The 547,722-nt window shown below is 41.3% G+C and overlaps 4 protein-coding genes, 2 long non-coding RNA genes and 2 other non-coding genes across 9 annotated transcripts; 3 read left to right on the top strand and 5 right to left on the bottom strand.

Annotated features, from left to right (window-relative positions):
* The first annotated feature begins 10,513 nt into the window (after positions 1–10,513).
* Positions 10,514–15,214, top strand: STBD1 (starch binding domain 1). The gene is made up of 2 exons (XM_036852610.1): positions 10,514–10,759; positions 13,205–15,214. Exons 1-2 carry the CDS (start codon positions 10,552–10,554, stop codon positions 14,065–14,067), a joined length of 1,071 nt encoding a protein of 356 aa, XP_036708505.1. The 5' UTR covers positions 10,514–10,551; the 3' UTR covers positions 14,068–15,214.
* Positions 15,215–17,619: 2,405 nt separating this feature from the next.
* On the bottom strand, positions 17,620–103,703 carry CCDC158 (coiled-coil domain containing 158). The gene is made up of 23 exons (XM_036853623.1): positions 103,634–103,703; positions 97,071–97,288; positions 91,438–91,547; positions 90,997–91,324; positions 90,559–90,635; positions 89,000–89,110; positions 88,252–88,366; positions 82,015–82,134; positions 79,742–79,939; positions 78,584–79,066; positions 72,094–72,283; positions 70,116–70,268; positions 67,951–68,063; positions 64,014–64,172; positions 62,554–62,646; positions 61,594–61,719; positions 40,740–40,897; positions 38,491–38,550; positions 32,147–32,206; positions 29,585–29,652; positions 26,883–27,041; positions 19,952–20,059; positions 17,620–17,701 (listed from the first exon to the last, which is right to left on the bottom strand). The coding sequence occupies exons 1-23, from the start codon at positions 103,701–103,703 to the stop codon at positions 17,625–17,627; spliced, it is 3,354 nt and encodes a 1,117-aa protein (XP_036709518.1). The 3' UTR covers positions 17,620–17,624.
* Positions 69,338–69,445, bottom strand: LOC118896267. The gene has a single exon (XR_005020171.1). It is a non-coding gene; the product is annotated as a U6 spliceosomal RNA (small nuclear RNA).
* Positions 103,704–132,522: 28,819 nt separating the features above from the next.
* Positions 132,523–453,458, top strand: SHROOM3 (shroom family member 3). Its single transcript, XM_036853462.1, has 12 exons — positions 132,523–132,690; positions 254,462–254,616; positions 393,034–393,165; positions 408,910–409,041; positions 415,753–418,909; positions 425,294–425,367; positions 429,405–429,948; positions 430,033–430,307; positions 431,349–431,858; positions 434,396–434,546; positions 448,047–448,319; positions 452,474–453,458. Exons 1-12 carry the CDS (start codon positions 132,523–132,525, stop codon positions 452,840–452,842), a joined length of 5,940 nt encoding a protein of 1,979 aa, XP_036709357.1. The 3' UTR covers positions 452,843–453,458.
* LOC118896206 lies at positions 220,172–220,299 on the bottom strand. Its single transcript, XR_005020115.1, has one exon. It is a non-coding gene; the product is annotated as a small nucleolar RNA SNORA3/SNORA45 family (small nucleolar RNA).
* Positions 438,836–444,873, bottom strand: LOC118895899. 2 transcript variants are annotated; one of them, XR_005020048.1, is made up of 5 exons: positions 444,836–444,873; positions 442,591–442,657; positions 440,069–440,163; positions 439,640–439,798; positions 438,836–439,522 (listed from the first exon to the last, which is right to left on the bottom strand). It is a non-coding gene; the product is annotated as an uncharacterized LOC118895899 (long non-coding RNA). The 2 variants fall into 2 exon arrangements; XR_005020047.1 differs by lacking the exons at positions 442,591–442,657; positions 444,836–444,873 and having other exon boundaries at positions 440,069–441,063.
* On the bottom strand, positions 448,332–452,466 carry LOC118895901. Its single transcript, XR_005020049.1, has 3 exons — positions 452,386–452,466; positions 450,680–450,765; positions 448,332–449,233 (listed from the first exon to the last, which is right to left on the bottom strand). It is a non-coding gene; the product is annotated as an uncharacterized LOC118895901 (long non-coding RNA).
* A 62,861-nt stretch (positions 453,459–516,319) lies between the features above and the next one.
* Positions 516,320–526,993, top strand: LOC118895290 (60S ribosomal protein L13-like). The gene is given in 4 exon segments (XM_036852233.1): positions 516,320–516,416; positions 517,707–517,802; positions 526,328–526,506; positions 526,508–526,993. Coding segments are annotated over 4 exon segments (852 nt in total). The 3' UTR covers positions 526,988–526,993.
* Positions 526,994–547,722: the final 20,729 nt, after the last annotated feature.

The following is a 547,722-nucleotide window of genomic DNA, read 5'->3' as shown; positions in this document are numbered from 1 at the left end:
TGGCATATTTTTACATTAAATTTTTAAAAATTATTTTATTTAACATGTTAATGCTCATGTTAGGAAAATTAGAAAATATAGACTAACAAAAAGAACGTAGAAAATACAAATACTTCCTATAGAGTCAGCAGTAACCACTCTTTACTCACTGGAATGCATCCTTCCAGATCTTTCCCTCTGAAGTACACTCTGGATAATTTAATCAAAAGGAATTTATTAAAAGGATATTGGATCCCAAAGTTTTATCAGTTATAGTATTTGTCTTCAAATACAGAATCTCTGGGTGATGGATGACCTTTCACCCTCTGGGTCTGTCATGATCCCATTTCAATAATCTGTAGGCTGTAAGTGAGTCTTTACTATACACTCTATGCATCTGGACACATTAGGGTGATGGAGTACATGACAGAAGCAATGAACCCATAGTGTCAGCCCATTGCTGTGAAATGAGTTTCAGTGTTGAGTGGGATACCATGGTGGTGAATAAGCATGCAGGAAGTGTAGGAATGTTGGTGTGGGCAGAAGTTTGTTAAGCAGGAAAGCAAATCCAATTGCAGAATAGGTTGCTATTCTAGTCAGGCCACTTTCCTCAGACTCCCTTGGTGTTTCAACTTGTCATACATGCCCGCGTGGTAGCCCATGGGAGCCCCAAAGCCTGTGAGCCCAGAGGAGGCATCCAGTTCTACCAGGCAAGCTGGGGCAGGATTCTGACATTCAAGTGCTGAGCCAAGATGGTGTTGGAGGTGGTCTGGAGAGAATTCATTTCTTTCCCTGGACACATTGTTCCTGGCTTTGTTACATTCAAGCCTAATTCATATCAGGGACTCAAGTTTGGTTTTAATTACTGGACAATTATTCCACAGAAGCAATAGCTAGGTCAGCGTTCGTGAGGGGAAATCCAAGTTGCTGAACCCACGTGGCGCCTGCATTTCTGCCTCCATGCCCACTTTGCTCATGAGATCACTGGGCAACATTGGAACTTCTGGAGAAAGAAGCAGGCTGGCATGCAGAGGATAGGTCAAACTTTTCACCTGATTATTGAGCGCTTCCTCTACAGTGGAGGTCTTTTGGTGGGTATTCACAAAGAACCAAATACTCTCATACTCTGGATCCATTCTGAGCGATCCCCTGTATACCTCTTCTCCCAAATCTCTTTGTCACTATCCCTGCGTTCTTGATCCTTCCAAGTCTCTGGCTACTAAGCTAAGCCATCAGCTGCTGACCATTAGTTGGTGACATGCACCTCAGCCCATTTCTCCTTTCAGACAAAGTGGTCAACAGGATGAAATGCTTACATTTCTGTCTACTGGAAAATTCCCCTTCTCGGCTGTTCTTCAGGGCCACCCTTGAGTTGGGCTACAGTGCCGTGGCAGTCCACTTGTGGCTGCTGCCGTCATATAGTGGAGGTTGTCTGTTTCGTCACCTGGACTTAGAGAACGTCCCCAGGTCAGATGTGTAGGCTGAGGAAGATGGCAGTGTGGTAGGAGTGGGCACACCATGCAATTTGTTCTGTCTTCAATTCCTGCTCAAGCCCAGTCCTAAATAGAAAACTTTCACTCGATTACGAGAAGCAAAATAATTTGGTAATTACATGTGTGGACTTTGGAGCCGGAGGGCCTGGATTCAAACCAAGCTCTGCTACTTATTAGCTATATGACTATGGGGCAAGTTGCTTGTCCTCTCTCTGCTTCAGTTTTCTCATCTAAAGTAGGGATAGCAGCAATAATAACAGTACTATCTCCCAGAATTGTGGTGGGGATTAAAGGGAATGTTACCGGTAAAGTGCTTAGAACACAGCCTGGCACTGTGCACACACACTAAATGTTAGCCGACTTTATGGCTTAGTGGATCAGGTGACCTTGGGTGACGATGGGCACCAGTCGCTTGGTTACCTAAGGTCTCATGATCAGGCTACCGTATTAACTGGTGCCAAGCAACAAACGGAGACTGGTTTCTCTAAAGGTGAACGGTTACATGTCACAGAGCTCCTGGCTCAGCTGCAAAGCCCTGGGGGCCTGTGCTCTGATTCGCCTTTCTGGACATGCCAAAGCTCCATTCAGCAGCTCTCTGTGCCACAGGTGCTTTGAGCATGCTGGATTCATTGGATCAGAGGGCAGAGATTTCTGGACCAGCTGAAAGCCTTCTCTTGCTTCTGGCTGCCCTCAAAGCCGGCAACCTCTCAGATTACTAAAGAAATGAGCTGAAACAGCACATCTAAATCTGGCCTCCAAAATCCAAAGAGAAGTGCAAGTAGCACATCATTATGTATTATTTCCAACACCCAGATATAATAGATGTAAATAACCTCAAGAGCATAGATACTAACTAACAAAAAGGTGTTAAAAACCAGGAAGAGATGAGGTTTTGAGTTTTGTTACCTTTGGTTTTAATATAATTTATTTTAATTGTAAGTCTATTTAAGTCTTAATAATGACTGTGTTTACCAACCAACTTGCTAAATTCCTGAAAATTTAACAGTTGGCTTTTGTGAGCTAGGATAAACTGCCTCTAGCACATGGGTAGCATTCAAGGCAGTGAGGGATGTTAGGGGTGAAGAATAAAGAGAGTTGGCTACCCCAGCCTCCTGCCAGCCTATTTCCACAAAGGTCGTTACAGAGTCTTCGCGCAAAGTGGGAAAATCCTCACCACAGAGGGAGAAGGGAGAATTTCTCTGACAAGGAAGGCTGCAGCAGTTTGGGTCTGCCAGGGAGCAAATGGCAAGATGGCATTAGATGTTCGAGAGGTTTATTGGGGTGGGAGTAGCAGAACATACGGAGAGCCTTTAGATTCTGATGCACGTGTGATCCCTGTGGAAGGACAGAGGGAAGAAAAGAAGATTTGGTCTTGAACTGCAGCACAGTTCAAATGAAGGTTTGGCCGGGCCAATGGGGAGACCTCAAGTCAAGGTCGCCAAGAGGAGGAATCTCACATTTTGCTAAAATGGGCCTGCCTTGGCACTTCTGCACACTCTGTCATTGGCTGGGAGCAGCCCAAGGGAGTATGGCCTCAGTGAGAGGGCGAAAGGTCCAGAGGGGTAGCAGCTGGGTCCATCAGTCATTTGTGCTCCTTGCAACAGGAGATCTGAGCAGCATATTTTCATAGGGTTGGGAGTTTAGGGAACTTGAAGCCATCTGAACTTTCCCATATGTTCACAGTTCAGCATTCAGGGTCTCGCTCTTTCCCAATCTATACTCTGTCTTCACCTATGAGATCTTACAAAGCAGTGAATTCAAATGATATTTTAATTCAGCAAATTAAAGGATCATTTTTTTTTTCTTTTTCTTTCTCAGTTCAATAGCTGCAAGACATGAGATTACTTTAGACAATCCCAAGGACTTCCTAATTTGGGAGGTTTGTGTTTGTTTAAAAAAAGGTCCACAAATTATTTGATACACCTGTCTTCAAAAGGCAGTGTCTAACCCCTTTTCCCTCGAATGTGGGCTGTACCTAGACTTGATTTTAAGGAACAGAATGTGGAAGAAGTGATGAGGTGTCATTCTGAAACTAAATCATGAAAGACATCGTGGCTTCCTCCGTGTTCTCACTGGAATCATCTGGGAGAGACTAGCTGCTGTGTTGTGAGGACACTCAAGCTGTCTATGGAAAGGCTCACATGGCAAGAAACTGAAGCCTTCTGCAAATAGCCATGTGAAAAGCCGTCTTGGAAGTGGATCCTTCAGCCCCCATTAAGCCTTCAGATGAGATTGCAACCACTGCTGACATCCTGACTGCAACCATATGAGAGATCCTGAGCCAGAACCCCTAAGAGAAGATGCTTCTGAATTCCTAACCCATAAAAATGACTCTAATGTTTGTTGTTTTAAACCATTAAATTTACTGATTATTTGTTATGCAGCAGTAGATAACTAATAGATTTTTGTGCCTGGAAGTGGGATGCTATAACAAGAATGTAAAATGTGAAAGGGAGCAGGATTGAGAAGTGGGTTGAAACTGGAAGAACTTTGAAGAAACTGTTGGCAGAAGTCTCATAGACTGTGAAGAGACTGTGGGTGAAGGCTTGCAGGAAAATGAGGTAAATGCAATTGGAAATTGGGAGAAGTGGTCTCCTTGTTATGTAGTAGCAGGAAGTTTATCCATACTGTCACCTGAAGTAACATGGAAAGTAGAAAAACTACCTAATGAACTGGTGATGTAACTAAGGAGATTTTTATACAGAGTGTTGAACGTACCTCCTGGTTTCTTGCTGCTTATAGTAAAATGCAAGAGAAGATCAATAAGCCAAAAGGACAGTTTAATCAAAAGCAACCAGGACTTGATGGTTTTGTAAACTCCTAGCCTCTCAGATGACAAATGATGTTTAAATTAAGAAATGATTTGTAGCAAAGATCAAATCCAAAAGGACATGCCAAGAAAACATGGTCTAAAGATGAATCCAAGGATGTAATTGTTAAATCCCTTGTTAAGACCTCAGAAAGTTCAAAGATGACGCTTCAGAGTACATTCAGGCGGACAAAACTTCTACTGAAAGTTTTAAAGTGTGCCTCACAGTTTTAGTCAAACAATAGAGCGTCTAAGAAACTGGAGGATGTTGTTCTTCAGCATATTCTCAAGGTAGAGAAGGGCTTATCTTCAAGATACTTGTGGGGAATTCCCTGGCGGTCCAGTGGTTAGGACTCTGTGCTTCCACTGCCCAGGGCCCAGGTTCGATCCCTGGCTGGGGAGCTAAGATCCCGTAAGCTGTGGCCCCAAATAAAAGAGATTTGTGGTTTTGGCTCTTGAATAATGATGTGGACCATCTAAGATTCACAGGAGACCTGCAAAGTTTTTTGAAGAACTATAATGCAATAAACACTGCCAGCTTGGACTAAAATGGGGGTTGTCTAGAAAGGGGCTAAGTGTATTTTGCATATGAGAGCAAACTGTTACTGAAGTGAATGTAGGTCAGAATTCTTTCTCAACCTCCCCCTCCAAAGTCATGCCTGCACCACTCCTGCACCAACAGGCCAGCAGAGCTGCTGCAGATTATTCTCAGTTCTGGCACCTCCCTGATAGCCGTTATATTGCCCATCATTCATCATGTTATCTTCTTTGATTACTTGTTAATGGTGTGTTTCCCTCACTAGAGTATAAGCTCATGAGGGCAGGGCATGTATAGGTTTTTCCTAGTGTCCTGCAGAGTGCCTAGAGTCCTACATAGTTGGGGCTCAAACTATGCATTTATTGAATGAGTGGATGAATATCAGGAATGATGAAGCACCAAAACATAAGAGGTAAGTTTCCTGAAAAAAAATTTTTTAAGAATTGACAGTTATCTTCTTGGGAGAGAGTGAGGTAGACTAGAAAAGGACATACCTAAGCAAAACTATGACGAGGGCAAAGTTTGAGGTGACCATTATCCCCTGTTTCTTGTCTTCTTCCTCTTTTCAGTATTAGTCTTTAACTGCTTCCCGATCCCACCCACCTACCCAACCATGGCACTGTAAGTATTGGTAACTGTTAAAATGTGTCAAAAAGAAAGTTGATGTGTCGCCAATATCTTAGAGTGGATTTGCTTGATATTTTAAAATCTAGAGGGAGAACGAACCAAAGGAATGAATTTCTAAAGGAAGAATTTCCTACAGTGGGCTCCTGCCTCGGAGGGGTGGCGAGGGAAGCAGGGCTTCTCCAGTCCTCCACACCTGAATGTACAGTGCCACCTGCTCTGCTCGCATAGAAAGTAGGTTCTATGTTTTTGCTCATGCTGCAGGAAAAAAATGGCCTAAGTCATAAAAAAGTACAACAGACCCAAATCATTTCTTAAATGGTCAAGGTCACCAATAAAAAAAAAATTAAAACAAGGTATCAATTTTTGCCTATCAAATTGGCAAAGATTTTTTTTAAGACAAAACTAATATTGGCAAAAATACTAAGAAAAAGGTGCATATATTCAACTTGTGAAAGTGGGAAAAGATACAGACTTTTTGAAGGGCAATTTGGCTATCCAAAGCCTTAAAAAAAAAACAAAACAGAATAAATAAGCAACTTTGTGTGTGTATGTGTGTGTACATATGTACATATGTATATAGCCTTTGACACAACAATTCAATTTCTGGGAATTTTGAGTGAGTAGAGGCCAGGGAGCTGCTAAACATCCCATAATGCACAGGCAGCCCCTCACAACAAAGAATAATCCTGTCTAAAATATCAATAGTGCTGAGGTTGAAAAAGTCGGTCCTATAGCATGTGATCCAAGAGAAGGCAAGGAGGAAGCACAATGCCTTTTATAACCTAGTCTTGGAAATCACACATCACCACTTCTGCCATATTCTATTCATTAGAAGTAAGTGGCTAAGTACAGCACACCTTCAAGAAGAGGAGAACTGAACTCCTCCAAATTTCCTTCGAAGGGAAGAATATCAAATAATTTGTGGCCATAGTATAAGACCAGCGCAGTCTGTCTTTCAGCCACAAATTATTTATGTCGCTCTCATATGCAAAATACACTTATCCTCTTTCTAGACAACCCCCATTTTAGTCCAAGCTGGCAGTGTTTATTGCACTATAGTTCTTCAAAAAACTTTACAGGTCTCCGGTGAATCTTAGATGGTCCACATCATTATTCAAGAGCCAAACCCACAAATCTCTCTCTCTCTTTTTTTTTTGGCCGCACTGTGCAACTTGCGAGATATTAGTTTACCTTTTAGTCACCAATATGTATTTAAGATTTAATTACATTGCTGTGTGTAGATCAAGTTCATTGTCGTAACTACTTCATAGCATTTCATCGGCATCCACCATATTTTACTTATTATTTGCCCACAATGGGCAGCCAGGTGGCCTTGAACTTTCGGTTATCCCAAATAACACTATGTGCCCCCTTACAGTCTTGTGCAATCTCTTGGCCATACATGTTCAGGAGTGGGATTGCTGGGTCATGGGGTATACGCATACTTAATTTCACAAAATTCTTCCAGATTGTTCTCCAGATTGTTTGTACCGGTTTACTCTCCCATCAGCAGCATTGCATCTTTCTAATATTTGCCTTTCTGGTAGATGTAAAATGGTGTAACATCCTTGTTTTAATTTGCATTTATCTAACTACCAGTGAATTTGAGCATTTTTGCATCTTTTGCTAGTCATTTATTCAACTAAAAATTACCCTGAGTGCCTATTATGTTCCAGGCACTGGGGAGAAGCATCCCTTGTTCATTTTATACTGGATCTCGTGTCAGGTTTTGTTTTTTTTTTTTTTGGATCAGTTTGTATGAGTTCATCCTATATCTACATATTAGTGCCTTGTCAGTTTTAACAACACGAAAATCTGCTCCCCATCTGGATCTACCTGCTAACTTTGTCTATAGCAGCCTCACTGATGAGATAGCCTTATTTTGATGAAGTCAAGAAATCTTTTGGCCTCTTACATTATGCAATATCACAATGAGAGTCTCTTGGATTTTGTTCTATTAGTAATAGTTTGACCATTTACATTCAGGACTTTATTCTATCCGGAGTCCACCGTTTTATGTGGTACAAAGTAGTAATCTAACTTTATTCTTCTCTACATAGTGAACTTGTTCTCCTGACATAGATTTGCCTTTGCTCTAAAGGTTTCATCATTCAGCGTAAGAGATCTCAGCCTGGAGTCTATTCTGGAACTAAGATGAGTCAGAGGTTTGCAAACAGTTGCACTTAGAAAATGTCCCTATGAAATATGAAACTGGGCAGCTCCAATGTGACGGCTTTGCAGAAGGCTTGACTTGTGGTTAACATTACGTGGAGTAGCAGGAGCCAGAGGCTTGACAGCAACAGACAGGTGCTGGTGGTGAGTACATTTCCCTAATGAGGTGAGGGCTTGCAGAGAGAGGAATTACAAACCAAGAGCAAGGCTGAAATTCACCGTAAATGTTGGAATACTACCAGAGGGATACGCTGGTATCACACATCCAGATTTGCACACTCACTTCTAAAATGTATGCTTTGAAATTTGGACATGGTTTAAAAGCATTAGGATTCAGTGCAGCTAGAGTTTCAAGCAGGAGTCCTGGGAGGTCAGAACACTGGGTTCAAATCCCAGCTTGGTCACTCACCAGCTGTACGACCTTGGGCAGATTACTCCTCTCAGGAATTTAACAGGAGATAATCCTCATAAAGCACTTAGCTTAGGGCCAGTATATATTAGGTATTCAATGAACAAAGACAATAAAAAGGCCTATTACATAACAAACTCTGTATTCTGGGGAATACAAAGAATAAACAAACTCTGGCCCTCAAGGGATTTATGATCTAATATGGGGATGAGATAAACTACAACAATAATTATACCATAAGAGAAAACCTTGTATTTTGCTCTAACAGAGTTACAGTACGTAATCAGAGTTCAAAGAAAAGAATGGCATATCAGTTTGAGGGCTGGGGGCTAAGAGTGGGATTGGGGGCTGGGGAAAAGTTCATGGAAGGAAGTGGCTTTTGGGAAACGTCTAAACCAATGAGAGAAGGCTCCCGCGGGAGAGACCCCCATTTGGCTGGAGTTCAGGTAAACGATAAGAGAAAGGCCTGGAGAGGTTGTTGGGTTGTGTCAGGGAGACCTTGAAGGCTAAAATGGGGTTGGATTTAGTCTGGTAGACAGAGGAGATGCCCTACCCCGGGCTGTGCTTTAGGAGGATTAAATCAGGAGTGGTTGCAGAGTGGATCACAGCCAGAGGGGAGGGAGGTGCGGGAGGATGGTAAGGTCTGGACAGGTGAGGTGGGGTGTGAATGTTGGCGCGGGTACTGGGAAAGGCAGAAAGGGAGCAATGCAACCGGCCTGTGATGGAAGGACCCACAGGACTTCCCAAGGCAACTTCTTCCCCCAGCGGCCATTTCCTTCCTACCTGCTCTGCTTTCCTTAAAAGCTCACCTGGATTTCCTTTCTCTCACTCAGCTGATAGCTAACCTCACTCACGGGGCCCCTGTGTATCTCAAAATGTTTCTTTTGTGCCTTCTTTTCTTTTTCCACGCCTGTTTCCTCCTCTCCTTTCCTCCGAGGCCATCCCTCCCACTGGTGTTCTTGACCCACCACTTCCTCCCTCCCGCGGAATCCCCGTCCAGGATTTCCCGTCCTCCTCACATCTTCCTCCAGGTCTCGGCTGGCTCTCTTCTGCCGACAAACTGAACAAACGTGCCCACGTGTCTCTCGGTCTGAAAGAGCTTCCCTTAGGCCTTGTTCTCTTCTCAGGCGACACTTCGATTCCTCTCCTACCCTTTGCCTCCAAGTTTCTCTGGAGAGGGCTGCCTCCACGTCCGCCTTCTTCACAGCCTTCACCGCGTTCACTGCTCAGCCTTCCAAAGCGAGCTCCCACCCCCCAAACACTGCAGAGTCACCAAGGACCTCTTACAGGCCGAATGCAACCACTTTTTCTCAGCCCTCTATCCACGAATCTCTGCTGAGCGACACCCTCACTGTCCCCAGCCCCTCCAGCTTCTCCCACTGCTTTCTGTACCTGACTCTGCAAACAAGGCTCGAGCCCGGGGCACGTTGGAACGATTTGTTTTACCTGAGGAGCCATTTTAGTAATCATTCCAGCTGTGGTCTTAGCAGTTGGATGTGGGAGCGTGTAGGTCAAGGAAAAGGCTCACCCTGCAGATACAAACATGGGAACCGTTAGCTTGAAGTTGGTGCGTAAAGCCATCAGATCAGCAGAGGAGTGAATTTAGAAAGAAATGTGTATAATTCTTAGTTCCCAGGTTGTTGTTGTTGTTGTTTTGTGAGGATCAAATTAAATGCATACCTTAAACACCTGGCACACCGACAGCACTTAACAAAGACGGTTGCAATTTTTTATTAATAACCCATCCGGAGGAGCTCGCGTCTGCACGACATCCAGCCCCGTCAGGAGGGCGCGCACCCTCAGCAACGACTGGAGGCGGTTAAGGTGATTGGCATTTACAGATGGATGGATCTCAGTCCAATCGTTTCCTTCTACAGGCGGGGAGGCGGAGGCTTGGGGAGGTTAAGCGCAGCTAACTGGCGGAGGAATGGAGCTTCCAACGCGCCGGCTGTGCGGGTCTACCCACCCGGGCCGGCTGCCTCTCCCGCCCCGCCCCCGCTCTCGCCGCAACCTCGCGTGTCGCAGATGCACCACGGCCTCTTCCGCGTCTAGCCAGAAGCTCGCACTGCTACTGAGTGTTTGTGGGGAGGAGGCGCCGAGGTGGCCGGCGCTGTCCCACGCAGGGCTGGACCTGAGCTGCAGCCGGAGCAGGAAACGAAGGCGGCGGGTTTGCGCGCGGGAGCCGTGCGCCCTTGGACTCTTAACGCGCGCGGGACGCATTTGGAACCCTGCGCCGGGTGCTCCCCGCCGCCGGCGACTGGCGGGGTCGAGAAGGGAAAATGTTGGAGAAGGAGGGCGCTCGCGTGTCCGCCTTGCCGGAACATGGGGCTGCAGCCCCGGGGCGGGGAGTTGGGCGGGGCTGGGAAAGTTGAGTTTTGGTCGCGGAGGGCTGGGCCCCGCGCGGGAGCGCCCGCCACTGGGGACCGTAAAAGGCTGCAGCGGGCTGGGTAGGTGTGGCTCTGCCTGCGTGACCTGAGCCCCCGTCTCGGTCGCCGTCGTCTCCCGCAGCTGCGGCCTCTCAGTCATGGGCGCCGTCTGGTCCGCCCTGCTGGTCGGAGGGGGTCTGGCCGGAGCGCTTTTCGTTTGGCTGCTGCGGGACACGGGAAAGGAGGGGGATGCGGAGCAGGGGAAAGACGCCTCTCCAGGGGAGGCTGCGGCTCCGGGAGGCGATCAGGGTGGTGGCGGCGGACTGAGCCCTGGACCTTCTAGGCGGGAGCTGGTCACCAAACCAGGTATTCTTCCTCCCTGTGTCTCGAGGGCATATCTGCCGGGGGGCTCTGAAGTTACCCGCGGGAGGGGGCAGGGGGCGGAAATCCACCTGGAGGTTTCCCGAGGGCTAGCTTCTCCTAACCCGGGCAGGACCCTCCCCGCGGCTCGCATTTTCCCCTGCTGGTGCGCACGCGCCGGGTGGGGTTCTCGCCCTACACCGAGGCCCTGGGGATGCCCAGGCGGTTTGTCCCAGGTCCGCGCCCCTCTGAGTCGCTGCCCTCGGCGCCCGCCCCTGAGGACCTGCCCCTGCTCTTCCAGCGGGGATGGGCTCCTCCGCTTGGCGGCGCTTGGCGCAGTGCGGGCGGCTGCAGCGGCGGCGCCCCTTCCGGGCCTTCGGAAAGGGGTGCTTAGGGTTCGGAGATCCCACGACCCTCTCCAATTTCTGTCCGAGCAGGTACACTGTCTCGGTCCCAATCCCATAGCCTCATGTCCTCCCATCCCTCACCCCATGGAAGAGCCGTGTTTGGGAACACCGGCGCAGCGAGCAGCCCCCGCTATCTGGACGCTTCTGTCGGGGAGGCAAAGTTCAGGTTGGACTGTGGCCCTGAAGGCTTCGGCTGAAGCCCTGGGGCTGCTCAGTGGCCGCCCATTTCGGAGCTGTCGGCCCTCCCCCACGCTCACCCAAACAGTGCACGGTTGTCTGAAACCCCAGGGAAGAGACACCTCATGCTACTCGGATGAGTACAATTGACGTCTAGGTTTCCATCTCTGTATTTTAGACCCTGTGTACTAGGCAAAGTAAGAGCACTGGCAGAGAACCTTACCTTCCAGCGCCCTCCCTTGGCAAGCTGCCCATGCCTGGACTCCAGCCTAGTGGTGAAAATGACATCGGTAAACTTTAGTGGAGTGGCGGTTCATGTGTAGCCACTTGAAAATCTGCCCCTGTGCCTCTCCTGCAGAGAGCTCATTTATCTTCTTTTCCTGAAAGCCTAACTCATGTTTCAGGTCGAAAGATTGGGAATTCAGAGTAATATTTGTTGACGTCTCACTTCCAACACCACCATTAAAAAGAGACAAAATTAAACAAGACCACCCTCTTCCCACCGCCATCCCCCCCCCAATCCCCATATGCTGATTGTATGGTTTTGGAGAGTAAGATCTTGTAGGGCAGCGATCCCCAACCTTTTTGGCACCAGGGACAGGTTTCGTGGAAGACAATTTTTCCACGGAAGGGGGTGGAGTGGGAGGGTGGTGCAGGCGGTAATGCGAGCGATGGGGAGCGGCAGAGGCAGCTTCGCTTGCTCCCCGACTCTCACCTCCTGCTGTGCCGCGGGTTCCCAACGGGCAGAGGACTGACCGCTACCTACCGGTTTGGCCGGGGGGTTGGGGACCCCTGTTGTAGGGAGCTATTTGGACTATCAATGAGGTGGCCAAGAAGGAAACTGAGTCTTTAGGGAGCTTGGGTTGTGTAGTCTTAAGAAAATATATTTTTATTTATTTAATTAATTTATTTTTGGCTGCGTTGGGTCTTCGTTGCTTCGCGCGGGCTTTCTCTAGTTGCGGCGAGCGGGGGCTACTCTTCACTGCTGTGCGCGGGCTTCTCATTGCGGTGGCTTCTCTTATTGCAGAGCACCGGCTCAGTAGTTGTGGCTCCCGGGCTCTAGAGCGCAGGCTCCGTAGTTGTGGCACACGGGTTTAGTTGCTCCGTGGCACGTGGGATCTTCCCGGACCAGGGATCGAATCCGTGTCCCCTGCGTTGGCAGGCGGATTCTTAACCACTGTGCCACCAGGGAAGTCCCAAGAAATTATATTTTTAAAGTATGCAATGGGAGGGGACATAAGATGCCTGTGTTTTGTCGAAGAGGTTCCTAATGCACATGGGGTGTGCAAGGCGAATCCAGCCCTCCTCCCCACCCTCACCCCCAACTCTTGCCCAGCCATGCACTGCTGTCCTTTGTATTCTCCCACAGTGACAGCTGCTGCTGACCTGCCCGCATCTGTGAGAGTCAATCCCTGACCTGCACGCAGTTCCTGGGAGTACAAGTGTACTCATCTGGTTTGCAGGGTAACCGTGCAGCTCTTCGTCACACAGGCTGGACATTTTTTGATGATGGCAGCCAAACAACTTGACTTGGTTGCATGCCAGTATGGCCTGGACGGCAGAGATCCAGGACCATGACAGGGTTACACTTCTGCCTCTACAGCTTGCCACCTCGCTTACACTCTTGTGCTGGTATACTGACACTCCTGGATGTGCCTTTTATTACTGGATATGCCTGTATATTCTTAGAGCACAGTTGGGAACACACCAGGTAATTAAGTACTTGATTTTAATAGAGACAAGTTTTGTGAACTGCAGATAGATTAGCAGCAAAGTCTTTAAAAACTAAAACTATTTTCTCAGCCTAACTTACTTTTTTCTCACATAAACTGCACAGCACTATTACACTTTTCCTTTTGTTTTTTAGAGCATCTTCAAGAAAGCAATGGATGTTTGGTTTCTAAGACTAAAGGCCCCGGTGACCTGCAGGAAGCAGCATGGAGACTGCAGAGTCCTTCTGGAGAAGGCAGTAACCGTGACAATTCAAGAGCGCATGTTCCTTCTGGACAATTTCCAGACACACAATCTCCAGCTACCTCTGAGACTGGTAACTCTAGAAGTGACTCTGACGTTTCAAGAAACGAAAGCGTTGGATCTCCTGTAGGAGAATGGGGATTCCAAAAAGGCCAAGAGAAAAGTGCTAAAGCAGCTCCATGTCTGGCAGAGAAGTTGCCTTCTAGCAACCTGCTCCTGGACAGAGCGAAAGAAGAAGTGAGCCTTGCACAGTCGGACAGTCGGGCCCGGGCTGACCACGTGGACTGGGAGATGGTGTCCCGGCACTCATCTTGGGGCGATGTTGGCTTGGGTGGCAGTCTTGAGTCTCCAGTGTTAAGCTCTAAGCAGGGAAAGGACTATGACAGAAGCAGTCTTGTGGAAGCAAGAGGTCAGGAAGTGGATGTGAAACCAAAAAGGGCAGGAGCAGTGTCTTCAGAGTCTCATCAGGTTAGCGTCAGGTTCCAGGTCCACTATATCACAAGCGCTGGTGTGCAATGCCTTGCAGTAACTGGAGACCATGAGAGTCTTGGGAGATGGAACACTTACATCCCACTCCAGTGTAGCAAGGATGGGCTCTGGTCTCGTTCTGTGCCCCTGCCAGCAGACGCAGTGGTGGAATGGAAGTTTGTGGTAGTAGAGAATGGGCAAGTTACCCGTTGGGAAGAATGCAGCAATAGATTCTTAGAGACTGGCCACGAGGATAAAGTGGTTCACAAGTGGTGGGGGATTCACTGATTCAATTTGCAAAGCATCGAAGAGGCTATTGCAGAACATGGAAGAGGCTAAGGTTGTGCAGCACCCTGAATAATTTAAAATAAAGGAAGTGAAACTTCCAGTCTAGCCATCAGAGTTGTTTCAGATTTGCTAGTGGCTTTTGTCTAATGTGTAGATAATGCTTCCATTGAGCATGGACTTTTTTTCCTGTGGCACTGATGGATGGATTTATGCTGATCCATCGTTACTTTAGGGCTTGGTGGTCTTGAGGAGGGCTTGGCTAAACTTCAGATGTGCACTGGTCACGGAGCACAGAAACTAACCAGCTGCAGAGGCTTGAGGCTTGAGCCTTTGGGTGATTCTTGAACCAGGGAAGTAAAACACGCCTTATTCAAAAGGAGAAGATTTCATACTGGTACAGCTGGAGAAATGCTCTCTTTAATCATACACACTTTATATTTAAAAATCGTTAACATCGTATGGAGCTGTGATTAGAAAATGTCTGGTCACTAGATGTGATTAGCCAGGATATAAGGTAATGCATTAAGACTTCCCAATGTTTTTTGCTTGATTTTACTTGCCATGTATGGTTTGAGGGTAGCAAGTACGTTTTTGTCCTAATGATCAATGGCTGGTATACAAACAAGGGGCCTAATCAGAGCCTGTTAGCAGGAGCAGCCCAAGAGGAAAGAACAGGAAGGGGGATAGGGTATAGGGCTGAGCAAGGTGGCCTGAATGACACCTCTTAGAGAGCTGGGAGCTACAGGCCCCGCAGGACTGCAGGGTGGGACATGCCCGTCATTTCCTCACGGGCCTCCTGCAGGACCATCTCTCCCCACGGCCCCTCCTCTCACAGCAGCTCTGGGCTGACAGATGGACTGCCCCATAGCAGTCATTTCAGCCTCTTCCCTCTCCCTTCATGCCAGTAGCTAACAAAATTATAACAGGAGAGTGATACGGAAGTACATCTTTGCTCTGGGAAGAAATAAACATTTAAACTTTGCCATTATAACTGAAAAAAATAATAAAACCTGAGTTTTAACATCTTTATTAAATGTCTGAATTATTTGTATAAATCTTAGTACCATAATAGCTTAGATGTAAAATAAATAAAATACTAATATTTTCTCCACTAATGACAAAGAAATAAAGCAAATATCAAGAGGCACAGAGTCTGTTCTTCTCCCTTTAGAGAAAAAGTTTTAGAATATTTCTTTTAAAACTTTACCTTTGTTTGGAGGGATATTATACATGCCCGTACTTGAAAATTAATTCTATATTAAAACAACTTTTAATAAGTGTAACATCTATTGGCAAAACAACGTTTAATCCTGGTTATAGATGGTCTTTGCTGAAAAGAGCCTAAACCCAACTGAAAATAGTGTTAGAAAGTGCTTTAAGAACTGTTTTTGGCTCATAGCACTTTTGTGTTAAATTCACATATATTTTCTACAGACTTCACAATGAATTTTATATTCTACCAGTGAGGTCTTCAGAAGGCATTTACCATTACTGTACAGAATGTCCAAGCATTTCTATTAGGTCAAACTAAAGGTAAAACAATTTACAGTCAAAATCTGTTTAGAGTTCTGTCATTAGCCATTTTATCATTACCTGATGAAATAAAAATCTTTCAGTAAAGCCAACTGATTTAAGAGATAACATATAATACTAAACTTTATATTTTTAAAACTTGTTATTTAAAATCGGATGTGCTTGGAGAAGCATGAGGGCTGTGGTGGTAACTTACGTCCTACTTAGCGTGTCATCTGCACTGGTTACCCTGAGCGCCACCCGCTGTCACAGACCCCAGCGTGTAAGAAGGCTGCAATGACAGCAGCTTACTTCTCCCTCACTAAACAGCAGTGGGTGCTCCTGGCAGGAGGGCAGCTTTCCTTGCAGGTCATCACCCAGGCTCCTGTCCTGTGGCTCCTCCATCCCCTAGGACCTCACTGTCCTCTGTAACCAGCCTGTGGAAGGGGAAATAAAGTAAGGAAAGACCCCACTAAAACTTTGGGCCAGAAAGCGCTACAAACTGCTGTGCCCACGTGCCATTAGTGAGAACTGGGCAGGTGTTCCCATGTAGGGAGAGGGGAAGTGGGGCTGGGAAACAGAGTCTCTAGTCGGGCAGCAGTTTCTCAGTGACAGCTGTACTATGGAACGGGAGTACAGGCTTTCTGGACAGGCTGGCTTCTGCGACACCGTTCCTGTTGTCTTTGGCACAATTGAAACATTTTTGTATCTGTTCTTCTGGTCTCCTTTTATTTGGTTCACATCCTGTAGTATCAAATATATTTGGTCTTTGTTCCTGGCACAGAGCTCCTCAAACCCTGGGAATTTCCTGAGAGATAGGAGTATCTTGTTATGCAGATATGAGCTTCTGGTAGTGAGGTGACTTAGATGGGCCCCCTAGATAGCCTCAGGCTGGGGCTGGTCACCGGAAAGACCAAGTGATCGGAGGCTTGCAACTTCCAGCGCCACACTCCGATCTCCAGGATGGGGAGCGGGGCTGGAGAAGAAGCTCTATAAAGTCTCAAATGGTGAGATTTAATGAGCTTCTGGGTTGGCGAACACAAGGTGCCGGGAGCCCTGAGAGGGCGTGGAAGCTCCACACCTCCACCCCGTACCTTGCTCTGTACATCTCTTCCATTTGGCTGTTCCTGAGTTATAGCCTTTATAATAAACTGTAATAGTAAGTAAAGCACTTTCCTGAATTCCATGATCAGTTCTAGAAAATTATTGAAACTTTAGAGGGGGATGTGGGAACCCCCAATTTATGGCCAGTCAAAAAGTATAGGTGGCCCGGGACTTGTGACTGGTGTCTGAAGTAGGGGCAGTCTCGTGGGACTGAGCCCTTAAATCTGTAGAATCTGACACTAACTCCAGGTAGTTAGTGTCAGAATGGAATTGACTCATAGACACCCAGGTGGTATCCACAGAGAATTGGTTATTGGTGTTGGAAAACACTCCACATACAAACCCCACTAATTTATTAAACTCTAATTGAGGCAGACTGAATCCATTCAATCTGCAGAAGTTACCCACTGGCTGAAGAATAACAAACTTTTTCTCTCTTGCTTCCTAGTTATTAATACGTAAAAAGAAACTTTTCTAAAAGTTTTGATTACGGGCCACAATGTTTAGTTATGTGATTACATTCACTGATATTGACAGAACAAACAGGGAGTTCAGGGTCACAGAAGGAATCCTGGTCAGTACCTTGGAGTTTGTCCTCCTGTTCTGGGCATTATACCCCATCTTTCAATTTCATGTGAAAGAAGCATTTTAAGCTGAAAAAAAAAGAAGACTATTGCCTCAGCACCACTAAAGATAACAAAAAAACACGTGATTATTCCAACACACTGGTATTAGCACAAAATAACACCTATAAGGTACTCTTGCATCTAGCTAGTACTGCTTTTAAGTTTTACTGAGAGCACACTCAAGACTAGTTTATTTCAAAATAGAGTTTACAGGACAGGGTATCTTTTATTAAATTTTCACATAAAAAGAAAACAGTACACAGGGCACTAATTATAAGTAACACCACAATTAATTGGGCATCATCAAGCAATGTATCATTTTAGTAACATTTTTTCCTGCTCTTTCACTTTCTGTATCCTCTTTTCTTGATTTCTGATCATTGAAGACATTGCTGAAAATGTTGATAAAGCAAAGTTAGAAAAGCAACATTACTCAGGCTTTAAATTCTATTATGCGCTTCTTAAAAGGTCAGCTTGCTACCACACACAGAATCCTGAGCTCAATAAGTTCTCAAAAATTGCAAAGTAGCATATTTTTTAAAAGACTGAAATTATGAAACAGAGCTAAGGGTAAATCTTTGCTCTTTCAGTTGTTTTAAATGAACATGATAGAGAATTCCCTGGTGGTCCAGTGGTTAGGACTCTGCTCTTTCACTGCTGAGGGTGTGGGTTCAATCCCTGGTCAGGGAACTAAGATCTCACAAGCTGTGCAGCACAGCCAATAAATAAATGAACATGATAATTATTGTTATAGAAGTAATACATACTAATTGTAAATAATTTGAACACCTCAGAAGGGTACAAAGAGGGGTAAAGGTCATTGTTTGTTTTTGTTCCCTCAATCTGTTGAACCTCCCCATCCCAGGTCATCCCGTCAGTGAGTATCTTCACATGTACACACACACACACACACACACAGTTTTCTTCTTTACACAAATGGAAAATATGTGGTATAAATTGTTCTGTAGCTTGCTTTTATTCACTTAACAAAATGTCAACATCTTTCCAGTTCAGCTCATGATTTGTTATGACTGCACAGTATTCCATTGTGTGGATGCACCATGTTAGTAAATAAATTTTTAAAAGTTGTTTCTTATTTTTGTTTATGAACATGCTATAGGAAATACTTCAGACTTTTGTAGGTACAATTTTCCCTTGCAGAATAAATTGCTAGAAGTAGAGTTTCTGGGTAAAAGAATACACGCACTTTAAATTTTGATAAATGTTCCCAAAATTCTCTCCAAAATATCTATTGCAGAATTTCCAAGACACACTCCATCCAGACAATGCATCCAATAAAAAGTATTTGTCTAAAAGAACTTTTTAAAAGTTTTTTAAAACAAATACAACATGTTTATCATTTGGATTATTACATGGTAGGATTACTCAGATAAAGTCAGAAATATACGTCAAAGTGTGAATAAAAATGGGGCCAATAAGATAATGCATCTTCCTTAAAAAAGTTATGATAAACTTAAAATCAAACATTTTTCTTTATGTTTATATATGCAGGCATCTGGAGTTATCATAAAGAATTTGTTAATTTTCTTTGGTAACAATTTGGTATAGCTTTAGTACATTAAAAAATGTGCATTTTGGAGTCAGAAATTGCAGAGATCAAGTCCCAGCTCTATTACTCATTGTGTGACTTAAAACTTATTGACTGATTGTGATCTTCAGCTTCCTCATCACCAAATGACATAATATTAGCACCCACCTCCCAGTGTTGTGAAGCTAATTAGTAAGACACTGAGTACAGGGCCTGGCACATAGCTGATAAGTGCTCAATAAATGCTAATAACAACTATTATTATTAATAAGGTTAAATTTATTTTAAAAGGATTTATTCTTAGAAAATTATTTATTATCCTCCATCTAGCAACTTATATTCTCTAGAGATGGAAGATGAAATGAGAATAACATGTATCCTCCAAAATTAATTTCTTTCTGACAAAGGCTCCTGGATTCATGTCAGGAAATCATAAAACATGACAGCCTCCCAAATCCATGGGAACATCCACTTAGAGTTTATGCCCCAAAAGTTGTCTATCATCTGCAGAGTACAACAGTTTCTCATTCAGATAGCTTCAGTATATATTTTTGAAATTTAAAAAATTTTTTCATTTTTTATTATTTATTTATTTTTGCTTCGGTATTTTTATATGCAGTTTATCTTTTTATTTAGTGATTCATTGGGTGGCACAGTCTCCTATACCCATGCTAATTTAAATCCTCTATAAGGCTAAATCCTGTTGTTTTGTTTTCTGGCTATTAACTGCAAACTTATCTTGGCTACTGCCATACAAATTCTCATCTACAGACCTAACAGGGACAAGAAAGACAGTGTATGGGAAAGTCTCATGTGAAATCAGCCACTCAAAACATGTGTTCTGTTGAGGGTTAGTCAGCCGTATTATCGTCCCTATTAGATGAAAGAGGAGAGCAGGGCTAAAGTGACCTGCCCAAGGTCACACTATTAATCCAGGCATTAGGCATGGTTAAGACACTCATATTTTGACTAAGGTTTCTGAATTTCTTGTTCAAGATCCTTTTCAGTGGGACTACAGATAAGAGGCTTAACCTGAAGGGAAGGTGAGTATTCTTTTGAACAAGGAAGATCTCTCCAAAAATGTACACTGTACCTTGGTTCTTCATCTGTAAATCTTCTACCAGAGTCTGCAAGCTTTCCAGTCTGTTCTGAAGCTTCCTGCATGTTTTTCCGGTTGTTTCTATTGGCTGAGACTGTGAAGCTATTAGAAAATTGCTTAGATGTGGTAGTAAAAATCTATTCAGTATTTCATTTTAGAAATCTTTCACTTACAGGTTAAACAATGTTTCCTTTAAAATAATGAAAAATTTAAAACACTATTTGAAAATAAAGAAATGTTTTATCTAATACTGCAATACTAGCTTATTTGATTTTGTTTCAAATCAATCTGATTTACTATTTTTTAACTACGTAGCATTAAATGTGATGAGTGTGAAGAACACTTCAAGTTTAATGATACATTCTGCATTATAAATGACAACTTTTCATACCAAACCTGAGTAGTTCCAGTAACTTAGAGTTTGGAAGCACAAGATTTAATACTCATGCTGGCAACAGTTCTGAATGTGTGTGAGGCCAAGTGCCCATTTCAGTTGTTGACACCTGAATGAGGATAGTATTAAATGATGGGAGAGGGGAGTACAGATGCTGATATGGCCACAGTGAACCTAGAATAAATGTGGCAGCAGCAACTGAGCAAGGGCTAGAAGCATTTGAGCTATTCTCTAATAAGTATGCAAAGTTTTGTCAACCTCTAAAAAATACTGGTTGTCAATCACAAGATTTTAATTTTGAGCTTAGCCTCTGACTTGCTGTATAATCTTGAAAATATTTTTGATGGCTCATTTTCCTATCAAAAGACTCTTTCACTTAAAGATATTAAATTTTAAAGGCAATCATCTAGGAGTTATTTTGGTTCAAGAGAATAAAAAATAATTTCTCATTGAGAAATTTTTAACATAACACAAAACATATGAAGTTTGATGAGTATCTGACAACAGGGTAAAAAAAGAAAATGCCACACTATTATGTAACCACAAATTAATAATGGGGTGACCAACAGCACTGTTCTACTCCTGTAATAATCACTGCTGTAATAATGAAGTCATGTGCTACTCTAAATTTTTTAAAATATTAAAGAATAACTTAGAAGCATAAGAGATGAAGGAGGACACAAAAGCAGAAAAAGATGGTAAAACAGAAAATGTACTAAAATCTGTGATTAGGTCCTGATTTCTTTTTTTTTAGGATCTAAAAATATGTTAGGCATATAATTTCAGAAGACCAGGAACTGACTTAACAATGATGCAACAACTTGCCTAATTTATCCCTTATCAAAGGGAATGATACCATAGAGCACTGGGGCAGTTTGAATCACTGTCATATATGATGAAAAACATTTCAAGTTCAATTGAACATATACATATTTAATGTCCACTTATTTATCAGGCTCTTATTCTAAATCAAATCATTTCCCCATCTGTCTTAGTGAATAACAAATGAACTTAAAATTTAAAAAATGAGAACATTTTGGTAAGTTTGTATGATAGACACTTGCACTTACACAGGCAGAGACTGAAGAGAATGTAAATAATTTTAGAGACTGTAACTAAGAAAGAAAAGTCAGACACATCAGAAACAAGAACTAGAACCCTGCAGCCTGTGGAACGAAAACCACAGTCGTGGAAAGACAGACAAAATGAAAAGGCAGAGGACTATGTACCAGATGAAGGAACAAGGTAAAACAACTAAATAAAGTGGAGATAGGCGACCTTTCAGAAAAAGAATTCAGAATAATGATAGAGAAGATGATCCAGGACGTCGGAAAAAGAATGGAGACAAAGAGCAAGAAGATGCAAGAAATGTTTAACAAAGACCTAGAAGAATTAAAGAACAAACAAACAGAGATGAACAATAAAATAACTGAAATGAAAAATACACAAGAAGGAATCAATAGCAGAATAACTGAGGCAGAAGAACGGATAAGTGACCTGGAAAACAGAATGGTGGAATTCACTGCCACAGAACAGAATAAAGAAAAAAGAATGAAAAAAAATGAAGACAGACTAAGAGACCTCTGGGACAACATTAAACACACCAACATTTGCATTATAGGGGTCCCGGAAGAAGAAGAGAGACAGAAAGGACCCGAGAAAATATTTGAAGAGATTATAGTAGAAAACTTCCCTAACATGGGAAAGGAAATAGCCACCCAAATCCAGGAAGCGCAGAGAGTCCCAGGGAGGATAAACCCAAGGAGAAACATGCTGAGACACGTAGTAATCAAATTGACAAAAATTAAAGACAAAGAAAAATTATTCAAAGCAGCAAGGGAAAAACAACAAATAACATACAAGGGAACCCCCATAAGGTTAACAGCTGATTTCTCAGCAGAAACTCTACAAGCCAGAAGGGAGCAGCATGATATACTTAAAGTGATGAAAGGGAAGAACCTACAACCAAGATTACTCTAACCAGCAAGGATCTCATTCAGACTCGATGGAGAAATCAAAAGTTTTACAAACAAACAAAAGCTAAGAGAATTCAGCACCACCAAACCAGCTCTACACAAATGCTAAAAAACTTCTCTAAATGGGAAACACAAGAGAAGAAAAGGACCTACAAAAACAAACCCAAAACAATTAAGAAAATGGTAATAGGAACATACATATCGATAATTACCTTAAACATGAATGGATTAAATGCTCCAACCAAAAGACACAGGCTTGCTGAATGGATACAAAAGCAAGACCCATATATATGCTGTCTACAAGAGACCCACTTTAGACCTAGGGACACATACAGACTGAAAGTGAGGGGATGGGAAAAGATATTCCATGCAAATGGAAATCAAAAGAAAGCTGGAGTAGCTATACTCATATCAGATAAAATAGACTTTAAAATAAAGAATGTTACAAGAGACAAAGAAGGACACCACATAATGCTCAAGGGATCAATCCAAGAAGAAGATATAACAATTATAAATATATATGCACCGAAAATAGGAGCACCTCAATACATAAGGCAACTGCTAACAGCTATAAAAGAGGAAATTGACAGTAACACAGTAATAGTGAGGGACTTTAACACCTCACTTACACCAATGGACAGATCATCCAAAGTGAAAATTAATAAGGAAACACAAGCTTTAAATGACACAATAGACCACATAGATTTAATTGATATTTATAGGACATTCCATCTGAAAACAGCAGATTATACTTTCTGAAATGCACATGGAACATTCTCCAGGATAGATCACATCTTGGGTCACAAATCAAGCCTTCGTAAATTTAAGAAAATTGAAATTGTATCAAGCGTCTTTTCTGACCACAACGCTATGAGATTAGAAATAAATTACAGCGGAAAAAACGTAAAAAACACAAACACATGGAGGCTAAACAATACATTACTAAATAACCAAGAGATCACTGAAGAAATCAAGAAGAAATCAAAAAATGCCTAGAGACAAATGACAACAAAAACACGACGATCCAAAACCTATGGGATGCAGCAAAGGCTGTTCTAAGAGGGAAGTTTACAGCAATACAGTCCTACCTCAAGAAACAAGAAAAATCTCAAATAAACAATCTAACCTTACACCTAAAGGAACTAGAGAAAGTAGAACAAACAAAACCCAAAGTTAGCAGAAGGAAAGAAATCATAAAGATCAGAGCAGAAATAAATGAAATAGAAACAAAGAAAACAATAGCAAAGATCAATAAAACCAAAAGCTGGTTCTTTGAGAAGATAAACAAAATTGATAAACCATTAGCCAGACTCATCAAGAAAAAGAGGGAGAGGACTCAAATCAATAAAATTAGAAATGAAAAAGGAGAAGTTACAACAGACACCGCAGAAATACAAAGCATCCTAAGATACTACTACAAGCAGCTCTATGGCAATAAAATGGACAACCTGGAAGAAATGGACAAATTCTTAGAAAGGTATAACCTTCCAAGACTGAACCAGGAAGAAATAGAAAATACGAACAGACCAATCACAAGTAATGAATTGAAACTGTGATTAAAAATCTTCCAACAAACAGAAGTCCAGGACCAGATGGCTTCATGGGCGAATTCTATCAAACATCTAGAGAAGAGCTAAAACCCATCCTTCTCAAACTCTTCCAAAAAATTGCAGAGGATGGAACACTCCCAAACTCATTCTATGAAGCCACCATCACCCTGATACCAAAACCAGACAAAGATAGTACAAAAAAAGAAAATTAGAGACCAATATCACTCATGGATACAGATGCAAAAATCCTCAACAAAATACTAGCAAACAGAATCCAGCAACACATTAAAAGGATCATACACCATGATCAAGTGAGATTTATCCCAGGGATGCAAGGATTCTTCAATATATGCAAATCGATCAATGTGGTATACCATATTAACAAATTGAAGAATAAATCTGTATGATCATCTCAACAGATGCAGAAAATGTTTTTGACAAAATTCAACACTCATTTATGATAAAAACTCTCCAAAAAGTGGGCACAGAGGGAACCTACCTCAACATAATAAAGGTCATATACGACAACCCACAGCAAACATCATTCTCAATGGTGAAAAACTGAAAGCATTTCCTTTAAGATCAGGAACAAGACAAGGATGTCCATTCTTGCCACTCTTATTCAACACAGTTTTGGAAGTCCTAGCCATGGCAGTCAGAGAAGAAAAAGAAATAAAAGGAATCCAAATAGGAAAAGAAGAAGTAAAACTGTCACTGTTTGCAGATGACACGATATGACACACAGCAAATCCTAAAGATACCACCAGAAAACTACTAGAGCTAATCAATGAATTTAGTAAAGTTGCAGGATACAAAATTAATGCACAGAAATATCTTGCATTCCTATATACTAACAACGAAAGATCAGAAAGAGAAATTAAGGAGACAATCCCATTCCCCATGGCCACAAAAAGAATAAAATACCTAGGGATAAACCTACCTAAGGAGGTGAAAGACCTGCACTCAGAAAACTATAAGACACTGATGAAAGAAATCAAAGATGACACAAACAGGTGGAGAGATATACCATGTTCTTGGATTGGAAGAATCAATATTGTGAAAATGACTATACTACCCAAAGCCATCTACAGATTCAATGCCATCCCTATCAAATTACCAATGGCATTTTTTACAGAACTAGAACAAAAAAATCTTAAAATTTGTATGGAGACACAAAAGACCCCGAATAGCCAAAGCAATCTTGAGGGAAAAAAAACGGAGCAGGAGGATTCAGACTCCCTGACTTCAGACTACACTACAAAGCTACAGTCATCAAGACAATACGGTACTGGCACAAAAACAGAAATATAGATCAGTGGAACAGGATAGAAAGCCCAGAGATAAAACCCAAGCACCTATGGTCAACTAATCTATGACAAAGGAGGCAAGGATATACAAGGGAGAAAACACAGTCTCCTCAATAAGTGGTGCTGGAAAACTGGACAACTACATGTAAAAGAATGAAATCAGGACACTCCCTAACAGCATACACAAAAATAAACTCAAAATGGATTAGAGACTTAAATGTAAGACCGGACACTATAAAACTCTTAGAGGAAAATGTAGGAAGAACACTCTTTGACATAAATCACAGCAAGATCTTTTTTGACGCACCTCCTAAAGTAATGGAAATAAAAACAAAAATAAACAAATTAGATCTAATGAAACATTAAAGCTTTTGCACAGCAAAGGAAACTATAAACAAGACGAAAAGACAACCCTCAGGATGGGAGAAAATATTTGCAAGCGAAGCAACTGACAAGGGATTAATCTCCAAAATATATAAACAGCTCATGCAGCTCAGTATTAAAAAAAAAACAACCCCATCAAAAAATGGGCAGAAGACCTATACAGACATTTCTCCAAAGAAGACACACAGATGGCCAAGAGGCACATGAAAAGCTGCTCAACATCACTAATTAGTAGAGAAATGCAAATCAAAACTACAATGAGGTATCACCTCACACTGGTTAGAATGGGCATCATCAGAAAATCTACAAGCAACAAATGCTGGTGAGGGTGTGGAGAAAAGGGAACCCTCTTGTACTGCTGGTGGGAATGTAAATTGATACAGCCAGTATGGAGAACACTAAGGAGGTTCCTTAAAAAACTAAAAATAGAACTACCATATGATCCAGCAGTCCCATTCCTGGGCATATACCCTGAGAAAACCATAATTCAAAAAGAGTCATGTACCACAATGTTCACTGCAGCTCTATTTACAATAGCCAAGACATGGAAGCAACCTAATTGTCCATCGACAGCCAAATGGATAAAGAAGATGTGGTACATATATACAATGGAATATTACTCAGCCATAAAAGGAAACAAAATTGAGTTATTTGTAGTGAGGTGGATGGACTTAGAGTCTGTCATACAGAGTGAAGTAAGTCAGAAAGAGAAAAACAAATATCATATATTAACGCATATATGTGGAATCTAGAAAAATGTTACAGATGAACCAGTTTGCAAAGCAGAAATAGAGACACAGATGTAGAGAACAAACGTATGGACACCAAGGGGGGAAAGGTGGGGGTGGGATGAATTGGGAGATTGGGACTGACATATATACACTAGTATGTATAAAATAGATAACTAATAAGAACCTGGTGTATAAAATTTCCTCCAAACTAAAAAAAAAAAAAAAAAAAGAAAGAAAAGAAAAGTCATTCTCAGCATTTAAAAGAAGACTCAAAATCTTATAATAAAATAGAGAAAAGAGGTCATTATTCATGTCAGAGAAAGAAACAGATAATATTTACCTATAATATCTATGTATATTTACTAAGGGGTGTGTATGTGGTATACAGTAACTATTCTATTTAAATAAGACTCAACTAAATAAATAAAGAAGACCCACTTAAGCACACACCCACCACACAGCATCAATTAGAGTGTACATATAAGAACACCATGTGACCCTTTATTAATTCCAATTATAGAACTTTTAAGTCACTGGAGTAGGAAATCAATTAATCTCATCAGTTATATCAGGTCATTCTTACCTTTAACAGAATCAGGTGAATGAACAGGCTTGGTGGATCTATATTGTGGTGTGGAACCTATACAATCTTCAACCGAACTAGTCAGGAGTGAGTGAATTGGAGACTTCTTAGGAGAAGAATGGAATGAACGAGAAGCTGAATTTTTCACAGATGGATTTCCTAAAATTTTACAAGAACAAAAGTAAAAGGACAGAATTACTTAAAAATAGTATGCTGCACCTCTGAAAAAATCAAACTCTCATGAGAATATGTTCCCAATCACGGGGCTGGGGTGTGTTCTGGTAAAACCCCAAGGCTTTGGGTTGGAACAGGAAAGGGCTGCATCTTAGGAATGAGGGACTGGACCTGCCCTTGGGGATCCTGAGGTCTATCTTCAAATCATCTTAATTCCTGATTGGATTAAATTGATCTGGGATTGCTGGTGACCTTGGTTGTGTACCAGAAGCAAGCATGAATGCTCTCTGGAGGAAGGTGATCATATTCTAAGTCTGAAACCATCTGTACAATTTTTCACATATGTCTGTCATACAACAAAAATAACCAGGCATATGAGGAGACAAAATAACATGGCAGAAAACCAAGAGTAAAAAAATACAGGTAATAGATATAGACCCACAAGTTCTGTATAATGGAGGCGCAGACTTCCACAGATTCAACAGCGTTACTCCAAACCCCAAACAAGTTCTTTTTATATAAAGAAAATCATACCTAGGTATATCAATAAAAACTGCAAAAAACAAACAAATAAACAAAAAACGCACAAAAAAACCCAAAGACAAAAACAGTCTTAAAGCTGCCAGAAGGGCAAAAATGGCAGATTACATTTAAATGAGCAACAATTAAATTTAGAGCTGACTTCTTAGTAGAGACACTGGAAGCCAGAAAACAGTGGAATATTTTCAAAGTGAAGGAAAAATGTTAACCTAGATTCTATACTCAGCAAAAATATACCTCAAAAATGGGGATAAAATAAAGACAAGTTCAGGAAAACAGAAACTGGGAGAATACATTAAAGGAAACATTAATGGCTTAAGTAAAATGATAGCAGATAGAAAGTAAAGTGTGAATATGTGGGTGTATGTAAATGAATATTATCTGTACAACACAATGCAAATGATCCATTATGGTATTTACCTTTATATGTGACAACAACTGTATGACAGTTGGAAGGAAAGTGAATGGAGTTAACATGTTCTAAGGTACTCACAAATTATGAGAAAAGGTAAAGGCACTCACATATTAATCTAATAAAACAAGGATATATGTTGTATTCTCTTGGGTGAACATTGAAACAACAGTGTAAACATATAAGTAAAGTAAAACCTGAAGGAATTAATTGTTCAATTTCAAATAAATGCTCTTTTCTTCAAAATATTAGTTCTTAAAGATATCTCACAAGTTAAAGGTTTAAAAATTAAGAATTTGCAATTATTTTATTTAAGAATATTATGTTTTTATTTTAGATATACATAGGTACTCTTCTACAAAAGACAAGAAAATCTGGAAACTTATCTTCTTCTATTTCACCTCACACCTTGATTTTCCCTATTTACATTATTACTGTCCAGATTTATAGCTACAATTTGTTGAATAACCATCATTTTCACAGTTTCATTCTTTCCCATTTATTTTGTTCTCTTCCATAAGAAGGCTGATAACGTGTCTGCTGATTTGCCTTCGCCTTCCAAATCTAACATATTCTGTATCATTATCTTTCATGTTTCTTAGTTTTAAAAATTCCTTTTCTGTAATTTTCTCTTGCGGTCCATGATGTCCCTGACTATGATTTCAGTCATGCATATCCTAATTTTTATTTTTCTAAGGCTTTCCTCTGTAATGTTATTATTTTTTCTTTTCCATATCTAGCCCGAGTTGGGCCATTTTATTTTTCAACAGATTCTGTTATCTTTCAATCTCTTCCTTGATCTCCTTGTTTTATAGAGAACATTTTGTCTTTGGAAAGTATATGGAGAACCATCTGTCTCATTTCTTTTTCTTTTCTTTTCATCCATTCAGTAATTATTTATTGAGGACCTGCTATGTGCCAGGAAAGTTCTAGGTACTGGATATATCAGGGAACCAAACAACTAAAGACATATGCCCTCGTGCAGCTTTTGTCTAGCAGGAGGTGACACACAATCAACAACATAAATTAGTAGGTTACATATAGTATAAAAAAATGCTAAGTGTAATTTAAAAAAAGAAAACGATAAGGAGGTTATAATTTTTACATAAGGTGGTGAGAGTAGGTCTCACTGGGAAAGTGACATCTGAGCAAAGGCTTTAAAGGCGGTGAGGGGACTAGCAGTGTGGAGGGAACCACCGAAAGGGGAGCCACTGCAGGGTTTTAAGCAGGCCCCATTTCTGTGCTTTCATTAAAAACTCACCTGCAGGGGCTTCCCTGGTGGCATAGTGGTCGAGAATCTGCCTGCTAATGCAGGGGACACGGGTTCAAGCCCTGGTCTGGGAAGATCCCACATGCCACGGAGCAACTAGGCCCGTGAGCCACAACTACTGAGACTGCGTGTCTGGAGCCCGTGCTCCGCAACAAGAGAGGCCGCGATAGTGAGAGGCCCGTGCACCGCGATGAAGAGTGGCCCCTGCTTGCCACAACTAGAGAAAGCCCTCGCACAGAAACGAAGACCCAACACAGCCAAAAATAAATAAATTAATAAAAAAATATTAAAAAAAAAAAAACTCACCTGCAGATGGGAATGCGAAGCAACTAGGTGGATCTTCCAACTCTCCTGTGTGTAATGTGCCTGGCTCTCTGGAAGCATAAGAATGGTCAGGCAAACATTCCATTTCAAAACTCAGTGTTAAGATTTATCAACAGAAACAAGCTAATGAAGGCAAAAGTGATGACTTAAAATATAAGCCTAAGATGGCAGCCATAACCCGAAACTGCAGAAGTCCTAAAATACCCTATGAGGGAGATCGAAAGTTGCATCATCTCTGTGTATTCAGTGCCCATGAACATTTTGCAGAATGAAAAGGTAATAATATATAATCTTGGTTAGAAAATTCATTTTTGTGTAATAATAGCTATAAAACCCAGTATTTCTCTCATGGATTCTAAGAGATGCAATTTTAATAACTCATTTAAAAATTAAAAAACCAAAGGAAAAAAAAAACCTCTCTTAGCAATAACTATCGCTTTACAAAACTATCAGACCTATTTAAATCAGTAAGTTGAACTAAACTACATAGTTCTCTGTAGGATGGGTACCAGTTTGATAATATTATGACAGCAGCTCTGAAGGTGGTGCCCTTGCAAAGGGGGTTTGTGAGGTCAACACTATTTTTATTATAATACTAAGGTATTATTTTCTTTTTAACTCTCAGTCTCAAACAAGTGTATAGTGGAGTTTCCCAGGGGCTCCATGATATCTGATATCACAGCAGATAAATGCAGAGGCAGATATGAGAATACAGCTATCTTTTATTAAGCCATGCATTAAACTGATGATTTAATGATTTTTAATGATTAAATCTTAATGATTTTTTTGGAAAAACATAGTTATTTTTCATAATAAAATATGTTATTATGGTAATATGTAATGTACTTTGTTACTTTTAAGTGAATAAATATCAAAATATTTTGATTTTTTAATGCTTAAAATTAAATTTTATTTTCCAATACTAAAAATGGAAATGACCTATATAAACAAAAGCTCTTTGGAATCCTCAGTGATATTTGTGAGTGCAAAGGGGTCCTGAGACCAAAAAGTTTGAGAATATTAGGAGAAAAGCCTTGGAAAGGAAGGTCATGGCTATATTGCGGCTAGTTTTAATTATCAGGGCAAGCAGTTTGTTCTTGCTGCAGTAAGCAATGGGGAGCCTTTGAAGGTTTGGGGGCTGGGAACATAGTCTGAGGTGTGCTTCAGGAGATCAATCTGAAATTGATGCATAGAAGTGACTGGAACTTGCAAGAGATTGGAGATTTAAAACATCCACACTAAACACTGTAGAGCCCACCACAATGGTACATGCAAATGGTAAAATGGCCTAAAAGGCAGTGTGGTAGGATGAACAATAGCTGCCAAATATATCTGTCCAAATGCCAAGAACCTATGAATGTTACCTTATATGGCACAAGAGACTTTGCAGATGTGATTACATCAAGGATCTTGAGATGGGGAGATTATCCTGGATTATGTGGAGATATACCTACATTATCTAAATGCCATCACAAGTCTCTGTACAAAGAGGAAGGCAGGGGGAGATTTCACACAGAAGAGAGAAGGTGATGTGACAATCTCAGCAGAAAGACTGGCGGATGCTATGTCATAGGGTGTGAAGATGGAGGAAGGAGCCACAAGGCAAAGAGTGCAAAGAATGAGGCTCTAGAGGCCCAGAAGCTCTAAAAGAGAAAGGTAAGGAAATGGATTAATCCCAAGGGCTTCTGCAAGGAGTGCAGCCTTGCCATCACCTTGATTGTTCAGGTACTCAGAGGCAGAACACAGGAGCAGTTACAAGCCTGAGCTCAGGAACCAGCTAGACCTGAGTTCAAATCTGGCTCCTCTATTTACAAGCTGTATGACCTTGGCAAATTGCTTGGCAAGCTGAGTCTTCATTTCTAACCTATATACAGGGATAATAATGCCTATATCATAGATTCAATTAGACAGACTAAATGAGATGAGTCTAAAACACCCATATAATAGTAAAAATAAAAATATGCAGTAGATAGCTGCAGATATTATTAACAGGAACGATGTAATGTTACACACTCAGGTGAGAAGAAAATCAAAACTTGTTTCTTTTAGGCTAAGAGAAAGCTGTATTTAGAAAGATTCAAGTTCACTGAATATTGATTAAACAGCAGGGACAGTAAGAAAGTATCTGTCTTAATTCATCACTAAACAAATATTTCCTGAACAGCTACTATATAACAGGCAATATGCTTGGTGCTGAAGATACAGTAATGAATAACCCCTTCTTTGCCTAAATGGAATTTAAACGCTAGAGTTCATTTTCATATTCTTATGATATAAAGAGGGCTCTGATATCTCTATTTTTTATAAGTGGTAAAAATAGAAAAGATAAAAGCTTTTTTCCAGGCAGTCAGTCAATAAATAGACCCTATGACTATAAGCAACTTGAGGACAGAGCCCATATCTGTCTTCCTCACTGTTATATCCTAAGGGCCTAGCACACAGTGTGGCACATCATGGGCAGTTAACAATCTTCTGAATTAATGAATGAACAGTAGTAAAGGGGACATTTTGAAAGTCAGGGGCTGGAGAGATATAGTTTCTTACCTGCTAAGAGTTTCACTTGATTTGTTGCCTTCAGTGGATTCCCTTAATGAGTTGTTGCTTCTGTTGGCAAAGGGTGGGAGAAGTTAAAGACCACGTGATGTTATTTTAACTTAGTGATCAAACAAAATTGTTCCTCTGGATACTGCTTTTAGACAAATGCAGATTCAAAAGATTGAGATTGGGGCGCTGGCTCTTCCCAGTGGAGAGAACAGTATGGAGAAGAGCTTGAAGACAGAAGGAAATGAACCGCTTTTGGGAATAAGGAGTAGTCTGTTTTAGTTAGAGCACAATACAGGAGGAAAGCAGGGTGGTGACGAGTTAGGGAGATTCTTCAACATCAGCCTGAGAACCATGTACTGAATGCAGCAGACAGTGAGGAGCTACTGAAGATCTGCAGGCAATGGCTTCTGTGTCTGACACGAGTAACAAAGTAATATTAGCTTTTTTTTCCTTTTTGGCTAAAGTCAGTTCTCAGAAGTTGTCTTTGTTTAGGGGTTATGGACTTCATTTCTTTATGCTCTTTTTATGATTTCATTTAAACATTCAGCTATTCAATTATTAATAAAAATAGAACTGTTTTCAGTAAGGTTCTTATAATCCTATATTGAGGTGGTTGTAACTTCCTTTCAGACTACCTTTCTCTCAAAAGTTATGTAAGCTACTGTAAATACATGTAAATGTAGAAAAAGTATTCCGTTTTTGGAATGGCATACCACATAAATATCTTCGTCTGGGTAAACAGCAGTAAAACTTAAAATAAGCAAAAAAGAAAAAAAAAATGCTGGGGCTTCCCTGGTGGCACAGCAGTTAAGAATCCGCCTGCCAATGCAGGGGACACGGGTTTGATCCCTGGTCCGGGAAGACCCCACATGCCGCGGAGCAACTAAGCCCATGTACCACAACTACTGAGCCTGTGTTCTAGAGCCCGCAAGCCACAACTACTGAGCCCACGTGCCATAACTACTGAAGCCCAGGCGCCTAGAGCCCATGCTCTGAAACAAAGAGAAGCCACCACAATGAGAAGCCCGTGCACCACGACAAAGAGTAGCCCCTGCTCACCGCAACTAGAGAAAGCCTGTGTGCAGCAACAAAGACCCAACGCAGACAAAAATAAAATAAATAAAATAAGTAAATTTTAAAAAATGCCTATTGTCTCTTTGGTGGGGCTAATGACAGACTCTGGGAGGGCTCACGCCAAGGAGTACTTCCCAGAACTTCTGCTACCAGTGTCCTTGTCCCCACCGTGAGCCACGGCCACCCCCCGCCTCTGCAGGAGACCCTCCAATTCTAGCAGCTGAACACACATGTCGACTGAAGAAAAACTCACAACCTAAAAGTTGCGAGTTAAGCTGTACTCCGGGATCTTACTGAGGACTCTAGCACAGGCGGCAGCTTCTCAGATATCCCTGAGGAGCTTCTCTGAAGAGGATGTGCAAGAGCAGCTGTGGGTTATAACTGGGAGGAGTCATCTCTGCATTTTTCCCTGTTGCTTGCCGTGTGGAGGACAGGCTCTTGGTGCTCCAGCCAGGCGTCAGGGCTGTGCCACTGAGGTGGGAGAGCCAAGTTCAGGACACTGGTCCACAAAAGACCTCCCGGCTCCACGTAATATCAAACGGCGAAAATCTCACAGAGATCTCCATCTCAACGCCAAGACGCAGCTCCACTCAACGACCAGCAGGCTACAGTGCAGGACACCCTATGCCAAACAACTAGCAAGACAGGAACACAACCCCATCCATCCGCACAGAGGCTGCTTAAAATCATAATAATCACAGACACCCCAAAACACACCACCAGACGTGGACCTGCCCAGCAGAAAGAAAAGATCCAGCCTCATCCACCAGAACACAGGCACTAGTCCTCTCCACCAGGAAGCCTACACAACCCACTGAACCAACCTTAGCCACTGGGGACAGACACCAAAAACAACAGAAACTAAGAACCTGCAGCCTGCGAAAAGGAGACCCCAACACAGTAGGCTAAGCAAAATGAGAAGACAGAGAAACACACAGCAGATGAAGAAGCAGGGCAAAAACCCACCAGACCTAACAAATGAAGAGGAAATAGGCAATCTACCTGAAAAAGAATTCAGAATAATGATAGTAAAGATGATCCAAGATCTTGGAAATAGAACGGAGAAAATACAAGAAATGTTTAACAAGGACCTAGAAGAACTAAAGAGCAAAGAAACAGTGATGAACAACACAGTAAATGAAATCAAAAATTCTCTAGAAGGGATCAATAGCAGAATAACTGAGGCAGAAGAACGGATAAGTAACCTGGAAGATAAAATAGTGGAAATAACTACTGCAGAGTGGAATAAAGAAAAAATAATGAAAAGAATTGAGGACAGTCTCAGAGACCTCTGGGACAACATTAAACGCACCAACATTCAAATTATAGGGGTCCCAGAAGAAGAAGAGAAAAAGAAAGGGACTGAGAAAATATTTGAAGAGATTATAGTTGAAAACTTCCCTAATATGGGAAAGGAAAGGAAATAGTTAATCAAGTCCAGGAAGCACAGAGAGTCCCATACAGAAAAAATCCAAGGAGAAACATGCCAAGACACATATTAATCAAACTATCAAAAATTAAATACAAAGAAAAAATATTAAAAGCAGCAAGGGAAAAACAACAAATAACACATAAGGGAATCCCCATAAGGTTAACAGCTGATCTTTGAGCAGAAACTCTGCAAGCCAGAAGGGAGTGGCAGAACATATTTAAAGTGATGAAGGAGAAAAACCTACAACCAAGATTACTCTCCCCAGCAAGGATCTCATTCAGATTTGATGGAGAAATTAAAAGCTTTATAAACAAGCAAAAGCTAAGAGAATTCAGCACCACCAAACCAGCTTTACAACAAATGGTAAAGGAACTTCTCTAGGCAGGAAACACAAGAGAAGGAAAAGACCTACAATAATAAACCCAAAACAATTAAGAAAATGGTAATAGGAACATACATATCGATAACTACCTTAAACGTAAATGGATTAAATGCTCCAACCAAAAGACATAGACTGGCTGAACGGATACAAAAACAAGACCCATATATATGCTGTCTACAAGAGACCCACTTCAGACCTAGGGACACATACAGACTGAAAGTGAGGGGATGGAAAAAGATATTCCATGCAAATGGAAATCAAAAGAAAGCTGGAGTAGCAATTCTCATACCAGACAAAATAGACTTTAAAACAAAGACTATTACAAGAGACAAAGAAGGACCTACATAACGATCAAGGGATCAATCCAAGAAGAAGATATTACAATTGTAAATATTTATGCACCTAACATAGGAGAACCTCAATACATAAGGAAAATACTAACAGCCAAAAAAGGGGAAATTGACAGTAACACAATCATAGCAGGGAACTTTAACACCCCACTTTCACCAATGCACAGATCATCCAAAATGAAAATAAATAAGGAAACACAAGCTTTAAATGATACATTAAACAAGATGGACTTAATTGATATTTATAGGACATTCCATCCAAAAACAACAGAATACACATTCTTCTCAAGTGCTCATGGAATATTCTACAGGATAGATCATATCTTGGGTCACAAATCAAGCCTTGGTAAATTTAAGAAAATTGAAATTGTATCAAGTATCTTTTCCAACCACAACGCTATGAGACTAGATATCAATTACAGGAAAAAATTTGTAAGAAATACAAACACATGGAGGCTAAACAACACACTACTTAATAACCAAGAGATCACTGAAGAAATCAAAGAGGAAATCAAAAAATACCTAGAAACAAATGACAATGAAAACACAATGACCCAAAACCTATGGGATGCAGCAAAAGCAGTTCTAAGAGGGAAGTTCATAGCAATACAATCCTACCTTAAGAAACAGGAAACATCTCAAATAAACAACCTAACTTTGCACCTAAAGCAATTAGAGAAAGAAGAACAAAAAAACCCCAAAGTTAGCAGAAGGAAAGAAATCATAAAGATCAGATCAGAAATAAATGAAAAAGAAATGAAGGAAACGATAGCAAAGATCAATAAAACTAAAAGCTGGCTCTTTGAGACGATAAACAAAATTGATAAACCATTAGCCAGGCTCATCAAGAAAAGAAGGGAGAAGACTCAAATCAATAGAATTAGAAATGAAAAAGGAGAAGTAACAACTGACACTGCAGAAATACAAACAATCATGAGAGATTACTACAAGCAACTCTATGCCAATAAAATGGACAACCTGGAAGAAATGGACAAATTCTTAGAAAGGCACAACCTTCTGAGACTGAACCAGGAAGAAATAGAAAATATGAACAGACCAATCACAAGCACTGAAATTGAAACTGTGATTAAAAATCTTCCAACAAACAAAAGTCCAGGACCAGAAGGCTTCACAGGCGAATTCTATCAAACATTTAGAGGAGAGATAACAGCTATCCTTCTCAAACTCTTCCAAAATATTGCAGAGGGAGGAACACTCCCTAACTCATTCTACGAGGCCACCATCACCCTGATACCAAAACCAGACAAAGATGTCATAAAGAAAGAAAACTACAGGCCAATATCACTGATGAACATAGATGCAAAAATCCTCAACAAAATACTAGCAAACAGAATCCAACAGCACGTTAAAAGGATCATACACCATGATCAAGTGGGGTTTATTCCAGGAATGCAAGGATTCTTCAATATACGCAAATCAATCAACGTGATACACCATATTAACAAATTGAAGGAGAAAAACCATATGATCATCTCAATAGATGCAGAGAAAGCTTTCGACGAATTCAACACCCATTTATGATAAAAGCCCTGCAGAAAGTAGGCATAGAGGGAAATTTCCTCAACACAATGAAGGCCATATATGACAAACCCACAGCCAACATCGTCCTCAATGGTGAATAACAGAAACCATTTCCACTAAGATCAGGAACAAGACAAGATTGCCCACTCTCACCACTATTATTCAGCATAGTTTTGGAAGTTTTAGCCACAGCAATCAGAGAAGAAAAAGAAATAAAAGGAATCCAAATTGAAAAAGAAGAAGTAAAGCTGTCACTGTTTGCAGATTACATGATACTATACATAGAGAATCCTAAAGATGCTACCAGAAAACTACTAGAGCTAATCAATGAATTTGGTAAAGTAGCAGGATACAAAATTAATGCACAGAAATCTCTTGCATTCCTATATACTAACAACGAAAGATCAGAAAGAGAAATTAAGGAGACAATCCCATTCCCCATGGCCACAAAAAGAATAAAATACCTAGGGATAAACCTACCTAAGGAGGTGAAAGACCTGCACTCAGAAAACTATAAGACACTGATGAAAGAAATTAAAGATGATACAAAGAGATGGAGAGATATACCATGTTCCTGGACTGGAAGAATCAACATTGTGAAAATGACTCGACTACCCAAAGCAATCTACCGATTCAATGCAATCCCTATGAAACTACCAATGGCATTTTTCACAGAACTAGAACCAAAAATTTCACAATTTGTATGGAAACACAAAAGACCCCGAATAGCCAAAGCAATCTTGAGAAAGAAAAATGGAGCTGGAGGAATCAGTCTCCCTGACTTCAGACTATACTACAAAGCTACAGTAATAAGACAGTATGGTACTGGCACAAAAACAGAAATACAGATCAATGGAAAAGGATAGAAAGTCCAGAGATAAACCCACGCACATATAGTCACCTTATCTTTGATAAAGGAGGCAGGAATATTCAGTGGAGAAAAACAAATACCATATGCTAACACATATATATGGAATCTAAAAAAAAAAAAAGGAAAAGAAAATAAATGGTCAGAAGAACCTAGGGGCAAGACGGGAATAAAGATGCAGACCTACTAGAGAATGGACTTGAGGATATGGGGAGGGGGAAGGGTAAGCTGAGACAAAGTGAGAGAATGGCATGGACATATATACACTACCAAATGTAAAATAGATATCTAGTGGGAAGCAGCCACATAGCACAGGGAGATCAGCTCAGTGCTTTGTGACCACCTAGAGGGGTGGGATAGGGAGGGTGGGAGGGAGGGAGGGAGATGCAAGAGGGAAGAGATATGGGGACATATGTATATGTATAACTGATTCACTTTGTTATAAAGCATAAACTAACACACCATTGTAAAGCAATTATACTCTAATAAAGATGTTTTAAAAAAATGCCTATTAAGTTGATTTCTAGAAAGTAAATTACTTTAGTACATTTCACCAAAATCCTTTTTGGTTTCAGTTAAACACTATCACAACTTTCCATCAATTCTCATGTAAACTGTCCAGACTTCCCAAATTACCTGGTCACATGTAAAATTCCTGGACAATTAATTAGATTCAGAATCTCAGATTCCTCTCACCTATGGCATATCTCTAATCTCAGGCTTGATTCAGTAATGCAATCTCTTATTCTATCATCTCTGTATAGATAAATGTAACTCTCAGTTAATTATACAAAGAATAATTTCTAGATTCCATGTATTTTTAGAATAATCAATTGCTCCTACGTATTTAACTCTTCTTTAAGGCACAACAGTAGAATTTAGGCCTCCAAGCAAATTTTGCAAAATGCTACCCCTGGAATTTGTCAACTTAGAAATGTTTTTGTTCCTGAACCCTTAAAAGCTTGAGGCTGAGTTTCGGCTTTGGTGACAAAGCTTAAAATGACAAGGTCATTTGTAGGATTACAGCAAATTAACATAAACTCTCTAACAGCAGGGGCTAAATATATTCATGTTGAATACAGTTCAATATAGTCAAGCCCATCATTAGTGGTTGAAGTGATGGAATTTTGATCAGGTAAGTCATGGTAATCTTGTGGAATGATTAGTGCTGGAAGCCAGGGGCTCTAATGTTTACTTCTGACTTTGTCTCTTTGCCTCATAGGAGGAGGCAACTTAATCTGTCTAAATGTAATCATCTGTCAAATGAGCTTAATAATACTGCCCTGGCTTAGAAGGCGTATTATAGAGTTATGACAAAAATGAAAGTGCTCTGCCCTTCACAACAGCCAGGACACGGAAATAACCTAAATGTCCATCGACAGATGAATGGATAAAGAAGATGTGGTATATACATACAATGGAATACTACTCACATAAAAAAGAACAAAATAATGCCATTTGTAGCAACATGGATGCAACTAGAGATTATCATACTAAGTGAAGCTAGTCAGAAAGAGAAAGACAAATACCATATGATATCACCTATATGTGGAATCTAAAATATGACACAAATGAACCTATCTATGAATCAGACAGAATCACGGACATAGAGAACAGACTGGTGGTTGCCAAGGGGGGAGGGAGTGTGAGGGAGGGATGGAGGGGGAGGTTGGGGTTAGCAGATGTAAGCTTTTATATACAGAATGGATAAACAACAAGGTCCTACTGTATAGCACAGAGAACTATATTCAATACCCCATGATAAACCATAATGGAAAGGAATATTAAAAAAAAAGAATGTATATATGTGTATAACTGAGTCACTTTGCTATACAGCAGAACATAACATTGTAAATCAACTACACTTCAATAAAAAAAACTGAGAAAAAATAAAATACATGAGAACATTTTAAAACAATGAAAGTGTCCTGCACATATAAGTATTCTTGGATGGAGTGACAGTAGAATGTTTCTAACATGTGATTCAGAGAATGCAATGTTATACTAGGTAACTGGACTGTTATTAATATTTTACTACTACTATTAATAATATTATTAATAAAAAATAGACAAATCCAATTAACATTTTGCTACCTCAGGTTAATAAACACTAACTGAGCATCTTAAGAAAATGGAGATTATTTACATATAAGTATTATGTCAGAAAGTATTATTCTGAGATATTTGCCATATAACCAGAAAACAAAATTAAAACAATGGTTTATTATAATACTAACAACATATAATTAGTATTGTAACGCTAAGATTATAGTATATACCATATTAACATGCTCTAAGTTAATTTAATAGTAGCACACATTAAAAATTTAAAACACTATTTGAAAAGAGTATGAGAATGTCATTGATTTCTGCAGGTACGTGCAGGCAGTGGCTGGTGGACTGGTTGAATCCTGTTTTGGATCTGACTTTTATTAATTTAAGTCATTGGCATGAATGCCTAGAGAACCAAGGCTTTCCAATTAGCTTATACCTGGAGAGTTATGTGGTTCTCAGGGTTTGAGTTTTAGCTTCACCGTGTATGGCTGTAGGTAAGTCAACCTTTTGGAACTTGTGTTTTTCTCATTTTTAAAATGGAATAAATAAATCCTGCTCTGTCTCGTCTCAAACAGACAGTTGTTGTGACAATCAAATAAGATTATGGATGTGAAATCTGTTGGGAACTATAAATTACTGTATGAATGTAACTTTGGGTAACACGTTGCCTTGACTAATTTCTGAGTAGAAAAACTATTGCTATTATTTTCTCTTGATGTCAAGGTGTTTTACTTTTGCTAACTCATCCACTTTTGTTTTCCCTGGTAATGTCCAGATACCCCTCAAAGTTACTGAAACTTCAACCCCCCAGAAGTTGTCCCACATAGACAACGTGATCGCTACCCACTGATGAGAGAAGCCTTCCCACTCTCAAGTACACTCAGTCTTACACAGCCACATAGGAGACCCCCAGAGATGGTGCTCTCCCGTCTTCCTCGCTCTTGCCCAGGGGCACGGGTGGCTCCTCGTTGATCACGCTTCTCAACTCCTGGAGAAGCTGTTTCAAGTCCCTCGTTGGATCTTCCTTTGTGTTAGGTTTCGTAGAGTGCTGAATTAAAACAATTTACAAGACAAGGACACTTTGTTTTTTTCAGATTCGAATGCCATTTCCTATTATAAAATTAATTCAACTGGTAAACAGAAATTATGGAGGAGAAAGAAGAGGAAATAAAAAACCTGTAATCTTACTCCTCAGGGATAATCAATAGTATTCAATCAATAATCCACACAGTGCTATATCTAATCTATAAATGTGTGTATACCTATTTATACATATATGTAAACATAGGATCAAACTATACACATCTATTTTTAAATCTTTTTTTATTTTTTAACTTTAACAATGTGGTATGTACATCTTACCATGCCATTAAATATTTACAACTACCTCCAGGCAAAATAATTCCAATACTTTTGTTAAGGGCTGAACTAATTTTATAAAGCTACAGAACTTTACAAATGAGGAACTCTCTAGCGATGAGTCAATCTACTCCCAACACTTTACTGATGAGGAAAGAGACATCCAGTATTTTCAAACTGTGTTAGTTGGAGAATAATATAAAAAAGATTTTCAAATAGATAGTATTCCTCAATGAATATTTATAATATAAGAAAAAGTACAGAGGTTCCCAATTGGCACAAAAAGAGAGGAAACCTAACGATAGTCAGAAGTTGCCCTGGTGAGCAGGTGGACTTAGTTGGAGGATGTTCATGGCTAGAGAGGCATCAGGCATCATCAAGCTATTTTAGCCAGAAGTGTCTGTCCCAAGGCAGAGTTACACCTGCCACACGGATTGGCTGCTGAAGGAGGAACACTGCAAAATTTTTGTTCTTTGGGCATTACTTTTCTAGGGTCCACATCAACCAAGTGTTGATGTTACTGGTATAACCCTCACATTCCCCTCCCCTTCCTACCACCACTGATAAACCACATAAAATATCCAGCTGAAGATGTCAAGAGTTCTAACTGAATGTGTGGTAATTATGCTCTTTCCAGTTTACTGATGGTCACCTTACCTAGAAATTACCATGATGAGTTCAGAATTTCATAAATTAGACTCCATTAAATTATGAAATTTGATTTCATTAATTTAAAATATATGAAGATGTGAACCATTTTTAATAGACTTTATTTTTTAGAGCAGTTTTAGGTTCACAGCAAACATGAGTATTAGGTACAGAGATTTCCCATATACCCGCTGATCGCACACATGCTGAACAAGTTTCTTAATCATAAGTAAAAGCATTTGTCTCTAAGCAGATCCAATTTCACCAAACACTGGCTTTGTTCCTGCCCTAGCCCTGGTGGACATCATATCTAATGTGGAATAAAACTTCAAAAACCTTATCCTATTGCAATATTCAGTCATTTTAGTTCTACCCTTGAAATCTCAATATAACACCTGGACCTTCATATCTTCTGCCCATTAGAAAGTTTACTTAATAAGCTTTGTCATTAAAAATTTTAAGCCCTTGACATTTATTATAACTTATCAGTATAATAACGTACAAACATGTAAATATGCTTCCTTCCCCACCCCCAGGATCATGACACTCATGTTCTTTGAGAGTAACTGGTGCTTTACAAAACATACAAGGTTGAAAAGTATTCAGTTAACATTAACATTTACTTAACAATTAATCATAATCAGCCCTATGATATTCTCTTATTGTGATTTCATCCTAATACTCTTTAAAACTTTTAAAATTTGTGTTGTTCCTCCAATTAAAATATAAGTTTCATAGAGGCAAGGACTGGTTCGACCATCTCCGTCTTTATACACTGCATTTCAAATAACCCATACTTTGCTTGTATATAAAATCACAAAAATATAAAGTTGGAAGGGTCTTTAATATCATTTAATTCTAGTCCAATCTCCAGTCAGAAGTGATGATGAATTTTCTCTACGGCATCCCAGCAATATACTTATCTGGCATTTACTTGATCACCAAAAACCAAGGAAGGCAGTTTAATTTTCATATAGCTTTAATCCTTTGCAAGAAAGGCTTAAACTGAATCTCCTCCATACAGCTTCCATCCTTGGTCATAGTTTTATCTCCCAGTGTTATGAGGGAACAATCTAACATGATAACCTTTTAGAAATGGATACTTATTTTATCATGCCAACCTCCCCTCCCCCCACCTATACTTTCTAACACACTCCCCAGGCTAGATCTTCTCAATTCATCTACTCTTTTAAGTAGCATGGGCTCACGATTTCTCACCACTTTGGTTGTGCTTCTTTTTGACAGACTCCGGTTTATCAATGATTCTCTTAATTCAAGGAGAATCTGACCAGAGCACAAGGGAGGAGAACTGTCTCCTTCCTTGATCTGGGCACTATCCTTAAAACCTTTTTTGGCTGCAGCATAATACTGCTGACTCAGACTGAGCAGGCAGTCAGCTGAGGCTCCCCAGGTCTTTTCCACACGTTATTGATAATACACATCTTCCATGTCCTGTACTTTGCATTTCTGTGTATTTCGTACCAAGTTCAAGACTATATCTATCCCAGTCAAACTTTCTCTCATAGATGTGGCTCATCATTTCAACTGTCAAGATAAATTAATAGAGGTACCATTTATCAAATGTTTACCATGTACCAAGTACTCAATATATTATCTCATTTAAACTTTAATCTTCAAACCACCCAATAAGGTAGAAGTCATCACTTCCATTTTAGAAATGAGAAAACTGAGGCACAGAGAGGTTAAACAACTTGCTCAAAATCACACAAGGGGTAAATGGCACAACTGGGATAAAAAATCATCTGCTTGTCTTCAAAGTCCATGATCTGTCCAATGTGATACACTGACTAATTCTCACTGGATATATTCATTAGGAAATTTTATCAGTATGTAATGAGCTGTCCAAATTTAGGATCATAAAATCACAAAATTGTAGAATATGGACAAGTATTAAATCATATAGTTGAACACGTGAGCTCACCATACTTACAGTCTGGTTATTACTACAAGTAATTCACAAATCACATGAAGGCAACTACTCTACAAACTCAGAGGCATTAAACAAGAATTGATTTATCAGTCAAATGTACCCTGGGAATCTTTAAAACTACTAAAGAGATAGTAACACAAATGCCAGTACCACTTCCTAACCCATTCTGGAGGTGATAGGGAATAGAGAGGCAGTGTGGTACCAGTGGAAGACAGCACAGGCTTTTAAATCATGGCCACTACCATTCTCTGGCTATGCGATGTAGAACAAGTTACCTTTCACACTCCAACAGACTTTGAAGGATATCTGTTATGTGCCAGACACTCTGTTAGGAACTAATGTAAAATGACAAATAAGACTGGTCCTTGCTTGCAGAGACCATACAGATTAATATGGGAGGCAAATGCATAAACAGATCATTTCATTATAACAAGGGAAATGCTTCTTTTAATCTCCACCTCCTAATCTGTAAAAATGAGGAAAATAACTCTTACTTTATAAGGATGGCATAAGGAATGAGAAGCACTTAATATATACATAGGAAGTATTCAGTAAAGGCTGGTTTCCACTTCCTTCTCCCCTTAGCATAAAAACACATGAAGTATTTTATATGCTTCATATTTACTGATCTAGAATGACCAGAAAGGTAATAAGACTTAAAGTATTAAAATGTGTTAGGACTAGGATAGAGCCACTAAGAAGATGTCACCAGGGTTAACTGTGCATTCTAGTTACTTATGCTCTCCTTGATATAAGTAGAGACATTATCTTTCTTTTCTTTTTTCTTCACTCCTTTCCTTTATAAACCAATATCTTATTGTTAGACAGTCGTATTATTTCCATTTTTTGCTATTATAAATAATGCTTCAGTGAATATCTTCATGCATTTACCTTTGTGCCTATCTCTGATTATTTTATCAAGATCAATTTCTAGAGATGATATTACTGAATCAAAGGGCATTTTAGGACTTCTGATAACTATTATCTAGAAAAGTCATAACAGTCCAATCTAATATATAAGGAGCTTAGAAGTCACCACTTCTTTCCTCACAACAAGAAAAAAACTTAACAAACTGATAATCATCAACTCTCCTTAGATCCATTGGAGAACTGAGGACACAGGCCAAACTGCTGCTCTCAAAACTGGAGGCAAATATACAGAATTATAGCTTACTGGAGCAGAAGTCCAGGAGCAGAGATCCTCCACTGAAGCCAGTAAAGGGTAGAAAAACTTAAATTGATGAATTGCTAGAGGCTCAGTGTGAACAAGCTTAAGAATTAAAAACTCCAAGTTAGGGCCACCACATTTTTGTAAGCTTTACCTCCAGGAGCCCCATCAGGTTCTCAGAATGGAGACTGGAGAAAAATCCCCTTGTGTTTCCCGACAGGAGTAAGGCAAAAGTAACTATCTTGAAATATGCTCAGAGCCTTCTGTTCTTTTTAACAAATCCAGCCCTCAAGGGACACTTGATATCAAACCAGAGGTGAAACATCTTGGGTTTTACTAGAGCTTGACCAACCTGGGGGAAGGGAAATACCCAACTCAACTCCCCCTAGCCTTCTTGTCTTACCTAAAGATGACAGTGGTGGTGGGGTAACAAAACTGAGAACTTGGGAGAGTCCCACCCAAGTGGCATAGGCTCACTAAAAGACAGACCTAATAATAGGGCTATACAGTGTTCCACACACACACACCTTACCATGACATCAATAAGCCTTCTGTATAATAATGAGAGTACAACATAAAGAACTGCATGTCAAAGGCCTTAAGAGAAAGTCTCTAGGGAAACCCAAAGACAAGAGGGGAAACAAAAACAAGGACGCCTGAGAAAATTTTAGCCTCTGACACCTACAGCTACAGCAAGCAGTAAACACAGCCCAACTCCTAGCGAAAAAACACAAAACCACACACTAAAGGTCTGTTTATCTCAGTTCTTTTTATCCAGTACATCATGTCCAGCCTTCAACAAAAAAGTACAAGGCATACTAAAAGACAAAAAAACACAGTTTGAAGAGACAGAGCAAGCATCAGAACCAGACTCAAATATGGCAGATATTTTAAAATTATCAGACTAGGAATTTAAAATAACTATGATTAATATACTAAAAGTTCTAATGGAAAAAGTAGATGACTTGTAAGAACAGATGGGTAATGTAAGCAGAAAGATTAAAATTCTGAGATAGAATCAGAAGGAAATGCTAGAAAGAAAAAACATTGTAAAGAAATGAAAAAGGCCTTTGTTGGACTTATCAGTAGGCTGGACATGCCCAATAAAAGAAACAATGAGCTTCAAGATATGTCAATGGAAACTTCTAAAGCTGAAATACAAAGAGAAAAAAAGCATGAAAAAGATAGAAAAGAACAGAAAATAGAACTGTGGGACAACTATAAAGGTGTAACATCCATAATGGGGACACCAGAAGGAGAAGAAAGAGAGAAAGAAACAGGAGAAATATTTGAAGTGATAATAGTTGAGAATTTTCCAAGATTACTGACAGATACCAAGCCACAGATCCAGGAAGCTAAGAGAACACGCCAAGCAGTATAAACACACACACAAAAATCTATGCATAAGTATATTATATACGAACTGCAGAAAATCAAAAAAAAGAAAGATTTTAAAGAAGCCAGAAGAAAAAAACACCTTACCTATAGAGTAGCAAGGATAAAAATTACATCAGACTTCTCTTCAAACCATGTATGCATGCGAAAAGAGAGCTGAGTGAAATATTTAAAGTATTGAGAGAAAAACACCTACCAACCTAGAATTATGAACCCTGCAAAATTATCCTTCAAAAGTAAAGGAGAAATAACAACTTTCTCAAACAAAAATTGAGGAAATTTGTTGCCAGTAGACTTGCTTTGCAAGAAATGTTAAAAGTTCTTTAGAGAGAAGGAAAATTATAAGGTCAGAAACCCAGATCTACATAAAGAAAGGAAGAGCATTAAAGGAGGAATAAGTGAAAGTAAAATACAAAACTTTTTCTTAATTGCTCTAACAGCAGTTTGTTCAAACAATAATAGCAATAATGTATTCAGTTAGGTACATACATCATATATATTAATAAAATATATAATATAATATATATTATGATATGTATTACTAATATATGCTTGTGCATAAGTGAAATGAATGACAACAAAGATACAAGGGGCAGGAGAGAGGAATTAGTACTATTTTGTTGTTAGAAGGTACTTGCACTACCCATGACACAGTATAATGTTATATGAAAGTGAACCTGGATTAACTGTAAATGTATATTGCAAACTCTAGGACAACCACTAAAAAAAGCAGAAAAAAACCCATAATTGATGTGCAAAAGGAGAGAAAAATAAAATCTTACAAAATGCTCAATTTAAAAAAAAAAAGCAGGAAAAGAGTGAAAGACAAAAATAGGGAAGAAAACAAAGGCAATGACAAAAAACAGTAACAAATATGATACATATTAATCAGCTATATAAATAATCACTTTAAATGTTAATGGTCTAAATATACCAATTAAAAAACAGAGATTGTCAGCGTGCATCAAAAAAATAAGACCCAAATATTTATTGTCTACAATAAACCCACTTCAAATATAAAAGCACATATAGATTAAGAGTAAAGAGATGATGGACTTCCCTGGTGGTGCACTGGTTAAGAATCCACCTGCCAATGCAGGGGACACAGGTTTGAGCCCTGGTCTGGGAAGATCCCACATGCAGCGGAGAAACTAAGCCTATGCACCACAACTACTGAGCCTGCGCTCTAGAGCCCTCAAGCCATAACTACTGAGCCCACGTGCCACAACTACTGAAGCCCATGTGCCAAGAGCCCGTGCTCTGCAGCAAGAGAAGCCACCGCAATGAGAAGCCCACGCGCTGCAACAAAGAGTAGCCACCGCTCGCCGCAACTAGAGAAAGCCTGCATGCAGCAATGAAGACCCAATGCAGCCAAAAATAAAAAATAAATAATAATTTTTTAAAAAGTAAAGAGATGAAGAAAGTTACACCATGCTAACACTAATTTTAAAATATCGGGGGACTTCTCTGGAGGTCCAGTAATTGGGACTTCACCTTCCAGTGCAGGGGCTGTGGGTTCGATCCCTGGTCAGGGAGCTAAGATCTCACATGCCTTGCGGTCAAAAACCAAAAAAACATAAAAAACAAGCAATATTGTAACAAATTCAATAAAGACTTTAAAAATGGTCCTCATTAAAAAAAAAGTTGGAGTAGTATTAATTTCAGACAGAGCAGACTTTAGAGCAAGGAAAACGATCAGGGATAAAGAAGGGCATTACATAATGATAAACAGGTCAATTTTCTTAGTAGGTATAACAATCCTTAATGTGTATGCACTTAACAGTGGAACATCAAAATATGTGAGGCAAAACCTGACAGAACTGCATGGAGAAATAAATGAATTCACAATTAGTTGGAGACTTTAATAACCTTCTTTTAAAAATGGAAACATTCAGCAGGCAGAAATTCAGTAAGGATATAGTTGAACTTAACAACACCATCAACCAACTGGATATAATTGATACCTAAAGACGAATTCATCTAAAAACAGCAGAATACATATTCTTCTCAAATTTACATGGAACATTCACCAAGATATGAATTTGGGGCCATAAAACACACCTTAACAATTATTAAAGAATAAAAATCATACAATGTCTACTCTAGGAACACAATAGAATTGAACTTGAAATCAGTAACAGAAGGACAGCTGGAAAATCCCCAAATAATTGAAGATTAAACAGCACAGTCCTAAATAACACATGTGTCAAAGAAGATATATCAAGAAAAATTTTAAAATAGTTTGAATGAAATGAAAATGAAAATAAAACTTACCAGTGTGTGATATAGCAAAAGTGGGGCTTAGAGGGAAATTTATAGCACTGAATGCACATATTAGAAAAAAAGAAAGATCTAAAGCCAATAATCTAAGCTTCTTTGGGAATTTAGGAAAAAATAAGAGCAAATTAGGTCCAAAGCAAGCAAAGAAAATACAAATAAAATTTAAAGCTGAAATCAATGGAATTAAAAACAGGAAACCAATAGAGATAATCAATGACCCAAAAGCAGGTTCTTAAACCTGCTTTTTATTAAAGATCAATAAAATTAGTAAGTCTCTAGCCAGGCTAACTAAGAAAAAAAGAGAGGATACAAAAATTTCTATCAGAAAGAGGTGACATCATCACAGATCCCATGGACATTAAAAGCATAATAAAGGAATATTATGAACAACTCTGTACCCACAAATTTGATAACCCTGATGAAATGGACCAATTCCTTGAAAGACATAATCTGTCAGAACTTATATAAGAAGAAATAGACAATCTGAATAGGCCTATTTCTATTAAAGAAATTAAATCAATAATTAATAACCTTTCAAAACAGAAAGCACCAGGCCTAAATGGGTTTACTGCTGAACTCTAACAAACATTTAAGGAAAAGATTATACCAACTCTCGACAATCTCTTCCAGAAAATAGATGTAGACAATATTTCCTAAGTCATTCTATGAGACCAGCATTACCCTGATACCAAAACCAAAAACACTAGAAGAAAAGAAAACTATAGACTAATATCTCTCATGAACATAGATATAAAAATATTCAACAAAATATTACTAAGTATAATACAACAATCTATTTTAAGAGCTACATCCCACAATCAAGTGGGAATTATCCCAGTTATATAAAGCTAGTTCAACATTCAAAAATCAATTAATATAATCTATCACCATCAACAGGCTAAAGAGGAAAAATCGCGTGATTAAATTAATAGATACAGAAAATGCATCTGACAAAACCCAACATCCACCCATGATAAAAACTCTCAGCAAAAGGCCATTTACAACCAACCCACAGCCAACATAATACTCAACAGTGAAAAGCTGAATGCCTTCCCACTAAATTCAGTAACAAGACGAGGATGTCCGCTCTTGCTGCTTCCATTTAACACAGTAGTGGAAGTCCTAGCCACAGCAATCAGACAAGAAAAAGAAATAAAAGGTGTCCAAATTGGAAGGGAAGAGGTAAAACATTTGCAGATGACGTGATACTCTATATAGAGAACCCTAAAGTCTCTACCCAAAAACTATTAGAATAAATGAATTCAGCAAGGTTGCAGGATACAAGATTAACATACAGAAATCTGTTCCATTCCTGTACACTAATAATGAAATATCAGAAAGAGAAAGTTAAAAAAAATCCCACTTAAAATTGCATCCAAAAATATAAAATACCTAGGAATAAACTTAACCAAGGATGTGAAGGACCTGTACTCTGAAAACTATAAAACACTGATAAAGGAAACTAAAGATGATTCAAAGAAATGGAAAGATACCTCATACTCTTGGATTGTAAGAAATAATCTTATTAAAATGGCCATACTATCCAAAGCAATTTACAGATTTAACGCAATCCCTATCAAAATACCCCATGACATTTTTCACAGAACTAGAACAAATAATCCTAAAATTTATATGGGACCACAAAATTGCCAACGCAATCCTGAGAAAAAAGAACAAAGCTGGAGGTATAACCCTCCCAGACTTCAGACTATCCTATAAAGCTACAGTAATCAAAATAGTGTAGTACTGGCACAAAAACAAACACATAGATCAATGGAACAGAATGGAGAACCCAGAAATAAACCCAGGCACCTTCAGTCAATTAATCTATGACAAAGGAGGCAAGAATATACAGTGGAGAAAAGACAGTTTCTTCAATAAGCGATGCTGGGAAAACTGGATAGCCACATGTAAAACAATGAGATTAGAACATTTCTTCACACCATATACAAAAATAAACTCAAAATGGTTTGAAGACCTAAACGTAAAACCTGAAACAATAAAAATCCCATAAGAGAACATAGGTGGAACATTCCTTGACATATTTTCTTGGATCAGTCTCCTAAGGCAAAAGAAATAAAAGCAAAAATAAACAAATGGGACCTAATTAAATTTAAAAGTTTTTGAACAGCAGAGGAAACTTTCCATCAACAAAATGAAAAGACTACTTACAGAGTGGGAGAATATATTTGCAAATTATGTGACTGACAAGGGGTTAATATCCAAAATACACAAACAGAGCATATAACTCAATATCAAACAAACAATCCAATCAAAAAAATGAGCAGAAGTCTTGAACAGATATTTTTCCAAAGAAGACATACAGATGGCTAACAGGCACATGGAAAGATGCTCAACATCACTAATTATTAGAGAAATACAAATCAAAACCACAAAGAGGTATCACCTCATACCTGTCAGAATGGCTATCATCAAAAAGTCTACAAATAGAGAATTCCCTGGTGGTCCAGGGTTAGCACTTGCTGCTTTCACTGCTGTAGGCCCACGTTCAATCCCTGGTTGGCGAACTAAGATCCTGCAAGCCATGCAGTGCAGCCAAAAAAAAAAAAAAAAGACTACAAAAACAAATGTTGGCAAGGATGTGGAGAAAAGGGAACTCTCATACACTGTTGGTGGGAACGTAAATTGGTGCAGTCACTATGGATAACAGTATGAAGGTTCTTTAAAAAACCAAAAATAGAACTACTATATGATCCAGTAATTCCACTCCTGGGTAAATATCCAGAAAAAACAAAAACACTAATTTGAAAAGATACATGCACCCCAATGTTCACAGCAAGTAATATTTACAGTAGCCAAGACATGGAAGCAACCCAAGTGCCTATGAACAGACAACTGGATTAAGAAGATGTGACACATAGATATACACACACACATACACACACACACACAATGGATACTACTCAGCCATAAAAAAGAATGTAATACTGCCAGTTGCAGCAATGTGGATGGACATAGAGAACGTTATGTTTAGTGAAATAAGTCAGACAGAGAAATTGTTTAGATTCCACATAAGATATCACTTATATGTGAAATCTAAAAATATAATACAAATGAATATATATGCAAAACAGAAACAGACTCACAGATATAGAAAACAAACTTGTGGTTACCAAAGGGGAGAGGGATGGGGAAGGGACAAATGAGGGGTATGAGATTAACTACTATATATAAAACAGATAAGCAACAAGGATATACTGTATAGCAGAGGGTATTATACCCATTATCTCATAGTAACCTATAATGGAATATAATCTGCAAAAATAATGAATCACTATGCTGTACATCTGAAAGTAACACAATGTTGTAAATCAACTATATTTCAATTAAAAAATAATTATTTATAGTCTTGAAAGGGAAAAAACCTCTCAGTAAACTAGGAATAGCAGGGAACTTCCTCAATTTGATAAAGAACACATACAAAAACCCTACAGCTAACAGCACACTTAATGGGGAGAAGCTAGATGCTATCTTGCTAATGTCAAAAACTAGGCAAGAATGTCCCTTCTCATCAGTTCTGTTCAACATCATATTGGAAGTCATAGTTAATGAAATAAAAAGAAAAAAAAGGAAACAAAAGGTGTACAGATTTGCAAAGGAAGAAATGACTGTCTTTCTTCACAAATGACATGATTCGCTATGTAGAAAATCCCAAAGAATCAACAACAGTAACAAGAAAACTCCCGGAACAAATAAGAAATTATTGCAAGGTGTCAGGAAACAAGGTTAGTATACAAAAGTCAACTGCTGTATAAGAGCAATGAACAATTGGATTTTAAAATTAAAAACACAATACCATTCACATTAGTACCAAAGATATAGAATTCCTAGGTATAAATCTAACAAAATATGTACAAGATCTACATGAGTAACACTACAAAATTCTGATGTAAGAAATCAAAGAAGAGCTAAATAAATGGAGAGATATTCCATGTTCATTGATAAGAAGACCCAATATTGTTAAGATACCAGTTTTTTCCAACCTGATTTATGAATTAAATACAATCTTAATCAAAACCCCAATAATTCTTTAAATTTTGTTTATATTGACAAACTGATTCTAATGTTTATATGGGAAGGCAAAAACCCCAGAAGAGCTAAGACAATAGTGAAGGTGAACAAAGTTGGAGAATTGACACTATCCAAGTTCAAGATTTACTGCAGGGCTTCCCTGGTGGCGCAGTGGTTGAGAGTCTGCCTGCCAGTGCAGGGGACACGGGTTCAAGCCCTGGTCTGGGAGGATCCCACATGCTGCGGAGCAACTAGGCCCATGAGCCACGACTGCTGAGCCTGCGCGTCTGGAGCTTCTGTTCCGCAACAAGAGAGGCCGCGACAGTGAGAGGCCTGTGCACTGTGATGAAGAGTGGCCCCCACTCCCCGCAACTAGAGAAAGCCCATGCACAGAAACGAAGACCCAACACAGCCAAAAATAAATAAATAAATAAATAAAAATTAAAAAAAAAAAGATTTACTGTAATAAGACAGTGTGGTACTGGTAAGAGAACAGACAAATAGACTGATGGAACAGAATAAAATAAAGATCCCAGAAACAGTCCCACACAAATATAGCCAACTGATCTTCAACAAAAGAGCAAAGGTAATTCAATAGAGAAAAGGCACTATTTTCAACTAGTGGTGCTGGAAAAACTGGACATCCACATGCAGAAAAAAATGAATCTAGATGCAGACCTTATATCTTCCACAAAAATTAACTCAAAGTGAATCACAGACCTAAATGTAAAATTCCAGACTATAAAACTCCTAGAGGATAATATAGGAGAAAATTTAGATGACCTTAGGTTTAGTGATGACTTTTTAGATACAATATCAAAAGCATGATCCATGAAAGAAAAATATCAGTAAATTGTACTTTATTAACCTTAAAAACTTTTCTTTGTGAAAGATAATGTTTAAAAAAATGGAAATATAAACCACAGACTGGCAGAAAATCTTTTCAAAACACATAACTGATAAAAGACTGGTAACCAAAATACACCCCAAAAAAGAACCTCTTAAAATTCAACAATAAGAAAAATTTTTAAATGCCCATTTAAAAAATGGGTAAAAGTTTGGAACAGACATCTCACCATAGAAAATATGTATATGGTAAAGAAACATATGAAAATAGGCTCAACATTGTATTTCATTAAGGAATTTCAAAGTCAAACAACAAGATATCATACTACACTACATTCCTATTAGAATGGCTAAAATCCAAACACTGACAACACCAAATGTTGTCAAGGAAGGGGAGCAACAGGAACTCTTATTCACTGCTGGTGAGATTACAAAATGGTACAGCCTCTTTGGAAGACAGTTTCGTAGTTTCTTACAAAACTAAACATGCTCTTACTATACAATGCAGCAATCATGCTCTGTAGTATTTACCTAACAGAGTTGAAAACTTATGTCTGTGCAAAACCTGCACATAGGTGTTTGTCTGCACATAGATTTATTCATAATCTGCCAAAACTTGGAAGCAATCAAGATATCCTTCAATAGGTGAATGGATAAACAAACTGTGGTACATCCATACTATGGAATATTATTCAGTGAAAAAGAAATTAGCTGCTAAGGGATGAAAAGATATGAAGGAATCTTGCAAGCATATTGCTAAGTGAAAGAAGCCAATCTGAAAAGACTATATACTATATGATTCCAATTATATGATATTCTGGAAAAGACAAAACTACAAAGAGAGTAAAAAGATCACTGGTTGCCAGGGGTTCAGGGGAAGGGGGGAACAGATGAACAGGTGAAACACAGGGCATTTTTAGAGCAGTGAAACTATTTTGTATAATACTATAATGGTCGATACACACCATCATACATATGTCAAAACCCACAGCATGTACAAGGAGTGAACCCCAATGTAAATTATAGACTTTAGTTAATAATAATGTATCAATATTGGCTTATCAGTTGTAACAAATGTACCACACTAATGCAAGATATTGGTAATAGGAGAAACTGGGGGGAGGGAGGGGTAGGGCAAAGGGAGTCTATGGGAGCTCTCTAAACTTTCTGCTCAATTCTCTGTAAAGCTAAAACTACCCTAAAAAAATAGTCTAGTAATTTAAAAAGAAAAAAAAAGAAACCGTGAACTTTGGAAGCAAAAATGACAACATAAAATCATATCAATTTATATCTTTATCAGTAAGGTATGATACAAGAGTGGCCATTATGCTGCACCCTTCCCATTACCGTTTGACCATTTTATATGCAAAATTGTTAGTTTTGCATTAATATGCAGCAATTATTATTTGTTTATAAATGAGTTTGAACATTTTTCATGTTTATTGACTATATGCATTTCTTATGTGAATTTTGTATCCATATCTTTAGTACACTTTTCTTTTAGAGTATATGCTATCTTCATCTGGGTATGTAAAAACTCTCTATATTATACACATTAACCCTTTATTTATTAGAAATATTTTTCTAGTTTGTGATTTCATTTTGATTTTGTTTCTGGTGGTTTTGTGATTTAAGTTTTATTTACTCAAAATAATCAATCGTTCTTTTTTAATTAATTAATTAATTAATTAATTAATTAATTTTGGCTGTGTTGGGTCTTTGTTGCTGTGCGCAGGCTCTCTTTAGTTGCAGCGAGCGGGGGCTACTCTTCATTGCAGTGTGTGGGCTTCTCATTGCGGTGGCTTCTCTTGTTGTGGAGCATGGGCTCTAGGCGAGCGGGCTCAGTAGTTGTGGCTTGTGGGCTCTAGAGTGCAGGCTCAGTAGTTGTGGCGCACAGGCTTAGTTGCTCCGCGGCACGTGGGATCTTCCCAGACCAGGGCTCGAACCCGTGTCCCTTGCATTGGCAGGTGGATTCTTAACCTCTGCATCACCAGGGAAGTCCCAATCGTTCCTTTTAATGTTTATAAATCTTGTAATACTTTCAGGATTCATTTTTAATACTTTTGCTGTTTGATTCATATGGAACATATTTTGATTTATAACATGAGCAAAATACACTTTTAAAAATTAGAAAATAGCTAGGAAATGAATAATTTAAAAACATTCTTTACATATGACTCCTGTCTGGCTGGTAAAGAAATAGCTACATATAAGCTCTTCCTGAAGTTACTGGAGCCCGTCAAAGAATCTTGCTCTCTCCCACTCCAATCTCTGACCCTTAGGATACACATTAAGGCTATTGCTAGGGGACATACATTTTCAAGTTAAAACTTCTACAAGCTTTTTTGGTTTCAAGGGAAGAATATAAGCTTATACTGTTGTTGTTAAACTTAAGGTTTATTTTGTGATTTGATTAGCTTCCTATTATATTTTGACTCTGAAATCAGTTTATGTTAAATTTGTTTCCAAAATACCTTGCAAATTATCTCTCTAATGTACCTCCATCTTCCCGAAATACTGTTCTCTCTAATGGCCTTGAGTCCATTACAGGCAAACTTATGAGTTATAATGTAAGATAAGTAATGTCTAGGGAGAATGTGTGCTTCTCAACTCCTCCTAGCTCCATTCTCCAAAGATAGAAGATGAATGTAAAAGCTAAAAATAAAAGCTTGATCTCATTCAGTTTGAATTAGACTATTCTATTTTGAGAATGTCTGACCAAATCCATCTCCTATAATACTTATGTTCCTGTCAGAAGGCAGTAATAAAAATGGAATATAAATATCCTGTTTAGACTATAAACATATTATTTATATTGTATACTAAAAATGGGTGAGTAGGAAATAAGACAAAAGTTACAAAGTGTTGCTGAAAATCTTGCTCACATCATGGGTACTTCAATGACAAAGATCAAGCACAGCTAGCACAAATTACAGTGCATGTGTATGGAATATGATATATAAACAAAATAAATTATATGATCCTGGAAATATTTTATTTTTATATGCTACAATAGCCTTTATCTGAAACTTTCATCTAAAATCTTCTATGTCAAGCTACCAATTATTTGTGTGTATGTGTCTGTCTGTGTAGGTATGTATTTAGATACACATACATATATACATGTTCTTGGTGTTTGAGCTTGGATCAAATCACATAATATAATTTTTCTGGTTCTACCATTTTCTCACCTGTTAAAACTAGGGCAATCAATTGGATACTTTTTAATGCCTTTGTACCTCCAAAATGGTATAATACTCATTCACAAAGACCTAATGAAATACACTATTTGTTCAGGTAGAGTATCTATTTATGTCATCATCCATTTATTTTGTTTATAAACAGCATTCAACAGTGTGGTGTAGAGAATCAGTACAGTATAACTGGCTAAGGAGACAGGTTCTAAGCTCAGGCTATCTTGGTTAAGTGTTGGCACAACTGGGTTTTTGGAGTGTGAACTCTGTAAGTCACTTAGCTTCTCCAAGCCTCAGTTTCCTCCTCTGTAAAGTAAGTATAATAACAGCACTTATCTCGTGTGGGTGGTTGTGAGGAATAAATTATATAATCTATAGAAAGTATGCTGCACAGTGCCTGGTGTTCAGTAAGTAATCACTATTATTAGAATCATGGAACAAAAAGACTAAAATGAAACGAGATAAATGAAGGGGCAATGCAGAACAAAGCACATAGAAATATTCTTGTTTTTTTTTTAAATTTTATTTATTTATTTTATTTATGGCTGTGTTGGGTCTTCGTTTCTGTGCCAGGGCTTTCTCCAGCTGTGGCAAGCGGGGGCCACTCTTCATCGCGGTGCGCGGGCCTCTCACTATCGTGGCCTCTCTCGTTGAGGAGCACAGGCTCCAGACGCGCAGGCCCAGTAATTGTGGCTCACGGGCCCAACGGGCCCAGTTGCTCCGTGGCATGTGGGATCTTCCCAGACCAGGGCTCGAACCCGTGTCCCCTGCATTGGCAGGCAGATTCTCAAACACTGTGCCACCAGGGAAGCCCGAAATATTCTACTTTTAAACGTAAAACTTGGCATTTAGTTTTGCTCTATCTGAAGCCCCACTAAAATGACACTAAAGAAATTAACAAGGATAAAGAGGAAAGGAGAGATAACATTAGATGAGTAATGATGATAAAATTTTGGGAGATGGAAAGCAAATAGGTAATTCATAATTAATTTAGTAGAATAAAGAAAGCTAGGGCTTCCCTGGTGGCGCAGTGGTTAAGAATCTGCCTGCCAATGCAGGGGACACGGGTTCGAGCCCTGGTCTGGGAAGATCCCACATGCCGCGGAGCAACTAAGCCCGTGAGCCACAACTACTGAGCCTGCGCGTCTGGAGCCTGTGCTCCGCAACGGGAGAGGCTGCGACAGTGAGAGGCCCGCGCACCGTGATGAAGGGTGGCCCCCACTTGCCGCAACTGGAGAAAGCCCTCGCACAGAAACGAAGACCCAACACAGCCAAAAATAAATAAATAAATTAATTAATTAAAAAAAAAAAAAAAAAAAAGAAAGGTAAAACATCAAGTACCTGCACAGAAGTAGCCAGGAAGCAGCAAGCTGCTCTGCCTCAGAGTATTTCAGAAAGACTCAGGAAATGGAGGCCTTGTGTATTTCTAAAGGCCAGGGTAAGGGACAGGGCAGCAAAATGGGAGGACTGGCTAAAAGTTTATGGTAGAAGCTGTGAGAATACCAGGTGTACTCCCCACGTAGTCAGGTAATAATTCGTTCTTTTCCCCTAAATACATTTAGAGGCTTAGTCTCTGGGTGAGGTTGAACCAAAGGACTTGAGGCTCCAAAAGGATATCTGGCATGGCAGGAGTAAGGTTGCAAACTGAAAATATAAGCATAAAGTAAGATTTATAGATATATAGATACCCCAGATTCCCTGCCCCACTCACCTCTCAGAATACTGGCGGATAGATTTATATCTACAAGTCTGTAGTAAGACAATCGCTCTTTAAGGGAATTAACAGGACCAAGAAAAAAAACTAAGATAATTTTTGGATCCCTCAGTTAAAAAGTAATACCTAACCACCTACTAGCTAACAAATCCTGTGAACCTTACAAAGTGCTTTTCATTGGCTTTTTAGGGCCTCAGTCTTAAATATGAATGGACAGCCAATGATCACCAAACAGTGAAGGAAAATCTCCAACATGAAAGACAGACATCAGAACAAACAGAAAAAAAATGAATTCAAAGAAACGGCAATAATTCAGGTAACAGAAGAAATTACTGAAAAACTGATACTAATATCCTTAAACGGAAATGAGGAAGTACCACATCCACAAAAGAACATGAAACTATATAAAGAGAAGATTTAAAAAACAGAAAAGGCTCCTGGAAATTTTTTAAAATACATGATATCAGAAAAAAAATTCAATAGATGTTTGGAAGATAGAGTTGAGGAGTTTTCCCAGAAGGTGGGAATAAAATATGAGGAGATGGAAATTGGAAGTCAAAATTAAAGGAGATTAGAGAATAAATCCAGAAGGCTTAATAGGTGACTTAACAGGAATTCTAGAAAGAGAGAACTGAAAAAGTGAAGGAAGAAAATGATCAAATAAATGACACAAGAAAATTTCAGAGAAGAAGAACATAAGAGCCTGCACAATGAAGGGAAAAAGACCCCCAGCAGAGATCACCCTGAAATGAATACCAGACGTAAAGAAAAGACTCTAAAAGCTTTGAGAAACAAACAGGTCACATACAAAAGCCCTGGAATAAAAATGGCACAATAGCAACAACATTTTGCACATCAATCAAATGTAAGTGAAGAATAAAGGTATTTTCAGACATGCAAGGTTTTAAAACACTTAATGAATGAAATGCACCCATTCTCAGGAAACCACTGGATTATATAATCTCTGCCAAATGCTGGCGAGGCTGTGGAACAAGAGGAACTCTCATTCACAGCTAGTGGGAGTGTAAAATGGTACAGCCACCTTGGAAGACAGTTTGGTAGTTTCTCACAAAACTAAACAGATTCTTACCATATGACCCAGCAATCATGCTCTTGATATTTGCCCAAAGGAGTTGAAAACATGTCCACATGAAAACCTGCACATGGGTGTTTATAGCAGCTTTATTCACAATCACCAAACTTTGGAAGCAACCAAGGTGCCCTTTAGTAGATGAACAGATAAACTGTGGTACATCCAGACAGTGAATATTCAGTGCTAAAAAGAAATGAACTACCAAGCCATGAAAAGACATGGAGGAATCTTAAATACATATTACTAAGTGAAAGAAGCCAATCTGAAAAGGCTACATACTGTATGATTCCAACTCAATGACATTCTGGAAAAGGTAAAACTGGGAGACAATAAAAAGATCAATGGTTGCCAGGGGTGGAATGGGGGGAAGGCAGAACTTTTAGGAAAGTGAAAATACTTTGTATGATATGAAAATGATGGATATATGTCAATTATGACCTATGTATAAACATTTGTCCAAATCCATAGAATGTACCACGCCAAGAGCAAACCCCAAGGTAAACTATGGACTTTGGGTGATTATGATGTGTCGATGTAGGTTCATCCTTGATAACACACCATTCTGGTGAACGATGTTGATAATGCGGAGGCTGTGCATGTGTGAGGGCAGGGAGTATATGGGAGATCTTTGTATCTTCTTTTCAATTTTGGTGTGAATCTAAAACTGCTCTAAAAAATAGTCTTGAAAAAAAGGCAGCAAAAAGAGCAGACAAAAATATGACTAGAAACCAAGAGAAACAATGGTCACAAGTTCATAGGGGATTCAGATAATGGAGTTATCACATACCAATTTAAAAAATAAAGTTACTTAATAGTACAAGTCTCAGAAGGAAACAAGAGAATGGGGCAGACAAAATAGTCAAGAATATAAAAGATAAACATTTTCCAAAATCAATGAAAGATATCAATCCACACATCCAGGAAGATCAGTGAGCCCCAAGAAAGATAAATATAAAGAAGACTACACATAGGCACATCACAGTCAAACTGCTTAAACCAAAACAAAGAGAAAATCTTTAAAGTGGTTAGAGAAAAAAAGTACCTCCCAAAAAGCGACAATAAGACTTAAAACTGACTTGTCAGTAGAAACAATGAAAACCTGAACACAGTATTTTACAATGAATTCATTCACCCATTAGACAAATATGTACTGAATACTTACCACATGCTAGATACTGTTCCAGGTGCTTGGAACACATCAGTGAATAAAACAAAGAATGTATGTTACATTTAATGTGTAAAATTATATAATAAACATTTTTAAGGGAAGAAATTGTATAAAACATGCTTAACAGTCTATTTAGATAATACACTTCATTACTGCTGTTAGAATTACAATTAAAGTTTTAAATTTAATAGACTTATGACTAGTATTTTTTCAGTGATGGATGAGATTCTTTATAATCAAGTACAGTCTATGTATTACTAGGCTGGATTTTGGCTAAAGAAAAGTCATGGAATTTCAGAGCTGATCTGCTAGAAAACCCTAGAGATGATCTATAGTCCAGACTCCTCATTAGAGGTGAAAAGGAACAATATATTTAACTCAGTTTCCAAGGGCACACAAAGTAGTTAGAGACACATCTTAAGTCCCAGTGACTCCTGGTCAAATGTTCTTTGTTATGTTTGTTGTTTGCTTCATGGGGAGAGCGGTTTAATTTAATTTTTATCAATGTAACCTGCATATAGTTTTAAAGGTAAAGTGATTTTATAACACTTAAAACAAAAAGCAGCAGTCTCCTTCCCTTCCTCTGCCCACCTCCAAGTTCCAGTCTCCAGAGAGAACCATGTTAACTTCTAATATTAATAATATTCTTTTGTTTGATGGAATGTTACTTGCTGTGTGATAGCTAGTTTATCAGTGCACATAACTCATGTGTGTGAAAAGAGTCCATTTCAACTTTTTCATTCTGCAGTGCATGCTTTTCATTTAAATGCGTAAGCAGGATAACTGGTAGGTTACTAGCAACCCTGTTGCTATACGTACAATAGGACTATTAACTAATGAAATTGATTTTCATGTGTGATTTCATGTGTGATTAGACTATAAGACTAGTTACCTACATGAGATAGGAAGCTGGCTGCAGACTGGGAAGACGGTACATTAGAATGAGAATGGGCAGCAGATGATGGCTGTAGAAGGCGTGGTTTCACGGAAGAATTGGAGGTGTATCCAGGGCCCTTAAGTTCCTGGAAGACAATATACATGTGAGCAAAATAACTGTCAACGTACAGTGAGAACTGTGAAATCAAAATGTATTTTTGCAAATATAATTTCAGTCTTACATGTTGAACTTCTACAAAGTTTTAAGCTAAAGTATTAAGCAAGATGATTCTGGTGTATGTTACTCTTTGGGGACTAATCATGGGCTTAGGAAGATGCCTTCACACTTCTGATGGATAAAATCATTCCAGATGTGAAAACATATCTCAGATGGGATGCTACTACGTTGGTTTCTAACTTTGCCAAACACTCCACACGACTTCTGACTTCTACTACGTTGGTTTCTAACTTTGCCAAACACTCCACACTACTTCTGACTACTGAGAAAGATCCTCTCCAACTATGGAGTGCTCTTGCCTGTGAAAACATCCAGTATTGAGACTTTAAAGTAAGTCTGCAACTTTAAAATATACTTGAAAAACAGACATATACTCCAGTGGAAAAATCTATTTTTAAAGAACACATGTTTTGTCATGCAAATTACATCATTATTCTATTCTCTAAACAAGCCAAACATACTTGACCTCCTGTATACAAACCTCTGGTTCCCCAAGGTAGGTACTTCTATGTTTCCCTCATTCAGTATAGACTTAACATAAAGCATGGTGCTTCAACTTGTTACTATATATGAAAAGGATAGGTATAATCTGTACAATGTACAGATTTTATAATTGCTAATATTAGATAATGTTAAAAGTACACTTGAATGTATCTAAAGTACATGGGGAAAATATGAAAGTATATCAAACCAAGGCATAATTTTTGCTTAAACTACTATTTTTGATGAAAAAAGATCTTACTTTTACATCCAAAGTGTGTTGAAGTTTTAGGCGCACAGATTCTTGTTCCTGACGCTGTATTATATCTTGACATTCTGCAAACTGCAAAGATGCCTACAATCAAGCAACCACATGTGGTTTATCCTCCATTCTTCATGCAATTTTATTTTATTAATGTATAAATGCAGAGTCGCCATCTCTTCAAGGAAACTTCCCCTGTTCTTGGCACATGGTATTACATTTATCTATTTATTTATCTGTTTTATTCAGAAAACTTGAGAGTAATTGGAGGCCACGTCTTTATCCTCTGTAGCCCCAGCATCTACATGGCATTTAGTATGTGGAGGGCACTCAAAAGAATGAATGAACTAAGGATGAAATGAGCAAACAGCTTTAGCAACGTAAAAACATTTCTATAAAAATAAACACAACTGAAATTCATTGAGTCAATATATCATGTTCTAAGACCTAAGTTTGAATAGGTGGGATCACAGGTCATTTTCTATCACCATGAAGGCTCTGATTTCTCAAGAATCAACAACTAGTCTTGGTATATTTTTAGGCTTCTAGAGTTTTCAGGTGACACAAAGAGAGATTTACTTCTCTACAATAAATGGAAATGACAAATACAGTGTCATCATTGATCCTTCTCATTCTTTAAGCTGTGTTCCCTACCTGCACTTTCTTTTCTTCTTTTTTTAATTAATTATTTGTTGTTTTTTTAAATTTTTGGCTGTGTTGGGTCATCGTTGCTGTGTGCGGGCTTTCTCTAGTTGCGGTGAGCGGGGGCTACTCTTCGTTGCAGTGAGTGGGCTTCTCACTGTCGCGGCTTCTGTTGTTGCAGAGCACAGGCGCTAGGCGCACAGGCTTCAGTAGTTGTGGCACATGGGCTCAGTAGTTGTGGCTTGTGGGCTCTTGAGCGCAGGCTCGGTAGCTGTGGTGCACGGGCTTAGCTGCTCCGCGGCATGTGGGATCTTCCCGGGCCAGGGCTCGAACCTGTGTCCCTTGCATTGGCAGGCAGATTCTCAACCACTGTGCCACCAGGGAAGCTCCCTACCTGCACTTTTTGAACTCCACAAAGTGCCAGACGTTAGCATTACTTTATCTCTGTATGGATATTTTTAACAGACTGTATTCTACCTAGTATTCAAGTCCTTCTTTGATGGTAAGTTAGATTGGTGGTATTTTTAGCTATTCAGGTCACGAAGGATACGAGGAGCATCTTACACCTTATATCTTACTGCTCTTGTGACCTGTTAGCCAGAAAAAAGATAATTTTGTAAAAAGTATGCATCATGACTATGTTTTTAAAGCTCAGCCTTCTGTACAGGATACAGTTTTTTTCTTGTGTGAGGTGACCGGGATACAATACAGTTTGGCAGATTTGGTTCCTATCAACATGGTGCTTTCATTCAGAACAATTCTACTTGGTTAATAACTATTTAGGTGATAACTAATTTATATATTTAGTTAATAACCACCTTATCAAGAGCAACTTCCATATTAGCAACCTTTTCTTTCAATCGGCGTTCCTGAGATCGTAGGACTTCTAGTTCTCCCGCCATCTTGTTTTTCTCTGTTGCAACAGTACTCAATTCCTGGCTTAATTTTGTCTTTTCTTCTTTTAGAAAATGTTTTTCCTACAATTACAGAGGAGCAAATATCAGAAATAATATGCTGATGTAGATGCTGAGATGTGATGGAAATATAAAACTATTATGCAAAGATCTGAACTATAGCTTAATTTGTTTATGGGTTGGAGTTAGGAGCTGCTAGAATTACGTTACCATGTTCTCTCTCATTTTTATCACTACTAGTTTATTACTTCTTTCTAGGCTTATTAAATCTTTGATAAAACCTATGAAATATGTAATAGCTGTGTTGTCATAAAAAAGAGACAGTGTTGTGGTGAATTGAGATTGAGTAATCACATACCAAATCAAATTGAAACTTCTTTAAAATGACACAAGAGATTTAAAGAAGACACACGTATTTGAAATCTTTATGGGTTTTCTATTTTGTTTCAAGGTTGAATATTAATTTCACAAATGGTTAAATGTTAATTTCACAAATGCCTACTGTAGACCCTCTGGCATAAAGAGAAATAGGACACACAGCTCCTGTCCTCAAAGTCACTGTGATCCAGTGATGAGAATGAGCTTACTGATAAACTTATGGAGGACCTTTGGTATCTAACAAAATTTCATTAAAATTAGTTCATTCCCTTAAAATACATCATGAAATGGGTAGCAAAGAACAAATGCATAGTAATCAAGTTAACATATAAACCTGAACTTACTGAGTCTATATTTCTTTCTATATATATTTTTTTTTCATAGAGAAAATGTTTAATGTAAACAAGGTAGTAGGTATCACCACTGTAATACACATTTTGGATACAAATAGTTTTTCCTTTTCTGATGAGTTAGGCAGAAGAGGCTGCAGAAAGAAAGAAGGATTAATTTTTCAAGCTGCCTCCTTCCCGTTTGAGGGGAATGCCATTGAGCTTTGATGAACACCTTCCTTTACTGGGGGCAGGTGTTTCTGGTGACAGCAGGCAGTAACCTCTTACTGCCCTAAGTACCCTTGGGGAGGACGAGGATAAGCCCTGCTTTAGGTTCCAAATAGGCAAATAATGGAAGAAGAAAAAGAAAAGAACAAATTTAGGATAAGAAATGGAGGGGAGAAAAAAGTGGGAAAGAACAAAAGCACAGGAAATAAATAAGTCCATATGATGAGGGGTAGGCACAAATGTATGTACATATTTGTTAATATTTAGCCTCATTCTAAAAAAAAGTATTTCAGCATTTTCGGTAAGGGGAAAGCAATTATTTTAGTTGCCCCTATTTTCTGCTTATGCTGTTTACCTTCTCATCTCCATTACAGTCAGTTCTGTTATAACTCTTCTTCTAAAAGTGCAAATTTGTTCCAAAGTGATTGAGGTTATCAGGGAACATTTGAGTATAACACAAATTTCACATCTACTTATGCACAGTTTCATTTATGAGAAATACAGGGTCAATGCAGAAAACAGCACCCAGCTAAACAGAGCTGCACAGAAATACACAAAAAGCATACATACACACTCTTCAAACAACTATCAGCTCCCTCAGTTTACCTTGGGTTATGAGCTATGTCCATGCACATCCTGTGTTACAGGAAACCCACCTTCTACCCCTTAACAACTCCCACGCTGCAGTTCTTCAATGCACAAGCAAACTTCAGGTCTTTTTTAAGATAAAGGGCCATCCTAATTGTAGTATTTATGTATCTCTTAACCATTTAACATGTGTAAAACTGTGTTACCATTTTCATTAGGTTCCTATTTTTCTTTTGTCACTGATGAAGTTCGTTAGTGTGGTGCTCCTAATCCCACTGTTCTGATGAGCCCCATGGTGGTTTTTATTGCACACTTTTGCATAGCGTGGTGATTTCAGTAACACATATGTTGCATTAGAGCAGAACTGAATATGCTTTGTTTATAACCATTCTGTCTCTCTACCACGAATATCCTTTTGCCTACTTCTTGCAGTTAAAATATTAGCTCTTGGACAGCTACATGTAAAAAAAATGAAATTAGAACATTCTTTAACACTATACACAAAAATAAACTCAAAATGGATTAAAGACCTAAATGTAAGACCGGACACTATAAAACCCTTAGAGGAAAACATAGGAAGAACACTCTGACATAAATTGCAGCAATATCTTTTTCAATCCGTCTCCCAGAGTAATGGAAATAAAAACAAAAATAAACAAATGTGACCTAACTAGACTCAAAAGCTTTTGCACAGCAAAGGAAACCACAAACAAAACAAAAAAACAACCCACAGAATGGGAGAAAATATTGCAAATGATGTGACCGACAAAGGATTCGTCTCCAAAATTTACAAACAGCTCATGCGGCTTAATGTCATAAAAACAAACAACCCAATCAAAAAATGGGCAGAAGACCTAAATAGACATTTCTCCAGAGAGGACATACAGATGGCCAAGAGGCACATGAAAAGATGTTCAACATCACTAATTATTAGAGAAATAAAAATCAAAACTACAATGAGATATCACCCCACACCAGTCAGAATGGCCATCATCAAAAAATCTACAAACAATAAAATGCTGGAGAGGGTGTGGAGAAAACAGAACCCTCCTATACTGTTGGTGGGAATGTAAATTGGTGCAGCCACTATGGAGAACAGTATGGAGGTTCCTTAAAAAACTGAAAATAGAGCTACCATATGATTCAGCAATCCCGCTCCTGGGCATATATCCGAAGAAAATCATGGTTCGAAAGGATACATGCGCCCCAATGTTCACTGCAGCACTGTTAATAATAGCCAGGACATGGAAGCAACCTAAATGTCTATCGACAGATGAATGGATAAAGAAGATGTGATACGTCTATACAATGGAATATTACTCAGCCATAAAAAAGAATGAAAATAATGTCATTTGCAGCAACACGGATGGACCTGGAGATTATCATACTAAGTGAAGTAAGTCAGACAGAGAAAGACAAATATCGTATGATATCGCTTATATGCAGAATCTGAAGAAAAAGATACAAATGAACTTATTTACAAAACAGAAACAGACTCACAGACTTAGAGAACGAACTTAGGGTTACTGGGGAGAAGGGTCGTGGAGAGGGATAGATTGGGAGTTTGGGATTGACATATACACACTGCTGTATTTAAAGTACAATAGATAACCAACAAGGACGTATTGTATAGCACAGGGAACTCTGCTCAATATTCTGTAACAACCAAAATAGGAAAAGAATTTGAAAAAGAATAGATACATGGGGACTTCCCTGGTGGCACAGTGGTTAAGAATCCGCCTGCCAATGAAGGGGACACGGGTTTGAGCCCTGGTTTGGGAAGATCCCACATGCCACGGAGCAACTAAGTCCGTGTGCCACAACTACTGAAGCCCACACCCCTGGAGCCCACAACAGGAAACTAAGCCTGTGCACCACAACGGGAAAAGCCACCTCAATGAGAAGCCCATGCACCGCAACGAAGAGTAGTCCCTGTTCGCCACAACTAGAGAAAGCCCGTGCGCAGCAATGAAGAACCAACGTAGCCAAAAATAAATAAATAAATAAATAAATAAATAAATTTATTTTTAAAAAAAGAATAGATACATGCAAAAAAATAATAAAAGAGGACCAAGGAAAAAAATAATAAAATAAAATAAAATTCATTCCAGAGTAGTTACAAAAAAAAAAAAAATACTAGTTCTTTCAAGGTCCTGCTCAAATGTTCCTTCAGGAACTTTCTCCTCATTCTCTCTGTCAGAAATAAACTCTTGTCTTTCTTCCATCATACTTTGTATCTCTGCTACGTCCTATTCTGTGTTGTAGTTTACTAACGAGTGAACATATTGGCTTCCCCCATTCCAAGGACAGAGACTTACCTTGTTTGCATTTGCCATGGACTCTTCTAAAAATTGTATCTTGCTCTGAAGGGCATCTATCTGACCTCTTTTAGCTGTAATTTGTTTTTGCATCCCCATTGCCACTTTCATAGCTGGAAAAAAAAGGAACTAAACTGTGTCTTAGTTTCTAAAGTTTCTAAATTTTGAGAGGTGACTATAATTTGATGGTCAAACATTATGAGAAGGTGACAGGTAAGATTCCTCTAAAGCACCCGGACAGTTTCAAGGAAGTGTTCACAGAAAATGTCTTCAGATTTCACAATATTGGGATATAACAATTTTCAGCAGTTACTCAGAGGTTTTGAGCTCCGAAATGTATATAAATGATGATGTTTTGTGATTCCTTGTTAGAATTAATTTCATTGGCCATCATAATTTGCCGTATCTCCAACAGTAATAAATAATGCTGACCAAGTTCATACTTACACATATAGGAAATAAATACACACAAAATATATACAGTCATAAAATGAAAAATGTATATAGTATTTTTACTAAAATAATTTTTCTAGAAACTGATATATAAAATACCATGCAAGACATCTACTATTAGTGATCTTTTAAAAGATCCCAGTGATATCACAAACGATTCAATTTCCAGTCTCATGGTTATCATCATGTGCTTGGAACTCACTGCTGTTTCAGAAGTCAAACTGGCAGTACGAGCATATATGTGATTATTTTACTAAAACTGGTGACAGGATGAGAATGTTCTAGACGGGCAGTAGGCAATGAATACTTAAGATAAGGCAGGCCACTGAAAAGATAAATAAAGCTCATCCTTGCTTGGAAATTCAAAGTCAGAGACCCTATGTTGTTTCTTGGAGTCAGCTGAGAAAAGAGGTTTGAAAATGCCACTGCTTTGAGTTAGGTCCAGCTAGAGCTTAGAGGGTAACAAGAAAAAGAAAATGTGCCATTCTTTAAAAACAAACTATTGGAGGATGAAAGGTGTGACTTCTTCCTAACAAGATATAGTTCTTATAGCTAAACTGTCAAAGACAGGGTTAATACAGGCACAGGACACTGATTTGCATCATTTTCTCACCACTTTGAAGAATTTTGGTCTGATTAAGTGGATCATGGTTGGCCTTCAAAGGTAATTTTCTTAATAAATTTTTTGTTTTAAGGTGATCTTAATCAATGAAAACAGGCATTCGAAAGCAAATACAGGATTACCTAGTTAATTTAACAATGGTAATGTGACTGGGGCAGTTGTGGCGAGGCCCGGAGCACACTGAGGAGGGACTCTGTCTGGTGGAGGGGACGAGGGAACAGACCCCAGATGGGCCTCTGGAGTCATCTCTCCAAGCCCCACCATTTTCTTGGTGTTAACCAGCGAAGAAAGAGCTGAATCGCCAAGAACCGCACAAAATATGGACGCGTCAAGAATTTGCGTGCCATCTTTGTGCAGGGGCCATGGTAATCTCCTGCAGTATCTTTCCAATTTTGGTATATGTGCTGTTGAAGTAAGCACAGACGTAAATCCTTTGACATGAAAAAATACTGAGAAATAGAAAAAAGGTAGCCTTTAGTTAAATATTTATTCTTACAGTCAGCTAATATAGCCATACAAACAATGATATGAATAATATGAAACAGCAACTAACCTTCTTTCTCTGAATTAATATGGGCAGCAAGGTGAAAAGGGAACAGGTAAGTGGTTGAAGGGACCCCTCATCCTAGCAGTTCAATTCCCAGGGCTCCCTCCCATCTTCATCTCAGAGAAGGAATTGGGAGCTGACAATTAGCCACAGATACACAGTTTATGTAGATAATAAACGTGTGAAAAATAAGGTGTTGAATGAAAATTATTGGTAACCTGTATTTATATCAACACTTCCTTAAAAACAATTAACTGGCATTTATGGACATTGAGGTCTGTTAGAAATTATTGAAATAGCTACAGAAAAAGAAAGATTCAGATACTTAAAGATTAAATTAAGTAAATGGCAATTTCTCTCAAAAAAAAAAAAAAAACCTGAGAACTACTGCTATATAACACCCATCAGTGATACCTATTGTTGTATGTCTCTCACATCATGCTGCCCTGTGAAGAGGTGAAAGGCAATGTATCTAGGTTTGTGTTTTAATAAATCTAGACCAAGGGAATTAAAAACAAAAGGAAAAAATCTACTAAAGCATACCGTGACCATCAGATCCTTCCATTGACTTTAATGTATTTCTTGTTTGTTCTAGCTCAGACTGTGCAGATTTTAATTGCATTTTCAGCTTATTTGTAGTAGTTTCCATTTCTTCACTTTTGTTTCGAAAATTCCTTTTTAAGATTTCATAGTCCTCTGTACAACGTGATAATCAATAATAGTTAATTTTTTCTACTCCATTGTTATAAAGTATATTTTATTTGTAATTAATGATCACAGAATTTTAGAGCTGAAAGAGATTCCATTTAGTTACAGCATTTGTTACAGAAATTAGATGTACACACACATTTCCAGGCATCTGACTCTTTTTAATCTGCTTGGGTGGATCTGCCTCCTTTACCCACTTATTATTTGCTGCTTTTTCCCAGCCAGTATAATTGGCTCACATCTATTTCACCTTAAACCTTCTTGGATAATCATATCTACCACACAGATTTAACCACCAGCTGTAGGTAGATGAAATGTCCACCACATGGTAAGTAACCTGAGGCCGCCATGTGTCTTATCTGATTTTTTTATCTGCAGTAACTATCAAAATACCCGGCATTCATTGTTCATACATAAGAATACACACACACCCACACACACACACACATACACACACACACTTATTCAACTATTTATTTACTTACATTTATCTATTTATATATGATAGATAGATTTACATATAAAGGGAACAAACAGAGCCAAGACCTCTCTGCTGAGATCTAACTCTGTCTAACCAGACACTTCCATGTGGATGTCCTGGTGCCCCCAGACCAACGGTATCACACTGACTGCGTCTCACCCTCCTGCCCGAAAGCCAACCCCTCCTGGTCTCCTTCTCTCAGCTGTTGGTATCATTGTTCTCCCAATACTGCAAATTTAAAACCTGAAACACATACACAGTCCCTCCAATCTCCAAAAATATTCTTAATTCTTCCCTCTCCTCTCCTTCTCACTGCCACTGCCTCAGTTCAAGTTCTCATCACCTTTCCCTGGGACTACAGCAAAACCCTCCTTAACTGGTTGGCCTCTGTTCCTTTAGGCTTGCCTTTCTCTCTTTACCTGCTGACAATGTCCTTCTAAAATGTAAATCTGATGACATCAATCTCTTAATATCTTTTGCTGGCTCCACATTGTCTGCCTCATTTCTTAGTCCTCATTCCTTTGTATTTTTACTTCCATAAATACTTCTGAGGTCACATTATGTTATCTTATGCCTTCATGCTTCTGCCCATAATGTTCTCTCTGCCTGGATTGCCCTTCACCTCTTTTTCACCTGCCAAATTCCTTTTCCTCCATCAATCCCAGTACAGATGTCACCTCCTACAGGAGGCTGATTCTCTACCCTTTCCCACATGTGCAGCCAGCACACGTCCACTGTGCCTCACCCACTACACTGTAACCTGTTCTATACGGGTCTGGTTCCCAACTAGCCGGGGGCCTCACTGTTGTTTCTAGGGCCTGTCTCAGCATCTGGCATAGTAAATGTTCAGGAATCACAGACGTATGCGTGTGTGTGTGTGTGTGTGTGTGTGTGTGTGTGAAGTAGATAATACCTATACCATACTATTGGTGAACTAGGAGTATTTCTTTTTAAAATTTAAGGCCTTGGATTTTTCTGTTTCAAGAAATTTGCATAAGTCTGTTTACATGTGTTGCTTCGTTATTAAACATCTCATCAAGCTATCTGACTCAAAGGACTCAAGGTTTCCACTTCCCTCACCCTTCTCTTGGAAACTCAGTAAAGAATTTCATGGACACTGAAGGCTGACTAAAGTTAATGGTTAATAAGTGCAAGCTGTGGGAGGGCTTCAAGGAGAAGTATCAGGATTTCAGGTGTCCACTGGGACAGCATAATTACCCACGTTTGTAATTGGGATGAGGAACCATTCTTTCACATAGTCCTAGTATCCTCATTGAACTTCACTGATCGCACTCCTATTTTTTAGCAGAATTTGAATTGGGAGTAACATACCTGTAAGACTGTTCAACTCATTCCTACTAGCTTTCACCTCACTTAATAAATGATCTCTCTCTTGTTTGATGTCCTTCACTGCACGGAGCCGTTCAGAGCCTGCATTCACCAGCTTCACCTTTTCCAGCTCCAGGTCACTCACTCTGGCTTCAAGCTCCCGTATCTTTGCATCTTTTTTATCTTTCAAAACCTAAATAGAGGGATAAACACAAAGGACAGAGTAAGAAATAAAAAAAAATAAAATACAAAGCAGCAATAGTAAGCTGGAAAACAAAAGGAATACTTTACTTCCTTTTAACCTTAGATGTTAATTCTCAGTATCACTGACCGCAACCCTTCATTATTCCTATTCTTTGTATTCATTCACTCAAAAAAAGGCATTGAGCACCAGCACCTACTCCGTGCCAGGCCCCACTTTATCTGTTGGGGATAGCGTAGCATGGGAGGCAGGGGAGGCCCTAGGTGAGTACCTCCTTGTTTTACTCCCAAAACACCTCACCTGCGAGGCTTCCCCTGCCCTGGCCGTGTATCGCAGTAATCAAACAATGTCCTTGCCCTCGTGGGGCTTTACATTCCAGTGAGAGGAGACAGATGAAACAAATATTTAATAGCTAGATAATAGTAAGGACAAAAAAGAATTAAAAAGGTGAGAGGGTAGAGAATGAACACAGGGAGAGGGCTGTTACATGAGCTAAGTTGGTATGTGGAAGACAGCCTGACGGTTACCCTGATGAAAGCCTGCTAGGCAGGTTGGCTGTTGGCTGTTCTGGAAACCTGGATTTTGAGAGGGTTCCCACCAGTCTAACTGATAAAAGTGACCCACTCTGCCTAAACTGTTCTGCAAACAAAACGATTTATGCTGAACACCTGCTTTCCTTTCAGAAGACTGTATTCACCTGTCCAATTAAGGAGTACCTAAATGACCAGCCCCCAGTATAAAAACCCTGCATACTGAGTCTCTAATGACCTTCTCTGGTTGACAACATTTGACACATGTTGTCACAACTTGTTGCTGGGGGAATAAAGCATATCCTGCGTGACTGCCGGAGAGGACTTTTGGAAGCTTGTGCCTGGCTTCCTCCGTGTGCTTTTTCCCTTTGCTGATTTTGTTTTAGATCCTCTCATTGTAATAAATCCTATCCATGAGCACGACTATCTGCTGAGTACTGCTGAGTCCTCCTAGCGAATGATGACCCTGTGAGTGGTCTTGGGGACCCTGCAACAGTTGGTCAGGAAAGCCTTCTCTGATGAGCAGAAACCTCAAAGAGGTAAAGGAGCAAGCATGTGGCAGGCTGGCGACAGCTCCAGGCACGGGTAATGTGTTCAAGGAACAGCAAGGCTGTCAGAATGGCTGGTGGAGGAGACCAGAATAGGCCACCCCAAAATCTGCCTCTTCAGCATAGGATTATTTTGAGAAACAACAAACTCAGAAGAAGCTCTGAAAACAGTAGAAGTTAACCTTTAAGGGAAATTTACATTTATAAAGGAAATCTCCATTTGTAAGGGTGTCTCGCTCTCTGAACGGGAGGAAGATTAAATCACGAGAGAATCTTAGCAACTGGGGAGGCACCAACTTCAATCTATGTAACAGACCTCATCCTTGTTTACTGTAGGTTTCCTGGTCTACTTCCCATGACATACCTCCCCTACACTGTTCTTTGTTTTAGCTGAAGATGGTACTTAAGCCTGAATTCTAAGCCACCTCTCTGAATTACTCATTTCCCTGGGTCTCTCCCATGCATATATGAAACATACATGTTAATAAACTTGTGTTTGTCTTTCTCTTGTTAATCTGTCAGGGCCCCAGAGAATTTAGAAGGACAGAAGGAAAAGGATTTTGTGTCCTCTACACTGGAGTGGAGTGAGAGTGGGTGGAAGTGGTGGGAGATGAGTCAGAGGGAGCCCTGGGCAAGATGGGCCTTAGAGGCAATGTAAGGACGTGAGTGAGAGCTCCTTCTGAGAAAGAAGCCACTGGACAGTTTTGAGCATGGGAGTGATACAGCATAATGTTTTAAAAATATAACTCTGGCTCCTGTGTGAAGCATAAACAGTGGTGGGGACAAAGAGAGGAGTGGAAGTGGGAGACCAATGAGAAGGCACCTGCTAGAACAAGCCGGTAAGGTGGGCTGGATCTGGTCCTTGAAGTGAGCAGGGAATATGAATTTGGAAACTCTCATTTTGCATTTCCAACCAACTGCCAGGAATTCCCAGCTTGGCATCCTGCTGCAAACTCTGACCAAACCATTCCCCTACTCCTTCCTCACAGGGCTTTTCCTCTCGAGTTTCTTCCCAATTCTTCCGTTAGGGGTGCTACCATATTCTAAGTCCCTCAGACACCTAAGTGTCTTTGAAACCTCAACGTCTCCTATGTGTTTCCCTTTCCCCTGACCCCTTATAATCAACTAAATCTTCCCCAACCTCCAATGTGGATTATCATACCTCTCATGTGGATTCCTACAACTGGCTCAAAACTGGTCTCTATTTACGCTGGTAAGCCTTCCCAGGATGAACTCCTCTCTTCCCAGACCTAGGTCTGCACTGTCTAGTACAATAGCCACTAGCTACATGTGACTGTTGAGCACTTTAAGTGTGGTTAACCTAAGTGGAGATTTCAAACACCAGATTTCAGACTCTATATTAAAAAAAATTAAAATATCTCAATTTGGGATACTGCTTACAATATAAAAATATCACCCTATTTGGATATGAGTAAAATAAAATGTTATTAATTTCACCGGTTTCTTTATACGTGTCTACTAAAAAATTTTAAATTATATATGTGGCTGACATCACATTTCTAGTGGACAGAGCCGGCCTAGATCCTTCTGAGCAAACACCATTTGAAAACAAACTTACTTATTTGTCATCAGATTGTGCCCTCAAATTACGGCCTGTTGGCCTTAAATATAATACTAGCTAATGCAGTTTAAATGTATAGGCCAATGCTATATTTGAAATGTAACACGTGACGAGCTTTTAGCTGTTGCAGAAAGGATCGGTGGAGAGCTACGAGCTTGTCTCGCTCCCACTTGTGACGGGCTTGGGCAGTAAAGGCCCTAAACAAGGCCATCTGATCCCAGATTGCCTAGCCACTCCCGGTAACTGTCACCCTAGATCCAGCTGGACTCATGGGGTGACGGAGGGGGAGGGCTTTCCTGGGACAGCCTGCGGCATCACAACATGTACTGGGCATATGCTACTTCTGTCCCAACTGGTGGGGTCAGCTGATGGACATTTGGTCCTTTTTCAGCCTTGGAAGAAAGGATCCAGCTGTGAGGCCCTGCAGTTGCTAGAAGAGAGCTTACCCTGCTCCTTTGCTGTCAGTGTGCGCAGGCCCCAGCCTAAAGAGGTGAGAGAAACCATACCTTCTAGGGCTAGGACTCCCCTCCTTTCGTCCTCGCTGGATTGTGGAGGGAAGTGGATGTAGCATAAAAGCTCAAGTTTTTAACTTACATTCTATGCATCTGTGTGAAGCTCTTTTCAACTAGGAAATCTTTCCCTGAAGCTGCTCCAGTTTCCTATTTGGGAATTAAAAATTAGTTTCGGGCTTCCCTGGTGGTGCAGTGGCCGAGAATCTGCCTGCCAATGCAGGGGACACGGGTTCGAGCCCTGGTCTGGGAAGATCCCACATGCCGCGGAGCAACTAGGCCTGTGCGCCACAACTACTGAGCCTGCGCGTCTGGAGCCTGTGCTCCACAACAAGAGAGGCCGCGATAGTGAGAGGCCCGCGCACCGCGATGAAGAGTGGCCCCCACTTGCCGCAACTAGAGAAAGCCCTCACACAGAAATGAAGACCCAACACAGCCAAAAATAAATAAATTAATTAATTAAAAAAAAAAACTTAAAAAAAAATTAGTTTCTACCCTGTCTAATCTATCTTTAAATTCTGTATCCAAACTTCATCAGATTAACCTACCCCCAACATTGCCTTTTTCATGTCACCTTCTCTTCTCTACCCAAAACTTTTAACAGCTCCCACGCCACCTGTAGGATAAGGTATAGACTGAGCTACTTCCCCTTGCTAGGAATGCCTTCTTTCCTCCTCTTTGCCTAGTTTTTACCCTTTCAAGTCCCCACTTCTCTAGGAAGGCTTCATTGGCCACTTTAGTCACAGTAATCCACACTGCTCTGGGGTACTCTAATATCAGAACTAGACCTATGCTCTTTAGACCAGCATCATATGGAAATTTGTTTAGAAACACTAAATTTCAGGCCCTGTCCCAGACCTACTGAATCAGAAACCCTGGGGCTGGCGCCCAGCAGTCTGTGTTTTAACAAGCCCTCCAGGTGATTCTGGTTTTCAGTCCAGGTGACTGAGAACTTCTAGTTCTCAGGTGATTGAGAACCACTGCACTGTAGTGTTTACTAGTATACTGCCAAGGACCAAATCCCGAGGTAGTGTTGTTCTCAGGCAAGCTATTTAATGTCTCCATTTCTCAGTTTTCTCATCTGCAAAATGGGACAATAACGTACATACCTCATAATGTTTTTGTGAACGTAAAATTGATTTAATTTACAGAGTATGAAACACAACATATTCTTCCATTTCTTTGTACTCTTAACAATACTAGAAATCCATCTCTTTTCTTTAACAAGAAGGTGGAATAATCATCTTTTCTTCTCTAACATGTTCTGCAAACCTATTCTAAAGTTTTCACTGTAAGGGTTGGCCACTGAGAAGCCTTTAATAGTCTCTTTCATGGTGAGTTTGGCTGTTAAAAAAAAATGTATGATATAATCAAGTAAAACTGAAGCACTAGAAAATTCTAGGTCTTTATGCAATGAACTTGTATATCTCCATAGGATAGGTAATAATCCATCGGCCCAATTTTTAGAATGAGGAAACTCGGGCATCTAAAGTTTAATCAAGATTTTGATTATCAGGACTTCCCTGGTGGCATAGTGGTTAAGAATTCACCTGCCAATACAGGGGACACGGGTTCGAGCCCCGGTCCAGGAGGATCCCACATGCCACGGAGTAACTGAGCCCGTGGACCACAACTGCTGAGCCTGTGTTCTAGAGCCTGTGAGCCACAACTACTGAAGCCCGCATGCCTAGAGCCTGTGCTCCGCAACAAGAGAAGCCACCACAATGAGAAGCCCACGCACTGCAAGGAAGAGCAGCCCCCGCTCGCCGCAACTAGAGAAAGCCCATGCGCAACAACAAAGACCCAATGCAGCCAAAAATATAAACAAATAAATAAATAAATTTATTTATAAAAAAAGAAAATCAATATTAAAAAAAAGATTTGTGATTATCAGAGGCAGGGAAAGGATGGAGAGTGGAAATTGGATCAGGTGGTCAAAAGGTACCACATTCCAGATATAACAGAAATAACTACACTAGTGATGTAATGTACAACATAATGACTATAATTAATACTGCTGTATGGTATATTTGAAAGTTGCTAAGAGAGTAGATCCTAAAAGTTCTCATCATAAGGGAAGAAACATTGGTGTATTTAATTTTTTTTGTATCTATAGGAGATGACGGATGTTAACTTACTGTGGTAATCATTGCACAATATATGTAAATCAAGCCATTATGCTGTATGCCTTAAACTTATACAGTATTGTGTCAATTATATCTCAGTAAAACTAAAAGAAAAAAATTAATTGTACGTGACTTGTCTCCTACTACTTACCGTGGCAGATACCGGTAACATAAAGCTTAGGAAATCAAATTTTTAAAAATTTGTTCAATAGTTTTAAACTTTGATAGATATTTACTGAGCACCTGCTGGGTGCAAGGCACAAAGTCCTGGGGCAGGGGTACAAAGATGAATAAGATGTGTACCCTGCTTGAAGAAGTCTGCAGTCTTATAGGGAAGAGGAGACACTGCTATTTATACACACACACACACACACACACACACAGTGCAATACAGAACGTGATCCAGGCTATAACAGGTACAAATGCAGTATGATAAGGTTCAGAAGGAGAATGGAATGGGGGAAGAGAACTAATATTTTCTAAACATCTTCCACAGGCCAGGAACCAAGCTAAATAAATCCCTGATACATATTTTCTCATTTAAGCCTCAAATAACCCAATAGGTTTTGGGGTTTTTGTCTGGTTTGTTTGCTTTTTGGTTTACAGACATAGAAGCCAACATTCAGCAAACAGTCCAGTGTTTTATAGTTATTGAGTGGTGAGAGGTGGGGTTCAAATTTAGGTCTGTTTGAAGAGGGACAGAATACTTCTTCAAACTGTGGGATCAGGAAAGGCTTCACGAAGAAGCTGGATTTTCTGACTTTTCTCTTTTGTGTCAGCAGTCCTGAACCATTTTGGGGCCATTCCTTGTGGAATCTGATAAAAGTATGGCAACTTTCTCACAAAAACATATATGCACACTGACACAAATACGTTCAAACAATTTCAGAGTGTCCACAATCATCTTACAGAACCCCTTTCCAGTCAATTAGGTCGTACTTACTCATGGGAAAAAAAGATATTTCAGAAGCTAAACCACCAAAACACTCTACAGACCTTAACTTCCTGTAGCTCCAGTCTCCTGTCATTGACCTCTTTCTCCAGCTGGGCTTTCTCTACTTGCATAGCGCCAGCCGTCCGTCCGTGCTGGCCCACCAGCTGCGTCATGTTTTCAATCTGTTGTCGCAGGATCTCGATCACTTTGTCCTTCTCTGCCATCTGCAGCTTGAGGGCCTCGCATTCTGTCTGCACGTTTCTGAGGTGACCCCCTTCATTCTTCAGATGCTGCAGCTCCTGCAGCTTCAAGTCTACCCGGGAGCGCAGCTTCACGATCTCCGAGTTGGTGGCCTCAATGGCTCTCTCTTTCTCCTGGAGTGAGGCTGTCAGGTCCGACACAGTCCTCTCGGAGCTCTCCAGGGTCAACTTCTTGGCCGTCAACTCTTCTACTACTTTGCGGAGCATCTCTTTGGTGGATTCAAGCTGAGCAGTCAAGGAGGACACTTTTTCTAGACTTTCATTCTTTCCCTGAATTGCTGCCATCTGATTGTTAAAGAAGAATTCCATGAATTTAGGCAGACAGACAGAGGTCTCAAGAGACATGACAAGTTAGCTCAACAACATGAAATCATGAATCTGACAGTGTCTCAAATTGTTCTGCTGTCAGAACCTCATAGAGACCATAGACTGACATGTGTTACTTAGAGCAAGGTGGAGAGGCCTTAATTTAATAATAATGCTCCTCTAGAATGGTTTTCTAGGGTGGGGAGGAGCTTGGCAAGTTTCCTCTGAGGATGTTTTCCACACCAATTTAAGTTAGGATAACACTGGCAATAGTGGAAAGTGTGGTAGGATTGAAGACAAACTGCCCTTTCTATTTCCCTCCAACCTGCCCCTTAATTCCGGGGGGAAAAACAAAAACAAAAAAACATCTGTTGGAGACCTTCAACCCTGCTGTTCCTCAGATCTCCCTATGGTTTGATGCTTTTCTGAAATAAGCAATTGTTAGGTTACCGATTTCTAGGTGGAAATGAAAAGGCAAATCGGATGGGCGTTTCGTGACTCAACAACGGACAAAAACAAGATAAAGCTTAACGTTTTAAATTTAACAAGTCGTCAAACACATAGACATAAACAACAGGTTTTTATAAGTTGCTCATGGAATCCACAACTCTACTTCGGGAGAGCCCCAGGAGGGGCCGCCCAGCCCTGCCTGACCTGCCGTTCCATCTGGCCCTGACACTCGCTCTTCACGGCCTTGAGGAGGGCCTCCAGGCGCTGCACCCCCATGTTCCTGTCGTCCAGCTCCCGCCGCAGGTGGTCGATGGTGATGCTGTTGCCTGTGTCCCGGTCCCACAGGCGCCTATTCTGCTCCTTCTCCAGACTCAGCTCCTTCTCTCGTTTATGCAGATCAGCCTACAAGAAACGAAGACAAGCTTTTCCCCTGGTATTAAATAATTAAAGTAAAATTCGTATTTTCCTTCCTTACATCATCTTTCGAGTTGTTATGTGATTTGAGAAGCCTTTGATTTTGGAATCTGATTCCCTTTTAATGGCTTGATAAAGAACAATATTTCCTAGAAGAATAACATTTTGTTTATTGTAATTTCTAGCATTACATCTCAATGGACTAGACCCCAAATAGTATATAATGAAGAGGAGAATACAAATCATCCTGTTAAGTGTTGAATTTTCTAACGAAGGCATTATGCTTCACATCAAGTGTACTCCTGTAATAAAGAAAAGCTTGAAGGAACAGCAATAGTAATTTGGTTGACTGCTTCAGAAATAGCAGAATAGTGTCTGGTATTGGGATTGGAGTGGCAATTGGGTTGTGAATAGAATACCTCCCTCTTCAGTTACTCAAGAAACACATAGTGAGTGTTTACTGTTGGCAAAAACTCCATAGTCGGAGAAAGAGAAAAAAAAGACACACAGGGGCTTCCCTGGTGGCGCAGTGGTTGAGAATCTGCCTGCCAATGCAGGGGACACGGGTTGGAGCCCTGGTCTGGGAAGATCCCACATGCTGCGGAGCAACTAGGCCCGTGAGCCACAACTACTGAGCCTGCGCGTCTGGAGCCTGTGCTCTGCAACAAGAGAGGCCGCGATAGTGAGAGGCCCGCGCACCGCGATGAAGAGTGGCCCCCGCTCACCACAACTAGAGAAAGCCCTCGCACAGAAACGAAGACCCAACACAGCCAAAAATAAATAAATAAATAATAAATAAATGTAAAAAAAAGACACACAGATATTCAGAGAACTTTTCACCCAGAGAGAGATACATGGACAAATAACTGGAAGTGGCTTTTCACTGAAGAGACAGAGCTAATGAACAGCAGAGAGAAATGATCAAAAAGGAGATCAAATGCTTCAAGAAGGCGTCTAAGTTGGACCTTGAGAACAGCTTGGAGATGCAGAGATTAGGAAGAAGGGACTAGAAAGACGCACATGGGGTTTGCTTGGAGCACTGGGTGTATGTGGAGAGAAAAGACTGGAAAGGTAAGCTGGGGCCAGATAACGAACAGTCTTGAAAGGCAGGGAGTCTGACCTTATGGGGAGAGTAATTTCTGAGTGGAAGAGAGACAAAGTCAGAGCTATAGTTTAGAAAGATGAATACAGGCTGGACGGAAGAGGGAAGAAACTAGATTTAGGAACCGAGTAAGGAGATGCTGCCACGCTGCAGGTATAATGAGGGGCTTGGATGAATGGGTAGTGGCAGCAAGAATGAAAAGGAGGGGATGGTTATGAGGACGGTTCAGACATTTAACCCCCAAGATTTTCAAATTAGATATGAGGACACTGGGACACACGCAATAGGAGGGGAAGAAGTGAGGATCATCCCAAGGTTTAGAGCTTCTCTCCCAGTTGCCAGCTCTCCCTTTACGGCACGTTCATCCAGCCCCCTGTCGGCCTGTGAAGGACGCTCTACCAGCAGAGGGCGCTGTAGCCTGGAATAAGGTTGGGTGGGGAGAAAGAACCCTATTCTATAGGACCTCTAATAAATATCACACGAAGGGGTACTAACATCTCCTTTCCTAAACTTCTCAGCCTGTAGTACCCCTAAACAGAGGGCAGAATCTGGTTCACTAGTCTCAGAATCCTCTTTTCTTTCCTTCTAAAAAAATTTTTTTTACCTGAACTTGCATTTAAATTTTCTTTATACATAATTTGTATGTGTTTTGGATGTTGTTTGGCTTTGAAATGAACACTCAACATTATTTCAATTTAGCAGAACACAGTACCTAATTGAAAGACTATGGCTGTTTGAAGATCGGCTTCACCTAACTTTTAAGCCCTAACAGTTCTGCTTAAAGTATAGAATACTATATTTTATATGTAAAACTTGAATAGTGTCTAGGATATTGTGTTGTGTATAAATGTACAACTATGTTGTAAAATCTGTAGTTTTACAAATGAAACTAGTTCTGTGAACTATTGTGGTAAAAATTTCCCAGAATTAATCTCATTCATATTTCAGAGCATCAACTTGCCAAGAGCTTTTGAAGTTGATCGTCCAGATTTCCAGATTCCTGACTGAACTGATCACGTTCCGTCCGTGCTTCCGTTAGTTCTGAGTTCGCAAGAACTAACTGCTTCTCCAGCTCTTCTATCTGAAAGGAGAGCACAAATCAGTCTGACTACGTCAATGAGTAATATAAAATAAATACAGTCTTTGGAAAACAAATGGTATTATTTTGGGGCAATGGTATTATTTGGGGGGCAAAAATAAAGTTGATTGTGATGTATTTTGCAAAGTTTTCTGAACTTAAGATGTATGTAGAATTTAGCCAGACAAATTGACCAAAATGAAATACTTGGTACTGTTAGGTTAAGCCATGGTCTGTAATGCATCACTCTCATTTTCACACTATTCAAGATTTATCTTCTGTGAATATGTGTTCTATAACTTGGTATTTAAGGAAGTTTGATGTAGCATAAATAACATTCTGCAGAGCCCACATAAATTAACTATATTATACTTAGAAGAGCTATTTTGTTTCAGAATATCAGTGTCAATAATAAAAGGCATTGAATATAAAAGAATAAATGGTAACAACAAGTTTATAGTTACTGTCATTATTATATAATCACCCTATTTTGAAAGAATAAGTGAATTTATATTACAATCCTCAATTCCTACGACTATAAAATGGGATAAGAATACCAATTTTAAAGGATTGTTATAGGTGTATTTTTCTCTTACGGACAGGCAGCTGTCGCATCCGTGTGACTGTGCATTTCTATGACATATGCCAGAAGGGCCATAGCTGTTAACAGCATCCCTACAGCTCTTAACCTGGAGGTGCAGTGCAGGCTAAAAGGTTAAGGTCTCAGACAATGTAGATTCTGGGTTTAGATTCTGGCACAGCTGTACAAACTCATAACTTAGACACAGATATTAAAATAATGAAAAACTATTGATACTTAGTGATATGTAGTAATACCTGATCTTTAATGTGATACCTACAATGATATTTCATCATCCACTTTTCAGTAATAACAAATCTTTCATGTCTGCATAAATGTTACATATCCCTTCTTACTGCTAAGGCATCTATTGAACAGGCTTCCAAATCTACTGTCAAGAATAAAACTTATTGATTGGTTTGGATGCAACTGTGATTAAACCTTCTTAAAGAACATATGAGCAAGACTAACTTTTTCTTAATGACTATTTTAAACTGGACTAAGTTCATTTAAGATCTTCATTGATTAATTCAGCACACACTTATTAAGCACATTATATATAAACACATATATGCAACTATCTCTTTGATATATGGTAAGTATGAATACTTAGAAGTTATCTGTGTGTGTATGTGTGTATATATATATATCTTTATCTACATACATACATACATGACTTAAGAAAATACTAATACAGGACTATCAAACAGTTTCAAATTTACCAACAGAGTAGTATTACAGCCTACAGGGACTGGAATATAAACTTTAATATACACATTGGATATATTTTAAAACTGACTCTGTATTTGACTGCATGTTATATATAAAAAAGTATTTCACAGGAATTAGATAAAATAAAACATTAGGTGACTGACTGAAATGTGCTCATAGATTCTAATAATCCTATAAAGAAGTACTTTCACTCTTGTGCTCCTTTGGGGGCATATACAGAAAAAAGCCCTTCAACAATTCACCCTCTGTGGCACAAGTAGCTTCCTAAGATAAATGAATGAATAATATCAGTTGATACAACCTCTTCAGCTCTTTTATTATTGGGAAAGACTAAGCGCACTTAGTAAAGACAGTAGGAATAGTTAGGAAAAAACCCATAAACTTTCACTTTGGGTAGACAAATGTGATCAGACAGGAAATGTGATCTTACTAAGAGTCAAACACCTTGGGTTCTGAACCAGCTTCTGTCACATAAGCTGTCTGAGTCTATAATTTGAGTCTAAATTATACATTTTTCACCAATAATTTGAAGAGTATTCTAGATGATCTTTTAAATTCCTTTCAATTCTGCTACTAATACTTTTTAACACAAGAAGAACAGTATTAATGAAGCTGAAATTCTATCTTTCCCACCTGACTTTGGAAACAAAATATGGTCAAAGGAACCATATTTTGAGCTATAAATTTAACAAGAACACTTTCAACTTGAAAAGTTACTCATATGACTAAAACAAACATCTTCTGTTCCTAGTCTGGTGTAAAACCGTTTCTGTCTTTGAGCAAAGTATTTGTATATGTGCTTTAAAAGCTTCAATTAAGACTTGCGATTTTATGTCTGTTTTCACTTTTTAAGAAATCCTGGGTAACCATTTGATGTTAAAATCTATGAGACCAAAATTTTAAAAGAAAAGAAAAAAAGAAAAAGAGTCAACTCGTAACTTTCTGTCTAAGTATCAGAAGTTCCTCCAGACCCCTGCAGGAACATTTGTTTTGTAGTTGTCAGTACTGACTCAACTGCTATAGCTCTGCTTTTACCTTTCACTTTTTAGAGTAAAAATATTTATATTAATTAATCATTCAAAAAGATAAATGGAGAGTGAAAGGGAAAACCATTGAAGTAGCAGCTGAGCTGATACAAACAGCTGTTAAAAACACTATAAAAAAGCCTTTAAAATCTCCAGAATAAATACTGACATCTGAGATATAGTAAAGGTTTTTTCTTTTTCTTTTTAAATAGCAGCACTGGTTTTCCCTTTCACCGTCTATGAATCTACTTTTTGTTTTGGATCACTGGACAAATAGGTACTGGGATCTCATTCTAATCTTACAGTGATTTTAGGTATCACCAATCATGCCAAATTGTATCTTTTGTCTTCTGTGCTCAAAAGGACACAGTTATGGGGTAATAAGGGATGCTGCAGGTGAGCATGGAGGTGCATTGGCAGAACTATGCAAAGAGGTTTGCACAGAATCTTCCTGCATAGTATATAGCTCGAGCCAGTGCCACTAAATCTTCACTTTTTGAGTATGAAATTCAGCCCCAAATGCTTTCAAAGTAGGAAAGATAAACTTAGAATCAAGATCATGAGATATTTTTGTTGTCAAAAAGCGAAAGTTAAGAGTAAAGCCAAATCTACAGAGCCAATAGTGACAGCTTCTACTGGTCCAAATTCGTAAAGGGGAATTCTGGAGGTTCTCCTAAAATGGAAAGAGAAGAATAGAAAAAACATTACAGTAAAACACTTTTGTATGTCTGAAAGCTATGTCTAAAATCTTCTTTGAAACACAATTTCCATTTTCATCAATATGACCTGAAGAGAAACACTGCCCTCCTAAACAAGTTTTCTCTAAACTTATGCATTTTAGTTGGGAAAGTTTTGTTCAGACCTGTCATGTCATCAGTTTTTTAAAATAATAAATACTTTTTTTCTGAAGGAATCTGACCTCAGGAGAAAATACTGATACTGCCTGCCTCTCATAAAATATGTTGATGTATAATATCAACATACCCTTATAAGTCCCTTTTCTCACAAATCTCACTCTTAATCATAGCTTTTAAGTATTTTTTCCTTATTGTTATTTGGACAGTATATACTAAAATGTGCACTGAAGCAGTGGAAAATAAAATACATTTTAAAGTTTTAATAGGCTTTAGCAATGTAAAGTCAAGGTACATGAAAAATAAAAGAAATTAACAAAAGAATCTGTCTTTTAAAATTCTATATTCGATTTATTACAACAAAAACATTTCATAACAATAGAATTTTTCATGAACCCCAAATGAAATACTTTTGTTAACTTGCTTGATCTTCTTTGCTCAGTTACGCCATGTATTATTAATGCCTTTCAGGTCGGAGTATATTCAAATCTATATTTACATGGCAGGGTAATCATCTCTCAGTGTTCCTTCACTAAAGGGAGTTACTGTTAAGAGATCCTTGTTAACCATCTACTAGGTGCCAACTCAATTAGGTTCAATATGCTTTATTATAAGTCTCAATGATCTGGATTAAAATTAATTAAACTAATATGCCCCCCTTATTTCCAATAATGTTGGCTGTTTAAGACTGTCGAAATTCTTGGTGATCCATTGTTTACATTAGAGCAAAGTAAGACAGTGATTTTAGTATTATGTTTTTATCTATATGACCTCAAAACACTCATATAAAAGGTTTGCAGTCATTCATCTGGATGCTATGCTTCTAGAATGCTAAAGAAATAGACGTTTATAAAAACAAAAACTATTTTTGTATTGTTTAGATGTATTTGTTAAAATTTCCTACCATGCCCAAATTTACAGTTGATCAGCATGATGCTATATATCAGACCATATGCAGATTAGCCATGGGTGATACTTATGAAGGGGTAATTTTTCCAAGCAACATTACAAATGGAAAGCTATATCAATTTCAAATTATGTAAGACAAACAGGTGAGTTGAGTTTTATTTAGTACTTCGTGGCTTTTCAAAGGGTTTACTTTGTCAATAAACAATGAATAGTCTTTTCAAAATGGTTTGAGTATGATGAATATCAGTCATTGTACTGTACTACAATACAGCAGCTCTCCTATTTCCTTTCTCACTGTTGGATTGTCAGTGCTCAGCTCGGCCAAGGTGCCTACCTCCACTCAACCTGAGTAGTAAAGTAAAGCATCTTTCTACCCCACGCTGTATTGAAATCATTACCATCCTATAGGGTGAAATCAAGGCCTTTTGTGTAGGCTTGATCTGCCCAGAATGGGGTCGATCTATATTCCTGCTATCAATCTTCAGGGGAAAAGTTCACCCTGAGAAAAGAAACTAGAACACAAAAAGCAGGCCTCAGAGAAGCAGTAAAGAACAAATATTTCTCTCTGAGCTTTTGTTTCTTGGGTTTAGCCTTTAAGAAGTCTAAGGTTTCTCAAGGCTGCTTCCAGGTGGCAGTTGTTGAAATGACCTTGATACAAGAATCTAGGCCAAGAGCTAAGGAAGAGGTCCTGGAGAGCAGTGTTATTCACACTGCAGCCCAGCAGTGAAACATAAAGTCAACTTAGTGAGCATCAAATCAGTATCTGAAGAAAACAGAAAAGAGCCAGCGTCTTAAGTAATAGGGGTAAGTACTGTTTTGTGAAGTGTGCTTCAGTTGTATGTGTGTACTAGATTATATGGTAAACTATATTTCTTGCTGTGGGTAGTGATCAAAAATGTTTAAAAGTCCCTGTAGAGGATCCAAATCTCATAACTGAGATTATATAGTTTCATGTTACTCTTTATTGTTTAGACTTTTATAGTAAATTCATGTCTAAATTTTCCATTCTTCTTTCAGCTGTGCCACAACGAGTTAAAAGTTGAGGTCTTGAGCTAGAGAACCGAGGAGAAACAGCCCCCTCCTGTGGCCAGCAAAGGGGTGACAGTGGTAATTACAGGAGGGGTTGCTCAAAGGCAGGAAAATATCTGAAAGAGTTAGTGCTGCAATATTCAATTGCTTCTTCCCATACGGAGCTTTTTTCTTGTACTGTTACCCTGTAGAACTGGATTATTTTATAAAGAAAATCTGGCAGCTTCCTTATACTCTATTTCTTCCCAATCAACTAAGGAGTAGGAAATTAGCTACAAGTGGTTAGAACTGTAGGTTCTCTTACAGGTAGGATGATTATACGTAGAATTTATCTTCCGGACAAGGACATTTTGGAGATGAAAGGTGGCATTCACAAAACAGGACACTATTTTGTGTCCTTGAAATTAACAAAAACCTAAGCTCCAGAAAAATGGTTGATAATGATAACGAACAGCTTGTCTTCAGCTATGGACGTGAGAGAACAGAATACTGTAGTAAATATTAATATCTAGTGTTAATAGGAACTGTGTGATGAGAAATGAAGATTTAGCTTCCTAATTATTTTTTATTCGGCCTAATCTTGAAGCGAACTCAGTTTGCTAGCCGCACAATGATTAATAAGGAGGAGTTGAAGTAAGAGAGGAGGTTAGGCCCCAAAACGTTCAATGGTCGGGGAGACCAGCTGGTACCAAAGTACCTGCTAAAGCTAAGCCTTGTAAAAGTAATTAAAATGGCCTTATTATTCACTTTTTAGAAACTTACTTGAAGGATGCAAAAAACTTTTCTAAGAATGAATTAATTTGAGCAAACAACTTAAAAACTGTTTTTCTATAGTAATTTAACATGTAGCTATTTAGCACCCATCTTATAAACTGCTTTTAATTTTAAATGATTGCTTTGAGTCCTCATTTTCAAATAAACCATTAAAAACTATATAATTGATTCTGTGTATAATAGTCGCTGGAAGCAGAGCAGCAAACTCTAAACTCACCTTGTCTTCATACATCCTTTTGGCTTCCCTTAATTCAGAACGTAGCTGAGAAACAGTGGATTCCAGGTCACTGAGTTGACGCATATACATTGAATTTTGGTTTCTTGCTTGCTCTCTAAAAAGGGTTTAAAGGGGGAATAACAACAAATAGCAGACTGAGAATAAGTGTGATACCTAAGGGTTCTCTAGCTTTTAGATACTTCCACTAATTATTTAATATGGCATTATTAGGCCAACAGTCTTTTATTTTCCAAAACTGCTTATTAAAAGATTAAGTTCAAAAATGTTAACTGTTACAGGTAGGTGATGTATACATAGGAGTTCATCATACAATTTTCTCTATACCTTTGTGTATGACTGAAAATGTCCATATAAAAAGTTTCAACACAGGAGCTCAAATTATAAAGTTATTTATATGTATATATATAAAATTTATGTATATTTATACATACACACACATATATATAGTGTGTGTGTGTTTGTTTTATCCTATCAGTTGAAATGTAGACAATATCTAAAACATCCAGTCCCAAGAGGCCCAAATACTTGCCATAATACTTCTGCTATGGTTATAAAGTATTATCTACATGTGAAGTAATCTTTTCTGTTTCTTTGAATGTTAGAAAAGTTTTACTTTCCTGTAGAAGCAATTATTAAGCAATTTTTAAAAAGATCTTAGAACAAAAAATTAATACAAATAAAATGAAGATAAGTGACTATCAGTTTCAAACCAGCAGGACACACATACTGAATGATTTCCAGTTGACTCTGGATACTATTGGCTTGGCCCCGAGCACTGCTAGCTTTCTCAGTAAGTCCTGCTCTTTCAATTTCATGTTCACTTATTAACTGCTCAATCCTATAAAAAGAATGTGGGGATTGTTAGTTGATACAGATTTTGCCTGACAATGAATTATTCTAAAAATTAATGATTTTCGACACTCTCAAATTTAGTATTTTGTTTTAGCTTTGAATATGCTATTCTTTTTATAACAAGTATATAAATTAGACCCAGAATCCTTTATCCAAGTCCTCTGGGGGCAGTTACGTTTTAGGATTCAGAATTTTTTTTTTTTTAATTTTACAATGGTAATAAATAACAGTACTAAATATCATGTGACACCCCCAGAGAGATCTAGGGAAGTGTCCTAGAAGCCACACATTACTAACACAACAGCAGGTTTTTAAATATTCACAGTAACTCATAAAGACTATAAAAAGCTTTACATTAGCTCAGGTTTTCCCAACAAATGAGTGACAAAGACTCTAACCTTGACCAAACTTTAGTCAGACTCCTCTCGGCAGTCTGCACCTCCACCCCACTTAGTAAGAAGCCTAGGCTTAGTATGAATCTCGCTAAGTCAGTTTAGTGAGAAGCCTCTCGCCTCGATGCCTCCTCCTAGTAATTTTCTATCCACTGAACCCCTCACCCTGCTTCTTGGCTATGAATCCCCATTTGCCCTTGTTGTATTGGGAGTTGAGCCTCATCACTCTCTAATGCAAACTCCTGTTGCAATAGTCTTGAATAAAGTCTTCCCTACTTTTTAAACACGTGTCAGAATAAGTTTTTCTTTAACATGAGTTTGCCACAAATCTATGAAAAAAAGATTCTGTGCTTTAGAGCTTTATAGATTTTGAAATTGCTGATGAGAGATTGTAGACTTGTGGTATAGTTTCACTACGATCTTCTATACCAGTGTTCCCCAACCTTTTTGGCACCAGGGACTGGTTTCATGGAAGATGATTTTTCCATGGACTGGGGTTGCGGGGGAGGAATGGTTTGGGGATGATTCAAGTGCATTACATTAATTATGCACTTTATTTCTATTATTACTACATTGTAATATATAATGAAATAATTATACAACTCACCATAATGTAGAATCAGTGGGATCCCTGAGCTTGTTTTCCAATTGATTTATTATGGTCCCTGTGCAGTCAAACCCCTCTGCTAATGATAATCTGTATTTGCAGCCGCTCCCCAGCACTAGCATCACTGCCTCGGCTCCACCTCAGATCATCAGGCATTAGATTCTCACAAGGAGCGTGCAACCTAGATCTCTCGCATGCGTAGTTCACAGTAGGGTTTGTGCTCCTATGAGAATCGAATGCCACCGCTGATCTGACAGGAGGCGGGGCTCAGGCGGTAATGCGAGCCATGGGGAGCGGCTGTAAATACAAATGAAGATTCACTCGCTCACCGCCGCTCATCTCCTACTGTGCAGCCCAGTTCCTAACAAGCTACAGACCGCTACCAGTCAGTGGCCCAGGGGTTGGGGACCCCTGTTCTACACCTCAGAAACTTACCTGTCTTGATGTTGTTGAAGTAGTAGTTCTATTTTGTTCTGTGATTCAGATTTCAGTGTTTCAAGCTGATCCTCTACCTGGTTATAAAAAAGAGATACTGATTTAGGAACTGGTAAATCTAAAGCTTGGAAAATTTAGAGATTTTCCAACAAAAGGAATTCCTTAGAAAGATGCAAATAGAAGCAATGCTAAAATCAGATACATTCTACCGCTGTATTTTATTACACCTTTTATATTGGTTATACTCTCACGTAACTACACAGATAAGTCGAGTTAGTTCCCATTATTAACAAAGATCATTGTGGAAGTAACTTCTGCTATTTTAGAGAACAAAAATGAGAACTTGGCTTACTTTGAAGAGTTTTAAAAATTATATGCCTAATACTATTGTCTTAATGAATTTTAATATAAAATTGATGTAGTGTTCTCACCACTTACTGGAAATATCCTCCCTTTAAGATAAGAAATCTCTGTGTCTAAATCTCTTAGGATTTTACTAATAGCTGAGCCCATGCTGCGGAAGTGGATGGTAGACATGCTGTCATGTTCATATATTTTCTTGCCTGAGGCTTCTTCAAAGTCAACTAGGACTGATCGGATTTCTTGAAGCACCCCCTCATGACTAAGCATCATCTTTCTTAGCTGCTCTATCTGTATGTTGCTCTCTTTCAGCATATCGTCCTTAAGGCATTTGGCAGCTTCAAGTTCATGAACGGTATTTTGAAGCTGATTTCTTAAATCCTCCTGGGACTGACTCTCTCTTCGTCTACGAAATAAATGAAAGAGAAGAAATAATACTGATAAAACTCAGATTCACACAAGTGATTTTACACTACAAAGAATAAAACTTTAAGATAATTTCAGGTAACGAATCCCAACCTGATGTCAGCCACGGCATCTCTCTCCATCTGCATCTCTTGAAGTTTTGTTTGCAAATCAGTGACTGACTGTCTTAAGTAAAATGTTTGTTTCTCATGCAATTCATTGCTCTGAAGAAAAAAAAAAGTCCTGCAAATTAGTTTTCATTAGAGGAATGTATTTCCTTATAGCTAATAATTTCCAAAAATCTATATATCAATGATTTATTTTTATGTGTACTTCCTTCCCCCTTCACCATTGTTCGGAACCTAATTAATCATTTCTCACCTAGGTTTTTTGAATACCTTAGTCTCACTGTCTCAACCTTGCCCCCTTTCAATCCATTCACTTTACAACCAAAACACCATTCCTAGAACAAATCTGACTCTGGTTCAAGACAGAGATAGGAATAAACTCTATTCCTGAGGACATGAGAATTGGTGGAAATTGTGTATATAGAAAAGTCAACCCCTACCTCCAACTGACTTAAAAAACTTGGCAGCAGACAACTATCATTCAAAAATCAAGGTGTTCTACTACAAAGAAATTCACAAAGATCTCAAAATCAGGCACTGAGAGATCTCCCAGCACAGTGGTTGATGCCACACCTAATTATCCCAAAGTAAAGCCATCAAGTTCTGCCCTCAGGGAGACTGCCATCAGTTTTTTTACTGTTCATTCTTGAGTATGAACAAAGAGCCAAAAACCACTGAACACTTGAAGGAAGATTACAAAATAAAAAAGAGACCAAGATTAAACAAATGAGCAAATACTCAGGAAAAAAGATCCAAAGAAACAAAAAGAGATAATGCAACAGTGGAAGAACACTTCCAAAAACTTGTATTGCAGAGAAATTTGAGAGACATTTTTGCTGTAAAGTAAGAACAGGACACTGTGTCAGAGAAGTGATCACAGGAGAAGAGAGAGTTCTTGGAAATTAAAAATATGGTTGCAAACTAAAAAGTTGCAATAGAAATGCTGGAAGTCAAGAAATGCACCCCAAAAGTAAAAAAGTAGACACAGGGCTTCCCTGGTGGCACAGTGGTTGGGAGTCTACCTGCCAATGCAGGGGACACGGGTTCGAGCCCTGGTCTGGGAAGATCCCACATGCCGCGGAGCAACTAGGCCCCGTGTGCCACAACTACTGAGCCTGCGCGTCTGGAGCCTGTGCTCTGCAACAAGAGAGGCTGCGATAGTGAGAGGCCCGCGCACCGCGATGAAGAGTGGCCCCTGGTCTCCGCAACTGGAGAAAGCCCTCGCACAGAAACGAAGACCCAACACAGCCAAAAGTAGATAAATAAATAAATAAATTTATTAAAAAAAAAAAAAAAGTAGACACAAATTTTGAAAGAAAAGGTAAGAGATTTAGAGGTTCAACCTAGGAGACAATATCTGACTAACAGGAGCTTCAGAAAGAGAGAATTGAGAAAACAGAAAAAACTATCAAAGAAAAAAGAACCAAAAAAACCTGAATTCCTCAAAGCTGAAGGGCACAAATCCGCAGGCCAAAAAGGGTCCACTGAGTCCCTTTTGGTACTAGCACAGGGAAGGAAAAAACAAAAATCCACACTTAAGAACATCATAGTAGAATTTCAGAGATAAAGACCCTAAAGTTTCCAAAGATGAACCCCAATTAAGTAAAAACATATCATCTACAAGGAACAAGAATCAGATAGACATCTTCTCAGTCTGTGCAAGGGCACGCAATATTTTCCAAGGATTGAAAGAAATAACTTTCAACTTTATCCAGCTTAAGTCATTATCAGAATGAAAAAATTCATATAATGTATGTCCAATATACTTCTTCTTAAAAGTTTCTAAAGATGTGTTTTGACTAAATGAAGAAATAAATCAAGAAAGAGGAAAAGAGAAAACAGTGAATCCTGGAAATCATGAATCCAACCAGGAAAGCAGTGATAGGAATCCCAAGAAAATATCTATACAGCAGACCTAAGAAGAAACTCATCAAGACTAGACAGAAGAACTCCTAAAGGGTCCTGGGTTAAAGGAGGTTTGATAGAAAATCTATATAATAATTTTTTAATGAGGATATGATAAAGGTAAATATCAACAGTATAAGGAAAAAGCAAGGCAATTAGGAACCACAGGAAAAACAAAAATTACACAAGAAAGGAAATATAATAGGTTACTACCTAATTCTGCAGTTGACAATGTTTATATAGTCAATACAAGGTAAGACCCTTTACCTTCTTTTCTAATAGTCCAGGTAAATGGCTAGAGTAGTCTGAACTTTGGATGGTTAACAGTGGAAATGAAAACATTTCCATATTTGAGAAATATATATGTGGTACACTGGATGGACTTGGTAGTAAAGTGGATGTCAGGGAAAATGAAGAAGTATCAAGAATGAATCAGGTTTTTGCCCTGTGCAACTATGTAAATGTGGCACCATATATAGCTAGAAGAAAGGTTTGGGGGAAAGATCAGGTATGCAGTTGGAAATGTTGAGTTTATGGAGCCTGAGAAACATTTCAAGTAGAAATGTCCAGTTGGAACACAGGTACACTAACTGGTGTGGAGACCAGTTAAAAGGTCTGACCAGAAATGTAAACTGAACATTCACTTACATATAAATGGCAACAGAAGCTATGGGAATCACTATGACTGTCTATGGAGGGTTTTGCTGGAATAAGAAACTGAAAAAGAATGAGCTGGAGGAAAATCAGGAGAGTGTGTTTCATGAGACCTAAGAGAAAACAGCACTTCAAGAGGAAGAGAATTGTCATGTGTGTCAAATGTTGTTGAAAAGGCAACTAAGATAAGGAATGTAAAGCATTGATTAGATTTAGCATCATTGCTTACCCCTGCTGTAGCATACATGTCCTGTTACTATCATTTTCTATTTTAAATATCTCAGCTATAAGACTGTAAATGTGTACACAAAAAGGACCATATCTTTTCCATTTTTATATATCCAGTACCTAGCATAATATCTGTTACATAGGAGGTTGTGATAAATATTATAAGTACCCAAATAGCCCTGTTATTTATTTACTGATTTAACTAATTTATTGGGAGCCAGTCAAGTGTCACATACCCCACCAGAGGATAGACTGGAAAATTAACTGACATTGCTTCTTTTCCTCATTGGTACCTCTGTGCTTCATCTCTATCTAGATATCTATCTATCTATCTATCTATCTATCTATCATCAATCCATCTCTTTAGTGCACTTATCATAAAGTATTGTCATTATTTGTTTATATGCAGGCCCCCTTCAAGACTATGAACTCCTTATGAGTCCTATCATTCATCTTTGCATCCCCTCTACATAATACAATGGTATCTCATTTCAGCACTTAATAAATTTGTAGTTTTTTAAGTGCTCACACATTCTGGTGAAGTAGAACAATCCGTTAATGAATATAATAAAACGTACTAAATACTACAATAGACGTGTGTATGAAGAGCAACAAGTGTACAGAGGAGAACACAACCTACTTGTGTCTAGAGGAAAGGCTTTCAGAGAAGGAAAGCTTGAGCTGAGTCTTGATGGATAATAACAATTAACAGGTAGACAGGCAGAGAAGAGGAAATGACTTGGGCAAAGGCATGAAGGTCTAGAATAGAATGGCACATCCAGGGAAGAGCGATATTGCTAGAATGGAGGGTACATATAGGGAAAAGGTAGCAGAAGAGGCTAAAATGTACAATGGAAAAATTAGATCACAAAGGCCTTTGTATAAGTTTTGACTTCTAGGCTATAGACGATTAGGATCCAACATGCAGCTGTAAGCTGACTAAAGCCAGCTTGATTCTACACAAGGATCCACTTGAAATTTTATCGAATAACTTCTATACACTACTTAACTATCCTGTATACACATACATCTAAAAACCGACCCCCTACCAACTGCTTTGTAAGAAACCAGGTATCATGAAAGCAGGACAGCAGGCCTGAACCAATTACTAATTATAATTATAGATGAATGTCATTAATTATAACATTTTGAGCTATTCAAGTTTCACTAAGATTACACCAAGAGCACAGCAAAAGAAACAATTAACAAAATGAAACGACAACCTATGGATTGGGAAAAAAATGGTATTTGCACATCCTATATCCGATAAGGGGTTAACATCCAAAATATATAAAGAACTCATACAACTCAATAGCAAAAAACCCCCCAACTAATCCAACTTAAAAAGGGGCAAAATACCTAAGACATTTTTCCAAAGAAGATATACGAATGGCCAACAGGTTACATGAAAAGATGCTCAATATCACTAATCACTAGGAAAACGAAAATCAAAACCACAATGAGATATCACCTCATACCTGTTAGAATGGCTAACATCAAAAAGGCAAGAGATAACAAATGCTGGCGAGAATGTGGAGAGAAGGGAACATTTGTGTACTACTGATGGGATTATAAAAAACTGGTGCAGCCACTATGGAAAACAGTAGGGAGGATCCTCAAAAAATCAAAAATAGAACTAACATATGATCCAGCAATTCCACTTCTGGGAATATATCCAAAGGAAATGAAAACACTATGTCGAAGCGATACCTGCACCCCCATGTTCATAGCAGCATTCTTTATAATAGCCAAGACATGGAAACAACCTAAGTGTCTACTGACAGACGAATGGATAAAAAAGTTGAGGTATGTATGTATGTGTGTGTATATATACACACACACACAATGGAATATTATTCAGCCACAAAAAGGAGGAAATCCTGCCATTTACGACAACATGGATGGACACTGAGGGCATTATGCTAAGTGAAATAAGTCAGACAGAGAAACACAAGTATCATATGATCTCACTTACATGTGGAATCTAAAAAACAAAAAAACAAAAAAACTTATACAGAAAGCGATCAGATTTGTGGTTACCAAACAGGGATGTGGGGAGAGGGGGAATTGGATGAAGGTGATCAAAAGGTACAACATAAGTACTGGGGATGTAATGTATAACATGATGACTATAGTTAACACTGTTGTATGGTATATATGAAAGTTGTTAAGAGAGTAATCCTAAGAGTTCTTATGACTAGGAAAAAAATTTTTTTTCTTTTTCTTTTTTTTATCGATATGAGATGATAAATGTTAAGTAAATTTATTGTGGTCATCATTTCATGATATATATAAGTCAATTCATTAATTCATTATGTTGTACACCTTAAACTTATGCAGTGCTGTATGTTGATTATAGCTCAATAAAACTGGAAAAAAATTACACCATTAAGACAAGGCATTATGACTTATTAACAAAAGACAAATGGGTATGCAGACTTCTCATCAATCCAATTTTTAATAGTGAAATAGAAGGCATAGGCCAAATTAACAAGTTTAACCAATGAATCCATTATTATTATTTTTTAAAATTTTATTTATTTATTTTTGGTTATTTTGTGCTGGGTCTTAGTTGCGGCCGGTGAGCTCCTTAGCTGGGGGCATGCAAACTCTTAGTTGTGCTATGCATTTGGGATCTAGTTCCCTGACCAGGGATCGAACCCACGTCCCCTACATTGGGGGGTGAATTCTTAACCACTGCACCACCAGGGAGGTCCCATGAATCCATTATTAAGTTTTTCTTCCAGAAAGTTTGGGTTCTATTCCAAAGCTCTGTGCCTCACTGTCTCCCCAAAATGGTATCAGATACTGGAGGAAAAAAATGTAACTCACTTCATTTAGTCTTCTCTGCAAATCTTTGACTTGATGTGAATATTCTTCCAAAACACGTTCAATGTGTTCCTTTCCAGGGTAAGGAATGACTTTTCTGTGAGAATCAAGTTCCACTTCATATTTAGGGAAAAAAGGGATTTGTGTCAAAGTCCCAGTTGAAGATGTGTTTTCAATTATTGTTCCACGAATAGATGACGTAAAAAATGAACCTGAAGAACCTAAATATTAAATAATTAATTAACCAATTAATGAACTTAATAATAAAATAATTTTGTGGCAAACATTATCCCGGGTAGATTCCCTTATTGAACCCTGAAGGAGCTCAAGGTCTCATGGGGAAAACAGAAAAGTGAGAGTCTCTCTGAGAGAGAAGAGCACAAGGTAAAAGGAAGGAGAAGGTCAGGGAGGAGGGGGTAGTTTTACTCGACAGTGATCAAGTGATACTTGAGCTGAATTAGTCTTGAAGCATCTATGAGTAAGAAGTCACTAGTCTGGAAGACAGGAGAAGAGGAAGAGCATTCCAGGTAGTGGCAACACCATCATTATTGGCGAGGGGTCTTGAAGCAGCGTGGCAGACTATGGGTGAAAGGAAGTAGTGGCCAGATATGAGAATGAAAATGCAGGACACTGGGCTTCCCTGGTGGCGCAGTGGTTGAGAGTCTGCCTGCCAATGCGGGGGACACGGGTTCGAGCCCTGGTCTGGGAGGATCCCACGTGCCTTGGAGCAGCTGGGCCCGTGAGCCACAGCTACTGAGCCTGCGTGTTTGGGCCTGTGCCCCGCAACAAGAGAGGCCGCGATAGTGAGAGGCGTGGCGCGCGCACCGCGATGAAGAGTGGCCCCCGCTTGCCACAACTAGAGAAAGCTCTTGCACAGAAACGAAAACCCAACACAGCCATAAATAAATAAATAAATAAATTAAAAAAGAAAATGCAGGACAAATCACGAAGGGCCTTGTGGTTGTGCCAAGGAATTTGGATTTCACTGTGAAAGCTCTAGGGAATCATTAAAGGACCTGAAGATAGGGGTAATATAACTACAGTTGTGTTCTGAAAAGGCTCTCTGGCTTCAGTGTAGAGAATGCATGGGATGGGGATAAAAATGAAGGTAGAAACTCAAAGTAGAAGAAGGCTTTCAACAGTTCAGGCAAGACATGGCAAGGGTCTGCCCTAAAGCAGAGACAGCAGAGATAGAAACAAGGGCATGAATTTAAGAAATATATGTGATAAGTAAGAGAGAGGGAGACATCAAAGATTTCTCTTTAGTTTCCGGCTTCAGCAACATCCAAGTAATGATGTTGATTTGCAAATACTGTACATGGACCTGAAGTCTGGGAGAGTGTTTTACTTTAGAGATAAGACTCTGGGAATCATCAGCATATGAGTTCTAATGAATCCTTGGAGTCAACGGGATCATCTAGGGGCAGCGTACAGAGTGAAAAGGGAAGAGGATCAAGAAGGGCACTCTGAGGAAATATTAACATTTAAAAGGAAGACGGAGGAGGTAAAACCCAGTAAGAGTCACAGAAGACACACAAAGATTTTCAAGAACCACCACCGGCTTGAACTGAGGGACAGAGACAGTATGAGATGGAAAGAGGCTTTTCTACAAGCAGGCTGAAAAAAGCCACCCAGCTGGAAACATATGCTACCTTTCATGCAAAAGGGAGGAGAACTCAGAGCCAGACCCAAGCGTCCAGTGGATGGTGCCAGGAAACCATGGAGACTTATTCCCAGGCCTGGGTCCTAATCAGTCAGCTGGTCCTGAGGGGTCAACCTGTGCCCAGCTGGATTTCAGAACTGTGACGGACATACGTGCTTCCTGTTTACTGCTTTCTCAATAGGAGAGGACAATGGTTATCCTGTGCCTGGCTACCACTGCATGTTGGGTGTCACAAGTCTTCAGATAATGAGGAACTCTACTCAAGGAGCTGTATTTAAGGGATTACAATTAAGGAGTTTCATCCATACTTGAAACTAATTTAGATAAAGATATTCTGGCCTTTCAGTGAGTGCTGTAGTGTGATCAGGCTATTAGGGGCCTTCTTAGGAAAGTGAATATATTTTGCATGTGAGAGAAATATAAATAATCTGTGACCAGAAGGTAAACTGCAGTGGTTTTAAAATATGTGCACATATTCTTTGCTACTCCTCCCTTAAATAGGTGGAGGTTAATTCCCCTCTTCTTTGTAAGAAAGGAGAAACAAGAGTGTACGTGTATGTGTATATGTATGTACATATATGGATATGTGTGTATGTGTGGCATTTGCTTAATTTTGTACAAAAGAAACACTGGAAGAATAAGACAGAATCTCATGAAAACAGCTATCTATAGGAGTATAGGGATGGGTGGAAATAGAATGGAAAAGATAGGGACGGCAGCAAGACTCTACTGAATATACCTTTTTATAAAGTTTTTACTTTTGAGCCATATACATGTTATACATATTCAAAAAATAAAATTGGAAACTAACAGAAAAAAATAAACCTAAGTGTACAGTAAGTTGATAACATAACCTCACAGAGAAAATAGTTCCTTTCAAATAACTTTAGAACACAGTACCCTGACTGCACGTGAACTTAACTTAGCAGGTAAGTTGTTAATATAACAGGTGTCGTTACAATTCTGAAACAATTTTGTGTGTACTGTGTAAGAGAGAAAACGAGTAAATACACTGAAGTTTTTGGAAACGTGAGTTTTCACTGTAAGGGAAATACAGATATGGAATGGGGGGAAGATGAGGAACAACTCTGTGGTACTGGATTTGTGAATTACCAGTGTGAACTTAAGGAAAAAAAATCTAATTCCAAGCTTTAGACACTGAACACTCCTAGACACAGTGACACTTCAGTAGCAATAAGCACACGAGATCTTGGTGTGTGAATACTATTTCCTACTAGAAGGAACCAGGGCTCCTTAGTGAATAGCTGATTCCAGGTCTGGTGGAACAGGAAAAGTACAGCCTGGAACATTCTGATGTGCCAGAAAGTAATGAAGTGGGCCATGTTTTAAAAAGACACAGAACTGGCTTAAAGGGGCTGGCCAAATTTGGTACAATTGAGCATCAAAACAACATTGACAACAATACATTATAGCACTTTGAATTAAAAACAACCTATGGATCTAGAGTGATAATAATAAGAGAAAAGCTTTTCTTTCCTAAAAAATGTATGCTAATAACTATGGTAAAATTAGAAATCAACAATGTAATAACTGATTCAGGCAAGGATCTTCAATTGACGCTAAAACCACTGAATGAAAGGTTATTTAGTACTAGGATATTCACAAGGTCTCAAAGGGCCATCCTATAGGTTACTTATTAATTGTAAAGGAGAAAATATAACTCTAAATTAGCAGGATCTGGCATTATGTGTTCCCTAAAGTATGATGTAAAAGTATAAATTGTCACCTATGTAAAACTCTTGCCAAATGAGTTTCATCTGAATCTAAACATGAGACACAATCAGAAAAATCTAGAATGTGGAACATCCTGTAATACAACTGGTCTGGACTCTTAAGGAAAATGCTATGAGAAACAACAACAACAAAAGGAGGGAGGATGGTTACAGATTTAAAGAGAATAAAGAGACCAAACAACCAAATACAGTGCATGATCTTTGATTAGATTTTTTAAAACTTTTTTTGGAACAACTGGGGAAATTTAAATATGAATATAAATTAGATGATAACTGCATCGACAGTAATTTTCTCAGATACGATGATGTGGCAATGTAGGAAATCATCCTTTTCCTAAGGAGATGCACATTCAGGTTTTGAGGCATGTATAATGATGCCTTCAACTTCAGCAAAACGGAATATAAATTGTAGGTATAGAGATAAAGCAAATATGATAAAATGTTGACAACTGGTGCATCAGTTGAAGGGTATTTAATGTACTCAATGTACTATTTTTTCAATTTTTCGACCATTTTGAAAAAATTCGAAGTAAAATGTTGGGCAGGGGGAGAGTTCACTGCATTCAGCAAAAAAGAGAAAATCTAGTCATTATGGCCAGAGTGATTTCATTGGAATACTAGGTTCAAAAGTCCTAAGGCAGTGGTTCACAGAGTGAATCGATGGTGAAGATGTGGACATGGGAACACAGACTTCTCTTTCAGACGGCACAGCTATGAAGGAAGACGAGACACGGAAGGCGTAGGTTGAGGAGAAGGTTTTAATTTTTGTTGTTTTGGTTTGTTATATCTCCTTGTTAGTGGTTTTAGGCTGGGAGAGATTTAGCATGTTTACTTTGATGGATAAGTGCAAATAGAGAGAGAGGGACTGAAGATATCGGAGTGAGTGGGGCCCAAGACTCTGCAGAGATTCTGGAGCCAAACCTCCGAGGAGGCTGAGCTGGTGTGAGCAGGGGTGGGAATTAAAGCATGGGTAGCAAATTAGGAGGGTACCTCCTCCGCTGAACTATGAAGACGCGTCGACTGTGAAAAACAGTGAGTCTTAGGGGCAGTACAGGAGAGGGTAGGAGAATACCAGCCTAATGGCGTATTTTCTCTGCAAATTAGGAAATGATGTTATCTGAGAGTGAGAAGGACGGTGGCAGAGTGAGGGGCTTGAGAATGGTGTAATTGTGAAATAAGTGTGGTGAGAAACTGGAGACAGAACTGGCTAAGATTAAGAGAAAGATTCCTCAGCAGCGTCAGGGACCCAGCTGAGACGGCAGACTATGGCTCTGAAGTGGCAAATTGGTGGAAAATCCACATTTGGTATTTTCTTCCAGCAGCCCAGAACAAACATGGAAAAGGCAGTCAGCCTGAAAGCACTGGGATTTTCCTGTAAGAGTGCAAAGAAGAATAAGAGAAAGAGGAAGTTGAGGATATTGGCAAGTGATAAAGAAAGTGAAGATAGGAAGAGGTTGATAGTTTAGGAGAAAACAGCAGAAGGTAGAGCAGCTGTTCTCAGCCCTTGCTGTAAACCAGGAACACAAGGAGAGCTTTAAAAAAAAAAAAAACCAGGGGTGCCCAAGCCCCATTCCAGATCTCCCGAATTAGCATCTCTAGGTGTGGTTCTAAGACATTTAAAAGTTTAAAGTCTCAAAAAGTGATTTTGACATGGAGCCATGGTTGAGAACCACTACCTTTTATGAGGCAGAAAAATTAGTGTTGCAGGAATAAGACAGTGAGAGTGCTAGAAGATAGCAGGCTGGATTCCAGAAGTCCAACCATTCTTGGCAATAAGATCCAAGATAGGAAAGTGAGTAGCTAGAGTATAGGTCAAAACAATTAGAACTAAAAAGGTGTAGAAGCCGTGAGTCTAAGATCTTAGATGGGTCATCCATGAAGACAATGATATTACGGGATGATGATATGCCTGGGGAGGGAGAGACAGCCCATGAGCTAAGTGCCCATGTCCCTGATGAGGATGAGGGATATCGTGTAGGTGGGGAGGTGAGCAGGGTTGATGGGTATAGTAGGATGGAGGTGACAATGGCATGAGCATCCTAAGGAGCAGAAGCTTTTACAAAATAAGCGTGCTAAAATAAAAGTTTTTAAGCACTGTTTCACTGTGCTTAGAAACAGTGAAACAACACCTATAACTGAGAATAAACTCTGGCTGCATTCTTTCAGATGAGAGAGACATGACAGGGAAAGCAGTTAGGGCTGCGCAGGTCACCTGCCTGACTGCCAGATAATCCACTCTCTGTCCTGCCCCTATTCTGCTGTGTGTTGTGGAGAACTTGTTTTCCTAGGCCCCGTTCCCAACTTGTTTCCAGGACGGTTCGCAGTGGGAGGTACAGGCAAAAGACCAGAAGGCCAGAGGAAGGGAGAAGCTAAGGGACCGCTCCTCTCTCCTGCCTCAGACAGGCTTCTGGCAGTGAGTGGTGGCTTCAGCTCCCACAGGCAGCCGTCTCCATGGTTCTAGCTCCTGCTTGTACCTACGCCGTATGACAGTTCCCATTCTCAGGGTCCTTCTAGCCCAAAAGCTGGTAGCAGCTTCCCGCAGTGGCTCATCTCTGAGCCTTCTCAGCTCTTTCAACACCTGTGTTATCAATTCCCTATATTAAATGTCACCTATTTATTCCAACTGTTTCTGTTTTCCTGCCTGCTATCTGTTGACTGAAATAATTTTCATCAGAGTTGATGGGGGGCCTGAACTAGGACAGCAGTCATGGGAATGGAGAGGGAAAATGCATTCAAGACACATTTCTGAGAATAGAGAAAGCAGGACTTGGTACTTGACTGGATGGGGGGCGGGGGGTGTGAGGGAAAAGAAGTCACAATGATGCAGAATTTGGGCTTAGAGCAGACCGAGGAAGAGAAGGCATTTAGAGAAACATGGCATGTGCTTAAGTGCCTCAACCTGAAAACAATCTTCAAACCAAAAAATAATGTAAACACATGCTAAAAAATAGATATGCTATTTTTAAAAGACTAAACAATTTCTTCCTCATAAAGCAGAATTATAAATAATCTGGTAAACATTCATGAACAAGGTCTGTGCCTTGCACAGTTAAATCAAAACATACTGAAAAAATAGCAGCTTGAATGAATATTATGAAGACTGCTTAGTTCTAATTTTTTCCCCATTTTGTTTTATAAAAAACACATACCTGCATTGGATGTAATGCCACTACTTGATAAAAGATCTTCATTATTTGATTCACAAGGTTTTTGTTCCATATTAAATATTTGCTACCTCTTCTTAGAGATCTTGAAATATGAATGCTTCCCTATTTAGTTCTTTTAGTTCTTACCTATAAAAGACAGGGATTCGATTTTTATTAATAAGGTATTATGTGAAAAAAGTTCATAGAGGAGGAACTGACTATATTTACATTTGAAATTTAATAGCAATTTTTCACCAGGAAAATATTTACATAGAAATATTTTATTATTATCTAACATTAATAAGTGAACAGGGGCTTCCCTGGTGGCACAGTGGTTGAGAATCTGCCTGCCAATGCAGGGGACACGGGTTCGAGCCCTGGTCTGGGAGGATCCCACATGCCGCGGAGCAACTAGGCCCGTGAGCCGCAACTACTGAGCCTGCGCGTCTGGAGCCTGTGCTCCGCAACAAGAGAGGCCGCGATAGTGAGAGGCCCGTGCACCGCGATGAAGAGTGGCCCCCGCTTGCCGCAACTGGAGAAAGCCCTCGCGCAGAAACGAAGACCCAACACAGCCATAAATTAAATAAATAAATAAATAATAATTAAAAAAAAAAAAATAAGTGAACAGAATCTTACTGTAAAACTTATTGATTTTAATGGCCACGTGGCTTATTAGAGACAATCTAAAAATAAAAAACTAACACTTTAATTATTATGATTATTAGCACTCTGATTTGGGGCAGAGTTTTTTCTCTTAAGTCTCTTTCATCACCTTACATTGTCAAATAACGGAAGAAGACATTTCCTCAGTAAAGAGCCACAAATTAGGAAAAAAGATCACAAATCAGCAAATTAGAAATCATTAATAAAATGTAAAAACTTCTTTGATATCAAATAGTGCTCATAATTTTAGATTAGGCCAAGAGGGGTCTTCTGGGTTTGGAAAACACTGGTGGTGGCCTGATTCCAAATCTCCTCCTCATCCTCTGAATATCCATAAAATCAACAAGAACAACAAATAAATAAAAGCACGTGGGCTCCAAGCCTTCAGCATTCCAAAAGACAGAGAATACCACAGCCTTCAAATTGTCTGTAAGGAGAGGGAAATTTTTTTCCAAAAGTTCTCCCATATTCTACCGACCAGCACTGCAGGCCTGTGAGTATGGACAACAGGAAAGGAGAGGCTGAAAAGGCTGAAAAGACTGAAAAGGAGTAGAGGACTCAGAGGAAGCACAGAGTCACCCTGGAAAGAGAAGAAGAAAGGCCAGGTTACTAAGCACAGGCTGGAACATGATAGTCTGTAGCCCTGGCTATGCAGTAAGGGCTTGAAAGTGGGTGGGCACCAGGAGTGTCAGCCTCAGAGAAGAATGTTTCTGGGGGAGAATCAGATATGGAGACATGGCAGTAAAGGGAAGAAGGAAATGAGAGGGGAAAATTCAGGAACCAGCAGAAACAAAAAGAAGCAAGATATGCCAATGCTCCTTCTACCCTTCCCACCCAACATCCCCACCACCATCCATAAAAGGGAACACATGGAAGACGGCTCTCTCAGACAAGGAATCCTGTCCACTAAATGAATAAAAGTAGAACACATCCATACAGAACTACAACAAAATGTCAGAAAATGTGGATAAACTCTTTTTTGCCTATGAAGAGCCCCCCCCATACCCTCCCCACCAACAAACATGAAGTCAAAGAAAATTGTAACACACCACTCCAAACTGAACTAAATATCCTCAAGCAAGCATTTGGGGGTGATGAAAAGTCACCCTTGAATGAGAATTGTAAATGTAAGAACAGAAGTGGACAAGAAACAAAGAAAAAAGCAAAAAATCAGGAAGAAATGAAATGAGAGTTGATTAAAGTAAGGAAAGAAAAAAGAAAAGAAAAAGATTATATCAGAAATGAAGACCAAATTACAAAGTACACAGGGAGGAGAGACTGTAATGTAAACTTAATAAAGGCATTGAAGAAAATCAGGAAAACAAGAGGATGAAAACTGAGATAAAGAAATAAAAAGGGTGGGAGAGGAAGTGAATGAAATGGAAGACAGGCAAAGAAGGTTGAACATAATTGGTGTCCCTGAAGAAAAAAGTCAAAAAAAAAAGAAACAGAACTATTATTTAAAACTATAATCCAAGGAAGCTTCCTATAAATAAAGGAAGACCCAAATCTACACATTTTTCATACTAGGGAAAATCGACCAAGAATGATTAACTCTGAAATATATCCTAATAAAACAATATTAAGACTTTAAAGATTATGAAAAAATCCTCAGGGCCTTCAGGCAAAAAAGATGAAATAATATACAAAGGCAAGAGGATTAGAATGGCATCAGATTATTCAAAAACAACATACAAAGCAAGGCAACAGAAGAGCAGCATTTTCAAGAAATCTAAGGAAAGAAAGTATTGATATAAACCAAGGATATTATACCCAGCCAAGATCTTCAAAAGATACAAAGGCATAGAAAAGCAGTTTTGAATGCACCAGAACACTGTACATTAAATGCCCCTTCTGAGAAATCTACTAGAGGGAGTGAAGCTTCATCCAACCAATAGATGACCAGCAAATGTGGCCAAATGGTAACAACTGGTGAAAATCTTTGGTTTTTCTCTAGGTTTTAAATTTTTCAAAATAAAACTTGGGAAAAAAGATTAACATTTAAAAAGAAAAAAGATGACTGGGAACACTGAAAAAAGATTGATGGTGAACATTTAAATATTCAATTGCAAAGTTGAGACTAAAACATGGGTGGGATAATGGCACTGAAGAATAACATATAAATATTATATGTGTGACAACGGAGAACAGATGTAACTAAAGACGGGAAAAGAGACAAAAAGGGAAAGTAGAATGCCATTGGTTGTAAAAGGTACCATTTAAAACTGACAAAAAGCAAAAGGTAAAGAAAGGAAAAAAAGGGGGTTACAGGTGCAGTATAGAAAGTATTAAGGCAAAGGTAACCACTAGAATAAAAATACAAATCTTCTAAAGTGACAAAAGAATTTTAAAAAGAAAAAGTAAAGAAGAAACACCAAATAAACACAGTAAATATAATATAATACTTGCAGTAATTACACCAGAAGATAATAATGTAATAACAATGTGACAGAATTTAGACCAAACACAACAGTCACATCAATAAACCTGAAGGGACTTAACTTGCCTATTCAAAGAGAAGTACTTTCAAATTGGCTCTTAAAAAAATTCAACTCTGTGCTGTACACAAGAGGACACTAATAGGCATTGATTCCAAAAGACTACAAATAAAGTGATGGACAATGATTTGCTAGGCAAATGAAAGCAATAAGAAAGCATGGGTCGGCCATACTACCCAAAGCAATCTGCAGATTTAATGTGATCCCTATCAAATTACCCATGGCATTTTTCACAGAACTAGAACAAATAATCCAAAAATTTATATGGATCCATAAAAGACAGAGAATTGCCCAAGCAATCCTGAGGAAAAAGAACAAAGCAGGAGGCATACCCTGACTTCAGACAATAATACAAAGCTACAGTAATCAAAACAGCATGGTATTGGCCCCAAAACAGACATATGGATCAATGGAACAGAACAGACAGCCCAGAAATAAACCCACACACCTATGGTCAATTAATCTTCGACAAAGGAGGCAAGGATATACAATGTGGAAAAAACAGTCTCTTCAGCAAGTGGTGTTGAAAAGTTGGACAACTGCAGGTAAATCAATGAAGTTAGAACACATCTTTGTACCATATACAAAAAATAAACTCAAAATGGCTTAAAGACTTAAATATAAGACATGACATCATAAAACTGCTAGAAGAGAACATATGCAAAACATTCTCTGACAAAAATTGTACCAATGTTTTCTTAGGTCAGTCTCCCAAAGCAATAGAAATAAAAGCAAAAATAAACAAATGGGACCTAATCAAACTTATGAGCTTTTGCACAGCAAATGAAACCACAAGTAAAACAAAAAGACAACCTACGGACTGGGAGAAAATATTTGCAAATGATGCGACCGGCAAGGGTTTAATTTTCAAAATACATATACAAACAGCTCATACAATTCAATAACAAAAAAACAAACAACCCAATTGAAAAATGGGCAGAAGACCTAAACAGACATTTCTCCACAGAAGACATACAGATGGCCAATAAGCACATGAAATGATGCTCATCATCACTAATTATTAGAGATATACAAATCAAAACTACGATGAGGTACCACTTCACACCGGTCAGAATGGCCATCAATAAAAAGTCTACAAATAATAAATATTGGAGAGGGTGTGGAGAAAAGGGAACCCTCTTATGCTGTTGGTGGGGATGTAAATTGGTGCAGCCATTATGCAAAACAGTATGGAGGTTCTTCAAAAAACTAAAAATAGAGTAGCCATATGATCCAGCAATCCTACTCCTGGGCATGTACCCAGACAAAACTCTAATTCAAAAAGATACACGCACCCCTATGTTCATAGCAGCACTATGTACAATAGCTGAAACATGGAAACAACCTAAATGTCCATTGACAGATGAATGGATAAAGAAGACGTGGTATACAATGCTATACAATGTACAATGGAATATTACTCAGCCATAAAAAAGAATGAAATAATGCCATTTGTAGCAACATGGATGGACTTAGAGATTATCATAATAAGCAAAGTAAGTCAGTAAAAGAAAGACAAATACCATATGATATGTCTTATATGTGGAATCTAAAATATGACACAAATGAACATATCTAGGAAACAGAAACAGACTCACAGAAATAGAGAACAGACTTGTGGTTGCCAAGGGGGAGGGAGGTGGGGGAGGGAAGGACTGAGAGTTTGGGATTAGCAATGCAAACTATTATATATAGGATGGATAAACAACAAGGTCCTACTGTATAGCACAGGGAACTATACTCAGTATCCTATGATAAACCATAATGGAAAAGACTATGAAAAAGAATATATATATATATATATATATATATATATGTGTGTGTGTGTGTGTGTGTGTGTATAACTGAGTCACTTTGCTGTACAGCAGAAATTAACACAACACTGTAAACCAAATATACTTCAATAAAATTAAAAAAAAAAAAGCATGGGTTAAAATCCTGATACCAGACCAAGTAGTCCTCAAGCCAAAGAGTATTAAATAAGACAAAGGGCACTTAAAGTTAAAAGCTGCATTCCACAATAAAGATATAATATCTCTGACTCCATTTACCACATAACACAACAACCACTAAGATAAAACATAAATTACAGGAAATGCAATAAGAACTAGAAACACAGTAATAATGAGAGACTTTAACAGGCCACTCAGTATGAGATAGGTCAAGCGGCCAAAAAATGAGTAAGGATATAAAAGATTTAGATGAAATAATCACTAAGGTAGACTTTTTGGATATATATTGAACATTACATTTTGATAATAGAGAATGTACCTTCCTCTCAAGTGCACATGGAATATTCACAAAAACCAATCATACTTTAGGGCACAAATAAAAGATCAGTAGGTTCCATAAATAGAAATGTTACAAACATCCACCTCTGGTCACAATGTAATAAAACTAGAAAGTAAAAGTAAAACCCAAAAGCAAAAAGGCCTTTCCACTTGGAAATTGAAAGGCCTTGTATTAAATAACTCATGTGATAAGAGAAATATAAACAGAAATTTAAAAATTTCTGAAAAATAATGACAATGAAAGCACTACATATCAGAATCTGAGATACATTAAAGCAATGCAGGGACTTCCCTGGTGGCGCAGTGGTTAAGAATCCACCTGCCAATGCAGGGGACACGGGTTCAAGCCCTGGTCCGGGAAGATCCCCCATGCCGTAGAGCAACTAAGCCCATGCACCACAACTACTGAGCCTGCACTCTAGAGCCCGGGAGCCACAACTACTGAGCCTGAACACCTAGAGCCCGTGCTCCGCAACAAGAGAAGCCACTGCAATGAGAAGCCCGCGCACCGCAACGAAGAGTAGCCCCCGCTCGCCCCAACTAGAGAAAGCCCGCGTGCAGCAACGAAGACCCAATGCAGCCCCCACAAAAATAAGTAAATAAAATAAAAAACAGACTTAAAAAAAAAAAACCAATGCAAAGAGGAAAATTCCTAGCCTTAAACACCTATTTCAATTTTAAAAAGAGAATGAAAATAAGTGAATTAGATTTCTAACACAAAAAGGTAGGGGGAAAAAGTATAACAAAAGAAAGCACATGGTAGGAAATAATAAAGATAAAAGCAGAAATTAATGAAGAAAAACAGAAAAACAACAGATCAAGTTAATGAATCAGAATTCCTTATTCTTTAAAAAATATAGGCAAGGACCATCAAAATGATGGAAAGAGGAAGATCACTTATAAATACTACTTACCATTTTTACATTAATGCACAATGTAAGCATAGTGTTAAATTTTTTTTTAAAAAACTTCTGAGCTAAAAGAATTTTTGTTGAACAGAATTCCTTTTTATTTCACTCACAGTTTCTCCCTTTAGATTACTGAGGTGCCATCTGTCAAAACAATTAGATAAATTCTACCTTAATATGTTTTGTGCTATCATTTTTAGGAAATACGTAATAGGTAGGGAGACATTCCATAAAGAATTATAACAAATGGAATGTTACTCAAGATTGCTAGGCAATTTAAATGTTCTTACAGAAGGAACTGCTATTTGGGAAAAAACTCTCATTTAAACAAGTTTTATCATGAATGTTTGCTGTATAACTTAGCTTACACACTAAAGTGACACATTTGGGGATTCTTCAGGATGATGAAAGACAGTAAGAAAATGTAAATTACTGAGTAATGTTATTATCATAAATTACAGATAGATCAAAAGCATGAAAGAATGAGCAGGACAGGCTGAATCAAAGCCCAGCATTGCGAGATCATACACTAATCCACTCTGCTTGATACCAGAGTTCTGGGTATCAAGAAGGAAACAGAACCTACAAGCAAGATAAGCAGAACGGGTACTAGAAGTTGGAGAAATGAGAAGAAAGGAAAAGGTTGACTTCAAATTATTCTGATATGGAAACCATGTTTCTACTTTGGCATAAAGATGATGATAATAAACTCATTAATTCAGTAACCCACTGATTGTTGGTAGGACATTAGGAGCCACAGTCCTTCAGAGGGAAATTTTTTTTCTTAGAAAATTAATAAAGAAGACAGCACAGGTTTATTTACTTAACAAGAATTTTAAAACCATTTATTTGTAAAGATGCTTAGCACTTCTACTTGTCAATGCTGCTAGCTATTTTATGTACCGCTAGAGTAAGTGAAATCTGTCTTTAAAAAAGTATTTGTAATCTAGATTTTCACTCTTTTAGACTGACCAAATCATTAAACTGGTCAAATCATTCAGTGTTTCTCTCTTGCATTGCATTGTAAGAACTGAAAGATAATTCCCTATTTTCAGGCATAAACTTATTAAATTTACTAAGGATTCCTGGAAAAAGAAAGGTTTTTTTGCCTCAGTAAGTCATAAAATTGTGAAAACGCTGCACTTTGTTTGATTTGGGGATCAAAACATGAACTTACACTGTGTCTGACTTAAAATCTCTGAGTAAGTACACACATAAGATCTTGGTCTCTTCTAGTATGCTCAAGATTTATTAAGAACAATTCTACCTTGTTTAAAATTATGAACAGGTTCACATTGAAAGGAGCCTTAAATTTCTGACAAGTAATAGCTAGGTAAAGACTCTACTCTTGTATTTAATTGGAATGTTGCAGAAAAGGCCACAAAAAGAAACCACAAACCACAAAAAGAGGACTTTTGGAGGAAAGAATAGTTTATAGGCTTTAGTTTTTGTTACATAGTTGAGCTAAAAGACTTAAAACTATCTCCTGGGTTCTTACCCCCTTTCTCCTTGGCTTCCAAAAGGCCATGGTGACTGTACACCTACTTTCCCTAATGTGACCAGTCCTCACCTTGATTTCTTTCCTTATGGCTACGTAAGGTGGACCTCTCATGTGACTGTGATAAAATGTGACTGTCTCCACAGTAAGCTGATTTAGAATCCATGCTCTATCTTGACTGGGAAAGATTACGTATAATGTGTGTCATATTTAGATTACTGGATTCGTCAACTAATGACTCAAGCCCCTAGAGTGCTATCTTTCACAGAAGCCTGAGACTGGTGATTTTATAAAACTGGTCCATACTCTCGTAGAACCAGTCTGCAGGTATGTTTCCCCTAGAAAATTCTAAGGTACCCCAAGATTGATCCAAATACCACATACCTGGGCTGGTACAGTCTCAGAAACACAATGACGAGAGCAATTATTACTGAATAACCCGTTATTGCCTGAGGTTACTGTTGTTACCAATAACTTCAAACCAAGCGTTCGGTACTGTCTGCTTTCTCAATCACATTCTTTTCTCTCTAGATGTTGTCACTGACTGTTACGGTTCAAATCCTAGCTCTGGATCTACCACCTATGTGACCTTGAGAACTGTATTTAAACCTCTGTAAGACTATAAGATGGAGATAGAGTATATACCTCAAAAGAATAAGAGTTAACTGAGATAACTCACGTCAGCCTTACTATACAGTACTTGCCTCAATCTATAGGTACATAGTGCCACAGTAAGCCATGAATAACAATATTGTTTTTAAAATTTAGGCAGTGTATACCCCCTCACTTGCCCATAATAAATGGCTATATCTTTCTATATATCTAGAAAGAAGATATAAGTTTCATATAAGTCCACTAACAGAAAGAGAGTGAGTTTTAAAATGCATTGAGTAAACACAGGGACCATTATAATGTAATGTAGAATTAGGCTATTTAGACCCTACTTCACCAGTACATAATACCATCTGTAGGGAGGGCAGCACGTAAGGAAGCACAGAAACTTAGGATCAGGAACACGTAATTCTGTCATTGGTTACCTGTGAAAGCATGGGCCAAATCTTTTCACATCTCTGAGCCTCAATTTCCACCATTACTAAGTGAGGTTACGGGTGTGTTTTCCAAATGTTTCTTAAGGAGTGGAAGCCGTTTTTTTGAATCTTCAGACCCCCGACTACACACCCTCCTCTCTGCCTCCCAAACACCTTTATGGAATGCAGAAAGCTCCACGGAGCCGAGTTTGAAACCACAGAGATAAAAAACCCCCTTACCAACTTATATTATCTTAGATACTCCAGCCTAGGCATTCATCAAGTTTAAGACTTCAGGCTCTAAAATTAGATACAGATATAATAAATTAGTGTATCAGTTGTATTTAGTCACAATTCTTAAATATAACTCAAAGTAAAACAAGAAATACCTTAAAATCTGGATATTCTTATTTTCACTTATACTATTAACACCTGAAAAAAAAATATTTAAAAATCTGCTTATTAATATATAGAATACTTCATTACCTGAAATTTATTATTTTCAAAAAGTTCAATTTGCAAGTTAATTTTTCATCACTTAAGATCCTGACAACCCTAAAACACCCACATACAACAACACCAGCAGCAACAAACTAAATTCTTTTTCCTTTGGGCTTATCTTGTATATGAAAGTATGCTTTAAAATTATAGCCTATGGCACTTATCTAGGCTATGTTTATACACAGAACATGTTCAATTATATGCTCCCTATTTATTGGCCCAATGCTAATATTGTTGGTATAGGTCTCATTGATATTATCAAGACAGCGCAGCAAGGTAAACTATAGGCCCGTGTCTACATTCCCAGACCTGACTCCTTTCTCACAGGTACTGTCCAAACTGAACTTAAATAGACCCCCATGAATGTTCTCTGACCATTAAACTGCTTTCACTGCTTGGAGATGCTTTTAACAGCTCTTATGCTTGGTTAGAAAAGTTACAGAGCAGAGGAACTTCTATCTATAAATCAGAAATAGGTCAGAAATGGATCTATAAATCTTAAGCAATGGAGCTGAGATAAACAACTAGGATTTTTGGACTATCTCAGTGGAATCTAAGTAAGCAGTTGCCTCAGTGGAAAAATGAATGACAATACAAGCATCAAATCATTGTGAAATACACCTGAAACTAATATAATGTTATATATCAATTATACCTCATTTGAAAAAAAGAATGACAATATTCTAGGTTCAGAATGAGGACTAATGAACAGAAGTAAAGGGAGGTAGGTTCTAGCTCAGGGTGGAAATGGACATTCTAAAAACTAGAGCACCTTGGATATTTACATGGTGGACTTCCTTGTGAGGTGTTCAAACTGAGGGTGGATGAGCATTTGTTGGGGATGACAACTTGCCACTGGCTGTCCTCTCTGGGAAGAGTATTGGACTAGAAGAAGTGTAAAATCTTCTCCAATCTGGACATTCTATGATTTTGTATGAGAACATTCAGCAAAAAGATGACCAAAAATACAGTGACTTCTCACAGATGATTTCAGTCAACAGCAAAGCCAGATAGGGACAATTCCACTGCTTCCAGCAAGTTTCATGCTCTTTCGTTTAAAATTTTGGCTCTAGATAAATTTTAATGAAATCTGTTCCTTAACACCTCTGCATATATGTTTACAGTCACCTGAAATTCATCTTATCCCAAATCTGGTCTCTTTTCCTTCCCACCTAACCTGTTTTCTAGGGCGTTCTCAGATAGTGATACCATAAACCCAACTTCCCAAGTCAGACATTTCAGTGTCTTCATTCTTCATCTATTGAAACTCCACATTCTGTGAGTCTATCTCTGTAATACCTTTTAACTCAGGGAAGGAGACTTAAGTGTGGTCAAAAGTTATAAGGAAGGAATCCTGAATATGCAGTTTAGTTAATTTTAGCCTATCCTATTCTTTCATGCTTTAATCAACTCTTACTAGACCTGCTACAAAATACCTCATAATGATCCTTCTAGTTTCATTTTCTTACAATCTTCCTTTAAAATCAGAGCCATCTTGCCATACCTTGCCCAAAAACAAAGCTTTGAACTAAGACCAGCACTCAATGCCCTTTACCATCTGGCCTAACTAACCACCCAGCCTCATCTTCATCTTCACTCCCTTGACACACCACTGTGCACCATTCAAGTTTACTAGCTGTGTCCTGAGCATATCCTGCTCTTTCAGGACCCTGCCTTGTTTTTTTTGTTTTTTTTTTTAGAGAAATTTTTTTTTATATGTTTACCTACTTTTTTTTAAATTAATTAATTAATTTATTTATTTATTTATTTTTGGCTGTGTTCAGTCTTCGTTTCTGTGCACGGGCTTTCTCTAGTTGCGGCAAGCGGGGGCCACTCTTCATCGCGGTGCGCGGGCCTCTCACTGTCGCGGCCTCTCTTGTTGCGGAGCGCAGGCTCAGTAATTGTGGCTCACGGGCCTAATTGCTCCGCGGCATGTGGGATCTTCCCAGCCCAGGGCTCGAACCCGTGTCCCCTGCATTAGCAGGCAGATTCTCAGCCACTGCGCCACCAGGGAAGCCCCCGCTTGTATTATACTCTTCTTTTTCTTCCTCCTTTCTTCCCAGCAAAATCCTCTCCAGTTTAGCTTTTAGGGATGTGGAGAAAGAGGTTCAAAACTATGTAGCTGGTAGCAATGTACACTGATCCAGTCTTTAAAATCAGTGTTCTAATAAAAAGGGAAAGAAAACTGCCCAATGCCTCTGAAAAATATAATTTAATGTAGGGGACTATATCTGGAGGACATGCTCCCCTTACTCTTCCCACATCAAAAGTAGTAAGCTTTAATTAAATCATTCATGCATATAAAACACTTAGCACAGGGCCTGGTACAAAGTAGACCTCTGGTAATTATTAATTACTGTTGTTAGCATTTTGATGGTTTACAATGTATTGCTGCTATGAATAGTGCTTCTATAAATACTAGAGATAGAACTTTCTAAGATCAAGACCAATCAAGTTTCTGCCCTCGTGGGTCTTATATTCTAACGGAGAAAGACACTAACAAAACAAATCAAAAATATAATTTTGGAGATTGGTCAAGTGCAACGATGAGAATAACACAGGGTAGTAATAATATACAGAGAGAAGGAGTTGAGACTACTTAGTTAGGGTAGGTCAGGGAAAGACTTCCTGAAGTGACATGTGAGCTGAATGACAAAAATTCAGCCCTGCAGAGGACTGGGGAAGATCTTAAGAGGAAGTGCCACATGCAAAGGTCCTGAGATGAGAAGGGCTAAGGGTTCACTGACTGCCAGGAAGGAGGCTAGTGAAGCTGCATGTAGTCCAGGGAGAATGGGAGGTCTGCTTATAGACAGCCAACTGTGTACTGTGTCCAAAGGAATGCTGTGCTTATTAGCAGTTCCTTTCCTAAATTATCCTGAGAAGTTGCTGGTGAGGTTGGCTGGTGGTAGAGCTCACGGGACCTTGAAAAAGTCATACTAATGACTTTGGGGTTTATTCTATAATTGCAGTGGAAAGCCACTGGAGGATTTTAACCAGGGGAATATAATCCTCTAGCGGCTGGGTGGGAAATATACTGAGTAGAAGGAGGCAGTTATGAGGCCACTGGAGTAGTACAGCAGAGGAACTAAAACCTTAACTCTAAAGGAGGCCAGTGATCTAGAGTGGATTGGTGCTGGGATTGGGAATGGGGATTGACTACAAATGGGTACCAGGGATCTTTTTTGGGTGATGGAAATGTTCTAAAACTGATTTGTGGTGATGATTGCACAACTCTAAATTTACTAAATATCATTAGATTTTACACTTAACATTGGTGAATTTTATGGTATGCAAATTATACCTCAAAAAAGCAGTTCAAAAAGAAAGCAGACTGGCTACTCTTTGTACATTTTTGTGATGTTTTGTGGGGTAAGAAGAGGGGTGCAAATTAGCTGCCTGGGACCCAGAAGTCAATCAATTAAACCTGAACACTGGCTTTTTCCTGCATCCTGAATACTCCAAAGGGTCTTTATTTCAAGATGACTAGAGGTTGTTTTTAACTCCCCGCCACATGGAAGCACTTTGGCATTACCTCTTTTCCCCTGGATTGAGCCTGGAACTCAATCCCCAAGTGTCTGCAACTCTTATTTGATATACACATGACAGCTATCCAACAATGTCTTAGCTAAGGACCAAGCCTAAGTCACTTTGTACCTTTATTCTCTTAACCAGAACAAATGCAGTGATATATTAATAGGAATACAACGAAAGTTTAAAAAATTGCTTTGAAGTGCTAGACCACCTCTTTCTTATGCACTTTTTAATTTCTTTTCTCACCAAATTCTTTGTTCAGTCTTTTCCTTAGGATTTACGGGGTTCAGGAAATATTTAGTGGTCTCCACTACTACACCTGCCACTGCCCCAGCTGGTGAGCTTTAAAATACAGTAAGTCCCCTGCATACGAATGAGTTCCGTTCTGTGCGTGTTTGTAAGTCCAATTTGTTCGTAAGTCCAACAAAGTTAGCCTAGGTACCCAACTAACACAATCAGCTATATAGTACTGTACTGTAATAGGTTTGTAATACTTTTCACACAAATAATACGTAAAAAACAAACAAACACAAAAAATAAAACATTTTTAATCTTACAGTACAGTACCTTGACAAGTACAGTAGTACAGTACAACAGCTGGCATACAGGGGCACGTTCACATCTTTGAAAGCCTGCAACTTGGAGGTTCATATGCAGAAGACTTACTGTATTCATCAATACAGGATTGAGTCTGTGATTTATAAGTATAACTGTATTAGTTTCCTGTAATTGCCATAACAAGTTACCACAAGTTTGGTGGCTTAAAACCATAGCCATGTATTCTTTCACAGTTCTGGGGCCAGAAGTTCAAAATCAGCCTCACGGGGCTGAACTCCAAGTATTGGCAGGGCTGTGCTCCCTGCAGAGGCTCTAAAGAAGAATCCATTCCTTGCCTCTTCCAGCTTCTGGTAGCTGCCGGCATTACTTGACTTGTGGCTGCATCACTCCAATCTATGTCTCTGTGGTCACACTGCATTCTCTTCTTCTGTATCTCATCTCCTCTGGCTCCTTCTTATAAGGATACTTGTGTTTGCACTTAGAACCCACCCAAGATAACCTCCCATATCAAGATCTTTGACTTTACCCTCTTTCCTTATCCCATTCACAGGTTCCAGGGATTAGAACCTGATATTTTTGGGTGGCCCTTATTCAGCCTACTATACCATATAATTTGGGGCCGTCTAGTTTGGGAACAGGTGGTTCACAGAGGCCCTATTTAATGAATTGTGGATTATTACAGTGAATGGACCTAACATACTAGATAGACAACACTGAGTCCTCTTTGTAGAACACAATAGTAAGGGCTCTGCACATACCAAATAACTTGTCAATTTCTGCCCTCAATTCAGGAGTATAATAATATCTCTACGGCCTAAAAACCACTTTACCCACAACACAAATAAAGATAACTGTATAAGTTTTAAAACAATAAATGTGGTACAGAGGTGGGAGGATCAGACTGTCTCTCACCACTCCCTCACCTCCATCCCACGACTTTACACACATGGAAACAGTCCTGCCCGGCTGGTCTCTGGGACAGTGGAAAGTGCCAGCCCTGTCCTTCCCGAATCGGCTGCTGAGAAAGCAAGAAGTGGTTTTGCCAGTCTAAAAACCCTGAGAAATAGCCAACTTCACTTTTCTTCTATTTTTGCTTGCCCTTAATGTATACCAAGATAAATGAACACAACCTGGAACAGCCTCAGTGGGGACTTGGAGCACAGTTTTGTGGAAAAGGATGGTCTCATCTGAGAACTTCTTGTTTCTGACTGATGCAGAACCAGACTCCTCACTTAACAGGGAGGGCTCCAGCTGAAAGGGCCCCTGCACAGCATTTAATACAATCTCATTCTGCATGAGACTGTCCAAGGCTACACATTCCTCTTCATACCTCTGTCTTCCGCACCCCTCCCCCCCCCGTCCGCCGGAAGCGCGGTAGGAACAGGAGTTAGCAGTAATGTCGGGACAGGATCCCGTTATTTCTACCAAAAGGAATACTATGGTCCCAGACTTCAGCCACCGTCCCCGGAGGTCTTGCGATCCCCGAAAACGACGGCAGTCCGTTCTGATAAAGAAGCAACTGGCCATCTACCACGTGCAAAACAAACACAAAGGTCTGGAAGGTTCCAGAAATGAAGACGCGCTGCTTCGGGTCCTCCGGAAAACGACCCACCCTCTCACCGGGTCCCGGGTCCCGGGTCCCAGGTTCGCGCCCGCCCCTGTACCTGCGACCAACGCCTCATCCTAGGAGACCGGCCCCGTCCCCGCGGGGACGCCGGCGGGCGCGACGGCCGCACCTGCGTCGACTGGGCGGGGCGGCGTGGGCGCGGACGCTGCCCCGCCCAACCCTGCGGCCACTCCTCGTGCGCTCGGGCTCCGGTTGCCGCCTGCTCCAAGCCAGCCGCGTGGGCAACGGTTAGCACCTCAGCCGGGCGTGGGGAGGGGGAAGGGGTGCCGGACTACTCCTGCGGGGGCCGGGGTCAGCCCCGGACTTCGTCCCCAGACGCCGTCGCCCGGGCAACCGAGCACCATTCCCCCCCCCCCGCCCTCCTCCCCGACCCCAGGAGCCCTAAGGAGGCTGCTGCTTGCACCCCGCAAGCATCAAATCCTGCCGGCCCTACCCTAGAAACGACCCTGATTCGGGCCTCCATTTACGCTCTCTGCCTCTCAAGGCGTCTCTCTTTATCTACGGCCTCTTAGCCGGTTTCCAAGTCCTACTCTCCCCCCGCCCCCACCCCCGGCACCCGAACGCCCCAGGCTATTCTCGAAGTTGTTCCGCAAATGATCTTCCCCAATGCTTACCGACCCTCACAAATCCTATCTCTACCCACAATCTAAGCGTCAAGCCCAATCCTGGCGTTGCCAGTCAGGTCTCCCCGCCCGCCTTCTGACAGTGCCTCCGTACCCCCCTCCGCCAACCCACCCCTCAATTCCCCTTTGACTATCTCATTTAACAATTCACATTCTGCAGCTCTGCCTTCGCTTATGCCGATCCTCTGTACGGAATGATTTTCAAGGTTCACAAGTGTTCTCGGGGTAGCTGACCCTCTTGCCTCCGGAGAGTTGTTTCTTCCGCTGTGCTTCACTTGCTCTCTGTCGTTATCTCTAATACAGAACTTATCACATAATGTGATTTGCACACTTAGACCTCTCGGTGCTGCCTAAAAATTAGTGCTCAGATGGAAGGAATCCAGAAAGGCCTGCCTGTGATAGATGCAACCTGTCGCGTTAATGCTATTGGCTGCCGCGTTATACGGACACCTACAGTGAATAACTTTTTATGTGCAAGTTGACTGGAAGTATTAATAAACCCGACATTATATAATGTAGTTATAAATTTTAATAAAATTAGTATTAAATACCACTAAAGACTGCTTTTTATTGTACCTATGATATAAATTATTCCATTTATTGACTGGGAGAGAGCTAAGATTGCCTGTAGAATCAAGTATTTTAATAGGGAATGAAATCGTATTAAATGGAGGGATGAATGGTTTAAGTTTTGTGGCTAGAAAGAAAGCATTTTTTAATTATATTGTTTTAAATTTTATTCTATCAAAGCATGAGTGTGGAAAGAAAATATTTTAGTTCCTAATATGTGATTTCCATTGGTGTCTCATGTTCGTATTTGTACCCTGGGCTCTACGAACAAAGAAAGTTCTGTTTTCTTTACGTTTTGAAGTCTTTAATTGAAATAGTATGTTAATTAGAACACTATAAAACTATTTAAACCCGCATATATGTATGAAAATTATTTTATTCTAACTTTTTTTTTGAATTTTATTTTATTTTATTTTTTATACGGCAGGTTCTTATTAGTTATCCATTTTATACACATCAGTGTATACACGTCAATCCTAATTTCCCAATTCATCCCACCACCACCACCCCCACCCCCACCCCCGGCTTTCCCCCCTTGGTGTCCATACGTTTGTTCTCTACATCTGTGTCTCAATTTCTGCCCTGAAAACCGGTTCATCTGTGCCATTTTTCTAGGTTCCACATGTATGCGTTAATATACGATATTTGTTTTGCTCTTTCTGACTTACTTCACTCTGTATGACAGTCTCTAGATCCATCCATGTCTCTACAAATGACCGAATTTCGTTCCTTTTTATGGCTGATTAATATTCCATTGTATATATGTACCACATCTCCTTTATCCATTCATCTGTCGATGGGCATTTAGGTTGCTTCCATGTCCTGGCTATTCTAAAGACTGCTGTAATGAACATTGGGGTGCATGTGTCTTTTGGAATTACGGTTTTTCTCTGGGTATATGCCCAGTAGTGGGATTGCTGGGTCATATGGTAATTCTATTTTTAGATTTTTAAGGAACCTCCGTACTGTTCTCCATAGTGGCTGTATCTATTTACATTCCCACCAACAGTGCAAGAGGGTTCCCTTTTCTCCACACCCTCTCCAGCATTTGTTGTTTGTAGATTTTCTTATGATGCCCATTCTAACTGGTGTGAGGTGATACCTCACTGTAGTTTTGATTTGCATTTCTCTAATAATTAGTGATGTTGAGCAGCTTTTCATGTGCTTCTTGGCCATCTGTATGTCTTCTTTGGAGAAAAGTGTATTTAGGTCTTCTGCCCATTTTTGGATTGGGTTGTTTGTTTTTTTAATATTGAGCTGCATGAGCTGTTTATATATTTTGGAGATTAATCCTTTGTCCGTTGATTCATTAGCAAATATTTTCTCCCATTCTCAGGGTTTTCTTTTCATCTTCTTTGTAGTTTCCTTTGCTGTGAAAAACCTTTAAGTTTCATTATGTCCTATTTGTATATTTTTGTTTTTATTTCCATTACTCTAGGAGGTAGATCAAAAAAGATCTTGCTGTGATTTATGTCAAAGAGTGTTCTTCCTATGTTTTCTTGTAAGAGTTTTATAGTGCCTGGTCTTACATTTAGGTCTTTAATCCATTTTGAGTTTATTTTTGTGTATGCTGTTAGGGAGTGTTCTAATTTCATTCTTTTACATGTAGCTGTCCAGTTTTCCCAGCACCACTTATTGAAGGGACTGTCTTTTCTCCATTGTATATCCTTGCCTTCTTTGTCATAGATTAGTTGACCATAGGTGCGTGGGTTTATCTCTGGGCTTTCTATCTTGTTCCATTGATCTGTCTTTCTGTTTTTGTGCCAGTACCATATTGTCTTGATTACTGTAGCTTTGTAGTATAGTCTGAAGTAAGGGAGTCTGATTCCTCCAGCTCTGTTTTTTTCCCTCAAGACTGCTTTGGCTATTCAGGGCCTTTTTTGTCTCCATACAAATTTTGAGATGATTTGTTCTAGTTCTGTAAAAAATGCCATTGGTAATTTGATAGGGATTGCATTGAATCTGTAGATTGCTTTGGGTAGTATAGTCATTTTCATAATATTGATTCTTCCAATCCAAGAACATGGTATATCTCTCCATCTGTTGGTATCATCTTTAATTTCTTTCATCAGTGTCTTATAGTTTTCTGCATACAGGTCTTTTGTTTCCCTAGGTAGGTTTATTCCTAGGTATTTTATTCTTTTTGTTGCAATGGTAAATGGAGAGTTTTTATCATAAATGGATGTTGAATTTTGTCAAAAGCTTTTTCTGCATCTATTGAGAGGATCATATGGTTTTTCTTCTTCAATTTGTTAATATGGTGTATCACATTGATTGATTTGCACATATTGAGGAATCCTTGCATCCCTGGGATAAATCCCACTTGATCATGGTGTGTGATCCTTTTAATGTGCTGTTGGATTCTGTTTGCTAGTATTTTGTTGAGGATTTTTGCATCTATATTCATGAGTGATATTGGTCTGTAATTTTCCTTTCTTGTAGTATCTTTGCCTGGTTTTGGTATCAGGGTGATGGTGGCCTCATAGAATTGAGTTTGGGAGTATTCCTTCCTCTTCAATTTTTTGGAAGAGTTTGAGAAGGATGGGTGTTACCTCTTCTCTAAATGTTTGATAGAATTCACCCATGAAGCCATCTGGTCCTGGACTTTTGTTTGTTGGAAGATTTTTAATCACAGTTTCAATTTCATTACTTGTGACTGGTCTGTTCATATTTTCTATTGCTTCCTGGTTCAGTCTTGGAAGGTTATACCTTTCTAAGAATTTGTCCGTTTCTTCCAGATTGTCCATTTTATTGGCATAGAGTTGCTTGTAGTAGTCTCTTAGGATGCTTTGTATTTCTGTGGTGTCCATTGTAACTTCTCCTTTTTCATTTTTAATTTTATTGATTTGAGTCCTCTCCCTCTTTTTCTTGATGAGTCTGGCTAATGGTTTATCAATTTTGTTTATCTTCTCAAAGAACCAGCTTTTAGTTTCATCGATCTTTGCTATTGTTTTCTTTGTTTCTATTTCATTTATTTCTGCTCTCATCTTTATGATTTCTTTCCTTCTACTAACTTTGGGTTTTGTTTGTTCTTCTTTCTCTATTTCTTTTAGGTGTAAGGTTAGATTGTTTAATTGAGATGTTTGTTGTTTGTTGAGGTAGTATTGTATTGCTATAAACTTCCCTCTTAGAACTGCTTTTGCTGCATCCCATAAGTTTTGGATTGTCTTGTTTTCATTGTCATTTGTCTCTAGGTATTTTTTGATATCCTCTGATTTCTTCAGTAATCTCTTGGTTATTTAGTAACGTATTGTTTAGCCTCCATGTGTTTGGTTTTTTTTTGTTTTTTTCCCTGTAATTGATTTCTAATCTCATAGCATTGTGGTCAGAAAAGATGCTTGATCTGGTTTCAATTTTCTTAAATTTACTGAGGCTTGATTTGTGTCCCAAGATGTGATCTATCCTGGAGAATGTTCTGTGCACACTTGAGAAGAAAGTGTAATCTGCTGTTTTTGGATGGAATGTCCTATAAATATCAATTAAATCTATGTGGTCTATTGTGTCATTTAAAGCTTGTGTTTCCTTATTAATTTTCTGTTTGGATGATCTGTCCATTGGTGTAAGTGAGGTGTTAAAGTCCCCCACTATTATTGTGTTACTGTTGATTTCCTCTTTTATAGCTGTTAGCAGTTGCCTTATGTATTGAGGTGCTCCTATGTTGGGTGCATATATATTTATAATTGTTATATCTTCTTCTTGGATTGATCCCTTGATCATTATGTAGTGTCTTTCCTTGTCTCTTGTAACATTCTTTATTTTAAAGTCATTTTATCTGGTATGAGTATTGCTACTCCAGCTTTCTTTTCCATTTGCATGGAATATCTTTTTCCATCCCCTCACTTTCAGTCTGTATGTGTCCCTAGGTCTGAAGTGGGTCTCTTGTAAACAGCATATATATGGGTCTTGTTTTTGTATCCATTCAGCAAGCCTGCGTCTTTTGGTTGGAGCATTTAATCCATTCACATTTAAGTTAATTATCGATTTGTATGTTCCTATGACCATTTTCTTAATTGTTTTGGGTTTGTTTTTGTAGGTCCTTTTCTTCTCTTGTGTTTCCCACTTAGAGAAGTTCCTTTAGCATTTGTTGTAGAGCTGGTTTGGAGGTGCTGAATTCTCTTAGCTTTTGCTTGTCTGTAAAGCTTTTGATTTCTCCATCGAATATGATTGAGATCCTTGCCGGGTAGAGTAATCTTGGTTGTAGGTTCTTCCCTTTCATCACTTTAAATATGTCATGCCACATGACTTGGAGAGTTTCTAGCTTGGAGAGTTTCTGGCTTGGAGAGTTTCTGCTGAGAAATCAGCTGTTAACCTTATGGGAATTCCCTTGTATGTTATTTGTTGTTTTTCCCTTGCTGCTTTCAATAATTTTTCTTTGTCTTTAATTTTTGCCAATTTGATTATTATGCCAATAATTATTTGATTATTTTGCCAATTTGATAATTATGCCAATTTGATCAAATATGTCAGACGGGGATAAGTGTTAATGAGCCATGTAAGGAGGTTAATTTCATAGTGTGGTCTGAGAAGGACTTATTGATAAAGTGACATTGAACAGAGGTCTCCTCCTAGAGGGAGGAGCCATACTGTAGAACACAGCTCCCCAAGTGTGTGCTTGGTGTATTTAAGAATCAGCCAAAAAGCCAGCTTGCCCTGAGCAGAGTGGACCAGCCAGAGGAGCTTGGGGGTTCTGGTCATATAAGGCCCAAGTCACCAAGAGCTCATTAGTAAGAGTCCATGCATCAATCCAGGGTTGTTATTTGTCTCCCTTTTTTGGGTTTCTACTCTGGACCAGACCCTATGCTGGGCACTGGGGGAAGATAAAAAGAAGCTCCAGTTTCCGCCCTCAAATAACCAGTGTCCTTCTTATTGTTGAATGGCTGCTGGCCTTTATGAGGTGCAGTTAAGGACTGTTGGTTGATTAGAGGATGGTTCAGGAATAAGGAACCCAGAGCTGGTCTGAGCTTTGTCACTAACTATACAGCCTTGGGCAAGCCATTCAACCTGTTGGAGCATTAGTATTTTCATCTGCAAAATGCTAGATGTAGAAATTATCACAAGAGATATTTCTAACTCAAAATACCCCCCAAAACCCCACTATGATTCTATAAAACCAAAAAATACAACTTTATCTTAGTACAGTAGCACTGATTAAAAGTGTACTAAGAAAGCACTTCGGACATCCCATACATGATATATATGTAGGGTCACTTAAAATTTAATTCATGATTTGCTTAGTTAAAAAAAAATCTTGTTTCACCCAACACAATCAGTTTTGTAAATGAGTGGTAGTTTAAAAAATGTAGATTATATAAAAATTTTTAACCATGTGTTTCCTTTATAACTTCAACCTTAAAGATTTTTTGCCAAAGGTCTTCAAAACTAAATGCAGTGCTAAACCAGAGTTACAGAGTGGCCTGGATTTTGGTATAGATATTTTCTCTTTCTGATTATGGTTTAAAAATTTCTATTTCAAGCGCTATTTGACAGCCATATTTCCCCAGTGCCTGGTAGAATGCAGACACATAGAAGTGACTCAATATAGATTGTGGAGGAAATAAATGGCAAATCACCTCCAATAATTTTTTCAAGTAGATATGGTATAAAACATTAGAGACTGTATAGTTAATGTTCTAACATTTTCTTTCCACGAAGACTACAAGAAAAGAAATGTATTTAGTAAGAAAGTTTGAAACAACAAGACCCTACTGTATAGCACAGGGAAGTATATTCAGTGTCCTGTGATAAACCTGTGGAAAAGAATATGAAAAAGAATGCATGTATATATATATGTATAACTGAATCACTTTTCTGTACAGTAGAAATTAACACATTGTAAATCAACTATACTTCCATAAAATATATTTTAAAAAAGAAAGTTTGGGGCTTCCCTGGTGGCACAGTGGTTGATAATCTGCCTGCCAATGCAGGGGACACGGGTTCGAGCCCTGGTCTGGGAAGATCCCACATGCCGTGGAGCAACTAGGCCCGTGAGCCACAACTACTGAGCCTGCACGTCTGGAGCCTGTGCTCCGCAACAAGAGAGGCCGCGACAGTGAGAGGCCCGCGCACCGTGATGAAGAGTGGCCCCCACTTGCCACAACTAGAGAAAGCCCTCGCACAGAAACGAAGACCCAACACAGCCAAAAATAATAAATTAATTAATTAATTTAAAAAAAAAAGAAAGTTTGATCTCATTCAACAAATATTTATTAAACACCAACTATATGCCAAGAACATCAGTGAACAAAAGAGACAAACCCTGCCCTCATGGAACTTATTCTAGTTGGGAGAAACAGATCATAAATAAACACTTGTCCTAATTAACATATTAGAACATGGTGAGTGCTATGGAGACAGGGAAGAGGGAGCATGGGATGTATGGACCTTCAAATAGAGCAGAGAAGGACCCACCTGCTTCCCAGGTGCAGTTGCAATTAGATTTCTAGAAATATTGCCTGACGGGGTGGACTGGGAAATGAGCAATTTCTAACTTGTGGTTACTTTCTAAACACGTTTTAAAAGAAGACTTTCATATACCATCCTAAGTGCAGGAATGTATTTACTCTTTAGAGTTGATTGAGGTTTTTAAAATCAACTTTATTGATATATACCTCACTTACAATAAAATTCATTCATTTTAAGTGTACAGATTGATGTGTTTTGAGAAATATACATACATAGTAAACAGCACTCCAGTCAAGATGTGGAACATTTCCATTGACCCAGAAATCTCCTTTGCATCCCTTTGCAGTCAGCCTCTCCCCCCAACACTGATATGAGTTAAGTTTTTTAAAAATGCAAGTCCTTGAGTTTTGAGGATAAAGACTTTGTTTCACAGAAGAATTAAAAGGGATAGAAGTAGGAGATTGAAGCCAAATAACTAATAAAATTAAGGCAGATTGCGTTTTCTCCTCTAGGCTGTTTCTGCCGTTGTGGTCAATCACTGTTGTCACTAGCGTTTTTGAAGCTGGCTCCGGTTCTTCCAAAATAAACTTATGCCCTTTATCATAACCATCTATTGTTTAAGATTTCAATACTGCTGTTTCTGCTGAGCTATATTCTTATTAAAATCCTTTACTGGGCTTCCCTGGTGGTGCAGTGGTTGAGAATCTGCCTGCCAATGCAGGGGACACGGGTTCGAGCCCTGGTCTGGGAAGATCCCACATGCCGTGGAGCAACTAGGCCCGTGAGCCACAACTACTGAGCCTGCGCATCTGGAGCCTGTGCTCCAGACCTCCAGGCCTCTCTGTGCCACAAGAGAGGCCGCGATAGTGAGAGGCCCGCGCACCACGATGAAGCGTGGCCCCCGCTTGCCACAACTAGAGAAAGCCCTTGCACAGAAACGAAGACCCAACGCAGCCATAAATAAATAAATTAATTAATTAAAAAAAAAATTCTCCTCAATATTAAAAAAAAAAAAATCCTTTACTTCTCAGAAGTTATGGATATATTTCTACCAGTTTTTTAGAATAATAGCTTACTACACTAATTCCTAGAACAGTTATACTTTTTGCCAGGTATCTAAAATGTAGTATATGCTATCAGGTATTATTATTATTTGGTTCTTTATGCATTTGGCAGTTTTTGGGACATCCACCCACAACCATGCTCAGCATGGTGAAGTGATGAACTGATTAATTATAGTGTCATATTTTATAATCTTTCTTCACCTTTTACAAGTACCTTTTAAAAAACCTTTTTACTGCGGTAAAATGTACGTAACATAAAATTTACCATTTTAACCATTTTAAGTGTTTAGTTCAGTATATGCACATTGCTTTACAACCATCACCACCATCCATCTCTAGAACTTTTCCCTCAGCTGAACTCTGTACTCATTAAACTCTAACTCTCCATTCCCTCCCCCCAGCCCCTGGCAACCACCATTCTACTTTGTCTCTGCGAAACTGACTATTCTAGGTACCTCATATAAGTGGAGTAATACAGTGTTTGTCCTTCTGTGACTGGCTTATTTCACTTAGCATAATGTCCTCAAGTTTCAACAATGTTGTAGTATATGTCAGCATTTCCTTCCTTTTAAAGGCTGAATAATATTCCACTATTGTTTGATATATATATATATACACATATCACATTGTGTTTATCCATTCATCCATCTATGGAGTTCTTGAGTTTTTTTTAAACTAATTTTATTGAGGTATAATTTCTGTTTATTAAACTGCATTTATTTAAAGTGTACCGTTTGATGAGTTTTCATAGATACACATTCGACCCTTGAACAACAAGGGTTTGACCTGCGCGGGTCTACTTATACGTGGATTTTTTTCCAATGGTAAATTCTACAGTACTACACGATCTGCGATCTGCAGTTGGTTGAATCCTCGGCGCAAAATCGAGGAAACAGAGGGCTGACTAGACGGTTAAACACAGCTTGTCGATTGCGTGGGTGGGGGGAATCTGTGCCCCTAACCTTCATGTTGTTCAGCTGTGTACTGTGAAACTACCACCTCAATCAAGACTAACATTTTCATCATTCCCAAAAGATCTGAATTGATCGTGCTCTGATAATTTTATGACAGCCCTCAGGGTGGTTAGTGAAGCAGATGCTGTAACCTGCATAAGCAGCATGCATTTCCCCTTCCTCTTCTCTCGGAGAATCCCACTTTGCATATTCAACACAGCATTCTACAGAGCCATGACATTGCTTCAGGGGAAGGTCTAGCAGGTGCATCCTGATGATTTTTAAACTAATCTTTGGGCTTTCAGTCCTCTTTCAAGTGACTGTTTTCAGGTGAGGCTTCTTGGCATTTAGCGATGAGGGAAGGTGGGAAGGTCGGCTTGGAAGTTTTCCTCACTCTGAAGAAGGAGACACATGAAGAGATAATTCTTTTTGCCTCTGAAAGGTTGCCTAGAGAGACTGAAAAGTTTAAAATAAGGTTGATTTTTGTCTATTTGGGATGGTTCTGAGACATTCCTTTTAAGAAAAACTGAATAAACTTCCAAACCTACAATTTAACGACTTATTGTCTACAGTTACTTTGATGATGATTTAGTAAGCCAGAAGAGCCACTAGGTGTCACTCTTTATTATTTTTTATTTTCAGAGACAACCTAGTGACATTTTCAATCTTTGAAATATTAAATTTAAAGGCATTCCAAAAAATCCAATAAGTTAAATCACATTTAAAATGCTGAAAAAGATAAAGACACATGGGTTGCTATGAAAAATTAAAATCAAGAAATGAGAATTTTGAAAAGAACAAATTAATTTTTCCTTAGGTGAAGTTAACAGAGTGATGAGTGATTTCTAAGAAGTCAAAACAGTGATTAGGCAAATGACATTTAAAACAGTGTTTGGTATAGGCGTGCCAGAAGAATAGGAGAGGCAATATGACTGAAGTCTTTTTCTGCTTTGGGACCATATTCACAGTAACAGAACAACATGAACTCAATTACAACACTGGGAATTTTTCATATAGAGACAGAAAACAAAGTTGTGAGGTACATTGGATCTATTTATCATGAAGGGAAGAACTTGATAAGAAGGCAGGAGTAATCCTAAGTTAGAGGCAGAAGGAAGGAGGGAAGAAGTAGAGAGAAAACAAGATTCGAAGCTACCTCTTTGAGACTGCACTAAGCTTCCCTAAACTTTTTCCTAAACCAGGAAGAACAATGAAGGGTTTCATTGTGTTTACTCAGAACTCTTTCGGTTGCAAGTAACAGAAACCCAACTCCAGCTATTTAAGGAAAAAGTACCCATGTGTTTATAAGCTTACCAAACTGGTAAGAATGGGGTAGCTTCAGATATGGCTGTATCTGGTTAAGGAAAGCAATTCTCAAAGTGTGGTCTGGGGATCTTGGAGAGTTCCCTGAGACCCTTTTGGGTCTGCAAGGTCAAAGCCATTTTCATAATAATACTAAGACATAGTCTTAGTGCCTTCCACTATCAGCACCTTGAGACAATAGGGTTGTTTTTCTCTCTCTAGGGAGGAGAGAGGGTCCAATTTCATACTCTAATTAGAGTTTGAGTCCAAATCACATACCCTAACAGAAGTTATCCATATGAATTAGCAATGCTGGCCACAGAGACATAAATTATGCAAAAGACCTACCATAAACTGGGATTCCATTCCTGAGTGTCTGACAATTTTAATTTTATGCTCACTTATGCTGCTTGCAGGATGACTCTGGTCAGATTATTTAGGCTTTTCATGGCCTCTATGTCCTTACCTCTCAAAAAGGATACATTCGTTGATTGTGAGCAATGGAAGATGGGGAAAAAGTTATTCTAACTCTGATCTATCAGTTGCTACAATGAATGTCCACCAAATGAAGTTCTATATGGTTTTTTTTCAGATTGTATATAAATTTTCATTAAATATTTATGTCAAATATTTTTGGTGATAATGTAAAATAGAGGTTTCATTAGTCCACAAGCACTGAGTTCTATTCATCACTGTTTACCTTGTTCTTATTTCCTTTGCCTTTTGATTTTGGCTTTATTACTTTTAATAGTAAATGTTGATTCTGTGAAATCCCATTTTTTACAAAATGAATCAGGAGCAAGATTATAAGTGCCATAAAAAATAATTTTCAGAAAAAAACTATTCATTTACTTAGGATTTTATTTAAATGTATATACATATAGATTTTAATAATGGAGTGAAAGAAAAACCAGCGTTTCTCCTTTTATTCTTAATTTATAAATTAAGCTGCAAAAGGAAGCCCCAATAAAAACTGCATAATTACTCTTAGGAATCAGACAATATTTACCATCTACTTTCATTTTGTACACCTTTTGTTTCCACTAAAGTACTATCATTACATTAAAATGAAATTTTACTTTTTTTTTGTCTTTGAGCCCTACAGATAAAGTTGCTACTGAAAAGCAAATAACACTTGACATGTGTTGTACATTAAACACCATCTAGACTTCTTTGCATATTATATCTGCTTCTCTATTATATTAACTTTTCATTAACTGTGGGTACAAACACCCAAATTAAATTGATATCAAAATGTCAGTTTCCAACATAATTCACATTATCAAGTACTTTTAAACAGAAAAAGTTTTAGCAAAATATCTCTTGGAAATAATCCTAAATTGTTCCAATAACTTGTTAACTGAAGTTTCTGGGTAAAAGATATAGTTATCTTGCACTATTTAAATTTTTAATAGACAGTATTAATGTTAAATTTTATATAACATTATTACAAAATTCCATTGCTAATCTGAAATCAGAACAACATTCCGCCTTGAGTGTCTATTACTTGCCAGATATTAAGTATTTCTTTTCATTTAAAGAATGGATAACAAACTGTCTTGCAGTAGATAAAAATTAAAATATAGAAGAAAGCCTGCCTCCTGTCTGTATTGAATCAAACAAGGAGAAATTTGACTGGAGAGTCCTATTTCAAGATGAGAGGCCGGTCATATATTTTACTTGGCCTTTTCTTCCCATGAACAAAATAAAGCCCTTGTGCTACCACCTTGACACTTAAATGTTTACCAAATCCTCTTTGCAAACTTGGCTGCACAGCAGAATCGCCCAGAGTTTTTTTAAAAATGTCAATGCCTGTGCCTCACCCCCAGGGATTCTGCTTTAACTGGAACAAGGTGGGGCTAATCTATCAACTATTTTTCTACTCCTTGCTAATTAGCCATCTGTATGGTATTTTTAACTGTCTACGTTTTATCAGCTGTAAGACTGTTTTGATTGGTCAGGTCTTTGTGGGGAACTGAATTCCGCATAGCAGTGCTTACTGGGCAGAAAGGTTGCGGTGCCTCTTGTTTGCCTTGATCCATTTTCCTCTCACTTCCTTACTCTTTCTCTCAGAGGAGGCAAGTGGCTGCCTCCGCAGCTGCGGTGGCTGATCGTCACTGAAAGGGCCAAAGAAAGAACTGAGCTGCCTCCTGGATATTTTTTCCAGGGAAGGTTAATTTACCATGCTTTTTTCCATTTTTCTCTACATCCTGGAAAAAACTTTTTTTTTTTTTTCTTTTACAAGAAACAAACTGAACTTACTGCTGAAAAACAGAGGCAAAAAGTTTTAGCACAGCTTCTCAGTTTGGGACAAGTTAGAAACTCCTGAAGCGAGCAGAAGCATAGTAAGTGCTTTCTTTCTTTTAAAGCTACTTCTGGGAAGAGTTGGGGGGGGAGCTATTGTAATGGTAAATTTCACTCGGAGAGGAAGAAAGGGTTGATAATCAATCAGAATTGAGGGATTCAGTTGAGTTTTTGCAATTTTCTTACTACATTGTGAGATGACTTGAAGTTTCTCTGGAAAAGTGTTGCTGTGGGTGTGTGTGAAATAAAGGCAGTCTTGAGAGTGACATTGAAAGAAGTTTTTTTTGAACAGAGTAGAGAGAGATACACCACTCCGGGGCTTCAGTGAGAACCGGGAATTCCAGGAGGAGAGTTTACATTCAGAAATGTTGAAGTGAAAAATCCTCCTGGCTCAGCATCTTGGAGTTAAGCTCGGAAGAACCCTTTACATCTGAAAGAATTTGTTCCTGGAAACCTCTTTTTCGGCCAGCGTGGATCATGAAGGATGGGATAATGTGCTATACAAGCACCGCTTTCTTGAATCTGCTGCAGGCATTTGAAATTTAACTTGAGGGTTCATGTGTTTGGCATGATGAGGACCACGGAGAACTTCGCTGAGACCAGTGCCACACTAAACCCTAACAGGACCCCCAGGGGAAGGTACGTTTATCTGGAAGCGTTCCTGCAGGGAGGAGCTCCCTGGGGTTTTACTTTGAAAGGTGGCCTGGAGCATGGAGAACCATTAATCATCTCTAAGGTATGTTTCTTTTTCCAATATTGTCTTTATTGAAATTGCTTTTTCAACTTTTGTCAGATCTGTCAAAAACACAAAATAATGCCGAGGATTGCCTGGATATTGCTTAATTTGCTGTTTCATACCTTTCTGATTATATCTGGACATATTTTGCATAGCTTGGTGTTTGAAAGAAAAATGTGTCTCGCGCATTTATTCTGTGAAATCCCAGGGGAAAATGTGCTCGTTTAATGGATAATCTCTTTTTGTGAATGAAATAGTATAAAACCAGCTACCACATGATCTTTTCAGTTATGAATCAGATTAAAGATTAACAGCATAGTTAAGGTAGTGGCATGGTGTATATTTGTGTATGAGTGCCTTTATTTAGCATATGGCTAGAAAACTATCTTCTCTTTCTCCTTTCAACTGGAAGTATCTAGCGTTCCAAAATATTTTAGAATTTGTTTGCAATTCTGGATAATTGATTGCACACATATTATTTATTGCTTTCTGCACACTCAGGAGAATTAAATCAGCTTTCAATATAATCCAAGGGCAAAACAGCATTTCTGCCTCTTCTGTTTATCTATGTATTTAAGCCAATTTTTAAACCATCGTCATCCTGCAACATGCCTCAATTCTTCATATATCTTTGGTGTGGATAGGTATACCCATTGAATGAATCCTTTTTGTGCATTAGGTTTATTGTTTCTGCTTTTCTCTAAAACTTCAGAGATTAAGAAAGATTACAGAGATTTCTTTTATTTTTATTTTTTAAATAATTTTTTTAAAAAATTATTCATTAATTTATTATTTATTTATTTATTTTGGCTGAGCCAGGTCTTAGTTGAGGCATGAGGGATCTTCACTGCGGCATGCATGTGGGATCTAGTTCCCCGACCAGGGATTGAACCCTGGCCCCCTGCATTGGGAGCGCAGGGTCTTACCCACTGGACCACCAGGGAAGTCCCCAGAGATTTCTTTTAAAATTTCAGAATATTAACAATCTAAAACAACAGAATATAAGTGCTTTTCACACCTTAGCATTACTCAAGAAACATCTGTAATTGAGGGGAAATTTAGTTTTAGTTGGAGAGTGGGAAAGAGGTAAATATGCATTTTTCCTGAGCTCTATTACCTACTTAAGGTTAGTTTTCATATCCCACCAAAATGTGTGTTTTGAGAGAGACAAATGACTCTTACTGTGGGTGAGCCAGTGGGAACTGTTTTCCAGCAGTCAGCCAAGAACGTGCAGAATAGCACTGTAAACTGTGTGACTTTTCCTTATCTTTCCTAAGAAAACAAAAGATATGTATACATATATGTGTATCAGTTAGGAAGACTTCCAGCTATAAGTAACTGGAAACCCGACTGATAGTAACCTAAGTAAACTGGGGTTAGTTTTTCTCATATTACAAGAAGTCTGGAGTTAGGTTGTCCAGGCAAGGAGCAGCAGTTCAATAATGTCATCAAGAATTTCACTTAGCTCTCCACTCTGCCTTCTTTATGATGTTGACTTTTGTCTTCATGGTGGCAAGATGGATGCCATATCTCTGCCATTGCATCTTCATTCTGGGCAGGGTTTTGGCTTTTGGTTTGGAACCCTCCCCATCAAACTTGTGCTTACATCTTGTTGACCAGAACTGTGCCACATACCTATCCTTAGACCGATTATTGGCCAAGGGGAATGAGACTACCATGACTAGTTTAGACCAGTCAGGATTTCTCTCCTGGGTTCTGTGATAGAAACTTAGCCTTCCTGATGTCAAGGAATCTCTGCCCACTATTTGAACAAATTGAGGTTCTGTTTTCAGGAAGAAGGAGGGAGTGGGTGCTGGGTAGACAGTTGAGAATGTCTGCCACAGACATAAATATCATCTCTGCATTTCAAAACTCTGGTTTACATTCAATTTGCCTGGTCTTTAATGTTAAGATATTATGTATCTGCTCACTAGAATACGGTTTCCTGTCAAACAGGCCTAATCCTACCACTAATGAGCCACTCTGCTAAGGCTCCATTTTATCTGCAGAATGGGGGGTAAACGATTATCTCCCTTATTGGAATGTGTGGGGATTAAATGAGACCGTGTATTTAGAACAGCTAGCATAGGGGCTGGTACACAGAAAGAGCTCAAAAAAAAAAAAAAATCTTAACAAAGATTATGACTATTGCTTTTCGTTAGTCTAAGAGACATTGTATTAGGATACAGATTTGTCTGATCTACAAAGATCCAAAATAGCAGTAGCTTAAGCAATATAGGAATTTATATCTCTCTCACATGACAATCTGAGCATAAGCCAAACTGAAAGATGGCTGCAAGGGGTCAGGGACCCAAGTGCCTTCTACTTTCTTACTTTCATCCTGATGCCCCGTCTGCATGGTGCAAGGTGACTTTTCCCAACATCTGCTTTCCAGTCCGTAAGAAGTGGAAAAAGAAAAGAGAAGACAATCTCCTTCCTTTCAAGGGTATAATCTGGCGTAATCTGCTCTGTCCAATATGGTAGCCACCAGACACATGTGGTCCATTTCAATGAAAAGTAACTAAAATGGGACTTACCTGGTGGTGCAGTGGTTAAGAATCCGCCTGCCAATGCAGGGGACACGGGTTCTATCCCTGGTCCTAGAAGATCCCACATGCCGTGGCGCAACTCAGCCCGTGCGCCACAACTACTGAGCCCGCGTGCCATAACTACTGAAGCCCTCGCGCCTAGAGCCCGCTCTCCACAACAAGAGAAGCCACCGCAATGAGAAACTCATGCACTGCAACGAAGAGTAGGCCCTGCTCGCTGCAACTAGAGAAAGCCCACAGGCAGCAGTGAAGACCCAACGCAGCCAAAAATAAATAAATAAATAAATTTATATTTTAAAAAAGTAACTAAAATGAAATACAATTTTAAATTCTGTTTCTCATATCCACCAGCCAGATTTCAAGTGCCACATTGCTTTGAAGCTCTTGAATCTCTCTCCCCATCCTGTCTGTCTGGCAAACTCATATTCATCCAAGCTCCATTTCTTCCTCTCTCTGAAGTTTTCCTGACTTCATCAAGCTGGGTTAGGTGATCTCTCTTCTACACTCCAATAACATGCATTTATTACACCAAATCATAATTTTAAAATTTATGTTGACTGTCTTCTCAGCAGTCTGAAAGCCTCTTGAAAGGCTGCGACTATTTTCTTTTCATCTCTACCACATCTAACTCAGCCCGGGTACACAAATATTTGTTGAGTAAATGAAAAGGCATGGGCTATGTCTTATTCATCTTGCATTTCCAAGATCTAGCAGAGTGCCTGGCACAGGGTAGGTGCTCGATAACTTCTATTGAAGTAATAGGCAAAGACAAAACAGAGCAGGGGGGCAGTCTAAGCAGGGATGCAGAGTCCCATGAGATGAGGATGCCAGGCAGATCTACAGACATGGAACATATATGTTTCCCATTGCTACCATAAAAATTACCACCAACTCAGTGGCTTAAACCACACAAACTTATTATCTTACAGTTCTGTAGGTCAGAAGTCTAACACAGGTCTCACTGGGCTAAAATTAAGATGTCAACAAGGCTGTGTTCCTTTTTGGAGGCTATAGGGGAGGCTCTGTTTCCCTGCCCTTTCCATCTTCTAGAAGCGACCCCCATTCCCTGGCTCATGGTCCCGTTCCTCCGTCTTCAAAGCCAGCAATGGCAGGTTGAGTCCTCACATCGCATCACTCTGATCTCTAACTTCTGCCTCCCTCTTCCAATTTGAAGTACCCTTGGGATTACATTGGGCCCACCAGGATAATATCCCTATTTTAAGATCAGTTGAGTAATGACCTTAATTCTGTCTGCAACCTTAATTCCCTTTTGCCATGTAATCTAACATATTCACAGGTTCCAGGGATTAGAATGTGGATGTCTTTGGGGGGAGAGGGCTTTATTTCGCCAACCAACAGGGAGTTTGAACATTGATGAAAGTCCACGTAATTAAGACAATACCAAGGATAAGACAAAAGTTAAGTTTAGTGGCTGATTGTGTGTATCCCAGACCTTTTTTCTAGGACTGTGAAAAAAGTGCCCATTAGCTCATATGCTGCTCACCAAATGTTCACTAGTCCCCTGATGTAGGGTGACCCCCATTGTAAGTGAAGGGAAGGGTTAGTACACATTAAGTCTTTGATATGAAAGGCAGGTACATTTATACAAAGCAGTTATAAGCTGCCAGGTATGACAATATAATGAATGAAGTATCATTTTTCTTTAGGTACAAATGAGGCAGAAGAATGAATGGGGGAAAAGGAGCTACAAAAGTGTGGCAGTAAAAGAAATCATTTCCAAATCCCTTTCTTTGGGATTTAATGTCCTTGAAAAGGAAAGGTGGAGTTGAGGAAAGAGCCTCTGCAATCTGTAAACTTCAAAAAGAAAGGGTAACTTTTTTTAAAAAAATAAGGATTGTATGTAGAAGCTCAAGTATTTCAATAGTTCAGGAAGTTGGCAGCATGATTTTATTATGACTCACTCCGTATTGTGGCTGAGAAAAGTGGTTCCACCTGCTGTGGGTGATGCACCTGCCCCTAGGATTTATAATCAAATAACAACTAGAACAACAACAAACAACAACCAGTAACAACCACCAGTAAATGCTGGCACTTACTAAGTGCTTACTAGGTGCTGAGCTCTAGTCCAAGAGGTCCACGTGCGTTAACTCATTTAATTTCCACAACTCCATGAGGAAGGTAATATTATGATGCCAGTTTTATACATGAGAAACCAAGACACAGAATTTGAGTAGCTTTCTGAAGCTCTCATGGCTGGTAGAAGGTGCTAGAGTTGGAATTTGAATGCGGGCATCCTGGTTCTCCAGAGTCCACGTGCTTGACATACTCTGCCGTTCAGTCACTGTTGCCTACCAAATATTCGGCTCAGTCTAGATTCTAGAGCCATGATCTGGGTAAAATATGGGATTAATCTTTTGTTATATATGTTTTAAAATTTATTAGAGAAAACAATTTTTAAAAATCTTAGTCCTTGGGGTTTCCTTGGTGGTCCAATGGTTAAGACTCCACGATCCCAATGCAGGGAGCCTGGGTTCGATCGCTGGTTGGGGAACTAAGATCCTGCATGCTGCACAGTGTGGCAAGAACAAAAAATCTTAGTCCTATACATGGAAGCAACCTAAGTGTCCATCGACAGATGAATGGTTAAAGAAGATGTGGCACATATATACAATGGAATATTACTCAGCCATAAAAAGAAACGCAATTGAGTTATTTGTAGTGAGGTGGATGGACCTAGAGTCTGTCATACAGAGTGAAGTAAGTCAGAAAGAGAAAAACAAATACCGTATGCTAACACATATATATGGAATCTAAAAAAAAAAAATGGTTCTGACGAACCTAGGGGCAGGACAGGAATAAAGACACAGATGCAGAGAATGGATTTGAGGACACGGGGAGGGGGAAGGGTAAGCTGGGACGAAGTGAGAGAGTGACATGGACATATATACACCAGCAAATGTAAAATAGATAGTTAGTGGGAAGCAGCTGCATAGCACAGGGAGATCAGCTCGGTGCTTTGTGACCACCTAGAGGGGTGGGATAGGGAGGGTGGGAGGGAGACACAAGAGGGAGGGGATATGGGGATATATGTAGACATATAGCTGATTCACTTTGTTATACAGCAGAAACTAACACAACATTGTAAAGCAATTATACTCCAATAAAGATGTTAAAAAAAAAAAATCTTAGTCCTGTAAGGGTCCCCTAAAATAGGTACAGGAACTCTTTTAAGTAGTTCAAGACCCATAAAAGGAGGGGCCACTTACCATTTCTTAGTAAGTATTGTTGTGGTGTCTCCACCTGGAGAGGCACCTCTTTTGTGCACTTCAAAGGATTAAAACCTCCACATGTACTTCATGTGCTTACATGGTCTTCCCTAGGAAGAAGACTAAAATGTATACTCTAGCCAAAAAGAAGTATGAGTGTACCAGTTCAGCCCTTGGGAAGAAGAGGAGGGAAAAGGAGGCTTATTTTAGTTATTTGGGGGAAACCCTAAAGCAATCCCACCCAGACTTCAGTGGGTGCTCCTGGGTCTTGGATGCTCTGGGCTTTCTGGAGAATTGGCGACTGGAACAGATTAGCCTGGAGGCAACTAGACTGTCCTTCGACAACCACAGAAAAGCTGTCACTGGCAGAGAGCTCCTTGAAGCAGTCAAGCAGAGATCCTCTCTGAAGAGCTTTTGGATAAGTGAAGTGTTTCTGAATGGCCCTGTTGTTGGAAATGATTGCACTTGTCCCCCAAAATTGGATGCGTCAGAGGGCTGGGTTGGAGACAATGTATCTAGGAAGTACTGGCTACAACAGGAGTCTTGGTGCTCCACACCTGGTCTCCTGGTCCTGTGTTTTTAGCCTCTGATGTCCTTTGTAGAAAAAAATAAAGGCTTTTTCTCTTGTGTGTTTAAAAAAAAAAAAATCCTGGGCTTCAGAGTTGAAGGTCAGCCATTGTCTCTTATGTCATCAATGCTCCTGATTCCTACCTGCCTGGGAGGTATCTTTGCTCTGGCTGGACTGTCTTCTGTGACATCTCACAAGTAAATCCTGTTGCTTCCATCTTCCACGCCATTACCCCTCCTTCTCTGAATCTGCTTCTACCACCTATAACACCATCATCCTCTTCCTGTCAATCTAAATCTCAGCCTTCCCCTACCAAGGCTTGGCTCACTACCCCTATCCCAAACCCATCTCTCCATTCTTTATCTGTAAGGGGGTGTGTTTGCTAGGTGACATCAGAGGCTAACCTCAAACTTAGGCCCCCTGTCTTCCTAATGGCTGACACTACTCAGATTTTAAAATGGATACTTTCATTGGGTTTTTCTAGCCTCAGTGATATGAGATAATCCCTGAATCCTCTTCATAATTCCTCCTCTGAAGAGAATCATCCAAAACATCCCAATCAACCTGCCCTTTCAAGATGAAATGAGCTGCTTTACTACATTGTGAGAAGCCTTGGAAATAGAAACAGCCCTTAGGGTAGGAAATGACTCATTTGGAGCATACTTAAGTTGTCTGGATGACCATGTTGAGATTTCCTCATTTCTGGATTGTCTATATCCATCTGTCCACACTGAGCACATTACAACCTTCTAGCTTCCTTAGTGATCCTCAGTTTCAGCACGCCAACATCAGCCATACAATCTCTCTTGACCCATTTCTTCTGCACTAAAACAAGGATTATTTTATGAATTTATGATAGCCGCTTTCTGAGTTCAATGTGAAATTGACTTTTAGGCAGCTTCCCAAGACCTTGGGCTGGTTGGTTTAGTTCATCCCAAAGTCATCTTTTTCATCTCCTTCCAAGAACCCAGCTAGATCAGCTTGTTACTGACCTTTTAAAATAGCCAGTCCTTTCTGAGGTTCTCTCCCTACCTTTCTTGCTCTTTCCTTTAACATCACTTGCCCTTCGTACTAGGGTAGCCTCATCTGTCTGCTGTCCTTAAACTAATTTGTTTGGTCCCTCATTTTTCCATCGCCTTCCATCCTGCATTTGCATCAAGTCTTCCTTCTTCGCATGTTCCCGGCACCTTTATTTGTGCCATCTTCTAGTACAGGTAGTTGTTTGCATTTGGCCAGTAAATTGTAATCACTTTAAAGCCAAATGAGTTTTACTCAGGCTGTACATCCTGTTTCTCCTAGCGAAATACTTCCCATTTCACACACAACAAATGCTCAATAAATGTTGAATGACCTATAGGAGGTTAGAGCTATAAAGAATCTCAGCTATCATCTAATCCAACTTCCTCATTATACAGAGAGAAAACTGAGATACAGTAAAGTTCAGTTATTTGCCAAGATGGTTTCTGCCATAGCAAACAAATTGTGTGTGTGTGTATGTGTGTGTGTGTGTGTGCACGCAAAGCTCAGCTAGTGAGAGAATAATTAATTGCTTTCTGCTTGTGCCATTCATACTTTCCTAGCTCCCAGTTAGGCTGCTAACTTCTGGAAGCTAAGGGCCTTTCTTTCCTCCCTCCCTCCTTTTCTTCCTTCTTTTCTTTCTCTTATCCACAATGCTTAAACTATGCATAACAATGATGAAAATGAAAATATATTAATGAAGAGGAAGACAAATGAAATATTAAAGAGGATCTTCTTTAAAGTCTTTATTAGAAAGATGTTGAGGGTAGTATATACTAGAAAACCCTGCTTAAAAAATTAAGGTAAGTAAGTTGACTTTGATTTTCAATTTAATGATGTCTTGCACATATATAATGTTTGTAAATGTCTGTTGAATTTAATTGATTGGGGAGAAAAAGGAAATTTGTGTTTTTGATTTAACTTTTTGAAACTATGTAAACTTTGCTTAAAGGTTATGTGTTTTTAGATAAAAACTAAGTTTGTGATCCTATCAATGTTGTTGGAACTAACTTTTATTCAAGCAGCATGCTGAGGTGATGTGCCAGATGGCTCTTAGCATTTGTAAGAACTCTGCTTTCTTTTAAAGGTAATAGATTCCCAAGGCACTGCCTCTTATGTAGGGAACACAATTTAGAAAATATTTGTCTGTCTCATTTTAGTGAACCCACAATGTGATTGGAGACACGTAATGCGAGGCTTTCTATCAATCTTTGAAAAAAACAAAACCCTAAAGGACATTCTGGATCTTAACTAACCCACAGACAGAATCTTCCACGTCTCTCCCTTTGATGTACTTCCAAACAGCAAACATCTTGATCCAAAGAGCTGCAGAGTCACTGTTTTCCCACTCGGTCCATCTCAGGAGTCCATCCATCTTTTATGCTCTGACAACCTGGGCCCTTCTCAACGAAACGAAACGAAACAAGGCAAAGACTCTGCTAAATCTAAGCACTGTTTCTTCCCCTCTTCTAATGATTATCCCCACAAAAGAGAACTTGTGTGGCTCGATCTGTAGAATGGAAGTGACAGTTCTTTCCTGCCTTCAGAGGAGGCTTTTCTAAATCAACTGCATTTTTTCATTCCTCAGCCATTCATGCATCTATTCATTATATCCTTCTCCATCTTGAACTGCATTTTACCTTAGAGATTTATAAGATCTATCTAAAGCCTTTATATTTAATGCCCTTTGGTATGTCTGTATTGATTTAGGGTTGTAATTTCTTTTTTTTTTTTAAATATATGTCATTTCCTTTTTTTTTTTAGTAATGCCTTTGGGTTTTTAAAAAAATATTTATTTATTTATTTATTTGGTTGCACCAGGTCTTAGTTGCGGCAGGCAGGCTCTTTAGTTGTGGCTCGCCAGCTCCTTAGTTGTGGCACATGGGCTCCTTAGTTGTGGCATGTGAACTCTTAGTTGTGGCATGCACGTGGGATCTAGTTCCCTGACCAGGGATCAAACCCAGGTCCCCTGCATTGGGAGTATGCAGTCTTATCCACTGTGCCACCAGGGAAGTCTCTGGGGTTGTAATTTCTATGTTATCTTTTTTCTTTTCGTTTTAGGCAAGGCTGTCTAGTGTAGCAAAACACACGTCCCAGACACTCTAAGGCTTGGAGTGAAAATAAACAAATTTCATCTCTACCATAGTCTTAACTGGCTGTGTGACTGTGGGCAAGTAACTTAGCTTTCCTGAATCTGTGTCCTCATCTATAAAAATGGAACATTCTCACCTAATGGAGTTGTTATAAGTATCCAAGGGATTAAACTATATAACAATGCTTTGAAATGACAAAACACATCCGAAGTTTAGTTATGACATGACGTTATGGACTGGTGGGAGAGTAGTAGGTACCAAACAGAGGTTAGCAACTCAAATGACAAAGATGATACTTGGCTAATTTTCCGTATCATGGCCAACAGTTGCTACCTGAACAGATAATTCCCTGCCCTTGTGGAGCTCATAGTTCAGTAGAAATCGACTGGCAGAAAATATGTTTGTATATGGTAATTTCAGGGTTATTATGAAAAAAAAAAGATGAGTTCCAGAATGGTAGTATCTGTTAGGTAGAGGTATGGGGAGCAGGGTTTATGTTAAGTAGGATGATTAGAGAAGAGTTTTCCAATAAGATGACTTCTGAGCTAAGACCTGATTAATGAGAAATAAGAAATCAGATATAAAAGAGGTTTATAAGTTAGGCTGATGTAAGAAGGTCTTGGAATGTTTCAGAAATATGAAGAAAGATGTTTTTGCAGTATAGTAGGTATCTGTTTGGACTGCTATAACAGAATGCCATAGACTGGGTGACTTATAAACAGAAATTTATTTCTCAGTTCTGGAGGCTGGGAAGTCCAAGATCAAGGCACTGGCAGATTCATTATCTCGTGAGGGCCCACTTCCTGGTCCATAGATCTCATCTTCTCCCTGTGTCCTCGTATGGTAGAAGGGGCAAGGGAGCTCTGTGAGGTCTCGTTTATAATGGCACAGATTCCACTAATGAGGACTCCACCCTCATGACCTAATCACCACCCAAAGACCCCACCTCCAAATACCATCACGCTGGGGGTATAGGTTTCAACATATGAATTTTGGGAAGGACACATTTTCAGTATATAGCAGTAGGCAGGAGAGAGAGCAGTATGACATCAAACGCAAAGGGAGGCAGGGGTCAGATCAGACAGGACCTTGTAGGTTGTAGAAAGGACCTTGGACTGAACTTAAATGCAGGGTGTGAGGAAAGGTACATCACACCACAATTCTTTCTCTACTTATGGTGGGATGGGCCAATTGCATGTAATTAAACTCTGGGTGATTTTTTTGTGCTTTTTTTTTTTTTTTTGGCTCTGTCGGGTCTTAGTTGCGGAACGTGGGATATTCTGTTGCAGCGTGCCGGCTTCTCTCTAGTTGTGACGTGCTGGTTTTTCTCTTCTCTAGCTGAGGCTCGCGGGCTAAGTAGTTGTGGTACCTGGGCTTAGTTGCCCCACAGCATGTGGGATCTTAGTTCCCTGACCAGGGATCGAACCCGTGTCCCCTGCATTGGAAGGTGGATTCTTTACCACTGGACCACCAGGGAAGTCCCTATGCTGACTCTTAAAGCCAGCCTCTCCTCTCCCTCATACATTTCTAAGGCACTTCCTGGGTGTACAACAAGACAAAGCCTTCCAAAAGATAACTGTCAAAATTCATTGTGATTTATGGAATTATGCATAAATAAACAGTAAATATTCTTTTTGTAATTAGTTGGGAGAAAGTTCTCCCCCTCCACCTCATAACTGTTGATCACTTGGGTTATTTTTCACTTAAAGACAACAAGATTTGTCATAGCAATATGACTAACTTTTCTGATATCCTGCTCTGTAACTGGCATGTTAGTTCACATAAGCGTCACAAAACTCTGTGAGGTACGGATTCTATTATTAATTCCACTTTATAGGTGAAGAAACTGGAAGCTTGCTTAAGGTCATAAAAGTAGTTAGGGGCTGATTGAAGACCTTTTAAACTTTAAGCCTAAAAAATACCTTTTAAAGTAAAAACTGCATTGTCATTTTATAATTCCAAAGAATCCTTCCATCTACTTTGTCCCATGTCACGATGACTGGGGGAAGAAGTGGGATGTGTGAACTCTGTGGAGAAGTCAGGCAGCTCAATGGTATCTTGAAGGTCACTTGCGCCATGAAATGAGGGGTGTGACTGAGATATCAACCTCAAGAATTAAATTGGACTCCCCCCACTTTCCCAGACTCTGCTTCCTGCTATCTTTTATTTCTGTCAGGTTCTAACCTTGGTCTCATTTGACCTCTCTGATTGTTGTTTTTCAACTGAGATCTTGTGTTTTCACCTCCATACACAGTCATCGTCTTTGCCTTTGCTTTTCTATCACGCCCTTGTCTCCTCAATTGACTTAAACTTCCCCCTCTCACTAGCCTAAACCCTAGGGCTTACCTCTTGGGCTGGATACACTCCATCACATCGTTAAGCCATGATAAAACCTTAACCCTCAAATCAAGCCTGTTACCCCAGGAGAAACACGAATTGACTAAATGAACCCTAAACAGTTTAAAGCTGACAGGGACTGGATCCAGTTAATGTAGGGATCAGACTAGTCGGAGAGGAGAGAGATGGAAGCAGATGTCAGAATGATGTAGGGCACAAGCCAAGGAATGCAGGTGACCTCGAGAAGCTGGAAAAGGCAAGGAAAAGACTCCTCTCTGGAGCTTCTAAAAAGAACACAACTCAGCTGAAATCTTATTTTAGTCCAATAAATCCCATTTTGGACTCTGACCTCCAGTGCTGTCAGATGATAAATTTTTGTTGTTTGAAGCCACCAAGTCCGTGGTAGTTCGTTACAGCAGCAATAGGAAACTAATACACTATCTCATTTAGCCCACTGTGCTTTTCAGAAACATAGAGGATAAAATATAGCACTGAAAGGGAAAGTGAGGGGAAAAAAGGCTGCAAAGGGTGAAGGAAGGAAAGATAAAGGTTTGACCCCAGGCAGGGTCATGAAAAAGCCTACGTTTGAATCACAGTCAGACTTGAGTTTCAAACTGGTAGAGGACTGATTTTCTGGGAGGCTTCGAGTTCATGCCCCCCAACTTGGTGAAGAGACCTGGTTATAAGCTCAGCAGCACAACAGATGTTCTTTCATGGAGGAGCGTCCATCAACTGGCCTCAACCTTCACCTTCACTTGGCTCCTGGAAATGTAGTTTAGACAGATCCTAGAACTCTAAAGCTCTCAACATTTTAAAAAGATCTCAAAACACAGGCAAGTTAAGTGGAATAAGCACTCTTCAGGTTAGTTGGACTAAGTGCCTAGCACTTTGGGTATTAAATTATATCCTGAGCCACACATTTGTTGGAAGGTAAGAAGAAAGATTGGATTTCTAGAACTAATTGACTTACTCCTTTCCTTTGAAAAGTTATAAATTTTAATGGAGGAAGTTGTATGGGTGTAATTTAAGCTTTTATCTTCTTGTGTGCAGTCCTCTGAGAAGTTCACATTTTTCAGGCCTTGTTTCATGGAAACTGGGAAATGAGCTGTTGGAATTCAGACCTGGGATCTGGCTGAGTTCTAGAAAGAAATACACATGTTGAGTGTTGAGATAAAACATTAAAAGAGTATGAGAGTGAGTGAATTTGGGGAATGAGAAGGCAGAAAATACCTGACACTTTCATATTATTCCTTGATTTTTTTTTTCATATTTTCACTTTGGGGTAATTACTGATGAGCATCAGGTCAAAAAAAAGTCAGCCATTGACCTCAATATAAGCAGCAGGCAGGTGAAAAGAATTAGTGTGCTTCTTCAGGATTGCATTCATAGTTGCATAGTGGTGCTCTTGGCTCAAAACTTGCAATTAAATAAGTGTTGGCCCTCTCTTGAAAGAACCGCTATCACAGCTTCCCCTACATATGTAAGTCAATGAATTTGACCTTTAAGAAGAAACCGTTGGTGTGGGCCCTTCCACTGGGTCAAGATACATTGCAAATTTCTCAAATTTCTGAACTAGGGCACTATCAAATGCTACAGCCACCTTTCCTTTCTATGAGACAAAAGCAAAATAAAGGAGGGAAGACTGCATGGCAGAAAGAAGGAAATCGATACATAATAACTACATTTACTCAGTTCCTACTGTGGGTCAGGTGCTATCTTAGGTTATGTCATTTATTATTTCGTAGAATGAGGTTTTTTAAAAATTTATTTATTTTTATTTATTTATCTTTGGCTGCATTGGGTCTTCGTTGTTGCGCACGGACTTTCTCTAGTTGTAGCGAGCTGGGGCTACTCTTGGTTGTGGTGCTCAGGCTTCTCATTGCAGTGGCTTCTCTTGTTGCAGAGCACGGGCTCTAAGCGTATGGGCTTCAGTAGCTGTGGCTCGCGGGCTCTAGAGCGCAGGCTCAGTAGTTGTGGCGCAGGGGCTTAGTTGCCCCATGGCACGTGGGATCTTCCTGAACGAGGGCTCGAACCTGCATCCCCTGCATTGGCAGGCAGATTCTTAACCACTGCGCCACCAGGGAAGTCCCAAGGTTTGTTTTTATATATGAGAAAAGAGGTTTTTCACAAATGATGGAGCCAGGATTTAAAGCTATTTCATGCATTCACTAACACATTTAGTTAACACATTATTTACTGAATGCCTAAAATATGACAGAATTGGGAAACAACAGCAAACAAGGTCCCTGCACCCAAAGAGGGAGGTGTTTCTGGTTGTTTTTATACCACGTGAAGCAGACCCAGGCACGGCCACACCCACGTTCCCTCACCTTTCACTGCTGTGCACAGAGGCTTGACTTCCAACTGTCAGCATCTGCATTTCTTTGCTTATGGACTTTCTTTTGCCTCCCCTTTGGTTAATGACTCTGGGAGCAACCCTCCACCCATGACTGAGTGGAGTCAGAAGGTGACCAGTCCAACTCTCTCATCCCTTGGATGGGATAACAGTGAGGTGCACGTTTTCCACTAGCTCCTGGAGTTGCCCACGGTTGTAGCTGGCTTGATAATGTGACTGCCTTCCTTTCCCTGCCTCCTTTGCCCACTTCCCTCTCAGTTTTCTTTACTTCCCAGTGAAACTCCTTGCATTTGAATTCTTGTCTCAGAGTCTGCTTGGGGAAACCCAAACCAAGATAACCACCATTTAGAGGATGCTTGCTAAGTGAAAGCCAGAACCTAAAATCTAACGTACAATAGATCTCTTTCTACTCTGCTCTGAAATTCAAGCAGGAGGAATCCCATACTTTCTTAGACCTAATATTTTCTTGGGTGCTAAGAAAAGGAGAAATTCATTCCTAGATATGATGTTTTGCAATTCTCTCTTTCATCTTCTGCCCTCTCACTGATGGGCTTGCCTTTCTCTTTTTTCTCCATTGAATGGGTTGATAAGTCTCACTGTTTTTATCCTTATTTCTTTTTTTCTGTATCAGTCAAGCACCAAGAGAGTTTCCCCTCCCCTCTGAGAGGAGAATCCAGTTTCTCTTTTGTTCTATGGGTTCTTTTATTCTGTAGGTTATGTAGCTTAGTGGTTAAGGAAAATGGGGCCCCATGAGCAGAACAGACAGAAGATTTTTTTTTCTGTCTGATTTTTGTGGGGGGCCTCTGAGCATAGGTTCTTTTCAAGAATTTTATTTATGTTGCTTATTTTCTTTCTCAATTCATTCTATAAACATAGCACAAGAAGAAAAATGAACAACATATTTTGAGGTCCAGAATATTTGACAGTATAACCTGTCAATGGTATGAAGTTTGGTACCTAAATAAGCAGTAAAATGATTTCCAACCCATCCCAACCCCAAAATAACAGAATAACTTTTCAACACAGAAATGCAGTTTCCTGGTGTAACTTGTACCACTGCCAAATTCAATACAAGAAGCTTCTTTTCTTTTGGAGCTGTTTCCCCACAGTATGAATATTCTTTGACTCCCTATGTTGTCCGTTCCCAATTTCCTTGCTTTTTGCTTGAGTTCACTGAAGACTGACAAACAGTAGCTTCATGTGACAGCCATTAGTCTGCCTTAAACCTCAAGTTGCTCTTGAATGGATAGAATAATGAATAGATTCTATGTAATATAATTCATGTTGTCAGCTATATGGAATTGGCAGCTCAAAGGAAACTAAATATGATTCCAGTCTTCTCTCTTCTACGTTCTTATTTGAATAGAATAATGCCAAAGGCATTGTTCCCTCCTTCAGTTAAAGCACTTTTACAGCAGTCTGAACTCTGAGTAATAGAGCAATAAACATATATGCTATCAAAAAAAGAGATGGTGAGGAAGATAAGTATTTGCTTCTTTGCATCAGTGGGAATTAACAAGCATTTTTTAAAAATTGCATTTTTGTGTATGTGAGCACAGGGAGGGGCATTTCATTATAATGAAGGAGGTCTTGGCAAGTCGATGTTCATTTTAACCCCATGGCATTGATTGCTGAGCACATTCATGCCCACTCTAGTTCCAGGGAACCTGTGGAACAGAAAATAGATTCAGAAAGTAGCACAGAAGAAAATCATCTCCCAACCTCCCATCTCTCAAGCAGGGTAAGAGATGCATTCTTCTTAGTCAAAACTCCTTGGTTTGTCCTATTTATGCCGTCATTTCATAGAGGTTAAAAATCTACCTTTCCATACATTGCTGGTGGGAATGTAAAACAGTGCAGCCACTTTGGAAAAACAGATGGCAGTTTCTTAAACATGGAATTACCATATCACACAACAATTATACTTCGAAGTATATACCCAGGGGAAATGAAAACGTGTGTCTATACAAAGACACACTCAGATGTTCATAGCCGCGTTGTTCACAATAGCCATGAAGTGGAAAAAATCCAAATGCCCACCAACTGGTTAAACAAAACGTGGTCTAGCCATATGACAGAATACTATTTAGCAATAAAAAGGAACTGAATACGGATACATGTTACAACATGGATTAACCTCAAAAGTATTAAGCTCAGTTAAAGAAGCCAGACACAATAAAACACACATTATGTAATTCCATTTATGTGAGATGTCCAGAAGAGGCAGATCTATAGAGACAGAAAGGAGATTAATTGTTGCCTAAGGCTAGGGATGGGAATGGAGAGTAACTGTAAATGGTACAAAGTTTCTTTTTGAGGTGATGGAAATGTTTTGAAGTAGATGGCAGTGACGGGTGCACAACTTTATATTAAAAATCATTGAACTGTAAAGAAAAAAACCCACTTTTATTCCGGTAATAAAAAGTGGAAGAAACAAAAAAGGAGAAAGAAAATAAATAAGGAAGAATCACAAACAGATATTACTCACCACGTTCAGCATTTAGTATTGATTTCATTAACTGAAATTTAAAGTAGTAGAGGAAGACGACAAAAATGAAGCTCTAAACAACATTGCAGTGCCCTAATTATTTAGGGAATCAGGACAATCTAAAAAGTTGTTCATAAGACAACTTAGGAGAATATTTAAAAAAATGTATATACGCGTATAACAGAGTCACTTTGCCGTACAGCAGAAATTAGCACAACATTGTAAATCAACTATATTTCAATTTAAAAAAAAGAGAAAAAAAATCAGACAACTTAGGAAATGAGACCTGATATGACACGTTCAGAGGACCTAGGCAGTGGATTCTAGGATCTTCTCTGAAGGAAGAGTGCCTTCCTTGTTGTCAGATGTCAGGATCTTAAATCTGTTTAATTCTGCCCATGTTTTGAGAAATAAAGGTGCAGTGTCCTGGGAAAGCAGAATAACGTAAAATATGGAAGTTTTTGCTAAATTGCTGAGGATAGAATTTCACTCTTTAGTGGAGTTTGAGGACACAAAGGCATTTAACATTGCAACAGAAAAAATGTTAATACTGCAGAAGAGGAGGGGTGCTAGCAATCGAGTATGAGAAATTTTTGTTCATTGAGATATGGAAATCAGTGAAGTCTTACCCCTTTGGAGGTTATAAAGGTGAGTAAGCTGCTGAACTGGTTAGATTATAAAGAAGGAAAAGAAGCATTTCAGAGTGAGGGGTGAGGAACCATTTCACGAGGGCCATCTTATACTTTACGAAGCCATGTGGGAGGCATGAGCCACCTGAGAGCAGGAACGTTTTGACCACGGATGATGCCCAGTTGCTCTCTCTGCCCCATGGTAACTTTCCTGGCTGTCCACTCTGACTTCTCGTGGGGACCTATGACATGTGGGAGAAGAGTCTCTCAAATGTCTACAAAAGTCCTTGCTATCGTCCTCCATTCCAGTATCTGCTGATCAAAATTGTCTCAGATCCAGGGGATCTATGGTGAACGTTTACATGTTTGTTGTTAATGTGTAGTGGCTGCTTCTTCATGGAAAAAGATGATGGATACTTGTGTAATTAACTAATCAACAACAACCCATTGTTTTTCTGTTATAGACTCTAGCTCTCACGTGCACTAGACTTAATTCAAAATGTGTTCTTGAATGGTATAAGTCACTTTCCTATTGACAGTTGACTTCCCTAAAGTTTTATAGTCGACACAAGAGAAAGGAGATGCTGGTTGGGGTTGTTGGTAGGTCAAATCACTGATTATAAGGGAGTGTGACTATGAAAGCAGGATTGGAAAGCGATCCAGCGGGGCTTTAGAAAGAGATAATTTTCTTTCCATTTTCTTCAGAGAAAAAAATCCTCTGCAAAGTAAATGTTTAAAATAGTTCATAATAGAATAACTAGAAGAATAATTCAGTAAGGTGACTGGATACAAGACAATTTTAAAAAGAAACCGAGGGACTTCCCTGGTGGGACAGTGGTTAAGAATCCTCCTGCCAATGCAGGGGACACGGGTTCGATCCCTGGTCCGGGAAGATCCCACATGCCGCGGAGCAACTAAGCCCATGCGCCACAACTACTGAGCCCACGTGCCCCAACTACTGAAGCTCACATGCCTACAGCCCTTGCTCCACAACAAGAGAAGCCACTGCAATAGGAAGCCCGTGCACCACAATGAAGAGTAGTCCCCACTCGCCGCAACTAGAGAAAGCCCACACGCAGGAATGAAGACCCAACACAGCCAAAAATAAATAAATTAAAAAAAAAAAGAAACCGAGATCCCTCCTGTGGAAAAGCAATAATAATAAAAAATAATGGGCAGTGGGTGGGGGGTTGGGTAGGTACCAATTTTCAGTAGTAATAAAAAAATAAAACTACCTAGGAATTAACTAAGCTAGAAATGTGCAGCACTTTTTGATAAAAATTTTAAAACTTTATTGAGGAACGTAAAAGAAGACCCGACCAAATGGAAAAATGTAACATGTTTTGGAATGGGAAGATTAAATGTTATCAAGATGTTAGTTTTTCTTAAACGAATCTATCAAATTCCAAAAATTCCCAAAAGCATGTTTTGGTAGAATAATGTAAAAATAGCCCATTTTAAGAAAGAAAATATAAAAATAATGAGTGAAGAATGTCTCTAGTAAATATTAATACTTTTTATAAAGCTATAGTAATCTAAAAGTATGGTTCTCCAAGGAAAATGAAAATATATGTTTATATAAAGACTTGTGCAGGAATGTTTGTAGCAGTTGTATTCATAACAGCTCCAAACTAGAAACGATCTAAATATCTGACAATAGGAAATGGGTAAAGAAATTGTGGCACATCCACACAATGGAATACTGCTCGACCATAAAAAGGAATAAATTACTGGTACGTGCAACAACATGGATAAACTACAGAAACACTGTGCTGAGTGAAAAAAGTAGAACACAGGGGAGTACACACTGAATTATTCCATTTACATGAATTTTTAGAACAGGCAAAATGAATCATCAGTGAAAGAATTCAGAAAAATGGTTGCTTCTGTGATGGGGATGGTTGGGGAATGACTGAGGCACAAACCATCTTTTTGGGTGATTGAAATATTTCATATCTTAATAGTGGTATGGGCTATGTGTATGTATGCATTTGCCAAAACTCATTGAATTGTATCCTGAAGATCTGTGCATTTTATATCGTATAAATTACACCTTAAAGTGTGATACTTTAAACTGCGAGGCAGGAACAAATTGACTGGCCAATGGCACCATGGAACAAAATAGAAAATTTAGAAATGGATCCACTACATAGATAAGAATTAGTATATGATGAAAGAGAAACTTTAAATCAGCAAGGGTGATGGGGGAGGAAGGATTATTTAATAATAATACTGTGATCAGGAAAGATGAAAGCTGGATCCACTTCATTCCTAACACCAAAATAAAACCAGATGAATTAAAGGTTTACATATAAAATAATGAAATAAATTTACTTCATAAGCTTACTTCATGTATTTCTGTATTGTTTAAATACTTTTAGCAAGCACACTTCAAATTTTTTTGAATATGGTAAAATATACATAACAAAATTGACCATTTTAACTATTTTTAGCTGTACATTTCAATGGCGTTAAGTACATTCACCTTGTTGTGCAACAATCACCACCATCCATCTCCACATTTTTTTATATTCCCAAATTGAAACTCTGTACCCATTAAACAGCTCCCCATTTTCCTCTTCCCCCAAATCTACTTTCTGTCTCTATAAATTTGGCTACCCTAGGTACTTCATTTAAGTAGAATCATACAGTATTTGTCCTTCTGTGGCTTATTTCACTTATCATTAATGTCTTCAAGGTCCATCCTTGTTGTAACATGTGTCAGAATTTCCTTCCTGAATAATACTCCACTGTAGTTTGTTTACCCATTCATCTGTTGATGGACACGTGTGTTGTTTCCACATTTTGGCTATTGTAAATAGTGCTGCTATGAACATAGGTGTACAAATATTACTCGAGTACCTTTTGTCGTAGTCTGCTTGGACTGCCATAACAAAATACTGGCTTGCTTAAACTACAGAAATTAATTTTCTCACAGCCCTTGAAGGCTGGAAGTCCAAGATCAAGTTTCTGGCCATTTGGTTTCTGGTGAAAGCTCTCTTCTGAGTTACAGACAGAGATGGAGTAGAGAGGGAGCTCTCTGGTGTCTCTTCTCATAAGGACATTACTTCTATCACACCAGGTCCTCACCCTTATAATCTCACTTAACCTTAATCACTTCCTAACTCCAAATATAGGCATGGGTATGAATTTGCGGGGTGGGGTGGGGGGAGACACAAACAATCAGTCCATTATACTTTCTTTCAACTTTTTGGGGGGTATATACCTAAAAGTGGAATTGCTGGATCACATGGTAGTTCTACGTGAAACTGGAAAAATGCTTTATTTTTTTTGTAATTGAAAAATGCTTTATTTTCTATGATTAATTTTTTAAGGAAATGCCATACTGTTTTCCACAGCTGCATTACCCACCAGGAATGCACAAAGGATTCAAGTTTCTCCACCTCTTTCACAAGACTTGTTATTTTCTTCTTCTCCTTCCCCTCCTCCTTCTTTTAAATAATAGCTCACCTAACTGGTGTGAAGTGGTATTTCATTGTGGTTTTGATTGCATTCCCTAATGATTAATGATGTTGAGTATCTTTTCAAGAGATTGTTAGCCATCTGTATATCTTCTTTGGAGAAATGTCTGTTCAAGTTCTTTGACCATTTTTAAATTGGATTGTTTTGTTGTTGTTTTATAGTTCTTTATATATTCTGAATATTAATCCCTTATCAGATATATGATTTGCAAATATTTTCTCCCATTCTGTGCATTGTCTTTTGACTCTGCTGATAGTGTCCTTTGATGCACAAAAGTTTTTAATTTTGATGAAGCACACGATTTTTTTTGTTGCATACACTTCAGCTGTCCCATCCAAGAAATCATTACCAAAGTTAATGTCATGAAGCTTTTCCTTTGCATCTTCTAAGAGTTTTATAGTTTTAGCTCTTACATTTAATTATTTGATCCATTTTGAGTTAATTTTTGTATATGGTGTAAAGTAAGGGTCCAACTTCATTCTTTTGCAAGTGAATATCCAGGTTTTCCAACACTATATATTGGAAAGACTGTCTTTTGAATATTAAATGGTCCTGGCACCCTTGTAGAAAATCATTTGGGTGTATATGTAAGAGTTTATTTCTAGGCTGTTTATTCTATTCCATTGGTCTATATGTTTGTCTGTATGCCAGGACAACACTGTTTTGATTACTATAGCTTTGTAGTGAGTTTTGAAACCTAGAACTGTGAGACCTACAATTTTGTTCTTTTTTTAAAGATTTTTTTGGCTATTCGGGGTCCTTTGAGATTCCACATGAATTTTAGGTTGGACTTTTCTGCAAAAATTTCTTGGATTTTGATAGGGATTGCATTGAATGTATAGTTCTCTTTGGGTAGTATTGACATTTTAACAAGCCTAAGTCTTCCAATACACAAACATGGGCTGTTTTACTATTTATTTATGTCTTCTTTAATCTTTCAGCAATGTTTTGCAGTTTTCAGTGTATAGTCTTTTGCCTCCTTGGTTAAGTTTATTCCTAATATTTTTTCTTTTTGATGTTGTAAATGGAATTGTTTTCTTAATTTCCTTTTTGGATCGTTCACTGCTAGGCATAGAAACACTACTAATTTTTGTACATTGATTTTGTATCCTGTAGTTTTGATGAATTTGTTTATTAGTTCTGTGTGTGTGTGTGTGCGTGTGTGTGTGTGAGACTTGTTGGGGTTTTCTACATCTAAGGTCAAGTCATCTGCAAATAGAGATAATTTGCTTCTTCATTTCCAGCTTGGATGTTTTTAAATTTCTTTTTCTTGCCTATTTGCTCTGGCTAAAACTTCCAATATTATGCCGAAGTAGTGAAAATGGGCATCATTATTTTATTACTGATCTTAGAGGAAAAGCTTTCTTTCAGTCTTTCACCATTGAGTATGATGTTAGCTGTGAGTTTTTCATATATGGCCTTTATTATGTCATGCTTTAAAATATAGATAATATTGATATGGTTTGGAGGAAGGAAAGTACGATAGCCAAAGGCAAATATTATAAGGGAAAGAAAGGGTAACAGCTCTGACTATGAAAAAATTGAAAATAATTTCATGGCAGAAGCTCCATAAGCTAAAATGATATGATAAAAGATATGATAGGGGTAAGATCCTTAATATAAAAGAACTCCTACATACAAATAAGGAAAAAACCCACACAAAAGCTAAATTGGGAAAGGACATGAACATGCAATTCACAAGAAAAGAATAACAGGGAGCTGTGGAATATCTAGGAAAAGCATTTATTCTCCTTAGTATTTAAAGAAATAAAAATTTAAATGAGATAGAATTTTTAAAAATTGAAGTATAGTTGACTCACAATATTATATTAGTTTCAGGTGTACAAAATAGTATTTCAATATTTTATAGATTATACTTTATATAAAGTTATTATAAAATATTGACTATATTCTCTGTGCTGTACATTACACCCTTGTAACTTGTTTATTTTATACCTAGTAGTTTGTAAAACTCCCCTTCACCTGTTTTGCCCCCTCCCCCCACCCCATTCCCTTCTGGTAACCACTAATTTCTTCTCTACATCTGTGAGTCTGTTTCTGTTTTGTTACATTTGTTCATTTGTTTTACTTTTTAGATTCCACATATATGTGGAAACATACAGTATTTGTCTTTCTCTGCCTGACTTATTTCACTAAAAACTTTTTTTAAACCTCTAATTCTGAAAAAGATGAGGTAGAGTAGCAACATGCACTTGGTGGTAGTAATTTCACACATTTTCCATGGGAATACAAATTGGTTCAGTCTTTTCAGGAGGGCACCAAGTACTAACTCTTAAAAATGTGCATACTCAACAATTATATAACTCTGAGTTTATCCTAAAGAAAAAATCATCTAAGATGTATGTACAAGGATGTTCACTGATAACGTTATCTGAAAGAAGAAAAAGCTGGAAGTATCTAAATGTCAACAACTATGGGGCCACTAAAAATGATGATGCAAATGTAGTGTGTATATATACACACACGTGTATATCGTCATCCCTCAGTCCTCAAGGGAGGCTGGTTCCAGGACCTTTCCTTGGATATTGAAATCCTCAGAAGCTCAAGTGCCTTACATTTGCATATAACCTCCGTACATCCTCTTGTATATTTTAAATTATCTCTAGATTACTCGTAATACCTAATACAATGTAAATAATATGTGAATAGTTATAAGTACAATGTAAATACTATGCAAATCGTTGCCAGCATGCAGCAAATTCAAGTTTTGCCTTTTGGAACTTTCTGGAATCTTTTTTTTAAATATTTTTGATCCATGATTGGTTGAACCTGCAGATATGAAAGGCCAACTGTACCTGTAATCTATCTATCTATCTAAGCATGGAAAGATATGTATACATATATTTCTTTTTTTTTGAGTGAGAAGCAGATTGCTAAATAATACACCTAGTACAACCCCAGTTTTATTTACTTATATGTTTCTGACAAAATTTTGGAGGCTATATATACAAAAGTATTAAAAAATGGTTGTGTCCAGATAATGGGATTTTGAGGGATTCATATTTTCCTCTTTTTTCATTTCTTTTTCTAAGGTTTCTACAATAAACATGTAGTCTTGATGTAGTAATGGTTTTTGTTAATTTTTTAAAAATGATGACTTTTATTGTGGTAAAATATATAGCGCATAATATTTACCATTTTAACCATTTTTTTTTTTTTACATTTTTTAAGTATTATTTTTTTTAAATTAATTTATTTATTTTATTTATGGCTGTGTTGGGTCTTCGTTTCTGTGCGAGGGCTTTCTCTAGTTGTGGCAAGCGGGGCCACTCTTCATCGCGGTGCGCGGGCCTCTCACTATCGCGGCCTCTCTTGTTGCGGAGCACAGGCTCCAAATGCGCAGGCTCAGTAATTGTGGCTCACGGGCCCAGTTGCTCCGCGGCATGTGGGATCTTCCCAGACCGGGGCCCGAACCCGTGTCCCCTGCATTGGCAGGCAGATTCTCAACCACTGCGCCACCAGGGAAGCCCTAACCATTTTTTAAGTGTACAATTCAGTGTCATTAAGTACATTCATATTATTGTGCAACCGTCAGCACTATCCATCTCCAGAACTTTTTCATCTTCCACAACTGAAACTGTCCTTATTAAGCATTAACTTCGCATTACCCACACCCTTGGTGGTGCCTTTTAAAATCAGGAGTATTCTATATTCAGTCATGTTTATCCATTCTTTCCCCTTCCCAACTACACATATGCTTAAAAATAATAACAATTTTATTGAGATATAATACACATACTGTATAAATCTCCCACCACACACACACTTTTGAAGTATTTTAGCCTTCCTTGTCTTTTTTTTCTTTTTAACTGGAAACATTTTAACCATGCACGAAGTACAGTGTTGGAGGTGAATGCTCTTGAATTGCTTTGGGAGAAATTATAGAGGAAAAAATATAAGTGAATTTTACCTCCCAGAAACCTGTGCCCTGTGTTTGGAAAGGACCTCTGGGTACCTTCAAAAACCATTCCAACTGGTTTTAGGCCCAGCTCCCCTCTGAAAGTTGAGTTAAGCTCAAGAACAGGAATCCATTACTAGGTCAATAACAGGAGAGGAAGGGGGGATTGGAAGGGGCCTGGAGCAGCTGCGGTTCATTTGGTAGTTTAAAATTGGCTTTTCTTTTATTCTCTTATTCCTGCTACCACCATAGAATCCACGAAGAATAGGGATGTTTTCTCCGGCACATTTGATTATAATAACAGGCCAAGATCTCTTTGAACGTAACCAGTAAAGAAAAGAAGCATCCGTGGCCGTCAAACTGGGTAAAATAGTAACATAATCTCTGATTTGTAGTTTGAATCCTATTAATGATAATGGTGTAGAATTGTACAGTGAGAATGCTTTGGGAGTTGTTAAAGCTCGATTTTTCAAAGGCTGCATTCCTCATTAGACCTTCCCCATTAAGGCATGCTCGAATGATGCTACACAGCCGAATAGTTGGGATTTTTTTCCACTCTTGTCATAGTCTGAAGACAAAGGATTCTTCCGCTTGCCCAAGTTCCTGGGAGCCTAGGTTGAGCGGCTGTGACAGAGCGTCAGCAGGGAGCTTTTTATGCAGGCTTGGGTTTGCCGTCAGGCTCATTCACTAAACAGGATCAAGTTGGAGCAGTAGATGGAGAAAAAAAATCAATGGAGGAAAATCTCATGCAGCCAGATATGGGGCCATGATCCACTTTTCCCTTTCTGAGTCACGATGCTATCCAGGCCAAGGCACAGAAAACTGTAAAATCTTCCTTCTAACTGCATTGCATCTTCTCTGTGCTTTGGCTGAAGTGATGTCGTGACAGTTGAACAAATGCTGGCACTAAGGTTGCAGCATACTTGACTTCTTCTCTGAGCGGCATTAAGAGTGGTGTAAAGGGAGCTGGGGGCCCTGCAGTTGATACCCAAGGTTCCTTCTCATGGCCTCGCAGTCTAGCTTGTCCTCAATGTCTCCTGGCTTCGATGTTCTCATCTGTAAAGTATGGGTAATGTACCAGCTCCTTCTAACTTACAAGTTTCCTGTGAGGATTAACGTGATTCACTCGTGTATTTGTTACAATATCAAGGCATACTTCTAATTCATTATCATTAGAATTTTTATATTTGAATTTAGAAATTGTGTGTTTATGACTCTTCTGAATTATGTGTGTGTGGACTTCAGCCATTACCAAAAGAGACAACTTTTTAATATTACCCAAGGAAAAGTATTGAGGACTATATAAGTTCCAAAGTGACTTTAACTTAGGTATAAGATATAAAATACTCTCTCCATTTGTCTTCAATTCAATAAAAATAGCATATTTAGGAATGGACATATCCAGAGGCATCCTTCTCTTTTACGTGAAATCTGGCTTAGCATAGCGATTAAGAGCACCAGCTCTTGAGTCAGAATTTTGGGGCTCACCTCTGAACTCTGTCACTTGCTAACCATGTGCCTTGGACAAGTTATTTAACCTCTCTGTCCCTCTATTTCCCCATTTATAAGACTGGGATAAAAGGTGGTAATTACTTCATAAGTTCATTGTGAGGTTTTAATGAGTTGATAGAAGTAAACCTCTTAGAATAGTGGTTAACACAGAGTAAGTATCATTACTATTAAGGAATTAATTGGAAGAGAGTTTGGGGGAAGGAAGGAGAAAGAGGGGGTCAAATAAAACCCTCTGCCCCCTACAAAACAGAACAAAACAAAACAAAACAGGAAAGAGTCATCAAGAGAGGGAAAGACAGTGGGGAAGTAGGGATCCAGATAGAGACAAAGATGCACAAACACACCAAAACAGACACAAAGACAAGGACACTTTCACTCTTGTCTTGTGATCTTTGTCTCTTACTACTGAAAGTTTTAAAAGCCATATTACCTCTTTACACCATAGGCTGTGTATTAGTTCGCTACAGCTGCCGTAACAAAATACCACACACAGACGGGATGGCTTGAACAACAGAAATTTTGCTTACGGTTTTGGAGGATAGAGGTCTAACATCAAGGTGTCGGCAGGTGTGGTTCCTTCTGTGACCTCTCTCCTCGGTTTGCAGATGGCACCTTCTCACCATGTTCTCAGGTGGTCTTCTCTGTGTGTGTGTGCACATCCCTGACGTCTCTTTCTGTGTACAAATTTCCTCTTCTTATGAGACATCAGTCATACTGGATTAGGACCCATTCTAACAACCTCATTTTAACTTAATTACATCTTTAAAGGTCCTATTTCCAAATACCATTGTACTCTGAAGTACTGGGAGTTAGGGATTTATTAGATGAATGGGGGTCAGGTACAATTCAACCCACAACATGCTTTTCGCTTCATAGGCAATGAGAAATTAGCCAGAGGACCAGAATTTACTCCACTATCATATAAAGGCATCAAAGGGAGTTTTGAAGTCAGTGGTGAAATTTGTTTGAATATCTCTTGTGATACTTATATCAATCATATGAAAGATATCTGACATTTATGGAGAAACCCAGACTTCCATGGAAAAATAATAGACATTATTATTTTGTCTATTTTGTCTATTTTTGTCTATTATTTTGTCTATACATTATTTCCCCACCAATAATTTTTTGTTTGGTTTAGACGTCTGGTCTATAATTTTTGGTTTGGAAAGTGGGATTTAGAGTTGAGTCAGACAGGAAAATAGAATCTACACTAGTTATGTCAGCAGAGGAAACTTACTATAGGGAATAAGCATGAAGATATTTGCTACTCTCTGCCCATGATGAGCAATTTAGCATGGTGTCATCCATGAAGGAGACACATGTGATGTTCTGTGGGATGTTCTGTGGGATGTCAAGATGGTTAAGACCTCTGGGGACTGTGGCAGAGACTACATGGAAAGCAGAAGGATTGACATAACCCTGCGGTAAGACAGTGAAGGTGTGTTATTGTCCTGTGTTAGTAGAAAGCAAAAGTTTTGTGATCCTTGAGAATTGTTTGAAGGGAAAAAAAATTAGATCAATAGCTGTGTACCAGATGCCAGATACTTGTGTTAATCTGCTCAAGTAAAGTTACCACATTGGGAACAGCAGCTACAATTGGCATTGCCTGATTAAGTTTACAATAATCCATAATCATTATCCAAGATGAATACATCTTCTGCATAGGCCAAACAGGAAAGTTAAATGGGAATGTTAGGAATTGCCACACCTGCATCTTTTAAGTCTTTGGTATTGGCATGAATCTTGGCAATTCTCCTAGGGATGGGGTATTGCTTTTGGTTGACTGTCGGGAATGGGGTGGAGGGAATTCCAAGAGCTTCCACTTGGCCTTCCTACAGCATTTTGCCACATTCCAGTGTGGAGATTAGACCAGTTACATCAATTATACACCCAAGCACTAAGGAAATAACCATTTCCTTACAGGTAGGTCCTGTAAAATAGTCTTGAGCTCAAACCTCATGTATCACCTGAGTACCATAAGTCTTCTCTCTGAATACTGATCTCCAGTGGTGTTTTGGGTCCCCAGGAATTAGCATCCATTCAGAACTAGTATCTAGAAAATTTCAAAAATCTATAGACTCTTTAATTTCCCTCAATAAAAAGGCCAAGACTTCACTTAAATCTTATTAGCAAAGTTGATCCACATCACTTGCTTTTCCCAACTAGTATTATGTATATATACTAGCTGATGTCTGATGCCTGCTATGACAGGCGACCTTTGCTCTGAGGTTCCCCATCAGCCTGGCCAAGACCTTCTCAGAATTATACTGCAGGCTGAAGTTCCTCCTACTCAGGCCTCCTTCCTTCCCTCCCTCCTTTCACAGCGGTCAGACTTGCACTGTGGTCAGAAAGCTCTCACCTCCTATTCCTGACCCCTCTTCCTTTATCTTCCACAGGTGCTTCCCCCAGTACATGTCTTCCACATCTTGTTCCACTTTGGCATTTGTTTCTCAGAGGATCTGAGCTGACACAGAAATGAACTAATCATGCAAAAAAGCCTGAAGTCCATTGAATATTAGATTGTTGACAAGTATAAGATTTCTGGGCCTTGGGGAGCATAATTTTACTTTTTCCTAATAACTGAAAGTTTTAAAAAAAAGATAATTAACTATGCCATACGTAAAAAAGATAATTAAATATGCCTGAATAGAGTTGGTTCCTTTCCCCTAGAAAAACATCTATTCCTTAGGTGAGCAAATGTTGCTTTTGGAAATCAATTTTTAAAGTGGATCCAGGGAAGAGATTAAATTCCTGGGATTAGGAGCAGAAACTGGGAACGCAGACAGCATTTACATGTTTGTCTGCCTCCGCTCTATATTTTGCTTTCTATTTTATACCATGAAGTGTTAACACAAGATCTAAGGTGTCAAAAATGAAAAATGTGAGGTTCGTGTGGTGCTCTCAACAGGCTCCTTAAAGAATATTTTTTCCTTCTGTCAAAAATCAGCTAAAATTGAATTTGGCATTGTTTGCCCTTTGTCGCCCAGGCATTCGGGTCAGACTCTTGTCTGACCTAAGCGCGGCAGTGATGGACAGGTCTGTAGAGGGCATTATCACAGCCTAATCAGATAAACCGAAAGCAAAATTCTCTTCTCTTCTCCCACGGCATCTGCCCCTTCATGCTCTTCCTCTTTCATGTTCTGCTCTAACTTGCCTTGTGAATTTTCAAGGCATAGTACAATGCATTGTTATTAGTGAGGTAGAGATTTTGGTTACAGCAGCAGTTATAGGAATCAACTGTCTTCTGCCTTGTAGACAGACTTCCTCAGGAACAGAGCAGCCTTGGGGAGCCTTGGCCACTGTGGCACCACCAAGTCTGAAATATTTTTTACCTAATGCAGAAAAGGGGGCCCTACTGTTTCCTGGATGCTTTAGGCTTTCAGTCAATAATAATGATGCATTTAATATTGGGAGAATCTAAAACATTCATCTTGTAATAGTAATAGCAATAAGTCCAAGTCTAGAATCAGCAGAAGCCTTGCAAAAAATAATCAAGCTAAATAAAATGAACAACATCAACAAAAACCAAGTCTTAAGGGCAATAAAAGAATCTCTTTTTGTTTGTTTGCTTGCTTAATTGTATATTTAGCAATAATAAGAGACAAGGAAGAAATGCCTAGGTTTGGGGCTGTAGAGGCAATGACAATATAGGCTTAAGAGAAAGTAAAATACTGCTAAAATAGTATTTTGCTTCTCTGCCAGGAGAGTAACAGAAGGAGATAATTATTTGTTGCATTTGTGCTTTGTGCTAACCCTTGTGCTAAATTATATGTGTGTATATATATATATATACACACACTATATATATATATAAAACCTTAACTCTAACTGGATGAGGTATGTGTATATATATAAATATAAAAATATATTATATATAAAATCTTTGTTCTCTCCAGAAGTCAGAAAAGGAAGCATGTCATCTCCATTTTATTGGTGAGTAAACTGAGGGTTAGAGATGTTAAATTAGCCCAAGATCATATGGCCTGTTAGTGGTCCCTCTGGGATTCAAACCCAGGCCTGTCTGACTTTAAATTATGGATGAAGGAGAATGATCATGGAACTCTAAAAGGCAACAAATGCTGGTAAGAGGGACTAACACCTGAGGCAGCTAAGTAATGGGTTCCAGCCTAGAACAACCAAAGGCCAAGGCTCTTGGTGATCACCTACAGTGTGCTTTGCTAATCTACCCAGGATTTGCGAGACCTTGCACATGAAGATGCTGAAACTTCAATTGGTGATCTTCAAGGAACTAAGGGAGTATAAAGGGGAAGCATAGGAAGACTCGAGATGAAGATATGTAGTCTTGAACCTAGTCATAATTTGAATAATTTTGTTGAGCTCTGAGGCACACTGAACTCTCATTTGCAGTGGCTTGGGGAAGTTAGAACCAGAACTTAGAGAAATGACTTGATCATAAGGCTGACTTCCAAGGAGCACACCCTACTTTCCAATACCTACTATCAAAAATGGAGATGAGGGAGTTCCCTGATGGCCTAGTGGTTAGGATTCTGGGCTTTCACTGCCATGGCCCAGGTTCAGTCCCTGGTCGGGGAACTGAGATCCCGCAAGCTGCGCGGCGTGGCTAAAATAATGATAATAATAATAATAATAAAGTGTTACTTTAAAAAAAAATGGAGATGAGGAGCTTGGGCTTGATTTGGGCTGACTCCATTATTCTAGAAGGTGGAATATGAGGAAATTATCTGTATTTGAATTAACATAAAGGAACACAAAGAGACCCCCCTGATGGCTCAGAGGATCAGACTGAACCCCCTGGAAAAGTGTGCTCTCAACTACAAGGCAGAGAGACAGGGCTCCACGCAAAGGGCTGGGATTCCTTTTCACCTATCCTACTGGCCAAGATTTGGCAAGGTTGGGGGGAAACACTCCACATATATGGGACCTTCCTGTACATTGCTAGTGGAGGTGTAAACTGATACAACATCCACAGAGAGAGCATTTTGGCAGCATTTACTGGAATTGTAAATTCACATTCTCTTTAACCCAGCAATACCATTTCTAGGGTTTGAACTTGAAGAAATACTCATTCACGTACATAGTGGTATATATACAAAGACATTCACTGCAGCATTCTTAGAGGAAACAAATAGTAGAATTTCTTGTCTCCTGACTAGGATTTTTTTGCACAGTTTTTATAATTCTCTCTTAGGGTTTTCAGTTGCTATCACTTAGTTATTATTTTCTATAATGAACTTGGTTGGGTTCATTAAAAAATTACTAGATTAATTCATAATTATTATGATAAAGCCAAAACAAAACAGTTTGTATCTGTATATGTGTATATATAAACATGTAAAAAATGATAAACTTATATATAAATTAAATTCACACATTAAATTGACCACTGTTGTTAAAGCTATTTCTAATTTAAGGTGGGTCAATGTTTTGTTTGTCATGATGATTCAATGTAGGGAGTAGCATAAGAAGTATTGCAACATATAATAAAAGAAATTTTGGTTGTACCTATAGGTCATGGTCCACTCCTTTCAGAAGTGTCAAGGCCAACCCCTGTAGAGTCCCGTGGGTGTTGGAAGGTGGGGAGTGAGTAAAGAGCTGATGATAGGAGGCTGTGTAATAAGCTATTAGGGGTGAGTCCACCCAAGTCTTCCATTTAAATTCCCAATCATCTCCTTTCACTTTTTTCTTTTTTGCCCCTAACATCTTAACTTAGTACCCTAGATGGGTGAGAGGATTGGGGTTAGGAAATATTCTAGTAGGTCAAAGTAGGAAGCTGGGTTTATGTGAAGAGACAAGACAATGGACAGTTGAAGATACAGAGCTTTACAGGAAGGAATATTGAGATTTAAGATGAAAAATGTCAAGAATGGGCCAGCTAAGTTTTTTAAATTAATTAATTAATTAATATTTTTAAATTGAAGTATTGCTGCTGTACAATAGCATATGTTGCAGGTGTACAATATAGTGATTCACAATTTTAAAGGTTATACTCCAAGTATAGTTATTATAAAATATTGGCTATATTCCCCACATTGTACAATATGTCCTTGTAGCTTATTTCATACCTAATAGTTTGTACCTCTTAATTCCCTACCCCTATACTGCCCCTCCCCGCTTCCCTCTCCCCACTGGTAACCACTAGTTTGCTCTCTGTATCTGTAAGTCGGCTTCTTTTTTGTTATATTTACTAGTTTGTTGTATTTTTTAGATTCCACATATAAATGATCTCACACAGTATCTGTCTTTCTCTGACTTATTTCACTTAGCATAATGCCCTCTAAGTCCATCCATGTTGATGCAAATGGCAAAATTTTCATTCTTTTTTATGGCTGAGTAGTATTCCATTGTGTATATATTCCACATCTTCTTTATTCATTCATCTGTTGATGGACATTTAGGTTGCTTCCATTCTTGGCAATTGTAAATAATGCTGCTGTGAACATTGATAAACAATCTAAGCTTACGTCTAAAGGAAACAGAGAAAGAAGAACAAACAAAACCCAAAGTTAGTAGAGGAAAGAAATCATAAAGATCAGAGCAGAAATAAATGAAATAGAGACTAAAAAAAGAATAGAAAAGATCAATGAAAGTAAAAGCTGGTTCTTTGAAAAGATAAACAAAATTTATAAACCTTTAGCTGAACTCATCGATACCCCAGACTGGGAGCTACTCACTGTACTCTGTCTCTCTGTCTACTTCAGAGGGTTTCTGTGAGAATCAAGTGAGTTTCTGTGTGTGAAAGTACTTTGAAAACCACAAAGCACTAGATACTTGAAAGCCAGTTTCCAAGAGATAGAAAACGTTATTCACTCTACTCTGTGGAACAATCCTTTTAATACAGTACTTGGAAAGCAAGTTGCTGTCAAAACTAAAATAAAATTAACCATGGATTAGAGGAACACTTTTGGATGGCAACGTATTAAGAAAAACACAAGGATAAAAAGAAAAAAATGACATATAATCAAGATAAGTTGTAATTTAAAAAAATGGCCTTTTTGATGGGGTGAAAATTTTTCACAGAGCTGAAAACTGTGATTGCATTGCCACATTGTATAGAACAGGACTGACCTGGCTGTAAGAGGATAATTGCATGACCTAGTGTATTGTTCCCACCTTCAGCTGCTAATGAAGCTCTTGGAAAATGTATCCCCACTTAACAAATGAGGCTGAAAATGCCAAGAAGCCTTTTGCCAGGGATGTGTTCTCCAGGCCCAGACTGAATTCATTATTTTGTTAGAGGACTGCCACCAAGCCAACCATGGGCAATTTAGCATGCCACATTTCAAGCAGAATTTAATTCATCTAATACATTCACTTTTGTATGCCATAAATGAGACAAATACCCATGATCAGGTGACAGCCTGTCAGTAATGCCATAAACAGAAAGTGGTGATGTTAATAGATAGTTCTTCAGTCAAGTCTTGGTTATGCTCCCATTAAAAGCTGGTCCAGGGCTTCCCTGGTGGCGCAGTGGTTGAGAATCTGCCTGCTAATGCAGGGGACACGGGTTCGAGCCCTGGTTTGGGAAGATCCCACATGCCGCGGAGCAACTAGCCCCGTGAGCCACAACTACTGAGCCTGCGTGTCTGGAGCCTGTGCTCCGCAGCAAGAGAGGCCACGATAGTGAGAGGCCCGCGCACCGCGATGAAGAGTGGCCCCCGCTTGCCGCAACTAGAGAAAGCCCTCGCACAGAAACGAAGACCCAACACGGCCAAAAATTTAAAAAAAATAAATTAAAAAAAAAAAAAAAGCTGGTCCAAAAATTTACCAAGGATATCAAGTTCCTATCGTGTGTGCTGTGTCTGTGCCTTTTTATGAGGAAGAGGTAAAAGGCTGTGTGTGTGTTTGTGTGTGTATACACTACTTTGTTATGAAATATCACTTATCTTCATACCCAAAAAAGAATGGGTATATGTCTTGATGAAAAAAAAGCACCTCTGAGTGACTCAGTCTGCTATGGGTATCTTTTTATAAAATCACACATCTCTAAGGTTACCTGAAGATAGCTATCTCTTATAAGTACTAGTTCCTTCTCTCTTTATGGCCACATGCTTTCCCTTTAGATTTTAGCAAATCTAAAAGCAGAGAGAGTTGTAATGTTACCCAAAGTGAGAGTCCTCACACCCATAGAGCCTGCTACCCCAGTCAGGAGGTGACACATGAATGCATCAAGAATGGGGCCAAGATCGCAATAAGAAAATGTGTTATGATACACACCATTTATCGAACACTTCCTTCTCTAAGAATCTATACATCTGAAAGAACATCTGAGAAAGACACAAGGGGTCCAGTGAGCATCTTTTCTCCTGATCAGATTTAAGGGCAGCTCTCAGGTACTTTGGGAATCACAATTACTTGGGGAGAGTGGAGGGTTGTATCATGTAGGCTCTGGAGTCAGATTGCCTGGTTTTGCATTCTTTCTCTGCTGTTTGATAGCTGTGTGACTTGGGGCAGGTTACTTAGTCTTGATAAGCCTTGGTGCTTCTGTTGGTAAAATAAAGGAATGGGGAGTGGGGGATAGAGAGGGGAGAAGGGGAGAGAGAAAAAATATATATCTCATCAAGGGTGTTGTGAAGAGTGACATAATGCTTGGCACAGTTTCAGGTATATGGTAAGCATGCAATAAATGTCTATCAGCAAATTTTTTTTTTTTTTTTGGCCGCACTGCATGGCTTGCAGGGTCTTAGTTCCCTGACCAGGGATTGAACTCGCCCCCTCGGCAGTGAAAGCTCAGAGTCCCAACCACTGGCCCACCAGGGAATTCCCAGCTATTTTTGATATTATTATTTTTCCTTATTTTTCGATATTATTATTTTTCCTTCCCCTACCTACAGTGAGCCATTAATTGATCAAAATGTGTCATGCACCTAAGATGGACTGGGGCAAAACAAACAAAAGACAAAAACAGATTGAGAAACACAGCTTTGTGCAATAATTTAAACCTCTTCACCAATCAAAAATTTACAGGAGATGCTATTAGATAGTAAACTAACTGACTTTCCATTCTTTGCTAATTCATTCAACAATATTTGCTATCAAAGATGGATCTGATTTGGGATTTGCCTTCAAGAACCACAATCTTGCCATGAAGATGAGAGGGTGCTATGACTGGGACGCAATGGTGGGGCACTGAGGGAGCCTTCTGGTGTGCTGGCAATATTCTGTTCCTTGACCTGGTGGATGGTTCTATAATAACTAATTAAGCTATACATTTATGTTTAACTTTTTGGTGTGTCTGTTATATTCACAATAAAAAAAAGTCCATAAGAGTGGTATGTGAATGATATCTCAATTAAAAAATTATGAGATACTCCTGACCTTGGATTAGGGAGTGGTTTCTTAGATGGACACGCAAAGCACAAGCAAGCAAAGGGAAAAATAAATAAATTTAATTTAGTCAAGATTTAAAAGTTTTGCTTCAAAGGAAAGTACCAAGAAAGTGAAAAGACAAACCACAGAATGGGAAAAGTATTTTCAAATCATGTATCTGATAAGGGTCTAGTATCTAGAATATATACAAAATGATTACATTTGTCAGTTATGCCTCAATAAAGCTGAAATTAAAAAATAAAAGAAGAAAAAAAAGAACCATTAAAACGCAACAATGAAAAGAGGCAACTCCATTAAAAATGAGTAAAAGCTTTGAAGCTTTTGGATGCTTATCCAAAAAAGATATACAAGTGGGCAACAAGCATATGAAAAGATGCTCAACACCATTAGTCATCAGAGAAATGCAAATAAAAACCACAAAGGTACCACTGCACACCCACTAGGATGGCTATAATGAAAAAGACAGACAATAACAAATGTTGGCAAGGATGTGGAGAAATTGGAACAGTCATACATTGCCGATGGGAATGTAAAATGGTATAGCCATCTTGGAAAACAATTGGGTAGTTCCTCAAAAAGTTAAACACAGAGTTACCACATGACCCAGAAATCCCACCCGCTAGGTATTTACCCAAGAGAAATGAAAACCTAAGTCCACACAAAATCTTGTACATGAATGTTTTTAGCTGCACTATTCAGAATAGTCAAAAATGGGGGGAAAACTCAACTGTTCATCAACTGATGGATAAACAAAATATGGTATATTCATATAATTGATTATTTTTCAATCATATGAAAGAATGAAATACTGATTTCAGCTACAACATGGATGAACCTTGAAAACATTATGCTAAGTGAATGAAGCTGGTCACAAAGGCCACAGGTTGTATGATTCCATTTGTGTAGAAGGTCCAAAATAGAAACAGAAAGCAGATTAGTGTTTGCTGGGAATGAGGGGAGAAGGGGACTAGGAAGTGATTACTGATGAGTACAGAATTTCTTTTGGGGGTTATAAAAAATGTTAGATATGATAAATGATAGAATTAGATAGTGGTAATGGTTGCAAAACTCTGTAAATGTACTAAGAACCACTGACTTGTACACTCTGATAAGGTGAATGTCATGGTAGGTGAATTATACCTCAATAAAATAAATAAAATACAAAGTATGGGACAGTTTTATGCTTTGTAGTGGTTATATTTGACTAAATTGTAGAGTGTATGAAGAAAGTAATAGGAAATAAATTTGAAAATATAAAATGGGATCAAATTATAAAGGGTTCGATTATCAGGAAGCTGGCCATGGAGAACCATTACAGGTTATTTAGGGAGCAAGTAAGGTGATTAGAGTGTATTCAGAAATTTAGTCCTGCATCATTTTCAGCATCAACTTTGCATCTGTCCTAGGCTTTGTACTAGAGAGTACGAGTGATTTTGTACTTGGTAGTTTCGTTTGTGTTAGGGAATATATATGATTTTAGAAATTTTCCCCCAAAGAACTTGATCATATTGGCCTGGTAAATTCAATTATATAAACCTTTATTATATAAAGCATTATGGATACATGTATGGAGATATATATATATATATATATATATATATATATGTAATATAAAGCATGACTTTCTTCTATAACAAAGAAGTGATAGAAGATGAAAGCAAGATTTTTGTGTCATGTTCACTAATACACATCCCTGATTTGGAGAACAGGAAAGGGAAAATAGTGTATTAGTCCAGGTCTCAACAGAACATTTGTATTATAATAATTTAATGAGAATTACCAAGAATTGTGAAGGATCGGAAAATTTACCCTACTAATAAGCTAACCTGATAGATGCTGGTAGAAGACACAAGACTCCTAGGTCAGAGACAAAGGACTTTTTTACTCTGTATTTTACCATAGTCAATTGTGGACGAGATAACGATTTACAGAATTTTTAAAAATATGATCAAATTAGTTTTTAGAAGCTCTAAGAAATGTATTGTAAAATAAAATATTAAATGCAGAAAATGTATAAAATCTGTTTCCCACGTGGATTTTTGAGTATAGGCTTACTAGACGTTTTGAAAGCTTATAAAGCGAATGTTAGCTTTTTGGATTGAAAACTACAAGCTGAAATAGAATGCTAACGAATCCTAAGCAAATCGCTTATACATAGCGCTTAACTTTCTCAATGAAGTTTTTCAGAAGGACAGATTCAGTGAAGTATGTTAACTGCAAATTCATTGTTCACACCAGCATTCTTTAATCTAATATTCTATGGTGGGAAAAAAATTTACAATAAATGAGAAAACATTAAGTAGTGAATTCTCCTAGTGTTTTCTGCAATATTCCCTGGGATCCATGTGGTTTAATCAACACAAAACAATACTGTTCTTTTTAAAAAAAAATCCCCTTATTCTAGAAATCACATGAAATAGTCTTGCCTGTATTCCAATTAGATTTTATTTCACTTAAACCTGTTGAACTGCATGGGCATACAAAACAATTTTATAGCAGCCGTGCCAGCAGAGCCAGGCAGTATGCTGAGCGCTAGCATATCGAGGAAAACGAGACTTTGGTGGGGACACCTGGATCTGAATCTGGAGGCAGCAGGTTTTTAGAGTAGTTTGAAAATTCTTGGTGTTGAAGGAGTCAGTTACCTAATTAAGTTACAGAAGCATGTGTGTTTCATACACAAGGAGAGATGATCGCTATTCTTTTCCTAGATTCCCAAGCCATTTCCTTCAATTATATGACCTCCACCCCAGACAGAAGAAGGTCTGGTCTAGGGTCTGTTTCCTATAGTTTTCTAAATGCTGATCCATCCATTATTAAAGAGACTTGACCTCTGAGCATCAGATTACTGCATTTCTTGTAAACCAGCTTAGCGGCAACAAAATCCAGTTCATCTCTAGATGTTGGGGTTTTTTAACTGAGCCCTTCTATTTTTTTTGTTTCTTGGTTAAAGAAGAGCTGCAAATAAGTCCATGGACATTTTGGTTATCAACTTTACTTACTTTCAAAAGATCTGACCATATAACCCTTTGTCCTGTCTCAGATATTTGATGTGTGTAATTTAAAAAAAAATTTTTGTTCTACTGAAATGTCTTTCTTTTTCTCAAGCAGAAATAGCAGAAGATTAAGAATTAGGATATGTAGCCTCTCCTTTCATCTCTTAATCCCCTGTGTATAACCTACTGCATTGAGATAATGCTTCTGGGAATGTGCCATGTGTTTCTACGACGTGTGTGACTGCAGATGAGCTGGAGTAGACTCGGCTACAATTTCTGAGTCTGGAGCTCCTATGTGTTTGGAAAAATAAGGGTGAAAGAGAATATTCATAAAATATATCTTAACTAGTTCATGTGTCTGAAATAAGAGACTGGGAGCAACATTTCCTAAACTAAATAAGATCTGGTTTAACTTGATATGTGGAAAGAGAAAAGGACAGCCCCCTGAGGAAACTCAAACTTGCAGCAAGACTATGTATATTTGACCTTTTTCTGTTTTTGCCTTGAATTGTCTGGAGGCTCAAAACCATTCTTTTATTTATTTATGTTATTATTTATTATTTTTGGCTGCGTTGGGTCTTTGTTGCAGTGCGCGGGTGGCTTTTTTTTGTTGCGGAGAACAGGCTGTAGGCACATGAGCTTCAGTAGTTGTGGTGCGTGGCCCCGTAGTTGTGGCACATGGGCTCTAGGGCGCACATGCTTCAGTAGTTGTGGTGCATGGACTTAGTTTCTCCGTGGCATTTGGGATCCTCCTGGACCAGGTATCGAACCCATGTCCCCTGCATTGGCAGGTAGATTCTTAACCACTGTGCCACCAGGGAAGTCCCCTCAAAACCATTCTTTTTTTAAAAAAATTTTTTATTTATTTTATTTTATTTTTTATTTTTGGCTGTGTTGGGTCTTTGTTGCTGTGCGTGGGCTTTCTCTAGTTGCGGTGAGCAGGGGCTACTCTTCGTTGCCATGTGCGGGCTTCTCATTGTCGTGGCTTCTCTTGTTGCAGAGCACGGGCTCTAGGTGTGCAGGCTTCAGTAGTTGTGGCACGTGGGCTCAGTAGTTGTGGCTTGCAGGCTCTAGAGCTCAGGCTCAGTAGTTGTGGTGCATGGGCTTAGTTGCTCCGCGGCATGTGGGATCTTCCCAGGCCAGGGCTCGAACCCGTGTCCCTTGCATTGGCAAGTGGATTCTTAACCACTGTGCCACCAGGGAAGCCCCTCAAAAACCATTCTTAATGCTCAGTTACAGAGACTGTATTAAGTTTAAAATTTTAAAATCATTGCCATGATTTTTTCTTTCTACTTTATCATATATATGTATAAATAGTTGGCATAACTGATAAATAGGTGAGTATGTGTGTGTATATATATGTATAGCATATATATATCATATATATGTATACATACTTTTTTTTCTTTCTTATAAATTCATCTATAATTGTTTTTGGAAAGAAGTAAGAAATGAATGCATGATAAAGAACAATGAGGTGTGCAGGATGATTCTTTTCCTGTCCATAACCTTAGTTAGCATTTTCTTTTATATCAAGGGAACACTAATGCTCATTATGAACAGGGCACATAGAAAGACGACACAAACCAAAAGCAAACAAACAAACAAAAAAATAGGTCTTGTGAGAGTTGATTATGGTTCAACAGGATCAGCCTTTCAACTTTCCTTTCTTTCTAATACTAGGGATTTTTCTCAAATTGCAAAATTGTGGTTGAGCTGCAGTGACCCGGAGACTCAACATCTGTTAACAGAAAGTAAGAGGGCTGTGTTTACAAGTGAAGTTTCAGAGCCTGGGTGGTGGGCCTGACATTTGAGAAAACGGACAGGGACGGCCCTTTTGTCTCCCTCCCTTGCCCCCCACTTCCCTCTCTAGGACCCAAGTTCTCATGCCACCCAGCCAGGCCTGTCACATCGAGAAAGCACTCAAGCCCTTGACCCCTTCTTCTCTGTTCTCCAATCAAAATCTAACCGTCCAGTGTCCTGTTTCCTCAGCCCTGTTAGGAGAGAGAATCTAATGCGATAAATAAATTCACAGTAAATATTAGACAATAGAAGAGCTCTCAGATCCCGTAGGAAACCCATTGTGGTCACCTTTCCATACTGTTTCAATGTCCTGTGTGTTCTCTGGATTTTGGAGTTATGTCGAATAAGCAGTCAACCATCTCTTGCTCCCCTGACCTTGTGTCCTCACCTTCCTGCCTCTCACTGCCTGCAAATAGCCTGGTCTATGGGTTTTTTCTTTTTGTTTTTTCCATTGAAAAGGAAGATTTAAATCCTCTTTGACTAGAGTTGGTAAGATGGATTAGAAAGTAGATAAGCCCCTAAATGAGTATCTTTTTTTCCTAAATATAAATAGAAAAATTGATAGGTCATTTCTGAGAGAAGAGTTGTATGTATGGTGGAACATTTTGTTTCAGAAATGAATATTCCAAGATAGAACCATTCATAGTGTTTTCCTGCAGATATCCAATAAAATGGGTAAGGGATATCCATTCATCTCTGTACAGAAGCTTTGACGCTTTAGCATAAAAGAGGAAGGAGTGGTGAGCATTTGAGATGTCCTGGCAGTACGGATTCGAGGGAGCAGGGTTAGCTTTGGCCAGGTAATCCCTTTGTATCAGAAAGGCCAGTATCTTTATAGAATGTTGGCTTGGCTATGACCCATGTTTTGACCTGCAGTTCCTGAAAAGGTTTTATGCGACACCATTTTTTTTTCTTTCTTTTTTTTTAACACAGCAGGTTCTTATTAGTCATCAGTTTTACACACATCAGTGTATACATGTCAATTCCAATCTCCCAATTCATCCCACCACCACCCCCACCCCCCGCCACTTTCTCTCCTTGGTGTCCATACGTTTGTCCTCTACATCTGTGTCTCTATTTCTCCCTTGCAAACCGGTTCATCTGTACCATTTTTCTAGGTTCCACATATATGCGTTAATATATGATATTTGTTTTTCTCTTTCTGACTTACATCACTCTGTATGACAGTCTCTAGATTCATCCACATCTCTACAAATGACCCAGTTTCGTTCCTTTTTATGGCTGAGTAATATTCCATTGTATATATGTACCACATCTTCTTTATCCATTCATCTGTCGATGGGCATTTAGGTTGCTTCCATGACCTGGCTGTTGTAAATAGAGCTGCAGTGAACATTGGGGTGCATGTGTCTTTTTGAATTGTGGTTTTCTCTGGATATATGCCCAGCAGTGGGATTGCTGGGGCATATGGTAATTCTATTTTTAGTTTTTAAAGGAACCTCCATACTGTTCTCCATAGTAGCTGTATCAATTTACATTCCCACCAACAGTGCGAGAGGGTTCCCTTTTCTCCACACCCTCTCCAGCATTTGTTGTTTGTAGATTTTCTGATGATGACCATTCTGACTGGTGTGACGTGATACCTCAATGTAGTTTTGATTTGCATTTCTCTAATAATTAGTGATGTTGAGCAGCTTTTCATGTGCTTCTTGGCCATCTGTACGTCTTCCTTGGAGAAATGTCTACTTAGGTCTTCTGCCCATTTTTGGATTGGGTTCTTTGTTTTTTTAATATTGAGCTGCATGAGCTGTTTATATATTTTGGAGATTAATCCTTCGTCCGTTGATTTGTTTGCAAATATTTTCTCCCATTCTGAGGGTTGTCTTTTCGTCTTGTTTATGGTTTCCTTTGCTGTGCAAAAGCTTTTAAGTTTCATTAGGTCCCATTTGTTTATTTTTGTTTTTATTTCCATTACTCTAGGAGGTGGATCAAAAAAGATCTTGCTGTGATTTATGTCAAAGAGTGTTCTTCCTATGTTTTCCTCTAAGAGTTTTATAGTGTCCGGTCTTACATTTAGGTCTCTAATCCATTTTGAGTTTATTTTTGTGTATGGTGTTAGGGAGTGTTCTAATTTCATTGTTTTACATGTAGCTGTCCAGTTCTCCCAGCACCACTTATTGAAGGGACTGTCTTTTCTCCATTGTATATCCTTGCCTCCTTTGTCATAGATTAGTTGACCATAGGTGCGTGGGTTTATCTCTGGGCTTTCTATCTTGTTCCATTGATGTATATTTCTGTTTTGGGGGCAGTACCATATTGTCTTGATTACTGTAGCTTTGTAGTATAGTCTGAAGTCAGGGAGTCTGATTCCTCCAGCTCTGTTTTTTTCCCTCAAGACTGCTTTGGCTATTCGGGGTCTTTTGTGTCTCCATACAAATTTTAAGATTTTTTGTTCTAGTTCTGTAAAAAATGCCATTGGTAATTTGATAGGGATTGCATTGAATCTGTAGATTACTTTGGGTAGTAGAGTCATTTTCACAATGTTGATTCTTCCAATCCAAGAACATGGTATATCTCTCCATCTGTTGGTATCATCTTTAATTTCTTTCATCAGTGTCTTATAGTTTTCTGCATACAGGTCTTTTGTCTCCCTAGGTAGGTTTCTTCCTAGGTATTTTATTCTTTTTGTTGCAGCGGTAAATGGGAGTGTTTCCTTAATTTCTCTTTCAGATTTTTCATCATTATTGTACAGGAATGCAAGAGATTTCTGTGCATTAATTTTGTATCCTGAAACATTACCAAATTCATTGATTAGCTCTAGTAGTTTTCTGGTGGCATCTTTAGGATTCTCTATGTATAGTATCATGTCATCTGCAAACAGTGACAGTTTTACTCCTTCTTTTCCAATTTGGATTCCTTTTATTTCTTTTTCTTCTCTGATTGCTGTGGCTAGGACTTCCAAAACTATGTTGAATAGTAGTGGTGAGAGTGGACATCCTTGACTTGTTCCTGATCTTAGAGGAAATGCTTTCAGTATTTCACCATTGAGAATGATGTTTGCTGTGGGTTTGTCGTATATGGCCTTTATTATGTTGAAGTAGCTTCCCTCTATGCCCACTTTCTCGAGAGTTTTTATCATAAATGGATGTTGAATTTTGTCAAAAGCTTTTTCTGCATCTATTGAGATGATCATATGGTTTTTATTCTTCAACTTGATAATATGGTGTATCACATTGATTGACTTGTGTATGTTAAAGTATCCTTGCATCCCTGGGATAAATCCCACTTGATCATGGTGTATGATCCTTTTAATGTGTTGTTGGATTCTGTTTGCTAGTATTTTGTTGAGGATTTTTGCATCTATATCCATGAGTGATATTGGTCTGTAATTTTCTTTTTCTGTAGTATCTTTGTCTGGTTTTGGTATCAGGGTGATGGTGGCCTCATAGAATGAGTTTGGGAGTATTCCTTCCTCTGCAATTTTTAGGAAGAGTTTGAGAAGGATGGGTGTTACCTCTTCTCTAAATGTTTGATAGAATTCACCTGTGAAGCCATCTGGTTCTGGACTTTTGTTTGTTGGAAGATTTTTAATCACAGTTTCAATTTTATTACTTGTGATTGGTCTGTTCATATTTTCTATTTCTTCCTGGTTCAGTCTTGGAAGATTACACCTTTCTAAGAATTTGTCCATTTCTTCCAGGTTGTCCATTTTATTGGCATAGAGTTGCTTGTAGTAGTCTCTTAGGATGCTTTGTATTTCTGCAGTGTCTGTTGTAACTTTTCCTTTTTCATTTCAAATTTTATTGATTTGAGTCCTCTCCCTCTTTTTCTTGATGAGTCTGGCTAATGGTTTATCAATTTTGTTTATCTTCTCAAAGAACCAGCTTTTAGTTTTATTGATCTTTGCTATTGTTTTCTTTGTTTCTATTTCATTTATTTCTGCTCTGATCTTTATGATTTCTCTCCTTCTGCTAACTTTGGGTTTTGTTTGTTCTTCTTTCTCTCGTTCCTTTAGGTGTAAGGTTAGATTGTTTATTTGAGATTTTTCTTATTTCCTGAGGTAGGCTTGTATAGCTATAAACTTCCCTCTTAGAACTGCTTTTGCTGCATCTCATAGGTTTTGGATTGTCGTGTTTTCATTGTCTCTAGGTATTTTTTGATTTCCTCAGTGATCTGTTGGTTATCTAGTAACGTATTGTTTAGCCTCCATGTGTTTGTGTTTTTTACGTTTTTTTCCCGTAATTGATTTCTAATCTCATAGCGTTGTGGTCAGAAAAAATGCTTGATATGATTTCAATTTTTAAAAATATACTGAGGCTTGATTTGTGACCCAAGATGTGATCTATCCTGAAGAATGTTCTGTGCGCACTTGTGAAGAAAGTGTAATCTGCTGTTTTGGGATGGAATGTCCTATAAATATCAATTAAATCTATCTGGTCTATTGTGTCATTTAAAGCTTGTGTTTCCTTATTAATTTTCTGTTTGGATGATCTGTCCATTGGTGTAAGTGAGGTGTTAAAGTCCCCCACTACTATTGTGTTACTGTTGATTTCCTCTTTTATAGCTGTTAGCAGTTGCCTTATGTATTGAGGTGCTCCTATGTTGGGTGCATATATATTTATAATTGTTATATCTTCTTCTTGGATTGATCCCTTGATCATTATGTAGTGTCCTTCCTTGTCTCTTGTAACATTCTTTATTTTAAAGTCATTTTATCTGGTATGAGTATTGCTACTCCAGCTTTCTTTTGATTTCCATTTGCATGGAATGTCTTTTTCCATCCCCTCACTTTCACTCTGTATGTGTCCCTAGATCTGAAGTGGGTCTCTTGTAGACAGCATATATTTGGGTCTTGTTTTTGTATCCATTCAGCAAGCCTGTGGCTTTTGGTTGGAGCATTTAATCCATTCACCTTTAAGGTAATTATCGATATGTATGTTCCTATGACCATTTTCTTAATTGTTTTGGGTTTGTTTTTGTAGGTCCTTTTCTTCTCTTGTGTTTCCCACTTAGAGAATTTTCTTTAGCATTTGTTGTAGAGCTGGTTTGGTGATGCTGAATTCTCTTAGCTTTTGCTTGTCTGTAAAGCTTTTGATTTCTCCATCGAATCTGAATGAGATCCTTGCCAGGTAGAGTAATCTTGGTTGTAGGTTCTTCCCTTTCATCACTTTAAATATGTCATGCCACTCCCTTCTGGCTTGTAGAGTTTCTGCTGAGAAATCAGCTGTTAACCTTATGGGAGTTCCCTTGTATGTTATTTGTCATTTTTCCCTTGCTGCTTTCTTAAAAAGATATCTTAAATTATCTTAAAAAGATAATTTTTCTTTGTCTTTAATTTTTGCCAGTTTGATTATTATGTGTCTTGGTGTGTTTCTTCTTGGGTTTATCCTGCATGGGACTCTCTGTGCTTCCTGGACTTGGGTGGCTATTTCCTTTCCCATGTTAGGGAAATTTTCGACTATAATCTCTTCAAATATTTTCTTGGGTCCTTTCTCTCTCTCTCCTCCTTCTGGGACCCCTATCATGTGAATGTTGTTGTGTTTAATGTTGTCCCAGAAGTCTCTTAGGCTGTCTTCATTTCTTCTTTCTTTATTATGTTCCACAGCAGTGAATTCCACCATTCTGTCTTCCAGGTCACTTATCCGTTCTTCTGCCTCAGTTATTCTGCTATTGATTCCTTCTAGTGTAGTTTTCATTTCAGTTAGTGTATTGTTCATCTCTGTTTGTTTGTTCTTTAATTATTCTAGGTTTTTGTTAAACATTTCTTGCGTCTTCTCGATCTTTGCCTCCATTCTTTTTCCAAGGTCCTGGATCATCTTCACTATCATTATTCTGAATTCTTTTTCTGGAAGGTTGGTGTATCTCCACTTCATTTAGTTGCTTTTCTGGGGTTTTATCTTGTTCCTTCATCTGGTACATAGCCCTCTGCCTTTTCATCTTGTCTATCTTTCTGTGAGTGTGGTTTTTGTTTCACAGGCTGCAGGATTGTAGTTCTTCTTGCTTCTGCTGTCTGCCCTCTGGTGGATGAGGCTAAGAGGCTTTTGCAAGTTTCCTGATGGGAGGGACTGGTGGTGGGCAGAGCTGGCTGTTGCTCTGGTGGGCAGAACTCAGTAAAACTTTAATCTGCTTGTCTGCTGATGGGTGGGGCTGGGTTCTTCTTTGTTTGTTTGGCCTGAGGCAATCCAACACTGGAGCCTACCTGGGCTCTTAGTTGAGGTTAATTGCGGACTCTGGAAGGCCTCACGCCAAGAAGTACTTCCTAGAACTTCTGCTGCCAGTGTCCTTGTCCTCATGGTGAGACACAGCCACCCCCCTGCCTCTGCAGGAGACCCTCCAACACTAGCAGGTAGGTCTGGTTCAGTCTCCTACGGGGTCACTGCTCCTTCCCCTGGATCCTGATGCACACATTACTTTGTGTGTGCCCTCCAAGAGTGGAGTCTCTGTGTCCCCCAGTCCTGTCGAAGTACTGCAATCAAACCTCGGATGCCTTCAAAGTATGATTCTCTGTGAATTCCTCCTTCCGTTGGCGGACCCCCAGGTTGGGAAGCCTGACGTGGGGTTCAGAACCTTCACTCCAGTGGGTGGACTTCTGTGGTATAAGTGTTCTCCAGTTTGTGAGTCACCCACCCAGCAGTTATGGGATTTGATTTTATTGTGATTGTGCCCCTCCTACCATCTCATTGTGGCTTCTCCTTTGTCTTTGGATGTGGAGTATCTTTTTTGGTGAGTTCCAGTGTCTTCCTGCCGTTGATTGTTCAGCATTTAGTTGTGATTCTGGTGTTCTCGCAGAGGGAGTGAGAGCACGTCCTTCTTCTCCTCCATCTTGAACCAATCTGCTATGCAACACCTTTTTGTTCTTTCCCAAATCACTTGAAAATAAATAGTGGAGAGAATAATGTGATCAGGGGCTCTGATTACATTTATTGCTTATGTAGGGTTTTAGTAGGCAATGGAATGCTTCATGATTCTTTATGCCTTATATGTCTGAAATGTATCATAATAATTAAATGTCTGTAAAAACTAAATAGAACAAATGGTTTGGAGAAATTAGTCCTATATAGTCAAATGATTCATTTGCGTAGGTACTAACATGGTAGCAGTTTGGCCATTTCCATTTTTTATGCTTCCCTACCCCTTAAACAAACATAAACGGAATTTTACGGATGTGACTAGTTGCTTCCCACTCTCTCTGACTTACAGAAGAAAATGTGTGTGCACTGCCATTTGCTTAAAGATCAGCAGCTTCCATTTCTGTGGGATGGGATGGAAGTGACCACACATGTGTTTGATCAGTAAGCCTAAGTATTTGCAATGCTAACTATACCTACTGCAAAAGCACAGATAGTTGCATATTTAATTAGAAATTCAAAAAGGCCAGAGCAGACAGTGGATGGCAACTAGTATATTTTGAGAAGGATATTTAGAATATGCAGAAAAAGATTCTTTGCCTACAAATAAGATAGACAGTTCATAACCACATGGCTGGAACCTCTTTTGTAAACATTTGAATGAGATGGGGTCCAGATGGGAGGGCTGGTCATGGAACTTTAAGATCCTCATGAGGGCTGGCAATGCCTGTTGGGAATAAACCGTATTGCCTGGCTGCCCAACCACTATCTGTATCCCAATCCATTGGCACTTATTCAATAATTCTTGTAAAGTTTAAAAAAAAAAAAAAGAACTGCTTCTTTGGTGGTACTGGGAGGGGGAGTTCCAGGAAACAAAAAGCCACATGCTAGTGTCTTAGTGGTAGCCAGGACCACCATGTGTGGCCATGCAGATTTTGCTCTGCATGACTCCTGGTGTCACCATTCACATAGATTCCAAAATGAATGACACCCCCTGTAGTTGTGCAATGTCTCAGCCCTAGTGGTAATCATTTATTTGGTGATTTGGAAATATTTCCAGAGTATCCCTTGTGAAGGACAAAGGTCTACTGTGTATCTTATATACTTCACTATTAACCCTGTAACTTGTACTGAGTAATTAATAAATAGCTATTTGGTGAAGAAGTAAGAGAAAAGCAACTTTAAAAAGAACAGCTTTTTAAAAAATGGTACAAATGAACTTATTTACAAAACAGAAATAGAGTCCCAGATGTAGAAAACAAACTTATGGTAACCGGGCGGGGAAGGGAGTGGGGAGGGATAAATTGGGAGATTGGGATTGACACATCACACTACTATATATAAAATAGATAACTAACAAGAACCTACTGTATAGCACAGGGAACTCTATTCAGTACTCTGTAATGACCTATATGGGAAAAAATCTAAAAAAGAGTGGATATACGTATATGTATAACTGATTCACTTTGCTGTACACCTGAAACCAACACAACATTGTAAATCAACTATACTCCAATAAAAATTTAAAAAAATAAAAATAAAAAGAACAGCTTTATTAAAATATAATTTCCGGGCTTCCCTGGTGGCGCAGTGGTTGAGAATCTGCCTGCCAATGCAGGGGACACGGGTTCGAGCCCTGGTCTGGGAAGATCCCACATGCTGCGGAGCAACTAGGCCCATGAGCCACAATTACTGAGCCTGTGCGTCTGGAGCCTGTGGTCCACAACAAGAGAGGCCACGATAGTGAGAGGCCCACGCACCGTGATGAAGAGTGGCGCCCACTCTCGCACAGAAACAAAGACCCAATGCAGCCATAAATAAATAAATAAATAAAAATTAAAAAATATATATAATTTCCATATCATAAAATTCACCCCTTTAAAAGTGTACAAGTCAGTAATTTTTAATATATTTACGGTGTAGTACAATCATCACCCTAATCAATTTTAAAACATTTCATTACTCTCCCCCCAAAATGCCATACCCGTTATCAGTCACGCCCTGTTCTGGAGTTCTGGTTATGACTTTCCTTGTCCCTTCCTTCTGCCAGCTCCTGGCAACCACTAATCTATCTTCTATCCCTATAGATTTGCCTATTCTGGACATTTCATATAAAGAGAATCATACATTGTGTGACCTTCTGTGATTTGCTTCTTTCACTTAGCATGTTTTCAAGGTTCATCCATGTTTTAGCACGTATCAGTACTTCATTTCTTTTTGCTGTCAAATTATATTCCGTTGTATGGATATGCCACATTTTATTTATCCATTCATCAGTTAGTGGGTATCTAAGTTATTTCTACTTTTTGGCTATTATGAATAATGCTGTTATGAACATTCATGTACAGATTGTTTGTGTGGACATATATTTTCAATTCTCTTGGATGTACCTAGGAGTAGAATTGCTGGGGAAAGGGCAATTTTTACTTTAGTAATCTCTCCATTATTAACTGTTACATTAAAAGTCATCTTGTTAATGGTATATGTCCTTTTTTATTTACAATGTTTTTATTTACAATGTTTTATTTACATTGACTTACAATGTTGTGTTAATTTCTGCTGTACAGCAAAGTGACTTAGTTATACATATACTTTTTCATATTCTTTTCCATTATGGTTTATTACAGGATATTGAATATAGTTCTCTGTGCTATACAGTAGGACCTTGTTGTTCATCCATCCTATATATAATAGTTTACATCTGTTAATCCCAAACTCCCAGTTCTTCTCTCCCCCACTGCCACCCTTGGCAACCACAAGTCTATTCTCTATGGCTGTGAGTCTGTTTCTGTTCCCTAGATAAGTTCATTTGTGTCGTATTTTAGAGTCCACATATAAGTGATAGCATATGGTATTTGTCTTTCTCTGTCTGACTTACTTCACTCAGTATGATAATCTCTAGGTCCATCCATGTTGTTGCAAATGGCATTATTTCATTCATTTTTATGGCTGAATAATATTCCATTGTATATTGTATTTGTATACCATTGTATACCACGTCTTCTTTATCCATTCATCTTTCGATGGACATTTAGGTTGCTTCCATGACTTGGTTATTGTACATAGTGTTGCTGTGAACATAGGGGTGCATGGATCTTTTCTAGTTATAGTTTTGTCTGGATATATGCCCAGGAGTGGGATTGCTGGATCATATGATAGTTCCATTTTTAGTTTTTTGAGGAACCTCCATACTGTTCTCCATAGTGGCTGCACCAATTTACATTCCCACCAACAGTGCAGGAAGGTTCAGTGGTGTGTGTCTGGCTTGGCTGGTACTTCTTGGTCCTACACCAACCCTCCACCCCCCACCCTCACACATGTTGTGAGCCAGTAGGTGAACCACAGAAAAGTGAATTGTACTAAGTGTTTAGTCTCTTTGAATAGGGTCATACTTCCATTGAATTCACTCTGATTTATTATTTTGCTACTGTGCTTGGAACACAGATAGTATTCATTAAGAATTGGATCTATAGAGTAGAAACAGCGGTTCCCTGTTTCCATCAGTCAACTCTCAAAGGATAGCTGGAGCCAATTTCAGATTATTCTAGGGCCTTTGCTTTCTTAGTTCCTTGCCATCCTTCTTTTTTTGGCCTTTTTGCTTTTCATTAGTGCCACTTACTAAACTAAGAGACCTGAAACACAGATATCTCAGCCAAAGTATTTTTATAGTCTTTAGGTGAAAAGAACTTATAATAGGTTTGTCATCATGGTTTTTATGTGCCTTGTAAATTGTGTTGTTTGTCCTGAAACTCTGAAGAAGTTACAGTCTGCTTCTTTCAACCTATTCTTAGTTTCTGGTATTATGCTGTCAGAGTTATTATTAAGGATGGTAAAAAGAACTTACAGTAAAGGAAGCAAATTGTTTAAGTGCATAAATTATAGAATTTATTTTTTTAAAAAGTGGTCACAAAGTAAGAAAAAGGACCACTGGAATGATTTTCTTTGAATAGACTGTATTTTCATCATAATAGTAACTTTATACATAGGTGTTCTTGTTATGACTTTGCAAAGTGAGCATTACCTTAGAATTGAGATCCTTGGAGTAAGGAACTTGTCAAAAGTCTGCTTTTTTAATGAGCCAAAGCTATTTGAACTCTGCAGACTTTCACAGTTTTCTTAGTGGCATGTATATGTGAGTAGAAGGTAATAAAGAGTAGGCAGTGAGAGGGATGCTGTTTGACTCTTTAGGAGAACGTTTCATTGGAGAGGAATAAAATATGGACTCCCTTTAAGCAAAGTAGTTTTCATTTCTGTTGTCCAGATTTCTTAAGAACCTGATAAAACATTAGCCCCGCCGTATCCAGCATTCCCCATTAATTCTTCTTGGACCCTTTTCTACAGAATGAAATTGGTTGATTCATAGGCTGGCCTGAGGTTTTGAATAGAGAGCTTTGGGAGAATGTTTAAGAAGTGTTCCAGCAAACCATTAAGACTGTTGACAGGTGGCCAAGCCAAGGGAAAGAGTATTAGTAATAACAACTTACACTTACAGAGCTCTTAATGATGTCAGGCAGTGCCCTAAGTACAGTACATGTATTAACTCATGTGATTCTCATAGCAATCCTATGAGGTCAGTCGGTTTTTACCCTCAATTTAGATGAAGGAACTCAGGCACAAATAAGTTAAAGAATTGCCCAAGGTCACACAATCATGATTTGAACCCAGGTGGTCTAGTTCCAGAGTCAGTGTCCTTAACCACTAAGTGTCCCTGCACAACCTGGAAACGCGGAGAAACTCTCACTCCTGCCTCTGGAGAAGGGAGGGAGGGCAGGGGCCCAGTTCCCTGTCAGCATTTTGCTGAAACGAACTGGTGAGCTGAGGCATTCTCCTGGCCTTTCACTGCTTGGATAATTTCAGATGGCAAAAGAAGCATTAGTTGTATGGAATTCTTTTGTGGTCAGAAGGTACCAGCAGGGCATAGATCTAGCTTATCTTTAAAGATATACCTTTTTTTTTTTAACAGAGAATGAGTGTTATTGTATACAATATTGTCTTTTATTATGGCAGGTTTGTGGAAACTGGCAAAAGAGTCAGATTAAGAAGAGTTGAGATGTAAAGATGAAAAAGCTAAGTCACAAGACCATTGCAAAGTGAGAAGAATGTAATTTGTGTGTCCGTTTACTCCCTAGTGTGACTTTTAATCTCCGGTACTTAAAACTTACTGAAACTATCTAACTGTGGCCTAATAAAATAAAGAGCCACCATGTCTTTTCATTTCTGTTTGTCGAAGTTGCACAGATGTCGGATGAAGGTAAATAAATACTGTTAACAGCTTCTGGTGGAAGCATAATGTGCTTTGAAAGAATGAATCAAGACATGAGCCAGGGTTTATGGCCTCAGAGCAAATGAAGGTCTTCTTGGGAACAAAATGAGGTTTAGGATTCTAGAGGAAGCTTCTAGAAGAATGAGCACAGCCCAAAATGGTGCTACCCTTGGTACTGTCCTTAGTCAAGTAGAGAAAGACAAAGAATCAGTTTATAAAAACGGATATTGACTGGTGGATTAGAGGTGCATTCAGCCAATAGAATGGTTGAATTTTATTTCAGCAATTGAAATTAGCTCATCGCGGGCAGCCACTATGTATATATTACCCGCCCCTACATCCTAATCCATAGTAGCGTGCCTGCTACTTAGGAACAAGAAAAAGAGCAAAAATAATAACTACCATTTATTGACACTTACCATGTAGGCTATGTATTATTATCACCTCCATTTTATGAATGAATAAATGGAACCTTGGAGAGTTAAGTCAATGGCCAAATCTCACACAAGTCATTTAACTGCAAAGTCTATTTTCTTAACCACCGCAGCTGATCATGGCTGACCTTAATGATTAGGCTAAAGGTTTCGGAATATCTTCTGCAGTTAATGGGGGAATCCTTGAAAGTTTTCTGAACAGGAGACTTATAAAAATGTGGTATATGGGATGAGGGCAGAATGGTTTTGTAGCTTTTGCACTTTATTTTATTTTATTTAAGTCTTTATTGAATTTGTTACAATGTTGCTTCTGTCTTATGTTTTGGTTTTTTGGCCGCAAGGCATGTGGGATCTTAGCTCCCCAACCAGGGATCGAACCCGTACCCCCTGCATTGGAAGGCAAAGTCTTAACCACTGGACCGCCAGGGAAGTCCCATTTAGCTTTCACACTTTCATCTTGCCGTGAAGTGATAAGCATCTGAATCAGTATGCTAGGTTAGAACCAAAATGAGAAGAGAGATAGAAGACTCTCTGAGAACAAATGGATGATCCTTGAGACATGGGGACTGATTGGTTGTGGGAATTAGGGAGAGGAAGGAGTCCCAATGAATCTGAGGTCTCCAGAGTAGTGACAGAGAGATTGCTGGTGTCATAAATAGAAATAGGGAAGTTAGGAGATGAAGCAGTTTGCAAAGATTTTTAGGCCTGTGGTCATGTTTTGGGCCTCCGGTGATGGCAGGACACTAGTGTGCAATGTATACAGTGCAGTTAGTCTTTCCTTGATGTCAGAGACTTTGTCTCCCTACATAAAAGCTAAAAATTCTGGATTCTTGCTTTCCTAGACTCCCTTGCACATGACCCAGCTTTGGTCATGGGACACAAGTGGATACCTCCTGAGGGTTTCTAGGAAAGATTTTTCTCTTTGATGATTAAAAAATCTAGTGAGAAAAATATCTTTCTGCTTTGGATTTCAAATGCAAGTTTATCTTACAGGAAGCTGCTGCAGCCATTTTGTAGCCTTGAGGCACAGGTGGAGAAAACAGGTGGGAATTTGACTCAGAGCCCTGACATTGGGGAGCTCCTGAAGCAACACCAGGACCATCCATCTCTCAACTTATCATGTGGGGAAAAAAACCCCACTGTTCAAGCCACTTTTAGATGAGTGTTTTGTTATTTGTAGCCAGAGCATCCCAACTGATATAGACTTTATGCAGGTCCCAGATTACCTTGGGATCCAAGACTGGCTGTACTTTCTCTTTTGGACATTAATTTTGGGAAAACACCACATGGGGAGTGAACATCAGAATTGTCCACTGAAGCCTTTAAAATAGTAGGAGTTCCTAAAAAGGAGAATGCGCTTTGGATCCCATTTCTAGAAAATGAGGGCTTTTTAACAAAAGTCTCTAAAGGTCATACAGCCTGGCCCAGATCTTAGACCCAGTTTGCTGCTAGGTGAGAGCCCCTGTTAGGTTTCAGTGTTACAGTGTGCTTCTCAAATGACAACAGGGCTCATTAGTAAATTGAAGCATCCCAAAGCCCCTAGATACACATGGGGCGAAGGAAGCATTTTCTTCTTTCAGAGCTGCTGCTCTTTCCATTCTCTTCCTCCCACCTTCCTTGCATTTGCTGGTGTCTGCTGGCAGGGAGGCAAGTTCAGCCCAGTGATGGATGTGCCAACGAGACTTAGCCTGCTTTGTGAAGCTTTTGAATTGGAGCAAGTATGCATTTGGAAGGTCTGGATGACTGGTTGATTGAAAAGTAATTGATTGCAGAATTTCAAAATGAGATTCAAAAGGTACATTATAAAGTTGGACTTCACAAAGGCCAAATACTTTATTATACTCTTCTTTTTTGCTCATTTTATTCATTTTAAGTTTACCAAATTATTTTAGAATTTTGTACCCAGTTCACCATTTAGCTCCTGAAGCTTTTTGTGTGTTGTATATAAAGTTTATGATAAGAAAATTCTTGTCAGGAAGAAGAGAGAAAAACATGCTACGTAGATTCTAGTCCTGATTCTGCCACCCAGGAGGGAAAATTGTTTAATGTTTCCAAGCTTCCATATTTGTCAGTGAAAATATTTGACTAAATCTTGTGTAAGATCCTGTCCACATGAGCTCAGAGTTCCTACTTCTTAGGTCATGTTCTACGTGGAGGGCGGGGCAGGGTGTGGGTCTTACCTACACACCTCAGGGAGAACACACCTGAAGACAAATAAGAATCTTGCTAGAAGTATAATGTCAATAAAATTTGGTTCTGATGGTGGGATTCTTGGCGGAGATGCCAGGTAAAATACAAGACACTTAATTAAATTTAAATTTCGGGTAAACAAGAATTTTATTTTATTTTTTTTAATATAAGTATGTCCCAACTGCTACATGGGGCATACTTATACTAAAAAATATTCATTATTTTATTTGAAATTCAAATTTACCTGGGAGTCCTATATCTGGATTTACAAAATCCAGCAACCCAAATTCTGCAAGAAGTCACTGATGGTAAAGACATCAGCCTAAGTTACTCGAGAGAGGATAAAGGAAGACTCCAGGAGGATTCTGTAGGTTTGATAGATCTGCTGTCCCGGCAGGGGGCTGAGTGCATTCAGCCAAAGGTGAGGGGATTGAAAGACTGAGGTATGTGTCAGGAACTGGGGGACAGGGAGTCCTCCCACTCCTTGTTCCTCACTTGACCTTGAACATCTCTTCAACCCCCTTTCCCTTTTTCACCCTTAATTGGTTTTCATGAAAATGAAACTATTAACTTTTTATTATAGGCTGTAGTTATGTCATCCTTTTCATGGTCCTTGTTCTGAATTTTGAAATGAGTGGGTGGGCCTTGGTCTATTTTTCTCGTTCTCCATGCTCACTGCCCCCTCCCTAATTAAACTGATTTCTGCTGGTGCGTGCCCCAGATTGATTTTCCCTCCCCTGTGGACTTGCTCTTTCTCAGTAGAAACATGAACGCCAAATTTCTCAAACCCATTTCTAAATTTCTGGGCCTTTTCAGATTTTCTTTATACTCATCCTTCAGTTGTCTGTACACTCTTTACCCACATCACACGTCTGTAAGGAAGCAAAAGGCAAGACTCTTTACAGCACGTAGAGGGATGGGATTGCACTTCGGTTTTGACCCCGGTGTGTGGCTCGCTGCCTATAGCACTGCGGAGGCAGAATCGACACTGTGCACTGCTGGTTTGTTCCTGTTTGTCAAACAAGATCACTTAACACCTCTGGGTCGGGTAACTGCTTTCCTGTGAAGCGAGAGGACTGCTGAGCTGGAGAAACGGAGGACACTGATCCCAGATGCTAAGCATTTCAGAGCCGTGATAGTAAAAGCAGCAGAAGAATGAACAGGAAAAAGAGATGCTGAGACTGCCACACACATGGTACAAGCCATGGCTGGGGTGGGAATCTAATGATAAGGGGATGTCCTCCTCCCTCCCCCCCAAATATTGGCAAATGAGAGCAGCCACAAATCCTGGCTTTTTAGTTATTTATCCTGAGGATGGTAGCGGGAGGGGCTCTTTGGGGTGCCCTCTGTGTGGTGCTCTCAGTGGTCCCCAGTGTTGTAACCTTTGGGGCCCAACATGCCAGCTGTGGAATTTGGCAAATGGAGGTCATGGGTCAAGGCCACTTCTGAAAGGGCTGCTTAAGTTTGTCCTCTGTGCAATCTGATTCAAAGGGTGGAAGGCCCTTCTCTTTAAACTTTTACCTATGTGGTTGAAATTCCCACTCCTAGAACCACTAAAGAGCCCAAAACCTTTGTTCAGGCCAGCTTTCTTCTGTGTACTAGGCACCAGAGATCCTGAGAAGAATGAATGGTCCCCACTGTCTGGGAGCTTATCAAATAAAGTAAGCTGACGGTTGAACTAGAGTTTCCCCATGTAATGAGCGCTGTGGTGATAGTTCACACTGATAGTTAGGCCTGTGTCCAGGGGTGGGGGACATTGAGGAGCTCAGCAACGAGAGGAAGATGACAGAGGTAGGTAAGGTTGTGGGCTTGGATGCTGTAGGAGCCGCTGTGCGTGCCATGCCCAGATCCCCTTGACTGGACTGGTGTCCCCAGCCCTGAGCTGCTGGGGACACTGGCTGGCGGGCTCCCCGCTGCGCTCTCCCAGGGTAAACTGCCCTCTGCTGAAAGAATCAGAAAATGCCCAGGTGGTGTATACCCTTCCCCAGGGATGCCTTATAGCCAATGGCTGATTGATGAGACAGTACAAAAATCTGGCTTCCTTGCCTCAAAGTGGAGAACTCTGTGCTGTTATTCTCGCTCCAGAGATCCTGTGGGATCAGCCTGAGAACAGACTTCAGCTGGAACCACGTCTTAACTTCTGTGCCATCCTGCCTCCCTCACTTCCTTACAGGTATCTCCCCAAAACGTGTCTCAGTAAATCACTTGCACATGAATTCATCTCTGGCCCTGTGTCTAGCAAACCCCATCTGATGGTAGAGGGGCAGGAAGTTGATGTGGTTCTGGAGTTGTGGGCTCTTATTTTCTGTGACATGGGAGACACAGTAGACAAGGTGGTTGAGGAGATTGGTGAACGTTGATGGCGGGTGTGTGCCTCATGTGGGGAATGGGAGCAGCGTTGATTGTCAGCTTAGGTGAGAGACCATAATATTTTCGTGGCACCATCTATATTGTGGTATCATTAGCTTCAGCACTCAGCAGCCTAGATACAAAACCAGAAGCAGATGGCACATGGCTGTAGTGCTGACAAAGGGAGGCCATAGGAAGATAATGGTCCAGGCATGATAAGAAAGGACTTGAAGGTTGGAAGGAACAAATAGTTTGATAGAAAATGGAGGTGTCAATAGACCAAAGATATGGTTAAGATTGAAAAATATGTGTGATGGGCACCAACCAGAAAACACGTGGCAAGATTAGGAGGCTAGGAGGGTGTGTTCAGAGTTTAGAAAGCAAGAATTTAAGATTTAAGGGTTAGAGCATTTCTGCATAATGACAGGTCTAGATCCACCAGGGGCACAGGTGTCTGAATCAAGTAGGTGGGAAGTTTCTGGTAAAGAGATCAAAGCAATGCAGTGTTAGGGAGTTGGAGCCGTCCTCAGGGATGTTGTCAGCACTGAGGTGTGGTAGTGACCCCAGAAATCCACACTGAACATGCAGCTCTTACCTGCCCCACGCCCCAGAGATGCCATCACTTCTTGTACCTGAGCCTTTGTGTAGCAGGCGTCCCTAATGAAGGCACTGGGCATGGACAAGTTATTGGAGGTACAGGAATTCCTAGTGAGACCTTCTTTCTTCGTGGTGTATAACCCAAACCATTTGTTAACAGCTTAAATAATTCCCAACTTTCAGTTTTCACAGTGTCCCACATCCCCTTGGGCTAGTTGGCCTTCCTGTTAAATCTCTCAGTTAGGAAAATGCCACTCATTTGATTTTTCCCTTTTTTTCTTTGTATTTTCACTTGCTATCCTTATCTCCTAATTATCTTGCTGACCCAGACATTCAAGAATAAGGAACACCATGATATATGAGAAGCAGTTGATGTAGTGGAAAGGATTCATGCCTCTAGTTCTGCCTGGAATGTTCTCATTCCTTTCTTCATTCAGTTAATTTTCACTTGTCCTTTGGGTGCAGCTTAACTGTCTCTTTCTGTTCTCCCCAGACTATTTCAGAATCCTCTCCCCCGTAATATACGCTCAAAGCACCCTATTCCCCATATGACCCTTATCACAGTTGTAATTAAACAAACAAAAAAGTTAAGTAATTCACTGCTTAAGGTCTGTGTCACCTGTTGGAATGTAACCTCTCTAAGGACAGGGACCATCTCTGTATCCCTAGCTCCTGACACAGCACCTTACGTAAAGAACGCGCTCAATAAATATTTGTAGAGCAAATAAATAAGCGTATGATGAGCTGACAGTTAGAAAAGCTCCAATTCTATTTCTAGATCTGTTTCTACATACTCTGTGATCTTGGACAAGTCATTTCAGCTTTCTGAGCAAAGTACGTTTTTACTCATTTTAACATTGTATGATTTCTGATTTCACAGCGTATCAGCCAAACCCCTTAACAACTCTTAACCCCAGCACTATGTCTGGGCTAACTACAACTTCTCCTGGAACTTCTTAAAGTAGCTTATTTGTAGAAAAACTGTTTTTCCTTTGTGTTTTGGTAAGCTATTGCTAAGTTACAAATAAGTCCCATGTTTAGTGGATTAAATAATAATTTATTATCTCAAAGTAAGTAGAAAAGAGGTAATGATAAAGATCAGAGTAAAGAACCAACGAAATAGAAAGACAAGGAGATAAGGTAGTGGACCATGGGGACGTTTGAGGAAAGAATATTCAAGGCAGAGGGTACTGCTGGTCCCAGGGTCCCACAGCAGGACACGCCAGACATGCCAGAAGATAAGGAAAGAGGCCCCAAGTGGCTGGAGCAGAGCGAGGAGGATGGTCGTGAGCAGCCAGGTCATGTTGGGAGCCTTGGCCAACTTGCGAACTTGGGCTTTTCCTCTGAGTGAGATGGAGAACCACTGAGGGATTTTGAACAAAGTGGCGTGATTTGCAGTCTTCAGTCCTTTCCTCTGTTGTGAATTCTAGCTTGTCCTCTTGACTCTAGTCATGCAGATGTGTATTTTCCTGGATGGTGAGACAGAACAATCTAATTTTATATGATCAGAGATAGGCTGCTTCTTTGGGCAGGTTTTTACTTCATGTTTGTAGATTGAGTTTGTACTTTTGGTTCCCAGGGAGTTCACACAGATAGGGGTGACTGCTTTGTCCTAATTGCAATTTCCATCTGTATGCCTACATTTTTTTTGAGCTGGACTAAGGCTCAAATGGATAGATAGCTCAAGGAAGATAGAAAGATAGATAGATAGATAGATGTAGAAATGGATGGATGGATGGATGGATGGATGGATGGATTGATGGAGAGATAGATATATAGTAGAGAGGAAAAGGATGAAGTAGAAATCTTCCTTGTTTAAGCAGCATGCAAGGAGGACTGGTGAACTTTTTCTTTCTCTGTGAATTACAAACTTAGAGTTCAGAAATTGCATAGTTGGATTATTGTTACCTTAATTCCACCTCCTGAATAATCAAATATATTCTAGCCTAACCAAATAGTAATTAGGTTTCTGCTTATCTCCCAGAAGCAGTGGGAACATTAGAGAGACTTGGCACTGGGATATTACCAGAGGATAAGAGACATACGTGCTGAATAATGAGAGTAACTAACAAAACTGAACTTCGCCCTTTCAGTATGGGAATACTCAATAATGCCTGGATCTTTTCTTTTGTGTTCTGGTCTTATGCAAACACAAATTACACTCTTGTTGACTTCACTGTAACCCATGAAACTGAAGAAGGGGAAATTTGAGTCCCATAGAAGGCAGTTTCACCAAACCTGCCTCTTGCATTTGTGTGATGGAACCTGAGAACACCTGTATTTTCTAACCGAATTTATGAAGGAAGAAATGTCCCCAGCAGTAATCAGCACTGGCACATGGTATGAACAGACAAAGCTACTTCTTTAAAATCATACATTTTTTAGAATTGGAAGCAATCTAAGAAAGCATCCAAGCCTCCCTCACTGTACAAATGAACAAAGTAAGTAAAGCCCAGAAGTGCCTGTTCACACCTGACATCAGTCTGTACTAATTGTGGGAAGTCTGGGAAGCCATGTGGCATCATAGAAATAGCATAATCTTTGTGGAGGTCTGGGCAGGAATCAGAGCTCTGCCACTTATTAGCTGCTGTAGCCTTGGTCAAATTACATTATCTCTTTGAAACTTACTTCCCTCATCTATCCCTACTTCATGGGCTGGTTGTGAGAATTACACGACATAATATGTTAAGTCCTGGCACAGAGTAGATGCTCAGGAAATAGTAATTATGATCAGCTCCCTTTTGCTGCCAGTGATGATACAGAAAAACCATCTCAACAAGTACTCAGTGTAACTACACGATTTTAAAATGTCAACCAATGGTGAACTTGTTTCCAGCCATATTCAATACACTGAAGTTACAATATAACTCAGGGTAACAAACATTTGTATATAAAGTACAGTGTTAGGCACTATAGTTAGCTCAAAAACAAATAAGAGGAGATATGGTTCCTGCTTTTAAGGAAATGAGAATAGCCATGTGTACCCTGTATATTGGGCTGTATTTTGGTGAGGACTGTGGTAGTCAATAGAGGGGAGTGGACCCCGGTCTCTGGAGGCAGAGAAGAAACTCCTTCTGCATGAGGGACTCAGGGAAGTCTTCATGGAGAAAGTCACATTTGAAAGACTTCTTGGAAAGTTCTGGAAAAGAGATTGGGGAACATTCCTGTTTGAAAGGAGCTTCTTTAGCACAGGCACAATACAGAATGTATTTAGATTTAGTAAACTTCTCTGCTTAAATGAGCATAGCATATGTAAAGGAAATGCTTAAAATAATAATAGTAGTTATCACTTATGGAACACTTGTCACATGCTAAATACTTCTCATGTACTCATTCTTTTGCTTATTTTACAACTCTATGAGGTAGATGATGATTATCATCTCCATTTTAAAGATGAGGAAACTGAGGCATAGAGAGGCTAAGTGTATTGTCTGAAGGCCTCACAGCTGGTATATGGGAGAGCCAAACTTGGGCCTAGGTCATCTGACTCCAGAGTCTCTGCTTCAGTTTTGACATAAGACAGTACTTTCTCCTTTTTTTCTCCAGATCCATGTTCTGCCCTTCTCTCTGTTCTGCACCCCAGGAGGTTGAGCTGTGTGGGCTCTATCAACCAGTTCCTTTGCCCTCTGGGTTCTAGGTGCCATAATGGAAGTGAAATTGCAGAGCAAGCCTCAGGTTTGCTGGGGCTGCATTCCTCAGCTGAAGACTACAGCTCCTGTTGGCTGGTTTCTCCTGCAGTTTCCAAAACCATCCCCTCTTCTTGTCCCTGGACAGCTATTGTTGACCCCACGGTGTTTCACCATCCCTTGTTGGTTCCTTTAACTCTGTCCCTATCTTTGTGAAGAGTAGAATTTTGGGGTCATAGGATAATCATATGTTTATCTTTAATAGATACAGCCAAGTAGTTTTTCAAAGTGGTTTTACCAATTTATATTCCCACTAACAGCGTATGAGAATTCCAGCTGTTCTACACTCTTTCCAACTCTTGGTATTTTCTGCCCTTTTCATTTTAGCCATTCTAGTGGATATATAGTGGTATCTCATTGTAGTTTTAATTTGCATTTCTCTGAACCACAGAAGTTAGATACTTTTCCATGGTTTTTTGTTTTGTTTTTGTTTTTTTGCCATTTGGATATTTTCTGTAGTGAAATGTCCAGGTCTTTCCCCCTTTCTAAATTGGGTTGCCTGTCTCTTATTGATTTGTGAAAATTTTTTAATATGTTTTGGGTACAAATCCTTTGTCAAAGATATGTATTGCAAATATCTTCTTTCACTCTTAGGCTTGACTTTTCATTCTCTTAATAATGTCTTTTCATGACTAGATAGCCTTAATTTTAATATACTCTAATTTATAAATTTTTATTGTTTATGCTTACCACTTTTTATAGTTTTTAAAGATATGTTTGCTACTCCAGTATCATAAGGGTGTTTTTCTATGCTTTCCTCTAGATATTTTATGGTTTTATCTTTTACATTGGGATCTGCAATTTATCTGGAATTGGTCTTTGTGATGTAAGATTAGAAACCTGATACTTTACTTCTCATATGGCTATCCAGTAGACCCAGAACCTTTTTCCTTAGTTCACTGCAATGTCGCCCTTTTTATAAATTGACTATACATGTGTGGTTTTATTTTTGGACTCCATAGTATTCTACTCCATTGGTCAGTTTCCTTGTGCCAGTATTGCACAATCTTGATTATTATAGCTTTATAATGAGTCTTGACATCTGGAAGTGGAAGTCTTCTGGCTTTGTTCTTCTTTAGGATTGCTTCAGTTATTTTGGTCCTTTGCATTTTCATATGTATTTTAAAATCAACTTGTCAATTTTCATGAAAAAATATGCTTCAACTTTGATTAATATGGTGATGAACCTATAGATTTATTCATGGAAAATTAACATCTTAGCATTATTGAGTCTCTCAATCCATGAGCATGGTATATCTCTCCATTTATTTAGGTCTTTAATTTTGTCCAATAATATTTTGTAGTAATCAGTGTAGAGAGGTCTTATCCATATTTAATTGTATTTATTCCTAGGTATTTGATTTGCTATAATAAATAGTATTATTTTTAAAAATATGTTCTCTGTTGCTAATTTATATGCATATAATTGATTTTTGTATATTGACTTTATCTAGTGATCTTGTAAATTCAATAAAGTATGATAGCTATCCTTTATTAGTTTAAGGAAGTATCTTTCTATTCCTAGTTTCCTAAAATTTTGTTTAAAACCAAGCGGGTGCTGACCTTTATCAAATGCTTTTTCTGCATCTCTTAAGATATCCACCTCTGTTTTGACTCAGCTCTAGAACCGGGAAGTCCTTTCTCTGGGCTTGGCTCTACCCTCACATTCACAAAACTTGAATAGAAACTGGACAAACAAGGATTTATACAAGGGAAGTGGCAGTAGACACAGAAAGGAGGAGATGAATGAGAGAGATCTTGATGCTCTGTAAAATATTTTGTATAGTTTCAAATGGGTTTGAATGAGATAGAGCCAGACTTCTCAATTTTTTAACTCCTTTTGATAACATGAAAGAAAAACTTCACACCTTTGTATTATAGAAACAGTAAGCAATTTTTCAAATATAAAATTTAATAGTGTTTTTTTTTTTCAAACTTTATACACAATATTCCCTCATACCCCAAGTCTGATCCATTCTCCCTAGAAGAGTACTCTTCCTCACCACTCTTTTCCTGTTGAAAATCATTGAAATAGCATCCATAAAACACCACTTTATTCTCTTAACACTGGAGTTGAATTTAAATGAGCCCTAGTGCCCTCTTGTGGACATGAGAGAATATATGAGTATAATAGTTTTCTTTTCACTCCAAGGTGTACTTATGTATCTGTGTCCTGTTAATCTAAGGTGAACCTGATGGTAGAAAGACCTCAAGTCATGGAACCAGGCAGTGCGTTGCCACTTACAAGCCCTGTGAACTTAAGATTCCTTAGCTGATAAATGGCAATGCTAATATTACTCACCTTATTAAGGTTATTGAACATATTAAAGGAGGTTCAAAGAAGTTCCCTTCCATTCCTAGTTTCCTAAGATTTTGTTTGAAAGTATGAATCAGTGTTGAATTTCATCAAATACTTTTTCTGGATCTTTTAAGATGTCCACTTCTGTTTTGACTCTAGGACCCAATGCTACAGCCCTTTCCCAGGGCTTGGCTTTACTCCCACTTTATATACAAATAATACTTAGCCTGGCAGATAGTGCATTCTCAATAAATATCATCTGTGAATATTATCAAAAATCTTAACATTGAACCCAGAGGGCAGGGAAAGATAGTAGAGTACAGTATCCTAAAACAACTTGGCTACAGATACTAGTACCCTCTCCTCCCCCAACCCCACTCTACCTCATTCTTGATTCCCTGAGGCAACCACTCAACTCTTAACTATTTCTTTTTATATTTATAACCATATTTTTAATAACATGCATATATGGCTTTTTCTTGAGTTTTTTTCAGATGTAGGTACTATCTATTGACTTTCTATTATGGAAGATGAAAATTTAGCTTTCTTATAGTATTCCCCCATCCTCCCCATCCTTCCCACTCTTTCCCATTTATGATCCCATTTATGTAAAAATAATTTAATTATATATTTGTATATTTTGCTTTCTCCACAATAACTAAAAGGATGAACAAAGGCACAGAAAGGATGAATACTAGCAAAAGAAATCTAAATTCACATTATTAATGTTGGACAAGACTGAACTTGAGTCTTAAATGAGTCAAGGAGATAAATTTTTAATGAATATATAATATATATATATGTTTAAATGAAATTTATAGTGAAAAAGGTTAAAATTTACAGTGACAAGAGTTTTAAAAATAACTTTATGCAATAATAGTGAGGAAGAACAAAAAGAGAAGATTTTTTTTTTTTTTTTTTAATTAATTTATTTATTTATTTATGGCTGTGTTGGGTCTTCGTTTCTGTGCAAGGGCTTTCTCTAGTTGTGGCAAGCGGGGGCCACTCTTCATCGCGGTGCGCGGGCCTCTCACTATCGCAGCCTCTCTTGTTGCGGAGCACGGGCTCCAGACGCGCAGGCTCAGTAGTTGTGGCTCACGGGCCTAGTTGCTCCGCGGCATGTGGGATCTTCCCAGGCCAGGGCTCGAACCCATGTCCCCTGCATTGGCAGGCCGATTCTCAACCACTGCGCCACCAGGGAAGCCCAAAAGAGAAGATTTTAATCACCTCTGTCAGTCCATATCTGATCCAAAAGAGGAAAACTAAGAAGGATGTGGAAGATTTGAATAATGTCATGAAGATAAATCCAAATATGCCCCCAGATAGGCTTGTGTCACCAGGTATGAGTAGCAATGCAAAACTTGACCTTATATTAGGTTACCAAAATTGTTTTTTAAACAGTACAATTTTCACATTCCCACCAGCATGGTATGAGGGCTTCAGTTTCTCCACATTCTCACCAACACTTGTTATTATCTGTCTTTTGATCACAGCAATCCTAGTGGATATGAAATGATATGTCATTGTGGTTCTGGTTTGCATTTTCCCTGATGGTTAATGATGTGATACATCTTTTCTTCTACTTATTTGTGATTTGTATATCTTCTTCAGAGAGATGTATATATAAATCCTTTGCCCATTTAAAACATTGGGTTGTCTTTTTATTATTGAGTTCTAGGAATTTTATATATATGTATGAATATATATATACATATATTGATATATATATATATTCTAGATACAAGTCCCTTATCAGAGATATGACTTATAAAAATGTTCTCCCATTCTGAGGGCTGTCTTTGCACTTTCTTGATGGTGTCATTTGAAACACAACAGTTTTAAATTTTGATAATGTCCAATTTATCATTTTTTTCTTTTATTACTTGTGCTTTTGCTATTATATCCAAGAAACCATTGTCTAATTCAGGATCATGAAGATCTACACCTATATTTTCTTCTAAAGGCTTTACAGGTTTAGCTCTTACATTTAGGTCTTTGATGTTTTGAGTTAATTTTTGAATATGGTATGAGGTAAGAGTTCAACTTCTTCTTTCACCCGTGGATATCCAGTTGTCCCAGGACTAGTTGTTGAAATGATTATTCTTTCCCCATTTAATTATCTTGGTGCCATTGTCAAAAATCAATTGACCATAAATGTGAGGGTTTATTTCTGGACTCTCAATTCTATTTTATTCAATTTATGTCTGTCCTTATGCTAGTACTATACTGTCTTAAAGATCATATGATAAATTTTAATCAGAAAGTGTTAGTTCTCCAATTTTGTTCTTCTTTTTCAAGATTATTTTGAGTATTCTGGATTCCTTGAATTTATATATGAATTTTAGCCTCAACTTGTCAGTTTCTGCAAAGAATCAAAATGGGATTTTGATAGGGATTGCATTGAATCTATAGATCAATTTGGGAAATATTGTCATCTTAAAAATATTGTCTTCCAATCCATGAACATGGGTTGTCCTTCCATTTAAGTCTTTAATTTCTTTCGGCAATGTTTTGTAGTTTTTAGAGTATATGTTTTGTACTTCTTTTGTTAAATTTATTCCTAAGCGTTTCTTTTTTGATGCCATTATAAATGGAATTATTTCTTAAAATTCATTTTCAGATTGTTCAATGCAAGTGTATATAGATTATTTTTTAAAGTATGAATTTATCTTTCCTCTGCTATATATAGTCTATGTTTACTGCAAACTGCTGTCCATTTTTATTTCTCTGATTTGTTTTACTAATTTGTCTACCTGCCTGACTCCTGAGAGTGTTTGTGTTTTCAAATCCTGATTTAAAGCATTTAAAATGTTATTTCTATGTAGATGGGTTAGTAAGGATAATTAGCAGGTACTTCTTAGGCTCTTTAAATACTCCATTGGGAATTTTTGGACGCTTACCTAATTTTTTTTCCACATAGAGTTTAATATATCCCAAAGTGAACTTGTTCTTATCTAATCATTTAGGTTACCCTATGTCTGGAATTCTCAGAGAGAGAAGGATGATGGGACACATGTTGTTCTTATCTTCCAAATCCATGACTCTTGCCAAAATTCAGGTTACTCTCAGCAAAGCTGAGAAAATCTGAACATGTCCAGTGTTGATGAGGAAGGGTCAAAATGGGTACTTTCATGTACTATTGATGTGTCTGTAAAATGGTACATGTGCTCTGAAAATCAGTATGCCAATAACAAAAGCCTCAGTAAAGGTTATAATCTTTAACCTTATAATTCCCCTTTTAGAAATCTATCATAAAAATTCTAATATCCCGGAAAAAATTTACACGTAAAGACCCCATCAGTATTATTTTATAGTACAAAAATGTTGAAATCAATTTAAATGTGCCATTAAAAATACTTATGCATAGAAAAAGGCTGGCAGAAAATATACCAAATTGTTACTAATGTTATCCCTGATGAATAGGAGAATGATGATTTTAACTTTCTTTATAGTTTCCTTATTTTTCTGAAGTTTTAGGACTATTAACTTGAATTACTTTTATCACCAGAAAAATATGTTGTTAAAAAGTGGTTTGACCATAATTCAAAAAGAGTCATGTACCACAATGTTCATTGCAGCACTATTTACAATAGCCAGGACATGGAAGCAACCTAAGTGTCCATCGACAGATGAATGGATAAAGAAGATGTGGCACTTATATACAATGGAATATTACTCAGCCATAAAAAGAAACGAAATTGAGTTATTTGTAGTGAGGTGGATGGACCTAGAGTCTGTCATACAGAGTGAAGTAAGTCAGAAAGAGAAAAACAAATACCGTATGCTAACACATATATATGGAATTAAAAAAAAATGTTTCTGAGAACCTAGGGGCAGGACAGGAATAAAGACGTAGATGTAGAGAATGGACTTGAGGACACGGGGAGGGGGAAGGGTAAACTGGGACAAAGTGAGAGAGTGGCATGGACATATATACGCTACCAAATGTAAGATAGATAGCTAGTGGGAAGCAGCCGCATGGCACAGGGAGATCAGCTCGGTGCTTTGTGACCACCTAGAGGGGTGGGATAGGGAGGGTGGGAGGGAGGGAGATGCAAGAGGGAAGAGATATGGGAACATATGTTTATGTATAGCTGATTCACTTTGTTATAAAGCAGAAACTAACACACCATTGTAAAGCAATTATACTCCAATAAAGATGTTTAAAAAAAAAAAAAAAGTGGTTTGAGGGAATTCCCTGGTGATCCAGTGGTTAGGAGTCTGCACTTCTACTGCCGAGGGCCCGGGCTCAATCCCTGGTCGGGGAACTGAGATCCCTCAAACCATGAAAAAAAAAAAAAAAAGGGGGTTTGAGAATTCAGAACAGTGTGCAAAAGCCCTGGGAGCTTTGCTGATAAGCAATTTGCCATTGTCCCCCCTTGCCCCGCCCTCACCAAGTAGAAACGTTATGATGGTGGTGCTGAACACCAGCCCCAGGATCCTCTTCTCTTAGTTCCTCCTATGCCCAGAGGCAGCTCTTCCTTTTCTGTTTCCCTTGGTGGGTGGCAGACCCTTATCTCTCAAGGCCAAAAGGCAAGGAATCAAGGGGGATTTGGAGGAAACTGCAAAAATTCCAGGAGACTTTTCCCTCTAGCTAAATAAGATTAGACTTTGACCTCATCTAAATTATTTTTTTTTTAAGATTTTTTTAATGTGGATCACTTTTAAAGTCTTTATTGAATTTGTTATTGCTTCTGTTTTATGTTTTGGTTTTTTGGCCATGAGGTATGTGGGATCGTAGCTCCCCGACCAGGGATTGAACCCGCACCCTCTGCATTGGAAGGCGAAGTCTTAACCACTGGACGACCAGGGAAGTCTCTCACCTAAATTATTGATAAATACATTCTCTCTGTTTTCTGCTGTTAGACAGAGATCTAAATTACTATGTCTATTCTTTCCTTAACGTCGTAGCATTGTTGAAGTGCCTAGATGTTCTTTAGCAGTGCAAACTTGAGCGCCTCAGAATACCCTGCTGGTTTGTTAAACTCCACTTGTCAGGCCCAGCCTCTAGATTTTCTGATTCAGTTGGGCTGGGGTGCTGGCTGGGAATTTGCATTTCTAACAAGTTTGTGAATGGTGGGGAAGCTGCTAGTCTGGGGACCAGAGGACAGGAGAGCAAAAGGAAGGGAGATCACAGGATGCAAACAAAGAAAGGTCATAAGTAAACGGAGCCCTTAGGGGTTCTCCCCTAGTCTGAACCTTTCTTGTGAAGTGAAGCTATATGGGGTGACATCAAGGTGATGAATAATGATAAAGAGTTAAAAGCATAGATTTTGTATGGTACAGATCTGAATTTGAATTCTCTCCCTGCCAGATGTGGCTCTGTGACTTTGGGCAAGTTACTTAACCACTCTAAGCCTAGTTTCCTTAATTTTAAGATGGGGATTAAAATAGTTGTTGTTTCATAGGGTGACTGGAATAATTGAGAGAATAGGTACATTGTTTCACATAGTTCCTGATCCACAGTGAGTACTCTATAAATGTTAGCTCTTATTATTGTTTACTTGGCCCTGTCACACATGACTGCAATCCCTTGGAAATGTGTTTATTGGATGAGACACGTACAGATTTAGACACACTGGTTTTTGCTGCCATATACGTGGATGGCCTGAGTTGTTGAGGACTTGACCTGAGTGCATATGCTGTGCGTGTAATTGCCCAGCGAAGTGGGGTGGCCCAGGGGAAGGAGGAAGGGCCTCTTGTTCCAGTTTGGGTCTTGGTTTCCTTATCCGTGAATTGAAGGGAGTTGGACTAGAGAATTTCTAGGGTCTCTTCCAGCTCGAAAATGCTGGTTTCTCACTGCCAGGGCAACTCCATGAATTTAGACTTTCTTCTCTTAAACACTAGGTGGCAGCAAAAGACAACACTCTTGGCTGCCATTTGCTACAACGGGTAGGATGCGCTGATATCCCCCAGTTTACACCGTGTTACAAAATAAAGGATGCAGATGGCTTAAGATCACCACCTGCTCCTAGTGGTTTCTAAGAGGCCAAGGTTTAATATCCCTAGAATGATGCTTATATCACTATAATTAGGATTTTCTTGTTTTTCAAGTATGTCCGCAGAAGGTACGGACCCACCATTCAGTACTGCACTGCGCCAGCATCCACACAGACATAGACACACACACACACACACACACACACACACACACACACACACACACACACACACACACACACACACACACACACACACACACCACTTCCCCAAGGCATTTTCCATCATGGCTGTGGCTTCTCAGAAGAATACCTGCTAAGTTCTCGCCTGTGATCAGCTGGGGGCTGCATGGCAGGCTGGCAACTGTGTGCTTTACAAGGTGCAAACAAAAACTTCTTTCTTCTGGGATCTGGGAGGATTTGAGGTATGGGGGCCTGGCAGTGTTCACCCAGGAAAATAAATTTCAAATAAAACACTCTTGTGTTACCGTTCTGTTCCAATGTGTCCCAGTTACAAAGGGTGGTAGGAGAGGCAGAGCTGGGTGTTGGGACACTGTGATCCTTCATTGGCTGGTGGCCCCTGGCCAGGTGGGCTGGGAAGGGGTGGGGAGAAGACGGGAAGCAGACCATAGAGCGGGATGGGGAGCACTGATGCAGAAACAGAATAAGGGACCTGCCCTCAGAATCTAGATAAGGTGCCTCCAAGGATCCCTAGGGGCAGAGGTCAAGAGCCTGCTTCAGGTGCAGGTTGGGTGACCTTTAGCAGAGGAATTCCAACCGGAGGAGAACGGGAGTGGTGTGAAGCCTAAATAGGAAGATCACCCTTCTCCAAGGACCTAGAGGACGTCACGACAGAGGTTGGCCTGAGTGGGGCAGGTGGACGTAGAATGGAAGGACTGAAAAGGTAGTGGCAAGGGTCAAGTTAAAGAGTTGGCACGTAGACTAGAAGGAAATGGACGCATAAATACCAGGGTGAAGTTGTTCAGTGGTTTAAGCATATGCCATAGGATTGGAGCAACTTGAGGCTGCGTTAATCATCCCCCTCAGTGGCACGCAACTCATTTTCTGAGATTCGCTCCTCATGATGGAAAAGAGTGATTGACTGTGAATTTGTGCAGATTCTTGGGATGCTCCAGATCTTCTTGGGGAGGACATCTCCAGACAAGAGAGAGGAGGGCAGGCCATGAACTGAGCTTTGATTTTCAGAGAAAATCCTTCTCCTTCTTTCCTTTTCTTCCTGCTAGGTGGTAAGAACAGAATAATCAAGGAAAGCAGAGAGGAAAACTAGTAGATTTGGAACGTGGACTATTTTATCAAAATTCCCTTGTTTTTCATGCCGGCTTTAGAGGTCATACCCTTTGCAGGGTGCTTGGGGATCAAGGGAGAAAGCGGGAAAATGCTTAACCTTTGAATTTGGTGGCCTTTAGGGGAGCCACTACCCAAATTACCTCCAAAATGAGTGCGGGTGGGGAGAGGAAAGAAAACCTAACGTGGCCTTAACGGGCCGGGCAGGGGGAGCGCTGACGCGAACACTGAGTCACACATTTCTCTTACAAGTTGGTGAGGCATTTCCAGGGAGGGAGAATTAGCAGAAAGTTCGGTAAAGACCTTATCACAGACCTGAATTGTTACTAACCGGGGAGAGCTTTATGGAGGGGCTAAGGCGGAAAATGGGAAGAAAGAAGGGGGATTGATCATAATTGACTTTGTTGGCAATTTCGTAAAAGTACCCAAACCGTAAGCGCACCCACATCTGTGTGAACAAGTCCTATAAAATGCTTTGGCACTTTGCAGTGAGCCACCCACCCCCAGGCCAGCCCGGTGCTAAGTTACCTTAGTGATGCTGGGCTCCCAGCTCCCATCTGGGGAACTGGGGCAGGTGGGTGATTCTGTGTCAAAGGCACATCCTGGGTTTCCGTTGACCTCAGAGGACCCTCCGTGGAATTGTTGTATGGCCACGCCTTTCATGATTCCCTAATAGATGTTTTCATGTGTGCTGTACCCTCTAAGGGAGAGAATCCCAGCTAAACACAAGAAAAATCTGTTCAGGCTGGCTGTGGGAGAAGGGGAAGCTGGTGCCTGATTCCACTTCTAACGTTTGGGGGAAAGACAATATTTCTATCTTGTTGATCACATTTACAGGTAGTTACTTCAAGGGGGAAAGGAGAGCTGGGTAATTGCTGAAGTAAAGCCTTTAAGAGAAAATGATTTCATTGTCTTTAGCAAACATCCACAGAGACAAATCTCTGACCTTACCTGGTAAGCACTGAGAAAATGCTAAGGATAAGGGGGAAATTTAGAAGACTTGGGGACTTTGCTTTTTCTTCTCTGGGTCAGACATTGATCTTTGAAAAATGATCCACTACTGTACAGTCATTAACCGATCATTTACAAAGTTCCACTGCTTCAGCTCCTGGAGCAGGGGAGAACACTTGAGTGGATTGAGAACCAATGACCCACGTTAAAAATCAATGAAGGTGGGCTTCCCTGGTGGCGCAGTGGTTGAGAGTCTGCCTGCTAATGCAGGGGACGTGGGTTCGAGCCCTGGTCTGGGAAGATCCCACATGCCACGGAGCAACTGCGCCCGTGAGCCACAACTACTGAGCCTGCGCATCTGGAGCCTGTGCTCCGCAACAAGAGAGGCCGCGACAGTGAGAGGCCCGCGCACCGCGATGAAGAGTGGCCCCCGCTTGCCGCAACTAGAGAAAGCCCTAACACAGAAAAGAAGACCCAACATAGCAATCAATCAATAAATCAATAAATAAATCTTTAAAAAAAAAAAAAAAAAAACAAAAAAACAAACAAACAAAAAAAAAAATCAATGAAGGTGCAGCTCTATTTACAATAGCCAGGACATGGAAGCAACCTAAGTGTCCATCAACAGATGAATGGATAAAGAAGATGTGGCACGTATATACAATGGAATATTACTCAGCCATAAAAAGAAATGAAATTGAGTTATTTGTAGTGAGGTGGATGGACCTAGAGTCTGTCATACAGAGTGAAGTCAGTCAGAAAGAGAAAAAGAAATACCGTATGCTAACACATATATATGGAATCTAAGAAAAAAAACCAAAAAAGGTCATGAAGAACCTAGGGGCAAGATGGGAATAAAGACACAGACCTACGAGAATGGACTTGAGGATATGGGGAGGGGGAAGGGTAAGCTGGGACAAAGTGAGAGAGTGGCGTGGACATATATACACTACCAAACGTAAAATAGATAGCTAGTGGGAAGCAGCCGCATGGCACAGGGAGATCAGCTCAGTGCTTTGTGACCACCTAGAGGGGTGGGATAGGGAGGGTGGGAGGGAGGGAGATGCAAGAGGGAAGAGATATGGGAACATATGTATATGTATAGCTGATTCACTTTGTTATAAAGCAGAAACTAACACACCATTGTAAAGCAATTATACTCCAATAAAGATGTTAAAAAAAAAATCAATGAAGGGTTGATGGGAAGCAAGGGGCAACTTAACTGAGTTTTGTTTTGTTTTTTTTAATTTCTGAAAGCCATTCACTGGCTAAATATTTAAGGAGAAAATATGAAGCATAGTAACATTTTGCAGCCACTTTGGAGAACCATTTGGAACCTCAGAAAGTCAATAGAGTTACCCTGAGACCAGGAATTCCACTCTTAGAAATAATACCCAAGAGAAATGTAGACATATATCCACACAAATGTTCGTATGAATGTTTATAGCAGCACTATTCATAATTCCCAAAAAGTGGGGAGGGAAACCCAGATGTCTGTTAACTGTTGACGGATAACCTAAGTTTGTATATGCATATGATGGACTGTTATTCAGCCATAAAAAAAGGAATGAAGTACTGATACATGCTACAACATGGATGAACCTTGAAAATATTATTCTAAGTGAAAGAAGCCAGACACAAAAGGCCACATATTGTATGACCCCATCTATATAAAATGTCCAGCATAGGCAAATCCATAGAGGTAGAAAGTAGATTAGTGATTGCCAGGGTCTGGGTGTAGGGGAGAATGGGGAGTGACCAGTAGTGGATATGGGCTCTCTTTTGGGGTGATCAAAGTGTTCCCAAGTTAGATACAATTACAATAGCTTTGTAATAAATTTTCTAGTCTCTAATAATGCTCCCCTAAAATCCATCTTTCATATTACAAAAATGATATTTCTAAAGTCCAAATCATGCTATGTCCTTGCCCTATTGGTTCCCGGTGTTGATAGTAGATGAAGCTATAAGCTGAGACGCTTGGGGTGTGAAGGACTGGGGTTCCCTTGCAAGGCCATCAGGTTTTACTTTACCTGAGCCCCAACCTGGGCACTGGGAAGAATCCCTGCACGGAATGGCCTGGGTCAGCGTCATCTCCAGTAACAGCATTTTGATCACGCTATATGAAAAAAAGAGTATTATTTTTTTTTAAAAAAGGAAACCAAAACCATTGGCTAATAGATATTATGCAGTAAGCACATCACAGAAATACAGAGTCTCAGTGTACATTCCCAGTGCCCTTCCCTGGAGAAAGTCCAGTCAATAAATGCCCTTGAGTTTGGTCTTCAGTCCTGGTTCTCTGAGGTTCTGGTCCTGATCCTTTCATGAATCACATCTGCTACCCGCAGTGCCGGTCCCAGTCCCACAAACACAAGGGAAATGTGTGAAAAAAAGTTTTACAGGGAGGCTTGGGAACCTCCTCTGAGCTAGCCAACGCAGTTTTATTTCTAGCCAAAGTCTCATCATACCCAGCATTCAATGATGATTTACTGATGTTCTCACTTGAGAAAATCCTCTCCCACCCTGTGAGACTTCTATTCATTTCATTATCATTAAAACTGCCTTCGGGCTTCCCTGGTGGCGCAGTGGTTGAGAGTCTGCCTGCCAATGCAGGGGACACGGGTTCGAGCCCTGGTCTGGGAAGATCCCACATGCCGCGGAGCAACTGGGCCCGTGAGCCACAATTACCGAGCCTGCGCGTCTGGAGCCTGTGCTCTGCAACAAGAGAGGCCACGATAGTGAGAGGCCCGCGCACCGCGATGAAGAGTGGCCCCAACTTGCCGCAACTAGAGAAAGCCCTCGCACAGAAACGAAGACCCAACACAGCCATAAATACATAAATAAATAAATAAATAATTCCCATTAAAAAAAAACAAAACTGTCTTCAAACAGGATTCCTGGTGCTACACAGCAGAACTGGTAAATTTCTCACCCCCAATCTTACAAGGGGATTAGATACTCAATGCCCAAAGGACAAATCCAAAGGTAGCAATAAGGTTTCTTCTAAGTGTCAACTGCCTGGGCTTCAGAAATGCCTGCCATGGGCACGGGTAGAGAAGAGTTTGTGTATTTGCCTATCCTACACGACACCGTTATTGTCTAGGAACTGGCAAGTCACCCCGGTTTGCTCGCAGTGGTCATTGAATAGGTGTAGGCAAATTACCTGGACTGTTCAAGACAGGATGTCCAGAGAGGCCTCCTCCCTCCCTCCCTCCTCCCCCGTCCCCAGCAGTAAAACTGCGTCCCAAGTACAGAACATTCCCAAGCCTGCGTGCCTGGTAGACTGTTCTCGGCTCTGCTAGTCTAAGCCCTGACTGGGTGGCTTCTCAGAATTCCTCTCTGGCTAACTTGTCATTTTTTCAGATGATGTGCTAGATGGAGAGGTAAGATTTTGGATTCTTGTCCATGCAAGTGAAGTTTAAAGCATTTCTCTTGGTTGAATTGCTGATTTACTAGAGAAATTTTAGGGTTTATTTTTGGACATTAAGGCTTCAGTCAGTGGCTAAGGTCAGCTTGGAAATTTCTTCAACATCCTGGGATCTGTTCTGTTAATTCCCAGATCCATGAGGGCTTGTGTTCACTAGCAGAGGGAGGAAAAGACCAGGGGGTTGCAGAGTAGGACCTGGGCCAGGAACTTGTAACCACATGACCCTGGACCACTTGTGGAACCAAGGCCTCTGTAAAAGGAATTAGACTGAACGATCTACTACACTGCATGTAGGAAGGGGATGTGAAGTCTTTTTCCTTCCAAAGTAAATGCTGTGAATTTTTGGTGGTAAGTTTCCTTAATTCATGTTTGTTTTTTTTTTCAATCCAGAAGGACAACTTTGAAAGTGAGAGATTTATTTAGTTTAAGGCAATGTCTACTCACATAATTCTCAGAAATTGCACGATGGTTATTTTGCTGTTGTGTGTATGTGTGTTCCTACTGAAGAGTGAGAGCTAGACTCTTAAGAATCATATCAAATATCAAATTATCTCAGTTTCCGATAAATAGGGGGAAAAGAATCAATGAACCTGTTAGAGGGAAATTTGAGGAGGCTCAAACTCAAGAATCCTTTGGGTGCTGAGCCCCCTGAGGGCGGGACTGCGTGTGTCCATGTGGACAGTTCTCCTCCAGCCCACGTCAGCACCTGCGCACAGCAGGCACCCAGGAAATGTTTGTTGTGGTTAAATAAGAGCCTTTTTTTCTGAAGACTTTGAAAGACAGAGGCAAAGGCAGAGTGGGTTCTCATTAAGCCATGGTTTCCTTTCATTTTCCCTCCCTCCTCTGTCTTTCTTTTCCTTCCTTCCTTCCTTCCTTCCTTCCTTCCTTCCTTCCTTCCTTCCTTCCTTCCTTCCTTCCTTCCTTCCTTTCTTTCTTTCTTTCTTTCTTTCTTTCTTTCTTTCTTTCTTTCTTTCTTTCTTTCTTTCTTTCTTTCTTTTCTTTCTCTCTCCTTCTTTCTTCCTTCCTTCCTTCCATGTATTAGATACTCTAAATAATTTGAAAGGATTTGAAACAACGCTTCATATTTGGCAGGGCTCTACGGAACCTGCCTAAAAATGAACACATTTCCCAACATGTGCTGTATCAAGTATGGGACCAGGCATCCAAGCCTATTTCTGTGTACTCTCTCATTTACCTAGAGAATATTGAGATCAGTGCCGATCAAGGAATCAAATTCTTGAGGGCTGTATTGAAACTCCTTTTATTGGAAGTAATGTAAACCCAGTTAAGCAAAAAGATTTTTATTGGGTCATCATGGGAAGGGCAGTGGCATGCTGGACCATAGCGATTACTGGGACCAGGACAGGAATGGAGCCAGGAACCCTTTCTCCATCTCTCAACACTGTCTCTCTCTGCTTCTTTGTCTTCCTGAAACCCATAGACTGAGAACTAGCCTCTGGTTGCAAGCGCAGAAATCCCAGGGGAGGCTTCTAATTGGACCGACTTGGGTCACATGCCTTCTCAGGTGGCCAGTGAGGCACTATGGTTGGTGGCAGCCTAGAATCACCGACTGCTGTGGGGAAGGGGCAGTGCCCCTCAAAGAAGGGATGCCTTTCCTGGAAGAAAGGAGGGTGCTGGATAAGGAATCAAGTGCATTTCCAGGGACCAGGGAGTAGTCATAGAAACCGTGGACTGAAAGAGAGTGATTGCTGACTAAGAAGCCCTGGCTTGCTCCTAAATGTTCAGAGGAATGCATTTAACTTCAGCAACTGCAACTCTGTGCAATTGGATAAGTAGAAAAAAAGCAAAGAAATAGAAAAATAGCAATATAAATGGTGCAATGAATTCAGCTTGACGTTCCACCCACTGAGTATATGTCCTAACATGAGAATGCGTGGGTGACATGAATCTCATTGGTCTCATCTCCTCACAGAACAAATATCTCTTCCCCCTGACTAAGTGTACTCTTTAAATATATATGTTTTTCATAGAACTTGGCACTTAAATTCAAGCCAACTCTTTTATTTAATGCTGTGTCAGAAAAGCAGACATCATTTCCAACACTGGAGGGAAACTGTGCTGGGCTTACAAAGAGGCAGTTGCCAAGGTGGTGCCTTCCTAGATTTCTCTGGGCAATTTTGTCTATATGTGATTTTTACCATATACACTGATGGATTTTAGAAATTAAACTCCTATAAGATAAGGTGCTTCTTATGTTTTTGTAGGTGCATCTGAATGTATTATTCAGTTGAAATCTCTTTACTGCAGCTCTTTCCTGTTTGTGTGGGCATCTGGTAGAAATGGGAAGAATGACTAATGAGTGGGTTTGGGAGATGTAAGTTGTGACCTTATTGCAACAGAGGAGTTTTTCATTTGTGTAGTTTCTTATATTTTACTCATTCTTTAAAATTCTGGTTGATGCTGTAATGGTGTATTTAAGGATAGACTCACAAGGCTAGGTTCCTTTGAACCATCTGATTTAGTCTTCCAGCTAACTCTTAAATCCCAAAGGACCATCCAGGGTGGGATTGAATACCCCAGTAACCTAGGACACCTCTCTCTAAGAGCAAGCCTCTGATCTTCAGATAATTCTAACCACTGAAACGATGTTCCCCATGTATTGAGCCTGGTTCTGAATTCCTGTAATTTATACCCTTTGATGTAGTATATGTGCTCCCAGAGTCACATGGAAATCATCTAATCCCTCTTCCTCTTGGCAGCATTTCAAGCCTTTGAAGACACGAGTTACGTCCCTACACGTCTCATTGTCCCCTGCTTTCTTCTCACCATTTGTTCCTGGTGATGATAATGATGACACTAGAAATAATAAATAACCAACATTTATTGGTTACATAGTATATGCCAGGTGTCATTTTAAGCAGCTTATATATATATTAATTCATAAATATCTTATAACAACCCTAGGAAGTAAGTATTGGTATTATCCCCATTTTATACATGAGGCACAGAGAGATTAAGTAATGTGCACAGAGTTATACAGCTAGTGAGTAACAGAGCCTGACTTTGAACCAGGTGGTTTGGCTCCTAAGACTTCCCTCTTAACACCGTTGCGAGGTGACACTCCTCTAATGTGATCCAGGCTGTCTGCATTCTTTGTTAGAATGATGTCCAGGAGCGGATACGGTGCTACAGGCGCTGTCTATGGATCGCAGGTTTCTACTCAGTAAATTTCTATTAACGCCACCCAATTTTCCAGGAGTTGCATGCGGTAGGTACCCTGTAAACACTGAAGCAAAGGGGAGTTCATCAACTCTCTTTACCAGTGTGGTTATGCCTGTGCCTCAGTCAACGTGTGAAGTTAACTCAGACCAAGCCAATTAGAACAATCACTACAGCTTTTCCCCCATATCTGAGCACCTAAAACTAGGAACCACAAATCATAGAAGAACATTCTCATGTGTGTGAGAATCGACCACTTCTGTTAAAGCAGTCAGGGTCCATCATTTTTGGATCCCGGGTAGCTTTCTGTAGCTGCCGTTCAACTCAGGAGAGTTGGCTAAATCACATGGCTTCATTAGTATTTGGTTCTATAACAAGAGCCTTCTATTTTTGAAATCGTTCATGATCTAATGTCTGACATTCCCTTTAAGGATTTGATTAAAGTTGAGAATCTTTGTGAAAATAGTGACCAATGATTAAATACAATGAACAGAAGCAGATTTACAGGCAATAAGCCCTGGGGTTTTAAGCAAGGCTGGATGTGTATTGAAAGATAAACATACAATTTTCAGAATTATTAGAATTAACATTTCATAATGTTGCTATTACAAACATATTAAGTAACTCTGGAAACTGGCCTAAATTGCTGGGACCTAAATAGAATATCTTGGAAGAAAATAATGATGTTCAAGTCAGTAAGGCATCATTTGCTTTATTTTTGAGTGTTTCATGCAGCCCTCCAGAGAGCTATGCTCCAAGGCTCCTAAGCTCACAGTTGAGTTTTATATAAGCCAATACCACTCTGCCTGCACAATAGATTGCACATTTTAGTGTAGAACATAACATTGTAGAAGTGGGGAATGCAAAGTCACTGTGCCCCAGTGATGTCCACGAATAAGAGGTGATGTAGATGGTTAATAAGAAATTGCGTATTTTGCCAAGTTTTCAAATTTTTTAGTTTCAGTACAGACCACTGAAATCCATCAGTCTCATTCATTCATTTAATGAACAGTTAAGGGCTCACAGCCCTATTGATAAGTATTGGGAATATAATAAGACACAGTCTTCTACCTTAACCACATGATCAAACTTACCAATTCCAATAGTGGACACTGGTAATCAAATCAAATGTCACAATGTCCCTCCTGATGTCATGCACAAGAAAGGGCACAGTATCACCCTGGTAGTTCCTGCCAAACTTGCTTAACCTGAATCTAATCACAAGGAAACAATTAGACAAATCCAAATTTGGGGGCGACGTACAAAACTGACCTGGACACTCTAAAAATGTCAATGTCAAGAAAAGAAAAAAGAAAAAAGGCAGGGAACTACTGCAGGATAAAGAGATTCTAGAAACGTCATAATTAAATACAATGAATGAACCCTGATTGATCCTGAATTTTTTTAAAAAGCTATAAATGTCATTGTTAGGAAGTTTGGGAAGTTTGAATATCTACTCTATATCATATTATTATATATTATATTCTCTATATTACATATATTCTATATTGTTGTATAAATGTTATATTTTTGCAGTATGATAATGATATTGTAACTTATATGAGTAAGTTTTTATTCTCAGAAGATACATATTACTCAAGTATTACGAGGTAAATGTCACGATGCCTAAAGCTTACTTTCAAATGATTCAGTGAAAAAAAAAAAAAAAGTATATCTGTTAATATAGTAGCATCTATTTTCTTTATACATTGATTTTATATTTTATACTAATAGATATATTAATATCTATATTGTATATAGATATGTGTATACACATATAAGATTATTTTATTAGTTTCCTAAAGCTGCTGTAACAAATTACCACAAGCTAGGTGGCTTAACACAACAGAAGTTTATTTTCTCATCGTTTTGGAGGCTAGAAGTCTGCAATCAGGGTGGTGACAGGACCACGTGTCCTCTGAATCCTGTAGAGAAGGGTCCTTCCTTGCCTCTTCCGGCTGGGCTGCGCGTGGCTGCCAGCAATCTTTGGCATTCCTTGGTTTGCAGCTACATCTTTGCCTCTGTCTTCATGGGATATTCTTTCTGTGTGTCTTTGTCCAAATTTCCCTCTTCTTATAAGGACACCAGTCATTGAATTAGGGCCCATCTTCATCCAGTATGTCTTCATCTTATCTTGATTATATCTGCAAAGACCCTATCTCCAAATAAGGTCATATTCACGGGTACTGGGTAGACATGAATTCTGGGGGGATGCTATTCAACCCAGTACAGTCTATAAAGGCTTTAGAGAGGGAGGGCAAGAGGGAGACGAAGGAAGCGTGCACAACGGGGCAAAACGTTAACAAATGGTGAATTTTGGTGAAAGGTATATAGAAGTTTATTGTTCCATTATTTCAAATTTCCTAACGATTTGAAGTATTTCAAAATAAAATAAAATCCGGGAAAAAGTGCTATGCAAAAAAAGGTGGGGGACATGACCCTTGCCCTTGAGTCTAGTTCAGCGTCATGGAGGACACAGTGGAGATATGCATCATGGCGACCTCAGTGTACCTGCGTCAGGAGCGGAGACAATAATGCAAACTCAGTCTGGGCACCTTGGGAAGCGTTTCCATGAGAAGCGACACCCAACTGAGCCGAGCCTGAAGGCCAGCGCAGGAGTCAGTGGCAGGGGTGAGGGTGCACTTGGGGAACTGCCAGCGGGTGAGAATGGTTGGAGCCAAGGGCGTGTGTGTGATGGGAGTGGAGCCTGGACAGAGGCAGGAAGCATGACCTCGAGGATGCTGCATCGAGACAGCTGTTTTTCACCAGGAAGACTAGGAGGAGACAGGGAGAGATTTTCAGCAAGTATAACCAGACCAAATTTTTGTTTGTGTGGAGAAGCCTGGGGAAAAACCAGCTGGGAGTCTGGTGGATCAAGCCAGGTAACGAACAAGGGATGTCAGAGCAGGGGAGCGTGTGGGAGAGCTGTGAAAGCTAAAACCGGAAGGGCTTAGTTTGGATGGAGGTTGAGGAAGAGGGAGGCAGGGTGACCGGCTGGTTGGTGCCACCCTTCCCTTCAGGGGATACAAGAGGAAGAGAAGGAAGGGCTGCAGACGGAGGGTGGTGGAGGGGATAAAGGCTCTGCTCAGTTTGGACGTGCTGAACTTGAAGGGCCAGGCGGAGGCCTCAGGGAGGTGCCTGAAGCGCAGGAAACACGGACCTAGCCTGGTGACTCATGCACTTACTGGTGTTAAGTGAAATCATGGATTTTGAGATTTCCTAGTTAGAGTGTAGAGGCGAGTAGAAGGCTGGGCATGGAACCTGAGAAGCAGGGCAGAAGGAGAAGCCCCAGCCAAAGAGACCAAGGAGAAGTGGACGGGGAGGTGGGAGGAAGGCCAGGAGCCTGACGTCAGGAAGTCCAAGAGGAGGGTGCTTTGGGGAAGGAGTGGATGGCAACGTGAGACGGCACACAGGGCCCAAGGGTAATGAGACTGACACGAGTCCTTTCCATTTTGCAATCAGGAATCCCAGCCGTTTCAATAAGGCAGAGGCCAGATGGCCGAGGACCGGGTGTTTCATTAAGGGGAGGAAGCACAGAGCCAAACAGGGCAGAAGATTCTTACCAGAAACTTGGCCGACAAGAGCAGAGAGGTAGAGCAATGGTTAGCAAGAGGCAAAGGGTTGGGGCATATGTTAGTTTTTATAAGAGGAGAGAAACTTGAGTCTGTGTGTCAGCGGAGAAGAAGCCAGCAGGGAGGTCAGGCTGAAGACAGCAGAGAGCAGACATCACTGACACAGCGAGTGCTGGGGACTTGCACCTGGGGCGCAGGTACAGGGAACCCCATTCTCACGGAGATGGTGAGGTGGGGGCCAGAGGAGAGGGGAGGTGTGGTCCTGGGACCTCCTCGGGGCCTCATGAGAGACAAGGGAGAGGAGGATGGAGACCAGGCCGAGTCAGAACCCCTGGAGGCTATGATTGGAGCAGACAGGAGACAGAAGGCGGAGGGGGTAACCAAAGGAGGTGAAAACAGGGCTACACACGAGGGCATTTGGAAGCAAAATGATCAGCAGATACAACGTGAAAGTGAAAAGGCAAAATGAAATGTGGACTTGGAGGGAAGGATGGGGGTCTACATGTTATCAACTCAGGCGATCAGTGTTCCCCCTTAATGAAACATGACTTCTCCCTGCCTCATCCCTCAGGTACTTGGAAAACCCTGGGCTGGGAGTGGCAAAGAGTGGCACAGTGAACAGGAGATCACTGGTGAAAGGGCATTGGGCAGCCCAAACTACAGAATTCACAGCGTCTGGCTCAGGTCCAGGAACTCTTAGTAGGGTTTAAAAAATGTATTAAAAAAAAATTATAGGTTCACGGGAAGTTGCAAAAAATAGTACAAAGTGATCCGGTGAATTCTTCCCCCAGTCGCCCCCCCATCTTACATAATTACAGTACATTATCAAATCCAGGAATTTGACATTGGTACAAATGCGTGTGTATAAATCCATGCCATTTTATCACATATATAAAATCATGTAATCACCAGTGCAGTCAAGATACAGGACTAGTCCATGACCACAAAGATCCCCCTTATTCTACCCATGTATGTCATATCACTCTCCCCATCCCTAACCCCTGGCAACCACTAATGTTTTCCATTTCTAATTTTCTCATCTTGAGAATGTTATATAAATGTCATTCCCTGTTATTGCTGAGTGGTATTTCATGGTATGGATTGTTGACCTAAAAGAAATAGACCGCCAGATTATTTCTCCAGCAAAGATGGGTTTATTTGGTATCAGCAGAGAATTACATTTTGGGGTTTGCAACCTTGGTGAGCCACGTGCAAGTCCCCAGGCAAGGGATGAATACTTACTGAAGGAAGAGGAGGTTGGGAAGGCTACAGTAAATGGAGAGTCCTTGGCTTTTCATTGGCTGAGTCCTTGACAGGAAAGAAAGGAGTTTTTCTTCTTCCCTTTGGGCGTGGCTGTCTTCCAGGGCGTGAGAGCTCCCCCTTCTGGATTCTATTTAATTGAGGTTTCTGTTTATTAATTTTTTACAGGATGTACCACAGTGTGTTTAACCACTCAGCTACCGAGGGATATTTTGGTTGTTTCCAGTTATGCGCTATTTTTAAAAAAATTTTATTGAAGTATAGTTGATTTGCTTTAGCCTCAGATGTCCTCCTGACCTCTTCGTCAGCTTTGGAACTGAAACCAAGTCTGGAGAATTGTACCTCTTTTCCAGGATCCACATGCCTCTGGATGCAAAAATAAAGAAATAAAGAAATGCTAGTAAATAAGTAAACAAACAAACAAACAAATAAATGCTAGTAGGTTCCTGTGCATTGTTACTCTGTGCCCCAGCCAGTTTGGGATTTGTCTGCTATCCCAAAAAGGCAAAGAGTCAATGGGAAAGGGCAGAAACTTAAAAATCTGACATCCTAAAGACAGTGGTCTCCTTTGACTTTCGTCATTTTGCAGCCACAGAAAGGAAATAGAAGAATGTGCACTACTAAGTGACACAAGCCAGAAAGAGAAAGACACATATCCTATGGTATCACCTATATGTGGAATCTAAAATATGACACAAATGAACTTATTTACAAAACTTTCTTACAAAACTTATTTACAAAACAGGCTCACAGACATAGAAAACAAATTTATGGTTACCAAAAGGGAAAGAAGGTAGGGGATAAATTAAGAGTTTGGGATTAGCAGATACAAACTGCTATAAGTAAAACAGATAAACAACAAGGTACTACTGTATAGCACAGGGAACTATATTCAGTATCCTGTAATAAACCGTAAAGGAAAAGAATATGAAAAAGATTGTATGTATGTATAACTGAATCACATTGTTGTACACTTGAAATTAAGACAACACAGTAAATCAACTATGCTTCAATAAAAAAAAGTTTTTTTAAATGAATAGAAAAGAAGAAGAATGTAGGAGAGGAGGCCTTGAGGAGGAAGCCTTGGGCACACCACACAGGACAACAGCCTTCCTTGACGCACTTGGAGGTCTGGCAGGTTATTTTTAACTGCCACATTGTAAAGTCAATGTTTGCACTTTGATAAGTGTCCTGTCCAGTGGCTTGTTCTAAACTCTGGCCTGGGAGGTGACTGGAAGAGTCTAGGAGTGGTGTGTGAGAGGGAAACCGGGTGAGTGAAATATAATAATCCCGTAGCCACCAGCCCTGATATCCCTGACAGATGGAACAATCAGTGTGCATTGTGTTCGCCTGCTTGCATCACCTGGTCATGAGTTGTTGGTGGAATTTGTGGAATGGATTGTTCTCTTGGAGTCACCCAATACCCCCAAACAATGGGCGTACACATTCTTAGTTTTATGTAAGAGCTAATAAGGAATGTTCCGTGCACCTCATCAGAAGCAGGAAGCAGGTGCCTGCCGACCTGCCTTCTTCCTCTCTCTTTCTCCCCCTCCTCCTCCCCACACCCTTCCTCCTCCTCCACTCCTGTCTTTAAGGAAGAAAAGAAGAGGGAGGAAGGGAAAGCAAGATAGACCCATTGGGCAGAGGTCACCGGGAGAATTATGCCACAGGTTGGAGGGAAGATAAGTATGGAAAATAAGGGATACCCTGGGGTTTTCACTTCATAGAATTTGCTTTTATTCCTTTGTTGTTTTTTCTCACTGAATACTCTTCTAGAAAAAAGGCATTAAAGTATGAGGTAACTATTGTGAGGCCCTGCCTTACTCATACGTTCAGATTCAGGAGCTGAGAAAGTCCCCTCTCCAACTGCAACGTTTCAGGGTTTTTCGGTTGCACGTAACACAAAGCCCAACTCAAACTGGGTTAAATAATAAAAGAGATAGATTGACTCAGCACTAGAAAGGTCAGAAACAGTGGTCTCAGAGTCAATTTGATTTAGTAACTTGTCAGACATCTTTTCTTTACCATCTATGGTGACAATTTCAAACTGAGACCGGCTCCATGTTTCAGTGTCCATCTCCAGAGAGAGGAGGCCAGTCCTCAGGGCTGGCTGGTCGCCTATAACCAGCCCCTCTGACCTGGGAAAAGTCATGTGCCAGCTGGCTGAGGCTTGGCTTTCCTGAACCGGTCCCTGCAGTGTGGAGGTGGGCTCACCCGGAGATGCAATCACCAGGGCTGCTTCACAGTGAAGGAAGGATGGCGTGGGTCCTGGGGTGACAACTGCAATGCCCACCACTACGTCTTCTAAAAAGGCCCCTCTGATTCCTGCACTGAGGGTGAAAACTCCTTTAAGAGGGCATCAAGCCTCTCATCCTGAAATTTGAGATAAAATTGAAACAGTAACAGTGAATTTACATTAAAATATATTGAGAGAGTAAGTTTTTACCAACACAAATGTCAATGAGCTGACGAGTAATTTTATTCTCTGTAATTGAATTAAATTAACTCATGAGCCCTAACTTCTACGTGGTAATAGAAAACTAAATTTCTCTAATTCAAGATAAATTCAATTACTTATGGTTTAAATCCTAGCCTTTTTTTAAAAAAAAAAAACACAGGTTAGCTTTTTTTTTTTTTTTTTTTTTTTTATTCTTTTATTCACACACACACACACTGTATTTTATTTTTACAAGACATAAATAGACTGACACCAAGCATTGTACATGGATGACCACAACATAAGCAACAATGATTGCAATTACCAAACATGAAACACACTCATACTATGTCATAATATTGACATTCAGTCCAGTAATCCTCCACTGTAACAGCTCCTTTACTTTGCAGTGAAAATTGATTTGTATATTCTTTGCCTCTGAGTCCTTGTGGGATTTTTTTTTTTTTTAAATTCAGACAGAAAGTCACAAAAATTATACTCATCCTCATCAGTTCACTCAGTCCCATGTAATTAATTTTTTTTTTCATCTTGATCTTTTGTTAGCACTTTTATGAGTTCATCAGTTTTCATTAGAGTTCTGAAAATGCTTATTCATTCAGTTCAGCAGTACAGTCAGTTACCAGAAACCTGTACTTGTCAGAGTCTTTTCCATGAATTTCTTGAAGATGAAACCCTTTTATAGGAACATATTTGCAAAATCATCAGAGTACACCCAGAACTGTCTGTAAATGACAAAAGACTTAAAAATGACCACGGTTAAAGATTTGATGAAAGTTCATAATAATGCAGTTGACAAGAAAATTAGTTATTTCTGAGATATACATTTTAAAGTAATAACTAGGATTATTACTTATAACATTATACCAGAACATATAAGATTTTTAGAAATTTCATGCCTTGCCTTTTTTTAAAAAAAAAAAACACAGGTTAGCTTTTTAAAAAAAATTTATTTATTTACTTTTGGCTGTGTTGGGTCTTCGTTGCTGCGCGCCGGCTTTCTCTTGGTGCAGCAAGCAGGGGCTACTCTTCGTTGCGGTGCACGGGTTTCTCATTGCGGTGGCTTCTCTTGTTGCAGAGCATAGGCTCTAGAGCTCAAGCTCAGTAGTTGTGGTGCGCGGGCTTAGTTGCTCCGCGGCATGTGGGATCTTCCCGGACCAGGGCTCGAACCCGTGTCCCCTGCATTGGCAGGCGGACTCCCAACCACTGCGCCACCAGGGAAATGCCACAGGTTAGCATTTAAACAAACCTCCCTCCACGTGACTTCAAGCCCCCATACATACCCGTAATCTTCTCAGCTCTTCTGCTGGAGAATTTGCCCCTTGCCATGGCAGTCTGCTTTGGGAACGTTTCCTTCCCCAGAACTTTGTAGTAGCTGTAGAAGAAAGAGAATAGGGTCCTTAATACACCATGGCAGGTACCAACCTCCTGAGGGGTTTGAGGAAAGGTGCCTGACAACCCACTCCATCTAGGAGCCAGCAAGGGCATTTCTGATCTGGGCACTACTGGGGGCACTGATTGACCTCGCCAGTGAATCAAGACCAGCAGATGCTCTCCGAGGCTTCAGCACACCATGATGAGAGCCATCAGGATGTGACTCTAGACACAGGAAACCCAGTCCTTGAGTAAATTCTTAGTCAAGTTTTTTCTTCTCTTCCCTCTTTTTTTTTTTTTTTTTTTTTTTTTTTAATTTTCTCCCTAAGAATGATCTTGGTTCCTGGCACTCTTATGTATGACCTTAACATTTAGGGGATGAGCACCTGAGAGGTCCTTCTTGGGAAGAGCCTCTTCTGAGCTGGCTTTGGCTTTGGGCATCTGTCCTCACTGCCACCCACTGCTGATGTCTGTAGTCTACCCCTCCCTGTGGCTTCCAGGTCTATCCACTATAAGGCTGTTCTCAGTCCATTGCCTTTTTCTCAGCCAAACTCTTGCCCCATCTCAGGGAGAAGGGGAGGAGGGGAGCCATGGGAAGACGTTTGCTGCTCTTCTGAGCTGCTCTGATGCTGAAGGAAATGGGGGGGGGGGGCGTCCATCTCAGAGGGTCCCTCTGGCTGGACTTGCCCTGTGGCCATTGCTATTCTGGGATGGCCCTGCATGTTGCCACAGGGCTCTCTGTGAGAATGTTTCCTTGCAGGACTCTCCGTTGGTATGGAGGCACAAGTCTTCCTGCTCCCAGATCCTCAAACCCTTTGGAGGGTATCTCGCCCTCCTACCCCTGCAGTTGGACTTTCCATCAGCCATCCTGACCAATGATTTACTCTCTTGTTCTTTTTCTTGTTTTTCTTTCAGCCCAGCAAAAGCAAAGTTTCTTTGTTTTATTTTTTTAAAATCACCTCTCTGTCAAGTTTGGAGGGAGGGGCAGATTTACGTAATTTTCATTCTTTTAAATCTCTTGGTTATGGTGTAACCCCTACTGTTTAGTAGTTTTGCTCTAGGTCTGGGCATTGACTATAGTCATGTGATTTGGAACCATTTTCTCAGCTTTAACAATGCAATGGAACTTTCTCACAAACTGAACAGAATGGTATACTCAGTTTTATCTCTTACTGATTTTGTTCTTGGAAACACATTTGGCACAATTTCCCCTTTGTTGGGTGGGGATCCTGGTCCAATTCTCTTGAGGTAAGTAGTGATATATAGAGATCGGATATTCACTTTTTTCTTCAGAGATTCTCATTTTTAACATTGAAAAAAAATGGCCTTGTCTGAAAAAGCTTCTGCTTTCAAGACAAACCGGAAGGCATTTAGTAGTAAACAAGAACTGTTTCTGCTGCCAGTAATGGGCCAGTTTTCTAAGGCACAGGTTAAGGAGTTGTTGGGTAAACATTGGGTAAAGTCTGGCTAAATACTTTTAGTGTGGGGTGTTGCAACTTTGTGTCCATGTCCCTTTTTCTGCTGGGGAATCGGCTTCATGAAGAGGCACCTCCAAGTTCTAGGCTCCTTGAACAAGGCCTAGGTCAGCTGCTGTGATGGGCAGCTCACAGCCACAGCTTGACTCTCCATCCTTCATGGTCTTGTTAATAGATACACACCTCTTGCTTCCTTCAATGCTTAACTGAGAGTAAATACCACTGAAATGGGAGGAGTTTCCTTAGGATTAAAACTTGTGTGTAGTTCTGTTATCCTTAACATATTTAGTTGCTTTTCCTCTTTTCTCTGTTGACATTGAATCTAACATTCTAGGTGAGTAAGCAGTAAACACTCACAAGATGAAAAATATGACTTGGAGGAAGAAAACCCAGGGAAAGATTTTGTCTCCAGGTAGAGGGACAAAGCACATGAGATCTTTATCTTTCACACCCATACAAGCTTCTGGTCAACTGAACACAGAACAGGGAGGACCAGACTAACAAGTAAAACTCATATGAGAAGCCCTGCTCACATTTTTTATCTGTATCCTGTGGACGGGGATGGTCACATGTGGGAGGATAGATACTGACTAGCTGGTCTTTGGAGGAATATCCTCCTTATCCTCCTACCAGCTTCTCAGTGGACTCAGATGTATAAAAAGGAAAAATTGCCAGGGAATGTACTTACTTTCCCAGATTACCCTGGGGTACATTAAATTAGCCTGAAGGAGTGATTCCCCATCTTTTTAGTGTAGTAGAGGCTGTGCTGTTTGCTTGGCTTTGCAATTTCCACCTCCAATACCCTCCCACTCAGAGTGACCATACAGTGGAAACTTCCTGCAAGGTAGCCAATGAGATTTCCATTAAAACATTAGTCAAATGGTAACCCTAAAAGCACTGAACATTGAAAATATAATCTAATAGGATAACCCAATAAAGTGAGGGTTTGGCCAATGTCCCAACACCAGCATCACAGAGGGACTCATCTGTAGTCACTCTTAAGATAAAGACAAGTATAATCCATCCTTTGGGGATGTTTGTGAGAATTTTACAATGCCATACATATAATTTGATGGTACACTCTAGTACAGGGTAGTGATTAGGAGCCCAGTTTTTTTTTTTGTTTTTGTTTTTTAAATAAATAAATTTATTTATTTATTTATTTATTTATTTTTGGCTGTGTTGGGTCTTCGTTTCTGCGCGAGGGCTTTCTCTAGTTACGGTGAGCGGGGGTCACTCCTCATCGCGGTGCGCGGGCCTCTCACTATCGCGGCCTCTCCTGTTGCGGAGCACAGGCTCCAGATGCGCAGGTTCAGCAGTTGTGGCTCACGGGCCCAGCTGCTCCGCGGCATGTGGGATCTTCCCAGACCAGGGCCTGAACCCGTGTCCCCTGCATTGGCAGGCAGATTCCCAACCACTGCACCACCAGGGAAGCCCCAGAGCCCAGTTTTTATAGTCACAGCCTTGGGTTTAAAACTCAGCTCAAGGGTGGGTGGTGGTGTGATGAATTGAGAGATTGGGATTGACATATATACACTAATATGTATAAAATAGGTAACTAATAAGAACCTACTGTATTAAGAAAAATAAAATAAGATTAAAAAAACAAAATTAAACTCCACTCAGCCTCATTCTTACCTCAGGCAAGATACTTAACCCTGTCCAAACTCAAGCTCTCCCTCCAATGCACCATGAGAGGTGTACACGTGAGCCAAGAGGCTGGTCCTCTCAGCCCTCAAGGAGGTGCTGTGATGGGAAAAAGATTGGAAACACCGCCATAATCTGAGCTTCCACATCTGTCAGTCATAACTGTTTTATCCTCATGGGGTTGGTTTAAGGCTTAAATGCAGATCCCCCTGCAGTGTGTTCAGTAGAGCACTTAGTGAGTGGTTAACAAATGACAGAATATCCACACAGTCCTTGCCCAGCCCTCCCATTTAGCCAGCATTTGAAAAATGTCTGAAAGGTAATTACCTCCCACTCCATTGCACAAAAAGAATCCTGAAAGCCATGAGCAAGGCCATCAAAGAAATAATTCCTTTCCAGGAAGGTCAATGTTGATGGCCATTGGAACCAACCCCCGCTCTCTCTGTCAACTTGCTCTTGAAGACTTCCTTCTTTTACAGTAAGTAGCTGGAAAGTATAAACACTTCAACCTCCTGTTCCATTGGGAATAAAATAATTTCCTCAAATATGAGAGTCTGCTGCAGTTGATTTTTAATACACAGGAAGAATTAGAGCCAGGCTTTATCTTTCCTCATATAGCAAGTCTTGATGAGCTATCGTTTTGTTTTGTTTTACTTATGGACAACTTATAAGAATTTACTTCACTATTCTGTGCTGACTGCAGGGGTATTATTAGGGTCAGAGAGGTGGCAAGTCTATCTATAAAAGGCAGAAGTATAGTTCACTTGAAATGGACACTTTAAAAACCTAAGGGAGGTTTAGTGATTTCCCAGAGAAACCCAAAGCAGATGTCACTGGAGTCAGAAACCCTTGTTCCCATGACTCTAAAGCCTGTTTTCAGGCTGCTCCCATTGGCTCCAAGAGGCTGGTTTCTCCAGTAGCTCAGCAGATAGGTGACTGTGGGCAAAAGACAGAGGCGAAGAGTCTCTGGGCATCACCTTAAAGAACACTGTTGTCGGGCTTCCCTGGTGGCGCAGTGGTTGAGAATCTGTCTGCCAATGCAGGGGACACGGGTTCAAGCCCTGGTCTGGGAAGATCCCACATGCCGCGGAGCGACTAGGCCCGTGAGCCACAATTGCTGAGCCTGCGCGTCTGGAGCCTGTGCTCCGCAACAAGAGAGGCCGCGATAGTGAGAGGCCCGCGCACCGCGATGAAGAGTGGCCCCCGCTCGCCGCAACTAGAGAAAGCCCTCACACAGAAACGAAGACCCAACACACCCAAAAATAAATACATAAATAAATAAATAAGTTTAAAGGGAAAAAAAAAAAAAGAACACTGTTGTGGAAAAGCCAAGAGTGAGCTCACAACTGGGGCAGGATGTTTAAAAGTAACACACCCTGCACAGGTTTTGTATTTAAAAAAACAAAGTGATAAGCATATAAAGCCACCACCTCTCTTCTTGACCCAATTGGCTGCTTGAATGTAAAAAATAATAACCAAATATACGCACTTAATTGTTTTAAAAGCAGTTTGCACACAATCTGGGAAGCTGTCAGTTAAGTGGCAGTTAAGCGAGTCTTACTTTAGCCAAGTTTTATTTTTGCAACTGCAGACCGCACTCCTGTGTCTGGGTAGTTAGTGTCTTACAGCAGAGATGGGAATCTGGAGAGTGCTTTTCTAATGCCTACTCTGCAACTATTTAGCTCTATGAACCTGGGGAAAATGAAGAAAATCTTGCATCATTATCTACCTATAAAATTATTATTTATAAGGTTCAAGTGTCCATGGAGTGAAATTCAGAGACCTGGGGATCCAGTAAAGGAGATTATGCATAGAAAGACCTGGCCCAGTGTGTGGTATGCAGTAGGTGCACCATAAGATAGTCTTCTGGTGTGAGCGTAGAGCACAGAGTCCCAGGATTTCAGAGCTGGGTGGTGCCTTAGAGGTTATCCCACCTCCTTCATTTGTCTTTGCTTGTCTACTCTGACCCATTGTGCATTGATTTTATAGATTAAACGCTCATGAACTAATCTATTTCTTGCATTTCTAAGCTATTGGGGGTAAGGCATGACCCCCATTGGAGCTCCCAAGTTCAAATATGTGTGATCACTGTGGTCACAGCACGTACCACATGGCAGAGGAATTGTCTTTTTAGTTGTCTCTTTCCCCTTGGCTGAGAATTCCTCGCCATGTGGGGTGTCTCACTATGGGAGCCTCTATTTCCCTGGGACCTAGCAGAACTTCTGACGCAAAGCAGACGCTCAATAACTGTTTATTGTTGTCATTGTTGGTTGGAACGTAAAGAAAGATGTAGCCCAAGCCAATTGAATTTAGACTTACCTGGAGAGACAGTAAGTTGGTAGAAGAGTGGTTTCCTCATGGAGCCTAGACAACGATGGGACACCCAAGGGCAACTTGTCACTGTTACCCGTCAGGGATGGTCAGGATTGTTAGCCCATAGTTTCTCATGATGGTCACAAGAGAAGTGCAATCTCTGATGGGTGCTCTGCCCATTGTCCTGGGTCTTCGTGCCCTAAAGCCAGTCCTGGCTGACCCCTGCAGGCTTCACGTCTCAGTCTTCCCAGTCAGCTGGCTTCTGGTAAGGTGTAGCCAATGGGAGATGGATACTTGGATTGGATGGTGGGAGGAAGGCAGAGTCAGGGTATTTCTCCTGTCTCTTGATCTGAGACAGTGTCTGTGACAACGTTTTGTCTTTTGCATTATATCCTGCCTGCCTTGGTTCCACTGGGCAGACCCCCTGCCCCCTGGGACTGGGGTTGGGTGTAGTGGCTTCCCGCCGTGCCTGGGGAGCTCATCCTTTACCTACACAACCAATTCCCTGTGTTTCGTTCCCTCTGTTTTTAATACTTAGAGTGATTTCCGTTTTCCTAGATTGACTCTGATACGTGAACCATTCTAGCTTCCCACAACTGGCAAGAAATCCATCCAGCAACATGTATTGAACACTTATTTTATGCCACAAACTGTGCTAGGCACTCAGGACACAAAAATGAATAAGGTGTCGTTCCTGCCCTGGAGGAGCTTACAGTCTGATTGAGGAGACGGACATATAAGCTAAGAATCTATGAGGCAGTGAAACAGATTTATTAATGACATTTACGAAGTTCACAGTGGTACATGAGCCTGGAGGGAGACATGACTAACTTGTAGAAAGGGAAAGTCAAGAGGGGAGGGTTTTAAAGAGAAAGTAGTTTCATATGGTGTTAAGACATTATACAGGTTCCGGAAACTGCTAGATTCAAATCCTGCCTCTAACAATTTATTAACTATTGGACTGGAAACAGATGGGTTTTTTTTAAACCTCATTATGTCTCGATGTCCTTATTGGTTAAACGTGAGTAATAATAATAAATACACCATAGTGCTATGTGAAGATTAAACGTCTTAATAGATATAAAGCATTTAGTCCAGTGCCTAACTCATGGCAAGTCCTAAAAAGTATCAGCTATCACCATGATTACTTTTGCTTGAACAGCGAGGGAAGTGTACATGTTCAGCTGCCAATACAGTACCTGGCACACAGTAGGTGCTTAACCAATATTGACTGACTCAACGAATGAACGGACTAAATAAAAAATGGATGAATGAGTTTACTAAGCAAATGGTGAGGGATAGGAAGACAGTCATTCCAGGCACTCGGCAAAAGCTTGGTGGCTTGGAACATCACAAGTCTGATTGGTTTGAATATATGTGTCAGTCTTTTATGAGTTTGATTCATGTGAGGTTTTCTCCTCCGAACTCATCTCTGGCTGCAATGACCAAATCAAGGTCCTGGCCTGCAAAGTTGAACCATCTTCTTCACCTGTGCAAAGGTTCTTCTTTTCAGAGTCAATAAAAACATTCAAGGAAGGCAGTCCTGAACTGGATGTGGTGGTGAGAATAGGGCTGCCAGATTTAGGAAACAAATATACTGGACTTTGAGCTAAATTTGAATTTCAGATAAACAACAAATAATGTCTACACATTAAGACAGTTGTTTTGAAGTCTGTGCCATGCACACATAGTCCATGACCCATCAACATGTTTCTAAAAGGAAAAATTGGCCCTTAATATGACACATGCTCCACTGTCCTTGTTTCAATTTCCTCCTTGGGGACCATGGAAAAGATTTACTCTCTGGCCCAAGTTTTATATAATTCAAGAACCCTATAGCAAGTGGCCTAGGAGGTTTCCAGGTACAGGTCAATATCCTCTCCCCACAGAAGACCATCCTAGTCCTGCCTGGCCTCAGTGGTTTCTCTGGTCTGAACACACACACTGCATTGCCTGTTTCTAATTCATGTTTGTTTGTTTGTTTGTTTTTAATTTTATTTATTTATTTATTGGCTGTGTTGGGTCTTCATTGCTGCACGCGGGCTTTCTCTAGTTGTGGCTAGCGGGGGCTGCTCTTCGTTACGATGCGTGGGCTTCTCATTGTGGTGGCTTCTCTTGTTGCAGAGCACAGGCTCTAGGTGCACGGGCTTCAGTAGTTGCGGCACGCGGGCTCAGTAGTTGTGGCACATGGGCTTAGTTGCTCCGCAGCATGTGGGATCTTCCCGGACCAGGGCTGGAACCCGTGTCCCCTGCATTGGCAGGCGGATTCTTAACCACTGTGCCACCAGGGAAACCCTCTAATTCATGTTTGACACTTGGATATACTACCCACCTTGCAATGCTAGTTATCTTCCTTTTTATAGGCCTTTCATTTTCAGCTAGATCACAAGGGAGTGAAAATCAAATGTTTTTGTATGTTCTGAGCCCAGGACAGAGCAGTTTCTCTCTCTCTCTCCTCTCTCTCTCTCTCTCTCTCTATATATATATATAGACCAGTACATGTAGAAAGAAATTAATATTTTCATTGGATGTTGCTAGCCATCGGAAGGTGTGTTGCCTAATGGATTTGGAGTTAAACTGAGTCTGAATCCCCCATATTTAATACTGGACTTTGGGGCAAATTATTTCACATTCCTCCTTTGTAAAATGGGTGCAATACTAACTGACCTCTCAAGATTGTTATTTGCGTTAAATTGATTAACCTTAGATTAATTAGTACCTGGGAAGCATTTCCAACTGGAAGTTATCGTTATATTGATGGCATTTTTTTTTTTTTTTTTTTTTTTGGCCGCACCTCGGGGCATGCAGGATCTTCGTTCCCCAAGCAGGGGTTGCACCTGTGTTCCCTGCAGTGGAAGCACAGAGTCCTAACCACTAGACCACCAGAGAAGTCCCTATTGATGGCAATTAATAAAACTTAGAGGACTGCTCCATAATATCCTGGCCACCATTTAATTCCCAAACTTCAACTGTCAGAGATAACCAGAATGGATAAGACATTTCAAATTGGCTATTTTATTTAGCTGATTTACCGTTTATAGAAAACTAGCCTACAATAGAAACCGGCCTCTCACTGTTGGGTCATGGTCATTTAATGAATAACCCATCACCATTAAATCAGGAGGGAGAGGTTGACCAGGAGGCACAGCACAAACAATTCCGTATAAGTCTCTTGGTTGTCGCTGCTCCCCCCGCATTCATCTCCATCCTCACAGCACAGTTTTTGAGTGATTGAAGTTAGTTTGAGCAAGGATTCCAAACAGGGGAAAGCAAATACGTAAGTCAGAGGTCAGGGGAGAAGAACAGGCCGGGGCGAGGAAGAAATGCCGAGCTGATAACTGAAAGATAATGAATGTGGGGATGGGTTACGACAGCATAGTAACAGGGGGAGCCGGACACCCCAAGCTTCCTTAGGCATCTGTGCGAGACCCAGGCTTACAACTCATCATTAAAGGTCTATAGAGCGCGGATTTCTAAATATTTGGGCCACCCAGCATGGACTTTTGGAAATGGCACTGTTGAGTAAAGCCATTAACAAATCACTTTCCTTCCATTTCCTTCACTGACTGGACCTTCTGTTTATGCCTCCTTAGCAACTGGAAGGGGTAAATTTGCTGACAAGCATCTGGGTGCAGTGTGCCACTTGATGGAATTTTTATCATGCAAAAGTGATCCCAGATGATTACTTGAGAGATTGCCAGGAATCTCTGGAATCTAATTAACCCACAGTTGAGCACACAGAAGAAGTTTCATTTTAGGGTAGAGTCAAGGTGAAGAATTTGTAAAAATAAGCCATATTGATTTCCTTACTATTGCAAATATTTGAATTTTGTAATGGGCATCAATTCCCAACTTGTTCTCAACTAAATAGGAAGCTGGATATCTGTGATGTCGTGGGCCAAGGATAGGTTTTGAGGTTCGATTTTTGATTGGATACCAAGCTCTACCATTTACTAGAGATTTGTTAGGGTTATGACTTAATGCCCCTGTACCTTTGTTATCTCATCTGTAAAATGGATATATAATCATCCTCATCCTGTAGGTTGAGAATTAAGCCAAATAATAAGCAACTAGACCCTGGCCTTTAGGAGAACCTCAAAGTTTAAATATCCTTTTTCTTTTCTCTTCTTTCTCTTATTCCAACCTCCCCTAACCCTGCCCCAGCAATTTTCTGATTTGGAAAATCAGAATCAGTTTAGGCTTTGCTAAACTTCTGAAAAATGCAGGAGACCTGAAGGAGAGGAGGGAGCAAACCGTGTGGCTGCCTGGTCTTTGCATCGAGACTTTGAATCAAGTGCAAAGACCATGTAGTACATGTGTTCTTGGACAGTTCAGGGAATCTCAGCAAAGCCAGGGTGGCTGAAGTAGAGTTACCCCAAGGGAGAGTGATAAAAGAAAGGTCGAGGAGATACAGAGGGGCAGGTTGTAGGATTGCGTAAGGCCTGGAAGGCCATTAAGAGGACTTGAGCTTTTACTCTAAGTGGGTTGGGAAACCATTAGATGGTGCTATGCTGAAGAGTGACATGTTTGACTTAATTTTATTTTTTTTTTATTTTTATTTTTTTTTATTCACACACACACACACTGTATTTTATTTTTACAAGACATAAATAGACTGACACCAAGCATTGTACATGGATGACCACAACAAAAGCAACAATGATTGCAATTACCAAACATGAAACACACTCATACTATGTCATAATATTGACATTCAGTCCAGTAATCCTCCACTGTAACAGCTCCTTTACTTTGCAGTGAAAATTGATTTTTATATTCTTTGCCTCTGAGTCCTTGTGGGATTTTTTTTTTTTTTTTAAATTCAGACAGAAAGTCACAAAAATTATACTCATCCTCATCAGTTCACTCAGTCCCATGTAATTAATTTTTTTTTCATCTTGATCTTTTGTTAGCACTTTTATGAGTTCATCAGTTTTTCATTAGAGTTCTGAAAATGCTTATTCATTCAGTTCAGCAGTACAGTCAGTTACCAGAAACCTGTACTTGTCAGAGTCTTTTCCATGAATTTCTTGAAGATGAAACCCTTTTATAGGAACATATTTGCAAAATCATCAGAGTACACCCAGAACTGTCTGTAAATGACAAAAGACTTAAAAATGACCACGGTTAAAGATTTGATGAAAGTTCATAATAATGCAGTTGACAAGAAAATTAGTTATTTCTGAGATATACATTTTAAAGTAATAACTAGGATTATTACTTATAACATTATACCAGAACATATAAGATTTTTAGAAATTTCATGTAATGTCTGAAACATTTATATTAACATATTTCCATACATATTTCCATACAAATACAAATATAAGATTTTTAGAAATTTCATGTAATGTCTGAAACATTTATATTAACATATTTCCATACATATTTCCATACAAATACAAATATAAGATTTTTAGAAATTTCATGTAATGTCTGAAACATTTATATTAACATATTTCCATACATATTTCCATACAAATACAAATATAAGATTTTTAGAAATTTCATGTAATGTCTGAAACATTTATATTAACATATTTCCATACAAATAACCCAATGAAAGTTTAGTATTAGTTGTTTTGTTTGTTTTTTTATACTGCAGGTTCTTATTAGGCATCAGTTTCATACACATCAGTGTATACATGTCAATCCCAATTGCCCAATCCAGCACACCACCATCCCCACCTCACCGCAGTTTTCCCCCCTTGGTGTCCATATGACCATTCTCTACATTTGTGGCTCAACTTCTGCCCTGCAAACTGGCTCATCTGTACCATTTTTCTAGGTTCCGCATACATGCATTAATATACGATATTTGTTTTTCTCTTTCTGACTTACTTCACTCTGTATGACAGTCTCTAGATCCATCCATGTCTCAACAAATGACTCAATTTCGTTCCTTTTTATGGCTGAGTAATATTCCATTGTATATATGTACCACAACTTCTTTATCCATTCGTCTGTTGATGGGCATTTAGGTTGCTTCCATGACCTGGCTATTGTAAATAGTGCTCCAATGAACATTCGGGTGCATGTGTCTTTTCGAATTACGGTTTTCTCTGGGTATATGCCCAGTAGTGGGATTGCTGGGTCATATGGTAATTCTATTTTTAGTTTTTTAAGGAACCTCCATACTGTTCTCCATAGTGGCTGTATCAATTTACATTCCCACCAACAGTGCAAGAGGGTTCCCTTTTCTCCACACCCTCTCCAGCATTTGTTGTTTGTAGATTTTCTGATGATGCCCATTCTAACAGGAGTGAGGTGATACCTCATTGTAGTTTTGATTTGCATTTCTCTAATAATTAGTGATGTTGAGCATCTTTTCATGTGCTTCGTGGCCATCTGTATGTCTTCTTTGGAGAAATGTCTATTTAGGTCTTCTGCCCATTTTTGGATTGGGGTGTTTGTTTCTTTGATATTGAGCTGAATGAGCTGTTTATATATTTTGGAGATTAATCCTTTGTCCGTTGATTCATTTGCAAATATTTTCTCCCATTCTGAGGGTTGTCTTTTCGTCTTGTTTATGGTTTCCTTTGCTGTGCAAAAGCTTTGAAGTTTCATTAGGTCCCATTTGTTTATTTTTGTTTTTATTTCCATTACTCTAGGAGGTAGATCAAAAAAGATCTTGCTGTGATTTATGTCAAAGAGTGTTCTTCCTATGTTTTCCTCTATGAGTTTTATAGTGTCCAGTCTTATATTTAGGTCTCTAATCCATTTTGAGTTTATTTTTGTGTATGGTGTTAGGGAGTATTCTAATTTCATTCTTTTACATGTAGCTGTCCAGTTTTCCCAGCACCACTTATTGAAGAGACTGTCTTTTCTCCATTGTATATCTTTGCCTCCTTTGTCATAGATTAGTTGACCATAGGTGCGTGGGTTAATCTCTGGGCTTTCTATCTTGTTCCATTGATCTATGTTTCTGTTTTTGTGCCAGTACCATACTGTCTTGATTACTGTAGCTTTGTAGTATAGTCTGAAGTCAGGGAGTCTGATTCCTCCAGCTCCATTTTTTTGCCTCAAGACTGCTTTGGCTATTCGGGGTCTTTTGTGTCTCCATACAAATTTTAAGATGATTTGTTCTAGCTCCGTAAAAAATGCCATTGGTAATTTGATAGGGATTGCATTGAATCTGTAGATTGCTTTGGGTAGTATACTCATTTTCACAATGTTGATTCTTCCAATCCAAGAACATGGTATATCTCTCCATCTGTTGGTATCATCTTTAATTTCTTTCATCAGTGTCTTATAGTTTTCTGCATACAGGTCTTTCGTCTCCCTAGGTAGGTTTATTCCTAGGTATTTTATTCTTTTTGTTGCAATGGTAAATGGGAGTGTTTCCATAATTTCTCTTTCAGATTTTTCATCATTAGTGTATAGGAATGCAAGAGATTTCTGTGCATTAATTTTGTATCCTGCAACTTTACCATATTCATTAATCAGCTCTAGCAGTTTTCTGGTGGCAGTTTTAGGATTCTCTATGTATAGTATCATGTCATCCGCAAACAGTGACAGTTTTACTTCTTCTTTTCCAATTTGTATTCCTTTAATTTGTTTTTCTTCTCTGATTGCCGTGGCTAGGACTTCCAGAACTATGTTGAATAATAGTGGTGAGAGTGGACATCCTTGTCTCGTTCCTGATCTTAGAGGAAATGCTTTCAGTTTTTCACCATTGAGAATGATGTTTGCTGTGGGTTTGTCATATATGGCCTTTATTATGTTGAGGTAGGTTCCCTCTATGCCCACTTTCTGGAGAGTTTTTATCAGAAATGGGTGTTGAATTTTGTCAAAAGCTTTTTCTGCATCTATTGAGATGATCATATGGTTTTTATTCTTCAATTTGTTAATATGGTGTATCACATTGATTGATTTGCGTATATTGAAGAATCCTTGCATCCCTGGGATAAATCCCACTTGATCGTGGTGTATGATCCTTTTAATGTGTTGCTGGATTCTGTTTGCTAGTATTTTGTTGAGGATTTTTGCATCTATATTCATCAATGATATTGGTCTGTAATTTTCTTTTTTTGTAGTGTCTTTGTCTGGTTTTGGTATCAGGGTGATGGTGGCCTCATAGAATGAGTTTGGGAGTGTTCCTTCCTCTGCAATTTTTTGGAAGAGTTTGAGAAGGATGGGTGTTAGCTCTTCTCTAAATGTTTGATAGAATTCACCTGTGAAGCCATCTGGTCCTGGACTTTTGTTTGTTGGAAGATTTTTAATCACAGTTTCAATTTCATTACTTGTGATTGGTCTGTTCATATTTTCTGTTTCTTCCTGATTCAGTCTGGGAAGGTTATACCTTTCTAAGAATTTGTCCATTTCTTCCAGGTTGTCCATTTTATTGGCATAAAGTTGCTTGTAGTAGTCTCTTAGGATGCTTTGTATTTCTGTGGTGTCTGTTGTAACTTCTCCTTTTTCATTTCTGATTTTATTGATTTGAGTCCTCTCCCTCTTTTTCTTGATGAGTCTGGCTAATGGCTTATCAATTTTGTTTATCTTCTCAAAGAACCAACTTTTAGTTTTATTGATCTTTGCTATTGTTTTCTTTGTTTCTATTTCATTTATTTCTGCTCTGATCTTTATGATTTCTTTCCTTCTGCTAACTTTGGGTTTTGTTTGTTCTTCTTTCTCTAGTTTCTTTAGGTGTAAGGTTAGATTGTTTACTTGAGATTTTTCTTGTTTCTTTAGGTAGGCTTGTATAGCTATAAACTTCCCTCTTAGAACCGCTTTTGCTGCATCCCATAGGTTTTGGGTCATCGTGTTTTCATTGTCATTTGTCTCTAGGTATTTTTTGATTTCCTCTTTGATTTCTTCAGTGATCTCTTGGTTATTTAGTAACGTATTGTTTAGCCTCCATGTGTTTGTCCTTTTTACGTTTTTTTCCCTGTAATTCATTTCTAATCTCATAGCGTTGTGGTCAGAAAAGATGCTTGATATGATTTCAATTTTCTTAAATTTACTGAGGCTTGATTTGTGACCCAAGATGTGATCTATCCTGGAGAATGTTCCGTGCGCACTTGAGAAGAACGTGTAATCTGCTGTTTTTGGATGGAATGTCCTATATATATCAATTAAATCTATCTGGTCTATTGTGTCATTTAAAGCTTCTGTTTCCTTATTTATTTTCATTTTGTATGATCTGTCCATTGGTGTAAGTGAGGTGTTAAAGTCCCCCACTATTATTGTGTTACTGTCGATTTCCTCTTTTATAGCTGTTAGCAGTTGCCTTATGTATTGAGGTGCTCCTATGTTGGGTGCATATATATTTATAATTGTTATATCTTCTTCTTGGATTGATCCCTGGATCATTATGTAGTGTCCTTCCTTGTCTCTTGTAACATTCTTTATTTTAAAGTCTATTTTATCTGATATGAGTATAGCTACTCCAGCTTTCTTTTGATTTCCATTTGCATGGAATATCTTTTTCCATCCCCTCACTTTCAGTCTGTATGTGTCCCTAGGTCTAAAGTGGGTCTCTTGTAGACAGCATATATATGGGTCTTGTTTTTGTATCCATTCAGCCAGTCTATGTCTTTTGGTTGGGGCATTTAATCCATTCACGTTTAAGGTAATTACCGATATGTATGTTCCTATGACCATTTTCTTAATTGTTTTGGGTTTGTCTTTGTAGGTCCTTTTCTTCTCTTGTGTTTCCCACTTAGAGAAGTTCCTTTAGCATTTGTTGTAGAGCTGGTTTGGTGGTGCTGAATTCTCTTAGCTTTTGCTTGTCTGCAAAGCTTTTGATTTCTCCATCAAATCTAAATGAGATCCTTGCCGGGTAGAGTAATCTTGGTTGTAGGTTCTTCCCTTTCATCACTTTAAGTATATCATGCCACTCCCTTCTGGCTTGCAGAGTTTCTGCTGAGAAATCAGCTGTTAACCTTATGGGAGTTCCCTTGTATGTTATTTGTCGTTTTTCCCTTGCTGCTTTCAATAATTTTTCTTTGTCTTTAATTTTTGCCACTTTGATTACTATGTGTCTCGGCGTGTTTCTCCTTGGGTTTATTCTGTATGGGACTCTCTGCACTTCCTGGACTTGGGTGGCTATTTCCTTTCCCATGTTAGGGAAGTTTTCGACTATAATCTCTTCAAATATTTTCTCTGGTCCTTTCTCTCTCTCTTCTCCTTCTGGGACCCCTATAATGCGAATGTTGTTGCGTTTAATGTTGTCCCAGAGGTCTCTTAGGCTGTTTTCATTTCTTTTCATTCTTTTTTCTTTAGTCTGTTCTGCAGCAGTGAATTCCACCATTCTGTCTTCCAGGTCACTTATCCGTTCTTCTGCCTCAGTTATTCTGCTATTGATTCCTTCTAGTGTAGTTTTCATTTCAGTTATTGTATTGGTGATCTCTGTTTGTTTGTTCTTTAATTCTTCTAGGTCTTTGTTAATCATTTCTTGCATCTTCTCAATCTTTGCCTCCATTCTTATTCCGAGGTCCTGGATCATCTTCACTATCATTATTCTGAATTCTTTTTCTGGAAGGTTGCCTATCTCCACTTCATTTAGTTGTTTTTCTGGGGTTTTTTCTTGTTCCTTCATCTGGTGCATAGCCCTCTGCCTTTTCATCTTCTCTATCTTTCTGTAACTGTGGTTTTTGGTCCACAGGCTGCAGGATCGTAGTTTTTCTTGCTTCTGTTGTCTGCCCTCTGGTGGTTGAGGCTATCTAAGAGGCTTGATGGGAGGCTCTGGTGGTGGGTAGAGCTGACTGTTGCTGTGGCGGTCAGAGCTCAGTAAAACCTTAATCCACTTGACTGTTGATGGGTGGGGCTGGGTTCCCTCCCTGTTGCTGTGGCGGTCAGAGCTCAGTAAAACCTTAATCCACTTGACTGTTGATGGGTGGGGCTGGGTTCCCTCCCTGTTGGTTGTTTTGCCTGAGGCAACCCAACACTGGAGCCTACCGGTGCTCTTTGGTGGGGTCAATGGCAGACTCTGGGAGGGCTCACGCCAAGGAGAACTTCCCAGAGCCTCTGCTGCCAGTGTCCTTATCCCCACGGTGAAACAGAGCCACCACTCGCCTCTGCAGGAGACCCCCCAACACCAGCAGGTAGGTCCGGTTCAGTCTCCCCCAGGGTCACTGCTCCTTCCCCTGGGTCCCGATGCACACATTACTTTATGTGTGCCCTCCAAGAGTGGGGTCTCTGTTTCCCCCAGTCCTGTCAAAGTCCTGCAATCAATTCCCTCTAGGCTTCAAAGTCTGATTCTCTAGGAATTCCTCCTCCTGTTGCCGGACCCCCAGGTTGGGAAGCCTGACGTGGGGCTCAGAACCTTCACTCCAGTGGGTGGAATTCTGTGGTATAAGTGTTCGCCAGTCTGTGAGTCACCCACCCAGCAGTTATGGGATTTGATTTTACTCTGATTGCGCCCCTCCTACCGTCTCACTGTGGCTTCTCCTCTGTCCTTGGACGCGGGGTATCCTCCTTGGTGAAGTCCAGGGTCTTCCTGTCAATGATTGTCCAGCAGCCAGTGGTGATTCTGGTGCTCTCGCAAGAGGGAGTGAGAGCACGTCCTTCTACTCCGCCATCTTGGTTAATCTCCTCTTGACTTAATTTTAAAATGATCACTCTGGCTGCTGTGCTGAAAATACATTATGCGACATATATTAAATCACCGCATCGTACACGTTAAACTTACGTATGTTGTATGTCAGTAATATCTTGATAAAGCTGGGAAAAATTAAAAAGAAAGGAAGGAAGAAAATACTTTATGGAGTAGGGATGTGGAATGAGTAGACGGGGCACGAGGGCAGAAGCAGTCGCACCAGTTAGGATCCCACTAAATATCCAGCTGAGAGATGGTGGCAGGTCAGAGCAGGTCAGTAGCAGTGTAGATGGTGAGAAGTGGTCAGATTGTGAACATATTTTTGAGGTAGTAATTTAGGCTTTGCTGATAGATTCAGCGTCTAATGTGAAAGAGACTTCTTAAGGTTTTTGGTCTGAGAAATTGGAAGATGGTGATGCTATTTGCCATAAAAGAGGTTCAGGGGGAACACCAGGAGTTTAATTTTAGCCTTGTAAAATTTGAGATGCCAAATAAATATCCAACAGCAGGCAATTAGATATATGAGCCCGCAAAACAGAAATAGAGACACAGACGTAGAGAACAAACGTATGAATACCAAGGGGGGAAAGGGGTGGTGGTGGGATGAACTGGGAGATTGGAATTGACATATATACACTATTGACACTATGTATAAAGTAGATAACTAATGAGAACCTACTGTATAGCTCAGGGAACTCTACTCAGTGCTCTGTGGTGACCTAAAGGAAAGGAAATCCAAAAAAGAGGGGATATGTATACAGAGAGCTGATTCACTTTGCTGTACAGTAGAAACTAACACAACATTGTAAAGCAACTATGCCCCAATACAAATTAATTATTAAAAAAAAAATATGAGCCTGAAGTTCAGATGAGATGCAGGCTATAGAGAGAAAAGGGAATATAGCTGGAGGAAGATGTAGGATTGGAAGGTTGCTTTTTTTAACATGGGAGAAATAATAGAATGTTTTTCAGTAATGAGAATAATCCAATAGAGTGGGAAAATGTGTTAATGCCTGGGAGGGGACAATGGTTGGAATAGAGCTTATGAGTAGATGATAAAGGATGGGATCTTGGGCACAAAAGGGACCATCACTATAGCTGGTCCAGCCCTAGCAACAAAAAAGATGATAAAGTAAATAGAGAAGTCCATGTGGCGGTATGAGTTTGGGGCATTGTCTTCTGATTGCATCCCTTTTCTTGGTGAAATAGGAAGCAAAGTCAGTGTGAGGTTGGTGGTGAAGGGTTGAAGTTGACAAAGCTATGAAATTGACCAGGGAAGTGGAAGAAAGAATGGCTTTGGGGATTGTCGAGTGAATGGGTTTAGCATTGCCAGGTAGCATTAAGGGCTGACTTGAGGTTGAAGGTCGTGGATTTAAACTGAGACCAGCTACTTTCAACTGTGCAGATAAAAGTGTGGTGTAGATGGGGAGCTTGATTCTACCAAGTCTGGGGTTTTGCCAGGTGAGTATGAGGAAGAAAGAGAAGAGCAAAAGAGTTGATGGTTTATGAAAATGACTGACTATAATGATAGTCCATGGACATTAAGATGGATAAGGAAGGAAGTGAGCACTTCCTTGAAATGGGTGAGAAACAGTGAAAGAGCCATAGGAACAATGAATGGAATCAAAAAACTGCTGGAGTCAGAGTATCAGAACAAATGAACTGAAAAGAGAGGAGAGGGAATGCAAATCGAAACCACACGAGATATCATTTCATACCCACCTGGATGTCTGTAATAACAGAGACAAACAATAAGTGTTGAGGAGGATGTAGAAAAGTTGGAACCCTCATTCACAGCTGATGGGATTATAAAATAGTGCAGTGACTTTGGAAAACAGTCTGGCAGTTCCTCAAAATGTTAAACATAGGTTACCATATGACCCAGCAATTCCACTCCTAGGCACAGACCCAAGAGAAATGAATGCACACATCACATAAAAAGTTTTACACAAATGTTTATTGCAGCATTATTCATAATAGCCCTAAAGTGGAAATAACCCAAATGTCTATCAACTGGTGAATAGATAAATAGAGTATTATTTGGCAATAAAAAGGAATGAAGTTCTGATACTTCATTGTGCTACAATTTGGATAAATCTTGAAAACATGCTAAGTGAAAGGAACTAGGCACAAAAGACCATGTATTGTATGATATGAAATATTCAAAATACACAAATAAATAGAGACACCAAGTAGATTGGTGGTTGCCTAGACTGGGACCAATGGGAGAATTGGGGAATTGGGGGTGGTGGTGGTGAAGGCTAATAGGTATGGTGTCTTTTGGGGGGAGGTGATTAAAATATTCTAAAGTTGATTGTGGTAATAGTTGTACAACTCTTTGAATACACTACATTGAATTGATCACTTTAAAAGACTGAATTTTATAGTATATGAATTACATGTCAATAAAGCTGTTATAAAAAAAAAAAAAGATAGGAGGAGGTGGTCAGAGAGTGGGATGCTTGAAATTGGGATTATGGAGGGTTTGCACATAGGTAATGACACAGCTAGGGTCTGACCGTGGAAGCGAGTAGCCACGAGGGCTTGGAGGAGGGAGTTAAGGAGGACAGAGGATCGTCTGAGGTTATGGGCATCGTGTGTTCTGGTAGGAGTAATGTTGGTGAGAGGCTGACAGTGAGCCAGGGCTAAAGATCTTCAGGGAATGAGGAGGAGGGACCTGAGGGTTTGCAGATGACAGCAACAAGGAAGCATCATAGCAGGTGGGAATCTGGTGGCAGGCAGTTCAAATCTGGGGTTGGCTGTGGTGGGGTTAGAAAGACTGTACTGGAATTTGGGTATTTGTGAAGGACAAAGTATCCTTAAGTGTTAAGGGACAATTGTACTTTTCCTTCATTCATTTATTCATTCATGCAACACATATTTATGCTTTTTCTGGCACCTTTGTCTATTCATTTGGCCTTCTCTGTGGATGCAGCCAAGCACGGCAGAGCTAACTCTTAGGAGGGCTGCAGTGTTCCAGCTGTTGTATGATGGGGTCCTTTCAAGGTGTTTCCCCAGAATCTGTTGCTCACTAGTCAAGTGGAGAACTATAGTGACCAGTATGTAACTTTCCTTGATCACTGATATCACATTGGCCTTCTCTGTTGTTTAGTTACACGAACACAACGACGGCTTTATTTTTTTGAAAGGGTAGGGTGCTGCTTGTTTTATAGTTGGGTGGGCGAATGTGTGATGGGTTTTGGCTTTGGACAGATCTGGGTTTGGATTTTGGCTCTGCTATTTATAACTTTGTGACCTTGGGCAGCTTATTTAATCTTCTGGGTCTTAGTTTTGTTGTCAACAAAATACCTACCTCATAAGTGTTGGTGAGAATTAAATGATATTATACGTGTCAAGCTCCTAACAGATAGTAGGCAGACCAAAGATGTTCTTTTCCTTCTGTTTTCATTCTTTTGCCTTTCTGCTGATGTTGCTTCTTCTGTTTTATTTCCAGCTTTTAGCAGTTCTAGTGTCTGTCTTCTAATCAGAAGCCTTCTTCTAGGGATGGTGGAAGTTATCGAGCCAACTTCCAGATTGGTGTAGAGGCACTCTAATAATTTACTTTATGTGTCTCAAAGTGTTTCATAAAACTTTTCTAATCCTAACCTTTGAAATAACCTGTGAGGTATATGAAAGAGATATTAGTATTCCTAATTTTCAGAAGAGAATATAAAGTACTGAGAGAAACTAACAATTACTGGGTATTTACTGAATGGCATTTTTCTAAACACTTTACATGCATTAACTTAATCCTCACAACCATCCCATGAAGGGTATTATTAACCTTACCTCACAGACAGGGAGACAGGCACAGAGAGGTCAAATAACTTGTTGAAGGTCACATAGCTTCCAAGCATGGGGGCAGGATTTGAACCCGGGCAGTATGGTTCCAGAGCTTAATCACTATATGGCTCTGGTAGAAGATAAGTAAATAAATCATTGTTCAGAACTCCTGAGTGAAGAAATCCTGTGGCCAGTTCCTTTTCAGGTATCATTCTGGCCTCGGAGTGTTATGCAGCTTGAAAATGTTGGTAGTTCAAAACGGTGACTAATAGAATACTATTATTATCTTGTATAGGAGGTGAGCTTGTGTGAGTTTTGTTACCCGGTGTCCTTCTAGCTCAGCCAACCCTGAGAATTCTTTTGCAGAGACAAGATAATAGTAATAAGAATAGCCACCCTTGTCACCCTACCATTCTGCTTGTTGCAAGTTAAGCTTTCTTTATTTTTTTTAACTTTTTATTTATTTATTTTTTGCTAAAGCTTTCTTAATATCATAAATCTAAAAACCTAGAGGAATCTTTGGGAAACAAAGTTCATGAGGTTAAAATGAATGTCATACTGTTTTCTCTGGCTCAGGTGGACTTTTCCTTAGGAAGCAGAAGGATATCTGGCCTAAGACTGAACCATTAGGCACCCATGAAACTCATCCTAGAACAGTAGAACTAAGGCATCTTTACTAAGTGCTAGAGATCTGACAGCTAAGGCACTTTTTGTAGGAGTGGATGCTCAAACATTCGAAACATCTAGACATCTGTCATTTTTCTTCTTGCTGCCCCTGATTTTAGTTTTTGACCACTAGAATTTCTTCCAGACCCAAGAGTAGAAAAAAAAGAGAAGATGAAACTAAAGCCTGATCATTTGAGTATGTCAGAAAGTTCGATATAAATTGGATAAAGGAAGAGTTGGAAATTGTTATCTAAAATGAGATAAAGCATGTATGTTTCATATGTGTGTCCATGTATATATGCTTGTTGGCTTGTGATTCCCATTCCTATTTTACTGATAACAAGAAGTGAACTTCCTCTGAATACTTATGAAATACATGAAACACACATGTGATTTGTAGATTTTATTTATTTTCCGAAGATCCTAGCTTTCCATTGATGTCACTAATGAAAAGAAGTTCTCCTTTCATTTTTGAAAAGTGGTTTATATATATATTCTCTGTATATGTTCATTTTAATAGATGTTCTATACATATATGTATATTATACATAATATGGTATATTTCCATGAATAAATACAGCAGAATCAGTCTAATGAATGGAAACACTATAACTTGAATGTAAGCAAATGGGGCAATTGAAAGGATCTTTCTTAGGAACATGGAATAACCATGCTAACTAAGATGCCTGAAATTATTTGAGGAATGGAATAAAATATAAATAAACGCCTGTAGATTTAAAGAAAGTACTTGCCCAAGTCTTTGATCTGAATGGAGCAGAAACAGGGGATTGAGCCCTCGCTGGGGTCCAGTTAGCCTTGGCCTCTTGTTCTCTCTACAGGCGCCTCCCCTTTTTGAAGCTCAGCGGAGTTCACTGGGATTTGGCACAGAATGACTGAAGGGGCTCAGGGACTCCACTGAGAGGGAAAACAATAGGAGCATACTTTCTGAGAAGGCAGGGATTTGCACGGTGGGCACACACAGGCACATAGACACACCCCCCAGGAACGGGAGAGTTTTGCTCATGTTACAGCCTAGGGGTTCCCAGGGGTCCTCCGCGTACTCAGGGGACTCTGAGAAACTGGTGTGGGGCTAGAACAACCTCACATGTCTCTTTCTAAGACATGAGAGCTGACTTAGAGAGTTCAGACACCAGGAGCTCAAGGGCTCAACTTGGAGTGCAGTGGTCCCTTGTCTATCAATCGTGTTTGCTGGGCTTTCCCCTACTTCAGTGTCCCAAACAGGGGTGGGCAAAGGGAGGATGGGGGAAAGGCAGGGATCCTGGCCTCCATGGTGATGCTCATTCTATTGCATGCAATAAGGGGTGGAGGACTGAGTGTGTATAACCTCTTTACCTACTTCCCCCTGTAAATGATGATGATGATAAAGGCTAACATTTATTGATCATTTACTCCGCATCAGGTATTGTGCTAAGCTTTTCATTCATTATCATAATTTACTTTCATTCTCTCAGTAATCCCCAGGGGTAGGTGCTATGATCATCACCTTCCCTGTTTTTCCGGAAAGTAAACTGAGGTTTAGAGGAAAGGAATAACTTTGCCTATCATCACACAGCTAGTTAGTGGTTATGATAGGTAGAATGATGCCCCCAACCCAAAGTTGTCTACATCTTAAACCAAGGAATATATTACATGGCAAAGGGAATTAAGATTGCAAGTGGAATTAAGGTTACTAATTCAGCTGGCCTTGAGATTGGGGAGATTCTCCTAGGTTATCTGGGTGGGCCCAACGTAATCACAAGGATCCTCATAAAGGAAAGAGTGAGGCAGAAGAGTCAGTGTCAGAGCGAGGTAGCATGGGACTGGCCATCTCTGGCTTTGGAAGATAGAGGAAAGAGGCCACGAGCCACCAGGCAGCCTTTAAAAGCTAGAAAAGGCAAGAGAATGGATTCGTCCCTCAAGCCCCCGAAAGAACACAGCTACGATAACACCTTGGTGTTAGCCCAGTGAGATGTGATTTAGACTTCTGACCTCCACAACGGCAAGATAATGATTTGTTGAGTGGCTGAGGTGGCTTCAGTGAAGCTTGACTTTTATCCTACCTTTGAGATCAGATCCTTCTGCCCAGGGAGCAGTAAATCAAGAATTGTGGGCATGTCTACGTTTTCAGGGGCTGCAGCTCATTTGGATGGTCCATAAGGTGTCACTGGGTAACTTCCTGCCCTGGGACCACTCTCTGAAATAAAAGCTTCCCTCCAAAGGAAAGACTATCTCCTGTTTCACTTATAAATCAAGTTAACTCCTGTTCTTTGACTTTAAGTAAATCCTGTTTCCTCCTCCAAGCAAATTTCTTCCCCTTGGTCTCTGCAGTTGCCACCACATTCTTGTGGTGGAAACAGTCGGAAAAGTATTAAACTTATTAAATAAAACCACAAAACCCCGTAATTCAGGAAACACTTTTATGGAGCCCTTGCTATGTGTAAGGAAACTTCAATGTGTTAGTTCATGTAATCCTCACACTAATTCTGTGTGGTTAGTCTTCTCGTTCCCATATTGAGGCTAAAGAGATGGATGTGGGCTCCCTTGGTGGTGCAGTGGTTGAGAATCCACCTGCCAATGCAGGGGACATGGGTTCGAGCCCTGGTCCGGGAAGATCCCACATTGCCGCAGAGCAACTAAGCCCGTGCGCCACAACTACTGAGCCTGCACTCTAGAGCTTGCGAGCCACAACTACTGAAGCCCGCAGACCTAGATCCCGTGCTCCGCAGCAAAGAGAAGCCACCGCAATGAGAAGCCCGAGCACCGCGACAAAGAGTAGTCCCCGCTCACAGCAGCTAAAAAGGAAGCCCACGCGCAACAAAGACCCAGCACAGCCAAAAAAATAATAAATTAAAAAAAAAAAGAGAGATGGATGCTCAGACATGATGCATATTTTGCCCAAGAACACTCAGTATTGGAAGTGAGATTCTTACCCACGTGGTCTGGTTCTCGAGCCCCCACTTTTTACACACCACACTGCTTCCACCTCTGTTCTTGGGCTTTCCATCCAGGTTATGAGCCTCAGAAAAGAAATAATATACCTCCTGGGACTTGCCTGGTGGCGCAGTGGTTAAGAATCCACCTGCCAATGCAGGGGACACGGGTTCGAGCCCTGGTCTGGGAAGATCCCACATGCCGTGGAGCAACTAAGCCTGTGCACCACAGCTACTGAGCCTGCGCTCTAGAGCCCGCGAGCCGCAACTACTGAAGCCCGCATGCCACAACTACTGAAGCCCGCGTGCCTAGAGCCTGTGCTCCGCGATAAGAGAAGCCACCGCAATGAGAAGCCCGCGCACCACAACGAAGAGTAGCCCCCGCTTGCCGCAACTGGAGAAAGCCCACAAGCATCAATGAAGACCCAACACAGCCAAAAATAAATAAATAAAATAAATAAATTTATTTTTTTAAAAAAAGAAATAATATACCTCCTATTTAGAAAATAACAAAAGAAAGTGACTATATAATTTTAAATAGTAACTGTTGTATATGTATTCCAATTTAAAATAAAACTGTGGAATTTTCCTTGCTGGTCAACTTAAGTGGGAATAGATGACCAACAGGTCATGTTATGGATGAGAGACTCATCCGGGACCCTACAGATAAAAAGGGCCAGAGTCTGGATTAGGGCACAGGATTCCTGACTCTTAACCCAGTTTTCTTTCTTCCACTACAATACACATCATTTTATGACCTGAAAAAGGAGTCTTCAACAGTATAAACCTAACGATTTGGGGTTAGACAAGAAGCAGGTGATGAGAAAGGGAGGCATCATACCTGTATCCTCATGTCACTCAGTGCAACTCGTAGGGGTGTCTCTCTGTTTTGTTTAAAGTCCAGCGATTAGTTTTGGGGTCCAAGAAATGCTTGTTCATTTCATAGGACCCGAGAACCAGATATAGTTCCTTGGAGGAACTTTTATTAATTTCACTTTATTTCATTGTCCCTACTTTATGTACAGCTTAAAACCAAGAATGCCCACCAGGTTGTAACGATAATTCCAAGTGAATAAAAAAGCAGCAGCTCTCCAACAGCTTTGTTTGAAAGATTTTTAATAGATTTCTTTGTTGTTGTTGTTGTTTTCAGGCCGTACCGCGCAGCATGCAGGATCTTAGTTCCCCAGCCAGGGATTGAACCCATGCCCCCTGCATTGGGAGCATGGAGTCTTAACCACTGGACTGCCAGGGAAGTCCCACAGATTTCTTTATCTACTTATTTTTTTATTCTTTCTGTACTTTCTTATTCCTTTAATATAATTTTTGCAGTTATGGAGAGTATATCTCTCCTCAAATCACCAATCGCACAAAACAGCAAACAAATTGTATGTTTCGTTGGCTTGACTGTGAGTTATTGAATTACCCTTTCCTCCCCATACTCCTCCCTTGGGATCATCCAGGAATGAAAGTAGTCAGGAAAGGAAAAGCAATCACTCAAGAATTCTGACGTTAGAACGCAGGTGAAATTCAATTGTGGTAGATGTCTACAGGATGAGTTCGATTTTAATTAAAACTCCAGATAGAATTATAAATGGAAACCATTCCATGTTCGGTTTTACCTGGCCAGGTCTTCTCCTTGTCCCAGTGACACTGAAATGCCAACTCTTTCTCATGTGTAAGCTGTGAATTCTGTTGAACCTGTGAGCTCGTGTAATAGCTCCGGAGTTCTTAGGATCCCTGAAAGAGGAGGGTCAGAAGGCAGGCGTGTTGGGTGTCAGGTTTCCTGGGCACGTGAAGGATCAGGCCTACAAGTGAAGAAGTGTTAGTGTGGGGACAAAGACCTGGGGGATTCTCAAGGCGGCAGGCTGGCGAGCGTGGCCTCTGACTTGCAGCCTCAGCTCTGCTGTTTTACTGACTTTGCAACCCTGAGCAGGTCATTTGACCCCTCTGAGCCTTACTGTTTAGAAAAAGGAGATTATAATATCTTACAGAGGCTTTGTGACTTTTAAGATGATGCAGTAAAGTTACTGAAACACAGAAGGCACTCGACAACTGTTAGCAATGATGATGAGGACTCGTTCGCTCATACAGTAAATATTGAGCAAGCTCTATGCCCCATGCTGTCCGCTGTCCTGAGCACTGGGGACACAGCAGCAAACAAAACAGACCCAAGTCCCTGCCCCCATGGGGCTGACATTCTGTTGGGGAGACAGGTGATAAACAAGACATGTAAGTAAAAAGTATAGTGAGTTAGATCATGATTGAAGTGCTAAAGAAAAAAAGGAAAGATGGGAACGAAGAGAAGAGGTTGTAATTCTAGAGGGGTGGTCAGGAAAGGCCTCCTCCAGAAGCTGAATTTGTGTAAAGACCTGGAGAAGGTGAGGGAGAAGGGCAAGTGATTACCTGAGGGAAAAGCATCCCAGGCTGAGGGAACAGCAGGTACAAGGGCCTACTTGAGGCGGGAGCGCGCCTGACAAACTCCACATGCCACCAGGAGACCGAGGACTGGTGTTGAGTAAGCAAGGAGGAGAGCAGGAGGAAGTGGAAAGGTGCGGGGGCCAAATCCAGCAGGGTCTGTGGTGCACAGGGAGAACTTTTGTTTCTGTGCTGAGTGTGGAGATGAGGGTCATGCGGAGGCGCGTGACCTGATCTCATCGAAGTTGCAACACGGTCGCTAGGTTGCTGCCCATGACGTGCTTCTGATTGCGGTGATGCTGCAGCTGATGCTGTGTGATAAGATGAAGGACAGGACTGGGGGGCAGAGAGTCGAGGCATTTGGTTTTGGAGGGCACAAGCCTGGAGAAGCAGAACACAGGACCCGTCCCAATGGCAGCTTTGTGCTTCCGCATTTAGATTGGGCTACCAGGGTTAAGAGAGAAGGCAGGAGGGCTTCCCTGGTGGCGCAGTGGTTGAGAATCTGCCTGCCAATGCAGGGGACATGGGTTCGAGCCCTGGTCTGGGAAGATCCCACATGCCGCAGAGCAGCTGGGCCCGTGAGCCACAACTACTGAGCCTGCACGTCTGGAGCCTGTGCTCCGCAACAAGAGAGGCCGCGATAGTGAGAGGCCCGCGCACCGCGATGAAGAGTGGCCCCCGCTTGCCACAACTAGGGAAAGCCCTCGCACAGAAACGAAGACCCAACACAGCCATAAATAAATAAATAAACAAATAAATACAATTAAAAAAATAAATAAATAAATTTATAAAAAAAAAAGAGAGAAGGGAGGAGATGGGCCTGACTTCTTGCCCCTTCACATGCCTCATTCAGCTGCTGACACGGACAGACAACTCTCCCCTTTACCTATTTGTTGCCTATACCTGTATTTTGAATATATTTCTATCACGGCATGTATCACCCAGTATTGTATTTCTTTAAAGTCAGCTTCCCCAGATTTGCTCAACACATGTTTATCAATCACTACTTATGTGCAGGCACTATGTTAGGTGGTAAATGTCCCGCAATGTGAAAGACTATAAATGATTCAAAAACCAACCCCTCACATGGTCGTAAGAGCAAAATCAATTTAATCCTACAGGTGTGGATGCATTTACGATTTGAGAAGGGAAGAAGTGTGCTATTTTCCAGGTGTATAATCGCCTTCTCCCTAGTTTGTTAGCTTAGGGATTTCCCACCCAGTTGTACATGGTGCATTATCTGAAGTCATTTAACCTGTGGACAACCACATTCTTGGAATGAGTAAATTCTGTGCAGGTGAAATTGGACAAACAACGCCAGTGACCTCTTTAGCTGCTCAAGTATTGGTCCAAAGGTTTAAAACACTAAGCTTCATTTTTCACTGAGTCTTATTGACGGACAGTATCAGCAGAGCTTGAGGTTAGAGATATAATCCTCTTTGATGAATCGTTCAAGAGAATTATTGTTAAACCTTTTGTAAATACGAATTTTTAAAAAAAGTTATAATAATGATTTTAGATAAACGGTGTGCACAATCGACATAAACTTAAGATTTAAGCAGGGCTTCCCTGGTAGTGCAGTGGTTAAGAATCCACCTGCCAATGCAGGGGACATGGGTTCGAGTCCTGGTCCGGGAAGATCCCACATGCCGCGGAGCAACTAAGCCCGTGTGCCACAACTACTGAGACTGCACTCTAGAGCCCGCGAGCCACAACTACTGAGCCCGTGTGCCACAACTACTGAAGCCTGCATGCCTAGAGATAACGCTCCGCAACAAGAGAAGCCACCACAATGAGAAGCCCACGCATTGCAACGAAGAGTAGCCCCTGCACGCCGCAACTAGAGAAAGCCTGCGTGCAGCAATGAAGACCCAATGCAGCCAAAATAATAATAATAATAAAGAAATTCATGAATCTTGATTGGTTCATAGATTTAAGAAAACAAAAGATTTATGCATTTAGCTAGCCTCAATAGATTGAACTCAATTATGTTACCACTGCACCAGCAAATGCATCTCAACATCTCAATTTCTCATTTGTGATAGTAAATGGAGACAACAATATAGATTATGGTAATTCACAGCCCTGTTTTAGCCAATAGCTCCAACTTTCTTGGCAAACAGGTGTACTATCTGAGTTACCAACAGGTAGAATACCCACTGACACTGATGCTGCCAAATAGGAAGGCAGCAGAAGGGCCAGCGGCAGAGGAGGAGGAGGGCAACATGGGGGTCCCAGGTAATCCACAGACTAATATGGCAGCCCTTAATGTGGTTAGCTGAAAGGAGTTAGATGAGGGGTCTACACTTTGTGCCCAACTGGCTCAATTCAAGGCTCACTTGGGCCTATTGGGTAGAACCCCTGGGTAAATCCTAGCACCAAGCAGACCTCCTAGGACTCCTATGATTCACTAGAAATCGCCTGGCCTCCCAGGGAGAGTTGTGTTTATGGATGAATTGAAACACCCAAAGAACAGAAAGAACCCAGGCTTGTTTGGATCACTATATGTTCTCTGAACTGCCTCCGTGAATGTGCAAGTATTTTAATACAAAGCTATGAAATATACTAAGAACATACTAGAATGTAAACTCCAAGAAAGGAGAACATAAAGTTTGTTCCCTTCCTTGACTTTTCACCAGTCCTAGAACAGCACCTGACACATGGTGGATGCTCAAAAGATACTTGGGATGAAAGAGTTTCTGACCTCTAGGAGTTTAAAACCTAGAAGAGGGGATAGGGCATGGTCAGAAATACCCATGACAAAGGTTAGTGCTGTGGCTTGTCTCCAGGCAGGTAGAAATGGTTTAGAGGAGAAAGAGAGAGATCCAATCTGGGTTGATGCGAAGTTTCATGATGGAGGAGGGGTCTTTGGAGGAAAAAGGAGGAAGAGGAAAAAAGAAACTGAAAATACAGGGTAAGGGCTTAGTGTTAGAGGAAAGGTCTAAAAGTCATCTCCGGTAGGAATTAAAACCTGAAGACAGCATGAATCAATCAGAGAGAGTTTGGAGAGATCTGAGAATCAATTTGTAGAGCAGGTGCCCAACTGATGGTTGGTAAATAAATACCATACCAAAAAATCATCCCAGCCCCCACTTTTTTCAGTTTTATTTATAAATAATTGTTTTTATTTTTCGGCCATGCTGCGTGGCTTGCGGAACCTTAGTTCCCCGACCAGGGATCAAACCCAGGGCCCCGTAAGTGAAAGCGCCGCGTCCTAACCACTGGATTGCCAGGGACTTTCCTGACTTGTTAAAAGTAAGCATTTTAAGCCTCAAAGTTCTGTACAAAGTGAAAAGATTATGAGAAACTCTGTAAATACAAAGTGTTATGGAAATAGTTTATCAGAACAGTGAACAACAAAACTCTTTATGCCATTCTTCCTCGTAACATTTGCTTTCGCATTAAATCAGTCATGAGAAGACCATGATATAAACTACACAAATGAGCTTTTCTTGACTTCCTTTTTTATGTAAGAAATTGGTCATTTCCTAGGTCTCATTTCATTCTCATCTTATTGAAAACGTTGGCAAACAATACAGAGGGGATTCAATTCTACAAACTGGAATTTAAACGGGATTGTTGTATCTGTGGTGTTCGTCGTTGTCCCCTCAGCTTTTAGCTCCATACCTGACACACAGTAGATGCTCAGTGAATCTTTGTTGCATGAGTGAACCAATACGAGGAGGTCCTGTGCACAGAGCTCTGGGGAGGCATTCCGGGGTAAGTAAAGATGGAGTCTAGGTTCCTATCTTCAGAGCTCAGAGCCAAGCTGGGGATGGGGTGGGACTATGGACGGGGAATAGGCACGGACATAAATATCTCCGCTGAAAGACAAGGTGTGATAACCACAAGCAGTATGTTAAAGTAGCATAAAAATAATACATTATTTAGATGTCACTACAGTTTGTTATTTTATTTATTTGGTTCTCTGACAATGCGGGGGGGAAAAGGGGATACTTCTTTTTTTTTTTTAACATCTTTATTGGAGTATAATTGCTTTACAATGGTGTGTAAGGGGATACTTCTTAAAAGACAGATTGCAGGTGCAAAGGGGTGGAGTGGGTATTGATGAGAGGCATGAAAAGGCTTAGAGGAGACAGGAGTTGAACTTGGCCTCAAAGAATGGGTAGTCATTCGAGCTCACCTTTATTGGATACGCACTATGTGCTGGGAACTGTTTAAGCCCTTTACTTGCGTGAACTCACTTGATCCTCACAACAGTCTCTGTGGTAAGTACTATCATCATACAGAAGAGGAAACTGAGGCACAGTAGCATTAAATAACCTGGGTTTCCCTGGTGGTGCAGTGGTTAAGAATCCACCTGCCAATGCAGGCGACACGGGTTCGAGCCCTGGTGCAGGAGGATCCCACATGCCACGGAGCAACTAGACCCGTGCGCTGCAACTACTGAGCCTGTGCTCTAGAGCCCGCGAGCCACAACTGCTGAGCCCGCGTGCCACAACTACTGAAGCCCGCATGCCTAGAGCCAGTGCTCCGCAACAAGAGAAGCCACTGCAATGAGAGGCCCGCGCACCGCAACAAAGAGTAGCCCCCGCTCGCCGCAACTAGAGAAAGCCCACGCACAGCAACGAAGACCCAAAGCAGCCAGAAATAAATAAATAAATAAATAAATAAATTTATTTAAAAAAAGATTAAATAACCTGCCTAAAGTCACACAGCTAGGAAGTGTGTGACAGAGCCAGATAGTCTGATTCCGGAGCCCTAGCTCTTAACCATGAGGGTATACTGCAGCTTTTATAGGTGTCCATGGGCGCTGTAGGTAGCAGGGAGCAATCCAGGTAGAGGGAAATCTGAGTTGCTGGTGTGGGGCCTTGAGGTTAGAGTGGGCCCGGTGTGTTTGGGGGAAAGGTGAATTTACAGAAGGTCGGCAGGGATAGTAGGATGAATAGAAAAGCAGGGGGAAATGACCAACGATAAAGAATAGCTAAATGAATCATACCAAGATGTTAGAGTAGAATCTGATATAAATGGAAGTATCTTCATGATACATGATTTTTGATAACAATAGCTACCACTTTTGAAATCCTACCATAAGCCAGGAACCGTGTTTACCAGTTCATGTGGCTCATCTCATTAATCCTCTCTGCAGCGCTGGGAGGCAGTGCTGTTATTATCCTTGCTTCATAAAGGAGATGTCTGAAGCCTAGAGAGAATAAGTGACTCCCTCCTTTAGGCTATTTGTCTGACTCAAACTCTTAACCACCTCAGTTTAATGCCTCTCTGTTAAATGCCAAAAGGTGGTTGAGGAGGTGTGTATAGTGTGGTATTTCTGTAAAAAGAAAAATATGTATACACAGGTCTTCTTTGACTTACAATGGGGTTACGTCAAAATAAATTCATTGTAAGTTGACAATATCGTTAAGTCGAAAATGCATTTACTACATCTAACTTACTGCACTTAGCTTAGCTTAGCCCACCTTAAACATGCTCAGAACACTTACATTAGCCTACAGTTGGTCAAATCATCTAAAACGAAGTCTGTTTAGTAATAGTGTTGAATATTTCATGTAATTTATCGACTACTATATTGCAAGTGAAAACAGGATGGTTGTAAGGTTACAGAATGGTTAGCAGTGTCTCAGTCATCCACCTTGGTGATCACGTGGCTGACTGGGAGCTGTGGTTGCTGCCTTGCCCAGCATCATGACTACACATCGCTAGTCCAGGAGAAGTTCAAAGTACAGTTTCTCGGGCTTCCCTGGTGGCGCAGTGGTTGAGAATCTGCCTGCCAATGCAGGGGACACGGGTTCGAGCCCTGGTCTGGGAAGATCCCACATGCCGCGGAGCAACTAGGCCCGTGAGCCACAACTACTGTACCTGCGCGTCTGGAGCTTGTGCTCCGCAACAAGAGAGGCCGCGATAGTGAGAGGCCCGTGCACCGCGATGAAGAGTGGCCCCCGCTTGCTGCAACTAGAGAAAGCCCTCGCACAGAAATGAAGACCCAACACAGCCATAAATAAATAAATAAATAAATAAATTAAAAACCTATGCAAAGTACAGTTTCTACTGAATGAGTATCACTTGCACATCACTGTAAAGTAGAAAAATCGTAAATTGAACCATAGTAAGTCAGGGACCATCTGTATATGAAATTCATAAGCTACACTGTAAACAGTGGTTACCTTTAGAGAGTAACATGGCGGGAGCCAGGGTAAGATTCACTTTTCCCTTTCCCTTTACACACTTTCTGAATTGTTTTCATCCTTTATAATAAACTAATGAATATATAGTGATTTAATAATAAATTAGTGAACATGATCTTAAAAATAAAGTATTACTTTTAGCTGCTAAAATAAAAGCTAGTGAGGACCAAATTCACAAAATTATTATAGGAATTTGGTTTATTTTATATATCTTGAGACCTATTGAAGGTTTTTGAACATGGGGGCAATTCTGGAGAGTAATTATTGAAAAAAGAAAAAATATGGGTCAGGTTTGTCTACTTGTTTTTTGTTTTTGTTTTATTTTTTCCCTTTTTATTCCCTTTCGTCATTATTGACACGCCACAGGATCAAGCATTATTTTGCTCTGTTGGTTTCCAAAGCACTTCACCAACTTCTAACATAACACATCAGTTACTTGATAATTATGTTTAGTGCTTGCTTCCTGCCTCTGCCCTAAGCACCAGAAGAGCAAGGGTTTCTGTCTGTTTTGTCCACTGTTACAGCCTTATCTCCTGGAACAATTTCTGGCATACAGCAAGTGTTGCATCACTTTGTTGAATGAATTCCACTTTTCAATAGACTTTGTTTTTTATAGCAGTTTTAGGTTCACAGCAAAACTGAGCAGAAAGTAGAGAGCGTTTCCATATACCCCCTGCTCCTCACTGCCTTGCATAGCCTCTCCCATTATCAACATCCCCAACACAGTGGTGTATTTGTTACAACTGATGAACCTACAGTGACACATCATTATCACCCAAAGTCCATAGCTTACGTTAGGGTTCACTCTTGGTGTTGTATGTTCTATGGTGTGATGTCATGTATCCAACCTTATAGTGTCACACAGAATAGTTTCACTGTCCTAAACATCCTATGTGCTCTGCCTATTCTTCCCAACTATCTAACCACTCATCTTTCTATTGTTGCCATAATTTTGCCTTTTCCAGAATGTCATAGAGTTGGAATCATTCCATACGTAGCCTTTTGAGATTGGCTTCTTTCACTTAATAACATGCATTTAAAGTTCTTCCATGCCTTTTCATGGACTGTTAGTTCCTTTCTTTTTAGTGCTGAATAATATTCCATTGTCCGGAGGTACCACAGTTTATTTACCCAATGAGTTAGTTAGCATTTTAGACAATAAAAAATAAATGAAGTAAGAAGAACGCCACTTCTAAAGGAATATAACAGTTGCTTTGAGGGACTTTGGATGGAGGTCGTGAGCGGTTTTGGATGGAAACCGAGTTCTTTCACCCCTTCAGCCTAGGTTTCCGAGCGCCCTCTGTGGGCGGGCTGGGGGCTGGAAGGTGTGGAGACAGGAGGCCGTCCGTGCCTTCTGGAAGCTGGCCGTGGGAGTAGGGCGTGGCTGCAGCCGGTGCAGCGGGCTCTGCGGGAGGCCAGGCAGGGCCCCGGGCGACTCACTTGTGGACCCTCATCTTTCCGAGCAGATCGAAGAAGGGGGCAAAGCGGACCTGGTGAGCTCCAAACTGCGGGCCGGGGACGAGGTGGTGCACATCAACGAGGTGACGCTGAGCAGCTCCCGGAGGGAGGCCGTTTCCCTGGTGAAAGGATCCTACAAGACCCTGCGGCTGGTGGTGCGCAGGTAGGCTGGGCGCGCGCCGGGTTCCTCCTCCGCCTCCCCCTCCCCCTCCCCTAAAGAGCTTGTTCTTTAAACCTCGCCACGTGGATCCTGACGGTACCCCCCGCCCCTAGCCCGCGCGCAATTTTCCTTTTTTCTTGCCCGTCTTGTAGCTTGTGAAAGCATTTCAGACACTACTGTCTTGTGAAACCCTGGCTTTCCCAGCAGGTGTTGGCTTGGCAGGATTCCCTGTACATTTCCGGGCTTGATGACCCTGATCCCCGATATGGTCAGACTCTATGAGGTGTAGTCTCCCTGTGGGACAGGAGAAAGCTATGGGCTTGGTGCCTTAGGGGCATTCCGTTAGCCTCACCCACCCGGGGGTTTTCGGGGTGGGTCGTCAAAACAAGTGAATTCCTGCTTTTGTTTGGTTTGTTTTGTTTTTCTGGTTGTGATAGTGGTGGTTCCTCAGCTGGAAAAGGTTTGGCTTGTGATTGGTTATGATGCTTTAGAGTAAGAAGCTTCTTAGTTCCAAGAAAACAACTCATGGTGATGGAATTACATATGGAAAAGGGAAGGAGGTTAAAAATTTTTTTCAATCATTATTACAAGCCAAGCATTGCTGCAGACGTTTTATATTAACATAGGTAAATATGTTCATTGAACCTGCGCAAGAACCTGGTGAGGTAGCTATCATTATCCTCATTTTATACGCAAGAGGTTAAGTAAGTTACAGGGCAAGGCTGGTGAGTGGAAGAGCAACAAAGGAGCCTAGATACTCCTGGTTCCACTTCACCAGGCCACTTGAGTGTTATTACCTTGACCTACTAAGTCCTGGGCTTACATATTTTGCTTGTTTGGATATTTCTTCATTAATCAGGTTTTGGCTGCATCACATGACAACTAAGTGTTATAATACTTGAGAATGTTTGAGTTGGTGGAACTTCAGGAGTCATTAAGCAAACCATGCCGTTTTTAAGATGTGAACAGTGAGCTGGTCTTCTCATCATGTCTCATTTCGCCTCTTAGGGGACCATCTGCGCCTGCATGCATTCACTCCTCGAGGGTGTGAGCCCTTGCTCAGGGGAACAGCAGCTACTCCCAACCACAGAAACACAGCCTTGGGTGTGGTCCCACCCTGTCCCCAGGCTCTAGTGACTCTCTGCAGCGTGCTGGGCTGTGTCTGGTTCCTCTTCAGGGCTTGCTTCTCTGGTGGCCAGTGATGCAGAGTGGCTCAAAGCATAGGCACCAGAGTCAGATCAGGCCTGGGTTCAAATTCTAGGGCTGCCATTTTCCAGCTAGGTGATCTTGGGCAAATTACTTAACCTTATTGAAGATTCAGTGTCCTTATTTTTAATTGGGGATTAAAATACCTACTTTACAAGGTGATTAGAATGCTTTAATGAAATACTCTACATGGTAACTCATGGTAACAACAGGTGCTGCTGCTATTATTTTTATTATTATTGGCCAGCTCTAGGCATAGGTCCATTATTTGTGGGTCAAGATTTGAGTAAAGCAAGCACTCATCCCAAACACAGTGGCCGATTTCTCAAATAGATGGGTTGCAAGGCTCAGAACCATTAGGTCTGTTCCATGTGTCCAGAAGAGTGTTGAAGGTTTTGAACTCACTTTGGCACTGGAACCCAAAGTCCAACTTGAGAACACTGGCATTTATCTGTTGAGGATTGACGGCGGAATCCACACTCTCGGTATGTTTTGATGGGACTCTGGTGATAGGTTAACCTCTGGAGAGGGCTGCCCTGTTCCCTACTATGAAAAGTAGTCATGCTGGCTTCCAGTTATGCCTTCTAGTTGATGGTGACATGAGATTTGAATTACTTCTTCCAGCAGAACAGGCAACAGACAATCCTGGGGTTGGAATCTGTCCTTGTCATTCACAAATTGTGTGACTTTGGGCCTCTTTATAAGCCTCAATTTTCTCATTTATAAAATAATAATAGGAAATAATAATTCCTGCCTCAAAAGGGCATTTTGAAGATTTAATGTATAAAGTGTAAGTACATAGTAGATGTGCAGTATTTGCTCATTATTATCCTGAATTGGGTTGGAGAGGCATGTGGTGATATGAACTATTGCCATATTACTAAATATGCTGGATGCCTGGTTATCAAGAAGCTCCCACCCTCACCCTTTTATTCCCTTCGTGAATTTACCACCGTTAAGGGGCTGGTCCCCAACCTTACAGAACTGGTCATGACAGGTACAGAACCGGTCATGACAGTGCCCAGGATCTCACGGAATTTAGGAATGTTAATTCACATCATCCAAACTCATAGGAAATTGAAGGATATACACCAGAAGGTCAACGCATTAACTCATTTTGAAGAAGACAACTGTAAGTGGAATAAGTATCCCAAGGGGACCAAGAATCAGTAAACTTTATCCCCACAGGAAAAAGGAAGGACCATAGGAAGTCTGACCATAATTAGGTCAGGAGGTTGCGTGCTGATCTCAGACTCAAGAGTAAAGAGTGGGTCTGAGGCGCCAGAATGTGCTGGCATCCGCGCTGATGGCCAGATGGCCCATCTTTCCATTAGAGACGCGTCTGCCAGGCGGGCCAGACGTTCGCGCTGCTGAATCAGAGCCCTTTCCTCTCTGGACCGCAGGGAATCCTTCTGCCAAAGTGCTCCTCTCCAGTCTCGTTTCTTCTCTGCCCTCCACATCAAATCCCCTTTCTGATTGACACATTCTTTCTTTAGATATGCTAATGGGATCGATAAGGTTACTGAAGAGTCCTTGCACTCTCTGCTTCTGCTGTGGGAAACATTTTGTCTCTAAGATGCCTTTTGAATATGTCTTATCTCATCTATTATGTGTTGATTTTTTTTTTTTTTTTATTAATTATTTATTTATTTATTTATCTTTGGCTGTGTTGGGTCTTCATTTCTGTGCAAAGGCTTTCTTTAGTTGCGGTGAGCGGAGGCCACTCTTCATCGCGGTGCGTGGGCCTCTCACTGTCGTGGCCTCTCTTGTTGTGGAGCACAAGCTCCAGACGCGCAGGCTCAGTAGCTGTGGCTCACGGGCCTAGTTGCTCCGCGGCATGTGGGATCTTCCCAGACCAGGGCTCGAACCCGTGTCCCCTGCATTGGCAGGCAGATTCTCAAGCACTGCGCCACCAGGGAAGCCCTGTGTTGATTTTTATAGTTGAACTCTCCGAGTTTGAGGAGAAGGAGGCAGTCTTTATTTCTCACATATATTTAGAGATGGGGATTTATGAACATGTTTTGGTGGACATGGATAGACATTCCTCCCCTACATTACAGAGAACTGGGTAGAAGCCCCATGCTCTGGATTAATCTGGCTCTATACTTAGTAGAGCTGTCACTTTCCTGAGAAGTCTTACCTTTATATCTTGGCCCATGTCATGTCCAGAGATTTCATTTCCTTACACTTGATTCTAACAGGGTGACTTGTTATTTCATTTACTAGCTTCCCTTTTTTCCTAAGTGATCTCTATACTTTTAAAAAAGATTGAGGTGGCTTCCAGGAAACGTGATTGGGGGGGGGGTCTGTTTCCTGGAGAAATCATTTGCCTAGTGAAAATGTGTATATATATCAGCAGTTCCATCTGTACCTGCCTCCTTTTTTCTTGAAGTTAGTTTTGGGTGGGTGAGGGTAGCACCTCAGCTGGGCAGGTTTCCTCATCCATCATAAATATGCCAAGAATGCAGAGCAGGGTAGTGGTGTTTAGATAAGTTTTGAGGGTGTCTTACCCAGTGACCAAAAACAATCAAAAGTAAAAACACCTTCTTAAAAGGCTACAGTGGCAAGAGAAATGCAAAGTCTCAAGTGAGTTGTGGGTCAGTGACCTTAGAAGGTCTGCTGACCCATAAAGAAGGCAGAGTTTAGTCCTCTGGGAGGAGGGAGTGAAGGGGGTGATGTAGATGCTTATGAGGACAGAGAATGTGTCTGCTGCTGAGTACACAAAGGTCTGCAGCTGGTGGTGGATAAATGGAGAAGAAACGATAAAATGAGAAGTGAGCCAAAGAAAAGACTTTCGAAAAGGAAAACAAACATCTCTCAGTCGAAGGGAAACTGAAGAAGGAAAACCTTCGTGGAATGCAAGGACAGTACAAAGGATGTAAATTAAGAAAGCAGACATGTACACAAATAAGAGTCAATACTCCAAACCCTCTCTAAAATCAACAGAGACTGTATTTGGCAGATGGGTGTAAAATGCATGTCTTAGAGCCAGTAACATTTAGAATGAATGGAAACTAAAGACAAGGGAAAGGGTCTTCAGGTTTAATTTAAATCCCTGAGGGTGATGGCAAGGTGCTTTTGGTACAGGGAGTACTCACTGCTGTTTGCAGAAAACCTAAATTTTAAATTAAAAAAATCAAAGGCTGTATTTCCCTTTCAGAACAGACTGTTGGGGTTAATTGCTGGATATGCATCTAACCTCATGTTTTCACCCTGAGTTGGGACTCTAATTCCTGTCTTGACTCAGATCATCAGGAAGGCATTGTAACCAATGAGGCATTGCAACCCCAATAAGAATGCCCCCAACCACCCATTTTTCTTGGTAAATCCAACCTCTCAACCTCCTGCATCAACTTGCTACTTTTGCCAAATACTATCCTACTCCTAAGTTTGGTATCAATGGTTGGTTTGGCAAAGAAAAATTTGGGGGTATATTTCATGTTAAATGTTTTGTACTCTTTTTGCAAGGCTCGTGTAAGCCACTTGAAAGTCAGATTCTTTCTTTCTAGGAGAAAGGATGCATGAGATGGTGATGCAAGTTCGACGCTGCCTGGAAAACAGTCATTTAATTTGATTCTTGCCTCAGAGGATTGTTGTGAGAATTAAGTGAAAATATGTATGTTCAGTATATAGTGTAGGTGATTAAAGGATAAACTCTCCTGAAAATAAATTGCATATTTGTGAAATAAGTTACCTCTTCAAAGAAGCCCATTTTAATCTCTAAAACACAGCACACGATTGGAGGTCCCAGTGAATGGGAAGGCTGTGTGGGGATATGGTCTTTCTGGGCATAGGGGGCAGCATGTCTGATTCAGAACAGTACACAGAGGGTGGGGAAACGTGAGACCCTTTTTAAAATGAAATCTTACTCCTGAACTTTCCCACCATCCCTGCAAATTTGATACTGCTTCTCCCCTTCCCATTCATTTAGACTATGAGTTGACGTGTTGGAAGGGAACGTTTATTTTTTTATTTTTTTAAAGTTTAATTTTTATTTATTTATTTATTTATGGCTGTGTTGGGTCTTCGTTTCTGTGTGAGGGCTTTCTCTAGTTGTGGCAAGTGGGGGCCACTCGTCATCGCGGTGCGCAGGCCTCTCGTTATCGTGGCCTCTCTTGTTGCGGAGCACAGGCTCCAGACGCGCAGGCTCAGCAATTGTGGCTCACGGGCCTAGTTGCTCCGTGGCATGTGGGATCTCCCCAGACCAGGGCTCGAACCCGTGTCCCCTGCATTGGCAGTCAGATTCTCAACCACTGCGCCACCAGGGAAGCCCCAACGTTTATTTTTTATTCGACTGAATATATGTGTTCATGTGTGAGGAGACGAAGGGGGTAAAAGTAGATCACATTTTACTGGGAAAAGTGAAATTGAGGAGAAAGGAGGGTTGAATTCGTAAAAACAAACAAACAAACAATAAGCATTTGCCTAAAATATGTGTACTCCCAGGCTTCGTGACTTGCCCTGTGTTCAGACTCAAATTTCTGTCCTGAATCGGATCATCAGAATTAGAAGGGGCCAGAGTGAGAATCTAGGTTTTGTCCCTTTCACCCCACGGCTCTGCCTAGAGGTAGAAATGAGGGAACTGCACCCAAAGATGTGTAGGGACTCGCCCAAGGCCACATGCGAAGAGCCAAAATGAGGATGGAGGTCTCTGAGAAGCAGGTCTTGGGGCGTCTTGGCATCTCGAGCAGTGAGCTAGTGCTTTCCACCCAGCTGCCTCCTTCATTTAGAAATATTCGTGATGCTTGGGCTTCCCTGGTGGCGCAGTGGTTGAGAATCTGCCTGCCAATGCAGGGGACACGGGTTCGAGCCCTGGTCTGGGAAGATCCCACATGCCACGGAGCAACTGGGCCCGTGAGCCACAATTACTGAGCCTGCGCGTCTGGAGCCTGTGCTCCGCAACAAGAGAGGCCGCGATGGTGAGAGGCCCGCGCACCGCGATGAAGAGTGGTCCCCACTTGCCGCAACTAGAGAAAGCCCTCACACAGAAACGAAGACTCAACACAGTTATAAATAAATAAATAAAAGAACGTGAATTTCTTTAAAAAAAAAAAAAAGCAAACTGGGCTATTCATTTCAGTAACAGTCAAGTGGTCTTAGTTTGCATTCAAAGAAATATTCGTGATGCTTAAAAAACAGGCAAAAAGGGCTTCCCTGCTGGCGCAGTGGTTAAGAATCCACCTGCCAATGCAGGGGACATGGGTTCGAGCCCTGGTCCAGGAAGATCCCACATGCCAGGGAGTAACTAAGCCCGTGCACCACAGCTACTGAGCCTGCGCTCTAGAGCCCGTGAGCCACAACTACTGAGCCCACGTGCCACAACTACTGAAACCCGCACACCTAGAGCCCGTGCTCCGCAACAAGAGAAGCCACCGCTCACCACAGCTAGAGAAAGCCCGTGCGAAGCAACGAAGACCTAACTCAGCCAAAAATAAATAAATTAATTAAAAAGAAAAACAGGCGAAAAACAAAGCCAAGAAAAACCCAAATAAACTGATTTTTAATTCATCTAGGAAAAACTGAAAGGAGAGGCGATTCCCCACTGACCTTGAACTTCCTGGGGAGTTCAGAGGAAATGCATCTCACTGCTTTGTGCACCCCGCTGACTTGCTGACTCAAGGCCCTCCATCAGCCTCTGGAAATAAAACTACTTGTAGCCTTACAGCTGCTTCCTCCCTCGTAACAAAAATGGTGATGAAATTAAGTTCACCACCGCCCTCAGCCCATGCTCCCCCTGAGGAGACCATCCCACATTTCTGAGGGTTAACAGGGTGAGATGACATTATCGGAATGGAATGGGGTGGGTGGCTCACACACTTGCTACCTCCGTGTTAGGTTTCTGTGACCTTTTTATGTCTAGATTGAGTTGTGAGACTGTAGCTCACCCAGGATTTGCAAGTCAGTGATCTTGTAAGATGTATCTGGTAATGAACGGAATGCTTTAAAGGCCTTCTTAAAGAATACAAAATGAACTATTCATAAAAAAAGGATTTTGCAAATCAGTTCCTTTTCTAACTCATGGTTACATTTTATAAAACACACATACACACACACACACACCTGCCTGGCTCTATTTCCTTAAAAAAGCAGCTGTATTCTTAAATCATCTTAATCTTACTCTGCTTAACCACCTAATGTCTCTTTTTAAATGTTTTAAAACAATTTAAAGAAATAGTTCATTAAGAGCTTTAAAAAGTAAGTTGAACAGAACTCCCTACTTTTAAAGCCGCAAAGTTTGAAGGGAGGGTGGAAACTTTTCTAGAGCATAAAAAGCATCTGGTTTTTTTTTTTTCCTTATAAATTGGCAATCTCTAAACCAGCCTGCGCAGCACCAAGTTGCCGCTTCTCAGATGTGAGATGGCAAACAGCCTGGGAAGAGAAGTCCATATCATGGGGATTCCAGTTGGAGCTCGGCTGTGTGCTGGCCGTGGTACCATGAGGATAGCTCAATCCCTCTGAGACTTTAAGTTTCTTCTTAAAGTAGAGAACAGTAATATCTTCCCTACTGAGTTGCTGTAAGGGGAAAATAAGATAGTGTATATGAAAACGGTTCATTGGAATAAAATATTGAATCATTATTCCATGAGAAGCTTCTGTTGTGTAGTCTCAGCTCACGAAAATTAACCCGACTGCATGCTCTTATGATTGTTCTATTTAATGCACTAATTTGACTTGTTTGTGCAGATGAGAACATAGGGCTTTAAAGTTTCTGATTAGAACCTTTTCGCTAAGAGGAAGTGTAGTTTTAAAGATCGTACCAACGAGGCCCAAGTTCAGAATGAGGATTTAAAGAAAAAGGCCATGTTCTCTGGAGAACGTGAGTAGGAAGCGTTCTGATTCTGAAGCAAGTCAAAGCTCCTGGGCGGGACGACTGCGTACAGAATAGGACCCTCTGACTGCAGAAGGGGGTTCTCAGGCAAGTGTCTTTCATCTCCTGGTGCATTGAATTAAATGGTCAGGTGCTATGGGCACACGTGTGTAGCACAGGCTGAGCAATTGGAAAAGGTGGTGTTCTTTGGCACCGTACGTGGCGTTTGGGGAAATTATGATGTCAGAAAACAGTTCTCAGGTGGGCAGGCATGAGCCGAGGACAAATAGAAAAGGAACAATAATCTTTTGATAGACGGCTGCAAAACTGTTCTTTTTTTAAAAATTAATTTATTAATTTATTTATTTATTTTTGGCTGTGTTGGGTCTTCGTTTCTGTGCGAGGGCTTTCTCCAGCTGCGGCAAGTGGGGGCCACTCTTCATCGCGGTGCGCAGGCCTCTCACTATCGCGGCCTCTCTTGTTGCGGAGCACAGGCTCCAGACGCGCAGGCTCAGTAATTGTGGCTCACGGGCCCAGCCGCTCCACGGCATGTGGGATCCTCCCAGACCAGGGCTCGAACCCGTGTCCCCTGCATTGGCAGGCAGATTCTCAACCACTGCGCCACCAGGGAAGCCCCGCAAAACTGTTCTTGAAGCTCCAAGTACTCACTAGGTGCACAACAAATGTGGCTTCTTCTACCTCGCCCGGACACAGAAGCCACATGAGAAAGATTTTTGTCCCCTGTAAGTTCCAAGAATTGTCTCTCAAGATGTAAGAGAGGGCCCCATGCTGTGCTCTATGGCTGAGTCCTCTGTGGAGGTGCAGGCAGGGGGTGTGGGAGCCCCAGTGCCCTCTGACGAGACCCCTGAGCTGTGGTGGCCGCCAGTATGGCGCCTCCCACCTCCGCGCCTCCCTAACGCTTGTGATGACCCTCTCACCCCCGCTGCCCACACCGGTGCTTCACTTGTCCTTTCGCTCTTCTGCACTCTTCAGTGTTTCACTTGTGCAAAGGCTGCAAATATCTGGGACGTGAATACAGACCCCAAGCTGCGGTACGGTTTGCATCCCATCTGAAGACCCAGGATTAGACTTCCCCAGAGAGGAAATCAGGATAACTGAGAACTGTGGTAACTTACCCCTTAAACATTTTTTCCACTTGAGCAAGTGATTGAGAGGAGGGAAAGGAGGCAGCTGCAGTGGTCTTCGACCCCCAGAAACTTCTCCAGGAGGCCTGGCATCATGGGAATTTGCTCAGTATGCTTTGAGGAGGTATTTCAATCCTGCTGGGACCAGACTCAGAGCAGTTTTTGGCTTCCCTGGAGTCTTAGGTTTGAATGTCACTGTCTAGAAGTATAGTATTTGATTTCCTAACCAGTTGTTCCTTCCCATGGAAAATTCATGTAACACATTATTAGGTTTCCTAAGAGGTATGCAATAAGACTCCCTTACTGTAATGAGAAAAGGGACATTTTTCCTGTAGCACATAATGATAACTGCTATTTTTATTCATTGGGTTACATATGCTCACTGGCTACGCACTGAACTCTAGCCACATACAAAGGAATGCTGTATTGTTCCCCACGAAGGAGGTTTGATGATAAAAGACCTGGTTTCATTCCTGGGATAACACAGTTTTACTTCAGACAAATGTATTCCAAGCAGGAGTCACCCCTCCATGCCCAGCCATTAAGGGCTCTGTTTGAGCCTTTGTAGAAGGATATGAAGTCTCCGTCCTGAGATCACACAAAAGTTATGGTGGAATCCTTTTCCCCAGTTCTAAATCAGGGTGCGTTAGCTAGAAAAAATTGGTTTGGGTGATTCTGATTTAGAATACGAGCCAACTTATAATTCTGCATCCTTGCATCAAAACAGCTTAAAGCTGGTCTGTCTCAAACTTGGCTACACGTTGGAATTACCTAGGGAGTTAAACAAACTGATGCCTGGCTCCCGCCGCCAAAGATTCTAATTTAATTGTTATAGGGTGCAGCCTGGCTTTGGACATTTTTATAGCTGCCCTGGTGATTCTAATGGGCAGTGAAGTTTGAGAACCGCTGGTGTAAGCTGTAAGTTGAAATGGAAAAGAGAAACCATGAGTTGGTAGAAACTGAGAGGGAGAAGAAAGGCAGAGTGAAAGGGGTCATAAGGATAGTAGCGGGAGGAGAATCAAGAAGGCAAGTCAAGGGGCTTCCCTGGTGGCGCAGTGGTTGAGAGTCTGCCTGCTAATGCAGGGAACACGGGTTCGAGCCCTGGTCTGGGAAGATCCCACGTGCCGCGGAGCAGCTGGGCCCGTGAGCCACAACTACTGAGCCTGCGCGTCTGGAGCCTGTGCTCCGCAACAAGAGAGGCCACGATAGTGAGGGGCCCGCGCACCGCGATGAAGAGTGGCCCCCGCTTGCCGCAACTAGAGAAGGCCCTCGCACAGAAATGAAGACCCAACACAGCCAAAAATAAATAAATAAATAAATAAATAAATAAATAAATAAATAAAAGAAGGCAAGTCAAGAGAGGCAGTGAGTAGAGCAGAGCCTTGTGAATGGGGGCAACTAAGGTGCAAAAACAGAGCCCCTGCTGAGGTCTCTGAACCATCCGGGACCCAGAGAGGCCTGCAGGGAAGGGCTGCTCCAGCAGTGGCTCCTGCTTTTGCATTTGTATGAGATCTGTTTCTCTCTTACTGCTACATGGAGGTGTCGCTTCTTTTTTTTTTTTAACATCTCTACTGGAGTGTAATTGCTTTACAGTGGTGTGTTAGTTTCTGCTGTATAACAAAGTGAATCAGCTATATGCATATGTATATCCCCATATCCCCTCCCTTTTCCATCTCCCTCCCACCCTCCTTATCCCACCCCTCTAGGTGGTCGCAAAGCACCAAGCTATTCTCCCTGTGCTGTGCAGTTGGTTCCCACTAGCTAAAGCTCATCAAGTGATGTCACTACTGACAAATGGGTGTGGGCAGGGGAGCACTTGTCTGGCCTTCCCTGGGAACACCTGTGACCTGAGCCGTTATCACGTGCCATTGCTCCAGGAGTTCATTTTTACCAGCAGGTGTTGGGGCCACCATTTAGAGCGGGTAGACCCATACCCATGACACTGCAGTTGCCGTGTTCACTCTGCATGCCGTCTCTGGATGGTGCCCCCATGAAACGAACCATGAAAGAAAGATGGCTTGACGCCATTGAACTTATTCAGTCTAACGGGATGTACTACGTGAAGACAACGTCAAGAGTTCCCGAGTGAAAGAAGCATATGAGCTTGTTTCATTTACTTCATCTGTTCCCGGTTTTTAAAAATCACACTCTGGGTAGCCTCAGCACCAGTCCCCCATTTCTTGAGACCCAGGGGTAGAGAAATAGTTTCTGGAAAGGATTGTTAAAAACCACCCACTACACATGTCCTTAATGGTACATCAGAGCTTTGAAGGTCCTGGCAGTTTTGTCCTGTTCTAGATAATTCCACTGTCTTGCTGACCCCTTTCCTTTTGGATTATGTATTTTTATGTCTTATTTAATTATAACTGCTCCAAGATCACAGGTATCCTAGTGAGGTCCTGGCAAGAGGCTTAAAGTATAGGTTTGGGAACTCTAAGAACCTCAGGTGCTTAGCCTTCCAAAGGCTGGGAGCCCCCTGGGTCTGTCTGACTGGACATGACCCCTGAGGCTCTTTCTCCTTTGACCGTTGCTAATTAAAGTGGCAACCTCAAATATGTGTTCACTGCTACCTGTCTTCTCACGGTTCTGTTACCTCTGGCATCCTAGCGTGTAGAGCCTAGTGTGTCCTTGGTAAAATTATACCTCTAAGACCAGCCTTATTATGCCTCTGCCTCTGTCACTAACATGTTTGTTCCACTGCCCGCTGGTCTAGAGCCCCACGTCACTGTCTCCACTTGCTGCTAGATCATTTGTACAGTTTGTCGGTGCATTTGAAAAATGCAGCTTCTCCACTCACCCCTCATTCTGCTGTCAAGCTCCTGTCTGATGCTGCGTTGGCTTGGTGGGTGGGAGGTGTGAAATTATCCTCAGAACGGTTGCTTGATTAGTGTGTTTACTGTTTATGTGGGAGGGTTGCTATGTTGTTTTCATGAAGACTGTGGCTCTAAGGAGCATTTTGAAAGGATTCTTTGGAATGTTTCTTTAAAGGTGACTCTTAGGAATCAGCCACTGTTATTTATTGATTGTAAATAAGTGGGGCCTGCGAGCCCTGGACACCTGAAACAATCTTTCACGGAGTTGTCACGGGAGTGAGATGTGTTTCCTAACCTTCCGTCCTTCACCCTCATAACTTAAAGGAGCAAAAGATGAAAGAGAATCATTGTTTTTCACTAGTGGCTGCATATTACTTAAGTTTTTTCAAAAAGTAAGTTAAAAATTTTTAAATCAATTATACCCTTTTGACTTCCTCCCTTGCTTCCTTCAAGTATTTGCTCAAATATTAGCCTACCTTGTACAGCCAGTTGAAAGTTGCCGCCCCCTTCCTACCATGTCCCCAACACTCCTTATATTTTATTTTCACCTGTGAGACATACACTCATAAAGTTATTCATTCCGTTTCCTCTCATTAGATTATAAACTCCTTAATGGCAGAGATTTTGTTCTGTGTGGTGTCCCCAGTGCCTGGAATGGTTCCTAGCACATGATATGTACTCACTGAATATGTGTGAAGGAAAACATACCCAGTGAAAACAAAAGCATACCCAATAGCAGCTGTGTGGTGCAGTGGACGGGAGCCCAGGCCCGGAGCCCGGTTGCCTGACTTTGAATCCCAGCTTTAGCATTTGCTCGTCGACTGCTTTAACCTCTAACATGGTTTCATCATCTGTAAAATGGGTGTAATAATATCTCCCTCACTGGTGTTTTAAGTTGCTATATAAACATCGGCTGTTATGAATTATGTCACTGAACGGGGTTAGTCTTTGTGCTTGCGTTGAGTTCGTCGGGGGCACTGTCTCTAAGCTGAGGTGTTTTTTTTTTTAATAAGTCTAGTTTTATTTTTATTTAAAAAGATTTTTTTTTACATCTTTATTGGAGTATAATTGCTTCACAATGGTGTGTTAGTTTCTGCTTTATAACAAAGTGAATCAGTTATACATATACATATGTCCCCATGTCTCTTCCCTCTTGCATCTCCCTCCCTCCCACCCTCCCTATCCCAACCCTCTAGGTGGTCACAAAGCACCGAGAGCTGATCTCCCTGTGCTATGCGGCTGCTTCCCTCTATCAGCTGCGGTTTTAAAGCTGGTCGGATGCAAGCTTGCTGGCCATGAGCCACCTTTACCATCACATGGTGACCCCTATCTGGGAGTTAAGGCAACCCAGAAGGACACCGAAACAAGGATGCAGATGGATTCCTGAGGACATTGTTTGAGACCCTGGACCCAGTCAGATCCAGTCAGACCCTAGGCTTTTTGGTTTTGTGAGCCAGTAAACCTCCTCTATGCTTTAAAAAAAAAAAAAAAAAAAAGAGAGAGAGAGTTCCTTGGGATGGGCACAGGCTGAGCTCCTCCTCCCTGCCATCTCTGTTCCCTTATGGTCAAGAGTCTCATCACCAAACTGACCATGCTTTTCACCAAGGCAGGATCCCGTGTGAAGGCATTCTCCCCTCTGTGAAATGAGACCGACCGGATCCCTCCTGCCTTTGCAGCCCCGTGCCTCAGTGTGGTAGCCCTCTCCAGCCCTCCCTTGGGGGTTAGGTCCTGGGAGCCTGGCTTTCGGGATGCTCCCAGTGGCAGGGCCCGCCTTTCACTGTGCCCCCAGCTTCTGCGAGCCTCACTGGAGCTAGGGCCTCTGCGGTCACCTGTCACGTGGAGGCTGGGATCCCTTTCCAAGCCCCGCTCCAGCGGCAGTGCTGGGCACTGGTTGCGGGCACTGACTTGCAGTCGGGCAGGACTTGGTCTGCAGGCCTGCCCCTCACTGGGAGGGCTGGGCCAACTGCCTTCACCTCCCACCTTCCTTGCTTTTCCTCTGGAAAGTGAGGACACTCATCCCTACTTTGTGTGAAGGTTGTGACAATAAAGATGACACGTGTGAAGAAGAAACCTGGACTCTGGGTTTGCTGCCCCTCCCTTCAGTCAGTGACTAGCTGTCCAGCAAATGCTTGTGAGTGGAGGCGTTTCCATCTTTCATTAAGAGAAGTGGTTTCTTCCCTACGTCTCGCACAGTTTTACCCTACGTCTCGCCTAGTTTTACTGCCCCAAAGCCCAAAAGATGTGGTGAGAGAGCACGATTCACGGCGGGTGGGGATTATGTTTCCTGCCAGTGAAAGTCAAACTCAAACTGGACAGAAATCAAATTTGTCAGAAGAAGAAAGCAGTGGGAAAAGGTGACCTGCTGATGACTGTAGATGTAAGAGAACTTTAGTATAGAGGTGGGGGTCAGAGGTCGCTAGCAAAGCCCCTCTCTTGACCCCCTGAGGGGCAATTCTGGAGAAACTGCTGCCTGCTTTATGGAAGTCAAAGCACCCAGAAATGGAAGGTCTACCCATAGGTCCCAGGACCAGGAACACAGAATTAGGAAAAGAAGCCAAGTTCGCTAACATGCGTCAGCTGTGTCAGGGCACACACCTCCAAGGCCAGGCTCTTCTTTCCTTTCATCTTATGGCTTTTCCTTTCTCGTTGGTGGCAGGAACTGTAATTTGGTTTGTTTATGTTTTATTTGATGATTCTCCCTTCTCACTCTTCAGCATCTTTCATGTTTCATGTTATCTTCCTGTAACAGTTCTTGCTCAACGTATGAAACACGTTTAAACACATTTAAACAACTTGCATCAAAATCAGCTGTCGTCCCCGTTTAACATGCAAATCCCTGTACTCCCCTAAATCAGATTCTCTGCTGGGGGAGCATGCTTTTTAGCAAACTTGCCAAGGGATTCTTTTTTTTTTTTCCGCAGTTGCATTTTTTAAAATTAATTAATTAATTTATTTATTTATTTTTAGCTGTGTTGGGTCTTCGTTTCTGTGCGAGGGCTTTCTCTAGTTGCGGCAAGCGGGGGCCACTCTTCATCGCGGTGCGCGGGCCTCTCACTATCGCGGCCTCTCTTGTTGCGGAGCACAGGCTCCAGACGCGCAGGCTCAGTAGTTGTGGCTCACGGGCCTAGTTGCTCTGCGGCATGTGGGATCTTCCCAGACCAGGGCTCGAACCTGCATCCCCTGCATTGGCAGGCAGATTCTCAACCACTGCGCCACCAGGGAAGCCCTTGCCAAGGGATTGTAATGCCCACCGAGGCACACAGCCCGCAGCACTGGGAGGTGCGCCCCGGCCTTCCTCTGGCTGGGAGGTCATTCCTATGGATCTTTCCTTGTCTCTTTGACACACATTGGCTCAAAGGATGGGATCAGTGTCGATCTGAGCAACTCCATGGTTATTCCTTGAAATGAAAGGCTAGCTCCACACCTCTTCTTGGCCATGATATATAAGTAAAATTCAAAATTCAGATTTTCAACTTTAAATAGAGATCTGGTATGGTTCTTGTCTTCTCGGAGCTCCTTCACAAACATTTTAGAACACAACCCCAATGCACAGAAATGTTCAAAAACAGCAGTAGTGTGTGGCCTGCCTTCTTTCCAAGGGCATGATGGCTTGCAGCAGTTTCTAAAAATAGACCTTTCTGATCCAGGTCACTAAGCAGGAATGGCCTCTGTGTCACTCTGTTTACACAGTTTTACATTTGACACCTTCATAACAAGAATACTGACTTGATGAGACCTGAGGGCCCTCATTGGTCTGTGGGAATTCTTGGTGAGGGCTGCGTCCCCACAAGGCCAGCGGTGTTTGGATTCAGGGCCCTTTCAACCTTTGCTTCATGATTCCTCATCCTCTTTCCATCACTGTCTCAAAGTCAGGGGCAGAGGTCAGAAACTCCAAGTCATTCCACGAGATCCTAACGAACAGAAAAATAAGCTCACGTTCAGGAACGTAAGACCCACAGTGTTTTGTTTCGTTTAATCTGTCTTGCATTTTTCCTCTTTGCACACTTGTGAGTTTACAAAGCATCATATAGTTGCAAATGTAAGTTCGAGACCTTTCAGTAGAATGTTCAGAAAAAACTTGTCTTTGATTTTTTTTGGAACAGCTCTGCGGTAGTGAGAGGTCTTCTCTTTTTGTACAATAATTCATGGCACCCCTAACCTGTCCCCTAAATGCAGATGACATAACTGGTATTATCAATAGAATGAAAATTTCTTGGGATTAACATTCTAAACTTAAGGACATGGGATAAAAGAATGGGGGCACTTGACATTGAATATACATGATGTGATTGAACTGGCCCACTGGGCCTTCATAAGATTCATAGTATCAGGTTCTGAAGAAGTGGATTAATTTGGATCAAACGCAGAATGCTATCTCTAGGAATCAATTTTGATTTACGAGTTAGCTTGCCACCTCTAAAGAAATAATTCTTGTAAGCTCTCACCTCTTAGCTTTGGGTGTTCTAAGCATTTCATTACCTCATTTAATTCTTACAACAACTCCATGAAATAGGTATTATTATTACTCTATTTTACAGATGAGGAAACAGACTTTTTAATAGGGTAGCCTGGCCAAGGGGACACATCTATTAAGTGTGGATTTGAACTCCGATCTATCTTACACAAAAGCCCAGGCTTTTGAGTCAGGTGAGCTGATTTTCTGTGGTTGCTCAAACCCCGAACCAGTGTGGGTTCTTCAGCCCCTGGGCAACCACAGTTGGGTTCCATCAGTGCTTTCATTTGTTTTGCTTTAAAGATAGTACTCACTGGTGCCTTTTGTTTTTCCAGCAGTGTTAATCCACATTCCCTTAAATAAATTAACCCTCCCATCTTGTCTAACTCATTTGATGGGAGCAAGTCTACATGCCAATAAAAATAGAAATAGGAGAAACAGCGCAGCAAGAAGGGAGAAGTGACAGAGGGTTTTATGGTTATTAAGATATGAATATAGGCTCATCATTTTCTATTCTCCCCCAAACAAGACAAAAGAGCCCCACAACTTGATTCCAATCACAGTTTGTTCTATAATTTTTAAATGGTTGAAATATGTGATTAATATTGAGATGCTGGAACATCCATTGTTTTATAAGAGAATGTTTGAGATTTTATCACTTCTCTCCCAAATAGTAGATGCTTGATAAATGATGTTGAATTTAAGTGCTAGACTTATGAGTACTTACCCAAAGCCCTAGAAAACTCTTGTCCATGGCAGGATGGACTAATCCAACTTCTGAAGAAGGTGCAGTTTGTGTTTTTGGTCTGTTCTGGCCAGCACCCGAATGAAGCCCCCTGGCTTCTCCCCGTCTCAGTACCTCTCAGTGCTCTCTGCACACCCTACCCCGTCTCTCTCAAATCTCTCCTTTTCTAGGAATTGTTCCTCCACACCTGCCTCTTTCCTGGCTCCTCATTCAAACTCACCTTTCCATTTCCTGTTCCCTCAGAACCTTCCCGGGGGATGACTTGCAAAGCTCCAAAGACATGGGCAACAATAGTTGAAGTCCTTTGAGAACAATACAATCTTACACTAATATAAAATGGCAGTAATAAAGCTATTGTTCATATTTTTTAAAGTGATTTTGCAGGTTATCAGTATCTTACCATTAAGGAATGTGTTCCCAGTGGTGCTATCTCTGTGACAAATTGGTTGGAGCTATCTGTGGGTAGGGGGGTCTTGTCATTAGAAGCCTTCAAGTCATGGACAGAAGGTGACCTCAGCCTCAAAAGGCTGGCTTTGGTCATTCAGCCAGTGTGGCTGACACAGACCCCCGGAGGACTCCTCCCAGTGCAGCCAGCAGGGAGCCTTAGTGGCCAGGGATGGGGGACCCTGGGGACGAGGGTGAGAAGATACGTCAGCTATCTTGACAGTATAATTAAAATGCTCATTTCACAATTTTGGAAATCATCCAAAAGGTGTATTGTGATAATTTGAATGTGAATATCTACTTTTGAATGTAGTGTAAAGAAAGTGATCGGTATGTTTCAGGTAAGGATTTGCCCCTTTGTAGCATTGTCTGCAGGGCAGGTTTTATCCTGAACTAATTTTTCTCTGCTACTGGATTGTTTCTGAAATATTAACACATGCTTGAAACCCAGCATGTGCAAATTGGGGTTTAGCTCTGTCAGTTGCCCTCGGTTGGCACAGTAATGAGACTGTTAGTGACTGAGATTTGTGGGCTGAAGTAGGCAGTGCCATGCAGGGACACTAATAACTTTATCGCCATGTATACCCATGCAATAGTAGGTCCCATGTAGGGTTACCAGATTTAGCACATCAAAAAACAGGATGCTCAGTTATATTTGAATTTGGCAAATAATTTTTTAGTGAAAGTATGTCCCGGATTTTATCTAACAACCCTAGTCACATGACAGCTTAGATACAGGGAAAAAACATGCAGGTTCTTTATCTAAACTTTTTTTTTTTATTGAAGTATAGTTGATTTACAGTATTGTGCTAGTTTCAGGTGTACAGCATAGTGATTCAGTATTTTTGCAGATTATATTCCATTAGAGGTTATTACAAGATGATGGGTATAATTCCCTGTCCTGTACAGTGAATCTTGGTTACTTATCTATTTTATATATAGTAGTTTGTATCTGTTGATTCCCATACTCCTAATTTGTCCCTCCCCCCTCCTTCTCCCCTTTGGTAACCACAGATTTGTTTTCTATGTCTTTGAGTCTGTTTCTGTTTTGTATTTGCATTCATTTGTACTATTTTTTAGATTCCACATATAAGTGATATCATATGGTATTTGTCTTTCTCTGTCTGACTTACTTCACCAAGCATGATATTCTCTAGGTCCATCCACATTGCTGCAAAGGGCAGAATTTCATTCTTTTTTGTTGCTGAGTAAACATATATGTGTGTGTGTGTATATATATATATATATATATATATATATATATATATGTCACATTATCTTAATCCAGTCATCTGTTGATGGGCACTTGGGTTGCTTCCATGTTTCCATGTCTTGGCTATTGTAAATAGTGCTGCTATGAACATTGGGGTACATGTATCTTTTTGAATTAGTGTTTTCATTTTTTCCAGACATATACCCAGGAGTGGGATCGCTGGATCATATGGTAGTTCTGTTTTTAGTTTTTTAAGGAACCTCCATACTGTTTTCCATAGTGACTGCACCAAATTACATTCCCACCAACTGTGTACGAGTGTTCCCTTTTATGCTGCCAAAACTTAATCTGGTCTTCCTCACAAACTCACACTTGCTGGTTAGCAAGGAAGCAAAACAATAAAGTTTAGTCCTAGCCAAGTAAAAAAGCTAGCCTGGTCTAATCGTTTGAATAGTCAGTCCATTGGGGTAGTACTCAGTCTCTAACATAAAATGCACCCTCTCTCAGATGTAATCTTCCGTCTTCACTGTCCAACTGCTTTGCCAAAATACTGTCTGGGGGGTTGGGCAGTGGTGAGTACAGGTCTTTGGACACACTATCCCCTGGTCCCTAGGCTCTGTCTTGGTCTTCCTTGTCACTGCTGGCCTCTACCACTGAATTCTGCAGCTAGTGAATCCATGGTCAGCGTTGGCCTGGGCAATGCCCCTGGGGATCCCTGGCAACCTCCCACTGGCAGACTCGGCCCTTGCTCAGCTCCCATTAGCTTCAGACACCTTAGCGTCTACCAAGTTCTCCATCCCAACAACGCCTGATCCAGGGGTCCACCCCAGGATCATCTCACCCATCATAGCTGCCCCATTCCACGTGTACTGGTTGGCATCCGATGTCTCTCTAAATGGAGCTGAGCCAGGCCCTCCTCACAGTGACCTTCTCCTGGAGTCTCCAGCAGAGCAATGGAGCCAAGCTTCGCTGACACCCTGGACATTCCCCTCACTTTCCTTGCATGCTTGCCCTGTTCTCCCTGAGACCAGAGAGGTGAAACCAGAACTTGGTTCTGACTGTGTGACTTGCCACCAATCTCCCCATCATTCCCACAATACCCTGGAATGGCAAGGACTGGACTTTCTCGCTATTTCTTGCTCTGCTCTATGCTTCCCTTCTTCTATAACTGCAAGTCTCCTGTCTTAGGTGGGAAAACTAATTCTAAAAGAGACACACACCCCAGTGTTTACAATGACACTGTTTATAATAGCCAAGACGTGGAAGCAACCCTGGTGCCCATCAACAGATGACTGGATTAAGGTGACGTGACATGTATATATATTATTACTCAACTACTTTGTACTGTAGGAAATCTTTGGTAATTGGAATCCTCCAGGCTTAACCCTGAGTGGATCACAGTGGTTCCCAAAAGTGTGTTCACTGACCAGGCCCTTCTATGAAATGCAAATTCTGGGGCCTTCCTCTAGATCTACTGTATCAGAAACCCTAGGGTTTTGGCTGAGTAATTGATGGTTTATCAAGCTTTCCAGGTGGTTCTGATGCACCCTAAAGAACCACAGCTTTAAGGATTTCAGCAGATCATCTCATTCCCTCTCTTATGGTTTCCAAGCCCTAAAGTCTTATTAAACAGACCAGGACTTCCCTGGTGGTGCAGTGGTTAAGAATCTGCCTGCCAATGCAGGGGACACGGGTTCAGGCCCTGGTCTGGGAAGATCCCACATGCCGCGGAGCAACTAAGCCCATGAGTCACAACTACTGAGCCTGCACTCTATAGCCCACGAGCCACAACTACTGAAGCCCGCGTACCTAGAGCCCGTGCTCCGCAACAAGAGAAGCCACCGCAATGAGAAGCCCGCGCACTGCAACGAAGAGTAGCCCCGCTCGCCGCAACTAGAGAAAGCCCGCATGCAGCAACGAAGACCCAATGCAGCCAAAAATAAATAAATAAAATAAAGAAATTTATTTTAAAAAAAACAAAAAATACCAGACCAAATACTCCCCCTCAATCTAGTTGATTGATTAACGTGCTATATAAACTTGAAACATTTTATGGTTAAGAAAAGGAATTTGCAAAAGGAAGGAAATTCTGACACATGCTGCAACACTGAGGAGTCTTGAGGATGTTATGCTAGGTGAAATAAGCCAGTTACAAAAAGATACTGGGCCTCCCTGGTGGCGCAGTGGTTAAGAATCCGCCTGCCAATGCAGGGGACACGGGTTCGAGCCCTGGTCCGGGAAGATCCCACATGCCGCGGAGCAACTAAGCCCGTGCGCCACAACTACTGAGCCTGTGCTCTAGAGCCCACGAGCCACAACTACTGAAGCCTTCGCGCCTAGAGCCTGTGCTCCGCAACAGGAGAAGCCACTGCAGTGAGAAGCCCCCACTTGCCGCAACTAGAGAAAGCCTGTGAGCAGCAACGAAGACCCAACGCAGCCAAAAATAAATAAATTAATTAATTAAAAAAAAGACAATTACTGTATGATTCCATTTAGATGAGTTACCTAGCATAGTCAAACTCAGAGATATGAAAAGCAGAATGGTGGTTGCCAGGGCCTGGGGGAGGGGGGCGGGGAGTTATTGTTTTATGGGTGCAGAGTTTCAGTTTTGTAAGGTGAAAGGAGTTCTGGACATGGTTGGTGGTGATGGTTGCACAACAACGTGATTGCACTTAAAACCACTGAAGGGTACATTAAAAATGGTTAAGATGGTTAAATTTTATGTTATGTGTATTTTACCACAATTAAAAATTTTTTTAAATAAAATTAGAAAAAAAATTTGGTGACTAAAGCAAAGATTAAAGTTGTGAGTTAAAAATGGCTTAATTTCTTAAGCAACAGGTATTGATTTGAGGAAAGGTCGCATACCTAACTCGGCTGGTTATCCATGGACCGCAATCCTGGGCATTAGAGTTCAGATCTAAATTTTGAAACAGGTGCTCCTCATAAATTTGGGTATTTCACCAGATGTTAGTTGAGTTTCTGAGCTACCTAAAGTAGAAGAAGCTGATTCAATAGCTCTGACTCTAGAGTTCAAATAGGATAGGTGGTCTCACTGTGGCCATTGAGGTAAAAGGTAATATATGTACTTGGAAGTTTTGCATATATCAGACTAAAAAGCCTTGGGCGTGAATGAACTCCTAGTGGCTTATATCATTCTACATGAGAAGTATTGGTAAGCTTCTCCCCACTTGTTGAAAGGATGAGCCACCGGGAGAGCTCTGTCTCTTGATTTGACTAGTCAACCATCTAGCTCCCTTTATTGTTGTCGTTTGGCATCAGGTGAATGATCCCATCTTCCCTAGAGGCAATAACACAGGGGTGGTATTGGCAGATAGTGGGGCTTTTAGTTCCTCTCTCCACCTCCCAATAATATGCATTAGTTGCCCACCCAATAAAATAATATTCTTTGCTATAAACAATTGATGTTTTCTCAATCTTGTTAAAGGATGAATGAAGGCATCTTTAGAAAATGGCTCTGGTTTTACTATGCGGAGCACAGCTTCAAGACAAGTTCCCTGTAACTCCTGCACTATCCCCTTGCCACCAGGGAGCCCCTCTTAGAGCAAATTTTGTAGCCACAACTGTTCTAATCCCATTTTCGCGCTACACAAATTTCCTGGGAGAGAGAAAAGTCTTTAAACATCCAAATCTGCCTCCTGTCTCAGAACCATATTCATACAAGACAATGTTCTCATAAGCCCCAGGAAATTAGTTTAGGTAAATAAAGATAGATAAGACCTATGCTAAATATATATATTTATTTATATATTTATAAATTTATATATTACCATTGTGTTCATTAAGTTATTTTATTTTGACAGAGGAAGATTTGTTTATCAAATTTGTGAGTAATACAACAGCACAAAGGAGGGACAGATTATAAAATTATAATGTCATTTTATTTCTTAAATGAGATGTTAGCATGACTTGCTCTCAGCAAGCCCAAGGTGGCTTCTAGTGACCACAGATGACTTTCTGGGTGTTCATGAACCATCAAATTAATCTACAGATTTTTTTTTTTTTCTAGAGGTCTATACGAAATCCACCTGTCCACTGTTTCTAGAATCTATTACCATCTACTCCTCCACTTTAAAAAAATCATGATATTTTTCTCAGACTCTCATATTTTCCACTATTTCTTGACTATTGTTCACCCAGAATGGTTCCAGCATCCTATCTTCAAATTGCTTCAATATCCTGGGAAGTTAATTTGTTGGGCCTCGTAATCAGGTTTGTTTTAAACATATCATCATCATCACGATAACTAACATTTATTGACTTTTTTATGGTCAGACAATTGAGTGTCTTTTTTTTAATATAGTTGAATTACAATGTTGTGTTAGTTTCAGGTGTACAGCAAAGTGATTCAGATATATTTATATATATGTGTATAAATATATATATATATATATATATATTCTCATTAAGTTGTTTAAAAAATAAAAGTACCTAGATAATAAAGGTCAGCTTTCAAACCACCACCACCAATCCTTATAAAGTGAAGCATGAACTCCTGGTCAGATGCTAAATTCAATAAGGTTCATTATGTTCCTGGTTAAGAACTGAAATTTATGATATTCTTGTGGAAGAGTTAAGAAAATACACCATTTGGTAATTTTATGGGTAGGCCATGTGGTCCAGTGGAAAAGTACCTGGGCTTTGTAATAGTCCTTTCTTTGAACCTAGACGTTGTACAAGTTGGCTGTGTGGACCCAGCTGCATACCTACCACGGTCAGGTTTTCTTTAGCTGTACGGCTGGAATACATTTTATCTAAATTTGTATCTCAGAGGGGTTTTGTGATGCTTGAATGAGACACTCTATGCAGAGTGACAAGTACATAGTTGGCCTATGTTATTCGCACAGGAAATGATAGTTTTCGGAAAGCAAAGATGCATGTAAGTCAGAAGCATCAGAACTTGAAAAGCACTGGGCTAAGTGTGTGGTGTTGGGTTTACCGGGACTCTTTTTTGGTTGTCCCTTTATTTGTTTAAACCCAGTTTTATGTCTTTCAGACCTGAAGCAACTACATCTGGTATCAATTTCTTGTGATTAAGATTTGAACTAGGCAACAACAGGCAAAGCTAATTGATGATGGAGGTCAAAAGTGAGGGCAGGGAGTCTGGAATAGGCTGGAAAAGTCTGGAAAAAGCCGCATGAGGATGCTGGAAATATTCTATATCTATATCTATATTGCTGTTTACATAAGATAAGTGCACCTGATACACTCTGTGTATGTTACGTCAATAAAAGATTTAAAATGATCTAAACTAGGTGTACATAAGGATCTGAAGGTCAACATATACCAAATCCACTATTAAAGCTAGTCGACTCAGTGAATTTAATAAAGTTCTTTGATTGAACTTTAAAACAGAATTTGAAAACTACATCTCACAAGTATTTAGCCTGCAGACATTCGTTTGATCTAGAAGTATTTGGCCTGCAAACATTTGTTTAATCCTCACTAAAAATGTGGGAGCTTGACACAAGAATCTGGCTTCTGGAAAAATCAGGTGATATGACAGCAGTGGGTTGGAGCCGGGTATACCCACATCAGGTGAGGTGTACCCCCTCCAGTTTACTTTGGGGCGCCGGTGCTTCCTATGAGCTGACATTGCCACTCTGCCCATTGACCCTGCCTGCCTGGCCCAGTTGGCATGTGAGTTTCCCAGCCCGGTAGCTCAAACACTGGTTTCCCAGTTATCTTTTTTCATCTCCAACCAGTTGTCCAGACTGAGTCTTTTCCAGTAGAGGGATGGTTGGCCATTTCCAACACTAAACTGGGGTAGGAAATCACTGTGTCTTACCCCCTTTGATCTCTCCAGTGCCCAACATAGCAAAAGCACTCATGAAATGTTTGCTGACCGGGTGAAAATTCCACATAATGGGCTGACTGCCTGCCTGTGTGGGTCTCCTGTCATATTTCTTTTCAAGGAACGTGTGTTTGCTAGCCCCACTGTGATTCAAACTGCCTTTTTCAACCGTAGACAAGATGGAGGGTTAGGAAAGCGAAAGGAAGAATGTTCTCCACACTGTCCGTTTAAATTATGATTGGAAGCAGGTTTTATTATACCAAATTATCATCAGGCTAATTGCTTGACAGCCTCTCTCGTTACTGCTGGCTGGCGCCATTCAACTGATCTACTCAGCTGATATGCGGCTGGGGGCCGTGTGGCACATTCTCCCTAAGGAAAAGTCTGCCAGCTGGAAAAATACCTCAACATTGTACATGCCATACATATCCCATTTCTAAGTCACAGCAGATCTGGCATGGACAGTAGTGTTTAAGGGCATATTCTTTGAGGAACTTCCCTGGTGGTCCAGTGGGATCCCGGGTCAGGAAACTAAGATCCTACATGCCTCGGGGCAACTAAGCCCGCACACGGCAACTACTGAGCCTGCACACAACTGGAGAGAAGCCCTCACCTGCAACTAAGACCCGACGCAGCCAAAAATAAATAAATTTAAAAAAGAAAAAGGAGCATATTCTTTGAAATCGGACTGCCCAGGTTCAAATCCTGTTACCACCACGTGCTAGTTTTGTGATCTCAGGCAAGTTTTGAATCTCTCTGTGCCTGAGATTCTTCACCTGTGAAGTAGGTGTAATAATACTACCTCCCTAGTTGAGCTGTTGGAAGAGTTAAAATATGTAAAGTACTTGGTATCCTCCCTGATACAGAGTAAGCACCCTGCTAAGAAACTAAATACGAATATAAGTCTATAAATGTAACTGGTATTTGTTGTTACCGTCACACCTTACTCATTTTTTATATTAGCTGTGTAATTTTCCTAGAGATTGAAATGAGGCATTAAGGATACCGTAATTTGTGTTCTGCAATGCTCCTTCTCCAGAGTTTTTTTTTCATCCCCGAGGGTAAAAGGTGAACCCAAACGTAATTCCTCTACCTGTTATTCTTAGCACTAAATGGTAACTTGGGGTTCCCCATTGGGGATGTTGGGACTTTGAAGGGATGACTTCAAACCCATGCCTTTATTTGCTACCTTCTGGCCACTAAGATTCTTCTGAAGAAATTCTTTGGTTTCCCCAAAGAATTAGAGAATGTAAAGAGAGAAAAAGAACAAGAGTGATGCGATTACTTTAGGCCTGTTGGTCTCTGTGGTCGGAGACAGCACAATATGAGCAGAATTAAACTGAAGAAGTGTGACTGTCATCAACAATGTTAGCAATGAGAAAATATCATGCTTTCTGATGTATCATAAATGCTTTATGTCCTGCAATTATTATACAGGAAAGGTATTGTGTAATAATACTTTGGACTTAACTGACATCTTTTATGACACTCAGAGGACTATAAGCATTACTTATCAACCTTGATGTCAACGTGTGCTCAGACTGGGATTAACAAAATGTTCCCTTGAATACAAAGTGAGCATGGCTCAACTGCTCTGTCTCCACTTGGAGTGTCCTCAAGGATCTGACTCCTTTAGACACACTTGGAGTTCTCTACCAAATACCATTTCCCATAAAATTGAAGGAAAATGGACTAGAAAGGAGAACCTGAGCTTATTGTTTCTCTCTAGGCTCACTGCCCAGTTTTCTTTCAGCCTGGAACCTCTATGTGGGAATTTGCAGAGTTGGGCTAAACTACTGAACCCACATGTTTATCGTCACCTCGGTCATTATCACTATCCTTGCCGGTGTGATCTTTTGTACAATACCTCTTATTTTTGACGACATAGTATGATTTCTAAAAGTGAGATGTGTAGGGTACAGTTCTACCTGAATCGTTTACATGATTTTATAAAGTTTAATTTATTTATTGAGCATCTAATATATGGCCAGTCATTGCTCTAGGTGCTTGGGACTCAGCCATGGTCTGACACGTCTCTGTCCTCATGGAGTCGACATCCATGTGAGGAGAGGAAATGAATAATGAACGTAATACATATGTAAATTATCCAGTATGTTAGAAGGTGGTGAGTGCTCTATGGAAAGAAAGTAGGTCAGAGACCAAGAGGCTGTTTCCATCTCCTCCATTCATAAAATTATTTTAATTCCTCCTGGGAGTACTGAGAACAAACTTTTTTGTGGGGGGGGATATAGGAAGTGCCTATATTATTTATTTATTTATTTTTATTGAAGTGTAGTTGATTTACAATGTTGCGTTAATTTCTGCTGTACAGCAAAATGATTCAGTTATACGTATGTATACAGTCTTTTTTTTTTAATAAATTTATCTATTTATTTTTGGCTGCATTGAGTCTTCATTGCTGCATGTGGGCTTTCTCTAGTTGCAGCAAGCAGGGGCTACTCTTCGTTGCGGTGCACAGGCGTCTCATTGCAGTGGCTTCTCTTGTTGCGGAGCACGGGCTTCAGGCACACGGGCTTCAGTAGTTGTGGCACTTGGGCTCAGTTGTTGTGGCTCGCGGGCTCAGTAGTTGTGGCTCACAGGCTCTAGAGCACAGGCTCAGTAGTTGCGGCACATGGGCTTAGTTGCTCTGCAGCACGTGAGATCTTCCCGGACCAGGGCTCAAACCCGTGTCCCCAGCATTGGCAGGTGGATTCTTAACCACTGCGCCACCAGGGAAGTCTGTATACATTCTTTTTTAATATTCTTTTCCATTATGGATTATCACAGGATATTGAGGACAAACTTTTAATTTTAAAAAACATACTCTGTGAAAGTACTTCGAGGTTCTGGAGTGTGCCATAAAAATACAGGCAAGTAAGTGCCCTACAGCAGCAGTCCCCAACCTTTTTGGCACCAGGGACCGGTTTTGTGGAAGACAATTTTTCCACGGACCAGGGTGGTGGTAGTGGGGGGATGGTTCAGGCGGTAATGCGGGCGATGGGGAGCGATGGGGAGCAGCAGACTTCACTGCTCGGCCTCCGCTCACCTCCTGCTGTGCGGCCCCGTTAGGAACCGGGCTGGGGGTTGGGGACCCCTGCTCTACAGGCATCCAAATCTACCTTACACAGTGGATGTCTACCTTACAACTGCTGGAGAACAGTGTAACTGTTATGCACAGACACAGACACAAAGAAATTGAAAATAAATAAGGAAACCACATTTTCTTCATTATTTAGTGAGGCTTTCTCTCCATAGACCCCCATCTCTAACCACAAACAAGCACCCTACAAGGACATGTGCAAATCATTAAGGACAAATACCATGGAAGTCTGGTGTTCTGAAATCAAGGCCATCTATCTTGGTCTGCAGTTTATCAACAGAGTAAAATAAAACTCTCCTGCCTGTGGGTGTTTAAAAGGTAATCAGAAGGAAACAGGATGTGCCTGAGTAGATGCGCTACTAGCTTTTAGAGAAAAGGAAAAAGAAAAACTCCACATTTATTCAAAAGCTCATCTAGTATATTCTTTTTTTTCCCTTCACCACAGATATTAGTACTGGGAAGAAACTTAGTGATGTTCTAGATTAGTGAGGACTTGAGCCCAGAGACGATAAGTGACTCGTTCACAGTCACTTAGCAGGTCAGTGGCAGAACCAGAAGGAAGTCTGGCCCACCACCTCCTGGTCCGCTGCTGTGGGTTCCACAGCTCTGCTTCCAGATTAGATCATCAGTACTTCTTTAAACCTGGATTGCCTAACCGTCTACAGCTGATGGCCAAAGAAGCTAGGAGGTAATAAACGAGAAATCTAAGGTGTTGGTGAAAGCGTTCCAGATTCGTAGTAGAAATCTGAAGTAGAGCGAGCAAGAAATAGAAGATGCGGCTGAGGGCAGGGTTTGGGGGGCAGCATGGCGAAGAGAGTCTCTCTTCCACATGAGGGGGTTGCGGGGTGCTGCACATTTCAGTGTGAAGAACTTTCTATGCGCCAAAGTAACCCTTGCTGACTCTGAAGGGCAGTGCTTCCAGACTTGAGGACCCAGGCTACACTGTCCTTCCGCCCACGCGTGGCCACTGCACCACCAAAGGGTGATAGGGACACACCGTGGACTGTCACTTCAGGTCCTGGTGAAGGTGGCAGAGTGACTGCCCTGCTGATACCACCACTATGAGGTAACAATTGAGGTCTTCCCCCAGGCCGGGCACTGTGCTAAGTGCTTTGCTTACGTCATCATGTTCTGTCCTCACATCAGATAGGTTCTATTATCAGTCCCATTTCAGAGGGGAGAAAACTGAGGCTTGGAGAAATTTAGTTATCAGCTCAGGGTCACAAAGCTAGTGGATGCCAAAGTCAGAATTCAAATTCTCCTTCATAGGGGGCAGTAGTTCAAAGCATGGGCTCTGGGGTCAGATTGCCAGTGAGGGAATTCCCCCCCCCCCCCCCCGCCACCCCCGATGTTTGCTAGCTGTGAGGTGTTCAGCACATTCCTCAGCCTCCCCAAGCCTCCCTTTCCTCATCTGTAAAGTGGTAACAATAATTATAGTATTTACCTTATAGAATTGTGGCGATTAGAGAATGTAACATAGTAACTGCGTATTGACACGTAGTTAATTAGTATTTGTGTAGTAGATAACTAGTTCAGCTACAGGTTGAATCACATGAAATTGCTATTGTAGTCGACCAAAAATTGTCAAATATTGACGATTTCATGTGGTTCAATCTAATACTGCATAGGCATTCACTCTTTGTAAACATAACAATGACTTTCTTATTCATCTCATAATTTGTGAAAGGACAGGTGATTTGATTGCTTCAATAACAATTTTTCTTCTATACTTGCCTGCTCATTTTAGTTTCTCTGAAGAACCACATAAAGATATCTTTTCTTCTAATGTAACATAGCACCCATGAGAACATACACAGTGACATAGTTCCTGGAGCCACTAATCCCTTGAGGATGTTGTCATAGGGAGCTCGGACGGGAGTAGATATGAAGTGAGCTTAGACTGCACAGAGCTGGACTAGGAAATGACTGGTGAAATGAAGAGGGGGTAGACGTCTGGCTCCTTTAAACCGCTGGGCATGTCCCGCTGGTTGAAGGAATGGCATTCCCATACTAGATGGCCGATTGTGATAACCAGATGTCAAGCAGAGCCATTTGTCACTGTGCACTGTGGAAACCAGCTTCTGCTCAGTGGCAGGAGGTTGTTAAATCTGACACATTCAAAATGAATTTTGTGGCCCGGCTGCCCTTGAACTCTGGTTTGGTGAGAGTAGCCTGTGATGGAAGGACACGCAACTCAGTTGTGGTGTGTGGGAAGGCGATAGGGTGGGAGAGGAAAACATAAAGCTGGGATAAGAATTTTGCCTTTTTCAAGGAAAGAAGGCTACTTCTGATAGAATGCATCCAGGGTGCAAGATCCAGTGGAGGTTCCTCTTTTGAAAGAGGGTTCTCTGTCCCCGCGACCACCACTGTTTCTATCCCACACTTGCCTCAATCCTGTTTCCTTAGATTTCATATTATAGGCATAGAGATAGCTCTGGAATTCAAGGGGAGCATTCTGGAGAGACAGCCGCCTTGCTAGTTAACACAGGAACAATCTCTAAATACAATTAGTCTCACCTTTGAAATGTATTAACATCCTCAAGGATGCTTCAGACTTTCTTGGTGTCTGGAGTGGAAATTACTACTGTGTTTAGAGTATAATGCCCCCTGTGATGTCAGAATTTTGCAGTGTGTGTGTGTGTGTGTGTGTGTGTGTGTGTGTGTGTGTGTGTGTGTGTGTGTGTACATGCTCCCTTTCCTTCTTTCCACATCTTAAAAAATTAATCTGGAAGTCTTTTGAAGCTTCTATAGCAAGGAGGTTTACAGATTATGCGTGGATCCTGTGATCTGTTTTTTCCCACCATGGCAGCCGTAAACTAATGAAAATGCATTTGCATACCCACGAATTGAGACACACTTGGAATTGTTTTCTTTCTGTGTGCTATTGCTTTTCTCTCTCTGTGTGTCTGTGGTTACTGTTAAGCTCACCCCTACAGTCTGGGGCAAATACCAGAACTTGAAGAAAGCACTGCTTCTCCACACAGCTGCAAAGGCCTGCCATTTCAGAGGCTCAGATGATAGTTGTACGTGAAATTCCTTTAACAAAATTGCAGTTCAGGAAACCTGTCAGGATTCCATGCACAAAGGTGAGCTGCGTGGCACTCCACTGGGCCGAATTTTCAAATGCAGTGTCTTGTTGTTGTTGTTGTTTTGTTTTGTTTTTTTACAAGCACTACTTTTATAAATTTTTGTGTCTGCGGGGGTGGTTATAATATTGAACGTGATCGCTGGAAACAATGACTGTAGAAAGAGTGTCCTTTTTGAGTCTCCCTCCCCTCCTCCTAGCTTCTGTGAGAAACTGTTGCTTGCAAAAACCATAGCTAATTAAAAACTGAACTTATTCAGCTGCACAGAAGCCCTAGTGGGGACCAGCGAGGGGAGGGAGGAAGAGCAGGCAGGGGAGCCCTATGAGTGAAGCTGCCAGCGCCATTCATTCTGTTGTCCTTCGCTTCGATTTAACCGTCATCACGGTGCATCGAGTTTTTTGTGAGTCCAAGGACCCTAGAGCGACCTTTGGCAGGAGAGGGCTTACCCGTTGCCACGGGCTCTGCTCGCAGCAGGCTGACAGGCAGCTTCTGCAGAGTGCGGGCCAGAGCGCACAGGGCTGCGTGCCCACGGCCGCTGTAGAAGCTGGTTCTCGGGTTCTGGCCGCGTGTGCTTCCCCTTTCATCAGGGGGCCCGCTGCTGTCAGGCAGGCCGGCCGGCGATTGGTTGGGAGGAGGGCAGTCATCTGAACTGCCTTTTGTACTTGGCTAATCAGGGCAGCCGTCTGACTGCAGGTTCGGAGCGGAGGTGCCTGGGTGGCGTCTGACACCTGTGTCTTAGCTCTCGCCTTCCCGGGGCTGCTTCCCGGGGTCCGGGCCGGAATCGTGCCTCTATGCCACCTGCCCCAAGCCACTGAGCCCCCTCGGCGGCCGGCTTGGCCCAGTGTCACGCTGGACAGAGATATCCAACAGATAACTGAGGTCAGTGGAGATGCCGGCTTAGACTTCCTTAAGGTAAGTCCTTTTTAAACCAGGTATTTCTCGACATGATTTCTATATAGACCTCGACAGAAATGCCAGTATCAGGAAGGTAAACTAAAGAGAGGCAAGGAAGTTATTTTAGTTTAGGCCTTTATGATGAAATTCCTAAGTGATTCGGCTGTCAGATGTGCCGGCAAAATGACACAAAGGCAGAAATCAAGATGTAAATGGAGAGAGGAGCACTTGACAAATGACTGTCATCCTTGCAGGCATTTGGCACCTCACTGTGCACTCCTTCCTGTTTGACGAGAAGCTCGAGTGATGAAAAGAAACCTTTCATCAAGGCCAACAAATATATATGCTTGTGCCATAGGCTCCTTCCAACCATGGATTTACTGTCTAGTTCTAATTACCGCTTATTTTTAAAGCTATCTTTAACTTTTTCCTCTTGCGATGGGAAGGCAGTTTTTCTTTTTAAGGTTTGCTCAGCAAGGGGGAGTCAGTGCCTTTCACTGCAGCAGGGGTTTGACTGTACTGCTCGGCTCACTTTTCTCCACGCTTATGTTCCAGAGAAAAGTCAGATTCTAGATGGAAGCGCCTAAATTTGAGCAACAGTGAGACGTTTAGGAATATTAAGCCGTGATTCCGATTAAGCTTAAGATGTACTCTGATTTCATTTTATGTACTTTTAAGTTGATTGACAAATACTTTGGGGACCATTCTGTCTTCCTTTGGGGACCTCCTGTTGGATTGCTGTGAGCATACTTTCATTCTAGGGTTTAGTAATCCAAGGTTGGTCGAAGGACTAGTGGTTCAGACTAACGCTTACACTCTTGCCTGTTTGTCGTGACAGGGAGGAAACGATTTTTATTTTTTTTAATGAAAAGTTTGTCTAAATGGGTTAAGGTCCATTTCTAAATCCAAAGAGGTTCTGAGACTACTTTTCCCACCATATTCCAAAGATAGTAGGAAGGTGTTCCCCAATTCTGAATGATTCTATTTAAGTAGTAAACAGTCATAGACCAGACAGAAATGGTGAAAAACAGGGATAAGCATTCAGAAACCACATGCTTGCGATCTATGTTAAGCATCCTGAAATATGTTTTCTTCTTCCATTATTTATAGCCAGTTGGAAATCTCCATCTTTCTCAGCTGTTAACTAACTCTTGTTTATAAAGACATTTTCCTGTAATAAGATCAATGTATTAATAATACTAAATATAAATAGTAAAAATGACTGCTCTGATGAATAGAAGCATCAGAAATGACATTGCCCATGGGGTGAGATGTGATCATCACACAAGTCTACAGAAATCATTTAAAATATAATGTGTGTGCAAATAGGACAGATGGTTGGCGATAATTGAAAAATTAGATCCATTGGTAGGTAGATACTAAGTGAATTTATAAATGTTGAGGGAGTTAAAGGAGAGATGAATGTTGGAAAGCTAAATAAATATTGAATATTTAGCATTGATTTAAATTTCAGAATTCTACCTTTGCTTATGAATTACAACCTAGAGAGGGTATAAATCAAAGATGATTTCCTGGGTTAAGGATAAGTCATTGTTGTATATGGAGGGATAAATTCCATCTCAGCCCTAATCACTATCTTAAAAAAAAAATCACAATCCATAAAAGCCTCAGTGTCCTAAAAAGGTACAGAAAGGAAGAGAGAGCTAGTTGAAAAACCTCTATCTCTAGTTAAAAAGGAAATAAAGTCACGACAACCGCACATTTCATATTGAGTGTAGAAAACCCTGTACCTATCTGCAGAGTACAAGGGGACCCACAAATGTGTAATTTAAGACAATTGTTAATAACTAATACACGCGCGCGCACACACACATTTCCTCCCGAGAACAGTATCATTAGAGTTAGATTGAGACAGGGAGTTAAGTATCTTATATTTATTTTTTTCCCCAGTGTCTCCTTTCTGGAGCTGTGGAATGCCTGCCAGCCTCCCTCGTCTGCGGCAGGCAGGCGTGGTGGCGGTCCCCCTGGTGTCGTGGGTAGCACACAATGGGCCACAATAGAGTGCACTCAGCCTTGCCCTCCCAGACGCACAGCACAGTGTGTGCCCCATTGGCTCTGCTTGAAAGGGTCAGCTATGCAAACGAAGCCCTGCACGTCAGACTCCGCCCTCCCCTTACCTCTCCCTCTCTTCTTCTCCTCCCTCAAAACAGATTCCAGCCTTTGCCCCAGACTTTTCTGACTGGCGGATGGAGGGTAGGGGTGCTGTGAGCTCAGAAGCTGAACTACTAACTGGGCAAAACATCCCTTTGCTGGATGTGCTTCCGCAGCCCTAGACAAATGGAAAAAGAAGCAGCTTCATCTCCACACTATAGATGGCTTCATTAAAATGTCCCTGGTTAATAGGAAAAAGTGGGCACTGCTTGTTAGGCCACACCTCTAAAAGACATGTTTCGGTTTGGTTTGGTTTTTAATTGCTTCCAGCAACCCTAATGTTCGTATTTTGGAGAAGGGAGGGAAGGTTTACGTCAGAACAAATGGGTGACTTTGGAAGGCAGGAACCTAAGCAGTCTCAAGTCATTTTGCTTCTAGTTGCACAGATTGGATTAAAAAACAAACGTCAAATGGTGGTGGCAGTGATCTATCATCTGATATCATGGGGAGAAAAGCACAGACAAACGTCTGTGAACTGAAACTGGTAGGCTTGCTCTGAAGTCCTGTCAAGTGATCCAGTGACCACTGGCGTCAGACACTTAAGTAGGACTTTGCTTGTACACTCTGGGCCTGGTTTTGCAGAGACAACTCAGGGGATGGAATTTAAATGAGCCCCACCTTGAAAAGCTATGGCTGTTTAGAATCACTTGTTTTTTTCCAAGTCCCGAAGCTCCTCAGTGACCGATGAAGCTGCCGGTAGACCTTTTCCACCAAAACCCCGTGGTCAGCAATCCGGACCAGCCCTCCAGGGATGGTGGTCCCTGCAGTTAGACCCCAAGGTGCCCGTCTCCAAGTTCCTCCCTTATCTTTTCCCTGGCAGCAGTGGAGGCTGGTCCTGTGAACCTGATATTTCTGCAGTGATTTCACAGTTGTTTCTTACTCATGGTTCATCAATTCCTCTATCTGATGCATGTAGGTCAGTATCATTATCGCAGTCTGGAAGAGGGAGAGAAGTGATGATGTGGAATGATTTGTCCCACAGCATCAAGAAGTTAGTGAGAAAGTAGAATCTGACATGCCTTGCTTTTCTCCTTTCCTTTCCGTCTTTCTGTCAAAAGAGAAATCAGGAATTTTTAAACCTCTTCCGCAGCAACTCTGGGCACTGAAAAGGCTTCAGTCCAAAACTCTGCTGCTCTCAACTGGATCACTGTAACAGGAAGGGCTCAGAGGCTTACAGACAATGAAATGAATTGGGTATGGATTGCGTGTGCACGTGTGTGTGTGTGTGTGTGTGCGCGTGCACGTGTTTGTATGTCTGCACACACATGTGCGCCCCCCCCCCACCGCCGCTCACCAGAAGGACTCAAAACCCCAGGGGTGTGTTGGTAAAGTTTGTCCAAAGCCTCATCTGAGGAGGAGGCAACATCTGTGCTATGGCCTTTTCCTAGAGAGGCCTGATCATTCACTTATAACAAATCTCAACCCAGGCCCCGTGGCCAGGGAGGCCAGGCCAGGAGCTGCGGGTGAGCTAGTCTGAAGGCAGCTGGCCCGAATTCGCCTCCGAAAGTATTTCAGGAATGTTAATGGTATGCCTGAGTGGAGGGCTTCAGAGCCCCGAGCTGGGGCTGAGAACTGCTCTGTGGCCATCTGTTGAGGCCCAGGAAGTCTCATGGCAACAGCTTCTCAAGAATGGTGCCTTTTTTTTTTTAATTAAAATTAACTAACACAAAACCAAAAACTGCTCCACTGCTCAGGAAGAATCAGGACAGGGTTCGGATTCTTTCTACAGAGTGATGAGCTTTTAAGGAAGAAAAGCCCCCCACATCCTTAATTCCTGTTCTTTAAATGAGCAATTTGTAACTTGGTTTGAGGTCTTCATTTTTTTTCCCCCCTGGGGTAGAATTCTCTTTTGGAATAGGGTAGAGGTGAAAACAAGTTTCCAAAGCTGTGGAGAAATCACTGGCAAAATTCTGGTTGAGAAAAAAGTGGTCAGAGTTTTGAGATTTTCCTGGTATTTGTTGCTCTCAGTGATCCTGTCAGCAGCTTGCCTTCTTTTTCCTTCTGTCATAATGTGAGCTTTATAAACCTGGATGTTTAGTTAGTGAAATGAACTTCAGACACAGACGTTGCTTTTACCGTGACGATGTACAGGCTCCACTGTGAGTCGCTCAAATCTGTGTAAGAGCAGACCTTGGAAAAAGAGAGAGGCCAAGTATTAATAATATTTGTATCTTTTAATTTTTCAGTTGATGGGGCACTAAGTTAGCCATTTATAGTAACTGAGTTCCTTCCTCAGGATAGAAGATCCTGTAAAATGATAAACACCTGAAGCTTAACCAGCAGCTGAGAGTACAGGGGTGGGCACTCTAGATGGAGACAAAAGAATTATATTCTGTTCTAAATTCTACCCCATACTGAGCTATTTTAGGAAGGCGCACAACCTGTTAAAGCGTAGTTCCTCGTGTGCAAATTGGATTTCTGCATTATTAGGAAGGTTAAATATAATCACATAAAAGGAACTCGGGAAATGACCCTCGAATCTGAGTGACATCTATAAAGGAGTGTTATAAGCTGTCATCCTTGCTGTTCTTGGGAAACATCTTCCCATCTTCCTGGGAAATGTTTTCATGAGAATATATATGTATATACACACACACACAAATTGTTATATATTTAAATATTTATATTTTCATTTAAAAAAACTGAAGAGGATAAAAATATATATACTCAAATCTTATCAAATAAAATTTTCCTGTAGAGTCAAAAAATATTCTGACAAGTGACTGTTCCAACATGTATATAATTCTTGAATATAGTACACATGTGGAATATATCTTTACATTTTTGATTGCTAGTATTTCTTGGAAATATTATTCAGATCGAATGTATTGCCCCCAATGGTTAAAAATAATGTCACCAACTCTTGGGAAAAATATGTATACTCTTGAGTTTGGTTTCTGGAACGTGGGCTCCTAATGAAGTCTTTCCATGAAAAGCATGACCACTTACCCTCTCGGTCCCTATTTCCCTATGTGTAAAATTTAACCAGTAAGTATTTATGGAGTGCCTACCGCATGCCAGCTGTGTTTCTACGTGCTAGGTTTAGGGTTGTGAACTAAAGTAGACAAAAATCCTTGCATACATTCTGGTCAAGGGAGACAGATAACAACCCCCCCAAATAAGTCAATTGCGTTGTAGGTTATAAGATGATCACTGCTACGGAAAAACCTAAAGCAGGGAATATAAGCAGAGGGGATATTGCAGTTTTCTAAAGGGTGGTGAGAGAAGGCCCCATGAGGAAGGTGATGAAGGAAGACTAAGTAAGATTTGAAGGAGGTGGGAGACTGAGCCTTGGGGTAAGCTGGGGAAGAGGCTAGAAGCAGAGAGAACAGCAAGTGCAGAGGCCCTGGGGACAGTGTAGGTGGCACATGTGAGGAAGAGCCAGGTGAGTGCAGCGGGGGCAAAGGTCAAGGCTCTCTGGCCATTGGAAGGCATTTGACTTTTACTCTGAATGAACCCTATGAGAAATTACTTCGCAGAGCTGTTGCAAAGTTTAAATGAAATAATTTGTTTGAAGCCTTTAGCATAGTGCCTTCCACATAAAAAATCTTCTATAACTGTCAGCCATTGTTCATTTATTTATTATTACCACTACCTAGGATTTAAAGATAGGATGATGTGAGCATACAGAAGAAGGTTTTGTTCTGATTAAAGCTGATTGTTCTTATGAGAATTAAACTCCCAACCTTGGCCCCTGACCTATTCAATTCTATCACCTAAGAAGGTCCCAATTCTATCTCTTCAAACATATGAGGGAAAAGCTTACTTTTTTAAAACTGGCCTTGTTTAAGCTACACCATTGTCTCTATTAGGAAGGTATGAAGTCCATACTCTCTAGGGACAGGTGTATTTTGATACATTTGGTTTAAGTTTCAACTATAAAAGTCCTGTTGAATTCCACTGAATTCACATGCTATCGCAATGTACTCGATGTTTGAGTTTTGATACGGATCCCCTTCTCCAGGCCACAGGATCCCAGGTGGGGAGGAATCTATTGCAGATATAATGAAAACAAGGAATCCATGTCTTTTCCTTCTCTCCTGAGCCCAGAAGCAAGATTGGTTTTCCTGGGTGTTTCGATAGCCCTCTTTGAAAATGATCTTCTTGGACACCCCTCTGAGTCTCCTCCTTTGAACTTGAAGGATTTTGGTAGGAACTCATGTCAAGCAGTGACTAGCTCAGAAATTAGAAGAGAGATTAAAGCATCCTTTAATGTTTGCTCTTCTCCAAGCATTTGAAGACCATCATTTACAATCAGGGTTATCTTGTCCCTGCTCCAGAACCAGCAAAAGTGGTCTGGGGACAACAGAAGGAAGTGCTTGATGATAGCTAGAGATGATCAGTAAAGGAAAAGGCTAACTAAAAGTGTGCACCCTCATCAATGGAAATATTCCAGTAGAGGCTGGGTAACCAGCGGGCAGAGGGGTTATCAAACATTTGGATGACAGCTTGGCTTCTAAGATCTCTTCCAAATTTGTGGTTCTACTTTCTTCCAAGATATGCTTATGGAAAACTAAATTCTGCAGGGAAAGCCCACCTTAAATTTTCTTTAACTGACATCTTAAATTGGGGATTCTGAGAGTCAGAAACAACTGATTGTAGAAGCTCTGTTTTATTTAGGGGGGTGGTCAGATGGGTCATCCTCCTGCAGTGGTGACCCTGGTCCTGGTGCCTGGAGCCCCAATTCTCTCAACACTGACTGTGCTGTGCTCCGTGTTAACAGATTCCAAGATCAGCGTGTTGTCATATTGCCACTACTTGCTGTGAAGTTGCTTAGTCATTATCAGTGGGTGGAATAGACTAGAGCTCGCTTTTCCTTTTGAACAAATACTTGAATGTATTTATGTTCTAAATGATTAATAACAATGCTCTCCTAAAAAGCCTACTGACAAGGCTACAATTTTAATCCCAATTTAACAGGTTATTAAACAATTGAGATACCAGTTCAGTAACTAATCCAAGGCCATACGGTGAGAGAGCTGGAATTTGAACCCAGGCAGTCGGCCAACAGGATGTTCCCGTAAACTGCTGTGTCTTGTCCTATGAACATTTTTCATTTGTGGTAGCTCTCCTGTTGATCTAGAGAAAAAAATGATCTGGCATATCATTATACTTTATTGCCCTCTGTGAGGGCAAAGAATGAAAACTGTTGATACCCCGTGCCTAGCATAGTGCCTGGGGCAGGGCAGATACTCAAATATTTGTTGAATAAATGAGGAAGTAAGGGTGTGACATGAATAAACAGTAGTAAGGCCATAGAAATGCCTTCTTAATCTCACAGAGCCACAGAGATATATGTGAATGCAGGATGTCACAAGGCAAAAACTTTGAAAAGTTAAAAACCAGGTAAAATTATAGGTGGGGATATAATGGGGCAGTGTCAACATCTTCCTCTCTTATTAAGTGCTCATTAATATTTTATATAATTAACAAGTCCTATCACACTAGAAATAGTACCCCTAAAAGATCCCAAGCTAACACTGGCCACGTGACAATTGGGGAAGGAGCGAACCAGGGAACTATGAATCCCACCAAATCAGGATTTTAAAATGGGATTTGGACTCAATGCATTTAACAAATGGACACTGAGATTCACAGATTTATTATGGAACTGAGAAAGGAAGCCTGAGTTTGGCCAATGCCAGTGCCTGAGGGCACATTTGGGTGCAGTAAAAGTAAACCCACTCAGACCAGCTCAAATAAAAAGAGGGTTCTTTGAAAGAGTAGGAGGGAAGCTTGAGGAATCCAGCTGCAGCAAGTCAAGAACACTTCCAAGTTTAACCTAATGATTAAGTCAGAAGGAGTCAGAAGTGTGAGTGAATTCCCACCTTGGCATTGCTGTGTTTGTGACCTTGGATAAATTCCTCCATGTTTCTGGACCTTGTTTTACCCATCTGAAAAGTAGGGAATAAGGAAAGTATCTACTTTGTTGGGTTGTTGTGTAGATTAAATGAAGTAATACATATAAAGCACTTGGAACACTGCCTGACACATAGTAAGAGGTCCGGAACCACCAACCTTAGCAAGTAGGCAGCTATTCACTTTCTCCTTGGACTACATAGTCCTTACATAGTCTCTCAAAGTCAAGTTTCAGTTGACTTTGAGCATTGGTTCCATTACTCTCCCTGTAGACTGGCTTCCTGAAGGACGTGGTTCCAGGGTTAATTGAATGGCATAATGGTGTCATCAAGGCTCCAGGTTTATCTATTTCCATCCTACCATCCTTTGCATAATGATTTTAATCTTCAGATTTGTCCCTCATGATTTCAAGATGGCTGCTGCAACTCCAGGCATCATGTCTTCGAACAACTTTGTCCAAAGGCAGGAAGGAGTCCCACTTTGGTGTATTTTAGTAAGAATGAGCAACACTTTCCAAAAACTGTCCTAAACAAACTTTCCTTTGGGTCAGAGCCCATTAGCTAGAGTTGTCCTATACCCATGCCTGGACTAGTAACCAGCAGGGGAGTCAGAGTACCATGATTGGTGTAGATGAAGGATGATTTATCTCTTGGGGCTGTGGAAGGATCCACCTTCCTGGGTACATAGTCATCTGATGCCACAGTGGGATCAGAATTCTATTTGTGAGGAAGAAGGGGAGAGTAACCATTGAATAAACAATCATAAGGACCTGTCTTAGATAAGCATGTGTCCAAGCCAGGCAAATCAGAGTTCTTCCCTGAGATTTTATACACAATCTAAGAGAAGGCAGAGTTTTCTTTTTTTTGAAGTGGCTAATATGGGATGAAATAGAACTGAAGTTCTCTGTTCTGTGGTTGTTTTCTGCATCCCCATCCACCCTCCTACCACACACACACACACACACACACACACACACACACACACACACACACACTCACTGAAGAAGAGTCCTGTTTACTGCAGAAAAAAGTATGTATATGAAAAAGAGAAAGAGAAAGACATAGAAACTGACACAGGCAGACACACACACACACACAGAGACACACACACATCCAAAGAGATAAGGATGAGGGAGAACCTGAAAATATTTTCAATCCCTGAGGCTATCTCCATTCTTGGCCTTCCCAAGAAATTCCCATTTTTGCTTAATTTCCCTGTAGGTTCAATGTCACTTGTATCATTTGCAATAACAACCACAAAATCGTGTCTGATGCATTTCCCCCAACTTCTGGGTTTCTGTCCTCCCACGTCCACTTGTGTGTGGCACTGGTTCACCACGCAGCCATGGGTCCTACACCACGTGTCCTCCTGGCTCTCAAGCTTTCATCACCTTATTAACTCAGATCCTGGCCCCCAGTTCCACGTTCTGTGGGCAACAACCTGAATGACTCTGCTTGTAGCCAAGGAAGAGCTGGTCCAGCCTCACCTCTGCAGCCGGGGCTTGGTCAGGGCCGTGCTCCCTTAGAATAGTTGTGAGCAGGGAGACAATAACATCTCTGACTAAAACTGTGTGATAGCTGTCCAGTCCTTCCTAAAATGGCTCTCACCCAATTGAAAAGTACATTTTTCACAAGTAAAATAGCTAGATTTCAGATATACAAGTGCTTTTGACAGGGACTTAAAGTCTGGAGGCTCTGCTTCCTGTGGCCTGACTTGAATAGAGAAGAGCATTCTGTATTTGTATCCGGAGGGAATTAGTGAGGGGTTTGAGGAAGGAGTGAGTAGGACAGCTGAGCAAAGTTGTAAATGAAGTCAGTGTGGGCATCAGGGACGGGCTGACTGGGAGAGCCATAAAGGACCAATGGGGAAGACCCCAAGAAAGGCAGAGATACAAAAAGTTGAGCCTGTGGTTCAGTAAGTGTGGCTAACTCTTTATTTTTTTTAATATTTATTTTCACTTTTTTTTAAATTATGGAAACATCCAAACACTAGTGAAAGCAGAGAGTACCACAAATTCTACCCCATCCCCCTGGCACACACACCCACCCACCATCCAGCTGGATGGCTCTTGTTAAGTAGAAGAAGGCTGGGAGGGGGAGATGAAAAAAGAAGGGAGAGAATCCAGTGTAAGACAAAATAGTCAATGACAGATGTATTAGCAAACTTCACAGGAGGGGACAGGAGGTTGAAATCTAAGATGTTTGTTCCTCTTAAGCATAGGTTAATGAAATGATTGCTAAATGAGATCTGGTTTTTTGAGTAGGGATTACGTAATCTGAGGAAGCAGACCCCCCCTGTGGCCTAATCTCCAAACTGCTGGGGTCTTACATGGTGACAAGACAAAGAAAGCAAGAGGCATCGTTCATTTGACATTCAACAACTATCGGTCTGCAGTCTCCCAGGCACTGTGCTAGGCTTTATAGGCAGGCAGATCTGAAAGACAGAGTCCTTGCTTTCACAGAATGTAACGTCTAGTGGGGGAAATGGACAGGCACATTATGACGAAGTTTTTCTGGTAGCATAGGATAGATGAACGCTTCTTGGAGGAGGAGGATTGTCTTGATTTTCAGAAGGATGAATAGGAGTTGGGTAGAGAGATTAGTAGGTAACAGTGTTCTAGACAGAGTAAACAAAGAGGTGCTTGAAGAGAACCTTAAGTCAAGGCTGTAGGGCTGATTGTACACATGTGACCCACATAAAGGACGGGCAGAGATGGGGTGGGAGCAGGGCTGAAATCCGGCCCAGGCTTTGCTCCCTGGAGCACCTTCACCCACCTGGATTGGGCGGTGCCTTTGTCTAATTTGCACAAGGTGCCGAGTGGGCCGGGGGTAGCTCTGTCTGAATATATTTGGTATTTTTTGATTGGAGGACATATGTGAGGATGCTCATAAATTTGAACAGGACCCTGAAGGTGATGGGAAGCTAATGAAGAATTTAAAAGGCAGATCAGGGGTAGATGAAATAATGCCATTTGCAGCAACATGGACGGACCTAGAGATTATCATACTGAGTGAAGTAAGTAGAAAGACAAATATCATATGATATCACCTATGTGTGGAATCTAAAATGATACAAATGAACTTATTTACAAAATGGAAACAGACTCACAGACACAGAAAACAAACTTATGGCTACCAAAGGGGTAAGGCTGGGGGAGGGATAAATTGGGAATTTGGGATTAGTGGGTACACACTGCTATACAAAAAATAGATAAACAACAAGGACCTACTATATAGTACAGGGAACTATATGCAATATCTTATAATAACCTATATTGGAAAAGAATCTGAAAAAGAATACACACACACACACACACACACACACACACACACAAAACTGAATCACTTTGCTATGTACCTGAAGTATTGTAAGTCAACTATACTTCAATTAAAAAAAAAATAAAGGTAGATCAGGGGCAAAATCAGATTTATGTTTGGGAGAGACCATTCTGGCTACATTTTGGAGGGTGGTTTTGAAGATGGCAAGTCTAGAGGAACAGAAACTAGTGAGCAACAACTGGTCCAGGTGAGAAATAGTGAAGGCCTGCACTAAGGCTATGGCAGGCGAAGGTGGGGGAAGTGGTGGATTGGACATCTAGAAGGTAGAACAGGTAGACTTGATGACAGGTTGGCTCTCTGGGTGAGAGAGGAAGAGGTGATTAGGATGACTCCCCGGTTTTTAACTTCAGCAGTTCGGCGGAAAGTTCTGGCTTCCCAGCAAAGACTGATAAACCCAAGAACTTTGACACAGTATGTACTAAGGTGTTAACTGTTGAGTAACAGTAAAAAGTTCCTTATATAAGCCTGTAGTTAAAGATTAAAAGGAAGGTTTTAATAGTTGCTTTTGAGATAGAGGGAAAACACCCTGGTCTTGAGCTGTGTCCGTTCAGAGAATGGCCAGCTGATACTAAAGAAAATGGTTACTTCCCCTTTCAAGTACAGCAAAACCTCCTGCTGTGGATAACCAGTCTTTACAAGATAGTAATGCCCAGCTGCAGACAGCTAGTTCTTCACCCTTATTCTTTCAAGAGTAAAATGATATAAACCCTTTCCCCATTCCTTTGGAGAAAGCGGGTTTTTTTGTTCGGTTCCGGATAGTGGACATGCGAGCAGGGTTCTTCCTGTCTCCCTGTGCTTGTCATGATGGGATAATAGCTCAGGCTTTGGAGTTGAATGGTCCTGGGTTTGAATGCCAAGTCATTATTTTCCATCACTTTGGGCAGGACACTTACTTCATGAACCTCGTCTGTAAAATGGGAGAAATATGACTCAGCTCACAGAGCTGTTGTGTGAGGGTTAAGGGGTAATGAAAGCAAAGTGCTTGGCATCGGGCCTGACAGGTAGCGTGCTGGTTACAAGTGGTGGTATCAATGGCCGTTGTTGTTGTTCTTGTTATTAATGCCAGTGCTCAGACATTAAGAAGAGATACAATTTGCTTTCGCAGACTTTGATTACTTCTTGGGATGCCATCTGTTAGATGGTGCATATATGTAATGTTGCCTTCTTGATGGATTGGCCCAAGGAGAAAAATGTGCATGCTACGTGAATCAGAGGGAAGGTTCCATAGACTGCCTGCTCCTTCCTGAGGTGCCTTTGGAGGTTAAGCTGACTATGCTGGGGATAGAGAAGCGTACCATTAGACTATAGAAACCACTGGAAAGAAGGCAGAGAACTATGGTACTCTTGATTTTCCGGTGACTGAGATGTTTTTCTAGGATACAATCAACCACTGAAGCTACACTTGATATATTACACTTAATAATTCCGTGAAGAATATTTCTTGTTAACTACTAGCATGTGGTTTCATTAGCCAGTTGCACCCAAAGTGTGCTTAACTTTCCTTATCAAGAAACGGTCTTGATAAGATACTCAGTGACAGTCATTGCTCTGGAATGTCACTGATAGCCATGCCAGTTTTCATTGCCCATAGGTGTGATATTATTGTAAATGCCCCCATTTTATGCTTTCACAAATTAAAAATGTTTTATGCTGCCCTGTAACTGAAACCAAACAACTATTGTGCTTCTACCTCACCTGTAAAAGGGGGAGTGGTGAGAATTCACATTGTTAAAGTGCCTGGGATAAGAGACACACATTTAAGCGTGAACTATTATTGTTCTTGATTGTCACTGAATCCTTGTGAAGCAACCATGAGAATTAGAATCAGAGACCAGGAAGAGCATAAAGTCTGTCCTTTATACTACGCTGAACTCTATCATGCCTTTGAGAAAGAAAGAGAAAAGCTTTTAAAATGTTTACAATGAACCATCCATAATTTGTTTGCTATGACAGAGAAGGGAGAAAATTCAGTCACAGTTAAATATCTAAATTAGTGGTTCTCAACTGGAGGTGGTTTGCCCCCAGGGGACCTTTAACAAGGTCTGGAGACAGTTTTGGTTGTCACAGCTGGGGAGGTTTTGCCACTGGCTGGCTCTAGTGGAGACAGCTCAGGTCCTACGGTGCCCAGGAAGCCCGCACAGAAAACAATTATCTGGCCCAAGTGGTGCAAGGTTGAGAAATCCCAAGTTAAATAATGGCTGTTGGGAGCATCAGGTGATTATTAAATACTGGACTGTCTCTTTAAGTGAGAAATTAGCCTTCCAGTTGCTTTCTGAGGATTGAAATTATTTCCTGTCTGTATAGGGAAGGAACTACTAATCGCTCTTGCAGGTTTAGTCTGGGTTGGCTTCTTTCTACATAACTCTCAAATTGTCAGACACTTCAGTCCAAAAAAATCATCAGGCCAGTCGCTTGGGAGATTGTGGGTGGGAAAAAAAAAAACCACCAGATTGACTAAGTGTTCACTTTTCAGCTAGAGACGTTTAGCCCTCTGTGGACACACAGCTGTTCTGCGGTGATAGAGGAAGGAGCCGAAGAGAGAGCCTGGGTGGGGAAATGCCTCACGTTTCAACACTCTTCTTCAGGGAAAGGGAAGGTTGGCCTTTCCAATACTTGCCAAGTGTGAAGCCATCCGGGAGTGATCATAGAACTTTCCTTTTGTTCTTTCGTCTCTGTTCTCCTTGATTATCTTTATTTCACAAACTATTGATGGAGTACTTTCCAACACAAACCCCGTGATAAGCGCTGCTCATGATAGAAAAAAACCTCAATGAGACTTAGAATAGCTAAACGAAAATTACAAAGTCCTATAGGTAGTCGCATCATCTCAAAAAGAAAAAGCTGGACAAAGGGCTTTTCCCCCAGATTTTATGCATTTCTATCCTGCAAGGCATAAAGTTAGTCCACATTTTGCTATGCATTTATTTGTCTTTATCGAAAGCTGTAAAATTATATAAATTCGTGATTAAGTGACTGCTGCAGCCCTATGTCAATTTTCCTGCTTTTGTTCTCTGTCAAAAGCTTTTGCTTTGTCTTTGAAAGATCACCCACTAGTACCCAGGCTTACTAGTGGAGGTAGATTGGTAAATAGTTGGGAAAAGTAAATTTAATTACAATAATAAACTCAGTCAGTGATAGGAAATGGTTTTTAAGTTGAATCCCTCTTGGTCGGCCTGCAGGAAAACAAATTACTTTTCATTGTGATGAATGTTAGTACATCTTCAGATTCTTCAGTGGAGCTCACTGTGCAAGTGTGACATGAGTTTGGAGAGGAGCCTCTTGAGCCACACTTCTTGGATTCAGATCCTGGATCTGTCACTGACTCTATGACTCTGGAACCTTGGACAGATCACTTCTCTCCCGGTGCCTCAGTTTCCTTATCTTCAAAATGAGGATGATAGCATTTTCCTCAGAGAAGGCATAAATGGGCCAATGCATGTAACTAGCACAAAGTAAGTGCTCAATAAGTGTTAGTTATTTTTATTGTCCCCATTATCGTTATTGCATTGTATTTTATTACCCTGCATTTGTACTAATTGGGAGACCAATGGATGGGACCATTGCAGCTTGCCTAAATCTGATGTGGTGTAAATGTACCTAATGTTGATCACCTCGTGGTCCCTGACAGTCATTTTTTAAAAAACACATACTTTGGAACTAACAGGACAGAGATTTATTGGTTTATCACCAAATCCTCTGGCTTTCTATGCAGTCTGACCATGTGAAACATTGGAATAAGATCAGCACCTTGGATTCCCAAGCCTCAAATGTATCCTAGTCTTCAGGCAACAGGGGACACATATTAGAATTTGAGCTTCTGGTTGCCTTCAAAGAGGATGCTTTCAAGTCTTTTAGCCTGTGCAATACTTGGGGGTTTGGATGGTTGTGCTCTAAGGGATGTTGATACCATATATATTCTGGCTCTATTTATGCCAAGTTGCTGACATGTTATATTTATTGTCCCTAAAGCAGGATAGGATCAAAATGCTGTGCATAAATAGGTGGAGACGGTTTCATAGCTTTGATTTTTCAGTTCATTTCCTAGAAACATATCTCATTTGCTCTCCTTAGTAAAGACACGTGATTGCTTTTGAGCTTAACTACATCATTTAGGTATGTACCTCCCTTTTAGCGTGGTATCTAAGTTGCCTGTGTGTTATTCCAGCAATCAAAGGCACTTATCAAAATGATCTCTTGGAAGTCTAAATTTTCTTCTTAAAATGTTGAAATAAGAACCATTCATCTAAGGAATGCCATGAAAATATTAGAAATCATTATTTTTCAAGGATTAATGTTAGTAATTGTTGGACAGTGTCTGAAACTTTTGAAGTCATAACCACCTAAAAGCAGTAGTGGGAAGGGAGAAGAATAAGGATGTAGAAACACTAAAATTGTAAGGTTTATAAGACAGAAGTGATATTGCCTTCAAAATAAGAGATATAAGAATTATATTCTATTCATTCTATAGATTGAATTTCAAATAAATGATGAATTACTTGAATATATAAAGCTAAGGATTTACTCATCTATAAATTAATAATATGAACTAAATTTGATGTCTCAGGTACATTTTGTCTCTAAAATGTCAAAATCAATGTAATGTGGCTTTTGGGTTGAATTCCTCAAGGGGCAAAGTAGACACACATTTGATTCAGTGCTAAAAAGGCCTTGCCAGTAAACGTTAAACTGATTTGGATTTAAATACCCTCTTCTACAACGTAAACGTGGGCTGTAAAAGTCATGTCCCCATGGTGCTAAGAGCGTCAGTATGAGGGTACGTGGGGAGAGATCGCTATACGAAGGTGACTTGGGTCTATTTCATGCTGACTTCAGCAGTGTGGGCGCTGCCGTGGAGGTGATGGCCTGGACGACATCATCAGAGTAAACCTTAATTACAAACATGAGTGGAGAGATGGAGAGCAGAGATGTACCCAGGAAACAACAATGTGTCAGTGACATTCAGCTCAGAAGAGGTTTGTGAAGCCCCATTTTATTGCCTGTTAGTGGGAGAGAATAGTTCTCATTATAGAAATTCTAAGAAGAGTTGGAAAAATAATGAACACCATAAATTAGATTTTGAATTTGACCGGCATTGTAGCCTCAAATTCTGTATCTCATTAGCTATTGTGTATCCCATTAAACTATTAGTATGCTATCAGAGAGCAAGTAAGTGTAACCCATCTCTCTAACTTGGGTAAGCAGAAATTATAACAATCTGATTTAAGATATAAATAGCAAAAGGAAGAAATAGTAAGGAAATGGTCAAATAGAACTGCCCATGTGGTTGAGGCACTGTGCAACTCAGCTAAGTGACACCCATGGGAAAGCCTAATGGAATTGCTGAAGAAGGGAAAATTGTATTTTTAGTGGCATAAATCCCAGAGCACAGAAAAAAATAAGGAAAAGGTGTAGCCTTTAAATAGATGGAAAATCCTTCTTTTCTTAAATGCGTCTTGAAAGACATTTGGTGGAAATTCTAAAAGCTACAGTTACATTTCTTTCTAATAACAAAAATGTAGGTACAGACTCATTCTTTATCATTTCAGATTTCCAAGAATTTGTCAAAAGCACGATACTATATATTTTAAATAAGCAAATATTTTTAAGTGTCATGCTTTCTACTGAGTTTGCTGCTTACCAGTGTGATGCAAGATAACTGCTCTGAATCTCAGTTTTTGTATCTATAAAATGGGGGTAAATATCTTTGCCTGCAGAGTTACCCCCCTCATTAATTACATACATATACATTAAATTAAATACATAGTGTTGGACTGGGTAGCTGGCAAGAGTCCAATAAATGCTGGCGGGGCTTGCAGGGAGTGGTTTCGGAATGTTAAACTCTACCCAGACTCTGATACAATGTGCATGTATTTTACCAAATCAGTTTATTGAGTCTCAACTTCAGAATCTGCAAAAATGGGGGGTGGGTGGGAACTGTGTGTGTGTGTGTGTGTGTGTGTGTGTGTGTGTGTGTGTGTATGAAACATTTGAGATTCGAAATCTGCTCATAAATATAAAATGTCTTGGGAAAAAAAAGATGCCACTCAGATATAAATGATTACTCGTCATTTCCTCCAGTTTTGTTGACTAAAAAACACCAATTGCAACATCTCATTATAATCTTATCCATTTCTGTCCTACCGAATTAAAAACTTGATTCAAGACATGTTTTGTGGTCTTTCTGGGTCTAGAAGATGAACAGGCTGTACTGGAAATAAACAAAGCTGGGAATCTTGAGCAAGAGTGTAGAGACCTATTCACTCCCACTGCCTGAGGAATTTATGACCTGCAAGTTGTCCTCTAACGAGCGCAGAATGAGAGCATTGCATCTTCTCTTAATTAGTTTGACAGATATTCATTTAAATTTGAAAAGATTCCCAGGCTTGGGATAGCCAAGGAAGGTTCTGAATTCCTTTTGCATCTTAATTCTGTTTTTGTTGCGGTGGATCTGGGGAATGTCAACATCTGAAGATGAATAAAGCCCCCCGTCTCCATCCTGGTTTCCCCACATCTTCTGTTCAGAAGTGCCTACGAACCACCACGCTTTTGCTTTGCAGCTGTGAAGTCCAACACCAAGCGCCAGGTTCTGCAAGAATACTGTAGGACTTGGTGTCTATGAGGGGTGGGTTTTTAAATTTTTTTTTCCTCATGCTTAATAAGGGATAGAGTTTCAAGGCTGGCCTTAAATAGCCAGCTTTACATCAGACTAGGTCACTGATTTGGGCGTAATGACATGAAGTACACACCAAAGTTGACGCATTCACTAAACTATGAATTGTTTTTACTCTCAGTACTTAAAACCATCATGGATATTAGGTTACCACCAGCCTTTGGTTATCCATGGAAGTGTGTACTCAGGAGGCCATATATTCCCTCTCTGTCTATCTGTATATCTATATACACCCCCTTCTAACCAATAGTAACGCTAGCCTTTATCAGGATTGTCTCTCTCCACCTTATCACACTTTACCTCTGGCCGCTCGCTGGGCAGTGCCCAATTCAAGAGGACACAGGGACCGAAACCCACCACCATGGCGGGCCTGGCCAGGCACTGTGTGTCTGGGGGGTGACTTTTCTCCATGCACACAAAGAAGGGCCCCTCTGGGCTAGTTGTGGTCCCGACTGAAGGCTGCTCTCGGGGAAATGTCTAAACACAGACAGCTTTGGGAGGAAGGCACAACACTTGCCTAATCTACCAAAGCCAAACTTTTGGCTCTTGAGCGGATTCATTCATCAGGTCAGTCTGGTCTGGCTGTACTTTGGCGGCGTGTCTCATCCCCACCTCGTGCCACCATTTTCCTCCATGCCGTAAAGCACGATTCCTTTGGTTTTATCAATTCATCTTAATGAAGCCAGAATATAACATCCAAGGAAAGGGGTCCAGAATTTTAGTCCTGACTTAAAGAGAGACAGAGCTTGCAAAGCATCACCTGTTCTCTCAAGTCCATTGCCTTGGTCATTAGAGTATATTCTCTCTGAACCTTATTTGACTTATTGTGGCAGAGATGGTGCAGTGCAATGTCAGCTTGGGAGGGCTGGGTGACAGTCCCTGCTTTTTACCACTTGTTAGAATAAGCTTGAGCAAGTTTTACCTCTTTGAGTATCCATTTCATCTTCTGTAAAACAAAACGATAATGTGAGTTTTAGGTGAGATAAAATATGTGAAGTGCTTAACAATATTGCCTTGGAGCAGTAGCTCTCAAAGTGTGGGCCCCTGGATTAGCGTCACCTAGGAACTTGTTAGAAATGCAGATTCTCAGACCTCAAATAAAAAACTCAGGGACGAGGGAGACAATAGTGGCAAATCATGTATCTGATAAGGGGTTAATATCCAGAATATATATATAAAACTCCCAGAACTCAAAAACAAAACAATCTGATTTTTTAAAAAGGCAAAGGACTTGAAGAGACATTTCTCCAAAGATGAAATCCAAATGGTCAGTAAACACATGGAAAGATGCTCAGTATCACTAATCATTAGGGAAATGCAAATCAAAACCACAATGAGGGCTTCCCTGGTGGCGCAGTGGGTGAGAATCTGCCTGCTAATGCAGGGGACACGGGTTCAAGCCCTGGTCTGGGAAGATCCCACATGCCGCGGAGCAACTGGGCCCGTGAGCCACAACTACTGAGCCTGCGCGTCTGGAGCCTGTGCTCCGCAACAAGAGAGGCCGCGATCGTGAGAGGCCCGCGCACCGCGATGAAGAGTGGCCCCCGCTTGCCGCAACTAGAGAAAGCCCTCGCACAGAAACGAAGACCCAACATAGCAATCAATCAATCAATCAATCAATCAATCTTTTAAAAAAAAAAACCACAATGAGATACCACCTCACACCCATTAGGATGGCTGCTATCAAAAAAACAAAATAAGAGGGTGTAGGATTGGAACGCTTGTGCGCTGTTGGTGAGATTGTAAAATGGTACAGCTGCTATGGAAAACAGTATGGTAGTTCCTCAAAAAAGTAAACATAGGATTACCATATGATCCAGCAATTCCACTTCTTGGTGTATAGCCAAAAGTAATTGAAAGCAGGGTCTTAAAGAGACGTTTGTACACCGGTGTTCTTAGCAGCATTATTCACAATAGCCAAAAGACAGAAGCAACTCTAATCTTCATCCACGGGTAAGTGGATAAACAAAATGTGGTCTATATATGCAGGGGAATATCAGTCAGCCTTTAAAAGGAAGGAGATTCTGACACATGCTACAACACAGATGAACCTTGAAGACATTATGTTAAGTGAAATAAGCTAGACACAAAAAGACAAATACTAGATGATTCCACTTATATGAGGTACCTAGAGCAGTCTAACTTATAGAGACGGGAAGTAGGTGGTTGCCAGGGGCTGAGGGGGAAAATGCAGAGCTATTGTTTCATGGGTATAGAGTTTCAGTTTTGCAAGATTTTAACAAGGCCTCCAGGGAGTTCTGCTGCGTGCTTAAGTCTGAGAAACACTGATGTTGAACATACATTTAATAAATGGTGGCTGCTACAATAATACTAATAGTTTTTGTTATCATCGTCATTATAAATTCATCAGTAAAATATAAATGATGTTCAATAGAGTTTGATTTAAAATATACTTCCTGATATTCTAATTTTGGAAAATGAGTTGTGTCTGGAAAATCTTACAAAGTAAATCAGGGTATGCAATTAAGGAGAACACTCCTCTTCCCTAACCATCTTACATTTAGGAAAGCTTTATGTGTTGTTAGTTTCCTGAGAGCTGAATGGAGAAGGGCAGTCATTTCATTTCTGGAGGACGTGTTCAGCCTTGTGAAGCTACGGAATCATTTTTCCAGGCTCTCAGGACCCCACCATATCCATATACAACACATACATAGTCCATATACAACATTTCTAGAATCTGGTTCTGGCCATTAGTGTCCTTAGGATCACAGTTCTACCTTTTTTTTTTTTTTTTTTTTTGCAAAGCCAAATAGTGTTGTAAACTCTTCCTTTCCTTTCAAATGGCCCCATCAGGTTGGGAATAGATGGTAAGATCAGTGTTAGCGGGCAAGTGAGTCTTTGCGCCCATCTGTGACTTTCTAACGCTTAACTAAACAGACTGAGTCTAGAATTATCTTATACCCACATCATTCAAGAGTCTGACTGAAGATAACAACAGAAGAGACAGCATTGCTTTACTTTTTCAGTAGATTCCACTGAGCTGTAAACATCTTACTAGCCTTGAGTTTAGATTCTCAAACTTGTTTCAGGCAGCTTTTGCCACCTGGTACTCATTTTGCTTTATTTTTATTTATCTTTTGGAGGGCAGAGGGCAAAGGGCTTTGAAGAATCCCCCAGACAAGCAAGGAGAAGCATTTTCTGCAAGGAAAGTTGATGGAGCGTTGTTTTCCTTTACAAAGGGCACGGAGGATATAATCGCAATGCTACACTTGACCATCATCTGTCAAACCAAAGCAAATAAGCCAGTGCAGTCTTTCGTTATTGTAAAACGAGGACAGAAAACAACCACCATATGGTAGTTGTCTAGTCAAATAAAACCACCCTCATTTCAGAAAATGTTTATTTTTCTATCCTCATTGAGTGATGTACCATCAAGGTATGAATTAAGTTACAGCATTCTGGGGAAAGGTTTTATTTGTGTAGCAATCTCACGGGTGTTCATTTTTGGTAATTTTGGCTTCCTGAGGTGGCAGTAAGTTCCGAGGATTTTTCTGCTTTGAAGATGAGGAAATTGAAGCATCAAAAAAAGAGTAGAGTGGTTAGTATTATATGTATTAATGTGAAATTTGGAGATTAAACATCCTCATTTGCAGAAATAACTGCACCCCCTCGTTTTATGTCATCCACTTTTAGGTATTTGTCAAATAACCATGTATCTCAATACACTCTTGTGGTGATTCTTGTTTTGTTTGTATGTGTACTTTTTCCAGTGGGATCCACCCGCACTCCAACCCATCCCTGCCTTTCCCATATTATCCTTTGTAATCTGGGGTTTTATTTTAAAATGCTCTTGGTGTCCCTACAGAAGGATCCTGGTGTTACTCCTCTCCAAGCCAAATGGCCAGATTATCTCCCTCTTTGTTGACTGAGATCCAGGTTGTAAGGTGGGTCAGGGATGCTGAGAGCAACTTCTCACTAGTGGATGCGTCCGCCCCAGACCCAGAGAAGGTGGGGCTAAGATTCTGCTGCTCAGTGATGTGAGGTGTTGCTCCCACCTTAGTTCAGTAGCCCTTGTTCAAATGAAAAACTGTTAAGAGGTTTCACCATCTCAACCAGTTTGTCCAACACCGTGGGTGGGGATGGGAGAAGGACTTGCCTGACGGTGATTTTTTTCCGCATTAAAAAAAAAATCACGGTAAAGTATACTGACATATACTGGATATGTGTTCCCCCACCCCCAAAATCCGTGTTTTGAAATCTAATCCCCAATGCAATGGTATTAAATGGGGCCTTTGGAGGTGATTATGTCATGAGAGCGGAGCCCTCATGAATGGGATTAGTGCCCTTATAAAAGAGACCCCAGAGGGCTCTTTCGTCCCTTCTGCCATGTGACATGATAGGGATAAGATAGCCATCTGTGATCCAGGAGGTGAGTTCTCATCAGACACAGAATCTGCTGGTGCCTTCATCTTGGGCTTCCTGGCCTCCAGACTGTGAGAAATAAATTTCTCTTGTTTATGAACCATCTAATGTATAGTATTTTTTTATAGCAGTCCAAATAGACTAAGATATATGTGTAACATAAAGTCAGCCGTCTTAACCATTTTTAAGTGTACACTGCGTTGTTATTAAGCATGCTTACGTTGCTATGCAACCACCACTGCTATCTGTCTCTAGAACTTCGAGGTGATCTTTAAAGTCCTTTCTGGCCTCAACTCCCTAATTCCAATTAACTGCACCGCACTCTCTCTCTCAAAGTCTGTGTTCCTGTCCTGATTATTTTACTTGGAGAGTGGGAAGGATTTATTTTTTAACACTACACGATGAATTGGTTTCAGCGGAATTCAAACCATCTTGTTGTTTGGGTTATTTCTCATCGGGAATGCTGAATTTTTTCCTGAGAATGATGGCCGAGGTGAAGGGACAAAAGGGAGACACCTCTTGTTTGAGTCAATTTAACAAAAAAGAGGAAATGGTGAGGTGACATTAAATCATTCCTGGAAATATCAATATATTCTGGGTGCTAAAGGGGCACGCTGGCATTCTCAAAGAACTGAGACTCCCAGCTTTTACCTAGGAAGCTTTCTGGCTGTTCCTTAGGGCAACCTCCTTAGTGTTTTTCTATTTGCTCTCCAGTGATAAGCACTGGTTAAGGTCATGTTGCCCTTGGGTTCCCATTAAACCAGGTGGAGGGAAGTTCTTTAATATTTACTTATCGTGCACAGCATACCAGGAACTCTACAGCAGATACACGAACGTGCCCAGCCTCTAGCTCGACCTGAAGAGGGAAGATTTCCTTATAGGCGCCCCTCTGCTGCTCCCAACTTCTAGAGTTTCAAGGGGATACCTGAAGGAATGATTATCTTCTTCACCCAGTGTCTAAATTATTGGCCATGGAAGTGTGTTTGTACCAATACAGGGTGAATCAGTCACATGTTGAATAAGATACACTTTGCTTCCTGGAATATTCTTGGAACAATTTAATTGCATTTTGTCCAAGAGAAACTTGCTCAGACACATTTCTTTTTGATCCAAACACCTTTGGATCAAAGGTGATTTTGCCTCCCCCTTCATTGTTGTTCACCCCACACGTTTCTATTCCTCTGCTCTAAACCCTCTCTGGGGGAATTCTGCATTTTGTTTTGCAAGTATTTTTTCTTCCAGGGGCGGCTGTGTCTAGGAATATTACATCAGAAGCAAGCAGCAGGATTCTAATCTCCGTGCGTCTGCTCACACATCTTGTGTCCTAAGGCAGGATTTTCAAGTTAAGTCTCTGGCTAATTAAGACAATAATCTTAGGTATGGAGCTAGTTTGTTTAGTGCCGTATGAAAAAATGGAAAATATGAGTGGAAAATGAAAAATATGAGTGGAAACAGTGCTCATGTTATAGGAACACTTCAAGCTTTGTGGAGACAAACTGAAAACCTAATGGTGACTCAGCCAGTGAGTTTTAATTTTCTTTGTAATTGCTAATCAGTCCCAGGGCTCAACTTGGGAGATGTTAAGTAGCCTCTAAAGGGGTTATAGTCAGGCTTTAAAATGTTTTCTTTTTGCCAGAGCTTTAGTGGGCTTCATGTTTTATACCAGTTGCTGTTATTATTAAGTTTTCTATACTGAAAAATAATTCAGTGTAGTAATGCCACGTATTTCAGGTAAGATTTAGTCACATGTCACATACTCTGAAAAGTACAAAGTTACAAATTTCGGTTCTTCTTAAAACAAACACTGTTGGATAACCAACGAAGTTCGAGCCTAATCCATGTAATATCGGTCATCCTAGCATCTTGTGAGGTGGGTAAACACTAAATCAGTGGGCTTCCAAGTTATAGAAAAGAAAAAAGAAAAAACACACACACCCACAGGGAGAATTCCCAGCATATGTAGTCGGAGAAGACTCCCCACACTTCACCAGCCTCCTCCCCACCACTGTGTCCAACGCAGGAAACTCCTTTAGTATCTAGGACAGAGGCTTATCCAGCCTCTCCTTGCACAGTTTCAGGGTAAGGGAAGTCAGTACCTGACAAGTCAGCTCATTCCTCCTTGCATGGCTCTCACTGTTAGCAAGTTGAATCTACGAGTTCTCAACTCTCTACCTTAAGTAACCACTGACCATCCTCCTTGCCAAGGTAGGTGTTATTTAATGCTGTTTTATGTTTTATGAACACATGTGCATAACTCACATAAAGCATTTACCACGGACTGTTGTTAGTTCAGCACGTTGTGACCTTGCAAGGACTCATGCAGCAGCACTGCATGAGAAATGTCTTATCCATTTCACTAATGTCTCCTTCCTTGGCTTTGCTAAAAAGCCCTCAGGTGGTCCTGGGAACATACTACAGATGGGTGAGTCGGCATGGAAGTTTGAAAAATCAGATACGACTTTTTTTTTTTTTTAATTTATTTTTGGCTTCATTGGGTCTTCGTTGCTGCACGCGGGCTTTCTCTAGTTGTGGTGAGCGGGGGCTACTCTTCGTTGCAGTGTGCGGGCTTCTCATTGCGGTGGCTTCTCTTGTTGCGGAGCACGGGCTCTAGGTGCGCGGGCTTCAGTAGCTGTGGCACGTGGGCTCAGTAGTTGTGGCGCATGGGCTTAGTTGCTCTGCGGCATGTGGGATCTTCCCGGACCAGGGCTTGACCCCGTGTCCTCTGCATTGGCAGGCGGATTCTTAACCACTGCGCCACCAGGGAAGCCCCCAGGTACGACTTTGATAGAAGTCACCATTCAAACCTGAACTTCATCTTCAGCTTCCATTTGGCTCTTCTTGTTATGATGTTGATGGTGAGGAAGAGAGGGCCATACCTGAGAGGAGGGCTGGGGGAGTAGATGCTCACTCGGTCACAGCTGTCATTGGTCATGCTGTGTCCTCCTCCTTACTAGTGAGGAAATGGGATCAAGAACAACACGATATCACTTTTGCTCAGCAAGCCACTAAATTATATAATCTTGGAGGTGGAAGGCCAACCCCAGTATTTTACAGACAGGAAGACAGATTTAATAGTCTTTGACAGAATATCTACCAGGTTTGCAAACTTAAATGGCTATAGAACCAAGGAAGAAACACAAATGAATGAAGTGGGCAAGGTACAAAATGTAAAGAGCCCTTTCTCTCGGAACACAATGGGGAATGGTGAGGAATGGGACAAAATGGTGAGGACTGGGGTAAATATGCCCTATCGAAAGGGAGCAGTGGATTCTCAAGCCTAACGGGTTATTATTATGAAGGAATGCAGACCCAGTGTTGCCAGAAATCTGGATTTTTATGTGAAAGATCTCAAATGATTAAATGTTCAAACTGAAAGCGCTGCGTGCACTAGCACAGGGCAGGCCAACCGAAACAAGCCATGAGCTAAATTCTCTTTGCAGATATGGGTCTAGGGTTTGGGAAGCTCATGGACGGCTTGTGTCCTGACTTGGGGCCATTAAGGACTGGGGCTGTGAGTGGATCCAGATGCTTCTCTGCAGTTGACCTTTGCCAGTGCCTCCCCTTCTCCATCAAAGATTGAGTTAATCTCTGTGTCACCCCTGGAGAAATGCCTAGCTGCCCTCTGGGATCAATTGACCTTATCAGGGTGCAAAGGAGGAAACTGGCTGAGAAGGGCAACAGCGTGGGCAGGGAGTACTCAATAAGGGAGAAAAGAGCAGGAACATGAGAGACCACAGGAAGGTCAAGCACATTTGAAGACACGTCTAAACTTTTCTCTTTCCTAAAAAAAGTCCCTTTATTTAGTGCATATTGCAAGTACCACTTTCAACCGAAAGCCTAGTTAATGGATTTGAAATCTGTGCTGTCTAGTCTTCTGGGACACAGTGACTGGCCAGTTGCCTGTAATTTCGACTGACATGTGCTCTTCAGGGGCTCAGATGAGAAAGGCGCCTGACAGGAACGCTGGCGAAGTTCAGCCCTGATCTGAAATGAATGATTTATGCCAACTAATGCTGAAATGCAGTGTGTTTCCATTTAAGAGGACCTGCTAGAGGAATGCAGCTTTGGGGCCTCTCCTCATTTATCACAGTGTTTACAAATCCCGTTTGAAGTTGAAAATAAATCATCATCCTGCTGCTTTGCGGCTGTTTTACAGCTAAGAATTTTATAGGTGATTGAGCACCAACCCATTGGTGGTGCATGTGAAGGGGCAAAGGGAGGGGGCCACGGGGAGGCACCGTGGCATGTAGGATCCTTAACCAAGGATAAGTGCCCATAGCCAAGTCCTGAAAGAGGGGAAGCCTTCTTCCAATAATTATGGAGCCAGTTGAAAGGCATTGGGTATATAAAATGAATTGAGTTGAATCTATAAAATGCAGGATTAGCTGAGATTTGGAGTTTTGAGCAGGCGACAGAATCAAAGAACAGTCTGGTCTCTCAGTTTCAAATACATATATAAAATGTGAGTGGTGGGAATTCCCTGGTGGTCCAGCGGTTAGGACTCAGCGCCTTCACTGCCGGGGCCCGTGTTCCATCCTTGGTTGGGGAACTAAGATCCCACAAGGCATGCGGCATGGCCAAAAATGAAATAAAATGTGAGTGGTGCATCAAGTGAGGAAGATGGTGAACCTCTTCACTTGGTGAACCTCATACTAATCTAAGTCTCCAGCTTCATGGTCGTCACAGCTGGGCATATTTATCTTAGCATAGAGAAGACTCACAGGGGCTGTGTCTCCCTTTCAGTACATCAAGGATTATTATGCAAAAGCAGGATTAGACTCCAGAGGGCCGCTAAAGGGAGGCAGATATCAGGTTTGACATTAAGAAGACTTTTCTAACAATTAGAATTGTTGGAAAATAGAAGGGGCCTTGAGTCAGGGTCAAACTACAGAGATTCAGGCATCCTATGGGGCCGTGAGAGTCTATGATTCTAATAATCTGGCTTGGAATCCTGAAAGAATCAACCCTCTTGCATTTCCTGCTTCCTGGATCATAAATCATGTTTTAAAAAACAATAATCCGGTTTCTTTGCCTACCAATTGGGTTTCCCTAATGCAGAAATTAACATACAACTGATAGTGAAGTTAAATAGGTAATATAAGCAACATGAACTGGGAGGAAATCTCAGGAAGTAAAAGCTAGGTGAATGCGTATTTAAAAATCACCTTCACAGTTGAAAGCTGAATCCGAGCGGCTTGTGTTTCATCTAAATAAATACAACTAGTGGTTAAGAGCACAGACTCTGGAGCCAGGTTGCTGGTGTTCAAGACCTAGTTCTGCTTTAGACTAGACCTTGAGCAAGTCACTTAACCTTTCAGTGCCTCAGTTTCATCATCTGTGAAATGGACTTAATGATAGTACCTACCTCGTAGAATTTACGGGAAGAGTAGGAGGGTTGAGGGCATATAAAACATTGAGAATTGAGCAGGGCACATAGTGTGAGATCCATAATGCCAGCTGCTGCTGTTGTTGTTATTATACAGCAGAATGATAGGCTGTGTCTACAGAGCTGACCTCATGGACTAAATTTTACTTTTTTCCCTAAAGAGTTTATTTGCTTCAAATAATAGCCCATGTTGGTGTTTGAATAGCATTTAAATATTTTAACTGAAAGTTTTCCTGTCCAAGCTGGTGACATTATGAGGACACTTTGTTAGAATAATGATCCATTGATAAAAGGATTAAAGAAGGATTTTGTTGCCTAAGGAAATTTACCTTTGACCACAGTCGGATATTTTTCAGACTTCAACCTTATAGACCTGTACTAATATGTTTGACTACCTCACTTCATTACAGAAATGGAATTTAACCTATTTGGGGTCTTTGTCTGTTAATTATCAAAGAACTTAGTTCTCTAAGGTGTTCTGAGTTATAGGAATTGGCCCAAATTTATTCTATTTGTTTAACCAGCAATTAACACATAGAATCTTAATTAAAAATGATAGCTTACATATATATATATATATATAACTAACTCAGTTTCCTGTACACCTGAAACTAACACACATTGTAAATTAAGTATAATTCAATTAAAAAATGGTTTAAAAGATAAAAATGATAGCTAAGTTTACAATACTTGGGTAGTCCTGTAGAATGCTGATTTTTTAGTGCTAAAATATGAAATGTTAGAATGACAACTTGACACTAACAAACACATGTGTTTGTATACATATATTGTATTTTGCTTATAGTATATATATATATTTGTATACATATATATTGTATTATGCAATCCACAAATTTATCTTCACGTTAGTGTAATTTGAGCTAAATTTAGGAACAGGATGTTGGAAAGCATGGAAAGGTGAATGTCATGAACCTAAATAAAGAAGGTTTTTGCACTGGACATTCATTCCTCAAATATTTTTGATTCTCTGGAATGTGCAGGGCTCCCCTGCTTATGAATAATACATATATTAAGGACTTAAGGACTTAATTCTTTAAAATCTTTTAACTTTTTATTTGAAAATAATTTCAAAATTATAGAAAATTTGCAAGAGTAAGAATAGCTCACAGAACTCTCAGGTATCCTTTACCCAGATTCACATATTACAGATCTTTTTTTTGTTTGTTTGTTAAATTTATGTATTTATTTTTGGCTGTGTTGGGTCTTCGTTTCTGTGCGAGGGCTTTCTCTAGTTGCAGCAAGTGGGGGCCGCTCTTCATCGCGGTGCGCGGGCCTTTCACTGTCGTGGCCTCTCTTGTTGCGGAGCACAGGCTCCAGACGCGCAGACTCAGTAGTTGTGGCTCACGGGCCTAGTTGCTCTGCGGCATGTGGGATCTTCCCAGACCAGGGCTCGAACCCATGTCCCCTGCATTGGCAGGCAGATTCTCAACCACTGCGCCACGAGGGAAGCCCCATATTACTGATCTTTTACCCCACTTGCTTTATCGTATGTGCCATGTATCTCTGATATGTTTTGAACCACTTGAGGGTAAGTTACAGATGGCCCTTTTACTTCTAAACACTTCAGTGTATATTTCCTAAGAATAGGGATATTCTCTGTTGTAACTACAGTACAATTATCAACTCTAGTCACTGGAACAAGGATACAGTACTTTAATCTACTGTTTGTATTTCAGTTTTATCAACTGACACAATAATGTCCTTTACAGCTTATTTTTTCCTTCCAGTGCTGGATCTAGTCCTGGTCCAGGGATGACAATTAGTTAGCATGTCTTTTATGTGGATCATGTGCACAGCCTTTCTTTGTCTTTAATGAAATTGTCATTTTGAAGAATATAATCTTCCTTTTTTTATTTTATTTTTTAAAAATATTTATTTATTTATTTTGTTGCACTGGGTCTTAGTTGTGGCAGGCGGGCTCCTTAGTTGTGGCATGCGTGTGGGATCTAGTTCCCTGACCAGGGATCGAACCCAGGCCCCCTGCATTGGGAGCGCAGAGTCTTAACCACTGCGCCACCAGGGAAATCCAAATCTTCCTTTTTTTAAATAGAATACTGAGGGCCCTTCATTTGAACTTGGGACCTACATTGTATTTGAAGGAAGGATGATTTACTTTGATGAGTTCTCAGGCCAAGCCCTGTGATCACGTGGTGAACCCCTGTGTCGTGGTGCTTGGACCTGGTATATGACTTTTCTATACGGACCAATCCAGTCTTGGGGGAGCAGCTTGCCCTTAAAGAGGTTTAATGAAACCACCGACCAAATGTCCTCACAGCTTAGTGAAATTTGTAAACATAAAAGCATTCTCCTATTTTAAAATTTTCCAAAATGCCAAATAATCTTTTGTTATTGGTCTCTTGCTCACTTACTTTAGCAGAGGTATGAGAGCAAGTGGTGAAAGACCTGAAGCGTGTAGAAAGAAATTTATTGGAAACTTGGGGATTCATGCCGTTGAAGAACGGCAGCGAGAGGGCAAGCTAGTATTTTTATTGTAAGAGAAAGACGTGTAGTTTAGGGGAAAGGGCACGAAGACCTGAATTCGCGTAGTGATACTAGGAATGGAAGGCGCAGGATGGTCAGAATGGGCCCTGGATTTGATCCCTAATTGGCAGGGATGTTGGAACCCATTGACTTCTGGAATTGTGAGGTCGTTAGTAGAAATAAGCTATTCAGGATGGGGATCTGGGACTTTTTGGTTTGGAAAAAGGTGATGATTTTGCTCTTGAACTGGTCTTAGGCTCTGCTTGTGAAGGTGTCCAATAGGCAGTTGGAAATGTAGGACAAAGCAGGGGGAAAGCATCTGAAGCAGTGCTATAGATTTGGAAATTATCTACATAAAGGTTATCATTACAGATGAGAATGATGAGATCCTGAGGAAGGGAGCCGGAGCAGCGAAGAGAGAAGAGGGCTGTGTACCTTGGTACTTAGAGGAAGAAACAATACAGCAGAAGTGCCACAGGGAGGAATAATGAGAACAGGTTGTTCTGGAAGGGCCAGGGAGAAGGTTTGAAGGGGAGGGAGTGGTTAACAATGCTGACACTGTAGTGGGATTCTGGGGGACCCTGAGGAGAGGCAGCCGGCTTTGGCAGTTGAGGCGGAGCAGTTTGGACAAGTGTGAACTCCAAAGCCTGCCTGCAGGGGTTAATAAATGCAAGTGGAGAAAGAGGCAGGGGATGAAAGGTCAGCAGAAGACTCTTTGGGGCCGTCAGAGGCAGTGAGAAGGTGGGAGCTCAGGTCACCAGGATGAGGGACCGCACAACTGCATAACTCTCGGTCCTTCATCATAGCCTGGAGGCATTTCCCCATCCTTAATGAATCTTTGAAATCATTCAAAAGTCACTTCCATCCCAGAAGCAGATGAGAGAATGAAGGGGCGCTCTTCCCTGGGTCAGTCCTCTGGCCTCATAGCTGAGGTTCTGCCAGTGAACAGCACATTACCTGCACCATTATGTGACCTGAAGGGATGACCCAAAGGAAAATCCTCAGGCATTCAGCCCTTGAAAGGGAATGCAAAACACAGGGCAGCCCCTTATGATGGAAAAAGTCCAGAAAAGTGAAGCTGACTTCAGTGGGATTTTTGTAGTTTTCTCCTTTGTTTTTCCAGCTCCAAGAGCCTCTTATTGCCAAGTTTGTGGTTTTTAAAAAAGCCTCCTATCAATCAAGGGCAGAGTCTTAGCACCATGAAGAGCCTCACACGTGGCCTACACCTGTCACCAGGAAGTTAGGAACCCCCAGCTCATGTGATCTGTTACAGGCAAAGTTACCTGAGGACGTCCGACTGATGCTCCCAAAAGCTCACTTCAGAGAAGTTGAACTGACCTACACTGAATGAGACAAAACACAAACAATGCAAAGAAGGATTTCTAATAAGAATTATTTTATACACTTTCCTAATCCCCAAACCACCACCTTTGCACCAAAGCCAACTTGGGACATTGAGCCTTGGAGGTTGTTTATCTATTTATACAGTGGTTTCAGTGATGCTTTATTTTCTCTCCCCCATTATTTCTTTTTCCTTCCACCTTAGGTGGGATACAGGTCCCAGTTGCCTATAGAATATAGTTCCAGTTTTTTGTTTTGGTTTGATATAATTTAGATCTTCTTACATTCTTTGTATCCTATTTAGTTTTGGACATGTGGGTGAGTAGACTGGTGAGTTTTCATGGGCGCACTCCTGTACTTGATGTCAAAATTATCCTTTGCTTTCCCTAGACATTTCATCTTTGTGAATTTGGCATTTAAAGGGTAGCTACGTCACAATGAACTCATCTACTATTGTACAATACCGGTTTGCAGAACTGTAGATATTGTGCTCATTGCTACCCTCTTTTCCTGGAGTCCGTTCTTACTTGAATGTCGATAAAATGACAGGCTCTCAGCAAGGGAACATTCTTGATTCCTGAGGCAGGGAACGAAGCCAGGCACTTGTACATTTGTTTTCAAATGAACTGGTTCTTATGTTGTAAATATTTAACTATTCACCATGGTACTCCTACCGAAGTTTCCATTAGGTTTTCAGCTAATTCCATGTCCCACAGGCAGATAAAGATTCTCTAGCTTTCCAGAACCCTCTTTAAGCAAATAGAGATTATATTCCAGGGAGTTTGGTTTGAGAAGGAACAAAAAAATGGGACCTGGAAGGCATATTTTCCCGTGGTGGAGGCAAGGAGGCCTTGGAGAACTAAGTCTGCCAGCAAAGAATGGATGTAATGGTGAATCTTATTGATGACTCTGAATATTTTTATCATTGCCTGTGTTGTCTTTGCTTAATTGTGGGTAGCGATGGCTAAAAGCAGAGGAGTATTTCCTTCTCAGTTTATGGTTTTGAGAATCAGAATCAGATGGAGAGCCATTAGCTATTAAAGCTACTGAAGAGGGCCAGGTGATCTTATCTCTCTAATGAAAATGACTCGAGTCAGCTGCTCTAACCTCTGCCGTGTCTGGGTTCCTGAACACCCATTTCTCACTGGCATTTGTTCTCGGGAAGAAACTCCAGGAATGCATTAGGCAGAAGATTTTGATTTACAGTTCACCTTTGTTTACTCTCTTAGTGCTATATTTGTTTATTTTAGGGGAAAGAGCTCCCTATAAGATATATTTTATGCTTTTGACTTCTTTTATGACTCAAGTTTGGGATATTTCGCCTTCAAGAAATGTATTTTGGTTTGTTTCTCTTCTTTCCCTTTCCTCTTCTTTCCTTCCTTTTCTACAACATGTATCTCCTGCTTTCCCAAGTCTGAGGACAGCAGGGCAAGAAGTCTGAACCCAAGTCTGAACATCTAACCTTATCACTCAGTGCACCACCCTTCAGAATGTCTGATGGCACTTGGACCGCAAATGACTGCTAAGGTCAAAGACCATAAGCATGAATCAAATTGGAAACATTACCTTGCAGAGCCAGTCTGTCTGTCTGGTCACTTAGCAGTTTATAAAACTTAACTCCTAGCTAGAGAGCTTATTGCCGGGGGTGACGGGGGGCGGTGGAGTGGGCCCAAGGAAAGCACTGGGTCCCGGCTCAGAACTCCTCACATACAATGTAGTCCACACGATGACCTGGACCTTTTCAAGGACTTAGCAAGAACATTCTACATTTTCCCATCCAACTGACACAAATATTTCCTTTCTTTTTTTTTTTTTTTTTAATGATTTTAGTTTGTTTCTTTTTTAAATTTTATTTTATATTTATTTATGGTTGTGTTGGGTCTTTGTTTCTCTGCGAGGGCTTTCTCTAGTTGCGGCAAGTGGGGGCCACTCTTCATCGCGGTGCGCGGGCCTCTCACTATTGTGGCCTCTCTTGTTGCGGAGCTCAGGCTCCAGACGCGCAGGCTCAGTAGTTGTGGCTCACGGGCCCAGTTGCTCTGCGGCATGTGGGATCTTCCCGGACCAGGGCTCAAACCCGTGTCCCCTGCATTGGCAGGCAGATTCTCAACCACTGCGCCACCAGGGAAGCCCTCCTTTTCTTTTTTTAATATTTATTTATTTTATTTTTGGCTGCATGGGGTCTTCGTTGCAGCCTGCCGACTCAGTTGCCCTGCAGCATGTGGGATCTTAGTCCCCCGACCAGGGATCAGAACCTGCGTCCCCTGCATTGGAAGGCGGATTCTTAACCACTGGACCACCAGGGAAGTCCCCACAAATATTTCTTTTAAGAAAGATGGTATTTTAAAAATTATTATTCAGTTGAACATTTCTTAAATAAAGGCCTTTTTTCCTGATAACTGACAAGCAGGATACCGAACTATGGTCTTCAAAATTATGTTTCAAAATCTTTTTTCTGCGTCTTTCCTGTTTAGCTTCAGATTTGCACGAAACACAAAGTGTTTTTCAGCAGTGTTAGCTGGGAGTGTGAAACCGAAAGAACACTCCTGGAATTTGAAATAAGAGACCTTGGTAGTGGGGGAAGGGAGCAAATAAGTTCCCTGCACCTCAGATGTACCTTAACTGAGGATTCTGCGTTTTCTTTCTAAAGTAGAGAGAGTTTAGATCCAGTTCTGAGAGAAACTCTTGTTTAGTTTTGTTCTGCTTTTAATTCCCAGAATGTTAATATTTGTAATTCATGTACATGGATTTTAAATTTAGCTTATGTCCGTTTTCCTAATCAAATATTTTTTAAATATCCATTTATGTAGGAGAGAAATGGACATTCTAAAAGAGTTATCCGGTAGTCTTAACACATAAATAAAATTACTATAAAACCTTCACACCTCCCTTTTATTTCTCATGGAAATGCCAGAGTGATAAACACTTGCGGGAGATGCTCTGCATTCAGACGTCTCAGCGGGCTGTGCTTCTGCCCTCTCGTCCCGGCCCATCTATCTGTGATCAGTTTTGCGCGTCCAGATAGAGGCTTTCTTCTGAATGCTGCGCCTGCCCTTGGTCTTGTGGCTTTGACACTGAAGCACTGTTGTCTGCAAAAGACAGTATATTACAGCTCCGAGGTTCACTCGGCTGCCCGCTTTGCTGCTGTAACCTCATTCTTGGGAAGTTTCTGGGTTTCCTGGGAGATGAAGCATGAGCCACGTTTGCTCCAGCCTAACTCACTTCGGAAGCCTTGTTATTCAGGTTTCCAAGAGAGGGATGTGGGGCATGAGAATTCCCAGCAAGGGCCATTTCCACTACATGTTAAAATTTGGTGCCCTGCGTCCCTCCTCTGTCACATTTTTATGAAAGGTGGTTACATGGTGTTTCTTAAGTTCGGCTGTGCTTGAAGAAACCAGACAGAAATGAGAACAAAGTGTCTGACATTGAATCAGTGTATTAAAAGCACATCTGGACTAATATGGAGTAAACATATATGTTACATCTTTCAGACATGCCTCTAATCCTTCCTGGATTTAATAATAATATTGAACATTGGAAAGATTGTTTGAATTAAAGCCGGGTGAGAGTTGGCATATTTGTAAAAAAGGTGGAGGTAGTCTGTAATGGATTTTAATAGTTTTCTGAGTTAAAAGGAATAATAGTATATGATTTATAATTTTTTCCACTTATGACCTCTTGTCCCCTCACTGACCTCCGTACACTGATACTACATATTACGTTATTGTTGGAAGTGAAAAGGTCCTCATGTGCAAAGCTGATATGTAAGCCTTGTTCAGTAATTCAGGCATCCTTGAATTGAATAAGGAGAGCAGAAATAGTTTAATGTCACACTCCTAGTTTACTCATTGCCTTTGGGATGCAGTTCCTGTATTAAATGAGACGATCAGCCAAATCCTTGCCTCCCCAGGAGACCAAAATAATTTCCAAACTACAATGGCAGTATGGTTACAGTTTCAGCTTCATGGACCCCAAAGTAAGTTCTAATAGGTGCTATCAGACATATGGTTTAAAATTTCCTGACGAAAAACTATAGTCCTTAAATTTTTTGTTTTCAAAAAAAACAAAACCCAAATAACCCCAAATAGCTAGCTACTTGTTTATGCAGCTATGCCAAGATGAAATACAAGAGGACATTCTTCTTTGGGGGACCTGAGACAAATCTTTCCATTTTCAACAGTGATGACCTCTCTCTCCCCCTCCTCCCTCTCTTTCTCCCCTCCTCCCTTTCCTTCTGTCTATCCCAGCAGTCTCCAACCTTTTTGGCACAGGGACGGTGAAGGGGGGGCGGGTGGCGGGACGGTTCAGGCAATAACAAGCGATGGGGAAGCAGCAGATGAAGCTTCGCTCTGTCACCCGCCGCTCACCTCCTGCTGTGTGGCCCGGGCGTTGGGGACCCCTGGTCTGTCCTCTCTTGAATAACTTAAAGTCCTAATTGCTCCACATTGCCTTCAGGATAAAAGTCAAGATTTATACACAGTATGCAAAGTTTTCTTCTCAAGCCTCGTGCCTGACCAGGGCCCGGGCCCTGCTTCCTTTCCTGCTTCACACTCCAGTCTACTTCCAGTGCCTGAGCATACCATGCTTTCTCTCTCCCCCTACCCTGGCACATGTTACTTCTCTAGAATGCTCGTCCTTCCCTCCCTAAAGCTGGTGAGTATTCTCATAATATCATATCTTTGTTTACCCCATAACCAACTACGTGGTATCGTACACTTATTTATCTTTAGACTTTAAGCAACTTGGGAGCAAGGGCTGTGTCCATTTGGTTTGCCATTGTACCTCTCGGAGACTAGCACAGTGCCTAGCATAGGGTAGGTGGTCACTAAATCTTTGTTGAAGGCTCAGTTGAGTCTGGGTGTCATTCAGCTTGCTTTACCGTTGACCTTTCATTTTATTAATGAAGGAAGTGGAACAGAGGGGCAGAGTGTACCTAGGAATGTTTCATAACTGTGTAGGAGGGATGGCATTATATAGACTTCAGACTGGGACTTCCCTGGTGGTCCAGTGGTTAAGACTCTGCGCTCCCAATGCAGGGGGGCTGGGTTTGATCCCTGGTCAAGGAACTAGATCTCGCATGCCACATGTCGCAACTAAAGACTCTGCATGACGCAGTGAAGGTCCCGCATGCCACAACTAAGACCCAGCGCAGCCAAATAAATAAATAAATAAATAAATATTTAAAAAAAAAATAAACTTCAGACTAAAGCATAGGAGAGCTGTAATGAGGAAGCAAGTAGGGCCATTTCATCAGGCTAACCCTCAATCACGTAACCTGCGATGCTAGGAAATCCAAAGAAAGAAAAATCCCTCCCTCCAAGTGAACGGTGATTCTAGTGATAAAAATGATCATGAAATTTTCCATCTCTAGGTTGAGATTATTTTTAAATTTGCCTCATCTTTAGTGAGAAAGGATCATCCGCTACCTTAAAAGTAAACCTACTTGTCTGAACATTAATTGTTGGTATTTAAATAAGTTGAGTTTCACAAATGCTGCTTGTTGCTGCATTTCCACTAAAAAAGGTGACTTAAACCTGTTCTTCCTTAAACTGATCCTTCTTCAACATGCATACCCACTGTCTGTTTCAGATACTGCTTACCATTCATCTCCAAGTTTGCACTAACAATAAAAATGTCTGACAACAGGGTTTGCAGTTAAGGAATGGCAATTAAGAAATTGTTGGAATTTAGAAATATAATCTTAATTTAACCTGGGTAGAATTACCTAAAGTAGCTTCCATTTATGTCAGGCATTTTATCTGCATCATCTGATCATGTCAACAGTCCTTATAGGTAGATGGTACTGTCCCTCTTTACAGATGAAGAAATTAAAGCTCAGAAAGGTGGGCTTCCCTGGTGGCGCAGTGGTTAAGAATCTGCCTGCCAATGCAGGGGACACGGGTTCGAGCCCTGGTCTGGGAAGATCCCACATGCCGCGGAGCAACTAAGCCCGTGAGCCACAACTACTGAGCCTGCGCGTCTGGAGCCTGTGCTCCGCAACGGGAGAGGCCACAATAGTGAGAGGCCCGCGCACCGCGATGAAGAGTGGTCCCCGCTTGCCGCAACTAGAGAAAGCTCTCGCACAGAAACGAAGACCCAACACAGCCAAAAATAAATAAATAAATAAATTTAAAGCTCAGAAAGGTGAAACGCCTTGATTCCAAGATCACATGGTACGTGACAGATGTGGGATTTGAAATTTGATTGGTCTGCCCCAAATCCCCTGTTCTCATTATATATTTTTGCTTTATAAGAGCACCATTGTTTTCCCAGGCATTGGATGTTTGCCCATATCACTGTAAAATACTGTCTTTTGTCTGTACCGTGATGACACAGTGGCTGACAGTGGCCACCCAGAGCAGCAGTGTCTCATCATTCTTGAATTTGTAATCACAGACGGTGTTTGTAGAACTTCGGGATTTTAATTCAGACTATTGGGAGTCTGTCCAAAAAGCTCAAATGATTAGTCATTGCCAGGCTGATGAGTCTATGACTGTGTTTCCTAGAACTCTATAGACATGTCACAGTATATAAGCCATGTTTGTCCATGTTATACTATTTATCATTATTTGTTAGGTTCACACCGCTTTGGGGGATGCTGGCTTGGACTTTTTCTCTAACATTTTTCTCAGACTTTCTCCCAACTTCCTGACTAGTCCCAGGAGGTAAATCAAGGAGCTTCTGGAGAGCAGCCTGCAGTGGGGAGAGCCTCAGGTTCATGTAAGTCTTAAGAACAGTCTAGGAATTCCCTGGTGGTGCAGTGGTTGAGAATCTGCCTGCCAATGCAGGGAACACGGGTTCAAGCCCTGGTCTGGGAAGATCCCACATGCCGCGGAGCAACTAGGCCCGTGAGCCACAACTACTGAGCCTGCGTGTCTGGAGCCTGTTCTCCGCAACAAGAGAGGCCACAATAGTGAGAGGCCCACGCACCGCGATGAAGAGTGGCCCTGCTTGCCGCAACTAGAGAAAGCCCTAGCACAGAAACGAAGACCCAACATAGCAATCAATCAATCAATCAATAAAATAAATAAATCTTTAAAAAAAAAAAAATACAACCCAATAGCCATGTCTTCAGGGACTTGTGGCTGAATTAGTTCTAATGTGTTAAAAAACAAAAACCAAAGAACAAAAGCAAAACCTTAAGTTTCAGGTTTTACAGTTATGCCAGTGAGACCTCCACCAGTCAGAGATTCCCTCCAGTGTAGTGTTCTCCATTGTTTGCATTCTGTACCTGATGATGGCGGTAACAAGGATTTAGGGAGAATACCTGTTTCAAGCTCTCTGAAGGTCAACTGCCAAGAAAATCAGCAATTCCTAAGATTATCATAGCCTGTGATTATCATAGATTTAAGGGAATATACATTCCTCTGCTTTGCAAAAGTCTTACTGTTTCTTTTCATTAACAAAGGTAATTCAGAAGATGGGGTATGGATTCCAACCTATAGAAGCTGTAAATATTAGAACCAAGTGAATTACTGTAATTTGGCACTGGCAACTCCCCTTTGATGGGAATCTCCTTTCAAATGATTTCACTTCCTTTCTCTGTATTGGATTACCAGACGGGCCTTTTGGAATTACGAATCCTGCTTTATGATAGTTGGGCAGACAAACAGGTCTATACGAAAAGGCATTGAAAATATAGGTATGATTTACCCAAAGAAATGTATAAATGGCTTTAAAAAATTTTAGAAGGTGAGATATAAAAAAATTGTAGAGTTAAAGTTGATGTGAGGAGGAAAGGAAAGGAGAAAGGAAGCCTAGATCTTACGTTAGCACGATATTTGGCTTCTTTTTCAGTATTAACAAATTAATTGATTATGGATCACTGGGTTTTTTTCCTGTTTCTGAAATCCACAGTTCAATGGAGGAAATAGGCTTAAAATCCAAGAAAGCAAGGATTGTCATTATGCGCCACTGTGGTTCAGTGAACAGGTTGGATCTTATGAGAGTCTTGATAATAGGATGGGCTCAACCAAGAGGGGATCTGGACCGTGCTAAGTAAACCTTAGACAAGCTTTTCTAGGAAGTGGGTGCAGTGAGGGCACAGACATTGGGATACTCCTAACCCGTGGTGATACTCATTCTTCATTTCACTCAACATGTATTTACTGAGTGTCTATTTGTGGCAGGCACAAAACATTACCAGAAACCTTGCCTTTATTGAGATTATACTTAGAGCAGGAGTATAGGCAATAAACATTAAACATAATGCTTAACTACATTATAAAGAATATTAAATGATTAGTGCATGGGGAGAAAATGGATCAGAAATTCTAGGGTAGGGAGGAGGGCAGAGGGTTGTAATTTTAAAGGGGGAGATCAGGGTTGACCTCAATGCAAAAGTGACATTTGAAGGCGGAGAGGGAAGTAGTCATGGGGACGCTGACCAAAGGGAATTTTCTGTGCAAAGGCCCTTAGGAAGGGGCATGCTTGGTGTTTTTGAGAAATAACAAGGTGGCCACTGTGACTGGAGCAGAGTTGGGGGTGAGGGAGAACAGTAATAGATCAGGTGAAGAAGTGATGGGTGGGTGGGGAGGAGTAGAGCATATGAGGACTTGCAGACCATCGTGAGAACTTTAGGGAAATGAGGAAACCTTGCAGGGTTTTGAGCGGAGAATTGACATGCTTTGAGTCGTGTTTCAAAAGAATCACTCTGGTTGTGAAAAGACTGGGGATGAGAGGCAGGGGCAAAAGGAATGCCAGTGAGGAGGCTTGGCAATAATCCAGGGACAAGATGATACTGGGGCCTGGATGACGGCAGGGGAAATGGTGAGATGCTGCTGGATTCTGGATTTATTTTGCAGGTTGACATAACAGGATCTTCTGGAAGATTAGATGTGGAGGGAGAGAAAGAAAGGAGTAAAGGTTTCAGGCTTGAGCGCCAGATGGATGGTATTGCCGTCAACCGAGATGGAGAAGATGACAAGTTGAACAGGCTGGGGAGAGATTTGAAACATTTTAAATTAAATATACCTATTGGGCTTCCCAGGTGGTGCAGTGGTTGAGGATCTGCCTGCCAATGCGGGGGACATGGGTTCGAGCCCTGGTCTGGGAGGATCCCACATGCCGCGGAGCGGCTAGGCCCGTGAGCCACAACTACTGAGCCTGCGCATCTGGAGCCTGTGCTCCTCAGCCGGAGAGGCCGCGATAGTGAGGGGCCCGCGCACCGCGATGAGGAGTGGCCCCCACTTGCCGCAACTGGAGAAAGCCCTCGCACAGCAACGAAGACCCAACACAGCAAAAATAAATAAATAAATAAATAAATAAATAATAAAAAAAAAATATACCTATTGACATCAGATGAAGATGTTGACTAGGTGGCTGGGTATATGAATCTGGTGTCTAGAAATGGGAGCTGGGCTGAAGATAGAAATTTTGGGGTCTTTGGTGAACGTATGGGTCCTTCTTTTTTTTTTTTTTAAGGTTTATTTTATTATTTATTTATTTAATTTATTTTTGGCTGCATCGGGTCTTAGTTGCGGCACGTGGGATCTTTGTTGAGGCATGCGGGATCTTTCGTTGCGGTGCGCAGGCTGTTCGTTGTGGTGTGCAGGCTTCTCTCTAGTTGTGGCATGCGGGTTTTCTCTCTCTAGTTGTGGCACGCAGGCTCCAGGGTGTGTGGGCTCTGTAGTTGTGGCATGTGGGTTCCAGAGCACGTGGGCTCTGTAGTTTGCGGCACACAGGCTCTCTAGTTGAGGCACATGAGCTCAGAAGTTGTGGTGCGTGGGCTTAGTCGCTCCATGGCATGCGGGGTCTTAGTTCCCTAACCAGGGATCGAGCCCGCATCCCCTGCATTGTGAGGCGGATTCTTTACCACTGGACCACCAGGGAAGTCCCTCATGTATGGGTCTTAAAAACCATAAAATATCCAATGGAAAGTCACTAATTCCTGGAAATTCCATCTGTAGAAGCTGCAGCCATGACATAGGACTCATTCCAATCCTCTGGGCCAAGTTAACCCCACCTTCTGTTGTCTTTTGACTATAGTAGGACAACATCACTCATAACCAGGTACACCAATTAATTTGTGTTGTACGTACTGGAAGCAAAACATTTCCACACCATGGACAGTTAGAGCTATTGATCATCAACTAAAGTTTCTCATTTTATGAATAACAAAGGCATGCCCAGAGAAAGTAAATGATTTGCCCAAAATTATAGTAAATGGTTACAACAGAGTCAGTACTCTTCTTTACAATTTCATTAGATGGAACTGGAAAGGTGATAACAGTGAGGTAAAGTCAGAGATCATCTCTGCCACCGAGTGTTCCCTTCAGAGTGCAATCAGGGAGTGGAGCTGTCCTGTGCATGAGCTCCAGCAGCACCTGCATCCCTAAGTGTAAAAAGCCACAGAGTGAAGTTCAGCTGACTGCTCTCAAAGGGAGAGCTGGAAAGTGCCTTCTGAGTTGCTCAGGCCAGCTTTCAAATAAAACAGGGCATGATTTTCGGATTATAGCGAGCTGGGGTGCAGAAGGAATAATTTTTTTCATCTAATCAGTCACAGTATTCTCTTCCTGTTAGGAACTAGAGAAGGAAGGAGAAGAAAGAGAATGTGGGTAACTCTGCCATCAGCTTTTGATGATTCTTGATGGTGAATTGGAGGAAAAGCCTAGAAAGGGCCAAAAGAACATAGAATTGAACATAATTTTTATTTGATTGCGGGCTGTAGTCAGACATATACTGCACTTCAATTTACTCCTGGTTCCAGCCCTTTCTTATGTATTGGTGAATTATTTGGATTGGCTGTTGAGTTCCAGCTGGTCATTATATATAATTTGCGAACTACTATTACACTTAAGAGATCATTCATTCATTCAACAGATATTTATAGAGTACCCACCAAACGGCAGGCGTTTCCCTGTATATAGGAAATGCAGTGGTAAATAAGATAGGTGAGGTATTTGTTTTCATAGACCTTACTTCTCATGGGGTCACATAGATAATAAACAAGTAAACAAATAAGTGAAGAAGGTAATTCCAGATAGTAATATGTGCTATGAAGAAAATAGAACAGGGTCATAAGATAGAGATTGGGGGGCTACTTTTAGGTAGGAGGGTCAGAGAAGGTCAGGTGACTTTTGAACTAAAACGTAAATAATAAGAAGGAGCCTGCCACGTGGAGGTGTGGGGCATTCCAGGCAGGGGGAGAATTCAAGAGCAAGGTCCTTGAGGTGGGAACAATCTTGGGATGTTGAAGGAAATGAAAGACCAGTATGGCTGAAGCATCGTGAACAAGGTAGGCTGGGGCCACATCCTGTATGGCCTCATGGGCCATAGTAAGGAATTGAATTATAGTCTAAATGTAGCATGAGGCCTTTGGAGGATTTTAGCAAGGGAGCAGTATTATCAAATTTATTTCTTCGAAATAACACTGAGATTCCTTTTTAAGGACTAGCGTATATAAGGGCAAGAGTAGGAGAAGGGAGACCAGTGAGGAAGCTATTACACTAATCTAAGGATGTACTAGTAGTTTGTTCTAGGATGGTGGCAGTGGAGATGGCTGAAGTGATGAGATTTGAGACAGATTTCTGAGACAGCATCAGCTAACATACTGATGGATTGAATAAAAGATTAAGGGAAGGAATAATGACGGTGACGGTTGGGTTTGGGGCTGTACAATTGGGATAATGGGGCCATTAATTAAGGTGGAGAAAACTGGAAAACGGCAGGTTTGGAGGGTAGGGGTAGGGGTGTAGGGTGCCAGAAAACAGCAGAAGCAAGAGTTCTATTTCAAACATATTATTGTTGATAAGCCAATTAGATATCTGGGTAGGTAGTTGTATATAAGAGTCTGGAGTCCAGGGGAGGGATCAGAGCTGGGGAGAGAAAGTTGAGAGTCATCCACATATAGACAGTATTTAAAGTCACAGGACCTGATTTACTCACCAGAGAGAGTGTAACTAGAGAAAAGATGTGAAGACCAATCCCTGGGGTGTAGCGACCTTGAGAGGAGGAAGACCCAGCAAAGGCAACTGAGAAGCAACCGTCAGTGAGTTGCGGGAGGGAGGCAAAACCCAGGAGGGTGTGGTGTCATGGAAGAAAAGAATAGAAAGTGTTTGTTGAGGAGGGAACAGTCACCTGTGTTGAATGCTGCTGCTGAGGGATCCCGTGAGATGGTCACAAACCACTGACCTTGGCAAATACAGAATGATGTGACTTTGACAGGAGCAGTTGCAAAGGAGTGATAGGGATGAAAGCCGGAATGCAATGGGTTGAAGAGAGAACAGGTGATGATAAAATGACGACAAGGGCAGACAGTGTATTAACATGGATGGTTTCTATCACCATTTTAGCTAGGGATTTGGTAATGAGGTAGGACCATTACCAAGATTGCTAGAAAGTCTCCTAATCTTAGGTTTTAGAATGGCGAATTAAAACGAATATACATTCCTAGGAAATTTGATCTACTGTGTCTACTTGGGGGGATTAAACTTTCACGGAGTCACCCTGATGTTTATCCATGCTGCTGCCCTCCTAAGCATCCTTTGACACTAGTTTCTTGGGTCTGTTTCCTGTAACGGAACCCAAGTAGAACATAAGGCCATAATAATTAAAAACCAGCATATATGGAGCACTAAGTGTGCTGTTTAGAGCTGTAATAACTTGTTTAATCCTGACCTCACGTGGTAGGGACTGTCATAATCCCTTTATATAAGGTCACACTACATTCTATAAAATCTAGGTATTTAACTTATCACTGAAATCTTGCAACACAGTTTGTACTTAGTTGGGAAATGCTTGTATTTCAGCAAAATTTTAAATTTCATCTCTCTCCTTCTCACCCAAATACCAAAAACCATGCTTACATGGCAGTTTGGGTTTGGAACTCAGGCAGTCTGGGAGCTCCAGGAACTTCCTCTTCAACAAACATCCTTTATCTCAAGGCATATGGAAAGGAGATTCCAGAAAGTAAAAGCAGGTGACATTTGATTAAACCAGTGTTGGTATAACACCGCGTAAAAGTTATAATGCATAAAAGTTGGGCTAGAAATGAAAGAGGATGCTATTGCTAGAATTAATGAATAGTCAAGGGTTTGGAATTGTCACAAAAAGAGTCTAAAAGGAAACATAGACTATCAACTCTACTTTTCTTTTAGCATGTGCCTGTGTGTGTGTGTTAACATAGTTTAATACATCTCTATCAAAGTCACATCAACATCAACATTTTTTCCTGCTTATATAATAATACACAGTTGTTTCTTAAAAACTCAGAAAATGGGACCTCCCTGGTGGTGCGGTGGTTAACAATCCACCTGCCAATGCAGGGAACATGGGTTCGAGCCCTGGTCCGGGAAGATCCCACATGCCATGGAACAACTAAGCCCATGCGCCACAACTACTGAGCCTGCACTCTAGAGCCTGCAAGCCACAACTACTGAGCCCACGTGCCACAACTACTGAAGTCCGCGTGCCTAGAGCCCGTGCTTCGCAACAAGAGAAGCCACCGCAATGAGAAGCCTGCACACCACAACGAAGAGTAGGCCCTGCTCACTGCAGCTAGAGAAAGCCCGCGCACAGCAACAAAGACCCAACGCAGCCAAAAAATAAAACAATAAAAATAAATAAATAAAAATAAAGAACATAAACATTAAAAAAAAGAAACTCAGAAAATAACAAGTCAGCCTTTGAAGAACAAGTGAACACACACATATGAAATATGGTTGGAGATTGTCTTTAATCATTTTGGAATTTGAGGATGCTTTCTCTTTTTGCCACACTGCAGATGAAGAGCTTAGAATTTGATAAATTATAAACCTAATGAGGCTTCTAACTCCTCTAGCCACTCCTTAGCTGCCAGGAAATGATCATTGTTACTTAATTGTAAGATGAAACTAAACATTGAGAAATGTTGAAAGTGATCTGATTGGCCAATATTCCAAGGACTAATTCCACAGGCATGCCTTCTACATAGCAATTAAAGCTGCATCACCCATAATTAGATGTTGCATGCCATTGACTGTGTTCTATGTTGTCATTTTCAGATTCAAACAACAAAAACAATTTCAGTCTAGGGCACTTCCAATGACTGCTAGGTTGTTCTAATTTAGAGGATAAGCACTCCTCCTATGGGCTGATTACTCCTCATATTTTCACTTTGACCACATCCAAGAGTCTGTCTTAAAGCTAATAAAAGCAACCAATCAATCAATCATCCAATTTAGCTGTCAGGTAGAAAAATACCAAAGAGCTTTCCAAAAGGAAAGTTTAGATGTACGACATTTCATTTTGATTTTGAGGGGCAATTCATTACTGTCTACCTGTTTAACAAATACCCCAACCATTAAGAACCCAAGGGGAAACAAGTTGGTAATTATTTAATGGACATCCTGTGTAGCTTTTTTCACAGGAAGTATAGGTAGAGACTCAGAAGCAGGCTTTTACTTCATCCCTGAAATTACTACTACTTTAAAGTCACTTTTCCTAATAGGCCTAGCCATCCCATTTGCCTATAATTTCCCAAGAATTATAGTCTCTGAATTCACTCCTGAATGGGAGGAAAGATAGTTCCATATAATATACAATTTTATTTAAGTAACCAGTAGTTTTCAAAAGAAAGAAGATATTACAGTGCTTTTCTGAATGGGCATCCTATGTCATGAAAAGATGGGCCTGGAAGGGTTGAACCCAAACACTTACACATGCACTAGATAGAGAAAGCCTCTCTGTCTTGCATTGTTTTTCTAGGTCTAACGAAAACATAAAGATTGAGGGCCTGGCCTCAGCCTGGTAATGTAGTCAGGAATGGAATCTTGGTAGCAAAAAATGAGGACAACAGAAGAATCATTATGTTTAGGGGAAGGAAAGATCTCAAAAAAGAGAGACTATTCTGAATAACTCAGGCTCCTTTTCTCTTTTTCTGGTGTGAAATTCAATGTTTCCTTTCTCCTTATAGCCTCTACAGGGGGTGATGTCATTCTGAGAAGAAGCATATGCTCAGGGGCATTAGCAGCTGATGCAGCCTCACAGCCCCTGGCTCCCCTGACCAATGAGAGACTTGCTAAAGGAGAAACAAACTACGAAGGTAGAAAATTCTGCCCTGAATGACGAATCTACGTATTCTAAGGGTGATTCCGAGCTTTAGAGGTTGCGGGAATGTCCTCAGTCAGAAGTGAGACGAAACCCTTTCAGTTGTTTGCACCGGGGAAACACCCTCATTATGAGGCCGAGGAATCATGAGTCAAAGCCAAGGACTGGACCTTGCGAAGTCCGTGTGTATTGTTGAGCCTTGAAAGGAGTATGCAAGGTTCTGGGTTCAGTGCCTCTTCTATAATGCCTTTCCCCTCCCAGGTCTCCAGGTCAGGTCTGGCAGGATTTAATGACTCTGAATCTCTGCAATGCAATGAGTGGCATCCGGATAGCCCAGGGGAATTAGGCAACACCACCCAACCTGCACTGGGATTGGAGGTTGGGTGGAGTGACTGGGAGCTGGACACCTAAGAGTCTGTCTTCTTGGGAACGTCAGAGAAAGCTTTTGCCAAGCCTGTTAGGTGAGTCAACAAGAGACTTCAAGCTCTACTTTTGTCTAGCCTAATTTTTAAAAATAGCACGGAATGTATAGAAACTTCAGAAATGAATTGTCTGGTATTGCATGTTTATATTTACCCCCTAAAAAGAGAGGTTGGTCGGTTGATGGCTTACTGGTTATTTTCCGTGCTTGGGTTGCCTTTATACTCTTTGCAAAAGTGTGAAAGAAATCAAAAATACTTTTAGTGACAATCTTCTTTCAAGAGACGTAGTTAAAGCTTAACTGTCTAGCATACGATGTGACCAGGCCAAGTGGGTTTGACACTTTAAATACCATGAGTCATCCATGAAGATCCTTCTCATTTTCCTGAGTCATCATCTACAAAACTTTAACCCTGAGGAATAAGGTGACATGGCTGAATCTTTTTTTTAAACAAGTTTATAAAGATAGACGTGAAATGATCCCTTCAAATCTGTGCCTCCCTTGCAGTCTGATGATAGGAATCAGTCCCCATGGAGCAGATCAAGAGAGATGGTATATTTACTACTTCTGAAGACTCTACAGCTTTTGCCCACCCAAAAAGTGACCTAACCTCTTGAGGAAGGGGAGCATTAGGTCATGAGTGGCATAGACCCACCCAGAACTCCCATGGACCTAGGAGCCCTTGCCTCTGTAGAAACTGGAATGGGCTCTAGGGGAAGAGGGGGAGGGCAAGAGAATAACCGTTGCCCACACATTTATAAGGCAGTACCCTTGCAGCAGCCAGAGCCAGATCTTTGAGGGGGGGGTGGTTTCAGAAACTACCTTAACTTGGGTCTCAAAGAACTGCTCACACCTTTGGCAGAAGGTTCTGGTTATAGGGAGGGAGACGTTCTAAACAGAAGCCCATAGCCCTGTACTGAGTACCTAATAAATCCATGTGTAATTCCATGGTCCCTACTCTTGAGGGGTGTGCATTTTGTTGAAGAGCCCCTGGAATCACCAAGCCCCCGGGGAAATGAATGTTTCTCTGAGGAGTACTTGGGGGTCTCTGGTTTGTTTCCCACCTGCTGGCCGTCTCCCCTGGTCCAGCTCGCTGCCTTTCCACGCCCACGCAGAGCCTGTTACTGCAAACTGGTGTTGAGGCAACGAGGCGGAGAGGTGCTCCTGCACGGGGGAGTGCTGTAGTTTTACAACCAGTGCCAGCTCTGAGTGGGTGGTGAGTAAGAGCCTCTTCCTCTTCCCTCTGGGCTGTCCTCCCCTCCCGTACCAGTCTTGCTGCTGGCCTGTTTCGGATATGGTGCTAAGCAAGGGCAGCTGCCTGGCTCAGGTGTTATCCGGGCTTGGGACCCCAAAGTTGAGAAGGCAGCAAAATCCGTAAGTGAGGGCGGCATTGGCCTCTGTTTCCTATCAGCCAGCGTTCCTGCGTGAGGGCTTCTGGGGAGAGGTGGCGGATGCGAAGGCAGTAATACAGCAGAAGTTACTCTTCCTTCCTCCATTAGATACATCAGAAGTGTTGTGTGGCACACAAGAGCGACGTGGGTGTTGAATGCGTCTTCCAGTGACCTGGGGGATGATTTTAGGTTAGATGCTCATTTCTCTAAGAGAATCTTATTTCTGGCCAATTTCTTTTTTTAAATAGAAATAACAGCTGCTTGTTCATTCTTATGTTTGAACATTAAAATATAAGAACGATTATGGTTATCCATACTTTATTGGCCATTTATTTTGCCATTTTTTATCCAGCTTATGAGAGTAGTATTTGTTTTAGATTTTAGCTGCTCTTTTGTGTACATCGCTGACATATTTGTCAGCTGCCAGATTATTACAATCAGATATAAAGAGGAGTTTTCTTCTAGAGGGACTTCCACAGTTCATGCTCAAAGAATTTGTTTTGTATACTCTGCAGGGGAAAAAAATGATTCATTGGTGTCTTTGTGTGTATGTGTGGTTTCTTTCTTTCTTTTTTGGTAGCTGTGATCTACAAAGTTTCTGCATCTTCAAGCATAAAGACGGATTTCTCATTTTGTAACGTGAGTTCTTTTCAAACTTGTAGTTTAATTGAATCCAGCTTTGAGTGACACTTTAGAAAATGCTCTCCCGCATCAGAAGTGCGTCTCCAAACCAGGTGTTCTTCGTGCTCACCTGCTGGCAGTGTTTGATTAGCAGCCAGCTACACCCGGGTGTTCTGATTTGTGCCAAGTCCATTCAATATACGGGAGTCTGTGCCTGAGAAGACGAGTCATGCTCGTTATCCAGACCTCTTCCTTAGAAGAAATGCACCAAAATCACAGAAGCAGAAAAGCCAGAAACGGTATGAGGCTTGATATTGATGGACCATAAAATCAGAATTTCACCTCATAATATTGCTTTGTTCTTGGATACATCATCTCTTCCAGCTATGAGCTCACCAACCCTTGTTCTATCCCTGGGCCAGTTGGCATCCCTGCCATTCTACAGACAGAGAATGGGAGATACAGCTGGAGAAGCCAAATTGCCCCCAAGCCAGGAGATCTCGCTAGAATGGGGAGCCAACTCCCTTGACTCCTCTCCAGCCCCTTGCTCTCTGAGACAGCGGAACTTGGAAGAGAGAGCTAGAGGCGAAGCGGAAACTGCCAGTGTAGCCTGAAAGCAATCAGTATTTGAATTATCATTCAGAAGCCAGGAGAAACCAAACAGTGGGGCAAACAGTGGAATCTTAAATGGAGATTGGGAGAAGACAGCAGGGAAGAAGGTTAAAAATAAGGCATTTTGGGATCTAAGTTCAAGAATGTAGGGAATATGTTGGAAGATCCTTTTTATGCAGGCCGAGATGCCTCCGTTAACTGTGGGCTGAAATATGCTAGGTAACATCTGGCATACAGAAAGCAAAGAATGTTCTCCAGTAGGAAATGGTAATCAAAGTAAAGCTAATGCATAAGCTTAAGTCATTAATTCCGTAAATATTTCTTGAATGTCACCCTTGAGCCAGGTCTTGTGACATTCATCGTTGTAGCCTCACCGCCTATCCCGTGGTAGATAAGATGAATGAACGGATTGATGGATAAGTGGACACACATTGTCCAGGGAATTTTATTTTAAGGATTTCCTGTTTCTTCCCTGCTCTTCCTCCCTTGGGACACCCATATCATCCAACAAAGACTCCTGCCTCACCCCTCCTAGAACCACCCACTCACAGGAAGGAGAATTTCTTTAATGAAGGCAAGTAAACATGGGCCTGTGTGCTCACAGTGGGGAAGCCGTTATGTGCTTTTACCCAGACTGAATCTGGGAAAATCATGTCAGGAAGAAGTTCACACCCTAACCGACTCAGTGGTGTACTATTTGCATGTGTAGGCTTCACTGCAGCAAGTCCCGCAGGTGTTATGATCTCTGGGTCAGGCAATCAGAGCAAATTTGCCTTTGTGGTCTCCAGAGCTCTACCACCCTTCATCCACTATCACTCGGGCTTGCCTCCTAGGATCCCAGCTTCGTCTCAGACCTATGCAGCCAGGATCTAGGAAAGGCACACCAGGCACTATTATTTATTGAATGCCCTCAATGCATTGGCCTCAAACCAAATGCAGAATTAGATTACTGTACCTGACCAGTTGGTTCATGTTTTAAACAAATAAATAGGCGGATAGAGGTGAACTAAGTAGCAGGGAAGGTGGAAATATACTCCAGGGAGAGGCTGGTGCCAGAGCCTGTCATTTTGAGACCTTAAGTAGGACAGGGTCTTAAAATATTTAAGATCCAGCTCCATGTTTTTGATCAACCAGAGGAAGGGCAAATTTGGTTGGGAGAAAGAAAGATAAGCCCTTCAACAACACTTCAAGCCCTTAATGTTGATTCATTCTTTTGTGGTTGTCTCTGTCTTTGGGCCACCACTGTACCTTGTATATGCCTCTGACAAAGCACGTGGGCAGCCATAGCCAAGCTATCATTTGCTTACTTTCTGTCTTCTCTGATAGAACATGGGCTCAATGAGGATAGGGACTTTGTATTCTTCATCTCTGAACTCCCAAAGCCTGATCAATAAATGCTTGTTGAATTTACATATGATACCCGCCTCAGTGACTGTAATTGAACCTCCAATGAGAGCTTGGGCCAGGATGTCAGATGCTCTAGGATTTCAAAATAGAGGTAACTGTGGATTTGAGTGGCCAGACAGCTTTTCTTGAGTCTTGTATTACTGACTGGGATCTTGCACTGAGGGGATTAGGAATGGGGGGTGGGCAATAGCCTGAGGCAAAGGCTCAGAATCAGGGGTGCTCTGTGGTTCTCGGGGAACAGTGCAGCTGAAGCCACTGTGGTCTGTGTTTGATATACCGTGTCACATATAAGAAAGGTGGCATGGGGGGGTGTCAAGAGATAAATTAGGAATTTGGGATTAACAGATACACACTACTATATATAAAATAGGTAAACAACAAGGGCCTACTGTATAGCACAGGGAACTATACTCAATATCTTGTAATAAGGTGTAATGAAAAGAATCTGAAAAAGAATATATATATGTATAACTGAATCACTTTGCTGTACACTTGAAACTAACACAACATTGTAATTAATTCTACTTCAGTTAAAAAAAAAAAATGTAGGATGAAGCCAACGTATGAAGGGACAGGTGAAGGTGTTTGACATTTAACCTTTCAACAGTGGGAAACTACTGAAGCCATTTAAGCCAAACTGTAAGAGATAAAAGGAAAGCTCAAAAGAGCTGAATCCAGCAATGCCAGGAAAGATAAGTTGGAGAGAGAAGCCTGTGTAGGAAGATATAGCAACAATCTACGAATTAAGTGATAAAATTCTGGTCTTAGAGAGGTGGCAGTGGGAATGAATTTCAAGATCCTGGGGCGTTTGTTGTTTTGAGATAAAGGTATCATTCGGATCCACAGTTTTCTCTAAATGAAGAATAAAATAATGACGGCCAAACTCTTTATTTAGTGCTTACTATATGCCAGTTACTGTTCTAAGCATTTTACATACAGTATCTCAGTTCGTACTCACAACAACCCTTTGAGGTACTACTATTAGTCCCATTTGACAGGTCAAGTAACTGAGGCACAGTGATTAAGAAACTTGCACAAGGTCCTACAGTTAGTAAGACATAGAGCCAGGATTCAAACCACGACATAAGGCCGCACAGCACAAAGTGTTAACCACAAATACCCACTTCAGTAGGCTCATGGGCAGATTTATGAAAGAGGTTCTAAAATGTGATGTGTGTTGTCATTTTGAAAGGAGAATAAGAGAAGCATTTCCTGCGTCTGCTTATCTCTTGTCATTATTAATTGCCTACTCCAGTTTAAGGTGATCAGTATACAGTACAATGTAAAATCTGTAATAGGATGATGTGTTTTTTCTTTTTAAACATTGATTTTCCAAATTTAAAAATGAATAATATTCTTTATAAACATCCAAATATTACAGAAATAACAAATATAGAGTGAATGTCCCATACAGTCCTAAATTGCTCCCCAAATCATTATCCATTGTTGGGTGGAAATTCCTCCAGCTCTTCTCTTTTATAGATGCTGGCATGTTACCATCATGTATGTTAATAGTAATCCTTTTTTCCCATAGGTGATCACACTGTGGTTGTTGTTGTTTTTTAATATTTATTTATTTATTTAGGCTGTGCCAGGTCTTAGTTGTGGCACGCGGAATCTTTAGTCACGGGATTGCGGCATGCGGGATCTTTTTTTAGTTGCAGCAATGCGAACTCTTAGTTGCGGCATGCATGTGGATTCTAGTTCCCCAACAAGGGATCAAACCCGGGCCCCCTGCATTGGGAGCATGGAATCTTACCCACTGGACCACCAGGGAAGTCCCAATCACACTGTTTTCTTTTTTTTTTTTTAATATTTATATATTGATTTATTTAATTTTTGGCTGTGTCGGGTCTTAGGCATTTGAGATCCTCTGCTGTGGCATACAAGCTTCTCTCTAGTTGAGGCACGTGAGCTCAGTAGTTGAGGCACGTGAGCTCACTAGTTGAAGCGCGTGGGTTTAGTTGCCCCGTGGCATGTGGGATCCCCGTGGCATGTGGGATCTTAGTTCCCCGACCAGGGATCAAACCCGCATCCCCTGCATTGGAAGGCAGATTCTTAACCATTGGACCACCAGGGAAGTCCCGATCACACTGTTTTCTAACATGTGTTTTCATTTAATAATTTTGGACATCTCTCCATGTCAGAAAATACACTTTCATTTTATTTTCTTTAAAAGTTGTGTAGGATTCACTTTCACTTTCAGCTGCCCCAGTCTGGGTTCATGTTCTTTTCCAATCAGCAGAGCCACAGGTCTGATGTGACCTAGATTCTTACCTCAATGCCGCTTTTGTTCCTTTTGTGTCTTGGACAGGACTCAAGGAGAAGCAAGCTCAAGAGGGACTCGGTTTTCTGTTTCTGTGAACATAACAGAAGCTAGCATTTCTCTAGTACTCAGGGTGAGCCAGCCACTATTCCTAGCCCCACTTTACAGATGAGGAAACTGAGGCCTAGAGAGGTTAAGTAACCTACTTGCTCAAGGTCATACAGTTAGAAACTAGAAAGTCAGAACTTGAACCCTGGCTCTTTTAACTCAAAGCCTGTGTATTTAGCACCATGCCATCTCTTTATCTCTTTTTCAAGTCTTTTACCTAAATGGATTAATATGAAGTGGTCTCCATAGCGTCATGTGGAGTTCAACTGTTGAGTAAGAGTTAGTCGGTAAAGATGAGCTCTGCTCCTTCTCTTTATGACACACTTTACAAATACCAGCATGAAAAGGGAGTTGTTGGAAGAAACACCTTCCTTTCTGCTGTTTCTCTCTCCATCCCCTCCCTGTAGGTCACTAGTTAGTCTGGGTTTGACCCACTGCCTCTCAACAGTCCCAGACGATGCCTTCCAGGGCTCGAACCTCATTTAGTCTCTCCCTTGCTGATGGGGGCCATGAGGGGAGAGCTGCTGAAGGTTCCTCGGGGGGAGTGGAGGAACCTTCTCCGCATCCCAGCTGGGTGACATGATGGCTGCGGAAAGCCTGCATCCATCCTCCCAGCACAATCCACACAGAAATTTCAGAAGAGTCAATTTAAGTAGATGAGTGTAGATAAACAATCATGTGGAGCACACTTAAAGGGACTATATTGTTTTGTTTTGTTTTGTTTTGTCTTGTCTTTTGTCTAAGTGAACTAGACTTGTTTAACATACAGTCTCTTTTAATGGAATAAAGTAACTCTTTCCTTCTCCTTGTGCTAGGAAAGCCTACACAAAGACAATACAAGATAAATCCTACGTCCTGGATCCCTGAAACCATTAATATTTGAATTATTTGGTTGTACCTAATTTTGTTGCATCAGTGATTTCTCCCCAGGGCAGGCGTTTTCATAGAGCTTGAGAGTTAGAAGGGAACTGAAAATCCAAGCGGTTCAGTTTCTTTTCTCATGCATTTTACAACAGTTCCCTAGAGTGGTCCGCCAGTGTCCACCTGAACACCATCGGGGAAAGTGAACTCCTAAGTACCAAAGCAGACTATTTCATTTTCAGAGCACTTCAAATTACAGTGATGTTCTCCTTTATACTAATTCTATCATAACTTCAGTGCTTTCATCCTTCTTGGACCAAATAGAAGATATGAATGCTTTTTTCCACTTTACCACCTTCCAATCTTTTGAGGACAGTTAACATTTTTCTGCCAGGTCTCTTCCAGGTTAGTTAACCTTTAATTCTTTCACCTCTTATTTCCATGTTGGATCTAGAGACCTGGGCTGTTAGGAAGGTCCCTCTTCCTTGATTGTGTTCTAAATTGTCCACGTCACTCTCTTTTGTGGGTGACATGTAACACAGAACACAGTGCTTCAGGGAAAACTAGATGAGGACAATTGCTTACCTTGTTCTTGGTGGTCTACTTCCATTAGGTGCATTAAACTTAGGATTTCACCAAATTCTTCAAGAGAAGGGAAAGCCAAGGAACTTTATTCTGGAAAGTTTGTAGGGAAAAAAAAATCCCTTCATCAATTTATTTTTCTTCAAGCAATAATATAGAAAAAAGAAACCTGTGGACGTAGATTTTTAATTTTTTGTGTATTGTAGCATCTTTCTAATATGCCATTTTTTTTCATAATATTTATCCACAGTCCATCTATAAGATAGGAATTGTGTGGAAATAATTGTGTAGTAATGCTTAACTTCTCATAAGTGCCTGAGTGATGACTCCTGAGGTACCAAACATTGAGGCTTCTTAAAAGTGTCTTGGTAATTAAAGAGATGAAATATTGTAGAGTATTTCTTTATATCAGTGATTCTTTGAAGTGGAAGGCTAGCCCCTTAAAGACTAGAATTTTTTAGCAGCTCTCCCCCTCCCCTCCTTACTGCTGCCCTGATGGAGTCAAGTTTCTGTGAATTCTTTCAGATCCTTGAAAGGTTTACGGCTTCCCTCCTCCACTTCAGGATTTAGGTACCCACTCCAGATCCAGATTAGTGTTTGTAACACTAGAAGAAAGTAAAGTAATAGGGTAGGTTTCCTTCAAAAAGCTTCTTTTGATTGTAAACTGTGTCCATGTATAGGTAAGATTTTATTACACTTTAGATTTCTTTGGAGAAACTACCGCTGGAATATACAAGACAATGTGTGGTGGGAGGGTACCTGAAGGTGGGAGAATACATTAGATGCCCTTGTATCATTTTCTAAAAAACATATGATTGGGGTGTTTATATAGGAGAGTGTCACCAAAAGTTATTACATATAAGGAAACCACTGTCAAAGTTAACACTGCTTCTCAGCCATTGGTTAAATTTAAAAAGGAGGACAAAATCTTAAAGACAAATGAATTTTAAATCAAGGCCAACTAATTATAGCAGGGAATGTGTTGGATAAGAGTGGGTATATGTAATTACGTGGAACATTATATTGAAAATATTTAGGAGGTAATCACATGCCACCTAAACATTTGCTGGGGGATGAATCCACCCCCTGCAACCATCCCTTTCTGATCTCAAAGACCCACATTGACCCTGTAAAATGTATGATATAGCTTCCTCTTCTTAAAACGGTGACCTTTTCCAGGCCAATTAAAAGGTGCTGCTTTGAGGACATTGGAACCCAGGCTCAAAGGGATAAAAGGAAATTGAAACTTCTATTAAGACAAGCTAATGATGCCTGGAGCAGTTGGGATTAAAAAAGAACAAAGTCAATTTTAAAAAGATCCCCAAATCAAAGAGCTGCTTCTCTCATCAAATACCAAGAGAAAGCAAAATGATTTTTAATGAAAACCGGGGCAATGGAATCAGCCTTTTGCCTAGATCCTGGGACTTCAATCAAAACCAGTGAGAAGTTTTGAGTAAAATCCTTTGAACTTCTTGGGAAAAATGTGCTACATAAATTTAAGATAATGTCATGAAAGATAAACTAGCTTTTCTCCTAAATTAGATAAAATGATCCAGGAAGATATTAAAATGATAACAATAAAAAATAGTGTACATATAGGATTAATTTATAATTGATTCCTCATCTGACATAAAATAAATCTAGGGTTAAAATTTTACATTTTTAAAAATTTAGATATGATAGACATATAACACTGTATTAGTTTTAGGTGTACAGCATAATGATTTGATATATGTATATATTGCAAAATGATTACCACAATAAGTTTAGTTGACATTCATCACCACATATTCATACAATTTTCTTCTTGTGGTGAGAACTTTTAAGATTTATTCTCTTAGCAACTTTCAAATATACAATATTGTTAACTAAGTCACTATGCTGTGCATCACATCTCCAGCACTTATTTATCTGATATCTGGACGTTTGTACCTTTTGACCACCTTCACCCATTTCACCACCCCCCATCCCCCATTCCCTGTGTATAGCAGTCACCAATTTGTTCTCTGTATCTATGAGGGTTTTTTGGGTTTGTTTTTGTTCTTTAAAGATTCCACACATAAATGAGATTATACAGTATTTGTTTTTCTCTGTCTGACTTATTTCACTTGGCATAATTTCCTCAAGGTCCATCCATGTTGTCACAAATGGCAGGTTTTCCTTCTTTTTTCTGGCTGAATAATAATATTCCACTGTATGTATATACCACAATTTCTTTATCCATTCATCCATTGGTGTACACTTAGATTGTTTTCATCCTTTGGCTATTGTAAATAATGCTACAATGAACATGGTAGTGCAGGTAGTTCTATTTAAAAATTTTAAGGGGGGCGCTTTCCTGGTGGTCCGGTTGTTGGGACTCCGTGCTTCCAATGCAGGGGGCACAGGTTCAATCCCTGGTCAGGGAACTGAGATCCCGCATGCCATGTGGTGTGGACTAGATAGATAGATAGATAGTAAATGTTGTTTAAAGTAAATAAATGAATAATAAACATATCAAGGATCCTCCACACTGTTTTCCATAGTGGCTGCATCAATTTACATTCACACCAACACTGCATGAGGGTTCCCTTTTCTCCACATTCTTGCCAGCACTTGTTATTTCTTGTCTTTTTGAGAATAGCTATTCTAACAGGTGTGAAGTGACATCTCACTGTGGTTCTGATTTGCATTTCCCTGACGATTAGTGATGTTGAGCACTTTTTCATGTACCTATTGAATTGTATGTCTTCTTTAGAAAAATGTCTAGTCAGTTCCTTTGCCCATTTGTTAATTGGATTGTTTGTGATTTTTACTATTGAGTTGTATGAGTTCTTTACATATTTTGGATATTAACGACTTATCGGATATTTGATTTGCAAATATTTTCTCACATTCCACAGGTTGCCATTTAATTTTGTTGATGGCTTCCTCTGCTGTACAGAAGCTTTTAGTTTGATGTAGTTCTACTTAGTTATCTCTGCTTTTTGGTGTCAAATCCAAAAATCCCTGCCAAGACTGATGTAAAGGAGCTTACCCCCTATGTTTTCTTCTTGGAGTTTTATGATTTCAGGTCTTATGTGCAAGTCTTTAACCCAGTGGTCCTCAACCTTTTAGGCACCAGGCACAGGTTCTGTGGAAGACAATTCTTCCACGGATGGCGGGGGGTGGGGGGGGGGGGGGGGGGGGATGGTTCAGGCGGTAATGTGAGCCATGGGGAGCGATGGGGAGTGGCAGATGAAGCTTTGCTCGCTTGCCCACCACTCACCTCCTGCTGTGCAGCCTGGTTCCTAACCGGTCATGGACCTGTAGCAGTCCGTGGCCCAGGGGTTGGGGACCCCTGCTTTAATCCATTTTGAGTTGATTTTGTGTACGGTGTAAGATACTGGTCCAGTTTTATTCTTTTGCATGTGCCTGTCCAGTTTTCCCAACACCTCTTTTTTTTGGTTTGTTTTTTGGCCATGCCACACGGCATATGGGATCTTAGTTCCCCGACCAGGGATCAAACCCATGCCCCCTGCAGTGGAAGTGCAGAGTCTTAACCACTGGACCGCCAGGGAAGTCCCTCCCAACACCATTTATTAAAGAGATTTTCCTTTCCCATTGTATATTCATGGCTCTTTTTCATAAATTAATTGACCATATATGTGTGGGTTTATTTTGGGGCTCTCTATTCTGTTCCTTCGATTTATGTGTCTGTTTTTATGCCAATACCATACTGTTTTGATTATAGTATATTATATGCTATAGTAATAGCTTTGTGATATAGTTTGAAATCAGGAAGTATGATGCCTCCAGCTTTGTTCTTCTCAAGATTGCTTTGTCTGTTTGGGGTCTTTTGTGGTTCCATACAAATTTTGTTCTATTCCTATGAAAAATGCCAATTGAATTTTGATAGGGATTGCATTGAATCTGTAGATTGCTTTGGGTAATATGGACATTTTAGCAATATTAATTTTTCCAGTCGATGAGTACAGACTATCTTACCATTTGTTTGCGACTTCTACAATTTCTTTCATCAGTGACTATCAGTGTCTATATAGTTTTCAGTGTACAGGTCTTAATTTCTAAAATCTAGCATTTTGATGACCTGTGATGTACACAATAAGTCATTAGGTGATTGCTGTGGATGGTAATTATTATAACCTTGATAGGTTGTTCACTTCTTCATATAGTTTATAATAACTCCATCTGTATTAGTCTGCTCAGTCTGCCATAACAGCATACCACAGCCTGCATGGCTTGAACAATAGAAATTTATTTTCTCACAGTTCTGGAAGCTGGAAAGTCCAAGATCAAGATCAAGTTTCCAGCGCGGCTTGGCTTCTTGTGAGAGCTGTCTTCCTGGCTTGCAGATGGCCACCTTCTGTATCCTCACATGGCCTTTCCTGGGTGCCTGCAGAAGTGCAGGAGGAAGAGAAGGGGAAAATGAGCTCTTTGGTGTCTCTTATAAGGACACTAATCTTCTTAAATTAGGGCCTCACCCATATGACCTTGTTTAACCTTACTTTCTTAGTGGCCCCTATCTCCAAGTACAGCCATATTGGGGGGTGGGGTTTCAACATATGAATTTGGTGAGGGACACAGGCATTCAGTCTATAGCACCACGTAGCAATGACTAAGAGGTCAGGGAACTCTTGAGCTTGAAAAGGGGCTAGGCTTTGTACTGCACATGCACATCAGTGGGTAATGCCTTTGCCACTTAGAGGATAGTTGGGTGGGTAGCTGGCAAGCCATCAGGAAACCTAAGAGCTGGCTAGTGCTGCATTTTCTGTTTGTTTAAATTCTAAATGAACTAACTGCCCAAGCCAAGGAACACCACATACTTGGCATGACCAGCAGAAGCCTCTTCATGGCACATTTACTTGAACTCCCTTAAGATATGTTTAATGGTACTGTAGCCAACAGGAAATTTTCTATCATAACCCATCATTTTGGGACGTTGGTTATTTATCCAGCAAATCAGGGCATTGGCAAAGGAAGCTTTGCAGAGTCCAACTTCACTACCCCTGAATTTCTACCTGGGTGTGGTTTTAATGGTGGATAAAACCATTATTTTAGAATTAAAAAGGTTTTCTAGAATAAAGCAGTTCACTCCTACTTATATTAGGACTCACAAAGCTACTTTATTGGGGGTTAGGGTTTCAACATATGGATTTGTGTGTGGTGGGGGGAAACACCTCATCTCAGCTTGGAAATTCTAGGCTGAATTAAGTGTTAAATTTAATTACAAAAAAGAAGGACACTTTGCTGTACACCTGGAACTAAAACAACATTGTTAATCACCTATACTCCAATATAAAATAAAAAGTTTAAAAAAAAAAAAAAAGAAAAAGGACACAGCCACTTCTGTGCCAGTGTGTATTAAGCAGAGGCAAACATATCCAGTGTTGGCAATTGGCTTAGCAGTTTAATAATTTGAGTTGATAAAAAAAAAAGGGAGGTGCTGAGACAAGAAAGATGGCTCTTCTCAAAAGCAAAAAGACATCTGGACTGATAAGAGGGCAACTGAAAGAGGAGCTGAAGATAACCAGGAGAAACTGATCATAAATTTGCCTCAGCGTTCAGACAGGGGGTCGTGCAGCTGAATTATAGGCAGGGGTCACTCTGGTGAATTTAGAACTTACATCCTGGTTTTGACACCTGTAGGCAGCCTCCTTCACCATGCACCTCATCTCCAAACATTAAGTGGTGGAACATGCATGGTTGAAAAGAATTGCCCAGTATGAATAGGTATTCTGTAATTGATGGGACTATGAGTTCCCTGAGAAGTGGGTCAGCCTGTGTCCCGTGTCACAGGCTACCGCCTCAACTGTGCTGTGTCAATGGCTAATAGAAAACTCACCTGACAGCTTAAAAGTTTTAATCGTTACATTTCCCTTATGATCCCAGGGAGGCCAGGCCTTCCTGGAGAGGGTGTTCAAGTTACGAGTTCGTGCAACGTGTGAAATACATTTGAGAGTGTGTGTGTGTGTGTGTTTCAACCACACCATAGCTGGTGAACTAACAGATTTACCCATATGATTCAGGCATTCTAGCTGGTTGTTCAGGGACGCAGCCCTGAAGCAAGTAGATCGTGTGTGTGTTAGGAGAGAAGTGGGAGGAGAGGGCCACCCGTCATACTCTGTTGGTCCTGAGTAGGACCTTTGCTTTATGTAAAGTATGAGTGTTAAAGTAGAACCGAACTCCCTCAGGTCTAATGCCATGAAATGAGTGAATATCATGCAGAACTGCTCAATAAACTGAAAACAGTATACTGTACAATTATATGATGTTATATCAAGCATGATTATCATTTCTGTCACTAACGCCACTAAGCTGCCAGCATCAGGAATCCCGCCCATATTGAGGTCTTCCATGTGCCAGACCCTGTTCTAGATCAGAATTTTTCAGCTGTGGCTCTTATTAATCTTTGGGGCTGGATAACCCTCTGTTGTGAGATGGGAGGTGGGCCTGTCCTGGCCACTGCAGACAGCATCCCTGGCCTCTGCCCACTAGATGCTAGAAGCACCCTCCCTCCACCCCCAATCGTGACAACCCGAATGCTTCCAGACATTGCGAAGTGTCCCCTGGGAGCAAAATTGCCCCTGATTGAGAACCAGTGTTCCAGACACATGACGTGTTTGAGATGGGGTGTGGCGTATGCACAGAGCATGAGCTGGGAGAATTCCCTGGCGGTCCAGTGGTTGGGACTCCGTGTTCTCCCTGCCAAGGGCCTGGGTTCAATCCCTGGTCGGGGAGCTAAGATCCCACATCCCACAAGCCATGCAGCACAGCCCCCTACTCCAAAAAAATAAAAAAAAAAGAGCATGAGCTGGGCATCACGCTGCTATCTTCATTCCTTCATTCACTTTATTTCCTGAGCCCTTGCTCTGTGCCAGGAATGGTGCCAGGTGATGGAGATAGAAGGATAAAGATGACATGGCTTTTTCCTTAAGGAAAATATGAGGGAGAAACACTCATAAATAAATTGCCCATCAATGGGGTAAATGCAGTGAAATAGACACGCACAGGAGCTGGAAGCACATGATAACGGTCGGGGGGACAGAGCTCCTGACCCAGTTTGGAAGGCATCCTAAGAAAGCTGGAGGTATCAAGGAAGGCCCTCCTGAGTTGTCTAGTCTGAGCTGAGTCTTAAAAGGTAAGTCAATGGAGGAGGTGAGAACACTGAACAGAGGCATAATTCAGTGTTGCAACATTGAAGCATAAGACAAGATGCAGAGGTGAAAAGAAGCCTAGAGAGTGTGTGTATTGGTCATGTGCTAAAATCCTGGTGCTAAAATCCATATGCTAAATCCTGGGTAGGCAGACAGGATGACCTTGTTTGCCAATCTAAGAGCCTGTGCTTTGTTCTAGGAGGTGGGGAGCCATTGACGGGTTTTAAGTGAGGGAGTGGCATGCTTTTGTTTAAACCAATTGCTTTGGTTGCTATGCAGAGAACGGAGTTAAGGGGCACAGGAGTGAAAGCAGGGAGACCAACTTCGGAGGCCAAGAGATAATGAGGGCCTGAACTAGGGCCATGGAAGGAAGGGAGAGATTTGAGAAATCTTTCAGAGATAAGATGGCATGACTTGACTCTCTGGATATGAGAGATGAGGAAGAGGGAGCAAGCCAGGATGACTGCCTGCCACCCTTGTTCTAAGGTGCCACTCTAAGGGTCTAGCATTTAGGAAATACTCAGTGAGCGTAACCATTGCGTTATGCTATCATATCAACAACTTCTTATCCCCATATTGCAGATGAGAAAATTGAAGCTCGGAGGGAAAAAGTGGTTAGCCCAAAGTCACACAGCTAGTAACCTGAGCTCTGTTTGATTGTCTAACTTCTACCCTATCCTACTGTGTGGCTTTAGCCTAAGTGTGGATTAAACTGGTGAAAATGACTTCACTCAGAAAGAAGTGGACTTGGCTTTTATGCTTGGGAGGTGCTCAGTATTTACTGAATATATATATGTATACGTATATATATATTTGGCATCACCATTAAGTTCTGGGCCAATGAGAGGACTCTAGTCCTATTGTCATTTCTATCTGAAAATATTAAATGCGACCAAGACCAGACTGTTGGGCAGGAAAGGGGGATGATTGTAACCGGACTAAATGTTGAATCTTATGGATGTTGTTAAGATAAACACAAAGAAATTCCTGTGTTACTTCTCTCTAGGATTGCTCCCTTAACCTTTCCTTCTCCAAATCTAGACTTCAAGGCTCCTAGAAGAACCAACACACAGAAGTATAGGATTAGTTGCCCAATTTACTTATATTTTAAGGAAGTGTCCCAAAAGGCCAGTTAAGCCTGTCTGACAGCAGTGACAGGTCTCATCGTCAGAAAATCCAAGGATGATTATAGCCTATGACCTGTGACAGCTCTAAAGGCATTAAGAATTGCCAGGGAATGCCACTGGGATTTGACTCTCGGGCCACTGGAAAGCACGGGGGCTTTGCTGGCCAGTGGATGTGGACTTGCATCCGTGTTGTCCCTTGTCAGCTATAAACTGGAAACGTCACTTACCTTGCTCAGCCCCAATTTCCCCATATGAAAAAATGGAAATAATATTTACCTTAAAGAGTTGTGAAAAGTCTAACACAGTTCCTGGTTAATAAATTTATTGATGCCTTTGATCACTATACGGGTTGGGGATTAGAAGTTCCTTCCAAAACGTTATGCCAGGCCATTGATGTGGCGAGAGGTCTCACTCTAAGTATCAGCATATGTATTTTTGTTTTTTGTTTTTTTTTATAAATTTATTTATTTATTTATTTATTTTGGGCTGTGTTGGGTCTTCGTTTCTGTGCGAGGGCTTTCTCCAAGTGTGGCGAGCGGGGGCCACTCTTCATCGCGGTGCGCGGGCCTCTCACTGTCGCGGCCTCTCTTGTTGAGGAGCACAGGCTCCAGACACGCAGGCTTAGTAGTTGTGGCTCATGGGCGCAGTTGCTCCGCGGCATGTGGGATCTTCCCAGACCAGGGCTCGAACCCGTGTTCCCTGCATTGGCAGGCAGATTCTCAACCACTGCGCCACCAGGGAAGCCCAGCATATGTATTTTTTAAATAATTTTGCACATTAATTGTGAAAGGCAGTCATCTAGAGTGAAAGAAACACAATATTTGAAGTGCTTTGATTCATTTTGTCAGCTTTTCCCCTGATAGGTGACAGACACATTTATCTATAGCTTCCCACTCTATTCAAAGCTATTTGCCTTAACTTAACCTGAATGTACCTGCTCGTTACTAGCTCTAAAAATTAAAAATGGAATATTAATTTCTATCTCTTTTTGGCATTCTGACCCCAATTCCAATATGTGTGGGGGACCGGGATTCCAACAAGCAATTCTCTGTCACCAGGGTGTCTGAGAATTCAACTCAGTTCTGACACTATGTAGAGATGGCATCAGATTCCGTAGGTTAAGGGAAGATTCCATAGGTTCATTCCTGCAAGACCGAACACACACTTCAGAACTAGACACAGCCCAGGTCGTTACCTGTGCTTCTGACCTACACACTACAAATTGGAGGTTCCGATGACCCCCCCCCCTCCCACTCTGGATGCCAATCACAAGTCCAGGTTGTTACCTGTACTGCTGACCAACTGGCTAGAAATCAGAGGGTCCCACGACCTCCCCCTTGGGTTCAATTAATTTGCTAGAGTGGCTCACAGAACTTAGAGAAACATTTTACTTATTAGATCACTGGTTTACTGTGAAAGAATATAACTCAGGACAGCCCGATGGAAGAGATGCACAGGGCAAAGTACAGGGAAAGGGCATGGTGCTTCCACGCCCTCTCCAGGTGCTCCGCCCTGCCCAAGCTCCACGTGTTCACCAGCCCGGAAGCTCTCTGAACCCTGGCCCCCATCCTTTTGGGTTTTTATGGAGGCTTTATTGCATAGGTCCGATTGATTAAATCATTGGCCATTGGTGATTGAAGTCAACGTCCAGGCCCCCTGGGTCTGGGGCTGGGACCGAAAGTTCCAACCATCTCATCACAAGGTTGTCTCCACTGGCAACCAGCCCCCACTCTTAGGTGCTTTCCAAAAGTCACCTCATCAACCAAAAAAGAGACACCTTTAAGCTCCCATCACTTAGGAAATTTCCAAGAGTTTGGGAGCTGTGAGCCAGGAGCTGCGGTCGAAGATCTGAATGATAGAACATATATATAAATCACAATATGGTACCATCCAGTTAAAATAGCTTCCCTTTGGTTCAAGGTGCGCTCTGCTCTGTTAAAGTAACCAAGCAGTGAACCTGTTGCTGTGCAAAGTCCCCTTGGGGTTGAGATTCTGTTTCTATGGTGCAACAGTGACATCCATTGGCCTGTTGCACTAATTATAGAGGAAACCTGTTTCTCAGCTCTGTGACTATTGGGTTTCCAGTTACAGACAGACATACGAAGAGAACAGACTGTCTCCGGGCCCAACAGGTAAGTCAAACTCCTGGCCTCCTGCAGACTGGGCTGGTTTCAGGATCCTTTCCAAGGACCCACGTTCTCAGATCACTGCCACCTGGGTCTTCTCTTGTGGTCGTGTGGGGCAGTCCTGGAATCAGTCCTATCTTTGTAGAGTTCAGTACATTCATGGGGCTCTGGGGAAACCATTGGTTTGGGATTCAGATATGCTTCTGAATGCATAAGCCAGGGCAACTCCCTTCGACTCTGAACCTTTTCCACACAGATGAAGTGAAGCTGATACCTATACCTGTCTGGGAGTTACCAAGGGCTTTTCCACACATTTGATAATAAATCCCCACAATCACACAACAGTTGCGAAAATTAGGAAAGTACAAATCACATCTACTTAACACCCAGCAGACTGTGGGGATGGGAAGCTGGCCACCCAAATGACAGGTTTTCAGACCCCCAGCCTTGGTGATTTGTGTTCCCTGCCCTAGTTAGAATTCACCAGATTGTTCAGAAACTCTTGCTTCATTTCTGAAAGGACCTTGGGGGGAGGTTCTAAAGCTAGAAAAGCAAAGGAAAGGTTATGTGGCTGGATTTGAGATTGAGCAATGAGTGCGTTCCTTCATGTAGAGAAAGAAAAAACAGGGCTGTTTTTCATCTCCACAGAGAACATTAACAGGAAATAGCAAGACTAGAAATCTTTATTTCTACCAACTATGTGTCAGATACTCTGTTAGGCATTAAGAATGAAGGATAAATAAGACAAACCATGGTGTGCCCCCAAAGACCTTGTTTTCAAGTGAGGGACACAAACTAGGAACAGTGAATTCTAATAATGTGGTAGGAGTTCTGTTAAGCATTCCTGCAGGAACCCCTTCTAAGCCTTTGGACGGAAAAATGGGTGAATAGTCTCAGTTCCACTCAAAGCCAAGATATCAAATACTTCTCAGTATCAAAATCAAGCAGCTTGCAAAACTGACAAGTCAGATACCTTATCACTTACATAAAAGAACAAAACCTATGGATTCAGTGGCGTTTTGTATTATTTCCAAGTAAAACGTTTTTTTAGAAATAATTAGGGGATTTGTAACTAATTTCTGATATATGTAGCCAAACCCACTACTGACTCACTGGTAAAGCTTTTTCAAGTCATTGTTATGATTAAACAAACCAAAAAAAAACACCTCACCCAAGGAAGAATCTCATTGAGATGCCATTCCTCCCTCTCCAGTTGACTACCTAACAGGAAGGTTCGATTTCAGTGCCCGCTCTTATTAAATCATATCATTTTAACTCTCGTTATAAACACGCCAGGCTCCTTCAGCCCACCTCTCCTCCCGCTAACCACAGCCTCCCCATGTGACCTTGCTGACTTTTCCCCTCCGGAGAGGGCCAAGTACCTGTCACTTCCTGTTTACCAGTGGAACTTTCTAAGGACAGAGGCCAACAGACCCAAGACACCTTGCCAAACAGGTTGGCCCCACTACTTTACATCCCTCTCCCTCCCTCCCCCCCTATACCACTGTCTAACCATTAGAGCGCCTTAGAAAGAGTGCAGCCCATATCCTAAAGCACAGCTTCTCATATTGGTCATTTTGGTTTAGACTCACGTCAGTCAAACTGAGAAAATTTTAGCCTACAATTGTTGGCTCTGTTTAGAGTCCTTTCCCAAGTACCAAAGTATAAGTCTGCCAAATCCAGTGAAATGTCTATGGGCTTTGAGAAGCCTTTCCCACCAAGTAAGAAAAGATGAGTTTACACAGATATAGAGAACAAACTAGTGGTTACCAGTGGGGAGAGGGAAGGGGGAAGGGGCAATATAGGGGGATTAAGAGGTACAAACTATTAGGTATAAAATAAGCTACAAGGATATATTGTACAACACGGGGACTATAGCCCATAGCTTATAATAACTATAAAAGGAGTATAACCTTTAAAAATTGTGAATCACTGTATTGTACACTTGTAACGTATACGGCATTGTACAACTATACTTCAATAAAAATAAGAGTTTATTTTAACTGTAGCAACCCATCCCCAGTGTATTATGTATCCCCCAGTGTGTTAATGCTAAAGAAACCAGGAATGTGGCTGCACAGCCATATCCCCAGAGACCTTCAGGGCTCAGTCTGCTGGGTGTCACATGGAGGCCACCCCTGTGGGTTGCTGCCCCTTGGCCATCAGATCTGACAGCTTGAAGCTCCTGCCCCATCTCCCTCACGCGGGAGTCTCAGGGCACTGCCACTTGCCCCTGAGCACCCGGCTCCCTTCCAGAGCCCTTCTTGCTTAGGTCACTGCAGCCTCATCAGCATCTTTGGCATTCACCTTTTAGCCTTTTGGACCTGGGCCTAAAATAAACTCGTAGTTTTTTGCAGGACGATTTGCGTAAGTATGTGGAGTGATTTGAGGTCCTAAGAGAGAGTCATTAACACCTTAGTGATAACTAGTCTGTAACATACAGGCTTGAATTTTTTAAAATCTGTGTTTCAATATATTTTTTTTGAGAGATCATTTACAAACTGAAATGTATGCTTAAGTATTACAGTTCCATTATCAGAGTCCTGATAGGTGTATACACCTGTGTAATCTACACCTCTATCAAGATATAGACCATTTTCATCACCTGCAAAAGCTCCATGCCCCTTCCCAGTCCATCCCCCACCCCCAGGCATCCAGTGTTCAGATTTATTTCACCACAGATTAGTTTTGCCTGTTCTAGAGCTTCTTATAAATGAAATAACATAGTATGTACTCTTCTGTGTGGTATTTTTTACTCAACATAATGTTTTTAAATTTTATCCATGTTGTTGCTTATATTTATTGTTTAGCCATCCTCCTGTTGATGGACATTTGGGCTGTGTCCAGTATGGGGCTATTATGAATAGAGCTACTATGGGTATTAGTGTCCAAGACTTTTTGTAGACCTATGTTTTCATTCTCATGGGTGAATACGTAGGAGTAAGATGCTGGATCATAGGGTAGATGTATGTTTGCCTAATGAGAAACTTCCATACCATTTTCCAGAGTGGTTGTACCACCTTACAATCCAGTTCCAGTTGCTTCACAACCTACTCAACATTTGTTGCTGGCAGCTGTGTCAGTTTTCTACTGCTGTGTAATAAATTATTGCAAACATAGCATCTTACAGAAGCACAAATGTATTAGCTCATAGTTCTCCAGGTCAGGAGTCCTATGTGACTCAGTTGAGTTCTATGCTTAAGGTCACAAGGATGAAATGAAGTATCAACTAGGCTGGGTTCTTCTCCGGAGGCTCTTGGGAAGAATCCACTTTCAAAAGTGTTGAGATTGTTGGTTCAATTCACTTCCTGTGGTTTCCTTACTGGCTGTCACTTAGAGCAGCTCTCTGATCCTAGAGGCAGGCAGCCTGAATCTTCTTCTCACATGGCCCCCTCTATGTTCAAGCCTGCAAAACACATTGATTCCTCACCATCCCCACACCCACCCCCATGCCCATGGTTGAAATCTCTCTGTCTTCCTTACTGCTTTTAGAAAGACTCACCTGGTTGGGTCAGACTTACCTGGATAATCTCTGTATCTTAAGGTCATTTGACTTGGAACTGTAATTGCATCTGCAGGCTTCCTTCCCAGTTGTACCTAAATTAATGTTTGATTGAGTAACTAGGGGACAGAAATCTTGGGGCCATCTTTAGAATTCTGCCTACCACAGCAGTGTATGGTGAAACTTTAAAACCAGCATCACTTTTCATTATCCAGGTGCTTTCAAAGCTTGAGATTTCAAAAATATTTTCCTCCTAAAGAATCATACTTACTGTGGTTTCAATAATTATCCCTTACCACTTGTGTTCTATGCATTTATAAAACTCCCTGCATTTGAAAACATCTAAGTGCTTCCCCAACATTGAGTTTGACACCCATCCAACGTGATCAAATTCACTAGCTGACAATATTAAGACTGGAACACTTGGCCACAGGTTAAAGTGATTTGACCAAGTTGATTTTTGTCATTTCCTGGTGCCCCTTATAACTGGTTGCAGAATTAAGAACTAATATTTTAATTTTGGTAACTAGAATAATTGAACTTAGGGATGAAAAGGCCCAAGAACTTTATAGGCCAACTGAAGATCAGAGAAATTGATTCACAGAGTTGGTTACTCAGAGATGAGCTCAGAGCCATGTCCCTAGATTCCTGGGTTGACTACCTTCCAGTGCCTTCTTGCTTCTCGAGAGGTATCTGATCCTGCAAGGGGACTTTGGGATTTGTTGATTTAAGTCACCATATAAATCTCTGGCAATCTAGAAAATATTTATTGAAAATAATGCATAGATTACAGTGTTTTCATTAGTTCCAAATAAAAATTTTTAAGCTAGCTAAATCCATCCAAGAAAAGTTGTTTTCTGTCAGCTTGAAACTAGCTGAGGGAGGGAAGGAGCCAGTGGAATTGACCTGCTCCTCTTTAGATGCTAGGGTCTTAGTCCTTGAGTCTGTGCTTGAAATCTCATTGAACTTGGGGACTCTGCATCTCCTCCAGTAGAGAATAAAAGAATTGTGTACCTGACTTTCATGAAACTCTCATAAAGCCCCCATATTTTTCAAGGTGAATTCCAGACAAGCTGGTGGCAAAGTCACACAACTTGCCAAGTCAAGAATAGAACCTGGGTCACCCTGTGGCTTTATGCCAGAGGCAATGACCGGCAGCAAACCAGCCCAACCTCTCCTGAAGCTATGTTTCATCTGGCCCACAGAATGGTGGGGTTTTTTTAATTTGAAATAATTTCCAACATTTAAAAACTGGAAATTTTCAGATGAAAACCCAGATGTCCATCGTTTTTCTTAGAAATTGGCAACTCGAGGAACAATGGATCCACTTTCTACAAGGCCCTTGAGACAGGGCATGCGCACTCCAGGCACCCCAATCCCCGTGGTTCACTTCATCCATTTACCTTCTTGATTTCTATAGGAATCTGAGTCATGACACCTGGTCTCACCCAAGCTGCCATTTTGAGGCACCTTGTCTGACTGTTCAAACAACTTCGTATCTGGGCTATACGTACCAAATATGTCTGGCACTTGTTTCCGAGCAGTTGAAGATAATGAGCCAGATTTTCGAAATAGGTGAGCTACTTCCTGGCATTAATTCTGGCCATTTAAAAGGGCATTTTCTCTGTAGGTCCTTAGTCAGTTACCCTGTGGGATGCTCAGCATTCACATAATTTCAAAAAGTACTCTTTTTCTAATGCGCTTGCTTAGTCATCAGGAAATTCCAACTTTATGTAAATGAGGCAGTTGGTATTTGTGAAGTCAAAGAGTTTATTTAGGAAAGCCACCTTGTCATCTAAAAAAACTTATGGACTGAATTGTGACCCACCCCCCAGACCCCCCAGATTCACATGTTGAAGCCCTAAGCCCCAATATCTCAGAATGTGACTGTATTTGGAGATAGGGCCTTTAAATAAATGCTTAAGTTAAAACGAGACCCTTAGGGTGGGCCCCAATCCAATCTGACTCCTGTCCTTATAAGAAGAAATTTGGACACACAAGGAGGCACTAGGGATACACACGGAGGAAAGACAACGTGAGGACACAATGAAAAGACAGCCATCTGCAAGCTAAGGAGAGAGGCCTCAGGAGGAAACAAACCTGTTGACATCTTGATCTTGAACTTCCAGCCTCCAGAACTGTGAGAAAATTCATTTCTGTTGTTTAAGCCAGGTATTTTGTTATGGCGGCCCTAGCTAACTAATAGAGCTTCCTAAGTTGTATTTCTTTGGAGGAACCTCTGTGTCACCTTATGAAATGTATGCAATAAGTTGTTAATTGATAATTCTTCTTGAGTTTATGCAGCTAGAATCCCGAGTTGACTGACAGCTGTGATTCTTTAGCTGCACATGAGAAACATCTGTGGAGCTTTTAAAACTAACAATGGGATCGTCCCCCAAAAGTCTGACTCATTGCTTTGGGGTTGGTCCTGGGCCTCTGGCTTTAAAAGTCTCCCAGGTGGTTTGCAGGTGCAGCCTAGAGTGAGAATTACTGACTTAAGGGGAAGGATCTGCCTCTCTAAAGAGGGGCCTAGGCTTCTGCAGTTCTCACCTGGGATTCCACAGCTGCCCATGCCATCCAGAAATAGGTGGGATAAGTTTACTGCCTATATAACAGGACCTCTTAAGGCCTTGAGTAAAAATGAGCCTCTGCCCTTGGGCCTCAGATTAGTGGGACCCCTCAAGTCTGCAAGTGGTACAGCTCTGCCTATGAGGCACTTAACTCATGCATGTGGCCTGGCTGGGATCCAGGGGTTTTGTTTTGTTTTGTTTTTTAATCCCTTATCTCCTTGCCATTGATATTGTGTTTAATTTCTTGTTCCACCTTCCATACCAGTTGAGGGTGGGGCATCAGGGAAGGTGTTCCAGGAAGCTGTGGCTTTCCCTCTGCACCCTGGGCGTAGTAGAGCTTGGAGTCCCACAGAAGAAACAGCCATTTAGAGGAGCATATTCCCAAGGCCCAGACCCATGTGGCTTTCCTTTTCCAGCAGTGGCGAGATTCAGGGCCTTGCCTGGAGTGCTGGACCGTTCTATGGATTTAGCATCTTCCTGCCACATCTCTTACAATTAAATTGGTGTTTTCTGATGTTTATGGCTATTTAAGATTGCTGATTTTATTAACTTAATTCCTGGCAATTCTCAGCAGTCTCTCATGAGCCTGCTAGAATGCAAATATTGCCCTGTTCTGGTATTTTCTGTGAGCTGCGTGCTCTGCTTGTGTTGGAGAGCAGTGGTGTTTTTGAGAGTCAGATACGAGTTAATGGAGCTAGGACAATGTTTACCCCTTCCTTCAAAAGCCCTCCCTGCCATTGGCTGGTGTGTGTCTAATCTTTCTCTCTGCCATCAGGTATGACATCCTGACCCCATGTCATAACTTCATTCCCTGATAAGTGCTGTCTTGGTAAATTTGACTGTAGCGGGGCAGACCTGCCTGACCTGACGAACCACAGAAACCTTTAAGTGCATTACGAAGCTCCCACTGAACACTTTTATCACAAAAGCAAAGAGAACGGGGTCACTTTCAGGACCTCATGGATGAGTGGGAAAAGAAAGAATTTTATAAGGGACTTGGATCTCAAGTTTTGGTTGATTCAAAGTGGTATCACCAAAATCATAAAAAAGGGGAAAAAAGCAATTTGCTGCACTGTAGGTCTAGAGTTTAAGAAAAGTCCAGTGATACCCAGTGTCTCTTAAAGCTGGAGAAAGTTCTGGTGGCCTCACTCAATGCAGGTGGATATTTGTAATTATGATCTTAAACTGATCATGTGAGCACCTGTTATTCAAGTGATGATGTATTACAGCTTGCCTGAGTTAAAGTCTAGCAAAGATCTTCCAACTCTTATATCTTGAAATTTCTTGAAAGTAAATGCTGAGCAAGCAAGGACTGGAAAAGATATGTGTTACACCCACATTCATAGGGGTATTATTTACAGTAACCAAAGGTAGAAGCAACTCAAGCAAGTGTCCATTGGCAGATGAATAGATAAGCAAAATGTAACAGAATATGGTTCAGCCTTTAAAAGGAAAGAAATCCTGTCGTGTGCTACAACATGGATGAACCTTGACATTATGCTAAGTGAAGTAAGCCAGGCACAGAAGAACAAATACTGTATGATTCCACTTATATGAGGTACCTAGAGTCGTCAAATTCATATAGAGACAGAGAGTAGGATGGTGGTTGCCGGGGGTTGCGAGGCAGGGGGTTGAGGAGTTAGTGTTTAATGGGTACAGAGTTTCAGTTTGGAAAGATGAAAGAGTTCTGGAGATGGATGGTGGTGATGGCAGCACAATAATGTGAATGTACTTAATGCTACCAAACTATACACTTAAAAATGGTTAAGATAGTAAATTTTATGTGTATTTTACCACAATTTTTAAAAAATGCTGAACAAATAGAAGATATTATTATAATTATTATGCAAAGTGAGTATTTGATGTGATGTTTTCTGAATTTCTTCTTTGGTCAGATTTATACAGAGAAGAGCCAAAGTTACGGAGAATTGCTTTTATTATGCCTGAGAAGTCTTAAACATGAAACAGACTGCTCAAAAAAAAAGGGCCTTTGATAGACATTTTGAGGAAGCTAACCTTCCAGACCCATGTGTCTGCCTGCCTACTATGCAAACCCACTTCTCTCTCCCAGGCATTTGCCCAAAACTGAGGTCATCTTTCCCGTTAGAGCTGCTCCTCATCTGTTCTTCCCCATTTCAGTGAATTGTGTCATTATCCATCCAGTTGCCCAAGCCTGAAGTCTGGGCATCTTCCTTGAGTCCTTCATTTTTCTCACCACCTCCTACACGCAATCCAAATTAACAGGGCCTCTGTCTGTCCACTCAAAGACGTAGTTCATAGCAGAACCTCAAAAACATTATGTTAAGTGAAAGAAGCCAGGCATAAAAGATTACATATTGTATGAGTCCATTTATTTGAAATATCTAGAAAAGGCAAATCTATAGAGACAAACAGCAGATCACGAGTTGCCTGAGGCTGGGCGTGAGAGCAGGGATTAGGCATACGGGAACTATTTGAGGTGATGAAAATGTCCTAAAACTGGATTATGGCAATGGTTTTAGTAAATTCACAACTCTGTGAATTTACTAAAAATCACTGATTTACACACTTTAAAAAAGTTAGCATTTTATTTGGGAAATAACTTAGGTATTTTATATTGAATCAAATAGATTTACTACGGAAAAGATACAAAGAAGCATGACTTTATATCAGGAAAGAGATTTTAAAGGTTTCACAAAAGATTAATAAGGCCTATTCACTCTGCTTCCCTAGTTGTTCTCCCTGTTGACCCCTCTCTTGAATCCTCTCTGCATTATCCTACTTTAGCCTATTTATTTGTTCAACAAATATTTGAGCACTTATTATGTGCCACACTCTGTTCTAGGTGCTTGAGGTATAGTAGGTAAACCAAGCAAAAAGCCCTGCCCTCGTGGAGCTTACATTCTGGGGTGGAAGGACTATCACCTTCAGGCTATACTCCTGTGGCCATGTCCTAACTGGTCACTGGCCTTGCTCCCCTCCCATTGGTTGCCACAATTGGTTGCCACAATTGGTTGCCACTGCAGGCATTGGTTGCCACTGCAGGCAAAGCAATCCTTCTGAAATGCAAATCTGATCTCATCCCTCTACTTAAAAGCTTCCAATGCCTTCCCATTACTGCTTGGATAAACTTCAAACTCCTGCCCAGGCCTTTGTGTCCAGCCCCCTTTGCCACTTCCTTTTTTGTGCTCTACTGCAGCCATACTGATTTCTTTCCATTCCTTGGTCTTGCTGGACTCTCTTCCCTCCATTCTCTTTGCCCAGCCAACTCCCATTCATTCGCTAGACCTCAGTTTAGAATCCTGTCATAATCCCTCAGTTCCAGTTTAGGATGCTTCCCTGTGGTCCTCCAGCCTGCCACAGATTTCATCACACAGTGCCCATGGTATACTAGTTGCTCAGTAAAACATGCATTTTAGATGCATCAACACCCAGAAAGGAACATCAGGGAGAGACAGGTTTAGCTGGTGTTGACTTTTCTTATTTGTGTGATGCTATGGCCTCCACACTTAAGGGAAAGAGTGTTTTTCAGAGTTCTGATCTGGAAAACATAAGCTTTATATACTATTTCCATTAAGGATACCATGAGAATGTCAAGATGATTTGTCTTTTTTTTTTTTTTTTTCAAACAGAAAGTCACAAAAATTATAATCATCCTCATCAGTTTGATTTGTCCCTCTTAAAAAAATAAAACATAGTAAAATTTTTTGGTCTCATTGTATACATGGGACTAATATTAATGAAGTGGCATTTGTATAAAGTTCTGAGCTCATTTAGCTAAAAATAAACTATGGTAATATATTTTCAGAGAGAAATAAAACAGAAAAAATTCTATCCCTGCTTCTGGCATTTAAGATTATTGCTTTAGCAGGCATACATCTTAAATGTTTTGATCAGACTCTTCTTACTGTAAATTATTCTGTCACTTCAAGTTAGGGACAAAAAAGGAAATATCCTGTTTACTCCCTTCCCCAGCCTGTATTGATAGGACCAGTAAGCTCAAACTGTGTGGGAAGTTTCCTACTTTAAAATTTATTTACTCTCTGAAGAAAAGCTACTTTTATTTAAACCCATTATTTTCTTTAAAGCATACATGGGTTTTAATTTGGTGAGAAAAATATCCTTGCCATTAGAGGATTCTGCCTCATTACCTCTTATAAAAAAAAACCCCTCCTCCCCAAATTTGCAGAACTAAAGGAAGCATAAATTAAAACAACATTGTTTTTTGTGGCTTTGATCAACAAACACCCATCTCCAAAAGAAAAACTACAAGCCAGGCCAGATTCAAAAACAGTCCCTTCCCTAAATTAAATCAGTCAATATAAACAGCTTAGCCTCCCAACTGGATAAGAAAGGAAAAAACAGGATGGGGTTGGGGGATAGGAAGAAGAATTTGGAAGGAAATTGAGTTGGGTTCCTTATTTTGCCTGTTGGCTTGAGTGTCCTTAGTTGTTAGCTCTATGAGTATCAGACTTTTGATTCGGAACTGAGTAGTAAGGGCTTAATGTTGTCTGTTCTTTGGACTTAAAAAGCTTCTTTGCCATCACCCATTACACACATGTAATTTTTAAAATATCCTATTGGCCAGTGGTTCAAAAAGATATATTCCTCCAAAGAAAGAGGAAGATCCACAGTTTTCCTCTCTGCTTCTGCAAATGCTTATATATTTCTCTTTTTTCCCCTTTTGTCCACATAAAGAGAAAGAATATTTATGTATAACTACGAAGCAGCTTGCTAAGAGAAGAAAAGGGGGAGAGGGAAGCCCAAGGAGCAGTCATGTATTTTTCACTTTGGAATATATTCGGTTATTTTCTTTTTCTTTTTTGTTCTTTAATTTTTTTTTAAGTTTTCAAAGTTTTAATTGTGGTAAAAAAAAAAAACACACATGACATCATATTTACCATCTTAATCATTATAAAGTATACAGTTCATTGTGTTAAGTATAGTCACATTGTTGTGCAACAGATCTTTAGAATGTCTTCATCTTACAAAACGGGGACTCTATACCCATGAAATGACAACTCTCCATTTTCCCCCTTTAGTGTTGTTTTTAAACTGGAATTAAAATGATGGAGTCTTCTGATTCTGTATGATGTCCTCATTACCTCACATGTCAGGAAGTCAAAACTTTTAAGTGTTTCTTATGTAATGTAAGAGATACCTGTTTTCCATGAACAGTGATTACTTGTTTACATTTCTCTAGGTTACTCATCTTTTCCTCTCTCCTACACATTCTAAGATAGGTGAAGGAGGAAACAAATCCTATCCTTGAACCCTCAGCAGACTGGCCTCTCTGACTCTCCCCTAACGTGGGGATCAAGGGTGAGTTGGCCTCTAATCACGTAGAACCATCCTCCTTGCCAGGAGCATACATAAATTTCCAGAAGCCATTTCTCCCCTCCAACCTACATCCTCCCCCTTTCCCCCACTCTCTAGCAACTGGTCTCACGCTTCACACCAGCTGCCAGGGTCCCCACTTGGGTTGGCTCCAGTTTTCTGAAGCCTGGCAGTTAGTTAATAAGAAAACCAGGATGTAAATCTCTGGCTCAGACAGTTTCCTGTGGGGGAACTTTTTTTCCCATCAGATCTTTTCATTCCAGCTCATGAAGAGGAGACCAATGCTCTCTTCAGACACAAATGCAAATATAGACCAGAGATAAACAAGGTGGGGTGCAGACAGGGAGCAGGAGGGAAGCTTGAAGTCAGGACACTTAGCACAGGCTTTCATTCTTTTGCCTAAAACTCATCCATTTCATGAAGAGTTGGGATTTTTTTTTTTTTAATAGCAGAATTCTTAATCTGGTAGTTCCAGCACTGATAGGGAAAAGATTCTCACTTGATAATTAGTAATATGAAATTTCCACTGGTATTTCTAAAAACAAGTTTTAAAGCACTCTTTGTTTTGTGAAGTCAGTGTAGTTCTAAAACTCTATGGAACATGTATTGGGGATCTGTTCTCTACCATGCACTGCAATAGACATGAGTAAGAAAGATGTGGTCCCTGCATTCTAGAGTCTTGCTGTCTGGTTGTCAAAACCCTGGACTATATTACAGTAGAGAAGGCTGAGGGCTGATACAGGCTAAGGAACAAAGTCAGGGGACCCTTTTGAAAGTTCTATAAGGGATATGATAAGATAAATGAAACGCTCAGCAGAGCGCCTGAGACATAGTGTTCATTAAATGAAAATCGTTATTAATATCAATAATAGCATAGATAGACATTAGCCCCAGGAGTACATATAATATAGGGCATACACATAATAAAACAAATAATGCTTCAAAGCCATATATAGGCACCAAAAATTTAGTTCATAAATTCCAGGAGTTGGGGGGACAGCTAGACAGGTTGGGGAAAGGTTTTAAAAGGCTAGGACTTACATAAACAAAGAGGGACAAAACCAACCTAGACTCATAAAAATGAGATGACAGGCATGGGTATAATGGCCTGGAAACATTAATTCACCCAATATCAACATGTGCTGTGCACGATGGGCATCAGAGATGAAGGAGGCATAATCCCTTTCCTGACACACCTAGTCTAGGAGGGGAGATTTTTGTTTAATGGCACCAATAGCTCTATTCAAGGTAAAATGTGATAAGGGCTATAGAAGATGACTGAATGATGTATTTTTGAACATTCAGAGGAGGGAGAAGTTGCTTTTGGTTAAGGATCAGAGAAGTTTCATTGAGAAAGGAATACGTTTTGCAGGTTCTGGGAGGTTGGCTAGAATTTCCTTAGTAGAGATTGGGGTTGAGGAAGGAATCTCTACCTAGACAACGGAAAATGTGAGTAAAGTGCCAAAGAGGGAAACCAAGGAGTGCTTGCAAAATGGTAATTATTGGACTCATTGACAGCCGAGTAAATGTGGATGGAATCAGGCAAAGTTAAGTGCCCTTCGTTTGGGAAAAAACAATTTTTAAGGGAAAAATATAGTAACTTTCCATTTACCCAGGAAAAAGAAGATCATTCTGGAGAGATCTGGGGCTTTGCTCATCCTCCATTAGACATATAGGCAAAAAGCATTTTTAAGTAGCTTTCTTTTTCTTGGTGCTCTGAATGGCAATAAAGTCTTTGCCTACAGACAATAGATGTGCCCACTTTCCTTCATCCTCTAGGAGACAGCAAAACCTCGTCCTCTGATTAAAGGGGTTTAGCCTGCATTCTCTTGGTCATGCAGGATGGTATGAGAACAAGGCCTGGCCTTTGGAGTCAAGCAACTGCTTTGATTCTTCATTCTGCCCCTTCTACATTGTTGACTTTGGCAAGTTACGTAAAACTGAGCTTCGTTTATCTCTTCTGTAAAAGAGGACTAGTAATAGCTACCTTGAGGTATTATTGTAAAAATTAGAAATAAATTATGTGAATCCTGAGGCATGTGTAAAGCTAATACTGGGCACAAAATAAATGGTGATTGTTGCTATTACTGATAGGCTATGCTCAAGCTCTTTCTGGTCTACCACTGAGAGATGGCAGCCAACAGCCTGTGAGAACCTCCCAGGACCCTGATATCTTATTGCCTTTGGCCAATAAAACCACACTTTGGACACCTCCCAAAGGTGCTGATTACAAGAACTTTAAAAATAAATTTTCTCTCCCATCTTATCTTCTGGTTCCTAGGCAGGCGCACTAACGCCTGCGGAATAGGAATATGCTGACATCCGGCTTGGAGAACAGTTTCATGAATACCTACTGGGAGAAAGTTGTGCTTAAAAGCAAATAAGCTGCAAAGTAGAGAAAAATTTTCCTCTTGCTGGAATCTACATGTGAAAGTATAAAATAAAACTGTGTGACTTGAGGCAAATGAAAAAGATCCTAGAAAATGAACTATTATGGTGTTTGGAGGCTAGAATCTTTTCTTAAAGTACATTGTTGCAGTTTTTAAAAAATAAGAGGGGACGAATTGGCTTAAGTCAATAGTTAACTGCCAAAAAAAGTAAACAACAGCTATATTTAATTTCTCTGTTTTTATTTTGAGAGCCAAAGATGCTAATACTTCAAGACCAATGAAGCTGCCAATTAGCTAGTGGAAAATTTTATTTTCAAAAATAAGTTTACAAATGAGGATAAGGTGATTTTTTTTTTAAACCTTAAGCACCAAATAGGATTGAACTCCTTTTGAAAAATATGTAGACATTAAATACCATGTTGTCTAAATTTCAGTAGCAGTAAATCATCAAAGCAAGTCATTTACATTTCAAAAATTCCAATTGGTTTTACCTTAGCAACTTTTCTTGTTTTTATCTCTTGAAGTTACACTTCTGTAGCACCTTGGGTTGTTCTTAAAGCAGTGTATGGCAATGTTGATGTCATTTAAATATTTAAAATATTTATGTGTATTCAAGATTCATATAACACAATCTTAGGAAGAAAATCTAGTTAGTAGAATAGATGTCTTGTTGCTATGAATAAGATTCATGAGATGTCCTTTTTGAAAGGCCTAAAATTCTGATATAATGGAAAGACCAGAAATGCCAAATCACTGAGCAATTAAAAAAAGAAGTAATTTTGGTTTTGTTGATTTTTGTATCGTTACGAAGAAATCACTGTTGGTTTCTTTAATGAATTCTCTTGGTCAGAGAAGCGGCTCTTTACGATAAATAAGTCAGAGGTTTGTAAGCAGTGGAATAACATGATGCTTTTAAGCATTAAGACAGATTTCTGTAAACCATTTGTTCAATTTGTATGCCAGTTTATGACAGTATCACCTGTCTCTGTTTCCAGTTCTGCTTTCTCCTTATGTATTACGTATGATCAGATTCAGATACCTCAACTCAGCCTTAAAACCCTCCACCTACGGCCCCCTAGGCATGCAGCTGTTTTCATCCCAAGTCTACTCTGCCCAGTCTTTCTTCCTTTTTATCTCTCATCTCCTGCACTATCTCAGTGGCTCTTTCTCCCCACCTGGTCACCGTGCAGGCTCTCAGACGAGGAAGCAGTTCTTTTTAAAACACAAGCTGCAAACCAATGACAGAAATTGCACTGAGTTCCATCCCTAAACTGGTGATGCTTCCCCTTCCTCACACCTCCCCCCACTCCTTATTTATCTTCATCTATATCTTCAGACACTTAGGCATATTTTTTCTGGAAAGAAAAAAAAAAAGTTTACCGCTTCCATCAGAACATTTTGGATTATGTCCCAGAAAAGATTCCAGTCCTCAGTTCTTATGCTTCTTGGCCATCATCAATTCAGACACTCAGTTCCCTTGACGGAAAATAATGTTCACACCTCTGCGCAGGCCCAGGTTAGGCTGAGAATGCTGGCTGGCTCTGCCCTGAACGCCCTTGCCCATGCCACCTCTCCACTTTCCCGGTGACAAAGGACATACCGGTATTTGAATGCACTCCAGTTCAACCCATGCTCTTAAGGACCTGTCACTTCTGGAGTTTTACCTTTTCAGGGTTCTGGGCCGTCAGTCCTCATTGTCACCTAGATCACATGTCTTTTTCCCAGAGTCAAATGCCCTTCACATACCAAGCACACTTCACCTTCTTCCGGAAGGTTGCTGCCGCTGATGGGAGGCGGCAGTTGTTTGCGGTTCACATCATCCCCGTTCAGAGCTTTGGGGCTGAAAAGGGAAAACCCTTTCGCCAGCACAAACAACGACAGTCACTTTTAAGCCAGTGAGATTTTATTGTTTGAATTGTGCTTGACCTGTACTTTTTACAAGTGAATTTACAAAGTGGATTTTCTCCCCTGAAATTTTGCTTGGTGACCAAAATTGAAATGAATACCCAGAGTTGAAGATTTTATCATAATTCTCTGACATAATCATCATTCTCCTCTATACCAAGTTAATCGTGATTATAAGAGCAGCCTAATTAATAAGAGCTAACATTGAATAAGCACTTACTTTATGCCAGGCATTGTTCTAAGTGCGTCATTGAGCCAGAGACACAATTATGGGAGAAAATATCTGTTTCATTTTTTAAAAGACTGACTATAATTTCTGTTTTGAGACCTCATTCAGCAAGGAGACAGAAACAATATCAGCCAATCAGTCTCCTCCAGCTCCTGGGGTTGCTGCTGAGTTGTAAGGTGCTTAGGCAGAGTCCAGGGTGTGTGTGTGTGTGTGTCTGTGTGTGTCTGTGTGTGTCTGTGCATGCACCCATGCGTGTGTTGCAGGGAAGTCAAGTAAAGTTGCACCTTTGGTCTCCATGTCACCATCTCCCCATGCTGGTATCTGACATGTCTGATCACATCCAAGCTGGGATGGTGGTGTCTGCAGCCTCCTCGGACCCATCTAGCATCTATGCCCTCTTGGCTTTACCAGAAACATTCTGCCTCTCCTGGATCACTCTGGATTGGGAGGATTGCTGAAAGCGTGAGCCTGTCTCCCACCTAGGTGCACCACATAGATGTTTCTTTGACTCCTACTCTATGACGAGGTTTTCACTTAATGATCTTGACCTCTCTCCACATCCTTACCTATAGGTCCACCTCTTTTCTTTTAAATGCTGCATGATATGCTTCACAATTAATTTAACCATTTTCTATATGAATATTTAGGCTGCTCCCAATCTCCAGGATGCACTTCTAGTCTTTCAACCAGGACCTTCCAAAGAGAACGCTGTCAATCCTTGTGTCCTGGATGACTTGAGGCTGCTGAGCTAAGTGACTGTTACTTAATCAGTAACCCCCGTCACCCCATAACACTGAAAATGGCCTTTGTCTCCTATGTTTCCATGAGGACAAATACTTGCTGGCTACCTTCACTGTCGAAAGCTATCCCCTCAAGTCTTATTCTGCTGGTTCTGTTGTTGTTCTGTTCTTCCTTTTTGCTTCTGTTTAGACCTATACAGTTTTGATGCCGGATCCCAAATCTGACCCACAAAGCCATGCACGCTGCTGTTGAGTGCCGCACTAACATGCATTTGCAGAGACGCAAATAGTGACTGAACATTTGCCTAACTAATCCTCCTCTCTCTTTTCCTTGGGTTCTGACCTTTGCAAGATTCTAAGTAACTTTATGGGTAATAACCAGGTTGCATAAAGGCCTTTACTTGGGACCCTGGTCCTGGGGCTAAAAGAACAGCAGGAAACACAGAAGTGCCCTTGTCAATATGAATCAGCTGCTAGCAGCAGAGGATGCCTTAAATAAGAAGAGAAAGGAAGGTGTCAGCACAGAGGACTTGCAGGCTCAGTGGGCTATTTACGAGAAAGGTCTGTGATAGAGGGGTAACTAACTCTGAGAAGCTGAAAGAAATTATAGGGTTTTCCCCTTTCATGTTACAATCATCACTTCATGAAATAAATCATTTCCCAGGTTTGAAGCAGTCTTAAATGCATTTCCTTACTTTCAGTTTCCATTTTAACATTTTATTCAGCAGGATGGTTGTTCACTTGTTTTTCACATTTTTCTGTGAGCAGTTCAAAAAAATCAAAATATTTATCAAAGTGAATACTACATTAGAAGTTATAAAAAGTTCACTCTAAACCCAAATACCCACTTGAGAAGGAAGCACACCATATGTTCTTCCTAATATTTTCTCTCTGAAGCAAATAATCTGTGTTTCAAGTGTATTCTCTCTATTTATTTATTTATTTGGCAGTGCCGGGTCTTAGTTGTGACATGCAGGATCTTCAGTTGCGGCATGGAGGCTCTTAGTTGTGGTGCATGGGATCTAGTTCCCTGACCAGGGATTGAACCCCGGGCCCCCTGCATTGGGAGTGCGGAGTCTTAACCGCTGAACCACCAGGGAAGTCCTTCAAGTGTATTTTTTCTTGATTGTGTTTATATTGGCCATTAAATAGTCCCTAGTACTGATTTTCAATATTCAGCAGATGTTGACATTGTTTTTCTAAGGTGTCAACATCCAAAAGAAGAGCACAGATGAACCAGGGAATTTATTGTATAGCTGTGGCAAGAGCTTGTTGTTGTTGTTGTTATTTAGCAAAGACTCTTATGTTTCAAATAGTTATATTTTTCACATTAAAACGTTATTTATTTGGAATAATAGAAAGAAGGCCAAACGATTGGTAAGAAGTAATGGTTGAGTATTTCTAAGTGAAATTTAGTTTCATATTCTAAAGTATAAAAGTAATGGTAGACTATTTCTAAGTGAAATTTAATAAAGTACAACATATATTATAACACTTACTACTGTAATATAGAAAAGAAGCTAAATTTGTGAAAAAAAATTCAAAATCCGAATCACGTATATGATTTCTATACGTAGTTTCTTTAAAGGTATAATTAATTAAATGTGTTAGACTAATTGAAATTAAATAATTCAAAGAATAACTGCTGAAACTGGAATTTAGAGCATATGGAAGTCATCCTAAATTTCTTAAGCTTTTTGTTTGAAAAAGATACTCATTCTCACAGTTTCTCCTTAGTAATAAGACCTGACAATTATAGTGGAAAAACAAACTTCTAAATGTGTATACAGTATGAATCAGATCATTCTGAATTATGCCAGGTCCTCAATTAGAATAGTCTAATATGATTTTAAATATTTTTAGTTATCATATTTAACTCAAACTTAAATTTGGGTTTGTCGGTTGAAATATTTAAGTGAGATGGGGGGAAAATGATTTGGCCGATGAATGCATACAGTGCCCGTGCTCGCTGCCTAAGGGGCCAGTCCTGTCTCCAGCCTTTTTATTTTTTTATTTTTTTTGGCTACATTGGGTCTTCGTTGCTGCGCGCGGTCTTTCTCTAGTTGTGGCGAGCGGGGCTACTCTTCGTTGCGGCGCGTGGGCTTCTCATTGTGGTGGCTTCTCTTGTTGTGGAGCGCTGGCTCTAGGCGCTCGGGCGTCAGTAGTTGTGGCTCGTGGGCTCCGTAGTTGTGGTTTGTGGGCTCTAGAGCGCAGGCTCAGCAGTTGTGGCGCACGGGCTTAGTTGCTCCGCGGCATGTGGGATCTTCCTGGACCAGGGCTCGAACCCGTGTCCCCTGCATTGGCAGGCGGATTCTTAACCACTGCGCCACCAGGGAAGCCCTTCAGCCCTCCTTTCGACTCATGACCCCTCTCCCATCACCACCTGGGTGCACCTTCCACGTGCCCCTGTCTGGTATGTCTCTGTGTAGGTGAGCGCTATGGTCCCCACGCTGCCAGGGACTTGTTCCCGTGTCTCTGGTCTTTTCCTCCCACCACCTGCTCCAGCATCAGAGAAGACTTGGGGAGGGGAAGGGCAAAAATGTGCCTCTTTCCAAGTGTAAATCTTATGGTACGTAAATTATATCACAATAAAGATGTTTAAAAAATGAATCATGACTTTAAACAAAAGACAAAGTATGCAAACAGCAGGTTGCTGACTGGCCATGCACACCCTTTCTCTAAGGTCAGGTTGTGTACTTTTCCTATTTGTTACCACCTCATAAAAGATTTTGGCATTTTTTAAAGCTTTATTTTTTTGATCAATAGATCTGTTTTTATTGGAAAAATAAAACATTTTGGATTCTAGTGTGATGCACCATTTCTGAGAGTAGTCTTGATGCAGGAACTAAAGGGCAGCGTGACTTGACAGAAACCATCTTGGCATTCATCCATACATGCACCTGATATGTGTAACTATTTCATGGTCATTTATCATTTATGGTTTGTAAGGAAGGGATGGACCATTTTGCAGGACAACTGAGGCACCAGGTGAGGGAACTTGCCCCTAGCTCATGCAGAGAGAAGTTCGTAAAATTTTGTATTGCTGTGGAGATTTTTTTCATTTCCAGTCTCACCTTTGATCCCACAAGACAGTTTGTTTTCCTTTCATCTACAAGTATCTGACGATGCCTCTAAATTACAGATACAAGTAAAAAGTATTTTTCCAGAATCTGCGGTACAATGGAAGCCCAGGGACTTCCCATGGTAGTGATGGATTTCACTGGTATAATACAGGCTGTGCAGGAGCTAAAAGTTGGATCCAAAGTACTTTTAAAACATTTTTTAAAATTAAAGTATAGTTGATTTACAATGTTGTGTTACTTTTTGGTGTACAACAAAGTGATTCTGTTTTGTATAGGTTATACGTTACAACATATTGAATGTAGTTCCCTGTGCTATACTGTAGGACCTTCTTGTTTATCTATTTTATATACAGTAGTTTGTATCTGCTAATCCCAAACTCCTAATTTATCCCTCCCCCACCCCGTCCCCTTTGGTAACCACAAGTTTATTTTCTATGGCCAAAGTGTGTTTTGAATCACCAATTTAAAGTGATGTCTCATGCAGGAGTGGAGGGATCTGGTCCACCCTTATGAGATTTCACCTGACCCTGAGCACTTAGAAAACAAGATAAAGCAGCTGCAGGAGAGGAGGTCTTATCTATTCTGCCTACAGAGCTCCTGGCTGTGTCCTCAGCTGATACTTCTTACTTCCTCAACATGGTGGCAGCGGCAATAGGCTTGCTAAGCTGTAAGGACTGACCACGTTGTTTAAAGCTTAAGTTCTGACCATCACCTGCTTCCACCTAAAACTAGATTCCTACAGGACATTAGGACACAGGACCGGCAACAGTAGCCTCCCTGCTTCTTACATCTAGCAACAATGTGTGTGGGTACCTCTCTGGCTGTGTGGCAGGTATATATATATTTGTACATGCTTGTGATACCATAGTGAAAACAAAATACAATTTTAAGGGAGATAATACCTTGGGGAGGAGGAGCCTGTCCATGCAGATAGCTGTAAAGAGGCCTATTTAGTTGTTGCTGTAGAAGCCCTAATGTCTTCTGCATTCTGCCGGGATATTACACAGAGCACAGCCAAGTAAAGGCAAATAATATTAACTCTATGGGAACTGAGCCTTCTAGTTCCTACCTAATTAGGCATTCTCTTTTCTGTGTCTATATGTGTATCACCTTAAATATAGAACCTGAAATTTTAACAGGCATTCTGCTTGAGTGAGAAGAAATAAAGCCAATCTCAAACCTTACTGTTATTTTAATCTCTGGAGATGACGTGTGAAAGCAATTAAGAAAGGTACTCTCTAGGAAAAAAAAAAATCTTACCTCCCTTGAAAGAGGCTGGAAGAGCCTTTAAAGAAAGATGAAGCTGAAAATAGCACCATAGCTTCCTTAAGAATATTAAATGGGCACCTCTATCTTATCCTAATGCAAAACAAATGCAAATGTACATATTGCCCAAGACCCCAAAGTTTGTAAAGCTGAATCCAAAATTTCCTGAAAGATCACAGTCATAACCACTGAATAATCACCTGTCTCTCATCTAGAGAAGATGCTCCTGGAAACAAAAGAACTGGGAAGGGAGGTTTCAACAGCGTTAGCGTTCAGCAACAACCTGAAATTCTCTGGTTGATTTATACTGAAAAAGGACACACTCTCCGTAGATGGTTATTTTCCTTGTAATGTGAGGTGCTTTTTAAAAAAAAAAAAAAAAGATGTGAACTTTTTACCTTGTTTCTTCATTCATGCTTCATTTGATCAATTACTAACTATATAGCCCCTGAAAAGAGAGCGCGGGCTTCTTGAAGTGGCTCTTTTTCTTTTGGCTCCCTCTTCATTTCAAAATGGGCGGGGAGGTGGAGTTAAGACACCTTTCTGACTGTGAACCGATAAAGCAGGGCCTGAGAGTGTGTGCGTCGGTCCCCTTAATACCACGAGGACCCGAGGACGCTGACTGCGGAGGGGCTAGCGGAGCCCGACTCTCGCAGCCCGGAATCCGTTTTCAAACCTTAGGGAGCCAGCGCTGCCATTGAAATGCAAATCCCGTCCTGAGCGTCCGGGCCAATCCGGGAGGCTTCCTGTGGGATTACCTGGAGGCGAGCGCCGAGCGAGCGCGGATCCTCCAGCGCCGCCCCCGCGGCTGGGGAGGCCTAGTGGTCGGGTGCCCCCCGCACCCTCCGGGCCCTTCGCCCGGGTTCACCTCCCAGCAGCCGCGCGCCCCGGGCCCGTCGCACCGCAGCCGCTGTAGCCGGGGCGCAGCGTGCTGGGCGCGGCCGAGCCGCCCATTGTTGAGCGCGGCCGAGCCCAGCAGACGATGCCCCGCGCCGCCTCCTCGCAGCGGCGGCGAGGTTTGAACTTGGCGTCGGCCCGGAGCCCCGCGCGGCCCCGGGGGGAGGCGGCGGCGGCCCGGCCAGCGGCGATGGTGAGTGCGGGGCTCGGGTCCAATTCCCCTGGGCCGCGGGGGAGGGAGGGCGGGGGCCCGGCCGTCTGTTTTCTAAAGGGTGTCTATTTCGGTCCCTGCGGCGACTCTGGAAAATCCTGCCTGTGAGGATGGGTCCCCGGGCGGGCTTTCTCTGCCAGCTGCCGGCCTGACGGGGGTGGGTAGGTGGCGCGCTCCGAGGGTCTCCTGACACTCGTGGGCCTTGGCCTTTTTTTTTCTTTTTAAAAATTTTATTAGGAAGGCAGAAAGTGCCACTCCAAGGGAAAAAGAATTGCAGATTATTGACAGCACGAAAACTTTTCAGAAGAAATGATCTGTGAAATATTTTAATTTTGATAAATTGCTTCCCACGAGGGCTCCTACTGAGTTTAGAACGACATGCCTTTCTTAATGTTACTGGATTTGTTTCCGTAGGAAAGATCCCAAGTGTGCTTTTGAGGGGCATGCCTGCCCCTCCCCCCTTCCACTTGTTCCAGATCTTAAGGCGATTTCTTTTTAAAGTTGTGTTCCACTGTCATGCAGCAAAACTTAAATCATGAAAATGAAATTATACCTGACACATGCTTTACCCTGAGTTCCCAGAGAGATTAAAAGTGCTTTGCTGAAGAGTGGGGGAGAGGTTATAAAATTTCAATACATCCAGCATCCGGTGGGAGTTAGGGGTGGGGTGTGACCGTCTCTTTCTCTCTGATGTATTTCGGCGTTACTTATTTATTTATTTATTTATTTTAATCGTAGTATTGTGGTGCACTTCTGTGCATGGAGGCTTTTGAGAGGAAGGGAATGGGAGCCCACATGCATATAATCTCCATGGAGAGATTGCTGTGAGACATCAGAGTGCAGCAGGAAATCTTAGCACAGGGGCTTCTAAAGATAGTTCTATGCGTCTCCTATTTCTAACTAGTTAATATTTAAAGACTAAATTATCGTTTCCAATTAAAAGCACATTGGTCAGACACATGGCTAAATCTTCCCTCAAATAATCTCACCAGAAGGTGGTTTACATTTTAATTAATTTTGATGGTTAACTTTTGTCTTTTAAAATCTTTTTTTTTTTTCATTATAAAAGTATTACCTGATTGCTGCAGAAAAGGTGGAATATACAGAACTAAGAAGGAAGTAAACTGTTTACAACAATAACATTTACGTTCTATTTGCGAAGGCCTAGTTTTTCATGGAAGCCTAGTCATTTGAAAACTTTGCAGCTGTGAACTTTTTAAAATTGCTAACAAACCTGGTTTAGGAGCTTAAATTAGGAATTGACAAGGAAGCAAATTTGTACTTTAGAAAATGTTATAACCAACAATAACTTATTCACATGGTTCATGGTTCAAAGAAACAGAATTTATTGTGGCAATTTCTGTTGAATCAGCTTCCCACATCTGCTCCAGACAAATGGTTTCTGTTTGTACAGCCTGTTTTGTAAATACATCTCTACCATGAAGGCAAAGTGCTCAGACACATACCCCTTTCCAGTGCTTGTAGCTAGGCTCATAGAGTTAATATTTTTTATTGGTTTCTGCATCACCATACGCTTGATAAAACCCTGGAGAAGGTTACCAAGGGACGTTGTAGAGAATTTACTTCCCTGGAGATTTTAAGAATAGATGGATAAACATCCATCTGCCTAGGATGGCTTCAGTGCAGTACTGTTTGGATAAAGGAAGGCTAGGTCACCTCTCAGAACCCCCAAACTGAGGAATTCTAAACAAATTTCAGTCCTCGATAACCTGGGACCAAAGGGAAATAAAGATTGCCTCAAAAACACCTGAGCCCAGGATGTGGCGAAGCCCTGTTTTGATTTATGTAAAACAAAGATTCTCCTTTGGTAAGAAAGATTTTAAATTATCTTCAGGACTTGCCAGTCCTTTTCTGTTGATGGATAGAAAATCAACAATGATTTATTTACTTTCTAAGAAGTTCTAGGTTGAGGATAGTGTAAGTTCCATAACTTAAAGTAAATGAATGAATTGATTCATGGGAATTAAAAGTTCTGCCTCCCAAGGCCGGAAGGGGTGTGTGTGTGTGTGTGTGTGTGTGTGTGTGTGTGTGTGTGTGTGTGTGTGTGTGTGTGTGTGTGTGTGTGTGTGTGTGTGTGTGTGTGTGTGTGTGTGTGTGTGTGTGTGTGTGTGTGTGTGTGTGTGTAATAAACCCTGGAGCTAAGGTTGGTGTGCCTGAGAGCTTTCTCCACTTTGGACCCAACCTTCTTTTCAGGCTCCCATCTTGTGTGTTAAATCTGGTTACATTTTTACATCAACAGTTTGCTTTCTCCTCAACATTTATTCTTGACTTTCCATTTCCAATGGAGAAACTATGTAGTACTTTCACCAAAACCAAGTATTCCTGAAACTTCTATTGGAGGCTGCACCCCTGAGCTCCAGCTGTGCTGCTGTTTTGCTGGTGATTTTCAGAAGGTCAGGATTTCATGGGTTGCTGCTTCCTCCGCCCTCCTGTTTGACAGAAGTATCCTGTAATTCTAACCACCGTGTGACCTCAATTGCAGCGACACCCTCCTCCCTTTCCGTAGTCACTTGGTCAGGAGCAGCCACCCCTCGCCCTCCCTGCAGGATCGCTGGGAGGGGTTCACTTTCTAGGAAAGGTCATGTCAAAAAGAAAATGGGAAGTCAAGAGTCTCCTGGCTGGGCAGTTTTTCACTCCACCTCACACCCTTCAGCTTGTCCTATTTCTCCACGCATGCCAAGCACGTTTTCTTATGCTATGGTAACGCCCAAGAAGGAATAGGAGTATGAACAGTGGTCTTCATTTGTTCAACAAATGTGGGAGGTAGCCCAGCAACTGGAGACGGGTCCTCTGCCCTCAGGGAACTTGTCGTATTAAAGGAGAAATCAAACAGGTTAATAAGCTAGTGCCATTTGGAGGGAGTAGAGTACAGGGGTTAAGAACTTGTGTTTGTTGTAGAGTTAAACATACATCGACCCTGTGACTCAACATATCCACGCCTAGCTGTTTACCCAAGTTGATGAAAACAAATGTCCACTAAGAGACTTGGACAGAGTGGCCGTAGCAACCTTATTCATAATTGCCAACAACTGGGAACAACCCTATGTCCATCAACAAGAAAATGGATAACCTGTGGTACAGCCATACTAATGGAATACTACTTGACAATCGAAAGGGATGAACTTGTGACACATACAACAGCCAGGGCGAATCTCAACCATTATGTTAAACCGAAAGGAGCCAGATACAAAAGGATACACAGACAGTTCTATTTACGAAGTACTAGAATAGGCAAAACTAATCTGTGACCGCAAAAGTTAGTGGTTGCTTGGGGTAGGTTGGGGGGGGGGGGTGGGAGAGAGTTTGACTAGAAAGAGGTAAGAAGAGACTTTCTGGAGCCATGGAAATGTTCTGTGTCTTGATTTGCGTGATGGTTACACAGTACCTAACTCCATGGAACTGAACAGTTAAGACATATGTATTTTATTGTGTGCGAAGCATTAGCTCAATTAGAAGAAGAACTTAAGTCCTAGAGATAGACAAGGGTATACATCCCATCTCTGCTTGTAGGTTTATGTTACCTTGGGCAAGTTATTAAATGCCTCTGAACCCGGAAACGTTGGAAAGGAATAAAACATCTCCTTCATAGGGTGGTTGTAAGGATTGAGTTAGATAATGAAAGTATTTAGCTTAGTTAAGGACTCAATAAATGTCAGCTAATAATTCCATGTACTGTGATAAATATGTGGTTTTGGTGTTAATGATAAAGTTATTTGCACTTTTTGCGAAAGCCATCTCATTTATTTAAGATTATGTAACATATTAACCGATATCCTTAGCATTATATGTGTCTTCATTTTAATGGGTCCTTTTTCGAGGTTGTAGGGAATTTAAATTTAAAGTTCTTGCCTACCTGATCAAAATACCAGTGGGGCTTTGCTTTGCCAACAGAGGTAAACCTCAAAGAGAGGAAATACCCACTAGGCAAACCCCTCTTTATTTATTTATTTATTTTGGCTGCGTTGGGTCTTCGTTGCTGCGCGCGGGCTTTCTCTAGTTGCGGCAAGCGGGGGCTGCTCTTTGTTGCGGTGCACGGGCTTCTCATTGTGGTGGCTTCTCTTGTCGCGGAGCACAGGCTCTAGGCACACGGGCTTCAGTACTTGTGGCGCGCGGGCTCTAGAGCGCAGGCTCAGTAGTTGCAGCGCATGGGCTTAGTCGCTCCCCCGCATGGGGGATCTTCCTGGACCAGGGATCGAACCCGTGTCCTCTTCATTGGCAGGTGGATTCTTAACCACTGCGCCACCAGGGAAGTCCCACAAACCCCTCTTTTTCTGAGAACTGATTTAGTGGTAGCTGTTGAAGCTGAATTCCCAGATTAGGCTCACAGCATTCACAGAATCCAGGTGAAAGGTTTACATATTATAAACTCTTTCCAAAGATGCAGGGGGAAAAGAAAAAACGATCTCTGTATATTGTGCTTTTTTTTTGTTTGTTTTTAAAGACACACATTATATAACTGGAATTTTCAGTAAAATGCCTTGCACAGAGTGGTAAATATAATACTAGTTTACTTAATCTATTAAGCTTCAGTTCTTTAGGTTCAACAGAGTGTTTGGGAAAGATGATATAAACTTTGCCAACTCCAACAGAGGCATTTTGTTTTTAGGTTGTTTTAATTCATTCACTAAACATTTATCAAACGTCTACTGAGAACGTATTAGCCGCTGGGAATTCAATGATAAATAATAAGTCATTTTATACTCAAGGGTTCATAGCTGTCCTGATTGTGAATGTGAATGTGTGTCCATTTCTCTTGGACTTTTTTTCAGAGCAGAGGACTCTCTTAGGCTAGTTTTGTTGGGGTTTTTGTTTGTTTGTTTTTTAAATAGCTAACAAGAGCACTCTTTTTTTTAAATTTATTTATTTATTTATTTATGGCCGTGTTGGGTCTTCGTTTCTGTGCGAGGGCTTTCTCTAGATGCGGCGAGCGGGGGCCACTCTTCATTGCGGTGCGCGGGCCTCTCACTATCGCGGCCTCTTGTTGCAGAGCACAGGCTCCAGACGCGCAGGCTCAGTAATTGTGGCTCACGGGCCCAACGGGCCCAGCTGCTCCGCGGCATGTGGGATCTTCCCAGACCAGGGCTCGAACCCGTGTCCCCTGCATTGGCAGGCAGACTCTCAACCACTGCCCCACCAGGGAAGCCCTTCTTGGTTTTTTTAAAAAGCCTCTTGCTTAAGGTGGAGGTTTAAAATCCTGGGTTTTTTTCTCCCCCATTGGTACTGTTTTCTTAAACACCAGAATTTCTTCTTATCCTTACTAAAAATAACAACAAAATGGTCTCCTATAAAGGCAGTGTAGTCTTGTGGAAAGGTCTTAGACTGTGAAAACAGAACCACCTGGGTTTGAATCTGAGCTCTACTACCTACTAGTGATTTAGGGTAAGTTCTTAAATTCTTTAAGCCTGAGTTTCCTCATCTGCAAAATGGTGATAAAAGAAGTATTAATATAGATCAGATTAGGCTGTTATAAGGATTAAATGACAAAATACATGTAAATATAACTAGCCTGACACCTGGTGGGTATTAATATCTAATATCTCTCGAGTACTTGCTAAGAGTCAAGCACTGTCTGAAACTCTTCTTGTATCTTCCTCGCGCTCCTGTGAGGTAGGCACTATTATTGCCCCCTTTAGAGGTGAGGAAACCCCCAAACACAGAAGAGATTAAATAGCTTGCTGAGGGCATGGAGGTGCCAGGGTTGGAACCCCACAAGATCTTGCCTTTCAACTGAGGAGGTACATAATAGATGCCAGTTACTTTTCCCTTTTAGGTAAAATTATTTTAAGATTTCACTACTGCAGGGAGAAAGTTACACCAATAAGTGGTGCTAGGGCGACCATTATGGGCTGTATGCAGGTGAACGCTGGTGCTGGAGAATTGATATGTTCTTAAATGGTCTATGGATCTACTTTCAACCTTGTGGAGCGGGGCTTACAGCAGAGGCGCTCATAAACATGTCAGGGTCTTTCCCCAGCCCCTCAGCAGTCTTCCTGTGAGTGGCCCTCTCTGGCCTGTGAACAAAAAATGTGCATTTGGCCTAGACTTGGTGGAGCCCATGTAGGGATTGACATAGGTGTGATATTTTTTTGATCTCCACCGGAAGGCAGTGTGCTCCAGAGCCCTGAAAGTAAGAGGAACAGTAGGCCCTTGTTGCTTATTTATTTTATGTATAGTAGTGTGTACCTGTTAGAATATATATGCATATATATATATATATATATATATACACACACACACACATATATACACATAACTGAATCACTTTGCTGTACACCTGAAACTAACACAGCATTATAAATCAACTATACTTCAAAAAAATAAGAGGAACAGTAAACTGTTGTCCCGGGATATTTTGTGTTCCCCATTTTCGTGGCTTTTCCTCAACTGCCAGATTCTGGAGAACCCTGAGTTAGAACTTTAAGTAAGAAGAAATCCCAAGTGGTAGATGGAGAACCCTACTGATTTAACGCAGACATACAAAGTCACATTGGCCAATTAAAATAACATGTGGATGCCTCAGGGGGAAACGTAGTTAAATATCTCTACAGACACGATTCCCTGTTTAGATGTGAGCCTTTTCACTTAATCCCCACTCCGCCCCACCAGAGTACAGGTATTTGTGCAAGATGCTCTGTATTAATGTTCTCAACATCCAGGCCTCTCCTCTGCAGTGTAGCTTGACAGCCGGCATCTCAGGACCGTTTCCTCAACCACCCAGGTCTGTTTAAGACACGCCAGAAAGCCCCCCAGCAAGCAGAGCGGGTGCCGCTGGGGGCAGTGGGCTGAGGCCAGGGGGCATGAGGAGGAGCCCCTTTGCAAAGTGCTGCTTGTGTTAGAGGGAATGTCACCATGTACCAGTTTTGTCCACCCAAGTGAGCCACGTTATCTCAGGGCAAAGTTCCTGGCGGACGAGACTTCTGGGGCTCCGCTCTCTGAAGGGGAGAAAAGAAATCCGCAGGAAGAACCTACAGGGGTCTTGGCTCTCTGGCTGTCGCTGACCCCTCGAGGCTGCTTGGGTCTGTGCAAGCTCCGCCTGTCTCTAGTCTGATCCGCAGTAACTGCTCGGCTAAAGTTAGGAGAATCGCAGGACTGTCACTTGAAGGCCCACTCTGCCTGTTCACCATCGCCTCCAGCCTCTTTCCCTCAACTTTAAGCCCTTTGTATCAGTTCCCATGGTTACCTCTTCACCACTAGCAGCTGGAATTCCGCAGTGAGAGGAGGCCGCCTCCCCGCTGAGCCAGGTCTGGCTGGGGCGGAGGCCCCCCATCCGCCGCTGCTTCATGACATGGGGTCACAGCCCAGTACCTTCTCTTTGTCGTGGATTCTGTACCTTTCCCAGGCTTGGCATGCTGGCGTTCTAGTGGGAGGGGAGACCAGGGGTGATGCGCGACTCACAGGGTATTTCCTGCCCTCGGCTGGCCTGGCCTGGCCGCCCCATGACCTGCCAAGCTCCTGCCCGCTGCCGCCTCCTGTGTGTTGGTGCCCAGGGGAGGGGGTAGGACCTGCTCTGCCCAATCAGATAAAGATGACCACTCACTTTCCCACCTGCTTTCGCTTCGGCTTTTGTGCCCAGTGCCATCTGTTTATGCGTAGTTGACATTCACAAGACCAGGCTCTGGTCTGGAAGGAATTGGTATCCAAGGCCAGTTTTGCTCCAGCCTGGAGGACCGGGCGGGCACAGGAAACTGGGGGATCATGTGGAGACCTGAGGTTCAAGAGGAGAACGTGACTAGCTCAGAGTTGGTCTTGAAGCTGTCACTTTAGATACCATTTGAGGCCCAAATTCGTTCTCATTTAGGGTTCCGTTGGCCCCAGAGCTGAAACAGGAATTGTAACTACAAGTGGAAATTAACCAGCGCTGGTGGCGAAGGCGAGGAGAAGTGGCTACTAGTAGAAGCCACCACAGATCATCGCTCCTGAGGAAGCCAATACTGGAAGAATTGTTGTGCTTTTCCTGGGATCAGGCAGCTCTGTTTTCTAGAGTTTGTTCCGTCTATAGACATGTGAGCGCCTAGGTGATATGGCTGTTGTAGATCGTGGTTAAGGGCATGCTTTGGAGCCTTATAGTGTGTTGGGTCTGTGTTTTACCACTCTATTTGTGATCTTGAGCAATTTATTTAAATTACCTGTGCCTCAGTTTCGTTTTCTGTGAAAGAGGGAGAACACTCCATAGGATTATTATGAGGATTGAATTTGTTATGTAAAAATACTTTGTAAATTGTAAAGTCCAACGCAGGTTTCAATTGGTAATATTTTTTAATGATGTTTTGAGAGCGCCATGCTAAGCTAAAGACAGATTTATGTCAGTCCCACTTTTGTGTTATGTATGTCAGTGGGTCCAGAATTCCCTGGAGAGGATAGGGTAGTGTTGGGCTGAGTGGGGACACACAGGATTTAAGAAAAGAAAAGAAAAGAAAAAGAACTCTGGACTGTATTACACTAACCCTATAGTAATCAAAGGAAAGGAAAAATGGTGGGGATAAGTAGAAACTTAGCCAGTGGAACCATAGTTACAAACACCTTGAAAAGGTGTATTGTAAACCACAAACAATTACTTTTCCACAAATTGACTGCAATTTGGTACCTTGCCTTCCATTTAAAATGTGCTTCCAAAGAATATAAAGCAACAGCCAGGGGAAAGCTTGGGAGACAGAGTCCCACTTTGGGTAATAGCAAAGGTTGGAAACATTTAGGTTTGAGATTTGGAGGCATTTAAATAGCATGGAATGTCTATTATCTACCCTAAAAAGCAGAAGGAATCTTGGATATTGTGGACACAAATGCAGTTGGCACGAGCTTAAAAAAAGTGCATGTGAGCTTCTTTCTAAGACCCAGTAATCCTCTTGGGCAAAGTAAGGATTAGGTCTCCCTCACAAACAAGGGGGTGAGTTCATTTTTGCTAAGATTCCTCAGCTGTTGCCAAATTTAGCCAGGGACCTATTTTCTCCCAATGAATGACCATGTCCATTTACATTTTTAACGTCTACCCCCTCTTCTCCAGGCAGGTCTAGGACAGGAGCAACTTATTTGCAAGTAGATGGGAGAGAGACCCTGTCTCCCACAGACCGCATTGCCATCCCGGGGACCTTCCAGAGCCAGAGCCCCTCCACCCACTTCTGCCTGCAGGAGGGCAGGGGTCTCTCTCCCCAGAGCCTGAGGTGGGAGGACTCCAGGGGCTAAAAAAAACTGGGCCCAAGCTCATCATGTTTTTAAAACAGACACTTTCGCTGAGTGCCATCCCTACCCACTGCCTGAGGCTCCCTCTGGTGAGAGAAGGCCTCCAGAAGAATTCCTCAGGCCAATTCTGTCAGCCTTGATGTTCCAGGAACCATTTCTTTCACACTGGTTGCTGGGTCCTCTGTGCCAGTCTGTTCCTAAGGGGCCCAGGTAATGCCCCATATTTCCTGTTCCTATACGCAAAAAACCTCCACTGTGGCGTTAAATATTTATATCCCTCGCCAAAGGCTTTGGACATTTGCTGTTGCCCTTTCTAAGGAATTAAAGAGCCGATCGTTATACCAGCATCCTGTCGCACCCCTTGGGTGACTTCCCATATTCACCTCTCTCATGTAGATCACTTGGATCAAATGATAATAGCTCCTGTCTTGTAGTGGTTATCACATGCCAGGCTTCCTAGTCCCATAGCCGTGTCACCAGGCAGATCATACTCTGTCCCCTTTTTACAGAGGACGCCCTGAGGCTCAGACAGAGTAGTGGCAGAGCTCAGATTGGAACCCAAGTTGATCTGGCTCCAGATTCTTTGTGTGTCTCTCCAGCAAGGCTGGAAGTCAGAAATTGTCTTATATTCTGCATAGATTCCAGCTTGGAATCTGCGTGTAGGAAGTGCTCATTACTTGTGGACGGAGATACTCGAGAAATTGTTTTCTCACTCAGGATTTGTCATTTATGCCCTTTTCCCCCCTTGGTTTGTAGACTGTTAAAGGTAAAAGGAACCCTAAAGTACATCTGTACCAACCCAGTGCAGGCCTCCCGGCTACTGCTCCAGTACTATTTCCCTCTATAATAGTACATGCATATATGGCCATTTTTGGTGTCTACTTAGCCATCCAAACTCCTTTTTCCTAATGTTTTATGGAAATAAGGGAGGAAGCATTACCAAATCTATTTTCCTGTGTTACTTCCACTATGTCGATTTTTTTTTTTCTTTTCATAATTGAGATTTTACTGGTTGTTTTGAGGATGAGTACACAGACATTTCAATTTGTACACAATTCTTTTTTTTTTTTTAACTTTTGGGTTTATTTATTTATTTATTTATGGCTGTGTTGGGTCTTCATTTCTGTGTGAGGGCTTTCTCTAGTTGTGGCGAGCAGGGGCCACTCTTCATCGCGGTGCGCGGGCCTCTCACTATCGCGGCCTCTCTTGTTGCGGAGCACAGGCTCCAGACGCGCAGGCTCAGCAATTGTGGCTCACGGGCCTAGTTGCTCCGCGGCATGTGGGATCCTCCCAGACCAGGGCTCGAACCCGTGTCCTCTGCATTGGCAGGCAGATTCTCAACCACTGCACCACCAGGGAAGCCCCACAATTCTTAATGTATGTACCAAAAATCTAAAAAATTGTGTAGTTGTGGTTCTCTTCTGAACAGTTATTCCAGTGACTTTCCAGCTTAAAATTCGGAGGCAAATTTTCCTTAACAGGATATCGAGTACCAATATGTTTAAATTTTGATATGCTGTTATATCATAAGTCGCACTTATTCATGATTTAATACCATATACACCACATACTTAAATTTTCAGTTGTTCATAGCACATTTACAAAGTTACTAGGAAAACTGGATGACCATGACCGAAGATATTACAGAGTGCACAAAATTCTGACAAGGAGAGCCAAGATCAAGGAGTGGTTTGCTTTAGGAAACAATTCTACCAAAAACAACATAGGAAGAGAAGTAATTTAAAGTGTTCAAGACATATTAAATGCACTACTGACTCCAAATTAGTATGCTTTGTATTATGGGATATAAAAATTACCCCTGTCTATGGAATGTTAAGTTGACACCCAAGATAATCAAAGCCTCACACGTTCAATATCCCACTATCATCTGGCTGTACCGAAAAATAAACAGTCAGCAACTGATTTTACCTCTTTAAAAATGGGATGAGGTGGGATTCCCTCCTTCTTAAAAATGTTTCTAGAGCTACTAAAAAACTTGCATTTACAAAATAGTTGATAAAAACATTCCTCTGGAGTATACAGGAAGGGAGACACTGATAAGACCGGGTGTATGATATTAATCAGACTCGGCTTCTTTCTCTGCTGCGTCATCGGGGAGGCTGGACTCTCCTTGTTTGTAGTTTCTCCGTTTTCTGCAGGTGAAAAAGAAGATGTTCTTTAGTCTCTTGTTTAGCCACTTTGGCCTGTTTTCCCTTTGCTCCCCTTTCCCCTTTTGTTCACAGTTTTTGGTCTGAAGATTTATCCTTTCCTGCCACCTTTCTTAGCTTGTTTCTACTTTCTCAGGAGCTGGTCTCCTCTTGGGCTCCTCTTTCGCTGCCCCCTGGGTGGATCTGACCTTCCTCTTGGGCATCGTGGAGGCAGGGTGGGCATGTGCCAGGTGCGCCAAGAGCCTTCACAAAGCTGGGCTGCCTGGCCACTGCCCAAGCTGCTGGGACCCCCACCATGTTGCTTCTTGTTCACTTTCTTGCTCTTCTCATCTCTAGTAGATCCTCTCCAACATGCTCTCCTAGAGGTCGTAACTGGTACTACACCGTGCTGTGTGGTCTGGGAGCGGGAGGTCTTAGGAATTTGGACTGGGAGATTTTCTTGTCTAAACAGGCTTGCCACCATTGCAAGCCTAATGGCTAATCCATTGTGTGGTCCGTGGTTGACCCTTAGCGATTGTTGATTGAGTGAATGGATGATTGGGCTGGGTGTAGAAGTGTGCTCTGAGAGTCTCGACATGAAGCGTGTCCTGTATCAACGGCAGCAGTCTGAGGAAGTTCCGGGTCAAGGTGCAGTCTGGGTGGCAAGGGTGAGGGTGGGGAGCCCTCCAAAATCTGGTCTCATCATTTCTCTAGATCTAGGGACATTTGGGCTAGGGACAGAGAGGGGACCCATCTGAGCAGTAGCCTTCGGTAACTTTTGACTTTCTTCTGAAGAAGCTTTCCCTTTAAAGAAGCTTTGGTATTGTTTGTCACCTGCGTCAGAGGATTTTTAGGATTGTAGACTCTAAAGGCAATATGAAATGACAGAGAGAGCATGGAAGTTAGAGTTAGGGACACTGACTTCATGTAGCTTACAGGTCCTGAACTCAAGCAAGTAACTATCCCTGTCTGAGGCTGTCTGTACATCTGTTAAGTGGGGATAAATAATACCTGCTGTACTTGCCCTTTAGCATTATTATGAGGGCCAAATGGACTAACGCACGGAAGGTACTTTCAAGCTATGATGGACAATATTAAAGTACGGAACTGTTATGTTTCCTTGGACACTAGGGAGAGGAGAGGGTGGGAGGGAAGAAAGACAGAGACCTCACTTTCTTAAGACGATTACATCACTTTCTACTGATACTGGTTTCCCAGAAATCTTGCTTCCTCCTCCAGGTATTTTTCCACGGTTGTTAGGGATCCCAAAGTAAACCCTGCCACCAGCATGAAGTCTTTTCACTGCCCAGATTTACTCCCAGGGTAGATAGCTCCACGGCCATTTCCTGACAAAGGTTTTCCTTTAAAAATATGGAGAAATTAGACTGAGACCCATTCTAGTAAGGAAAAAAAATAAGGCTAGTTTTACTTTTTCTGATAGTTAAAATAATAAATGTTAATTGTAAACAATTTGCAAGGTATAGAGAAAGAGAAGAAAAATATCACCCATAATTCTATCACCCAGTAGTAACATTTTGGTACTTTTGCTGGTCTTTTGTCTTCATTAGTATCTTTTTGTCTCATATGAATGGAAAAAGGGTCATGTGGCAGAAATGCCAGGCAAGTGTGGATTGGCATGTGGCTGATGCCTAAGAAAAAAGTAAGCAAAGTCCCGGGACCCTCAGAGGCATTTCATGAGGGGTGGCATGGTCTCTGGCCAGACTTCTTTCTACTTGTTTTCTTTCTTTTTGCTTTCTTTATCTATAAAATGAGGATCATTGCTGTCTCAAATGATAAGATTAATGAATAACTTTTTAAAGCATGGTATCTGGTACGTACTCTGTGCCCAAGAAATGTAAGTTTCCTTTCTATTGGTAAGAAGTGAACACTGCCAGGCACTGTTCTAAGTGCGTTACACATATTAATTCATTCAAGCCTCACAACTATCCTTTGATGCAGGTGTTAAGATTATCCTTACTTTATAGAGGAGGAAACTGAGACACAAGAGGTTGAGTGACCTGCCCAAAGTCAAACACCTACTAGGCGACAGAGCCAGAATAGGAACCCAGGCATCTGGCTGCGGGATCTACATTGTTCATTCTACAGCCTGCTACTTACTAGAGTTGACTGAAGATCAGACTCAGTGTTTACGGCTAGGGCCAGATGCTCCAGTGGTAAAGATATCACCAGTTTAATATAAGCCCTTGCATGAGGGCCCTTGGTTTTCTTATGCGCTTGCCCTGGGCTAGCTATGTCATAGGGCCCAGTGGGTGGAGGGACTGAAGCCAAAAATAAATCCAGAGCAGATTAAATATTTAATAGGTAGGTTAAAAGATCTGCCTAATCATTTGGCTTTTTCCCCTACCCACCCTTTTCCAGTCTCCGTGCAAGGCTGGCATAGAGGTCACGGGCTTAAGATCTGGAGATAGTTAGGCTTGTGGTTTCAGAAAGAGTCAGAAATATGCTGAATGTCAATGGTATAAATTGTACACTTGATCCATTTGGGAGGTTTCAGGGGAAATCAAGTGAGAAAAAGCATCAGCAAGGGGAGCAGGAGGTACAAACAGACACAGGGCCGAGACATACAAAGCACATCTGTGCATGGCTGAAGGGTTATGTATGGCCCCCCTGTAGTAACCACGCTGCCAAACCAAGGTGGGTGAGCAGGAAGAAGAGGTTTGTTTTTTTTTTAAAGTTATTTTAATTAATTAATTATTTATTTATTTATTTATTTTTGGCTGTGTTGGGTCTTCGTTTCTGTGTGAGGGCTTTCTCTAGTTGTGGCGAGCGGGGGCCACTCTTCATCGCGGTGCGCGGGCCTCTCACTGTCGCGGCCCCTCCCGTTGCGGAGCACAGGCTCCAGACGCGCAGGCTCAGTAGTTGTGGCTCACGGGCGCAGTTGCTCCGCGGCATGTGGGATCTTCCCAGACCAGGGCTCGAACCCGTGTCCCCTGCATTGGCAGGCGGGTTCTCAACCACTGCGCCACCAGGGAAGCCCAAGAAGAGGTTTTTGAGGACGAGTAAAAGGCATGCCTGTGATGGAACGCACTGCATAGGATACAGGCCTGAGAGAGTGCAGCGTGAGCAGCTTCCTAGATGGCAAATAATTATCTAAAAAACAAGAAAGGAGAGTAATGAAGGGACAGTGACCCGAAAGGTTAAGTCTAAATACATAGGTACCAAAAGGCCAGTAATAGGAACAAGGGGCTTTTAAAGAAAGGGCGGTTCATTGAGAATGTCTGTGAAACCTTTGATAAATGCCCAGTCACCAGTGAACGAAGAACAGCTACATTAGGCTAAGAACACAAATCTGAACCTAAGGGCATCAGTTCTTAAAATCTTCCCCTGCACACTGAAGAAGCCGAGAATCCAGGCCCTCTCCGCCTCCCAGAGACTGAAGGGAAGAGTGCTGGGGAGCCTGAGGTGATGATACTAGAGGCCTGCTAACAGGATGCAGAGATGATGGTGGGACCAGTTTCCTGCGTGATGGACACAGAGTGGCACAGAGAGAAAATAGAAACCTAGGAAACCGCGAACACGACTTTTCATGAAGCAAATTATGAAAACGAATACACGCGAGCACCCAGCCTAAATCCGAAGGAATTTCTCCAGAGGCCTCTGAGGACAACTTAGCCCTGTATAAATGCACTTCTGTCTGCTTAATCTCAAAAGGCATTCTGGCTCCTTCGAAACATAAGGCGGCAGAACTGCGCTGAGCTGCACCAACTGTTTGTCGAAGGGCTTGGCCAGTGGTCCCCCAACACTGCTCTCTACTCCACGAAAGCAGCTGTTGATGACAGGGACCAAGAGTTAGAGCCGAATTCTCCTTTCACAAAGAAATCGACTCACAACCTTATGTAGAAAGTGACTGCAAGAGAAGAGATCCCTACCTTCCCCAAAACATGTATTGTAAACAATTTAATGCCTTTAAGAGTTGAAGGGCACAGAGCTCCACCTTGGATGCATTACCCAATTATTCCCTTTACAATCAACTATGATTCATTCTATCAATCTGTGTTGTGTGCCTCCCATGACCCACCCACTGTCTCAGGCCCTGGGTATGTAGTGGTTTAAAAGCACAAAACTGAAGAAAAGTCAGCCATGGGCCCTGACCCTGTTGCACTTATTGTCCGGTACATACCATGTGCAAATGAACATTTACATGCGGCTCCAGGTGCAACCAAGGGAACGACCAGGTGCCAGGAAGAGACTCTCTGAGGTAGAGGAAGCCGTCTCTGAGGAGGTGATGTCCCACCCGGGACCAGAAGGCTGAGGAGGAGCCAGCCAGGCGGAGAATCGGGAGGAAGACTGTTCCAGGTGGAGGGAACCTCATGTGTGAAGTGGAGAGCTTGGCAGGCTTGGGGAGCCTGGGCCAGGCCGGTGAGGACAGGGCGAAGGAGAGGGGAGGTGTTAAAGGGTGGGCACGAGCCAGGTCACTGGAGACCTCACAGCCAAGTTAAGGAACTTGGAGTTCCTCCAGAGTGCATGGGGAAGCTACACAAGTTTTATTACTAGAGATGACATAATCCACTTACTTTTTTTAAAGGTAGTGCCGGCTGCTGGGTAGGTGCTGGGTTGGTGGGGACGGGAATGGATGCGGCTGTCACGGAAGCTGTTCCTGGATAAAACACAACCAAAAGGACGAAACTGCTGATTCTGAGAACCAAGCTCTTCCTAAGGTTGTAACGGTCCATGCTAAGGAGATAGGAGCCCTCCTGCCCATCCCCATCTAAACGCAGTAGAAACCAGGAGCGCAAGGCATCTGGAGAGACCACGATATCGGGCCCGGCCCAGCTCTGTATGTCTTTCTCTCCAGCTTCCCCGGACCCTCCCCAGTTTTCATGGTGCTCAAGAGAGCTACAGAAACAGGATGATCCAGAACTTTTTCTTCAATATTGGCTGAAACTCAGTTCAGAAAGCACTTAAGGACTCTATTAAAATACCAAATATTAAAGCAGTCCGTATATATTCATGAATTATGAATAGTGAGGGCTGGGAAGATGAATGTACTCATCATAGAGAGTAGAAATACGTAGGTGGTTGGCGTGGCTCTTTTGTTTCTTAACTATCTGGCAAAGAAAGATGATACTGGGAGAGTGGATCACAGTCGTTTTTTTAGCCCCCGTTAAATCTTCTCAAGTCAGCTCCGATTCCTGTGTCCTCACTCATAGTTTGTGATACTGAGACTGGAGAACAGCAAGAAACAATATTAAAAAGAGCCTTCAAAAACATCTCGTTAGTTTTGCCAACAAGATTCACTATGGAATTTCTTTTCATTAGAACATGTGAGTTTAAACATGTGTGTTTGTTGTCCAGGTTATTCCAGAAGGAGGTTATTCCAGAAAAGCAGTGCTCTGGGTGCTGGTGATTCTTCCTGCATTCCTTGCAACCTGTTTCCTCCTTGGTGTTGTGCATTCTGACAGCCTACTCAGGAGCCAGCCCATCCAGGGTGGGGGGAGGTGAAGATTAGCAGGTAGGCTGTGCTGTGACTTAGCCTGGGGGCCGCCGTCAGCAGCAATCAACCCCAACCCTGGTTTTATGAACCCTCGCACCCAGCTGTTAACGTCAGCTGGTCCCCTGGAGGGCATCGCTGGGGTGCTCTTCTCTGCCAGGGTTGAAAAGGATCATGCACTGAAAATCCTTAAGAAGATAACACAGTCTCATGTTCTTGCTTCCATCTCCTTCCCATTTGCCTGCTCTTCCTGCCAGCCCTTCACTCCAACAGCTTTCACCCTGGACTTTCCGTCCCTTGGTGCCTCCCAGAGAGGGGGGAGGGGGTAAGGAAAGAGAAAAGGGCTCAGCCATCGTGCAGAAAGGACAGAGCCAGCAATTGTGGTTTAGGCAAAAAAAAAAAAAAAAAGGAAGTTATTAAATGCCACAGTGTTTTTTTTGAAAGCTCAGGCCTGGTCTTTATTGTTTTTCCCCAGCAGACAACGTCAGGGTCTAGAGGAGAGCTGGAAAGGCAAGCTTGCTGTCGGAATGGATTCTACCAATGGGTGGTCTTGGATATGCTGTGTACGTTTGTGTCATCTTTATGTTCATGTGACGATGAGATACCTTTGAGTATACTTTCCACCTCAGCTTAAGCCAGATGGCCATTGGGGTTGGTGCCGCTGAGGGTTGTAGAAATCCTAACTGGAGACCACATGATGAATTCTGCAAAAGGCTCTGACATGCTAACTCTGGACAAAACTCTTTTTGCTGCTATTTCCAGCATAAATTAGGTCTTTTTAATTGTGTCTATTTTACATGGCATCTTAGCTGAAAGGAGCTCTAAAATGAAGGTACTGTTGAAGACAGTAATGAAAATGATTCGTTAATTAAGCACATACCCCATGTGTAGGCACTATGCTAGACAGTTAATAGACATTATCTGGAAACTTTATAGCAACTCTGCAGGATACATATAATAACAGGAGCTGATTTGCTGAGGGCCGAATATGTACCAGACTCTATCCTAAGTGCTCTATCTGAATTAGTTTATTTAAGTGTCTCAACAACCCTATGAAAGCCATTAGTCCTTTGCACCCATTTCAGAGACGCGAGAACAGGCACAGAGAGGACAAGGTCACCGAGCTGGTCAGAGGGTAAGGCCAGGACTCTGGCTCACAGACTCCAGGGCCAGGCTTCTACACTGTGTGCTCTGCCTCTTATTCTCACATTCCCGATAAGGAGCCTGGGGCTCAGTGTTTGCATTCCCAATGTCATTCAGCTCACGAGTGACAGAACCTCAACCAGGTCTTCAGACTTCAAGTCTAGGGGAATAGTGAATATACTCAAAGCCAGGAATCTTAAATTTGGTGAGAAAAGTAATGTCACAAAGGAGGTAATGATGCTTAGGTAAAACTAAGGATGAAAAGTTTAGCTTAGAAGTAGAAACTCCCTGCTGACTGCCTGGTCATCTCCCTCCCTGTCCTGAAATACAAAGAGATCAACACCATTCATAATCCCACCCCTTCTCAGCCAAGGCCTATGCAGAGGAGAAACAGTAGGCATTTGCGCCTTCTCCAGATGCCTGCTTACAGGACGTGGTGCAGGGGCTACCAGTTGACTCTCAAAGACAGACACGAAAACACACCACTGGTACCCAGTGTGGCAAACCCTCCTCGGAACCTGATGCAGGGGACACAGTCTGATCAAGAGGAGGCCTTGAAGGTGCAGTCAGGGTGTTTGGAAATTCAGGAGCCAAGACTCTCCTCCGGAGAAGAAATACATCTGTTCCCATGGTGGGACGCCTTGGGCGCTCGGGGCTTAACATTTTTCTCTGCCTGCCTGGGAGTATGGAGGGAAAGAGCTATGGGAATGCTGTTAGGGAGTGGGCGGTGGGGGGGTGGTTACATGGACACACAGAAGGCTTGCCTGCAGCACAGTGGAATCTAAACAATCTGAAGTAGCTCGGCCTCAAGGGTTGGCATGTGCTCCTGAGCTGCCACCCACTGAACGGAGCGAGGGCTGCTGCACTGGAGGATCGCTCTCCTTCCAGAGAAACCGAGACAGGAGGCCGCGGGGACTTGTCTCAGGGAACCACCTTCTTGGACAGTTTGCTTCAGTGAGGCCAGTTTTTCACTTACTTACCAATGGCTACTGAGTTATAGGAGGGTTCATCTTCATAACAGTCAATATATATTTCTTTCCCCCTTGGCTGGAAAAATCTGGTGTTCTAAGATTGGGAAGTGCACGTTACTGCTTCACAGAAACACAGATAGGAGAGGATGAAGACCCCCGGTAGCGCATTTGCCTTCCTTCGGGCAGAGCGCCTAGGTGGGTGCAGGCTTAGATCTCTGCGCTCAGCTGTGCTGCTCTCCTCTAACCCCAGGGTTAATTCTCATGCATTTTCCAGGTCGGATTCATTCGTGCCCCCTGCCCACGAACATCATCATGTTCAACTTCCTGTTTTCCTATTTTTGCCAGAGATGCGTGTGCAGACCCGGACCCTGCAGATACAGGCACCTCTGAGTCCTTCAGCCCAGGGCACCTGACCTCTGACCCCCAGCACAGGAAAGCAGTATGGTCAGGAGGGGTTAAACTTCGGCTGAAGCACAGGTAAGAGGCACGGAGGGCTGTGCTGAGCAGTTCGGAAGAGGGGCTTGGCTGCTGGAAGAGGGAATTGGGGGAAAGTCTGGTCAAGAACACAGACGAGTGAGAGAGCTGAGGAGGGGCCGAACGAGGAGGTCAGATGGAAGCTCGGGGTTCAGAAGGATAACCACCCGAATGACAGTTTTCAAACTAGGTTCTGGAGAAGCATCAAGTTCCTGGGAGGTAATCTGGGGGTCCCTCAAATGATTTGATGCAAATATCTTTTTTAAAATACATTGACAACTGTATTTAAAGCTATAATTAAAAACACTAAAAGAGATACACCAACATCTTACACTTTGGAAATGACTAATGTGTTACATTGTACAACAAGATTGATTCATCTCTGAACTGATATTCACTGAACACGTCTTACCTCTAGTTGAGGAATGTCCTGAGATTACAGAGTTGGTCTAAGAAAAATTTGCAGTTACTTATCTGTGCTTTCTATGTGCTAGGGCTTTGCCTACCTCATCAAATTCTCACACCAGTGCTGTGAGGTTTGCACTAGTGTAAAGGCATCTCGTTAGGAGGCAGTGGATTCAAATCCAGGCAGTTTGAGCTCACAGCCACTCCACTCTATCGCCTCAGCAATCAGCGTAACAGAACCTACTTCCTAGGACAACTGTGGGAATTCAATGAGATAAGGTATTCGGCACTTAGCACAGAGCCCGCTTGTGGAGAACAAGAAATAAATGTCAGGTGAAGTAAACATTAGGTGGTGGTATAATGATGTCCTGGTCATCATTCTCATCAAACCTTTCATCACTGTCACGTAGGTCTGTGTGCCAGCATGAAAGGCAGTATAATATAGTGAGTAAGATGGGGGTGGTCTGTGGAATCAGCCTACCTAGAATTCAAATCTTGATTCTGCCACTTAATAGATAACTGCAGGCAAGTTATTTACACTTTGTTTCCAATCTATAAAATGAGTTTAATAACTAATCTACCCCAAGGAGTTGCTGAAAGGATTGAAAATGCTAATATACATAAAACACTTAGAGTGGTACCTGGCCCGTCGTAAGCGCTCAGTAGATGTTGGTTATCACTGCTGTGAATTATCCTGATTTCAGTGTGGGGGGCGTGGCTCTTTCACGTAGACACGTGGGCTTGGATTAGAAATAAATAAACATTATAAACTTAGATTTATGCAATTACCCATGTTTATGGATATGCAAATATACCTTAAAGTATTTGTTATATTTCCTACAATCCAACAACACTTGTATATGGTGTCTACATTAAGATTCTTTGTAAGGTTTTCTTTGAAAAAAGGATTCAAAAGACATTTGAACATACCAATTGAGGACAGGCTGAGATTTGCAGGAGGCTCCATCTATAAGAGAAGCAGCTGGCAAATGGTTGCTCCAGGGACAGCCTGAAGGAGAAGAATTCCCAAGGTTACTGCTATTCCTTTCAGTCTCCTAGGATCTTCAAAATGTAGAGGATCAGAGCCTTTTATTTAACGAGACTCCACTGAGGTGTGTAGGTTAATGTAGCAACAGTGCCAAAGTACTTTAGGCCAGAAAGTCGTAGTTAGGAAGTTACTGCCCTGGCCTGGGTGGGCAATGATCGAGACTTGAACTTAGCAAGTGGTGATGGGACAAGAGATGAGACAGATTTGGTTTGAATTTAGGAGACAGATCAAGAGCAGGTGAGGGTGGGAGAAGGGAGATTAAAGTGTGTGACTGCTAAGTTTCAGCCATGGGGCACTGGGGTAATTGCGGGGCCATTCGCCAGAAGGCAGGGAGAGCTGAGACTAGGTGGGGCTGAGAGCGTGAAGAGTGGAATCACACAGACCTGGGTTTGAGCTTGAAATAATTGAAATATTTCATAAAACAATCCTTAACAGTTGGATGAAACAAATGAACCTCAATGTATGTCCAGTTGGCATCCTAACCATGCAGAGATTGTCGTTATAACCATGAAGCGATTACCTTTAACACAAGCTGGGGTTGCCCTCATCAGCGTGGTCAAGACTGGCTCATGATGCTGTGTCTGTATGAAGGGAGACTGTAAGGGAGCACATAGGCAAGCAATTTCCTTTTGAAAAAGTCATGACCTGGATGTTGCATACATCACGCCCGTTCATATCCTATTGGCTGGAATTTTTACTCTACTTATACTCTAAGAATTTTACTTGTGTGTGTCTTGTCTCCAAAAGTATATCATAAGCCCCTACAATAGTCCACCTCATAACTCTTCCCTATCCTCTAAGGTCTCTGCAACCCAAGTTTTACTAATGTTGGACTGAGCTTGGAAATTGGTGTGGTTCTCATCCAATTTATTCAGACCCCAAATCCTGCCTGTTTTGTTTTTTACTTTTTATTTTGAAATAATTTTAGACTCACAGAAAAGCTGTGAAAATAGTACAGAGATTTCCCATCCACCCATCACTCACCTTTCTCTAATGTTAACATCTTTGAAAACCATAGCGTAAATATTAAAACTAAGAAATTAGCATTGGTGTAATACTATCAACTACAGACTCTAAGGCTTTATAGACTTTATTCAGAGTTCACCTTTTTCCCCCCCTGCTAATGTCCTTTTTCCATTCCAGGATCCTACATTGTATTTAATTGTCATGTTTCCTTAGCCTCCTCTAATCTGTGATACTTCCTCAGTCTTTCCTTGTCTTTTATGACCTTGACACTTTTGAAGAGTATGGGCCAGTTATTTTGTTGAATGCCTTCTATTTCAGTTTGTCTGATACTATCTCATGGTTGGATTGAGGTTGAGCATTTTTGGCAAGAATACCAAAGAAGTGATGTGTCCTTCTTAGTGTGTCCTCTCCCGAGTTACATGGTGTCGATATGTTTTACTACTGGTGATGTTAACCTTGATTACCTGGTTAAGGTGAAGTTGCCAGGTTTCCTCACTGTAAAGTTATTGTTTGTCTCCTTGTAAACGAATACATATCTTGGGGGGGAGATAGCTTTGAGGCTATACAAATATTCTGTTTTTCCTCAAACTTTCTCCCACTGATTTTAGCATCTATCAACAGATATTGTCTGTGACAATTATTACTGTAATGTTCTAAAGGTGAGTCTGTATTTCCTTCATTCCTTCCACATTTATTTATTTATTTATTTATTTTTAATTTATTTTACATATTTATTTTTTGGCTGCGTTGGGTCTTCGTTGCTGCACGCGGGCTCTCTAGTTGCGGTGAGCGGGGGCTACTCTTTGTTGCGGTGCGTGGGCTTCTCATTGCGGTGGCTTCTCTTGTTGTGGAGCATGGGCTCTAGGCGCACGGGCTTCAGTAGTTGTGGCTCGCGGACTTTAGAGTGCAGGCTCAGTAGTTGTGGCGCACAGGCTTAGTTGCTGCGCGGCATGTGGGATCTTCCCAGGCCAGGGCTCGAACCCGTGTCCCCTGTGTTGGCAGGCGGATTCTTAACCACTGCGCCACCAGGGAAACCCCCACATTTATTAATTGGAAGTCTTCTGTAAGGAAGAGCTGTCTCTTTCCTCCACTTATTTATTTATCCTTACTATTTATATCAGTAAGGACTCCTTCCTATTATTTTATCCTGTGGGTTATAATCCAATACTGTTATTTATTTTATTGCTCGAATTGTTCCAGCTTTGGCCGTTGAGAATTCTTTCAAGCTGGCTGTGGTCTAAGTCCTGTTTTGAAATATGGGAAGGGGTGAGGTGCTGATGTCTTCAGACAGAGCAGACATGATGTGCTTATCATCTTAGGAGTCTCACAGGTGTTGAGGTGGAAGGTTAGTAGTGGGCACTGAGCAAGTCTAATTCATGACAGGTCACAGAAGCCGACACCGATTTTGAAATTGAAAAGGGCTGGGATCACCTCATGAGCTAATTCCAAGTCCAATGGGTCATGGGTATGTGTAGCTCCTTTTTCATGGAGAAAATAGCCAGAAAGGATTTTCTCACTTATTTATAAGAAAAAGGAAAGAGCAAAAGGAAGAAACTCCCCTCCACCCTCACTCCAGGTATATACAGAGACCAGCCGAACCACCAAGGTAAAGAGAGAGAGAAGCTCTTAGTGGTCCAGGGCTTAATATTCACACACATCCAATCCCACCTTTCCTTTTTTGCTTGGATCCCTGAGTTCTCTCTTGTCTGACTTGTCAATAGGAGTCCTATGGTCTAACTTATCTCGGCAGAACTTCTCCCTAAAATCTGTCAAGCCTCAGGCTAGGGTAGTTCAATGAGTTAGTTCAAGAGACAAAATGTTCCAGCTTAAAACTCAAGCTTTTCCAAGCCAGTGCTTTCCTCCATGAACATCCTGACCCTTCCTCATCCTCCACCACCAGTCACCACCATCACTATAATGACCATCTCATCTAATCAGTAAGCACTTACCATACATGGTGATATGTGCTCTGTAAAGTAAATTGAGATGAATGGGTCATAGAAGCTCAGGCTTTGACTCTTCATTCATCCTTATTTGGGCAGCAAGGTTAGCAGCTGGCACTTGCACTTCCATTGGCAGTGAGTTCTGTCCCCGTCCTCCTGACTTCGTGAGCTCAGGACAGTGTGTCTCAGGAAGCCTCCGTGGATGTTGGTGTAGGACCTCTTTCAGTAGCCTCCAAAGTGTGGGAAGCTTAAAGCAATCAACACGCATTTTTGCACGTGGAGGAGGGTGCAGGTTTAGCAGAGAAGATCAATGAAAACGGAAACTTCCTGATTGCAGTTTGATGCATTTTATCAGCAGATGATTTTCCTTCCTTCCCTCCTCCTCCTGCCCACAGAATAGAATTCTGGCATTCCCAAGCTGTGTGCTATTGTCTAAGATGCTGGTTCTTCTCAGGGAAAGTTACTAAGGGTCACTCTCTCTTCTTCCCTCTTAGAGAGCAGGAATTGAATTTTAATGGGCAATCTACAGAGGTGGCTAGGAATGAGTCCCTCCCACTTGCACGGAGCTTAGTGAGTTCCAGGCGGTTCAGGCTGTCTGATGGGAGTTGCATGGAATCGTTGAGAAGCCTTTGCAGCCCAGGGAGGAAAAGAAAGAGCAGTTAACAGGATGAAATGGCTTTTTATCCCACTCCTGAATATGACATGCAGTTGGCCAGAGGGTTGTTATCTAGGATGATTCTCTTTGCCACAAGGTAAGCCCACTATTATGTTAGAATGAGTCTTGCATTGCAGGATTCTCAACTGATAAGCCTTTCACAGGTATCTTTCTGATGTTGTGCTATATCTATTTATAAAGAAAAATTAATAACCAACCACATATTAAATTTAAGCCCATTTCTCTAAATTGTCATGAAAATTCTCATTATTTGAGCACCTCGGGTGATTCAGTGTGCTATTAGTATTTCTGTGTGGGAATTTTCAATCATTTTCTCTCCTATATATACAGTCACCGTATTTCTTATGATGTACGTATTTAGAGTGGCTTTTTATCTCATTCAGATTAGCAGTTGCTTTTTGGTGTGTACTTCATGGTTTTGCTTCCCCATTTCCCCAGGGAATTTCAAATAAACGATTTCTTTTACTCACAGGGAATGGCTACTTATCTATGTACTAGTAGCCAAGTTCTCTATTCTCATTGCCAACGTTTGTATAAAGAAAAGGAACCTGCAAGTGTAGTCTCAATATTAAAGAAAAGGTGTGGTCTTCTCATTTAACTTTGAGTTTACATGAAAAGAAGTGTGTATTGAGATTGCTGGGTGTACAGTATTTACCTCCATCACAGTTGAAGGTTTAAATACTTGATTATCTTTTCCCTTATTCACAATCATTTGAATTCAGCTTTTATCCTTATACAATCTTTGATTTGAAATTTTTGTTCAGAGCTATGCTTAATGCCAATGTTTTCATCCCTAGATGCTTTTACTTAAAAGGAAATATGATATGGCAAAGAACAGGTGGCTGCACCAGTAGTGGTAATGTTCTGGATCTCCAGGTGACTTGAATATTTATTTTATTATTACGGGCATTCATTTTGTTATTATACCATGTAAAGGTAAAAAAGAAAATATGAACTGCTTAGATTATAAAACACATATATAAAGAGAGGCATCCAGGGCTGGTTTTTCAAGTTTTATTTGGCATCCTTTCACTTGAAGGTGAATAAGAGAGAGCATCCCTCTGAGTTTTATTAATTTCTCCGCAACAGTGTCAGGTTATGTGTGAATGGTGGTGGTGGTTAAACTCCTCCTTGTTGTGAAATTTATTATGGAAATGCCGGCAGGTAGGAACTGAGGGGCTGGAGCAAGTGTTCATAAAGTTGTCATCCACTTTGCCTTAAAACCTTCACTATTCTTTTCATTCGGGTCTTTTTGGTATGATTTTAAAATATGGATTCTTCTTCTGACCATTGTTTAAGGTCCCCATCTAAAATTAATGCTTTCTGTCCTTTTGTTTTTTTCTGTTGTTGTTGTTGCCTTTAACTTCTCATTTGCAGCCTCTTCCTCTAAATGAGGAGAAAGTGAAATAGAGAAGAGAAAAACACGATACAATGCATGACTTACTCCAAAAGAGAATTCAGTGTCTTTACTGTTAGAAGTTTGGGGAGCATTTATTTGTTTTTGTTGAATGGGATGGTGTTTAGAAAAAAAGCACTACCGAAAGGTAAGGCTTCGGCCTCACACACAAAAACTTTTCGTTACTGTTTTGGCAAATGAAATTTAACTTATACCTTAGCATTGCATAAAAGTTAATTAGCTTGATTTTGAAATATCTTGGCTGGTATGTGGTGTAAAGGGTATCCTTTAAACCCTCAGAGGGGACAGTCTTCTGTGGGATTACCCACGGAGGAGGAGGGTGCCCAGCTGTAGTGGTGGGTACCCTGCCCCTCCTGCCCTCAGCCCTGCAGCCCCCTGGGTGCAGGGGAAGAGCCCTAAGCACCTTCATCGTGTCCTGCTGAGCCGCTCCCCATTTGCCCAACAGGGGTCCTCTGGGAGAGCCTCCAAACAATTCTGGGGCACACACAGCGTTTCTAGTTCTCTGTAACTATCTCATCCTCTCTGAGGTCCATGAGCATATATTTGTGGATGTCTGCGTGTGTCTCTGTGTGGAAGATAAAAACAAACAGCATGAAAGTGATTTCTCTTTCAGCCCTGGCAACATATTCTATGACACAGAGTAGAGTAGAGTAGAGTAGTAGAGGAGAAAAATTTTAAATCATAATATCCGATATCTCAAGAAATCAGTAAAAACCAGTCCCTCCTTCCTTCCTCCAACAAATACAATGCCCAGTTGCAAATTGAGAGTTGACAAGAAGAAACTGTGGATAAGTAGCGCTCGTGCTAGTCTATGTATGCTGTGCGATTCTATTGTAATTGAATTTGAAAGTCAAAGAAAAACAAACATGAATGCTGTTACAGAGCAAAGATGTTATAGTGTTCGTGTCAATTTCTGCCATGACATACAGGCAAATGTTGAAGTGTGGGGAGGAGAGCTGACTATTCTGATTACTCTGTAGATGTCAGAGTTGAGGGGAAGAGGGAAGAAAGGGGGGCATATTGAGAAAAAAGACATTTCAACATCATCACCCATTGGTGGCTAAGAGAAAAACACCCACCCCCATGGCTGTGCCCTCTTTTTTATGGTAATAGTTCTGTGTGGTCATGAATCAAATTTAATCTTTAAAAAATGTTTCAAAATGGAGGGTGAGGAGGAGATAATCTAGTCGTGAAATGATGTCGGAGTAGGTGTGGAGGAATGGGGTAAAGTATCTTACAAGAAAAGGTTTTTTGGGTTTTTTTTACCTTTTATGCAAATTTTAGATGTTAGAGTCTTAGGTCATCTGTCTGTTAGCCGACTTCACTCTTACTTGTGATTCAGTTGCCAAAGCCAAAAGTCCCCAGGGCATATTATCAAGATGTGACCTTTGAAAGAACTTCTCTTTCCAGACAGGACTGTGTGTTGCCATGGGGTTATATTACTTAATGCATACCTTTCTACCCACTGAACCACTTTTTAAAGACACAGGTGTTAGGCAATTATAAAAGCCTTGGAAATGTTTGCTTGTTAGATTTTTCTGTGAATCCAACAAGTCAGAGTATAGCCTTGAGGAGCCCAGTAGTCATAGAAACTAGAGGTTAGGGATGCTGAAAAGGGCCAAAGGATATCTCAAAAGCAATGTCTTTGCCAACTGTGTGCTAAGGGACAATTACACCTTTTTTTACATTTTGGAAGATAATGGGTGTTTTCAACCCTAAAAGTTCTTGAGAGCTCGTCTCTCTTCTGTGAACGTGTAGAAAACATATCTCAACATAGGGTGATTTTTTGTCTATTCCAGAGAGAGTTTCATCTGGATCTATGAATGGAACAGTGCTATGAGTACAGCCCAGTGCATCTTAACTTGGTCTTAGTTTTCAGTGGCTGTATATTTTTATCATCAGTGTTTGGGGCACATAATTTTCCTATAAACAGGAAATGCCTAGAAAGGCATTGTTGTTCAAATATGAATCATCTATTCTTCTATACTAAAGAAGGTGTAATTATAATCCCCCCCTAAGAATCACTTGCACAATGACATTTAATTATTCATGTTAAGTTTGTTTCCCCTTTAAAGCATGAAAGGGGCAACTTAGCAATAACTTAGCAATAAGTACCAAAATAGAAAGTGCATTTTAGTTTGAGCCAGCAATTCCACTTCTAGGAATTTCTGCAGATATGTGGACACAGACAGAAACCAGTGTGTAGACATGGTTATTCATTGAAGCATTATTTGTAATAACAAAAGACTGGAAATCAAAAAGTGTCTACAAAAAAGGGTCTGGTTGAAGAAATATGTTATATGCACACGATGGAATACCAGACAGCTAAAAGGGGGAAAAAAAAAAGCTATGAGGAAGCTCTGTAAGTACTGATATAGAATGATCTCCAGTAGTTGTTGTTAAGTTCACAAAAACAAGGGGTAGAACACCACATAGCTTTCCTTTTGTGAAGCGGGTGAAAAGAGATATGTTCATATTTGCCTATACTTGCATAACAAAGCACTGGAAAACATACATAAGAAATTAACCACAGAGGTTTGCTGTAGGGGGAAGAGAAATGGGTGGAGAGGGCTGGGAAGGAGAGTAAGACTTCTTAATGGCTTTGATCTTTTTTTTTAAACTATGTGAATTAATTACCTATTCAAAACAGTACCTGAAGTAAATATGGGGAAAATATTAAGATTTGATAAGTTTTGGTAATGAGTACACATTAGTGTTTTTTATATTCACTTGAGTGCATTTATGTATGTTTGAAGTATTTCATAACTTTTTAAAAGATGAGGAAAAATAGGAAAAAAAATAACAGTGATACACAAAAGAACCTTAAGAAACGTGTTTTATCCCCTGCTAAGCACAAAGTGTTCAGTAATTATATCATAAAGACTCTCAACCCAAATCCATGATATGTTAATTCTGATAGACCTAATTTACAGAATACATTGATACTAGTGTTTTTTCTTTCTTTTTTGGGGGGAGTGGGTAAGACTAGAATCTTGTTATGATGGACTTTGTTGTCTATTATAGCATTGTGTACTAAACAAATGATGGCAGATGGGAGTTAGTAAGTGGATTAAGAAACATGATGTTTTATTTGGTAGTGCTGGTATTGAGTGTATTTGGTATTTTTACGTGTTCAACTCATGTCCAGTTGATAACTAGCATGGTTTATAAAGTTAGTGCACCCAGAAGAGCCCAAGCAAAGTCTCGGTCATAACCGTTCATCAAAGAACAGCATCAACAAAAAAATTAACTCCAGCTCTTAGAATTTCTTATTATCCAAGTTGTGGTTGTCACCTTCTCCATTTATCCAAAGCATACCAGTGCTTCAAGGTCATCCAAAGTCCCACTCTACTACCAGGCCTTTGGGCCAACTTCAGACCCCATTCTTGATCACTGGCAGCAAGGGAGCTTTTTGGTGCTTAAACCAAAATCCTCAGGAGCTAGCATGGCCCAGTATGATCTCATGACTTTCCTACCATCTGCTCTTCATTCCCAAGGCTCTGGCTACAGTCTGTTCTGCTTCTTGAAATCCGCACATGTATTCCTGCCTCAAGGCCTTTGTGTTTCTGTGTTGTTTCTGCGCGAAATACTCTCTGCCCCCAGCTCTTTGCAAGGTTGATTCCTTCTTATCATTTAGATCTGGTTCGGACGTTACTCTCAGAGAGGCTGTCCCTGATCCAAAGCAGGATCCTCCGTCACACTCTCACATTACCCAGTTCTATTTCCTTCAGAGCCCTTATAACTACATGACAATTCCCTGTTTATTTGCTTACTTGTTAATTGTCTGTCTCTCTACTCTGCCCTCCTCACCTCTTTTATACTGCTCATTGCTCAGAAGTTAAGAACACAGGCTCCGGGGACAGATGCCTGAGTTTAAATATCAGCTCTGCTCCTCACAACCCTTGTGACTGTGGATGGGTTGCTTAGTCTCTCTTGATTACCTCATTTTCTCATTAATGGTCCTATATCATAAAGATACAGTATAAAGGTTAAGTGAAAAACTGTGTGTCAAGTGCCTGGAATAATGCTTGGCACTCAGTAGGCACTCAGATATTTTTCGAGTGAATGAGTAATACTCTGACACTCTTTAATACTTTTTCTTGCATCTGAGGCTCCCCAACAAGATTATAAACTCCTTGAGGGCATCTGTGACCTCCCAGAGCTCCAGTTGTGCTTCAGCAGGGTAGAAGGCACATAGCAGGTGATCAGTGAATACTGCTCGAAAGACGTGAACTGCTTTATTGTAGATTTCTCCAAAATATGCTTTCATTCCCGAATCTCTCTGTGTGTTAGGGCAAAATCATCTAAGAAGGACATCGTGTCACTTGCTAGTTCCAGTTTCATCAGCCTACCCATCCCACGCAATTAAGCTTCCTTGTTTGTGGTTAGGAATGCAACAAAAGGGCTTTGTTTGAATTAACATGCACACACAAAACTTAGTTGGCTCAATTTTAAAACTAAATCGTCTTCTGACTCTTATTGATATGCTCATGATGTAGTATGCTTTAGGAAAATATTTCCTTATCTTCTTTAAGATCAGAGTGATCCTAAAATGTAAAAGCATGCTGTGCTCTTTAGGAATGCTTATTAAATTATTTGCATCATTGAAAAAGTCAATAAACAGCTGTTTGACTTTTTTGGTTATCTCCAGGTACAGTGAATTATATTTTCAAAAGGAGAGGCTATTTTTAAAATACTTGGCTTTTTAATAGGTAACACATGTACATAGTACATAATTCAAAAGTTAGAAAAGGAAATACAGTGAAAAATAAGTTTTCCTCCCCAGAGGCAGTCATTGGTTCTAGTTTCTCAAGTATTCTTCCAGAAATACTCTTTACGTTAATAAACGTAAGTGATTATGTATGTTTTTCCCCACATACAGCAGTATATTGTACGCACAGTTCTGTATCTTACAATTGTCCTTTAACCATATATTTTGGAGATATGTCCATATCCATATGTATAGAACTACTCAGTTCTTTTAATGGCCACATACATACTCCATTGTGTGGAAGTACCACACTGACTTAACTGGTCTGCTACTGATGAGTATTTAGGTTGTGTTTCAATCTTTTGACAGATATGTTATTTTAAAATTATTTTGCTGAATGTTGCCAAGCTGCTCTTTATTCAGGCTGCACTGATTTACACACCCACCCTGCTCCAGCAAGGTCTGAGAGTCGGTGGGCTATATTTTGGTCATCTTTTTCATTGTTCTTTTTCCTCATTTCATCACTTAATTGTACATATTGGAAGAATCTTATAAAACAAAGATTTATCTCTGAAACTTCCCAACATATGTTCTGCATCCAAAAGAAAGGGGTATGTTTTTCAGAGCCTACTGATTTGCTTGTTTCACAAGCACCCTGTTCCTAATGTATCAATATTACACCTGGGATGAAATCTACCCCCTACCCCAGGACAAAGAGTTAACCTCTGCAATCTACTCCAGAGAAGCAGCTCCCCAAGTTGGGTGTCCTGTCCTGGCATTGCAAGTCTTGGGCACTTACTTTATCTTTACTGTAAGAATTATTTCTTTATGATTTATTATTTATTAGAGGAATACTTCATCTGGTCTCCCCACCAGAATGTAAGCTCCTTAAGGGCAGAGACCATATCTTAGTTATTAAATCTTTTAAGTATCTCTAATCAGTTTCAACTCTTCAGTCCCCATCTGTCATGCCTCTTGAGCCCCATCCACCATATCAAGCCCCTCACTTTTCCCTCTTTGGGCTTCCTAATGAAGATAGAGGGCAGTGGGTGTGAAGTCCCTCCAGCTGTCCTCCTACCCACTCCCTTTCATACGAGGATCAACATCTTACCTCCTCCTTTCTTCTCATTTACTTCAGTGGACCTGCCTTTACTCCTACATAAGGTCGTGCCCTCCACGTGTGCTCTAGAATCCCATCCTTGCCTACTTCCTCATGAGTCTTAAGGAGCGTCAGCCTCTCCTCGTCCTGTGTCTTGGGCTGTGCATGTGTACACTCCCTGTGTCCTACAGATTTGCTCATACTTCTCATTATTTAACACAAAACAGCAAGAACAAATCCTTTTCACTCCCTGACCCCCTCTAGCCTCCTAGCTACCACCTTCTTTCTCCCCTTTAGAGCCAAGGTCTTGAAAGAATGATCTGCCCTTGCTGTTTCCATTTTATCTCTCATTCACCTCTTACCCCATCCTAATCAGGCCTCTGCCCCTGTCATTCCATTGCAAAGACTCATCAGTCATCAAATCCAGTGGACGTGCATCTACCCACATCACACTAACCTCTCGGTAGCAGTTGGAATGATTGACAGTTCCTCCTCCTTGTTCTCCCCGCTAGGATGCTGCGAAACTCCCATACTCTCCTAGTTTTCCTCCTACTTCTCTGAAAGCCTCTTGTTGGACTCTCCCCAACCCCGTTCCACCCCCAAACTGTGATAGTTCTCAGAGGCCCATCCTTAAAGTACTTCCTCTCTGTCTCCTATGCACTCTCCCCAAGCAGCTTATCTTTTCTCAAAGGACATGTGTTTTGTGACTCCTCAGTGTGTACGTGCAGCCCAGACTCCAGTCCTGTGGGCCCCACTGCTTCCTGTGCGCCACTGCAGTCCCACAGGTCCCTCACACTGCACGCCCCAAGTGAGCCATCAGCCTCCCTGCTCTGTTTCCCTCCTTCCTCCCTCCACTCCCGCCCCTCCATCTCATAGTTCTTACCATTCTATGAAGACCGTCCTTCCTCCTTGACTATAGTCTCTTCTACACCAGCCACATCCAAGTGCTCACCAGGCTGGGAATTTCGCCTCCTCAGTGGTTCTTAGATCTGTCATCCCTTTAAGTTCACTGCCCCTGCCTTAGTGCCGGCTCTTAATTATCTCTTACCCTGGCCAATACGATAGCCTCCGATCTTGTCTCTCTCTCAAATGTATTCTCATTATTGGCAGTATCTTCCTGAAACTCAAATTTGAACATGGCCCTCCTTGGATAAGGTTCTTAGGTGGCCTCCAAACCCATAGGATACTGTTCACACCCTTCAGAGAGACCTGGACCCTCCTACTTCTTCACCTTCATCTGCTGCCTTCCTTTCTCACTCGTCATCTCCTCTCCACCTACTTAAGTTGCTTGTACCGTGTTCTTCTGCATTTCCATGCATTTGTCATGCTGTTTCTTCTACCTGGATGTCCTTCCCTTCCTTTTCCCGCCCCCTGCCATCTGGAGAAATCTTTCATGGTTTCATGTGTTCGGTGACTGCCTCTTCTGAGTTCACTGAGCACCTTGAACAGGTCTCGATTACGGAACCCATCTCAGTGTCTTATAGCGGTTTACTTGGCTGTCTCTTCTACTGTACTGTGAATTATTGGGGTCTAGTGATACTTTGTTCTTCTTTGGATCCCCAGTGCCAGCATAGTGGCTGCCATGTAGAAAGTCTCTATGGATGCCCTTGAATGAATGGGAAGGAAATTGAAGAAAGGTCTGGATAGCTTACATTTAAAAGGGAGCCTTGCTATTGTTTTTAAAGCACAAAGGGAAATTTTTTTTCACTTAACCTAGATGAAACAGCGTATCTCCATTGTCCTCTGCACAGCCCCCTTTTATACTTCAGAGTCTGATTCAGAACTTTCAGCAAGGTGTCTGATCCTTCATGAAGGAGACTGATATTAAGCCTAGGTAGCTACATTCTGTCAGTACTTCAGGGCACCTCCTCTCTTCTCTCCATTGAGATTTCAGTCTAGAAATCCCTGAAGTTGTTGGTAAACATTATCTCACTTTTCTGCCAAAAATAAAGTTCAGCCACTCTCTCTTGACTCTGACCTTCTATAGTAGTGGAATCCTCCTTACCAAATTCATCCTTCAGTATTGCAGTCTGAAGAACACCCACTTTTCCCCTTTGGCTTTGTCAGTTCTTTGTGTTATAAGGGCAGGATGTTTAAAGGTGAATTCATTGACTTGCAAAATGAGAAACTGTTTTGGAGAGCATCTTGTTGTTTATACTCCGCAGATCAGAGTGTGTTAACACCAGGGTAGCTGGTAGTTTTTATGTAGTTCTTACCAAGATATTAAAATAATAGCATTTATCCAGCGTCAGGATATCACAGAGAACTTCAAAAATCCCCAGAAAGTCCCTTGGGAGGTGGGCAGGAATTATTGCTCCCATATTTATATATGGATAAGTAGTGCAAAGAAAGACCAAGGCAACTCCATGTGCCTTAAATTTATAAAGCATAAAATGTTAACATGTAGGAAAGCTAGGTGAAGGTTATGTGGGATTTTTTTTTCCAGCTTTATTGAGATATAATTGATACATAACACTGCAAGTTTAAGGTGTAGAACATCTTGATTTGATACATTTATAAATTGCAAAATGATTACCACCACTGTATTAGGTGCCAGCTCTATCCAGTCACATAGTTACCATTTCTGTCTTAGTTGGTGAGAACATTTAAAAATCTGTTCCTTTAGCAACATTCAAGTATGTATGTATATGATACGGAATTAGCTATAATCACCATGCTGTACATTAGATACCCGGAACTTGTTAATCTTTATAACTTGAAGTTTGTACCCTTTGACTGAAATCTCCCCATTTCCTCCACCCCCTCAACCCCTGATAACCACCACTCTACTCTGTTTTTCTGAGTTTGTCCTTCTTAGATGCTACATAGAAGTGAAATCATTCAGTATTTGTCTTTCTCTGTCTGGCTTATTTCACTTAGCATAATGCATCCAAGTTGTTGCAAATGGCACGATTTCCTTCTTTCCCATGGCTGAATAATATTCCATTGTATGTATATATGGCATCTTCTTTATCCATTCATCCACTGACACTTAGGTTGTTTCTATATCTTGGCTATTGTGAGTAATGCTGCAGTGAACATGGGAGTGCAGATATATCTTTAAGATCCTGATTTCAGTTCTCTTTGGATATATGCCCAGAAGTAGGATTGCTGGATCATACTGGTAGTTCTATTTTTAAGGAAACTCCATACTGTTTTCCATAGTGGCTGTACCAGTTTGCACTCTCACCAACAGTGCACTAGGGTTTATTCAGAAATTCTCTAAACTAAGTTTGCAATATTTTTATGTAACTGAAATCATGTCAAAATGAAAAGGAAAATAAACATATTAATAAAGCAGGAAAAAAAACAATGGTTCCTAAGAGAAGTGAGCAGTAAGCTCCATTTTCCAGTATTTACTTGATTGTTTTCCGTCTCTGAGGATACAGCGGTCTCTGCTTCCAAGTCCGTAAACCTCATTGGTGAAGAGATCAGCTGAGATTGCTCCTAACGCTGGGGGTCCCTCTCCTGTGTCTCCCCAGGCGCAGTGAACCTTCGGGCCGACCTCATTCTTGGCATTCAACCAGATTTGGGGAGCACCAACCCGATGCCAGCATGATGCAGATATCTCAGGGCACGATTGGCACTCCTTGGCCCCAGAGCTACCATTCCAGGTAAGTGGCCACAGCTGAGACCCAGGGGCTTCTTACTTTCAGATGTCCTGTTCCCAGAAAAGATTGTTTTCTTATACTTACCTTGAGTATTAAGTCTCTCTACCCACTATCCTCATCCTCTTAAAACCCCTAATGTGTGTACGAGTCATCTTCATATCCTGGGCTAGACCGGCATGAAGGGAGGACAGGATTATTTTGAACACTGACTGGTCATTTGAGATATTTATGGGGCCTATCGATTCTCAGTCAGACATTTCTCAATTACACGTTATAGCACTATACTAGAAAACCTGACAACTCCCTCCCTCAGTGCGTAATGTCCTTCCTTCAAATATGTATCTGTTTTTTTTAAATTACTTTTTATTGGAGTATAGTTGCTTTACAATGTTGTGTTAGTTTCTACCGTACAGCAAAGTGAATCAGCTCTATGTATATACATATCCCCTCTTTTTTGGATTTCCTTCCCATTTAGGTCACCACAGAGCATTGAGTAGAGTTCCCTGTGCTATTCAGTAGATTATTAGTTATCTATTTTATACATAGTATCAATAGTGTATGTATGTCAATCCCCATCTCCCAATTCCTCCCACCCCACCCCCTTCCTCCTTGGTATGCATATGTTTGTTCTCTATGTTTGTGCCTATTTCTGCTTTGCAAATAAGATCATCTATACCATTTTTTTAGATTCCACATATATGCATTAGTATACGATATTTGTTTTTCTCTTTCTGACTTACTTCACTCTGTATGACAGTGTCTAAGTCCATCCACGTCTCTACAAATGACCCAATTTCGTTCCTTTTTATGGCTGAGTAATATTCTACTGTATATATGTACCACATCTTCTTTATCCATTCCTCTGTATCGGATTTTTATCTGAATGATTTTATTCAGTATTTGAACTCCCCAGTTGGTTTTTCTCCTTCTGTTAAAGCCAGTTATCCAGCTTAGCTCCAATCGAAGCAGTTAACACACCGAGGACTGCTCAGTGTATACATTATCTCGTGTGGTCCTTCATATACACCCTTGAAACAGATACAGTGTTCTTAACTCCATTTCGCAGGACAGGACATTGAAGCTGGAAAGATGGCTTTGTCCAAGGTCAAACATCTGATCAGTACCCAAGTCAAGACTCAAATTCAAGCTAGGTTTCAAAGCCGTTGCGTGTAACCTCCTATACTTCCTCTACACTAGTTATACTAGTTATTCTTCCTCTGCTTTTCTAGTCACTATCAGTCAAGGTCCAGTCAGGGAAAAGCAGAGCCATCACAGGTGTTACAGGAGAAGGGATTTATTATGGTAATCAGACCTTACACAATTGAAGGGGACTGGGGAGAAGGGAGCCAAGCCTGACCACCCACTTAGTTCTTTATATTAAAGAACTAAGTCAGGACGCCCCTACATTTACTACAGACTTGGAGCCATGCAAATTGGAATCCATCTTCTGACCCCAGGGAGGCAGGCTCTGTCACTTACCACTTTTTTGGAAGTACTTGGATATAGGTTATGGTAGGGAGGTAGGAAAGTCAAGGTAATATGGGTCCCACATACAAATGAGATGCAAGTGCTTGTCTGTATCAGGGAGTGGAGGGTGTTTCTGGAAGGATTACTTAACTACCAGGCGGTGGGGACGCATTTGGCGAGGACTCAGAACCCCTAACACTCATGTCTGGTCAAATCAAGGGCCAAATCCTAGAGCTCTGACTGGTGGGCATGGCTCCCAGCACATTAGGATACTTTCCTGGTTACCCTCCTTGTGACAGACACTCCTCTCCCTTGCCCGTGTCCCTCCCAATAACCCTGAAAGAATTTCTTCTCACCATCTGAGCCATGTGTGCTCCGGGAACAGAGCTGCTAGCAGGGCCCACGCCCCAGGCAGGCACAGTGCTTTGCTCTGTGGGCACAGCGGTGTTGAAGGCCTTTAGAAGGTTAGATGCAGGTGCCTAACAGTATGAAGGAAGGACAGCACGATGGTGAGCTACTTGGACTTTTAAGTGAGACCTCGGTTTAAATCTCAACTTCACTGCCTACTGCGTGAGCTTGAGCAAATCACTTCACCTCTTTGATCTTGGTTTCCTTGTCTGTAAAATGAAATTCATAATACAGATCTCATTGGCTCGTAGTGAGGATTAAGCAAAATAACATATGCAAAACATTTAGTGTAGTTCCTGAAACATAGTGAGCACTCAGTAACTATGAAAACTAATTATAATAATTAGGCTGAAGACTTGTCAGAGGTACAGTGAAACCTAGTATTGGACTAGGTTAATGGCATAAACCAGCACACACTTATAAAATGTAGGAGTGTATTAACAGGGTACCCCTAAACAGTGGGGCCCTTTGGAGCCTCCTAACCGCTAGCCTTAGGAGGCCCTAAATCTGAAGTCATACTGTGACCTAAAATACAAGCTTGTCCAAAGGCAGAAATAAGACGACTGCAATCAGTGCTTAGAATAACTGCTCACAGTAACTGTGGTGAGCTCCAAGAGGCCTCAGGAGAATGATGGCGCTGGCATCAGAAGTGCAATATTCTGAAGGTTCTGCTTCTCTACCTGCTGTTTCCTGCTCATCCCAACCTCCAGAGGCAGGTGGATCTTGTACTGTACCGACCAGTCTGCCCTCTAATTCAAGCTTCAGAACAGCCTCCTGCTGACACAATGACTGTCAGCACAAAAGCTCTGTGGAGGAAGAGAGGGAGAAAGGGAAGCTCGGGTTACCCAGCTCCTACTGCAGCCCAAAGCATCCTGTGGTCTGTTCATTCCATGCCTCGGGCTTGCAGCTCCGAGTTCTGCTCAGAGGGTCAGCCCTTGGCAGCTGTAGACGGAGAAGCTCTCCTGGCACGTTTCTGAGGAACACAGTGGCATCTAGTGGTCTGGTGGTCGGCATCCCTCTGACAGACTTCTGACAGTTCCAGAAACCAGGAATATTACGTAGTCTCAGTCCTAAATGTGTGGATCTGCTTCTCGTTAAGAAGCAAGAGAAGGAGGGAGCTCTAGGGGTGGGGAAGGGCAGGAGTGAGTGAGGAGAGAGGGAGAGAGAAGTTCAGAGAGGCTGGAGACATGTAATTTTCACTGCCTGCAAGCTGGCTTGGATCTGGAATTCCACTGAAATTGTATTTCAGCCTCTTTCTCTCAGATCCTTGTCACTGCCTTTTTGCTGTCATACAGAAATCTCACAATGGTCCTAAAGTATTAGGACTTCTAAAGTCCTATATACTTTAGAAGAAACCTTGAAAAGTCGCGTAGTCTGGTGCCCTCCTAAGAGGCTGAAATAACAGTATCAAAATACTAAAGAACTAGTATGTGTTCATTGATTCACTCCTTCAGCAAATATGTGTGGAATACCCACTACGTCTCAGATGATTTCTGATTATTGAGGGTACAAGACTGAACAAGACATAAAAAGCCCCCAACCTGCTGTATTTATTGTTTCCCCAGGTGTGTTCCATGGAATAATAATCCATTAGATACTCCTTGGGAAAAAGTTTCTAGGGTCACATAAGTTTAGAAAACATTGCTTAGTATATTTTCCTTTAAGAACATCACATGAGCAAGTTTATTAAGGACTCAGGAGTCTTAAAGTAATTACAATTATTTAAGTCATCTAGCCCGGTATTTTCCAAACATATTTGGTCACCTAAGCAATTAATATTCTAGGAGTACACTTTAGGAAATATTTGCCTACACTTGTGCTTTTTGCTGTGGTTTAAGTATTTAGAAAATATTAATACTTTCAAACAGAGGTGATGTGATGTCAAGTAGTGGTAAGTGCCATGAAGAAAGTAAAGCAGAGTAACAGGGAGTAAGGACAGAAGAGGTACTTTTTAGTGAGTAGCAGGAAGTCTTCTCTGATGCAGAGACTTGAATAAGGGGAAAGGATTGCGCCAGGTGAAGAGCATTCCTTTTTTGTGGGAACAGCGAGTACAAAAGCCCTGAGACCCTGACATGGGAATGTATTACATGGGTTATTTATTTATTTATCTATTTATCTATCTATTTATTTATTTATGGCTGTGTTGGGTCTTTGTTGCTGCGCGCGGGCTTTCTCTAGCTGCGGCGAGCGGGGGCTACTCTTCATTGTGGTGCGCGTGCTTCTCATCGTGGTGGCTTCTTTTGTTGCAGAGCATGGGCTCTAGGCACGCGGGCTTCAGTAGTTGTGGCTCGTGGGCTCTAGAGCGCAGGCTCAGTAGTCGTGGCACGTGGGCTTAGTTGCTCCGCGGCATGAGGGATCTTCCCGGACCAGGGCTCAAACCCGTGTCCCCTGCATTGGCAGGTGGATTCTTAACCACTGCGCCACCAGGGAAGTCCTATTTCATGGGTTTGAGGTGCTGTAAGTTGGCCATTATGCCAGAGTGCGGTGAGCAAGAAGGAGGGCAGTAGAAAATGAGGTAGGAGAAGTTGTCAGACCACAGTAAGAACTCTGACAACACTTGATGCACTCATCTTAAGAGTAAGTCTGTCTCTGTGTGGCTTGCAGCTCTTGCAGGGCTTGAAGACCTTCATGCCAAGTTCTTCTCAACCATCATTAAGAGTACCCCATCTTGGAAGCAGGAATGGCAAGGGTAGTCAGAATGACTGCTTCCAGAACATGGTAGAAGAACTTGTTCCTAGAGGGTGATGTCAGGGCACTCCATGGCATGGCATGGCATAGGTCACTTGGTCTTAGTTCCCAGTCAGCTTGGGAATGGGAATTGGGCGGGGACACAGCCCTCCCTGAGTAGCAGGGAAGAGCACTCCTGGTCCTCATGTGATGCATTCCATCTGAGGAACAGTGGGTTAAGTTTCCCTTGGCTACGGGATGGAACCCACTCTACCCTAGCTCTGCCTGGCTAGAGATTTACTAGTGATTTCATATTTCTAGATACCATCTGTATTTTGAGATATGTTGGTGGTGGCATTTCCTCCCACTCAACAGTGTTACAGTTAACCCATCAGTTTATTCACTTTGATTTTTTTTGCATGCTCCTAAATTAGATTTGAAGTAGCCTTTTAGTGAAAGACTGCTAAAATTCTTAGCAGTTGGGAGGAGGATTAAGTAGTGTCTACCACCTGCATGGAATTGATGAGCAAAACAGCCCTTGTGGGGTCTACTGCTTCCATGTGCCCTCAAAGTATTAGCTCTGAATCTTCTGTTAGAGGAGATAAAGGGAAGCACAAGCGGGTCATATGGGATTATCCTCAACTGAGCCATGTCATGTGCATTTTCAACACAGCCTCTTCATTTAGAGGGGGGTGGGAGTAAAAACTGGCAGTGACATATGCCATGCCACTGGGTGCCAGGACTGACTTCCCTAATCTGGTTGGCTCAGGAGCTGTTCCCTTCCTTTCTCCCTTGAATTTATACCTGTCCCTCCCAAAGCAGGATGCTCCATTAAGTAAGTTCACTTCCCTTGATAGAGAAAATTATTCTTAGGGTGAGTTGCTGAAAATGTAGTCTTCTTTTCCTTGAATTCCAGCACCAGTTTCGACTCAGCAGGTGACTCCTTCTATTCTCTTCCCATATACTGTGGAGACAGTCCAGCCACAAAGCATTATCGCGTACTCGGCCATTAAGGCACCATATTTATTTACATGAGATCTAGACATATAATAATAGCTCCATGAATTTTAATAGCGTTTAAATGCCTATTCATTTAAAAATGGAAAACCTCAGGCAAGAACTCTTAGTTCTCCTTTCCTCTTCTTTAGAGAATAGTGAGTCATAAATGTTTGAACTATTGAGACTGCTGTTTGATTTTTGAGCTACTTACTCCTTCCTATGTCTATGTCCTCTCTCCCCCAACATTGCTGGGGTGAAGTATATTTTGATTTTATAATTAAAGCTAATTATAAGTAATTCTGTCTTATGGCAGCTTTCTGGGGTATATGATGCCAGGAGTGAGAGTCACTCCCCTTCCCCCAGGCAGGCTCTGAAAATAACCTGGACGAGCTCGTGAAGGAGGTCTTACCCTCCAGTATATGAGGCTTTGCCCAGACTCTGGGAAGTTGTCCGTGGGTGATTGGCTCCCAGCACCCAAAAGCCTCCTATGATTAAGGCTTCTTATCCAGCCTGCCTCTCCTTCTCTCTCATCCGCTTTTTCTAACTCTGTAATATTCTCTCAGTATTTCTCTCTTTCAGTTTTGTGTTTGGCCTTCTCCCCACAAACAAACTGTCTCTTGTACAGTTGAGATTCCAGGAAGATTGCCAGGGAGTAACCCTTCAATTCCATAAAAAGGAAAGATATTAACTAAAACCATGGACACGTGCAGAGTCTCCCTCAGCCATTCACGTGCCTGGTCTCTTACTAAGCTTTCCCCTTCTCCCCACAGACGCCCCAAGAGGCATAAAATGTCAGTCTCCATCACTCTTCCTCCTCTTTCCTCGCCCACCTCTCTCATTTCTTGCCATGCGCAGAATGTCACTTCCGGCATGGAGCACATCACATCAGTGTGCCGCCCGTGTCCAAAGGCCACGTGGCTTCCTCGCGCTCCCGCTTCTCCCTTGGCGAGCCTGGGTGATTAATTAGCGGCACAGAGGTTGCGGCGTTGGGCAGTTACTCCTAGTGACGACACGTAGGGAGACTGAGTAAGGCCCAAATATGGCCCTTTCCCCCCACCCTTCCAGAAACCAAACATCTTTCCCAAGAGTACGTTTATAGGCTGGATCCCGTGCCTGTAAGCCTGCTGAATGATACGGACTCCCTGCTGACTGCTTTGCCTCCCTTTCTTCCAGCTCCTCTACCAGTGACCTCTCCGGCTATGACCATGCTTATCTGAGGCGGAGCCCTGACCAGTGCAGCTCCCAGGGGAGCATGGACAGCCTGGAGCCCAGCGGGGGATGCCCGCCCTGCCACCTTCTCTCCCCGGCCAAGTCTACCAGCAGCATGGACCAGCTCAGCCACCTCCATAACAAGAGAGACTCGGCTTACAGCTCCTTCTCCACCAGTTCCAGCATCCTCGAATATCCGCCCCCTGGCATCTCTGGCCGGGAGCGTTCGGGCTCCGTGGACACCACTTCTGCTCGAGGTGGCCTCCTAGAAGGGATGAGGCAGGCAGACATTCGCTATGTTAAGACAGTCTATGATCCCCGGAGGGGAGTCTCAGCAGAGTATGAGGTGAACTCTTCAGGCCTGCTTCTGCAAGGTAAGGAGGCCCGAGCATTGGCAGATGGTCAGGGCTATGAGAAATGGCATAGTGTTCCTCGGGGCAAGGAAGCGCCACCCCCCTCCTGGAGCCAGCACTGCCCCAGCTCCTTGGAGACCACCGCGGACAACTTGCCTCCTAAAGTGGGTGCGCCTCTGCCCCCGGCTCGGAGTGACAGTTATGCGGCCTTTCGGCAGCGAGAGCGGCCTGGCTCCTGGTCTAGCCTTGATCAGAAACGGTTCTGCCGGCCTCAGGCAAACTCTGCAGGCACCCTGAAATCTCCCTTCATAGAGGAACAGCTGCATACCGTGCTGGAGAAGAGTCCAGAAAACAGCCCCCCAGTGAAGCCCAAGCATAATTACACCCAGAAGGCCCAACCTGGCCAACCTCTGCTGCCGACTGGCATCTACCCGGTACCTTCCCTGGAGCCACACTTTGCCCAGGTGCCCCGGCCTTCCGTGAGTGGTAACGGCACCCTCTACCCTGCGCTGGCCAAGGAGGGCGGGTATCCAGCTCCGCAGGGAGCTTGCGACAAGACGGCCACCCTTGATGAGAATGGGAACCAAAATGGATCTAGCAGGCCTGGCTTTGCCTTCTGCCAGCCCCTAGAACATGACTCAGTGTACCCAGGAGAGAGGAAACCTGAAGTTTCAGCCAAATGTGTCCCCTACAAAGTCCATTTCCCCTCAGTGCCTGAAAACAAGGAGGAGACCTCCCTGAAGAGACTTCTCACACCTCTCCAAGGCAACAGCCCACATCCCAGTGAGAGAAAGAGCACCCAGGGCAACAAATATTCTAATTACCACGGCCTCCAATCCCCTCAGGCTCAGGCCTGGCAAGTGGGTGAAGACAAGAGATCTTTCCTGCCCTCAGAGCTTTGGGAGGGTGATTTCCATGAAGACCACAATGCCAACTTCCGGCGGAGGCTCGAGAGAGGCAGCCTGGGCCAGAGCATGCCAAGCAACTTTGGCAAGACCACATCTGCCTTCTCCTCCCTCCAGAACATTCCTGAGAGTCTAAGAAGGCAAAGCAGCCTGGATCTAGGAGGGGGAGCCCAGGAGATCTACCTGGAAGGCACATCCACCTGTGCAGTCAGCACCAAGGCAGAGGACTCTGGAAGGACTATTGTTCCTGATCACAGGAGCCAGCTGGACAGGTCAGTTTCCTATCCCAGGCCTGAGGGGAGAACCAGTGCCTCGGCTTCGTTCCACAGTTCAGACCCGAGGTATGAAGAGCTGCCCTCCCCGCCCCCGCAGGAGACATCCAGTCTGGGCCGAAGGAGGCTCAGCTCCAGCAGCGCCTCGGCTCTGCAGGGCTTTCAGTACGGGAAGCCCCACTGCTCGGTGCTGGAGAAGGTTTCCAAGATCGAGCAGCGAGAGCAAGGGAGCCAGAGGCCCCCAAGTGCGGGCAGCTCTAGTTACGGTTATAACCACAGGCCCAACAGGACACTCCCAACTTCTCATACTTTGGGGAATGACTTGGAGGAGACAAAGGCCCATATCCGTTTTTCCGAATCCACGGAACCCCTAGGCAATGGGGAGCCGCACTGCAAAAACGGGGAGCCGAAGTCGGAAGAGGTTTCCTGGCAGCCGTGTGGTCAGCAGCCGAGGCGGGACGCTCGCCTGCTCCGCAGCCAGAGCACCTTCCAGCTCTTCAGCGAGGCCGAGAAGGAGGCCGTGTGGCCCAATGACCGGCCCCGCACGCCAGAGTCGCCCGTGCAGGATGCCCCCTTCAGCCGCGCCTACCGGAACAGCATCAAGGATGCGCAGTCCCGCGTCCTGGGCGCCACCTCCTTTCGACGCCGGGACCTCGAGCCGGGGACGCCCACAGCTGCCAGGCCCTGGCGGCTGCGACCCGCCTCCGCCCACGTGGGGTTGCGGAGCCCGGAGGCGCCGGCTTCCGCCTCCCCGCACACCCCGCGCGAGCGGCACAGCGTGACCCCGGCCGAGGGCGACCCAGCCCGGCCCGCGCCCCCCGCCGCCCGGAGGGGGCCGCGCCGGCACCTGACCCCCGAGCAGAAGAAGCGCTCGTACTCGGAGCCCGAGAAGATGCACGAGGTGGGGGTCTCGGAGGAGGCCGAGCCGGCGCCCCCGGGCCCGCCAAGGAAGGGGCCGCAGTTCGCGGAGAGCTCGGTGGCTGACCGGCGCCGCATCTTCGAGCGAGACGGCAGGGCCTGCTCCACCCTCAGCCTGTCGGGGCCCGAGCTGAAGCAGTTCCAGCAGAGCGCGCTGGCCGACTACATTCAGCGCAAGACCGGCAAGCGGCCCGCTGCCGCCGGCTGCGGCCTCCAGGAGCCTGGGCCGCTGCGGGAGCGCGCTCAGAGCGCCTACCTCCAGGCCGCGCCCGAGGGCCCCGGCCTCGCTGCGGCCTGCAGTCTCTCCTCTCTGCGGGAGCCCAGCCTGGCGCCCCGCAGGGAGGCCGCCCTCCAGCCGGCCACCGCGGAAGGGGGTGGCGGGGAGCCGCCACGGGCCCCCCGAGATCGCAGCAGCTCTTTTGCCGGCGGCCGCCACCTCGGGGAACGGCGCCGCGGAGACCAAGCCCCGAGAGAACTGCTCGGTGGAGCTACTGGCGGTCCAAAGGGCCCCCAGAGGCTGGACAGGACCCCTGGGGAGCCCTCCCCGTGGGGGTCCGCGGCCGGGAGGGCCGGGAAGTCCATGTCGGCCGAGGACCTGCTGGAGCGCTCAGACGTCCAGGCCGTCCCTGTCCACATGAGGTCACGGTCATCTCCCACCGCAGACAAGCGCCAGGTATGTGCAGCCAGCGGGTCCTAGCACTGCCCCTTGCATCCTGGAAGCCTTAGTGCGGCTTCTCTACCCCCCTCCTCTCCCCTTCGTTTTCCTTTTACACGCAAGAGAGTAGCATTTGTTTTCGTAAGGTGATGTCTTTCTCAGTGCCCCTGTCTGATGAGGTCATTACAGAGATACAGATATATAATACATAGATATCGATACAGTTGTGTGGATATCTTATGTAGTTACATGTATTGTATATCGATATAGATATCTATACATATATATGTGTGTGTATCAATGGATATAGATGTATATGTGTACACACACACACACACACACACACACACACACACACAGTAGGCCTCGTATTCCTGGTTCTGCACTGGAATGGAAAATATTGGGAAAATTCCAGAAAGTTCCAAAAAGCAAAATTTGAATTTGCCAGCACACCAGCAACTATTTACATAGTATTTAGATTGTAAGTAGAGATGATTTAAAGTATACAGGAGGATGTGTGTAGGTTATGTGCAAATACTATGCCATTTTATCAATATAGAGCATCAGGTGGATTTTGGTATCCGTCCCTGGGGGGTCCTGAAGCCAATTCCCTAGTGACACTGGGAGACAAGTGTATATAATATATATACACACATACATATATAGTATGTATGTATTATATAGTATATACATATATATATAATAACTTCATTTTAGTGTCACCCACTTCTCAGCGTAAGAATTAGATTAGGAAAATTTAGGGGTTATCTTTTTTCTTTGTTTTGGGGTTTTTTTTGTGTTTTGTTTTTTTGTTTGTTTTGCTGCTTTTCTCTTTTTTTAAGTTCATGCAATAGAGGCTGTGTCTCAGTATTTTAAAGATGTTAGCTTCATACCTTCTTTGTTTCTATTGGACTTTTGCATTGACAAAATAAGTATAGTTATTGACTTTGATAATTGTTGGTTGTTGAGCTCCAGGCCCTCAACTAAGTATGCTTTTATGTTTATTATCTCATTAATCCTCAAAATAATCCTATATGGTAGAGTATATTTTCCATATCAAATCCATGTCTCTCTGTCTCTGTGTACTATCGTGGCGAGATAGAAGAATGTCAGACTTTCAGATTCTCTCATGAAGTCTCCAAACTATGCAAAGATCACGAGGAGCTTTCCACTGGAAATTTTAGGTAGAGCTAGGAATAAAATCCGAGCACTCTGACTCCCAGGAGTCTATTAATTCCCCTAATTCTTAGCCCATCCTCAAGCTCTACGTGCACTGCAGGTCGATGTCCCGCCTCATGGTTCCCTTCCCAGGTAAGAAGATACGAGGAATTCACATATATGTTACCACAGGGGAGAATACCCCTCCATTGTCCCTTCTCAGATTCTGTTTTCCCCAGCAGAGAATGTAATCATTCAGCAAGCATTTGTAGAGCGTATGTTTTACGAAAAGGACTGCTTATAGGTTTAAAGGAAACGTAAAGGAAAATAAGGGTCATGCCTTTCTGGGGTTCACAATTGAGCAAGGACTATGAACTTATATATAAATAACTAACACGAATAGTGAATGCTTTGGGAGTGGTCATAAATAAGATGCTGTGGGAGGGATAGTAATTCTGAGAGGATCTAAGAGAGCATCTCTTGAAGGAGAAGGGATTTGAACCAGGCTATAAAGGATGGGCAGGATGTTGACAAAGATTGGAGGTTGTGTGTGGGAGGCATTGAGTTGGAGGAAGCAGCTTCAGACAAAGAAGAGTTAGCCATTACTGCCTGAGACATCTGTCTGCTGCACTGCTTTTGCAACACACATACGCACAGCATTGTGAGAAAATACTGCTCCCTCCCAGATATTTTCTCTTCAGAAATATTTTCTCCCCAATATAACCCACACACACCACACAAACACACACAATCTATAGAGGCAATCCTCCGTAAGCCTCCAGTAGCTGTTTTTCACCCCTTAGCATGAAGAACAGAGCTAATTTCCAGTCCTTATCCTACCCCTAAGACGCTTTTAAAATCCACATGTGTAATATGCCATTTCAGCTAGTTTGATGGGCTTCGGAAGCTCACCGCGTAGCAGGACAAACATTTTCTTCATTTCTCTCCCCATGTTCTAAAGAAAATAGAAATGTTTAGGTGAAAACTAAATCATCTTCTGATAGATGTCGTTTTTCTCTCTTGGGGAATTTGTTGGATGGTTATGAATGTTATTTTGCCTTCCCTTCCAAATATTTCTCAAGCCTGGTAAACTGGGAAATAGAGCTAAAACATAGGCAGTATAGAGAAATGATCCCAGTTAAATCCCAATTATTTGGTATTATTTGAAAAACTTTCTAGAAAGACAGCTAAATACAGAACATTATTTATGTTCTCTTTCATAAAGCAAGTACCATATTTAGAAATTATTTAACGTGGGGAATATGATGCCAGAGGGGGGAAATATTTCAACGTGAAATACTTTATCTGCGCTGCTTTGCTCCTACAAATTCTGAAAATAGGTTATCATCCCCCAGATTGCAACTGCACCAAGACTGTGTTCTTAGGCTTCCTCCTTCATTCCCTGGCTCAGCAGCTGCACCGTGCCTGCCCTGAGACTGGTCCATGGCAAGGTCTGCCCCTCGCATCTTCTTCATACACCCATTATCTACCTTAGTTGTAGAACTAGTGAAAAACAAAATAAAACTAGTCTCCACATAATTATTGTGGTTAATATTTTAAGATATTATTATTTATTTGAATAAATTCCAGGAACTTTTACCATTATCATTAAGCTTTGGTGAACGTGTTAAATAACATTTTTTCTCATCCCAGCTTTAGAGGACTCTGAGAAATTAAGTGACCCTGTAGCAACTAAATCATCTGGCTGAGTTAAACCCAAAATATGGAGTCTGTTTCTGGTGCTGGCTCAGTCTGAGGCATCCCGAACAAATGCTGCTTGCTCCTGCCAGGCAGATGCTAATAGAGCAGGATTTTACAAGCTTTGGGCAAGGATTCAGCTCCTTTTCAAAAGTCCATTAGTGAGGATAGTTTTTGCTTCCAAAACAAGGTCAGCATGGAAATCAGTTTCTCTGTTTATAAAACTTGATCATTCTTGGGCCTGAAATGATGACTGTAGAAGGATGCCACCTTTTGTAGCCTGAGACCTGCTCAGACACTCAGCAAGCCCTGGGCCTCTCCTTAGCCAGCTGTGGTCGTCTCTGAACAAACAGCCTCCCATTCCCTCTCCTTTAATTCCTCTTAATTTTAAAGGTGTAATTGCAGAACAAATGGATATTAGTGATGGAGCTGAAGGGCACATCAAATTCTTGGCTATTTCCTACTTTCTGTGAGACATTAGAAAACTTAACTGTTTTAAAGTAGGTAGGCCCTGCAAAGCTGCAGGAAAAAATCCAAACATTTCTGCCTTGGAGATGGAAATTTACACCTGTTCGTTGGCATAGATCTAAAATATAGCAGAGGCTATTAAAAGAAACCTTTTGGAGAAAGAAGATTCATGGTGGGGTATTTTTTTTTTTTTCCAGATGCTGAGTTAGAGTCTTCTCTGGTTCTCACTGTATTTTCAGAGATCTTCATTTCTTATATGTCGCACATTCACCATGTGATGATGTGACAAACATTTGATTGCTGAGGAAATTGCTCAATGCATGGAACCCCACAATGTTGGATGTAGTTTTGATTCTGTAGGATGCAACTTGTATATCATTTTTAGGACCTCTCAACAAGCCTGGGGATAAATAACAGAATCAACTTTCCACAAAATGTAAAGTTACAAATAGCTACTAATAATCAAATGTTTACTATGTGCCAGTCACTGTACTGTGTTTTATAAGCTTAAAATTAATCCTACATCTATGCAAAGGAGGAGATACCGTTGTTATCACCATATTACAGATGAGGGAACTGAGGCACAGAAAGGCTGAGAAATTTGCCCAACATAGTGGGAACAAGGTTTTGACCCCATACTGTCTGACTCCAGAGGTTTTAAGTCACTATACCACGCTGCCTCCCGGTATCAAAAGAGACTGGGTGACTGGAGGGAGGTGAGAGTTAAACATCTTATATCTGAAAACTCCAGCCAGTGAATTGATTTCATTTTAACATTTATCAATTACTGTTATACATTTAACTAACATTTAAAATTTTTAAAAATGAATTTCTAATTCATTTTAGCAGATACTTGAAGCTGATATTACAAAGTAGATGAATATTGTCTTCATATTTCATTGGTCATAGAGATATTAGGATATTTAATTCAGAATCCAAAGGAAGAGTGTGAATCGGAATTGGATGGGATTCGGGTTTATAGTTCTAACTGTACTGTGCCTAATGAAGAATAAGAACTGGTATACTTTTAAGTCGGTCAGAAGAAGTTAGAGACGATTAACAAAAACAGACACTTAACAAATAAATGTTGGCATAACTCTATACCTGGTATTTCTCCCATTGCCACTGCTTTTTCCTAAATTGTCATAATAGTTTATACTTCTTACCAGTTTATAGAAAATCAAGTCTTCTTTGAAAGTGCATACGTGCCCAATCTAAGCAAATAAATGCAACAGGAATGTATCCTCCTTGGGCTTTCTACTAGGTTGGGAAGGCATTTTCCTTCTGTCCAAATGGTATTTCCATTGACAGGAGATGTAGAGAGTTCTCTCAATGGCCTATTACTGGGTCTGAGTTCTTTGATTTTATATACACCCACAGAAATATCAAGCTCATACTGTAATTCAAAGGAAATAATAGAGTAGAAATATACATTTGAACGTTACTAGGTTAGGAGCTTTAAGGGGACCTAGATAGGCTTTTCCAGTTAATTATTGGCGAAGCTGAACATTCATGTCAACAGAGGGAGTGGAGTGGGGAATGACTTTTTATTTTAACTTTTTATTTTATATTGGAGTATAGTTGATTAACAATGTTGTGTTAATTTCAGGTGTACAGCAAAGTGATTCAGTTATACATGTATCTGTTCTTTTTCAAGTTCTTTTCCCACTTAGGTTATTACAGAATATGGAGCAGAGTTCCCTGTGCTATATATACAGTAGGTCCTTGTTGGTTATAAAGGGACCATAGGGTTTTGCGGAGAGTAGGAATTCCCATTCCCTCTAGTGATGTTTGAGCAAATCAGAGACACATGGAATTCCTTTTTCTCAAAGCATTGACATCTGATTGTATCCAGCTCAGCCACCATTCAACTTAAGATTCCAAAGATCGACCTTAGGCTTTGAGGAAATCATGGTTTGAATCCTAGCTGCTTACTTAATTGTGGGTAAGATACTTATCCTCTCTGAGCTGCAGTTACCTCCCCTCTCCCCATTGTTATAGATTAAATTACGGAGGAAATGTCAGGTGCCTAACACAGCTCCAGGCACATCATTTGAGGATTATAAGGAGCTTGGCTGAGTGTCCAGCACACAGTAAATGCCGAGGAGGGGGAAGCTGCAGTTATTAATAATATTCAGGGCTGTTTCTTCTTTGGACCTTCTCCCACCCACGTTTGGCTCTTTTCATTGCTTCTTAGTACCTCTACCAATGATTGGGGGGAAAAAAAGAAAAAGAGAGAGAGAGTGGAGTGGGGTGATGAAAAGCATTTGGCCCTTTGGACAGAATAAATGGTGAAATAAATTGTTGAAATTAAGTTTAGGGCTTACATATGGATTTAATTTTCCTGTTTTCTACCTGTCTCCTATTATCATAAATAATTGAGAGTTTTATCAGTAGCAACATCATTGTCTTCATCAGGGACCTGTACATATGAACTGATTTTACACTAACAAAAACTGACCTACAACCCTTTCAGGAAACTAATATATACCCTTATTTAAAACAAAAACAAATAATGACTACCCTTGAAATGTCCCCAGTGTTATTGACATTACATGGGGGTGAGATGTTTTTCCCAGAGAGAATGTATTTCAACCTGATTACAAGCCAGATTCGTATCTAATTCTTGAGATTTTGCTGAATTCAGTAAACTCTCCTTTTCCTGTCATCTCCCATATTTCCCTATTGCTGTTTTGAAAGCTTGGCCCTTTGAATTAATTTTCATCATTATATTTCAAGTATAGGAGTTGTTTGAAGTCTGGAGATGATTGTTATCGGACTTCTCTTGTTTAGAAAATGTCTTTGTTAGGAGAGGCACCCAGTGAGGTAGACTGAGGTTCTGCCACTTGTGACCTTGGGAAAGTTAACCTCTTGGGGCCTGTGTCCTCATCAATGCAGTGGGATTAACAGTACTTCCTGGGCTTTGAGGATGAAATGGGTTAGTATGTAAGAGTGCCACCATGATGCCTGATAATAAATAGTGAACCTCCAATAAATGTTTCTTCTCCTTTATACCTCCACCCCCTTGGTAAATTTAAAGACCTGTTGGTAATAACACTGTGCCTCTTGTGTTTTAAGGATGTGCTTTTGGGGGAAAACAATGGCTTTGGTCTTGTGAAGGATCCATGTTATTTGGCTGGCCCAGGATCCAGGTATGTATCTGTATTTATGATGCCCTCTACCTTATGAATGCTGCTGGAGTTAAATGCTTCTGTTCCTCTCTACCAGAAATCGAAGTGTGATATTATGATGTTTCATAGTGTCGTGTGCCACCTCTTCAGTTTGTCTAGGCCATGGGGAGCTTTATTTTTTATTTATAGATGACTTTCTCTAAGAATGATACTATTCAAAATAGGTTTTGAATGTGTGCTATTGAGGCAATGGTTGACTTCCAGTAAGTTTGGCATCAGAATAGTTGATGGATATGCTCTTCTCAAGTATGTCCTCTGGCTCTCACACGTGGGGCCTCTCTTAAACGTGGCTGATCTCTTCTGGCTCTGTCCCAGAGGATCAGGTCTGCTGAATAAAGCAGTAGGGGAAGAATGAGCGTCATGAACAGCCTTCACAGAACAAGACAAACTTGCAGGAATCACCTGAAGTAAAAAATAAAGCTCTAAAGTCATTATTTTAGGCACTTAGAGATAGAAAATAGCAGGAAATTCATGTTTTAAAAATTGCCATCAAAATCATTTCTCCTTGGTAGAAAAAATATAATGGGCAATTTTTCAGAATTAGAATCTTTAAACTATTCACTTGGAGCATAAGAGGTAGAAATTTCCGAAGAGAGTTTCCTCTGAACCACATGCCTGTATGTAGTTTTAATGCAGCATTATAGGACTATCTACTGTCATCTGTTATTACTAATGGTAATACATTTAAACCCTCCCTACTACCGCCCATGATTTTTCAAGCCAGTTCCTTAATTTTTACTATGTTTCATTCAATCATTTTTTCTCTCTTTTTCTGGCATTCACCTTCTCAATAGCTCAACCTAATACTGCCAGCATGGTCAGGAAGTGGGTATTAGGTGACCTCCTTCACTGCCAAGAGCAGCCTTCTGTAGTTGGTCTTGCTCCTGGAGCTGTGCCTTAAAGTGAAGCAGTCAAGGTGAGGCTGAGGACTTTAGTTTGGCTGCATTAATTCAAAGCTAGAGACAAGGGAAGACTAACAGTGAACTAGAGCTCTGCCAAAAGAGAGCTGGTCTGAAGTCTAAGGTGAAACTAAAGTCAACCACAAAAAATCCAATTGCTGGATTCCAAAAAGGACTTGAATAGACATTTCTCCACATGGCCAACAGGCCCATGAAAAGATACTGCACATCACTAATCATCAGAGAAATGCAAATCAAAACCACGCTCATTAGAATGGCTACGATCGAAAAAACATAAAAGAACAAGTGCTGGTGAGGATGTGGAGAAATTAGAACCCCTGTGCACTGTTGGTGGGGTTACAAAATGGTATAACTGCTACGGAAACAGTATGGAGGTTCCTCAAGAAATTAAAAATCTATCGTATGACCCAGCAATCCCACTTCTGAGTATAAATCCAAAGAATTGAAAGCAGTGTCTTGAAGAGAGATTTTCATACCCATGTTCGAGGCAGCACTATTCACAATAGCAAAGAGGTGGAAGCAACCCAGATGTCCACAGATGGATGAGTGGATAAACAAAATGTGGTGTATGCATACAGTGGAATATTATTCAGCCTTTACAAGGAAGGAAATGCTGTCACATGCTACACCCTGGATGAACCTCGAGGACATTATGCTAAGTGAAATAAGCCAGTCATAAATACTTTATGATTCCCCTTGTATGAGGTATCTAAAGTAGTCGAATTTATAGAAAAGTAGAATGGTGGTTACAAGGGCCGGGGGAGTGGCAAAAGAAGAGTTGTTGCTTAATAGGTTTATAGTTTCAGCTTTGCAAGATGAAAATGTTCTGGAGATCTGTTTTGCAACAACATGGGTGTACTTAACACTATTGAACTGAACATTTTTTTTTTTAATTTATTTATTTACTTTTGGCAGTGTTGGGTCTTCGTTTCTGTGCGAGGGCTTTCTCTAGTTGCGGCGAGCGGGGGCCACTCTTCATCGTGGTGCGCGGGCCTCTCACTGTCGTGGCCTCTTGTTGCGGAGCACAGGCTCCAGACGCGCAGGCTCAGTAATCGTGGCTCACGGGCCCAGTTGCTCCGCGGCATGTGGGATCTTCCCAGACCAGGGCTCGAACCCGTGTCCCCTGCACTGGCAGGCAGATTCTCAACCACTGCGCCACCAGGGAAGCCCCGAACTGAACATTTTTAAATGAATTTAAAGTTAAAATGAATTTAAATTTAAAGTAGTAAATTTTATGTTATGTGGGGGTTTTTTTTAACCACATTAAAAAAAATGCTATGAAGGAAAAAAATGAGACTAATCAAACTTAATTCCTGAGTATTAAGATTCCTGGATACATGTCAATAGACGCTTGTCTCTCACATTCTATTATAAAAGAGACTGAAATAAAATCTTTATGATACTAGTCTTTATTCTTGGAAAACAATCACCAGGAAAAAGTATTCTCAACCAAACTAAGCATTTAACTCAACTATTACCTTCAGAAATACAGTTTTTTACAGTATGGTTCCTATAAACTAAGAAGATTAAACATAAACTAAAAATATTATATCAAGGTTTATTTGGGCTACATCTTTAAAAGATAAATATTATTTTATTGTGTATTTTAGTGATGTCTCCCCTTTTTAAAAAGCAAAATGAAGGTACCTGAGTTGGTCCTTAAAGCATCAGATTCCAGTTACTCCATGTCCTATTAGAGGCTGCTAAGTTTAAAAATAGTTCATGGCCTGCAGTCTAAACAGCAGTTGGGCACAAGAGACGTCGTTTGTTCAACAGACATTTACTGAGAGGGTACTTTGTGCCAGGGTCTGGGGATAGCAAAATGAATAAGACATGGGGGTAAAGAGCACCCCCAGTGAATCTCCTGCCCCTGGGTTTCTGGCGTACCCATTTGGGAACCCACCAAGAAGGACAGAATAGCCACTCTTGAATATTGACAGGTTTCTGGTAAAGAAACTGCTTCTAGATGAAAAGGATCTGTGATGGGAGGGGAGGGTATGCATCTGAGCGGAAGATGGGCCTCTTACTCAACCATCGGCATTTATAGTAAAGAAAAAATAATGGCAGGAGAAGAGCTGATTTGGTTCTTTGTGGTCTTTTCCTTCTTTATGCTGCTTTGCCCTCACCTGGCACTTAGATGATTTCGTGGCAGGCCTGTGCTGGGGCTCTGACTTGGGACTGAGCCACAGCTCTCTCAGGACACGGGTCTGTAAAATGAAAAATGCCATCTGCTCTCCAGATTCACTTGCACACTAGTCAGGGAGCTACAAATGTGGGATTTACAAATTAAGGTTGTTTTGCTGGAGATATTTTTATCCTCACATTAACTCTTGCATGGCAGGCAGGCGGGCAGTGCTGCAGACGTGTTTTCTTTGTTTTTGTTCTCCTTTTTTTCCTTTCAAACACGTTAACAAACGTAATGGAAATTGTTGGGTTTTTCCTTAGAGCCTAGAGGACAGCTGTTTAAACGACCATGCGCCCTCTTTGCTCGTTATGGTCAGTCTCTCTCTCCAGAGGTAACTGCTTATTAGCTCCTTAGGTGAGACTCTCCCTTTCCTTCTTACTTTCCATTTTAAGAAATGAAAACACTGGGAAACTAAGAGAAAGTTGTAAATAAACCCTTCAGATTCTGCGGCCCACGCAAATACTTTCCAAACAGACCTCCCCCGTGGGGCTCTCACCTGTGGAGAATGAGGCAGCATTCTTTTCCCCAGACTCAGGAGCTGGTTCCCAAACTAGTCCTAAAAGGAGCAGAAGAAATATACCTGCTCCTGCCTTTTATATCCTGAAGCCTGTCCTCAGAAGCTGCCTTGGATGGGGTGATGAGAGAGGGTTAATAAAAAGAAATGCCTTGTGACCCCAGGCTTGCCCTGTGACATTTTCCTGCAGGAGTTTATGCCTACCTGGCATCTCATTTAAACTTGGTTCTTTGTACGAGCAGCCAAGGGAAGACAGTGTGCAGCTTCTCCGGGGCTCCTTCTCCCCACCAAGTGCTTTTCCCGTCCACGTAAGGCACCCTGGGCTCAGCCTTTGCCCCTTCTCTTCAGAGCTAACCTATGTGTCTGTGTCCTGCTCCAGGCCATTCAGCTGTTCCAGCCGTGAAGAGATGTCGTTGCTCCAACACCATCCCAGCCCTCGTTGCGGGGTTTCGGGCTGCAAAGCAGGTGGCGGTGCCTCCATTCCCGGCAGGGGTCCGGGACCGCTGGACCCTCCAAGGCAGGCCTGCAGAACGCCTGGCCCCCGGCCCCTGTCCTCAGGAGCGCAAGGGCATCTCCCGGGCACCAGGGCTGCACCGCCAAGCTCAGCCCTGCCTGCCCCTGGCCCCTCGAGCTACTGCTCACAGGCCGCCGCCCAGCCCTGCACCCCAGCCGGGACCCCCAGAAGTGGCGGCCACCGGCCGGCCCAGCCTCCCAGCCCCGAACGCAGTAAGGAGGAGGGAGCAGGGACGCGGCGCTCCCCGCCCTGGGTGACGCGGGCCCACGCAGTCAGAGAGGACAGCCTCCCAGAGGACACCGCATCGCCTGGGTGCGCGAGCCCGAAGCACTACCCGAAGCCGCAGGCCCTCCCCAGCCCCGGCAGCACTTCCGACCCAGACACGCCCCTCGGGGCCCCAGACACGCCCCTCGGGGCCCCAGACACGCCCCTCGGGGCCCCAGACACGCCCCTCGGGGCCCCAGACACGCCCCTCGGGGCCCCAGACACGCCCCTCGGGGCCCCGGGCACTCTGGGCAGAATCTCCCTCCGGATCTCTGAGTCTGCCCTGCTGGCCTCCCTGCCGCCTCGGGAGGACAACGACGACGAGGTGTTCGTGAGGGACCTGCGCTCCACCGCCACTTCCGGCCCCACCTGCGAAGCGGCGGCGCCGCCGCCGCCCAGCCGGGAAGCCCCGGCCCAGAACCTGGACCTCTTCCCTCCGCCTCCCCCTGAAGCTGTGTGCGCGGAGCAGTGGGACAGCGAGGGCTACCGGGAGCCCCACGCCAGGTGAGAGCAGCCCTCCGCCAAGGTTAAGGTCTCCCTCCCCAGTGAGAGATTTCCACGCTCCACGCTTCCCAGAGCCGCCTCTGCTGGCCACTGGAGAGCCCTGTGGAGGTTTGTTAACAGGAGCCCAGCTCACGAAACTGGCACAGCTGTTCCATTTGTTGACCTTGGTGATCGTCATTTTAGTAGTCCTTGGGCGCCGAGGTGAGGTTCATTTCTGTGGACGTGGCAGGTTCAAAGGGTCCAAATAAACAGCATCCCTCTTCCCTGCCCAGAGTTCTGAACCCGTTAAGAAATAAGGCAAAAGAAAAAGGCATTCTGAAGACAAAAAAAATCACTTTTATTACTGAGAGAGCTGATCCTGGAGAATATGGCTCCTATCTGAGTATAAGTGGGCCTCCTGATACTGAGCCCCAAATTAAACAGGGGTGCCCGCCTAGTCACAGGCTGTGCTAGACACACACACAGCAAGCACACGTGGGAGCACGCAAGAGCAAGCCTGGAGGTAACCTTACTCTCTAAAGAGGCTGGACTAGGAATGGGCTATGGTCAGCTTCTCTTTGCAGAGTCACTCTCTGTCCATAGGAAGGAATAAAGAGTAAGGCTGAAGGTCATTAACGTTTAGGGAAGACCTCTGCTTGGAAGCCAGGAGAATGAGGAAGAGGCGTTTCCCAACACATACTCCCTAGGACAGCACTAAAATACATTGTCTGATAGCACCTTTGTCGTAACTTCCTCTAAACACCACCTGTTCCCTTTCACTACCCTCTGTTCACTTTCATAAAGCTCTGGAATCCGAGAGCAACATTCACCAAAACTGAAGTCCTGCTAGATCTGTCCCCCTTAAAAAGTCACACAACCTCCCTGTGACCAACTAGTGGACTTAGTTGAAGGCCCTTATGAACCCTGCAGTTTGTGGGGAATAACAACCCCAGAAACTCCTGATGTGTGTGGGAAGCTACAGCCCTCGTGTGCAAACGTCTCCCTGCCTTCCTTCACCCTCCTGCTGACTCTTCTCTTACCACTCTCTTTTAATATCCCTAGCAGCTCCAGCAAACTTGCCAAGGTGACAATTGCCAAGGAAAGGCCCATCCCTGGTGCAGCCCATTTGGTTGATAGTCAGATGCTGGCTTCCAGATCCCAGACTTCTATCAAGAGTTCAGAGGCCAACGAGACCGACCCACCCTCCACCACCAGTGCTCTGCCCCAGCCTCCCGGGCCTCTTAGCAAGCAGCCAAGCCCAGGGCAGCCACCCTCCATCCAGACCCAAAGCCTCAGCCACGACCCAGTCAGTGGGACTCAAAGTTTAGAGAAGAATGTCAGTTCTGGTCCTCAGAAGACCTCAGAAGACATGAGAACAGAGGCTCTGGCCAAGGAAATTGTCCACCAAGACAAATCTCTGGCAGACATTTTGGATCCAGACTCCAGAATGAAGACAACTATGGACCTGATGGAAGGTTTGTTTCCACGAGATGCTAATCTGCTGAAGGAAAACGGCATAAAGAGGAAGGCCACGCAGAGAACCGTCAGCTTCCCAGGATGTGAAGCTAAGAGGTAAGTCCCTGGTCATGTCCCCAAAGAGACTTAAAATTGAACTCTTTCCATGGGGGTGATGGTGAGTCTAGAACTGCTTATCTGAGGTTTTCCTGCTTCCAAAGATCCTGACCCCAGACTGGCATTCCATCTCAGCCTTAGGGGAATGGCTCTGACCTACCTTGAGTTGTTTGCCCAGCAACAAGTAGTAATAGTAATTACTGTTTATACCTGTCGTTCATGTTCTCTGCGTCAAGCATTATACTCTTTATGTAAACATTATCTCATTTAATCTTCGCGAGAACCTTCTGAGATAGCTACCGATTTTATCTCCATTTTACAAATGAGGAAACTGAAGCAGAGAGGAATGAGAACCGTGCCCAACTGAAGTCATAGATCATGTGAGTGATGGCATCTGCGCGCTCTCAGCGCTTATACAGCGCCGCTAAAAACTCAGCACACATGCAGCTGCCCGTTCTGCCAGAGTTGCCCTTACAGAGCCCCACATGGGTCAGTGGTGAGGGAGGGGCAGGTGGAAGTGGTGAGCACACAGGGGCCTCCCCTCGGCCGAGGTGAACATGGTCTTGTAAAAAGCGTGACAGCCTCGAGAAACAGATTGACTTAGTCCGCTGACATTCACCTTTGAAGAGGTAGCGTGGGCGTCTGCTCGCATCCTGAACATCACGAAGGGGCTGAACAGGAGTGCACCCGTGGTCTTGTTCAGCCGTGGGCCTGCACCTGAAGCTCCCTGAGCAGCGCATTCCCCGCCCTGTAACGTGCGTCCCGGCGCCTGCCCACAGCCGGTGAGAGGAATGTGAACGGTCTGTATTTTTCCTCCTTTTGACTTCTCCCGGGTTATTGCAATATTTTCTTGCATGTTTGATTTCCTTAAGGGTCGACTACGGGAGAGATTTAGAATGGTTTTTATTTTCTTTTAAATTTTCAGTGAAAACTATATGGATCAATAGTCCGGAGCTCCAGTTAGTGGCTTCCAGACTAAATAAAAGCAGAGAGCATTCCATCTAAATTTGGGCTTGCATTTTAGAGATTTCCAACTGATCCTAACTAAATTACTAACAGGAACGCTGTGTTTTGAGTTGCAGGGGAGGGGAGAAAGGAAAGAACTGTGCGGTACTTACAGGCTATCTGATAGGTTATCGGAGGCTCTCCTGATACAAGCCCTCAGCAGTCACCTTGTCCAGCCCCTCCTTTTTCAGATGTGGCAAACAGAGACTGATTGAGGAGAAGTGACTTATCCAGGGTCATGTGTTTAGCAAACACTTCTTAAGCACCTACAATGCGCAAGGCAATCCACTGGGTACACGAGGGACCCACAGTTGAGTTTCTGTGGATGTGACAGTCGGTTCACCACGGGTGGTTGTCCTCCAATCACTCGCTATAGGAAGACCAAAGTAATTTACAAGTACATGCTTAGAAAAGCATTTCCTGGCATTATCCATGAGAACATAAGTTTAGAAGTGAAATGGTCATGTAGCTTTTGCAGCACCGAGAGCTTCCTAAGGAAGTGCAAAAGGATGGCATCGCCATCTTCTGGTAAAAATGAGCATTGTCCTTGTTGTACATGAGACTGCGCAGATAGCCATTGTGAGGTTTAATCAGATAGATGTCCAAGAAGCCCATTTGTAAGGCAGTAAATATATGTTGGGGGGGACTATATCAGAAGACCTTTTCCCCATCTTTTCAATTAACTGGATTAATATGACTGTACTGTTTAGAGGAATAACCCCAGCAAGCGGGAAACTAGTAAAAACACCTTTTTGGTGGTTCTTTATTCCATAGTAAAATGATGGTCTAGATGTTAAACAATGTCACAAGATTACCTCTCCTAGAGAACCTAATTACGTCCATAGAGTCATTTATTCAGTGAGTAGGGCTTTACCTATAGAGTATGAAAGGCAGCTTGATTATAGTAAAACAAAGAACATAGTTATCAGGTTCCCAACTTCCAGTTTGTTCTCCAGCCTTGAAATCCCCCTGCTGTGTAATCAGTGAGTAGATTTTACATCTTGTATTCGTTCACTGTTGACCAGCAAGCTCCAAATTCCAGGCTTACATAGAGCCTCAGGCTTACATGAAAAGGAAAATTGGTAGGTGTCCAAGCAACAATTATAGTAGGCATCAGAAACATTATGGGTAACATGGAGGAGAAGGAAATAATTAACCTAAAACCTGAGATTAGTGCAGCACCTTGAAAATACTTTCACAGTGACTAAGTCGTGGTTCCCTGTTGTCTTTCTGTGAAACAGGGAGTCAGTATCATTCTATTTATCAAAAAAGGAGAAACATGCAGAGAGGTTAAATGTCCGTAGTCCTGACTCCCACTCCCCTTCCCAATATTGCCCTTGGTGGTTTTCCATCCCGAGTATGCTGGCTTCAAGAGCCCCACACGTTACTAGGCAGTCACCAGTAAATACTTATTAGTTCATCCTAACTTCTGGGAAGATATTGAATATAATTTTTTTACACATTCCCGAATGGACAAACATATGGTGAAATTAAGCTGCGTGTGGCTGTACTTTTTGTTCTTTCTGACCCAGGAATGAAGACAAGGAAGCAGTGGGCATGTTGGTCAACTGTCCTGTCTACTACAGCGTGTCTGCTCCCAAGGCCGAGCTTCTGAACAAAATCAAAGCTATGCCAGAGGAAGTGAATGAGGAAGAGGAGCCGGCAGACATCAACGAAAAGAAGGTAAGGAAAGAAATGGGGGCCTTTGTTCTGCTCCCCCCAGAAAGATAGTCGAGGTCCTAGCAGGGTTGTTGGCCCCTTTCAGCAGGAGGGGAAAAGGCCTGTCACATCACCAACCTCGCCAAACCATCACGAGGTTCTCGACTTGCAGGGCACTTGGAGCAGTTGCCTCACAGCTCTCCTGTTATTTTTGTTTTTACAAATGACAAAAGTGAAGGTTAGAGGGATTAAGGTATTTCCTACAAGTCACATAGCTGCTTCCTGGTCTAACACAGGGACCCCAACACCGTTCTCAGCAGCTGACCAGCCAATGCCAGTGGTCTGCATAATTTTCATTTCATGTTTCATGGTCAAAAGGAAAACTAGAAAACCTAGAAACTTTAAGGAAAGAGAGACCGATTGTCAAAAGACACTTCCAAGAAAAGGAAATGTTCCTCTTTAGATTGTCCAACTCTCTTTGCCATACCTCAATAAACAGCTTGAAAGCACAGTATTTTTTTTTTTTTTTAAATTAATTTTTATTTATTTATTTATTTATGGCTGTGTTGGGTCTTCGTTTCTGTGCGAGGGCTTTCTCTAGTTGTGGCAAGCGGGGACCACTCTTCATCGCGGTGCACGGTCCTCTCACTATCGCGGCCTCTCTTGTTGCGGAGCACAGGCTCCAGACGCGCAGGCTCAGTAATTATGGCTCACGGGCCCAGCCGCTCTGCGGCATGTGGGATCTTCCCAGACCAGGGCTCGAACCCGTGTCCCCTGCATTAGCAGGCAGATTCTCAACCACTGCGCCACCAGGGAAGCCCGAAAGCACAGTATTGGAATTTAGTTGTTAGCATGTGCTGCTCCTGCAGAAATTTTAAATTATTTATTTATTTATTATTTATTTATGGCTGTGTTGGGTCTTCGTTTCTGTGCGAGGGCTCTCTCCAGTTGCGGCAAGTGGGGCCCACTTTTCATCGCGGTGCGTGGCCCTCTCACTATCACGCCCTCTCTTGTTGCGGAGCACAGGCTCCAGATGCGCAGGCTCAGTAGTTGTGGCTCACGGGCCTAGTTGCTCCGCGGCATGTGGGATCTTCCCAGACCAGGGCTCAAACCCATGTCCCCTGCATTGGCAGGCAGATTCTCAACCACTGCGCCACCAGGGAAGCCCTAGAAATTTTAAATGTAAAGCATTTTAAGAATGACCATGATGCTGCTGTCTTCCCATCTGCCATGGAGAGCTAAGCCCGGCTGTGCCCACAGGGGAGAAAGTTCTTGCCCGGCTGCTTTCCCTGCAGCCCCAGATGGGCTGCCTGCCACTGTGCTCACAGCTCTTCATACAACTCAGGCCTGCATGCTGAAAAGGAAAGGACTCTGTTAAAGCTTGCCTGATGCTGAGCCGGGAACGTAAGGGCTTCTCAGGGGTGCCAATTCCAGGAGAAACTTTCTTCTGTGATTCTGTTTCGTTTATTCTATACTATGTGTCCTAAGCTCTCTTGTTTATGTGTTGGAATGAGACCACAGGATAGAGACTGTGGGAGCAGGGAGCAATGGGGCGGGAGGATTTAAGGATTTTAGAAGCACCTCCGTCAGTGGTGTTCTTCTCCCTTCTACAGTCCCAGCCTCGCTGGGCTCACAGTGCATGGCTGACCTGCTGATACGACGCAGCTGCTGTTAGTAACGCATGCTCTCCCAGCCCAATTTCCCCATGTACACGCCTGCTTCATAGCACGCCTCCTGGCTCCCGTTTAATGGGATTGGGGGGAAAAACCACATTGCTATAGTCTGTCTATATTTATCCCAAAGAGGGAGCTATATAAACACCATTGTAAGTACCAAGTTGCCAGGACATCTGTAACTGAACATTTTACGGTTTTTTGTTGTTTTGTTTTTTGCACGTAGACATACCCTGCTCTACAGTAGCAGTGTGACAAACTACTTGTTGCTTTTTCCTCCCCATCTTAATTTTACTTTTTAACTGCTTTTTCATCATTTTATTATCACTCTCTCTCTCTGAGGATTATGTGGCAAGAAGTATTTTTAGCCTGAGAACACGAAGGAATAAGAGGATTAGTCCTCACGGGAAATGACAGTAGGTACCATTTGTCAAGCATTTCTTAATCCCGGATGTGGGCTATGGTTTTTTTACTTAGTGCCTTATTACCTTCTTTACACAAAACTGCTCTGACGCCAATATTGTCACATTTTACACTGAAGTAATCAGAGTGAGCCAGGACAAGAAGAGAAGGAGGGGGCATTCAAGACAAAGGGAACAGCGTGGGAGAAGAGGTAGTTGTGTGAAAAAACAGGGGGAGTGCGTATGTATTGAAGAAAGATACTTCCAGGAGGTCTGATATTTGGGAATGTATTATAAAATAAAGTCTCATGATTAAATTAGAAATTACCAAATTTAGAGAATAACAAAGAAAGGCCATGAATGGCAGGAGACAAGGCTGGGAGGACCCATGGGGGCAGGTCATGGAGGTCACATGGGGCTTTGTCTGAAGTGCCAAAGAGTTTGGATTTTACCGTGTGGCAGTGGAGAACCCTATGAGATTTTTTTGTTTCAATGAACTACAGGTTTATGAACGTGTAATAGAATTTATGTGTCACTTGCATTTACATATCTGATCTGGAAACAGAGAAAATAGGCAGGCTTTAATTAATGTTGTTGAAGGCATCTATTAATATATTCAGCATGAAGTTGAAAATGCAGTTCTCTTCCCAATATATAACAAGCTTTTTTTCCCCCTAAGGATGGTTTTAAAACATGATGCTTGGTCAAGATGGTTCTAAGGCAGAGTGTAGCCTTCCACCAACTTCTGCAAAGTAATAATTTGTTGCCTAATGTTTAAAGTTAGTAAACCTAAGATGTATTTCTACGCGTGAAACTCACTAAGAGTCAATGGAAACTAGAATCCTGATTTATTAATATTTTGAAACTAGCATTTCCAATAAGTTCTACTTTAATATACTTTTTATTTATATATCCTAGATGATGAATTGTAATATTCCAAGTAAATGTTAAGTATTACTTAAAATATAAAACAATCAATCACTGTCTGAACTTCTGACATACATAAAATCTAAAGACAGTTTAATACTTAGGGCTTTCAATTCTTTGGCCTAACCCTGCCATATCTATTAGGCAAAAATCTGCTTAACCAGATCTCATGATTCTCTATTCTGAAGGCCAAAAAGGCTTTGGCTTAGAGACTTAGTGGAATATTTCAAAAGGCAAAAAAAATCTATTATTCCTGAGAACTGGCTTTCCCCAAGAGATCATTAGTGACCCAGATGGTTCTCAGCTGTCTATTTCTGTTGCTCTTGCTTCATTCTTAAAGTTTCAAGTTTTCCTCTGGTCTGTCTTCTTTTCAGCCTGAAAAACTTCCTTTAGCATGTCTTTTTTTAAGCATTTGTCTGCTGGTGACAAATTCTTTTAGTTTTCCTTCATCTAAGAATGTCTATATTCTGTTGTCATTTCTAAAGAATTTTTACTAGATATGGAATTCTGGGGGGTTGACTATTCTTTTTCTTTTAGCACTTTAAAAATGTCCCATTTCTTCTTGCTTCCATGGTTTCTGATGAGAAACGCACAGCCGTTGAATACTTGTTCCTCCTATATGCAATGTGTTGCTTATCTCTGGCTGCTTTCAAATTTTTTATCTTTGATTTTCAGCAGTTTGGTTATGATATGTATGGGCATAACTTTCTTTGATTTATCCTGTTGGGGTTTACTAAGCTTCTTGATTATGTAAACTTATGTCTTTCACTAAATTCAGGATGTTTTTAGCCAGTATGTCTTCCAATATTTTTTTATGTGCTAATCTCTTTTTCTCTTCTTTTGGGACTCCAGTGACACAAATGTTAGACCTTTTGATATTGTCCTGCAAATCTCTGAAACTTTGTTCATTTTTTTTTTAAGGCTTTTTTATTTTTGATTATTTATTTATTTATTTTGGCTGCTTTGGGTCTTTGTTGTTGCACATGGGCTTTCTCTAGTTGCGTTGAGCGGGGGCTACTCTTCGTTGCAGTGCGCGGGCTTCTCATTGCGGTGGCTCCCCTTGTTGTGGAGCATGGCCTCTAGGTGCATGGGCTTCAGCAGTTGCGGCATGCAGGCCCTAGAGCGCGCAGTCTTCAGTAGTTGTGGCATGTGGGCTCTAGGGTGCGCGGGCTCAGTAGTTGTGGCTCACAAGCTCTAGAGCTCAGGCTCTGTAGTTGTGGCGCACAGGCTTAGTTGCTCCGTGGCATGTGGGATCTTTCCGGACAAGGGATGGAACCCGTGTCCCCTGCATTGGCAGGTGGATTCTTAACCACTGCGCCACCAGGGAAGTTCTGTTCATGTTTTTAATGTTTTCTGTCAGTTCATTCAGATTGGATAATTTCTATTGATCTATCATCTTCAGTTTCACTGACTTTCCTGCCTCTATTCTGCCAGTGATTTTTTTTTAATTTTCAAATATTATAGTTTCCGGTTCTAAAATTTCCATTCAGTTCATTTTTTGTAGTGTCTGTCTATTCATTTCAAGAGTGTTTACTTCTACCATGCAGCATAGCTACAAAAGCTATTTTAAAGGCTTTGATCGTCCCGTTTGGGTTATCTCAGGGTTAGCACCTGTTGGTTGTCTTCCCCTGAGAGTTGCTCACATTTTACTGGTTCTTTTCATGCTGGGTAATATTGTACCTGAACATTTTGAGTGTTACGGTGTAAGTCCTGGGTTCTGTGAAAATCCTCTGAAGAATGCTGATTTTTCATTTTGCTTTAGCAGGCAGCCTAGTTAGGTTCAGGCTACAAGTTCTGTCCCACCTCTGGCTGTTGGTTCCAGTGTCAATTCAGTTTTCAGAGCCTCTGCTGTCTTATATGTGTCTGTCCTACACAGGCACCTTTCAGGGCTGAGCCTGAGACTTGGGTGAGTTGTTCTGTCACAGTTCAGTTCTCAAAGCCTTCGCCGTGCTGCTTTGGGTCTGTCCCACACACGTGCAGCTTGAGGGTGAGCCAGGACCTAAGGCAGTTCAGACACCGAATTAGGGGGTCTCCTTTTCCTGCTTTCTCCTGTCCAGTATTCCCACCTGAGCCCCCCGCCCCGCACCGCACCCCCAGCTCCCAGTGGCCCCTTTACCTGGGCCTCTGGCTAGAAATAGGACAACGAGTTCTTGTGGTGTCACGGCAGCCTGCACGGACGTGCCATTCTGCATGGCTGGGACTATCCTCAATAAGAGAAAAATAGTGGGGATTCGCCTCACAGTCTTCGGTCCATGGGGTCATTGTCCCAGTTCCTCTGGACAGAAAGAAGGGTTTTCTCTTGGGGTTTTAAGTGCCTGTGCCACCACTGCACTGTGCACTCTGCAAGGAGAGTCACTTCGGGGGGGCAGGGCTGGGAGAGGGGGGGGAGAAAAAGAGAGAAGGAAGAGGAAGAAACAGGATTCCCCCACCTGCTTTATCTCACAGAAAGCAGCATTTTTGCTGCCACACCCTCTGTGCAGTTCAGCATTGAGGCTATTTCCAGGGCAGAACCAGAACATGAAAGGGGGAGAAGCAGGAAACTCACCCCTGTTCTGGGTCGTACTTCAGGCGTGGCTCCCCTCCCCGGCGCACTGCCGCAGCTAACCTTGCAGAGCCCTCTTCAGGGTCCAGGGGTGTTCGCTGTAGGAAGGAGGGGAGAGAGGCTGGCGTGGGCTCCCGCCCTCTGGCCACCGTCAGTCCCTCTCCCGGGGTTTATCAGCGGGGAGGGAGATGCGGTGGATTTACATTTAGGGAAGCTGTGCGTGCAGCGAGACGGGAGGAAGAGAGGGTAGTTGGGAGGGAGTTACAGCCGCCTGGGCCAGGAAGTGACGAGGCGGGCCTAAGGGAGGTGCGGTAGGCGCAGTGAGAAACACATGGATTTAATTTGTTTTAAAAGGAAGCAAAAGGGACAGAATCCGGTAGCAGATTGGACACGGAGCATGGAAGAGAGGGAGGAGGAGGGCTGGCTCCCGAGTTCCTGGCCTAGGTGACTCTGGTAACAGACACAGGAAAAACAAGGAGGTCATCCGGGGAGGGCGGAGGATGCTTTGTTGAATTTAAAGAAATATAATAACGTTTCTTGTGTGTCAGAGATTCCTGTCACCCAGAACCAAGAGGCTGAACAACTTTCTAGTGACAAGCCTTCCCGAGAGGAAATGAGAACCGCTCCTGACAGAGAATGTGCTAGAGAATATCTGAAGGGGCACTCAGGCCCCCGCAGCCTTTCTGCTTTGATCAGGTCACACAGCGTGGGGTGCAGGTTTTCTCGGGACAGAAACTGCCCCTGACTTCTCTGTGGGGTGAAATGCAGCTAAAGAAAACAATCACATGCTGCTGCCTGGCTCGTCACGCTGAATGTCTTTATCTAGTCCCAGTTTTTACCAGCTGGAGCCTGAACTCCACTCTGTCCCCAAACCCCAGCCATGCGGCTGAGGGTCCTGAATTACTCTGTTTAGATCAAGACAGGCCATCCGTCGAGGCCAGCTGTGTGTGTAAGGATGTTATTGGCAACCCTGTCGGCACAAGTCCTCCAAGCAGAACGCAAAGCAGTGTTGTGGGGGGTGGGGGGGGGGTGGGAGTTGGGTATGTTCCCCTAGGGGCGTCTACCCAAATGGCTGGTGTGTTCTTCCAGGTGTTGCCTAATCGTAACGACAGCGCGACACAATAACAACTGGAATGTGTGTAATACTTGTATATTTTCCGGAGTGCTTGCACACGCTTTATCGTAGCTGAGCCTCACAACACTCCTCTGAGATGTTTTAACGTAGCGATCAGAAGCCTGAACCCTGCAGCCGGAGGACCTGGATTTAAAGCCTGGTGCTGCCGCTTTCTAGCTGTCTGGGCTTGGGCAAGTGACAGAACCTCTATCCGCTTCCCTTTCCTCATCCGTAAAAGGGGGATAATAACGGTACCCGTCTCTTCGGGTTGTTGTGAGTAGTAACCGAATAGGAAAACACCTAAGTAGTGCCTGGCACAGACAGAGAGCTCTGTAACTAAACATTACTATTAGTTATAGGCAGGCATTCGGATGCCCTTGCAGTGGATGAGAAAACAGACGCAAAAGGTCAGGTGACTGGCCTGACTGTGAGTTTTCTGTCAGAGCTGGGTCTCCTGACTCCTGGTCCAGTGTTTGAGCTGGTGCTGGAGCAGGGAGGAGGTGGGACAGGACCCAGCAAGATTTCCGCATGCAGATGGTGAGGTGAGAGGGAGGATCTGTTAAGCCATGTTTACAGAGAGAACCCTTATAAGTAGCAGCTCACGCAGGGTGAGTTAACACTTTCTGCCAGATAAGAAGTGGATACATGTCAATCAATGATTTTGCAAATTAATTAGCTCCTGAGAGACTAATAAGTTATTTTTTTTTAATTGAAACACCTCTTCTCTCTCCCCATTGAATTCTATGGGTGTAAGTTGGTAGTTTTTTTTGTTTGTTTTTTTTTGAAGAGATCTGCCTGGCATAGAAATGGCTATTTAATACAGCGAACTTTCCCTTGCTGCCTTCAGTTACTCAAATCCCTCTTAACTACATTTTAAAATCCAAATCTCCATATTTTAAGGGCTTGGTCAATTTGAAAGATTCAAATACCATCCAAATGTACAACCTTTGAGCCAGGAGTGACTGGTGTCACTCAGTGATACTGGTATAAGCAGATATGCCGAGCTGTGACGTATGACATTTACAGCCCAGCCAACAGCTTTCGGAAGTCAGACTGACTGCCGCAAAATGTATATTGGTTCTTCCCACAGAAGCCTCCCTGTATCACCCCTAGACATTTTCATCTTATTCTGTCCTTCCTTGTCCCCTGAAGCCCAGAGTACACATCAGCTCCTGTACAGACAGACAGGCTCTGGTTCTTCTGCCACTGTTGATGTCTTTGAAAACCAAAACAGAGCAGGCGCCAAGCGCTGACCCCACTGTCCTGGGAGCGCACAGGGACCACTGCACCTGCACACCTCGTATGAAGGGGATAACAGCTAGCACATGCTGAGGAAAGAGACAGTAAGCATCCAAACTAAAAGTGACTCCTCATTTCTTAAAAAGATGGCAGAGTAGAAGGATGAGCTCACCTCCTCTCACGAAAGCACCAAAACCACAGCTAACTGCTGAACAGCCATCAGCGAAGAAGACTGGAACCTACGAAATAAGGTATTTTACATTCGAAGACAAAGAAGAAGCCACGACAAGATGGTAGGAGGGGCGCTTTCGCGACATAATCAAATCGTATACCCACCAGATGGGGGACCCACAAACTGGAAAATAATTATATTGCAGAGGTTCTCACATAAGAGTGAGAGTCCTGAGCCCCACGTCAGGCTCCCCAGCCTGAGGGTCTGGCCTCGGGAGGAGGAACCCCCCAGAGCATTTGGCTTTGAAGGCCAGCAGGGCTCGTGTGCAGGAGCTCCACAGGACTGGGGGAAACAGAGACTCCACACTTGGAGGGTGCACATAAGGTTTCACGTACACTGGGACACAAAACAAAGCGGTAACTCCATAGGAGCCTGGGCTGGACCTACCTACGAGTCTTAGGGGGTCTCCTGGGTGGCAGGGGTCAGCTGTGGCTCACTGGGGGCAGCAAGGACACTGGTGGCAGAGGTCCCAGAGAACATTGATCAGCCTGAGCTCTCTGGGAGGTCACCATTTTGGCATCAAGACCTGGTGCTACCCGACAGTCTACAGCCTCCAGTGCTGGAACGCCTCAGGCCAAACAAGCAGCAGGATAGGAACACAGCCCCATCCACCAGCAGACAGGCTGCCTAACGGTGTACTGAGCTCACAGCCACCTCTAAACACCCCTTGACACGGCCCTGACCACCAGGGGAACAAGACCCGGCTCCACCCACCAGTGGGCAGGCACCAGTCCCTCCCACCAGGAAGCCTGCACAAGCCCCAGGACCAACCTCACCCACTAGAGAGCAGACACCAGAAGCAAGAGGAGTTATGATCCTGCAGCCAGTGGGAAGGAGACCACAAATACAGAAAATTAAACAAAATGAGATGGCAGAGAAATGTTCCAGACAAGGGAACAAGATAAAAACCCACAAGAACAACTAAATAAAGTGGTGATAGGCAACCTACCTGAAAAAGAATTCAGAGTAATGATATCAAAGATGATTCAAGATTTCAGAAAAAGAATGGAGGCACAGATCAAGACGATACAAGAGATGTTTAACTAACAAAGAGCTAGAAGATTTAAAGAACAAAGAAACAGAGATGAACAATACAATAACTGGAATGAAGAATACACCAAATAGAATCAATAGCGGAATAATTGAGGCAGAAGAATGAATAAGTGTGCTGAAAAACAGAATGGTGGAAATCACTGCGGCTGAAGAGAATAAAGAAAAAAGAAAAGAAATGAGGACAGCCTCAGAGACATCTGGGACAACATTAAACAAACCAACATTTGCATTATTTGGGTCCCAGAAGGAGAAGAGAGAAAGGGCCTAAGAAAATATTTGAAGAGATTATAGCTGAAAACTTCCCTAACAGTTAAATACAGCGAGAAAGGAAACACTCAAGTCCAGGAAGAGCAGAGAGTCCCATACAAGATAAATGCAAAGAGGGACATGCTGAGACACATATTAATCAAACTGACAATAATTAAAGACAAAGGAAAAAATATTAAAAGCAACAAATAACATACAGGGTACTCCCCATAACATTATCAGCTGATTTTTCAGCAGAAGCTGCAGGCCAGAAAGGAGTGGCATGATATATTTAAAGTGACGAAAGGGAATAACCTACAACCAAAAATACTTGACCCAGCAAGGCTCTCATTCAGATTTGATGGAGAAATCAAAAGCTTTACAGACAAGCAAAAGCTAAGAGAATTCTTAGACAATTTGGTACCACCAAACCAGCTTTACAACAAATCCTAAAGGAACTTCTCTAGGCAGTAAAGAAAAGACCACAACTAGAATCAAGAAAATTATGAATGGGAAAGCTCACTGTATGTAAAGGCAAACATAAGGGTAGGAAATCATCCACACACAAATATGACATCAAAACCAGCAATCGTGAGGAGAGTACAAATGCAGGATATTGGAAATGCATTTCAAATTAAAAGACCAGCAACTTAAAACAATCTTGCACATATATAGACTGCTATATCAAAACCTCATGGGAACCACAAAGCAAAAATCTACAGTAGATACGCACACAGAAAAGAAAAGCAATCCAAACACAACACTAAAGATAGACATCAAATCACAAGAGGAGAGAACAAAAGAGGAAGGGAAGAAAAAAGATCTTCAAAAACAAATCCAAAACAATTAACAAAATGGCAATAAGAACATACATGTCGATAATTACCTTAAATGTAAATGGATTAGATGTTCCAACCAAAAGACATAGACTGGAACGAAATAATGCCATTTGCAGCAACATGGATGGACCTAGAGATTATCATACTAAGTGAAGTAAGTCAGACAGAGAAAAACAAATATCATATGGTATCACTCATATGTGAAATCTAATTTTTAAAAAATGAGACAAATGAACTTATTTACAGAACAGAAACAGACTGATAGATATTGAAAACAAACTTATGGTGACCAAAGGGGAAAAGGAGCGGGGGGGGGGAGGAAGGGATAAATCAGGAACTTGGGATTAACATATACACAGTACTATATATAGAATAGATAAGCAACAAGGACCTACTGGTATAGCACAGGGAAATCTCAATATTCTGTGATAAACTATATGAGAAAAGAATCTAAAAAAGAATGAATATATGTATAACTGAAATACTTTGCTGTATACCTGAAACTAACCACTGTAAATCCACTATACTCCAATAAAATTAAAACAAAAAAAAAACCAAAAACAGGGTCTGCAGAGGAAGGACTGAATGGGCTAGACCCTGAACCTGATGGCTGTTCAGCTGTGTCCAATTCTTTGACCCGTCCTTACCCATCAAACCCTGCTCGCTTGGTGGCTGCCCTTCCAGCACTGCTGACCCGTAACCTTTAATTAAAGCCAGGACTTGGACACGTCAAGGACATTATGAACCCGACTTAGATTGAAGGAGCCTGAGAAAATTAGTGCACCGAGTTCAGTGGAAACTCAGAGGAAGCGTTCTCCCCTCTCTTCACCACTCACCCCATGTGAGGACAGACTTATCCTTACTGGTTTATGCTCATTTGCAAATTAAAAATCACATCTATTCCTTAAAATGCCAGCTACTGAGAGCCATAATGAGGATTTTTAGAATGGAGTTCCTTCTGGAAATGACACAATATTAGTTTCAAAAGAAGTCATGTTTATAGGAATAATGGAAAACATGAAGCTGTTCCCTTCTTTTCTTTCTACTCTTTGGTTTTTTTTTAAAAGCCTTTTGTAGAAAGTATACTTCTCAAGATGTGAGGTTGAAATGGATCCCAAAACGTTGGAATAAGCAGAAGGCCTTTTCCTGAGGTTGAAGTGATAAGAATGTTGTTGCTTAGTTAACTAGCTCTTGGATTTGGCATAACCTGGTTTTCTATAAGAAAGTACCCTCCGGTAACATTCAGAGTGGCAAGCCTAGGAAATGCAAGCTACGAGGCTTAAAAACTCCTGGGCTGACTTCATGTAGATGTCAGTCTCTCTCATCGTCTATCTGAAAGACAGGAATGGTGACATTTGACTTGTGGAACCCTGTCCAGCAGGGATACTGGGAGATATAACAGCAGGTAGTATTTATTTTCCCTCCTTCTCTCCATTCCAGTATCCCTGCCATTCTCTTCATAGGAACAGAGAGCACAGTGCAAGATCATCACCCCCGCTGGGTATTTTCCTGGAGGTATCTAGCAGGTTATCTTGCAGGCAAATACCATAGCTGCCAGCCAGAATTGTTTTTTAGAAAATGGTGAGTTTTCCAGGGGAGTATAAGGAAAATTAAACAATATTCTCTCCCACCTGCATTCTTCTGAGCTCAGACTCTTCCGTTAAGGAATAATATATACTGTACATTGTTTTTTTTCCACTACTAAAATTGTCTTTTGTATCCACTTTGTCTTAACTGCTTGTAGAAAGCCAAAGATTATAACCCATAATGAGTCGGTGCAGCAGATGGGAATGTTTTAAGCCCCCTTCAGTCTCTGGGATTAGGCGAGTTGAGAAGACAGTAAGATGTCACCATTAAAGCCAGAACTTGAACATTTCAAGGACATTGTGAACCTTACTTAGTTGAAGTACCTCTGGTAGTCCAGCTCCAAGATGGGCAGATGGTGGAGAAATAAATATTTTCCTTATCATTGTGATTATTGCATTCTCTGGTGCTCATGTTGAAGAAACAGTACACAAAGTTGTCAGTACCCTTCAATTTGGTTATTCAAAAATGTTTTTTTCCCTTTTTTTCTTCCTTTAAAATGAAGATTTACTCTAACGTAGAAATTGTGATGCTTTGTTTTCTTCCAACTGAATTCACACAGCTTGGGTTTATGTATACATACACACACACACACGTATATATACATACATGTAAATTTTGAGCTGGAACCTTGTTAGTGGTAAAGAAGTAGGTTTTAACCAAAAAAAGATGTTCTTTTTCCATACGGCTACCTCAGGCGAAGAGAAAATGACTAAAGAGCCATGGAGTCTAATTTCTCTTGCAACAAAGTAAGAGTAGACACTTCATATAAATGAAGTCAAAGTTGAAACCATTAAGACCTTTACTTCATTCCTTCAGTTAAGCATACTGGGTATTTGTGTAATCCTGTTTCATAGTATGGAAATTTGTAAGTAAGGTGGCAGATTACATAGCCCTGCTCACTGGAGACAGTGGGTGCAGGACAGAACAAGGGACTGAATTCTGAGTAAAGGTCTCATGAATATTTACAATGGTTGTACAAGGGTAGCCCCGAAGTCAGGCTGCCTTGAGTTCACGGCAGCCCCGCCCGCCAGTGTAGGTGTCTTAGCCTCGCTTCACCTCCCTAAGTCGAAGTTCCCTCAGCTAGCGCACTATGCAGCTAAAGTAGTATCTACTACAAGGCAGTTGGGAAGACCAGGTGAGATAATCCATGGACTTTCTCGCAGTGTTTGGCTCATGGTAATTCCTCCACGAATGGTATCTGTGATTAATACTCAACTCAGCTCTGTGATCTTAGGCAATTCCCTAATTCCTTTGACTCTCGGCTACTCCACTTGTTTAACAAGAATATTTACCCTGCCTGCCTACGGTATTGTTGTGAGGATCAAATGAGAACACATATTGAAAAGACTTTTAAAAGTGAGTAGTTAACAAACCAGTTGGGAAGAGAGCGCTGTACACAGCACGACACAACTGGAAAACATTCCGAGGCAATGTGTAATCACGCATTGGCCTGTGAGCACTGAACAGATTCAGAGAAGGCAGTTGTAGACATTCAGGGAAAGGAAGGAAGATTGTGGCCTTACGTTGGGGGCAGTCCGTGCAGAGTGGAGGGGGGCCTCCAGCTGAGCCTCGAAGACAAGACAGGAAGGATGCAGCTGGGAGAAGTGGATCCTGCCCCCACTGACCGCTCAGCTGGCTAAGTTTTGCTGTGCGTCTCCTCTCTCGTTCCAGGCGGAGTTGATTGGAAGCCTCACCCACAAGCTTGAGACCCTCCAGGAAGCCAAGGGGAGCCTGCTGATGGACATCAAGCTCAATAACGCCCTGGGGGAAGAGGTAGAGGCCTGGATCAGTGAGCTCTGCAAGCCCAATGAGATCGACAAGTACAAGATGTTCATCGGGGACTTGGACAAGGTGGTGAACCTGCTGCTGTCCCTCTCGGGGCGCCTGGCCCGCGTGGAGAACGTCCTCAGCGGCCTTGGTGAAGACGCCAGTAACGAGGAAAGGGTAGGCCGCCTAGCAATTCCGCTCAACAATTTTCCTGCCTAAGCCCATGTACCCAGAGAAATATGATTAGACAGGAGCCTTTCTAGAGATGATCACCATCTCTCCGGGGCAGGGAGAGACTCCAGCGTACAGGGAACAGAGGAGAAGGATCTTCCACGCCAAGATGTCATGCTGACCCCTCAGCCTCAGGGATACTTAGGAAAGTTAAAAATGTGGGTGCCAGAGTTTCTTTCCTTCCTTTTTATCCCAGAAAAAGGAAAGGTAAAAGCATGACGGGGGTGGACATTAAAAAAAGGGAGAAGGACGACCAAACTGTTGGGGATGAGGAGAGGGCACAGGAACGTGAGCTCGGGCTCCCGGGAATCTGCAGGCGAGGGGCCACGGACACTTGGTGAGGATGCACCCGCTGTGTCCATGGCACCCCTTACTGGAATAACTGGTGGTGACAGCGGTGGCGATACCAGATAGAATCTAAGTCCTCCCTCCGGGTCAGGCGCTGTGGGCTGACACACTGTAGGTGCAGTCTCACAGAATCCTCACAACAGGCCAGTAGGCAACAGAGCCAGGACAGGGGGAGTCCTGCTGCAGCCCCCAAGTGTTATTCACCTCCCTGAACTTAACTCCAGAGCTACAGAGCATTCTTCATCTGCTCATCTGTACAGCAAATATTTACTGAGTATCCAGTACCTGATCTAGGCACTTAGGATACTCTGTGAACAAAGCAGTCAGATGCCCACCCTCATGGAACAAACTTACCAAGGGAGGTCAGGTGATAAACGCAGCTATTTTTCACATATATGCCGAGGTGATGAGTGCTCCAGCCATCCAGGGGTTCCTTTGCTTTCTGGCTCCTTCTATCTACAGCTCTCTCTTTCAGTGCTGTCAGGGATTTCCCAATTATTTCTCCAAATGCACTGCATTAAAAGGAAAGATATCTCTTGTCAAATAGATTCTTAAAGGACTGAAAGAAGTGTAGGCGGTAAGCGTTTAGGAATGTGACTCAGCATGCAGGAACTTTCTGCAGCCCCTCTCCCGGCGAGTGCCCTCCTCGTGGAAATGTTCTGGGCCTTCACTTGCTCACCTAGAAACCGTCTGACTGTGTTTGCCTCAAAAGTGTTGCCCTTTCCACCTTCCTTTCATCCAGCAAGCAGCTAACAAGAACCTGTCAAATGCCAGGTGCCCCGCGTGCTAGGGCTGAACACTGCCTCAAAACAGGCCCGCCTTCAAGGAACTCAGCAGTTAGTGAGGAAAACCAGTGTAAACAGCGTAGAAGCGGCGATTGTATTTAGTGTGCTGCAGCACGGCAATAAACTCAGAGCCGTGAGAGCACCTCCCATGCGGTGAGGTGTGGTGTGGTGTGGTGTGTGTAGTGTGGTGCGGTGTGTAGTGCGGTGCGGTGTGTAGTGTGGTGTGGTGTGGTGTGTGTGGTGTGGTGTGTGGTGTGGTGTGTGTGGTGTGGTGTGTGTGGTGTGTGTGGTCAGGAAGGGCTTCACACAAGTGCCGCTTGAATGGAGTCTAGGGGACTTTCTTAATTCCAGGTGGACTAAGAGGGGAAGGGCTTTACCATTTAGAAGGAATGTCATGGACAGACAGACCATGGCGTGTTTAAGAATTGATTCACGTGTGGTTGGTATGTCTAGAGCAGAGTGCTTCCTTGATTCACTTGTTTTTAAGGGAGACCAAAAAGGGATAATGAAGCCACTGTCCCCGCAGGGCTAGCGTCAGTGGGGAAGCCATCACTGCCTCTGGACCTGGAGCAGCAGGAGGAAGGGGCCCTTATCGGAACTCTAGCTGTAGCTGACCTGCAGCACTGAGGCCTGGGTGACAGGTGGTAGACACCACCCCCTGGCAAGGAGGGAGCCAGGGATAAAGGCCTCAATTTCTTCTCCCTCCCGGCTTCCAGTCTCCTGCCCGTGACTGCCACTGGCCAAAACCAGCAGCCAGCAGGGTGCAGCTTCCCTGGACATAGAGCAGGGCAGAGGAGAGTGGATCTGAAGGGGTAAACAGTATCCGGTGCAGAAAATAATCACAAAGACCTACGGGTCGTACTTTAGACTTTAGCCTGTAGGCCTGGAGAGCCATGAACGAATTTCATGACATAATCAGCCTGGGGAGGGGTGAGAATGATGTTACAGTTGGGAGGTTTATTGTAATGGTCTAGCAAGATGGGTTTAGGCTGTTAATTTGGGCCATTGTCATGGAGATAGAGAATAGGGAGTGACTTAGAGAATGAGTTTGAATTCGCAGGGCGTGTTAGATGAGGGGAAGGATAGAACAGAAGGTAATTCCAAGTTTCCTGTTCGGTTGCTTGGGTGGATGCCACAGGTATCTGAGATAAGCAATACTGGAGCAATTCTTACCGGAAGAGAAGTTGAATTCAATTCTGGAACAACTCAACACTTAAATGCACGTACACACTCTCAAGTACAGATAAGTGCTTGCTCACCTGCAAGATACATCTGTATTAGTTTTTATAATTATTAGTCTTTGTTAAATAAAAGTGTAAATAGGAATAAGGAAAGGAAGAATAAATGGTTCAATAAATGCCAGATTCAGGACTGTAGTTACCAGTGAGGGGAGGAGGGGGAAGATGGGGATCGGGAGAACTATATATAATGCTTCAAGTGAATATTTTGTTTTTAAACTGAAGCAAATATGAAAAATGTTCAAGCTAAGATTTGGTACTGTTAATGATGGGTACACAGATATTATACCATTCTCTATACAATACTGATGTTTAAAATATTTCATAATTTTTTAAAGGTGAAGAAGAGGTTCTCACTTTTTAACTTATTTCCCAGTATTTTGAAACATGTCTTCATTGCAACTTCAGTCCCTAAGGGTTTCTTTTTTAGGTGTGTTTTTCTGATTAGGGGAAGGAAGCCTATGAAAATGGAGATATTTGTAAGATTAACCTATTAACTTTGCACTTTTCCTCTAGGCGTTATTAGGTAAGATCTGACAGGCCGGTTCAAGGGGAGTTTAGGGCAGAGACCAATGAGCCTTTCATAACCCTACATAAGCTAATCTGTGTTGAGATATATATTTAAATATTCTTATTTCTTGATTAATTTCCACTTTAAAGTTTCTCAGTCACTTTAGCCTGAAGAGTCTGGTTAAATATAAAATTTTGAAAAAATTTTAATGACATTATATGTCAGCATGTTGAGTAAAAGGCCACATTAAAGACTTTTATAAAGTCTAAAGATAATATGCTGTCTTACCGTTGGGTCTGTATAAGAAACTCTCAGAATATGAAATCGCCATCATTGTCAAATAGAATTTCTCTCATGTTAGATTCAGAGGCCTGAAAAATGGAAACTGATTTTTTCGGAGATGGTAAATATGATGTTCCCATTGTTGATTGTGGATTGGAGCAGAGGTTCTCAAACTTTAACTGCAAAGAATCGCCCGAAAGGCTCCTTCAACCACAGACCTCTGAGCCCCACACCTCCAGAGCTTTTGACTCAGTAGGTGGAAGGGGGCCTGAAATTTTGCATTTCTAACAAATTCCCGGGAGATGCTGCTGGTGCCCACTTGGAGAACCACTATAAAATGGAAACACTTGTAAACACTCAGGGTACCTTGATGACTGGCTTTTTCCCCCTTCAATTTTTTAACTGTGGTAAACTACATATAAAATTTGCCATTGTAACCATTTTTAGCTGTACAGTTCAGTAGTATTAACTATATTAACATTGTTGTGCAACAGATCTCCAGAACTTTCTCATCTTGCGAAACTGAAACTATACCCACTGAAACAACAACTCCCCCTCCTCTCTCCCCTCCCCCAGGGCCTAGCAACCACCATTCTACTTCGTGTCTCTATGACTGTAGACTTCTAAGGACATCATATAAGTGGAATCCTGATTGTTCTTTTAAGTCTCGAAGCCTTAAAGTAAAGCCATTACCCCAGCCAATTTTAATATAATCTCTCAAAGCTGCCACATGACTCTATAAGTTAGAGAACCATATATCTGCAACATAAGGGTAATAAACTGACTTTCAAACAACTGAGTCTCCTTACTTCAGAGCGACAATCAGAATAGAAACTTAGACACCGCACCGTCCTGAAAAAGGTCTCTCTGCGGGCAGGTCGGTTCTCTTCCCCGTTCCGCTGGCCCTTTGCTGATCTGCTTGTTTCGCCCTGGCAGAGCTCTCTCAACGAGAAGAGGAAGGTCCTGGCCGCGCAGCACGAGGACGCCCGGGAGCTCAAGGAGAACGTGGACCGGAGGCAGCGCGTGGTGCTGGACATCCTGGCCCACTACCTTTCCGAGGAGCAACTGCAGGATTACCAGCATTTTGTGAAAATGAAGTCGACACTCCTCATCGAACAGCGGGAGCTGGACGACAAGATCAAGCTGGGCCAGGAGCAGGTCAAGTGTCTGCTGGAGAGCCTTCCCTCGGACTTCGTGCCCAAGGCAGGGGCCCTGGCTCTGCCCCCAGGCCTCGCCGGCGACCTGACTGCTGTGGGAGGGTGGACCGTCAGTGGTATCTTTCCGACAGTAACCTTTCCACTTTAACCTCTTCTTCAGGACCCAACGAAAAGACCACCCCTTCTCTCAACACTATGTAATCTGAAAAATGTTTCAGTGCAAGCCAGCCTTTAAACTCTATGGGTTATGGGGGGTTTTTCTGGATAAAAGGAAAAAAATTCCATCCAGGAAAAAGCCTGTCTTTTCCTTCTCGCCCTTCATGATTGATCTTCTGAGAGCTTGAATGCTGCTGGGAACTTACTTACCCCTTTCTGTTGTTACTTCGTAGTAGAAAGAAAATTAATGAAACTGTGCGAACTGATCGGAGGGTGTCTGATCGTTTAGTTTTCCACAGGCTGAGGCAGCATGGATAAGTGCGTGTCACCCTCAGGAATGTACCCACGGTGGCCTTCCCTGCTTGTGGGCGGTGTATCCTGACGACAGGTACGCGTACTTAAGGGTCTGCAACATAAAGCCTTAAAGAGAAACACACAGGAGAAAACTGTCAAACCTTGAACGTTGTTATTTATATTTTTAAAAATGAAAAAGATCATTGTTTGTGTGCTAACCACTTACTTGATTCTGTTTTGTGGTGGACGTAGACGGTTACATTTGAGCTTTGTATTTTGTGAGAACCTTAATGAAACGAAGAATTCCAAAGACAGTCACATTGAGTGTGGAGACTTTTTTCTTAAACTCTCAACAGTGAGTAGACCTTCAGTGCTTGTTTTAAACTGAGTATAGGGGAGCCCCGGCTGCCGGTCTTCATCACTGTACTCCTGCAACACTCAGGAGCGCACACACCTTCCCAGGAAGAAGGCTTTATGCAGCATGGCGGTCGTGTCCTTCCGCAGTGCTTCCTACCATTATCACTGGGGCGGAGAGAAAGCTAAATTATACTAACAAGGACAACTCTCCAACCTGTTGACAAGGAGGCCGGAACCCAAGTCAATTCAAAACTGAATTCATGCTGTCCTCCTATGCGAGATTTGAGCTAAATACAACTTATTTGGTGAGATATATTAGCAGGCTGTTTTAACGATGCTTTTCAAAAAAGTTTCTTTTCCTAAAATGTCAAACTTACCAACTACATGTTCGCTGAAAACTCCCTCCTTAACTTCTGAAGACTGATTTTGCACTATTCTGCTTCAATAATAACAAACATCTGAGAGGGTACTCGAGAGCCCAAGCTGTAAATTTATTAAAATATATAGACTGGAAGATGGAAGGAGGTGATGGGCCAGTGACCAGGCTATGTTGTCAGCTGCCGGAGATGGCAACAAGCCTATACTTTAAGCAGGTGGTGCATCCCAGGCTGTGCTTTAGTTCTGTTGTTGTTTTTACATGTGTTGAACCCTCGGCGGGGGTGGGGGGGGGGTGGCGGGGGTGGCCACCTGTGCTGATTTGGGCTACAAGTACCATAGCAGCCAGTCCTAGAGAACTGGGAGAGAAATTCTTAGGAGGGTATCAAATGCTCGTTTTTCTTAGTACATTTTAATTAATGAAAATTTTCTGGTTAAGAACTTCAAAAACGTAGTTTTGATCCCCAATACAGATGTATTTTGATGAACTTAGAATCAATAGGCCACCCACAGATTTCTCGTGAGCCGTCAACAAAAGCCATTGCTTCATTCTTTGGAGGTTTTACACTGTCAGACTGCATTATAAGACCGCACCTTGGTTTCCCAGGAATGTTTTCAAAAGCTTATCTCTTACATCTAGAGGTTCCATCTCCCAGGGAATCAGTAGAACCAGGAACAGCATTCAATAGCCACACTGCATGGTCATTTTGAAGTAAAGAAAAACAGTACCTCCAACTGACTTTTCATCAGACTCAGGCCAACGCAGGAGCCTGAGATCAACTCCCAATCGGTGTGTCTTGCTGATACTGAGTGGTTCCCTGAGGTCAGAGCAGGTTGAAGCTAGCCAGCAAATGTCTGCAGCAGTTCTTAGTGAAGTTCCTCAGGGGATTCTGGGGCTCCCAATTCCCAACACTCTTCTAAATTATCCTTAAGGATTTGACTGGGAACGCTTTTCACATTCAGTCTCTTTCATCACTTTTCTAATTTATACATGTCAAAGTAAGTGACCCCCCAGAGAAGAGCAGGTGATACTGCGAGGCACCACAAGCACCTGAAAGCTGTGATGCTCTGAGGATAGTTATCCCTTCTTTTGCTCCATTGAAATGTTGTTCTGTTATGTGAGATGAGTGAGGTACCGAGTATGACTGTGAAATCTAATTCTCAGGCGGATGTGATATTTACAGCAGGACTTGACCTCTGTGCTCTGATGAGAAGAAATCACTAACCCAATTTTCACTGTTCACTTTAACTAGATAATAAGCCTATTCTTTACCCCTTTCCTATTTTGCATTCTTTCCCTACTATTAAAAAAAAATTATTAAAAAAAAAATCATCCGCAGCAGAAGCCACCTTTTCCCTCCGAATAGCATCCTCGGCCAAAATCATGGGCACAGCAGCCATGAGCAAGTTGTTGGTCAGGATTTCAGGACACACACATTACATCACCAGGAATGTCTCTGTTCAGTCGATAATTGTCCCCGTGGATAGGATCCTTTCAGAGATACCATGTCCTGTGAGAAGTCAGGTGGGAGTGGGGTGGCCTTGCTGCTGATACTCGAGAAACCTGCAAAGTTCCAAGAAAGGACAATGTCCTACGACATACCTGGGAGGCTTCCAACTTCCTGGGCCCCTGGAGAAGTTCCTGGGCTTGTTGCTACATGTTGTCTGACTCAGCCTTTTCTCGTGCTGTTTTGCTTCTTGTGGCTGCTTAACCCCAAAGAATGCAGGGAGGGTCCAGAGTCAAAGTGTCTTGAGTCTCTCCCAGAGGCACTGTCAAAACCAAACGTTTTTTTCCTTTGCTCCAGGGGATCATTTTATGATGATGAAAACCATCAACTGGTTTTCAGACTTGAAGATTAGCAAGTTTGGGTCAGCTCCCCAGAGTCTGTTGAAATGAGGAGTGAGGGCTTAACTGAGGTTCTTTGGGGCGTATAAAGCAGAAACCAGGGACTTCCCTGGAGGTCCAGTGGTTAAGACTCCGTGCTTCCACCGCAGGGGGCACGCGTTCCATCCCTGGTCTGGGAACTAAGATCCCACATGCTGCAGGGCATGGCAAAAAAAAAAAAAAAAAGATATTAAAGCAGAAACCAGCCTGGGAAATCCCAGTTTTCCTATTACTCCATTGTTAATATCTGATCCAAAGTCACTTCTGAGTTTGATAGATCACAGTCATTCCTAATATGAGTTCTACCGTGAAGTTTGTATTTTATTCAAGCATCTTTTATTAAGATATTGGGCTTTTTTTCTGGATAACTTGAAAAATGTTGGCTTTTTATTCTTATATGATTCCAAATTTTTCTCTTTAATTTTCTATGATATTATTGGCTTTATTCTGTTACGTTGGAATTATTTTTCCTTTCTTAGAACAAAATGAGTTTTATTCACCTTACTGCTGGGAGGAAAAGGAAGAACTTCAGCGAGAAATAACTTCTCCATCTCCAGCAAGACGTGGCCAGGTGAATGTGAAGGGGCCTTTCTACACAGAAATAGATTATTGGGGACAAGGTATTCATTGCTGTCTGAACTCTCTGGGACGAAGCATGGAATAAAATGATAAAGGCCATTTTGGTATCAGGGACACATGAACAGTGTTCTAGTTTATTCTTATTTCTAAATGAAACCTTACTTTTCTTAAGGGAGCTCATTCAGACACTAACTCAATCGTGGTTTCTCAAAATACAGTCAAGGTAGCATCTGCATCAGAGTAACGGGTGCTTGTTATAAAAAGGCCAGTTGCTGGGACACAAACAAGTAGGCTGGGAATCTGCATCTTAACAAGTTCCCCAGTTTATTCTGATGTACTCTAACATCCAAGAGCCTCTTACCCCTGTCGTTTGTACGGTTTTTATTGTTAGGATCACAGTTAGACTGGCATGAATGTATATCATAATAATCCCAGAAATGCAAAGCCCTGTCACATTTACTCTCATTAACTACATTATTATGAGTTAATACTGTCCCCACGATTAAATCATCCCCAAGGTTGTGATATGGGTTTCCCCCCACCCCCGCTCACTCTCTTCTAGATCTGTTTTAAATTTAAACAAACTAAGTACTTATTCAGGCTAAGTGCACTAGTTATTTCTCCCCCAAAGGAATCAGCTTATCAAACAATGTCAGTAATCTGAAGTGCTGCCATGATACCTGTACTCACCCGAAATCACGACTGACCTTTTCAGTGGGGACCGTACTCAGATTTCTGTGGCTTCATCACTAGTCTCGTGCTACCTATGGGTTAGAATTTCTCTTGGCTTGGATCTGACAGTCTAGGTAATGAAACAAAAACGTGTCCCTTTCCTTTGAGAAATGAAAGGAGCCATCACCCGATTTTAAAAGCCTAAAATCAAAATTAGGCAGGAAAAAAGTTGTGGAGAAACTGGTTCCCTTAGTCCTGCTTCATTCTATAAATTCCTCTCAAATCTTCTGTAAGTGGAAAAGCAGCTGCATTTCTTGCTAAGACATCAGTATTGCTATTGCTTTACACAGTGGAAGTTTAGTATGAGAAATTATTGTATTCTGATAAACAAGTATCTATAGAATATAAGGAAATTCTGTATGATACCCTTGAGCTAAGGAAGAGTACCCAAGAAAAGATAAACTTGGAAAGGCCCCCCCCCTCACAAAGGCTGGGGTTCAGAGCTTCTTGGAGAACTCAGTGCACTGACAGCAGAGAAGTTTGTTCTTTGCCCAGGCCAGAAGCCAGTCTGCAGTCCCTGGGCAAGCAGGAGGCAACCCACAGCAAAGACGTGCACAGGTAGTGGAGGCCTGCAGAGGGGCTGGCCACTCAGGGAAAACCCTCTGAGTCAGGTTATCTGCTAGGGGCCTGAGGGAAGAGGGTATTGGCAGAATGCCTTTGGGGCACAGATGCAAGCAGGAATCCTTCCAGGTGTGTCGTTTCAAGTCCACAGAGCTGGGAGAAGGTTATCCCTGCCGAGGCTGCAAGGTCACTGAGGTGACCCATGGTTGGGGCCGAACTCCATCAGATATCCTCACACCACGCCACTCCTGCACCAGGCAGCAGCCCAAACAGCAGGGTAGCCCTTTCCTTCCCTCCTGCCCTCCAGCGCCCTCTACTGAGAAAGCTTAACGTCACGCTCACTGTGAGGGAGATTAAAGTGACTGTCCACTGTCACAGAGCATATACTGAAGGGTGAATGTGGAGCTAAGAGGCAATAAATTGGTAACTGGCACAGATTTATTCTTCTAGATCATTACCCTAGCATTATCTTCTGGTATCATAAAGAATTTTGTAGTTGTTGATTCTGTAAGAACTGTTTCTCTGATAATAAAGAAAAAAACATATCAAATGGACAATTTCTATCTCTTGAAAGAGAAGGTGTCAAAAGGAAAGCAGTTTCTCATTTGTTTTCTTTAAATGTGCTTCACACACTCATATTCCTCAAAGTACCTAAAGCAATAGATTTAGAATGAGGCCTATTTAAGAGCATGTGTAAGTTCCGTACCTGTCGATCTCTGTGTGGCTCTGCCTCTGTACACCTCTGTGAGTCTCTCGGTCTCTTGATGTGTCTCCACACGCACACCTTTCTGTCTCTGTGTGTTTTTGTCTACCTCACTCTAGGGTTGTCATCTTTCTGTTCCTTCATTTCCCAAATAATTCCAGTTATATTTTTTCTTTTTTTTGGGGGGGTGATGGGGTGACTTAGAAAGGATAATGGGAATAAGTAAAGAGCTAGAAGGGAAGATGAGCTGAGTGTAAAGTCAAGAATGCGCTTTTTTTTTTTTTTTTTTTCCCAATTTAGGGAAATGTTTTCACCTCACTCAAGCTCATTCAAAAAAGAGAGAGACAGGTAAAGGAAGACTTTGCAAACTTTGCAATGTGTATAAATATGTATAAGAGTGAATGAGAGCTATTTCCCTTCTCTAATTAGAACAGAGTATAGGAATTGGCTTTATTTTTCAGTAGTAGGAATTGAGGGGATAAGAAGGAACAACCCAACAAAGAGGACTCATAGGCACTGGACTGAGAACTTAAGAACACTAATCTTCCTTCCTGACAATTAAAAGAAAAAAAAAAATAGAATACAGATCTACCTGGTATGAAATGATTTGGAAGCAGATTTGTTAAAAGGCAGGAAGAATCCCTTTCAGGGCTAGGGTTCTGTACAGGTAGGTGGGCAGAAAGAGAATTGCAGCTTAGGATATAAACAGACATTTTTCCAAGTTTACTCACAAAGTTTAATAATGAGTTTAATAATAAACTCAGTTTAAGAACACATCACTAGATGTGTTTTGATATTATTTAATACTCTGAGGAAACCTCCCCCAAATCAAGGAATAATTACTTTAATCCATGTTTGAAACCCTGAATAGACATGTATTCTTTACAGTGAGAATGCAAATCCTTTTCTTCCTCCATTTTTTCCTGACCTTCTCTACAAATCTTACTGAAGACTTCTTGGTTTTGAACAATAAATTTTGAAGGTGATATAACAGGGTTGAAGAACAAATTGTAATAAGGCCTTGTTGCAAATGTCAGTTAAAAGCTAACTAAGGAATAATGTGCTTAGGAATAAGTAACTAAGGAAATAATTTCAAGTTGTGGTTAAATAATGTGCCTCCACAGGTAGATAAGAGAAAAGCATCTTTGGGAAGTACAGCAGGAAATGTGCATGGTCATCATTACTCTGGGAACTTCAATATGTGCATTGGCATGGCTAATTGAGAAGGTGTATCATAGGACTGCTAACAAAAGTAGAACCACAGCTCTTCAGATCGAATTGATCAGGAATCAGTGGGAGGTGGCTAACAAAAGCACTTCTGTCCATCATGCACAAATACAAATACACGTAATACATGAATACAAATCAGCAATAAAAAAACAACCCAATTTTAAAAGCTTGGCAAAAGAATCAATGACACATTTCACAAAGGAAGATCTATGAATGGCCGATAAGCACATAGAAAGGCGATGGACACCTTAGAATTCTCAGAGAAAAAGAAATTTAAACCACAATGAGATTCTGTTACCCACTCACTAGAATGACTAAACTCAAGTGTTGGTGAGTATGCAGGGCTAGTGGAGTTCCTATGCATTCTGCTAAACGAGTAACCCACTTCAGAGAACTGTTTGGTAGTTCTTTACAAAACAAAATAGATATATTTACCCTATGATCTAGCACTTCCACTTTTAGGTAGTTACTCTAAAGAAATTAAAATATGTCTCCACAAAAAAGACTTGTACAAGATGTTTATAGCAGCTTGAATCACAGTAGTCAAAAAAACTGAAAACAACTCAAATCTCCATCAACAGGTAAACAGATAACCAAACTGCAGTACATTAGTACAATGGAATACTATCAATGCATTTTTTAAAAAAAGAATAAACTATTGATACATGTAACCACATGGATGAAAAACACTGTTAAGCAAAAGAAATTACACACACAAAAAGTATATATTGTATGATTCCATTCATATCAAGTTCTAGAAGAGGCAAAACTAACCTGTGATGGTAGAAATGATAAAGTGGTTGCCTCGGGATGCAGGGGAGCTGATTGATTCAAACTGAACAAAAGAGAACTTTCTAGGATGACAGATATATTCTATATCTTGCTTTGAGTTGTGGTTACACAGGTGTATGAAATCATCAAAATTCATCCAACTTAACATTTAAGATCTGTGCATAATACTGATTAATTATACCTCAGTTTAAAAAACAGTGATGAGGAAAAGTGAGAAACTAGGGCAAATTAGATATTTGATACTGACTAAATAGGTAACTGGTTTTTATCCTTCATACAATTATTGGAGATCATGATGATAGAAACTCCCAGGGATTTTTTAATCATGGTTAGGGTGTAGCCCAAGTTGCTGTAACAACTAGATTTTTAAAAAAACAGAGTCCAGTTCAAAATGGCAACGTAGGAGGCTCCTGAACTCACCTCCTCCCACTGAATCTACAGCTACACATAGAACAATTCCCTCTGAAAAAAAAATCCAGAAACTAGCCAAGCAACTCCTATACATTGGATGAACAAGAAAAAAACAGGCTGGAGAGGCTGAAACACAATCTCACCAAACCCCACCCTGGGTGTAGTTGACAACAACTGGGGGAGGAACTCGTAACTCCCAGCTTCTCCCTGAGGAGTACAGGGTTTGGATTACACATCTGGTGCCCCAACTTTTAAGATTTCCACCTGAGAGATGGCGCCTCAAAACATCTTCCTCTGAAAGCCAACAGGGCTTCTGTCCCTAGGACTCATAAGGCTATAGTGAACCAAGAAACAGTTCTTAAGGGACTTGCACAGACTCACTGTAGCTATCCTCACCAGGGCACCGTGCAGAGGCAGCAGACAGAAAAGCCCAGTCTTTCTGTGAAAGAGGCCTATCTGCAGATCTTAAAAGCTGTGGCCTGAGGGTCAGGCTTCTAATTTACCACATATGTGGGGGGCTACTGCAATCCTCTCCAGAGACCAAGGAGGTCAGTGGGTACCATTTCCATGCTCTCCCTCTGCCCTGCCCCATGTTGCCAGTGTTTCCATAAAAAGGATCTTGTACACACACCTGGCATCCTGGCTTTCATGGCTGCTGCCCAGAGGACACATCCTATGATAGCCTGGCTCTGGTGGCCAGCAGGGCTTCTGTTCATGGGTTCAGCAGGATGGTAGCAAACAAGAAACAGTTCTTAACACCTATTACCCCAGGGCTCAGTGCAGAGGGAAGAGACAGAAATGTCTGTCTCCTAGTCTTCCCCTGAAAGAGGTACTTCTGCATACTTTAAAAGCTACTGCCTGAGCGTCTGGCTCCAGTCAGCCTGCATCTAGGTGCTGACTGAGATCCTCCCTTTGGGTCACTGACGGGGCTTGGCACACCGTCAACTACTGGTGGCTATTAAGCACAAAGAAAGCAGCTTGAACAATCACAAACATTTCAGAGACAACCAAGAACTAGGGCATGGTTGAATGATATACAAGGCCAACCCTTTAAAACTGGGAGAGGAGGCTGTTTTTTCTAATGCACAGAAACCAATACAGTTGAGGAAAATTAAGAAAGGGAGGAACATGTTTTAAACAAAAGATAAAACTCCAGAAAAAGACCTTCATGAGGTGGAGATAAATGATTTACTTGATAAAGAGTTTAAAATAATGGCCATAAAGATGCTCACCAAGGTCAAGAGAACAATGTGTGAACAAAGTGAGAATTTGTAAAAGGAGAGAGATATACAAGAAAATATCAAACAAAAATCACATAGCTAAGGATGACATGATACTATATATAGAAAACCCTAAAAACTCCACACAAAAACTACTAGAACCGATAAATGATTTCAGCAAGGTAGCAGGATACAAAATTAACATACAGAAATCAGTTGCATTTCTTAATGCTAACAATGAAATAGCAGAAAGAGAATGTAAAAAAAAAAATTACCTTTTAAAATCACACCAAATAAATAAATAAATAAATGGGAATAAACCTGACCAAGGTGAAACACTTATATGCTGAGAACTATAAAACATTAATAAAGGAAATTAAATATGATTCAAAGAAATGGAAAGATATCCCATGCTCTTGCATCAGAAGAATTAATATTGTTAAAATGGCAATACTACCCAAAGCAATCTACAGATTTAATGCAATCCCTATCAAATTACCCGTGACATTTTTTCACAGAACTAGAACAAATAATCCTGAAACTTATATGGAACCATAAAAGACCTGGAATTGCCAAAGTTATCCTAAGGAAAGAAAACAAAGCAGGACTTTGTCCCAGACTTTAGACAATACTACAAAGCTACAGTAATCAAAACAGTGTGGTACTGGCACAAAAACAGACATACAGGGCTTCCCTGGTGGCGCAGTGGTTAAGAACCCACCTGCCAATGCAGGGGACACGGGTTCAAGCCCTGGTCCGGGAAGATCCCACATGCTGCGGAGCAACTAAGCCCGTGCGCCACAACTACTGAGCCTGTGCTCTAGAGCCCGCAAGCCACAACTACTGAGCCCGTGTGCCACAGCTACTGAAGCCTGTGCGCCTAGAGCCCATGCTCCGCAACAAGAGAAGCCACTGCGATGAGAAGCTCACTCACTTCAACCAAGAGTAGACCCCGCTCACCGCAACTAGAGAAAGCCCGCGTGCAGCAACGAAGACCCAACACAGCCAAAAATAAATAAATTTATAAAAAAAAAAACAGACATACACATCAATGGAACAGAATAGAGAGCCCAGAAATAAACCCACACACCTATGGTCAATTAATCTTCAACAAAGGAGACAAGAATGTCAAATGGGAAAAAGACAGTCTCTTCAGCAAGTGGTGCTGGGAAAGTTGGACAGCTGAATAAATTCAATGAAGTTAGAACACACCCTCACACCATGCACAAAAACTAAACTGAAAATGGCTTCAAGACAAATATAAGACAAGACACTATAAAACGCCTAGAAGAGGGAGGAACCAAGATGGCGGAGTAGAAGGATGTGCTCTCCCTCTCTCTTGCGAGAACACCAGAATCACAACTAGCTGCTGGACAATCATCGACAGGAAGAGACTGGAACTCACCATAAAAGATACGCCACATCCAAAGACAAAGGAGAAGCCACACTGAGACGGTAGGAGGGGCGCAATCAGAGTAAAATCAAATCCCATAACTGCTGGGTGGGTGACTCACAGACTGGCGAACACTTATACCACAGAAGTCCACCCACTGGAGTGAAGGTTCTGAGCCCGATGTCAGGCTTCCCAACCTGGGGGTCCGGCAACAGGAGGAGGGATTCCTAGAGAATCAGCCTTTGAAGCCTAGTGGGAATTGATTGCAGGACTTCAACAGGACTGGGGGAAACAGAGACCTCACTCTAGGAGGGCGCACACAAAATAGTGTGCGCATCGGGACCCAGGGGAAGGAGCAGTGACCCTGGGGGAGACTGAACCAAACCTACCTGCTAGTGTTGGGGGGTCTTCTGCAGAGGCAGGGGGTGGCTCTGTTTCACCATGGGGACAAGGACACTGGCAGCAGCAGTTCTGGGAAGTACTCCTTGGTGTGAGCCCTCAGAGAGTCTGTCATTAGCCCCACCAAAGAGCCCAGGTAGGCTCCAGTGTTGGGTTGCCTCAGGCAAAACAACCAACAGGGAGGGAACCCAGCTACACCCATCAACAGTCAAGTGGATTAAAGTTTTACTGAGCTCTGACTGCCACAGCAACAGTCAGCTCTACCCACCACCAGAGCCTCCCATCAAGCCTCTTAGATAGCCTCAACCACCAGAGGGCAGACAGCAGAAGCAAGAAAAACTACAATCCCGCAGCCTGTGGAACAAAAACCACACTCACAGAAAGATAGACAAGATGAAAAGGCAGAGGGCTATATACCAGATGAAGGAACAAGAAAAAACCCCAGAAAAACAACTAAATGAAGTGGAGATAGGCAACCTTCCAGAAAAAGAATTCAGAATAATGATAGTGAAGATGATCCAGGACCTCGGAATAAGAATTGAGGCAAATATCGAGAAGATGCAAGAAATGATTAACAAAGACCTAGAAGAATTAAAGAACAAACAAACAGAGATGACCAATACAATAGCTGCAATGAAAACTACACTAGAAGGAATCAATAGCAGAATAACTGAGGCAGAAGAACGGATAAGTGACCTGGAAGACAGAATGGTGGAATTCACTGCTGCAGAACACACTAAACAAAAAAGAATGAAAAGCAATGAAGACAGCCTAAGAAACCACTGGGACAACATTAAATGCAAAAACATTCGCATTATAGGGGTCACAGAAGGAGAAGAGAGAGAGAAAGGACCAGAGAAAATATTTGAAGAGATTATAGTGGAAAAATTCCCTAACATGGGAAAGGAAATCGCCACCCAAGTCCAGGAAGCGCAGAGAGTCCCATACAGGATAAACCCAAGGAGAAACACGCTGAGACACACAGTAATCAAATTGGCAAAAATTAAAGACAAAGAAAAATTATTGAAAGCAGCAAGGGAAAAATGACAAATAACATACAAGGGAACTCCCATAAGGTTAACAGCTGATTTCTCAGCAGAAACTCTACAAGCCAGAAGGGAGTGGCATGATATACTTAAAGTGATGAAAGGAAAGAACCTACAACCAAGATTACTCTACCTAGCAAGGATCTCATTCAGCTTTGATGGAGAAATCAAAAGCATTACAGACAAGCAAAAGCTAAGAGAATTCAGCACCACCAAACCAGCTCTACAACAAATGCTAAAGGAACTTCTCTAAGTGGGAAACACAAGAGAAGAAAAGGACCTACAAAAACAAACCCAAAACAATTAAGAAAATGGTCATAGGAACATACATATCGATAATTACCTTAAACGTGAATGGATTAAATGCTCCAACCAAAGGACACAGGCTTGCTGAATGGATACAAAAACAAGACCCATATACATGCTGTCTATAAGAGACCCACTTTAGACCTAGGGACACATACAAACTGAAAGTGAGGTGATGGAAAAAGATATTCCATGCAAATGGAAATCAAAAGAAAACTGGAGTAGCTATACTCATATCAGATAAAATAGACTTTAAAATAAAGAATGTTACAAGAGACAAGGAAGGGCACTACATAATGATCAAGAGATCAATCCAAGAAGAAGATATAACAATTATAAATATATATGCACCCAACATAGGAGCACCTCAATACATAAGGCAACTGCTAACAGCTATAAAAGAGGAAATTGACAGTAACACAATAATAGTGGGGGACTTTAACACCTCACTTACACCAATGGACAGATCATCCAAAATGAAAATAAATAAGGAAACAGAAGCTTTAAATGACACAATAGACCAGATAGATTTAATTGATATTTATAGGACATTCCATCCAAAAACAGCAGATTACACTTTCTTCTCAAGTGCGCACGAAACATTCTCTAGGATAGATCACATCTTGGGTCACAAATCAAGCCTCAGTAAATTTAAGAAAATTGAAATAATATCAAGCATCTTTTCTGACCACAACGCTATGAGATTAGAAATGAATTACAGGGAAAAAAACGTGAAAAGCCCAAACACATGGACGCTAAACAATATGTTACTAAATAACCAAGAGATCACTGAAGAAATCAAAGAGGAAATCAAAAAATACCTAGAGACAAATGACAATGAAAACACGACGACCCAAAACCTATGGGATGCAGCAAAAGCAGGTCTAAGAGGAAAGTTTATAGCGATACAAGCCTACCTAAAGAAACAAGAAAAATCTCAAGTAAACAATCTAACCTTACACCTAAAGAAACTAGAGAAAGAAGAACAAACAAAACCCAAAGTTAGCAGAAGGAAAGAAATCATAAAGATCAGAGCAGAAATAAATGAAATAGAAACAAAGAAAACAATAGCAAAGATCAATAAAACTAAAAGCTGGTTCTTCGAGAAGATAAACAAAATTGATAAGCCATTAGCCAGACTCATCAAGAAAAAGAAGGAGAGGACTCAAATCAATAAAATCAGAAATGAAAAAGGAGAAGTTACAACAGACACTGCAGAAATACAAAGCATCCTAAGCGACTACTACAAGCAACTCTATGCCAATAAAATGGACAACCTGGAAGAAATGGACAAATTCCTAGAAAGGTATAACCTTCCAAAACTGAACCAGGAAGAAACAGAAAATATGAACAAACAAATCACAAGTAATGAAATTGAAACTGTGATTAAAAATCTTCCAACAAACAAAAGTCCAGGACCAGATGGCTTCACAGGTGAATTCTATCAAACATTTAGAGAAGAGCTGACACCCATCCTTCTCAAACTCTTCCAAAAAATTGCAGAGGAAGGAACACTTCCAAACTCATTCTATGAGGCCACCATCACCCTGATACCAAAACCAGACAAAGATACTACAAAAAAAGAAAATTACAGACCAATATCACTGATGAATATAGATGCAAAAATCCTCAACAAAATACTAGCAAACAGAATCCAAAAACACATTAAAAGGATCATACACCACGATCAAGTGGGATTTATCCCAGGGATGCAAGGATTCTTCAATATACACAAATCAATCAATGTGATACACCATATTAACAAATTGAAGAATAAAAACCATATGATCATCTCAATAGATGCAGAAAAAGCTTTTGACAAAATTCAACACCCATTTCTGATAAAAACTCTCCAGAAAGTGGGCATAGAGGGAACCTACCTCAACATAATAAAGGCCATATATGACAAACCCACAGCAAACATCATTCTCAATGGTGAAAAACTGAAAGCATTTCCTCTAAGATCAGGAACGAGACAAGGATGTCCACTCTCACCACTATTATTCAACATAGTTCTGGAAGTCCTAGCCACGGCAATCAGAGAAGAAAAACAAATTAAAGGAATACAAATTGGAAAAGAAGAAGTAAAACTGTCACTGTTTGCGGATGACATGATACTATACATAGAGAATCCTAAAACTGCCACCAGAAAACTGCTAGAGCTAATTAATGAATATGGTAAAGTTGCAGGATACAAAATGAATGCACAGAAATCTCTTGCATTCCTATACACTAATGATGAAAAATCTGAAAGAGAAATTATGGAAACACTCCCATTTACCATTGCAACAAAAAGAATAAAATACCTAGGAATAAACCTACCTAGGGAGACAAAAGACCTGTATGCAGAAAACTATAAGACACTGATGAAAGAAATTAAAGATGATACCAACAGATGGAGAGATATACCATGTTCTTGGATTGGAAGAATCAACATTGTGAAAATGAGTATACTACCCAAAGCAATATACAGATTCAATGCAATCCCTATCAAATTACCAATGGCATTTTTTACAGAGCTAGAACAAATCATCTTAAAATTTGTAAGGAGTCACAAAAGACCCCGAATAGCCAAAGCAGTCTTGAGGGAAAAAAACGGAGCTGGAGGAATCAGACTCCCTGACTTCAGACTATACTACAAAGCTACAGTAATCAGGACAATATGGTACTGGCACAGAAACAGAAACATAGATCAATGGAACAAGATAGAAAGCCCAGAGATTAACCCACGCACCTATGGTCAACTAATCTATGACAAAGGAGGCAAAGATATACAATGGAGAAAAGACAGTCTCTTCAATAAGTGGTGCTGGGAAAACTGGACAGCTACATGTAAAAGAATGAAATTAGAATACTCCCTAACACGATACACAAAAATAAACTCAAAATGGATTAGAGACCTAAATATAAGACTGGACACTATAAAACTCTTAGAGGAAAACATAGGAAGAACACTCTTTGACATAAATCACAGCAAGATCTTTTTTGATCCACCTCCTAGAGTAATGGAAATAAAAACAAAAATAAACAAATGGGACCTAATGAAACTTCAAAGCTTTTGCACAGCAAAGGAAACCATAAACAAGACGAAAAGACATCCCTCAGAATGGGAGAAAATATTTGCAAACGAATCAATGGACAAAGGATTAATCTCCAAAATATATAAACAGCTCATTCAGCTCAATATTAAAGAAACAAACACCCCAATCCAAAAATGGGCAGAAGACCTAAATAGACATTTCTCCAAAGAAGACATACAGACGGCCACGAAGCACATGAAAAGATGCTCAACATCACTAATTATTAGAGAAATGCAAATCAAAACTACAATGAGGTATCACCTCACTCCTGTTAGAATGGGCATCATCAGAAAATCTACAAACGACAAATGCTGGAGAGGGTGTGGAGAAAAGGGAACCCTCTTGCACTGTTGGTGGGAATGTAAATTGATACAGCCACTATGGAGAACAATATGGAGGTTCCTTAAAAAACTAAAAATAGAATTACCATATGACCCAGCAATCCCACTACTGGGCATATACCCAGAGAAAACCGTAATTCAAAAAGACACATGCACCCGAATGTTCATTGCAGCACTATTTACAATAGCCAGGTCATGGAAGCAACCTAAATGCCCATCAACAGACGAATGGATAAAGAAGATGTGGTACATATATACAATGGAATATTACTCAGCCATAAAAAGGAACGAAATTGAGTCATTTGTTGAGAAGTGGATGGATCTAGAGACTGTCATACAGAGTGAAGTAAGTCAGAAAGAGAAAAACAAATATCGTATATTAATGCATGTATGTGGAACCTAGAAAAATGGTACAGATGAGCTGGTTTGCAGGGCAGAAGTTGAGACACAGATGTAGAGAATGGATATATGGACACCAAGGGCGGAAAACTGCGGTGGGGTGGGGATGGTGGTGTGCTGAATTGGGCGATTGGGATTGACATGTATACATTGATGTGTATAAAATTGATGCCTAATAAGAACCTGCAGTATAAAAACACAAACAAACAAAACAACTAATACTAAACTTTCATTGGGTTATTTGTATGGAAATATGTTAATATAAATGTTTCAGACATTACATGAAATTTCTAAAAATCTTATATTTGTATTTGTATGGAAATATGTATGGAAATATGTTAATATAAATGTTTCAGACATTACATGAAATTTCTAAAAATCTTATATGTTCTGGTATAATGTTATAAGTCAATCCTAGTTATTACTTTAAAATGTATATCTCAGAAATAACTAATTTTCTTGTCAACTGCTTTATTATGAACTTTCATCAAATCTTTAACTGTGGTCATTTTGAAGTCTTTTGTCATTTACAGACAGTTCTGGGTGTACTCTGATGCTTTTGCAAATATGTTCCTATAAAAGGGTTTCATCTTCAAGAAATTCATGGAAAATACTCTGACAAGTACAGGTTTCTGGTAACTGACTGCACTGCTGAACTGAATGAATAAGCATTTTCAGAACTCTAATGAAAAACTGATGAACTCATAAAAGTGTTAACAAAAGATCAAGATGAAAAAAAAAAATTAATTACATGGGACTGAGTGAACTGATGAGGATGAGTATAATTTTTCTGACTTTCTGTCTGAATTAAAAAAAAAAAATCCCACAAGGACTCAGAGGTAAAGAATATACAAATCAATTTTCACTGCAAAGTAAAGGAGCTGTTACAGTGGAGGATTACTGGACTGAATGTCAATATTATGACACAGTATGAGTGTGTTTCATGTTTGGTAATTGCAATCATTGTTGCTTTTGTTGTGGTCATCCATGTACAATGCTTGGTGTCAGTCTATTTATCTCTTGTAAAAATAAAATACAGTGTGTGTGTGTGGAAAAAAAAAAAGGAATGAAATTGAGTCATTTGTTGAGATGTGGATGGATCTAGAGACTGTAATATAGAGTGAAGTAAGTCAGAAAGAGAAAAACAAATATCGTATATTAACACATGTATGTGGAACCTAGAAAAATGGTACAGATGAACCGAGTTGCAGGGCAGAAGTTGACACACAGATGTAGAGAACAAACGTATGGACACCGGGGGGGGGGGGGGGGTGGGGATGGTGGTGTGCTGAATTGGGCGATTGGGATTGACATGTATACAGTGATGTGTATAAAATTGATGACTGATTAAAAAAAAAAAACTCCTAGAAGAGATCATAGGTAAAACATTCTCTGACATAAACTGCACCAATGTTTTCTTAACTCAGTCTCCCAAGACAATAGAAATAAAAACAAAAATAAACAAATGGGACCTAATCAAACTTACAAGCTTTTGCACAGAAAAGGAAACCATAAACAAAACAAAAAGACAACCTATGGAATGGGAGAAAATATTTGCAAATGATGTGACTGACAAGGGCTTAATTTCCAAAATATACAAAGAGCTCAGACAACTTGACAACAAAAAAACAACCCAATCAAAAAATGGGCAAAAGACCTAAATAGACACTTCTCCAAAGAAGACATACAGATGGCCAAGAGGCACATGAAAAGATGTTCAACATCACTAATTATTAGAGAAATGCAAATCAATACAATGAGGTACCACCTCACACCGGTCAGAATGGCTATCATCAAAAAATCCACAAACAATAAATGCTGGAGAGGATATGGAGAGAAGGGAACCCTCCTACACTGTTGGGAATGTAAATTGGTGCAGCCACTATGGAGAACAGTATAGAGGTTCCTTAAGAAACTAAAAATAGAGCTACCATATGATCCTGCAATCCCACTCCTGGGCATATACCCGGAGAAAAACATGGTCCGAAAGGATACATGCACCCCAATGTTCATTGCAGCGCTGTTTACAATAGCCAAGACATGGAAGCAACCTATATGCCCATCGACAGAAGAATGGATAAAGAAGATGTGGTACATATATACAATGGAATATTACTCAGCCATTAAAAATAATGAAATAATGCCATTTGCAGCAACATGGATGGACCTAGAGATCGTCATACTGAGTGAAGTAAGTCAGACAAAGAGTATCGTATGATATTGCCTATATGTGGAATCTGAAAAAAGTGATACAAATGAACTTATTTACAAAACAGAAACAGACTCACAGACTTAGAGAATGAACTTAGAGAATGAACAGACTCACAGACTTAGAGAATGAACTTAGAGAATGAATGGTTACCAGGGAGGAAGGGTGGGGGGTTGGGATAGTTAGGGAGTTTGGGATTGACATGTACACACTGCTATATTTGAAATGGATAACTAACAAGGACCTACTGTATAGCACAGGGAACTCTGCTCAATATTCTGTAACAACCTAATTGGGAAAAGAATTTTAAAAAGAATAGATACATGTATATGAAAAAAAAATTCCAATGTCATTTTTCACAGAAATAGAATAAACAACCCTAAAATGTATATGGAACCACCTAGACCCCAAATAGCTAAAGCAATTTTGAGAAAGAAGAACACAACTGGAAGCATCAGACTTCTTGATTTAAAACTATATTACAAAGAGATAGTAATCAAGACAATATGCTACTGGCATAAAAACACACACATAGATCAGTGGAACAGAACAGAGAGCTCAGAAATCAACCCATGAGGGCTTCCCTGGTGGCGCAGTGGTTAAGAATCTGCCTGCCAATGTAGGGGACAGGGGTTCAAGCCCTGGTCTGGGAAGATCCCACATGCCACAGAGCAACTAAGCCCGTGCGCCACAACTACTGAGCCTGTGCTCTAGAGCCCACGTGCCACAACTATTGAGCCCACGCAACACAACTACTGAAGCCCGCACACCTAGAGCCCATGCTCTGCGACAAGAGAAGCCACTGCAATGGGAAGCCCACATGCAGCAACGAAGACCCAACACAGCCAAAAATAAATAAATAAAATTAAAAAGAAAAAAAGAAATCAACCCATGCATATATGGTGAATTAATTTATGACAAAGGAGCCAAGAATATACAATGGGGAAAAGACTGTCTCTTCAATAAATGGTACTGGGAAAACTGGACAACGACATGAAAAAGAATGAAACTGGACCACTATCTCACACCACACAGAAAAATCAACTCAAAAGGGATTAAAGACTTGAAGGTAAGACCTGAAACCATACAACTCCTGGAAGAAAACATAGAGGTAAGTTCCTTGACATTGATCACGACAATGATTTTTTGGATTTGACACCAAAAAGCAGAAATAAACAAGTGGAACTACATCAAACTAAAAATCTTCTGTACATCAAAGGAAACATCAACAAAATGAAAAGGCAACCTACAGAATGAGAGAGAATATTTGCAAACCACTTATCTGATAAGGGGTTAACACCCAAAATTACAAAGAACTCATACAAATCAACATCAAAAAAAATAAGCAACCTAATTTAAAAATGGGCAGAGGACCTAAATAGACATTTTTCCAACAAAGACATAGTGATACCTAACAGACACATGAAAAGGTGTTCAACATCACTAATCATCAGAGAAATGTAAATCAAAACCACGAGCTATCACCTCACAACTGTTAGAATGGCTATTACCAAAAAGATAAGAAATAACAGGTGCTGTCAAAAATGTAGAGAAATGGGAACACTTATGTACTGTTGGTGGGAATGTAAATTGGTACAGCCACTATGGAAAATAGTATAAAGTTTCCTCAAAAAATTAAAAATAGAACCACCATATTGATCCAGCAATCCCACTTCTGGGTATTTAACTGAAGGAAAAGAAATCAGAATCTTAAATATCAGCAGGTCCATGTTCACTGCAACATTATTTACAATACTCAAGATATGGAAACAACTTAAGGGTTCATCAATAGATCGATGGATGAATGGGATGAGCAAAATGTGTGAAGGTGGTCAAAAGGCACAAACTTGCAGTTATAAAATAAATAAGTCCTGGGGGTGGAATGTACACAGTGACTATAGTTAATACAACTATATTATAAGGACGCCCTGGTGGTGCAGTGGTTAAGAATCCACCTGCCAATGCAGGGGACACAGGTTCAAGCCCTGGTCCAGGAAGACCCCACATGCTGTGGAGCAACTAAGCCTGTGCACCACAACTACTGAGCCTGTGCTCTAGAGCCAGTGAGCCACAACTACTGAGCCCACGTGCCACAACTACTGAAGCCCACGCTCTCTGGGGCCCACGTGCCACAACTACTGAGCCCGTGTGCTGCAACTACTGAAACCTGTGCGCCTAGAGCCCGTGCTCCATAAGAGAAGCCACTGCAATGAGAAGCCCGCACACCGCAACGAAGAGTAGCCCCCACTCACTGCAACTAGAGAAAGCCCATGCGCAGCAACAAAGACCCAAAGCAGCCAAAAATAAATAAATAAAAATAAGTAATATGATTCCAACCACATTAGTTGCTTGTCAAAACAAAAATATCAACACTCTTTGGAGGAATCTATAACAGAATGCAGAGTTTTCAGGATATAATATTCACATCATCCAAGTTGTAATGTAAAATTGCTTGACACAGGAAGAAGCAGGAATTTGTGACTCAATCTCGAGAGGAGAGACAATCAGCAAAGACCAGTCCTGAAATGATCCAGAAGTTGGAATCAGCACACACAAAAAAGTTATGCCAGCTACTATAACTATGCTCAGTGAGATAAAGGAAATGTTCATTAATGAAAGCGCATAATGAACAAAAAGATAGGAAATCTCATCAGATAAATAAAAACTATAAAAAGGAAACAAATGGAAATGATAAAACTAAAATACACAGTACCTGAAATTTAAAAATACACTGAAAGAATTTAAAAGCAAAATAGAGATGATGGAGTCACTAAACTTGAAAATACATCAGTAGAAACGATCCAATTTGAACGATAGGAAAAAAAAAGGATTTTAATAAATTACTGAGCATCAGGATCTGTAATTGTAATCCCTAGACTATCAATTTTTTAAAAAGCTATAACTATATAACCAGTTCATAAGTTAAAGTGGAATTTTTAAAATATTCAAACAACCCAAAAGAAGTCAGGAAAGAAAGAACAAAGAAACAAAAAACAGAAGAGACAAAGAGAAAACAAATAACATCGTAGTCCTGTATGTTATTTAGGAATAATTATATTACATTTTAGTGGCCTAAACACTACAATTTAAAGGCAGAAATTGTCCAAATAAATTATAAAAATCAAGATCCAACATTATGTTTTCTGCAAAACACATTTAAGTATATGAAGTTTGAAAGTAATAGATGAAAAGAGACAAAACATGTAAAGACTAATCATAAAACCAGAGTGGCTATATTAATATCAGATAAAATAGACTTCAAGATTAAAAGTATTACCACAGATAAAGAGGGACATTTCATAATAATAAAAGTATCAATTCGTCAGAAAGATATAATAATCATAAATACATATGCACCTATTAGAACATCAAAATGCACAAAGCAAAACCAGACATAATTAATGAGAGAATACAAATTCATCATCATAACATCCCTCCCTCATCAACTGACAGAAAAACTAGACAAAAAACTCAGTAAGAACATAGATAATTTGAGTACTACCAACCACCTTGACCTAACTGCTATTTATAGAACATTACACCTAACAATAGAGGAATACAATTCTTTTCAATTACATGTAGTATATACACCAAGACAGACTATGTATATATGGTCACAAAGCAAGTTTCAATAAAATTAGAAGGATTAAAACCATACAGATTATGTTCTTTGACAATGGAATTAAATTAGAAATTAATAAGATACTTATGAAAACCCCAAGTATTTGTAAATTAAACAACATACTTCTATATCACAGCTGGGTAAAAAAAAAAATCATAAGAAAAATTTTTAAATATTTTAAACTAAATTATAACGAAATATATTTAAAAAATCGTGTGACATACTGAAAGAAGTGAACAGGGGAAATGTAGCTTTAAATGCTTATGTTAGAAAAGAAGAATGGTCTAAAATACCTAAGTTTCCACTTTAAGAAGCTAAAGAAAGAGCAACTGTATAATAAAAGTAAGGAGAAGGAAATAAAAAGGCAAAAGTAGAAATCAACAAAAAAAGAAAACAGGGGCTTCCCTGGTGGCGCAGTGGTTGAGAATCTGCCTGCCAATGCAGGGGACACGGGTTCGAGCCCTAGTCTGGGAAGTTCCCACATGCCGTGGAGCGACTGGGCCCATGAGCCACAATTGCTGAGCCTGCGCGTCGGAGCCTGTGCTCTGCAACAAGAGAGGCCACGATAGTGAGAGGCCCGTGCTCCGCGATGAAGAGTGGCCCCCGCTTGCCACAACTAGAGAAAGCCCTCGCACAGAAACAAAGACCCAACACAGCCATAAATAAAATAAATTAAAAAAAAAAAAAAAAAAAAGAAAACAGACAAACAATTGAGAACACTAACCAAGGAAAAGGCAACAAAATTGGTAACCTCCCAGTAATCCAATCCAGGAAAAAAAAGTGAGAATACAAATTACCTATATCAAGAAAGGTCTACAGATCCTATAAATATTAAAATAATAATAAGAGAATATTACGAACAACTTTATGCCAAAATATTCGATATAGATGAAATGAACATTTCCTTGAAAAATGCAACTCACGCAAACATCTTATAATTAACATTATACATAAGGGTAAAATATTGAATGTTCCCTCCTAAAACTGGAATTGAGGCAAGGATATCCGGTGTAATCACCTCTATTTTAGATTGTACTGGAGGTCCTAGTCTTTGCCACAAGCAAAAAGCATAAAAGCCAAAAGTTTGCAAAGAAATAAGATTATCTCTATTTGCATTTAACAAAATTGTTTACACAAAATATCCCAAGCAATCGACAAACAACTGTTAGAACTAATAAGTGAATTTAACAATGTTTCAGGATACATGGTAAATATACAAAAACAATTGTATTCTTATAAACTAGCAGCAAACAATTGAAAATTGAACTACAACTAGTGGATAAATGTCCTGGAGATCTAATGCACACTCTAGTGATTATAAACAACAATACTGTATATAAACATCAAACTTGTTGATCTTAATTGTTTCCTCCACAGTAAAGATATGGTAATTATGTGATATGATAGAGATGTTAACTAATGCTACAACAGCAATCATAATGCAGTCTATAAATGTATCAAATCAACATGTTTTACACCTTAAATTTACACAATGTTACATGCCAATTATATCTCAAAGAAAAAAAGAAAATTGAACTAGAAAATTTAATTTATAATTATGTAAAAAAAAAAAAAACTAGGAATAAATTTAGCCAAAGACATGCAGGACCTCTATACTTATAAATATAAAACTTTGCTGAGAGAAATTAAAGAAGTTTAAATAAATGGAAAGATGTCAACTCTCCCCAAACTGATCATATATACAATACAATACAATCGTAATCCCAGGAAACATTTTTTTAATTGACAAACTTGCTCTAAATTTTATATGGAAATTCAAAGCACCTAGGATACCTAAAGCATTTTGGAAAAAAACAAATTTGAAGTATTTCCATTACTTAACTCCAAGATTTGCAATAAAACTAGATGAATCAAGAAAGTGTGGGGCTTCCCTGGTGGCGCAGTGGTTGAGAATCTGCCTGCTAATGCAGGGGACACGGGTTCGAGCCCTGGTCTGGGAATATCCCACATGCCGCGGAGCAACTAGGCCCGTGAGCCACAACTACTGAGCCTGCGCATCTGGAGCCTGTGCTCTGCAACAGGAGAGGCCCGCGCACCGCGATGAAGAGTGGCCCCCGCTTGCCGCAACTAGAGAAAGCCCTCGCACAGAAACGAAGACCCAACACAGCCAAAAATAAATAAATAAATAAATTTAAAAAAAAAAAAAAAAAAAAAAAAAAAAAGAAAGTGTGGTCCTGGCTTAAGGATCAACAAACAGATCTATAGAACAAAATAGAGCCCAGAAATAGGCTGGCACTTATATGGTCATTTGGAGGGGGAAAAAAGTCACCAAAACAATTAAATAAGGGGAAAAGTCCTTTCAACAAATAATGTTATAATAACCAGAGGTCCATATGGGAAAAAAATGAATCCAGCCCCTCTTCACCATACACAAAAGTTAATTTTAAATGAGTTGTTCTAAATGCAAAGGCTAAAATCATAAGGTTTTAGAGGAAACCTAAGAAAATATTTTTGTGTGTTGGGGGTAGGCAAAGTTTTGGTCACAAAAAGCAATAAACATAAAATTTTTTTAATGCAGATAGTGGGGTTTGTTTTTTGTCTTTTGGGTTTTTTTTTTTTTTGGCCATGCAGCATGTGGGATCTTAGCTCCAGACCAGGGATTGAACCTACGCCCTCTGCAGTGGAAGTGCAGAGCCTTAACCACTGGACCCCAGGAAAGTCCCAACATAAATTTAACTTCATCAAAATTTAAAAGTTCTGCTCATTACATACAATCATGAAGATAATGAATATTGAAGCCATGATTGGAAAAAAATATTCACAAATTGTATATCTAACAAAAGACTAAATGTATAATATTAAGAATATTCAGGGACTTCCCTGGTGGCACAGTGGTTAAGAATCTGCCTGCCAACGTAGGGGACATGGGTTCGAGCCCTGGTCCGGGAAGATCCCACATGTCACGGAGCAACTAAGCCCACATGCCACAACTACTGAGCCTGTGCTCTGGAGCCCGTGAGCCAAAACTACTGAGCCCGCATGCCACAACTACTGCAGCCCACGTGCCTAGAGCCTGTGCTCCGCAACAAACAGAAGCCACCGCAATGAGAAGCCCACACACCGCAACAAAGAGTAGCCTCCACTCACCACAACTAGAGAAAGCCCGCGCACAGCAACAAAGACCCAAAGCAGCCAATAAGTAAATAAATTAATAAATTTATTTTTAAAATGTTTAAAAAAAGAATATTCAGAATACATAAAGAACTTTTACAACATAAGAAAACAAACAACCAATTTTTAAAATGGGCAAAAGATTTGAACAAATGCTTCACAAAAGAACACAAACAAATGGCCAATCATCATATGAAAAAGTGCTCATCATCACTAATCATCAGAGAATGCAAATTTAAAACACAATGAGTTATCATTACACATCCATCAGAATGGCTAAACTTAGAAAAACTGACAATTCCAAATGTTGATATGTGGAGCAACTGGAACTCAAATACACTGTTGATGGGAGTGGGAAATAGTACAATCACTTTAGGAAAAATACCTGGCAGTTTCTTTTAAAACTAAATATATACCTACCCTTACGACTCAGCAATTCCAATATTAGATATTTACCCAGGAGAAATGAAAACATATGTCCACAAAAAGACTTGTAGAAGAAGGTTCATAGCATCTTTACTCATTAATCCCTCAAACTGGAAACAGCCCAGGTATCCACCAATAAGAGAACACACAAACAATTTGGTGTATTCATACAATGGAATTCTACTCGGTAATACAGAGACATGAACTACTGATACAAGCAACAGGAAGGATCTCATAAATATTACACTGTGTGACACAAGCCTTTCACGAAATAGTATATACTGCAAATCACAATCTATGGTGGAAAAAATTAAAACCGTGACTGTTTCTGGGGCAACTGAGGACAGGAGTTGGGTGGGAAGGAGCATGCGGAAACTTTCTGGGGTGATAGTAATGTTCTATACCTTACAGGGGTTTGAGATGCACAGGCATATGTGTTCGTTAAAATTTAGCAAATGTACATTTAAGATTTATGCATTTTGCTATGCATAAATTTTTCATCAAAAGAAAGAAAACTGTAAACACGTATCAGTCTCTGATTTATGATACACATGCTGAAGTACTGGAGAGAAAGAATTTTTGAACTGCCTCAAAAATGAAGTGGACTGGCTTTTTAACATTTCCTGGGTTGGAGACAAGATGGCGGAGTAGAAGGGCTTGAGCTCACCTCCTCTCACGAAAACACTAAAATCACAACTAACTGCTGAATGACCATTGACAAAAAAGACTGGAACCTACCAAAAAAGATAGTTTACATCCAAAGACAAAGAAGAAGCCACAACAAGTCAGTAGGACAGGTGCATTTGTGATACAATCAAATCCCATACCTGCCAGGTTGGCAACCCACAAACTGGAAAATAATTATATCTCAGAGGTTCTCCTACAGGAGTGAGAGTTCTGGGCCCAGCATTACACTCCCTAGTCTGGGGGTCTGGCATCAGGAGAAGGAGCCCCCAGAGCATTTCGCTTTGGAGGCCAGAATGGCTTGATAACAGGAACTCCACAGGACTGGGGGGAACAGAAACTCCACTCTTGGAGGGCACACACAAGGTCTTGTGCACACTGGGACCCAGGGCAAAAGCAATTACTTCAAAGGAGCCTGGGCCAGACCTACATGCTGGTCTTGGGGAGTCTTCTGGAGAGGCAGGGGTGGCTTTGGCTCACTGTGGGGACAAGGACACTGGTGGCAGAGGTACCAGAGTGTACTCATTGGAGTGAGTGCTCCTGGAGGCTGCCATTTTGAAACCAAGGTCTGGCCCCACCCAACAGCCTATAGGCTCCAGTGCTGAGATGCCTCAGGCCAAACAACCAGGAGGGTGGGAACACAGTCCCACCCATCAGCAGACAGGCTGCCTAAAGTCAGCCTGAGCCCATGGCAGCCTCCAAACACACCCTTTGACATGTCCCTGCTCGCCAGAGGGACAAGACACAGCTGCATCCACTGGTGCGCAGGCACTAGTCCCTCCCACCAGGAAGCCTGCACAAGCCTCTTAGGCCAGCTTCACCCACTAGGGGCAGACACCAGAAGCAAGAGGAACTACAGTCCTGCAGCCTACAGAACAAAGATCACAAACACAGAAAGTTAGACAAAATGAGATGGCAGAGGAATATGTTCCAGATGAAGGAACAAGATAAAACCCCAAGAGAAAACTAAGTGAAGTAGAGATAGGTAATCTACCTGAAAAAAGAATTCAGAGTAATGATAGTAAAGACAATCCAAGATCTCGGAAAAGGAATGGAGGCACAGACCAAGAAGATACAAGAAATGTTTAACAAAAAGCGAGAAGATTTAAAGAACAAACAGAGTTGAACAACACAATAACTGAAATGAGGAATACACTAGAAGGAATCAAGAGCAGAATAAATGAGGCAGAAGAATGGGTAAGTGATCTGGAAGGCAGAATGGTCGAAATCACTGCCACAGAACAGAATAAAGAAAAAAGAATGAAGGGACTTCCCTGGTGGTCCAGTGGTTAAGAATCCATATTGCAATGCAGGGGATGTTGGTTCGATCCCTGGTGGGGGAACTAAGATCCCACGTGCCACGGGGCAACTAAGCCCATGTGCCGCAACTACTGAGTCCACGCACCACAACTAGAGAGACAGCGTGCTCTGGAGCCCGTGTGCCACAACTAGAGAGAAGCATGCATACCGCAATGAAGAGCTCATGGCAATGCAACGAAAGATCCCGCATGCCGCAACTAAAATCTGACACAGACAAAAAAAAACCATAAAATATTTAAATAAAAACCATACTTTAAGAAAAAAGAATGAAAAGAAACGAAGACAGTCTAAGAGACCTCTGGGACAACATTAAATGCACCAACAATCGCATTACAGAGGTCCCAGAAGGGGAAGAGAGACAGAAAGGGCCTGAGAAAATATTTGAAGAGGTAATACCTGAAAACTTCCCTAACATGGGAAAGGAAAGAGTCACCCAAGTCCAGGAAGTGCAGAATCCCATACAGGATAAACCCAAGGAGGAGCACACCAAGACACATATTAATCAAATTGACAAAAATGAAAGAAAACAAGAAATATTAAAAGCAACAAAGGAAAAGCAACAAATAACATACAAGGGAATACCCATAAGGTTATCAACTGATTTTTCAGCAAAAACTCTGCATGCCAGAAGGGAGTGGTACAATATATTTAAAATGACAGAAGAGAAAAACCTACAACCAAGAATACTCTACCTAACAAGGCTCTCATTCAAATTTGACAGAGAAATCAAAGCTTTAGAGACAAGCAAAAGCTAAGAGAATTCAGCACCACCAAATCAGCTTTACAGCACATGCTAAAGGAACTTCTCTAGGCAGAAAAGAAAAGGCCACTACTAGAAACAAGAGAATTATGAATTGAAAAGCTCACCAGTAAAGGCAAACATACAGTAAATGTAGGAAGTCAGCCACACACAAATATGATATCAAAACCAGCAATCATGAGAAGAGGAGAATACAAATGCAGGATATTGGAAATGCATTTGAAATTAAAAGACCAGCAACTTAGAACAATCTTGTTTATATATAGACTGCTATATCAAAACCTCATGGTAGGAAAGAGGAGAAGATGGCGGAAGAGTAAGACGCGGAGATCACCTTTCTCCCCACAAATACATCAGAAATACATCTACATGTGGAACAACCCCTACAGAACACCCACTGAACGCTGGCAGAAGACGTCAGACCTCCCAAAAGGCAAGAAACTCCCCACGTACCCGGGTAGGGCAAAAGAAAAAATAACAGAGACAAAAGAATAGGGACGGGACCTACACCAGCAGGAGGGAGCTGTGATGGAGGAAAGGTTTCCACACACTAGGAAGCCCCTTCGCAGGCGGAGACTGCAGGTGGCGGAGGGGGGGAGCTTCAGAGCCACGGAGGAGAGCGCAGCCACAGGGGTGCGGAGGGCAAAGCGAAGAGATTCCCGCACAGAGGATCGGTGCCGACCAGCACTCACCAGCCCGAGAGGCTTGTCTGCTCACCCGCTGGGGCGGGTGGGGGCTGGGAGCTGAGGCTCGGGCTTCAGAGGTCGGATCCCAGGGAGAGGACTGGGGTTGGCGGCATGAACACAGCCTGAAGGGGTTAGTGCGCCACAGCTAGCCAGGAGGGAGTCCGGGAAAAGGTCTGGAGCTGCCAAACAGGCAAGAGACTTTTTCTTGCCTCTGTGTTTCCTGGTGCACGAGGAGAGGGGATTAAAAGCGCCGCCTAAACGAGCTCCAGAGACGGGCGTGAGCCGCAGGTATCAGCACGGACCCCAGAGACGGGCATGAGACGCTAAGGCTGCTGCTGCCGCCACCAAGAAGCCTGTGTGCGAGCACAGGTCACTATCCACACTGCCCCTGCCAGGAGCCTGTGCAGCCCGCCACTGCCAGGGTCCCGTGATCCAGGGACAACTTCCCCGGGAGAACGCACGGCACGCCTCGGGCTGTTGCAACGTCACACCGGCCTCTGCCGCCACAGGCTCGCCCCGCATCCATACCCCTCATTCCTCCTGGCCTGAGTGAGCCAGAGCCCCTGAAGCAGCTGCTCCTTTAACCCCGTTCTGTCTGGGCGGGGAACAGATGCCCTCAGGCGACCTACACGCAGAGGCAGGGCCAAATCCAAAGCTGAACCCTGGGAGCTGTGCGAACAAAGAAGAGAAAGGGAAATTTCTCCCAGCAGCCTCAGAAGCAGCGGATTAAAGCTCCACAAACAACTTGATGTACCTGCATCTGTGGAATACCTGAATAGACAACAAATCATCCCAAATTGAGGAGGTGGACTTTGGAAGCAAGATATATTATTTTTTCCCCTTTTCCACTTTTTGTGAGTGTGTATGTGTATGCTTCTGTGTGAGATTTTGTCTGTAAGGCTTTGCTTTCACAATTTGTCCTAGGGTTCTGTCCATTCGCTTTTTTTTTTTTTTTACTTAAAAAATATTTTTTTCTTAATAATTATTTTTTATTTTAATAACTTTATTTTATTTTATCTTACTTTATTTTATTTTATTTTATCCTCTTTCTTTCTTTCTATTTTTTCTCCCTTTTATTCTGAGCCGTGTGGATGAAAGGCTCTTGGTGCTCCAGCCAGGCATCAAGGCTGTGTCTCTGAGGTGGGAGAGTCAACTTCAGGACACTGGTCCACAAGAGACCTCACAGCTCCACGTAATACCAAATGGCAAAAATCTCCCAGAGATCTCCATCTCAACACCAAGACCCAGCTCCCCTCAACGACCAGCAAGCTACAGTGCTGGACACCCTATGCCAAGCAACTAGCAAGACAGGAACACAGCCCCATCCATTAGCAGAGAGGCTGCCTAAAATCATAAGGCCACAGACACCCCAAAACACACCACCAGACGTGGGCCTGCCCACCAGAAAGACAAGATCCAGCCTCATCCACCAGAACACAGGCACTAGTCCCCTCCACCAGGAAGCCTACACAACCCACTGAACCAACCTTAGCCACTGGGGACAGATACCAAAAACAACAGGAACTACGAACCTGCAGCCTGTGAAAAGGAGACCCCAAACACAGTAAGATAAGCAAAATGAGAAGACAGAAAAACACACAGCAGATGAAGGAGCAAGGTAAAAACACACCAGACCTAACAAATGAAGAGGAAATAGGCAGTCTACCTGAAAAAGTATTCAGAATAATGATAGTAAAGATGATCCAGGGGCTTCCCTGGTGGCGCAGTGGTTGAGAATCTGCCTGCCAATGCAGGGGACACGGGTTCAAGCCCTGGTCTGGGAAGATCCCACATGCGGCGGAGCAACTAAGCCCGTGAGCCACGACTACTGAGCCTGTGCGTCTGGAGCCTGTGCTCCGCAACAGGAGAGGCCACAACAGTGAGAGGCCCTTGCACCGCGATGAAGAGTGGCCCCCACTCACCGCAACTGGAGAAAGCCCTCGCACAGAAACGAAGACCCAACACAGCCAAAAATAAATAAAATTAAAAAAAAAAAATACAACCTTTTAAAAAAAAAAAAAAAAGGTGATCCAAAATCTTGGAATTAGAATAGACAAAGTGCAAGAAACACTTAACAAGGACGTAGAAGAACCAAAGAGGAACCAAGCAATGATGAACAACATAATAAATGAAATTAAAAATACTCTAGAAGGGATCAATAGCAGAATAACTGAGGCAGAAGAACGGATAAGTGACCTGGAAGATTAAATAGTGGAAATAACTACTGCAGAGCAGAATAAAGAAAAAAGAATGAAAAGAACTAAGGACAGTCTCAGAGACCTCTGGGACAATATTAAACGCACCAACATTCGAATTATAGGGGTCCCAGAAGAAGAAGAGAAAAAGAAAGGGACTGAGAAAACATTTGAAGAGATTATAGTTGAAAACTTCCCTAATATGGGAAAAGAAATAGTTAATCAAGTCCTGGAAGCACAGAGTCCCATACAGGATAAATCCAAGGAGAAACATGCCAAGACACATATTAATCAAACTATCAAAAATTAAATATAAAGAAAACATATTATAAGCAGCAAGGGAAAAACAACAAATAACACACAAGGGAATCCCCATAAGGTTAACAGCTGATCTTTCAGCAGAAACTCTGCAAGCCAGAAGGGAGTGGCAGGACATATTTAAAGTGATGAAGGAGAAAAACCTACAACCAAGATTACTCTACCCAGCAAGGATCATTCAGATTTGATGGAGAAATTAAAACCTTTACAGACAAGCAAAGGCTGAGAGAGTTCAGCACCACCAAACCAGCTTTACAACAAATGCTAAAGGAACTTCTCTAGGCAAGAAATACAAGAGAAGGAAAACACCTACAACAACAAACCCAAAACTTTTAAGAAAATGGGAATAGAAACATACATATTGATAATTACCTTAAATGTAAATGGACTAAATGCTCCCACCAAAAGACATAGACTGGCTGAATGGATACAAAAACCATACCCGTACATATGCTGTCTACAAGAGACCCACTTCAGACCTAGGGACACATGCAGACTGAAAGTGAGGGGATGGAAAAAGATATTCCATGCAAATGGAAATCAAAAGAAAGCTGGAGTAGCAATTCTCATATCAGACAAAATAGACTTTAAAATAAAGACTATTACAAGAGACAAAGAAGGATACTATATAATGATCCAGGGATCAATCCAAGAAAAAGATATAACAATTGTAAATATTTATGCACACAACATAGGAGCACCTCAATACATAAGGCAAATACTAACAGCCATAAAAGGGGAAATTGACAGTAACACAATCATAGTAGGGGACTTTAACACCCCACTTTCACCAATGGACAGATCATCCAAAATGAAAATAAATAAGGAAACAGAAGCTTTAAATGATACATTAAACAAGATGGACTTAATTGATATTTATAGGACATTCCACCCAAAAACAACAGAATACACATTTTTCTCAAGTGCTCATGGAATATTCTCCAGGATAGATCGTATCTTGGGTCACAAATCAAGCCTTGGTAACTTTAAGAAAATTGAAATCGTATCAAGTACCTTTTCTGACCACAACGCTATGAGACTAGATATTAATTACAGGAAAAGATCTGTAAAAAATACAAACACATGGAGGCTAAACAATACACTACTTAATAACGAAGTGATCACTGAAGAAATCAAAGGGGAAATCAAAAAATACCTAGAAACAAATGACAATGGAGACATGATGACCCAAAACCTATGGGATACAGCAAAAGCAGTTCTAAGAGGGAAGTTTATAGCAATACAAGCCTACATCAAGAAACAGGAAACATCTCAAATAAACAACCTAACCTTGCACCTAAAGCAATTACAGAAAGAAGAACAAAAAAACCCCGAAGTTAGCAGAAGGAAAGAAATCATAAAGATCAGATCAGAAATAAATGAAAAAGAAATGAAGGAAACAATAGCAAAGATCAATAAAACTAAAAGCTGGTTCTTTGAGAAGATAAAATTGATAAACCATTAGCCAGACTCATCAAGAAAAAAAGGGAGAAGACTCAAATCAATAGAATTAGAAATGAAAAAGGAGAAGTAACAACTGACACTGCAGAAATACAAACGATCATGAGAGATTAGTACAAGCAACTCTATGCCAATAAAATGGACAACCTGGAAGAAATGGACAAATTCTTAGAAATGCACAACCTGCCGATACTGAACCAGGAAGAAATAGAAAATATGAACAGACAAATCACAAGCACTGAAATTGAAACTGTGATTAAAAATCTTCCAACAAACAAAAGCCCAGGACCAGATGGCTTCACAGGCGAATTCTATCAAACATTTAGAGAAGAGCTAACACCTATCCTTCTCAAATTCTTCCAAAATACTGCAGAGGAAGGAACACTCCCCAACTCATTCTACGAGGCCACCATCACCCTGATACCAAAACCAGACAAAGATGTCACAAAGAAAGAAAACTACAGGCCAATATCACTGATGAACATAGATGCAAAAATCCTCAACAAAATACTAGCACACAGAATCCAACAGCACATTAAAAGGATCATACACCATGATCAAGTGGGGTTTATCCCAGGAATGCAAGGATTCTTCAATATACGCAAATCAATCAACGTGATACACCATATTAACAAATTGAAGGAGAAAAACCATATGATCATCTCAATCGATGCAGAGAAAGCTTTTGACAAAATTCAACACCCATTTATGATCAAAGCCCTGCAGAAAGTAGGCATAGAGGGAAACTTCCTCAACATAATAAAGGCCATATATGACAAACCCACAGCCAACATCGTCCTCAATGGTGAAAAACTGAAACCATTTCCACTAAGATCAGGAACAAAACAAGGTTGCCCACTCTCACCACTATTATTCAACATAGTTTTGGAAGTTTTAGCCACAGCAATCAAAGAAGAAAAAGAAATAAAAGGAATCCAAATCGGAAAAGAAAAACTAAAGCTGTCACTGTTTGCAGATGACATGATACTATACATAGAGAACCCTAAAGATGCTACCAGAAAACTACTAGAGCTAATCAATGAATTTGGTAAAGTAGCGGGATACAAAATTAATGCACAGAAATCCCTTGCATTCCTATACACTAATGATGAAAAATCTGAAAGTGAAGTTAAGAAAACAATCCCATTTACCACTGCAACAAAAAGAATAAAATATCTAGGAATAAACCTACCTAAGGAGACAAAAGACCTGTATGCAGAAAATTATAAGACACTGATGAAAGAAATTAAAGATGATACAAATAGATGGAGAGATATACCATGTTCTTGGATTGGAAGAATCAACATTGTGAAAATGACTCTACTACCCAAAGCAATCTACAGATTCAATGCAATCCCTACCAAACTACCACTGGCATTTTTCACAGAACTAGAACAAAAAATTTCACAATTTGCATGGAAACACAAAAGACCCCTAATAGCCAAAGCAATCTTGACAATGAAAAATGGAGCTGGAGGAATCAGGCTTCCTGACTTCAGACTATACCACAAAGCTACAGTAATCAAGACAGTATGGTACTGGCACAAAAACAGAAACATAGATCAATGGAACAGGATAGAAAGCCCAGAGATAAACCCACACACATATGGTCACCTTATGTTTGATAAAGGAGGCAAGCATATACAGTGGAGAAAAGACAGCCTCTTCAGTAAGTGGTGCTGGGAAAACTGGACAGGTACATGTAAAAGTATGAAATTAGAACACTCCCTAACACCATACACAAAAATAAACTCAAAATGGATTAAAGACCTAAATGTAAGGCCAGAGACTATCAAACTCTTAGAGGAAAACATAGGCAGAACACTCTATGACATAAATAACAGCAAGATCCTTTTTGACCCACCTCCTAGAGAAATGGAAATAAAAACACAAATAAACAAATGGGACCTAATGAAACTTAAAAGCTTTTGCACAGCAAAGGAAACCATAAACAAGACCAAAAGACAACCCTCAGAATGGGAGAAAATATTTGCAAATGAAGCAACTGACAAAGGATTAATTTCCAAGATTTACAAGCAGCTCATGCAGCTCAATAACAAAAAAACAAACAACCCAATCCAAAAATGGGTAGAAGATCCAAATAGACATTTCTCCAAAGAAGATATACAGATTGCCAACAGACACATGAAAGAATGCTCAACATCATTAATCATTAGAGAAATGCAAATCAAAACTACAATGAGATATCATCTCACGCCGGTCAGAATGGCCATCATCAAAAAATCTAGAAACAATAAATGCTGGAGAGGGTGTGGAGAAAAGGGAACACTCTTGCATTGTTGGTGGGAATGTAAATTGGTACAGCCACTATGGAGAACAGTATGGAGGTTCCTTAAAAAACTAAAAATAGAACTACCATACGACACAGCAATCCTACTCCTGGGCATATACCCTGAGAAAACCATAATTCAAAAAGAGTCATGTACCAAAATGTTCATTGCAGCTCTATTTACAATAGCCAGGACATGGAAGCAACCTAAGTGTCCATCATCGGATGAATGGATAAAGAAGATGTGGCACATATATACAATGGAATATTACTCAGCCATAGAAAGAAACGAAATTGAGTTATTTGTAGTGAGGTGGATGGAGTTAGAGTCTGTCATACAGAGTGAAGTAAATCAGAAAGAGAAAAACAAATACAGTATGCTAAGACATATGTATGGAATCTAAGGGGAAAAAAAAGGTCATGAAGAACCTAGGGGCAAGACGGGAGTAAAGACACAGACCTACTAGAGAATGGACTTGAGGATATGGGGAGGGGGAAGGGTAAGATGTGACAAAGTGAGAGAGTGTCATGGACATATATACACTACCAAACGTAAAATAGATAGCTAGTGGGAAGCAACCGCATAGCACAGGGAGATCAGCTCTGTGCTTTGTGACCACCTAGAGGGGTGGGATAGGGACGGTGGGAGGAAGGGAGATGCAAGAGGGAAGAGATATGGGAACATATGTATATGTGTAACTGATTCACTTTGTTATAAAGCAGAAACTAACAACAACAACAAAAAAAACCTCATGGTAATCGCAAACCAAAAATCGATAATAGATACACATACAGAAAAGAAAAAGGAATTCAAACATAACACTAAAGATAGTCATCAAATCACAAGAGAAGAGAACAAAAGAGGAAGGGAGGAAAAATGACTTACAAAAACAAATCCAAAACAATTAAGAAAATGGCAATAAGAATGTACATATCGGTAATTACCTTAAATATAAATGGATTAAATACTCCAACCAAAAGACATAGACTGGCTGAATGGATACAAAAATAAGACTCGTATGTATGCTGTCTGTAAGAGACCCACTTCAGACCTAGGGACACATACAGACTGAAAGTGAGGGGATGGGAAAAGGTATTCCATGCAAATGGAAATCAAAAGAAAGCTGGAATAGCAATGCTCATATCAGACAAAATAGACTAAAATAGATAAAGACTGTTACAAGAGACAAAGAAGGACACTACATAAGGATCACAGCATCAATCCAAGAAGAAGATACAACAATTGTAAATATACAGGAGCACCCTATATAGGAGCACCTCAAGATATAATGCAAATGCTAACAACCATAAAAGGAGAAGTCAATGGTTACACAGTAATAGTGGGGGACTTTAACACTCCACTTACATCACTGGACAGAACATCCAGACAGAAAATCAAAAAGGAAACACAGGCCTTAAATGACACATTAGACCAGATGATCTTAATTGATATTTATAAAGCATTCCATCCAAAAACAGCAGAATACACATTCTTTTCAAGTGCACATGGAACATTCTCCAGGAGAGATCACATACTGGGCCATAATGCAAGCCACAGTAAGTTTAAGAAAACTGAAATCATATCAAGCATCTATTCCGACCAAAATGCTATAAGATTAGAAATCAACTAGAGAAAAAAAGATGTAAAAAGCACAACCACGTGGAAGCTAAACAATATGCTACTAACCAACCAATGGATCACTAAAGAAATCAAAGAGGAAATTTTTAAAATACCTATAGATAGGGCTTCCCTGGTGGCACAGTGGTTAAGAATCCATCTGCCAATGCAAGGGACATGGGTTCGAGCCCTGGTCTGGGAAGATCCCACATGCCATGGAGCAACAAAGCCCATGTGCCACAACTACTGAGCCTACATTCTACAGCCTGCGAGTCACAACTACTGAGCCCACGTGCCATAAATACTGAAGCCCATGCACCTAGTGCCCGTGCTCCACAACAAGAGAAGCCACCACAATGAGAAGCCTGCGCACTGCAATGAAGAGTAGCCCCTGCTCGCTGCAACTAGAGAAAGCCATGCACAGCAATGAAGAACCAAAGTGGCCAAAAATAAATAAATTAAATAAATTTTAAAAAATACTTACAGACAAATGAAAATGAAAACAGGAAGATCCAAAACCTATGGGACACAGCAAAAGCAGTTCTAAGAGGGAAGTTTATAGCAATATAATCTTACCTCAGGAAATAAGAAAAATCACAAATAAACAACCTAATCGTATACCTAAAGCAACTAGAGAAAGAAAAACAAACAGAACCCAAAGTTAGTAGAAGGAAGGAAAACAAAGATCAGAGCAGAAATAAATGAAATAGAAACGAAGAAAACAATAGAAAAGATCAATGAATCTAAAAGCTGGTTCTTTGAAAAGATAAGCAAAATTGATCATCCTTTAGTCAGACTCATCAAGAAAAAAGGGAGAGGGCTCAAATCAATAAAATTAGAAACGAAAAAGAAGTTACAGCTGACACCAAGAAATACAAAGGATCAAAAGAGACTACTACAAACAACTATATGCCAATAAAATCGACAACCTAGAGGAAGTGGACAAATTCTTAGAATGGTACAACCTCCCAAGAGTAAACCAGGAAGAAAAAGAAAATATGACCAGACCAATCACAAGTACTGAAATCGAAACTGTGATTTAAAAATTCCCAACAAACAAAAATCCAGGACCAAAAGGCTTCACAGGCAAATTCAAACATTTAGAGAAGAGTTAACACCCATCCTTCTTAAATTATTTCAAAAAATTGCAAAGGAAGAACACTCCCAAACTCATTCTATGAGGTTACCATCACCCTGATACCAAAACCAGACAAGGATACCACACACAAAAAAAAGAAAATTACAGGTCAATATAACTGATGAACATTAGACTCAAAAATCCTCAACAAAATACTAGCAATTGAATCCAACAATACATTAAAAGGATCATACACCACGATCAAGTGGGATTTATCCCAGCGATGCAAGGATTTTTCAATAGCCACAAGTCAATCAGTGTGATACACCACATTAACAAATTGAAGATTAAAAACCATATGATCATCTCAGAGATGCAGAAAAAGCTTCTGACAAAATTCAACACCCATTTATAATAAAAACTCTCCAGAAAGTGGGCATGGAGGGAACCTACCTCAACATAATAAAGGCCATATATGACAAACCCACAGCTAACATCATATTCAACAGTGAAAAGCTGAAAGCATTTCCTCTAAGATCAGGAACAAGACAAGAATGTCCACTCTTGCCACTTTTATTCAACATAGTTTTGGAAGTCCTAGCCATGGCAATCAGAGAAGAAAAGAAATAAAAGGAATTCAAATTGGAAAAGAAGAAGTAAAACTGTCTTTGTTTGCAGATGACTTGACACTATACATAGAAAATCCTAAAGATGCTACCAGTAAACTACTAGAGCTCATCAATGAATTCAGTAAAGTTACAGGATACAAAATTAATACACAGAAATCTCTTGCATTTCTATACACTAACAATGAAAGATCAGAAAGAGAAATTAAGAAAACAACCCCATTTACCATCGCATCAAAAAGAATAAAATACCTAGGAATAAACCTACCTAAGGAGGCAAAAGACTGTACTCCAAAATCTATAAGATGCTGATGAAAGAATTCAAAGATGACACAGATGGAAAGATATACCATGCTCTCAGACTGGAAGAATCAATATAGTCAAAATGACTATACTACCCAAGGCAATCTACAGATTCAAAGCAACCCCTGTCAAATTACCAATGTCATTTTTCACAGAACTAGAACAAAAAATCTATTTTTGTATACCTTTTTCTAAAATTAATTTTTATTGGGGTATAGTTGCTTTACAATGTTGTGTTAGTTTCTACTGTACAGCAAAGTGACTCAGCTATTTGTACACATATATCCCCACTTCTGTGGATTTCCTTCCCATTTAGGTCACCACAGAGCACTGAGTTCCCTGAGCTATACAGTAGGTTCTCATTAGTTATCTACTTTATACATAGTATCAATAGTGTATATATGTCAATCCCCATCTCCCAATTTCTCCCACCCCCCTCTTTCCTCCCTTGGTGTCCATATGTTTGTTCTCTATGTCTGTATCTCTTTCTGCTTTGCAAATAAGATCTATACCTTAGATGATTTTTTAAGAACAAAAAATCTTAAAATATGTCTGAAAACACAAAAGACCCCAAATAGCCAAAGCAATCTTGAGAAAGAAAAACAGAGCTGGAGGAATCAGGCTCCCTGACTTCAGACTATATTATAAAGCTACAGTCATCAAAACAGTATGGTACTGGCACAAAGACTTATAGATTAATGGAACAGGTTAGAAAGCCCAGAAAAAACCCCACACACCTATGGTTAATTAATCTACGACAAAGGAGACAAAAATATACAATGGAGAAAAGACAGTCTCTTCAATGAGTGATGCTGGGAAAACTCAACAGCCACATGTAAATAAAAGAATGAAATTAGAACATTCCCTAACACCATACACAAAAATAAACTCAAAATGGACTAAAGATCTAAATGTAAGACTGGATACTATAAAACTCTTAGAGGGAAACAAAGACAGAACACCCTTTGACATAAATCGCAGCAACATCTTTTTGGATCCACCTCCTAGAGTACTGAAAATAAAAAATAAACAAATGGGACCTAATTAAACTTAAAAGCTTTTGCACACAAAGGAAACCATAAACAAAACTAAAAGACAACCCACAGAGTGGGAGAAAATATCTACAAACAATGCGACTGAATAGGGATTAATCTCCAAAATATACAAGCAGCTCATGCAGCTCAGTATCAAAAAACAAACAACCCAATCAAAAATTGGGCAGAAGATCTATATAGACATTTCTCCAAAGAAGACATTAGATGGCCAAAAAGCACATGAAAAGATGTTCAACATCACTAATTATGAGAGAAATGCAAATCAAATCTACAATGAGGTATCACCTCACATCAATCAGAATGGACATCATCAAAAAGTCTACAAACAATAAATGCTAGAGAGGGTTTGGAGAAAAAGGAACCCTCCTACACTGTTGGTGGCAATGTAAATTGGTACAGCCACTATGGAGAGCAGTATGGAGGTTCCTTAAGAAACTAAATATAGAGCTACCATATGATCCAGCAATCCCACTCTTGGGCACATTTCTGGAGAAAACCATAATTTGAAAAGATACATGCACCCCAATGTTCACAGCAGCTCTATTTACAATAGCCAAGACATGGAAGTAACCTAAATGTCCACCAACAGATGAACGGATAAAGATATGGCTCATATATACAATGGAATATTACTCAGCCATAAAAAGGAACAAAACTGGGTCATTTGTAGAGAAGTGGATGAATCTAGAGACTGTCATACAGAGTGAAGTAAGTCAGAAAGAGAAAAACAAATATCATATATTAACGCATATATGTGGAACCTAGAAAAATGGTACAGATGAACCAGTTTGCAGGGCAGAAATTGAGACACAGATGTAGAGAACAAACGTATGGACACCAAGTGGGGAAAGCCGCGGGGGGGTGGGTAGTGGTGTGATGAATTGGGAGATTGGGATTGACATATATACACTAATATGTATAAAATGGATAACTAATAAGAACCTGCTGTATAAAAAATAAATAAAATAAAAAGAATAGATACATGTATTGATATAATTAAATCACTTTACTGAACACCTGAAACCAACACAACATTGTAAATCAACTGTACTCCAATATAAAATTTTAAAAAAAGTTTAATTAGGGGATATCTGCCCTTTTCTTTGAATTATTCAAAAATTAAAATAGACTGACGGATGGGTAAGAGATAGATGGCATGGATAGATTAGCAGTAAAACAAGAGTAAAATGTTAGTGGTAGAATCTAGGTAGTGGGTCTATGTGTTTTCATTGTAAAATCTTTTTCTTGTATGTTTGAAATTTTTTGAAATAAATTGTTGCGAGGAAAAACTCAGTGAGGGCAAAGGTCCTTTATTACTAAAAAAGAAATTAAAAATGGATATTGGAGACATTTAACAGCATGTCTCAGTGGCTAATGTTTACTTGCTGACTGAGGTGGCCAGTCCCTTCCATCCCACCTTCCTTTAAGTTAAAGGAGTGACTCTCTAAGGATGAAGTTTAACTCCCATCCTTAGAGAGTCACTCCTTTAACTTAAATTTGACCCTTGTTGAAATTCAAATAGCTTGACTGTTCCTTTTTGCCTCCTTTGGCTTTGTTTACTGCATGCTCCCTACCCCTAAAGCTCAGTGTTATTCTGTTCTCTCCTAAGTGATGGATTTCATTCCATGACACTCATTACCAACATACAGTTGGCTCCCAAACCCAGCGCTGACCTCTGTCTTAAAGCTCCATCCACACATAGGCAGCTGATTTACACCTAGGTGCTGGGATTATACTGCTGCCACCTCAAAGCAAGATTTTTCAAAACCGAAACTATCTTCCTTCCTAAACCCATTTCACTTCCTGTCTCTATTTCTGTTATTAGCATTACCATTCTTCCCAGGACACAGACTTACCTCATTCACTCATTCATTCATTTATTCAGCAAATAGTTTTTAAGGTTGACTTTGAAATGTTTTTGCTAGGTATTGAACAAGACAGACATGATCACTGCTTTTATAAGGCTTGTAGTGTATTACCATCTAGTTAATTGTTTCTTCTCTCTTCTTCCCCTTTTTAATGAATAGATGAGTAATACTCATTTTATCTTGATGACTTCTAGGCCGACTCCCTTCCCCCAGCAACACCCTAAACTGTGCCAGGGTTCCAGAGGGCTTAGACAGTGCAAAGGCCATAGAGGGAGGGGAGAACACCATCAATTGTCACCCAAGTGACCACTGGAACTGCATGCATCACTCCTATTTGCCAGGCCCCTTCAGACCCAGTGGCTTGATGCTTCCCTGCCCTGCTTAGGGCACTCACTTCTTTCTTTTTATTATTATTTTTTTAAACATCTTTATTGGAGTATAATTGCTTTACAATGGTATGTTAGTTTCTGCTTTATAACAAATTGAATCAGTTATACATATACATACGTCCCCATATCTCTTCCCTCTTGCGTCTCCCTCCCTCCCACCCTCCCTATACACTCAATTCTTTTCTGAGGCAGCCTCTGTTCCCAGTTGATACATCCCAGTTTACTTGGGCCACTTCTGGTTTATGCTTATTGCCCTAATGTCATTATCAACAGTGCCCCCTTCACTGTCAAATGTCCTAATTGGATCAATAAACTAGAAGAGGGTGGTTACTCTCTCCTAACAGACACAGCAATTTCTAATCTGAGCACTTACTACTTCTTAGCACAAGCCAGCAGAACCATTCTGTTTCCAGAATCTCCTTCTAATCCGAGGGGTTAGGAAGTAAGACTCCTCCTCTGCTTCTAAGGATGACTGTCTGTTCTAGGGCATTTCCTTTTTCTAAGAGTCTGGACTTTTTGACATAAAAGCCAAAAAGAGCTGCAGCCTCTTCCTAGTTCCCCCATGAGGCCACATGCCCTGCCTTGGAATGGGGTGGGGGGTGGGGGGAAGAGCATAGAGAAAGGGAAAAAACCTGACTTATGATCTCAAAATATTATCCAAGAGTTAGAACCCAGTTTTTTGTATATGCGCTTTATCTCCTTTAATGACTAAAAGTTCTTTGGGGACAAAGATCTGTCATTTCTTTCCTTACCAGTATCCCCTCCTCCCCTTTCCCATATAGTAATCAAGGCCTTGTAAGTTTTTGAAGTTACAACAAAAAATAAAGAATTTTTACACTGAAGACACATATGCTCCCTACCTGGATTCTCCTACTAACATTTTACTATTCTTGTTTTATCACTAATCTACCCATTCCATCTCTCCATCTACCTATCTTTCAGGGTAGGCTCATTAAATGCTCGCTGAAGATTAAATGCTATTAACTATTTGCACCTTAGTATGAATGAGTTGCAGTTCTGTTTCCAAGTACAGATCTAGACAGCGGGGAGGAAAGCAGTTAGGTACGGAAGAGATTAGAAAGATCTAGCGGGGAAATGTAGACGACTCAGTGGGGCAAAAACAAACTCCACTCGGTTCTCACTTGTCCAGCTGAATGTGGCCTCACCTCTTCATTTCACCCAGAATATCATTCTGCACAAAGATACTAGAACTTAGTTTTCCCGTTTTTATTCACCCGCCGCCTCTCTGCACCATAAACCACCTGCCCCAGAAGTCAGGCAGGCAGGCAACTGGCCCAACTCCCGCTAAACCGCGAATCCAAAACATGAAGGAGACTTTAGGGTGCCCTACTCTCAACTGCCTGAAGAGCAGAAATGTGAAAATAAAAGCAAAGATCCTTCATCCTAAGAAAAACTCTCCTGGGTCCTGAATCAAATGCCCCCCAATCTCTGAGGGGTCGACTCTCCCCGGTAAATCAATTCCTCATTTCAAAGTACCTCATTTCAAAATATTTCTCATCTATTTACAGCACTATGACTTAAAGCATAGGTTTTGTAGCCAGACAGCCTATATTCAAACCCAGATTCACTATGTGACCTTGTGCAAGCTACTCCATTACCCGATGCCTTAGTTTGATTATTTGTAAAATGGGGTCAATAACTCATACGATTATGCTGAGGATCAGACGACTTCATATATATAAAGTATATATACACACACTTTACACATATATCATACATACGTACATTATATATCTCATAGGCACTTAGTCAATGAACGCTCTCATTCTATTAATATTTCCCAGCAGTTATTCTAGGTGGGAGTGATAGAGCAGTGAGCAAAACAGACACAGTTGGCCCCTGCCCTCCTCCAGGTGCTTACAGCCTTCCAAAATCATCATCATCATCATTAAATAAATAATTGTAGCAACACTGACTTAAACTCCTCTGCGCTCTGACTGCCCTCTGTAAATAGGTCTAGAACGTCTACATTAGCACCCAGCACTCCTGGTGCGATTCTCTTCCCACAGCCCATCTCTTCCCAGGCCCGCGGGCCCCTGGGCACGGAGACCCCGCGTTCCCTACCTTTGCGTCCCCGCCCCTAGAGCAGTGCCAGCACCGGGCCGCCCGCAGGCCCTCGGAACTGCCCCCCGTGACCGCAGGAGGGACGCTGGGGCGGCGGCACTGACACGGGAAGGAGGAGGCCCCCCCTCCCCTCCCCTCCGCGGGCTTCAGTCTCCCGGTGGCGTCCCCTCCACCGTCAGTAGCCAATCGTCCGCTCCCGCTCTGACCCCTTCCCCTCTCCCCTCGGCCTGCTCTCAGGCATCCGAAAGATGAAAAGCCGCTAATCAAGGTCTCCAGCATCGTTTTCCTCTTTAACTTGCCCGCATTTCCTCCCGGCGGCTGTGGTCAGGGTCGCCAGCGCCGTCTCCGTCTAACCCCCTCTATGACTCCCCCAGCCACGCTGGGCACCTCCCCCCGGGCGTGGGCATTATCTCAAAGGGGAAACAGCCGTGGTTAATCACGTTTGATTTTAACAAGGAAAGTCTGCTGTGCGGCTCTCCTTGCAGGAGGAGAGCAGAGGGAGGAAACAGCACGCCGGCGTGAAGGGGGCGCTGGGCGCTGGGAGGATGCAGCCTGGGTGGGGCTAAGGGCGGAAGCAGCTGCGACTTTCTGCGTCTGCGCCGCCTCCGCACCGAACCCACAGACTCCGCTGGCAGCTCTGGAGAAAGCTGGGAAAACTGGCAAAAAAAAAAAAAAATCTTCCTGGAGACCAAGGGTGCCCCTACGGTGTAGACTCTGTCATCTTCCCCTTGGCTTCTAAGTGGGGCGACCACATCAGGCGGAGAATTTTTACCCTCCATTTCATCAAGGATGATCCTGTAGGCAGGAAAGATTACTCTCTGCTTGTGCGCGTTTGGTAACAGTGTACTCAGGTCTTCTCAGAGGGTGAAAGAGGCCTCGGTTACTTCAGTTGAACATCTTTTTGAAATGAAAACATGCCAGAACAGTTACAAAAATTTTAATTGTGGTGTATTTGAAAGATCCTTTAATAAATCGATGCTCTTGCATGCACTAATATAATGACCGCATGTGTAAGCTCATCTGGAGATAATGCCAAAAGGCCATATGTGAGGCCCTTGATGACCACGAGGCCAGAAGCAAGTGGCCCTTCTGCTCCTTGCCCACCCTGAGATGGGCTCCGTGCCTGCAAGTGCCCAGGAATGGGAGAGGAAGTAGCCTGCGGGGGTTGGGGCGGGGGGATGCGAATTAAACCTGTGCCAGAGGTAGTCGGGGCTAAAGAAATTCTCCTTGAAACCAGGTTCATATTGGGACCCAGTCTGAATACTTGTACCTTCTTCATGCCTCATCACCCATCTGTAAGCTGAAAAATGTTGAAAGAAGCTATAAAGAGAACAGAGATAAAAATAGAGTTCTAAGGAAGAAAGACGCCCGCCCGTGGGCGTGGAAAGCAGGAATGCATTACAACATGCCCCCTAAAGAGGTTTCCTTCCTGCCTCTCTCTCTCCCTCCCTTCCTTCCCTCCTTCCTGAGCTGGAATCAAAATGCTTTAACAGGCAGTCGGCAAAGAACATCATTCATCCCAAACAAGTAGTTTAGTTTTTCATGTTTGGTATTTATTAAAATCTTGGAATGCCATGCCTCGTCCACATATCCATGTGGCTTCTCTTAATGCATAAACATAAAAAAGGATGCAGCTTGTTGTATATACTTGTTAGCCTGCAAATCCTAGCATTCTGTTTTCTCCCTATATTGGGGGGATGGGGGGAGACCCCCAAGAACATATGTTCATTCACTACCAAGAGCCCTGCCCAGTTTATAATCAATCAAATTAATTAGGTGCAAGTCAAAAATAGTTTTGAAATATTAAGAATGAAATGTGACACTTTATTTTTAGATTTCCGAGAAATGCATTTCTGATTTGCCACTGCTCCTGTTCTCCCCACTTGCTACTGGAAAAGAAAGGAAAATAAAACAAAAAAGGCATTCTCTTTCTTTTAGTCTATCCTCCCGCCCTCCCCTGCACACCCTCCACTGTGAATCACGTGCAGAGGAAACCATCACGGTTGCGTGTTGTTTGGCTCTCTAACCTTCAGCTGTGAGAACTGCTTCTCGGGCGACACAGTTGCCCGTTATTTAACCTACCTGGATGGATGAGCTCATTAGCGAGCCGCCCCAGGGACCTTCTCTATTGGCGGGTCTCCCAGACGCTCGTTCTTTTTCTCCGCCCAACAGCCTTCACTGCCGAGGTCAATAGGCCCTCCCTGTCTGGTGGAGCGAGCCCTCCCATTGTACATCCCCCTTCCTGGAGGACAACCTAGAAAGGGCGGTGGGAGCAGTATTCCAAGTATCCAGCTGACCTTGCACTTTTCACAAAGGCCAGCCTATCTCCAGGACACCACCAACTCACCAGAGCCTTCCCCCGTTCCTAGGGAGGGAGGGTCAACCTACCAGCAATTCTTACAGCTCGCTCTGCCAAGGGGCTGCTTCCCCTCGCGGCTCAGCGCACCTACCAGGAAACCCTGAATTCCTCTCCTTGTTCCCCTGACCGTGAAGCTGGGCAGCGCTCGCAGGGATCTGAGACGGCTCTGTTCAGAGCTGCCTGCCGGGGTTGAAGGGCGGAGGGGGAGACGGAAGCCTCAGGGCGTTCCTTTTTTCCTAAGGCAAGGGAATTCAGGCTCTCCCTCAGCATCCGTCTAGGGCAGGCGTCCTGGGATTTGCTTTAAAGTTAAAAAACAATTCAGTAAGACCGTGGCTTTTTCGTGCCCTGGTTTCTCCTTTCTAAGAAAGGCAAAAACATTTGGATTAAAGAAAAATCCAGATTTCCTGTCGTGGACCCGGAGACCATGGTACGCCTCCTCTTCCTCCCAAGTCTGGCCTTAGAATGTCCATCCCATCTCTCTCCTCTTATTTTTTCCTTGCTGTCTCTCCAACCAAATGTCTTGTGCCTCCTTACTCAATGGTTTCTTGGTCTTTTTTCCTTTTTTGCCACTCTTGGACCCAGTTCTAACTTTGGCACTATTTCCATCAGCTTCAGACAGGAGCCACTTGTGAAGGAAACCTGGGGCAGCACTGAAGAGAGCAACGTTTTCTGGATCCTTCTAACCACCAGAGTCTTGCAGAGATCAAGAGCATCCCAGGCCTCTTCCTTTTGTTGAGGCTCCCAGAATATTTTTTTAAAATTTGATAAATGCCAATAAAGCCACAGATTGTAGAATATTTTAAATGTTTACATTAAACAAATGAATCCTTAACACACACTCACAAAACAATATAATTAGACTATTTTCAAAAGACATCATCTGGAGTCTAAACGTAAGACTCATTGTGAATTTGTCAAAACCCAGTCAAAACCTTTGATATTCATTTCCCTTCAGAGAAACTTCGAACCCAATTATCATTGCTCTTCTTATCTATCTTTCAACCAGCCACTAACGATTTTGAGCAGAAAAGCAGAGTGTTTGATTCCCCCAGCTGTCAGCCCAGCCCCCAGGCCAGGGCAGCCTGAGACCCCCCTCTTCACTCCTCCCCAACAGATGCTTAGAGTGGTAAACTGTTGATTCCTGAGTTTAGGTGTTCACCACTGATGACTAGATGATAGCTGTTAATGTCATTCTTTTCAAACCATGGCTGGTTTTGCAATATCACACACAAGGGTATTTTTAAATTAACCTAATTGCTTTTAGCTCTCTCTTTTTGAATTAATAGAAGTGTTTTAGAATAGGCATCATCTGAAAGAACAGCAGAATGTTGGTAATTGTTGGAGCTGGGTGATAGGTAATCAGTGTGCTGGTCTCTAGTTTTGTGTATATTTCAATTTTTTATAATTAAAATAAAAACAAGTAAATATTCTTGAATCTATATTTACTCTAAATACTAGCATTTAGAATAAATTATTCTGAATTTCCCTTTATAAGTTGAGAAAACAACTTTTTACCCCATCCTATTTCCTGTCTTTTTTTAAGTGTCTTTGTGGCTGTGTGTTTTTTTGTTTTTTTTGTTTTTTTTAGTATAATCTGAGATATATGACCTAGTGTCTTACTAAGTTATGATTTTTACATTAGAACCATTATTGTTTTAAAGCATTTGACATTACTGAAAAACATTTATTAAGACTTACTAAGGTACAAACTTTTGGTTATAAAATAAATAAGTTACGGGATGCAATGTACAGGATGGTGACTATAGTCAATAATACCGTATTGCATATTTGAAAGTTGCTAACAGAGTATATCTTAAAAGTACTTATCACAAGAAAAAAAGTTTTTTTTGTAACTGTGTGGAGAAGATGTTAATTAGACTTATTGTGGTGATCTTTTCACAATGAATACAAATATCAAATCATTATGTTGTATACCTGAAACTAATGTGTTATATATCAATTATATCTAAAAGAAAAAATAAAAACTTATTAAGTGCCCCACTGAGGTCACAGCAAGTGAGACGTGAGAAAAGTGATAATAGTAAAGATGTGAGAAAAAAAATTAACAGACTTATTGATAAGTGTGGTGTAGAGCTAACTGTGAAATACCAAGAAAAGCTCAGAAGAAGCACCATCCATTTGGTGGAAGAGACAATGGGAAAGGTTTCTCAGAGAAGCTGCCTTTTAAACTGAGCCTCAAAGGATAAGAGGAATTTCAGCAGACTGCATAAGTGGGAAGAAATGCAAGTGAAGTTATTCCAAGAAGGAATTGTGTAAGTGCAGGTTCCAAGGGTGAGAAACCAGCATATTGAACTATGTTGAGTACTTCTGTGTGTATCTGCAGTGTGTGCATCCATGCGCGGGCACTAGGGGGCAGTGGAGAGGACCAAGCCAAGATGAAAATAGATAGGAAGGCAAAGGCCAAATTATGAAGAACCTATTAAACCATGCAAACAAGTTCAAGCTTTAAAAGCTTTTGCATAGCAAAGGAAACCATAAACACAATGAAAAGACAACCTGTGGAATGGGAGAAAATATTTGCAAATGATACCACCAAAAAGGGATTAAGTTCCAAAATATACCAACAGCTCACACAGCTCAATATCAAAAAAACAAACAACCGAATCAAAAATTGGGCATGGGCTTCCCTGGTGGCGCAGTGGTTGAGAATCTGCCTGCTAATGCAGGGGACACGGGTTCGAGCCCTGGTCTGGGAAGATCCCACATGCCACGGAGCAACTGGGCCTGTGAGCCACAATTACTGAGCCTGCGCGTCTGGAGCCTGTGCTCCGCAACAAGAGAGGCCGCGATGCTGAGAGGCCCACGCACCGCGATGAAGAGTGGTCCCCACTTGCCGCAACTAGAGAAAGCCCTCGCACAGAAACGAAGACTCAACACAGTCATAAATAAATAAATAAATAAATAAAAGAACGTGAATTTCTTTAAAAAAAAAAAAAATTGGGCAGAAGATCTGAATAGCCATTTCTCCAAAGAAGACATACAGATGGCCAACAGGCACATGTAAAGATGCTAAACATCACTAATTATTAGAGAAACACAAATCAAAACTACTATGAGGTATCACCTTATACCAGTCAGAATGGCCACCATCAAAAAGTCTACAAACAATAAATGCTAGAGAGGGTGTGGAGAAAAAGGAACCCTCATACACTGTTGGTTGGAATGTAAATTGGTACAGCCACTATGGAGAACAGTATGGAGCTTCCTTAAGAAACTAAAATTAGAGCTACCATATGATCCAGCAATCCCACTCCTGGGCATATATCCAGAGAAAACTATAATTCAAAAAGACACATGCACCCCAGTGTTCATAGCAGCACTATTTACAATAGCCAAGACATGGAAGCAACCTAAATGTCCATCAACAGATGAATAGATAAAGAAGATGTAGTACATATATAAAATGGACTATTACTCAGCCATAAAAAAGAACGAAATAATGCCATTTGCAGCAACATGGATGAACCTAGAGATTATCATACTAAGTGAAGTAAGTCAGACAGAGAAAGACAAATATCATGTGATATTGCTTATATGTGGAATCCAAAAAAATGGTACAAATGAACTTATTTACAAAACAGAAATAGACTCACAGACATAGAAAACAAACTTATGGTTACTAAAGGGGAAAGGGGGGAGGGATAAATTAGGAGTTTGGGATTAACATATACACACTACTATATATAAAATAGATAACCAACAAGCACCTCCTGTATAGCACAAGGAACTATACTCAATATCTTGTAATAACCTATAATGGAAAAGAATCTAAAAAAGAATATTATATATGTATATATACATATATATGTTTAACTGAATCACTTTGCTGTACACCTGAAACTAACACAGCGTTGTAAATCAACTATCTTTCAATAAATTTTTTTTATTAAATTTTTTTACTAAAAAAAAAGTTCAAGCTTTAGTAAGTCTGGCATGGGGCCCAGGACTCTGCATTTTAACAAGTACCTTAGATGATTTTGATGAAGGTGGTCCAGAGAGCTTACTGTGAGAAATACTATTCAGAGGATGCCCAACATGTACTTTGGAGGCAAATAGAACTGAGTTCCAGTTTTACTTTGTCATGTACTAGCTGTGTGATTTGTGGCAGGTTACATAATATGTCTAAATCTTCTCACCTATAAAATGGGACTAATAAAGATGCTTGTTTCCTGAAGTTATTATGAGTATTAAATGAGATACTTAGCACAGTGCCTGGAACATTAGAAGGGCTCAAAATATATTAGTTGCTATTGTTATTTTGCTTAATAAGTTAACCCTGGCAGCTCTGTGGTAGGCAAATGGAATTTGGAGAAAGTGACAGAAGACATGTATTCATAAAATGTCAGGCATGGTATTAGGTTTGAAGCACCAAAGACACATAAAGCTTGACCCTAACCCTCACACACAGTCAAAGTGGGCTAATAAGACTTATTAGGGCCATTAGGTATGGTTGTGCAGGTTGTGCACTGCACCATGATGCCACATCTAAAAGGGTACCATTCACATTTTAGACATCACAAATTTGCACATTTACTACAATAATTGTTTTAAGCAGATGACAGTCAAGTGTCTTGTTATAATAAAATGAGTATACTATAACAATTTTCCAACAGATGGAAATAAAATGTCTTGAGGAAGGGAATGGTAGATTGTTATATTAATGGCTCCAATGAATCGTGTTTCCTGGTATCCACACTCTTGTGTAGTTCTCCGCCATATTGACTCTGAACTTGGCTTTAGCCACTGGGACATCAGCAAATGTGACATGAGTAGAGCTTGCAGAACTCCCAATTATCAGAGCCAGTATCTCTGATTTTCTAGGACTTTCCCTCACCATCAAAATATGGCTGCTGTTGATCCAAAACAGCTATAGGCATCACATCTTCATTCAAAGCAGGAAGGAGAGGTATAGGCAATGGCAACTAGAGCTTCACTTATTAGAAAAGCAAAAAAACTTTCCAGCAATATTTGAGCAGACTTTCGTTTATATCTCATTGACCAGATCTATGTCACATGGCCATCCTTAGCTGCAAGGGAGTCTGGAGAGTAGAATACTTAGCTTTTCCAGGCTCTGTAGTAAAATATGGCAAGCAAATAAGAGTCTGGGAAAGGTTGTTGGGTTGGCTAAACAGCAACGTCTGCTGTAGAACTTTTAATCATGGATCTCACATGCAGCCATTCTCCGATTAATACCACAAAGGCATGCAACATGGAGATGGTAAGACACTAACCAATTTCCAAGTATACGTGAAAACTTTTTAAGGTGGGAAGGTTGGTTATTCATCTGAGCCAGGCTCAATTCATTTCTATTGAACCTTCATAATAGTGCCTCTACAAAGAGATCAGAAAGCTTCTTGTAAATCAAAGGTACCTGCTGTTAGCAAAATAAAAAGCCTGAGTTATGCATCACCAATCCTAAGCCAGGGACTGTAAAAGTTTATGGACTGAGACTCATTAGTAAGAATTTTATTTTATATCATAATCTAGAATACATGTACCCACATACATATTTCATAAAACAATACCTATCCTTATTATATGGTATATTTTCTATTATATTTAATATATCGAATACATTTGCTACTATATTTAAATTTTTTTAAGTTGGTTATGACCCACTGAATTAATTTCGCCACCCACTAATAGGTCATGACCTGTAGTTCAAAAAGTACTATCATAAGCAGAGGCCAGGAACAACATTTTTCTAGGCAAAGGGAATAGCAGATGCAAAGGCCCTGAATTTGGAGTTCTCAGAACCTAAGAAGGCCAGGAGGGTTGGAGCCTGTTGGGTGGGAAATGAAGTGGGAAAGTTCAGCAGAGACCTATCATGAAGTCTACAGGCCACAGCAGGAAGTTTGGGATTTACTTTTATTCTAATGGAAGCTCCCAGTGGCTTTAAGCAGGGAAATGACATGATATAATCTGCTTTCTAAAATAGTTTCTCCTGACCTCATGCACAGACCAAGGATGATTCCAGACTGACCTAATTTTCTCTAAATTTAAACAAGCCTGGAAGGACTTTAAGATCCTCCACAGAGGATTCTCTCACTCACCGCACATTCATTCCATCAAACTCATTTCCTGGTTCCTTCCCTTGCGTATGGGCTCCTACCCTCTGCTGGGCTCCTCTGGAGACCAGAGTCTTGCAGAAATACTGCAGTTTTAGAATTCTCCCTCCATCAAGATGAGTACCTTTATTGTCCTCCCATCACTAAATATCCGTAATTTGCCGGCCACACTGCCCTGCTGACTGGAGTCCTGCACACCCCGAGATTTTTTTTATTTGCTGATTTGCAACGTTGACACGTGGAAGGACATCTCTTTGTTTTGGCAGGGGGTTTCTTGCAGCTTGGAAGCACGTCTCCTCTACGAGTGGGGGTCTCCACGTCTGCCGGGACATCTGCAGCGCCTTCTGTTGGGAGATGCCACCAGGGGGCTAAGTCCTGGTGTCACACAGACTGCGGAGGAAGCTGGCAGGGTGGGGGGCTGCATAACAGCAGACGAGCAGATTTTCCAGGGCCTGGGCCTCCTTCTTGGCCAGTCCCCAGGAGATGAGTTCCAGCTGCTTTTCTTTTCTTCATCTTCCTCCTCTCCCCATCCCCCTTTCCAGCTGGGCCCCCAAACCCTCCCTCCTCTGGCCAACCCCCAAGCCATACAAGATTTTGGGTGGAAAGCATGACTGCCAAAAGGGAGGAGTCCAGAGACTGGGCAGCTGAAAGGCAGAGGGGGATCCTCTCGTCTTCTGGAGACCTGTTCCACGGCTCTAGCATCTCCTGTCTGGGTAAAGACCATGGGGTGCAGCAAACACAGCAAATGTGTTTTCCTTCGGCCAGTTAACCCCCTCACGTCCCTCTGGCCCTGAGTCTGTGGAGAACATCCAACCAGATTTCTTTTATTTACCTGTAGTTTCCAAAATAGGCATTTTCAAGGCCTGGAAGTAAAGACATTTTAAGAAAGAGATAGAGGCAGGCAGAGGAGGAAGAAGGAAAGAAGAGGTTGCTTTGAAAAGAGAGACCTAAGTGAGTCAGTAAATTGTAATGGTTAAGGGCAGAGGTCCAAAGTCACATCAAACCTGGTTTACAAGCCTGTCTTTGCCACGTGTTCACCGTGTGAATTAGGGTTGGCTATTTGCACCTTGCTGAGCCTCTGTTTCCTTACCTGTGAAATGGACATATTTATACCTGCTTTCAAGACTGAGAAGTAAATGGGGATTCTTAATGCAATTATTATCTACCCTGGTAGGAATTTGATAAATGGTAGCTTTATTATAGTTAATATTATTCACGTAAAAAGAGCATTGGAAAAGGAGCTGCCAGGTATTTCTGATGGAAAGAAAACCAGGAGAGCAGCTGCTGAGGAGTTTCAGAAACATGAGCTGTAAGTTTAATATTGTGTATATTTTTAAATCAGATTTGGTAGCTTCCCACAGACTCTGTATCTCTTATCAGTCATGATCTTTACAAGTGCTGTGATGTATGAAATATGAGTAGATATGTTTATCCCCATTTCACAGATGAAGAAATTGAGGCCCAGGAGGTGATGATACGATAATGAACATAAAAGTACCTGGTATATTGCAACATAGTACACAACAAGATTATTTCTTGTTTTTTGTTGTCACACAAACTGACAAGCAGTGGGACAGTGTCCAAAACCCAAATGTCCTAAGTCTGTCTTCAGTGTTCTCCGCACTGGGTCTCAAAAGAGGAAGGAAAACTAGGCTTACATGCAAAGAGAAACTGTCCCAAGTTTAGGCAGATGGAGGAATGCCTCAGGTATGAGCTTGATGATTTATGGGGTTGTATCTTCAAGCCTCCGAGGGCTGAGAGAAAGCAGGGCCAGGCAGGAAAGGCCAAGGCCAATCAGTGTTCCCAGAAGTAATGTCTGAAGTTTGCAGCCATAGTGATAATAGATGTAAAATGGGAGGTAAACATAATCTAAAAACAAAGCATATTAAATAGAAATATCTCCCCAGTGAAAATCCTTTTGAAGGCAAGTCAAGCTTAGAAACAAAGAAACCATTCCCAATGACATAAAATTAGGGGGTTGCATTTTATAATACCAAAAAACTAAAGGGTCTTATTCTTTCCTTTCAAGCCCTGGAAATCATGGCTTGGATTTCAACCAGGAAGACCACAAAACTGGTTCTGGATCCCAATCAGTGATTTCACTAATGAGAACCAAGAGAAGCAAACTGAGTGTGGGTTACTTGCTGAAAATAAACATAAATCAGAAATCAGACTTGCACTGGCAGATGCCAAAATTATACAAGATGCACATCTGGTCTTGTATTCTCTTTGGAAGGTTTCTGAACACTACTTTTTTTCTTTACATATTTTTTTTTAATTAATTAATTTATTATTTATTTTATTTTTGTCTGTGTTGGGTCTTCGTTTCTATGCGAGGGCTTTCTCCAGTTGCGGCAAGCGGGGGCCACTCTTCATCGCGGTGCGCGGGCCTCTCACTATTGCAGTGTCTCTTGTTGCAGAGCACAGGCTCCAGACGCGCAGGCTCAATAGTTGTGGCTCACGGGCCTAGTTGCTCCGTGGCATGTGGGATCTTCCCAGACCAGGGCTCGAACCCGTGTCCCCTGCATTGGCAGGCAGATTCTCAACCACTGCGCCACCAGGGAAGCCCTCTTTACATATTTTTTAATCTCAATTTGCTCTCCTAATGGATCCTTCTGAGTCGTCTTTGTATGAAATTAAAACTCATATTTCCTTTAGGGTAACTGGCTACCTGGATATCTTGCAAGCCCCTTAAACTCAGGATGTCCAAAAATAGGAAATAGACATCATTATTTCCCCCAACAAACACCTTTGTCCCCCTGTATTCCACCTCTTGGGAGCAGCGCTCCCATTCACCCTGTCACTCAAACCAGAAACCTGGGTGCCCTCCTTGAGTGCCCTTTCTCCTCATGCTGTTCTCCCTATCCGCCACTAAGCTCTCTCAGACTTCCTCAGATCTCTACACTTCCCTCCATCTCTTCTCACCCGCATCTGATACAGGCGCCCATCTTCACTTATGTGGATTGTTAAGCGACAGCCATAAAGGCTTCAAGTCTCAGCCACCAGGCCCTGGACTCCCTGCGGTTCGCCCCCGTCCAGACCTCAGCAACCTGCACAGCAGCTGCAGGGTCCCTACAGCACCGAGCAGCAAGCAGCTACTCTACCATGCTGCTCCCAGCCCCTCTAACGGTCCCCGCAGGCCAGCGCTGAGGGCCGAGAGAAAGGAATGCTTCCAGACCAGCCAAGGAAAAGGAGCTGAGGAGACAGACAAAGGTATCAGTGACCCGACAGATGAGCAGACAGTTGCTCAGGTCATGTGCCGCTACTCTGTGGCCTCTAAGCAATTACAGCCATTTTTTAAGTGCACAGTTCAGTGACCTTAATACATTCATATACCTGTGCCACCATCACCACCATCCATCTCCAGAACTTTTCGATCTTCCCAAATTGAACCTACATGCCTGTGAAATACTAGCTCCCCATTCTCCCTTCCCCCAGCCCCTAGCAACCACCATTGCACTCTGTCTCTATGAATCTGACTACTCTATGTACCTCATATGACTGGAATCATATAATATTTATCCTCTTCTTTTTGGCTTATTTCACTAAGAATAATGCCTTCAAGATTCAGCCATGTTGTAGCATGTGTCAATATCAGAATTTCGTCCCTTTTTAAGGTTGCATAGTATTTCATTGTATGTATATACCACATTTTGTTTATCCACTCATCCATCAATGGACACTTGGGTTGTTTACACACTTTGGCTATTGTGAATAATGCTGCTATGAACATGTGCTAATATCTGTTCAAGTCTGTGCTTTCAAGTCTTTTGGGTATATACTCAGAAGTCCAATTGCTGAATCATATGGTTTAATTGTCTTTTAATTTCTTACCTCCTCCAAAAGACTGTAAACTCTTGAGAGACAAAGACTGATTCTTGACACAAATATTTGTTGAATAACTGGTCATTAACCCAAGTAAAAAGGATTTTGTAAGAGACTGAAAGTTATGAAGATAAAGGATGGAAAGGGCAGGAGGGTTTTGGGGCCTTCCAAAGGTTCAGATCCTGGTGAAATTTACAAATCTTTGATCAAGATCTTAAACAGATGACAGGATGGGAGGGAGGCTCCCAGGGAGGTCTTATCACTCACCGCTAAGATCACAGGCTTTGGAGCCAGACCACCGGCCCCTTACTCTTCCACCCAGGGGGAGAAAAGAGCATAGACTCAATTTCCAAAAGTGCTTCTTGGCCTTGTGTATCTTTCATCATCTTCTTTTAGACATAGGTTAGTAGCCAAAGGACTAACAACTTTGTTAGTCTGTCTACTTAGCAGAAAAAGAAAACATTGTTTCGCAGGTGCCTATTAGGAAAGAAGCCAACTCTATAAACCCAATCATTCTAGCTCTGCTGATTGAACAGTGATATAAATGAAATATTATTCCTAAAACTGAAAAAGTGTTAATAAATGAGTACCACCCTTTTAGCTCTCATCTATACCTGATTTTCCCCTTGGAAAATAAATGTAATTTTTTTGAGGAGCCTATTGTGATAGCCCACCCTGTAACCACTTGTTTGTTAATGTATTCATTTTTCATTCAAAATATAGTGATTCATTCTTGCATTCAACAACTCTTGTTAGTATTTCAAAGTAAAATTTAAAAAAAGAAACAAACAAAAGACACTTACATAGAACTCCTTTGGCCATCATGCTAGACACTTGAGGAATAAAAAAGCAGAAACTTCAGCCCCTGACAGTCCAGAGAAAGGTTTGTTGAGAAGAGAAAAATAGTACACAGGAAGGAACCAGAGCTTATGATCCTGACAGGGCTGAGACTTTCCTGCTAAGAGCTGTTCAAATACAGGGCAGAGTTTACATATGTAAATGTGAGGCTCCATTAAAATAAACTAAGTAGCTGCCCACAGGTAGAAAAAAAGGAGGGGCAGTGGGCTAGGCTAGAGGAACAGGCCTCCTCAAACTCACCTCCAAAGTACCCATCTTACCTGCTGAAAATTCTCCGCATTTTAATGTCTCTCATCCTTCCAATGTCTCCCCCACTGGAAGCCTGCTCCTACCTCCTTCATCCAGACGGTAAGCCACTTAGTATTTTGATTATAAAGCATAAAGTTAGGTGTACAGGGGGAGGGTTGATTAAATAACTTCTAAAATCCCCAAAGGTTTAATGATCTAAAATTCACAAGAGGGGGCTTCCCTGGTGGCGCAGTGGTTGGGAATCTGCCTGCCAATGCAGGGGACACAGGTTCGCGCCCTGGTCTGGGAGGATCCCACATGCCGCGGAGCAACTAGGCCCGTGAGCCACAATTACTGAGCCTGCGCGTCTGGAGCCTGTGCTCCGCAACAAGAGAGGCCGCGATGGTGAGAGGCCCGCGCACCGCGATGAAGAGTGGCCCCCGCTTGCCGCAACTAGAGAAAGCCCTTGCACAGTAACGAAGACCCAACACAGCCAAATTAATTAATTAATTAATTAATTAAAAAAAAAATTCACAAGAGGGAATTCCCTGGTGGTCCAGTGGTTAGGACTCTGCACTTTCACTGCCAGAGCCCGGTTCAATCCCTGGTCAGGGAACTAAGATCCCACAAGCCATGAGGCATGGCCAAAAATTAAAAAAAAAAAAAAAAAAATTCACAAGAATAACTATCATTTATTTCAGCACTTACTAATATGCCAGATATGTTACACTCACTGTCTCACTTGATTCTTACAACAACTGTAAGGGAGACATACTTTTTTTACGTCTATTGTACAGGTGAAGAAATGCAGCCATGGAGAGTTCAATATCATGGCCAGGTTCACAGAGAAGTGGCAGAACCCAGGACTGTCAGACTGTAAAGCCCATCTTCTAAATGCTTAAGAGTTAAGTACAGATGCCACTCTCTAAATAACTTCTTCCACTGTCTCATAGCATCGGTAGCCCCTAAACCACACTTATCTATCCTCCCTGTTGTACATTTACATAAATGTCTTTCCAAAATATGAGTTCCTTGAGAGAGGGAACTCGTTGTAACACTCTCTGCTCAGAACACAGGACCTGGCACACAGTAGGTGCTTCAATGTTTAGTTAATTAATGATATCAGTCACCAGAAACTTAACAATCATAAGCACACTGCATACTCACCAAGTGTGCATGAAGATTTTGCACCTTTCTTCTGCTCTGCGTGTTATTATTGGAGACTATGTCTCTGAATATAACATTAGTTATTTGTTCATATTTACTGAGCACTTCCTTTAAAAAAAAAAATTTACTTATTTATTGCTGCACCAGGTCTTAGTTGTGGCACAGGGGATCTTCATTGCAGCATGCAGGCTCTAGTTCCCCAACCAGGGATTGAACCTAGGCCCCCTGCACTGGGAGTGTGGAGTCCTACCCACTGGACCACCAGGGAAGTCTGTACTGAGCACTTCCTGAAAGCCAAATGCTGTGCTAGCTCCTTTAAAGGATACAAAGATAATTAAGACATAGCTGCTATCCTCCTGAAGCCTACAGTTTATGAGACAAGATAGACACATAAACAAGTGAGTTGGCTGCAAAGCAGATTGTGACAGGCGGTAAGGCAGAGACATAAATATAACATTGAATTTGACGCCCTTGATTGGAAGATGCATCCTTATTTTAGGTATTACTAAGAGAGAAAAGCTGCTGATAATTAACCCACACACAACAGAGATTTGAAGATGCATCCTTATTTCAGAGATGTTAAAATGTTTTTAAAATGTGTCTCTTGAATGAAGTACTGCTGATACAAGTAATAACGTGGATGAACCTTGAAAACACTATTCTAATTAAAAGAAGCCAGTCACAAAAGATCACATACAGTATGTTTCCATTTATATGAAATGTCCTGAATAGGCAACTCTATAGAGACAGAAAGTAGATTAGTGGTTGATTAGGGCTGGAGAAGATTTGGGAAGGGGGTAGGGGTGTGGATTGGTGAGTGATAGCTAAAGAATATGGAATGGGGGGATGAAATATTCTAGAATTGATTGTGAGGATGGTCACCCAATTCTGTGACTATGCTAAAAGCCATTGAATTGTATACTTTAAATGGATGCATGTATGGTGTGTGAATTATATCTCAATATAGCTACAGCTCAAAATAGCACAATGGGAGGGCAGTGGCTGGCGGGGAGAGATTAAGTCAGATGGGAAGGGATTGAGGGAAGCTTTTAGGCATGGGCATTAGAATATAGGTAGGAATCGTGCCATACAGAAATAGAAAATGGAGACAGGGAAGCTGATCCAGGCAGAGGTAACAGCTTAAGCAAAGTCCAGGAAGCCAGGGTACTGGATAAAGTGCAAGTATTAGCTGAAGGAAAGGAGCCGTGGGTGGAGGAAAGGCTCTCAGGCAGACTGGCCCTCCTGGGGGAAGGCATCGAATGTTGGGCTACAGACTGTAGGGGTTTTTTTTTGTTTTTTTTTTAACATCTTTATTGGAGTATAATTGCTTTACAACGGTGTGTTAGTTTCTGCTTTATAACAAAGTGAATCAGTTATACATATACATGTGTTCCCATATCTCTTCGCTCTTGCATCTCCCTCTCTCCCACCCTCCGGTTTTTTTTCAACTTGTGAAAAGGAGCCTTGAAATTTTCCCCAAGTGCCAACCTTTAAAATTTTGGCAACCCCATACTCAAAGAGAACGTACTTGGGCTTTTCTTCTAGCCACAGGGCACGGTCACTGACCTGACAGGCAGTAAAATCCCCTTTGGAATTTGGAGTCAGATGACACAAAGGTCAGAAAGGCAAAGAGCATTGCCACTGGAAGAGCGGAACTTAAACAGATGCTGGGAAGAACCGGGGTTTGTGGCAGGGAGCCATGAAATTCCAAAGGTCACTTCAGCAGAGCCAGGAAGCTGAAAGCAAGAAGTTATCAGTGTGCTAGGACTCACACGGGAAGAATTAGAATCGGACTCCTCTTCCAAAGAGAGTGAAAACTGAGAACAAAATGAAATGGGGGGGAGGAAGTCTGCAGAGTTAGGGGAAAGAAAACAACTGGCATCTCAGGCTGAGGAGAGCCAGTGAATTGAAGCAGGAGCTCCTGGGCCCAAATACTGTTGTCTGGGAGCCGAAGCCTGAATTTGCCTGCTCTGAGCTAAGTGACAAGAGCCTGGGGCCACGGAGGACACCAGGGTACAGAGGAGGCACAGATCAGGGATTGAAAGGCCCCCTCGCTGGGCGATTCCCCTGAGCCCTGCAGGCAGGAAGCAGTCCTGGGTGCCCCCTTACTGCCCCTGTTCCTGGGAAGGGGATTCCAGGCAGCTCTCCTAACTCAGTCCAGCTCCAAAGAGGGAGGTAAAGGAGTGTGGAGAGGAGTGTGGAGAGGTGGGAGGACTGTAGAAGGCAGAGCAGCTGGGAACCCAGGTAGGGGAGCACCGTACTAATAAACAGAGAAGAAAATCGCCAGGCCCACCTGGGTCTGTCTGCCCTTTGGCTTATCTCTTCTGTTTCCGGGAGAGCTTGTGTAAGTTTTAAGGGAGTCAATTACTCAATTTAAATAATATAAACAGCACAGTCCACTTTTTTTTTTTTTTTTTTTTTTTTTTTTGGCCACGCCGAGCAGCTTGCGGGACCTTTGTTCCCCGACCAGGTGTCCAGCCCGGCCCCGGCCCCGGCAGTGAAAGCACCGAATTCCAACCACTGGACCACCAGGGAATTCCCCACAGTCCACTCTTATTCTTCCCCCAAATGCTGACACAGTTCCCAAGATGGACACAGGAGCAGGAACTCAGAAAAGCTGCTATGGAGGGCCACAAGCGTGCCCAGGCCTACTTCCTCAGAGGAAACAACCTTTGATTTAGAATGATTGTGCCCAGGCTACTCAGGCAGGCAAAAAATGTTAGCTCTTGGCAAGGTGTGCTAAATGGAAGTGTTTATTTACCTGGAGTGTAAACCCGCCCACTACTACAAAGGGTTGGAGGCCCCGGAACTGCAATTTGTGCCTGTCAGTACTCCTGCCCTCAGAGATTAACTGCTGACAGACATCATGCAGTCTGGGTCTTTCCAAACAAAATCTGAAACCTTCACTTCTTGGTCTATACCCATGTCCCCAGAAACAGCAGTCCCAGGAAGAACCTCTTGGCCAATTCTGTAGATCTGATAAGGCTCTGGCTTTCTTCCTTAAGGTCAAGAGAGGTCTGTACCCTGTCCCCTTTCTGGATCCAGCTCAGCCCTGCTCTTCAGCCCAGAGGCTGTGACACCTGAGCTCTGGTTCCAGTCAAAGCCACAAAGGTAGGGCAGGGCAGGGCAGAGGAATTCTCGTCTGGATGGGCTATGGGTTTTAAAGTGTAACTGGAAGTGGGTATTCCTGTCAAAATGGTAAGTACGGCTGAATGTGGGCTTGGAGGAGGTCCTGAAACCCACTTGGGCTCAGCCCCAGGCAAAAAGCATAAGGATCTACTCCCTCAGAGACTCCGATTCTGTGAGGTCTGGGATCAGTGCAGAAATCGGCAACTTGAAAAAGCATCCTGGACCACACTTCCAGAAACATTGAAACAGAAGCTATGGGACACCTTCACAACTCCTGAAACTCACCCACCTGCAGAGGGCATTTCTCCTGGATGGGCTGCCCACACCTACCAGGTACCCACTGTTCAACCTGACAGAGCACAGACCTTTCCTACACAATCTGGAGCAATTCTGGTAGACCCCGAAACAGGGACCCTTTCTCTTCTTCCCAATCGCAGAGTGTTTGCTTGTGCAGTTCCCTCCCCCTGCAGCATCAGCCCCTCTATCAAAACCCTACCTTTACTCAGGGTTCAAGTGCCACCTCTTCCAAGAAGCCTTCCTTTATCTTGTCAAACCACAGTAATTCCTCTTTCCTCTAAATGTACACAATTCCCATTCTCCTTCTGATACCTTGTTTGTTGGCTCATCTTGGTCATTTGTGCACATACCTATTCTCCCTGTTAGACTGAGCTCCTGGGTATTAGGCAGAGGCTATACATTACACCATCCATACTACCTGTTTTCTTGGACATACGTGGCACAAAGGAAAGTAATCCCCTCGAACTTGGAGATAAGAGAAATCAGGTTGCCTCTTCACTGGATATCTGTTGGTTTTGCCTTCCTGGAACTCATCCACCTTCTTCTGGTAACAGTATTCGTCATTTTACATTCACTCCCAATCCATGCAGAAACCAGATCTCAGGAGCAGTCGTGTCACCAAGGTCTAGACAATCCATTTAGTCTATCTCCAGATACCATGATTGGTTCAGTGATGGGCACATAACCCAAGCTAGGCCAATGAGATTTAACTGTAGGGGTTTTTATTGATCTACTGAGAAAAAGAGAAGCTCCTTTTCAACTGAACTTAAAACTGTGAGGATGGGGACTTCCCTGGTGGTCCAGTAGTTAAGACTCCACACTCCCAATGCAGGGGAGGGAACTAGATCCCTGGTCAGGGAACTAGATCCCGCATGCCTCAACTAAGAGCCCGCAGGCGGCAAGTAAAGATCCCGCACGCAGCAACGAAGATCCCGAGTGCCGCAACTAAGACCTGGTGCAGCCAAAGAAATAAATAAATATTTTTAAAAAACCAAAAATGGGGAGGATGTGTGCCTGCGGTTGCTAGGGACCACTACCTGGCAAGAGCCTCCTTGAAGGTGAAACCAACATGGAGTAGAGTAGAGCAAATGGACTGGGTTGATGACATCGTTTGAACGCTTGGATCCAGATGTGCCAGAAACTTTGAAATTACATAAACAAACAAATTCTGAATTGGGTTTTCCATTCCTTATAATTAAAAGAACACAGCCTAATGCACCATTTGAAATTTCAATCAGTATAAGCCACACACTCCAGGTGAATGTGATTAGACATCTTCCTGTCGAAAGATGGTGGAAGAATTTGACTCTAGTCCCAACTTCAATGAAGGAAACGTGCATATTTCTACAGAGTTGAGACTAGAGTGTCATGGTGATTTAGTAAGAGGTAGAAACGTAATGAATTATAGAGTGGCCTGAACTGTGCCCTGTCGTGTGAACAGAAGAAAGGCAGCAGCCTGGAGCACGGAGTCCAAAAGTCAGAAATCAGCATTGCCCATCTAAGCTCAGATAAGGGGAAAACGTGCCCTGGCTTACAGACTCAAGTGCTTCTGGCAGACCTACACCTGTTGTGGATGAGCCAACCACAGCCTCTAGTTCAAATTTTAATATTCAACAAACAACTTTGTGATGATAACTTCCCCTTGAAACAGTGCCCAGGGAGAAAATATGTTTATCCCATCAATACCAAAGCTGCACATGGTTTGAGATCTCACTGTAAACAAATAAACTGACTTTCTGGTTTCATACCCCAGGCTCCCTAAGCTTGGTTAATTTGAGCTTTCCTCTTGTGCTGTGAGGACAAAAATTTCTGGCCCAGGAAACTGTTGGTCAGATCTCAGATAATGTTGAGTTCATCCTGTGAGTTCTCTTTGTACACAGGTTCTAGCGTCTGCAATTTATTTTAAAACATATAAGCAGGGCTTCCCTGGTGGCAAAGTGGTTGAGGGTCTGCCTGCCAGTGCAGGGGACACGGGTTCAAGCCCTGGTCTGGGAAGATCCCACGTGCTGTGGAGCGGCTGGGCCCGTGGGCCACAACTACTGAGCCTGCGCGTCTGGAGCCTGTGCTCCGCAACGGGAGAGGCCGCGATAGTGAGAGGCCCGTGCACCGCGATGAGAGTGGCCCCCGCTCGCCGCAACTGGAGAGAGCCCTTGCGCGGAAGCGAAGACCCAACGCAGCCAAAAATAATAAATAGATAAATAAAAAAAAAAAAAAACATTTACAACGTGATATTACATGTGTGTTTCTTAGGTTAAGCCAAAACCCTGGGACTAATCAAGAAAGCACAGTGAAGCAGAAGGCAGCTAGCATATCATCAGAAAGTGTCATGTTCTAGAGCCAGTCTCTGCATTATCACACTTCAGCCAACAACCGATAGGTTTCCAGTAAGTATACTCAATGTCAGAGATGGGTTTTTATTGGGAAGGTAGTGACATTTTCATGCATATGACTGATGTTAGAAAGGGGCTTTCAGTTGTGAAATTAAAGGAATTCAAGGTAGGTAGAGTGGTTAGAAAATACTGTAAAGGTAATCCCTATCCTTACACAAACAAGGTGTAAAACTCTGGTGAGGCCTGAGCCCAAATCTTTAGTGATAGTGCCTGAGGCTTGCCAGCTAACCAGTTCCATGACAAGCCATTGATTTATGAGAATTTCTGATTGTCTGATGCCCACTAGAAGCCATAGAAGCCTTCCTGGAACAAACCTTTCTTGTGGAGCTGGTGGAAGCACCTCAAAGGGCTGAGATCTCGGACTTAAGCTCCCAGAACTGTTGTATGAACTATGTTATGCCTGCTGACTAGTAAATATTTAGCTAATAATGTCTGTATATGTGGCAGGACTTGGTCTGAAACTTGCTTTCATTATAACTTGGTAGTGAAGTATGGGGAAATAGCCAATTTTTACCTTCCTTAAAACTTCTTTGGGTGCTACCATTCTCTACCAACAAGAACCTAAAAGTTTTCTTGACCTAAGTGTCTCATTTCAGATCTCACCACCAAGCTAAAATATCCACTCCGCACCATGATGACAATACCCCAGTCCTTTCACATTGCAAGTTAATGGCTGGTACATAGAAAGGCCCTTAGCAAAAACTGACTAATACATTTGATGAGTAAATAAATGAATAGATGATGTAAGTGAATGAATGGATGGAATTGGAAAGCAGTAGAATGATCATTGCAGGTTCTGAGGCTCTACTGTCCAGCTTCCTTTGTAAAACTTTCCCCTCCTAATTGGCTTCCCACCATTATAAACTAATGAATATTACCCTTTGGGTTAGATCATCTTAAATCTCCTAGGATATAAATTCTTTGAAGGCAGAAATTACGTATTTTTATATTCTGTAAAAAATCCAATGTGCCATTTTTATATTCTATTATAGAATATTTCTGTAATGTTATGTACAGTTATCCCTTGATATCCATGGAGAATTGGTTCCAGAACCCCGCCTCGGATCCAAATCTACAGATGCTTAAGTCTCCTATATAAAATAGTGTAGTATTTGCATATAACACACATCCTCTATACTTTCAATCATCCCTAGATTACTTATAATACCTAATACAATGTAAATGCTATGTAAATAGTTCTAAATACAATGTAAATATTATGTAAATAGTTGCCAACTCATGTAAATTTAAGTTTGCTTTTTGGAACTTTCTGGAATTTTTCTTCTAGTATTTTTTTTTTAATAAATCCTTTTTTTTCTTTAATTTTATTTATTTATTTATGGCTCTATTGGGTCTTTGTTTCTGTGTGAGGGCTTTCTCTAGTTGCGGCAAGTGGGGGCCACTCTTCATCACGGTGCGCGGACCTCTCACTATCGCGGCCTCTCTTGTTGCGGAGCACAGGCTCCAGACGCGCAGGCTCAGTAATTGTGGCTCACGGGCCTAGTTGCTCCACGGCATGTGGGATCTTCCCAGACCAGGGCTTGAACCCGTGTCCCCTGCATTGGCAGGCAGATTCTCAACCACTGCGCCACCAGGGAAGCCCCTCTTCTAGTATTTTTGATCTGCCATGAGTTTCGCAGAGGGCTGACTCTTTCAAAGAATATTTCTATAGTATTCTGTAAAACCCAATGTGCCAAACAGGATGTGTTTCATGAGGATTAACGGCTGATAATGTAAACCTAATAATCATAATAATAAAACTAGCTAATAATATTAAGCATCTACTCAACGCCAGGCTATCCAAGTGCTTTGTAAGTGCTAGGTCAATGTTTCACACAATATCCCCATAAAAGTGGCATTATTATTTCCATTTGACCATTGAAAATTCCAAGAAGTTATATTACTTGCCCAAGGTCACATGGCTCGTACATTCCAGGGCCTGTGTAACCACAAGCCTGTGCCCTGGTCATTATGATTGTGGAATCTCTGGCTATGGGATGTTCACCAGAACAGCTGGTCCAGACTCTAGATCAACTGCCGTACTCTGTCTTAAGGAGTTAGTCAGTCCCTGCCCCAATTCTCTGAGGATTTAAAGTTCCTGCCTATTCCTCTCCCTTCCTTAGAGAGTTCAGATTTCTCATGAAGAGCAGCATTCATAGACTCTACCAGGACTCCTGTCTGCGTGATCTTTAAGTGTTGACAATTTTGGGATCCCTCAGGACCCCAGGGTTCAAAGAGAAGGTCTGTTGTCCTCTCGTAAAAGAGCCAGCCTTACCTCAAAGACTAATGGCTTTTCTTTTTTCTCCTGGATTGCTGGGAACTGGTTTGGAGAGCAAACAATGCCATGCTTTCTGAAGAGCGTTCCATAGGAAACAGATGTTCAAATTCAGCTTGGGTTCGTGTTCTTTTGTGGTGGATAATTTCTTGGCTCACCTCTCTGCCTGAGGCACTGCTACCCAGCTGATGGTTGGTGGGGACTGAGTCCCCACAAAGCAAAGGAGGACAACAGCCTTCTGAGCAGGGCATGTGAGGAAACCACCTCTGGCTTCCCCAGCCAGCGGGCAGAGGTCCTCGGGAGAAGCCGGCCTCGACCATCGGGGTGCCATTGGCTGCCAGGCTTGCTGGTGGAGAGCCCCGAGCCTCGCACCAGGACTTTCAGCAGCGGGCTGGCAGGCCCACTGCACAGCCGTGACCTGAGACTGTGCACGACCCGGCTCAGACTCTGGGGCCTGTAGGAGGAAGGAAATTGGATGGGGAAGACACTTCCAGTGTTTCAGAACTGGGATGAGAAGCTCTCTTCCTAATTGATTGGAAACTGTAGAAGATAAGCTGCATTTCCTCCCATCTGCCAGCTGACCCAGGAAGCCCTCCTGTTTCCAGCAGCCACTTTTAGCTGCACTTTGACTGCCGAACACACATCTCTCTCCCAACTTACCACGAGGTCAACCTTTTTAACTCTCGTTCAGAATTACGTGGAGAAGGGAATAATGTCAGGGGCTGGGAGCGTCATGGCAAAGGGGACTATGTTTCATCAGGGTTTGTTTCTTTGCTTTTTTTTCTTTTTTGAAGTTGATTGATTTCCTACGTTGCATTGAAACAAACTGCCAATAGACTTTTGAACTCCATATATGAACTTTCTAGCTATATCCATTAACAGTCCATCTTATTGACCAAAAAAAAAAACCATTAGCACTACCCTCAAATCTCCAACTCTCATTTGAACTCTCAGAACCAATTATAAGTCTCAATCCAGAAAAATCCTTTAAGACTTAAGAAATGATCAAAGCTTAACACTTATATAGTGCTAGGCACAGAAATTTACAAAATAACTCATTTAATCTTTACAAAAACCCTATTATCCTGATTTTACAGAAGAAACAGAGGCACAGAGAAGTTAAGGGATTTGCCCAAATTCACACAGCTGATAAGTGAAAGAGCGGAGTTTCAAACCCTAGCAGCCAGGCTCCAGAATCCAGGCTCTAAAATATCAATACTAGACTCCATTTCTTGTTATGCTTCAGTTATTTGTGTTTTAAAGAATTTCTCAGTTTTGTCTAAGTTGTCAAATGTGTTGGCATAAATGCTCTAAGTTTGAAGTGATATCCCCTCTTTCATTTCTAATACTGGTCACTTGTGTTCTCTCCTCAGTCCAGCTAGAGGTTTATCAACTGTATTGATCCTTCAAATAAACCAGCATTTGTCTGGGCCTTCCCTGGTGGCGCAGTGGTTAAGAATCCACCTGCCAATGCAGGGGACACAGGTTCAAGCCCTGGTTCAGGAAGATCCCACATACTGCGGAACAACTAAGCCCGTGCGCCACAACTACTGAGCCCGCACTCCACAACTACTGAAGCCCGTGCGCCTAGAGCCCGTGCTCTGCAACAAGAGAAGCCACCACAATAAGAAGCCCATGCACCGCAACAAAGAGTAGCCCCTGCTCACTGCAACTAGAGGAAACCCATGCACAGCAACAAAGACCCAACACAGCCAAAAAAAAAAAAAAAACAGCATTTGTCATACTTGATTTTTCTATTTTTGCCCAATTTTTGTGTCATTGATTTCTGCTCTTTATTATTTCCTACCTTCTACTTAACTTTGAGTTTAATTTAATCTTTTTTATCTTAAGTGGAATTCTTAGATGTTGATTTTAGAATTTTTCTTTGTGTCTAATAATATCAGCATTATAAATTTCCCTCTAAGCACTGCTTTAACTGAATCCCACAAATTCTAATATTTTGTACTTTCATAATCATTCAACTAGAGAGATTTCCTAACTTCTCTTATAATTTCTTCTTTGTCCCATGTGTTGCTTAGCAATGTCTTCTTTAATTTCCAAATATTTGGAGATTTTACAGATATACTTCTCTCATTTATCATCAAAAAACATACTCATTTTTAACTTATTGAGACATTTTACAACCTAGCATATGGTTTCTCGGTGAATATTCTATGTGTACTTAAAAAGAATATGTATTCTGCCACTGTTTGGTATAGTGTTTCATCTATGCCAATTAGGTCATGTTGATAGTGTTTTCAAGTCTATATCATTACCCATTGTTTATCTACTTATTTTATCAATTATTGAGAGAGGAGTATTAAAATCTCTAACTATAATTGTGTTTGTCTATTTCTCCTTTTAATCCTGTCAGTTTTTACTTCATATATTTTGAAGCTCTTGTTACTAAGTGCATAAACATTTAGGACTGTTATGGCTTCATAATGAAGTCGCCTTTTATAATTATGAAATGTCCCTCTGTCTTTGATAATGGTCCTTGTCCTGAAGTTCAAATATAACCTTAATATAGCCTTATTTTGATTAATATTTGCATGGTATATTTTATTTCATTCTTTTATTTTTAAACTTTGTCCTTATATTTAGAGTGTATTTCTTTTAGACAACCTATATGAATCTTGTCCTCTTCCAGTATAACAATGTCTGCTTTTAGTTGATGTGTTTAGTTCATTTATATTTAACGCAGTTGTTGATATTGTTGGATTATTTACATCAACCGTCTTGCTATTTGTTTCCTATTAATCCCATCTCTTCTTTGTTCATTTTTTTCACGTTTCCTGCCTTCTTTTAAATTGAGTATTTTTAGCATGTCATTTAATCTTCTCTTTTAGTTTATACTCACTTTTTAAATAATGATTGCTATAGGGTTTACAGTATGCATCTTTACCTTATCACAGTTTACCTTCAAATAAAATTGTACTGCTGCATAAAGTTAGACCTTATAACAGTCTCCTTCCATTCCCCCCTTCTCTTGTTAAAACTTTTACTTGTATATGTTATTGATCCCAAATATATTGATATTACTTTTGTTTTAAATACTCAATTATTTTTGAAAAACATTTTACTGAAAAAATTTTGCCCACATATTTACGATTTTCAATGATCTTTATTCCTTTGTGTAGAGCTGGTATTTTTTCCTCATAAACTAAAGAAATTCCTTTTCTATTTCCTGTAGTGTAGGCAATAATTACTTTCTAATAATTAGCTGTTGTTTATTTTAATCATTAGATCAAAATCATTAAATTTAATCATTAAATTAAAATCATTAATTTAATTTAATGATTAAATTATTCAATCATTAAATTAAAATCATTATTTTAATCATATTATAATGCAGGCAAGAATTATTTTCTAGTAATTAGCCTTTATTTGTCTAAAACACCTTTGTTTCATCTGCATTTTAAGAGATTATGTTTATTGCATATTAGAGTTCTAAGATAATATATTCTTTCTTTCTATGCTCCTCTGTGTCTTCTGGCTTAACATTATTTCTGATGTGAAATCAGTGGAAAGTCTTATCTTTGTTCCCCTGAATGTAATGTGACTTTCTTTCTCTGGCTTTTTTAACACATGCACTTTATCACTGGTTCTCAGAAAATTGATTAAAATAAATCTTGATTTGGTTCTTTGTATTTATCCCGTTTGGGGTTGGCTAAGCTTATTGCATCTCTTGGTAAATATGTATTTTTAAAATCAAATCTGGAATTTCAGCCATTATTTCTTCAAATATCTCTTCCACACTCAATTTACATGTGTTAGATTGCTTGATATTTACCCACAGGCCACTGGGGCTCTATGTATATATTTATGTACGTATGTATGTATTTTCTCTCTCTTTTTCTTTCTGAGCTTCAGTTTGAACTTTTTTTTTTTTTTTTTGGCTATATCTTCAACTCCTTTTTTTTCTTCTGTTGTGTGCAACCATCTGCTAAGCCCATCCAGTGAATTATGCATTTCTGATTTTTAGGTCTAGAAGTTACATTTGGTTCTTTCATTATAATTTTCCGCATTTCTCATTGTGTTCATTGAGTTTTTCTTTAAATCCTTAAGCATATTTACAATAGCTCTCTCAAAGTCCTTGTCTGCTAATTTCATCATTTCTGTCATTTATGTATCTGTTTCTACTGACTTTTTTTTCCTGGCTAAGGATCATATTTTCATGTTTTCCCACATGCCTGGTAATCTTTTTACCAGATTCTGGACATTGTGAGTGTCATGTTGCTGAGTGTCTGGATTTTTGTTGTTTTCCCTTGAAAGGTGCTGGCTGAGCTTTTTTCTTGTAAGCAGTTAATTTAGTTGGGGATCAGCTTGGTCTTTTTGAGGTTTATTTTCAAGTTTTTCTTGGGAGGGTCTAAAGTATCCTTTATTTTAGGACTACTTTAGCCTTACTCCTAAGGTGTGGCATTTCTGGATCCTACTGAATTCTGGCTAATTGGAAGTAGAATGTCTCTCAAACCTCTGCAAGCTCTAGTTATTGTTCAGTTTGCAAGCTTGGTAGATTTTCTTTCTCTGGCAACAGTTCTATGTGCCCAGCTTATGGAGTCTCACCTTACACATATACAGCCTAATATTTGGCCAAAGACTTAAGAGGATCTTATGAACACTTATACAGCCCTTTTTCTGTAAACCTCCTTTTGGTTTGGGAACTTGCCCCACAAATTCCAGTTGCCTCAACTGCCACAAACTCTGATCTGTATCTGTCTCCTCATTTCAGTGAGGCTGCCATGTTCTGCTTGCAACTTCTCTCCCTACTATAGAAAGCCTGGGAAATTAGAGGGCTCACCAAATATGTTTTCTTTCTCTCAGGAATCAAAGTTCTGTGTACCTGTTGTTCAAAGTCTGAAGACGGTTGTTTTATATATTTTGTCCAGTTTTCTAGTTACATATTTATTGCAGGGAAACTAACCAACTACCAGTTATGCTATTGTGACCACAGCAGAAGTCAAACTTAGGTTTTATGAAAATAACATTTACTGAACCTCACTCTCCATTAGATATCATGTGAGAATCTTTATCTGCATTGTTTTATTTAATCTTCACGTAAACCCCATAAAGTAGGTAAATTTTTTTCTTATTACAGACATAAAACTGAGGCTTAGGAAGGCAAAGAAATTTGCCACAGGTCATGCAGCCAGTAACTTACAAACCAGTACTAAGAACTGTCGGGCTCTCTGCCCTTCTTTTAAAAGTCTCTCCTCCCTCTTAACATTGAATTATTACTTTTGCTGATTATAAAAGTATTACAGGCTTATTAAATGGATGTTTGAAAATATAAAGAAATATAAAAGGAAAAATCTACAGTTTCTATATTTGCACCATCCAGTGACAGCCACCGTTAACATTACATAAATATTTTTTCAATATATAAAATGAACAGAAAGGTTAGTTTTTTTTTTACAAAACTAGAATCCTATGGAATCCTACCATACATCAATACATACATCCTACCATACATCAATACATACATCCTACCATACATCAATAAATTGCCTTTTCCATTTAATAATACCTTATAAGCATTTTCCATTAGATGTAAACATTCTTTGAGAACAAGAGTTTTTAGTTTCTGTTATCACAAATTTCAATCGTAATCCAAGGTATAGAGAATACCATAATTAACCCTCATGTGCATGTAACTCTCACTTAACTGTAAAATTATTAACATTTTTCAATCTTTGAATATAATTCTTAATGGCTCATATTCTAACACAGATGTAGCATTTTTAATTTAACCAATTCTGTTGTTGAACATTTGTGTTGTTTCTCATTATTGTAAATAACACTGCAAAGATCTTTCTGAGTAAGCCTTTGTGCAAATATAAGATTACTTCCTCAGGATAAATTCCTGAAAATAAAATTATTTGATTAAAGACGATGAACATTTCAAGGCTTTTGAAACATGTTCCCAAAATGCATACTAGAAAGTTTGTATTAATTTACCTTACTTCCTCCCAATAACAGTTTCTGAGTGCTATTTCACCACATTCTCAAATAACTAAATATTAATCTTTAAACATGTATTTGCCTGTTGGACAGGTTGATTGACATGCTGTTATCTCTCTCTACAATCACCAATCCCCATCCTTCAAATTAGCTACAGAGAGACTGCCTCTCATATCAGTCAGAATTTACTCAGAGCAAAGCATCAAAATAAGACTAGAGAACAAACATCATTGTTTGTTCCACATATTTTTCCTATCAAAAAACACACCCTGCCTGGGACTTCCCTGGTGGCGCACTGGTTAAGAATCCGCCTGCCAATGCAGGGGACATGGGTTCGAGCCCTGGTCTGGGAGTCCCACATGCTGCGGAGCAACTAAGCCCGTGCACCACAACTACTGAGCCAGCGCTCTAGAGCCCGCGAGCCACAACTACTGAGCCCGTGTGCCACAACTACTGAAGCCTGTGCGCCCTAGAGCCCGTGCTCCACAACAAGAGAAGCCACTGCAATGAGAAGCCCACGCACTGCAACGAAGAGTAGCCCCCGCTCCCCGCAACTAGAGGAAGACCGCGCGCAGCAACAAAGACCCAACACAGCCAAAAATAAATAAATAAATAAATTTATAAAAAAACAAAACTACAAAAAAAACACCCTGTCTCTGCGCCGCCGCGAGCCCTCGGAGGAGGCCAGTCGGCCACAGCCGTGGTGCCCAGCCGGAACGGCATGATCCTGAAGCCCCACTCCCACAAGGACTGGCAGGGGCGCGTGGCCACGTGGTTCAACCAGCCGGTCCGCAGGCGCAAGGGCCGGCAGGTCACGGTGCGCCTCAGCGCCCCGCGCCCCGCGCCCCCCGTCTGGCCTCCTCCAGCCGGTGGTGAGATGCCCCACGGTCAGGTACCACACCAAGGTGGGCGCCGGCAGGGGCTTCAGCCTGGAGGAGCTGAGGGTGGCTGGCATCCACAAGAAGGTGGCCCAGACCATTGGGATCTCAGTGGACCCGAGGCGGCAGAACAAGTGCACGGAGTCCCTGCCGGCCAACGTGCAGCGGCGCAAGGAGTACCGCTCCGAGCTCATCCTCTTCCCCAGGAAGCCCTCGGCCCCCAAGAAGGGAGACAGCACTGCTGAAGAGCTCAAACTGGCCACCCAGCTGACGGGACCAGTCATGCCCATACGACACGTCTACAAGAAGAAGGCCAGAGTCATCACAGAGGAGGAGAAGAACTTCAAGGTGGTCGCCAGTCGCCGCATGACCTGCGCCATCACCTGGCTCTTTGGCATCCCGGCAAAAAGGGCCAAGGAAGCTGCAGAACAGGATGTTGAAAAGAAAAAATAAAGTGCTGTTGGCAAATTGTGATTTAAAAAACAAAAAACACCCTACTTACCCCATATATGTTGTCCTGGTGCCTAACATTTGTACCCACTTAGAAAGGCAGGAATTCCTTATTTTGCAAGCAATGGAGGACAGATGATGGTCCTGGCAAAAGTGGCACCAGCCACCTGTCTGGGACTAGACCGAAGCTAACACTGGCTAACACTGTGCCCAGACTTGCATGTGCCTTCCTGTTCTCTCCGCTTGCATCCAGACTTACAAATCAAATCTCCAGAAGTTGGCTCCAACACAGTTTACAAACATGTTTCAATGGGCAGAGAGAAGTTCAGGACACAAGGATGGCTTATGTGAGAGAACCATTCTGTGAGAACTGAGATCCCCTCAAATCACTTCCTCCCCTCCTCTCTGGCCTTGGCACTCAAGCAGAAGATCTGAAAAGATGCCAGGATAGTCCCAGCATTGGAAACTGGCTCTGGACAATAAAGGGACAGGAAAAGCTACAGAAACTAGTCTAAAATACGCAGCTAGGGCATGTGAATTTCAATACATAAACTTACATTCTCATTAGAGAGTAAGCTTCATAAGGACTGAATTTTGTCTTTTTGGTTCAGAGATTTATCCCAAAGGTAAGAAATAATGCCTGACACATTGTAGGCACTCAATAAATATTTGTTGAGTGGATTCATTAAATGTGGATTCATTAAATGGAAAGAAAGAATTGGGAAAACCATATTCAACAATTAGGTATTAAACACTATATATTGAGACAGGAAGGGGGCAGGGCACATTTAAAAGAATGACAGAGCCATTGAGGACACAACATAAACTGGTTAGAAACAACCAGTCCAAGATGGTGGACAAGTCAACTTCCATTAGAACTTGAGCCTCTTTTATGCACATTGTAATACATCAGCATGCTAAATGACACACCCACAGGCGCCATGACAGTTCTGAGGCTGACCATAAAAAGCCAAAAAGTGGGAAGTGACCCAATTCCTGGAAATCTCCACCCCTTCCCTGAAATAGTTGGAATAATATTCCCACTCATTAGCCTATGAAATTACCCAGCCCATAAAAACTAATCACCCATATCTCAGGGCCACTCTCACTTTCTGAGATGGCCCATACTCTGTCTATGGAGTGGTAGCTCCTTGAATAAATCTGCTTTCACTCTACTTCGGCTTGCTCTTGAATTCCTTCCTGTATGAAGCCAAGAGCCCTCACCTGGCAGCCATGGCAGGGACTCGCCTGAGACCTGGGACGTGACCATCCTCTCGCGCCCCACTCTTCCTGCACCAATATCACTGAGTTAGGAGCTAAGCAGAAACTCAAGGAAGGATTAAAACAGAAACCTTCCTTCTGGACATACACAAAATAAAACCTTCCTTCTGGACATACACAAAATAAAAACCTTCCTTCTGGACATACACAAAATAAAAAGCTGAACCCTCAGGAATGGCACAGACAGCAAGTATTCTTGGAGTTCAGAGGAGGGAGAAATACTTCTTTCTTAAATGATGGGGGAAGGCCATAGAAAGGAGGTCAATTTGGGGCCAGGTCTTGAAGGATGGTATATTAGTTTCCTAGAGCTGCTGTAACAAATTACCACAAACTGGGAGACTTGGAACAACAGAAAATTTATTTCTCTCACACTTCTGGACTCCAGAACCCTGAAAGAGAATCCTTCCTTGTCCCTTCCTGGTGCTGGGGGCTCCTTGGCTGTGGCAGCTAACTTCAATCTCTGCCTCTGTCTTTCCATGGCCTTCTCCCCTATGTTACTCTGTGTCTTTTTCTGTCTTTTGTAAGGACACTCTCATTGGATTTAGGGCCCACCCTAATCCAGTATGATCTCATTTCAAGCCTTATCTTAATTACATCTGCAAAGACCCCATTTCCAAATAAGGTCACATCCCGAGGTTCCATAACCTGAATTTTTGAGTGACACTATTCAACCCACTACAAATGAGTAGAATAATAGTCATGACAGGGATTTCCCTGGCAGTCGAATAGTTAAGATTCTGCACTTCCAGTGCAGGAGGCATGGGTTCGATCCCTGGTTGGCGAACTAAGATCCCGCAAGCTGCATGGCACGGCCAGGAAAAAAAAAAAAAAAAAATAGTAATGACAGAAACCCTCCTCCCAAACTCAGAGGGTGTTTGAGACCAGGTTTCTCCAAAACCAATAGGCAGCCAAAGACGCAAAATTTTCCAAAGCCAGCCTACAGAGCAACCCTAATGAATACACAGGAAAATAGAAAACTTCAAATTGTAGGGTTCCCAATAGACATGTAATCTTCTGAACTGAATTTCCAAAAACTTAAAACAATTTAAAATGCACATGTAAAGCATAAAATTGTAACTGAGCAGGACCCCATGGGGCCTTCCCAGAACAGACTCTCCTGCCCCCCACGTCCTCCGCCTGCCTCTTGTCTGTAGAAAAACTGTAGCCTCCTAGGCCTTCCCTGAGTTCCAAAGAGTAAATTTAATCAGAGTGAGAAAATGCAGAAAGAATGAAAAACAGTCAAGCAAGACAAAATAATAATAGTTTAGCCATTAAACAAAGTCAAGGACCTTTAGTTCCTCCTCAAGGGCTATAGATAATCTTCTGAGCCATGTCCTTTCAGCTGTTTTGCAGATACTGAAACCCCCACCAGGTGGAAGAAATTAACTGTATGCCGCCCACAAGCCTGTAGACCCCAGACTGGTTGGAACCAGAAGGTTGATGATGTTGCCTCCCGATGACGTCACCACCAACCAATCAAAAGAATATCCACGAGCTGATCACACACCTCACAACCCCCCTCCCTCACCTGGTCTTTAAAAACCTTTCCCTGGGGCTTCCCTGGTGGCGCAGTGGTTGAGAGTCTGCCTGCCAATGCAGGGGACGCGGGTTTGAGCCCTGGTCTGGGAAGATCCCACATGCCGCGGAGCAACTAGGCCCGTGAGCCACAATTACTGAGCCTGCGCGTCTGGAGCCTGTGCTCCGCAGCAAGAGAGGCCGCGATAGTGAGAGGCCCGCGCACCGCGATGAAGAGTGGCCCCCGCTTGCCGCAACTAGAGAAAGCCCTCACACAGAAATGAAGACCCAACACAGCCATAAATAAATAAGTAAATAAATAAATAAACCCAAAGTTAAAAAAGAAAAAAACACATTAAAAAAAAAAAAAAACCTTTCCTTGAAAGCGTTGGGGAGTGCCACTCTTTTAAGCATTAGCTGTCCTGGACTCCTTGCTTGATGCCCTGCAATAAACACTTCACTTTCCTTCATCACAACCGGTGTCTTGGCTTTACTGCGTGCAGGCAAGCGGACCCAAGTTTGGTTCGGTAACAAAATGAGAAATTTTGCTTCGAAATTATACATGAGCTTGAAATGAGCTACTTACTATTTAGAAAGATCAAACAATTAAAAGCATGAAGTCTGGGTTAGATTCCTGATTTCTCAACTTACTTGCCCTGCAATTTGAGGCCTGTTACTGCCCTTCTCCAGGTCTCGTTTTCCTCATCAGTAAATTAAGGATAATAATATTACCTGTCTTCTGGGGTTGTGCAAAAAAACCCCTCAGTTTTCCTCTTGTGTTTCTCCTTTAGTCTCACACTACTGCCACACTCAGAACACTTCTGATACCAGAGGTGTGTGGGTTTTTCCCCACACCAACTAATTCTCTGTGACACCAGCTGTGTGTCTTACAATTTAACTCAGTTCTGATACTGTCTGCCTGGAGAGAGCATCAAATCCCACAGGTCAAGGGCTCAGTCCTACAAGACTGTTCCCACTCCACTTCAGAGGCCAATCACAAGTTCGGGTTTTCACCTGTGCTTCTGACTGATGCGCTATACACGACCCTTTCCTTCCTCAGGATCAATTAATTTGCTACAGCAGCTCAGAGAACTCCGGAAAACAGTTCACTTACTGTTTACCAGTATATTATAAAAAGATATGATAAAGGATACAGATGAACATCCAGATGGAAGAGATGCATAGGGCAAGCCATGTGGCTTCCATGCCCTCTCCGGGTGTGCCCTTCCCCCAGCACCGTCATGTGTTCACCAGCCTGGAAATTCTCAGAACCCCGTCCTTTGGGGATTTTTATGGCGGCTTCATCACATAGGCATGATTGATTATCAATCCATTTCCAGCCCCTCTTCCCTCTCCGGAGAATGGAGGGTGGGGCTGAAAATTCCAAGCCTCTAATCATGGTTTGATCTTGCTGGTGGCCAGCCCCCATGCAGGAGCCACCCAGAGTCACCTCACTAAAACAAAAGACTCGGCTATCACCCAGGAAATTCCAAGGGATTTAGGAACCGGGGTTAAAGACCATATGTTAGAACGGAAGATACTCGTAGTGCTCTTATCACTTAGGAGATGTCAATGGCTTTAGGAGCTCTGTGCCAGGAACCACGGACAGAGACCAGTATATATATTTTCTAACATCTCACAGGTCAGAATAAAGATGAAAAGAGATAATGCATGCAGAGTGCCTTGCCTAGGACCTGGTATGTGGAAACTGCTCAATAAATGTCAACTCATTGTCTTAAGATGCTGTTAACAGTGGAGAATGAATTTGATGAGGGGATGGAGAGAGTTATGAAGCTAAAGCCTAAGAGGATATTATAAGACCCAAGCAAGAGATTGTTTACATTTTTTAAAATTAATTAATTTATCTATTTTATTTTTGGCTCCGTTGGGTCTTCGTTGCTGCGCGTGGACTTTCTCCAGTTGTGGCGAGTGGGGGCTACTCTTCGTTGAGGTGCACGGTCTTCTCATTGCGGTGGCTTCTCTTGTTGCGGAGCACGGGCTCTAGGCGCGCAGGCTCAGTCGTTGTGGCTCGCGGGCTCTAGAGCGCAGGCTCAGTAGTTGTGCATGGACTTAGTTGCTCTGTGGCACAACTAAGGGATCTTCCTGGACCAGGGCTCGAAACCGTGTCCCCCGCATTGGCAGGCGGATTCTTAACCACTGTGCCACCAGGGAAGTCCCAAGATTGTTTACATTTAAGAAGAAAAAATAATGTATGTTTTCCAAGGCCTGGCCTATATTCCTACTAACTGCAATAGCGAGAGTGGCAGTTTTCAGAATGTATAATAGTTTGGGGACATCTGGGAATCCCCTAAACTTTTTGAGGGAGTCATTGAAGCCTTTTTCACTCTCGTTCCCTCATGAGGGTGCTATGGCATTTCCTAGAGGCTTCCTGACATGTGATGTCACACCTGACAGAAGCAGATATGAGCATCCAACTGTCTATCTTTTTTTTTTTTTTGGCCTCGCCAAGCAGCTTGTGGGATCTTAGTTCCCAGACCAGGGACCAAACCTGGGCCCCCGGCAGTGGAAGCGCGGAGTCCTAACCACTGGAACACCAGGGAATTCCCCCAGCTGTCTTTTATTAAGCCAGACTAATGATACTTGCAAAAAATGTAAAACAATGGCACTTCTATCGCTGAATGTTTTGGAAAAATGTTTGTCAACATATACATTTATTATTGTTATTTTAAAGTGAATAAAGAAATTAAAACGTTAAAGATTTCTGCTTTAAATCCAGGCACAGTAAATTTCAGTAGATATAATCCAGATAAACAAAAGCTCTTGAAGTCTCAATAATTTTTTAATAGTGCAAAGAGTCCTAAAACCAAAAAGTTGGAGAACCTGTGGTCTAGAGGAGCACATGATATGCCGCAGGGCCAAGTAGTTTGGCATCGTACCAGGTAATCACTGGATAGAAGTGGGCTCTACATTTACTTTCAGAGATTATTATATCATTGGCACAACTTTTAGGAGTTTTATGGGGAAAGCAATATGGAATCCAAGTTTCCATAATATATCCATTTCATTTGCTTCTGAGCAATTGTTCCGATTAGGGCAGAGCTCCATCCGTTGCAAAAATCAGCGATCCACTCAGGACAAATGGGAACACGAAGTTCACCACTGAAAACTCAGACTGTGACATCTATTTGTGTTCTCAGTTTCCAGCTTAAACTCCCCTTATTTCACATCCTTTCTTACTTCATTCATCTTGGAATTGCCAATTTTACTTGCAGTAAATTGAAAACTACTCAAGCCTTTACTCAGAAGTTAGATCACACTTTTGCTTTTTGTTGTCCTTGTTATGTTTCCAGAACTCCTGACATTTCTTTCCATGATATAAAGGGTCATATTTTATACCATGTGACCCCATCCTAACTGGCCACAGCGGACTGAACTGGAATTGGATACTTAATCCAGAAATAGCCAGTTGTGGCTTATCTATGATGTGTGTTCTCTGCTCGTCTGGCTTCCCTGTCCTATTTTTTTTTTAATCATCTAGGAGCATGCTCAGACTTCTCTGATTAAAAAACAAAACAAAACAAAACAAAAAAACACAAGGAGCTGGTTAAAAAGACAGATTCTCAGGCCTTTGCCTTGGAGATTCTGATTCAGGAGTTTGGATGGGGGCCCGTGAATGAATTTGTTTAACAAGGTTCCACGTGTGTCTTATCAGGGCAGTTTGCAGAACAAATGCCTGTTTTATACAGGCATTGGGAAGTCCCAGGTATGGAATAGACCAGGGATTTTCAATCTTCAGTGACCATACCAGCTACTTGGATCCACCGAAGAGATGCTGACTAAGTAGATCTGTCCTGGGGCCCAGGAATGACCATTTTACTCCCTCACGTGTCTGATGTGAACACTCAAGTTTGAGAATGGCCAAGAGTGAGATCATTTCATCAGATTATTTTACTTCTGCAATTCCCTACCATGAAAGAATGAAATTTTTTTTTTGAATGAAAGGTAAATAATGGAGTGAGGACAATTTTGGAACAGACTGCCCTATCCCTGCTACAGGGGAAGGTTGAGCAGGGTGAAGGGTCCGGGGGAATTTAAGTACAGTTCTGGGATGTTTAGGGCCTGAGCCTGGGGTAGGGGCGAGGCAGAAGGGGCACAGAGAATCTCCATTCCTTCCCTCCTTCATGGCAGCTGCTCCATCCAAACTCTACCAAACACCAGCACCGACCCTGACACTGAACATGTGCCTGACAATTAGAACCGGTTGGAACAGTCACGCAAAGTTGTAAATGCCTTTGTAAACTGCAACACAGACTGTCTTGGTGAAGATAACAAATTATACCCTGAAGCTTCCCATCCCTGGAATCTCATTAGTAGCAGCACGAAGGCCACCCAGCCAGAAATCAGGATACCAGTTCTCAGAGAAGTACTTATCTTTACAATCAGACAATCACATTCACTTATTTTCTGAGAAGGTCCAATTACACTTTGCTTGCTCTCCTTCCTGGAAAGAACTTAATCACTTGCACCAGCTTGATTTGGTGCCATAGGTATTTGTTTCTCCTACTGGAAAAGTATTCTCTGGTCACCTCTCAGGATTCACAATGAATCTCTACCTCTTGGTTTCTCTTAGTCCCAGTCACTTCCTCTTGGAGGTGGACCCAGAAGCTCCATGAGACAAGCTTTGTTTTTCTTGGTAGCAATCTATCCCCATCTATCAAACTGTATATTGGCCTATTTATTTTGTTTTCTTCCTTCCTCCACACGAATGTAGGTTTCATATGAGGGCATAGTTTTGGTCTGTTTTATTCTCTGGGCCTAAAACAGTGCCTGGTTCTTAGTAGACCTTTAGTAAGTATTTGTTGAAGGGATAAATAAACGGGTTTTATTTCTGTCCAGATGGGGGAAGGGAAGGTAGAATGGCTGAAGCTTTGCTGAGCCAAAAAGAAAGGAGAGAGTGGTGGTTTCTAGGGTCCAGGGTTAGACAAGGAATATTATTTAAGGAAATGATATACCATGGCAAAGACACAATCAGAACTGAATTTAATGTAGAGGAGCTTCAGGGCCCTCATCCTGGGCAAACACAAAGCACTAAGACCAAAGGGGTCACTGGACAGGATCTAAGGATGGGATCACGGAGCCCAGAGATTGGACGTAATGTCAGCAGGTGAGCAGAGGGAAAGGATGAGGCAGGCGCATCAGCAGGGTTACACCTGAACCAAATTCTGCTTCCTACTGGTTTCCCCTTGTAAGAGTAGGGCTTTAAAAACGGATTTTTGTAGGGTTTTTTTTAAATAAATTTATTTATTTTATTTTATTTATTTTTGGCTGCATTGGGTCTTCGTTGCTGCACGGGGGCTTTCTCTAGTTGCGGCGAGCAGGGGCTACTCTTCATTGCGGTGCATGGGCTTCTTATTGCAGTGGCTTCTCTTGTTGCGGAGCACGGGCTCTAGGTACGCGAGCTTCAGTAGTTGTGGCACGTGGGCTCAGTAGTTGTGGCGCACGGGCTTAGTTGCTCCACGGCATGTGGGATCTTCCCGGACCAGGACACAAACCTGTGTCTCCTGCATTGGCAGGAGGATTCTTAACCACTGCACCACCAGGGAAGCCCTGATTTTTGTTTTTGCTTTTAATTTACATTGAGAAGTAGCAATTTATTACTGGTGTTAGATAAATTAGCACAGAAACTTCTAAGTGTTAGGGAAATACAAGAAAGGGTAAAAACTGGTAACAGCATATCATGTTTCCCCTGATTATTGTACCATAAACCCTGACAAATTCATAACTATTGTGAGACCTAGTTTGAATCTCAGAGAATTTTTTTAGATATGTTTCACTTTTAATTTTGAAACAATTCCAGATTTACAGAAAAGTTGCCAAAAAAAGAAAAGAATTTCTGTATATCAGATTCCCCAAATGTTAACATTTACCATGTTTACTTTACCATTCTCTCCCTCTGTATACTTTTTCTTTAACCATTTGCGAGTGAGCTGTAGATATTATGTCCTTTTGACTCTAAAGAGTTCTCTGTGTACTTCCTAAAAACAAGGACATTTTCTGACATAACCAGAGTACAATGATCAAAATCAAGAAATTAACCTTGATTCACTACTATATTCTAATCTATGGACCGTATTCAGAAGTTGCCAGTTGGCCCACTAACGTCCTTTACAGCAAGCATCTTACAGGAATGGGTGCGCACTACAACCCCCTCAGAACAAACACCAGGGAAATCCAGAAAGATGGGCTGTCAGTGAGTTCTTCTCCCTCACCAGGAGATCTGGGTGGTGAATTTCTGTGGCCGCCAAAAGCAATCTTATTGTGACCAAACAAGAAATGCAAGGGCATCCCAGGGGTCCATCCTGAACAGGTTTGGACTGTTGGCCTCATGCCAGTAACTCTACCTCTAGACCTCTTGCTGGGTCAGAAACATAAACCCCTGTGCGTTTAAGCCACTGTAAACCCAGGCAAGATTTTTGTTATTTATGACCAAATCATTCCTAACTGACCTAATCCTCTAAAAGTGGAAATACCAGATTTTTATACCTATGCATGCACATACACACACACACACAGACACACGTTCAAACTGCCCTCAAAAAAATTTAACGAGGGATTCCCTGGTGGCGCAGTGGTTGGGAATCTGCCTGCCAATGCAGGGGACACGGGTTCGAACCCTGGTCTGGGAAGATCCCACATGCCGCGGAGCAACTAGGCCCGTGAGCCACAACTACTGAGCCTGCATGTCTGGAGCCTGTGCTCCGCAACAAGAGAGGCCGCTATACTGAGAGGCCCGCGCACCGCAATGAAGAGTGGCCCCCGCTTGCCGCAACTGGAGAAAGCCCTCGCACAGAAACGAAGACCCAACACAGCCAAAAATAAATAAATAAATAAATAAATTTAAACTGTCCCCATTCCTCTACCTTTATTTAAAAAAAAAAAAAATTTAACGAACGAACTATGTAATATATGAGTGCACCTGTTTCCCCTCAGCATATCTAATATATTTTATCACTTCAATTTATTTGGGTGACTTTAATAGGCATAACACCTTTCTTTTTTTTTTTTATAAATTAATTTGATTTATTTATTTTTGGCTGTGTTGGGTCTTCGCTGTGGCACGCGGGCTTTTCATTGCGGTGGCTTCTCTTGTTGCGGAGCATGGGGTCTAGGCGCGTAGGCTTCAGTAGCTGTGGCATGCGGACTCAGTAGTTGTGGCTTGCGGGCTCTAGAGTGTAGGCTCAGTAGTTGTGGTGCACGGGCTTAGTTTCTCCGTGGCATGGGGGATCTTCCTGGACCAGGGCTCGAACCTGTGTCCCCTGCATTGGCAGGCAGACTCCCAACCACTGCGCCACCAGAGAAGTCCCAACACCTTTCTTTAACAACAAATCTCACAGGATCACAGAATTTTAGTTAGAAGAAACCTGATTATCTCATCTAAACCCCTTCACAGTATGCACAATTTTGAGAAATGTGTTTATACGTAAGAGAAGTAGTCACAAAAGGGGAAGGGGTGATGTAACAGCAGGGAGCAGAAGCAGGTCAACCCAGGGAAAGGGACTTCAATTACGTCGAATGGAAAAGTCAGCCTTTATTCCTGAATGTGTTCATTAAACATTTTCCTGCAATATTCTTTCTAGTCAAAATCAGTTAACTCTCCTTTTTACAGATAATACAATAGTAACTTTAAAGACATTTACGTTGATAAAGTTTTACTATGTCATTATAACAATATAGTGTGGTGGGGAGAAGCAAATTCTTTGATATCAGCCTCAACCAATTTTATTGCATGTTCTGCTACTTGCTAAGGGTGTAACTTTAGGCAAATGATTTGTCCTTTCTTTGCCTTAGTCTCTTCATCTCTAAGATGGGAATGGTATAAGAGCTATTGCCTCCTAACATTATTGTGAGAATTAAATGAATTAATATGTGTAAACACTTAGAACATGTTAGCTATTATTATTATTACAATGTGGCATGCTAAGCCATATGTACTGCTTATGTCATAGAAATGAACATGAATCATTAAATTATACTGACATTTATTGGCCTTGGAGTGTCCACTGCAAGAGTTAATGAACTTTGGGCTCTGTCTTGCACTGGGTCTGACTAGGCCCCAGCCTCCGTGCCTTTGCATTGTTGGGAGGAGACTAGACCTCAGATCTTTGTACTTTGGGAACCTTTGAACCTGAAACTGCAACAAAGGGAGGGCAGTTTATTTGGGGAGGTTTTACTCATGTTGCCAGGGAAAGTGATTGTTTTTCCAACCTTCTATCCCACCCGGCCCAGAGTCACTACTGTTAAGTAGACTTTTAAAGACACCAGTGGAGGGGCTTCCCTGGTGGCGCAGTGGTTGAGAGTCTGCCTGCCGATGCAGGGGACGCGGGTTCGAGCCCTGGTCTGGGAAGATCCCACATGCCGCAGAGTAACTGGGCCCGTGAGCCACAATTGCTGGGCCTGCACGTCTGGAGCCTGTGCTCCACAACAAGAGGGGCCGCGATGGTGAGAGGCCCGCGCACCGCGATGAACAGTGGCCTCCACTTGCCGCAATTAGAGAAAGCCCTCGCACAGAAACGAGGACCCAACACAGCCATAAATAAATAAAATAAAATAAAATTTAAAAAAAAAAAAAAAAAAAAAAAAAAAAGACACCAGTGGATACCCTCAGAAGCATCTAAAACACTTAAACCAGGGCCTGAGACTTTCTGTGCTGCCCCTCTTGTAATCTACACAGATTCTTCCTCTAGGATTTGTGAAATGTTGCAGCTCTATATTAATAAGTGAAATGTCTGTACCTATATCCACACCTTGAAAGGAAAGGGCCTGTGATCCAAGCATCAGTGCCCAGCTGAGGTGGTCATACCGGAAGCCAACAGAAATGCATTCTCAGTTATTCAAGGGCCCAGAAAATCTACCACCTTTATACCATTTCTGTAAAAACTACTCCAAGGCACACTCAGCAAACTGAGGAATAAAGTAAACTTAATAACGAAAAAATTGTGGCATAAAAAGTGCTAGTGATGAACATTGAGACCAGTGAATTAAGGCCAAACAAGTGTCATACTAGGTCAAAAGGTAACTGTGCACTAATTATCTGGGATATTTGTGCAATGATTCACACTTTATGGGTTGAAAGGAAGAAAGTAATAGTGATCCTTGGCAACTTAGCTTAGCAGCTATAGAATTCTGGGAAAATTTCCTAGTCCACTTTGGAAATTTCATCTGCAATCGACAATACACTAATTAATCAGGAATTTTAAGAAGCCAAATAAGTTCCTTACTGACATTTACTAAGCTGGAACTAATAGTGCATCAATTCTAAATAAAATGTTACTTTTATTTTATAGCTTTGGGTCAGATCATCCACCTTTCCCTTCTGTCTCTAAAAATAATACATATGATGGAGAATAAGTTATACCAAAAGAACTTTGTGATTTCCACTCCCTAACTTTTGGGGAGACCAAATGACGTAATGGAACTAGCAAGTCCGTCAAGCCAGGGAATCAGTACTGAGTCTACAAATTATTAGCTGTGTAACCTTAGACAAATCACTTTACTGCTCTTTGCTTCAAAAATTCTTGATTTATTCCTCATTCTACTGCAAAGCGAGACAAAGGAGCTTTCCCAACTCCCTATAGCCTGGACTCTAGGGTGAGAGAGACAATTCTCAATAATCAATACTGGGACTTCCCTGGCGGTCCAGTGGTTAAGACTCCGCGTTCCAGTGCAAGGGGCATGGGTTTGATCCCTGGTCGGGGAACAAAGATCCCACATGCCACACAGTGTGGCAAAAAAAGTAAAATAAAAATAAATAAATAAAATATTTATATTAAAAAATCAATACTATCTAAAGTGATAAATTGTTTGAACAATCAAAAATAATGAGATGGATTCTCACACCAGGAAAGGTTAAAGAACTAGGATTGACATGAGATAGAATGTAGAGCACGTAAATCCTCCCTAACAATGGGCACAGCAATTACACTGGTGTGTGTGTGTGTGTGTGTGTGTGTGTGTGTGATTTGATCTTTACAATTTTCTGGGGAATTATTATCTTCTTTCTCCAAATGGAGAAATGGAGGTTCAGAGAAATTGATTTGCTCAAAAATAAACAGCAAGATAGAAGTGGCGAGGCAGTGACAACAGTGGGAACGGTGGAGTAAGGACGTCTGAAAAGCTGCTTTCCGGGCAAAGAACATGAACACTGGCAAAAATTGTCAAGATAACTTTTACAACTCTGGAAATTAACCAAAGGGGAGCGTTTATTTATAAAAAATGGCAGAATCTCAGTAAGCACAGTGAGCTTTGTGGCATTTTCACTCACCCCATTCCTACGCCTTCTCCCCAGCTCCACAGCAGCCTTGAAAACGAACGGCACCGCATTCACAGTGAAAACCAGCAGCCTAGCAGCCACTGGACGGGGAAGAAAGGGGTTGGAACTCCCCAGAACACCATGCTCAGAAAATTGTCATTATTTGACATGTCAGGCAGTTCCCTGGAAAGCTCTGTTCTAAGGCCTTGTCTTTATTTGACCTGACTCAGAACAGCTTTTTCCACAGGAACATTTGTCAAAAACAATCAATAGCAGTTGTTTAATATCACAATTGGCTGAGGCAGTGATAACAATTGAGACAAACAAGAAACTGACCAAAAAATTTAGAAGGAAAAGCTGGGGAATAAGATATTCATAGGAGGCTTTGAAAAGGTCCAACATATTTCTAGAAATCTAGAAGGATGCAAATGGTAAGGCCGGGCGCGTGTTCCAGGAAAGATCTAAATAAATTGAGAGACATCTTGTGTTCATGGATTGGAAATTTTAATATTGTTAAGATGGCAATACTCTTCAAATTGATCAATAGATTCGACGCAATCTTATCAAAATCCCACGTGCTTTTTTCGCAGAAATTGACCAGTTGATCCTAAAATTCATGTGGAAATTTGAGGGACCCAGAATAGTCAAAACACTTTTTTTTTTAAATTTTTTAAAATTTATTTTATTTATTTTTGGCTGTGTTGGGTCTTCATTGTTGCGCGCGGGCTTTCTCTAGTTGCAGAGAGCCGGGGCTACTCTTCGTTACGGTGTGCAGGCTTCTCATTGCGGTGGCTTCTCTTGTTGTGGAGCACGGGCTCCAGGTGCGTGGGCTTCAGTAGTTGTGGCTCGCGGGCTCTAGAGCACAGGCTCAGTAGCTGTGGGGCGCGGGCTTAGCTGCTCCATGGCATGTGGGATCTTCCCGGACCAGGGCTTGAACCCGTGTCTCCTGCATTGGCAGGCGGATTCTTAACCACTGCGCCACCAGGGAAGCTTGCCAAAACGTTCTGCAAAAAGAAGAGCAAAGTTGGAATCACACTTCCTAATTTCAAAAGTTACTACAAAGTTACAGTAATCCACTTAGCAAGGTATTAGCATAAAGATAGATATATAGATCAATGGAACTGAATTGAGAGTCCAGAAATCAATTATTACACTTATGGTCAGTTGATTTCTACAAGGGTGCCAAGACAGTTCAATGGGGAAAAGAATAGTCTTTTTAACAAATGGTACTCGGACAACTGAATATTTGTGTGCAAAGGAATGAAGTTGGAACCCTACCTATATCAGTCAGGGTTCTCCAGAGAGGAAGAACCAATAGGATATACAAAGACATATAGAAAGAGATTTGTTATGAAGGATTGGCTCACATGATTATGGAGGCCAAGCTGGAGGCCCAGGGAAGCCAGTGGTGTAGTTCTAGTCCAAACCTAAAGGCCTGAGAATGAGGGAAGCTAATAGTGTAAGAATCCAAAGGTCTGAGGACTGCGGGGGCTGATAGTATAAGTCCAGTCTGACTCCAAAGGCCCAAGAACTAGAAGTGCCAGTGTCCAGGGGAGTGAAAAGATGGATGTCCCAGATTGAACAGAAGAGCAAATTTGCCCTTCCTCTGCCTCTTTGTTCTATTCAGGGCCTCAACGGATTGAATGATGCTCACCTGATTTGGTAAGGGTGATCTTCTTTACTCAGTCTATGATTCAAATGCTAATCTCTTCTGGATACCCCCTCATGGACACACCCAAATATAAGGTTTTATCAGCTATCTAGGCATCCCTTAGCACGGTCAAGTTGACACATAAAATTAACCATCACATCATATGTAAAAATTAACTCAAAATCAATCAAAGGCCTAAATGTAAGATCTAAACTGTAAAACTCTTAGAAGAAAACATAGGAGTAAACCTTCATGAGCAATGGTTTCTTTTTTTTTTTTTCTGTCTGTGCCACACAGCTTGCGGGATCTTAGTTCCCTGACCAGGGATCAAACTTGGGCCCCCAACAGTGGAAGCTCAGAGTCCTAACCACTTGACCGCCAGGGAGTTCCCTGTAATGGTTTCTTAAATACAACACCAAAAGCATAGCAACCAAAGAAAAAATAAATTGCACTTCATCAAAATTTAAAACTTTTTTGCTTCAAATGATATTATCAAGAAAGTGGGGCTTCCCTGGTGGCGCAGTGGTTAAGAATCTGCCTGCCAATGCAGGGGACACAGGTTCGAGCCCTGGTCCAGGAAGATCCCACATGCCGCGGAGCAACTAAGCCCCTGCGCCACAAATACTGAGCCTGCGCTCTAGAGCCCACGAGCCACAACTACTGAAGCCTGCGTGCCTAGAGCCCGTGCTCCGCAACAAGAGAAGCCACCGCAATGAGAAGCCTGCACACCGCAACAGAGAGTAGCCCCCGCTCGCTGCAGTTAGAGAAAGCCCGTGCGCAGCAACAAAGACCGAACGCAGCCAAAAATAAATAAATAAAATAAAATAAATAAATAAATTAAAAAAAAAAAGAAGAAAGTGAAAGACAAACTACAGAATGGGAGAAAATATTTGGAAATTATATATCTGATAAGAGACTACTACTTAGAATATATAAAGTACTTACACAACACAATAATTAAAAAGAAACCCAATAATCCAATTTTAAAATGGACAAAGTATTTGAACAGATATTTTTCAAAGAATATATACATATGGCCAGTAAGTACATGAAAAGATGCTCAATATCATTAATCATTAGGGAAATGCAACTTAAAACCACAATGAGATACCACTTCATACCCACTAAGGAAAGCTGTAATCAAAAAGATAGACAATAACAAGTACTGGCAAGGAAGGATGTGGAGAAATTGAAATCCATCATACACTGCTGGTAGGAATATAAAATGGTTCAGTCACTTTGAAAAACAGTTTGGAGTTCCTAAAAATGTTAAACATAGAGTTACCATATAACTTAGCTGTTCCACTCATATGTATACCCAAGAGAATTGAAAACATACATTCAAACAAAAACTTCATAGAAGCATTATTCAAATAGCTAAAAGTGGAAACAGTCCAAATGCCCATCAACTGATGAATGGTTAAACAAAAGTGGTATATCCATACAATGGAATATTATTCAGTCATAAAAAGGAATGAAGTACTGGTACATGCTATAGCATGGATGAATCTTGAAACATTATGCTAAGTGAAAGAATCCAGACACAAAAAGCTGCATATAATCACATATGATTTCATTTATGTGAAGCGTTCAGAATAGGAAAATCAAATCTATAGAAACTGAAAGTAGATTAGTGACTGCTTTGAGTTAGTGGGATGTTGGGGTGAAATGAGAGTTGACTGCTAATGGATACAGGGATTCTTTGGGGAATGATGAAAGTGTTCTGAAATTAGAGAGTGGTGATGGTTACACTACTCTGTGAATATTTAAAAACCTCTGAACTGTACACTTTAAAAGGATGAATTGTATGATATGTGAATTACATCTCAATACATTTTTTTAAAATTAAAACAATAAAAGAGATGCAGCCAAGAAGCAGGTATTCTAATTGTAAGATTTGAGGCTCTCCACTGCACTACCAAATGAAATGCATTAGCCATCACAGACTACTGTTTAATGAAGACACACAAAAGAAAGAGGATTGCTCTTTTTCCTGGATGATGGGCGTGAGTAGTCTTATGTGGTCCTCTTATATTCTCATTGCCCCACCGGGACCCACACATGGGAAGCTCTTAAGAAATACCTGTTAATTGTATAAATGAACTACGAGTTTCATTCTGTAAGAGAAAAATCTTGTTGGCAAGATACATTTAACAAACTCTTTTCTGGTAATTGTCATCCCTTCCTGTCTCGGAATGCTTAGGTAAAAATGAGAAGAGCACCAAGGAATCAGAATATTCTGGCAGTTCTTATAGGGGAAAGAAATCTGATTGGAAATTTTCCCATGTATGTGGCTTATCTGGTTTATTCTAAACTAATCTCTGAGAAAAGTTCTTCCCTTACTTCCAGGCATGACGTATTGACTGATTTTATAGAGTTTCAGAAGAGAAACTCAACCTAAGCTATGTTTGTATGAGGAGCTACCAATTATTAAAATAGGCTTGTTTCTTTTTTAATGTTAATTTGGGGCAAATAATACATATGTCAAATATACCATATCTGTTTACGTGAAACTCCTAACAAAAAATAAAAATAAGGAAAACAATAACTAATGGTCAAAGTTTATTTTGTATTTAAGGACTTAATGGAAATTCTATGATTCTTTGCATTCTGTTTGAATAATAGGGGTTTCTTAGCTTGTTTATTATTTCAAGTGTCAATTTATAAAAATATTAAATTCAGTGTATGTCTTCTACGTTCAAAGCACTGTGCTAAATATGGTAAGATATATATAAACATGATAAGGGCATGGTAGACACTGGCATCAAGGACATTATAGTCTCCTTGGTAAGGTTTTTCTTGATCATTCCATTGAAAAATTTAAACCTCCATACTACCCTGACCCTCTCTACTCTCGTCCATACCATTTTTTCTCCCTCAGAAAAATCTAAAATACTAAGTATTTTACCTGTCTTTTTTGTTTATTGCCTTTTTCCCCCAAACAGAATATGTTTCATGGTGACAGGCATTTTTGTGTGTTTTGTTCATCACTGCATCTCCAATGTCTAGAATGGAGATATTAATGTCTAGAATGGATCTATATATTTAATTAGAGGTGCACAAATAAACATCTAATTGGCAAACTAACAAGAGTAAGCTAGATAGTTCAGTCATGGCTAGTGCGTGGAGAGATTTCTTGAAAATCAGAAGATGGGTTAATTTTGGATGTCGGTGACCTTGGACAAAGCATTTTTCTTCACCTATAAAGTGAAGGAATTGAATTATCAGGAGACTCAAATTTTCTCATCTTACAAATCACCAGCCACTCCACTAAAGAATCTGAGCCCCTGTATGACAGAAACAAAAGTCCATTATTTTCCAAAAACAACATTACATGTGTGTCTGCATTCTGTTATATTTTTCAGGTATGACAAGGTTTAAGAACATAAAAATTATAATACCATAAAGAGGAATAAATTTTGTGGCTAGGATTTATAGTGTAATAACTAATAATAATAATGCTATAAAGAATTAAAATTATAGCAATGCTGTTGAGAATATTTTATTGCGTGCCAAGTGTAAAATGCACTAGTGATAAATTAAAAATTGCAGTAATGGTATTAGCAGGAGAGACATCATGTATATCTCCTGAAAATTACTGACATAATTTACTGTAAAATATTTCATACTGCAGTTATGTAAGGTGTTACCATCAGAGGAGACTGTGTGGGTCTCAAGTGACCCTTTCATGCAGGGAGTGGTTGAAGCACCTAAAGAAACCAGAGAACTGGGAACCTCATTGAGCTTAATGGTGTTTATTGAGGATTTACTATGTACCAGGCATTTTCTAAGGACTTTGTGTTAATTCATTTGATCTTTAAAAAAAAAATAAAAGCCCGTCTTAAAAATGAGAAAACCGAGAAGCTGAAGGTTGTCCAAACCAGGACAGGAACCCAGGAAGCCTAGCTCATTGCCATGAGCCTAAGTACTTCATGATCCCACTCTTTCATTACACAGTTTTTTGTTTTTTTTGTTTTTTTGGCTGCACCAAGAGGCTTGGGGGATCTTAGTTCCCCCACCAGGGATTGAACCCAAGCCCCAGCAGTGAAAGCGTCGAGTTCTAACTACTGGACCACCAGGGAATTCCCATATATTCTGCTTTCTAATGGATTTTTCTTTTGGAAAACATGCAGCAGAATTTGGTCTGAGACTTACTATTATAACGATTTATATATCACGACTGAGTTGGGTGGATGGGTAGGTAACTTGCTCTCCCACTTTAAACTCCTTGAGCAATTATTGGTATCTTTCAAAAAGAAGCTAAGTGTTATGCATGACCAAGTTACCTCAGGTCAGTTTGCAATAGTCCTGAACTGATTGACAACTCGTCGGTGAAAAACCTCTTTGTTCCCTTCCTTTGTAACCAGAAGATACCAGAAAACACATCATCAGGTCAGGTCATCCTCCGACTAAATCTCCTCCAATGGCATCTTTTTGCCCCTAGCATAAAGCCCAACTCCCTAATATAGTTTTTACGGCCCTTCAAAATCTGGCCCAGTTACCTTTTCGGCTCATGGCTGACCACTTCCTATTCATTCTCTGTTTCAGGCTTTCCTGTAATTCAGTTTCTTTCAGTTTCTCAAAAGTGCTGAACTCTTGCTCCAGGATTTTTTTTTTATTATTAAAAAAAGTGAGGTAAAATTTACGTAACACAAAATTCACCATTTTAATCATTTTAAAGTCTATAATTTATGATGTCATGCAACCATCACCACTATCTAACATTGAAAGAAAACTCATACTCATTAGCAGACACTCAGAATTCTTCCCTACCCCCAGCCCCCAACCACCACTAATCTACACTCTCTCTATGGATTTACCTGTTTTAGACATTTCATATAAATGAAATCATACAACATGTGGTCTTTTGTGCCTGGATTCTTTCACTTAGCATAATGTTTTCAACATTCATCCATGTTGTAGCATGAGGCAGTACTTGATTTCTTTTTAAGGCTGAATAATATTCCATTGTATGGAGAGACCACATTTTATTTATTTGTTTGTTTGTTTGTTTATTTAGGCTGCATTGGGTCTTCATTGCTTCGCGCAGGCTTTCTCTAGTTGCAGCGAGCGGGGGCTAATCTTTGTTGCGGTGCACTGGCTTCTCACTGCGGTGGCCTCTTTTGGTTGTGGAGCACGGGCTCTAGGCACACGGTCTTCAGTAGTTGCAGCACGCGTGCTCAATAATCACAGCACATGGGCTCTAGAGCACAGGCTCAGTAGTTGTGGTGCACAGGCTTAGTTGCTCCACAGCATGTGGGATCTTCCCGGACCAGGGCTCAAACCTGTGTCTCCTGCATTGGTAGGCGGATTCTTAACGACTGTGCCACCAGGGAAGTCCCAAATGGATAGACCACATTTTGTTTATCCATTCATCAGCTGGTGGACATTTGGGTTATTTCCATTTCTTTGGCTATTATGAATAATGCTGCTATGAATATTTGTGTACAAGTCTTTGTGTGAACATATATTTTCAATTCTTTGGGGTATATACCTAGGAATGAATTGCTAAGTCATATGGTAAATCCATATTTAACTTTCAAAAAACTGCTCAACTATTTTCTTTCCAGGATGTTTTCATTGGCCCCTGGGATAATGTAAAGGTGCCAGGCCTTAGCATTCATCCTTTCAGGTCCCAGCTTAGACATTACTTTTCCAAGAAGCCTTCCCTGACTGCTTAAGTTGAAATTAGATATCCCTGAATCTGAGGTAAAGAATACTACCCAACACTCACCATATTATCTTGTACTTGTTTCTTTCTCTCTTCACCAGCACACTCCTAGTCTGTGAATTCTAGGGGTGTTAAGAGGGAATATGTGTATCTTACTCTCTTGCACAGTGCCTGCCATCAGGGAGGCATGCAATAAGAAGACGTTAGATTGAATAATCACAGCATTTATTCTATTCAAAGCAACAAAAGGCTCTGTTGCATGATTCTTCCACTAACAAGTCTACATAAACTGATTCATGGAGTTGTCACTGAAGGATGCTAATTAGTGAATTGTTTATACACATGTACAC

The sequence above is a fragment of the Balaenoptera musculus genome, chromosome 5 (assembly GCF_009873245.2).
Source record: "Balaenoptera musculus isolate JJ_BM4_2016_0621 chromosome 5, mBalMus1.pri.v3, whole genome shotgun sequence".
NCBI classification, from domain to species: domain Eukaryota; kingdom Metazoa; phylum Chordata; class Mammalia; order Artiodactyla; family Balaenopteridae; genus Balaenoptera; species Balaenoptera musculus.
The sequence above is the reverse complement of the archived record's forward strand: the minus strand, read 5'-3'. Positions and strand labels throughout refer to the sequence as shown.

What these genes read in the sequence shown, in the direction of transcription:
- CCDC158 (XM_036853623.1), bottom strand. Translation starts at nt 103,703, where the DNA reads ATGGAACAAAAACCTTGTGAATCAAATAATGAAGATCTTTTATCAAGT. An exon ending in GATGCCGTGGCTGACATCAG is followed by an intron (nt 91,325 to 91,437) that starts GTTGGGATTCGT and finishes TTTATTTCGTAG; the next exon opens with ACGAAGAGAGAGTCAGTCCC. An exon ending in AAAGGATGTATGAAGACAAG is followed by an intron (nt 82,135 to 88,251) that starts GTGAGTTTAGAG and finishes CTCTCCTTTCAG; the next exon opens with ATAGAAGAGCTGGAGAAGCA.
- STBD1 (XM_036852610.1), top strand. Translation starts at nt 10,552, where the DNA reads ATGGGCGCCGTCTGGTCCGCCCTGCTGGTCGGAGGGGGTCTGGCCGGA. An exon ending in GGAGCTGGTCACCAAACCAG is followed by an intron (nt 10,760 to 13,204) that starts GTATTCTTCCTC and finishes TTTGTTTTTTAG; the next exon opens with AGCATCTTCAAGAAAGCAAT.
- SHROOM3 (XM_036853462.1), top strand. Translation starts at nt 132,523, where the DNA reads ATGATGAGGACCACGGAGAACTTCGCTGAGACCAGTGCCACACTAAAC. An exon ending in CCACCGCAGACAAGCGCCAG is followed by an intron (nt 418,910 to 425,293) that starts GTATGTGCAGCC and finishes TTGTGTTTTAAG; the next exon opens with GATGTGCTTTTGGGGGAAAA. An exon ending in TTGGCTGGCCCAGGATCCAG is followed by an intron (nt 425,368 to 429,404) that starts GTATGTATCTGT and finishes GTCCTGCTCCAG; the next exon opens with GCCATTCAGCTGTTCCAGCC.